The following is a 540,849-nucleotide window of genomic DNA, read 5'->3' on the forward strand; positions in this document are numbered from 1 at the left end:
TGGAGATATTTAAGAGTAGGTTAAATAAATGTCTATCAGGGATGGTCTAGAAAGTATTTGGTCCTGCCATGCGGGCAGGGGACTGGACTCTATGACCTCCCGAGGTCCCTTCCAGTCCTAGAATCTATGTGAAATAATCCCCTAGAGATGCACACTGCCTGGAGTGCCTTAGTACTACCATTGAACAGAATGTATATACAAAGCAGTAAAATTGGTCAGACGCACACAGTTCCTGGGCATTTCTGTCACATGCATGACATCACTGAGAGTCAATAACAAAGGCTCACTTCTGTGTAAAGTTCCAAAGCCATTTTATACAACAAAGCTTGGGCACGAGGTTCAATTTATTTCCTTTCATAAAACCTACCCAGATTCCATTTTTACCCTCTCTCTCTCTCAGTAAAAACTAACAACATTTCTGTATAATGAGCATTTAATGCTAATTTTTTGCAGACAGTGTAATAGATCAAATATCTGACATGTTCTTTTTTATGTTCTAATTAGAAATGTACAAAGTGTCCATAGAACACATTTTCTACTTCCTATTAAATGAACACACTATGTTGTGTTTTGCTAGTTTTATTGATTGTTGGCTCCTTCCCCCATTTCTACTTTCAATTTCTCAAAAAATAAATAAATAAATAAAAAATAAAAATAAAAACACACAACACACACCATAAATAACTCTTTCTCCAAGTAACTGGCAGAAGATTGCCCCATTGAAATAATCAGTTTTCACACTGCTGATTTCAAGAGATAACTGTTGTTGTGAAGCCAAGGAGCCGCCTTTGACTTTCAGTCTATCTGCTGCCTCAGCTGAACTGTAAATCAGAGGTGAATTTGCAAAGCAGAGCTGCTTTACTGATAAGAGCCTATTTTTGTAAGAATTAAATCTTGATTGGCAGAGAAAAGCAGTAACATGCCAAGAGTTTGAATGCATTCCAAATATTACCTGGTTTATTGGGGGCTATCGTTTCATGTGTACCAAACAATTAAATAGGCTGCTAAACAGTCCCGCACTCCCTTTCCACTCCTAAAACTCCTCTCTTTTTTAAATGTGGTTTAGCCATTTTACTTTAAAAAACAATTTTTCCTCACTTATGGTCTGATCCAACAAGCCTTCAAGACTTTGGGAGTCTTTCCACTGGATTGGACCCTTACTCTTTCACTGAATCATAAATTAACAAATTGCTTGGAATTTTATTTCCTTTTTAAATTCTGCTGCACCAGATTAGACTGCCATTTAATAGCCCTTGTTTATTTGTAAAGCCTCCAAATGAGACATCCAATGACATTTATCTATACCCTTTAGTCTTGGGTTTTAATTTTTAGCTATAACGAATAGTATTGAGTCCATCATTGTGTGCTCCAGAACAATTAAGAGGAGAGGGAGTCCCCATATCTTTAAGAACAGGACTTCTGCACTTCCTCTTTCTAGTAAGAATAGAAAACTGATCAGTGAAAGAAACAGGAAGTATGTATTGAAAAATCTAGTCACTCAGCTCTGAAATCCAGTAAAAAAAAAAAAAAAAAAAAAACTCTCTCTCTCACACACAGACACGCCCATTTTCCAAGGTTACAGACATGAGTGGGATCAGCAAAGACACTGTGAAACTTCTGTTGCTAGCTATTTAGGGCAATAGAAACAGTAAGTAAATGGAGAGCACATGTTTATTTGTTTAAAGGAACCTACTGATCCTTTCTCTGACTGGCATAGGGCATATTCAGTGTGCTGACAGACTTGGAGCGGTATACAGTTGTATACAGTAAATAAAATAAAATAACATGAATAGCACTTACATAGCATAGTTCATCTTCAAATCACTTTACAAACATTAACTATTCCTTACAAAAGGCCTGCTAGGCATTTAATTAGGATCCCCTTATTGCAGGTTGGGAAAGAGAGACAAATTATCCAAGGTCATGGAGAGAGGCTGTGTCAGAGTTCGGAGGAGAACAGATGATTTCCTGATTCCTAGCCTTGTGCTTTGACCTGGCTTCCCTCTCTAGCCCAGTATCATCCTATGTCACCAAGCTTTCAATTGATTTTCCTCTTTGTTGTTTTATGAAAACAGTAATAATGTTTACAGTAAAGGCAATATTATTTTAAATCTTTTTAAAGATAAAGTTATCCTTCCTGCCCTGATCCTGTACCCCTGGGCTATCTGCAGGCAGAGACTGCTCTTCAAAAAGAATTTTAAAGAATTTTTAAGGAAATGCCACATCTCTGATTAACGCATGGCTGCTGGCCAAGAGAAGGTGCTTCCCTTTAACAGGATGAGAGCTCACCGGTGAATAAGAAGTCAGGCAGAGAGCAAGAAGGCACTGTGCAAATTTCCACACACAGCTCAATCTTGATATGCAACAATCCTAGTTCTGGAACTCCTAGCTGGTTCAGACCATGCTGCCAAACCCACTGCAGCCAGAGGAGGAGGACCCACATTGTTGGGGTTACTAGGCCTGCCTAAGCCAAAGTTCTTCCATGTTTAAACTCTGTCCTTCCATGTTTAACTCTAATCTACCTCAACAACCAAGGACAGGAATTGGAATGTGTAAATAGCCAATTAGCAATTACGACCTTGCTCATGGCAGGTACCAAACAATAATGATGAGGTTTGCATGTTTCTAGCTGGGGAAGGGGTAATAAACTAAGGGTAAACAGAACCAAATAACAGTTTAGAGAGAAGTTACTAACAAGCTAGATTTATAGCCCTAGAATGATTTAATTGCTTAAATGTATAAACATGCCTTCGGTAGAGAGGGGAGGGAGAGTAGAGGGGAGGTGGTAGGAAGGAGGAGAGGGCGGGGCTTAGTTGTAAAATGTATAAAGAAGAGAGAAACTTGTTTTTGCTGGGGTGCTTGATTTGAGACTGTCTCCTTGCACCACTTTGAGATCTCAAATAAACTTTGATTGTTTCTCCACCCCGGTATGTTTATTGGCGCGAAGCACTCCGGGCAACGAACCCCACTGTTGTTGCTGGCACAGGGGCCCGAGGACAGCAACATCATGGAGCACCCACTCCACCAGTGACTAGACTGAAATGTTACTGCGATGTTTGCTGCTCATGCTCCAATGACACACAGTGTGCAGCATAAGATGACTCAGCTCTCTGTCTCCAGAGTGATAATTTGAACCCCTGGAAAATCAAGATGACTCCTTCCTCTTTATCACGGCCAGAGTTGGGGCACATTGCAGGTTCTTGCTTCCTATTTAACAGGAAATCTCCTTCCACTATTTCCCTACTTCCTCCACACACACACACAGTCTGGACAGATTCTTTATTCTCACCCCTATTGCATGAGACTAGCTCCCACTGCCTCACAGAAGATGTTGTATAGCAGCCTGAGGGAAGTGTGAGAAGAGCAAGATGCACACTTAATCTTGGGCCTTGCAGCCAGAGGGACCAACCAAGGAGCTTTGCAAAGAGTCCCAGATTCACTGGACTGTCTACAGCTGTTTGTTATGTGCGCTGGAGAAATGCCTTGCTTAGCTCAAAAGTTCATCTCTCTCACCAACAGAAATTGGGCCAATAAAAGATATCACCTCACCCACATGGTCTTTCCTTAGGTTAAGACCATTTAATTTGTAAGTGTGAATAAGTTGAGTATATTTGCCTAAGTCACCAGCAGTAAAAATCTAATACACTAGACAACTGCACCACCTTCCTCCATTTTAGTCGGGTTTTCAAGATCATGTTTTTCTCAGCATCATTATTTATGTTCAAAGGAGTGGCCTCACAATCTCACCTCTCCAGCCTTGTCCCTTGCCCGCAGTTTAGCAAACTATTCCACAGTCGGGTGATCTGTGGATTGCTAGAAGCCCTTCTCCCATACAAAATGTACTCCTGCAAGTACCACAGTACTTTGCAGTCTTGCAATAAAAAAGCAACGCCTTTTCACTTATTTCTTCCCTTTCCTTTTACAAAGGGAAAGGTCGCATGTTATTGTCAGATAGCAGAATAGTTGCAATTGCCTCACCTCCTTAAAGTAGCATTCACACTGTTTAAGCCACTAAAGGTATTTTCTTATGCAATATCTCCTAAATATGCCTTTATATGACCATATTTTTCACTAGGATGAAAGCTATATAGTAAAGAGCATCTGAGCTCCAGCACTTTACTTCTTCACAGATGAGGATCATGGTGAGAAAATAAACATTCGTCAGTGTTAAAAAAAAAATCTGTAATTTATTTAATTTTGTGCCACCCGTTTTCCCTTTTACATGAATAAGCCTTATCCTGATCTATACTGAAAACTTACCTCAGCATAGCTACGTCTCTCAGAGCTGTGAAAACCACATCTGGGCTACACTACAAAGTTAGGTTGATGTTAGCTGCATTGTGTTGACCTAGTTGTGCACATGTCTACACTCAAATTTGTCTCCCACCAATGTAAGTGCCCCATTAAAGCAACACAGTAACACCACCTCCCCAAGCACCACTGAGCCAGGGTCAATGTACTGAGGTCAATACAGTGCACATGTAGACACTGCATTACTTATGTCAATGTTAACAGTCCTCCAGCAGCTGAACCACAATGCCTGATACTGACTGCTCTTGTCACAGTTGTGAAATCCACTGCCCAGGGGCCATGAGACCATAAGGCCCCCCCCCAAACCTCTTTAATGCCCCTTGAATTTTTGAAATGCCTTTTCCTGATTGTCCAGCTTGGCAAGCACACCTAGCTCTGTTGTGTGAAACTGCCCAGCTAACCATGCCGGCTACAAACTCCAGATGCGTTCCAGCTTGATGTAGACAGGAGATATTGGATCTCCTGGGCACGTGAGAAGAGGCTGTGCAGGGCTGGCCTTACCATGAGTCGAACTGAGGTGGCCGCCTCAGGTGCCAGACTGGAGGGGAGAGAGGGCACTAGGACCCAGAGTGTAGAAAATCATGTCTGCTGCTGGTGCATATGTATTCTCTCTGCTCTAGATGCACAAAGATGGTGGAGTGCTGTGCTGGAGGAAGGAGGGCACAAGAGACATAACAGGCAGGCAGGCGAAAAGGTAACAGGGAATAACGGAAAGCAGCAGGAGCTGCAGGGAGAGAGAGGAGGAGCCGCCTCTTATGTACCTCTCTAGCACCCCCAGGAGCCAGGACTGATTAACACCAGCTTCTCAGGGAGCTTCCTGTTTCCTGCTGCTTCCCTGAACCTACTTGAGGAGAACAGGCAGTCAACTGAAGTAGTAGGAGCCAGTTAGGCCCTTAAGATGCTGATATCTTTCCTCACTCAGGCCCTGCTACCAGCCTGCTTATTTGTCCCCTTCAATTGAGTGTTGAGAGCCACTATAGCTGGCACAGAACAGCAGTCATGAGGGAAAGGAGAAAACATCCCTCTGGGGCAGCATTCAGAAAAAGAAACCAAGCAAAGGAAGCTTTTCTATCTAAGCAGTCTAATGTTCCAGCCACATTGGGTTCTACAGGAACAAAGGACTGGAAAAATCTGGCTAGAAATCTGGCATGTCTTGAGAAGGCAGCAAATCACCAGAGAGCATTCCATAGGCGGAAAGAACTTGAGATGAGACTAAGGTTAAAGGCCACCATAGATGATCAGCATCAAGAGAAGATTGCATCAGAGTCTCTTTACTGGCACAATGTTCTGAAAAGGCTCATTGCCATTGTGAGAATGCTTGCTACCCAAAACATAGCACTGCGTGGCACTTCAGATCAGCTGTACGTGCCAAACAATGGAAACGTCCTTTAAATTATGAAGTTGATGGCTGAGTTTGATGCTGTACTCCAGGAGCATCTAAGAAGAGTCACCACCCAAGAAATGTACACACACCACTACCTTGGAAAAACAATTCAAAACAAGATCATACAGTTACTGGCAATGAAAGTCAAACAGAAGATAGTTGGAGATCTGAAGTCGGCAAGATATTACTCTGTTATTCTGGACTGCACACCTGACATCAGCCATACGGAACAAATTACTTTAATGGTGCGTTTTGTAACAACAACGGAACCTAGTGAAAATGTCCCTGCAATGGTGACTGTCAGAGAGCATTTTCTAGAATGTATTGATATTGATACTACAGGAGCTGGTATGACAAATGTGCTTCTTAAAAAGCTGGAAGATACGGGAATTGCAATAGCTGACATGAGAGGTCAGGACTACAATAATGGTGCCAACATGAGAGGAAAGAACAGAGGTGTGCAGACATGGATCCGAGAGTTAAACCCTCAAGCTTTTTTTGTCCCATGCAGTTCCCATTCATTGAACTTGGTGGTCAGTGATGCAGCATCAGTTTCTAGTGATGCAGCATCAGCGTCTAGTGAAGCTGCTGAATTTTTTAATGTAATTCAAAGCATCTATGTATTTTTCTCTGCATCAACTCATTGATGGCAAATTTTGAAGCAACATCTAGGAACATCCTCTCTGACGCTGAAACCACTGAGTGCCACGTGATGGGAAAGTCGAGTGGAGGCGATAAAGCCTATCAAACACCAAATTGGGAAGATAGATAATGCTATAGTTACCATTATGGAGGATAATGCTATGACAGGAACTGTTTGTGGCAGAACAGTGACAGAGGGAAATGGAATCACCAGAAACATACATAACTTCAAATTTCTGTGTGGTTTAGTGTTGTGGGATGACATACTGTTTGAAATAAATGTTGTAAGCAAGAGACTCCAAGGTGTTGACCTTGATATATCTGGAGCAATGGAACGACTGGACAAAGCAAAGTCATACCTACAGTCTTACTGGTCAGATGAGGGATTTCAAAACGTTCTGAAGAGAACACAGAAGTTGGCAGAGGAACTTCACACTGAAACTATTTTCCCACCCATTCAAGAACACAAGAGTCATTGAAGAAGACGACATTTTGATTACGAGGCATGGGATAATCCCATAAGAGACCCCAAACAATTCAAAGTTGAATTCTTTGTGGTGCTAGACTGTGCAATACAGTCAATTGAAAAACGTTTCATGCAGCTCAAGGAACACAGCAGTATATTTGGGATGTTGTGTGATATTCCCAAACTCCTCACTATACCTGAAGAAGACCTACACCAGCAATGCAGGGCACTGGAGACAATGTTGACACATGATGACATGCACGATATTGATGCGAGTGATTTAGGTGATGAACTGAAAGCCCTTTCAAGATACATTTCAGCAGGATCAACTCCAAAGGCTGTTAAAAAATAAATAAGGAGATATACCTATCTCATAGAACTGGAAGGGACCTTGAAGGTCATCAAGTCCGGTCCCCTGCCTTCACTAGCAGGACCAAGTACTGTCCCTGACAGGTTTCCCCCCATCCATCCCTAAATGGCCCCCTCAAGGAGGGAACTCACAACCCAGGATTTAGCAGGCCAATGCTCAAACCACTGAGCTATCCCTCCCCCCAATGTTCTCGAATATATTTGTACAAATAAGATGACCACCCTCTTTCCAAATGCTTTTATTGCTCTGCGCATATTTCTAACACTTCCTGTAACAGTTGCCAGTGGAGAACACAGCTTCTCCAAGCTGAAGTTAATAAAAAACACACCTACACTCCACAATGACACAGGAGAGGCTGGTTGGCCTTGCAACCATCTCAACAGAGCATGAGCTGGCTCAGACTGTGGACCTTCAGGAAGCAGTTCAAATCTTTGCAACCAAGAAGGCATGAATGCACCACTTTGATTATTCAAACAGATAAAAATGCCAGACAAGAAAAGTTACATTTGCTGTTCAGGCGTTTGAAAGTTAAGTGTTAACTTAAAATGCCTTGTTCAAAAATTTTAAGTGTTAGTTCTCCTTTATTGGGGTAGGCAGCAGAGCAGTACCATGAGAGGAGTAGAACAAGAAGAAGGCAGAACTGAGACCTTTCAAAGTTTTGGCCCAAGCGAGGGGGCATGGGGGCATCATTTGAGCTCCCCACCTCAGGTGCCAAAATGTTGTGGGCCGGCCCTGAGGCTGTGCAAGCTACAAATCAGCCACTGAAACATGGACATCTATGAGCAGATTGCATGAGGGATGCAGGACAGGGACATGCATCAGTGCCATGTGAAAGTGAAAGAACTGTGGCAGGCATATCAAAAGGCCAGGGAGGTCAACAGTTGATCCAGTTCTGAGCTGCAGACCAGACACTTTTACAAAGAGTTGCATGCCATACTTGGTGGACAACCCACTACTACCCTGCAGACCACCACTGATATCTTTAAAGAGCCCAAGTCACAGGCCCCTGGAGTGAACAGTGAGGAGGAGGAGGAGGAGGTGGAAGACGAAGACGAGTAACTGGTTAAGAGACATGAAACAAAGGATAGGAATAAATGGTCAGTTTTTGGAATGAATGGAGATAAATAGCGGTCCCCCAGGGGTCTGCACGGGGACCAGTGCTGTTCAACATATTCATAAATGATCTGGAAAAAGGGGTAAGCAGTGAGGTGGCAAAATTTGCAGACTGTGAAGAGTTAAAGGGATTTCAAAACTGGGTGACTGGGCAACAAAATGGCACACAAAATTTAACGTTGATAAATTCGAAGTAATGCACATTGGAAAATATAAACCCAACTATACATATATAATGATGGCATCTAAATTGGCTGTTACCACTCAAGAAAGTGATCTTGGAGTCATTGTGGATAGTTCTTGAAAACGTCTACTCAATGTGCAGTGGCTGTCAAAAAAGCTAACAGAATGTTAGGAACCATTAGGAAAGGGATAGATAATAAGACAGAAAATATCATAATGTCTCTATAAGTCCATGGTACACTACAACTTGAATACTGCATGCAGTTCTGGTTACCCCATCTCAAAAAAAGATATTAGAATTGGAAAAGGTAGAGAAAGGGGCAACAAAAATGATTAAGGGTATGGAACAGTTTCCACAGGAGGAGAAATTTAAAAGACTAGGATTATTCATCATGGAAAAGAGATGACTAAGAGGGAATATAATAGAGGTCTATAAAATTGTGAATGGTGTGAAGAAAGTGAATAGGGAAGTTTTATTTACTCCTTCACATAACACAAGAACCCAATGAAATTAATAGGCAGCAGGTTTAAAACAAACAGAAGGAAGTACTATTTAATGCAATGCACAGTCAACCTGTGGAACTCTGCCAGGGGATGCTATGAAGGCCAAATCGGTAACGGGCTTCAACAGAGAATTAGGTAAGTTCATGGAGGATAGATTGATGAAAGAATTTGTCCATTTCTCTTGAGGAAGTGGATTAACAGCAACAAGAGAACCCTTCCCATAGCTGTAGCGAGTGTCTACAACAAAGTGCTACGGCGCTGTAGCTGCAATGTTGTAACATTTTAAGTGTAGACATAGTCCAAGTTAACAGAGGTAGCAATATGTTTCAGCAGCAGAGGGAAGAGCTAGCAGCAGGAGCAGTTGAAGCAGCAACAGGTTATCATGGTAATTGTTATTAAATATATACAATAGCAATATTAAAGAAAATAGAAAAATATTCCTCATGGATGTATGTTGTGCTGTCATAACAAGGAAGTAATGAAAAGAAGTAATGGAAGGAACAAGGAACTCAGCAACAGACAGATAGCTACATAAATAGATATGAATATTAAATTGTTATGGGCTGTGCTAAAAGACTGCAATTAAAGTTTGAAAAAGTTAACTTTTATAGTTAAGGAAATCAATTTGATAAATATTGTCATGAACTTTTTGTTTACCTCTTCAAAAATCAGTAATAGAGAAGTCTAGAATGTTTCTAATCAGATCACAAATTCTTCCTGTTTGGCGCAGAAGTACCAGAGTTTTCTGGACCTTTAAGTTAGTCTCCTGTTTTAAACATTATCAGTAAGGAAAAATAATTACTAAAGACACTGGAGATCAGAATGGAGGAAGTGTCATATTTCAATGAAAATATTCTTAATGTATATAATGTTATGTACATTGGTTTCTACGGATGGCATATATTTTGATAGTGCCTAGCAGTCATTGTTTATTTTAAAGCTGTTTGTGTTTGTAACTAATAGTGTTCTATCAATACATATTTTTTTTAAATTTGAAAACAAAAAACAAACAAACACCACACACTATGGAGGGAAACAATCCAGCAGGAGGAGCTTGTATTCCAATTACATGTCTTAGAGAGAAACAGCTACCACAAAAGTGGCTCAACCATTTATCTGTGTTGTCCTATCATGGTAAGATCTCCTCTATGTTGCTACTGTAGACAGCTCCTTTCACCTCAGGATCTCAAGCACTTTACAACAAGGGAGGGTATTAAATATCTCTATTTTACATGTCATATTAAAACTTCTGTCTTTCACTTTCTGCCAGCATCCAGGACATCCTCAGATATGAGCTATTTTGACAATTGCCTGTCCAAACCTTCCTTTGCAGGTAACAATCAGTGAACCCCAATTCCCAAGTTCCCTGGAGCCAACTCTCTGTAGTATCTAGTCCCTCTCACTGGACACTCACAGAAGTTTGCTTGCTACAAAGAGTACACACCAGTCTGCTTGGGCAGCTGAGGAGTCACCCTCCACTTTAATGCACAGCACTGAGATGGTGGCATAATAAACCAAGAATGAGTTTATTAACAAAGAACAGAGATTTAAGTGATTCTGAATATGAATAGAAGACAGGTATAGTTATAAATAAAATAAAATAAGATGCTTTCTAATGTCTAAAACTTAATCTTAGCAAGTTACAATCTTTGCCTAAGCAGTTCTCTTACTTACATCAAGTTGCCATCATCATAGGCGTTGACTTCCCCTCTGCCCAGTGGGTGCTTGACCCCACCCCGCCCCTAGCCTCACCCCTGTCCCGCCTCTTCCCACCCCTGCACTACCCTCAACCCACCCCCACCCTACCCCCTTCCCCCAAGTCCCCACTCTCGCCCTACCGCTTCGCCTCCTTCCCTGAGCGCACCGCATCCCTGCTCCTTCCCCTCCCTCCTGGAAAGTCCTAAGCACCGCCAAACAGCTGTTAGGCAGCGGAGGGCAAGTAGCACTGGGAGGGAGGAGGCACGGAGACTGCCGGTGGGTGCGGAGCACCCGCTAATTTTTCCCCATGGATGCTCCAGCCCCGGAGCACCCACGGAGTCAGCGCCTATGGCCAACATCCCTAGCCCGCCAGACTAAGGAACCCAATGTTTTCAGAATCAAAGAGTGCTGTTTCCTTTCTTCCCTAAGTGATGGATAACTAAAATGATTCTTTGACCCGCTTATATTACCCAAAGTCTATTGTCTCTGTTTCAAGAACCAGAAAAGCTTCTTGGGGTGCAGATTCTGTCCCTCCATGTGATTGCTGAACAGTCCTCTCCCCCTCTTATTTAGCTTGATGGTTTTGTTTAGCTTTAGCACCTATGTAAATGTACTTCTATTGCCTCTGCCTGTTACCAAGCCACTCAGACAGGTAAATACACATTTCTTTGTCTAGGGCAGGGTCGGTTCATGATCTGTCTCCAAAAACACGTTTTAAGAATGTATTTCCAGTACACATCTGTAACTCATTGTGCACAATCCACACAGCTAGTGAGTGGTCCATCTGCCACTAGTGAGGAGGGGAAACAGTGGAGGTGGTAGAGCAGCAATGAAGGAGAAGCAGGGTCGGCTCTAACTTTTTTGCCGCCCCAGGCAAAAAAGAGCGCCTCCCTGCTGTACCCCCCCGCGAGTGCCGCCGAAATCCCCGCCCCCCAGCACCACTCCACTCAAAGCCCCGCCCCCTCCAAGCGCCGCGCCGCCCAAAGCCCATGCCCCCCCTCCAAACGCCGCACCGCGCCAGCCCCCGCCCCCCAAAGACCCCCCCTCCAAGCACCCCCCCTCCGAGCACCCCGCCCCCTGAAGGCCCCACCCCCCCCTCCAAGCGCCGCGCCGCCGAATCCAAAAATAAAAAAATTGAGCGCCTCCCTGCGCCAAGGTGCCGCCCCAAACACGTGCTTGATTGGCTGGTGCCTGGGGCCGGCCCTGAGGAGAAGAACCAGGGATGGGCATTTCTGCCTTTATGTTTAACTATCTGCCTTTTTACAATCCGTAATGGTGGTAGCCATGCAAATCCAGAAGTAAGTCCCCCACAGACCTCCTAGCTGGATCAAATCCCCCTAACTGGCTCAAAAGGGCCACAATAAAAATAACTTGCTGACTGGATGAGGACCTCTGGTCTCAAACTCCAATGTCTCTGGCAAGGCCACCATATGCCCCTGGGTCTAAGTCTGCACCAGAACAGATCCTGGTCGACAGCCTCCAAGCCAGGGTTCTGGCTACCACATGGGAAAAGGTTGGAAATAACCTCATCCTCAAGAAGAATCTCTCCTTCTCCCACCTCCAGTGGGGTAGATCCACAAAGGGGACTTAGATTCAATGTTGCGACACTTAATTTTTAGGTACCCTTCCACCAAGTGGAATCCTCAGCCCCAAGTTAGGCATGCAGGGTCCCTATATAATGCATGGGAAGAGTTAAGCAACCTAGATGCCATTCAAAGAAGCCAGCAAGCTGAGCAGGGGGCTGCCTAAGTTAGCCAGTAAAGAATGCTGAGGAGAGGAGCAGGGCTTAAACCCCACCACCAAAGGGAATTAGGTGCCTAACAGGAAGCACCTACCTCTGCTTCAGATTTACCATGAACAGTCCTTTCTTGCAAAACACTGAAGTAGTGGTGCCCCTTTATATCCAATAGTTCAGTGGTTAGTGCACTCACCCAGCACATAGGAGACCCAGGCTCAAATCCCCACACTGTCTGTTGTAGAGAAGGTTCTTGAACCCAGGTCTCCCTTCTCCCAGGCAAGTGTCCGAACCACTGAGCTATAGGGTATTCTGGGGTGGGTCTCAATCTTTCCTGTGGAGGCTGTTTCACTTTGCATAAAATACTTAAATAAGCATTAGGCCAGAGAAAGAATGACTACAGACTAGCAGTTAAGACGGTCTCCTAGGAGACCCATGTTCCAGTCTCTACTCCAATTAATATTTAAATATTTTATACACATTAAAACACCTGGGAGGAGGGAGATCTGGGCTGAAGCCCCTGCTTCACATCAGCATCTGGAACAAGATGTGGTTCTTGCCCCACAAAGCAATGAAGATTACTTTGCATATCTTCCTGGATCTACGAAAAGGTTTAGTGATCAAAAACATCAGTACACAGGCTCCGAAAAGTAGAATGCTCCCCCCAAAAATGCCTCTAGTGCTCATGTTTGAGCCAATAGGATCTGAGGAGGTGGTTGATATACAGCTGACATGACCCCAAAGCAGCAGAATATACAAAGATGACCAGACAGACCACTTCCTGCTACTATCCCATGTTGCGGAAGATTGTTTGCAGCAATTCAGTTACCTTAGATGTGAGGGTAAGGGGAGGCAGGAGTGGGGAGTGTCCAGGCTGGCACTACATCAATGAACTCTCTAGGGTAACTTAAAATGGACAAATGTGCAGAAAACCATCAATATGAGAATTTGGGTATAGAGGCATGGCACTTCCCACCAATAGGACAGTTCCACCAGTGGAACCTTCTAATGTAGACAAGCCTTTAGATCCCAAAGTGAATCTTATGGAGGAGTCTAAGCAAAGGTCGGGCTAAAATTCAGGCCCCTGGTCTAAACATCAAGAATTGTTTGTGTGAATGTATTGGAAACTAATTGCCATCATGCAATTTAACATCCTATATTTAAATATTTGTGCTATCAAACTAGATTACTTTGATTTGAAAGAGTAGTTATCTAATTTAGGTGAGAAAATGATTGACAGTCAGGATTAATAAACCTTCCTCCTGTATTTTTATTTAGAAATACACAAATGCCTGCAACTGACTTTGAACAGCAAAAGGAGAACACCACAAATCACAATGTTCAGTCTTCCAAAATTCCATCTCAATAACTTGCTTCTTCAGTGGTAAAGACTGGACACTTGGATCTAGTAGAGGACTCTGCTGGAAGTTTTTGCCTTATCAACTTATATTGTTATTTATTGCAGAGCTATTTACCATCCCCTCCACAGACCACACCACAATTACTTTTGCTGCATGTCAAAAACCCTCAGGTTGAGCATTAACAAATCTAACTGTTCACTATTACTTGATTTTCTATATCTCCTGTTAAAGTGGCCTTATAAACCATTGGAAAGCATTTTATTATTACAGATATACTGTAACACTGACCTTACAGATGTATGAATTAGAGGTTTTAACTCCTTTGCATTCTCATCTCAACAGCTATTGTAGTACCCATCAGGTTGCTCAAGACCCTCCCATACCTATACTCATAGCTTATTTATGGCACAATCCCTATTTACCTATGATCTTGGTACTCAAGCCATTACTCATTTTTGATTTTGTCCTGCCTGAGGCTGGAGTTCAGTTTTCCTTCTGAGACACAAACAGTGAATGCCCGGAACGGATATCCATAAAGAGACAAGAAGAAAGGAAGGGGTCTTGCTACTTCCATGGAAAAATGAAAGAAAAAAAAAAAACCCATCCAGAAACAATAAAAGTAAGGCCACTGGACCAGTAAATTGTCTTCTCACTAGAGGCAGAATTTCTACTAAATTACAAGATAAATAGAATTTAGCTTCCAGTGTCCTCTCTCTATCAGCACTGAATTCCCTGGTTTTGTAGGGATTAGCAGAGATGGCATGCTCAAAAAAAAACAATGGAAAACTGGAGTGGCGCTTTCATGGCGCTGGATATATACCCCAGCCGACCCAGCGCCCCTCAGTTCCTTCTTGCTGACTACTCCGACAGTGGGGAAGGGGGGCGGGTTTGGAATGGATATGAGCAACACATCTCGAAGAACAACAGTTACAAAAGGTGAGTAACTGTTTTTTCCTCTTCGAGTGATTGCTCATATCGATTCCAATCAGGTGACTACCAAGCCTTACCTAGGCGGTGGGGTCGGAGTGAGACATCGCTGTGTGCAAAACCGCTGATCCGAATGCAGCATAGTCTCTGAACTGTTGTACAAGCGCATAGTGAGCGGCGAAGGTGTGGACCGATGACCAAACCGCCGGTCTACAAATGTCCTGGATCAGTACATGAGCCAGGAAGGCAGTCGAGGAGGCTTGGGCCCTCGTGGAGTGGGCGGTGAGGCGCAGCGTCGGGGCACCGGCCAGGTCGTAGCAAGCACGAATGCAGGACGTGATCCAAGAGGAGAGACGTTGCGAGGAGACCGGTAAGCCTTTCATCTGGTCGGCCACTGCAACGAAGAGTTGCTTCGTCTTCCTAAACGGTTTCATACGCTCAATATAGAAAGCAAAGGCCCTGCGTACGTCCAAGGAGTGCATACGCTGGTCTTGACGGGTGGCGTGTGGCTTAGGATGGAAGACCAGGAGGAATATATCTTTGTTCACATGAAAAGCTGACACCACCTTGGGAAGAAAGGCAGGGTGGGGGCGAAGCTGCACCTTGTCTTTATGGAAGACTGTGTATGGAGGCTCAGATGTGAGCGCCCTGATTTCAGAAACACGCCTTGCTGAAGTGATGGCTACAAGGAAGGCTGTCTTCCAAGATAGCTAAAGGAGTGAGCAGGCTCAAACGAGGGCCCCGTGAGCTTGGAGAGAACCAGGTTAAGATCCCATGCCGGAACGGGTTGGCGCTGCTGTGGGTATAGCCGGTCTAAGCCCTGGTGGAATCTGATGACCATTGGGTTAGAGAAGACCGAGGAAGTGTGTTCTTCTGGGTGGAACACGGAGATAGCTGCCAGGTGATCCCTGACTGAAGATATCGCCAAGCCCTGCTGTTTTAGGGATAGGAGATATTCAAGTATAAGAGGAATAGACGCCTGCAAGGGGGGCGTGGCATGCTGATCGCACCAACAGGAGAACCTTTTCCACTTGGCTAAGTAAGTGGTCCATGTAGAGGGCTTTCTACTTCCCAGCAGAATCTGTTGCACTGGATGTGAGCATCGTAGCTCTATCCGATTCAGCCATGGAGCATCCACCCTGTAAGGTGGAGTGATTGCAGGTCGGGGTGACAAAGTCGGCCGTGGTCCTGAGAGATCAAGTCTGGGCACAAGGGAAGCATGATCGGAGTTTGTACCGATAGCTCCAGAAGCGTGGTGTGCCAGTGCTGTCTTGGCCAAGCTGGAGCGACTACAATCATATGTGCCTTGTCGCTGCATAGCTTGAGCAGCACCCTGTGGACCAGTGGGAATGGAGAGAAAGTGTAGAAAAGCTGGTCTCTCCACGATAGGAGGAAAGCATCCGACAGGGAGCCCGGAGATCGCCTTTGGAGGGAGCAGAACACATGGCACTTCCTGTTGGCTCGTGAGGCGAACAGGTCGACCTGGGGAAATCCCCACCTCTGGAAGATGGAATGGATGATATCCAGGCGAATTGACCACTCGTGAGTCTGGAAGGATCTGCTGAGACTGTCTGCTAGAGTGTTCTGGACTCCAGGGAGGAACGATGCCATGAGATGTATCGAGTGGGCAATGCAGAACTCCCACAGGCGAATGGCCTCTTGGTATACGAGAGACGACCTGGCTCCTCCTTGCTTGTTGATGTAGAACATGGTCGTGGTACAGTCTGTGAGGACTGACACACAACCGCCATGTAAGAGACAGAGAAATGCCTGACAGGCTAGGCGCACCGCCATCAGCTCTCGAACATTGATGTGCAGAGCTAGTTGGGATGCGGTTCACAGGCCCTGGGTATGGTGCTCCCCGAGGTGAGCGCCCCAACCTAGAGATGAAGCGTCCGTGACCAGGTGCAGGGAGGGTGGTGGGGCGTGAAATGGCACTCCTGCGCAAACCGCCTTGTGATCCAGCCACCAGGTGAGAGAGGTCAAGACCGAGTTCGGAATCATGACCACCATGTTCAGGCTGTAACGATAAGGACGGTACACCGATTATACCCAGGCCTGAAGTGGGTGAAGCCGAAGACTGGCATGCCTGGTTACGTCAGTGCATGAGGCCATGTGTCCCAACAGGCCGAGGCACGTCCTGTAGACCGGTGCCGGGAGGAAGATCTGGGCCACGAGTATGACTGGCGCCGAGATGGAGATCAGTGCAGGGACTGTGAGCAGCATCGGGACCCGCTCCGAGACCGGGAGTGGTCCCACGAGTCCACGCTCGGAGATAGAGGGCGTATCAGGGCAGGCTTGACCCTGGATTGCACAGTACGAAGGGCATGCGGTGCTGCGGATTGAGATGGCGCCGGCTCCGTGAAGGCAATGAGGTCTTTTGCCGTTGCAAAAGTCTCTGGTGTAGAAGGGAGACAGGGCTCAACCACAGGACGAGGCGGTAAGCCAGTCCGCACCGGACTCAACGGCCCTACACCCGGTGCCGGAGTCAACGGTGTTGACGATGCCTGCACCCTCTGGCGCTCCGAAGCTGGACACGGGGGGTCTACCACCGGTGCGGGGGGAGCCGGTGCCTGTTGGACGGCAGCGTCCTGGGTCTTGCGGGGTCTTTTATGCCCCGGAGACAGGGAATGGCGCCGAGGGGCTTGCGGCGGACGCGGTGCCAAGGGGCCTTATCCGCGTCAGCTCGCGATGCAGTACCGGAGGGTGCCGCTGGGGCGCTGCACACCGAGGCGCTCGGTGCCGGGACTTGGCGCGTGCCGAAGGAGGATCTGGGCTAAGTGCCACCTCCATAAGGAGCTGCTTAAGTCTAAAGTCCCGCTCCTTTTTGGTCCTGGGCCTGAAAGCCTTGCAGATCTTGCACTTGTCCGTCTGGTGAGATTCCCCTAAACACTTCAGACAAGAGTCTGAGGGTCTCCCGTTGGCATAGGCTTAGCACAGGACGCGCATGGCTTAAAGCCAGGAGCCTTGGGCATGAGCTCGGCTGCACGCCAGGGGAGAAGGGGGGATAATAGCCCCCTTAACTCCCGCTAACTATTTATAACTACTCTACAAACTATTAACAACAAACTACTAATCTAAAGAATATAACCAACAACTATGTACAAGAACTAACGAGTAAAGCTAGGGAGAGTGGAGAACAACTATGCCATGCTCCACAGTTCCAAAAACCGTCACGGGCGGTAAGAAGGAACTGAGGGGGCGCTGGGTCGGCTGGGGTATATATCCAGCGCCATGAAGGCACCACTCCAGGGGGCTCCACAGCCGACCCACCGGGTGTTGCTAGGGTAGAAAATTCTCCGACGATCGTGCACGCAGCCCGCGCACACCTACTTGGAATCGATATGAGCAAGCACTCGAAGATGATCAGTTCATAATTCACTCAACTTCTCCCACAACTAAGAAGGATTCAATACATTTACTAAATTAGTTTTACTTTCTGTACAATATACTGCATTTTTAAAATGTGTTTTTCCTCTCACTGTAGTATTTACATTGAATTTGGTCAAATAGTATTTTTACTAAGATCATCTACTCTATATACACAAGGACTAATGATTTGAAGACATCACAAAGCTAAAACTGAAACAACTTTATTCCAGAAATTCCTTATTTCTAATTTCAAAACACTAAACAGCTAAATGCATAATATGAAACTAAGGTCATTGTTAGTAAAATTTAACAAGAAAAAATGTAATTACAATGATGTACAGTAGAATCTAATTGCAGGTAATCTCAAACCAAGTATGTCAAATCTACACACAAAAAATTTAAGTTAAAGAATAAAAATCCATGTAGAAGTCAGTAGGCATCCAGAGTATTTTAGTTGATGTAATGTATCAATGTTCCCACAGATAAAAACAGAAGGATTTTCTTATACACTTTTCACTGCTGTTAAAGCCACTCATGATTTTTTTCTCTCGTGAGTGTTTTAAAGTATAGAACTCCAGTCCTTTCCAAAGTTTTAAGATTACATATCTTCCCTAAACAATAATGAGTGTTAAAAGGGAAAGTATGCTATCTATTCTACTTAAAGTTCAGGGAAAGATATCGCTGAACTGCTAGCCTTCCATCTTCCCCATCAAAGCAGTGCAGGAACTTCATGTATATCCTTAAAAGTCAAGTAACACAGTATGGGTCCCAATGTACATGTACCACAATACAAAAGCATATGTGTAGGTCAGAGAAGAGAGCAATTAGAAAATTAGGTCTTCAACAAAAGATGCTACTTGCTAGAACCCAAGGTTTTTGCCTTTAGCTTCAGCCTTTGAAAAAGCTTATTGACTTTTTCTTATTGCTGTACAGATGAGAAATAAGTAGCAATGAGGGAAGAATCCATTTTATGAAGAGGGAATTATGGGCTACACAGATTAAAAAAATAGTGGGGACTGGAAACTTGCTCTGGAACAACTTTCAGGCAAGGGAAAACCTTCCTTCTCTTTCCATTCATGTTGCAAATTTAAATGCAATTTTTATTTAGCTAGGAGGTGCACCGTCTGCCCCATCAGTTGTCAGCATATATCCTGCTCTACCCCAATAATAAAAGTACCCTTGAGCATCTAAGTTGAGAAATCTTCAACAACTACATCTGGAAAATACTGTTCAAGAACTAAACAATTAAATGTGAAATTCTAAGTCTAATTAATATTACACTAGTTGCTCCCAAACCTTCTGCTGCATTGGGCTGTTCTGAAAGGAAAGGGTCTATTTAACTGCCTACTGTACTATTTAAAACCCACCAGCAACTTCAGCCTACTCCATTGTTGTAAACTTAACATTTAAAGTTTCAAAATTGTTTAGACATAAATTGCACACTGAACGTCACACAAATAAAACATACGTCATTTTTCATTCAGTCAAAATCACAATAGCAAAATGCTGTTATCACACTTATTACTATGAGCTTACTGAAAACCTGCTCCGTTTTATTTTTATGATGCTAACTTTAGAGAAATGGTATCAATTCCAACAGCCCATTTCACTACATGGCTTTTCCCCTCTTCTATTTGTGTAGGTGCTGAGCAGTGCTGGTTCTAGTGGTTATACAACAGATGTGTCTCAGCAGCCAGAACTGTAAAATTAAAGGAGAAAAAAAGATTAAGAAAATTAAAATAGTCTATCCTTTCTCCAACAAAATTAAGCAGCAGCTTTTTTCTCTGATAGTTACCATCAAAACTGGCGAAAACACATAGTATAAAGACCAGGAGAAGTTTACTGACCATCTACCACAAGAAAAATATGACTTTACATGTCAGTATAATACCTCAAGTGTGTTACTGTATATTGTCAATCAGTTGTGTTTTTCTCTCCTAAAGGAATACGATCCCAAAGCTGTAGCAATTGTTCTCCAACCTGTGGTTCCAATTCCTGCAGACCAGAAGAAAGCAAGCATTAAATGTGTCACTTAAGTTAAGAGGCATGTTACGGATGACCACGACACAAAGAAGCCAATTACAGGAATGGAGGTAAAGACGAAAATTAGCAGTATTTGGTTTTTGTTTTGTTTGAAAGAGTGAATCCCATTTGCTATTAATACATACTAAGTACAATCAGATACAGGTGTTCAACAAATATATTACAGAAATCACCACATTAGATACTCAAATACTATGGTGATAAGTGTGATATAAGAACCTTTATAGTACAATAGAAAAGTTGAGAATACAACCTAGCCTGGCTCAGCCAAAGAAGCAAAGGTAAAATGGTAAAGTGTCCATGTGGCTGTATTCTCAGAATTTTGAGATAAAACTGGATTCAGACTGTTTATACGTTTCCTCCATGACTTTTCCTAGAATAGTGGTCAGGACTCTTTCCTGGTAGACCTGCTATAGAATTCTAACACTCTGACACATTAGTGTATACAAAAGAACACTAAGCACAACTAAAAAAAAAAAAAAAGAACACAGATGTAAAGAGCTGGAGTCCTTATGCTCCACTCCGTTCAAGAACAGTTCAGGTGAATGGAGAGTGAAGCATAAGGAATTGGTTACAGTTCACTAATTTGTACTACCAACCTCCAGTGCGACTCAGGGTTGCACAGAAGCAACCCAAACTTAGGATATTGGCATAAGGATTTGTAGAGGATTGGGCACAGTAGAGCTCCATTCTGCCACACTCCTTCCCCTCCCATCCCATCCTGCTGACATAATTCACCCTCAGAACTAGGGGAAGCTGGGCACAGGAGGTAGCAAAGTTGCCTCCACAAGTTTTCTGTCAGTGGCGAGTTTCCCTGCACAGGGGGAATTCTCCACAAGTTATCTCAAGTTCACATTGCGCTTACGGACACAAAAACATCTTTGGGCTGAGACCAAGTTCAGGATCTCTCAAACCCGTGTACTGCCTGTATTGCTATGCGGGCCCTAGAAGCATCCCATATGTGCTGTAAAAACCTGAGCATAAAGTGCTTTCACTTTGCATCAAAACGTGACAGACTTGCAAAGATCTGGCTTTCCTTCAATTGCTCATTATATTCAAAAGCAGCATTGCCTGCGTTTTGGCCACATTGTCAGGATGGACAAAGAACACCCTAGCACACTATGCTCTCAAATCCTCCATCAACTCGTGAAGGAGTGCATGCCTTGACACTGCCCATGGGGCCATCCCAGATATACATGGATTCGCAGGATTGAGCCAGATCTGGGAACTTCACTACATGATGCCTGGGGCAACACCATCAACTACGCTCACTTTGGCTGGTGCAATGGTCCCCAGCAGACTACATGTGTTTGATACCTCTAGTTGCTTGTGGCCTCACTCTGGAGAATTGGGGCCAGAGAGAATCAAACCCCACCCACTAACTATCTCTCAAGATAGTGATACAGTCGCCTAAAACTATACAAAAAACTCAAGGTTTCAACTTTCAATCTTCTTTGGATGAGAGGGACTTTAACCATCATTGCTGACAAATCTGAGTATGGCTGGAAATGCATCTCAAGTTGTGGTCCTCAAACACTGTGAAAAGCAAGTTAGTTTCCAATTAACTGAGGTTCTCTTGGACATGGGCAAACCTACTGTGTTGTTTTAAAATTAAACTAAAAGCTGGCTGGATTTTATGAGCCTATTTACTCTGTATAAAAACAAACAACCCCAATTCAGAACAAGCTTCAACCAAGCAGCACATAAAGGCAAGGCAAAACAGTGCAGAAGAAGGAGTAATTCCAGAGGATTTCTGACTACCATCTTAGCAATAGAATGTGGATGAGTAACACAAAACCATTCTCTCTTTAGGACAGATGAGTTTCTAGAGCATAAGGACCTAAATATTTTTGAAGTAAATTGCCATGTAGATACAACTGGCACATTTACAGGCTTTCGGAGGGCAGCATTAGATGACAATTTTAATGTACTATATATCTAGATAAAATCACAGCTAGTCAAATATCTAACAAAATCAGATGTGCTAAAAATCCTCTCCAAATCGATTCCCACAGTTCATGAAGGAATCAAACTACCTGCCATTTCCTTTTTTACATTATCGTTTAAAATATTACAGTCAAGCATGTAGAAGAAAGTGTTCAAAAGACCTATATTCTAGGATTTCCTTCCCTTTCATACCTAGTAAAAAGTACATTTATATTCCAATTCATGCAAGAAGATACACTGACTTGATTGGTTTAGAGACATTTCTTTTAACAAAAAAAACAGAGGCTTTACAGCATGTATAATTTATTGTGAGATAGTGTTCTCTACAGTTTTTAAATACATGGGTTAAACACATTGGGAATGATAAATTAGTATTGCTTCTGCAATACCACGTCTTCTGCTCTATATTGAAGATTTCAAATGTCTTTTGAAGAGAGGCTCCTCCTTACCTAGCAAACCCTACAGCAAAGCCTTTAGTCAGTAAGTGGTAACACAACCCAGTGTGCCAATAACCTGAATTGAAGTTTACCAGATAGAAAAGGTAAGCGTGGGCAGAATCATAAAAGGAAAAAAAACATGCATTAAGATTATTATATAAAATGGAGAGTAATGAAACCACAAAAACCACCCCAGCAATATCCTTTTAAATACACCGTATATTCAACACTGAGCAGTAAATGTATTTCAAATGAGAATAAATGCTACCTGGCCATCTCTGCTTATTTGTACTTTCTTATTATCATTCCAAGGGTTGAGTAAGTGGTGTGCAAACTGAAAGGGAAGACTTTCTTTCCGGATCCACTCCACCTTAAACACTCCTCCCAAGCCTGTAGAGCCCCAGTCCTGACTTTTCTCACGTCCTATCTCTGAAGACATTCTAGCAAAACCCTGTGGGAAAATATAAAATAAAAGGGAAACAACATATAATTTAATTGAAAGACAAAGCTAATCAGATTGTATATAATCAAATAATACCCTTCCATCTTGGAATAAAATAATCATTTGTATTTACATTGACATTCTTGGATTAAAGGTACAAAGTACTTCACTCAAACATCAATCCTTCACCTCACCTCCATGAGGCACACAAGTATATTTTACTCCTTTTCCAGTTGAGAAAACAGAGGTACAGAATAGTTAAGTAGAGGAATCAAATTTTTCCATATGCAATTCATGTCCCTTAGTGCATATGAGTGGGATTTTTGGATTGGAATCATCGATTTGTATACTGGGGTATTAGAATTTTCATTATTTAATGAAGCTGAACAACAACTCAACGTACTTAAACACCTCATCCAGCACTATTTTTCTTTCTTTAGTCAAAGACAGAAATAATCAACAAGATGTATAGATATATGAAAAGTATTTAATGATCTTCAAAAATATAAAAAAACCCTAACAACAAAAATCTGTTCCATGTACTGGAATGTAATTAGGCCAAAACATGCAAAACAGCAAATTTAAGATTAGAAGGTATATTTGTTCATCAGAAACTAGTTTTTGTAATCCACCTTGAAAATTTCAATGGTGACAACTGAAACTATTTGCAACTTGGCGTCAGTTTTTTCACCTATATGCCTGATGTAATATATTAAACAGGGAGTCTAAAACTGATGCGGTATTTCCCCCCCCAAGATCTTGATAATTTAAACAAGAAAAATACTGACTAAAATTATTTTATGATCTTGTATATTGAAATGCAAACGAAGTCAAAAGTATAGTAAAGCAATAAGGCATATGGCAATATCATCTTAATTTTCCAGTCGATTTATATTTATGTCTAGAACATATGATCACTGAACTAAAAAAATCAGTTGTCTAGGTGCAAGCGATCACGACCTAATTTGTAATTTACAAACAAAACACAGTCCCGACCAAGAAGCTCAATCTACATAGTTTATCCAAGAGAAGATTAAAATGTTACTTGATCATGGTCCACAAGTATCTGATTGCGGAGATTTCTGATCACAAGAGGCTCTAATCTAGCAAAGACATAACAAGATCCAATAGCTAGAAGGTGAAGCTAGACAAATTCAGACTAGAAATAAGGCACAAGCTTTTAAGATCCATGTTAATCAATCACTGGAACAACTAGAGATGTGGTGGATTCACCATCACGTGAAGTCTTTAAAACACGGTTGGACGTATTTTAGGAAGACAGGTGCTAGCTCAACCAGAAGTTGTGGGCTTCATGCAGAAGTTACTGGGTGAAATTATATGGCCCGTGTTATGTCGGAGACCAGACTAGATGATCATAATGGTCCTACCGTCTGGCCTTAAGATCTATGTATCTAGGACAAATATTTGGTGGGAGCTGTCTGTGTATTGGCATCTTTCCCGGTCTAGGGAGCCCCATGACTGTTAGAGGAAGTTGCCATAATAAGATCACAAATGTACATTTATTACATATATTTTTAGCAATCAGAGGAAAAAAAAAAAAAAAAAAAAAAAGAGAATGAGGATACCCTTAATTATTTTCCCCCTTTGTTTTTAATTCCAGAGAACTCATGGAGGACACAAACATCATTCTAAGACTGAACTGCATCCAGAGCTACTCGGCTTTTCAATGACTTTTCTGTGTTCGTTAGGGGAGACCCCAGAGGGATATGAAATGTTCTTTCTCCATTACTACTTCTTAAAACAGCTGTAAAGATTTAAAATCATAAGCAAAACTCCCATTCTATGCATGGCAATTTGTTGCACTGCTATGAGACGACCAGACTGATCTAATTTTAAATGCTAATTTAAGACTCACCTGAAAATGTCCTGATCCTTGAACTGAAAATACCAAGTAAACCATGCTGCTTTCCCAAAAGGCTCTATTTAATTTTCTCTCATTACTTGGAGTTGTAGACCAGATACCTTTTTGCTGAGAAATATCAAGGTTTCTCAAGTTGCTGCTCTTCATAATGAAGTACCGAATTGGCATATTTGGTCTGGGTGAAGGAGACTTGGATCCCTGCAAAAATGAAGCAAATTGCATTTCTAGTATTTGAACAAAGCAAAAATCCTTTGCTTAGCCATCTTTTCACTAAGTTCTAGAAGAACTATAGTCTTGCAGAAAGAGGAATTTCTTACACCACCAGTAAAAACAGGTATTTATCCCCCCCCAATTTTAGGGTTAGGACAAAAATAAATAAATAAACCTCCCAGAAATCAAGAGTCAAAGAATTAAATAAGGAATCAATTAAACCTGTTAGAGACAGAAGAAGCGTTGGGGAGTGGGGAGGAGGGTAGACAAATTGCTATAAAAAAGGAGCAAACAGAACAGATCCAGACATAGCCTCCTGCACTAACCTACTTATTGAAATGCAAGAAGCAGATTGGATCAGTATCTATGGAAATACTGTGAGAAAGGGAAAGAGACGGTGACTGAAGGCATACTCCCTGCGTATGTGAGGGGAACTGAACTCAACCAGTCCACTGAAATATTTCTTCTTGTTGCACATAGCTATCACAATGAAGTTACAAGACATAATGCAAGTGCCACAAAATTCAAATGAGAATCAGAGTGTGGCCCTGATGCACACTATTAAAGGAAGTGGTGGGGAACAGACTCTCAAACAAAAGCCACAATAGCAGGAGAAGTCCAGGTGCTAAATTCTCAGTCTATTAAGAAATTGCACACCAACTTTATTGGCAATCTGATAACTTTTCTATATTTTTAGAAAAAGTATGAAAAAATATTTTCACCTAACAAACAAAAGGTTTGAGTGGACTTATGAAATACTGGCTAAATTCTGATTTAGGAAAGTTTTTGTAGTTAAGAAGTTTGCATTTTTCAGATACATTAAACAGATAACCAAAGAATACAGAGTAATTGTAGGTGGAAAGCCCTATCTCCTATAACAGTAAATCACAAAAAAGGGAGATGAACATGAAGGAAGACAAAATGGAAGAGACCCAAAGAAAAGGGAAGAATGAGTAAGAGGTATTCAATGTAGCAAAAGAAAATTTCAGTTAAGATGTACAGTTGTACAATTGCTGATCAATTTACAGTCCAAAAATGTTAATGCTCAGCTGTGAACTAGAACGCAAGATTATTCCTTACGAAAATGGTAGTTGAATTCTCCTAATGTATTATATGGCTTTCAAATTGTGGCAAGCACTATATTAGTCTGGGGATATTATACCCATCCTGCCAATTTGAGTGATTAGACATCGCTTTTTAGCTCCCTGCCCTTCTATGTATGCTTGGTACCTAAAGGTAATCTCAGATTCAGACAATTTACTACCAAGGCAGATTATGGATGCATGCTAGTATACCTCCATAGAAAGGCTGCACCAAAATTTTCCCATTAAAGGGACCTTTTTATATTAGAGAGATGAAAACGCCTATTGGGTCATGCTGCTAATTAATTTGATAATCTGATTGCTAAATAATTAAGCACATGGCATTTAATGATTTTCGTATATTATTCTAAAACCGTTAGGATAAAGCAAGGTGAATTTAATTCAGTAGTAATGTATACATGTAAATAAGGAAGATACATATTCTTGCACACATGTAGCAACATGCCCTGTATGCTGCATGCCAAAAGCTTTCCAATTTGCTCTAATTCATCATTCTATGAAGAATTCCTCTGATAATGAATTTTGTTGTGTTCAAACTATAGTACTAAGGGTATTACTGTAGAGTGTAAGCGCTTAGGGGCATGAACTCCTTTACATTTGTATAGCACTTTATACATTGGGACCAGGATCCTCGATTAGGGTCTACAGGTATCCTTGTAATACAAATAATAGGCTGCTCTTTTTACCTCTGAAGAACGTCAGCAAGATTACTTCAGATATTCTATAATTTAACACTTACGAATAAGAGGATACTTTACCTTTCCAGATGATGGAGGAGAAGGACTGGCACATGGGCTGGGATAACTACTACTGTCTGTGGATTTCACAGATGACTGATCTGACCTGTCATCTGAACTTCGTTTAGAATGCAAAATACCTCTTTCTTTGTATTTCTGTGGCGGGTGAAATGCTGGAGATGTAGATTTCATTAGGACTCTGAGGGAGGATAGGTGAAGATATAAAACTGTTCAACATAACAAATGGCTGGTACAAGCAGCAATCATAGCAAAAAAAAAAAATTTAAAGCTTCAGCTAAAGCTCCAAGAGTCTGCAGAAAGACTACATGCATTACATTACTTACATAGGTTAAACAATTTTCAGTTAACTTTAAATACCAGTTATTATTTGTTTTTGGAGGATGGGGCTTCTGCTCTTTCTTTCCAGAGACAAATTTGCTGGAGACAGTGCATTGGCAGCAAGCCAATATTCTCACACACACACTCACACTCTTCCCCCCCTCCCCTCCCCTTTAGGACAGCAAGATCTTTCAGTTGATCTTCCTTCCTAATGATGTATGAGACAGATCGCCCCCTTCCCTACCTCTCAATCAATCTGGTTCTGAATTTAAGTGTAACGCTATTTGACAATTAAGAAATGATTTTGGTGGATTTTTTTTGTAAAGTTAGAACATTTTACTTTTGAAGGGACTTGACATTATGGACACATACAAGCATGGTGGGAGACCACTGCAAGAAGCAATTTTTAATGCCATCACAATATACCATATGTACAGCTCTGCTAGGTGCCTAATGGAAGCTGTTGTATCACACAGCAGAGTTAGGTGTTTTATTATTAAAGTTTATATTTTTCCTTAGTATTAGACTTGCATTTAATAGACAGTAAACCTCAGACTAACTATTTTTAAAAAGGCCTTTGAAAAGAAAAGTGCTTGTTTTTGCACAATAGACCTATGCCTAGCATCATGATCCATACACCATGCAAGGCTTAAACAACTGTATGACAAATTTGAAATTTACCCTGGTATAATTAAAAACATCTGTTTCTATCCATGTCTTTGTAGAATCCTTTACAGGAATGGAACCTATAGCACAGCCATAAACCTACCAACACAACAATAAGAATTTGTTTCACATCTAGTTCAGGCATGACTTTGATTTCAATCTGGTCACCTTTGTAGAATCTATTGTAAAAATAGTTATGGGTCTATTTTCTCCACTTTGCCCCCTGAAATATAACCTGAATGAATTCAAAGTTTCTTGGAAATACATAAATAAAATTAAGTAACATTTTCTTCAAAGTATAAAAATGATTACACCAGTAAATTTAATAACTTGCTCCTGTCTCAACAGGGCATGGCTTTTCATAGTGCCATTTATGAGTAGATGTGTAAGAAAGAAAGAAATGAAAACAAAGTGGGGACTGAAGAATTAAAATGGAATAGCAAAAGTGTGAGGAGGAGAGAAAGGTGAGTAGGCACAGGTGGAATAAGAAAGCGAGACCCACACAGAATGACCAATTTTCACTTTGTGAGTAGTCGCCTCTGAAAGCAGAAATACAGGTAACACTTTTCCACCTACAAAAACTACCACTCATTGTCTCTGGAAGGTTTCTACCAACTTACTTTTCAGCATTAGAAGAGTCATCTGAGAATTCTGTTTCTGCTGAGCTTTTTCTACTGCTATTTGATCTCCAAGAAGATGCTAAGGGAAGTTCTTCAGAAGACATAGGTCTTGGTCTTTGCCCAATTCCTGAAGGTTGCTGTAAGCCTGCAGACTGCTCTTCAGTACTTAAAACAGCTATGATTGCTCTTATAGTTGCTTCATCAACTTGAGACCAAGGTTTAGAAGGTGCTCGCATGCGGCGCAGAAATAAACTATGCCATTTCTGTCTGAGTTGCAGCAGCAGACTGGCGGCCTGTAATGAATTTCACTTCTGTTAAAAAAAGACTGTCTGCAGATAGAGGGCCCCCCACCCCCTCAATATACTAAGCAGGCAATATTCTAGAGAGAAAAATGTCCAAAATGTGGCATACATCATTAATGGATCTCAGTGCAGCATAAGGACATTAATTTGTTGCAATAGGAGAAGTGGATTACATTACATATATTACTTCAGTTCTTGATTAATTCAGGAGAAGGCAGGTTGTGAAAAAACCCTTCAGTCTTGTATAAATATATCTGATAATTTGAAAAGACAAAGAAAAGTTGTGGGCAAGTAAGCATACTTATGTTAATATACATGTTGTACCCAGGTCTTGACCAGTCACTCTGAATCCTAAAAACAAAATAAAACCTTGTTCCTTATTTCAACCAAGTCTTTCTATTTAGATCTCCCAAGGGTGGGGGTGCATGTTTGTGTGTGTTTTAAAGAAAGATGCACAATTATTTTCAATGAAATTCTGGAAGACCCAACTATTTTAAAAATCACAGTAAAGGGAAGAGATTCAGAAAGCAAACAGTATTTGCTTCTTGAAAAGGGGTAAAATTATTCAGTTAATACATTACCTACCTCAGGATCCAGTTTGAAATGTAGCCATTCATCTAGCTTCAATGCAGCCAGATTAGCAGTTGTTCTGTCTTCTATCTCGCTATCACTACTATCATTAGGAACACCATCCACTAAATTAACAGAATTCAAAAAATAAAATCTAAGTCAGCATTTTTATTAAACTGTGTATTTGTATTTTAAATATGAAAATTAAATTTCTTCCCCCACTTGTTTTGAACTTTTCTGTTTAACATTTTCTCTTTTTCCCCCTATACTTCTAATTAAGGTGAATGTTAAAATCTAACTTTTCTGTTTAATTTATGACTATAGAACTCTCACAAGCGATTTTGATAATTTGGAGTATCTACCTCTACTTCAGTAGCAGAGCAGAAAATACTGCTTTTATTCCTCAGGTCCCATGAGGGTCCAAATCCTTATGCACCGGACAAAAGGCATTCATTTTTTTTTCCTGTTATTCCATTATTTACTCTTTAAATAGTATAGTTCATAAAAATTCCAGGATGTTTTCTATGAGACCATTCCTGTATAAGGAGCACTGAGGTTCCAATATGTCAGAGTACTGTATATTATTTGAAAATTTCTAATTCCAAGTACACTGTACCTCTAAAGGATGAGGGCTCCTGTAAAGCATTACTTGGCAACCGAGCTGGACCACAGAAGAGGGACACAGTTACAGGCGTCACAGATGAACAGCATCTGATGTTGGCTATCCTGTGTGCTCTAGTCATTTCATCATACATAAGCCAGTCTGTGGGGAGTGCTTGAATTGCTGCAGCTTGACCATTTGCTGGAGGAATCTGTTAGCAAAACCAAACATGACTCTTGTACCATTTATTTGTTAGATAATCGAAACATTCAGGAACGATTTAAAATAAAAGGTTAGGGTTGCAGGGTTGTCACAGTCATAAAAGTGTCACTGATACTGTGATTTTTCGATTAGTCCATGACAATCTGGCTCTCGGGGTGACAGTACCACTCATCATGAGGGAAGAGTGGCCAGACCAAACCTGAGCAGCACTGTGATGCCATACACCAGGTTGTAATGGCCACATCAGGGAGCCAGGCCCAACACAGTGGGATAGGAGTTGCTGCTGCAGGGCCCTCCAGCCCCACCTGCAGGGCCACCCATTCCCCAGGGGCAGAACCCATTTCCCCCCTGCCCATAGCTCATCCACACACTCTTTAAATGCCATGACTTTACACACGATTTCCTCCCAAACCTGTGACTTTTACTAAATTTACTGTGACTGCTCTGAGATTTTTTATAAAAATGCCATAATAAATCTGCAGCCCAATAAACTGTATTACAGTTTACAATTGTAAAATAAAGTACAGTAAAAATTAAAATGTATTATGGCTTTATAGCCAAGTTTCTTTAGTTAAACAAAAAAAAATCCAAAGAAAATCTAGGTTAATGCTTCAGGGCAGAAATCCTAGTTGCTACTGTCAATCCAAACTCAGTCAACACTACATGCCAATAAATCTTCAAAACAATTCCATGACATTTTTGTTTGGTAATTGTGTCTCATTCCCCAAGGTAAGAGGATTCTGGTTCTGGTCCAGGTGAAGATGACTAAACATATACTGCTTTTAAAACATAAGCTGACTCCAACCCATCCAGAACAAATTTACAAAAACATTTTCTTTATCTTCCCTATAGTGGTTAATTTCATGCATGCACACACTCTTTTACAGGAATAAGAACTAAGAGGAGACATTTTTATAACTCTTCACAAACAATTAAATCCGTTCTTGCGTGTGGGTTATTTGTTTAGAAAGATTACCTTTTTATACTGAGGCTGGCTAAGAACAGAGGTAGGATGAAATCGCACTCTCTTCTCCTTCGGGCCAGTCAATACAAGGTTTTCTCTATCCACATGCACTAGATTTGGATACATCCCAGCCACTAAAGCACCTTTCACTACAGCCCAATTTTCAGAATTGGTGTTAACATCTCGAATATCGCCTCCACCTCTGGCTCTAACAAAACCTAAACGGAGGAAAAAAGATTATTGGATGGTTTAAAAATCATAAAAACAACAAGGAATCCGGTGTCACCTTAAAGACTAACGGATTTGTTTGGGCATAAGCTTTCGTGGGTAAAAAACCCACTTCTTCAGATGCCCAAATAAATCCGTTAGTCTTTAAGGTGCCACCGGACTCCTTGTTGTTTTTATGGATACAGACTAATATGGCTACACCCTGATACTTAAAAATCATACGTTTTTAAATTTCCATTTGAGTGAAAACAATGTATTAATGCTTTATTTTATGAAATCCCACACTGCTTCTTATACCTTTCACACTAGCTAACATAATACATATTATTTCCATATTTAATGCAACAATTTGGTTGAGACCCTTCAAGTTAGTGGGCTTTGATATACTAAAATAAGTGGCTCTTTATTGCATACAAAATACTGAGAATAAAGACCTTGTACATGTAAGTTATTTAATGGAATAGAAATCCTAATGAAGCATTAGACCAGATCCTGGACCATTTTAGCCAAAATAATTTAGAACAACCCTTAGGTTGCTCCAAGTTATACCACAGAAGCCAGTTCAGTCCGCCAGTTGGGCCCAAGAGAGGAAAGCCAGCTTAGAGCCATCTTCTCCTTCTTAGGACCTGCACCATTCAAAGCTCAACCGGACGTAAGAATCTGATTAACTCACTGTGTGTTCGCCCATTTCAGGTTAAACAGTTTATGTGGCATAATGCGATTATCAAACTTGGCTTTCTGAGTGCCTGTATTAATATATACTACACAAATAAGAAGTTAGGATGGCCTTGAATTTCATTCTTGTTAAAATTTGAATAATTCACTTCATCATAAATCTAGATTTAAAAAAATCCAGAAGATGTTTTTGAACAATTAGTTACCTGATGCTCTGAGCTGACCAAGCAACTGTGTTCTCATTCCTATGATGATTTCCATAGTAGCTTGAGAGAGAAAATTCTTCTCACAGAAGGCTCTCTCCCAACCATCACTTCGTGCCTTCTGCCATGCCTGCATGAAAATATTTTTTCAAATGCCTACAAATGTGTTTAAACTCAAAACTTCCATGTGATTTTTTAATTGTATTTTATTTGAGTATAATGCAATGCACTTCAATTGAAGAGAGAAACAAAAGTCTAACGGCATTAAGCCTTTTGGACTTTTTTTCTGCTATCATCAAGCAAAATTCTCTCTTTATATTTCCTCAAGTCAATATAATGCATCTTGAAATTATTACTTTTTGGTAATATATTAAGTGTAATTTAAAATTAGAAATACATCATCAATGAAAACATTTAGAGTTGAATTAGGTCAACAAAAGTATGCTTAATAGATTAAAAAATTTCCTCATATAAAATTACTAGTGGGTTCAATGCAGGGAAAGTCTACTAGGAAATACTGAAATCCTTTACAAAGGACTTACAGTCCAGCTATAACTTTAAAGTATTCCATTACTTTTATACGTAATCTAACTATTGCCATCAATACTTCTTCCTTAGATGAAATAATAATACCTGGAATGCCCTGAGAAGCGCCATATGGTCACTAAATGTTCCTGCAGTAAAACGTTTTCTACACAGCATGGCTGCACGTTTTTGTGAGGCCTGTGTGGGTAGGACAAAAGGGTCTCGATATGCAAGAGTGCAAGCAATGGTAAGAATAGGATCCAGGCACTTCAAAACAACAGCACACAACACCATTTTACCAAGGTGTGGCTCTACAGGTAAGTCAGCCAGATGATAACCAAGTTCCGTGAGATCTTCCCAGGTATCCATGGCATCTATTGTCTGATTTAAAAGAGAGAGAAGCAAGCAAGTTTAGCATAAAAGCAGGAAGAACACACCAGCCAAGTGACAAGATTAGTAAAATACCATATACTAGCGACATAATCACACCCAAGTTTGTAATGACTTTTTTATTCCTCCTCCCCCTTCCTTCAGCCAGGAAGGTCAAGAAGGCTACCATCTCTAGGAGTAAGTAGTGGCAACACAGACCAAAAAAAAGTGCCTGAGAACAATTTAAAAAGATGTTACAGCTGACTATTTGTTTATGTCCTTGCTTGCCTGTATAGTATGGATAAAGGCTTTGGATAAATGATGGTTAAGTTTGGTGAAGAATAAATGAATCTCTTCCCCTACCCAGGGTATAATGTTAGCCCAGTCAGCACAAAGTGAAAGCCTGAAAACACTTAACAAAACGACTTTCATTAAGCCACTACGCAAGGAGGGAGGGGTAGCTCAGTGGTTTGAGCATTGGCCTGCTAAACCCAGGGTTGTGAGTTCAATCCTTGAGGGGCAGAATCAGTACTTGGTCCCGCTAGTGAAGGCAAGGGGCTGGACTCGATGACCTTTCGGGGTCCCTTCCAGTTCTAGGAGATAGGCTATCTCTGTATATTTTTAAATGGAGGCTTTATCTGGGACCGGCGTGAGTCTTGAACGTAGGTCTCCCACCTAGATTAACATCTATGCCACCAAGCACAGAAGCAACAAACAAAATATTAACGTATCAATCGATTTCATTTACTCACCTTAAGCATCTGAACAGCATTTCTCACAATTAAGGCTGGTGGAGGATCTGGGGCTTTCATCAAAAAGTCAGCAATTGGACAGTTAATTGGTGCTAGCAGTTTTGTGTGCAAACAAAGTTCCTATAAATTAAAAAGGGAAAACTATTTAAGAAAACCTCCAAAAATCAGTTTCTTATACTGAATATGGACTTTACGTGCAACCTTAAATATATGTAATAGGATACATCATTCAAACCTTAACAAGAGAAAATTTGTAATCAACAAAGCAAATGGTAAAATACTGTATCTTTTCCTTCCACAACACACATTAGGCATGGAGTGAATGCAAACTGTGCAAGAAAGCAACTCTGCATCAAAGATATTAATGTAGTATTCTATACAATACATAAGCACCTACATTGTGCAAGCAAAACAGGTAAGATTACACACTCCGGTTTGGCCTCCTTACAAGTTTGACGACAATGGGGCTAGACCAAAAATTAAGAAATTTCAAGATTTTCACAGCCACTAGAGAAATCTTTAGACTAAAAGATCGTAGTAATGCAGATGTCTGCATGTATACATCAAAGATTGAACACTATGTAAATACTAATATAGAGACAATGGATGAAGTGAACAATAAAAAATAAGTTCTATTGTTCCTTTTTAAATTAAAGAAAAAAATTAGCTTAAGTATCACACTTTTACAGATCATTTATTCATTACACTATCCATGACACAAATACTAAAATACTTATAAAAAGTGATTGGAAATATAGCTACTTTTAAAGCTATTTGCAATTTGTCTTTTCTTTTAAGTAAAAATAGCACACTATAAATACACTGTCACTCTGAAATCTAGCGGATTTCAAAAAAGTGAGTTGAGTATCACATACTACATATGCCCTGAGTTTCCCCCCCCAAATTTGTGAGAAACAGTAATATTTTCCTTTATAGCACTATCAAATATACAAAATAAATTGGAAAAATCTGAGAAATACATTGTTCTCATCTCTTATTTATAGGAATCTTCAGTGTTATTTATGATTACTGGAGGTAAACATTTCAGAAAGTGTGATTTTTTAAATTGACAATATCCTTTAACAAATTACTAAATCAGTTCTTTTAAATCAAAACTAATCCAGCTTCAGGAGTAGAGCGGCTGTGTTACTGTACGCTATAATATATCAATTTAGTAAAATGAAAATGATCGCAAAATGATAAAATGGAACCTCAACTTCAAATTTTAACTATAGACTGAGATCTTGCAATCTAATTTTCTGTATTATCTCTGATATTTGTATAGCCATATTAAATTAAAGGTCCCTGGAAAAAAAATTAATAATTTAAACACTGACTGAACTCTAGAACTATCCACCTAGAGCTCATCTTATTTTATTCTACACTTGTGCTTCTCCAGAGGCACTCCAAGTGCCCATCTTGTTTTCTCCTCCCATCCTCCGCTTCATACTTATGAATGACTAGCCTTAAACAGCTTTCCAATTCAGATACCAAGCACCCATCCATGGTTTTATGTTACTCCCCAGCCCCTATCTCTGCTCCCATAATGCCTCTACACCTTATTGGAACCTGACCAATTATCCCATATCATATTTTTATATCTTTATACTATACCGAGGTTATAAGTATTCAAGACAGGGACTTTTTTTCCAGCATGTTTTGTAAAGCAATGTGTAGACTTATGGTAAAACAACAGAAAAAATAAATAGTTTTCAAGTGAAGATCCACCTGTAGTGGCATTCTTAGAAGTTCTGGAGTCTGAAATTCCAACATATTCTGAAATCGGAGCCTGCTGAAGAGTCGGAAACAGATTCCAGGCCGACAGCGTCCAGCCCTTAGAAACAAAAATATTATTTAAAAGACAGCTGAGAATCCAATACAAAGTGTGGAAAAAAAAATGCTCATAATGAAAACACAAAAGGAGATCTACAGTCAAGCACATTTAACATAAAGATAAATATACTACTTTTTTTAAAACATGCAGACTTGGATTTTCCAAGAAAATGATCTAATCTTCCCAAAACAAAAACATTTAATCACCAAACTGGACAATTACGACTCCATTGCAGGATCAAAAAACAGCAGGTGGAAACTCTTCAGGAAGAAACACCTGATTTAAATACAAATGGATTTGTCAATTATACTAAGATCAACTCTCATGACTCTGGCAACAGCGTGCGGTTGCTAGATAGTGGTGAGGGTCTGTGATATACAGAAGGTCAGATTAGATGATCTGGTGGTCCCTTCCTGCCTTAAACTCTATATGATTCTATGAGTGAAGAGAGGCTTTAAAAGTAGGTGCAAGTGTAATTTTCACTCTTTAAGGCTCCTTTACACTCCCAGAGTGGCATGAAGTGATGCTTGTAGTATAAGTGAAAATAAGGCCCAAATGTTTTCAAAAACCAGCAAACAGCAAGGCCTGGTCTACAACAAAAATTTAGATCAACCTAGCTACATCACTCAGAGATGTGAAAAATTCACACCCCTAAGAAAAAAGAGTTAAGCCAACCTAAGACCTGGTATAAACAGTGATAGGTCAACAGAAGAATTCTTCTATCTGTAGTGTGGACAAACCCTCAGAATTGTGAATAAAAAAGCAGAGAAGTGAATTTCTATTTCAGACTTGTATATTATAACGATTTTCCCAATTCAAAAGTCTGGTTAGGTGAAATCTTTTGAAGTTATTCAAGCCTGATTTGAGTCTCAATGTTTTCCCTATAGTAGTAACTCCAATATTATAATAGAGACATGAAGTTTTTAAATTATTTTAATTGCATTTGGATGAAAGGAATTCATTGATAGTTCACATCATAATACTTCCTATTATAAAGGCAGTGGTCTGCCTCCTTGCCACGTTTAATGTATGCAAAGTTCGATGTTTGTGAAATAAGATTCAACATGAAATGTACATTACCTGCCTTTTCTCTGGATGGCACTGGCTTTTGAAATCCACACCATTTTTAGCATGGTAACACAGTTCAGCGCATCAAAGGACTTCTACAATATTAAGGTAGAGTTCATATCACAAGAGCAAGGGATGGATTTACTAGGGTACATTAAACAAAGCAACATAAATAATTACCTAAATTATCAAACTAAATTCAACTACAATAATTACAGTAATTGGACCGGGGCATGTTTAAAGCTTGTTAACTACAACCAAGTGTTTACTTAGATCCTACTTCTCTTCCTTTACAAATATATAGACACCTTTTTAAAATTAAAGTCAAAGCCAAAATCTGTTCAATGTAATTTTTCTGGCTATCAGGTTCTTTTAAACTTATAATGCCTAGTATTGCACAGAAAGTGAGTTGTATTTCCCCTCGCTTTATCATAGGGCTAAGCATAAACATCTCGTTATTGTACTTGATTAAATTTTATTTCTTCTTTGCCACATTTGTAAATTACCATATTTTCCTAAATTTGGTATTTGAGTGCAAAATACAATCATACTAAACATTTATAACATTATTTTAGTTGTCAAAAGATTTGCATTCAAGAATCCTCAATAAGTTCAGTTCCATGTGCCAGTAATAACCCTGCTAATAACGTTTTCCTACCGGTACTGTTAACATCTTTACTTAAAATATGTACCACTTAACACTTCTCTGCATTATTTCTTTCAGCAATATTAACCCGAAGTTTACACAACCATACCTCTTTCATCTTGCCAGAGTCAATAACAAAGACAACATCATTGACTGTGATGCTGGTTTCTGCAATATTAGTAGAAAGAATCTGCAACAATAAAGTTATTTTATAGTAACTGTAGAAATGAAGACAGCATAAATAAAAGTGAACAGCTGAAAAAAGTAATTTGATACTTGCTATTTTGCGAATGCCCGGAGGTGTAGTTTTTAGCACCTTCTTCTGATCTGATGTTTGCATATTTGAATGCAGCATAAAAACTTGATATCTAATGGCAAAATAGAAGTGAAATTTAAAAAATATATTTTTTATGTTAAGAAGCATTAAAGTCAGCAACAGAAACTAAAGAATTTACCTGTGAGCATTATCAGCAAACCTCTTGTCATCAAACAGAATGCGATCTCTCAAGCCAACTATCTCATCATATCCAGGAAGAAAAATTAAAACTGCTCCTTTAAGGGGAAAAAAAAAAAAAGTCAAAGTAGGATACAGATGTTACATAGGAAACTCATTTTAAATCACAGAAAAACATGCTCCAGTAATATGTATTTGTAAATACACAAAGGATTTACATGCAGTACTTCAGTGTATGTAGTTATTACTATTCCAAAAAGACAAGTGCGATCACAGATACCTCTGAAACAAGCTGTATCCACAGTACGGTGGAGTCGCATCACAGGCGCATTTAACTTACGCGATTTTAACTATACGCGCTCGGCAAAACAAAAAAACAAAAAACAAAAAGAGAGAAAAACAACAATTTAAATACTGTACCTGTAGTGCGGGCGATTCCGCCCACCATTCCTCTCAATGAGCGTTTGACTATACGCGATTTTCGCCTTACGCACTGACTTCCTGTACCTAACCCCTGCGTAATATGCGACTCCCCTGTAATTTACTAAATAAACATTTTTAATACATGCTTACCAGCATCACAACTATGACAGATGTTATAAAGTAGGTGCATTATCAGATCCAGATCCACTTTTTCATCATCAAAACTGTGATGATAAGCTTTCAATAGTTCTCTGTCTTCTGTACTAAGATCACCACCATTTGCCTGCACTAGAGAACTTTCATCCAGATTTCCAAACTCTAATGAAGCACTGAAATATATACACAAAGTCACTAAGTGATTGGGCAACAAAATAGTAAATGAAATTTAATGTGGATAAATTTAAAATAATGCACACTGGGAAAAATAACCCCAACTCTACATACAATATGATGGGGGCTAATTTAGCTATAACTAATCAGGAAAAAGATCTTGGATTCATCGTGGATAGTTCTCTGAAGACATCCACGCAGTGTGCAGCGGCAGTCAAAAAAGCAAACAGGATGTTAGGAATCATTAAAAAGGGGATAGAGAATAAGACGGAGAATATATTATTGCCCTTATATAAATCCATGGTACTCCCACATCTTGAATACTGCATACAGATGTGGTCTCCTCATCTCAAAAAAGATATACTGGCATTAGAAAAGGTTCAGAGAAGGGGAACTAAAATGATTAGAGGTTTGAAACGGGTCCCATATGAGGAGAGATTAAAGAGGCTAGGACTTGGAAAAGAGGAGACTGGGGGGGGGTGGGGGGTAAATATAATAGAGGTATATAAAATCATGAGTGATGTGGAGAAAGTGAATAAGGAAAAGTTATTTACTTATTCCCATAATACAAGAACTAGGGGCCACCAAATGAAATTAATGGGCAGCAGGTTTAAAACAAATAGAAGAGAGTTCTTTACACAGTGCACAGTCAACTTGTGGAACTCCTTGCCTGAGGAGGTTGTGAAGGCTAGGACTATAACAGGGTTTAAAGTAGAACTGGATAAATTCATGGAGGTTAAGTCCATTAATGGCTATTAGCCAGGATGGGTAAGGAATGGTGTCCCTAGCCTCTGTTTGTCAGAGGGTGGTGATGGACGGCAGGAGAGAAATCACTTGATCATTACCTGTTAGGTTCACTCCCGCAGGGGCACCTGGCATTGGCCACTGTCGGTAGACAGGATACTGGGCTGGATGGACCTTTAGTCTGACCCAATATGGCCATTCTTATGTTACATAAAATAAGTTTATCCCTCAAGAAACAAGAGTGGAAGTGTGCATCAAACAACTAGGCTTCCCTGTAGCCATGAATTCAAAATAAGATCAGAACTACCAAGATATCCAGTTCTTATTTCATACTGAAATATTTGAGATGGTGTAGGTAATAACAGAATATTCACAACAGCAAATTACTATTCACTGACTTTAGTGATTTAAGTGCCAATGCCATTCAGCACTTAACATGCTTAATGAGCTGAAATGCTTTGTTTAATCAGGGCTTTAAATGGTTATACTTTCACTTGTTTTTAATGCCAGTCACCCAATTTATCTTTTAAAAGGAAAACAGTAGCTGGAAAATGCATTTTTTCCCCACCAGCATGTAGCTATACCCAGCTAAATAAACACACAGCTGCAGTTTGACTAGGTCATAAATCAGTTTAACAGTTACGTTTTAGCAGTAGTAAAATGATCTAAAACCAATAAGGCTTTTATCATGATAAAAAGAGATCTTCTATGATCCAAGCTATTATTTTTGAATATTCCAGTGTATATATTATATATGCATCTATTAGTTGTCAATACATAATATCGTGCTAAGACAGTACAGTGACAACCCACATTTTGAATAAAATATTCCAAAAACAGAAATGCAGTTTACATTATGTTGCTAAATCCCATTTCAACTAGAGGACTTTTACTCTGGAAGAGCTGAACTGACTTAACTTGTATTCTAAAGCCTTGTCTGCACATAAAAATTGTAGCATTTTAACAATACTTGTACAGTTAAAGCAAAACTACTTTAGTGTGAACATACTTATATCACTATAAAGGTGCCTTATACTGGGATAGCTATGCCCATAGAGAAGGGGAATAAGCTATAATGGCTCTTTTATATTGATATAAGTGTGCCCATCCTAGGATTATACCAATTAAACAATTTTGACAAGAAAAAAATAACACCCTTATTAAAAACGGAGGACAAAGCATTAGAAATTTCCTCCTACTCTCAAGTCAGATATATTTATTTTTCTTTGATACCAAGGCTAAAGCACATTCAAACAAAAATATTTATAGAAAACATTTATGCATGAAAAAACAACATACATAGTCTATTACACAGACAATTTGACTATCTTGTGCGATTTAGGAATACTTTATATTTGTTCAATTTGGCCATGCCAGCAATGATATTGCCAAAGTGCAGGTGAAATGCACTGAATAGATATCTGTAAGTATCTTTTCTCCCTTCATTTTGCTCAAGTTGATTTGTTTTATAGCTCATCTAAGGGTATGTCTTCACTACTGGCTGGATCGGCAGAAATATTAGTCCTGTTTGCTATTTACTATTTAAATGCTGGATGTTTTGATGTGGGTTTGGTTTATTTTTAGTATTTCAACACCAAAATCCTCCTTAATAACAGGCTTATAGTTCATAGCTTAGCATTTCCCCACAAATGGGGCCTAAACTCATTTTGTTTTCTATTTCATTGCAATCCCTTTCCTGACTCTCTCCCCATCCTTTAACATATTAAAAAGCAAATTTAGAACGCACTTTTTTTCAACACCAGGAATTATATGCTGAGACTACTCAATGGTTCTCCCTGACCTCCCCAACCCCCCGTACGCTTCTACAAAGGAGGGGGGAGGGATAGCTCAGTGGTTTGAGCATTGGCCTGCTAAACCCAGGGTTGTGAGTTCAATCCTTGAGGGGGCCACTTAGGGATCTGGGGCAAAATCAGTACTTGGTCCTGCTAGTGAAGGCAGGGGGCTGGACTCCATGACCTTTCAAGGTCCCTTCCAGTTCTAGGAGATGGGATATCTCCATTAATTTAATTTAAATTTAAAATCTTGAAAGAAACTCTTTCAACAAAACATCTGCAGCACAGATATATTTCACATTTTTCTGGCCACAATGGAAGCGGCGGCCAGTATGTCCCTCGGCCCATGCAGCTTCCAGCAGCTCCCATTGACCTGGAGCAGCGAACCGCAGCCATTGGGAACCACGATCGGCTGAACCTGCGGATGTGGCTGGTAAACAAACCAGCCCGGCCTGCCAGGAGCTTTCCCTGCACAAGTGGCGGAACAAGTTTGGGAACAACTGCATTATAGAGTTTTGTTTCATGACCACTATAGCAGTCTTCATTGCTGGGTGACTAAGCTCTGCGTAGAGACAAAGAGCAGTTCAAACACTTGGATTGGGAGCCCTGGAACTGTAAGCCGTTCTCACTCTTTGCTTTTCTGCTTGGACAGCATGTTAAAGTTCTCCTACTTTTGCTTTCCCTTCTCTTCTGCTTCCAGGTAGGGAAATTTTTTAAATGTACTTTTTCCTCTTTGCTATAACTTTTGTCTTGTTAAACTGGTGCTTTGAAAACCTTCTTAAACCCTGCACAAGCGGCGGAACAAGTTTGGGAACCACTGCTATAATGTATTTGACATATATTTTTAAAACCACCTAGTCTTATTTGAGGAGGTTTACTTTTTAAAAAGCAAGAATTATCTTCCGGATTTATTATACCTAGTTTTGCAAATTGGCTTTTTTGTGCCAGATTTTAGAAGCTAGAGAACTAAACATTGTTGTACCCATTAAAGTTATGTACGAATATAATAGGCATTTACATGTTAAATAACTGTTTCAGCAAAGCAGGAATACCTTACCTGTAAGATTCCAGAAGATCTACAATCTCAGTCTGTCCAAAATGTTTAGCCCAATCCAAAGCCATCCTACAACAGTTATAAAGTGTTCTTTACTGTCTCATTCAGAACTACAAATACCTTATCAGTCAACTACAGATTCTATGTACCCTTTAAACACTTGTCGTACTCTCATCACTGTAGTATCCACCAGATACATGTTTTCACACTTGAAAGCACATGATATCCAAATAATACAGTATACAGAAATCCCCGCAAAGTAAGTTTGCCAGCTCTGTGCAAGAGCAAGTACAAGCAAGCTATAGCGAAAAATAATTTTTCACTTCTTCTGTTGGAAAACATAAACCTATGTGCAATATTGAGTCACACTTTGTATCTTTCCTTCACTACTGCCTATATGCCACATGCAAGTGTTCTGAAATGGCATACCTAGTATTCTCCGAAGACTAAGAGATTCATATGCTCAAAGATGTGGTTTTTCAAATTAAAATTCCTCTGTTCATTATTTCCTTATAAAGCCAATTTTACTCTTCTCTCCCTAAATCAAATCTGTTCTGCATGTTTCTGGTATCAGTATCCGCCGGATATAAATCCACTGGTAGACTAATTCCTACTTCATTTTGTATTACAATGATCTACCGTGATCTTAAGTTATCTTTTCTAATATCTAGAACAATGAATTAATGGTTACAGATGTGTAAAAGTCAAGGGATATTATAGTTATAGACAGGTTTCAGAGTAGCAGCCTTGTTAGTCTGTATCCGCAAAAAGAACAGAAGTACTTGTGGCACCTTAGAGACTAACAAATTTATTACTAAAATTTGTTAGTCTCTAAGGTGCCACAAGTACTCCTGTTCTTTTTATATTTATAGACAGTACCACAAGTCATTCCTGAAGAGAAAGAAGGTCCGAATAATACCATGTACTCTCTTTTCAGTCTTGCATATATAGCTCCCAATTAATACAAATGGCAAAGCATTTTGACCCTGGTCCACTGCCTATTGGAGTAAATGGAAAAACTCTTGTTTACTTCAATGGATTCTGGATTAGGTCCATTGAAAGGGGAACCATATGCCAGTACACTTAAAAACAATTCCAAAGCAAAGATTTTACAAGTAAATATTTTGAAAAGCTTTTTTTTTTGGGGGGGGGGGGGGGGGAGGAAATCGAGAAATGACATTAGGCAGAAAGAGTAAAGAAAACAGGGTAGAATTAAAAAAAAATTAGTTTGTCAAGACTATAAGGTAACATTAATCAAAATATGCAATTATTCCTGGTTGTAAACTGAAAACTTGCCTATTTAGAAAACAAATCAGATTTTGAAAGAATTCAATTTTTTTTTTACCAGCCATTGGATGATTTGCTGTGGACATTTGCTCCCATTCCAATCAGCTGTTCTACCTGACTTAAGAAACCTCTCCCTGAAGCAATCATTAGTGCAGTTGCACTGGTTTCACTGTGTCTGTAATCAACTAATGAGGAAAAATTGAAACATTAGTGTTTTGGGCAAAAAGGAAATTCGTCAAACAATGTTACTGATTCCTCCAAACATTATATTTAGCAGCATTGCTAAAGTTCACCCACCTACGAAAAGATTAGTTTCTGGATGAAGGACCAAAAGATTCATTTTTTCCATTGTTGATCCTCATGAACTTAACATTGTATTACACAAAAGGATTCTATAAAAATATGTACACTTCAAGAATACTGTGATAATAATCAATAATCAAGGACACAATCCATTAATTATACAAATCTTAAGTCAATTATCAAAGAGGTATTTGAATGTAAAATTAAACAAAAATTAAGAAACTAAAAGTGATGTAGAATTCATAGCACTTTTAACTCATTGCATTATTTTTTTATTTTGTGAAGTCTCTGTAGGAAGCTGCACAGCCCAGTAAGAAAAACAAGTTTACTGAAATAAGAGAAACCTACCACTGACATTTTCAGTTAAGATAAGGTGAAACACCTGAGCAAAGGCATCAACATCTTTATGCAACCATATATCGGAGAGACAAGAATCCATTTCTTTTATTAACCACGGTTCAAGGCAATTCACATCTTTTTCAGTCTGAAAAAAGATAATAGACTTGAAAAACAAAAAGTATTTGAATCTTCACTAAAGCAGTTGCTAATCTAATGTTTTACATTCTTCACACACCCACTCTCACCCACCCTCCGACTCACCCACCCCTCACTATTTTAATAATGTGATACTATGCCAATCTACTACATTATCACAGGAAAACAAGTTTCCAGCTTTCATAATGTCTGGAATTGTGGCATACAAAAGTCACATCCTCAAACTAAATTATTATTATTAAAAGGACAAGAATGGTAAATCTTGGCTCTACCTAAATAAAAACAAAATACAAGTTTTTAAAATAGGATAAGATCTAATGCTTTATAAGGATTTAACAGTTAAGTCATTTTCACTTATCTGTAAAAGAGTGGAAGAAGAAAATATTCTAAACAGCAACTGAAATAAAAACTTTTCATTTAAAAGCATTTGTGTCCCTCTAAAAAACCTCCATATCAACAATTTCACTAGAAACCCATTTTCTACACTTATTAAACACAAAACTGTAAACATCACTGTCTCTAAACATGCAGAGCTATAAAATTTATAATTCTATACATACACCAGTACTTGTAGCCTATGCTTGATTCAGTCCTTTACTATATCAATTTTGTGACAAACACTTTCAAGGAGCTGAAAGTTTCTCAGATGAATACCCATATAATATTGGAGACCAGGACTTATTTTCACATCGTCACTCAAGACTGAGACACACAACAGTTTAAGAATAGACTACAAACAATGCCATCTAAATTAAACTAAACTAATTTGGAACTGCAAAGAGGGTTGTAAAGAAAGAAGTAACTTCAGGCAATTACTGCAAGTGAACATGTCATTTATTCCCTTCCTACTACTGCTTACAAAGGAACAGTCCCTTATTTTTAAATATATACAAGCGTAAGACTTCTATAATATGGTTTAACTAATAAAATGCTATGGTTAAAGGACATACCATTATAAGCAGTCTCATCTTTCTACATAACAAACACTATATATTAAGTAAAGATGATAATTGGGTGGCAGGTACAAAGTTTTAATCAAAAATACCTTTAATCTGTACTTGAATAAATTTGTCAGGACAGCCTTAAATCTGAATTTTTTATTGCATTTTTCCATCAAGTATATACTGTCAGACATTTAGATAAATAGCCAATGTTACTTAAGAGTGTGACACATTAAAGATTAACTGTAAATGGTCCCTATAAATCCATTTATTGTCTCAATGACTTCCATATCAACTTAGCTTAGTTTACAACAAAAAAGATGATTTTTCCAGTACTGCCAGTTCAACTTGAACTCTGAAAGGGATGGGTCACTACACAAGTATACGCAGTATAACTGTTTTGTCACTGAAGCAAATACGACTTAGAAGACACAAATGAGAGGCAGGTGTGTTGATTCAAGGAGATTTTTACAGTCACTTTTGTGACCATAATAATATTTTAACATTAATTCATTGTTCTTAGCAATGTGACATCTTCTGAGAGATATTCATTCACGCCTGCCACCAAGGGATTAAAAAAGTCTTCCATTTTAAATATTACTGTTAACATTTCAAGCAGAGCACACTACTTCTTCCACAGGTTTATAGGATCTATCCATATTTTAGAGATTAACAAATTTATTTGAGCATAAGCTTTCGTGGGCTACAGCCCACTTCTTCGGATGCATAAAATGGGACATATATTGAAGAGATAGATAGATAGATAGATATATAGACATACAGAGAGCATGAAAAAGTGGGAGTTGTGTTACCAACTCTGAGAGGCCAATTGAGAAAAAACTTTTGAAGTGATAATCAAGATAGCCCAGTACAGTTTGATAAGAAGGGTGAGAATACTTACATGGGGAGATAGATTCAATGTTTGTAATGGCTCAGCCATTCCCAGTCTCTATTCAAGCCTAAGTTGATTGTATCTAGTTTGCATATCAATTCAAGTTCAGCAGTTTCTCGTTGGAGTCTGTTTTTGAAGCTTTTCTGTTGCAAAATTGCCACCTTCAGGTCTGTTATTGAGTGACCAGAGAGGTTGAAGTGTTCTCCTACTGGTTTTTGAATGTTATGATTCCTGATGTCAGATTTGTGTCCATTTATTCTTTTGCGTAGAGACTGTCTGGTTTGGCCAATGTACATGGCAGAGGGGCATTGCTGGCACATGATGGCATACATCACATTGGTAGATGTTCAAGTGAACGAGCCCCTGATGGCATGGCTGATGTGATTAGGTCCTATGATGTCACTTGAATAGATATGTGGAAGAGTTGGCATCGGGCTTTGTTGCAAGGATAGGTTCCTGGGTAAGTGTTTTTGTTCAGTGGTGTGTGGTTGCTAGTGAGTATTTGCTTCAGGTTGGGGGGTTGTCTGTAAGCGAGGACAGGTCTGTCTCTCAAGATCTGTGAGAGTGAGGGATCATCTTTCAGGATAGGTTGTAGATCTTTAATGATGCGCTGGAGAGGTTTTAGTTGGGGGCTGAAGGTGATGGCTAGTGGTGTTCTGTTATTTTCTTTGTTGGGCCTGTCTTGTAGGAGGTGACTTCTGGGTACTCGTCTGGCTCTGTCAATCTGTTTTTTCACTTCAGCAGGTGGGTACTGTAGTTTTAAGAATGCTTGATAGAGATCTTGTAGGTGCTTGTCTCTGTCAGAGATTGGAGCAAATGCGGTTGTAACTTAGAGCTTGGCTGTAGACAATGGATCGTGTGGTGTGTCCTGGATGGAAGCTGGAGGCATGGAGGTAAGTATAACGGTCAGTAGGTTTCCGGTATAGGGTGGTATTTATGTGACCATCGCTTATTAGCACAGTAGTGTCCAGGAAATGGACCGCTTGTGTGGATTGATCTAGGCTGAGGTTGATGGTGGGATGGAAATTATTGAAATCATGGTGGAATTCCTCAAGGGCTTCTTTTCCATGGGTCCAGACGATGAAGATGTCATCAGTGTAGCGCAAGTAGAGTAGGGGCGTTAAGGGACGAGAGCTAAGGAAGCGTTGTTCTAAGTCAGCCATAAAAATGTTGGCATATTGCGAGGCCATGCGGGTACCCATAGCAGTGCCGCTGACTTGAAGGTATATATTGTCCCCAAATGTGAAACAGTTGTGGGTAAGGACAAAGTCACAAAGTTCAGCCACCAGGTTAGCTGTGACATTAATCAGGGATACTGATCCTGATAGCTTGTAGTCCATCTTCGTGTGGAATATTGGTGTAGAGGGCTTCTACATCCATAATGGCCAGGATGGTGTTTTCTGGAAGATCACCGATTGATTGTAGTTTCCTCAGGAAGTCAGTGGTGTCTCGAAGATAGCTGGGAGTGCTGGTAGCGTAGGGCCTAAGGAGAGAGTCCACATAGCCAGACAATCCTGATGTTAGGGTGCCAATGCCTGAGATGATGGTGCATCCAGGATTTCCAGGTTTATGGATCTTGGGTAGCAAATAGAATACCCCTGGTCGGGGTTCTAGACATGTGTCTGTACAGATTTGTTCCTGTGCTTTGTCAGGGAGCTTTTTAAGAAGATGGTGTAGTTTCTTTATATAATCCCCAGTGGGATCTGAGGATAATGGCCTGTAGAATGTGGGGTTAGAGAGCTGTCTAGCAGCCCACAAAAGCTTATGCTCAAAATAAATTTGTTAGTCTCTAAGGTGCCACAAGGACTCCTGTTCTTTTTGCGGATACAGACTAACGTGGCTGCTACTCTGAAACCTATTCATAATTTGTTTGTTAATATGTGGCTATAACCGTTACATAAGGCAATTTAATTTTATGTGGGGGTAGAAAGGATAGACTACTAATATACATATAGCATATTTGAAAATTGAATTCTGACAAAAAGAAAAGCATACCAATTGACTGAACACTGTGTCACCACCATCATCCAACAAGTCATACTCTTCAGACACACTTGGGACAGATCTCTGTCTTTGAGATTCTGGTTTGCTAGTGTTGTCTTGAGCAGAATACCATTCTGTAAGGGTGGTTTGCTGTTTCTCCTCTAAAATATTTATAATTTTAATAAAGCATTAATAAGCAAACATTTTATTATCCACATTTTAATACCCACTTTTATTTATTAAAGATAATTAACTTTAAAATTGTATTGGAGACATTACCATGCATAAGTACTTTCCAAAAAGCATACATAGTAACCCTGTGGTTAGAATGCTGGCTCAAATCCAGGGGCAGTTTCTAGTTACTAGCAAAGACCTTCCAAAGTTTCATTACTGGAAACCTTTGCTTTAAGAGTAAGGAATAAAGCCAGAATATACAGAAGGCTCAATCCTGAAATGATCAGGACGAAGTACTATTGTCTGTAATAGAAGAGGAGTTCCAAGTAAGGAATTACTACAGGAATGGACACAAAATTTCTTACTTCTCTGCAAGTAGAAAACTTTTGAAATGATTAAGAGGAATTAAATAGCTCGTAGACAAACATAATGGAGACCGTAACTGGTCATTATACATATTTCTCAGAAATATAAAAGCTTAACTAGGTCAACAGTGATTTATCAGTTCTATATCAAGTGAGCTACATGAACGATGTACACTATATAATGATGCCTCATGTTAATGTTAAGTTTTAAAAGATATTTTGTTAATAGGTTATACTTTGAATAAGTTGGGGTTGGTTTTTTTTAAATAGGGACATGTATGTCTATTTAGCCTCACCATATAGTCGTCTTTAAACTGGTTAATATTTGTGAGTTTTTCTAGATTCTACTTTTCTTAAATATCCACGAATTGGAAAGACAAACAAAACCCCTATATATATATATATATATATATATATATATATATATATATATATATATATATATATATATATATATATCAATAGTCATTGTTTCTGTGCACTGTAGACATTGTGTTGTGTGGATACAATTACATTCTATACAATTACATTCCTATATGGTACCTGTTGATATTATCATGCTTGCAAACAGCTAAAAGTAAACAAATGAATTATGTGGGATTCTGCTTCATTAGAAACAGTAAAACAATGTTTACCAAGTGGAGAACAAACAAACAAAAATGTAAAAAAAGAAAACAGCAGGAAATTAAGTGTTATTTTGAGTTTTTACAAAATGTACCACAAAAAAGTAAGACATTTAGGGCCAAAAAAATGCTTGTTTTGATCCACTGAAGTTTACTATTCAATATTTTGAACAAAAATCTATTTCTAAACAAAAATGTTTGTCATGTTTTACTACTAGAAAACAGTTGCTACCAATGTCTCTTTTCCCCACCTCAAAATAAGTATACTAACCTCGCTGTTTTTCTTTTTTATATTTTACCATTTCTTTATTTGTATATCCTGTACTTCGTAAGGTATCTTCCAGAAACATCTCCTTAACGTCATATGGTCTTCCTTGAACTGAAAACAGAAATAATTAATATTTAGTATTTTTAGATTTTCCTTGCCTCCATTAGTTATCCTTAAATGATGGAACCAATACATCTGCCTTGGTATGGAGAAGAAAAAGATTTCAACAAATTTCTAAGGGCTATTTTAAAGATTCAATAATAATTCTTTCAATGAAAAGTTATAACTTTGGTAGGGGTTCATTTTATTCATAATACTGGAGTCAAGGCAGATGAGCATTTTACAAGAAGGTTGAAAATACCAGCTGAGAATTACATGCTCAAAGTTATCAGCGCTTCTAATTTTCTCTGCATCAAGCTGAACTCATTCTCGTCTTTATACCCCACTTTATTCCTTTACCTCTAAAACACAGAAAAAATATAAAAATAATGCACTAATCTGGAATGGTTACAGAAATGTTTCAAAATCCAGCAAGCTCAGGAGTGTGTGTCAGCACACAATTTCAACTTTGATTCGCTTAAGTGTCATAGGTTTAACAAAGCCTTATTCACATATTTTGTTATGCTTTAATGCAATAGATAAATTCTAGTTAGGAAAAAAATGATCTTAAAATTAGTCAGATTTAGTACTTGCAAATATGATATCACTTGACTTACTGTGTATCACTGGGCAGCTTCCAAAATATCTGATAAAGAGATTTACATCCAGGGCAGCACTAGAAAGAATCAGTTTCAAAGTTGTCTGTTTTTGCAATATGTCTCTTAACTTTGTTAGCAAGAAGTCACTGAATCGATCCCTCTCATGTACTTCATCCTATAACAAGAAGAAAAAGGACAAACATCCCAGATCCAGGATCATAATTTTTGAGAAAACTGTACCCTTTGCTAACCTACATAGATGGCCAATAAATTACACAAGTATTTGTCAAAGGAAATACATCTTTATATCATGAAGTAAAAAACTGTAGAGAAGGGATTTTGCACAAGTATTTCAGAGCAGAATTTGCCTGCTGAATCTTATTATTAAAGATGATGCATGATCCACAAAACACTGCTAGATTTTTAGATCCTCAGTTGGGTTTTCAGACTGGCAGTTGCAAAACAATCTCCTTACTCGATAACTGAACAAATCTGATCTGGAAATCGCTGAGACAAACCTGGATCCCCACAACTTAATTTTTATAAAATAACTTTTCAGATTAACATTTACCATAAGAGCAAAAAAAAAAATAAAAAATCAATCCTCCATGAAGGATAATTTAGTCACAGATAGCTGACTGGAGATTATTTACATCTTGTAACTTTTTCTAAAAAAGTCAAAAAAACTCAGAACCATTAAATTGTGAAGGTATCTTACTCTATGTAACCATGTGTTCCTATGATTGTTACCTTTGTTATGCTTTCTGTTACAATCTAAAGCAACACACATTAAATTGGTGTAAGCTCTTTGGAGCAGGACCTCTCTGTATGTTTGTACAGTGCTTAACACAATAGGGTCATGATCCTGACTGGCCAGAGTGCTCAGCACTTTGCAGTACAGAATGCTATAGAAGTGTTGCTTCAATTTAGACTGCAAACAGAAATGTGAGACACATGGAATTCTGATACATGCTCACAAGACTCCATAGTAGCAACATGAGCTGTCCTAAGACTAACTGTATTTAGTTCCAAAGAATGTTGCAAACAATTCAGGATTCTATCCTCCCCTCAATATATCTGTGTACTCTTATTAATTTCAAATATATACTAAAAAAAACTGAGCCCATTAAACTGGCAGGCAGTATTTTTAATGCAGAAAAACATACAAACACATGAACTACTATATAGACCAGCCAAAGGCAGCAAATACAGTAATTATGATTCATATTCTGCTCAGCTGACAAATATTTGAGACTAAATATATTATACAGCCAATTAATGAGAAAAAATAAGGCCTGATCTCACAGTTGTCAAGGCCTCTGGAATGTCACTCTACATGAACACGTAAGGGTTCTTACCACAATAACATGTGTCACAGTCGATAGCGTGCTGTCTCCAGCCATTAGCGTACGAAGTAATACACCGTTAGTGCAAAATGTTAGCAGCGTCTTTGGAGAAACCCTAAACAAACAGTTATAAAACAGACACGTTCAGTTCTTTGCAGTGTTCTAAATTACATAGAATTTAAAATATGCAATCTATCTTTCATATTCTTATTAAAAATGAATGCTACTAAAAAAAAAAATTAACACCTGGTCACTAAGAAATGATTCCTTAACGTAAGGTCAGATTCAGAGTAAAAATGCCTAAGATCAGAACCTTGAGAATATACCTGTATGCCAACCTGACTTTAATTATATGTAAAAATCCATAGGATGGCTTAGTTTGTAAAAATATGCTCTTGAACTTTCCAGCTTATACCACTGAAAAATATTTTCAACTGTCAGTGCTTGAAATCAGCCAGGTCACACCAACCTGGCTTGCAAGCCAGTCTTTTTAGGCTACAGCTACACTAGAGAGTTTACAGTGGTGGAGCTACAGCGATGCAGATGTGCAGCTGTAAGTTCTCTAATGTGACTGCTCTAAGCTGACAGGAGAGAGCTCTCCGGTCTGCTTAACTATCCAGCCCTGCCAACATAGCACTGTCTATATAGCGCTTGCATCACTCTGAGGGGTGGCTTTTTCACACCCGAGTGCCATAAGTTATACTGCAGCAAATGCTAGTGTAGACAGAGCACCAGAGGCTTCCATCTTGTTCTCCAGAATCTCAGCTCTCATGTCAGTAGAGCCCAAGTGATTATATTTTAAATATCTGCAAAACTTTATTGTGCTCGCATCTCATTTTGGTGCCTGCATTAGGCAAAGCGAGGTGTGCGGGCAGAGCCTGGGAGACTGCCACTACTTTTCCCCCACCAATTCAAGCCCCAACAAATGCTTGACTAACATCCACCTCTAGCAAGAGTTTTTTTCTTGCAGACATATAAAGCGTAGCAGCAAAGGGAGACACACAGGATAACAGCTAGGAATCCATTCAGCCTCTCAAAAAGAAGAAACCAGCCTAAAGGTATCTTACCTCTCCATCCCTAACCTACCTCTGTTCAGATTGACATCTGTGACTGCCTCTCCAGCTTCTCTTCCTGGGTACCCACCGCCACCGCCCCCCCCCCCCCCCCCCCCCGTCATCTAATGCTTAACAGGACTAAAAAAAATAAACTACTTTCCCTCCCAAATGCTCCCTTCTTCTCCTCTTATCAATTACTGTTGGAAATTCCACTATCCTCCCAGTCTCTCTCCCATTCCCCTCGCACATTAAAGCTCCTTCTAGAATCCTGTTAGTTCTTTTAGGAGATATTGCCTAGGAAAACACCTGCTCCTGTCCATCTCTGCCACCAAACCCTACAGAAACTAATTATTCCTATCCTCAGCTACTGCAACCTCCTCTTCTCTGGCCTGCCGGACAGACACTCATTTTGCCCCAGCCCTCTTCAGACTCTCAAAACGGTCTTGCAAGTCCATTTTACTGGACATTTTCATAATCTTTAACCCCTCTTAAAAACCCTTCACCAGCTTCCTGTGACTTTCTCCATCAAACGTATGCCTCTGTATTCATCTTCAAGGCCACCTACCTCCTTCATTGCTCTGCTTTTGTCACCTTCTGCACTCACCTTAGCACCTCCACTCCACTGAAGCTGCATAACTAGCCAAGACCTTAGTGTCCTCCTCCCACTTGTCCCCACACCTCCTTCTGAATGGCACCATATGCCTGGAAACCCCCAACCCCTATATCCTCTGTCCAGCCAATCTTCTCCCCCCCCCACCCCCACTTTAAAAAACACAGGTCTCCCAACAGTTTGATAAACCTCCTGCTGAAAGGGTTAGCTAATGAACAAATTAAACAAAACAGGCAAGGGCTCAGCTAATTTTTGTTTCCTCCTATTTTCTACAAGTTTAAACACTATTTAGTGTGTATTACGTAATTATTTAGGACACGGCCCTGTCTTACTAGCATATCTTCAGAGCGCCTAAGACTTTCAGAACTATACAAATAATGAATCAAAATAAACTTTTTTATTTTCACTAAAATGAATTGGGGTTTTGTGCTTGAGGAAAAACTTAGATCCACATTTCCTCAAATTATTATTTATTTCCAGATCAAACTAAGGCTGAAGTTTTGCGTCAGCAGAGATTTCTGGTTTTTGCACCTTCATAGACGTCTGATCAGATGGAACTTCATATTTTATACTTCAGACAATGTAGCCAACTATCTGTGTTTCTTTGATCATTTATTATTCAGCATCACAGATAAGCATGTTGCTTAAATGACATGAGATAAACAGTACCTGCCCTGAGGAACTTAAATTCTAATTTTTCTTCAAAGAGTTAGATGCATTCATGCAACTTCTTGGTGTGTGTGGGTTTTTTTTTTTTTATATATAAACATAATATTATTTATACCTGCTTTCTAATCGGATCTGATAGCCAATTGTCTGGCCAATCTTTTCTCTTCTTTCTGCGGCAACCCTTTCAGCCACAGCAATAGCTGCCAAACGTCTTGGCTGAGTGCAAAATATGCGACATGGAATTCCATTTTTGTAACAGTCATCAAGAAGGAATTGAGGAATCTAGAAGAAAGTGGATTTGTTTTTTAGTTTGATAGCATTGCAACCTTTCTACCTTAGCAGACAAAATATATAACTGAGCAGCACCACTGAGTAAAGCAGTTTGCATTGGCTCATTTTATAAAGAAGAGATGGAGATTCAGTCTAATAGCCCATTACAACTCTTTTTTCATTATTCATTTTAGGCTATTTTGGGTGTTTAATACTGGTACTCAGCACGAAGGAGGCAGATCACCATAAATCATTGCAGAAATAGACAAGAGGTGAGAGGTCTGCTCTCTCCCTCTCTGTCATTTATTATTGAGAGGAAAGGTCAAAGCTTCTTACCCTAGAGGCCAATCCCCATCACTGCAAGGCTTTGGGTGCTGAAATGTTTGACCTTTCTTTTCTCTCCTCCTACATATTAACCTTTCTTAGGAGGCTCTGCTGAGACTACTCCTCCTGTTGCTGCCAAATGAAAAACACACAGGGATCCCTCTCAGATTCATAGCAGAGGGCAGAGCTGGTTCCTGATACAGGAAGAAGGCATCCAAAGCCAAAAAGAAATTTTTCTTGGAGTGTTTAATAGACCCATAATGGGCTATTACTGACAAAGTCAGGGAAATATTACAGGCACCTTTCAATTTGATTTTAGGTAGATGACGTTATTTTGGGCTCTAGCCTGTTTAAGAGAGAATTTGAAACATTTCAGATGCTGTTTTCTCAAGTTCCTGACCCAAAACAGTGAGATAAGGAGCACTGGTACACAGGATGATCTAACAAAATTTTAACGATGTTAAATTTCTAACCAAATATATAAAAGAACACTACAATTCTCTTAAAAGGGAAATAACACTGCAATTTTGCCATGACAACTTTTAGGAAAAGTTTCATGTAGTCATAGTAGAGTTTAAGAAAACTCTACAGTCATTATTTAAAATAAAAATAAATACCAAATACAGAAAACAAAGATTTACTGAATATGTCTGCCCTTTTTGCATCATGACTGACAATTTTACTATCCTCATCTAGTAATCGATTTATGCCATTGTTAGGTTTTGATTGTTTCTAATATATTTAGAAAATTATTTCTTATGGTCCTTAACCCTACTGACCACAGATTTTTCCACTGATCCCTTTCTTACCATTTGTCTGTATTTCCTAACTGTAATTTGCAGTCATTTCTATCAACTGTTCTGTATGTGTGCATATGTCAACAATTTCTTAATTGCCACTTTCACTTCCCCTCTAAATCAGGATGGGTTGGGCCATAAAGCAAAAAAAATAAAACCAAGAATTGTTGACTCTTCTGGGATAAATCCTGCTCCCTTAACCTTGCATTGGAACTTCCCATGTGCATAAAGTAAGCAGGATTTGGCCCTGTGTTCTTAGGTCAGTTCACTGTGTTAAAAACACAGCACATAATGCAGGGGTCATAAACTACAATAAAAAAAGTGTAGGGTTGGAACCTGCCTGGAGAGGTCAAAGTCCAGCCCCCCACCCAGGATAAAGTATACTTTAGACCATCTCTGACAGGGGTTTGTCTAACCGGTTCTTAAAAATCTCCAATGATGAGGATTCCACAGCCTCCCTTGAAAGCCTATTCCAGACCTTAACTATCCTTATACTTAGGAAGTTTTTCCTAATATCTAACCTAAACCTCCCTTGCTGCAGAGTAAGCGGATTACTTCTTGTCCTACCTTCAGTAGACCTGAACAATTGATCACCATTCTCTTTATAACAGCCCTTAACATATCTGAAGACTTATTAGCTCCCCCCTCAGTCTGCTTTTCTGAAGACTTAACATGCTTAGGTTTTCTTAAATCTTTCCTCATAGGTCAGGTTTTCTAAACCTTTTGTCACTTTGTTGACCCTCTGTGGACCCTCACCAGTATGTCCACACCTTTCCTAAAATGTGGCACCCAAACCTGGACACAGTACTTCAGCTGAGGCCCACCCAAGCCAAGCAGAATAGAACAATTACCTCCCAGGTCTTACATATGATAGTCCTGTTAGTGCAACCCAAAATGATAACCACCTTTTTTCACAATTGCATTGCATTGTTGACTCGTTCGATTTTGTGATCCCTGCCCGTATCCTTTTCAGCAGTACTAACACTTCGCCAGTTATTCCCCATTTTGTAGTTATGCATTTGATTTTTCCTTCCCTAAGTGAAGTACTTCACTCATCTTCATTGAATTTCATCTTGTTCATTTCAGAGCAATTTTCTAATCTGTAAAGGTATTTTGAATTCTAATCCCATTTTCCAAAGTGTTTACAACCAGTCCCAGGTTGGCGTCATCCACAAATTTTATAAGCATACTCTCCACTCAATAGTACCTAGGGCTATCGATTAATCACAGTTAACTCAGCGATTAACTCAAAAAAATTAATTTCACTGTTAAATAATAGAATACCAATTGAAATTAAATATTGATTTCTATTACAACATAGAATACAAAGTGTACAGTGCTCACTTTATATATTATTTTTATTACAAATATTTGCAGTATAAAAATGATAAATAAAAGAAATGGTATTTTTCAATTCATCTCATACAAGTACTGTAGTGCAATCTCTTTATCCTGAAAGTACAACTTACAAATGTAGATTTTTTTTTTGTTACATAACTGCACTCAAAAACAAAACAATGTAAAACTTTAGGGCCTACAAGTCCACTCAGTCCTACTTTTTGTTCAGCCAATCACTAAGACAAACAAGTTTGTTTACATTTATGGGAGATACTGCTGCCTGCTTATTTACAATGTCACCTGAAAGCGAGAACAGGCGTCCGCATGGCATTTTTGTAGCCAGCGTTACAAGGTATTTACATGCCAGATATGCTAAATATTCATGTGCCCCTTCATGCTTTGGCCACCATTCCAGAGGGCATGCTTTCATGCGGATGATGCTTGTTAAAAAAGAATGCGTTAATTCAATTTGTGACCAAAGTCCTTGGGGGAGAATTGTATGTCTCCTGTTCTATTTTACTCGCATTCTGCCATATATTTCATATTATGGCAGTCTTGGATGACGACCCAGCAAGTTGTTCATTTTAAGAACACTTTCACAGCAGATTTGACAATGCAAAAAAGGTACCAATGTGAGATTTCTAAAAATAGCCACAGCACTCGATCCAAGGTTTAAGAATCTGAAGTGCTGTCCAAAATCCAAGAGGGACGAGATGTGGAGCATGCTTTCGGAAGTCTTAAACGAGCAACACTCAGATGCGGAAACTACAGAACCCAAACCATCAAAAAAGAAAATCAACCGTCTGCTGGTGGCATCTGACTCAGACGATGAAAACGAACATGCGTCGGTCTGCTCTGGATCGTTATCAAGCTGAATCCATCATCAGGGTGGTTGAAACATAAAGAGTCATATGAATGTTTAGTGCATCGGACATGTAAATATCTTGCGATGCTGGAAACAGCTGTGTCATGTGAATTACAAATGTCCCCTGAAAGGGAAAACAGGCAACAAAAAGCAGGCAGCATTATCTCCTGCAAATTGCAACCAAACTTGTTTGTCTGAGCAATTGGCTGAAGGAGGACTGAGTGGACTTGTAGGCTCTGAAGTTTTACATTGTTTTATTTTTGAATGCAGTTACAAAAGTAGAATTATGTACAAAAAGTAAGTTCAACTTTCATGATAATGAGATTGCACTACAGTACTTTATAAGGTGAATTGAAAAATTTTTTTTTTACAGTGCAAATATTTATAATAAAAAGTGTAAAGTGAGCACTGTACACGTATTCTGTGTCGAATACGTAACTGATTTCTGTAATTGAAATCAATATATGTAGAAAATATCCAAAAATATTTAAATAAATGGTATTCTATTATTGTTTAATCACGCGATTAATTTTCTTAATCCCTTGACAGCCCTAAATAGTACCAAACTCTTGTGGGAGCCCACTAGATATGTCCTCCGTGTGACAGCAAACCACATTGATAACCGTCATATAGGACAATGGTTTGCTGTCACACGGAGGACATATCTAGTGGGCTCCCGCAAGAGTTTGGTACTATTTAGGGCTGTCAAGCGATTAAGAAAATTAATCGCAATTAATCGCGTGATTAAACAATAACAGAATACCATTTATTTAAATAGTTTTGGATATTTTCTACATTTTCAAATATATTGATTTCAATTACAGAAATTCTGACTGTGTCAAAAGCCTCACTAAAATCAAGATATATCATGTCTAGAGCTTCCCCCATTCACTAGTCCAGTAACCAGTAGCTGACCTTCAGTTTGTGTCTCCACCATGACAATTTGCATTTTTGTTAATTTACATCTAAAAGTATTTGTAGTAGGAGAGTGTCCTTAGGCATTGATTCTGCAAGTTGATCCAGATGGACACACTGAAGTCAGTGGAGCTCCATACAAAGGCAGGAGTTCACTCATGTGGATCAGCTTGCATGATCAAGGTCTCTGAATAACTCTTCAAAACTGCTGATCACTTTTAAAATTTTCTACTTCTCAGACTAGGCTATTTGGTTAGGAATTTACACTATTTTTTGTATGGTCTTCAATTTTATTACAATGGGTTTCAATCTGACCTGCTCAGGAAAGTTTATTAGGCTGCAAGGAGAAAAAAAATGAAACAAATAAAACATTTTAAAATGCATTTTGCATTGTCTGAAAAAAGTCTAACTATATTGTTGATTAGAAAGATGTGAGAAGCACAGAAGCTTAGCCGTTTAATATAAGCACCTGATTTCTGTCAAATATTTCAGTTGCAGAAGAAGACAGAAAATGTGATCTATTTTAATGGAGAACCTTTCCACTAACAGGCCAAATAAATGCCAGAGTAATACGAAGAGATCCCATTTAAATAAATAATGTTTTAGGACTTCATTTTGACACACAGATAAAACACATATGGTTAGTCCAACAGTATAAAGAACTAATTCTGTCCTTTTAATTTCATTAAGCGAAAAGACATACCTGAGTAGTTTTTCCTGATCCAGTTTCTCCCACAATCAGAACAACTTTATTTTCTTTAATAATTCTGACAATTTCTTCCTGTTTTTCAAAAACTGGTAGAGATTGCCTGAAGGAATCAAATTCAGATTCCCCCCTTTTCACAGGAATCTGAGGGATGCCATTGTTAAGTCGCCCACTTGTCTTACTCATTTCTCTGTTCTCTAAGAAAAGACAGAATTAATGACATGGCACCAAAGGTGTCCCCCAAAATGCTATAACTCAATGCAAAACTGAACACTGATTTTATTTTAGAAACCTCTGTATTAACAAAATACCACGTTTCCATGTTAGTGCAGTAAAATATTTTAAAGTGATAAATGAACATGTTCCAGAACGCTGGTGGAAGTCATTCTGTTTGACAAAAGGTTTCTGAGAAGAAAAAAAAAAAAAAAAAAAAAGTTAACCTTCCCAATATCTCACTGCCAAAGTCGGGAAAGGCTACAAGTGCTGTGAAAACATCGGACTCAGCACCACAGGGAAAGAGAGCAATCCATTATATTTAAAAGCAACGCATCTAGGGAGAGGTGGCAACTGACTTAAAGAAGCTGACCTGTGAGGCTACCATGCTGGCCTTAAGTCTCTCCTGCAGACCCATTTCTTCCACAGTCCCTAGAGAAGTTATCATATATTAAAATAATAAATGACTAACGATTTTTTAAACCACTCCACCATGATGCATACATGCCTTCTCTGAGTTAATATATAATCATATTGTAACCCATGTGCTTCTTATCCCACTCCTTTCCTAATGATTTGTTGGCCACATTCATTGTATCCATGTTTAAATTAGTCCCAAATCTTGCAGACAGAGTATGTCTACAGTACAATTATAAACCCGCAGCGGACCCTGGCCAGCTGACTTGGGCTCATGGTGTTAGGGCTGCAGCACTGTTTAACGGCAGTGCAGACTTCCAGGTTCAGGCTGAAGCCCAGACTCTAGGACCCTGAGAAGTGGGAGGGTCCCAGAGCTCAGGCTGCAGTCCCAGCTGGGAATCCACACTGCAGTTAAGGTCCCCAGCAAGCCCAAGTCAGCAGGCATGTACCTGCTGTGGGGTTTAATTGCAGTGTAAACATGCTCTTAGACATGTGTCTAATTTGGAATATGGTAAACTGATTTTGCTGAGTCTATACTTCTAGATATACAGTGTACGGTGCCACATATTTAACACTAGCACATACCATAAACATACAAGGATCATAAAAATCTTTAGCATAAGAGGCTATTCTGCAAGAGTAATATCAAACTACCTAAAAATCAAACTATTGATGTTCATCACTATTGAATAAACTAAAAATGAATTCTAGGTAGGTTTTCATGCTTCTTGCAAAACATCAATTCAAGCAGTTTTAGTATAAGCTTACTGAGAATGTCAAATCTATCAAGAAACATCTTCGCACTATGAAAAAGTCAGAAGATGCAAATTCAGTACAAACTTGAGTCCTTTATTTCTACTACTTCTTCACACAGGCTAACAGACTGAGCTGGACAGGAGCAAACAATTGGCTAAGCAGGCTGGATAGGTAAATAGACTTACTATTTGTACACTACTATATCAAATCATACACACCCTTCTTCATAAAGCACTGCCACACGGTTATTAAACAATGGCTCCCAACCACACAAAACTCTAGCTTTGTTAACCTTTTATAATTCAACCTTAAGAACAAGAGGTGTGCAGTATTTAGAACCATCATAAAATCTGTAATATCAAATGAAGTAGAGTTTTCTGTGCACCAGACCAAACCTCCTATACAGAAATACAATTAAGCCCTCATAGCTGAATACCTGTTCAAGTAATAATCCTGTTAAAAGGTCAGTGTTCTGGCATTAGAGAATTTATCAAATGTATATTTGAACTAGTTCTGTCATTTAGTGGAGATTTAAGAAGTCTGAATTGTAAACTCTTTAGGTTATGGACCATGTCTACAACTGTATACAATTAAAATAATACAAATACAAGCTTCCTTCTTATTTTAATAGGAAAAAGTCAATAATATAGCATGGAATGAGAAAATGAAAAGCGCGTTATTTTCCAACAGTATGAACTCTCAAACTCTTATCAGATTATACTGCACATACCAGCTTCAACAGCAAACACATTTCCTCGTTCTGTTTTTGGTAGAAGTTCAGTGCGTTCTTTATTGGTCACAGGAAATCTCTGAATTAGGCTCCTAATAGCATGTTTTGTATTGGGGGTCAAACTACAGGCCATTACTGTATGAGCCAATTCTGATCCATCTTTCTTCTTTATGGTTAAATATCTGTTTGCTCCTTTTCTGAAAAACAAACAAACAAAACAAAAAAAGAAATTTTTCATTTCACTAGGTAGTAACTGTTTTATCTGTAAATACAAATCTTCTGACAATTAACTCCTAAATTATACTGAGGTGATCTACAAAAAAAGTTAAGTCTAATAATATAACAAATACCACAAAAAACACACAGAATAAGAGAAGCATCCAGCACACGATTAAGAGATCCAACAGGATGCCTAAGCAAAAGGTCAACCTGGTTTTATGATTCTGACTCAAAGCTCTGCTATTATCTCAGTGGTCATGATCAGGCTTTTGAACCTTGACAGTACCCACTTCAGAAGTTATTTCAAGAATCATAGAAGAAAAAAATATGTTTTGCTCAAACTCAGTCTCTTAGGATGCGCTTCCCCAACTGATCTATCAGCAAGTCCAGATTTTTATGTCCTTTATACACACTATGCTCTGTTTCCTCTTCTGCTGTGTGACCCTACAACTTTTGGGCTTTGATCATCTTCTGTTTAGCTCAGCTTGAAAGGGGCCCTCTGTATGAAGATTTCCCCTTTTCTACTTAGAAGATTGAAATGTGAAGCGACTTGGGGAGTAAACCCATCCCTGCAGTACCATCCAACCCCTTTCCGCCATTACTCTGTACAGATGCTCTCACAAATTTCTAGGAGTAAGGGAGGTGCTGCTCTCGATGATATGTCCCTTACCAAGCTCCCAGTCTCCATGCAGAATCTGGGTCAGGTGGCAATGCAGTTCAGAGTGGAATGACTCCTGGCTCTGTGTGTAAAGAGAGTCCTTTCTTTGTCAATTTCACGGATCCATAAGGTAGAGAGGGGGCAAGGCTTCCCAAACTATACAGGCCCCAAATTACATCAACCAGAGAACTAATGCTCAAAGAACCCTGAAAGGAACCTCAGTATCTCTTCCTTACTAGACTCTCCTGAATGATCTGGCCCTCGGTCAAACTACAAGAAATACTGGAAATATATATTGCCTTTTAAAGAGATATGTGGACTTTCATTTTTAGTAATGAACACAACTAATCTCACATTAACTTACCCTTTACTTTTAGAAATCAGACCAAGAGACTGACTCAGTCGGTGAATAAACGCTCTTTCAGTACTAGTCAAAGAAGAAGGAAATTCCATTTCTAGAAAATTAAAAAAAATTAGCAGATATAACCCAACATAAATAGCATATTACTTCTCCCCTATTTCAAATAAAATGAGAAATATTTGCTTATTTCCATGCCAAAATAAGCAATCTCACCAAGAACTAGTGAGCAGATATCTCTAACCTCCAAAGTAGCAGCCGTGTTAGTCTGTATCCGCAAAAGAAGTACTCCTGTTCTTCTAACCTCCAAACAAATTAGTCTCATTTACCTTCTCCTAAGAGGGGAGGCCAACCTGTAGTTCCACTTTGTTAGTGAGAGGTTTCAGAGTAGCAGCCGTGCTAGTCTGTATCATCAAAAAGGACCGGAGTACTTGTGGCACCTTAGAGACTAACAAATTTATTAGAGCATAAGCTTTCGTGGACTACATCCCACTTCTTCGGATGCATCCGAAAAAGTGGGCTTTAGCCCACGAAAGCTTATGCTCTAATAAATTTGTTAGTCTCTAAGGTGCCACAAGTACTCCTGTTATTTTTGTTAGTGAGAAGTATCTTCCTCCTTACACATATAAAACCCTTGCCACTACCTACTGTAGTGGTTCCTAGCTTTTTCAGGCAACTGCAGTCATTTGCCAGGCCCAGTGTAAGAGCTCAGTGGTACAAGTGCCAGGGAGTCATATTACTCTTGAATATTTTGGCCTATATGGCATTTGGGCACTTAGAGGACTGGGATGCTACAGGAGTTCATTATGTTGGGCTAGAGCTGACATAACTGATAGGATACAAAATGAAATAAGCATCCATGGAATCTCAAAAGAGAATGGGGCGGCACACATGCATGAAGTACCAGCACTCGAGACATGTTCTAGCCATGAATATTATAGCTCAGACATGACATGCTGCCAGCTCAATCACCCTAAATTCACCTCAATAGTTATTCCTATTAATGCTAGAATGATTCTACCTGCTTCCCAAACCAAGAGCCCCACAGTGCCCTCAGAGAGCTTCGGCCACCAGAATAGGGCAGCAGTATAACCTTCCGCCGCCCCATGTCCTACCCTGCCCTCGCCCACACAAACACCCCTACCCAGATCACCCCCCACAACCCAATCCATCCCATAACCCCCACACCTCTTGCCTAGGTCACTGCCCCCCAACCAAAGCCCTGCCCTCCTCCCCCATACCCCCTGCCCAGCCCCCCAAACCCAACCCCTACCTTACCCCCAACCCCTGTCTAGATACCCCCCATCCCCTGCCCTCCTCACACGCTCCCTGTCCAGATCACTCCCTCCCCAGACAGACAGATCTCCCTGCTCACCCAGAAACCCCCTCGGCCCCCAGCCCCCACGGGGCCTCACGCACCGACTCCCTCCCAGGTGCCTCCACATCATCCCGACCCGCGGTCACCTCTCTGGTCCCCGTAGCGGAACCGCTCCAGGGCGATGTTCACCGCGATCTTCACCTCCTCGTCGATGCGGATGTCCTTCAGCCCCCTGGCCCGGCTGCTGCCCGAGCCGGAGGCTGAGGCCGGGCCCCCGCCGGACAGGGCGCTGCTGGGCGGCCGGGGGGACACGCTGCTGGGCCGCGACATCTCCCTGCGGGGACAAGACCCTCGCTCCCAGCCCGGCCCCGGGGCTGCAGGGCTCCCGCTGGCGGCCGGGGCAGGCCGCGCGCGCACCTACCGGCGGCCGGGTGACCGGGCAGCAGTCGAGCTGGTCCTGCGGGGCTCAGAGGGAAAGTGAAAGGGGCGGGACCCGCCGCGACGCGATGATGACGTTCCTTCAGGCGGGGGCGGGGCGAAAGGGGCACGCAGGAGATAGGACCGGGCGCCGCGCAGGACGCATGCGCTGGGGGCGGCCGTGTGAATCCAATCACAGCCTATGGGGTAGCGCGCGGGCCTCTAGTCCACAGCTATGTGTCCCGGCCCCCGGCGCTCACTCTCCTCACCTGGCTGCCTCTCGTCCCGAGGAGCTGTCTGGGGGCGGGCTCCTCCCCACGTGAGTCAGGCTGACGCTCCTGCTGCTATTGTCTGCCCCTGTTTCTGAGGCAGGGTTCCGTGCGGGTTTGGCCTCCCCAGCAAATCGGCCTAGGGCTACAATTTCTGAAGGGCCCCGCCTCTGATTTAAAGTCCCTTTCGCCCCTCCCCCCCCCACCGCGGCCCCTAAAGGTCAATGGGATTGACCTTCCTAAATTGCTCTTCTCCCCCCTTCTGCTCTCTCTCTTTGTTTTAAAAGTTATAGTTTTTACAAAAACCTCCAAAAATAAAGCAATTAAATGCTGAACAGAACAACTAACAAAGAGAAAACAACTTTATTTGAAATAAATCCAGTGCATTATTTTAACCCTTCAGAAATGCAACAGCTGGAATTACTCCTAACTTTCTTTAAGATATAGTTGCCAAGCAGCAGAGATGCAGACTCTGCTGCTAATCCTAACCATTAACTAATATTTGAAACATGCTCTTTCCTTATTTCTAGATTACAGAGTTTAAAAATAAAGTTTAATATAAGGTAATTTAAAATACCTTAAATTACTAAAGTAACACAACAAATTTGGCAAATTTAAATGTTTATCCATTTTAATAAAGTTAAATAAAAATGTTTAACCCTTTTTTATTTTTGTTTGCCTTATAAAAGACTTGGGCCCTATTACATTGTAACACATTAAATTAATCTATGGATTAATTTGGGTTACCAAAAATAATAAAATGTAAAACAAAAAATGTATTGTTAACTAACTAGCTGTTTAAAATTACATCCCACAAACCAAATACAGCAGAAAAATCACACCACAAAAACACCACAAAAAATCAGTATACAGAAAAAAAAAACAAGCATAAAAACATTGAAGTGCTTTATAAATAAAAAATTGGTCAAAATCAATCTGCCATATATCAACAACTAAGTTGGCAATCAGCTAAAAACCACTGTCAGTTAATTTAAACTTAGCTACTATGTAAAAGCAACTGTATTATTGCTGTATTGTATTGTATTATTGCCGTACATTATTTACATAACATCACTCAACTGTTTAACCAACACACAAGTAAAAATCAACAAACAAATGGTAGCAAACAACATAAAGGCAAAAAACAATGACTACAAATTGGGTAAACGAATTCCATGTTAGCACCAGTCATAATTTGGGTAAGTGACACCGCATCTTAAGTAAAACACATGTTATTCAAAACAATCTTGTCCAGTGCCTAAGTACCAACATTAAATCCTGACACAGCAATATTTAATAAATTGGTTACTGTCCATTCAGTAGGTTATCTGGAAAACAGCATCCATAAAAAAAACTAAATCTACATCAACTACTGATGCATCACAAAGCAATGCAACCAATAAAACAAAAAAGCTAGCTGTTCCTGTTTCCTACTCAGCAAAGCTTACCAAAGGGTAACAACCAGCAGTAAGGGTAACCTATAATATGAATGGACAGTATTGGGTAGTAACTAATTACAAAATATTTATATATAAAGGCCTCATTTGTAATGTCACTACTCCAAATTTCTGTTTTAATTCTCATATACATAACATTGTGGAACACACTATAATAATGCTTATCCCAGTATTTCAAAACAGCCTTCTACAAATGGTAACTGTAATTGCTCTAATAAAAATATGTTGCTATCTACAGCACCAAAATAAAAAAGCCAAACTATAATACCAAATTTGAAAAAAAAGTTACACTTAAATATAAAGTGGTGTCATATGTACACATACATACTATACATATATATACCCATATACACTAAAAATATATGCATTATATCCATATTATTTATATGTATTAATTATCTGGGAGTGCCCCCAAGACTCAATCATAAAACTACATTCCTTAATCAAAATCCCAGGCTTAACATTCCCAGGCCCACCATAAGGCTCTAATAACAATTGGAAAATAAAATCTGTCCATCAGTCATACAAGGAAATGTGAAAACTAAGAAACAGATGGGGCATAAATGGGAAAGTAAGGTGGCCACATAACAGTCTTTAGCCCACTGGACCATTTTCAGTCCATGCATTATGCTTTTCCTGGACAATGGGTAAACATCCTCCCCATAAAAACACAAAAAGTGGGGGAATATAGTAGGAAAAGACCCTGAGACATAAGTTCTTGTATGAAAGGCCTGGTATGAGACAGGACCTGCTCACAGAATCTGGCAAGAACAGGGCTGATATTACAGAAATACACATTCCTAAGAAGTGCTAAGTCACAGAGTACTCACGCAAACACATCCCAATAGCAAGTGGTACCACAACATCCAAGGATGGTATAAAAGCATTCCCAAAGGATAACAGGAACACACACACCACTCCTAAAACATAAGGTCAGGATGACAGTACATAATAGAAATTTTTTGATCAAACCAACATGTACCAGTTGATGGGTGATAACTAGCCACGTCAGGGGGCAGTAACTAACTATGTCAGAGGGGTGGCACTAACTTGTTTGTATCAGGGTATAAAGATGTATCTCAGAGGGAGTATCTTTGTCTGGCCTAGGGAGGAACGGAAATCCCTGCCGTTCCTGATCTGAGCTGATCCATTGTTATAGACATACATGTATTAGTGGTCCATAGAGTCTGCGGGATACTAGTACCATGCTTCATTGACAATAAACCTGGCTGGGTGCCTTCATCCCTTAACGGATCTTGTGGTCATTGGGTGGTTCATTTGAGGTCTGCAATGCCAGCTGTCTGCACAGGGCTGGGGCAGCACACAGAGGGAACACACACATGTAACCAAACATCTATCAACATCTAACCACAGCTGTTACTGTGTTAAACATAATTAGCCACAAGGTGGTGGTAGTACAGCAAATGTGTGTTTTTATGTAGCAAGATTCTGAATCCAAATCACAGTGAGCCAGGCTTTGAAGTCCCCCTTCCAGCAAACTAGTGAGATTTGCTAGATTAAAGACTTCAGTAAAATGGCCACATTTAGTCCTGGTGCATAAATACAGTGTTTTTGAGGCAGACCTTCAGTTGTGACAGAAGATATACCTGATTTAGCTGAAGAGGGAAGCAAAGGTGGTTTTCCCAATTCTCCCATCCTGGGGCTACTCTGCATTTTGTTATGAAAGATCAGGATCATTAATTTCAGTGGAGTTGCATCTGTTTACACCATGGCTGAATATGGCCTATCATGTTTCTTCCAGCAGGTAACCTATTAACTGTATCTATAAAGACTCATCAGTGACTAGAGAATATTGAATCACCAGTTGTATGGACTTCTAACAGTTTTAATATCTGAATCCTAAGGCTTTTCTTAGTTTGTAGAGGAAAAAAAATATTACAAATAATGTTTTGAAAATATAATTGTGAGTAGTAGATCATGTCTGTAAACTTACAGGAAATTGTCATTTACCATTATGTTATTAGAACCAATCTAATGTGTATACATTTAAAGTATCACACAATTCATGGTAAGTAACTAAAAGAGGCACTGACATTTGTCTGTCCATCGACTCTGTCCCATAAATATAGGTGGGAATGTATCAAGAATACCAAGACTATTGGCCTCGTCACATTGGCTTGTGTTGTTCCTGGCTGTAGGATGTGTACACAAGGAGCATGTTGTCACAGCTCTGCTCTGAACAGTAATGATAAATTGGCACTGCAGAGTTCCAGGTTTGCTATGTCTCAAAGGTGCTATTTAGAAATTTCTCCATTTACATATAATGTACTCGCTTTTTCCTAATCAGCTCCCTTGAAAACTCTCCCTGAGATCTGAAAAATCAAACTAGAGTCTTTCCTTCCTATACATCTTCAGTGGTATTTATTTGTAAACATTTCTGTTGCACTCAATACATATCTGAGCACCTCATAGCTATTAATTAAGTTTCATATCCTCAGAATGAGGAAGTATTTTTTTCCATTTTACACACAAGGAAACTAAGGTTTAGAGAGGGTAAATGACTTGCAAAAGGTCTATGATCAAGAACCTAGATCTTCCATCTCCTCTGTCTTAACACTACCAGCTTTCCTTCCCACATAAAAATAAAGATTCTACAGGCCAAATTCTGTCTTCAGTTATACCTTTGCAAACCATTGTATTTAGCTAGTTCTCTTCAGTGAGTTATAACTGTATAATTAAGAGCATCATTTGGCCCTAACATTGCAACTGGATCCTATGTTACATCTATTGATGATACACAGCCTTCTTTTTCCATTGTTGTGTTGACTCTCCAGTGATATTAGATGTGAAAGTTTAAAAAGTTACTTTCAATCACTAAAGTTATCAAATATGACTCATAATATACAAAGGGGGCAGATCTGTTGAGTAAGAAAGTATCATTTGTACATAATCCTTTGCCAGAGTAGAAATGCATTTTAAGGTTTGTGGACCAAATCCATCCCTAGTTTATCCTCATTGATACATTTATACCAGGGATTAATCCTTCTGGGAGTTTAAGACAGGAACTTATAAAATATCAGTGAAAGAGAGAGAAGTTTGACTTACTTGAAGGACAGTATTTAAATATCACATTGTAAAGAGGAGACAGTGTTAGGGCACTGAACAGAAGTCACACCATAGATTTTTAGACTTTTTATAGATATGCTTGAAAATAAACATCTTGCAGCTAATAAATCATTCCCAAATAAGACATTGATCTGAAGTAGAGGAAACAACTTTAAGATAACACAAAAGAGGTCTGCTCAGGCCTAATTTCTAATTTGGACCCAAGCCCACCCAACCTGGCCCTTCCCAGCTGAAACTGAGCCACCAGTGCCATCTGTACCTCCTACCCCTATGTTTGGTGCAGTGGTGGTCACCTGCTGCGCTGTGTGAACTGCAAAGTGAGGTGCTTCAACTCATCAGCACACAGTGCAGCAAGGTGGCAGTGGCTGGTAGGCGGCACCAGGGCATGCATCTGCTACTGCACCAACCCCATTGGCAGAAGAAGGAGAGCCGACCTGAGCACATGGGATTGTTTTCCCACCCAACCTGAATCCAATGCTTGTAGTCGGGTCCTGTCAGGTTCGGTGAGGTTGCAAGGCTCTAACACAAAAAGCCACTAAATGCAGTATAATTCTGTGCTGCAAACTGCAATAAAGCCTGAATTATGGTTTTCATATGAAACTGGTTGCTTTTCCAGGTGCAGTGCAGTTAACTAGTTGTTTCAAATGTACAATGAAACTCTGCAAGATGGCAAAGTAAGAATTCAACTCCAGTGCTAAGAGCAGGGAACTTAGGGCTAGGGTTTGCAACCCCTTCTCATTTTTGTGAGAACTTACACAAGTAGTCCCACTGAAGTCAGTAAGTGCTCACTAACAGGAGGAATGGCATCTTATCCTCTGTCAGGTGAGAGGATATTGATTTTTATAGGGTTAGGCTAACAACTATGGCTGACTCAGCCACTCTGTCATTCTAATTTGTTCAAAACTAGAGATGGACACATTTATTTTGACTAATATTAAACCCACTGAAACATTGTGAGTTTAAAAATGTGTGTGTCAAACTCAACAGAGGGTCCTGTGGCACCTTTAAGACTAACAGAAGTATTGGGAGCATAAGCTTTCGTGGGTAAGAATCTCACTTCTTCAGATGCTTATGCTCCCAATACTTCTGTTAGTCTTAAAGGTGCCACAGGACTCTCTGTTGCTTTTTACAGATTCAGACTAACACGGCTGCCCCTCTGATACTTGTCTCAAACTCAAGGTTATTGATTGTGCTTTCCATTAGGAGGAGTAAATACATAAAAGGAACAGGGTGAAACAATCATTAAAAACACAAGTGAAAAATTAACCAGTGAGCACCATGATAAAGAGAGACCATTAAAAAAAAGTGGGGGAAAGGAGGAGTTGAGAAAAATTCTGATCAAAATATAAATGATATATAGACATACTATATATAGGCCATCCACTTGTTTCTGAGGGGTTGTTGTTCTTTCTCAAATACACTTCTACCCCGATATAACACGAATTCGGATAGAACGCAGTAAAGCAGTGCCCCGGGGGGAGGAGGGGGAGGGCGGGGCTGCGCACTCCAGGGGATCAAAGCAAGTTCAATATAACGCGGATTCACCTATAACGCGGTAAGATTTTTTGGCTCCTAAGGACAGCGTTCTATCGAGGTAGAGGTGTATATAGATTAGGCCTCTCATCAGCTAGAAGAAGCTCATCTCCTCGCAGGTATTTGCCAGAGGATGTCTAGGGGATATTTAGATGAATGTAGGAAGTGCTATACAGCATTAGACCAATAGTCCATCCTGTCTGGCATTCTGTCTCCAACGGCGGCCAAAACCAGATGCTTAACAGGAAGGTATAAGAAATAGAACATTCTGGACAACCCATAGGCAACATATTTTCCTAACCCCAGAAATCAGTGTTTCTTTTATGCTCTGAAGCATGATGATTTATATCCATCATACATTTTTAATTCTATCTCATAAATTTTCTCATTATTCCAAAGCCAATGAGTGCCTAAGTCTCTTTTGAAAAAGGGACTTTTGAAATTACTACTTCCTTGTTTTAATTGCCAATCTGTAAAATTAATTAATGTTTGTGAGGTGCTTAGACATGAGCTGTTAAAGTTCATAGACAATCTGCAGGTAAAGTGGTAAGTGGATCAATGAAAGCCACTCCTTTTCCCTCCCTGCTTGTTCCCTGTGAGTGGATAAATGGATAAATGGAAAGAAGACTTGGTACTATCTGAAGCAGGAATAAAGGGAAAGTCAGTAGAGAACATGTAAAAGAGAAAGAAAGGAGAGAATAGGCAGCAAAGATAAGTAAATGGACAGAACAAAGGAAAAACTATGAATACTGTGTCAAGATATGGTGTGAGGAATCATCAGGGGCCAGGGGCAATCACCAATACATCCCAAAGTGGGCTCCAACAACAGCAACAAAAAAGGTGAGAAGTACTGGTCTATAATATTTTGTGCACTACGGCAACAGAAGACCATTTTTCATCAGCTGTTAAACATCTCCCATGATAATTTCATATTATTCATATTCGCCTGAGAATGTCAAAGTACATAACTCACTTTAAGAGAATCATTAATAAACAAACTACTACTAACAATTCAGTTAGAGGTTTGCTTTGATGCCTGAAATAAAAGTGGATAATGGCCCTGTGTCATGATGTCAGGTTTATAATCAAGCACCTCAGAAAATAGAAGTTATTTTTCTCTTTTAATTAGTTGATGATATAGGTCAATAGTCTGATCATCAAATCTTCCTATCATTATATTTCTAAAGAGACTAACGTTATGGAACTGCTCTGTCTCTGGATGGACAATTCCTGTAACTTTAACCATAAAACCTTAAAAATAAAACCACCCTAAAAGGCTTTAAACATTTGGCAATGAGCTCTGACATGATACAACTTACATTTGCAATAACATTAGTTTTACTTTTCCACGCATATTTTATTTAAAAAAATGGGGGAGGGATTGGAAGTGGGGCATTGTTTCTTGCAACAACGGGACAATTTGTGAAATAGGGTACTATTCAAGGGAAGTGAGCAGGTTCAAAAGGGGGAGGGCGATGTATAACAAGCAAAAACTGACAAATAAGGTAGTGTGTTTCAGAAAAGGTAGAAATGTGAATATGCAATTGTTGGAACATCAACATAAAACTAAACCCAGCTCTCCTCAGTCCCAATCCACTACCATAACCACAGGACCATCTAGCAGCAAATTTGAAGTGTGTGGCTGGTGGATATGGAGACCAACAATTTTCTTCAATTACCTTAATCCTCTCTTCCATGCTATACCTTCTAAGTTAGTCTGGTGCCCCAGTTTGGGAAATATGGGTAGAAGTAGTAAATAGCCCAGCTAAAGTTATTTTGTGTTACTAGAAATATTGTATAGAAAAGTATTGAAAATGGGCCACATAATAAATAGGACAATAAATAATAATACATTGAATATCTTTGAGTCAGTTACTGTGCTGCCCCTCAACTCCCAGGCTATTGCAATTCTTTTGAGGATATGGTATAAATGACAGGGCATGTTCTACCCTCATACATGCACCTGGTGCTCATTAACATAAAGGTAACCTGCAAAGAAAACAAATTTGGGCTATGCTCTTTTAAATTATGTTTAAAGAAGACTGGAAACTTTTTTTTAAACTTTGCAACTTCAGATCCTGCCTAGGCTTGAAGATGCTGCAATGATAGAAGAACTAGTGCAATGGTGAGATCACAAGAGACAAAAGAATGAACATTGAGCTATTAAGATAGGAAATAATTTTTAGGTAGACAGTTTAAAACTCGTTGTTTTCTTGTAAAACCTCTTTAATTTCAATGAATAACATTTTGAAATGAGAAAGTCTTTGTTAGACAATTTGCTTCTTCAATCAAAATAAGTGCTTGTAATAACTCCTTTATACATTCCACTGGACCACTAACAAAATCAGCTAAGACCATGTTCCTGATATTTCTAACATAATTCCAATGCACTATGGTGATTGCTGCCTTCTGTTGTGATGAACCTGTTCCAAACTGGCCATTTTATGGTAAATACTCAATGTAGTCTCAAGTACTAGTTAGTTCTTAGTATCTTCCACTTTTTGCTATTGTTATATTTTTTGGTGGTGGCAAAACAGGTAAATATGAACAAATGTTCAACAGCTAGCAGAATTACAAGGTGATATTGTTACATAAATTTTACAACATAAAATCTGACTGGGGTCCCAAAACTTTCCCCAGATTTAATAATTTGTTTTGCATTGTGATACTTCCTCAATTCATTCTAGTACTGTAAGCATTCCAAATGATTCCAACTGTCAAGTGATGCAAATTTTGACACAGAATTTTTTCCATATTTGTGAGGTGATTCTCCAGTCTTAATGCTAACAGAGCAAGTTTCAAATCCAGTGAGATGTCATCAGTGGTTGTGTTTATTAGAATGTGTTTAGTGCTTGAACAGTCTGTTATGCTCATACAAAGCACACGGGATCTTTATAGAGGAAGGTAAATACACACCGAGTTTATTGAGAATACCAGTTAGCATATGCTTTTTAGACACTTTCTCTCTCTCTCCTGCAGTGATGTTTCTAGTTACCAGTCCAGAGTCTGGATCAATCTAGTGGCCAGCCAGATTGGTCGCAGAGGGGAGCGGGGTTCTATCGGTCGCAATCCGATGCTCCTGGAATGTGCCAAGACGAACCCAAAGTCCTATGGCAAAGCACCCTGCTCTTATAGGTTTTCTTCTCTGTTGAAGCCTATGGATTCTGCTGTGTCACTTTGTGACGGGTTACTTCTTAATTGGTGTAAACATTCCAATACACCTCCGAGAGGGTCATCCTGTCCTTTGTTCTGATTTAATCAATTGTCTTTAGGGGTGCCAGCCTTTACCTCTGGGTCGTCAATCTGCCCTTCATTATGGATGCGTGTTGATGATTCTTTGATGTCCTTTAAGTTTCTTCACTCCTTCTTCCTTGACTCTGGCTATAACAATGGCCTTCACACCTTATCTTTTTCTAATGCATACATTCCTCATTCACACAAACAGATTGAGAATACAAACAGTAGTATTTTATATTGAGCAAAAGGGCATTGCAAATTAAACCTTGCTAAGTTTTATAATCAATAACCAAGCCAATTTACATTGAGACCCAGGCCTTCAATGTTCCTCTAAGCTACTTAACATAGACACAATAGAGAATCTTGTCTCTTACTTCCTAATTTGTAATACATATAGGAAACCATAGTAGTTTTATAACTTATTCTAAAACAAAAGGATGACCATAATTAGTCATAAGGATTGTTCTGGTCTGTCATTCCTTTCTGCTATTCAAAAAGGGTGGCTGACAAGATGAAATCAAATCATACATTAATTCTCATAGTACATTATAAAATCCAGCTCCTACAAGTCTCTCTCCTACAACTGATTTTTTGTATACATTCCCACATCCCCTATATTATATCACTCTTCTCTATGTATTTCTAACATTTGCTTGTGTCTGTACTATGTTTTGGGTTTAGCTTTTCGGTATATAGCACTTGTCTACGGCTTGCTACTTCTTGGGTTCCACGATCAGCAGGAATCTTGACCTTCAGACTAAACTAATAGAATCAGAAAAGCAGCTAAGAATTTCAGGCTATTACAGAGATGTGCATGGAATAGCAGCAAACTATTGACTAAGGTGAAGATGCGAATCTATGAGACTTGTATGCCATCATCCCTGCTTTATGGTTCAGAAACATGGACTATATATGCTAGGCACATCAGGAGACTGAACAGTTTCCACATGAGATGCCTGCATAAGATTCTGAAAATAAAGTGGGAAGACAAAATAACAAACGCAGAGATGCTGGAGTGCACAGAACTGACACACTTAGGGCTGGTCCACACTAAGCCCCCAGTTCGAACTAAGATACGCAACTTCAGCTATGTGAATAACGTAGCTGAATTCGAAGTATCTTAGTTTGAACTTAAAGGTACTTACCGCGGGTCCACACGCGGCAGGCAGGCTCCCCCGTCGACTCTGCCTACTCCTCTCGCGGAGCAGGATTACCAGCGTCGACGGCGAGCACTTCTGGGATTGATTTATCGTGTCTACACAAGACGCGATATATCGATCCCAGAAGATCGATTGCTTGCCGCCGAACCAGCGGGTAAATATAGATGTACCCTTAGAAACCACTATCAAGAAGAAGAGTTTGCGATGGCTCCATCATGTCAGGGTAGAGATCATATCCCCAAGAATATTTTGTACAGAGAGATTTGGGATGGCTCTAGAAAGCAGAGTCCTCCTTTATGGCAGTATGTGTGCAAAAATGATATGAAATCATTCAACATCAATGTAGGGAGAAGTGTACAAAATCCCGTCCAGTTTGGAGGGAATATCTGGCACTCAACATGAAGCAGTTTGATCCAGAGGATGGAAACAAAGCGAGAAAGCAGTGTGTTGTAATCTTGGATTCTAACTCAGACAACACATGGATCTGTGAAATTTGTCAGCCATAAGCAGATTCATCAGAAATCTCATTAGACCTCTTACATTTATACCATGATCCAGTTTGGACAGTTGCCAATAATAAGGAGGAAATTGACTGGCATATCTACATATCTACAAAGCATATCTGGCTTTCCACAATAACTCTCCATGTGGACACTCTTATTCCCAAACAAAAGTGACTTTATTCCAGAAAAATTAATGGACTTTGGAAGTGGAGTAATTATTCTGGAATAAAATCATTTTTATTTTGGATTAGAGAGTCCACACAGGGGAGTTACTCCAGAATAGCTAAATTGTACTGGAATAGCTACAGCCAAATAGCTATGCTGGGAAATTTCCTATGTAGACAAGCCCTATAATAAAGATTATGCACAAAACAAAAGTGTATACTCTGTGTTTAGAATCATTTCTCATCTCCTGATTGTCATATTTTGATTTAAATGCTGGAAGTACTCAAAAGGCCTGATCTGGCAAAACTTTATTTAAGTAACCCTATTCAGGTGACCTGTGACTTTGGATAGAAAAAAATAAAATAAATGCAAATTTAAAGTCAATAACTTGTTGAATGCCCTACTTACCCTTGTTGTTTGGGCCATTCAGATTAAAACTGATGGATTTTGATTATTTAGGCAGCTATCCCCTTACCCTGCATGTAGTAACTGCAAGATCAAGGTACTATTCACTGGAAACCTTTACATTTGCTTTAAATTAGATCAGAGAAGTAATAATTTGTACCTACATACAGGGCATACACAGCACAGGAAAACTGTTGAATTCAATTATGATATAAAACTCATCTACAAGTGGATTTTGATCATAAGTTTGAGTATGCATGAGTTTAAAATATGTTTCAGATCTGCATAAATCCCACATGTTAAATAATTTAGTCTGAAACCTACTTTGAGAAGCAGAAAAAAGTAAAGGATATTACATCTGGGAGGCTCTTTATTTTTTGGCACTTTCAAATTAGATATGCCAAATAATTTGAAAACTGCATAGATACTAGTGTTGAGGACTCTACAAAAGGCTAATTTATAAATGTGCTGCATAAAGGACTCTTCAGTCAGCCACCTCCCTGGGCTGCTCAGTTCCCAGGGTACCGGCTTCCTTGGGTTATTGGGCAACCTAGGAAGTCAGCAGGCTGCCAGGTAGCTGTGGAGCCCAGCAGACCAGCAGGTGGACAGCCAGGGAGCTGGACAGCTTGGGGAGCCTGGCAAGCAGGCTGGCTGGCTAGCAGGAAACCACGCAGGGAGGCAGGCTGGCAACCTGCCTGGTTTCCATTGAAAATTTTGACAGAATTGACATGTTCTCATAGAACATTTCAGTTCCATTGATTCAGCGCTTTCCAAAACAACATTGTTTTTTCAGAACATTTTTGACCAGCTCTATACTTGAGTTGTAGATAATTGCTTGACTACAGAACCATGTTTAAATATTGCAGCTCTCAGTAAACTGCAGAAAGGAGGCCATCTAGGAGGGTCACATGACATCTACAGTTGGCAAAAGCACTCATTTGTCTACAAAGATTAATGTAATTTTTTTCAACCAAAATGGCATTTTTATAATAGAGATTTAGGTTCAGAGAATAGACTTTGATCAACAACACAGAAAAATGCAAAATAGTTTTATGTATATACACAGTAAAGAAATGCAGGAAATAAACATTCCTTCTTGCATACAAGTCCAAGATGCAGTAACAAAATATACTTACAAGAAAAAATTCTTATGATATTGCTAGAAAACAATGGGACAGTTCTGTTCTCCTTTGCACCAGTATACATCAGGAGTAACTCCACTGAAATCAATAGTGTTAAATAGGTGTAAAATTGATGTGTCTGAAAGAAAAATGAGGTCTTAAGACATACCCAACAAGAGACCTTTCATATAATGCTATGGAGGCACTTGTATTCTTTGTATTTCTTTCCACAGAAAATGTTGATAAAAATGTGAAAAAGGACAGGATTCTGGACCACAAAGGCAGCTGCTTGCAGCAGGATCTTGTTGCTCTGTTATGCAATGTTTACGTTAAAAAATGTAATTGTTAATACAAGCTGTATGTGCCTTAACTATAAGAACATAAGCACCCTTGCACTCTGACTCTTGTTAGCTTCTGCAATGTCCCCTTGCAAACGTAGGCAGCTGGTGCAAGTTAAGGCAGCCCCAGAGGCTGCTTTCACCTGTGCTAGGAGCCAAAGAAACTACCAGTTGGTAATAAGATAAGTTGGCACAGAGAAGGCAAAAAGCCACCTTGACCCACAGCAACTGTAACTTGGCCACATTACGCATCGTGATGTTACTCAGTAGATATTCCATATTTAAGACAGCAGGTTTTTCATTCTGAGCATCCATTTAAGTCTAACATCCAATTGGTCACGTTACAGTTGCTGCTGAAAATATAACTTTTTGATTTAGTCTTTAAAAAGACAAGCCCAGAAAGCTCCAGAGATGATAACTTTGTTTCTTTAGGATATAATTTGCATCTTCTTCTTGGGCTTCTTTGTTCCCGTAAAATATGAAATTGCAAGGTATTTAGTCCTTACAAAAGTAAACACTAATTATATATGACTGAGATATATGAATAATATGAGAAGTACAGCTGGGTACGCTGCATTAACTGTTTTAATAACTATTTTTCACAATATTGTTAATATGCCCTTAGAACACCTCTCCTCCTTTTGTCTTCCTCAGGTTCTAAACTGTTTTGTGTATCTGACAGAGGTAACTGTGCCTCAAGCATACAAATCTCTAATTCAGGGATTCCCAAACTTTTTGGACAACTGTGCCAAATTTGCCAGACTACAACCATACCATCCAAGTATATACCATCTTCAAGTATGGTCTCATTTCTTAGTGGTGCTTGAGTAGGTATATTTCAAAATGTACTGGATTCTGTTCACAGATAGGACCTCTGATGCTGGGAATCACAGGATGCATACAAAAGGGAGCCTCTGATTGCAGCAATACCCATTGTCCCTCCATCCCCTTTGACTTGCCAGGTACTGAGAAGGCAGAACAGTAAGAAGTGGAGAACAGTAAGAAGTGGAGAACAGTTGCTATCATGTAGACTGGAGTCTGGTTAGCAAATGCAGCTAAAGAGAGAGGGTGATGATGCTCCCTGCTACTTGCCAATAGCCCACCCATTTGCAATCCCTTACCTCTCCACATAGGGATCAAGCAGTTCATAGGGAAGTAGAACTATCACCTATCTATCACCAACATATCGCCTAAAAGATCATGGAACTCCAAGTGAGTGTATGTAGTAAATGGGAATGATTAGACACAAGTGGGAAATTTTGGAGAGTGAAAGTTCATAACATCCCCCGGAAGTGCTCCATCTCACTAGTTTTCTCTCGTTTAAACGGACGTTGTTAATTTAGAACTCATGCTTTCTTATTTTGTATGACACCTCAGATTTCTATGAAAAACGGAGGAAAACGTTTCTATTTTCCCTCCCTTTCCTTACTTTGCTCTTTGTGTATAGTCACTTTATTTATTTCCCCTGTAAAATCAGTTGAAGCCACATTTTCAGGAGTGTTCACTAGTTTTTTGTTCACATTTTTTGGCAGCCTAACTTGAGACACTTGGGACCTGATTTTCAGAGGTTCAGAGTACATGCAATTCCTAGAGCCCTGTGTTTTCTGCAAATGCAGATTAACACAAAACAAAATGAAAAACTACCAGAAAACAAAAAACTTACCCCACAGCAGCGGCTCCTGTCCCATGGGGCTGAGCCTGGCTCCCCATTCCAGATGTTGTGATTTGGCACATGGGCTAGGAGTGCCACTCAGGTTGGCCCATGTATTCCTCACTCAAATTTTGCCTGCCTCTTTCTCCATCCCCTGGTCACAACAGAAGTGTGGCTAGGCCAAACGTGAGTAGCACTGTAGCCCTGTGCCCCAGGTTGCAAAGCCCGGAGTGTGGAGCCAGGCCGAGCCCCGTAAGGATGGAGCCACCATTGCAGGATGAGTGCTAAGCAGGCTTCCATCTTTGGGGCAGACTCAACCATGATAAAATGAATCGCTGCCCCAAAACCTGCAAAAATTATAAAATAAAAATAAAAATTTCATGGGGCCCTACCAATTTCTATTGGTTGCACTAAGGCTCAGCACCTCTGAACATCAGGCCCACTGAGTGATTCAGATAAGAATGCCCGGGGGGGGTCAGACCAACCGTCCATCTAGCCCAGTGGTTTTCATACTGCAGGTTGCGACCCAATATTGGGTCATGGAATGTAAGGCACTAGGTGGTGGAGGCTCTGGTCAGCACTGCTGACCGGGCCGTTAAAGGTCCCGTTAGCAGTGCTGCCCGGCTAAGGAAGGCTAGTCCCTACCTTTTCTGACACTGCGCTGCACCCCGGAAGCAGCCAGCAGCAGGTCCGGCTCCTAGACAGGGGGACCATGAGGCTCCACGTGCTGCCCCCGCCCTGAGCACTGGCTCCGTACTCCCATTGGCCAGGAACCGACCAATGGGAGCTGGGGGGAGGGGGCAGTGCCTGCAGGTGAGAGCCAGGTGGAGCCATTTGTGCACCTGAGCCTAGGAGTTAGACCTGCTGCTGGCTGCTTCCAGGGCACAGCGCGGTCTTTGGTGCTAGGACAGGCAGGAAGCCTGCCTTAGGACTTTGGCTGTGCCACCGACTAGGAGCTGCCAGAGGTAAGCCCCTGCCCCAATCCTTAGCCCCCCCAAACCTCCTTCTTGCACCCTAAATCCCTCATCCTGCACCCCACCCGAGAGCCCCCTCCTACATCCTGAATCCCTCACCCCAAACCTCTGCCCGAGCCCCTCCTATACCCCAAACGCCTCATCCCCAGCTTCCTTGGGTTGCGGAGATAAAAATTTTTCTTCAACTGGGTCGCCAGAAAAAAAGTTTGAAAACCACTGATCTAGCACAGCCTCCTGTCTTCCAACAGCAGCCACTGTCAGCTGCTTCACAGGCAGAGAACAGACCATGGCAATTTATCCAGAGACCCCTTGTGCCTCCCTTCAGAACTTCTGTCAACCCCCGCCCAGTCCCCTGAAACACAGACACCCACAGTGCAAGTGCTGGCCTGAGTGTGCTGGTTGGGCCGGTCTCGCACGCAGCAGCAGGGCTATACCGCCCCAAGGCTTGGCAGGGGAAGCGGGCCGGGTTAGTCCCTCTGGGGCGAGGGAAAGAGACAGGGGCCCAAGCTCCCTGGCAGGTTGGCGCACGCACAGCTGCCGGGGCACAGCGCCCTGCCGGCATCCAGGGTATGCGTGGGCTGGGCGCCGGGCTCAGGGGTGCACAGTCGCTCCGCTTCCCCTCGAACCGTCCCGGCCCTGTCACTGGGCCGGGTCCCGCGGCGGGCGCTCCGGACAGGGGCAGAGCAGCAGCAGCAAAGCCCCCCGGGCAGTTCTGCAAGACGCCCCCCACAGCAGCGGCCGCGGCTCCTGCGCATTCTTCCCCCTCGCGAACGCGCCTGAGCCCAGCTGCAGCGGTTGGAAAGTGCGAGCCGATCCGCCGCGCGCTCCCCTGGCGCCTTCCAGGCTGGAACGTGAATCCGGGGCTCGGGAGGGGACGCGCTCGTGCGCGAGGAGGCTGAGCGCCCGGGCTCGTCACCCCCTGGCTGGCCTTGCGCCGCCGCTCGCGAGCCGCGCTGTGCATGCACGGCGGGGCGGGCTCGTGCGGACTGAGGGTCCCGAGCACCGCGGGTTGTGCTGCCTGCTCCTCCTCCTGAGCAGAGCCGCATGATGGCGGCAGCTGCGGCCGTGGTGGTGGAGGTGAGCGTGAGCAGCACCGGGAGTAGCAGCAGCGACACGTCCAGCACAGGCGAGGAGGAGAGGATGAGGCGCCTCTTCCAGACCTGCGATGGCGATGGGGATGGCTACATCAGCAGGTAACAGCCGCAAGGACAGGAAAGGGTTTGTGCAGCTGGGCACGGGGATTCCCCTCTTCGCCCCCCCCCCCCCCCCCCCAAGTGACATCGCAAGTTCTCAGCAAGTTTCTCGGGGAGAGTTTGCAGTAGTTTGCAATCAGCAGCATTGTGCATGGGGGCTGTCTTTCCCTGTGCAACAGGGGCAGGCTGGACTGGACCATCCTTTCTCAGCTCAGTTTGCGGGACCTTCTTGAGGGTTTAGTAGTTTGTTAGTCTTTCGTTTGCGTGGTTCTGGGCATCATGTTTAGTGATTACAGGAATCCTTGGCTTAAGTGATGCTTCTCTCCTGCAATAACTGCCTGAGATGGTGGCAAGAAGAGATCGAGCTCTTTTAGCATAGAAGTAGATCAGAGCCTCTTTAGTTTTTGCAGGGGCAAGAGTCTACTCTGAAGGCAGGATGCTTGCGCTGTCCTGCTACTATGGGCAGCAGCCAGGAAGGTGAATTCACATAAACTCCTAGAAGTTAGAGATGTACATCATTCTGCCAGTGCAGGGTTGTTCCTAAGTAACAGGGTACATGATGATGCTCCACTAGTATTCAAACTTCACAGCACAATATTTGGATAAATCATTTGCCTCAGATCTACAGCATGAGAATATCAGCTATGAAGGAATAGCAGGCATTCTCTTCTGAAATGTGTTTGATTTGGTTTCTGTTCCAATTTTCTGTGTTGGGATAGTGAAATTGGTTCACAGTGTCTTGCTTCCTATGTGGATAACCATCCTTTCCATTAGAGTAGCAGGGATTAGCTGAAAGTTTAGTACATCAGTGCTAACAAATGGATATTTAGGAATCAAGGTGGGTTTTGTACACACAGCATATAGTTGCTAATTGCCTGGGGCCAACATTTTTTATTAATATTTTAACAGGTTTGATTTTTATTGATATTTCTATTAACACAGACAAGGAAACTTCCACGTGACCCACGAAGATTAAACCACATCAGTCAGATGTCTTCTTTACTCTAAGGAGTCTAGTGGCACCTTAAAGACTAACAGATTTATTTAGGTGGTCACCGGACTCCTTGTTTTTGTGGATACAGACTAACACAGCCACCCCTCTGATTCTTTACTCTAACGTGTTAAACAAGTGGTGTACAGTAAACTTACAAAATTGTTGTAACTTAAAAATTCCTTTGCTGTTTCAGTGCATATAGTTTTGGCTGTGTTTTTCTTGAGACCCTGTTCTTGCAACTGTGTGTGCATGGGTGGACTCTTGTACCCACACAAAATCAATTTAAGGATCAGATAAAGCCCATCATCACTGCCATGAAGATCTTAACTGTGTTGTGTACAGCACTGAGCATGTTGGAAATACATATCACACTTCTAAATGTTCCTACATCGGTAGTTAGCAGCAGTCTGTTTTAAGCAGGAGAGGACTAGTGGCAGGGTGTTTTCTGTATTGGGCCTTTAAATTTTTTTTAATAAGCTTTCAGAATCAAGATAGGATTTTCAAAGGTGGTGGGGACCTGCAGCTCCAAATGAATTCAGTAGGAGCTGCAGGTGCTCTGCACTTCTGAGGAGTTGGGATGTGAGAGAAAGTTATTAATCTAGGCTAGGAGCTTCTCTGAAACCTAAGAAATTGAGGCTGAACAGAGGCCAAGTGCACTATAATTCTCAACAGAGTTTGAGATCAGACAATTGTTGAGAATCTCAAATACTGTCCATCAGTAAATAATGGGACTTTGTATCTGTAGGTTAGTTTAAAAAGAGTCATCTTACCTTAGTCATTTTACCAATTTATTATCTAATAGACATCCTGAGTATTTTTTCAACCAAGAGACTGTTTTATCAGTGATTATTCTGAAATGAAAATACTGAAAATGTACACTTTTATATATACTAGTGTGTCAAGTCCAGTAAAGTTGACATTTTCCTTTTAGTTTGTATGCCATATTAATAGACGTTATTTTGTTTGTCAGAAAATTTAAAACACTTGTTTACGATATATGTTCCCTGATTATAATATGCTATCTCATCTATACCCTTACTACTTTTTTTTCCTGGCTATGTAAACTGAAGTGGGATTTAATCTAATACTGTAGTTAGTGTACATAAAACTTGCTAATGGAATGTTAATATATTGCTTTATGTGGACAATTAGGGGACACTAATGAACCACCAAACCAGACTGCCGTATTTTAAATTAACTTTGCTCCTATTCATCACAAAAGCTGGGAAACAGTTTTAATTAAAGAGAAACAAAAATTACATCACGAAGCAATTGAAAGTAACATGAAAGAGAGAACTATAAAAAAGATAAAACTTTTAACGCTGAAATCTTTCCAGAAAAATAGAATCACACTGAAGACAGCGACAGCTAAATGGAAATGTTGAAAAGGAGACCAAATTGGTGTTCTTCACAGAACCTCTCTAGCTCTTCAGAGGGGGAGAAAATAGCTCTCTAAGTTTAGGATCATCAGCCTTTCCAGATGATAAATGAAAAGGATGATAGCTTAATTTATAATAGACAGACTTCAAAAATGTTAAATGAAAGTGCATTTCTACGCCATTCATGAGAGAATCAGTGAAACTGTATGTTACAGTCATAACTTGTTCTAAACCTCACCCAAGAGCTATGAGGGTTGAGTGTCTAAAATTCCAAGAAACTGGAGTGGGAGGGGCACTGGAATACATCAGGAAACAAATATAGCACAAAAGAGAGTAGCTGAAAGCCAGAGAGGAGGTAACAGGACCATTATTGGTGGTTGTGACGTTATTGACATAAACTGGGACCATATAGATCATTGTTGCAACCAAGGTCCTGTAGTGGCACCCAAATCTTGTATAAAGGGGGTCAAATGGGGTGTCTAGGACAAGGTTATGGTTTACTGGTTATGATTATGCTGTCTATATGTGTGTATCAGTTTTGTAGTTGAAGTTATGAATATTGGCTCTATACTGTCTGTATGGCAAACTTATGCTATGCTTCTGGGTGACATCCCAGACAAGCTGAGATTAGCTCTGCCTAGCCTGCTTGATGGCCCATTAAGGACCATCAGCTATACAATGGACCCATTGAGAGAAGGCAGATACGCCTTGTACCTCAGCAAAGTATGCAGGGACTGGCCCATGTGACTCCAGACTCCATGTTGCTGTAATTTTCCACAGTAAGAACAAAGAGGTGATCTTACACCTGGAAAAGACTATATAAGGCTGATGCCTGATCTCCATCTGGTCTTCAATCCTGCTTCTTACCTCTGGAGGAACTTTGCTACAAACTGAAGCTCTGAACAAAGGACTGAGGACCCATCCCAGCGGGGGATGTATTCCAGAGACTTGATTTGAACCTGCAGTTTATTCTATCACTGCTACAAGCCTGAACCAAGAACTTTGCCATTACTGTATGTAATTGATTCCATTTAACCAATTCTAACTCTCATCTCTATCTTTTTCCTTTTATGAATAAACCTTTAGATTTTAGATTCTAAAGGATTGGCAACAGCGTGATTTGTGGGTAAGATCTGATTTGTATATTGACCTGGGTCTGGGGCTTGGTCCTTTGGGATCAGGAGAACCTTTTTCTTTTACTGGGGTATTGGTTTTCATAACCCTTTGTCCCCATAACGAGTGGTACTGGTGGTAATACTGGGAAACTGGAGTATCTAAGGAGATTGCTTGTGAGACTTGCAGTTAGCCAGTGGGGTGAGACTGAAGTCCTCTTAGTCTGGCTGGTTTGGTTTGCCTTAGAGGTGGAAAAAACCCCAGCCTTGGGCTGTAACTGCCCTATTTGAGCAATTTGTCCTGAGTTGGCACTCTCAGTTGGGTTCCGCCAGAACCGCATTGTCACAGTGGCGTAGTCGTGCTTGGATCCACAGAACCAGGTCAATTAAGCTTTGGGTCAGAACCCCACGCTATCCAAATTTGAATTTTGGGATTGAGAGTTTTGTTGGTTAAAGAGCTGCTGCAATGGCTGAGCAAAGAGCATATGAGGGACTTGGGAAAAAAGCCCTGGAAAATTTGTGTTCAGAAAAGAGGATAAGCTTTAGAAAGAAAGCTACAAAGGAAGAACTGAGAAATCTGCTAATAGCCAGTGATCAGGGGGCAAGAGCACAGCCCTTACCTGAGGCTGCAGAAGAGGCAGAAAAAATTAGGATGCAAAGGGTGACAAGTAAACTGCAATTTGAGCATGAACAGAAGCTAGCAGATCTTCGATTGCTGGAGAAGCACAAAATAGCAGAGTTAGAAAGAGCGAGAGAGAAAGAGGCTGCTGAGAGAGAGAAAGAGGCTGCTGAGAGAGAGAAAGAAGCTGATCAAAGAAAGAAGGAGGCTGATGAGAGAGAAGAGAGAGCTCGTAAGGGGCGTCTAGAGCTGCTCGCTGCTGAGCAGGAGACTCACAGGATGGAACAGGAGACGGCCAGACTTCAGCTCCAAGTAATGGAGGAGCGGAGAAAGTCATCCCCACCTGGTACTCCACTTCCCCCCCGCCATGAGAAAAACTGGGAAAGGATGTGTCCCATTTACAATGATACTGAGGATATAGAGGAGTTTTTGTCTACCTTTGAACGCCTCTGCAATCTGTACCAGATCCCTGAGGGTCAGCGAATGCCTGTCCTGCTAACCAGACTGACTGGAAAAGCCAGGGAGGTGTTTAATGACTTGGGGGAACAAGAAGCATTAAATTATGAGCGGTTTAAGGATTCTGTGTTAAGGCGGTTCAAGGTTACTCCTGAATCTTACAGAGTTAAGTTTAGAGAGTTTAAAATGTCTAAGGATTGTACTTTTGTAGAATGTGCTCATAAGCTGATGGGTTTTGTTAAAAAGTGGGTTATGGGAGCCAAGGTTCATGGGAGTTTTGAAAAACTGCTGGATTTAATAACTTTGGAACAGTTCTTAGACATTGTGCCTGACAAGGTGAGAGCGGCTGTGTGTGACAGGGACCCTGAGTCAGTCCTACGGGCAGCAGAGATTGCTGATGCCCATACCCAAAACAGGGCTCGAGAAGGGTGTAAAACCCCGGGGAAAACTAATCACCATTCTCCCCAGTTCAAGAGGAGGGAAGGATTTAAAAATAAACCTGACTCTTCTAAAGGAGTTCAAGGGGGCCCGGAGGGTAGGAACTCACATCCCCAGCAGGTTACATGCTATCGCTGTGGTATGCTGGGCCACATGAGACCAGACTGCCCGACACTGAAGGGCAGCCCAAAACCAGCAACCCCAAATGCCACGGCCAATGCTAACCCTGTTGTTGTAAACTCACAGGCAAGCCACACAGAGCCCAGCATTGGTGCCCTGTGTGCAAATGCTGTTTCTGTTGTCTCTGAAGGATTTGACCTTAAAACTCACATTAAAGCTAAATATGGGGGAAATAATGCAGAGTTTATTAGCAATGCAGAAGTGAATGGAGTGAGGTGTATGGCATGGAGGGACACCGCAGCAGATATTACTCTGGTTAAAGCAAGTCTGGTCAGGAAGGAAGATTATTTGCCAGGTGAAGATGTAACTGTTGTAGCCTTATCTAAGTATTTTGTCAGGGTGCCTTTGGCTAAAATCCACCTGAAATGGAAGGGATTGGAGGGCACCATGGTTGTGGGAGTAAAAGACATAATCCCTAAGGATATTATGATTGGAAATGATATTAAAGCTATGGTCAGTCAAGTTAATACAAACCAGGCACAAGAGAGGATTGATCCTAAGGTTGTGCCTATGGAGGGTTTCTCCAAAAGTTTGTCTTTGGAAAGTAGCTGTTTGGCTGTGAATGAAGTTTCTGAATGTCTATCTAATGTCTCAGAAGTAAATCTGGAATTAGATCAAGCGAAGGGAGAGGAGAACAAGGAGATTTTGGATGAGCCTAGGCAGTCTTGTGAGCTAATGGCTTTATCTAGTCAGCAGTTTGGGAAGGCAAGGAGAGTGGAAGATGGGTGCCCCTATACCTTATCTGTTTCCTGTGCGAAGAATAGTGACAGTGAAGGAAATGTGCCTGTGTCTGTCAGGGGTGTTGACTTGCCTATGGAGGAAGCTACCCCAATCTCCAAGCAGTTGTCTGTGAACAGCCCGGTGTGCTGGAACAAGGGAAATGAAATCCCAAACAGTATGTCTGGTAAAGGAAAATGCGTCTCCAACTCTTTTTTGTCTGTGGAGCAGACAGAAGGTGCCTTTCGGCCTGTGATGGTTGAGAGTAATTTAGTTGTCTCAGAGTTGGTTCTGGATTCAACCAAAGCCCAGGAAGGGAATGGTCCTAAGTTTGCATCTGCTGGGGAGAATGGCCCCGTAACTAGGTTGCATCCAGTTAGTGGCTTAGCAAAATCCCAGAGACCAAACAGTTCTGGTGCTTGTATTTTGCCTGTTGCTCATGTGTGGTTGGAGAAGGGTGTAACAACTCTGTCTGATCAGGGTGATACCCTAGCCAGGGCACAAGGAGAGCAGAAAGGTAATTTGGTTGTGTTACCTACGGACAGTTTAACAACTTGTAGCAAAAAGGAAAAAATTCCTAAGCTTGTGTGTGGCAAAGAGAAGGGAAGTATTTCTAACCTTTTATCTAGGAAGTCTATGGGTTCGCCTGAAAGGGGATTGTGTAGAGATCTGCCTGATGGGCCAAAGGTGATCCTGAATATAAGTAAGATCCAGACAGAGTCTGTTGTTGCTCAGGAAAGTGTTCCTTTAGGGCAAGCCCTAGGTGAAGAGGGTAAGGGCAGAATTTCTGTGAGGGGTGAATTGCTGCTTAGAAAAGCTCCTGGAGAAAGGAATCCTCATGGTACTCGGTGCAAGCAGTTCCCTGCAATTGAAGGGTGTGAGAGTGATTTAATCAAGAAGTTTCAGTTCCTAGCAGCCAAAAATTGTCTGTTGTGAAGGGATCCACTAACTTTCCTTGTAAAAGATCCAGTGTGGGTAGCTTTGAGAAGGTCTCAGAGGAAGTAAAAGTTGTTAAGGGATTGTGGCATCCCTATAACCAAGTGGCTGTGTGGGGCCAACTTGTTGGGGAGACAATGGTGTTGGAACAGGAATGTCTCCTTTCTGATTCTTTAAATGAGCAGTTTGTGCTTCGGGGTTTGAGGACAGATTTGGTTACTGATGTGTCAGAGCAGAGCAGTTTTATGGCTAAATGCTTGAGGATGCGGGGGAGAGGAAGCAAACTCTCACCCGCAGACTCTTTGGATTTGTGTGGTATCTCTTTAAGACAGAGTCCAGCCTTGGAGATGATAGCAGTTGCGAATATGAAAACTGGTGGACTGGCTCTGGTCTGGGGTAGTGCAAATTACTTGCCTGGCTGGGAAAGGAAGGACTTGCTAATAGCTGTTAGCAAAGAGGGCCCACCCCATCAGCCAGTAAATTCTGTTAAGCAAGAGAAATCAGGGTTTGATCCTGCAGGACAAGGAGGAAAGAGAAAACTGAATTTTGCAAAGGGAAGCCACAGGTTGACCCTAAAATGCCCAAACTCCAATGGTATTGAGCCAAAGGGGTGGCATGACAAACATGACTGTAGATGGACTCTTGCAATTAACTTGTTGTTATTGCTAAATTTTGTAATTAATGTGTTGCTATTGCCACAAACGGTAAAAATATACAATGTGCCTAATCTTTTGGAGAATTCATTGAACATGTTAAAAGGAATACATGAGAACACACGTTATGTTAAAAGGCCTTGTTACACTGGGGTTTCACAGGCAATGCATATAAACAATATGGGAACTTTTCACAGGGGAAAGGACATTCCAGACCTAATGTGCTGTATGAAAAGGAAGACTGAGGCACACTGCCATATTGCTTTCATGGCTAAATGCCAAGATTCCTGGACTATGAAGAACATTAATATCTGCATTTATGCGATGTTAATTGGGTTCCAAACATTGGCCCAAGCTTGTATGGATAAAGTAGCAGTTTTCTTTAGCTCTTGGCAAGATCACATGGCACATACAGGAACCATGCTGCCAGAGCAGATCCAATCCACTATTGTTCTAACTAAGTGTTACCTTGAGTTTGTAAAGAGGTTCAATCATGTTATTGAACATGACTTTGATGAACCATTTCTGTTATACACTGGTATGGCTTCTAACCCCATACTAGCTGTAGTGAGACAGAACCCAGGATGGGAAGCTCTTGGGATGCAGTCAGTGATGTTTGTGTCATCCCTTCCTGCATCAATTTTGCGTTGGGGGTGTGACGTTATTGACATAAACTGGGACCATATAGATCATTGTTGCAACCAAGGTCCTGTAGTGGCACCCAAATCTTGTATAAAGGGGGTCAAATGGGGTGTCTAGGACAAGGTTATGGTTTACTGGTTATGATTATGCTGTCTATATGTGTGTATCAGTTTTGTAGTTGAAGTTATGAATATTGGCTCTATACTGTCTGTATGGCAAACTTATGCTATGCTTCTGGGTGACATCCCAGACAAGCTGAGATTAGCTCTGCCTAGCCTGCTTGATGGCCCATTAAGGACCATCAGCTATACAATGGACCCATTGAGAGAAGGCAGATACGCCTTGTACCTCAGCAAAGTATGCAGGGACTGGCCCATGTGACTCCAGACTCCATGTTGCTGTAATTTTCCACAGTAAGAACAAAGAGGTGATCTTACACCTGGAAAAGACTATATAAGGCTGATGCCTGATCTCCATCTGGTCTTCAATCCTGCTTCTTACCTCTGGAGGAACTTTGCTACAAACTGAAGCTCTGAACAAAGGACTGAGGACCCATCCCAGCGGGGGATGTATTCCAGAGACTTGATTTGAACCTGCAGTTTATTCTATCACTGCTACAAGCCTGAACCAAGAACTTTGCCATTACTGTATGTAATTGATTCCATTTAACCAATTCTAACTCTCATCTCTATCTTTTTCCTTTTATGAATAAACCTTTAGATTTTAGATTCTAAAGGATTGGCAACAGCGTGATTTGTGGGTAAGATCTGATTTGTATATTGACCTGGGTCTGGGGCTTGGTCCTTTGGGATCAGGAGAACCTTTTTCTTTTACTGGGGTATTGGTTTTCATAACCCTTTGTCCCCATAACGAGTGGTACTGGTGGTAATACTGGGAAACTGGAGTATCTAAGGAGATTGCTTGTGAGACTTGCAGTTAGCCAGTGGGGTGAGACTGAAGTCCTCTTAGTCTGGCTGGTTTGGTTTGCCTTAGAGGTGGAAAAAACCCCAGCCTTGGGCTGTAACTGCCCTATTTGAGCAATTTGTCCTGAGTTGGCACTCTCAGTTGGGTTCCGCCAGAACCGCATTGTCACAGTGGTTGATAACCTACTTTGGGATGGGGAATGTACTTTCAAGTCAGCAGTGGTATGGCCTGGATCCAAAAGCAATAACATAGATATATATCTTCTTTTAAACTTCATATTTTTTTTAGGTAGATGATCAAGGTATCTTTGGCAAGGTATCTTTGGCATCATCTGGAGTCATCTGATTTTCTTGACCCCTATCAATTAGGTTTCAGTCCTGGGCACATGGCACAGATACTACATTGATTTCCTTGGACACTGATCTTGGAAATGGAATGCATCTCTCTTGGCATTGCATACTGTCTAATTTTTTCCACTAATCTACTTTATGGCAAATTGTGTATGCAGGAGTGGGTTTGCCTAGTGGTTCTCAGGCATTTTCAGTGTGGGCCATCTGCAGAGAGGTTGTCTCAGACATTTCCTTCGCACTCACAATAACACAACATCCATGTGGCACTCTGTAGCAATTGTTTACATGGAAAAATAATATTAGGAAAGTGTTTGGTATTTTATCTCCTCTTGATGTAATAAGTGAGTTGTCCTTTTTGTGATGTTAATTGCACTGTCTGCTTTTGCTCTTAATCTTCTCCTCCTAGCTATACTTTCCCTTTTTCTGCTGCTGCTATCCATATAGTTCAGCCATGGTCCTCTTTCCCTCTGCCCTCCTGGACATGTTGCCTGGCTTCCCATTCTCTCTTGCCCTACTTCCCTGGACTTTTCTTTGCTTCCTTTGCCCACTGGTGACTCTGGTTCCTGAGGGTAATTCCTGTTTTCTTGCCTTTTCTTCTGTAGCTCTAGTGGAAGCAGGTCCCTCCTTGTTCATTGCTCCTTTTACAGGCCTGCAGTTCAGCTTTGTAATAAAGATTGTGGACATCTGTTAGAAGCAGCTAGAAACAAAGAAGCAAAGCCAGCACCCTGTTTCCCCCAGCCAGCTCTCTATGGGCCACTGGTGGTCACAAAGTGCAGTTTCAGAACTGTTAGACTTTTTTCCTCTTTCGAGCATCCATTTTTGAGAAATTTTAATGTATTTTAAATGTAACAAAGATATCCCCTCCCATTTTTCAGCTGTTGTTCAGTATAATTTATATCAATTGAAAATACGCACACAATAGCCATTCTACTGGCATCCCTGAAATTTATTTAGTCTTTTGCTTGCTTGCTAAATGCCTCCAGACGAGCATTTGCTAGGTTGCTGCTTGGTTTTAGAACTCCCCTGAAACTTCAGAGACCTTGTGGGAGAGAAAATCTGTATTCTTGCAGTACAGGCAGGCAGTTTTCCATTGTATGCATCTTTATTTAGTGTATCACATGGGGAGATGAGCTATTTGCATTTCTAGTGAAGTTATATGGAGTCTCAGCTGTGGAAACTGTATCTTGTCCATTAAACCGAAAAATCTCTCTAAATATTAGCAGGGAAGTAGAGGCGCATATGGAGATAAAGGGCACCTCCTGAGAGAACAGTTAATTTTCAGTCTCTGAATAGTTAAGATGACATTTTAAAATGATTGATAAAGGCATAATTGCTAACTATGTGCCATTGATTATTGATGACTGAGACTAGGAAGAAATCAAAAAATGAGGTGAAGAATTTTAGGCGCTCACCTATGTAAGTTGCGTTCTTTAGCAACTTAGACCCATTTTACTTCAGTACAGCAATGTTTACAAACTAAAAAAAGTATAAACAAAACGCTGCAATTTTAACTTGGCCATCATGTTCTTTTGACTCCTGTTGTGTTCACTTTTTCAATGGAGGACAAGTACTTAGGATGCTTTTGGGAGCTCAGCAATAAAAATGTTACTTTGTGAATATTGTTTATGCAGGACATTTTTAGGACCCAGTCCTGCCTTTGTTAAAGTCAGTGGGAGCTTTTGTGATTTGCCTCATTGGGAGCTAGATTCAGGCCTTAAGGGTTGTTCATATAAAGACTCTCTTTTTACTTATTTCAGTCCTGTTAACTGAATTATATTTATTAATAAGGACCTGTTAGTTAAATAATACACAGCTGTAACAGTTTTAGTTTTGCTTTTGTTTTTGAGAGGCTTTAAAAACATTACAGGTGTGAAACTGTAGTGAATTAAACATCTCTTCTGTATCACAGAGTCAGCTCGTTGGTGAGAACACCTGTAGTCTATTGTTTCTTTTATAAGGTCAACATATGTGGCACTTGTGACTGTCAATGAGGAAAGTGAGAATGCTGTTCAGTTTTCACAGGTGGTGGAGTAATTGATGTTTCCTTTTGAAACTTGATGGTCATGTAGTTTTATTAGTGTTCTGTTTAGACTCCTAATGAGTTTCACACCTGCTATAATATGTACCAAAATGCTTTACTATAGTCTTCAGTTAAGCTATGCAATCCTTAAATATCTTTGTTTCATGTAGTAAGCATCAGCAGATATGCTTATGTATTAAAAGTGAAGTTATGGCAATAATGCAGGTGGTGGGACAAGAAGAAATTAATCTGTCTAATCCTATCATGAAACGTTCATCAGTTTTATATTTTTAATGTTTAATTGTTACAAGTGTTTAAATATTCTGTAGGATTATAAAAAAAGAAAAAACAGTGAACACTGAATCCAAAGGAAAAACTTACATATTTTTATCATGCCAGCCTGAATATAGTTACAACTTGGAGAGGTTATTTAGAAATGTATTTACTCTACATTACTTTATTTTCTTTACTCTGTGAATTCTTTACTGGATGAATGCAGTGATATTATTACACTGTATCTATAGAGAGTAGTTATCAATGGTTCACAGTCCAGCTTGAAGGGCATATTGAGTGGGGTCCTGCAGGGATCAGTTCTGAGTCCAGTTCTGTGCAATATCTTCATCAGTGATTAGATAATGGCATAGAGAGTACACTTAAAGTTTGTGCACAGTACCAAGCTGGGAGGGGTTGCAAGCACTTGGGAGGATAGGGTTAAAATTCAAAACGATCTGGACAAACTGGAGAAAAAGTCTGAAGTAAATAGGATGAAATTCAATAAGGACAAACGCAAAGTACTCTACTTAGGAAGGAACAATCAGTTGCACACATACAAAATGGGAAATAACTGCCTAGAAAGGAGTACTGCAGAAGGGGTCTGGGGGACATAGCAGACCACAAGCTAAATATGAGTCAATAGTGTAATGCTATTGCAAAGAAAGTGAACATCCTTCTGGGATGTATTAGCAGGAGTGTTGTAAGCAAGACACGAGAAGTAATTCTTCTACTCTACACGCTGATTAGGCCTCAGCTGGAGTATTGTGTCCAGTTTTGGGCACTACATTTCAGGAAAGATGTGGACAAATTGGAGAAAGTCCAGAGTAGTGCAACAAAAATGATTAAAGGTCTAGAAAACATGACCTATGAGGGAAGATTAAAAAAATTGGGTTTGTTTAGTCTGGAGAAGAGAAGAGTGAGGGGGAACATAACAGCAGTTTTCAAGTACATAAAAGGTTGTTACGTGGAGGCGGGAGAAAATTGTTCTCCTTAACCTCTGAAGATAGGACAGCAATGGGTTTAAATTGCAGCAAGGGCGGTTAGGAAAAACTTACTGTCAGGGTGGTTAAGCACTGGAATAAATTGCCCTGGGAAGTTGTAGAATCTTCCTTTTTGGAGATTTTTAAGATCAGGTTAGACAAACACCTGTCGGGGTGGTCTAGATAAACGTTTCTCTAATGCGGCCACCATGACCGAATTCGGCCACCAGTGGGTTTCTCTGTGGCGATGGCAGTTTCCTGGGAAATTTGTGGGGGGGGAGCATCAGCCCCTCCCCTTTGTCCCTGTTGCTCCTGCATGCACTGCCTTTCTGGAGACACAGGTGGGACACACAACGCTTAAGGAGCAAGGTGAGGCAGCGAGGAGGGGGTGAGAAGGCGAGCGGCGAGGCAAGCAGTGGGCGGGGGGGGTGAGGAGGCAAGCAGTGAGATGAGCTGTGGGTGGGGGGGCCTGGTGGGAGAGTGAGGTGGCGAGTCCTCAGCAGGGTGAGGAGGCGGGTGGCAGGGCTGTCTGCGAGCGTGGCACTGAGGAGGTGAGCAAGGGTATGTGTGAGGAGGAGAATGGTGAGGCGAGCAGTGGGGGGGGAGGAAGCGACGAGTGAGGGGTGGTGAGGAGGCAAGAGGTGAGTGGCAGGGGGGGCCTGGCGGAGGAGTAAGGAGGTGAGCGGCGAGCCAGCAGGAGGGTGACGAGTCGGGCAGAGCGGTCTGGCTGCGAGCTGAGACGGGCAGGGTGGTCTGGCTGTGAGCGTGGGAGTGATGAGGCAGGCGGGGGGTGAGGAGGTGAGCGGCAGGTGCATGGCTAGCCCCCGACTCCACCCCTTCTGCCCATGCTCCCCTCCCCCCCGGCATCTAGACCCCTGAGACCCCCTGCACCTGGAGCCACAGCCGGAGGAGCCCCAGGCTGGCCGGAGCCCCGAGACTGGTCCCCTCCCCACTTGCCCAGAGGAGCCTCAGGCTGGCCGAAGCCTGGAGCGTCCCCACGTGCCCGAAGGAGCCCTGGGCCAGCCACAGCTATGCATCCCCTCCGGTCCCCTCCCCAGACCCAAGCCCAGATATGTTTTTCAGTATTATCTGGACTTCTGTTATGTCAAAGCATTTTTAAATTTACTTCAGAATTGTTATACAGACAACCCTTTTACCAAAAAAGCAAAAGAAACAATAATAAAAAAGACAAGAATATGCAAAGCACTTTATTTGTGTTCCTATTCTGTTAGGTCCAGTAAAGAATAGAGATAACTGTGCATGAGTTTTATTATTGAGTCTGCAAAAAAAAAACCCAAACCTTACATAAATAAATTACAATGATTTCGATGTATATATGTGCATATTACTTTATTAGCTTTAGGAAAAATAAATAATTTTAGGAAAAAGTGTCAGTGTGGCCACCAGCAAGAATTGGTGGCCGCACTGTGAGGCCACCAAAAAATTTGTTGCAAGAACCCCTGGTTTAGATAATACTCAATCCTGCCTTGAATGCAGGAGACTGGACTAGATGACCTATTGAGGTCCCTTTCAGTCCTACAATTCTATGAAAATTCATCTTGAGGAATGGGTACAACACCTGGATGTCATTCCAAAAAGAATCTGCAGTACCAAACCCTTGAGGGTTCAGATTGCAGGCCACAGTCCCCCATTTCTTGCTGAGCGTTGTGTTGAAGGTTTTGAATGTTTTTTTTTTTGGTTCTTGTATTCCGGGGTGTGAAGAACTTCCAGAAACAGCTGGCTTTTCTCACCATATGTTTCTCCTTCAGCTTTTGTGCTCAGTTGAACTGGGATTTTGGTTGTCAATAGCCGATAAATGCCTGTTATTGGCAAATGAGTTGGCAGCAGTCGGAGAAAGGTCCAGTGTTTTTGGTGTGTCACCCAGTGATTCCAAGTTTTCAATAATCAACATTACCTTGGTGGGCAGAATATAGCGGTCATGTTGGTTATTTGCCAGTCTCCTCAGAGTTTCTGCTTTAGAACCAACAAACTCAGAGAGACACATTAGGACACTCCACACATTATTTATATGACAGGCAGTGAAATACAAGCTCATCCACCGATGTGGCACAACACGGGTAGTTTAATCAGCAGCTGGCACTGTGTAAAACAAAGACTTCAGCTTGTTTGCATGCTTGAAAACGGCCCCGGATCCAATGATGCAAGATTTCATGTCTTTCATTTCTTCTGTGGCAGTAGGTGCTGACAGTGCAACGTTAATCAGATGAGCAGGACAGGTAATACATAGCAGCTCTGGTTTCTGATTGCATTTACTCCCCTGTGCAAATTTAGCCATGTAAGAAGCAGAATCTGTGTTAATTGTGGCCACATTTTCCCAAATTAGTTGATACATCTCAAGCATTTCAGTTATTGCTGCGTCGATAAAATGGCTGTCAGCAGAGGGGATGAATGTCCCATCAGCACAAAACAATGCGGGTTTATTTGCTTTGAAATAAAAAAATGAAAACAAAAGGCCCACAATCAGATGATCCAAGCTTCAGGAGACTTGTCAAAAATCAGACTAGACACCACATTTCCATCAATTCATTCCATCAGTTTAGATACTAAAGCATCTTATGAGTGAGGTTGTCTGCATTAGGAAGGGTTTTTGCTACTGGACAGTGTTGTGTCACAAAGTCACCAATAGGCCCCTCTGCAATTAACAGTGGTTGTTTGGCAAAACAAAGAGTGTGCACAAATTCATTGACACAGTCATGCTGTGTCCTCTTTCATTAAAGCCATGTGCAAGCTCCTGATATTGACTGTTTATCCTGAAGCTCACTTTTTTTTCTTTCAGCTTCTTGGGTCACTTGCTTTCAACATTCTCCTTTATTCTGTCTGTCTGAGCACTGACATCAATGCTGCAGTACTTGCAGATCAATGCATCCTCTTCATTCCTGTCTTTACTTTTCTTGGAAATGTCTAAGCACTGATTTCCTTGTTGGTATTTGGGCATAGATTTGCCTTTTCTCCCCATGTTTACCTTTTTACCTGATCTATCTGTAACCCCCAAGGAGCTTATCTAGGTTCCTGGGGCTCTGTGTGCTGGTAGTTTAGGGAGCAGCACACTGTCCCTGGTAGGAAAGGGGAACCAAGGGCAGACGCAGAGTCTGCTAGGCAACTCGGGGGGGGGGGGGGGGCGGGGAGAAGAGAGACTATGTAGAACAGGGGCCCCTGTTGGTTGGGGAAGGATTGCAGGTGTGCCTGCTCAGAGGAGGGGCATAGTGAAATGATTGACAAGAGAGAGCCCCTGAAGAAGAGCTAGCCTGACCAGTAGGGAGTGAGATGCCCTCCCCGGAAGCCCTGGATGGGGGCGAAGCCATTTTGGGGGTGGTCTGGAGCCAGCCACAGAAAGGGCAGGACTGGCTGTGTGGGAATCCAGAAGAAGCCAGGCCTGCCCATCCAAACCCTTAAGGAGATGGGCACTAAAGGAAGTAACCAGGTGAACAGAGGGCAATATATATCTTTATCTGTGGAGGATTGACTGTTGAAATTGAGTACCATACTAAATGGATGCACCGAAATAGGCAGGCAGCATTTCCTTGTGAGCCAAATCCTATTAACGTTGTTTGATTTTTTTCAACCTCCACCATGTGTTCTGTGATTTACATTGTGGAACGGCTTCAATCTCAGAGTTGCATGACACAAAAATCGTGTAAAACTTTAGGGTTTAACAAAAATAAGTACCCGAAAACATACTGAGTGGATTGATAAATGGGTGTAAATCAGTAAAAACTGAACTCCTTTAATAAAAAAAAATCTGGTAATTTATTAGTGAAAATGAGTAAAAACTGAAAACGCAGAAAACTAGTCATCCTGTAAAGTAGACAAACGCAGAGAGAAACCTGCCTATCTGATATCTAGTTGGTACAGGTCATTAAAATGGATGTTGAAAGAGTGCTTCCTTTGACAGTGATTCTCAGTAGGAACTCCTTAGGAAACTTGTCTGACTTGTCACATTACATGAATGGAATTAATAGTTATATAGACCTGAGAACACTCACTGGCTCTACAATCAGAGTGACACTTTTGTGATGGGTTAGATCACAGAAACCCCCTTTGGGACTGCCACCTGATGTGCTGAGACTACCTCTAAGCCTGTTTTCCCTGGCAGCCTGGGACTTCAGAACCCGGCCTGTTGTGCCAGACACTCTAGCCTGCTACAAACACAGACCCAGGTCTGAACTATGTCCCCCAAAAGCTGCAGGCTTAACTGAAAACAGCCGGAGAAGTGCTCCTGTCTCCAGCACTCAGATGCCCAGCTCCCAATGGGGGCCAAATCCCGAATAAATCCGTTATACCCTGTATAAAGCTTGTATAGAGTAAATTCATAAATTGTTCGCCCTCTATAACACTGATAGAGAGAGATGCACAGCTGCTTCTCCCCCACCGGTATTAATACTTACTCTGGGTTAATTAATAAGTAAAAAATGATTTTATATAAAAAGTAGGATTTAAGTGGTTCCAAGTAATAACAGAATAAAGTGAATTACCAAGCAAAATAAAGTAAAACACACAAATCTAAGCCTAGTACAGTAAGAAAACTGAATACAGGTAAAACATCACCCTCAGATGTTTCAATAAGCTTCTGTCACAGACTGGACGCCTTCCTAGTCTGGGTACAATCCTTTCCCCTTGTACAGCCCTTGTTTCAGCTCAGGTGGTAGCTAGGAGATTTCTCGTGCTTGCAGCCCACTTTGTTCTGTTCCACCCCTTTATGTATCTTTTGCACAAGGCAGGAATCCTTTGTCCCTCTCTGGGTTCCCACCCCTCCTTCTAAATAGAAAAGTACCAGGTTAAAGATGGATTCCAGTTCAGGGGACATGATCTCATGTCACTGTAAGACTCCAAGCCCTCATTCCTCCCAGCCTGACTCACAGGAAAGCCTGCAAGCAAACAGAGCCATCCACAGTCAATTGTCCTGGTTGATGGGAGCCATCAAGATTTCAAACCACCATTAATGGCCCACACTTTGCATAACTACAATAGGACCTCAGAGTTATATTTCATATTTCTAGTTTCAGGTACAAGAGTGATACATTTACACAAATAGGATGACCACACTCAGTAGATTATCAGCTTTGTAATGATACCTTACAAGAGACCTTTTGCATGAAGCATATTCCAGTTACATTATATTCACACTTATTAGCATATTTTCATAAAAAGATAGAGTGCAACGTTACAACTTCCATATTTAATGGGCTATAGTAGTCCTGCCTCTCCAGTTTGTCCCGTGTCAGAGTGCCCGTAAGCACTTGGGAGCTCGGCAAAGTCTGTGGTTGTGGACCACATGTACCATTTAAAAATATCTTAGTTAAGGGGACATTGTAAACTTAAGATAATTTTTTTTTTTTTTTTAAACACATTTCCTAGTCTTTCAGTGTCTGGGTTTTTTTTAACTTGTATATTAATTTTAATATTTACAAGTTAGTTATAGCTTAATAACATTTTTATCATGGAATAAAGATTTAGGGTGAAATCCTACCTGCTCTGAAGTCAGTGGGAGTTTGCCAATGACTTCAGTGGAGCCAGAACTTCACCCATAGTGTTCATTAGTTGTCATGTGTTTGAGGCAAGTAAACAGTATAGTCAGGCTTGAAAAAGTGCACCAGACAACTATTGGCTGGAAGGCTATACCTCCTTTCCTGAGAGAGAGATGAAATTTGAGGGTGGGTGGCTCCCATAAGTGATGTAATAAACCCAGTCTCTCTCTCACTCATCCAGAGGGCTGGAATTTCTGATAGGGTGGTAACTCTAGTTTTTTCTTTGGGGCTCCATCTCTCATAAGAGCCTCTTTGATACATTTAAAAATAATCTTTCTCTAGTTGCTGGAAGAAAGACAGAGCTCTCTCCTGTCCAGAGCCTCCTCTCTGTTGGCAAGGGGGTGGTCTCCATTACTTAGGGTTACCATATTTTGTGCCTCCTAATGGAGGACACTCCCGGGGGCCCCGGCCCTGCCCCCCAGCCCCGCCCACGCCCCGCCCCAACTCCGCCCCCTCCCAAAGTCTCCGCCCCCTCCCCTGCTTGAAGCCTGAAGCAGGTAAGGAGGAGTGGGGGGGGGGAGGAGGCGCGGCCCAGGCTGGCCCCCGGCGGCTCCAGCCTGGGTCGGCTCGGGCCCTGGCCGACCACCCCCGGCGCACCCCCCGGCTCCCAGCCCCGCGGGCCGGCTCCCGGCTCCCGGCCCCGCGGGCCCGGCCCGGCCCCTGGCTCCACGGCTCGGCTCCCCGGCCCCGCGGGCCCGGCCCGGCTCCACGGCTCAGCTCCCCGGCCCCGCGGGCCCGGCCCGGCCCCCGGCTCCACGGCTCGGCTCCCCGGCCCCGCGGGCCCGGCCTGGCCCCCGGCTCCCGGCCCCGCGGGCCGGCTCCCCGACCCCGGCTCCCGGCCCCCGGCTCCCAGCCCTGCGGCTCGGCTCCCCAGCCCCGCGGGCCCGGCCCGGCCCCTGGCTCCGCGGCTCGGCTCCCCGGCCCCGCGGGCCCGGCCCGGCCCCCGGCTCCCAGCCCCGCGGCTTGGCTCCCTGGCCCCGCGGGCCCGGCCCGGCGGGCCCAGACCAGCCCGGCACTGTGACCCTGGCCCGGCCTGGCCCCCGGCCTGGCTCCCGGCCGGGCACCATGCCCCCGGCCCCGCACAAAGAGGCCCTGGCCGAGCCTCCCGATTTTCCCGGACATGCCCGGCTTTGGGGGATTTCCCCCCGGACGGGGATTTGAGCCCCCAAAAGCCGGACATGTCCGGGAAAATCCGGACGTATGGTAACCCTACCATTACTGTACTCCTAGGCCTCTAGAGCCTCCAAAAGAGTGACAATTTTAACCTGTCTTCATTAGCAGGCAAATTATTTGTAGCATTGGTTCAAGGAGATCTATTGATGATAATAGTTTCCAGCAAGGAGTACATTTTTTTTTTTAATAGATTTTTCCTATTTTTCTTTTTGTAACTGGTACTTCTCCATAGAGGCTTGCTCTTATTGTGTCATCTTGCATTCTGTCCTTGGCTTCTCTTCTGTCCATCTATATCCATCTGGTTGGTCATCTTTTTAAATTTAGATGTTAGTATAATTTCTGTGCAGATAATAGAACCCCAAAACTGTTACCTGTTTTGGCTCTCTCCTCGCTTTCTGACTCTTTCAGTTTCATTAGATCATGTCTCTGCCATAACTTTACTCACTGTATACATAACTGATGTTGTAGTACAGAGGTGGGCAAACTACGGCCCGCAGGACCCCTCCTGCCCGGCCCCTGATCTCCTGGCCCCTCCCCCTCAGCCTCAGCGCACAGTGTCGCCGGCGCAATGATCTGGGCAGCCAGGCAGCACAGCTGCAGAGCCCGGCCTGACCTGGTGCTCTGTGCTGCGCTGTGGCGTGGCTGGCTCCAGCCAGGCGGCACGGTAAGGGAGCAGGAAGGGTTGGCTAGAGGGCAGGGGAGTTCAGGGTGTGGATAGGGGTCGGGGTGGTCAGAGGGCAGGGAACTGGAAGGTTGAATGGGGGCAGGGGTCCCAGGGCACAGGCAGGAAGGAGTGGGCATTGGATGGGGTGGCGGGAGGCAGTCAGGGGCAGGGGTTCCAAGGGCGGTCGGGACAGGGAGCAGCGGGGGTTGGATAGAGAACAGGGGAGTTCGGGGTGGTGCTTAGGGGGCAAGGGTATGGATGGGGGGTGGGGCGGTCAGAGGGCAGGGAACGGGGGGGTTGAATGGGTGCAGAGGTCCTGGGGGGCAGTCAGGAAGGAGGGGGGGCTTGAATGGGGCGGTGGGGAGCAGTCAGGGATGGGTGTTCCGAGGGCAGTTGGGACAGGGAGCGGGGGGGGTGGATGGATGGATGGGGCAGGTGTCTTGGGGGGCCCATCAGGGAATAGGGGGGGTTGCATGGGGCAGGAGTCTTGGGGTAGCCGTCCAGGAGCGAGAAGCGGGGAGCCGGGGGCATAGGGGGCAGGGGCGAGGCCATGCCTGCCTGTTTGGGGAGGCACAGCCTCCCCTAACCGGCCCTCCATACAATTTCTGAAACCTGATGTGGCCCTCAGGCCAAAAAGTTTGCCTGCCCCTGTTCTAGTACTTCGTCTGCTTGGTGAGAACCCTTCACTCAATATTCTGTCACCATCCTTTCTCTTCTACTCAAATTGTATATTCACTCTTACTGTCAGGAAGCCCTAAACTCTATTGCCTCTTGCATTTCTGTAAATCTGCTTGTGTAATAGCCTTTATTAAAAATACTGTCTACGTAATACTCTCTTAACCCCTTTCTTTGCTGAAACCTTTATTTCTGCATTCATCTCCCCTCATACTGACTGCAGTAATTCCTTCTTATGTGCTTTCCAGGGCTGTCAAATGATTAAAAACAATAATTGCAGTATTTAAAAAAAAGTTGATTAATCACAGTTTAAATGCACTGTTAAACAATAATAGAATACAAAGTGTACCATGCTCACTCTATATTATTGTTTTTATTACAAATATTTGCACTGTAAAAAAGATGATAGTATTTTTCAATTCATCTCATACAAGTACTGTAGTTAAATCTTTGTTGTGAAAGTGCAACTTACAAATGTAGATTTTTTTTTTTTTTTTTTTTTTTACATAACTACACTCGAAACCAAAATCATGTAAAACTTTAGAGCCTATAAATCGAAACATGAAGGGGCATACAAATGCTTACATATCTGGCATGTAAATACCTTGCAGAGTGGGCTACAACAGTGCCATGTGAACGTTTGCTCTCATTTTCAGGTGACGTAAATAAGAAGCGGGCAGCATTATCTCCTGTAAATGTAAACAAACTTGATTGTCTTAGCGACTGGCTGAACAAGAAGTAGGACTGAGTGGACTTGTATGAGGTGAATTGAAAAATACTATTTTTTGTTTAGTTTTTACAGTGCAAATATTTGTAATAAAACTAATATAGAGTGAACACTGAACGCTTTGTATTCTGTGTTATAACTGAAATCAAAATATTTGAAAATGTAGAAAAACATCCAAAAATATTTATAATTCAAATTGGTATTCTGTTATTGTTTAACGGTGCAATTAATCATAACTTTTTTAATGTAGTTAATTTGTTTTGTGTAATTGCATGCATTAACTTTGATTAATTGACAGCCCTAATGCTTTTTGTAAGCTCCAGTTCCCTGTACTTCTTTTGTCTAAATTTGGTGGTCCTTTTCATTCCTACTGTTCTTAGGTGCTTTATATTTATTTGAACATACAGATTAATACTGAACGTGAATTGTTCTTTTGTCAACTTGAATGATACAATGCAATTTTTTTTAACATGTCTACTCTTGATAAAGTGCTTCAAATATTGTTGATGTTTAAGAGAAGAACAGAAATATCTGTTAAAAGCATGAAACCACAACTTTAATAAAATGGTTCAAATTCATCTGTGTAACTTCTTGTGGTTTGTGGACTTATTTCAGGGATAAATTTGGTCATTGGGTTGAAGCAATTTGAGGTACTTGAGATTCAAATTTGTGTTTTGTCTAGCATACCAATATAACATGTCAAATTGACATCCAGTTAGTTTTTGGAAGATAATTAGATGACTCATGTCCTTGTAGTCCACTGGAAAAAAATTGAAAAAGTATTTATTACTTTAATTTGGGTTTCATGCTTTAATTCATGGTGTGTGTGTGTTTGTTTAGCCATTCTTGTTGTGTAGAAGCTACAATATTATCTATTGCCAGCAGAGGAGCAAAGGGCTCAGCAGACTTGAGTAGAAATGTGTACCCAGTTTGCAATGAAGAGCACTAGGTCAGAAGGCTCTTTCCTTAAATTCTCATTTTATGTAATGTACTCCTGTATACCGGAATTAATTAAATAAAATAACTCTCCAGTGCCAGTGAGAGCAGTCAAATAGGCTGCATCTGCACTGACAAAAATGGGGCAGTTCACCACCTGTGCTTGTCAGTGCAGCTCCGTCAGTGGTAGGAAGAAGGGAAGCTGTAGAGTAGACAAGATTCATGTGGGCTCTATTGTTTCTGTAACTTTATTCCCTTCCTCAGTTTTTGGCCATTATCCAGCAGCTTGGAATATTTAAGTGGATAGCTGTTCCTATTGCTGCTTGGTGGATTGCTGCCAGGGGGATTCCCATGAGAGAGACAGTTAGATCTCTTCCTTAAACACTTAGGCCTGGTCCACACTAACCCCCCACTTCGAACTAAGATACGCAACTTCAGCTACGTGAATAACATAGTTGAAGTACCTTAGTTCGAACTTACCACGGGTCCAGACACGGCAGGCAGGCTCCCTCGTCGACTCCACGTACTCCTCTCGCGGAGCAGGAGTACTGGCGTCGACGGCGAGCACTTCCGGGATCGATTTATTGCGTCCAGACAAGACGCGATAAATCGAACCCAGACGATCGATTGCTTACCGACGTACCCGGAGGTAAGTATAGACCTACCCTGAATGGTTCACCAGTGTAGCAATTGCAGACTGTTGCAGACTGTTGTTCTTTGTATATGAACACTGATGTCTTGTGTGTAAGCCTCTGTATAAAACTATTATCAGCTTTCTTTCTTTCTTCCTCCCCCCTTTGAACCATCCTTTAGAATGTGGGAGTTCAATTCAGGATCTTGAATGATATCTCTCGGACTGACATACATTCCTGTACTATTAAATGTACAATTGCATTTTTTTAAAGCTACTTTAATCAAACTGCCATGACATGCTCTCGGTGCAGCATAGACCTAATACTATATGAGAGAGACATGGTGGGTGAGGTAATATTTTTAATTGGACCACCTTATGTTGGATGGTACAAGCTTTTGAGGTTCGCAGAGCTCTGGGGAAGGAAACCAGTTTCTGAGCTAACTACAAGTTAGCATGTGTTAACACTTTATGCTTAACAATATGTCCCAACTTTCATTTAGCTCAGACACTCTCATATCTTGGGACCAACATGGGTACAACACCACAGCAAACTACTATAATATGATTCAGTTATTGTTCTTTCATGGACTAGAAGGGGGAGAGGAAACCTATATTAAAGCAGCTGTACACTCGAAGGTTAAAATAATGCTTCCCCTTGCAATAAGCCCAAGAACACAGGCTTTGCAAATGGATCTAAGAGAGCTTGAAGGAGGAATCCTTCTCCCGGAAATCATCAGCTGGTTGCACAGCTACTGTGCTTCTTTAATTGTAGCCTTTATCGATTCCTTTGAGACAACTGTGACCTGTTTCCAAGGCATCCACCTTCTGCACTAAGTTGCTATTTAGTCCAAAGCATGGGACACGATTAAAAGAGTGATCATTTGGCTGCATTTTGCTGCAGCTGAGTTAGAGACTGATGAAGCCTGAGGTAGGGGATATCTTTAGAGGATCAAGACAAACATATATGTGAGCATGTTGTAGGTTGTGACTGAAGTCTACCTTGTTTGTTTGGGGCTTTGCAAAAGCTGGAGTGTGCTGTGCTGTAACTTTCAGCAATAAAAGAAAATCCTGGCTCTGTCTGTAAACTTATTAATATAGGTGGCGGATTTGAAGGCAATATTTCTGGGTCCTGCTGGTGGGGAGGGGGAGTAAGGTGCAGAAAAAGATCAGATTTATATCTGCGAAGCTTCCATTGAACGTACAGGTGCCAAATATATCCGGGAATAGCAGCAATGAACATTCACATGGTTTTAGTGCTTTTCATTCAACACAGTGATCTAGTGACTTCAAAAAAGTAGTCATTAAGGCACTGTATGCATTGACAATCTGCTGGAGAGTGCCTTACCTCAGTGGCTGCCTCTAAAATTACACTAAAATATCAGATCCACAGCATGCACATGTATGTTTAACAAAGCTGTTAATTTTCAGGCTCTTCTGCCTTTCAGGATATACTGCAGTTGGTGGTAGAACATGGGTTTTCCACAATAAATTTAATCATGACAACAGTTTATATTTAATCTTATAAACAGTGAAACACTCTTGAGATTTGATGCACATATAGAATCACAGAATATCAGGGCTGGAAGGGACCTCAGGAGGTCATCTAGTCCAACCCCCTGCTCAAAGCAGGATGAATCCCCAGACAGATTTTTGCCCCAGATCCTTAAATGGCCCCCTCAAGGATTGAACTCACAACCCTGGATTTAGCAGGCCAATGCTCAAACCACTGAGAGTTTATGTCCCAACTGCAGATACTTTTTAACTCTTTCAGGCTATTCTTTATTGGCTGGAAGGGTAACCAGGACCAAAACCTGTGAGTGGACACAGTCACACTGAGTACTCAACAGCAGGCAGCAACAGTGAAAAACCAAGTGAGAACCAGACACAATGCAAACAAGAGAATAAAAAAAAAAAAAAAGACTCTAATATTCATCTAAAACAAGCAGAATGCAGAAAACTGCCTTTAGACAGGTTTCAGAGTGGTAGCCGTGTTAGTCTGTATCAGCAAAAACAAGGAGGAGCCCTTGTGGCACTTTAGAGACTAACAAATTTATTTGGGCATAAGCTTTTGTGGGCTAGAGCCCACTTCATAAGATGCACAAAGTGAAAAATACAGGAGCAGGCATAAATACATGAAAGGATGGTGTAGTAGGTCTTAGCCGGGGCTCGACCCTTCCGGGCAGGAGGGGAGCCGCACCGACTCGCTACTGTGGGAACAAGCAGTCAGTTAGTCCCGAAGCTCCGGCTCTTTGATGCAGGGCCGGAGAAACCACAGTTAAAGCTCAGACCCTTGACTGTAGGGACTGCGCGAGCCAACAGTTCAGAGCCCAGGCCCTGGATCAGGGCGGGGCAAACACAGTTTAGCTCAGGCCCTTGTTATGGTCGGACATCCCCATGGATGCATTGTAGATGGATACACCCGAGGCGGGTATCGCCCGGCGGTACTAGGTCCTTACGGACCAATGTTTGGCCACAGCCCGAGTCGATCAAGGCCCGCGTAGTCAGTCCTCCGACGGCCGCCGGGACGGTCAGCTTGAGGTTCATGGCTGGCCGGGCTCGAGTGTGGCCCGCCCACACTTGCCCATAGCTGCAATCCATCTCCGGACAGTCTCGCTGGAGGTGCCCCATCTTCCCACAACCGAAGCAGGGACCGAGTTCAGGTCGTCTGCTCCTGGGGCCCTCTCGGCTTGGGCTCCAGGGGGGGCTTCGCCGAGCCCTTGGGGGCCCCTGGCCCGGGGCCATTTGTCCGGTCCGAGGAGCCGGGTCCGTGTGCCGGATCCGGGTCTCGCGGCGGGAGTCGGGCCTCAGTGTGGGGTGTCGTGGTCCGCTCGGGGGTTCCCCTCTCTTCTCGCCGCGGGCTGATTCGGGCCCGGGGCTGGGGCCTCGGAAGGTGGGCCCCACTACATTCTCGGCAGCTAGGAAGTCCTCCATTAGTGACACTGCCTGGGCCAGTGTCCCCGGCCGGTGGCGAAGCACCCAGGCGCGCCCTTGGGAGGGTAGAGTGTGCACAACCTGCTCGGTTACCTCCTCTGCCGTTCGGGTGTCGGGCTGCAGCCACCGTCGGCAAGCTTCTTTTAAGGTCTGGGCCACTACCCGCGGTCGGGCCCCGGCGGGGTAAGTCTGGCTCCGGAACCTTTGTCGGAAGGTCTCGGGACTGACATCAAGGGCGTCTAATATCGCGGCCTTCACCAGGTCGTAGTCCCGGGCTTCCTCAGCCGCCAACCCACGATAGGCCACCTGGGCCTCCCCCGTCAGGTAGGGGGCTAAGAGGGTAGCCCACTGGTCCCTGGGCCACCCGGCGACAAGGGTACCCGCTCGAACGTGACCAGGAAGGTCTCGGGGTCGTCGTCCGGGCCCATCTTAGTCAAACGAAGGGGGGCAGCTAACCGCGGCATCTCCGCAGCCTCCCCCGCCGGCCCCGGCGCGGGACGGGAGAGCGTAACCAGCAGCTGCTGCAGCTGGACCCCCAACTGCCGCACCAACTGCTGCTGTTGCTCGAGCTGGGCCGTGTGCTGCTCCTGCTGTAACTGGAGCTGGGCGGCATCTCGCTGCTGTTGCTGCGCGAGCTGAGCGGCCTGCTGTTGCTGTTGCTGCTGCAACTGGGCCGTCTGCTGCCGCTCTTGGCTCTCCGTGAGCAGCTGAAACAACCGCTCCATATCCATTCCTTAGAACGGGGGGGGAGGCAACGGCCACTCCTCCTCTAGCCCCTTCTCACAGGGGCAGGGGCTCGTGCCCCACGTTGGGCGCCAAATGTAGTAGGTCTTAGCTGGGGCTCGACCCTTCCGGGCAGGAGGGGAGCCGCACCAACTCGCTACTGTGGGAACAAGCAGTCAGTTAGTCCCGAAGCTCCGGCTCTTTGATGCAGGGCCGGAGCAACCACAGTTAAAGCTCAGGCCCTTGACTGCAGGGGCGGAGCAAACACAGTGAAGCTCAGACCCTTGACTGTAGGGACTGCGCGAGCCAACAGTTCAGAGCCCACGCCCTGGATCAGGGCGGGGCAAACACAGTTTAGCTCAGGCCCTTGTTTGCAGGGGCTGAGGGAGCAAATAGTTCAGAGCCCAGGCCCTGGATCAGGGCGGGGCAAACACAGTTTAGCTCAGGTAAGGCACGCCTAGGCTTTCTATAGCCAAGCGTTGGGTGAGGGGAAAGCCTGCCACCCATGAGCGGGGGTGGCAGGGGGGAACGCAGGCCCACCCACCCCAATGCGTTCCAGCCCGGGGCCCTAGCAGCGGTTGCTGCCGCTGCTGGTCAGTGGGGTATCCAGACCGCAACACACTGACATAGGCTCACACTTGATTGCAGCCGGACCGGGGTCGGCTACCCCCGGGCTACTTCCACGATCCCCCTCAAAGCCTACCTCGTTCGTTGCGCCGGGCTCGGGCCAGTCCATCTGCATGGGCTCCTCTCGGCCAGGGCTCGGTGGCAGGTCCGGTAGCTCTGCCGGGAAGTCAGGCCAACGGACCTCGGGTGGCTCCTCTGGGTAACAGCAGGGGCGGAGGGGTTCGGGTGCAGTCTCACCCTCAGGGTTGGTGGGAGGGGGTTCCCCGGGATTCTCCCAGTGACGAGAGCGGACGGGCTCCGGCGGTTCCTCCTCGTAGCGTGCCCGGGGTAACTCAGGCCAGCTAGGGTCCAGGCCTCGGTCTTCGGCGGTCTCCTGGCCGGGAGCTCCCGGCCGCACGTCTGCTCCCTGTGGTGGCTGGCCGCAGACTGAGCTCTGGCGGCCGGCCTTTATACTTCCTGTCCCGCACCTTGACTTCCGGGGGGCGGGGACAGGCGGTGGTGGTCCCACCCACTCTGGTGCCTGCACGTAGGCTCCCTCTTCTGGGCAGGAGGGGAGCCACACCGACTCGCTACAGATGGGGGTTGCTTTACCAAGTGTGAGGTCAGTCTAATGAGATAAATCAATTAACAGCAGGATACCAATGGAGGACAAATAACTTTTGAAGTGGTAAGAGAGTGGCCCATTACAGACACTTCAGTCACAACCTACAACATGCTCACATATATGTTTGTCTTGATCCCCTAAAGATGCCCCCTACCTCGTTGGTTTAGCCTTTAGACAATCACAGTAGCAACATTTCATTTTAATTTACTTCAGAAAATGAGGCCTCAGCCTGAAAATTGGGACGACTACATTTTGTGAACAGTCAACCAAGTTTGGTCTGGTACTCTTGTAAACACTGTTACTTGTCTCAGATTTCAAGAACAACATGGGCCCAGCAGTCAATGATGATAACTCTGCCCCTAGAGTAGTACTGTACTCAATGAACTTCATCTTGAAGTAGCTTGCAGATCTTGAAGTAGCTGGGGGACATCATCCATGCACTAGGACTAGGCTGATTTTGTTCTCTGGCCATCTTTTAAGTACTGTTAGACTACACTCACTCGTCTCCTCTGGTCCACCTGAGAGTTTGGCAATTACATTTCTGCTGGAGCTCTTGAAAGATATCTGTCCAAGCAAAAATCAAACTTGACCATTCGTTCTTGCTTCCATGTGTACCATATGCCATGGGAACAGCTGCAGTTCCCAAGGAGCTATGGTAGTTTGATCCTTTCTCCCTTAATTCTGTTGCCTCCTTAGAAGGCTTTTTGAAGTCTCCCACAATCTGCATATGGTTTTTCAGAAAGCCTTTCACTAGGTCCCACACCAAAGACACTTAAGCAAAGTAAGCAGTTATGGGATAAGAGGGAAGGTCCTCTCATGGATCAGTAACTGATTAAAGGATCGGAAACAAAAGGTAAAAGTACATAGTCAATTTTCACAATGAAAAGTGGTAAATTGCAGGATCTGTATTGCAACCAGTGCAGTTCATCATATTCATAAATGATCTGGAAAAGGGGGTAAACTGAGGTGGCAAAGTTTACAGATAATTACTCAAGATTGTTAAGTCCAAAGCTGACTGCAAAGAGTTACAAAGTGATCTCATTCAGAGGGTGACTTGGCACCCAATGGCAGATGAAATTCAGTGTTGATAAGTGCAAAGTAATGCACTTTGGAAAATGTAATCTCAAATATACATACAAAATGTTGGGGTCTAAATTAGCTGATACTAACTAGTCAAGGAAGAGATCTTGGAGTTTTCATGGATAGTTCTTTGAAAACATCTGCTCAGTGTGCCGCAGCAGTCAAAAAAGCTAACAATGTTAGGAATCATTAGGAAAGGAATAGAAAATAAGACAGAAAATAACATAAATCCATGGCATGCCCACACCTTGAATAGTGTGAGCAGTTCTGGTTGCTCCATCTCAAAGAAGATATATTCGAACTGGAAAAGGTACAGAGAAAAGCAACAAAAATGACTAATGATGTGGAACAGCTTTCAAATGAAGAGACATTAAAAAGACTGGGACTGTTCAGCTTAGAAAAGAGATAACTAAGGGTGGAATATAATAGAGGTCTATCAAATCATGAATGGTGTGGGGAAAGTGAATAGAGAACCCTTCACATAACATAAGAACCACAAGTCTTCCAATGAAATTAATAGGCATCAGGTTTAAAACAAACAAAAGGAAGTGCTTCACACAACGCACAGTCAAGCCTGTGAAACTTTTTATCTGGGGATACTGTGAAGGCCAAAAATCTGACTGGTTTCAAAAAAGAATTAGATAATTTCTTGGAGGATAGGTCCATCAATGGCTGTCAGCGAAGATGGTCAGGGATGCAGCCACATGCTCTGGTATCCCTAAACTTCTGACTGCCAGAAGCTGAGACTGGACAACAAGGGATGGATCGCTCAATAATTGCTTTGTTCTGTTCAATCCCTCTGATGCAGGTATTACTGGCCACTATTGGAAGACAGGATACTGGGCTAGATGGACCATTTGCTTGACCCAGTATGGCCATTCTTATGTGCTTATGCGTTATGGAGCAGTGATGGAACTGTCAATATGTATCTAAAGGGCAGTGCGATTGCAATATTAATGTTTTTATATATGGGTGCATGGTAGAACTATATGAAAGACAGAAGTTTAATGGATGCAGTGCACAGTTATTTACATGAGCACAGTCCTGCTTTCAGCACCTGTTTCTCTTGGGATTTGCTTGAGTTAGCTGCTCTACATCCAGGAGCTTTAAGAATAAAGGTGATACACTTCAACATTTGTTCTCTGCAGGTCCTCTCAGAGCATTTTAACCAGAAGAAGAAATAAGGGGAAGAGATGGAGAAAGCAGGCAAGCTAAAGACAGCCATACGCTTGGTTTGGGATGGAAAAAAAATCCCTTTGTCAAATACTGTGTCTAGCATTCATACCAGGAATTAATATTTATTAGAGGTTTATACGTTTCAGAATCTGTATTTGTCAGAACTAATACACAAGCATGGAGAGGATATTTTAATTGGCATTTTCAGAATCTTTAATAATCTAGCCATCTACCCAAGTTTTATGCAAACATCAGGATGATCTTTGAAAACGGCAATATTTCATTTTAGTTGAAGTCATTCATATTTGAAAGTTAGTACATATCTATGGGTACGTCTATACTTACCTCCAGGTCCGGCGGTAAGCAATCGATCTTCTGGGATTGATCCCGGAAGTGCTTGCCATCAACGCCGGTACTCCTGCTCGGCGAGAGGAGTACGCGGAGTCGACAGGGGAGCCTGCCTGCTGCGTCTGGACCCGCGGTGAGTTCGAACTAAGGTACTTCGACTTCAGCTACGTTATTCACGTAGCTGAAGTTGCGTATCTTCGTTCGAAGTGGGGGATTAGTGTGGACCAGGCCTATGTGTTTTACACAGCTTGTTCTATTCCTCTTTCTCCTGAGTGTTAGTAATATGAGAAGAAGTGACTTAAATATAAATCTTGACCTTGTTATCATAAGATTTTTCACTGCTTTTGAGTGACCTTAATATCCATACAGATTTTAATATGAAAAATTGAGCAAGTAACCTGTCATTTGAGAACACAGTTGAAAATACATCTGTTGGACCTCTTTTCCCTGTGGAAAAAACATGCTGAAACAATCAACTTTCTAATGCTGAAGCTATTTTTTTGTCCTTTTAAATTTTTGTTGCATTACTTGTTAATAAGGCTGGAAGATAGTACAATATCTTATGTTGTTGGTTATTATAGTGAGAGCGCCAAACCTGTGTGGCCCTTAGTGGACTGTAACTAGTCAAGAGAAGACAGAGATGTTCAATCGAAAATTTTCTCTAATGATTCTAGAATGGTAATCTACAAAACCTGAATAATTTTCAGAAGCTGCTCAAGTTTGTTTTTTACTTGGGTTATAACGTACAAACTGCTAGTCATCATTTTAGCTGCATAAGTTAGACCTGATACTCTAATTAACTTGGCTTGTGGGCTCTGTGTGGGTAGGTGTGGAGTTTTGTCTGCTCAGAACCAAGGGCAGGATCAGGACTTTAGTAAATTATATCGTTTAGCACAAATTACTGGAGAAATACCAGCCTTTTAGAAGGATTCAGATTTTTTTTTTTAAATACTGCAATTAAAAATGAATGTGTATTGCCTGTACTGGGAGATACTTGGTTGGGGGAAGAGTCCCACCACTTGGGTAATTAATTCCTTGTATTACTATCTTCCTCCCTTATCTTGCCAGATTATGGTGGGCCACTAGATGGGTGAGAGACAGATGGTTTTAAACAATTGAACTGGCCATTGTGGTTGGATCCAAGTCACATTAACTGTTTTAAAAATATGCATACTGGATGAAGTAACTAATGTTTAAACTTGCTTCAGGAAACAGTTCAGGGTCATTGTGGATCGGAGCTAAGTCTCCTGAGAGATAATGTTCTTACAGATGCCTTAGTTATCCCACACGTTGACTTTCAGAAGCAGCAGCCTCACTGGAGTTTCTTTATCCCTGTCCAAATCATTGAGCACATCATAACACAGTGCCCCAAATATGGATTTAAAGGTGAATTGGATGATATCGATAACATCACAGAGGAAGCCTTGAAATGGATAATGCACCTACAACTGCATCTATAGAGTGTTGCTCTGCAGATCCATACATGCGCAAGAAATCCCTATCTTGTTGGCTAGACATGCCTTGTTGGTTTTAGAGTTTTAGGACAGCCTACAGCAGGTAAAAACTCAGTTACCTTCCTAACCCTTTACTTTGGATTATGAATTGCCATCTTCTGAATGTTGAATTCGTTAATGTAATTCCATGGCAGACACTTTTGGACAGTGGAATGCGACTGAGAATCTGGATTGGGGTCAGCAACAAGAACAAAACTGTTTTAAATGATAGAAAATTGCACTAAAACATCTTATGTTTCACTAAGTATGGGGTAGGGAATAGTAAAGTCAGTGGTGCACTTATCAACAGGATGGGTTTATATGAGAGTTGTTTAGACAAGTCTGAAAATTGGTCTCATTTCCACATAAGTATATGTGGCTTTTTAAATCTTCCTTCTATCTTTACTGAGAGTGGTCACATGCATCTGCTAGAATTAGCAGTGTAATTGTGGAATATATCCACTGTTCAATGACTGTTCCCTAGCACTAGGGTGTTAATTAGCATTGGTATCTTTAATGAGCACATTTAACACATCATTCCCACTGAGAATTTTACGGGGAACTAAATTCTTAAATTTAACAATGCAAAATGTATTTGTACAAAGCCCATGCTACATCTGGAGTGTGAGAATTGAGCTCTTTGTATTTCCTACCCTGCAGTGAAATTGGTGGGCCATATCAAATATTCTATTTTCTTGTCTTTTTTTTTTTTTATTAATTTACTATATTTTAAATAGCCAAGTTCAAAAGTAACAGATTAAAACAAAGAGAAAGCGCAGAACATCAGAAAGTTTTATCGATAAATAGAGCTTTGTTTCCCCACAATAATTACATTAGCAATAGTCCTGTTCCCTTATATAAGATGCAACTAGAGAAGACTGTGTAAGCTTTTTTTTTTTCCCCTTCTGCGAAACAGTTTGTATTGCTAATTTGAGGCAAAGGATCGGAATAACATTTGAAATGGACATTTAATTGCTTTATTTCTAATAAGTAAATTATACAAATGTTGTATTGTGCTTATTGTCAAAGAAACAATTCACTTAACAGGCCGACAGTCTTTTCCTAAAACACCCTATTAACAGATACTGATCCCGCTGGGAAAGGGTTAAGCTGTGGACCTATTGGGGAAGATGGCTTTCCTCTTCTCCAGAGGTGGGAGTGGTTTTCTAGAGAGGGCTGGGCAATCTAGCAATAGTGGGATCCTAGCAGTAGCCGAGCCTGGGCAGAAGGTGATGAGGCAAATTTTTATGTTGTTTACAATGTCCTTGTAGCAGTGTTGGTCCCAGGATATTAGAGGGAGAAGGCAGGTGAGATAATCTCTTTTATTGGACCAGCTTCTGTTGGTGGAAGAGACAAGCTTTCAAGCTACACTAAGCTCTTCAGGTCTGGGAGGGCACTGTGTCACAGCTAAATAAGAAGCTGGAACAGATTGTTCAACACAAAAAGTTAACATGGTATAAAGAGGACATTAAAGATTAAATGGACAGTTAACACCTATGCAGTTGCAGGACAAAGGAGAGTTAGTAGTTATAGATTGTTGTAAAGAGGAAGAATTTCTGGACAAATGCACCAGGAAACCAATGATAGTGCTGAGCTACACTGATGGTATTTTCATGCTGTGGACAGATGACCAAAGCTCGCTCCTAGATTTCCATCACAAAGTCAACAACCACAACCCATCCATCAAACTCTTTCCAGGACACTTCCATACCAGCATCAACTTCCTAGATGTCATGATTGGGTTCAACAATAGAACCCTACAGACAACGACATACAAGAAACCTACAAATCACCATACCTACCTTCACAGATCCGGTAGTCATTCCAAACACACCAAGAAATCTGTTCTGTACAGCCAGTCAAGCAGATATCACAGAATATCCCCAAGGAGAAAGTTCGGATACTCACTTTAACACACTTAAAGCTGCTTTTACCAAACAAAGACACTCCATCAGAGAAGTAGATTGCATCATGGAATGGGCCACCCAAATACCCTGAGGGAACCTGCGTCAATACAGGGGCGGGGGGAAGCCAGCTGCACGCCCCAAGTTGTCACTTACCACCCCCACTGGAACCCATATGGAGCATCATTAAATAATTACAGCCCATACTCCTGAAATAAATCATTCCCGAACCTTCTCTTCTGGCCTTCAAACACCCACACACAACTCGAAGCTCCTCATCAGAAACATGCTCCCCATAGACCAGGACACACCAACTCAAAACATCACCAGACCCTGCCAGAACAACAGATTCAAAACTTGCAGACATATGTCCACTGCTACCATGATCAATACCCACCCACAAGACACCTTTCAAGACTCCTGGGTTCTCCACATACCTCTCACAACATGTGATGTACCTCATTCAGTGCACTAAATGCCCCCATAACAACTATGTTGGAGAAACAAGACAACCACTCTTCTCTTGAATGAATGCATACAGAAAAATGATAAAAGACAAAAACACCATATCACCCACGGGTGAACACTTTTCACAAAACAATCACTCCATATCTGACCTCTCAGTCCTTGTCCTTGAAGGAAACCTTAACAAGACCTTCGAAAGAAGAGCCTGGGAGCTTAAATTCATAACTTTGTTAGATACTCAGGGCTTGTCTTTACATACAGCGCTACAGTGGTATAATGCTTTAGTGAAGATGCTATTATGCCAACGGAAGAATCTCTCCGGTTAGCATAATTAATCCACCTCCCCAAGTGGTTAACTATGATTTTTCACACCCTTAAACGATGTAGCTACACTGATATAGGTCTGTGTAGATCAGGTCTCAAAATCAGGGACTCAATAAAGACACTATATTTATGGCTCATTACAACAATCTATAAACCACTAACCCTCCTTTGTCCTACAGATGCAGAGGTGTTAACTGCCCACTTCATCTTGAATGGTCCCTTCTAACATGTTATCTCCTTATGCTAAACAACCTGTTCCACCTTGTATTTAGCTGTGACATTCTTATTACTTGACATTCTGGTTACTGTGAGCTCAAAAGCTTGTCTCTTTCACCGGCAGAAGTTTGTCCAATAAAAGATATTACCTCGCTCACCTTGTCTCTTTTTATGTTATTGTTAGTTTCTTTATTAATAAAGCCAGCTCCCTAGAAGGGGATGAGTTTTTTGACTCTAACAGTGTGTGGACTTAGGGCAGGTTGGCTACTCGTGTTTTCTTTTCTTTAGTATTATGAAGAAACTACACTGCACATGCTGTATTTTTTTTTTTGTGGGATGAGGCCTTAATCACATAGGCCCTGTTTCCTTTGCCTATATATGAGATTGCATGATGCTTTTTTGTAAGAATAGGGGTTTGCTCTGCTATCATTGATAAAAAATTTCTATTTCCACTGCTACTTTTTTATCTCTTCCTCCAAGTTTCCAGGAAAGGTTTCTTCTGCTTGCTTGCACCTCTCCTTCCAAGCTCTTAATGCTCCTCTTTCACCTCTTTGGAGTATTTCTGTCTCTCTTTTCCCCTTTGACAATGCGGGTGAGGTAATATCTTTTTATTGGACTAACTTCTGTCGGTGAGAGAGACATGCTTTTGAGCTTGCCTCCCCTCCTTCCTGTGACTCCAGAAGAGCAGCTGCTACTTCCTTTTCCCCAGATCTTTGCCTACACCTGGGATAGGAAAAAATGTGTTAACTCACTTTAACACAATTTTAAACAGGACTCTGCATCTAAAGTAGGGTGGCCATATTTCCCAAAGGGAAAATGGGAGATTGAGTGGGACTGGCCCGAGCCCTCCCGCCACACATGGGGCTGGCCCAAGCCACTCGCCTGAATCCCCCACCCTGTGCAAGGCTGGCGTCGCTGCTCGCCCGAACCCTGCCTGCCCACCGCCCGAGCCCTACCTCCTCCTCCTCCTCCTCCCCCCCCCCAGGCTGGCAATTTAGAATGATTTTTTTTTCCACTCCTGATGGACTACAATGTATTTTAAGTATTATAAATTGTTGTTTGATAGCTCATTGGCAATCATAGATCGATGGAATCAAATTTGATATAAAAAATGAATAACAATGGGTATTGCACTGACTACATTATTTATTTTCATATTTAATTCATTCAAAAATCCATTTTTAAATTTAAATGAGTGTTTTGCATTAGAGTGATGCAGAATCCAGCATATTGCAGCAATAGGTCCATTTTGTTACTGAATACATGAAGCCTTCCGAATATATGTATAAGAGAGAGTGTACAAACATCAATTTATCAATCTCTTTCTGACCAGTCAAAGTGACAGGAATGAATGAATTGCTTTCAACTCAGATTAGAATGACGACTTTTGCCTGAGCAACAGCTGCCAGTTGGATTTACTGCAGCAGATAGTTTGTCATATTTTGCATTCTTTGTCCACTCTTTTGAGTTCCCACTTACAAGAAGAAAATTACCAGCAAAGTCTCACTTGTCCAGGTGATGGCTTTATATAGTTTAAAATCATTACAGAAACTTTAGCATAGCTTCAGTGTTGCTTTACCGCTTGTTTTAAAAGAGAAGATGAGGAAACGTAACTATTTTCTCCTGAATGGCTGTTTTATGTAACCCTTCTGCCCATCTAAGTTGGCAGCAACAAGGGCCAGGTTCTGTATCTAGGGGTTCCGTTTCAATAACACAATGCAAAACCGGCTCGAGCCCCCACCCAGTGACCTGGGACAATTACATACCACCCCCTGGGCGCCCCTAAGAGGCAATACTTCCCCTCTCGCAAGCACGGAGTCTGAGTGTAACAGAAAATGTTTAATAACATGAGGTAAATGACATCAGCATTAAATTGGAAAAAATACCACAAACAGGATTCATAACACAAACCATGAGCAAAAAAAACCCACCCTAGCAAGTTGGGCTGTGTCCTTTCCCTTGGGTTCTTGAAACCAGCAATCCAAGGTTCACCAAAGTCCCAAAAGTCCAACAACCCCCCAAAGTCTCTGTCCCTGGTCAGTGCAGCCCCAGAGTTCGGGGGGGGGCACGCAGGGTGTTAAGGGGCACCTTACGTGATCCAAGGCCGATGGGGTTCCGCCACAGCCTTCACCACGAGCCGCTCCACTCCACCAGCTGCCCCGTGAGCTGCTCCCGCCGTCCCACGAACTGCTCTGGCAGCTGCTCCACTCTGCTCACCGATCTGTGAGCCGCTCAGCTCTGCTCCACTTCAGCCGTCCCTTGGGCCACTCCCACAAGGCTCTGCTCTGCTAGCTGCTCCTCCAGCCGCTCCGCTCCACTCGCAAGGCTCCACTCTGCTCGCTGCTCCGCCAGCCGCTTAGCAATACAGCTTCAGGCTCCCCCACTAGCTAACACCGCCTCAGTGATCTCAGCTCTTTTGTGATTTCAGCTCTTAGCAATTATAGCTCATAGTAGTAGGGGAGCCCCAGTGCTAGTGCACCATTGGCCCAAAGTGAATTCAGCTCAGCAGTCAGCAACTAGGCTTCTAATGGAATCAAATTTAGCTCTGATATTCAACAGTGGAGAGAGGAGGTAGTGCAATTGGTGTTTCAACCCCTCAGAGAGGGGCCCATCCCACCAGGTACAAATACCTGTCCCCATCCTCTCTCCCTTCACTGGGTTTTGTAACCCATGCCCCTTGTCAAGCAAGTGCTACTTAGGTAATGGTGAAGGACTCCCTCAGTCCTTCTGTCATACAACAGTTCCATTGGCCTTGATTCACAGAATCAGGGTAACAAAACTTTATTCTTCCTGCCCCAATAACAGAGAAACTGGGGATCCCACACCAGCCAAAATAACCACTTTGAGTTGCTGTTGTTTCATGCCAGGCGAGTGGGTGTGCCTATGCAAACAAGATCAGCCCCTGGAGTTCATTTCCACACTCGCCATAATTCACCACCAGATGTCAGGGTAGAGCTCATCCTGACTCTGCTTACATCTATGTAAGCATGTGGGGAAAATCCGAGGAGACGTGAGATTATAACAGCTTCTGTGTCACTAAGTCATCAAGGTTAACAGGCAATGAGGGAAGAAGCAGTTAGGTATGAAAACCATTAGTACATACTGCTAACCACACAAATACTGTCGTGGGAGCTTGAAAAGTCACTAATGCGCCGCCGTAGTGCATCTGGTGAAGACACTCTATCCCTCCAACATAGCGCTGTTCACACCGGAGCTTAGGTCGGTGTAACTTACTGGTATGTTGCTTTGGGAGGTGGGTTACTCACACCCCTAAGCAACATAAGTTATACTGACATAAGTGGTAGTGTGTACAAGCCCTAGGTCTCCCTGACAATGTTTGTGGTTTTGCAATCACTTTTTTTTATTTTTAGTGTTTCTATTCATTATTGCTGTGAGAAAGATACCAAAACAAAAAAACCAAGATAAACTGACTAATTGAATCCTTGATTCTGTAATGGGGTTCAAAGAGGTAGACCCTGGCGCTTGCATGGATCCCTTGCAGGACTGACCGCCAGACAGGATTTCCCTGGCCTAGTTAGAGAATCTGGGGACAGCTGTGTGTACCTGGTAGTGTGGGCTCCCTCTGAGGGCCCTAAACACTACTCTTACCCCTCCTCTCTCCACTGTGTAGCAACAGAGCTACTTTTGATTCCATTAGGAATCTTCTTTCATGCTACAGAGTTGAAGTTAGTGATTCCTGGGTCTAGCACTTGACCTACTTTGGGCTAGTGGTGCACCAGCACTGAGGCTCCCCTACTACCAGCTAAAAGTCACTAAAATGCCATCATATGCACAAAGTAAACTGAAATTAAAAAAAAAAAAGTTTTCCCTCTAATCTCTTTCAGTTATAGTAATCATAGGCATCATTTGTAATAATAGTAGGTAAAAATAATTCAGATTTTTTTTTAAGTTGAAATTGTCCCTGCTAAAAAAACAAAACACACTTCCATCTTGTTGTTGTTGTCTTTAAAGTTACTTACGTGTAAATATTTTTGGGACTGGTGTTTAATTGATTATGCAAGGGAAGCTGTGAAACTGATTATACATGAAGTGCTATCAAATGCGTTAAGTAAACACATTTCAAGTACTAAAGAATTTAGCAAAATAAAATATTTTTCTCTCAACTTCTTTTATCTTAGCTGTTACAAAATGTTCAGGCAGAATGGGATCTTCGGTATTATTCCAACCAGATCACTATCTGTCTACAGATCGAGAAATACATCTTAATTATAGTTTAAATATCTGGGAATAGATGTTTATTCTAACTGCCTCTAGGAAACTCTTGGTACGGAAACTTGCTTATGAAGCAGAAAATTTAAAATTTAAAGATGCATTAGGATGGAGATTGTGTAGACAGTGACTAAGTAATTTCCTAGCAGAATAGCATTATTATTTGCAGCTGTTAAAAAATGTAAGTGGGTCAAAATTGCTGTTGATTTTATATAATCCAATAAAATGTATTGTTCATTATATAAATGTGTGTAAATGTGCAAGTGCCCACATAGATTCTTGTGCAGGTAGTTCTTTCTATTCACCAAAGCAATGGGCAGAAAAAAGTACAACTGAACGTTGCATTAAAAAAAATGTAAATTGTAGGGAAAAAAGTTTTATGTAGTTGATAAATGCTGTTTGTGTCTCACTCTACTAAAATTTGTCAGAATGAATAAATTGAAGCTTTGGTAATCCTATTAATGAATACAAGTATTAATAAATGTATACATTTTCCCCAGTCATAATTTCTAAAATGAGCCTATGATTTACCCACTCAGTTGTACAATAGTGTTGTACCATGCAGTCGGTATACTTACATACATTTTTATGTTTACTTTTTCTTAGTGAAGAGAAAAGGAATCTAAATGGTTCAAATTCCCTCTATATACCAAGTATTAATTATTAAAATTAAAACCATTTTATAATTGTTCGTGTTTACATAAATCCTACACTTGCTAAACTGAATGGCTAAGATTTGGAAAGTTGAAAAGCTTAATGCTTTTCTTAGTATTGTTGTTCTAAGTAGAGAGGCCAAATAGGAACTGCCAAATCATTAAAAAAACCTTGACAGAATAACAACCTGCATACTGATAGAATCCTGTTAAAAGATCTGTTCACCATTTCCTGTGTGTCAGCAGGGACTCCGTCTAGTTTCTTTAACTCTCTTATCAATTGTCCACAAGACTTGTGTGTAGGTGTCTTGGCTCTGATTGCCACAGTATCATTAAAACATATTATTTGGTACGTTTAAGCGGTTATGGGGCATAAATTTAAAAGGGTCTATTTAGGCAGAGGCTTTTTTTTTTCTCTCTAAACTTTTGAACTCCTTAATAAACAAAAATTCTAAAATGAATGTGTGTTAGAGTGAAGATATAATTGTTATGATATAGCAACACTTTTATGTAGAAAATACCTCTCCTGGTCTTGGAGGGAAAAAATGGCTGAGTGGTTTGTTACTAGACACAATAAAAATGTTTGTGTGCGTGTTAAACAAGATCAGGCAAATCTTTTATCCCCTCAGGGTATAATTTAGCAAGGCTGATATTCCCTTATGACCAAATCCTAGTCATTGACATCAAAGCTGCTTGAAATGCTAAGAAGGATTCATGTGGCCTTTATTTCTTTTGTATTTGTAAATAGTTATGGTCCCCTGTTCATTGTGCCTGGTGTCTTGGTGTCCATATTGCCCTAAAAAGCTAAAGATTTTGAAAGAATATTTTAAAAAGAGTAAAGATGATGGGCCTGATTGTGATCTCTCACTAGTGTGAATCAGGAGTATCTGCAGTGAAGCCAGATGAGTTAACTGGATCTAAAACCAGATTACAGGTAGTGAGAGGAGAACCAGGCCCTTGAAGGGTAAAGTATTATTTTTTGTGATACATGGAAAGATGAAAACGAATCCAACATTTTTCTGGCTCCTTTCTTTTAAGACTCATTCAGTCCACATCCCTGAGTAATGCAGTTATACCAGTTGAATTCCTGGTGCAACAACACTATGTCGATGGGACAGCTTCTCCTGTCAGCATAGCTACTGCCTGTTGGGGAGGTGGAGTACCTGTGCTTATAGATTCATAGATTCATAGATTATAGGACTGGAAGGGACCTCGAGAGGTCATCGAGTCCAGTCCCCTGCCCGCATGGCAGGACCAAATACTGTCTAGATCATCCCTGATAGACATTTATCTAACCTACTCTTAAATATCTCCAGAGACGGAGATTCCACAACCTCCCTAGGCAATTTGTTCCAGTGTTTAACCACCCTGATGGAAGAAGCTGTCCCATTGGCGTCGGTAGCGTCTTTTTACTGATACAGACTAACATGGCTACCCCTCTGAAACCTGTTACTGACTTGAGTATTGTAGCAGAATTGGCATGATAGCATACCAATACATCTACTCTAAATAGTTTGTATGTAACTTGTTGGCACATATTTTTGTATGGTTGTGTTACAGCTGGGATTTTCAACGAGCCCCCAAGAGTTTAGGCTCCCCACACTGTTGTGCCTCTTTGAAATCCTAGCCCACATATACACGAAATTAGATATGCATGGAGGGGATGATCATATGTAGGGCCCTACCAAATTCACAGCTGTGAAAAACGCATCACGGACTGTGAAATCTGATTTCCCCCCATTAAATCTGGCCTTTTGTGTAATTTTATTCTATACAAGTATCAGGGGGTAGCTGTGTTAGTCTGTATCTACAAAAACAACAAGGAGTCTGGTGGCACCTTAAAGACTAACAGATTTATTTGGGCATAAGCTTTCGTGAGTAAAAACCTCACTTCTTCGGATGCATAGAGTGAAAGTTACAGATGCAAGCATTATATACTGACACATGGAGAGCAGGGAGTTACTTCGCAAGTGGAGAACCACTGTTGACAGGACCAATTCAATCAGGGTGGATGTAGTCCACTCCCAATAATAGATGAGGAGGTGTCAATTCCAGGAGAGGAAAAGCTGCTTCTGTAATGAGCCAGCCACTCCCAGTCCCTATTCAAGCCCAGATTAATGGTGTTGAATTTGCAAATGAATTTTAGTTCTGCTGTTTCTCTTTGAAGTCTGTTTCTGAAGTTTTTTTTGTTCAATGATAGTGACTTTTAAATCTGTAATAGAATGACCAGGGAGATTGAAGTGTTCACTTACTGTCTTATGTATGTTACCATTCCTGATGTCCAATTTGTGTCCATTTATTCTTTTGCGGAGGGACTGTCCGGTTTGGCCAATGTACATGGCAGAGGGGCATTGCTGGCACATGATGGCATATATAACATTAGTGGATGTGCAGGTGAATGAGCCCTTGATGGTGTGACTGATGTGGTTGGGTCCTCTGATGCTGTTGCCAGAGTAGATATGGGGACAGAGTAGGCAACGAGGTTTGCTACAGGGATAGGTTCCTGGGTTGGTGTTTCTGTGGTGTGGTGTGTAGTTGCTGGTGAGTATTTGCTTCAGGTTGGGGGGTTGTCTGTAAGCGAGGACTGGCCTGCCTCCCAAGGTCTGTGAGAGTGAGGGATCATTTTCCAGGATAGGTTGTAGTTCGTGGATAATGCGCTGGAGAGGTTTTAGCTGGGGGCTGTATGTGATGGCCAGTGGTGTTCTGTTATTGTCCTTGTTGGGCCTGTCCTGTAGTAGGTGATTTCTGGGTACCCGTCTTGCTCTGTCAATCTGTTTCCTCACTTCCCCAGGTGGGTATTGTAGTTTTACGAATGCTTGATAAAGATCTTGTAGGTGTTTGTCTCTGTCTGAGGGGTTGGAGAAAATTCGGTTGTATCTTAGGGCTTGGCTGTAGACAATGGATTGTGTGATGTGTCTTGGATGGAAGCTGGAGGCATGTAGGTACGTATAGCGGTCAGTAGGTTTCCGGTATAGGGTGGTGTTTATGTGACCATCACTTATTTGTACTGTAGTGTGCAGGAAGTGGATCTCTTGTGTGGACTGGCCCAGGCTGAGGTTGATGGTGGGGTGGAAATTGTTGAAGTCCAGGTGGAATTCTTCAAGGGTCTCCTTTCCGTGGGTCCATATGATGAAGATGTCATCAATGTAGCGCAAGTAGAGGAGGGGCAGACAAAGGCGGGTTAAGGGTGGGAGCTTGGCTTGAGGGACTGGGGGGGCGTGGTCAGGCCGAGGGTTGAGCCCCCCGCCCCTGGTGCTTGCAGAGTGGGGGAAGCTGCTGCTGCTGCTGTGCAACATGCTGCTGCTGCTTCTCCGAGCCTACAGCACCTTCAGTCTCCTTGCCTGCCTCATTGTCTCCAGTGCCAGTGGGCTGTGCCTGTGTGTGGTAAAGCAGGGGCGCCTCCCACTATAGTACTGTATTGTATGGTTAAAAAAAAAAATGTCCCTAGAACCTAACCCCCCATTTACATTCATTCTTATGGGGAAATTGGATACGCTTAACATCGTTTCACTTAGTCGCATTTTTCAGGAACATAACTACAACGTTAAGTGAGGAGTTACTGTATTAACTTCAAGAATGTGAGTAGATCTCTTGAAGTCATAGGACAACTACTGTTCGTAAAGTTAAGCATTTGCTTAAGTATTTATTTGCTGTATTCAAGCCTGAGAGCATGGGAAAATGAGTCATACTGACTATAAATCATAATAATTCAGCTAGTTCATATTTTTACGACTTCGTACTAATTGTATTATTAAGGATATTTTATGAATACAGGATTCTTTATTTCTTTAGTTAAGATGATCTTGCTACTTATTCCAGACCTGAAGCCATAAGCCTCCGATGTCACAATTGGTAGCTGTGGAAATTGCAATTTTTAAATGGTTAATTTTGTGCCTCAGGGTATTTTTGAGTGGGAATTAATCAGGAATTTAATAATAATGGAGATATCCCATCTCCTAGAACTGGAAGGGACCTTGAAAGGTCATGGAGTCCAGCCCCCTGCCTTCACTAGCAGGACCAAGTACTGATTTTGCCCCAGATTCCCAAGTGGCCCCCTCAAGGATTGAACTCACAACCCTGGGTTTAGCAGGCCAATGCTCAAACCACTGAGCTATCCCCCCCCCCCATAGAAGTGAAGTATGTATTCCTGTTAGATGTTAATCTCTATGTGCAGGTATTTACATGAACAACTTCCCATACATCTTCTAGATGTGTATGTAGCTTTTAAACAGATTCCTTAGAAAATATTTTTTGCTGTATTTTTTAAAAAAAGGAAAAAAAATGTATTCTGATGATATGAGAATAGAGGGAAATGGATAAAGCTAATGTCATTCCAGAATGGTTGACATGCTCAGGTGTGAATTGGATCAATAATTTCACTAGCGTTCGATATCTTTGGCTAATAAATTAATGTCTGATAATCCTAGTATAAAAAACAGTTTCTTATAATTCATATTAACCCTTCTCACTGACCTCCCACAAGTTTCTGACTTAATTTGGGACAGAGTCTCCAGATTGCAGTGTATTAAAAATTATAGGTATTATCTAATCTCTGTATTTAGAGAGCAAGTAGGGAAATCACAAGCAGCATATATAAGAATAAGATCATCTCATGATCGCTTACTCTTTTAATCCTTGTCTTCCTGTAGGGGCCCGCCCTCCCTCCCCCGGTTTATCATTTTGTTCTGTTATTTCGGTCTTAAGCCCTGATCCAGAAAATGCATATGCACATGTTTAACTTGAAGCACATGCGTAGGAATTCTGTCTTATTTATTTTAGGCACTTATACAGTCCAATTCAGTAGTATCTAAGAACCCCACAATATTTAATGTATTTATCCACAACCCCTCTCCCTCCCCCATGCGAAGTAGGGAAATAGTATTATCCCCATTTCACAGATGGGGAAATGAGACACAGAGATGGTATAAAAATGGGGAAATACTGAGACAGTGGAGAGTCAGTCAGGAAAGAGGCAGGTGAGAGCTGCCTGAGGAGGGAAGGAGAGACTCAGGGAGAAATAGGAGCAGCAGAGAAGAACTGGAACAGAGAGCCATTGGGAAGAACAAAAGATGAGGAAAGTTGATGGTGAGGACTGGCCGGAGCTGCGGAACCTTGTTGAGTTACAGGAGAGCTCTTGCAGAGGCCACAGGAACAAGGTGAAGAACCAGCCTGGTTGGGAAAGCATAGCCCGAAACAAGAGGTTTGATGCTGGATGGTGGGTCCCAGGAGCAGGGGTAGGATTCTCAACCAGAGAGGCCTGGGTTTGTGAAACACTGTGGGAAGCCCCCTTGCAGCAGACCTTAGTGGAAGTCAGCAGGAACCTGAGCCCAGAACAAGGGGCTGGTACTGCGGGGTTGTTGCCTGAGTGGAGGTAGGATTCTCAGGGAAGGCCTGGCTGAGTGGAACACTGCGGGGAGCTCTGTCACAGGAGACCTGACTTGGGGCTACTGGACAAGTGTGAGTGGGAGAAGAGTGAATCTGGGAACTCTCAGGTGGGGAGTCGTCTGGAGAGTGGAGCCCTAGAACAAGGGCAAAAAGACTGGAAATAGACTGGAGATGGACTTGATGATGATTTGGGAGCGAGCAGCATGGAAAACTGCCATGAACCTGTGGTACTTTGGGGTTCTGTGGAGAGCTGTTTTATTATGAGGGTTCTATGGATTGTCATGTTTGTGTGAATAAATTATGTCCAAGGATAGCACTTTGAAGTGGACAATGGGAGACTTTATTCCTTTCTACTGACAAAAGAAGGTGAAACCAAGGCAGGCATACATGCCGTGCCATGGTCTGCCGCAGAAGGGTGCTCGAGGAAGGGCTACCATATCACACTATGTAATATTAAAGTACTATCTTTATATCAAATATTATTGATGTCAGTTTTTGTTCTCTTTAATAGAAAAAATAAAAATATTCCTAAAATTGTATCATGAATTATCAGTCATTTATAGTCAGCATACACCATGCGATTTACATCTTCCATAATAAACTCATTCTTAAGCTAAGTGGGGAATTTTTTGGCTAAAATACACTGTCATCAAGAATGTGTTTTACTATTGTTTTTATATTCTAGTTCCACCATAAAAGCCTGTGCCAGGAGGCCTGGTGGGGCAGCTGTTCTGGAATTACAGATTTATAAAGCTCCAGGCAATCTAACTCTTTTTCTATAGAACAGATGGACGTTGACTGTAATATCAAATGGCTGTAGCATAACACATGCTGTAAATTTATTATATAAGAATTTCAGGTACTTATTCCACGCACACAAACTTCCTGAACAATATTCAGAATATTATTGGTTTGCTAAGTAGTATAAATTCAGAGTCTCGTATTTGTTCTATATGAGCAAGAAACTTAATTTTTTTCACAAAAACTAGAAATTTATGGCATAGGTCCTTTGCTGGTTAGGGAGAGTTTCTCACTCACGAGTGGTAACTGAGTGAGTGAATTTTTTCAGCACTGCTCTAGGGCCCTGAGTCAGCAAAGCATGTATTTTAAGTATTTCATTGAACCGGAACCTAGATCATTAATGGGAATATCAGATATTTGAACCGTGGGTTCCTGAGGTACATTCCTTCCTACTGTTTCTCAGGAGTCTCATTGTTCATGGCTATGGCCTGTTCCTTTTTAGGAACCAATTTTTAATCCATACAATGTTGTTTTTATCTGGTTAGTATTAAGCCATTTTTTTCCATTGTGCCTTATCCTTCCTGTCCTTTCAACTGCTACCATTTATTCTTTTACAAATTGTGTTCTATCTCCTTTTGGAGAAAACACAAAAGGAAGATCTTCTGGATGGGAGACATGAAAGCATCTGTGGAAGGTTTCTTCCTCCTCGCCCAATCATAGTCCAAGGGACACTCCAATGGCTCTTCCCTCCCTCAGACAAAACAAAGGGTGGCATCAGTCCCAGTGTCCTTGAATGGTTATTTTTGGCAATGTGTTCAGTTTGATTTACATGCATCAATCTTAATTACATTTCATACAAAAAGATATGTACAGTTATACCTACACTTAGAATTGATTTTGTTGCAACTTTCTTGTTGCTTTTTGAGATTTGGAGGAATGTGTGGATCTGAATTCAGAGTTTTCCTTCCCTTTTGTCACTTTCATTGAACAACTGGAACTGAGATTTTAAAAGGTAATCAGAAAGTCTGGGAACAGGCTTTAAACCGACTATTCAAAATAATATTTCTCCTTTCTTTTTTTTCCCTCCCTCCTTGGGTTTTTAACTTACTGCTTTACCTCTCCTGAGTGAAATGGAAACTGGAGCACTCGTCCATCTTCTGAGAGAGTAGTTGTTTAAATATTATCTATTCCTGATACCTACCCCTTAGAACTACCTGACAGGATACTATAAAGCAAGGGTTCCCAAACTTTTTGCTTCCATGATGCCATTTTGAAACTTACTGTTTCCTTTGACTCCAGACAGTTTCAAGTCGAGTGTTCAGAGTTCAGGATATTCATTCTTGACAGTGAACCAGAACTCTGGGAGAGAACATTTGGGCATATATTCCTTGCAAAAATTGATCACAGGAAATTTTGCTGAGCTGTTCACTTTCAGCTGCTGGCAGAGCCATGGCATCAGGCTTGCACTGAAAGGCTTGCACCCAAGGATACTTTGTCATGTCCACACTGGGGAAAAAGGATGCAAACTGGTCCTCTATCTGACTGAGATGCTCAGTCATCATCTGTGTCTGCGAGGAACTTGCAGCACAGAGACAGTAACTTAGAATGATTCTTTATTGAGTGCCAACAGGGTACTCTGGTTAGCATAAAAGAAAACATGGGCCTTGCCTTAAGGTGCTTACAAGCCAATGCAGATTCCCATCAGAAAAGTTAGCACAGGCTCCTACCAACTCAAGCAGAGAGGAGGCTCTGTTGATAAGGCTGCTGCTCACCAGGAACTGGATTAGTCTTTCACTTGGATGCTTGCACAGCTAGATATGCAAATAGCAAAATGGTGTCTGCACAGCCACCTCCACACAGCCAACATGCCTGCACCTGTTCCACCAACGCCATGCCAAGAAGCTGCTTTTACACACACATACTGTATGTGTGACATCACGCTATTTTTAGTCCACCATTTTGTAGAATAAAATGGCAGCCTCCTGGCTTGGTGTTTGTAGAGCAGGCCTGGATATGTTTGGGGCAGATGGCAGTGTCTCATGGGGCAAATCTGCCTCGTTGGACCTAGGACCCTGTTTGGGGTTGCGAACCACAGTTGGGGGAGCATCGGTGTAATGGTGCAAGATTCAGTTCTCATTGGCTCTGTAGATCTCTGATAATAGAAATGTTAGTAACTGTACAATTGGGGATTTATACATTAATATTGTTTTTAGTATTTTCCTCCTTTTCTGCTCTGTCTGTGGTGCGTTTTGCTTCGGCATAACTGAATAGAAGTCTAAATCTTTCTGGTAAATATGGTTACAATCTGGACATACAACCTCATCGGGGTTGTTGCGTGTAGCTTTGCTGAGAAGCAACGGGAGTTCAGAACTTTACTTTGTTCAGGCATTATTCCCATGATTGAAATCTGCCGACCTCACAGTTCCTTTATTGGATTCACAAAATTCAAAGCTGCTGTATTAGATTTAAATGTCTGTGAATAAATGGATTTCCAGATTAGACAGGGTTAGCATTGTTTTATGAACTAAATTGCTTTTTTCTCTTCTCCTCTCTTCCCCCTCTGCCCCCGCACAGGAATGACTTGCTGATGGTGTGCCGTCAGTTGAATATGGAGGAGTCTGTTGCTGAGATCATGCACCAACTAGGAGCAGATGAAAATGGGAAGATTTCCTTTCGGGATTTTACTCGGTGCCGCATGCAGCTTGTGCGAGAAATCAGGAAAGAGGAAGTGGAACTTTCCGTGAAATCAGATGACTCTTGTAAAAAGAAGTTGTTAAGGGACAGAATAGCCTCCTGGCCAACGAGCAGTGATAACAGTTTCGGTAGGTACAATTTCAAATGCTCCTCCAGGGATAAATAATGAAGGCTGAAATCCTGGCTCTGTTAAGTCAATGGGAATATTTATGTTAACTTTATGGGGGCCAGGTTTTCACTCAAAGGGTTTTGCAAATATGCTTTGGCACAAGATAATCAGATAATAGATTTTTATCATTAATAATGAATAAACTGCCCATCACCATGGTATTTGGTTAACTCATATTTATAAGAGAAAAAGTACAGAACAACCTTTTTGTAAAAATTATGGGCACATAGATTGTGACCCAACTGCAGCAACACGTTCACTTCACTGAAAAGACCCGAGACAGATTGCTCAGCTGATGGTTAAAGTGCTAGGAAACTCTGGAACTACATTGACAGGAAAGCCTGAACAAATATATAGGTAGAAATGTTAGACAGGAAGAACATAGTACCATCTAGTCCATCTTCCTTATCAAGCAAGTCTTACCCTGTTTCTCAGCTGGTGTTCAATTCTGTTTTCCTTAGAATTTAGTATATTGCTGTAGGAACATGAGTTGCCAGCCTCGGTCAGAAAATCACTTCATCTAGTCCAGTATGTTATGATTGAAGAGAATACAAAATCCTTTCCTTCCCTTCCCCCCCGCCCCAAAATAAACCAAACCAAAAAAAAAAACAAAAAAAACCCCATAACACCTGACCAGATGAGCAATTCTGTACATGAAGTTTATTTTATGCATTTTCCTAAGTGGACAATTGAATTAATATTTTTCTTATAATTGTTGATATATTTTCACAAATTTTAAGTATGTCAGTGAGATGGTAGAAGCAGTCTGAACATTTAAATTCCCTGCCCATGGTGGTATTTTCCATTCCATGCAGATAAAGCCTAGCTTTGTCTGTCGCTTCGCTTTCATTTTGGTTTATTTTTACACTTGTTGGAAATGTCATGATTTCTATACAGTTATCCTGCTTTGATTCTTCCCATGCTCTAGAGAAGTTCAGTGATCACGCTGCTATTAAAAACATTTCACAGGGCACAAACATAATGTGACCTGGAGCATGCTAGCAGTCCTGACTAATGAGCTACAAGTTTCACTGCCTTTCAGCTCTTCAGGGGCACATATCCTTTTTTTTTTTTATTTATTTAATCAGGACTTGGAGAGCTAGTGATGTTATTTGAACCTGATCCCTATAGCTTTGTAAACATTGCTTAAGACAGGAGACATAAAAATGTGCTAATTAATACAAATAAACTTGATGGATGCTGATTTTTTGAGGAAGGTGCACTTTTTTAATAACCGGTGTCTTCAAAGACTGTTTATAGGCCTTTCCTCAAGATTTATTTCCATGTGATGTGTCAGCCACTGTTATCCCTTGAAAGTTTCTATCCAACGTCCATATGGAGTGCATAAATTACAGAAACTCCAAATTCATTTAGCTGCCACTGAGCAGCAGGGGTCCTGGTGACCTGCAACAAAGGAATCTGCCTTCTTTGAAGGGACTTTTACATTAAGGATTTTGTTTGGAGCTTGTACAGCGAGCACATAGTTCAGGCCTTGTGAAAAAGAAGGCCTTGCAGCTAACGTCTTCACAAAGAGGTGCAAAAATAATATATGTACCTATTTAAAGTAAAGCTACAAACTTGTATGTCCAATACTCCAATCATTGCATCCCATTACAAAGCAATGTAAAAGCAAGTGAAAAATAAAATTTCATAATAATTAATTATTATTCCTAACTGATTGTTGCAACTTGACTTCTGTAGATAGTCTCGCTTTTCACTCATTGTAGTCATTGACCAGAGAATCTTCATAACATCCCTACTAGTAAGTATTGTTAACCCCATTTTACAGATGGGGAGGCAGTTGAAGTTAGGGAGGTTAAGTGATTTTCTTTAGGCCAAGGAAGGGGCAGTGTTAATCGTGATTACAAGTTAGAAATCAGACTCTCCCATCCCCCGCATTCTGTGCTCAGTCCACTAGACCACAATATTGGTCAGAGTAATTAACCATTGGAACAATTTACCAAGGGTCGTGGTGGATTCTCCATCACTGACCGTTTTTAAATCAAGATTGAATGTTTTTCTAAAAGATCTGCTCTGGAAATTATTTTGGGAAAGTTCTCTGTCTGTGTAATACAGGAGGTCAGACTATGATAACAATGGTCCCTTCTGGCCATAGAATCTATGAAACCTGTTTCTACCATTTCATTTAAATGATACAGAGTAGGACAGTGGACTGAACCTTCCATTTGAATACACGACAAAGCAGAACACCTTTAAAGTCACTAGAATAACATTTTTCATTTCATTAATGCCATACTTCCAGGGTTCTCAAAATGCTTTTCGGGTCCAATTCTATGCCATTAAAATGAATGGGAGTTTTAACACTGACTTCAAAGTCAGTAGGGTCAAACTGTATACACAAGTGAATATTAAAGTAAGTTCTGTTTCTCAAATGTTATGTTGTTTTTTTTAACACAGTAAAAGTAATAAAAGGTAAAATTAACTTTGAAAGTCTACTGTGGGGAGCTGCAGTATCTGTTCCAATCTAACTTATCAGAATGGATCTTCAGTAGGAAGTTATTGAGAGAATTTCAAGTGTCTCCAAGAGACCTGTTGGCACCACTCAGTTACGGAGGCAGTAAAGCCATGACAGGTACCTTAAAACCTGTCTTAAGTGACCACTCAAGAGACTGACAGAAATGGATTGCTTAACAAAAGGGACATTGTAATAATCAAGCAGAAGAATAGGCTGTATGTTTGAGGTTACTTTTTTGTGATTCCTTAAAACAGAAAACTTGCCGCATAAAGGGTGTGTGTCTCATAGGTAGTACTGTATTTCTTAAAGTTTTGAAAGGTTATACATATTTTATGTAAAAAGTTACAGTAAATGCAATTATGATATATTTATATCTATAGGTGTGCCTGGCATTTTACAGACCACTAGTATATTTACTGGATCTTCCTTGGTAAAGGAATCCTACTCCAAAAATACAACTTCTAGGCGCATTGTAACTTTTGAGAGAACAGATATTTGAAACTGTTTTATCAGTAAAATCTTAATTCAGTTGGACAGATGAGAGGTTTTGCTGTCCAACTGGGAGCGCTATGGCTACTGATATGATTCCACAGACCAGATGCTCAGATAAGAAAAAAACAAACCATAAGCAATTCTGAGCTGTTCTGGTTTAGCAGTTCATAATTAATTAATTTGTAACCAATTCCTCTTCTCTCCCTCTAAAAAAAGAAAAGCCCTGAGCTTCTGATATAATGATGATTTATTTACATTTATTTATTTATAATGATGATTTATTTAAAGACGATAAAGTCATTGTGGAGAAACTAAATGGATTCTTTGCTTCAGTTTTCACGGCTGAGGATGTTAAGGAGATTCCCAAACCTGAGCCGGCTTTTGTAGGTGACAAATCTGAGGAATTGTCACAGATTGAAGTGTCAATAGAGGAGATTTTGGAATTAATTGATAAACTTAACATTAACAAGTCACCAGGACCAGATGGCATTCACCCAAGAGTTCTGAAAGAACTCAAATGTGAAGTTGCGGAACTATTAACTAAGGTTTGTAACCTGTCCTTTAAATTGGCTTCTGTACCCAATGACTGGAAGTTAGCTAATGTAACGCCAATATTTGAAAAGGGCTCTAGAGGTGATCCCGGCAATTACAGACCGGTAAGTCTAACATCGGTACCGGGCAAATTAGTCGAAACAATAGTTAAGAATAAAATTATCAGACACATAGAAAAACATAAACTGTTGAGCAATAGTCAACATGGTTTCTGTAAAGGGAAATCGTGTCTTACTAATCTATTTGGAGTTCTTTGAAGGGGTCAACAAACATGTGGACAAGGGGGATCCAGTGGACATAGTGTACTTAGATTTCCAGAAAGCCTTTGACAAGGTCCCTCACCAAAGGCTCTTATGTAAATTAAGCTGTCATGGGATAAAAGGAAAGGTGCTTTCATGGATTGAGAACTGGTTAAAAGACAGGGAACAAAGGGTAGGAATTAATAGTAAATTGTCAGAATGGAGAGGGGTAACTAGTGGTGTTCCCCAAGGGTAGTCCTTGGACCAATCCTATTCAATTTACCCCTTTCTCCAGATCATTTATGAATAAACAGTGAGGTGGCAAAGTTTGCAGACAATACTAAACTGCTGAAGATAGTTAAGACCAAAGCAGACTGTGATGAACTTCAAAAAGATCTCACAAAACTAAGTGATTGGGCAACAAAATGGCAAATGAAATTTAATGTGGATAAATGTAAAGTAATGCACATTGGAAAAAATAACCCCAACTATACATACAATATGATGGGGACTAATTTAGCTACAAGAAGTCAGGAAAAAGATCTTGGAGTCATCGTGGATAGTTCTCTGAAGATGTCCACGCAGTGTGCAGAGGCGGTCAAAAAAGCAAACAGGATGTTAGGAATCATTAAAAAGGGGACAGAGAATAAGACTAAAAAGGGGATAGAGAATAAGACTGAGAATATATTATTGCCCTTATATAAATCGATGGTATGCCCACATCTCGAATACTGCGTTCAGATGTGGTCTCCTCATCTCAAAAAAGATATACTGGCACTAGAAAAGGTTCAGAGAAGGGCAACTAAAATGATTAGGGGTTTGAAACGGATCCCATATGAGGAGAGATTAAAGAGGCTAGGACTCTTCAGCTTGGAAAAGAGGAGACTAAGGCGGGGTATGATAGAGATATATAAAATCATGAGTGATGTGGAGAAAGTGGATAAGAAAGTTATTTACTTATTCCCATAATACAAGAACTAGGGGCCACCAAATGAAATTAATAGGCAGCAGGTTTAAAACAAATAATAGGAAGTTCTTCACGCCGTGCACAGTCAACTTGTGGAACTATAACAGCTTGTAGGACTATAACAGCGTTTAAAAGAGAACTGGATAAATTCATGGTGGTTAAGTCCATTAATGGGTATTAGCCAGGATGGGTAAGGAATGGTGTCCCTAGCCTCTGTTTGTCAGAGGATGGAGATGGATGGTAGGAGAGAGATCACTTGATCATTGCCTGTTAGGCCAGGTCTACACTAACCCCCTAATTCGAACTAAGGTACGCAACTTCAGCTACGTGAATAACGTAGCTGAAGTTCGAAGTACCTTAGTTTGAATTTACCTCGGTCCACACGCGGCAGGCAGGCTCCCCCGTCGACTCCGCAGTACTCCTCTTGTCTAGCTGGAGTACCGCAGTCGACGGCGAGCACTTCCGGGTTCGATCGCTCGTCGCCGAACTACCGGGTAAGCGTAGACCTACCCTTAGATCCACTCCCTCTGGGGCACCTGGCATTGGCCACTGTCGGTAGACAGGATACTGGGCTAGGTGGACCTTTGGTCTGACCCAGTACGGCCGTTCTTATGTTCTTACATTACATACCAATCATAAAAAAATTTAAGGAATACCAGCATTTCAGACATAAATTAAGCTTATTGGTAAATGAGAGGCAGGTCATTTGGGGCTGAAAAATCATTGCTTTTGCTCTGCGTTATTCCCGCATTTGATCTCCCTGTAAATAAATTGCGCTTAGAAGTTGATGCGGTGATAATTAAATTTATTTATCCCATATTTAATTAAAAGCTACAGAGTGATAGCTCAGATGTACCCCCAAGTAGTACAGATTCCTTCTCAGATTCACCCACAAATTTTCACCCATGATTTATTTGACTTGTACAGCTATTGTGATTGTCTGGCTTAATTTACATTTACATTGGGGTAGATAAATGTATATTAACTAGTAATGGATCAGTTTGACTTTTAAATATTCTTTTGATACTGTCACCTCTCTGTTGTACAGTAGCAGATGTCAGGTCATTGCAGATTAGCTTTCTTTCAGAGAAAAAAAATCAGTGATACAGAGTCTGGGTATATTCTTAGTGCAACTTATTTACAAACACACCTGTCCTGGAACAGAGATGGTCACAAATGTCATGTAGGGGTTTTCAGCTCCAGCACTAATGCCCAGTTCCCAGAAAGCAAATCTGCCTAAAAAATTGACTATAATTTGCTTGCACACAATGAAAAAGAACTTGTAAGAAACTGTATGTGAAACAGTGCCATATGGTGATCCCTGTCATAATTCAACATATTTGCATATCCATATGCTTTCCAAATGAAATGTGAGAATTATAACTCTTCACCGACACCATAAAGAAAAGCCATCCTGAATAAGAGGTGGGCTCCCCTCAGAAGATCACCATAGTCCTAGTAAACTGCTGCTTGTTTTCACAGTGGTTACCTCCTCCATTCTGCCCTACCTTTTGCTGAGTTTTGTCTAGCTTACAGAAGGCATCTTATGCACCCCTTGGGCCTTGTTTTCCAGCTTGTCAGGTCAAAATTACCCTAAAGCGCTGATCTTGCAGGTTGACTGCTGCATAGAATGGATAGGGATAATTCATCTGAAAGGGAAATTGTGTCTGAACCAGCTTCCTATTCAGAACTTCAGGAAAGCACCTGAAATTGTGTCTCAGTAATGTGGTCTATTTATCAGACGTTTTATTGCTCCCAAGCCCTGTTCCTTAGTATTTTTCAAGGTAGATATAGAACATTGGACAGTTGACTGATTTATATGTGGTGCATCCTCCGCTAGCTCTGGGGGAGTCCATATAATAAAAAAATTCCATTTCATAGTGACTTGAAAGTTCTCAGAAGAACTGTAACATGAAAGAATTAGGCTTCACAACACAATTGTGAAGTAGGGAAATCTTGTTCCCATCTAGCTAATGGGGAAGCTGTGCCATTTAAAGTGGTATGTGTCACTGTTCAGGGCAGCTGCACCTGAAACCCCCCTCTGTGGTTCAGCAAGGGTGCCCAGCTCTTGGCTTCTAGCTCCCCAGCTCTTCTTGGGTGGAGACACTCAGGGTTTGACCAGGGTTTTTCCAGACTGGAGAATTCCTTGCCTTTGTTACCATTTCCAGCCTGGACAGGTTGCCCTAAGACACCTGCTAATAAGCTTACCAGAGTTCATCCCAACTCTCACATGGACTTTGGCAAGTGCAGTCTTTTAATACCTCAGCCTTGGGGCATCCTTGTGGTTACAAGTTCATCAGAGTTTCAGGTCAGAACAAGCACACCCCCAACATGTTCTGTTCCCATTTCAGTTCAGGGATCTTGGAACTGGAGTTTCCAGAAACAGAGGTCTCTTCCCCCCCCCCCCCCCCCCCAGGGCATATCTTCAAAAGGTGGGCTTTGGAGGAGGAGCATTTGCATTCCCCTCACCTCAAGGTATTTTCTAAGGAAATCCATTCACATGTATTGCTCCAAAAAGACCTTTGAATCCTCATACCTTCCGGAGATTGCATCAATCTTGTCTTTCTGCTAAAGAAGTTCCATACAATCTCACAACAGTACATAAACATTTGCCTTTATAATACAATGAACTCCAGAGATATTAATCCTAATTCAATAAGGTTTAACTTAATTCAGTAAAATTTATCTCGATTCTGTAATGTTTGGTCAGGATATTACGAGATATTGGCAATCCATCACAGTATGGTTTCGTGACCTGCTGTGCAAGGGAGCCTTTTGTCCCTCTAGAAGAACACATCCTGGGATTCTATTCCTGATACTTTTCCATGTGCAAGAACTGAAATATTCCAGCCCTTCTGTATGGCTGTTAAACCAGACTATTTGCTGCCAAGGTTACGGATAGAAATTTCCAGGTTCCTTCTGTCCCTGCTCCTAGTTGACTGTCACTGCTCAGCAGACTGTAAGGTACACACTTACATGTTCATATGCTCCCAATTCTGTGTGCGTTCTGCATTTCACCCAATGGGACAGCCACTTCAGCTTAGCACCTTGCCCTTTTCTCAGTCCCAGGTTATTTACCAAATCCTAGTGGTATAGGTTGCCAGCTTTCACCAGAAGGGATCCCTCTATAACCCCATCTTGACAAGCTCAGTTGGGCACCCTCAGTTTCCTGACTGCTGGTATCCAGGCATAGATTACTTTCATATATGTCTCAGAATAGATTCCTTGTACATGGGGATAAGCACCATCCATCCCAGCAACTAACCCTTTTGGATATAGCCCTGACTGTCTCTCTGTGGAAGACTTTATTTCCTAATATTTGCTCCTTGCTGAATGCCTTGTTGCCCATATATTCCCCTCCCCTCGAGTAACCCTTGTTATTCCTCTGACAGTTCATGCCTCTCAGAACTGGTGAGTTTCTCTATACACCCTTTTGCCCCCCCTTTCCCCCAAACCCCTGCCTCTATATCATCACCAACATGAGTCTCTTGGGTTGGTATGTCTGGTGTAATCTGTCAGCGCAGTTTCTTGGCCTGTGGAGGAATGCAGGTTGATGTCAGGCACTTTAAGCTGTGAGCCTCCCACATTATTTAGTCTCCTTGGTCCTTCGAAGCCCCTGGACCTGAATTCTCTTGTCCTTGTCTGCTGTTACTTTCCAATAATGGTGGTTTTTGCAAACTGCTAAGAAGGTGATTGCTTCTAGGAACTTGGATGGAAACTTACCTTTTCACCCCAAAGGCACTGTATCTAAATGGCTGTGACAAACCCGTGTCGACTGTTTTACTGTCTGGGAGAATGAAGCCTCTGTCTTTGAGGGACATGCTGCTTCCTAAGCTGCTGAGGAAGGGCAGGCCAGTCAAAGCAGTTCTGTTGTGATTTTGCTGGTCTATAGTATTCTGTTTCTGTGGGCTTTCAGATCTGACAAGCCTAGCAGTGAGCACCCCTGTGGATACTTCCTTATGTCCTGCACCTGCTTTCTCAAGGCCCTATACACTGCAATCAGCTTCAACTGAGGCTGGCTACGTGCAAGTTGAAAGAAGATGTTTCTTAAAGGGATATCTCTCTTCTGATCTGTCAGGCTGTCTGGAGAGCAGTGGAAAGTCTTCCCATCCTCCCCTCTCTTTCCCTCCACTCCCCGCCCCCCCAATCTGATCTGGAATTGTTCTGTGTCCTCTTGTGGCACGAGGGGCATTATTGCCTATCTTGTTTGTTCTTGGATGTTTTGGATTTCCTTCAGTCAGTGTTCAAGAGCAGTCTTGAATATCAGTTATTCATCTGATGATCCGTCACTGAAACTTGATTTGTATCCTGCAGGTTCAGATGTGACCTTCATTTGACCCCTTAGGACAGACTTCTTCACTTATGATGGCCTTTCTTATTGCGCTGATCTTGGACAGTTGAGTTTTGCTTGCTTGCAAGTGTTCCCTTAGCCTAGTACCTAGTTCTACCCAGTTTCTTGTTTTAGTAGTTAGTGTATTGTTGTTTATAGTTAGTATAGAAATTGGTGAGTGGGATCATTCCTACCCCTCACCCCGCCTTGGGCTTCAGAGCATGCCTCAAGCCAAAGGGTTTAAGTCTTGTTGTGCATGCCGAAAGCCTATGCCTAATAGTGATCCCCACAACTCGTCCCTGAGGTGTCTAGGGGAGGCGCATCAGTTTGAGCACTGCAAGATTTGTAAGGCTTTCAAAGTCTAGAACTAAAAAGGAGCGTGACTTCCATTTAAAACAATTACTGATGGAAACCGCACTCCGTCCAGCAGCACCTGATCGCCCGAGCTCAGTGCGGAGTGCCCCAGTGTTGGTCTGCGAATCAGTGATGAGGAAGGACTCTGGCGTGAGAGACCCTCTCAGAACCCTGGCACCACAACAAGGAGCTCCACGTCTCCAGTGCCCCACAAGCACCATAAGAAGGTGGACAGAGGGCGCTCTCCTCAGAGAGTTGTGAGACCATCGGGGCTGCTTTGCTGCTCCAGAGGAAAGACTCGGCTCCCAAGCAGCAAGAGCCCGTGCTGTTGACTCCGGCGCCCCAGACAGCACCGTTGGCAGGGCAGTGCCTGGTGGAGGTGTTGGAGCCCCTCTCCACCCTGGACACTTTTGAGGCTGCTAAGGAACTCATTGAAATTACTGCGCCTCAACCCCAGCTGTTGGAGAGAAGCCTCTGGCACTGCCTAGACTGATACGATCTAGAGGCAAGCCTACGCTGATGTGGCGCCCCTCGTCGCTGGGCCGGCATCATTCCCGGCACTGTTCCCCATTCCTGCAACACTCCCTGGCACCGGCCTCGGTACAAGATCACACGGCACCAGGAGCACGACTGTCTATATCTCAGGCACTGAGGGATTGGAACCAATCCAGAACACCCTCACAGGGCTGGCACCGACACGCGGCACTGGAGCACAGCAGCCGTTCCCCAGCACTGGACACATGGCACTGGTCTCGGTTGCGGGACAGCCGGCACCAATCCTCGAAGTGATCATCATAGTACCGATCCCCAACCTTCTCTTCACAGCACCGATCCCCAACCTTCTCTTCACAGCACCGATCCCCAACCTCCTTTTCACAGCACTGCAGGGGTCATCGGCACCACCATGTCATTGCCCTCAGTATCCTCGCACTCAGAGGCCGACTCATTTTATTCAAGGCGCAGTAGACGTAGGTCCGGTAAGCACCGAAGAGATGTGTAAGCGGCCTGGCAGTGGCAGTGGCCGCCCCCTACACAATGGCCTTTCTGGACCCCCTGGGTTTACCATCAGGGCCAGGGTACCACTTCGAGGGCTTCTAGGGTGATGGCCTCGGAACATCAGCCTTCCCGGACACCAATGGGTAGACCTGCCCCTCAGGTTACGGAAGCGACCCTCTCCAGGCCACCCCTTCATACTACAGAGGAGTTGGTGGAACCACCCATAGCCGAGGACGCATCCGATTGGGTCGGACCAATGGAGGTGTCTAGCGGAGCCTAGCAACATCTCAGGCAGCTAGAGGGCCATGAGGACCCTGTACCTCCACTTGCTACCTCATCATCCTTGTCTCATGAGGCAGTGGCAGGAGTGTCCGCTTCAGGTCCTCCGCCCATTGACCACAGGACACACCAGGATCTGCTCTGCCGCATTGCCTGTAACATGGGTCTACAGGCAGAGGAAGTAACCGAATCGGAGGACCCAATGGTGGACATTCTTGCCCCATAAGGTCCTTCCAGAGTGGTGTTACCTATAATAAAAACTATTCAAAATAATAAGACCCCGTGGCAGACTCCAGCCTCCATTCCGCCCACCGCCAGGGGAGTGGAAAGGAAGTACTTTGTCCCCTCCAAGGGATATTAATTTTTATTCTCCCACCCACACCCTTACTCCCTAGTAGTCTTGGCGGTGAATGAAAAGGAGCACCATGGGCAACAGGCACCGGCCCCCAAGGCTAAGGAGGCCAAACATATGGACCTCTTTGGCAGGAAAGTATATGCCGCAAGAGGCCAACAGCTGAGGATAGCCAACCAGCAGGGTATCCTCCGCAGGTATAACTTTAACTCTTGGGACTCTATGTCCAAATACAAAGAGTTGCTCCCCGCGGAGTCAAGAGCGGAGTTCTCAGCTCTGGTCGAGGAGAGGAAGGCAGTGGCCAGGACATCCCTACAGGCCACCCTTGACTCGGCAGACTCGGCGGCATATACCATCTCCTCTGGGGTGGTCATGAGGAGGACCGCATGGCTCCAAGCTTCCAGTCTTCCCCCGGAAGTTCAACAGACCCTTCAGGACCTTCCCTTTGAGGGCGCAGGGCTGTTTTCAGACCAGACAGACACAAGGTTCTATAGCCTCAAAGACTCGAGGGCAACGATGAAATCTCTGGGGATGCACTCGCCTGCTACCCAGAGAGAGCCATTCAAACCTCAACCCCGGCAGCAGCAGAGGCAATATCAACCTTGCCCAAGGCAGGATATTTACTGTCCCTATGGCAGTAACAATAGGCGTAGACGTTCTAACCTGCCTTCAGACCAAGGGCGGGACCCAACCAAGCCACTGTTGGGATCCAAACAAATGTTTTGAAGGGACACCTGAGGATGGCGTACCCACCACTATCCCAGATTTTGAATTGTGTTATGTTCAAGTTAAACTCCCTGGATGGAGATCTCTGCAAAAGGTCACGGTGCCCTTCCCTTCCCCTTTCCCCAGCAAGTTTGATAATAAGTCAGTGAAAATGTTGGCTCCTCTTACATTAAATTAACACCCAGCCTAATTTAATATAACTATTGAATCAGGTGGACCAGTCTTGCATTAGGTATGCTAAAATTAATCAGGCGTTGTGTGGCTATTATTTTTAGTGAACTGTATAATCTTGCTCTGAAAGAATGTTGCAGTTAAACATTCTCTTTTCAGCAGAAGAGTCTACATTCTGTCAAATCAGTCTTTTAACTATTAATGAGGTATATGCAGTACTGACCCACTTTACAATGTAATGAAGTGATGGGTACTGAAGTATTTGATACAGCTTTTTAAAATATATTCTTTTGGGTAACAACCAGGAAATATGGAATAAACCAGCGATTTGTAGCCTGGTAGTATAGTGAGTTACTGCATTTTAGGCATTTTGGTAGTTTAGAAATAAACTTTAGTGGTGTCAGAATTTTTCACTTGTAGTGCACATACTACCAGCATTAGTGGGAAATGTTTTTGGACCACAACATTTGTATCTCTCTCTAGTGCCTTCTCATTCATCTGATTTTTTTATGCTTTATAAATAAAGCTAAGTAAAACATAAATGTGCAAAACAAGTGCCTAACTCAGATTAAGTTCTCAAGGCACTTATGGACCTTAGGAGTGGGGCCCAGAGAAGGTTACTGAATACCTGGTCACAGAGCAGGAATCCACAAGCCCTTAAAGGGATAAATAAGAGTCTGTTTCCTATGAGATTGGTTTATCTTTTTAGTAGAGAACTACGGAGTGTTGGATCGGGTTATATTGATGCTGATCTAACTACCACTGCCTCTCCTCAAAGATTTAAGAAGTTTTGTACATGGATTTCTTGCTGTTGGGAAAACTCAAACTATATTTAAAAAAAACCAAGCAGGTTTTCCAATAACATGATGGTGGTGTTCTACATTGTCGTGGGGTGACTGGCTCCTTTCAGGAGAAATGGGGCCAACCTCACCTGTGGCATAATTAACTGTCTGAGGGGGTGGGACTAATGGAATCAGATGTTATCAGATGAACACCTGGGCCTCAAAAACACTTGAATGAACACAGTTGGGAAGAAGAGGCTGCAGAAAGGAGACAGAGGCTGCAGAAAGGAGGAACCACAGGGAGCAAATTAGGCCCCTGTGGGAGATCCTGAGGTAGGGTCTGTAAAGCTGAGAGTTCTTCTTCGAGTGCTTGCTCATGTCAATTCCAATTAGGTGTGCGCGCTTTGTGCACAGTAGCTGGAAGCTTTTTTCCCCTAGCGGTACCCGTCAGGTCGGGTCAGGCGCCCCCTGGAGTCACGCCTCGATCGCGCTGTATATAGGGCTCTGCTGACCCGCTGCCGCTTCAGTTCCTTCTTACCATTTGTGACAGTTAGCCGGAACGCTCGTTTTCTCTTGCTTTGGCAAACCTTCTCCCTAGTGGTCATCGGCCCATTCTCTGTAAATACTTAAATTAGTTAGTAGTTGTAGTTAGTTAGTTAGAATTCCAGTTGGGGGTTGTCCCCTATCCCCCCTGGGCACCGGGGCATGCCTTGGTCCCTGGGCTTTAAACTCTGTGCACCTTGTAGCAAGCAAGCCAGGTGTGGGGAGACTAAAAGGGAGTTTCTTTCCTTACCCCCATGCCTCTGCTGTGAAAGGGGCAGCACTGTCCTTGGGTGAGGAGGTGCTGCAGAGCCAGTTGGGGAACAGCGGGATTGCGCACTCCCAGGTTAAGAAAGGGGTGGTAGTGGAAAGGAGTTCCGCCTGTCCTGTATGTTAAGGAAGGGTGAAGAAGTCCTTCCATACATGGAATAGGTATAATAGGTTGCCTTTTCCTAAGAGGCGGGGAAAGCAGGGAATGAGTGTCAATCAGAGAGTTGTTTCTGGTAGAATGGCAGATTTTCTCCTTTTGACCTGTAGGAAGGTCTGAAGATCTGTGGAGTTGGCAGTCCTAGGATTGGTAGATGAAGTTGTGCAATTTACTCCAGAGCTTGCAAGCCATTTTGGTTTGCGCTTTCAACAAATGACAACTGATAGAGCAAGATGCCTCTGACTGCTCCAAACTTGATATGATTATTTGGAAGCACTTATGCCCAGTCAGAGATGTAAAACCAGCTCCATTGCCATCTGCATTCACTGCTGTGACAGGAAGGGACGGAATCGGGAGGAGGAGGAAATGGAAGAGTTCTAATTTGCATATGCAAATTGACTTGTTTTTATTTATCTGGCTCACCTGAGATGCTTATTGAAGGATGCAGAGTTACAACCCCAAGGAGAGAGGTGTCTGGAATAGTGAAACAACACACTTGGTTAACTGGTGCATAAGTGTGCTTGAACAGAACAGGCTATGGGAGGCTGGTGCTTTCTTGGTAATTGAAACTAATGAATAAAAGCAACATAACACACTCAATAAATGAAAAGCTTTTTCTATTGTCACTGCTGAGAATAGGTTTCTCTGTAATAAAACTTCTTATAGACACATGTTCCAGTTGCCATATGTTTGCATATCCCAGAGAAACTATAGGATCCTGATGCAAATCATTCACCATCCTTTATTCCTTCCGTGTTACGTGGAGAACATTTATGTAGTCTGCTGTAAATATGTCTTTGAATAAATTTGGATTCACTGAGGTAGCATGGCTGCTGTAGTTTAGCACTTTAGATTATGTACAGCATAATAACCATTGACAATGAAGTTCCATGAAGGTTTTGGCCTTTGACTCCTGCAATAGAGCTGTTTCCTGATTTGCACAGAGACCATTTTGATTATCTACTCCTCATTGTAAGTAGGTTTTATTTCCATTACTAACACAATTTAGTCAGAAAACCTTTCAAGAACAACAAATACATTTGTTCCCTCTTTCCCCCTCCTCACTGGATTTTTATAGCTCTTCTGGGAACAATATCCCAGACAGCAGGATGTGAGAGAGGTTCATTCCATTTTGAAAAGACAATAGAAATAAAGAGTGCTCAAAAGCCCCAAACATAACCATTGGGTTTTTACTGCCTGAGCCAAATTGGCAGCTTGCAAACTTGACCCCACTTGTTCCTTGCCTGCCTTTGGAACACACCTGACCTTCAGTGAGCTCTACTGTATGTGCTTTATACCTCCTTTAAACAATCAGAAGTCTAGTCTGCTTTTAAGATTTTTTTTAAGTGCTTTTGATCATAGCAATCTTTGCATAAGCAGAAATGAGAATAGAGGATTTTGGATGGTAGAATCATTCTTCTCCTTTCCTTTTTTCTTTGTTTTGAAATGTGTAGGCTTGTTCCTTGCCCATCCTGTATAAATATATACTATATTATGGGTGGGAGTTGGCCTCTCTTGTTTCATTTTGCAAGCCTTTTCCTTCATGCTAATAGTGCCTTTGTCATTAGCATTTTTTGTGTTAGTGGCGGAGCATGACAAATGAGTACTACTATTTTAATGCATGCCATTGGGCTTGCTCTTGGAGTACCCAGGACTGAGAGTTATCTCCAATAACACTGCCAGCCTTTCAGCCACTCAAGCACTTTCTTCTGGGTCATGGCCCCCAACTTCATCTTGCAGGTTAACAGTGGGTGTACCACATTCCCTAGTCCCTTTGAATCAGTCCCCTCTGATATCGAGCTCCTGACACTAGCTATTCTCAAAAATTCCAGAGCCTCTGCCCCCAATCATGCAGAGTACCCCAGTTTACCAGTTTTACCTTAAATCCACAACTCCTGTAAACCACACAACACTTGTGAACACTGACAATAAAACACAACTACGTTTATTTAAGAAAGGGTAAAGATTTAAGTAGAAATGAAAAAGTGATGGAAACAAATGGTTAAAATACAAAACAAAATCATAAAACGCAATCCTGGGTCCCACTTATTAACAGCTACTGTTCCTAGCTAATTAAAGTAGGTTTCCCCCCAAATGCAGTTTATTACAAAGCTGGCTAGTTTCACAAGAACCAAGATCGAAACATTCATGAAAACATCCCACTCCTCAAGGGATTTGAATGAATCCAGAGGCCCTCTCCTTCCTCTGTGTTGTACTGGAAACAGTCTTTTGTTCCTGTTCATAGACCAGGCAACCCCCTGCCTTGTAGTAGTAGTGTTTTGTTTTGTTTTTTAACCTGTAAGTGGTTTTGATTGTTTGCAGTTGCCTCTGAGGGTTTTCCCTTGAAAGTCTTAGGGCATGTCTACTCTGACAAAGTTACAGCACCGCTCAGAGAGCGCAGAAGGAAAACCACTCATGTGTGTTCACACTGACAGCTGCCTGTGCAATAGCATGTTCACACTTGCGGCACTTGCAGTGCTATTTGGAGCAGTGTACTCTGGGCAGCTATCCCACAGAGCATCTCTTCTTCTTTTGCCTCTAAGACTTGTAGGAAGGCAGAGGGGGTCGCTGGGCATCCTGGGTCCAGTCCCAATGCCCCATGATGCATTGCTTTGCATCCCAGCAATCCCTGTGCTTCCATCCGCATTTGGTGCCATCTTTCAACGGTTTGTGTACTCATGGCTTTCACGGAGGTGCTGACCACAGTGGAATGCCGCTTTTGGGCTCGGGAAACAAGCACTGAGTGGTGGGATCACATCGTGATTCATGTCTGGGATGACGAGCTGTGGACTCAGAACTTTCGTATGAGGAAAGCAACATTCATGGGACTGTGTGATGTCCCAGCCCTGCGGCGCATGGACACGAGAATGAGAGCTGCCCTGTCATTGGAGAAGCGCGTAGCGATTGCACTGTGGAAGCTGGCTACTCCAGACTGCTACCGATTGGTCGCTTGCCAGTTCGGAGTGGGAAAGTTGACCATAGGACTCGTGTTGATGGAAGTGTGCAGGGCCATTAATCGCATCCTGGTACAAAAGACTATGACTCTGGTCAACGTGCATGACGTGGATGGCTTTGCACAAATGGGCTTCCCTAACTGTGGAGGGACGGTAGATGGCACACACATTCCAATTCTGGCACCAGACCACCTAGCCACCGAGTACATTAATCACAAGGGGTATTTCTCAATGGTTCTCCAGGCGCTTGTGGATCACCGTGGATGTTTCATAGACATTAACGCAGGCTGGTACGGAAAGGTGCATGATGCACGCATCTTTCAGAACACTAGCCTGTTCAGGAAGCTTCAAGCAGGGACTTTTTCCCCAGACCAGAAGATCACCGTAGGGGAAGTCGAAATGCCCATTGCGATCCTGGGGGACCCTGCCAACCCTTAATGCCGTGGCTAAGGAAGCCATACACCGGGCAACTTGACAGCAGCAAGGAGCGGTTCAACAACAGGCTGAGCAAGTGAAGAATAACTGTTGAGGGTGCATTTGGCCGGTTAAAAGCCCGCTGGCAATGCCTTTATGGGAAGCTGGACATGGCTGATGACTATATTCTTATGCTTATAGCCGCGTGCTGTATGCTCCATAATATTTGTGAAGGGAAGGGTGAAAGCTTCACTCAGGGCTGGACCGCAGAGGCTGGAGGCTGAGTTTCAACAGTCAGAGACTAGGGCTATTAGAGGGGCGCAGCGCAGGGACATAAGGATCAGGGTGGCCTTGAGGCAGCAATCTGAAGCTGAAAGCCACTAATATTTGTTGCTATGCTCAGGGTTGCAGTGCTTATAATGCTAGGAGGTGATTGGTGCACATGATGCAAGAAGGGGCCTTAACATAATTGTATGTTGCTTTGCAGTGCTCTTTTTGCTTTCACTTATTAGAATAAAGATTGCTTTCAAACCAACACAGTTTTTATTAAAAGACAACATAGGGATCATACCCAACCTTCTCCTTTGGAGTACAATGCAGCAGGTGATGTACTTCAGCAGAGCCAAACTGCAGAGGGATGGGTGTTGAGTGCAGAGGGTAGTGGGAGTCCACACTGCTGGACTGTGAGGAGGGAGAAGTGGAATGCTGCGGGTAGAGAGTGCAGCCAGAAAGATTGATAAAAATGTGTGTGTGTGTGTGTGTGTAAGGGGGGGGGGCGGGGGGAGGTGTTGCATGGGAAAGAGTTTTGTGACAGCGGCTGCAGGGGAGGGCAGTCGTGGAGCTGCTTGGTTTGAAGAGGTAGTATCGCCTGGAGCGTGTTCACTTGGCACTTTATAACGTTTCTTTCTGGTGTGCCGCGTTCTCCTTTCGGTCCCTCTTCTTGCTGTCCCGCCACTCCTTCAATTCCTGTTTCTTTGTGCATCATAACCTCAGGGAGAAAGTCCTCCTTAGTTCTTCGTGGCCGCTTTCTAATTCTGTGCAGCCATTCTGCCGCCAATAAGGGAGGCTGGGCTCCCAAGGTCATCTCTGTGAAGTTTAAATGCAACATTTTTCAGAAGCAGTATTGTTTGCAACACAGACAACACTGATTCAGTGCTTTAAAACACAGCCAGTACTCTCACACCTGTCACTAACTGGCTGACCCCAGGCAAGCACACATGAGCCTCAAGACCCCCAAAATGGTGAATAGTCACAGGGGCAGGGTGAATCACTCTTCCCGGACCCTGCTGTTCACTTGGCACGTGGCTCTTGGGGAGAGCCAGCACTGTAGGGGCGGCTTGATAATCATTTCTGTCCCCACACTTTCCACATGATGTGATCATTATGGAAGATATCTCGCTGCTGAGGGTGAGCAGGGAATCAAGGCAGGGTCTTCTCCAAGCCTGCAGCTTCCTCCCTGGCCCCTATGTGGCTCGCCTGTGTGCAGCAATGGTTCCCCCACCCTCATGATGGCACAGTGGCACGGGAAAGTTACCGTTAGTGAGGCAAGAAACAAAGCAGCTCTGCCGAGGAACCTGCAACAGCAGATTGTCCAGTATCTCCACAAGAGTTTTCTGGAGTCTGAGGGCGATTCCCATGAAGTGAGGAGTCTATCAACAGCCTGTTCCGCTGCTCAGAATAGGCATAAGGAGGGAGACAAGCCTGCTTTCTGCAATCCTCCTGCCCCCAACAAATCACTTCAGCAGTTCCCCAAATCAGATCCACTTACCAAGGGCCTCCTCTCCTGTTTGCGCTTTGCCAAGATCCGATTGCTGTGACTGGCTAGGCTCGTCCGGGGTAGAAAAGAGCTCCTGACTGCGTGCATCTCTGGCCTCCGAGTCATCCTCTGCCTCTGGGTCCTCCTCCCCCTTTTCATCCAAGATGGCCTCCTCCTGGCTTGGTTAACTCTCGACTGGCACATGAGCCAACGAAGTATTTACAGGGCCCTTTGCAGTGGAGATGGGTCATCACCGAGTAGCGCGTCCAGCTCTTTCTAGAACCGGCAGCTTGTGGGCACAGCACTGGAGTGGCAGTTTGCCTCCCGCGCCTTGTGGTAGGCGATCCGCAGCTCCTTCACTTTGACCTTGCACTGCAATGTGTCCCGGTCATGGCCCCTTTCTATCATGCATTGTGAAATCTGTCCGTGGTATCATAATTCCTACGGCTGGAGAGCAGATGGGACTGCACAGCTTCCTCTCCCCAAATGCCTATGAGGTCTAGCAGCTCAGCATTGCTCCAAGCAGGGGATCGCCTGGTGCGTGGAGCAGGCTGGCCACCTGGAAAGATGCGCTGAGACCACTGCACATGTCACCGAGCAAACAGGAAGGGGACTTTCAAATTTGCAAAGGAATGTACAGGGTGGGGATGACAGTTGCAGGGCAGTAGGGTTCAAACCAATGACCAGAGAGGTGAGAACAGGCACTGTGGGGTACCTGGAAGCCAATCGCAGTGCTGTAATCACCATGGTGTCTACACTGGCACCGCAGCACTGTAGCCCTGATGCAGAAAGCTGTACGCCTCTCGTCGGGGTGGTTTTTTTAGAGTGCTACAACTGCGCAGTTTCTGTGCACTAAGTGGCTTGGCAGTGTGTACGCTTCGGGAGTTACAGTGCAGAAAAACGCTTTACTGCGCAGAAACTTGACAGTGTAGATGGGGCCTTAGTATTGTGCAAGGCTAAACAGTTGAGCCTTGCATTGCATCAATGGCCCAAGAGGGTAGGCTGACAACTCCCTTCTGACTGAATGGACCATCTCCAAGCCACATTATCTCCTGGTGACTAATTTCTACTCCAAGTCTACAAATCATACTTACAATATAAATACATTGTTCCATAAATGTTACTGTGATGTTACACTCCATATTCTTTATGGAAATATGCTTAAGATATGGCCGACATAAGTGAGATGTAGTGTACGCAAGATGGCTCATGTAGGATATAATAGGAAAGGTTATGATTTACTGAATGTGATTAATTTGTATGCTTGTATCATTTCTGTATCTAATGTTAGGAATCTGAACTATATAACAGTTACAACTGGGTGTGTATTGGGAAGACACACACCAAAGGACAGGCCATCAAATTTGATGGTCCATTAGGAAGGAATAACAAGACTGTGAAGATACTAATCTCTCTCCCTCCTGGGAGGCTGTGACAGTACTAGGTCAAATGGTCTTGTCACCTGATACAAGAAGTTCAAGATAATGTTTAGTAACTTTCCACTAAAAGGGGAGGGGGTTCAAGTTTGGAAACAAAGGATTCCTACCTTATATAAACCTTATTTAAGGGTGGGGAGGAAGGCAAACGGGACTCCTCTCCATGGCCTGTCTGCCCAAGAAGAAAGACCGCTAAGGACACCTGGAGGGAAGGCAAGGGGGGAGTCCAGGCTGAGACAGGGTCCAGTCTGAAAAGAAATATAATTGGAACTCCAAGCTACAGAAACTTTGCAACCTGCCCAAAACCACACTTAGGGTAAGACATTACATTTTGTAACCTGTTTCTTAAGTATATTGAGCTAAGCATGCATATTTGCTTAGTAATCTGCTCTGTTCTGTCTGTTACCTCTTATAGTCACTTAAAATTAACCTTTTGTAATTAAACTTATTTCTTCTTTATAATATAACGCAGTTTATGCAATTCATAATTGGGGGGGAAGAGGCCATGCATACCTTCCTCTACATTGAGGGAGCAGGCGGATTTCATAATATACCTTTGGGTCTGCACTCCAAGGGAGGTGGACACCTGCGTGCTGGGGCAAGTCCCTTAAGCTGAATCTTCCCAGAGTTGATCTCGGTGTCTGTGTCATTCTGCAGTTGGGTGTGGCCCTGCTTGTGTGTGTGCTGGAGGAGGCTTAATAGCCTGGCTCAGCAAGACCGGTAAGAAAGGTGCCTAGGCTGGCATAAGAGGCGGGCTCAGCAGTATCTAAGCACATCCGGTGCCATCCTAAGGGGGGTGGCAAACCGTCACAGTTACCTGTAGATACATCCCGCAATGATTATGAATCTCGACAAGTTATGAGCTTTCTGTAGATATGCATAAAATGTAACATGAGATAAGTATCTTGTAAGATGTGTTTGGTGTAGTGAGTTTGTCAGGTCTGAGGTGAGAGTTGTTTGCAAAGAACAGAGGACCCTTTGCTAAGGAGTCTGTGTCACAGCCACTGTTGTTATTTTGCTGCCCCCTGAAGATTATTAAAGAATGGTGTTCATTTTCAATAGTCATATCTTACCTATTGAATAAAGAATTGCCAAAGAGGAAATTGGCATGCCGAAAATAGCCATTTTTACAGTCAGTTTATCCACTGGTGGGAGAAGTCTTCATGAGTCAGTCTAAAACCTTGGATAGTAAGGGACATGGCAGCAACAAAGAGGTAAATAAAGGGTAGACTGGATGGCTCAGGAGTTTCATGATAGGATGTGGAGCCTTTCACCTCTCAGCTGCCAGTCTGAACACTATTAAATCACTAATAACCTAAAGTTGAACCTGATAGACTATGGTACAAGGAATTCTTGCATTCCTATTATAGCCACAAGGGAGATGCAAAAAGATGCTTATTTGTATACACTATTGACTGCAAAGCTATGACTGACTGAAATATCCATATTGTGAACTCATTTGACAAATGGGAATGTTTTTCCACATTCTCAGCCTCTTCACCTGATGCAGTGAGAAATTCTCTCCCTGCTATACAGAGTGCATTCCTAGGATCTGGGTTGCACTCTGGCTCCCAGAAATAGAGAGCTGTGTACTCTGTCCATTTCTTACCTAGAAATTAGACAGTTTGTTGTATTAGAAGTTCTCCAAAGTCCTTAGGGAAGTTCAAACACTACATGTTATGACACCTCATAAAAAGCAATGATGAGGTCCCAGGTCCTCTGCTGATTCAGTCAATAGCTCTTTCAGTGAGGGGAGTCTACTGGGCTCCCTGGCACATGATGTAGTGGCTGGCTGGTGCTTTGAAAGCTATCAGTACCAACAATCTTGTCATTTGCCATCATATCTACTATTCTTGAACAAGGTCATTTAAACCTTCCTCCGTCCAACTCATCGTATTTATCACTCTCTTCCCTCTGGCTATTACTATAAAGCACAGGATTTGGGTGTATGTATGTGTGCAATACTAGTTGAGCAGTAAAATCTGAGTTTTGCAACCTAATTATTTCCCTAGCAAGAAGCCAAGATATAAAAAATGCAGAATCTCTGAGGACAGTATTTGAAAGTCAACATTTTGGTTTTGTGGAGGGGTGGGGGAATTAGTCAAAGTGGAAAAATTGGGGTAAAACCCAAATTAAATACTGTTATGTCCTCAAATCAAGACAGCATAGTATCACAAATGAGACCTGTGAGATTAAAAATGTAATTGTGCCTGCCCTGTAGAGGAGGGCTAATCTGTATATAACCATTACAGATATGGGACTATTGAGCCAATAAATAAATGGGGATGTATTTGTAATTTTTATTTGTTTTTGTTAACTTTCATTTAGTTAGTTCTTTTACAGAACAAAACAGTCTGAACAATAGTCTGAATTAATATACAGATATCCTCTGTAGTGTAAGTCATTTTAGCTCCATACAAGCAAGAATGAATAATATACAGTCTACTCTGTTAGCTCCATGGTCATGCACATGCCCAAATAATGGTCATCTCATATGTTTAGTACACGTGGATCCTGGGAGATGGATAGAACACAGCCTTTGGCTTACAGGGCAAGGCCTCTGCTACTCAGCTATAGGAAAACCTTTGGCAGTTAGGGGTTTTATTTTCTGTAGTCCAGCCACTAGAGGGCAGTGGTACCCACATCTACTACTATGTGCACACTTCACATTACTTGAATATATTTTGGACTTACTCTGACAGAAACATTTAAGGGCTTGTCTATTTTGGATAACTTGCACTTATATTATTAAAGCGATTACACTGGTGCGAACTGCTAATATATATGCAGTTAAATCAGTTTAAAGCATTCTTAAACCGTATTGGTTTAAAGCGGTATCTAATCCTTTTGGTTACACCAGTACCTGTTCTGCAGTATAGACAAGTCCTCTCTTGTGATTTCTTGTTTTGGAGAGTACCATTTGTTTTGATGAGTTGGTTTCATTTAGTTCTATTTCCTTTTAAGATAAGATTATTATATATTAGCTTTATAGTATATCCCCTTCTAGTGAGTTGAGAGGAAAATATATATGTATATTTTCGAATCAACTCACCATGCATTTTTGCTCCATGCAAACACCAATATAAAGCTTTTATTGTACTTGATTATGTCGCTGGCACACCGATGTTTTACCCATTTTGTATTCTCATTTATAAGCTCCTTGTTTTTTTCCTAGCTGATCATTATTTCATTTATTATGACTAACTGGCATTTTATTGAGTAATTAATGATCATTGATTGATAAATGTCTTCTTTGAATGTTAATGGATATTTTAGAGGAACACAGTCCATTAGAAAGCCTTTGAGTTAACCTGATAGTATTACTTATAATTGCTTATGGGCTGCTGTGGCCTAGTGAATTGAAAATAGTGTCCAAGAGTCAAGTAGATCTAGAGTCTGGTATCTACTTTGCGACTGTCTTACTGTGTGTGTTCTTGGGCAAGTCACTTAATTTCTTTGTCTTTGTTACCTCAGATGTAAAATGGGATAATACCACCCACCGTTATGAAGTGTTTGGGGATCTAGGGATTAAAAGTGCTATGGAAAATGAATAGCTGTTTTTAAGGCTTGAATGAAAGGCTGTCGCTTATGTTGGGCATAGATCGGTAGGTCTCATTTTATAAAATATGTCCATCCGGCTCCACTGGAAGGCTTGTGTCTTCGCTGGTGGCAGCATCTGAGGCTTTTGCAAAGCAGTCAGTCTTGAAGATATTACAGGAAGATCCATTTTCTTCCTGGGAAATAACTTGATGCTAATGCGCCAGTCTTCAGTATTTCTAGGAGAGCTGAACTTGCCCAAACTGGTATCTTTCTGCTAATTGGAACTATTCATGGATTAGGGTATGGGAGAATTCGGTGGACACATATGGTAAAACAGTGACTATTATTGGATGGCTTATTTAAAGTAGTTCATTGAGATCTTCCCAATAAATAGCTTTAATGGGTATGGACTAAATCCTGGCAAGTGCCTGGGATTGCCTGATACTCCCACTGGAATCAGTTTTTGTGTATGCACTCAGCAAGTACTGAGCACCTGTGGATGAAGATATGCCCCTTTTTAAGAGTGGTAGCTTTATCCGGTAACATTTGATTTAATACATAAGCAAAAAACTCTGAACTGTAGAATAAGACTACCACTCTCTGTTGCTTCCTGACTTTATGCCAGTTTATTCCTACATTAATCTAATCAACTCACTTTCTCAGATGAATTACTTTTCAATCTGTGTTCACTGGAGAGTTCTCTAGTCTGTCAGCATCATTTAGCTGCAAAATTGTTATAGTAACAATGCTAGTGGTTTTTAGACCAGGATTTATTTAGAGACAGACCATGGTCTAGTTGATTATGGAATTCTAGTCAGAATTTAAGTGTAGGGTAGAATGCTTCTACAAAAAGAGCAAAATAATCTAGTAAAAATGTATTATCCAAAACCTGTGATGTTCTATACACATCTATCTGGCTATCTTATTTGAATGAAAACTTGTGTCTGATGTGAAGTTATTTGTTCTAGCACTCATAAAATTATTTCTGGTTTGTGTTTGAAAAGAAATAAGAGGTCAAAGACCTTATCCATACCAATGAACTGTTTCATCTACTATAGCAATGAACTGTTTCATCTACTATAGGTACGTCTACGCTTACCAGAGGGTCCGGCGGCAGGCAATCGATGTTCTGGGATCGATTTATCGTGTCTGGTTTAGACGCGATGGATCGATCCCGGATCGATCCCGGAAGTGCCCGCCGTCGACACCGGTACTCCAGCTCGGCGAGAGGAGTACACGGCATCGACGGGGGAGCCTCCCTGCCGCGTCTGGACCTGCGGTAAGTTCGGACTAAGGTACTTCGAATTCAGCTACGTTATTAACGTAGCTGAATTTGCGTACCTTAGTCCGAAGTGGGGGGTTAGTGGGGACCATGCCTTTGCCTACCTGAGGGGCTACATTGGCAGCTTGCTAGGAGCCAGATGGATGTACTTAATTTTTATTAAATGCAGCAGCTGCAGCCACCTTCAATTTTAATAAAGATTCATAGATTCTAGAACTGGAAGGGACCTCGAGAGGTCATCGAGTTCAGTCCCCTGCCCTCATGGCAGGACCAAAATCAGAACTGGAGATTGGAAGCTCTGCTCTTTCCAGACTCCTAACATTTAACCACTATCATTCAACAGCTATGGAATTCATATAATCGACTGGGCATGTGTATATTGTTAATGATCTTCTTTCAAACTCTCAAATTTGCAATGGATAACGGCAATAGCCATCAGAATGTGTGGAGACTTTAAGCATAGTTTCTGATGATTTGTTTTGAGAGGCAAGTAACAAATATTTAGTTTTTGTTTGTGGCTTTTCTTTTAATAACTGCAGAGTTTTATTTTGCTGGTGGGAAGGCTGATTCCAGGAACCGCACCTGCTCATGATCAGATGGGGGAGAGGGCAATATGTAGAATGGTAAATTTTCAGAATGGAGAGGGGTAACTAGTGGTGTTCCCCAAGGGTCAGTTCTAGGACCAAGTGAGTTGACACTACTCACAAAAATAAACAAAACTATAGTATGCTAAAAAATTAGCTTAATGGAAATAAGCTCTGTGACATTATATTCCATATTTCTTATGAAAATATGCTTATGATAGGGATATGACATAACTGAGATGTACTTTATGCAAGATGGCTCATGTAAGATATCATTGGAAAGGTTATGATTTACTGAACATAATTATCCAATTTGTATGCCTGTATCATTTCTGTATCTGAAGTTAGGAATATTAGCTATGTGTCTGTATTTCAAATGTGTTACTTTGGGTGTCACCCCAACCAGCGCTTCAGATACAACAATGGAAAAGCCAGACAGGGCTAATGGGCCATCAGCAGAGACAATGGACTGTGAAAGAGCTGTACTATGCACATTATAGGTTTTAGTATCGTTACTCCACCTTGATTCACGTTCAGGTTTGACCCACTGCTTTCATACTTGATCAACTATAGATCTATAAGACATTTTACACATCTTCCTGCATGTGAGGGTTCTAAATTAACTGGATAATTTAAGGGAAAAGACTTGGGAATCATTGCGGATACCTCAAGAAGACTTGGACTCAAGATGTAGCTATGGGCAGAACATAAGAACATAAGAATGGCCGTACTGGGTCAGACCAAAGGCCCATCCAGCCCAGTATCCTGTCTACCGACAGTGGCCAATGCCAGGTGCCCCAGAGGGAGTGAACCTAACAGGTAATGATCAAGTGATCTCTCTCCTGCCATCCATCTCCACCCTCTGACAAACAGAGGCTAGGGACACCATTCCTTACCCATCCTGGCTAATAGCCATTAATGGACTTAACCTCCATGAATTTATCCAGTTCTCTTTTAAACCCTGTTATAGTCCTAACCTTCACAACCTCCTCAGGTAAGGAGTTCCACAGGTTGACTGTGAACTGCGTGAAGAAGAACTTCCTTTTATTTGTTTTAAACCTGCTGCCCATTAATTTCATTTGGTGGCCCTTAGTTCTTGTATTATGGGAACAAGTAAACAATTTTTCCTTATTCACTTTCTCCACATCACTCATGATTTTATATACCTCTATCATATCCCCCTTAGTCTCCTCTTTTCCAGGCTGAAAAGTCCTAGCCTCTTTAATCTTGCCTCATATGGGACCCGTTCCAAACCCCTAATCATTTTAGTTGCTCTTTTCTGAACCTTTTCTAATGCCAGTATATCTTTTCTGAGGCCTCGGCTACACTTGCAAGTTACAGCACTGTAAAGCCTCCCCCAGTGCTATAACTCACTCCCCATCCACACTGGCAGGGCACTTGCAGCGCTGTATCTCCCTGGCTACACCATTGCAGGTACTCCACCTCCCCGAGAAGCATAAGAGATACAGTGGAGTGGCTACGACTCTCCCCTGTGAGTGTGTACCAGGAATCAACCTGCAGCACTGTCCTGATCACCTTGTCAAGTGGCCAATCCTCTCCATTGTTGTGACCGGCTGCAGGAATGCGGAAGTGCTGATTTCAAAGCTTGTACCACAGAGAAAAAGCACACAGTTTGCTGTTTGCTTTGAGAGAGTGAATGAATGAGCAGGGGGCCGGGAGTTTGGAACTTGCAAAATAGAGTGCTGACACGCTCCAGAAAGCACTCTCTCTCCCCCCACACTCCCTGTCGCACTCCAGCCCCCCTCCACTCCCCCGTTTTGAAAAGCACATTGCAGTCACATGAATACCAGAATAGTTGCCCATAATGCACCGCTCCCAACACAGCTGCAAATGTTGCAAGTGTGGCCACGCCACTGTGCTGTCAGTGTGGACAGACTGCAGCGCTTTCCCTACTCAGCTGTACGAAGACAGGTTTACCTCACAGCGCTGTACAGCTGCAGTGTAGCCAAGGCCTGAGATGAGGAGACCACATCTGTACGCAGTATTCAAGATGTGGGCGTACCATGGATTTATATAAGGGCAATAAGACATTCTCTGTCTTATTCTCTATCCCCTTTTTAATTATTCCTAACATCCTTTTTGCTTTTTTGACCACCGCTGCACATTGTGTGGACGTCTTCAGAGAACTATCCACGATGACTCCAAGATCTTTTTCCTGATTAGTTGTAGCTAAATTAGCCCCCATCATATTGTATGTAAAGTTGGGGTTATTTTTCCCAAAGTGCATTATTTTACATTTATCCACATTAAATTTCATTTGCCATTTTGTTGCCCAATCACTTAGTTTTGTGAGATCTTTTTGAAGTTCTTCACAGTCTGCTTTGGTCTTAACTATCTTGAGCAGTTTAGTATCATCTGTAAACTTTGCCATCTCACTTTTTACCCCTTTCTCTAGATCATTTATGAATAAATTGAATAGGATTGGTCCTAGGACTGACCCTTGGGGAACACCACTAGTTACCCCTCTCCATTCTGAAAATTTACCATTTATTCCTACCCTTTGTTCCCTGTCTTTTTAACCAGTTCTCGATCCATGAAAGGATCTTCCCTCTTATCCCATGACAACTTAATTTACGTAAGAGTCTTTGGTGAGGGACCTTGTCAAAGGCTTTCTGGAAATCTAAGTACACTATATCCACTGGATCCCACTTGTCCACATGTTTGTTGACCCCATCGAAGAACTCTAATAGATTAGTAAGACATGATTTCCCTTTACAGAAACCATGTTGACTTTTGCCCAACAATTTGTTTTTCTCTGTGTCTGACAATTTTATTCTTTATGGTTGTTTCAACTAATTTGCGGGGTACTGACGTTAGACTTACCAGTCTGTAATTGCCGGGATCACCTCTAGAGCCCTTTTTAAATATTGGCTTTATATTAGCTATCTTCCAGTCATTGGGTACAGAAGCCGATTTAAAGGACAGGTTACAAACCATAGTTAGTAGTTATGCAATTTCACATTTGAGTTCTTTCAGAACTCTTGGGTGAATGCCATCTAGTCCCGGTGACTTGTTACTGTTAAGTTTATCAATTAATTCCAAAACCTCCTCTAGTGACACCTCAATCTGTGACAATTCCTCAGATTTGTCACCTGCAAAAGCCGGCTCACTTTTGGGAATCTCCCTAACATCCTCAGCCGTGAAGATTGAAGCAAAGAATTCATTTAGTTTCTTCGCAATGACTTTATCGTCTTAAAGTGCTCCTTTTGTATCTCGATTGTCCAGGGGCCCCACTGGTTGTTTAGCAGGCTTCCTGCTTCTGATTTACTTAAAAAACATTTTGTTATTACCTTTTGAGCTTTTGGCTAGCTGTTCTTCAAACTCCTTTTTGGCTTTTCTTATTACATTTTTACACTTAATTTGTCAGTGTTTACGCTCCTTTCTATTTACCTCAAAACAAGAAGCTGGAATACACATGGAATGGGTTGGATAATAATATAGCAATTATTATAATACCATTAAATAAATCAGTGGAGCAGCCACATATAGAATGCTCTGCACAGTACTGGTCACCCCATCTTGAAAAGGACATTACAGAACTAGAGGAGGGTTAGTAAAAGGTGACTAAAATGATTAGAGAAATGATTCAAGAGAGCTTGAAAAGATTACCATTGTTTATCTTGGAAAGAAGATGAATACATGGGGACAATATGAAAGTATATTAGATTACATTAAAAATGGTTAAAAGTACATTATTAAGGTTGCAAAATCAGGCACTCAGAAGCTAGGAAATGCAAACAATGAGGTTGCCTGTGCAACTTGAATTTAGTTCCCTTGTGCGTCTTTAATTACCTGCCTCACATTCTGGGTGCAGATCCTCAGCTGGTGTAAATTGTCATGGGTTCATTGGCTGAGATTCTGCTTCACCGTTTTCCCCACAACTCCCCTGCCACATTCAGCGCACAGGAAGGATGGTGCTCACTGAATGGGCAGTTATTCACTAGTAGATTTTATCTTTATCATTCATTGTGTGGTCCCAGACCTTATTTGCCGTACGGTATTCAAACTGAGAATTCAATAAGTAACCAGGGGGAGCAATGAGAGCACTCCCTGCTCTCTTCTGGCATAACAGTGGCCCCAAATAGGAGGAAAATACCTGTTAAGGCCCTGGAGTCCTGGGCGGAAGCATGGTCAGTCACTCTGTAGAAATAGAATATTTGCAGTTTGGTTGTCAAGCTGGGACCTGTTTGGGGTTGGAGCATGCTCAGTGCAGATGTACTGCAGTGTAGTGGGTATGGAATCTTGGGAATTTAGCTGTCAAACTCTAACAAACCTCTACTGAATGTGCGAACTGAGATTTTACAGAAGTTTATAACTTGGCCAGGTTTGAGCAGGGACACCAGGTAATAAATTTCAAGTTTCTGCTCAAAGCATGGAGGCTCTAGAGCTTCTAAATGAAACTGTTTTTTAATTTTTTTTTAAAATTGGCCAAACAATGTATTTTTTCTGTAATCATCAGAAATGGCTAAACTGTTTCATCTGTAATTTACAAAAAATATTCAGTCTGAGGCAAATACCCATTGTGGAAAAGTTTAAGCCCAAACAGTTTAAGAACATAAGAATGGCCATACTGGGTCAGACCAAAAGTCTAGCCCAGTATCCTGTCTTCCGACATTGGCCAATGCCAGGTGATTCAGAGGGAATGAACAGAACAAGTAATCATCAAGTGATCCATCCCCTGTTGCCCATTCCCACCTTCTCACAAAGTTATAAGCCACTGAAAAGAGGGTTTTATAATGGAAGTTGTTAGGCAACTGTAACTATATGTGTTGCCACCAATTCTGCCTATATTACAGAAGATAGATCAGGAATTTCCGTTTGGCCCTTCTTGTCACACAAGAAAAAGGGGACATTCAATTAAATTAAAAGGTGGAGAATTCAAAACCAATAAAAGGAAATATTTTTTCAAACACATAATTAAACTGTGGAACTTGAAGTCATTGAGACTAAAAACATAGCAAGATTCAAAGGGGTTTGGATATTTATCTGGATGACAAGAATACCCAGAGTTATAATAATTAATGCTAACAAATTTTGGAAGAGGTATTAAACCTCAAGTTTTGGGGTTAAACTAGTCTCTAACTATAAGGGATTAGGAGGACACCCAATGTGGTTGGCAGATTAGGCAGAAGTAGGATAATGCAAGGGTTCTTGCACTTTCCTCTGAAGCAGCTGGTGCTGGGCACTGGTTGAAGACAGGATACTAGGCAATTTGGGTAATCTGTCTGATCCAATATGGTGATTCTTATGTTGGTTTTTAAAAAGTCTCAGGGTTGGAATGTTAAAATAAAGTCTAGAAGATGGCTAGGGGAGGGAATACCTGTCATAGATGTATGATAAATTGCACAGGTATGTGATAAACTTATCACTGGATAGTCTCTCTCTCCTGATGATGTGCACTTGGATTTATTTCTGCAGTCATACTAATAAATAGTATTTTCCCTGTTATTTACAGATGTAGGTAATATTTCTAAATATTGTATGAAAAACTGCTTTTATCTTTGACTCCTGTGTCTTGAAAATCAATACTGTGTCCCATAAACACTCTAATTTTTGCTACACTAGATATTTTTAGGGGGTGGAGGGCATGTTGGTCCCTGTAAATTTGCTATGGGATTACAGTTGGATCTCTTTTCTGTTTCTACATTTCAGGTGCCTTATCAGGTGCTAGAGAAAGCTGGGAATATGATTCTGGTGCAAGAGACCTTCAGAGTCCTGACCTGCAGTGCCATTCTACCCTACAGAAGCTCTTGGAGTATGGAGGCAGCAGTATAGGTCAACAAGCTGCTCTGCAGAAACTGCTAACTCAGGCCTCCAGTCTTAGCAACTCAGTTGGAGGAAGCTATTTAGAGCTTGCCAACACTGTAAGTACACTTTATCTTCACTGTAAAGCTCTTCAGGGTTTTTTCCCCCCCAGCTCGAATATATTAAACTTTTGAGTCATGGTCCATGAGGGAACTATCAAGCTGCTGTAATTTTCATTTACCACAAAGTCATAAAATTTTCAGCTTTGCAAATAATGAGAAGTATTTAGAAATGACTCGTATAACTGAGGACTTGCTTTCAGCAAAAAAGAATTTGGTGGACTCCATAAGGCATTTAGCTGAAGTTTTTAACTTATACAGATTTAATTATAAAACATAGCCAGCTTGTGAAAACATTTACTTATGGAAAATAAATTGGTAGCACAGTGGCAGACTGTGCAAGTAAACATCTTTCTGCTCATTAAGTCAGTTAGTGTCATGCAGGAACACACTTACCCCTTATATTTCAGGATTTTCCACTTTATTTGCTAAGATTTCTGTTTGGAACTCTTTGTATAGCACTGTGTTTTACTGTTCTCATAGGCAAGCCTCATAGTAAAAGTATTTTCAGGTAAACATACCACATTATTCTCTGCAGTAAAAATCTGATGTGTTTAAGTGAGTGGTTTTTTTTTTTTTTTTTTTTTTTTTTTTTTTTTTTTTTTTTTTTCAATTATGGATTGGATTCAGGTTTTTAAGGGCACATCTCCACTGCAATTAGACACCAGCGACTGGCCTGTACCAGCTGACCTTGGGACCCTTGCAGGGTCCTAGAGCCCGGACTCCATCCTGAGCCAAATGTCTACACCAGCGCCCCTTAGCCCGAGCCCTGCAAACTCAAGGCAGCTGTCACAGGCTAGCTACAAGTTTTTAATTGCAGTGTAGACATACTCTAGGTAAGTGCGTTAGGTTAGATCGGGTGTGCTATAAATTTATAGCCATTTTGTAGCTCATTTTTGGTGGTCAAAGGTTGATGCTGCTAAACTGAAAAGAGGGAGCAAGGACTCAGACTTTTAGTTGGAGAACCAAAAGGCCCAAACTAAAGGCATTGGAGAAAAGTTGAGGAACCCATTTTAGAATGGCTGCTTGTGACAGTAACTAGCTTTGTACTGGTGAAACAGATCCTGTTAGTTAATGCTTACTGGGTGTTGAGGGGTGGGCACTCAGAAGAAAATGGAAATTTATTCAACTGATATGGATAAAATCAACACAACACTGTGATGGGTTCTCTGGGGTTCAACCTGGAATTTGGGTACCGCTGTGACCTCTGTCTTACCAACCTGAGCTTCCTCTCACACTGTGATAATGTGACAAGCTGCAAACCCCTTCAGGTCCTGCACTCACACAAATATTCACAGGCAGGGACACACTCAGCTCTGTTACATGAATGCTTTTGCCATCCACTCATGAACCAACAATAGAGAGACTCTAGCCAACTCTCCCCAGCCTAGGACCCCAGAGCTGTACCATCTTGCCCTAGTCAGAAGCCTGACCAGCGTAAATTATTTACCCAGTCCAGCCCTCCCTCAATGTGGAGAGGACAATGCAGCAGATCTGGTCTCTGAGCAGATTTCCCTTTACACTTCAAACAAAAATCCTTTCCAGTCTGGGACCACCTCCCCAGTCCAAGTCTTTGTTCCTGAGGTGTTTCCAGGTGTTGAGTTGTGGGGGGAGTGAGGCTAAGTGATGATGTCACTTCCCCCTTTTATAGCTTCTGGCATGTGAAGGGAACTTCATTGTCCCAAACAAAGCCCCCAGCGCAGTTAGCGGAAAAGTACAGGCACAGGATTGAATTCAGTGCCACATGAGCTGGTCACATGCCTTGCATGCTTCGATGAGTCATAGCAGGGGCTATTCCCCATATTCTGGCTAGAACGTCTACAGGACAGTCCATCAAGTGGGGATAAGCTTCTTCCATGGCCCATTGTGTTCGTTACTGGGCCATCAACTTCAATAGTTCATTCACAATGTGCTGGCTAGACTGGATATAAACTACCTTGTGGGAGTTACCACAGGAGCAAACACATTTGAAATACAGGTACATAGCCAATATTAACAGTTTCAGATACAAAAATGATACATGCATACAAATAGGATAATCATATGCAGCAAACCATAACTTTTCCATTGACACCGCACTTGTCATATTTTGTACAAGATGCATCATAATTAAGGCTGCGAGTCTGTCACGGAGGTCACGAGTCTGTGACTTTCCGGGACCTCTGATTTCTGCAGCTGGCCGGTGCAACTGACCTCAGGGCCCCAAGCAGCTCGGGAGGTGTTCCCGGGCCTCCCTTCCACCCTGAGCACCAGGGTGACCCAGAGTCCCCCCTCCAGAGCAGCAGCTGCACCCCCGGGGCCCCCCAGAGCACCCATGATTTAGTCAGTGGTATATAGTACAAGTCATGGACAGGTCACAGAGCCATGAATTTTTGTTTATTGCCCATGACCTGTCCATGACTTTTACTAAAAATACACATGACTAAATCTTAGCCTTAATCATAATTATATCACCATGGTAAATGTGGGGGTGCCAGGGTGTTGCCTTGGGGTACAGAGTGTCACAAACACCCACACAATAATTTTATGCACTGTTTTAAAGTTTGGTTTGTATCTCCCTAACACCCTATAGAGTCAGTTTTGCATCATTCGTCTTTTATTAACATAGTTCAACTATGCCTTAAAGAAAAATGAGTAAACAAATAATATATCCCAGTATTCTTACTATATAGAGAAAATATCTGCCTATCTGTTTTCCAGTGGAACTTGTGACGGGTTATGCCCCATAGGAAGTCACCTGTATCCTCATGTATCCTGAGATACCACTGAAGTCTACCTGTTCTGCCAGCATGGGCCCCCTTTACCTGGCCTTGCTGGGTTAGGCTCACAAGCCTCTTCCAGCCAAGCACACAGGCAGGGCCACACCCAACTGCAGATCAACTCTGGGAAGACTCAGCTTAAGGGACTTGCTCCAGCACTCTGGTGCTCACTCACAACTTTTAAGGGGTACAAACCCAAAGTTTTTATGAAATTTTCCTCCTCCCTCAATGTGGAGGAAGGTATGCATAGCTTTCTCTACCCCTCCCCACCCCGTTAGAAATTACAGAAACTGGGTTATAAAGATGCTCCCTGACTAACGCAAGGGTTCCGGAACGCCTTGCGTAACTCGAATATTGTGCAAGTCGGAAATGTATCTCTGACCGTTACGCAAAAAAATAAAAATAAAAAATAAAACCCTCCTATTTCTAGCTTACGGAACTTTTTCCATAAGCTCGGATTTGCGTACGTCGGGTTTACGTAACTCAGGGAGCGTCTGTATTATAAACAAAACAAATTTTATTAACTGTCTCCAGGGTCCAGAGGAAGACTAAGTTCTTTCACAATCCATTGTCTCTGCTGATGGCCCATTAGCCCTGTCTGGCTTTTCCATTGTTGTATCTGAAGCGCTGGTTGGGGTGACATCCAAAGTAACACATTTGAAATACAGACACATAGCTAATATTCCTAACTTCAAATACAGAAATGATACAGGCATACAAATTGGATAATTATGTTCAGTAAATCATAACCTTTCCAATGATATCTTACATGAGCCATCTTGCATAAAGTACATCTCAGTTATGTCATATTCTGATCATAAGCATATTTTCATAAGGAATATGGAATGTAATGTCACAGAGCTTATTTCCATTAAGCTAATTTTTTAGCATACTATAGTTTTTGTTTATTTTTGTGAGTAGTGTCAACTCACTAACATTGTGCATTCTACATATTTCCCTCTCCCCCATCTGATCATGAGCAGGTGCGGTTCCTGGAATCAGCCTTCCCACCAGCAAAATAAAACTCTGCAGTTATTAAAAGAAAAGCTACAAACAAAAACTAAATATTTGTTACTTGCCTCTCAAAACAAATCATCAGAAACTATGCTTAAAGTCTCCACACATTCTGATGGCTATTGCCGTTATCCATTGCAAATTTGAGAGTTTGAAAGAAGATCATTAACAATATACACATGCCCAGTCGATTATATGAATTCCATAGCTGTTGAATGATAGTGGTTAAATGTTAGGAGTCTGGAAAGAGCAGAGCTTCCAATCTCCAGTTCTGATTTTGGTCCTGCCATGAGGGCAGGGGACTGAACTCGATGACCTCTCGAGGTCCCTTCCAGTTCTAGAATCTATGAATCACTTTGAAAAATGTACAGTATATGCTACTAGATACTTAAACATAGCGTTTGAGGAGCCAGCTGATTCCCCCCCACACACACACCCTCTACCCCAGTCGTGTTGTTATAAGAGTGGCTGGTATAATTCTTTGTTTAGTTTGGGAGCGTTGCGTTGTTGTGCCAGTATTGGACGTGATAGTTTTGGTCTTAGAACCTGTGGGCTCTGATGGACAATGTAGGTGATTGTGTTCAGGTTTGAAGGTGGGTGTCTGCTAAACTGCTCTCCTTATACCTTCTGGCTGATTTCCAGCTTGCTGAATGATGGTAGCTTGGCAGTGACCAGTCTTGTCAGTCTGAGATAATACTACAGGGTAGTGACCTCCTGTGTGCTTGAGGATTTGGAGGAACAGGTGTTGCCCCAGAATATAAAATGGTAGTGCTCTTGCCTTGTCTTGACAAATAGAAAACTAACTACATTAGGGTTACCATATTTTGTGCCTCCAAATGGAGGACACTCCACAGTCCCCGGCCCCGCCCCCAGCCCCGCCCACAACCCCTCCCCCTCCCCAAAGTCTCCGCCCCCTCCCCTGCTTCCCGCGAATATTTGATTCGCGGGAAGCCTGTAGCAGGTAAGGGGCGGTGTGGGGGGAGGAGGCGCGGCCCAGGCTGGCCCCCCCGGCGTTTCCAGCCTGGGTCGGCTCGGGCCCTGGGGTGCCGGCCCCGGCCGACCACCCCCGGCCCGCCCAGCACTGCCGGCCCCCAGCGGCCCGGCGCACCCCCCCGGCTCCCCGCCCCGCGGGCTCGGCTCCCCGCCCCCCCAGCTCCCCGCCCCACGGGCTCGGCTCCCCGGCTCCCCGCCCGGCTCCCCAGCTCCCCGCCCCGCGGGCTCGGCTCCCCGGCTCCCCGCCCCGCGGGCTCGGCTCCCCGGCTCCCCGCCCCGCGGGCTCCCGGCCCGGCTCCCCGGCTCCCCGCCCCGCGGGCTCGGCTCCCCGCCCCGCGGGCTCGGCTCCCCGCCCCGCGGGCTCCCGGCTCCCCGGCTCACCGCCCTGCGGGCTCGGCTCCCGGCTCCCCGCCCCGCGGGCTCGGCTCCCCGCCCGGCTCCCCGGCTCACCGCCCCGCGGGCTCGGCTCCCCGGCTCACCGCCCCGCGGGCTCGGCTCCCCGGCTCCCCGCCCGGCTCCCCGGCTCCCCGCCCCGCGGGCTCAGCTCCCCACCCCGCTCCCCGGCTCACCGCCCCGCGGGCTCGGCTCCCGGCCCGGCTCCTGGCTCCCCGCCCCGCGGGCTCGGCTCCCCGCCCCACCGCCCCGCGGGCTCGGCTCCCCGGCTCCCCCGCCCCGCTCCCGGCTTCCCGGCTCCCCGCAGGCTCGGCTCCCCGGCTCCCCGCCCGGCTCCCCGGCTCCCCGCCCCGCGGGCTCGGCTCCCCGGCTCCCCGCCCCGCGGGCTCGGCTCCCCGGCTCCCCGCCCCGCGGGCTTGGCTCCCGGCTCCCCGCCCCGCGGGCTCGGCTCCCAGGCTCCCCGCCCGGCTCCCCGGCTCCCCGCCCCACGGGCTCGGCTCCCCGGCTCCCCGCGGGCTCGGCTCCCCGGCTCCCCGCCCCGCGGGCTCGGCTCCCCGCCCCGCGGGCTCGGCTCCCCGGCTCACCGCCCCGCGGGCTCGGCTCCCGGCCCGGCTCCTGGCTCCCCGCCCCGCGGGCTCGGCTGCCCGGCTCCCCGGCTCACCGCCCCGCGGGCTCGGCTCCCCGGCTCACCGCCCCGCTCCCGGCTCCCCGGCTCCCCACCCTGCGGGCTCGGCTTCCCGGCTCCCCGCAGGCTCGGCTCCCTGCGGGCTCGGCTTCCCGGCTCCCCGCCCGGCTCCCTGGCTCCCCGCCCCGCGGGCTCGGCTCCCCGGCTCCCCGCCCGGCCCGGCACTGTGACCCTGGCCCGGCACTGCCCCACTGGTTCCCGGCCCGGCACCATGCCCCCGGCCCCGCACCGGCGCCGGCCCCGGCCGAGCACCACCGATCTCTCCTGATTTTCCCGGACATGCCCGGCTTTTGGGGATTTCCCCCCGGACGGGGATTTGAGCCCCCAAAAGCCGGACATGTCCGGGAAAATCCGGACGTATGGTAACCCTAAACTACATACAACCCCAAAATCCCAATAACTGAAATAAGACTAGAATAAAATTAAAAATCCCTAGATATTATAGTACTCTTTTTTAAAGTATATATAATATGCAACTGGTTCCTGTTTGTGTGTTCACATTCATGTTAAATTTCTCTATTTTTATTAAAAGAAGAACAGGAGTACTTGTGGCACCTTAGAGACTAACAAATTTATTAGAGCATAAGCTTTCGTGGACTACAGCCCACTTCTTCGGATGCTCTAATAAATTTGTTAGTCTCTAAGGTGCCACAAGTACTCCTGTTCTTCTTTTTGCGGATACAGACTAACACAGCTGCTACTCTGAAATCTATTTTTATTGGTATGGAAGCCATCTGATCTGTTTAATGTATATCATGTTATGCCTCTGCTTCTAAATGTTTTTTCCCTGGTACTTCAAACGATAGCATAATAAACAGTCTCTCGTTTATACGGAGATGAAGACAATAATGCCTCCATTTTGGCTTCTGCTGAACATTAATATCACTATGTTGTATGAAAAATTTTACTTACATTTTGTTAAAATCGAGAAAGATGAGAATCGCTGCTTTTTGTGTGTAGTGGTTTTATTTCCATCCTTTTATACTAGTCTGAATACTGTCAAGAAAGCTGAAGTGATGGGTATAATGTAATCTAAACTAAGAGCTTGTCTGAACAAACACTTAATGCATGGCAAGCTAGGTTGTAAATCTACCTCGCACTAGCCTGCAAGGCACTAAGAGCTTGACTATATTAAAAATGCTAAAGCGGCTGTAGCACTTCAGTGTAGACACTACCTACAGCTGCAGGAGGGGTAAACCCATCAGTGTAGGTAATACATTTCCCTGAGAGGCGGTAGCTAGGTTGACAGAAGTTTTCTGACTAAGGCCAGCTTAACTACACTGCTTATGGCTGTGGATTTTTCACATCCCTGAGTGATGTAGTTATGCGGACTTAATTTTTAGTGTAGACCACACCTTAGGTTCCTCGTGGACTGTGCTGTTGCATGCTAAAAGTTCTCTAGTGTGTTTTCACCTACCCATATTTGAAACGGGAGGAGGTCAGTGTGCGCTAAGGATTTAGTGCGCAACAGCAGGATCCACGTGTGGCAGGCTGTTGCACTGTAGATTCACACCCCAGTTTGCTTCTTAGACAAGCCCTAACTCTGTATAGAGACAGAAGTAGCTTCTTGTCATTTATTCCTTACGTGCACTCCCACTTCCCACACCCATACAGTCTCTCTCCAGAAATTTGTTTTACATCATTGCGTTTATAACGGTTGTGCAGGGCTAGTTTCACTTCTGTCCCATCTCTAGGTCTCTCTGAGTGTACCCATATGGGTGACAAGCCTCAAGTTTTCACCCTTCTCTCAGTGTAAAAACATACAATTCTCCCACTTTTAGGTAAGGACCTGGATTACAGACCCTTGTGTGCCAACCGTGATTACTTCAACAGGCCCAGCTTAGGTTCAAATCCTGCAGTTCTGCCCTTTGGGAACTCTGACCTATGGTATATACAGAGTGACCGTATGGCCTTTTCAAAACAAGATATTGTTTATTCTTAACAGTAGGAACACTGCATACATCAAAAAGAACAAGGATTTTGAAAGAATCAATCTGTATGCAGGCATATCTGCCTAGAACCCCCCTGATGTTAGCCAGGTAGGCTCAACTTCTAAGTTGAGACTGCTTCTGAAGAGGCTCTCTGTGTCAGCCTATTCCCCTGTATATCTCCTCACTATTGCCCCTCCCCTCCTCTCAGTGACTTTTTAACTGTTTAGTGTTTTTTTAATCTTAGGTTCCCAGCCTTGGCAAGACAAGTCTTGTAATTTTGCTGGAGCCAAGACAGGTAGGCTCTTCCAACTTAATAGCCCAGTCATTGTTCTCTTAAAGACCTTGAAATGTTCATCCCCCCTCCCCCCATGGGAGTCTTATCTCTAGTCATTATTTTATATCCTGCTTATTTTTCCTAACAGCGCCTTTTGAGTAAATTCCTCAGACAGAAAATGTCCCTTCCGGCTATTGGACGCTCATATGGCATACATAGCATTCCTAAATTAATTCAGAGCAACCCCATGTCCTTCACAACATTGAAACAAAGGTTTTCAGTGATGTAAAAGCTAAACGGGCAGCAGTCCTTTGCCCAAATTTTAACTGTTTCTACAAAGTAGAAAAATCCATATACATTTTAAAAACCATGTGAATATACAACTTTGCAGAGCTTTGTGAAGATATGCTGTTGTGCAGCACCCTGTCTCTTATTTATCTCTGTTACTTTTGTCCCTGGGTGCAGTGGAAATTGATTTATCCCAGTGTGTAAAAGTATCTCAGCAAACAACTTGAGCCTATTGTTAGAGTTATGGAGTTTTAATTTCTTTAAAGAATGCATCATTTTTTCTAAGTGGAAATTGTCTGTATGTAAGGTGAGGACAATCCTTTAGTTAGAGGCAGATTATTCTGGTCACTCACAGGGAATGATTTGATTAAACAGTCTTATATCCAACAACAGTTACTGACTACTCGCTCCAGAATATGTGTCTTTATCTGTTTTGCCTTGATTTATTAACACCTTCATATTTAGCTCTTTGTTTCCAGAGACACTCTTCTGTAATTTTATAGGGACAAATCTTGTGGCATTTTCCCCCTGTTCCATCACTAGGTCTAATATTGACAGCACACTTTTCTTGACCCTCTTCACCTGGTTGCTAAAATTTCTGTCTAACATATTGATCTTTTGGTTGACACCATCACCCTTTACTGTTGATGTACCTGCTAATGCCAATGGGTTAAATACTGCTATAAATGTTGTATACAGAAGCCATTATATATGTCCTAAATCTAATAATTGGCAAGTTTTTTAAACTGTACTTGGGTGTAAAGAATATACATTTCCTCTTTGCAGATAACAAAAGATTCCAGCTTTGTCAGGAATTTGGTGTATATATTTCATTTCATTTTAAGCATCAGAGTCAGACCATGGTTACAAGTGTGTGTATTCATACTTGACTAGTGAAAAAGCTAATTGATTTATGTGCAGCCACCTGTGCTCCCTCTTCAAGAAGCTATTTATGGGGATCCAAACAGTCTTGGTTCTCCTTCAGTTTCTCCTTCCTGGTACAACTAACAGAGGTGCTAGGAGTTGAGTGTCCGTGCCTCTTCCTCTCCAAACCACACATGGCAACAGATATGATATGCAGCCTTTTCACTGGAATTCTAGAGCTTGAGATGAAGCAATGGGATTTGGATCAATGTGATCCTCTTTACCATATTTCCCTCCACAAGTGAGTACCATGGAATAAGACTAAATGATGCATTATTTTAAGTAAATTTCATGTGTTTCTATATAGGGTCTTATTTTCAAAGATAGCATCTTGGTATGCACATATATGCACTTTTTGGCCACAAACACCTATGTGCTCACTTTTTTCACCTCTCTCATCTCATGCATAATCGATAAGACTGTAGAGTACATTTATGAGAAGAATGATAGAATTTACACACACAAAACTCATTTGGATAATACTCTATTTCTGTATTCTATCATGTGCACACAAATGTCAATGTTCAAAAAGCACGTGTACACAGACTACATTTTGAAAATTTGGCCTATAAATGCATTTTTAAACTGTCCGCTTTCTAAGCTGGTGATGACCAGTGACCCTTTTACCCTCACAGGTAAACAGACACTACCTAAAGTCGTGATCTATTTTACATGGTGTTTTCCCTTCCCAAAGGCTCTTCAGATGTATTACAAACTGACCCAAAAGCTTTAAACTTAGGTGCACTCCAGCTGCCACTAAAATACATCCACCTCTGTGGTGAAATTGCAACTGTTTAACAAGAACACTAACAACAGATTAGGAGAGGAAATTAAAAATGTATTTTTCTATTAAACATCTGATGGAGAAATTTAGGTAGCTAGGATGTAGTTACCGGAGTTAGAGGTTAACATGGGCACCAGAACTTCATACTGATCACTCCAAAAAGCACACTGGTATATTTCATGACCACTTGCAATCAGGACCCTGTGTTTACATCTGATCTCAAAGACAACAACTCCAACATACAGTATTGCCTGACTCCATACAGGGGTATTTAGTTCTTTACTACCTCAGAGAGGAGTGTACTATCTATTGAATAACCAGCATCACTTTATACAGCATTCTTTGGAGATCTCCCAGCCAGAGCAATAGCTGAACACTACAGAGAAAAGTTGGGTTTTACAGTTTACAGAAGCCAACAGATAAGAACTTGGTTTGCTTTTTGACTGGTAAAATAGTAACTTCTTAGGAAGTATTATAGCATACACCCTTCTAAAAGATGCACTTTGTGTGATATTCTCTTCTTAGACCCACACAATAGACCCCCCGCCACCATGAAAGCAACGGCAAAAAATCATTTCTCGCCTTTTTTCCTGGGTTAACCGTGCAGACGACATATCACGGCAAGCATGGAGCCCGCGCAGCTCACTGTCACCATATGTCTCCTGGGTGCTGCTGGCAGACACGGTACTGCAGTGCTATGCAGCAGCATCCCCTTGCCTTGCCTTGTGAATGGCAGGCAGCACAATACGACTGCTAACCATCGTCATTGTCCCGTGGGAGCTCCTGGCCGACCTCGGTTAGGTTGGTCAGGGGTGCCTGGGCAGACATGGGAGATCCTGGCCAGCCTTGGTGAGGTTGGTCGGGGGTGCCTGGACAAAAATAAGAATGACTCCAGGTCATTCTCTTTTTTAAGTTTCGTCTAATGGAGATTCAGTCCTGCCTGGAATATCATGCCAGCTGGAGGTTTCTGTCTCAGGCTGCTCTCCCAGTCGACAGCACCACGTGGTCGCACCTACCGCAGCCTACCCCTTGCTCCCATGGCTCATGAAGCCTGGACAATAGTAAGGAGCAGTTCAACTGTAGGCTGAGCAAGTGCATAATGGTGGTAGAATGTGCCTTTGGACGTTTAAATGCGCGTGGTGCAGTTTACTGACTCGGTTAGACCTCAGCGAAACCAATATTTCCATCGTTATTACTGCTTGCTGTGTGCTCCACAATATTTGTGAGAGTAAGGGGGAGACATTTATGGTGGGGTGGGAGGCTGAGGCAAATCGCCTGGCCGCTGATTACGCGCAGCCAGACACCAGGGCGGTTAGAAGAGCGCAGCAGGGCGCGCTGTGCATCAGAGAAGCTTGGAAAAACAGTTTCATGAATGTTTCTCCTGTTTGTTTCTCCTTGATGAAAACCCGTCCCCTCTGCTTCCCTGTAAGCCAACCGCTCTCCCCTTTGATCTCCGCTTGCGGAGGCAATAAAGTAATTGTTGTTTCGAATTCATGCATTCTTTATTAATTCGTCACACAGATGGGGGAGGATAACTGCCAAGGTAACCCGGGAGGGGTGGGGGAGGAGGGAAGCACAGGGGCGGGGTAGTTGTAGGGGCACCCCCTAGAATGGCATGCAGCTCATCATAAAAGCGGCATGTCTGGGGCTCTGACCCAGAGTGGCCGTTTGTGTCTCTGGTTCTTTGGTAGGATTGCCTGAGCTCCTTAAGTTTCACGCGGCACTGCTGCGCGTCCCTGTTATAACCTCTATCCTTCATGCCCTTGGAGATTTTTTTTCAAATATTCCGGCATTTCGTCTTTTGGAATGGAGTTTGGATAGCACGGCTTCGTCTCCTCATACAGCGATCAGATCCAGTACCTCCCGTTTGGTCCATGCTGGAGCTCTTTTGCGATTCTGGGATTCCATGCTCACCTGTGCTGATGAGCTCTGCTTGGTCACCAGTGCTGATGAGCTCGCCACGCTGGCCAAATAGGAAATGAAATTCAAAAGTTCGCGGGGCTTTTCCTGTCTACCTGGCCAGTGCATCTGAGTTGAGAGTGCTGTCCAGAGCAGTCACAATGGAGCACTCTGGGATAGCTCCTGGAGGCCAATACCGTCGAATTGCGTCCATACTACCCCAAATTCGACCCAGCAAGGTCAATTTCAGTGCTAATCCCCTCGTCGGGGAGGAGTACTGAAATTGATTTTAAGAGCCCTTTAAGTTGACAAAAATGGCTTTGTTGTGTGGATGGGTGCAGGGTTAAATCGATCTAATGCTGCTAAATTTGACTTCAACTCGTTGTGTAGACCAGGGCTAAGTCATAAGTGGATTTTTCCTTTCCCACCTTGAAAACGTGCCCCTTTATCAAATCCAGATTGTAATTGCTCATTGTAGTGTGTTCCACGTATATAAATAGATTATCTACATAATAACAAATTCAAGATTATCACTGAGGATTTAATTTATTTTAGACTGCAATGCAGTGGGTTCTGGCTGGCTGCCCAAAACAGCATTAATGGCCTCTTTACACTGAATAATGGGTAACCATTTGCCTACTATGGCATATATATAACTATAAATTAAGTAATGAATGTTCAACACTTACAGTGAGTATTGCTTTTAATATAGAAAACGGGGCTATAGTATAAAATCTGCAAGATCTTAATATTGCAGAACTTCTTTATTACTTTAAAACAGTGCACTGCAGGCCTTCTCGGTCTTGGGTTTTTACTCACACATCATATGCTATATTGGAAGTAAAGTGCTGGATATGACCCATCTGTTTTTCCCTCTGCACCATGAGAGTCTACCATACTCAAAAATGTACTGTTTCTCTACCTACTTCCCATCTCCCTTTTCCCTATCATTGTAAGACACCCAGCATATATGGCTGATTTAGTTCTCCAAATGACTGATAGGGGGCATGCTTATGTAATTTATTATAATAGTCTTTCCTACCTCTCCATATCTAATCAATGAACAATTGAATGCCATAGTCTGTCCTATGAAACTGGGCCCCCAAAAGAGCACTTAAGATGGTTACTGTATCATCACCCATTACTGTAGTATTCAAACATTTAGGTAAAGAAGATAACGCTGATTTGTCCCCTATAAAATTACAGAAGAATGTCTCTGGAAACTAATATATATCTATATATTCGATGTAAGTAGCTTTACAAATTGACTCCTAAAAATACAGAACACTCTAGCCTGTTGTCCAAGAGGGAAATGTAATTATCTGGGGAAAATGTGTTTTGTAGTGACTAAAGACTGTTAGTCCTGTAGCATGTGGCTTGTGAATTAACACACAACGCCAAATTCAGGGCTACTGTGAGCGGATGCCAGTGCCATTAACTTCAGTGAACTTGTATTCTCTTATAGAAGCTATACATTTGACGCATTGTTTCTTTTTTTATTTTTTGGTGGTTAAAAATAGTAAATTAAGGCTGCTGTTTGCTTTATGTGTAACTTGGTACATACTGTGTTCAGGGAAAAAATGAATTGAGAGAAAAAGTATTAAGAAAGTCTGAGGGAAGAATTCTTTAATGGTATGAGTAACTGTGTGGCTGGTTTAACACCAAAAAGCTACCTGCAGTAATAGTGAAATAGACTACGTGCATTTTATGCCACCTCTGAAATCTTCACTTTAGTTTTCATGTTTTTATGACTATAATGTTTTCATTCCTGTATTTTAGCTACAAACAAAAAGTATTTTAGTTTTGAACATCTTTATAATGCATCATTGTAGAAACCATGTTTTCCAATGTGGAATTTTGTTCATAATATGTTAATTGATACTTCTCCTCATCATCCTTAGAATAGTGTTGTATTTTATTAAGGGCTAAATAAATCATTTGTACAGAAATAGAAATATTGGCAATGAGTAAAGCTTGTTGGGTCCATCAAGATTCTCACTTTTTAGTACTTCCATTTTTCCCTAGGATGGCATCTAACTTGTTTCTTGCATAACTCTGTTGCTTTTGTCTCAGAAATCTTGCCTCATGGACTCTTCATCGGTGTGGAAAAATTGCTTCTTGATTCTTGTTCGGAATTTGTTTTTCTTTGTGACACATAGGATTCCTTGCCCTGTTGTTTATAGCGGCAAATAGTAAACCGCATGTATGGTGGGCCAGGTTTTCAAACATGGCTTCTAATTTTGTCTGTGCATGTCTGTGTGTACGATCTGAGCATCCAGACAGCATTTGTACACAAATTGTACAGGGCTTGGAGCACCTTTAAAAAATTTGACCCCATATATTTGTGTGTGCGTGTGTTTTGTCTAATGGATTAAATGTTCTAAAAGCCAAGATTCCTTTATTTGAAGATGGAAAAAATTGTGCTTGCCAGGTTTGTGAGCACAAAAATGGGGGAGCAAACCTTGTGGCTTCTGTACACCTATCAAAGAGGAGAAGACCAGCAGATAACCAGTTGTAAAATCTCTGGGTACTGTAGAAGGAGCTGGTAGCAACTCCTGTAGTTAAACTGTCTAACACTTGGCATTGTAAATGATTCTTGCAGCCTTTTTTAGAGAATACATAACAACTCAGTTCTATGCAGCAGGTGTAAGACCAGGGCCAGAGAATTCTTTTCTTTCTCTAATGAAATTCTGTCCGGGCTGAGAGATGTTGAAAACTGCCGTTTCTGTGCTGAGTTGCACTGTCAGCAAAATTTCGGTAGCATTCCGAAACAATAACTGAACATGAACACTGTAATGTAAATATTCATTTGTAACACGGGGACAGTGATACTGACCTTCTTTGTAAAGTGCTCTGAGAGCATTATAAAATAGCTACTGTACGCATGCGATTCATCCATCAGTCACCCCTTGCTGGTTGGGCATGGCATAGTGGCTCTCCTTGTCCTTTGGTGTGCCCTGCTCTGGCCCTGCAGTGGTCTGCCTCTTCCTGAGACTTAACCCTCCATCCAGGTCACTTTTAGTCCTATCCCTTCCAAGGAAACCCCTAGTCCAACATGCCACTGGACAGACAGCATCATGCTGGAAGTTCAGCCCAATTTAAGGCTTTTGGGCCTGTCAGCCCTTGGTTCTGGTGTCTTTGTATCCCTAACTTTTGTGGGCTGGTAGGGGAAGCCAGGCCCAGCCTCTCCGCTGGGTTCCAGCTCAGCGACCCTGTATGGAAAAAGATAAGATTTGTTCATTCAGAGCCTCTGCTGTATGCCTGGGCTGCTTCCAATCATGGTCTACAACAGGGGTCTCAAACTCAAATGACCACGAGGGCCGCATGAGGACTAGTGCATTGTCCCGAGGGCCGCATCACTGACACCCACCCCTTGCTGCCCCCCAGCCCCGCCCCCACTCCACCCCTTCCATGAGGCCCCGCTTCTTCCCGCCCCTTCCTGCCCCCATTCCAACCCCCTCCCCGAAGTCCTGCCCCCAGGGGGTACAGGAGGGGTGTGATTGGGGGCTCAGGGCAGGGAGTTGAGGTGCAGGAGGTGTGCAGGGTATGGCAGGGGCTCAGGGCAGGGAATCGGGGTGCAGCAGGGGGTTGGGGTGCAGGGTATGGCAGGAGGCTCAGGGCAGGGAGTTGGGGTGCAGGCTTCGGCCCGGCGCTGCTTACCTAGAGCGGCTCCTGGGTGGCAGCACCACGCACCGTGGCCAGGGCAAGCTGCCTGCCTGCCTGCCCTGGCCCCGCTCCAGTCCGCTCCGCTCCAGGAAGCAGCCGGAGTCCGGGGTGGGGTGGGGGTGTGAACGGCGCCATGTGCTGATCTTGCTCCTCCAGGTACCTCCCCCAAAGCTCCCATTGGCCGCTGTTCCCCGTTCCCGGAAGCGAGAGCATGGAGCCCTCCATTTCCTCCCCCCCGGCCGCCGCCTGGGGCTGCAGGGACAGTTCCAGCCGCTTCAGGGAGAGGTGTGACACTTGCAGCGCCACAGGGTAGGCAGAGGGGCGGGGGGAGCTTGGCGGGCCGCACGAAAGAACCCTGCGGGCCGCCACGTGTTTGAGACCCCTGGTCTACAACTAGGCCTTTCTCACAGTCTCTTCTCTCACTGACTCTTCTTCAGGACCCGACACAGAGGGGATCCAGAATAGTTGAGGAACTAAAAGGTTTACACCAGGTCTGCCTGCCCCAAAGAGGCTCTGACCTGTAGGAGTCTCTAGTTAGGCTCCAGCCTTAGCTGATCCTTCCTGCCAGACAGCTTCAAGATAGTCTCTAATTAGGCTCTGGCTCCAGCTGCCTTCCTTCATAGGGCTAGCTCAAGAAGTCTACTCCCTCTCCAAGTCAGCCATGCGTGAGCTGTCCTTTTTCTCTTTTGCCTCCGCCTACCAGCCATGACAGGTGTAGTGGGGCAAGGCTGATTGTACCTATGGGCTCATTAGTCCCTTCAGGCCCATCACACTCGGTATTCTTATTATTATTAATGTAAGGCTAGGCCTACACCATTGTTGCTGCTGCAGCAGCAGACAGTGCGCTAGGAATCCCAAGAGCAGGCAGCCTCTTCAGGAGTGGGTGAGAGCTGGGCTTGGCTTTCCCCTGATACCCTCAGCATCCAGCACATGGCCCATCCCCCTTCCTCTGGGGGCACTAGAGGGAGGAGACACATTTTGCCAGAGGTTTTCACAGCTATTTGGTAGACAGCTGAGGAATGTTGGGACTAAGGTATATAGGATTCTGGTCCTAGTCCTGGAATGGCATGTGCTCTAGTAGTTACAGATCCTTGCGCCACCAGTTTTCTGCCCACTAGTCTGTCGTCTTCTGTCTTATATGCACACAATCCCAATGTCTATCTTATGCCGTTACAGGCTAGTATTCAAAAATGCAGCCTAATGATTTCTGCCAGTGAAACTCATCTAAATAGGGCAACTTACTGCTGAAGAAGAACCTAGCAGTCTGGACAATGAAGCCTGCTTCTATAAAATACCTCAGCTTGAGATGACACTCATTTCCTCGTTCACTTCCATCCTACCATCATTTCAATACTATCAGGTTAATAATTAGAAAGTGATTCTATTGAAATGGAAATTGATTATAGGAATATAGATTTAGCAAGCTTGGCTTGTCTGAAAGTGGCTGAATGTTGTTTTGTTTGACAGACGTTTGCATGTTTGTTTGGGGATGGGGGAAGCCGTTTGGTTTTGCAGTCTTTGATTCCAAGCCAGCATATGTAATGGAGTTTATTTGTTCAGAGCTGGGCATCAGGTGTAATAGGATTATGCATTGTGTTTATATGACCCTGGCTTTTATATCCCTCTAGCACTGCTCAGTCATTCATTTTTCTCATATAAATTAAAAGTGGAGATGGTAGATTAGATGTGCCAGGACTCATCTGTGTTATGTGAAATGTAGTGTTTCTGTCTCTTGAACTTATTGGATCATGACAGAAATATAGATGAGCAAGAGGAAAATATTAAACTTTTATGAAAGCTTGCTTCTGTAGCAGATTGATGCCATTTTTGCTTCAATAGTAGATTACTACATCAAAGCCCCCTTTTACTATTTTTGATACTGTATTTATGTTATATTTAAAACACACTCTCTCCCTCTGTGGTGGATCAGAGCCCCAAGTGGCGAGCTTCGAGCACAGAACAAGGCACGTTTGTTCAGGCAGCCTTTTAATAAATGCTCTTACTAGAGGCTTTTAATTGGATCTTTTATGTGGCAATGAGATGATTTCCCTTATAGGCAAGTCATGTAGCCTCCATGCAGCAAAATGGTGGGTTTTGACCATCCTTTGCAGATGGTGGCAATTATGTATTGAAAATGGTATAGGGGGCCAGGTGCTACAGCCATGTGTCCTGTGCCCAAATGTGTGTGTAAATAAAAATAGATTGTGAAGTTTTGGGGAACAGTTTCAAGCCTTCTAATTTAATTAATTAAAAAGGATTCCTCCCCCTTTCCCGCTCCCCTCCCTCCCCCCATGTCCTGCGCTGTTTAGAAACAGTGTTTCACACATCTCCTTCTTTTTGTCCTAGTTAGGACAGTGCTGGCTCATATCCAGACTTTCAGATCTATTTTTTCCACCACCCCCCTTTTTTTTCCCCAGTCAACTAAAATCAAGGGCAATTGGCTTCATAGACTAAGCCAACCCAGACAGTTAAATAGAATTTTGTATTGATGTTGTGCATAATACGGTGGTGGTAAGCTGAGCCTGAGGCCCAGGACAAGGCCCTTGTAGCAGTGTTAACCTGCTGGTTTCCAGCCTGCCAAAAAAAGATTACAGAACAGTTGTAGCAGCAGGGGCTTCTATGAGCACAGTTTGATATTTTCTACTCCTGAGGGAATTCTGCACCAAAAAATTAATTTTTTTGCACACAATATTTTAAAATTCTGCACATTTTATTGGTCAATAAATAAATGTGGAGGCTCCTGCATGGCAGTGGGGAGCACAGGCTACTGGCTGCATGGAGGCAAGAGATGACCCTGCTGTCTCCCCTTTTGGCCCCCCGGGACAAGGACTTGGTGGTGAGTCTGCACTCAACCCTGACACAGCAGAAGGAAAGGGCTGGGCCTGCCTCAAACATCCGGAGTCCTGCCCCTCAGGTGCACCAAGTGTGGGCAGGCAGGCTCAGCCTGGCCAGGATCCAAGTGTGGGGGGGATCCAGCTGTGGGGTGAGAGGGTTCTGGGTGGGGCAAGCTCAGTGGGGGGTTTGGGTGCAGGGGGATCAGTATGCACAGATGCTCGTTGGGTGGGTTCTGGGTGCAGGGACAATAGGTCTCTGCATGGGGTTCAGGTGAAGGTGGTTGAGGCTCAGCAGGGGAGGTCTGAGTGTGGGGGAATGGGGCTTGGCAAGGGGGTCCAGGTGCTGGGGGGCTCATCGGGAGGGTCTGGGTGCAGGGAGGGTAGGATTCGTCAGGGTGGGGGTTCGCGTGGGGGGGCTCAGCGGGGCTCGTCTGTGTACAGGAGTGGAGGTCTGGACATAGGTGGGAAGGGCTCAGCATGGGTCCAGATGCAGGGGAGTCCGGGTGTGGAGGGGTTGGGCTCGGCGGGTTCAGGTGCAGTGGTGAGACTCGGTGGGATGAGGGTTCGGCTGTGGAAGGCTTGGTGAGGAGATTCTGGGTGCAGGGGGTTGAGGGTTGGGGGGGGGTCTGGGCATGGGGGTGTGTGGATGCACGGGGTTTGGGCGGACGAGGGAGCAGGAAGTGGGGGGTGAGAGGGGAACTGTGGAGCTTCCTGCAGCTGGGGGAGGTTTCAGGAGGTTTCTGGCCCCAGCTGCTCCTTGCAGAGGAAGAGGAAGTCCTGTTCTCCTCTGCCTAGCCGGGACTAGCAGATGAGCCCGGTGTAGGAGCCACTGTCCAGGGTGTCCCCAGTAAATCCCTCCCCCACCACAATGATTTACCTTTCAGCCAGCTGCTCCAGGTGCCCAAAACAACATGTCCACGCTGCTGGGGAGGTGTGTGTGACTGCTCTTGTAGTTTGGCCTTTGCTTCCCTGTCAGTCATTCTTCTGTGGAGAAGCAAAGAAATCTGTGGGGGACATTAATTCTGTGTATGCGCAGTGGTGCAGAATTCCACCAGGAGTAACTGCCCCCTAGATATTTGAAGCAGCCCCTGTTTACAAAGCCAGATTCTTCTGTTTGATCTCAGAGCACAAACTGCTTGCCCCAGCACCTTTGCAGTTGCTAATGTTTAGCCTAGGTAAACCCTAATGCACTTAAATAAATTAATAAAGCCGCATGCTGTGGCTGCCCTGGGCATGGGTATTCCAGGAATAAAATGAAAAGCTCGATGTTCTCATGGGAAGCTAGACTCCTAGAATGCTTTTTCAGTGCTTTCAATAGCTCCATCATAATGGAACAGCCACCCTTGCTGACCCTTCAAGTCCCCAGTTTTGTGCCTGCCATCATCCTCCTGGCCCAGGAGCACTAAACAGGGCTTCCATAGGAGTACAGCAGTGCCTCAGCTAAATTGGCCAGAGGGCTTCTGCTGTCCAGGGGCTGAGACTTCTGCTCCTCATGCTATCAGCCCTGGGGAATCAACTCCAAGGATTGCAGAATGCTTCCACTAGGCCCCGTGCCAACCCCATACTTATTTTTGATTATGTGTAGTTCTTAATGAATGACTGGTTGGCAACACTGCTGATTTTAAGAACAGTTTTGGTGTTAGAGCAGGATAAATGTCCTCTGGGGAGATGAGTGGTTCTGCACACCTCTTTCTTTTCCTCTCCATTTTGTGGAGAAACACTTCAGTGTAATTGCTTCATTTCAAAGTACAAATTCACATTATGATTTCCACAGCAGGGAGACTGATTATGATAACAACCATATTGCAATGTATTGGTAAACTCCACTTTTCATCTTTGTAGGAAGTAAGCAAAATAAACTATTCAAATTTCAGAAAGGGCAATTTCTGTTCTATGTAGAGTTCATAATGTAATAAGAACCCTACCAATGTGCCAGAGTGAGGGCTGTGCCCTTAGGCTAAAAGCCCAGCTCCAATTTCCTATCCTTTGCATTTTCTATTACTTTACTCTGCCTACTTGAAGCTATAATCTTAAAGGACATTGAATCTCTCTGCTCCATGCATTTCTAAAGAGATGCTAAGTGCTTTTTACTAGTTGAATCTGATTTTCACATGAACTGTGTGTGTGTGTGTGTGTTTTGATTGAAAGGGAGAAAAAACACATACATTTTTTTTCTAACAGCACCCATAAGTGTCTTAGGTGATTTCTGATACAGGTAAAAGGTCTTTGCCCCAGGAACCTAGAAACTTATCTTGGACGTAACTCAATAGGAGGGGGGAACCAGATAGTAGGGAGGGGTAGAGGAGCAGCACTTATATTAAGCAGTTACTCTGTGAGGCTACTATACAGCATGATAGAGCAAAACAAGTATTTTTAAAAGTTTTTTTTGGATGAGAGAAGTGAAACAAATGAATAAGCAGTAGATTTATTCACCAAGGTTCTTGTAGGCCTTGTGGAAGAAATGGTTGGGGGTCGGGGAGGGAGGGGACTTTGTAGGCCTTGTGGAAGAAATGGTTTGGGGGAGGACTTAAAAAGAGAAGATAGTATCTTTGCAGTGAAGCTCAAGAAAGGCATTCCATCTTAAGGAGTATCATAAAAATAAGTGCAGATAAGGTTGTAGGAGAAGTGGATAAACATATCAAAGATGGCATCATTGGTGCAGCAGAGTGGGCCGTGAAAGGGATGAATGTAACATGAAACTGTCAGATAAGTAGTGTGGGATAGAGTTAAGTGGACCTTGAAGATGATGACGATATGCTTGAACTTGATGCACTGGAGAAGGGTGAGCCAGTGGAGGAATTCAAAAGGGGGGAAGGTAATGTGGTTAGATTGGTGGTCAAGGAAGATCATCTGCATTTTGTATTGACTGGAGGGGTTATGTGGGTCTCAGTCAGCTCTAGGACCCTGCAAGGGGAGAGGGACCCAGAGCCTGGGCTCCAGCCTGAACATCTACACAGCAATTTTTAGCTCTGCAGCCCAAGCCCTGAGAACCCAAGTCACTTGACCTGGACCAGGTAAGGCCATGCAGCATGTCTTTTATTCCAATGTAGATCTATCAGTGAGCCCAGAGAGGAGGTTACATTAATCAGAATGGGATACAGTAATGTCCTGGATGCACATTGGAGCCAGAAAGAGAGGGAAAAAAAGAATAGATCTCAGAGATGTGTAGGAATTGTGTAAATGTATAGGGAGATGGGGTGGAAATAAAAAATTATCCTTCCATTACAGGTCTGGGTGAATAACTAGTGGTGTGTACACCAGTGAAAGAGAATGGAAGAGTGAAGAGGGCTTCAGGAGGAAGATTAGAAGATCACTTCCGAACATTTCACTAATTTCAAATGACTGTAAGAGGTGATATTGCAGGGAGAGGCTGAAATATGTTGATTGGATGGAGGAGTGATTGTTCAGGAGTCAAAGAGATAAATTTGTGAGTTGCTAGCATAGAAATTGTAGTTGAAGCTGTGTAAGCAGATAAGAACATCCACTGAGAAGGGCAGGGAGAGGAGAGGACTAGGACAGAACCCTGAGAAATCCATAAGGAAAGTGGAAATGGTGTCAAAAGAGACTGGAGGAATGGCAAGAGTAGGAGGAGGAGACCCAGAACAGGACAGTGTTGTAAAAGCCATGGAAGGGCAAGATGTCAAGCAGGATCAGCAGCCCTGAAAGCAGGGGGGAGGTCCCAGGAGGGTTCTGTTCTATTCAGATTAACATACCATGCCTATCACTAAGCACCTAAGTACAAGGGTGAAGGAGGCGATATTAATATTGTTGAGGAGAAGTTGATTCAATATCCTGGAGATGATGATGGAAATCATTAGAGTGCACTTAAAGGAGAGGAACTTCAAGCAATGATTGCAGATTCCTTGCTTGATGAGTTTGAAGCTGAAGGGAAGAAGGGAAATGGGGTGGCAATTGGATGGGGTTGAGCGATGTCTCTTTGAGACTGGGGGGTGGACCACAGCATGCTTGTTTTGTGAGGAAAAGGAGCCAGAGGTGAGGGAGGAGGTGAGAGTCAGAGTAAGGGAGGTCAGGTAGCAGGATGGAATGGGGATGAGGGGTAGATCAGGCAAGAAACCCCAGTATAGGTGACAGGGAGAAAAGGGAGAGTGTGTTGGGGTGGGGAAAGATGGCTATCATGGCAGATCATAGCTCTATTCTTTGAAGAAGCTGGTACGATATTGTGCAAAGAGAGGAAGATGCAAATGGAAAGGGCTTTGGAAGGAATTGAAGGTTGTAAATAAATGGGTGTTGTGGACATGGGATTCTAGTTAGGTGGGAAAGTAGAGATGTTTGGCAAGGTATTTAGCAGAAGTGGAGGAGAGGACCAAATTTTAGTTGAATAAGTGTGCACAACCTCAGGACTATCTCCAGAGAATGGGAACTGGTGCAGTGATATTTGAGATTGGAAGCTAATAATTGGGGGCTACTTTGAACTAAGGAAAAAAGGGTGGAAGAGCAAGTGGGGGGAGGAATTGACACCTCAGCTAAGGAGAGGGTGGAGAGAGTAGGGAAGAGCAGCAGAAAAGTAATGGTTGTGAAGGATTGTAGTCCACAGAATGGCCAAGTTTATGGGTAGAGGCAAGAGGTAAGTAGCTGATGATGAGGGAGATGAGATGGTTGTGAGAGAAATTTCAGAGTAACAGCCGTGTTAGTCTGTATCCGCAAAAAGAAGAACAGGAGTACTTGTGGCACCTTAGAGACTAACAAATTTATTAGAGCATAAGCTTTCGTGGACTACAGCCCACTTCATATATGCATCCGAAGAAGTGGGCTGTAGTCCACGAAAGCTTATGCTCTAATAAATTTGTTAGTCTCTAAGGTGCCACAAGTACTCCTGTTCTTCTTTTTGTGAGAGAAAGGGAACTTAAAAATTGCGACCATCTTTCTCTGCTGTCCTCAAACAGGTCCATAACTGATTAACAGGCCTCTGTGTGGGTTTCCTGATGCCTTGTTTGTCATTTTGCCTGTTTCTGAGGTACTGTGGGGTCAGGTGGAATCACTGTGAATGTATGATAGTGGTGGATGAAAAGACAGACAACTAGGGCTGCTGGTTTTGACAGATTAGCGAGTGGCTTGGTGACATGAAATGTAGGATAATTAAAGGGATCAAATGTAAACTGCAAAGAAGATTGGTCTGGTCAAGGACATGACATCTTAAGTGGATTTAGTATTTGGAGAGGGGCGAAGGGGTGAGTAACTGTGATTGAAGTGCTGTTTGGAAATCCCTATTACTCTAGATATACTATCCATTTTAGACTAATCAAGATAGTGTAATTGAAGGGACAGAGAAGTGAAGTTGACTCATGTTTTTCAAATTGAGTACTTCAGTTTTTCAGGGCAGGGTTACTTTCAGTTGTTACAGCTGAGCTGGACAATCTTCTCTTGACACAAGTGGGTAACCTTCAATATTACTGATGGGAATCATTTCCATCAAGAAGAGCAGACCATCCTTTCTCACCACTGCCTTTAAATCAAAATGCATTAGTGCTATTGAATAAGGAACTGTCTGGAAACTTTATCCAAGTATTGTATTGAATTCCCACTTCCAAACTCCATGTTAAGCTTCGGAGTACTAGTATTCTGTCCCGGGAAATACAAACCACTAATACTAGGATACCTATATATTTTGTGTGAAATGAAAACAGGAATCTATCCTTATAATATTGCATAGTGTTCAGGATGAACTAAAGTTTACAATAAATTAAAGGGGTAATCTATTTGTGCTTGTGACTGTGAAGGGTGCAGCCTTAATTGCAGTAATTATGTGAGAATTACCATGATAAAATATTTAGGAAATGTCAGTAGTGACATTTAGGAAGTTAACTAGAGAGAACAAACCAAAAAAGCCTCATTTCACGCATGTTGAAGTTGTGATGGGCTAATCATTCGTGTTCCATACAGAGTGGAATCACTTGCCTAATGTCCTTTTTTTGACTTGTATACTTTATGTAATGATGTTTGTGTGTATGTGTATAATTATATTTAAGAAATAGCTGCTTTTTGCACTGCAATTTTCACTCTGCAGCTGACAAAACAAGAATGATGGAAAAACTCTGTGTGTGGTAGCTGGGTCATGCTCTCTCCAGTAATGGTTAGAAAGTGGAAGACTGTATTCCCCAAGGGATATTGTGAGTGGGAGGCCTGGTAAAATCACTATAGCACTAAAATTTTCCATATTTTACAGCAATTTCAAAAGTAAAAGGTAATATGTGAGGAAGTTGTATCCCATCCAAAGAGAATGGTATTACCCAAACTGACATAATGGATCTGACTCTCCAGAGACAACAAAAAGGTAGCATCTGCAGTAACTTTGTGTGACTGGATTAAGGGACACCATAATGTCTGGATAGCTCTCAATTTTTCTTTCCTGTAGATAAGTAAATATATTGTCTTTTTAAATCTGTAAATAAATGGGATAGAGTGGGCACCAGATTATTAAATTCAGAGTGAGCAGAGCTCAGCTAATAATGGTTACTAGATAACACACTACTCTACTAGTTTTGAAATTATCACAGGAAGACTGTCAATGAAACTACACTTGTCTAGTATCAGAGGGGTAGCCGTGTTAGTCTGAATCTGTAAAAAGCAACAGAGGGTCCTGTGGCACCTTTAAGTCCAACAGAAGTATTGGAGCATAAGCAAGTGTCTTGCGTCTGATGAAGTGGGCATTCACCCACGAAAGCTTATGCTCCAATACTTCTGTTAGTCTTAAAGGTGCCACAGGACCCTCTGTTTCTTTTTACACTTGTCTAAAAGCAGTACGCAACCTCAGTAGTTAGTAAGGGTTATAAAAAGCACTCATTGATGGGAATGCATTATGTACATGAAGTAGCTCACCCTGGTGTATTTGATTTGGTAGAATATATTTTTCATTGTCTGTTTCCTTTCTCCATCAGCTTTAATGACAGTGAATCATGTCCAGTTTATTATTTATTCGTATTATGGTAGTAACTACAGGCCTCAACTGAGATAAGGGCCCCACTGAGCGAGGTAGAGTACAAACACATATTAAGATTGTTTACACTAGCAGCTGGGCTATAATTCCCAGCTCGCATTAGACTTGCTTGCCTTAGACATACTCACACTAACTTTCCTTGAGCTAATGTGCTAAAAATAGTAACATTGCCATGGTAGCATGGGCAGCAGTGACCGGTGTAACGAGCTGGTTGTGCCGAGTACGTACTCAAAGGGTTTGGGTGGGTTTGTACTCAGCACAGGTAGCCTGTGCCGCCACTAATTGCTGCCCATGCCACCGTTACCATGGCTACACTGCTATTTTTAGCATGCTAGCGCTCTTCAAGCTAGTGAAGGTATGTCTAACATGAGGAATCACCCTTAGCTCTAATGTAGACATATACCTTAAGAGAAAGTCCCTACCCCAAAGAACTTAGTCTAAATAGAGAAGACAGACAAAGGCTGAAAGAAGGGGAGCATTATTATCCCTGGGTAACAGATGAGGAACAGAGTCAGTAAGTGAATGGCCTGTGGTCATGCAGGAAGACTGTGGCAGAGCCAGAAATTGAACCCTGATGTGTAAATCCCACTGCAGTTCTTTAAAATCTTTCAGAAAAAGTCTTGTGGTTACTGTTCTTGCCCTTGAAAGCTGCCTGTGGCACAAGACATTGTAAAAATGCACCTAATCTATCAACTAGCATTTATAAGGTTCTTATCACCATGGTACTTTACCTGACCACTATATATGGATTTATAAACCGTGAGACTGCCTGGAGATATTCAGTTAGATCTGTCTAGGTTTTGAATTTTGTGATGTAATATGATTTCATTGGTCTGACAGATAGCCCCAAGAAATGCTTGACTCTTCATAAAAATTTAAAATAGCCATTTTAAAGTCCTTTAAAATATTCTTAATTTATTCAAAAATTTCAGAACATGTTCTAGTTGTCAATTAGACTTAGCTTTAAAAATTTAATATAGTGATGATTTTATTTTTGCAAAAGAGAACAAAACTAACCGTAGCTATGATGAAAAGACTATCACCTCTACTAAGCGAAATACCTCAGACCTGGGACTAGAATCCTGGTTTTACAGCTGCAACAACAAAGGCCTCTAGCTCCTGAGCTGAAAGGAGAGGTCTGTTATCCGCTTATGCTGAACTGTAACCAGCCAGTAGAGGGCAACATGCTTACACAAACATATAGTACCAAATGAAAGTCTATGACAAAAATAAATCCCATTGACGTTGGTTAGCGAGCACTGGATTTGGCCCATAACTCCCATTGACATCAATGCAAGCTGTATTGGGCACCAAGCTATCCAAATCCAGCAATACATATGCTTAGTTACATCTTATTTGTTATATCTTCCAATTTACCAGTGCATAGGTCTTCAAGGATGTTTAGCCATATGTAAAGTTGGAAGGGGAAGTAACAAGTTGATTTTTAATTCAGGGTACTTTTAATGCATTATAATTCAAAAACATTTTGAAACAACTTCTTCACCTTTGCAGAAACAGTCTCCTTTGCCATGAGAATAAATCTAATAATTTCCAAATAAAAACAGTTTTCCATAGAGACCAGACTAGAGTTTTATAACTCAAGCTGATGGTAACAGAAGACCCCAGTCCTTCAAGGATTTATACATCCACTTAACTTTACTCACTGCAAGTAGTCAATAGGACTACTCGCGGTGTATAAAGCAAAGCAGGTGCATTAATCTTTGCAGGATTGGGGCTAAACTAAGCTGCTCCCTGTAATATGCTTAATGAAAAACCCTTTAAAAATGCAATATGCCTTTCAATGCTGAGTGTGCAGTGTCAGCACTTACTCTCTGTTCAGGCTTCTCTGTTTTAGTTCATAGTTTATGTAACCCTATATCACCCATTTACAGCGTTCCAGCATTAGTAGTGAGAGTCATATGGGATTAATGTAAATATAACTTTTCCTCAGTGTTTACAGTTTCACTCTACATCCATTTTAACATAGTTTTACACAGAGTCTTTGGCTGCGCCTCCTGATATTCCTGGGCATGTCTGAATGTATTTGAATTCCATTTTACTTTTCCACCAGTGACTCCTTATTTTCTTCCAGTGTTACTAACAAATCTAGAAAAGTGGCAGAAGAATAAGGGTATAAGTTTAGAGTCATGTAAAATGTCTCAACGGAATCTATCTCAAATGCATCACACCCTCATATTTGGAGCTGAAGTTTCTTTTTTAGATTATAGGATCATGTGCTACTGTCTTAGCCACTGGCTAGCCAGCAAGTAGTTCAAAAACACTGTTGACCTTAGGTAGGCAATACAGAATTATTTTAGGACCTGTATCCCTTTCTCTTTCAGTTGGGTTGTGTTTGGTTGTCTAAGGGTATAATACTGTAAAGATAATGTGCTGCAGCCCTATGTGAAATGGGCTTGCCTCAGGATAAATTTAGGTCTTCACTCTGGAGTCTATCACTTTTGCAGAGTAAAGTCACTCGACATTCTATTTGGAGAGGTTAATTTAGGAAGAGTAGAATATTCTTATTTTTTCTTTGTCAGCTATGGTGGATTTTTAAACATACAATGTAAACTTTGAGTTATTTTATCAAAACATTTTATAGTAATTCACCATCAGGTGTTTGCTTTCACAGGAGAAAACATGGGTAGTCTCATTATAGTGTACAGGAAATTAATGTGTGTAACTACTCTGCATATGAAGATAAGAGCATATATTCCTCAACACTGGGACTCCCAACCTGTCAGGCATATCAGACTTTACAGAGAGGTGGGGCATGTCCATCTTTCTGGCTGCTTCTGGAGAGCTGCTGAGCCACTGCCACTGGGTATGTACTCTGGCCCTGTTTTCTTAGGCAGCTCTACTCAATGCTGTTCCTGGCACTCTTCACAGCAGCATTCTACCAGCAGAGAGCAGCACAGTACATTACCAGCAGCTGGGGGAAGGTGAATAAGAACATGCTTTGGGGACAAAGGAGATGAACAGGCAAGAATATAAGAGAACACTGAGGGAGGTGAAGGTGAGAAAGGGAAACATAAAAATAAGAGAATTGGGTGCAGAAAACTGAGTGAAAGGTAGAGGAGATGTATGTTGGACAGGGAAGAAACTAGGTAAAGAAAACAAACGGGTGATGCTAGAAAGCAAAATCAGGAAGAAAAAGAACTGATGGAAAATGTATCCAGGCTGGGGAGGGAGAAAGAGAATGGACTTAACAGTGAGACTGCAGCATCCACACCTGCCAGGTCTTGGCATGAAGGGGAAATGGGGAGGGACCCTCAGATCCTGATCCATTAAAGCAGGATGTGCTCCAACCCAAAAGGTTTAGTTGCTATTATTTTAATATTCTCTTTTCTTCTATGGTCTTAATAGACTTTATTGTGATTCAGAAGAATTATCCTTGTATCTGATGATGATGATTATTGATCCTGTAATTAATATAGATGAGGAAAACATACTATTCAGAGGGTCTTTTTCAGAATGCTACTCTTGGCAAGTATTGTTCCCTGTGTAAATGGATTTGCCAAGGTGTGAAGTTGTGCCCTATTTGTCCTGATCTTTTTGATCTTTATAAAAATCAACTCTTCCCAGGATTTAATAGTTTAGTCATACTTTGTATTAATTAAACAAAGTGATCAGATACACTTCAGTCACAGGATAAGGGACTCCAAGCTTCTAACTTCACCAATGTAACCTAGCAATGCAAAGCAGTATAAATTTTGGGTGAGTGGAGTACCTATAGCAGGCAAGAACTGAGGGGAAAAGGTTGTCATTAAATCTTCTGTTGTATGTGTTGTGTTTTTTAATAAAACCAGCACATTCTTTATAAGAACCTATATTCCTAGGAATTTCCTGGGCTACTAGTTAGATGCTGAATTCAAATGATTGATTTGTTTTTATTCATCTAGTAATATCTGCCCTAAATTTTGTAAAATTTTAATGTACCATGTAAAATCCCTGGCTTTCAAATATAGCTTCAGGTTCACTTCAATTTTCTGAAATCGTAAAGAAATTCATTTAATTGCATATGGAAATAGGGGAAAATAAGAAACTAACTACATGGCTATGCAGGTAACTTTTACTGTTGTATGCTTACCTTGTAGTTTTGGTTGCAGTAATTAGTGTACAGAAAGCTGGAAAGATGCCTGCAATTCCAAAATGAACTCAGTATAGCTCTCTCCTTCCCCTCCCTTTCTCCTTTGGCACCGCCCCTTTAGCTAGAAGCAAGACAGCTGTGTTTGATCATAAACCACTTACAACTCCAGGCGTAGTGGATGGGGAAACTTTAGCGTGAAGTACAGCATCAATTTGTCTCGGGTTTTTTTCCCCCTTTAAGACCTTAGGAGTATTTTGATTGTGTTCTCGCTGTGAATTCATCTGAAACTCACCAAATAGTTGCCAGGATATTAAACTCCAATGGGAGATGCCCTCAAACCTAGCTGGGGAAAGGGCAGTATAAAACTAGAGGCAGAGCTGAAACATAGGTTTCACATGGACTTGGGCATTTTTAGTATCCAGGAGATCATTACTGACTGTTTGCATTCTCTGTGACCCTGCACTCTACAGCTTTAATGAGTCTCTTGCAGAAATGGATTGTTTGTGAAATGAAAACCAATTTGGCTCCTTTAGCAGACCTTGCATCATTAATTTAGATTCTATAAATGTTAAGTTAAAATGGCTGTCTAGAGCAAAATGTGCAAGACAGAAAAATCTTGGAGAAGAAGGGAGTGTTGAATCTATTGAGCAAAGCTTGGAAGCATTAAAATCTGTAGAAATAGCCAAGCCCTGAAAAGTCTAATCATGAATTCTGGAGTTGCTATGAAATATGGAAATGACTCCTCTGCGGAGCTGAGCGAGGTAAGCAGTTTCAATATCTTTGTTTTTTAAATTTTTTTAATGCTTTTGTTTTTTAAATATAGTATTAGTCTCTTTTTGGTTTTCAGTCTGCAGGCACTTCAATTAAAGATTAATAGAGTGTATTCTTGTTCTAACTTGCAGTGCTAGTCAGGAAATGACCTGAACTTGCTTCAGTCAGAAATAAGTGGTAAAAGGCAAATGGTTATAACTGTGCAGAGACCTTTTTTTATGTCGTCCTGCAGCAAGGATTCTCCCACCTTCCCGAGTGCTGCATTTATACACCGCATTCCTCTTTGCAGTAGGTAAAATACACAGTGATCCCAATTGAGATTAAGCAGATGGTTACTAAATTGGAGAGGAGGGTGGAAAACAAACAACATTATTAAGCCAACAACTTTGGGAGAATCACATGATGTATTTGATTATGTTCAGCCAAGGTAATGCTGTTTCTTTAGATTAGATGAATATTATTTTAGTTGGTGGAAGGGAGAGGAAATAAGCTACTGAGACTTTTACTTCTTGCAGCATAGGGTGAAAAACTGTTGTATTTATTACTTACTGTTGCAGGTATGTCTGTTTCTTTTATGCTCTGACATCATTGTTTTTTAAGCAGATTTGAAATTAAAGCCACATCAAGTATTATGCAAATATTTAAACAGTTGTTCTAAGCTGCATATTTTATGGTTATTGAAATGCCTTGGGCATATCATTCGGGTAGCTTTGATTGGACTGAAAATAGCTGATATTGGTCACAACATACAGCCCACAGCATCTTATTGGGATTAAAACATGGTTTTAATGTTCCACAAAATATATTGTCTTGGTTTAAAAAAATCCTTTTTCCTCTTTTGACACACATTTTATGTGCCATGCAGTTTATTTCTTTTATACTGTGTCTCATGAAAAGCATCATATAATGTTTCACAGAAGGAAGGAGACAAAAGAGTAAATGGTTTAGAGAGTTAGGTATGATCGCTGTCCTATAGCTAGGAAAAAAACTATATACCAAGATAAAGAGTGGAAATATAAAATAAATAAGGAAACAAATAGGCATTCTAGCAGACCAGTGAGGGGCAATGGAACACTGTGGAAAGGGCACAAGTGAGGAGTGAGGGTCCATATCCGTGCAGAATCCTGCAGTTCAGTATAGGAACCAGTACAGTATTTTTATTTAAATTTTCTTCCATAATAAAAGTGCTGCGTGTATATTTAATAGTCATTTAAATAATAGGAGTTCCATTTCATTAACTGTGTGTGGATCTTGCAAAAGGGAACTTAAGAACGAAGGTTTTGTCAACTCAGCATACACACTAAAGATCCCTGGATGCTTTTTGTAGAATGGGAGACTGCCCTGGTGTCCTTGGCCAATACTAACCCCCTTCTTCTAGCTTTTATGCAGTGAGTACTATATGCTTGCTGGTTGATGGAGTCCATCCCAGGATATTGTGTGTGTGTGTGTAGGGAGGAGTAATTTATTTTTATGTGTTATATAGCTTTGGGATGAAGTATAAGTTTGATTGCTTTAGTAAATGAGATCCTATTCTTTTTACATTACCTGTGTTCGTGCAACATCAGTTTGATTAGCACTTCACCTCTGACCATTCTACTTCTAAATAGGATGGTGCAGTTCTGAAAGCTAGTCGTATTCCCACTGAAGTCAAGGTGAGTGTTGCCATTGACATCAATGGGAGCAAGATTATGTCCTTCTTGTTCGCTTTTCAAGCTAGTTCAGCAAAATCTCAAATGTCTCCCAACTTTTGTGTATATTTTGGTTTTATGCCTGTTTCAAAAGTAAAAGTTTCAAACCAGTGCAGTGTCTTGGGAGGGTGATGCTAGGACAGTCATCCAGAGCAGACAATATTTAACAATAGCATTTTCGTCTTGGTGTATTGCTTTGGAATGTTATTACAGGTTAGGAGTTCATTTTAATCAGTCACTGGGCGGGACTTTAAGACATATTAAGATAGTTCTTCTAGTCTTGTATTCAGTGATTTCACCTGGAATTTTAACACAGGAGGCCCTCCCACTCCAAATACCTGCAATGGGAGGAAATATCGAGGGAATTCTGTGATCTTTCACCCTGGGAATTTTTTTTTTTTATTTTAGCTGTCCCCTATGCATTGATGGAATTGATTACATTTGTGTTCTGGAGCTACTGAGACAGAGTTTGGTTGCTCACCTCTAAATTTAAGTGACACACACAGCTCTTTTCTTCCCAGTAGGTTTTATATGAACAATAGGGCCTCCAAGGCTATCTTTTTCTTTTGGCTCCCTCTTCCCAGTTCTCCTCACCATGTGTGAAATATTAATTTTTGTTTGCAGTACTTGAAAGATGTAAAGTGCTGTGTAAGTGCTGTTTGTATCTTTGGTTTGTGTCCATATTTTGTATCTATTCTTTTGGTCTTCCTGTCTCTCTCTTTTTATTCTCTTCTGGCTTTCCTTCCTGATTATGGCTTTTGTTTTTACCCATTGTTTTTGCCCACAGTCATTTAGAGAAAATGGCTGCACTGGAAATTTTCCTAGGATCATACAGTTTTAATGAGTTTTTTGCTCTGCGACCATCTCCCTACTGGCACTATCTAGTGCATCTGGTTTGGTGAAAAATATGGCAGAAGGCCAGTAATACACATAATTATTTAGGGAAGTTATATCCTCACTTCAATGTACAAAATTCCAACTGTGGAACTGCCATTATTAGTACTAGTGGATAATGTAGAAATCTCTGAACATATACTGTGTGTGTGTGTGTGTGTGTGTGTGTGTGTGTGTGTGTGTGTGTGTGTGTGAAAGAAATTAATACACACCTTTCTGTGTCAGTTGCACAAAATAGAAGGTAAAAATTAATCACTATCCATACAGTTGGCAAGAGGTGTTTTTCTGAGATTTATGCCAGTATTAGGAAAAACTGACAAAAATCTACCTCCTCCCCCACCATGGATGCAAAAGCGTGTGTGTTTTGCTTTTGATTTGCAAATAGTATGCTGAGCTAATCTCTGATTTTTATTGTAAAAGTAAACAAAATCTTGATATCTAGTTGGTATGTCCTTTTCCTTTGTTTGCCTTTTTCCCCCAATGAAGTTCACACATACAGCAAGGAAAACTGATTTCCATGGTAAGCCAGTCATGTTCCCATCAGAGCCGTATGATTTCAGTGATTGCTGAACTCCAGAGGTGAAGTTGTCAATATTGGTGCATATATCAGCAGCTTCTCTGGTTGACCCTCTTCCTCTACTCTCCCACCAAAAAAGAGATTGGAGCAGGGTGGGGGCGGGGAGGGGGGGAAGAGACATTAGGAGAGGTTGGTCTGAAAAATCTGGAAGTTGCTGATAGTAACGTTGCTGCCACTCCTCAGAATGTAAGATAGGCTTTGTTAACGTTGTAAATAATTCATAAGGTCCAACAAGGCCTGGTTGTAGTATTGTGAAACAGGCTAGCTGCTGCCAGTGCTGTGGTGTGAAGCATTATTTGGAGAGATTTCACTTTGAGATTTGATCAGTTGGGGGATAGGACACCCAGAATTAAATAATCACTATTCAGATCCATGTGTTTAGGCCAATGGTACCATTAACTATTGAGTAACTATACAATGTGTTCTTAAAAGCTGACATCATGAATACCACTTAAGCAGTTTGTTACAGGCAACCAATTAAGTGCAGAAAAATTATTTGCAGTTACAAAGGTAACTGACCCACCCTCCCCCTCAGGTTTTCACAGTGTTCAAAGTGGGGCTGTACTTCAGAATGTTCCCACTTTTTTGCAGAATACATGGATGAATGTGCACAGTGAGGTTTTCCTATTACATAGTCCATTTCCATATACGTATATGAAGGTGGTGGTTCTTTATGCATGTGCTTAATTTTACTTCCCGCTGAGTAGTCTACAATGTGGCTACTCGTAGTAGTAAAGTTAAGCATGCACATAAGTTTTTGCAGGATTCTGTCCTTGGTTATACACAAATGATTCCCGTCAAAGTCAGTGGAAACTGTGTGCATCTGCCAAGGGCAGAATTGGGCCCCAAGAGAGGTTTCTGCAGACTCAGGGCTGGTATCTCATTTTTGCAAAACATTCATTTTTTAAAATGTGGTTGGTTTGTTTTATGTGGCCATTTCCTTTTGCCATTTGCTCTGTAAGCTGCAATGGGGACATCATTTCTCTAATGGGTATGTTCTTTCCAAAGCACCAAATTTAAAAAAAAAAATCCCTTCTTCTCAGGTACATAATTTCTTTCCTTTGCTTTTCATTATCTCTGCCTAGATTTCCGCATTTCAGATAATTAAGGTTGCTGCTTGCATTCTTGGATACAGTTGTCCATTCTTTAACCACTTACAATGCCAGGAACAAACTACTTGATTTATGCACTCCTTTTAAAGGAGAGAGAGAAATTTCACCAAAGTGGTGTTTGAATACTATGCCCCGCCAAGGGATTTTTTTTTTTTACTATTATTATTTTTGGTGGGAGGAGGTAGAGGAGTGAGGTCTCTGGAGGAGAACAGCGCATGGGAAGAAGGATGACAAAATTCTATACATAGTACAAGATACGAAGAATGAAAGGGACACTACCAAGTTTGAGAGGGGTGAAACAGGAACCCATGACATAGTGATGTCCTTCAGAATTTCACATTTGTATTTCCACCTCACCACCACTACCCTGATTACTCCTGCTTCAAGAAAATAACGAAGAAGAGTAACAAAATGCAAAGGATGAGGCTGCTCGAGTCATAAATGCAACCCAATACAAAGACATTGCTGTGTTGGGTCAGAGAGTGGGGCAGATACAAATGAGGGAGCCTAACGTGGATACAAGCCCCATTGGCAAATACAGCATTGACAATTCCCACCCTGCTGTATTTTTTGTAAGTTTTCTGTTCTTTTTAGGATATGATTCTGCTTGCGCTAGTGCTGTAATGTACGTGTGGGGAACTGGGAACAGGTTTGTACGTTGGAAATAAATCTTACGGCCTTATTTTTGCCTTCTGAGTTTTGAAATCTTGAGTTTGGCAGTCTTACTCTCGGACAGTCAGAAAGCGGTCTGAATCCATCACTGGTCAGGCTGTAATGGGGTTGTTGCAGTGACACAGTACTCCTTTACAGGCATAGTGACCTCATCTCACATTGGTATCCCCCTCTCACTCCACTGTCTAGTGTTACAAGACATGTGCCTGACCTCCGGTAAAGAAAAACAGTATTAAAGGTGTACAGAGATTGCTATTAAAAGACAACATATACTGAATATTGATATATAGAAGAGATCACAGTTTCCCCCTATACATAGAAGATAAGTGTTCTGGTACTCTTTGATAAATTGGTGATAACTGTATTTATACAAGTTGAAAAGACCTTAATTTTTTGTTGTTTATAAATGACAGTCCACTGTTGGGCAGACCTGGCCCTTTTTGAGAATACTTTAAGCACTGAAGAATAGATGCATAACTGACCCTTAAGGTAATTATAAACAGCTCATATGTTTCATATCTATCAAAGCTAAAATGCACTGGTTTATTGACTGTTAGAATGACGTTACATTGCATGTCGTGTAAAAACGACTTTCTCACAGCAGAAAGTACTCACCAAACTTTAGAGCATCGTTTCTGTGGGTCTGGTCTGTGTACCTTTGGTTCTCATTGATCTACAGTATACACTAACATGGGGGTACAGATTTTATTCAGATAATCAAGAGTTCAGATATTCAAGAGGGCAGGAGCAGCAGTGCAGGAAGCCTGCTGCAGCCCTGCTGTCATGATCCTCCTCCCTTCCTCCTGCGACAGCAGAGCTGGGGAGGGCTCCCTGTACTGCTGCTCCTGCTCTCTTGAATATCTGAACTCCTGATTATCTGAATAAAATCTGTACCCCCATGTTAGTGTATAGGTGCCAAGGGTGGAGGTTGGGGAGATTACAGTCCTGGCAGGGCAGAGCAGAGACCTGTGGCCAGGACTCTGCTCTGCCCTGCCAGGACTGTAGAGACCTGTGGCCAGGACTCTGCTCTGTCCTGCCAGGACTGCAGTCTTACCTGCACCTGACTCCTGCAGGATTGGGTGTCACCAGCCCTGCAGCAGTGCAGGGAGCACATAGGGCATGTCTACACCTGGATAAAAGACCCATGGCTGGTCCGGGTCAGCTGACTCAGGCTGCAGTGCTAAAAATTGGTGTGTAGATGGTCTCACTCAGGCTGGAGCCTCGCAGGGTCTCACACCTCAGGCTCCAGACTGAGCTCAAATGTCTACATGGCAATTTTTCACTCCTGGAGCCCTGAGAGTCAGCTGACCCAGGTGGGCAAGCCACAGGTTTTTTTTTATCCCTGTGTAGACATATCCTCAGTCTCATAGACTCATAGACTTTAAGGTCAGAAGGGACCATTATGGTCATCTGGTCTGACCCCCTACATGCTGCAGGCCACAAAACCGTCCCTACCCCTTCCCTGGACTCTGCTGTTGAAGTCCCCAATCCTGTGTTTTAGTGACTTCAGTTGGCAGAGACCCTCCTGACAGTCCCATGATAGCAGGGCTGTAGGTGGCTCCATGCACCACCGTAGGAGCCATTCAGCAGCAGGGTGGCCTCCCTGTGGCTGGGAGTCTCTTCTTTGTTGTTCAGATCTCTGCATTATCCAAATCCCTTCCTTGTTGTCCCCCAGCATGGAGAATGAGGAAGGGATTTGGATAATGTGGATAATCAGATAATAGAGTTTTGGAAAATCGGGCATATACTGTATTAGGAAGTGCTCAGCATCTCAAAGTACTGGGCCTGTAATTTGCGTTTTATATGTCAACTGCAAAGGATTTCTTTTCCTGTTTATCCTCTCTTTCTTCAAAATTTCTCTCTCCTTCACTTATACATGTTAGGCAAACTTCTGCCTTCCTATGTGCATGTTGAACTCTCAGGGGCCACTAATGACTGACATTAGTGAGAGAACTTCTTGAACCAAGGGTCACATTTGGCTCTTTGCATTTCATGGGTAGTTTATCTTAGTCTGGTATTGAATATCCTGTACGTTAAATCAGATTAAACAAATGGACCTGATTCATTGCACGGTGGAACTTGCACATTGAATCAGGGTACCATATCACATAGATTTGAAGGCCAGAAGGGACCATTAGACCATGTAGTTTGATCTCCTGTATATCATAGGCCACCATCACCACCCAGCCCATCTGCATGCAAAACCCAACAACCCCAGTTAGACCAAAGTATTAGAACCCTGAGGAGACTACGGCTACGTGTACACTATGAGCTAGGGGCGTGATTCCCCTGCCTGCATTCACATACTTGCACTAGCACCCACGAATATAAATAGCAGCATAGCACTGGTAGTGGCAGCGCAGGCATGGCTGAGCTGTGCCAAATACATTCCCATCAGTTTCAGATGGGGTTGTACTCCCCATGGCTCCGCCGTGCCGCTATCAATGCTACCGTGGCTACGCTGCTGTTTGTACTCATGCTGTTGAGAGCGAGCACAAGTATGCATACACGAGCAGGGGAATTACACCCCAAGCTTGTAGTGTACGTGTAGCCTAAGCTACTGTGTGCCAAAGGGAGAGAACAGGTACACCAAGACCCTGCAGTGGCAGGGGATTGATTAAATGAGATATACCCAGTTAATTCTGGCAGGTGACCCATGTTCCATGCTTCAGAGGGAGGTGCGGGGTGGGGGGGAGCCAGATCACTGCCTATCTGACCTGGGGGAAATGCCTTCCTGACCTAAGATAGGGCCATCAGTTACACATAGAGCATGTGAGCAAGAAGCAGCCAGCCAAGCATCTGAGAGACAGAATGTTCTGTATCACCTTAGAGCACTGGTTCCAGCTTCCCTAGAGACAGTGAGGTGCAATTTGCACCCTCTGTGCCTTTATGGGTAAGCTAAGCCCCATATCTTTTCTCTTTGCTCCACTCCGTATTGAATGGCAGGATTTTATTCAAGGTTAAACCTTACAAAGGATTCAGAGTTAAACCCTTTCAAGACTGTTGTCCTAATGGATGCTTAGACAGTAGAGAGATAGTATAACCACATCACTTAAAGAGTTATGGTAGATCTCACCTTATTGCAGATATCCAATTTAAGGAGGGGATTTGAGCAGAGAATCTTAATGGTAGAGCTCAGGGATGGTAGCCAGGAAGTCTGGATGTAACTTGCAGATCAGATAAACTTTAATCCTGGTTATTCATAACTTTGCTAAATCTAATTTATTTTTATGCTTTATTGTGATCACTTATGATGCATTGCATAGATGAAAGTAAGTATCCTTTTAAAAGAGGGGGAGATGAGACATTCCTGTGATGCCACAGTTTATTAACAGATTGTCTTAGTCAGGCTGGCTTGATGGCATGTTATCAGGGTGCTGTGCTGCCAATTTAGAAATCTGGGTTAGAACATGAGCTCAGATCCTTTATCTGTTTGAGGGGTTGCATTTTTGGCATGACCTGTGCATGTCATTTCCAGTGTGACTGATGCATGGTATTTCCGGTGTAAAAACCATACGAACTTCAAAGAACATTTACTTTCTGGATTTGTATGAGCTGCTTATCAGGCACACAGTGTTTCAGGCTTGGATGTTATTAAATTGAAGTACTATAAAAAGATTACTCAAATGCCCAGACGCTGTCAGTGCAGATAATGCTATTCTCCAGACTCCTAATGAAAAAATGGCAAAGATTATGTAACTTATCTGCCTGATATTAAAATATTTCCAGCTATTAAGACAGAACATTTGAAAAAATGCCCCTGGCCTGGAGATTTAATAAGGACAAATGTATATCGGGAGAGTAACATTCACAACGTACTGGATTCCCTAAATGTTTTTAGCGAGGTTTAATGTTTTTATCCCTAGATCTATAGTGCCAGAAACTCATTACTTAGGAAAGGTTTGTTTTTGTTTTTTTGTTTTTTTAGCTAAAGATCAAGAGATCCCCTCAACCTTTGTGGGAAGAGAAAATCATGGTTTTAAGTGATCAGCCCTGGAGCTATCAAGGCCCAAACCAAAGCTGGAGGATGGTGTCTGACTTTCAGAATTTGTTTGTTTGCTCTGAGCTGGATGTGGATTGCAGAGTTACCAGGTAGCAGAAACAAAATTGTGGAGGAGAAGAGGAAGGATTTGGATATGAAATTGGATGATTATTGTAAGGGTATAGGGAGATGTTGATTCTACTGTGGTACAGTAGACCGATGTAATATTAAGACACAGAATGTGTTCTTGTTGATATGTCACTGCTATTGTTTTCAGTCGGTTAAGAAGTGTTGTTAATGATGTGACACTGTGTATCAGTTAAATTTTCAGTTTGTACTTGTGTGCTGGGAACTGTTGATTTCTAAACACAACGGGAAAACCTGTGGGAGTTCCCCTTTAACATACAGTAATAATATGTCAGTGCAAACACACTCTGTGGGGAGATATAGTGTTCTCTGAATTTGAGGATTCTGTGTGAAAGAGGGAGGTAGATTTGGATAGTGTTGGTGACTTAATTTCTGAGACATGAGGAGGCACAGTGCATTAGTCCTATATCAAGGTTTGCCATATAAATGAGTCTTCTGTCTGCATGAATTATTTAGATATTCTTTTAAAGAAACCCAAATAACAGTAGATGTGTTCAATAAGATCACATGTTAAGAGATCAACTCTGTTGTTGACTTCTAGGATTAAATTTTGTAGTAAAATGAAAATATTGATTGGATTTATTTTTTTATGACTGAAATAAATTTTCTAGTTCAATCATGCCAAATTAAAAAACATTGAACAAATATATTCTGTACACACACTGAATTATATCTATAGAGATATAGTTGTGTACATAGATACAATAAATTGTGTATTTATTGTAATGTTGAATAAATTATACTGTCTTTTTTTTATTGCTGTTGTTGCAAATAAGTGCTACTGAAAAGATGTAATTTTTTTTTAACCTAAGAATTGTAAGAATGTTAAATTAATCCTGTTCTATTTTCTCTGGGGTTTAGGTCTTGACTAGGGGGGAAGCAGCAGGGTCTGGTAGATAGGGCACTGAATTGGCACTCAGGAAACCTGGATACTATTTCCTGCTCTCTACTGGTCTATTTGTGTGACTGTGGGCAAGTCCTTTCCCTTCTCTATGCCTCTGATTCCTTCTCATCACCCTTTCTATGTTTATAACTTAAATTCCTCTGGGACAGTCCTGCTCAGAGATCCTCTCTCTTTAGGTGTTTTTACAATGCCTAGCACAGTGAGGCCTGCAGGCATTATGGGAATATAAATAATAATATTTCTGCTCATTTAAGGATCCCATGGTGATCAGATTCTAAATCTGGCAGTATAATTACCCCTGCAGCTTAAGCTGTAAACAATGGGGCAGATCCTCAGCGGGTATAAATTTTCATAGCTATGAAAATTCAATGAAGCTATGACCGTTTACACCACTGGTAGATCTGCCCCAGTATACTTTTTCGTTTCATGTTCTGAAATGTTGTACAGTGTTGCTTTGTGCTGTTGAATTGCTTTCAAGTTCCATGCCTTAATGTTTGTTAAAAAAAATCTATATAGTACATTGCAAATATATGCTGTACAGAATATTTTAAAAATACATATGTAAGTATTTGGATGTAGCATGTGGACATTATTTTGAGGTTGAAGCAGGAGTGATTGTTTTGTTGCTATTTGTGTTTTATTTTTAAACTAAATTTAAAATATGCGTGTTTTAAATTTAAATTGTAGCTTAAAAATAAATGTATTGCTATTTGTGTTTTATTTTTTTAAACTAAATTTTGTACCTTAATTTTGGTATGCAGTCAATTGCATCTACAGTGGCCAAATGTCTCTTCAGTTTAGGATGGAATAATTCTAACCCAGATAAATGGGTAGTTGGTGTTATGTGATAATTCAAGAATAACTGTTGGTATTACTTGATATTTACCAATATTGTGTATTAGGTGACTTTTTCTAAAACAATATTTATTTTGAAAACATTTATATCAGTACATATTTTTGTTGCTCAGTTGTATTTTTTTATTTACTACTGACAAATTTGTTGGTGAGAGTAACATTTATTGTAAAGAACAATTAATGTAATGTTTCCATTGCAGTACAGACAATGGAGGGAAAAGAAAGTAGAACCAACTTATACCTATTAGAGTATCAGCTTTGTCCTGGCATATTAAATATTTATAAACATTAATACCGTTTCCCAAGTTTTTGACATAACATTTAATCTTTATTATAAAGTGTTTTTTTAAAAATCTAAAATAAGCAGACTTGTGTATATATAGACTATCACTCCAACTAATGAATAATGGCAAAGTATATAATTATTATTGTATTGTAGGTGGGGCTGGAAGCACCGGCTCTTATTAAGATTGCCCAACACTTCCCATTATAAAGATACTGGTTTCAGTTGCTTATAATTTTTCCACATTTTAACCATTTGGCTTGAAATCTTTCAAGCCAAGTGTCTGTCTGTCAGGCCAGAATTGAAAAATTACGGCCAAAAATGGTTCTGATGATTCCAAGAACAAGGCTAGTGAAAAATACCTTGTTTTGCCCATGTTAAATTCTGGCGATCTTTGCTTTGGAAATATTTATCACCCCAAAGCTTTGGAGCAGGGACTTGAAATTTTCCAGGGGAGTGGCCTTTGTGTCAGGGATGTTTCTTTTGCCATACCAGTGAAAATCTGCCCAGATTTGGCCAAGTTATAAACCAGGGATAGGCAAGCGAGCTGATTTTCAGTGGCACTCACACTGCGCGGGTCCTGGCCACCGGTTTGGGGGCTCTGGATTTTAATTTCATCTTAAATGAAGCTTCTTAAACATTTTAAAAACCTTATTTATTTTACATACAACAATAGTTTAGTTATATATTATAGACTTAGAGAAAGAGACCTTCTAAAAACGTTAAAATGTATTACTGGCACGCGAAACCTTAAATTAGAGTGAATAAATGAAGACTCAGCACACCACTTCTGAAAGGTTGCCGACCCCTGTTATAAACTTTTGAAAAATCGCAGTTCACATGGTCACTAGAGATTTGCAAGAGCTTAATAGCTCTTAAGAGCTCTGAAGAATCCATCTGCACCTAGCATGCTCCAGCTCATGGTTTAGCAGGAGTTGCTTGCAGTTGCAGATCTGGGCTGCTCAGAGCCAGGCTGGGGCCAGGTACTGGAACTGAGAGCAGGGAGTCTGTGCTCTCAATGACTTGCTCCTGGACCCAAGCAGTGTGGAGGCAGAAACTGCCTGATTCAAATACAGATGGGCCCAGAGATGGACCTGGGGTAGGAAAGAGTCCAACTACGACTAGATGCTGGTAGTGCCGCAGGTGGGGAAAGGAAATTGAGAGTTTGCGGGGATGGAAGACATTGATATTTGCTGGGCAAGGAGCTGGGAGCTGGGGAGGGAAATGGGGGGTGGGAGCTGGTAGAGGGAGACAGAGAAGAACGAGTAGCTGGCATTAGAGGGGGGGACGGAAACCAGTGGAGGGAGGGGAAGGAAGACCTCCAATGAGAAGTTCAGAGGACTGGCTGGGGCAAAGAGCTGGTGAGAGACAAGGGGAGGAGATTAGACGAGGAACCCAGGGAGGGGAGATGGGGACTGGGAGCCAGCAGGGACAGGGAATGTAGGCAGGGGATCCTGTGGAAACAAAAGTATGTGATCATGTAATTAAAGACTGTCTCATACTCCAAATGCACAATGAATTAAGCCAACCTTAACTCTGGCATTTTCTAACTTTAGGTGCTCTCAAGCGCACCTGACCCCCTGGACTTGAGAGCCTGAGCTCCAGCCCAAGCTGCAAAGTCCATACTGCTGTTTTTAGCATGATAGCTTGAGCCCCACTAGCACAAGTTTGTCTGTTTGGGCTGGAAGGTTCACTCCCAGCTGTAATGTAGAAATACATAGTAAAGCAGAATCCTCTGCATTATCTTGCCACCATGCTAACCTGTACAGCCTGCTTGGTAATAGAATATAGTCTGTTGTCAGTGCCAACCTAAAGTCTTTATGTAGAACTTCTTGTTGCTGCCTCTGCAAATATTGGTTGTGCTGTATCCCAGTTAGCAAAGGTTATGTCAATTAGTGATGCTGCTATTATTGTGATGTACAGATTTGACTCTTGTTGTTCAAACAAACTTGTATTGGTCCATCTTTTTGTATCAAGCTGTTCTTTACAAATACAACCTTTCGCTTCCCCCAGTGTATGTCTAATATTCTGGTTCCTGCAAGAGCAGATTATTTACTTGTAGAGATCCAAATTGTGTTTGAAATTACTGGTGCTGAAGATATAATAGTCATGTAGCTCAGTATTTTCCCTATAAAGCTTTATGCATGTGAAATTGTTCTGCCTGATTTGACTAACGCCATTTCTTCCAGTAAAGATGTTCAAAGAAAGCCTCTAGCCCTTGTTCAATAAATCATGCCATTGCTTTCAATATAAATGAAATGATTAGGTCATTTGACCTGCACCAGTAAATGATACTTTCAGTATATATGTGTTGATCATATCCAGTGATGATGTTAATCTATTTAAATATTATTTTAGCCATGGAGTAAATCAGATGGCTGCTGTACATGAGAGAAGTAATTTCCTATTGGCTTCTGTCTTGTCAAAGTCTTGTTTAAAATGTGGATTGAGTCTCTTCATTTCTTCCACAAGATAATTTACACATGGAAGTTTACATACCAAAGCTTCAAAGCTGATGTTCAGCCTGGCTTCATAGAGACTTTACCTTTCTTGAAAGCACGCTCCTCAACACAGAGACTGCCTCCCACATCCCCCAGGCATAGCTTCCTGGTTTTGTGAATATCGGTAATTATGTTTGTATAAGAACTAGGAAAGTCCATGCAATTGAGTTTTAGTACTTATTCCTTTTGCAAGTGAAATAATTATTATAATCACTTTTCACGGATGAGTTATTCTCTTAATCCTGTGGAAATTGCTTTAAAATCTTATATTTCTATATTATTGGTATGTTTCGTGCTAAATCCATTTTCTTGTGTATCATACCAGTATAAAAGTTAAAAATTGATTCCGATCAGGAATGGGTAACAATCATGCTGCATTCAGAATGTTACATAGTAATACTCCCGAGTAATAAGATTTCATGAGAGTGATTGGCTAACATGTCTTTAGACACTTGAACTACTGTCCCTATGTGGAATGAGCATAATAGTACCATTGTGCAAATTAGTCCAAAAAGGTGATAGTTTCTGTGAAGAAATAGTCTCAAAAGGGTTTACTTGAGACAGCAGTAAGAAGGTTAATTCTGTCAAAAAAATTTCAGTCTCATGGGAGTGTTGTCTTATATGAGACTGAAACTGACAATATAAGAAATTAAAAATGACATTTTTAATCAGTCTGAATATTTCCTTTTAACCTAAAGAAGGGAACAGTCAGAATCTAATGTGGTTCACACAAGACTTTTAAAACTAAATCTAACTGCAGTGTAGCATGACATTTATTGTAACATTTTTTTCCTCCTATTGATCTTAATTTTCAGAATAAAGCATAGTGGTTTTATGAAATTACTCTTCCTGCAGAGATATCAGATGGAGATTTAAAAAGTTTTCGTTATTACCAGATGTTGAAATCATGTGTATTGTTTCATTTGGACTGCTGTCGTCATAATTTTTTTGTTAAAAAATTACCCTGCAGATATCACAATAATATTGTTGAATCCAGAATTTAGTTTTTTATTTTATTATTAATATATGTTTACACTGTTGACAGTTGCATGTATGCAATGAACCAAGGAATTCCCTAATGGGAGTAGTATAATCCTATAATAACAATATCATGAGTTTACAGTATTTATAACTTGTCATCTCAAAAGGAGCCTAAGCACTTTACAGACTACTCTTTTTGTTATATGTGTTTAATAATAAAAGTATACACACATGGCAACCTCTGCACTTCACTCCATTTCTCCCAGGTTCTCTGAGAGATCCTAACCCTCCTAGCAGGAGTTCCAGTCTGACAGACTCACTCAAGACTGTCAGACCAGAACTCCCCAATGATGAAAGAAAACAATAGGCTTTCTAGAGGGAGAACATGTCTCAAGACCAGAGTTTCCAGCTCTTCCGTGGAGTCAGCTGCTCTTTCTGACAAATCTTTTCTGGGTGACTAGTCTGCACTAAAACCTGCTTCACTAGTTTCTGGTGTATGGTTTGTTTTAAAGACACTCACAGTGTTTAACAAACATCAGCCAGCATCTCCAACCAAAATGTGGTGGTAAAAGAGGGATGAGATAGGGTTGAGCATTCCTGGTATTTGCTAGCTGTTCTGTGGCTTCTGTGCTTGTTGTGGCCACAGAAGTGTAGTAAGCCAGGAATTTCTAGTTACTGTGATTTTATTGCTAATCCATTGTCCAGGAAATGAAACATCCCAGGAGACATTTCAGCAGTAAATCCAGTCCAAGGATAATCTGTACAATTCCTGGTGTGGTTAGGAGAGCTCCTTACAATTTCACATCATCTGGTACAGAGTGCCCCATATGTGAGAAATTGCTGCCTTGACTCTATCTGGTGTAAATATGGGGTGGGGCAAGAGCTCTGAAAAATGTGAGTCATGTTATCACATGGGGCAATTTTCTTGGTCAAAGAACTTGCCTAACTCTTCCATTTCTAAAATGTAGTTTAGTTATCAAAGTGACTTTTGACATCAAACCAATGTTTATATTAGCAAACTAGATACCTGTTCTAAAACTATAATGTGGAAATAAATATTTTGGGAGAAGCACATACTTCAATTTGAATTCACCGCTTTGTTGAAACTGAATGTAACAAAAATTAATGTCTAACTGGAAGAAATCTTCCCTAAGCCTCTGAAATGCTATTGAACCCTAAGGAATCAGACTTACAGTAAGCTACTAGTGTTATGGTAACCAGTTGGGCTCCTTTTTCATCCTATCATCTCATTCTCTTCCTGGGTTTATGAATGAGCCTATAGGAAAATGGGTTATCTAATAATATACTCAAAGCAAGTCCCCTATCACCAGATTTTACTGAATGAGTGACAAGCTATGGTTTTCATATTAGTGGGAGTTCACTCAGCCATCTTTTGGTACTGTATAGTTTAACTCTGGTAAAGGAACTATAAAAATGGCATTATAGGATCTCCATGTTACATCCCTGTCATTACTAAATCAGATATGCTCATTTTAGAAATCCAACAATTTATTTATTTTCTACTAGCCAAACATGCAAACTCAATCTTTGCTCTGAGAATCAAAATGGGCCCTTTCCTTCTCATGTATCATCACCTGAACTCCATTTTATTTGTAAACTAATCAAATTTTATATGGAATCTCAGAGACCTAATAAGCACGGGCAATTACTGTAAAAATGACATTGTGCCATTTTAGAATAGAACGCCATTTGAAATGTCCCTACATGCAAGTAATTTAAATAATACACAGGAATCCTGGGATTTTAAAATTTTCATTAAAAAAATAAAACGGTTTTGAGCCCTTTTTCTTCTCACAAATTATGAATACAAATTGAGTGTAAAATTGCATTCCTCATTATTTGCGCTCACAATTCATGGGCAAGCAAAGGAGGCCTAGACTGAAAATCAGATCCTGTGTGTGTCACTCACATGCATATACTGAACTAAATGAGCTTCGTGATAGAAAGACATTATGAAAAGGGGAATCTGTCTGGCTGGTGAAAGCTCCAGATTTGTATGTATTCAGCACAATTATACAGACCAAGATTCAGTGCTTTTTCATCTGAGGATCTGAAATCAAGTTGAAAACCTAAATTATGTGTCTCAGTATATTTGAGATAGATTGGTAGTAATATCTCCATTTTACAGATAGTGTAAGTGAGGTACAGTGAGATTAAGCGATTTACACAAAGTCATACAAAATCTGTGTGAGAGGCAGGAAGAGAACCAATGTTACCTGATTCTTAATCCCATGCTTTAAAATTAGCAGAAGCACAGATTGTAATATTTTTCCATGCACTGTCCCTGCCAGTTCTAATCATTTTCCCTTCCCCCATAGCCAGAAGTCAGCTGGCAGATTGTGATACCACAAACATTGGACTGTAATATCAAAAGAACTGAGAAACAGGAGACTAGAAAAGCAATATGACTCTGAAAAGTAAATTAATACAATATAATTCATGCACTGGAGTGTTTTGTTGAAATTCTAACATTATAATACAAAAAATATTTATATTGTTAAAAGACGAGGCTCATAAATTCCAAGTTGTTAATTATATTTTATTACAGTCACTGCCAGAAATTGTATTAGTTAATCTGATAACTCAATTCCTGTTCCCTGGCTTGGCATTGCAAAAGAGAGTGCATCCTATCTGGGCATAAATATCTAAACGATTAGAAGTTATGGAGATGGAAATTACATTGAAATACAGTTAAAAGAATTTTACAAAATCCATTAAATGGAGGATTGAATTTGGACCTTCTTACATCTTAAAAATAAATTATATTGTTGTAAATTCTAAGCAGATTTGATGGTATTGAGTAGCGGGTTGGAAGCATTGTGGTTTAGTAATTTTGAAACAATAGATAAAATAATGCTTGATTTACAGATAAAAGTGTACAGTGTATGTTTAAAGAACTTGTATATTTGAAGAAGAAAACTCATCTGCCTTTGGAGCAAAAAGCAACAGAATAAATTGCATTACACCAGTGTGGACATTTCTTTCACCTTTAAACAACCATAACCCTATTTTAAATTAACAAAACAATAATTATTAATTCCTGAGGCATCTGCTCCCCAATTCCTCCCCTTTCCCTAAATCTTAGGCTACAGAGGCAGATCAGCAGTAAGTGGGGAGCAGAGAACTTCCCTCTGTGGGAGCTAGGGCAGATCATCATCAGTATTCAGAACCCCTAGGCTCAAGTGACATCAGAATTCTTTTGTTTCCTGATTATTGGTGCTCCCAACCTGTTCTCTTCAGCCCCTTTACCACCAACTACACTCTGCATGGCTCACTGTTCTTCTCAATTCTCCCATGCCCCTCACCAGCCCTTCTAGCATGTCAATGTCCCCATCCCTTCCTCTTCCTACTGCTTTGAACCTATTTAACTTATCCCTCCTGCTCTCCCCTTACCTGGTTTCTCGTAATATAGTTCAAAAACCCCAGTGTGCACTTCACACAATGTTTGGCAACCATCGCTGATCACTTTGCTTGCATGTATGTGCAGTTCTCATACCTTTGTCTGCCTTTTCTAATTAGGCCTTGATCGTGTAAAAGGCTGTGTGTCTTCAATATGGGCTTAAATTTAAAAAGAAAAAAAGCTTACAGAACAGGAGTGCTTGGCATTTCCTTGCTGGATCAAGCTATGGTTTTCAAATTCTTTGGGATATGGATCATATCTCCCTATGTGTTTGTACAGTGCCTACCACAATGGAACACCTGCAATTTAAATAATAGTTACATGTACTTTTGTATAAAATGAATAGTCAAAAAATAAATGAGTGCTGTAAATAAATTAGTATGGAGGAAATACTCAACTTAATAGACCTTGTTTATGTGGAACAAAAATGCATGATGTTTTGCGTCAGTGCTAGCCAAATTGTTTAATCAATCCTTTTTATTATTCTTAATCAGTTAAATGTAGTGCAAGTAAGCAAGACAGTTTTTAAAATTGAGCCTTGATGCCTGAGGATTTTATTGGAGGACTTCGAATGTATATTAGCTGGGAGAAGAGGTCACTGTTAAATCTCTTCTGACACAGTTACTCTTTTCGCTTCAGTTTGTTGGTTTTCTCTGCATCATAGCATGCAGCATGTGGTCATGGGAGGGGTCCAGATGGGCTGGGGGAAGAGTGGTGTCAGAGATTCACTGCTGCAGGGATCTTCCAGTCCTCTTTACCTCCCTATTGGGGGGATTTTCTAAGGTCCATTCCTTGCTCTAGCCATTAAGTAGAAGTTGCTTCCACAGAGCAGCTCTGCGGCTGCTTCTTGGCCTTAGGGGAAGTTTTCCTTTCCCCTCCCACTGTACATCTCCACAGCATCCAGGCTAGCTACTTGGACTGGGTACTGGGAAGTGAATTACCTCTAACTGAACTAAAATATTAGAATGAAGGGGTTGCGGGGAGAGCACCGGCTCCGCACTTCCATTGGCCAGTTCCCGCCTAGGAGTCGGACTTGATGCTGGCCACTTCCAGAGTGCAGCTCGGTGTCAGACAGGCAGAGACTAGCCTGCTTTAGCCAGGTAGCACTGCCGATGGGACTTTTAATGGCCCAGTCGGCGGTGCTGACCAGAGCTGCCGCGACCCAGTACCTTACATTCTGTGACCCAGTACTGAGTCACGACCCGCAGTTTGAAAACCACTGCTCTAGGCCACATGTCTACTGCTTGGGTTAGAGCTGGTTGGAAAGTAGAGGGTCTTCCACCCCCTCCCCCCACCCTATCCCGAAAATGTGGACGAAACCAATTTTATTTATTTTTTGTTAAGATTTTCTGCTTCAAATGTTGACATTTTGGCTAAATTTGGACATTCAGTTTTTCAACAAAAATTTCAAAATTTCCCATGTAAAGCAGAAACATTTGAGAAAAATGTTATTTAGTCAAAACCCCAAATTCAGTGGAAGATTTAAATGGAAAATGTTTGACCAGCCCTAGCTAGGGACCACTCTAGGTAGCTTTTCTGTGATCAGAATTATCCAGATCTCTACATACAGAAACCATGAAATCTCTAACCATACAGACCATACCAGACCATAGTCCCTCAGTGTGACTGTGGAAATACTATAGCTCAAGCAGATCTGGTCAATGTGATGCTGTTTTAGTCATACCACTGTGCCCATGGATTGGTTGGAAATGATGCTCTAGGTGTGGTGTCAGGACTCTAATTCCAGACATGGCCAGAAAGCACCGCCCACACACACTGACTGGAGAAATGCTGACTTGCAGTGGGACCTGTATAGCAAGGGAGGGCATTCTGAAAAGTCAGAAACTGCCAGCAGACTAAAAGCATGGCGGAGGTGCTTTCCCCAGGTGGCTCAGAGTGTTAAAGGTGCTGGATCCCATTGCATTTTCAGTTTGAGGTATTTTCAAATTAGATTTTGGGTCATTATTCTTCTGAACAATAGAGAGAAAATGATGTTGGGTTGGAAGCCCTCTTATCAAGATCTCACTTCTATCCTCCTTGGTAAAGAAGTCTGACCACTTTTAGAAAATGCTGCAAGATCTTCCTTTTTGGTAAACCTTTCCCACCATAACTGGAGTTTGAAAACTGTCAAATAATAATGAATTTTGGTGATTGTTGACCTGGACTGGATTTCAAGAAGTGACCGGAAAGTATCCTGTGACTTGCAAATGCATCCCTCCTTCCACCCCCAGCCATCCAGTCTTATGTAAATTTTAAGTTGTGGGGGGGGGAATAAATTAGAACACACTGAGGACATTTTATCTAAAGCTAAAGAAAAATTGTTAACAAAATTAACCACATTGTATTATAAGACTAAACATGATATTGTAATGTAACGCAGTTTAGTCCAGTCCAGTAGTCTGCTAATTTGTTCTTTGACATTTTAGTAAAAATTACAAAAAGCAGTTGAACTGGTTAAACGGAGACCTTTATGATCAGAGAAAACCACTGACATTTTGGCAGTGCTAAACTCATTAACAATATTAACCAAGGCTATTGCTTTCAGCAGTGCTGCATTTTGTGCATAAAATTGTATACATAAAAAGATAAAGACCTTGCAGCTCCTAATTAGCAAATGTAATAAATGGTACACAGTTTATGGATGTACATCAAAAACATTAATTACAAAGTCACTGCAACTTAATAACTTAATTTGTCAATATCAATCAAAAAAACCTGTCTGGTGATAAGACAGGACATTTTTACAAGGCTAAAAAAAATATTGTTTCTCATTGTGCTGCAATAAAATGGATGCCAAAATAAAAGGACAATGTAAAGGAAAATTAAATACAGATTTTGGTATGGCCAGATTTCAAGCAATTTATTTTGTAACCTGACCATATGTGAGAAGTAATGTTCAAAATATGTTTGTTTACAGTAAATAGGACATAGAATCATAGAATATCAGGGTTGGAAGGGACCTCAGGAGGTCATCTAGTCCAATCCCCTGCTCAAAGCAGGACCAATCCCCAACTAAATCACAAAACCTGCAATTTTTTTTCCCTTCTCTCTCTGTTTTTGTCAAAGTGCTTTTTTAAATACAAAACGGAAACCTAAAATGACTGACAACCACTATTTCTACTGCACTGTTGAGGTGGCTATATTTGTATGTTACATCCTTTAATGAGAGAGACAAGGTAGGTGAGGTAATATGGGACCAACTTCTATTGGTGGAAGCTACAAGCTTTCAAGCTACTGCAGAGTTCTCTTTCAGGTCTGGGGAAGGAAGCAAAGGATGGAGTCTGAGCTAAATATAATTTGGGACAGATTGTGCAGCAGGAGGGTAAGGCATGTTGGAGCCAGTCACTGGAAATGAAATGGGCAATGGGGGGTTATATTGTTATGCATGAAGGGTTTGAAGTGGGCAATTAAGGGTAGGAGGCAGTGTGGCGTGTTACAAATCGTTGTAATGAGCCATAAAACCAGTGTCCTTGTTAAGTCCACGGTTTTTAGTGTCTAGCAGAGTTATGAATTTAAGTTCCCAGGCTCCCATTTTGAAGGTGAAGAGAAGAGTGAGGGGGGGATTTGATAGCAGCCTTCAACTACCTGAAGGGGGGTTCCAAAGAGGATGGAGTTAGGCTGTTCTCAGTGGTGGCAGATGACAGAACAAGAAGCAATGGTCTCAAGTTGCAGTGGGGGAGGTCTAGGCTGGATATTGAGAAACAGTTTCACTAGGAGGGTGATGAAGCACTGGAATTGGGTTACCTAGGGAGGTGGTGGAATCTCCATCCTTAGAGGTTTTTAAGGCCTAGCTAGACAAAGCCTTGGCAGGGATGATTTAGTTGGTGTTGGTCCTGCTTTGAGCAGGGGATTGGACTAGATGACCTCCTGAGATCTCTTCCAACCCTAATATTCTGTGATTCTAAGGTGTTGTGCAGGTTACCTTTAATGGTCAAGCACAGTTGTTTAGCTGAGATGATATCTCATGACTAAAATAGTTTAGCAGTGTTGTTTGATCAATAGTTGTAGGCAACAATTACTATTGATTAGCTTAGTGATAGGCTAAATAAGATCACATGACTTTATCAGTCAACTGGATTGTGTTTTGCAATTTTTCCTCTTGGACAACTTACTCTCTTCCTCTTGTGCCTCTTTTTAAATAAAGCCTAATATGTTCCCATCTGGCCTTGCATACTTTTATATTACAATTGGAACAATTTCCTGTTTACATTTGTCTTAGCCCCAATAACTATACAATACCTACACATGTGTTCATTGGGGTAGTCAGTAGGAGTCCAGAGGCCAAATCTGGACCAATCAGATGCTTTTGAATGGACCCAAAAATATTTTACTTTTTTTATTATCATAATTACTGTTATTTTTAAATTGTCTCTGGAGTCTGGACCTTGACTATACCTTGATCAAAAATTTGGACCTTGAAAAAAAAAATGCCTACCCCTGGTATATATGAAGGTACTAGCTCTTTTTAAATGGCTCTGTGTGATTTTCTTTGTGTACGCCACCATACTGCCCATAGCAGTAGGCAAAAAGAATCCTGGGGCTCCCCAAAGCTTCTCATTTTCTGTTACATGCACTTCTGTGTTTGGAAGTGCCATGGTGGACAGCACAAAGGACCGTAGGACGTAGCGGAGCCTTAACATGACAATTGCTGCATCTTAGTATTGAAATTAACTTCATCTGCAGCACACAGGCAGCCAGAGGCAAAAGGAAACTGGCAGGAGAGGGCACAAAGATGCCTGGACTGCAGTTCCCAGCATCTTCTTTCTGTCACTTACCACAGTGTGTGGGAGGGGAAGAAGTTCTCAGTAGTAGGAACTAAGGGTATGTCTACACAGCCAATGTTAAACCACTGCCGTGGCAGTGCTTTAACGTGGCTTTGTAGTCGTGGCTCCAGCGTTGGGAGAGTGCTTTTAATAAAACCACTTTCGTTAGGGGAATAGCTACCAGCGCTATCTACACTGCCACTTTACAGCGCGGAAACTTGCATCACTCGGGGGTATTTTTTCACACCCCTGAGCGAAGAAAGTTTCAATGCTGTAAGTGGAAGTGTAGACAAGGCTTTATATTATAACTCAATGACTGATATATCCATAAAGTGTGTGATGTCACTATTTCATTACCACTGACGGCAAAGGGGTGTGTCCAGAAGGCAAACTTCAGAGAGGAATAAAAGAAATGACAAGATTTTTTTAAAAAGTGTTAGGAAGACTGTAAAACACACATGTTAACATCTGAGGATTGTAAGAAAACTGTAAAAAGAGCATTGCAATCTTTATAATTGGCCTATACATATGCAAGATTTTTTGCATAAGTTACTATACACATTTTCAAAATAACTGCTTTTGCATGTCTATTAAAAATTTCACTACATATTTCAAAATGTGCTATGACTAGCTAGCAATTAGATTGACACAAAGTGTCGTGATTCTGTTGGTCATTGACACTTTTATCTGGGGGAGAGGGAAAAGAGAAGTCTGAATTAAAAAACAAAAGCAGTGATAATTAGTCCCATTTCTTGAACCTGCTTACTCAAGCCACAGATTTTGTTTTAATTCTATTATGTATATTTAATTTTGTTACAAAAACAGGACCATTTTCTTTTTGATTCAAATACATTATTCCATGAATTGTCCTGGAATTTATACACACTTAGGGAAGGATATTCCTTCTAATTTTTTAGGTACTTTTTAAAATGGGCAAATTTGTTTAACCAAGCTGAAACAAATGCAAAAGATGCACCTTCCCAAACTCAATATTTTTTTTTTAAACAGGAGTCCCAGTTGACAATGTAGATGATCTATTACATAGTTATATGATAGGACAGCTGCAGATCATGAACAAGAAAGTAATGGGAATTGCATGTCCTCTAGCCATCTAAATTTGTAGTCCTGTCAACTATTATCCAAAGCAAATAGCTTTCAAGAGTTATAATGTTGTTTTTTGGAGCTTTTTAATATGTGGAATAGGCATGAATTTCAGTTTAGGTGGAGCAAAAATCCATAAGCACAGCATAGATTCCAAAGGCTAATTGTTTTAAAAAGTAGAACATTTCTGTCTGGAGGGAGGTGAGGTAGGTCTGGGAGGGGGACACTTTACTGATTCCCTCCCTTCCGACATTTAATTGTAGTCTGGAGAGAAATGAATTTTTCTGATCTGTTTACCTACCTCACAAGGGTACTCTGATAATTAATTAGTTAATATTTGCACTGTACTTTGAAAAGACAATAGTTAGCATTTCATATTATTATTATCCTCTTAAATTTTGCTATGTATAAATTACATTAATAAAAGAAATATTATTTAATATTCTGGAAAAAGCATTGCTGAAAGCAAGAATCACTGCATGGCTTTTTCGCCGAGACTGAAGTGCTTGCGGAGTCACACTGTTGAAAGTGAGCATTGTGCTGTATGCTTGGTCAGTGTTTTTCCCATTGCTCTTGTACTATTCATTTTAACCTTTAGGAGTGTGATCATTTGTGTCTCATAAGCTGTTGGTCAATAGTGCTCCAGCTCTGCATTTGTCTTCAGGCAGCTTTAATGGACTTCTGTACAACCTCCTTGGCTCATGGAAGGTTTTAGTTCAGGACTTCATTGGCCTCTCTAAATACTCTTTTTATTGTGACTCTAATAAATTTAGCTGGATTGCAGAAATTGCTTTTCTTCTCTGAATGTTTTCTTCAGTCATTGAATGATGGGATGTGGAAGACCATTTCTTCCGATGATTTGCTGTTTTCTGCTGCTTTGCACCATCGTTAGTGTGCAGGTTTCCAGGGTAGAGGGTTTCACTTGTCACCAGTTTTTAAAATGCTAGTCTTAGGGTCCAAGGGTTTTTAAATCAAAATATTCAAATTAGACAAATATTAACATATTATGCAGAGTATTTTAAAGGCCTTTAGATACCATAATGGTATGTGAGGTATATGAAGTTGAATAGAAATAATTAAAAAAACACAACTATACAGTGCTCATTCTGACTAGGTTTTAGTTCTTTTGAAGAATGATCATTCACCTATTAAACAAAGTTGCTGTTTTAAAGCCATAGACACTTATCTGGCAGTTTTGTGAAAGGCTTTGGTATTTTGAAAACCATGTTTTCTGTGAATCATAAAGCAGACTTTGATATTACTGAAAATCTAGACTGAACAGTGTTCCAAAGAAATGTCCCCTCTGACATCAACTGAATAATCTGTAGTTATTAGACAGGACAAGAAAGATGGTAATAATTAGTCTTGATTCCTTATCTCTTTTGTGGAAGGTATGTAACAATGGAGGACACTTATATGTGAAGTCGGTGGAAAGTAAATGTATATCTGTTAACACATTCATTCATGTATTGGGTCTACTTTTGAGAGGATGCCAATGTGTAAGACTATTGACATCATTTATTATAGAGTAGATTTACTATTAACATTCTTTTAACTCTTCAATAAATAAAATATTTGTTTATTATTTAAATATAATTGAATGGTCATTGACTTCATTGGCTTTGGATCAAGCCCTAATTGGGGACCTCCATTACTAGATCAGTCACTCTAGCACCTTTCTGTACAATTAAATTCACTTAAATATAGAAAGGAATAATGACACATAATAAACTTAATAATTTAAGAGGTTATTTTCAGAGTGGATAAAGATCAATGATTTAAAAAAAATTAAAATTTTAATTTAAATGGACATTTTTAATTTTGTTTGTTATAATTTTTTCTTTTTTAAAGTATACCTGTTTAAAATAAAATATGAATTTAATACAAAATATGTTAAGGCCTATACTACTTATACACTCTCTCAAAACATTTAAATAAAAATATATGCTTAATTCATGAGTCTCCATCAAAACTTTGAGCTAGAAGCTGCTTTTCTATATAAATAATGATGTTTTCCCCTAGATTCTAACTTTTGAGGTCATGCTTTATAAATATGGCACAGTAGTTCATGTACTGCATTAAGGAATTGTTTTGTTTAATGAAAATAAATTGCATATGCTGTTCTGTGTGTTTAATTAAATTCCAGCTACAATCATAATGCATCTTAACACAAATCACAAGCAAAAAGTTAATTATCTAGTAAATAAGCAATATATCATTCATCATTTTCTAACATACTGAAACTGTACAATTAAGATATATAATTGCTTAAATGAATTTATATAATTATCGTGTACCTTCCTAGTTAGCAAAAAGATGTACCGAATCTATTGTAAAGGATCTATTCAGTTGTAAATGTTTTAATGATTATATTAATCAAGGAGAATATATCTTTCTTTATACTGAAGTACAAATAGAAAAGTTTATTACAATTGATTATTTAAAATGAGGCTTGCCACTTGGTGATTTAAATTTCCTTGATTTAAAACAATCCACCCTGTTTATTTTATATTGGATTTTCAGTTTTGTCCATGCCACAATCATGGTTACGTCTTAAAAGTCTTTTCATGATTTTATTTGATTAGGAGGAGTTTGATGTAATTCTGTCAAGTCATAAACTTGCACCTTGGCAGGGCAAGGGTCTTTGCATATTGAAGGGTTAAGTGGACTTCACTTTCTTAACTACTTGTCTCGTAAAGAATAAGAGAGAAAGATTTAACATAGGAATAAATCATTCTTTTACAAGGAAGGGGCAGTTTCAATGGCGATGAACCCTGTGGAAAAGGGAAGACTAAAATGCCAAATTAATTTAATAGAAACTGTTCTGAACTAGTCTTTGTTAATCAGTTGAGTGCATTGTCAGGGTCTGTTTAGATTTACAAGGACTCAGAAGTCGCTATAAACAATGTTTCTTTTTTTGTTCTGTGTATAATTCATTGTAATTGGTCTCTATAATTCTTTAAAGGCTTTTGTTAGGAAATGTCATTAATCCTTGAAGGCTGAAAATGGACTTGCACGTTTAGGTTTATTGTATCCTAAGAGTAAACATTTTTAAAATTCCTAACACTTTTTTTTGTATTATATTGCTGTGGCAATACATATACAAATTACTGTCCACTTGAAATCTAGTAATTAAAAAATAAAAATAGTTTCAGGGACTACCCAGAACCCCTGACAATTTTTGTGCTTTTACAGCCACACTTTCCTTTTTTTTAAAGGTATTTTTTCCTCTCCTAACACAGAGCAAATTTAAAAAAAAGTTTTTCTGTAATTAGTTTGTTACAGTAATCTCTCTCGGATGTTACTTTTTTAAAAAAGTGATTTTTAAATTGATGGTGTCTCTTTTAAAGTGAACTTGGTAATCGGACTTTCCGGAAAATCCTGTTTTCCCCAGAAATAATATATTATTAATACTTATTCTGGTGTAGCTCTGTGGATATAGTCTTATAGTTTCCTTTGTTTTACGTATAACATAAGTATTCATACATTGTAAGTTCTTTGAGACAGGTTCTGTGCCTTTGGTTATTCGGTGATGTGCCTACCATGTGCTATAGTGCTCCAGGAAAATAAATACTAATAACAAATTGTGTTGTCTCAAGACTGCATCCTGTTGTGTTCTTCCATCTTTTGTTTAAAATAGTTCAGCCAAAAATAAGATAAAAATTGCCATATTTGAAAACATAAACGGAATTTTGGAACAGCAAATATAACCTGCCTCTTTTTTTAAACAAATCTGATCAAATATTACTTCACATCAAAACAGACTCTCAGTTTAAAACACCCTGAAAAATATCACATGCTATTTTTGAAAATGAGTCTGTTTTAAGGTTTTTCACATTGAAGAATCCTGCTTTCCTGAATGAGCAACCAGTAGTCTCTGCCCCTCCAATGTGCGTGCAGTTTTCATAACAGGGAGAAGAGGGCTGTTCTCACAGCATACCACCTTTATAGCAGGGAGTGGTTCTCTGTACCATCCCTTGAATATCACTGTTGCAGCCAATCCTGATGTCAGAGGCATGTGTAGCCTCAACAAATAGTTCTGGTAGCATAACATTCATTTAATAATATATTTGATAACTTTTGTGATATGTAAAAAAAAATTAAATCTAAAGATATCGTTATATATATTTCTTCATTTGCCCATTTTATCCAGGAGGGGTATAACAACCAGGTGTGGCTCTGTGGTACTCTATCTCAGGTCTCTGAATAAACTCCATACACATGGGTCAGTGCTGAGTTGTGGCTTGGCCCTGTGGCCAAATCAGGAACAAATTTAACCCTTTCCAGGGGTAACTAAAGTCCAACTAAAGAGTCACAACAAACAAAAGGTTCTTTTGTCCTTCAGGGGCTTTTCTTCAGTCTGCCCTTGAGGCTCTGTTCTCAGCCCCTTTCTGGGCTTCTTTTGAGTCTTCCCCCTGCTCTGGTATAGATCACTCGGTCCCCAGGCTGATTCCTGTAGAGTACCATTCTATTATAGAGTAGAGTTTGGCTCAGGGCCTTCTGCAGGAGCCAGCCTGCCTGCTCCCTCCCTGTGGCTCCACTCCCAGACTGAAGCCACAGGAAGTGAGCTGATCTCTTTGGCTTTTTATAAGACCCAGGAGTCCATTAAAGAATCAGCTGACTCCCTTAGCCCCGCCCTCCCAGCAAGGAAGCAGCTAATTAATTGTGGCACAGATGGGGCTGACTCCTAAAAGGGCCAGTCACCCTGTGACACAGGGAAATAATTCATGAATATATGTTAGAATATTTGCAAGAAGTTTCAGAGGGGATATTCACAAATGGGTTATTTCGATCATTTGCTCACTGTGTTAGTCACCAGTCCTGCAGCCAGGTCTGTGTGTGGATGCCTCTATTTGCATGCAGTGCCCCCTAACTTCAGTGCTCCTTGCAGCAGGAGCCATAATTCTAGGAATTGTCTGATGTTCTAGTTCCCTGCCTGTGAACTTGCATCTTAAGAAGCTTCCATGCAAAGTTCCTATTTGAGCTATTTTATTGCTGATTTGTAATGGTCAATACTATGATGTTGATATAGTTTGACAATGAAGGGTTAGGAAACTGAACATTTTCTCTGAGTTTAGAGGAACCTTTTAGCCTGTTGAGAAGTTAGCCTTCTTTTTCCTTTATAGGTCACAGTGAGTATTGCTTCAAGGCTCTACAAGATGTTTTACAGACTTTTCCACCCAGGCACAAAGTATTTTGTTTTGTGTTGCTTAGGAGGTTGGTTATTGACAGATAAATTTGTATTGCTTTAGTGCTGGGGTTCTCAATCTTTTTCTTTCTGAGCCCCCCCCTCCCAATAACATGCTATAAAAACTCCAGGGCCCAGTGGGGAGGGGGGGTATTGGGGCTCTGGGGCAGGGGGCTCAGGCATAGGTGTAGTTTGACTTCTATTTTGGGTGGGCAGGGGCCAGCGGCGCTCGAGACAGAGCCACATGGTGGGGTCTGGGGAGGGAGCGCCACCTGCACCCTCAGTTCATCTCAGCAAAAGTTATAACCAAAACTTATAACTCAAAGGTGGGGGGCTCAGCTCAAAAAGTTTGCAAACCACTCAGGATGCAGGCAGGGGGGTAGCTAGGGGCTGTGTGCAGGCACAGGGGTAGCTCAGGGTACAGGAGGATAGCTAGGGGCTGTGTGCGGGTAGGGGAGGGTAGCACAGGGTGCAGGGAGGGGTCCCCTGCAGTCCCTGTTCCCTGAGTGCTCTGCCAGCCACGGAGCCAGGTCCCCCACTCAGGTGGCTCTTACTGACTGTGTGAGCAAAGGGAGCTGAGGAGCAGCTTCAACCCCCTGCAGCAGCAGGAGACGAGGGAAAGCCGAAGCTGCCTGTTCCATGGCACCAGCCAGAGCAACAGCTGTCCCGCACTGCGGCTCTGAGGTGGGAAGGAGATGGAGGGAGGTGTGGTGTGTGTGTGTGTGTGTGTGTGTGTGTGTGTGTGTGTGTGTGGCTGCCCAGGGACTGCCCTGCTCTTGCATTGTAGTTGGAGGGGAGGGAAACATCCCCATATCCCCCCAGCTCTGCCCATGGGCTCAGGGCTTCCGCCCTGTGAGGAGCACTGGGGCCTGGAATTCAGCCCTGCTGCTCCAAGCTTCAGCCCTGAGGGGGGCGCCAGGGATCAGGGCTTCAACCTGGGGGTTCCTGGTTTCAGCCCTGCGGGAGGTGCTGGGGCTCGGAATCTGGGCCCCCATGAAAGGATTTTCAGACCCCCAGGGGGCTGCAGACCCCCTGTTGAGAACCGCGGCTTTAGTGGAATACATTTGAGGTTGCAGTAGGTGATCATAAACTGAAATCAAGATCTCTGTCCTTCCTGTTAGTTACTCAAAACAGACCAAGATGAGATTTTAGGGCCCAGTTCTATGTTGAGCGCCCTCAACGCCTATTGAATTCAAGGTTCCTTTTGAAACTTGGTACTGTGCAGGACTGGGACCTTAATTACCAGCACTTACCTTGATTTTACATGTCCTGTAGTCAGTCATAGGATCAAATTCTATCCTAAGTTACAGCCCCTGTAATCGTACAATGCTGCCCGGTGTGTAACACAGAGCAGAGTATGGGGCCTGATCCAAAGCCCACTGAAGAGGGCTTTGGATCAGGCCCATGGTTCAGAAAGTGTTATTACTAGGGTGACCAGACAGCAAGTGCGAAAAATTGGGACAGGGGGTGGGGGGTAATAGGAGCCTATATAAGAAAAAGACCCAAAAATCAGGACTGTCCGTGTCAAATCAGGACATCTGATCACCCTAGTTATTACCACTTTAAAACCCAGGTTCTGCAGAGATCCATTTATATAGAACCTCATGCCCATGTGGAGTTTCATGGACTTCAGTGGGTTTCATGTGGGTTGACACAAGATCAGAGCCTTAAGTTCCTAATTATTCTTTTAATAATTGTGTTAGGGAATAGTAAGAATTATACAGTACAACAAACAACTCAAAGTACATACAGTAAAATTTAAATTGTTCAGTTACATTGTCTCTTGTTATTTGATACGTGACTCTGCTTTCTATTATGTATTGCTTCCACACATATCACTCCTTGGTTTCAAACAGATTTTTAACATTTTTACATCTGGGTAACTCTAATTTATTTCTGAGTTTTTAAATAAAGAAATTAAGTATACAATTTATCACTGCGGAAGTTAAAGGAGAATTATCTACACAAATAGAGATGTATTGTAGGAGTCTGAGTTAAAGTACATACCGGTACTTTATTTAACTAAGATAGGACTGGTCACCACATGCTGTACAATCAGATTGTTTGGTAGAACCCTTCGTAATTGTAAATGCCTAACTTTGTGTAGTTGCATGCTCTGCTCCTGGGTGTACTGTAGGGGTGGTCCAGTGATTATCAATACAAGTGAAGTGCTCTGTATATAGTTTTCTTGCTGTTATCTGCCTAGGCTCCCTAGTGTTTGTGTTGGGGTGTTCTGTAATGGTAATGGGGCCTTTATTCAGGCAAAATTTCCATTCACTTTCATGGGAATTCTGCTCGAGTAGGGACTGCAACTTGTGGCCCAAAATGTTGTAACTAACTTTGACAGGTTTCAGAGTAGCAGCCGTGTTAGTCTGTATCCGCAAAAAGAAGAACAGGAGTACTTGTGGCACCCTAGAGACTAACAAATTTATTAGAGCATAAGCTTTCGTGGACTACAGCCCACTTCTTCAGATGCATATAGAACTTTGACAGTGCTGCATCAGAAAAACAATTCAGATCCACAGATAACAGATGGAGAACCTCATCAAAGTGGGATCAGTCAGCTTCTGAAACAAATTCACTGTGGCTTTTCCCATTTAAATTACACCAGGTTTCCTGAATATGCTTTCATGGAGATTGGATCTGCTGTGAAGGCTCTTAGTCTCTGCCAAATCAAGATCTCTCTTGATCTTTGAAGGTGTATGTCAGCAGCTGGGAAATTATGTGAAGAAAGCTTGATCATAGGTGTTTGGGCAGAGTGATTGCAAACAGACTGCTAGATACTGCAGAGTCTTAATCAATCTCTCATCTTCTCTCACCCACACATTCTCACACATGCTACATTAAAAATGGTTTCTGTCCTAACATTAAAAGATAAAAAAGGTTCACACTTTATGGAGCTTTATACAAAATGCATTACAAATACAGACTGAGTGTGCTTTTAAAAAAGCAGTTCAGGTGGCACCCTAAAGTTCCCCTCTGTGTTGAGTGCCTGAGGTGGGTTTCAGCCCAGTGAACAGAATTTTCCTGATGGCCCTAAAATGTGGCAACCCTATGATATTTTCACTCTCTGAAAGCCTCTTGTCATTCATTTTGGAATTAACTTCAGAATGCTTTTAAGACAATACATGTGTGTAGAATATCTGAATCTTTCTCTAGGTGTAGGCATCCCTTCAAATATCACAAGTTCCATGAGCCCGGATTTTTATTTTTTTTATTTATTTGTATTTATTTTGTGTGTTGTTTTCCTGACCTAATCCTTTTGGGAGCATCTGAGACAAAGGAAAGAGGAGTTTCCTTCTCTCTCATTTTCTCCTAGGAGTCCATCAAGCCAGTTCTGGCACTAGAGAGCAACAGATATACTCTTCCAATTTATTCATCACAACAGGAGTGTAAAGCCAATATGAAGGCTGTCTCACAAACCAAAAGAACTTCTTCAGCCAGTCATGCATTTGACAAAGTCTCAAAAGAGAGACGCCATGAAGGAGACTATAAACCAACTAGTTAATATTCTAGCTCTGGTTTAAATTGTTTTCACTCCGGAAAGTAAATACAGAGTAAATTTTATTCTTTCTCTGACCCTAAAGAATTGAGAGTGGGCAAAAAGGGTTGTCCTTTAAAGATTTAGAGAAACTTGATGACATTCTGAAGTAAGTCCATTTCCAAATGGAAAGCCTGAGATTCTTTTAAAAAGCCTTTCATCCTGAGATTTGTTTTCCCTGTGTTTACTGATGCATCTTTTCATATGTCATTTCACCAGTGCCAAGAGAAAATGATCAGATTTTCAACATATCATTGTGGTATTTAAGCAAAGGTGACTGCAGTTTGTTATCTTACACTACAGCAGTTGTATTTAAGCTATACAGTGCAGATATTCCCTTCAAAAGCGTGTAGCATTTATGAAAATATTATGATCTTCTTGACTCTGACTGACTTGGTTCAGTCTACTCTGATGTGGTTACAACATCTGCCATTCAGAAACTGAGTAGTTTACTTCATTGAACTTCCCTGTGTGGATCAGATTGCTGAGGTTTAGAAGTTAAAGGAATGCACAACTTTTTTATTCTTTTATGTGCAGGTTGGGCAGTACTGTTCCAGTGAAGAACTGTTGTCAGAATAGTCTGGATGCCAACTCAGCCTGCTACAATATTGATCTGTTGTTCTTTTGGAAGCAAATGGTGATTTAAGCTATTTCATTGGGGGGGGGGCAATACTTGTAAGTATTTTGTTATTGTTATCTAATAGATAGTGTAAACTTATTCTCAAGATTTCTACTCAACTGTGAAAACAGGAAGTGGATAGTATAATGTTATAGTATTCTGCCCAAGAATTAAGCTACATAAGACTCCAAGTTTTGGATACTTCTCTGTTAAATTGAGTAATTTCTGTCTTCTTAAAGTGCACTGGCATAACACTTCCATTCATTGCGGGGCAGTATATTAAATATATTTACTATTAGATACCAACTTCCATCAGATGAACTTTAGGATTCAGTAAATGTACCCTAAGTAGTAGAGGCCAATTTAAATTATCATGACCTGCTGTTTAAGTTAACAAGATCCTTCTTAGATTGTGAATTTCTCAGGATAGGAAATGTATCTTTGTCTATGCACTTATTATCTGAAAATGCAAAACAACCCTAAAATAGTGCTATTAATCCAAGTGAATATTAAGTATTACTTATTTAGCTTGGACATATTTTAATTGCATAAAATTACACCTCAGGATTGACCTAGTCCGCCTCCCTCCGCCCCCGAGTACTAATCTTAACTCTTCCACTGACTCACTAAGTGATCATAGTCGAGTCACTTAACCTCTGTACCTGAATTCCCTCTTTTTTCGTGGAGGACATGGAACATGACTTGACACATACACCTTTTACATGTAAATACGTTGTTTGACCTGTTACATCCAAATAACCAAGAAGTACAAGAATCTGGCTTTGATTCTTAAAGCTATTTTTTAAAAATCCTTGCACTTCTTAAAAATAACAGCAATAAAATGTACAATTAATGTTGAAAAGTGGTCTCTCTTTAAATACAAGGACACTTAAAAGAAGTTCCATCTTGAAAAGTACTGATTTTAATATTTTTTTCATTTTTTCAGTGTTTAACTGCTGTAGAGTTTAGGGAGTTGTGAAAAACTGCACTTTTAGCTCCGTGAAACTTACTAGAGTTCTAATGATTTTTCTTTCATGGTCACTTTTTTCTGTTTCTGTCCCCACTGGAAACAGATGTGAAAATAGGATCAAGTGCTTTAAAATAATCCTCTCTATCACATACCAATCCAATCCAAGGCTGCTATAAAAGCAATGAAGGCGGACCCCTCTCACTTATCTTCAGATTAGAACGGTATGGCCTCAAACTGCTGGGTAACAACTAATCTTGGACTCAGGGGAGGATGCAAAGCAGACCAATGTGCTGTTGACATGCAACCAGCTTAACTGAGATTTTTAAGATGTCATCTTATTGATTTTTATGCCTATCAATATAACATGGTAAGCAAGTGAAGTTTATAGCATAATGCATAATAGACCTTGTAGTTGCAAAGGGAGAGTAGAAAAAAATAAGGAAGAGTAAATTAGTGGATAGATTGCAATATTCTATCCTTCTGGCTTAATTTTACACACAAGAATGTGCTTCGGTCTTCAGTAGATGGAATGAAGGATGGATGGCAGAGAAGTTTATGGATCATAATAAGACATATCAGAGGTCAGATTCTTTTCCTGCACTTGAGATTCATAGCCTGCAGTGATGACTGCACAATTATGCTAAATGAGGAAAAACTTAAACTCTGTAACATGTGTGAGAAGGAGAATCCCCAACTTCATAATTGAAATTTCCACTGTCCTAATCACAGCGAGAAGGGGGACTCTTAACTTTACACATAAAGAAAAAAACTAGTGTATGGCAGCAAAAATATACATTACAGTAACTCCACGCTTAACGTTGTAGTTATGTTCTTGAAAAATGTGACTTTAAGCGAAATAATGTTAAGCGAATCCACTTTTGCCATAAGAATTAATGTAAATGGGGTGGGTTTGGGGGGGGGCAGGAAAGAAGTGTTAGGTTCCAGGGAAAGTTTTTTCACCAGACAAAAGACATTATGTACATATACAGTATAAGTTTTAAATAATTTTAAACAATGTAATACAGGTATAAATTTTAAACAACTTTAAACAATTTAATACTGTGCTTAGCAATGATGATTGTGAAGCTTGGTTGAGGTGGTGGAGTATATAGATCAGCAACGTAACAACGAAATAATTTTAACCAGAATGACATTAAGTGAGGAGTTACTGTACATTATAGTATTATTGCAATAGCTTTCATAGTATTGTAGTCACTGTGATCAGTTACATAACTTCAGAGAGAATACTTGCACCTTCTTATTCACAAGGTAGAATCTCTGAAGGACAATATAAATATAAATATAAATATAAATGCCTTCTTCTGTAAAGTTAGAAATCATACCCATCAAGAACATAACTACAACATTAAGCTTGGAGTTACTGATCTTCAGACCTCTTCATCTTCATCCCCCAACTACTCCATTATAGTCCTTGAACTTCTCTGTTATCCAATTGTGTATTACTGTATTTCCTTCATCAGAAGATTTGAAAGCTAGGTGGATGTAGATATTTTATATTTAATTGATTATTTCAGGGGAATACCACAAGCTATACCTTAAATATTATAGTGTATCTTGCTTTAGACCTGCACTGATATAATTCGTGTGTTTCTTTTATGGAATCTAGCTGGGATTTTTCAAAAGAGCTGATGGGAGTGGTGTCCAAATCCCATTCAAATCAGTGTGGGCATCTAAGTGCCTTAGCCTCCTTTTGAAAATCCCAGACTATATTTCTGCAAGCAGGTTTGTGTTTGTGATCTAAATCCGCGATCCTGATAGTCTTTACTCAAACTAGCAAATGTAGTCAACTTTTCCTCTCACGCAGTTAAACTGATTTGCTAGGGAGCATCATCGTCTCCTTGACCCAGCTCTCAGGCCGGGAGATGTTTGTGTTGGTTTCTTTGCTCTTTCAGTTTGCCTTTCTAGGTTGTCCATGCACAGAGTACTGCAGCTTTTTTAACCCATTAGCAGCTCATCCGCTTGTACTATTGCTGCCTATGTAATGTTTCAACATTTTTAGTTATTTCCTTCAAAAGGGCCAGTTCTAGAGATTGTAGAGTATGTAAATTTTACTTTGGCAAAAATTATTTACTCTGTGGATCTCATATGCTCCTTGGCACAATAAGTAGTGTGCAAGATGCATGTGTTTTGGCAGCATAGAGTGTTTATAATTAAATAAAACTTTAAAATAAAATACAGTGAACTTCAGACACGTTGGCCTCAGTTGTCTGATCAGACTCTACTCAGGGGGGAGGGATAGCTCAGTGGTTTGAACATTGGCCTGCAAAACCCAGCTTGTGAGTTCAATCCTTGAGGGGGCCATTTAGGGATCGGGGGGGGGAGAACTATCAGGGACAGTACTTGGTCCTGCTAGTGAAGGCAGGGGACTGGACACGATGACCTTTCAAGGTCCCTTCCAGTTCCACGAGATAGGTATATCTCCATATATTATTATTATTAGTTAAAGAACTACCACTTCATAGCTGCTTTTCCTAAATCAGATTTGCACTTGCCTGTCTAGTAGTCTAGAGATATGTAAGGGAGTACAGTTAATGTCCAGACTTTGATTTAGTGCCACTGGGAATGCTTCAGAAGCAGCAGCAGCCTCAGCTCTGTGCAGAGCCAAGTCGCTTTCTCTAACAAACCCTCCAAAAGACTCAGGTGAGCAGCATCAATAATATTTCCAGATGAAGGCATATCTTGCTTTTTGCAGCCAGTGAAGATAGGGAAATTTTAAAAAGGTTTAAGGTAGCAGCACTGACTGAATAATGTTGGAGAGTCTAAAAGTTCATGTTATGTAAATAATGAATATTCAGCATTTTGCATTTTCAGAGTCTTGTAATTAATGATCACTCTTACTAGGTAGAAAAGTAGAAGTATTCCCATACTATAGATGGAAAAACTGAGACAGAAGTTAAATCACTTGCCGAAGGCCACATGGTGAGGATTTGTCTAGACAGGACATTACCAGGTTGCTGGTAACCACACACCGCACCATAACAACTCTAACTCAGGAACCAACCCATGCAACAAACCTCGATGCCAACTCTGCCCACGTATCTACACCAGCAACACCATCACAGGACCTAACCAGATTAGCTACATCATCACCGGCTCATTCACCTGCACGTCCACCAATGTTTTATATGCCATCATGTGCCAGCAATGCCCCTCTGCTATGTACATTGACCAAACTGGACAGTCACTACGCAAGAGGATAAATGGACACAAGTTAGATATCAGGAATGGCAATATACAAAAACCTGTAGGAGAACACTTCAACCTCCCTGGCCACACAATAGCAGATGTAAAGGTAGCCATCTTATAGCAAAAAAAACTTCAGGACCAGACTCCAAAGAGAAACTGCTGAGCTCCAGTTCATTTGCAAATTGGACACCATCAGATCAGGATTAAACAAAGACTGTGAATGGCTATCCAACTACAGAAGCAGTTTCTCTTCCCTTGGTGTTCACACCTCAGCTGCTCCCTGATTGAACTAACGTCGTTATCTCCATACTGATTTATACCTGCCTCTGGAAATTTCCATTACTTGCATCTGAAGAAGTGAAGTTCTTACCCACGAAAACTTATGCTCCCAATACTTCTGTTAGTCTTAAAGGTGCCACAGGACCCTCTGTTGCATTTCCTTTAGTTTCCTTCCTGGTTGAGATGGACAAATAATTCTTCAAAGCTTCAAGGTTTCTTCATGATGTAGAAAATATATTCAGCTATAGAACAGTACACATTAGAGATGGAGAAGACCTATTAAATCATTGTCTTTTTCTCTGCCAATCCAAGACTGTTGTGGTATGTTACCCAGTCTAGTTTTAAACTTTTCCAGCCCTTGGGGAAACTATTCCCCACTCCTCATACATTTTTTATCAGGAATCTTTTATGGTTCTTCATTTTAAATATTATTTTCTTTAATTTCATCCCAGTACCTTTATTTATATGCTCTTGTGCCACTCTAGCTATATTTAATGATCTAATATTTTTATTTTTTTCAGAGACTTTCATTTAAAATAAAATTAATAAAATATTATATATTGCTGTGTGTGCATGTACAGATGTGTTTTAGATGAGACACAATACCAGAGTTCCTGACCTTACATTCTTTGTACCAGTAGGGTTTTTAGTCTCAGTGTGCTGGCCAAATTTCAATGTAGTTAATTACATTCAGCCAACAGGAAATTCCTCTGTGATGATCATATTCATTTTCCATCTTAAACTGTTGCTCCTTTGGCCGCTGCATTTCTCCCCAGATACGGTTGAATTTCAGTGGTGCACACAGAGATACTACGTAGCCGAACAGGACAGCAGTGAATTAGGACACAACAAAACTTGTCTTAGTGAAGAGATGTTCCATTGTATTTCAGTGCAAATTCATTCTTTTTATAGTTAAGGAAAATGATGCTTGAGGTGACGTGTAACTTAATCTGCAAGCAGGTTCCCCAGTTAAGTGTGGTACTGAAAGGGAATTAGCACCACCCTCTAGACCAGTGGTCTCCAACCTTTTTATGCACAAGATCACTTTTTGAATTTAAGTGCAACCCAGGATCTACCCCGTCCCTTCCCCAAAGTATGCCATGGTCACTCCAGCCCTCTCCCCCACCCTCACTCATTTTCACTGAGCTGGGGTAGGGGGTAGGGCTTCGGGAGGGGGTGCGGGCTCTGGGCTGTGGCCGAGGGGTTAGTGGAAGGGGGTTCCGGGCTGAGCCTGGGGTACCAGAGGGGGTGACGGGTGCAAGCTCTGGGAGGGAGTTTGGGTACAGGAGGGGGCTCCAGGCTGCGGCAGAGTGTTGGGATACAGGAGGGGGTACAGGGTGCTGGCTCCAGGAGGGGGCTCAGGGCTGGGGCAGAGATTTGGGGTGTGGGAGGGGGTTTGCGATGCAGGAGGCGGTATGGGTTGCTGGCTTTGGGAGGGGGCTCAGGACTGGGGGAATGGGTATGGGGTGCTAGCTCTGGGAGGGGGCTCAGGGCTGGGGGTTGGGGTATGGGAGGGGTGCCGGGGTATGGGAGGGGTGCCGGCTCCGGCCAGGCAGCACTTACGTCAGGTGGCTCCCGGGTGGCAAGCAGCAAGGCTAAAGCAGGCTCCCTGCCTGCCCCGGCCCCACATCGCTCTCAGAAGCAGCCAGGACGCTGCTGTAGGGGGGACACGTGGGTCTACGTGCTGATCCTGCCTGCAAGCACCGTCTCCACAGCTCCCATTGGCTGCAGTTTCCCATTCACACTGCAGCTGCAGTGGTGGTGCTTGCAGGAGCAGCACACAGAGACCCCTGCCCTCCCTGGTGGCTGGGGGTGCGGGTATGGGAGGGTGTAGGGAAGTGCTGGCCGCTTCTGGGAGCGGTGTGGGGCCAGGGTAGGCAGAGAGCCTGCCGTAGCCCTGCTGTGCTGCCGGACTTTTAGCGGATGGAGATCGTAGGGATGGAGATCGCAATCAACTGTCAGAGGCTCCAGGATCGAGCAGTCGATCATTATCTACTGGTTGGTGACCACTGCTCTAGACCTTGACAGCATTGGTAAGAGGGTGAAGATACTCCTCAAAAGCACAAAATGTGAAAGGACATCCTTCTGAGATTTCTTCAGCCTATATATATATAGAGGAACTGTGCAGAAAGTGCCCCCCCTCCAGAGGTCAGGGGGATAGGAGCAGGGTCCGAGGATCCTACGCTTGCCAGGTCTTTGAACCACAGTGAACATTTTTCTTTTGCACATAAGTCACCATACAGCTTTTCTATCTGTGTATTTTTATGTCTGTATAACAGTACCATTATATATGGTTTGTAAAGACCTTTGAGATTCTTCCTATTGCAATGTAAATTGCTAAAAAAGGGCAGTTGAGCATGACTTAAATTCTTATTCCATTCACTTCTCCCAGCCCCTAAATATAGGAACCTCATGCTCTCTAAATGAAACTCAGCTGCTTGAAAATCATTAACACAAGAGAGAGAAACCTTGTATTAAACGTTTTGCACCAAATATTTAGTTGTGTGCTGGAATAGAGGCAACACTGGAGACAGTAATATAAAGAAATCCCAATGGGAAAATTATTACTCCAGGGCAGGGGTTATGGGAGTTCTAATGGTCTCCCTTATTTTGGTCCTTTTATATCTGTTCTCAGAAGTTTTAGTTTCCTGTGTTATTGGGGTTATTTAAATGATTATTCTACTCAGGAAAAGAAGAAAGGGGTGTGTGTGTGTGTGTGTGTGTGTGTGTGTGTATGTATGTATACACAAAGTTTAGATTATTATAAGTAGAGCCCTGTGTGGATACAAAATTTGTATCTGCATCCAATCCGCAAACATGGTCCATGGATATAAAGTGGATATCCACAGATTTGTAGGGCTCCAATTATAAATTACCACGATTTTAAATGTTTCTTGTCATTCTAAATAAGACATTTTTACTCCTATCCTGTTAGTAGACATTGATTGAAAAACATGGGGAGCAGGAGGAAATCTGCTTGTTAGCTTTGGGCTGAGATGAGCCAAGGTTCTTGTTTAAAGAAATCAGTAAAATAAAACCTGTTTTAGCACACAGCACTCAGTTTGTTAGTACTTCACCCGTTTCCTGGCTTGAGCAGTCAGTCCCCAAGGTCAAAGAAGTCTCTGATCTAAGGTTGAAAAATAGTTTGTTTGCTTGGCCCTTTCAAGAAAGTAACACTACAAGTTAATGTGTTTCAGAATGAATGAAACATTTTATTCTGGGATAGTTATATAACTAAAGGGAAGGGGGAAAAGAGATACAAGTACAGGTTTCATTTAAAGCAGGGGTGTTTAACTGTTGTCCATCAGAGAATCAAATTAGCAACATACCAGGACCACTCCTACATTTGCATGAACTAGAGCAGTTTGGAGTCCCTTTCGTTTTAATACAGAGATGTGGCTACAGAATCTAGGGAGCCATCTTAATCCATGTGGGTCAGAATTCCATATTAAAGATGAGGGCAGCTACACATTGCTTTGTACAACTCTGCTCTGCAGTTGGCTGGGGGGTTGGCTAGCTCTGATGTACTGTAACCCTAAGTTTCTGTAAATATAATTGCCCCCTTTAGTTTAAAAAAAACTGTTAATGTGTAGTACTCTCTGTGAGCTGAGGGGTGAAATCATTATCTACTATCTGTTCTTATTAGTTTGAAGAATGTATTTTTGTTAAGACTAAACTGCCTGCTCTTCATTATTCTGCTGAAGCTAGAGGGCGGGGGGGAGAAAAGCCTACAATTTGTGTAAACTATCTGAGGGGGAGAATTGTCAGAAGACATCTTTAATGAATCTATTTGATTATAATTTGTTTTACAATTTTAGCATTCAAATATGTAGCATTATGTTATAAAATGGGGTTTATTAGAAGAGACGAGGAACTATTAAACTGGTTGTGAACATTTAAAATACTTACAAACTGATTTGGCCCCAGTCAGGCAAATACTTTATTCACGTGCTTAACTTTGCTACCATGAGTAGTTCTGCTGAAGCCATTGGGGTTATTCATATGCTTAAAGTTAAGTGATTACATAAGCGCTTGCAGGATCGGGGTCCAGTGTTCCTAATGTACTGTTTTGTTTCATTCTAAATTCTGGCCTTAGATACAGGAGTATGGGGATCCTGTTATCATCGCTGGGAACTGCTTGCATGTATCCAAAGGCAGGGGTTCAGTCCTAACCTTTACAGGGTTTTCTTGACTAATTATTTTCTTAATTTATTTATTTATACAAAACCATTGTAAACCTAGAAGTGAAGAAATCCTTTTACAGTGGAAGCTTTCTTGAGTGAGAGAGAGCACAAAGAACAACAACAAAACCACCTATTTCCAACTCACTGGCCCAGTGTCTTCCAAAAATATATCTGTTTTAAATCTAATAGCTGACGTGATTTGCTAATACAAGCAACAGATTGTCTCCATTAGGTTAAGTTCGAAATGTTCTGCAAAAAGGAAAAATAACCTCTATCATTGTTAAAATGCAAAATATTGGACATGGAGTATAGTAAAATATACTTTTATGTGCAGAACATTTTTTTTGCTTCTGTAACTTCAGGGCACGTACATATGTTGCTTTAACTAATGATGATTCCGTGCAGTGCGTTTTGAACCTAACTTTCCTTTCTTGATGCCTGATATTAATCTAGCAGCCAGAAATATTTTAGCTGTGATTACATTGGAAGGGGAAAAGGATAGGAAATACTGGGAAATGCATTTATTTTCCCAATCCAATTGACTTGTTGTTGCTGAAGGATGCAATTCAGATAATGATATTGGTGGCACAGGACTATTGCAGTAGAATTTCCACTTCGTTTATCTAAGAATATTTCAGTCTTCTCTTCAGCCTCTGCATCAGTATGGCGTACACAAAACGTGCTGTTTCACTCTGTCCACACAGATCTACAGCATTTTAAACTTACCTGAATCAGTCAAGAAACATTGCATGTGTAAAGATTGATCAGTGAGATAAAACTATTGGTTTCTCAAATTGAATTATGTTGTTGTTCATGGAATGTGTGTGTATGTATATGGCATCCTGTATATATACAGGAGGGATGAGCAAACCTTTTGGCCCAAGGACCACCACTGAGTGGGGAAATTGCATGCAGGTCCATGAATATAGGGCTGGGATAGGGGATTGGGGTGCGGGAGGCAGTGCGGTGTGCAGGAGGGGGTGCAGTATGCAGGAAGGGGCTCAGGGCAGGCGGTTGGGATGCAGGAGGAGGCTCAGGGCAGAGGGTTGGGGTGCAGGAGGGGTGCGGGGTGCAGCAAGGGACTCAGGAAAGGGGATTGGGGTGCTGGGTGCAGGAGGGTTTGGGGTGTGGGCTCCGGCCTGGAGCCGCTTACCTGGAGCGGCTCTGGGGTGGTAGAGACGCGTAGCGGGGCTAAGGCAGGCTCCCTGCCTGCCTTGGCCCCGCACCACTCCTGGAAGTGGCCGGTACCATGTCCCTGCGGCCTCTGGGGGAGGGGTGGGCAGAGGGCTCCATGCACTGCCCTTGCCTATGGGTACCTCCCCCGAAGCTCCCATTAGCCGCAGTTCCCCGGTCCCGGCCAATGAGAGCTGCAGGGGGCAGTGCCTGCAAGCGAGGGCAGCGTATGGAGCCCTCTGCCGTCTCCTCCCCACCCCCCATGGGGCTGAAGGGATGTGGTGCCAGCCACTTGCAGGAGCGGCGCAGGGCCAGGGCAGGCAAGGAGCCTGATTTAGCCCTGCTGCGCCATGGGGTTGGCAATCCCACGGGCCGGATCCAAATCCCTGAAGGGCTGGATCTGGCCCGTGGGCCGTAGTTTGCCCACCCCTGATATACAGTGTATGATTATTTTACTTTGTTGTTGTTTGGTTTCAATGTCAGATTTGAACCTTCATCATTTTACCCTGCCACTGGTTCCTATTTTGAGATAATACTGTTCAGTAATATAACACTAAAGCCGATATATGTGCAGCAGCCAGAACCTTAGAAACGTACTGTGTTCTCGATATTTCAGTGGAGTATTGGATAAATTAAGGACCAGATAGTATAGACAAAGGGCACAGATTCTCCTCCCCTCTCTTTTTTTTTATCCACTGTGAATTAAGAGAAACATAGAGAAATCGGTTCACTTTGTAAGGTAACACCTCTCAATAGACAAGTCTTGTCTACTATTTTTCAAACAGTTATCGATGGGAACAACACTATCTAGAACAGGGGTGGGCAAACTACGGCCCACGGGCCACATCCGGCCTAGAGGACCATCCTGCCCGGCCCCCAAGCTCCTGGCCTGAGAGGCTATCCCCCGGCCCTTCCCCTACTGTCCCCCCTCCCTCACAGCCTCAGCTCGCTCACTCCGCCGCAGTGCTCTGGGCGGCAGGGCTGTGAGCTCCTGGGGCAGCGCAGCTGCAGAGCCCGGCCTGACCTGTGCTCTGTGCTGTGTGGTGGGAGCATGGCCCGGCTGTAGCGCCGCCAGCCACCGGTGCTCCAGACAGTGTGGAAAGGGGGCAGGGAGCAGGGGGGGTTGGATGGGGTGGCAGGGGGCAGTCAGGGGACAGGGAGAAGGGATGGTTGGATGGGGCAGGAGTCCTGGGGGGCCGTCAGGAATGAGAGGAGGGGTTGGATGGGGTGGCGGGGGCAATCAGGGGACAGGGAGCGGGGTGTGTGTGGATGGGGCAGGTATCCCAGAGGGGCCATCAGGGAACAGGGAGGGTTGGATGGGGCAGGAGTCATGCGGGGGGGGGGGGAGGGCCACAACCTCCTCCCCTAACTGACCCTCCATACAATTTATGAAACCCGATGCAGCCCTCAGGTCAAAAAGTTTGCCCACCCCGATCTAGAACCCATTAAGGCAGTCCATAATTATGTCTGTAATGCTGAGATATTGGTTAACGGAGTGAAGTTGCCAAATATATCCATTAAAAATAGTTTTTTCTCATTGTCAATTCCTTTTGTAATGAGCTCAATAATTTATGACCATGAAATATTTCAGTTGTGTTGGGTAGAACATAGACAAGGTGTTTCTATTAAACAATTGCATTTGAAGGGGTAGAGAGCTCCAGTAGAGTTAAGTGGAAATAGAACGTTAGTTGCCGCTGTTGATTAGCCAGAGTTCATGTGCAAGTGCAGTTTTTTGGGACTGGAATTCTCATACATGGTTTCCTTGAAAGTAAGAACTTTTTGCTTGTATGGAGCTTTACTGCACAGCAAGCTGGGGTGTATAAATCTCCAGCATGCTAGCCTGCCATACACTAAATCACTGTGTGGACTCTGTTGCTGCGTACTAAAAGTTCCCTAGTGTGGTTTGAACCATGCTATGTCAAAGCACACCACAGAGCTTTTACTATGCAGTAACAGAGTCCACATGACCAGTTAGTGTGGTGGTTAAATAATATTGGCTTCAGTCCATACAACTGCAGAAGTAGCTGTTGCAAAGATGCATAGAGATGCAGCAATTCGAACTCCCCCCTCCCCGATTTGAAATGAAGATGATGTCTGTAAACTCTGTGAATGAAGGGCAGGTACAAGCTGTGGGCCTTGTGCTTCAAGAGATGTTTGACTTTCAGCGTATAAAGATGTGGACTGTAAGGATCTGCAACCTATCTTGATGGGCTGACCTTCATAAGAAGTCCAGCCTGACCTGAGCTTGGGAGCTGCTTCCATTTACCCTATGCCAGTGATTCTTAACCTATTTACCATATACAGCTCTCTGTGTTATGTGGATCCACACAATATGTATACTACCTGTATGGCCCTGAGGATGTCACATGAGCCACAGGTTGAGAACTACTGCCCTATGCAGTCACAGGAAAGAGGGATCATCTCCTTTTGCATCCCATTCTGAGCAGCCAGTAAGAAAGCTAATGCTGCCATGTTCCAACCTCCAGCAGCCAGAGAGGGGGTTTGTGTCCTAGTTCAGAGCAATCAAGAAACAGGACAGTGTCTCTTTTGTTGCCTTCTATCTGCTATAAAGAAAAGGGCTGAGGGGGAAATACACAGCTAGGAGTATTGCTGAGGAGCTCACATTATGCTTGTGCATAGCCGCATGACTGCACCAGAGTAGCCCGACAGACAGGGTTTGCAGAAATTATGGAATGGGGTGTGTTGAACTCTGGGGGAGGGAGAAAAGTTCAGTCCCAGGGACAGCAGGTCTTTAAAGGGGGAGTCCAGAGCTAATTTCATCACTTCTGATTCATATGGTGCCTTCTAAAATTATTGCCCCTGCATTAGTATAAAAGGGCCCGGTGAAAGGTGCTTTTTAAATCAAGAGACGACAAGCCCAGGCAAGCCAAAGGAGCATTATAAAATAATTGAAATAAATTCTGAGGGTATTTTCAGTTTATTTAAAATGATTAGCTGCTTCTCAATTAATTTATGTAGCTCATGTGGCTGATTGAATTTTCAGATTTTTTTAAAATTATAAGCTATTACATTTTCAGTCAATAAAAAAACGTAAATTAGCTTTAAAAATACAGAGATGTGAAGCATAAAGAATTAAATAGAAAGGATTGGAAAATCTTGCCAGTTTCATTAAACAGGATGCCACTAGTTAGGTTGATATTAACTGTTGAGTGTCCTTTCAGTGTAATTATTTCTTTACAAAAGAAATGTTGCAGGGATGTTTTTTAAGTATTTTGAACAGTCATACTAGTCATGTAAAAACATACTATTAAAATACGTTCTTGAAATTTATTTGAATGCAAATTTTCCTGTGTCCTACTAAATAAAATATGATCTATTGGATTATAGGAGCTCTTTTCAGTAAATGTTTTCTTTTGGTGGCAAGACCCAATTTGATTTAACTGAATAAAATAACTTTAAAGGAACACTGTCAAGATAAAAATCAAGTAGGTGAAATTCACTTCGCCCTGATAAGATCTGAGTTGTCCGGCTTTATGTGGAAGAATGGGGACATCAAAATCAACTCCTTAACCCGAGATCAGAGCATGGGATTACAGGGAATCCTTCCCCCATCACTCAACCTGTGAACTGGAACAGCACACACACTTCTTGCACAGGACTTTAGGGCCACTGGATCTATGTTACTGTGAAACCAATCCAGTAGTTCCTCCCTGGACTATTCCTAATGTAACCCTTTGTGCCAGTTGGGGTGCAGTGTGCAGAAGATGCAGAACATCTGGCTCTGCATGACTCCTCTATACCAGGGTGAATTCTACCCATATTGCATTTTACCCATATTACATTTTTAAAAGTTTGTTCTTCATGTACGTCAGTTTTCTCCATTAAAGAGGAACAGTCTTAACATTTTTAGGGATATATTTGCCATTTTTCCACTTTGTTCCTCCAAAAAGCACTTGTAGTCTTAACACATTTCAAGTGAAGTTAAAAGTTGTGTCCCTGTTTTTTTCCACCCAAATATCCTTATTTCTAGTTTTCTTGTGCTGGCAAGTCTCTTTCCTTTACATGTTTTTTCCAATCAGACCTTACATTATTGAAATGGAAAGAATTTTTAAAAATTTAAATCGCTTTTCACAATCTTTGTTTTCTGTTTCCTTGTACCTTTTTATTCAACTTGAGTGGTAAACGAAAACTGGCCAGTTTCACTTTCTCGTTCTCATGACTAGCATAATGCTGTTGTGTTCATGTTTCCAGCATTCCCTTGCAATGTGCCTATGTTTTCATTGGGGAAGAAATGTTTTAATGTCTTGAAAACATCATAATCTGTATACTAGACCCATAGGCTTATAAAACATTTTCTTTATGAAAGCTTATTCTGAGCCGCCAATAGTTGATGGTATTTCTTTGAAGAAGTATTGGTTGGTTTGGTTTCTTTGAAAGGTTACTTTATATCAATGGTTCTCTCAAACTGTGGTTTGTGGAGTCTTTCACTGTGGTTCAAGGAATGGAACATTTTGAGAACTAAGCTGGAGCAGGGAGAGGGTGTAAAAAAGGAAGGTCCACAAAAGGAACTTTCTCTTACAAAGTGGTGGTCCACAGAATAAAACCATTAGATAATTCGTCCTGCGCATTTTAAAAAAAATTTCATTTAAATATCAATTTTTTACTGAAAAATGCATATTACATTTTTACTGCTTTAGTATGTCAGTAGTGATATGACTTATGTTTTAATGCATTTCATCAAGATGGAACCCCAAGTGCTGTACAACTGACTTGTAAAGCTAAACATATAGGAATGTTACACTCTTTCAATAAAATACAGCCACTTTAGGGTGCAGCACTACAGTATGTACAGTAACCACATACAATAAATTTGGAGAAAAGTTAATAATTTTATTCAATATGAAAAGACACAGTGAATATTACATAAGCAGAATATAATCACCCAAACTGGGATTTTGTTGGGATACCTGGTTTAATTCTTTTAACAAGGTATTTAAACGACCAATAATGAATTGAGGCCTCCAGTTTTACATCTATACAATAAAACTGGGTCAGAGCCTGAGCTGGTTTAAATTGTCCTATTTATATTGACTTCTATGAAGCTATGCTGATTAAATAACCTGAAGATCTGGCCCATTGCCTCAAGTAGTCTTGGGGACAGTTATGCCAACTCTTGCTACTGAGTGATGACACTTGATGGGATACTTTGATAAAGAAGGTTATATATTACATAAGCAGAGTAATACTTTACTGTTATCAATGGTCTCAGTGATTTCATTGCACATGGAACATTTGCTGTTGGCAGAGTCAGCTTCTATTTTGTTTTCAGCCAGCATCCAGTATACAGGAGGTAGTATACTATTATGTAGGAAGCTGGGTGGGGGTGTCCTGAGTTTCCTTCAGGAAGTGGGCTGGAAGATGAGTCAAGTATTAACTCCAAATGCTTTCTATATATATGTATACCAGAGAAGCGTTGTTTAGTTTCTGCCTTTCTTGTCTGAAGTGGGAATTCAAGAAAAATAGAAAGACTAACAAGTTAGAGAAAAAGTAGCTCTGATGCAGAGTGCAATGTTTCTGTTGAAATGTCTTCTATCAATAGTATAATCTCAAACTCTACAGTTTGTTGCTTTATTTTAGTCTGCTGCAAAGTGCTCTTTCAAGGGCACATTTCAGAAGTCAAAGGACTGGTAAGCTTTTAAGGATAATTAATTCTTAAGAAATGCTGCTGGGAATCTTTCTCCTTAACAAGGTGCTACATTTATTAATTGAACCTTAAAGTAAAGCAACATCAAAAAATTTTGTTTTCTTTTGGATAAAATATTTCTCTTCTGTATATAAACCAGTGTGCATATAAGATTTCTAGGAAAGAGACCTGCATGCTTGGCACAGAAGGAGGAAATCCTTTTTATGGATAGTGCATTGAAGAAATAGTTCAAGAACAGTTTATTTTTATTTTGGGATTACTTCTGCAATGCCCTTAAGATCAGTTGGTTAATGATCAATCACATAAGTGTTGGTTGTGCAAGTTTATGTTGTATACTTGTGGGGGGCTGTTTGTTTTGCTGTGAGGAAATTAAGGATTTTTGCTTCTAGGGATAATTTTAATTCCCCATCTCCTTTATTCCCTACCCCTTTTGGAATTTCTCCTCCTCTCCTTTCCTCTTCCTACAAATCTTCTAATGAGAATGCACTGGACCTATGTTCTTTTACGCAGGAAGTGATTTATACTTGTGAACTGCAATTTTGTGTAAATTCCACAGATGTGTTGAGTTCCCTTACAAAGAAAATTCACATTTATTTGTCATTACTGATTAACTTTGTCTTATATATCATCCCTGGTTTCATTATTATTTCTCACATTGTCTTTTTTAGTGTAGCATTAATGTATTGTTGCAGCTAACCTCCTTGGGTATACAGGTTTAAGGGGGCTCACTGTGTGGTCCCGGACAAGTCTCTTATGGTGTTTTTGCTTCAATTTGTCTACCTGTGTAAACAGAGTGGTGAAAATTAATTAGCTAATATTTGTACACTACTTTCATAATGGAAAGCACTCTGTAAATTCTTATTGTGATTACTATTATTACTACACATCTTATTGTAATCTTCTGCTGGAAATGGGGCGATGAGGAAAGGTTTAAATTCCAAGCATTTCCAGAATAAAGAGCACAACAAAGTTTTATACTTAGGTTGATATCCTACTTTTCTTTGCGTTTTCAGTAATCCCACTCTGGATTGATTGTGATTAGGTACATTAATAACCCTATGACTCTCATTCCTTTCCCTATCCTTCCTTTGACTAGTTGAAAGTGGCTCTTGCCGCCTATTTCCATTTCCTTGGCCAGGATGGACACTGTGGCCAGGTCTGCACTACACAGCTGTGTTAGGAAGAGGTGTGACCCCTGACAAATGGCTGTGCTGGCAAAAGGCCCTAGTGGGCTATTATCAGCAGGTGAAAAAAACTTTTGTAGTGATAATCAGGATGGCCCATTTCCAACAGTTGACAAGAAGGTGTGAGTAACAGTGCGGAAATTAGCATGAAGCAAATACTCACCAGCAACCACATACCACACAACAAAACACTAACCCAAGAAACTATCCTTGCAACAAAGCCTGTTGCAAACTCTGTCCACATATCTATTCAGGGGACACCATCATAGGACCTAATCACATCAGCCACACTATCAGAGGCTCGTTCACCTGCACATCTACCAATGTGATATATGACATCACGTGCCAGCAATGCCCCTTTGTCATGTACATTGGCCAAACCGGACAGTCTCTAAGCAAAAGAATAGATGGACACAAATCAGACGTCAAGAATTACAACATTCAAAAACCATCTGGAGAACACTTTAACCTCTCTGGTCACTCGATTACAGACCTCAAAGTCACAATAATCCAACAAAAAAACTTCAAAAACAGACTCCAACGAGAAACTGCAGAATTGGAATTAATTTGCAGACTTGACACTATTAAATTAGGCTTCAATAAAGACTGGGAGTGGATGGGTCATTACACAAAGTAAAACCCATTTCCCCATGCTAATTCCCCCCCCCCCCCCCCGCCATACTGTTACTCACACCTTCTTGTCAACTGTTGGAAATGGGCCATCTGGATTATCACTACAAAAGTTTTTTTCACCTGCTGATAATAGCCCACCTTAACTGATTACTCTCGTTATAGTTATTATGGCAACACCCATTTTTTCATGGCCTCTGTGTGTGTGTATATATATCTTCCTACTGTATTTTCCACTGCATGCATCCGATGCAGTGGGTTTTAGCCCACAAAACCTTATGCTCAAATAAATTTGTTAGTCTCTAAGGTGCCACAAGTACTCCTCGTTCTTTTTGCTGATACAGACTAACACGGCTACCACTCTGAAACATGTTCATTTAAAAATCCCTGAGATAAATTGTGGGTTTTTTCCCCCTACAGAAACACTAAATCTCAATAGTTATCAGGATGCTACTTACCCCCCCCCACACACACACCCCTGACTACGTGTCACTACCAGGTGGTAGAATTTTGATAGAACGGAGGGCCTGCTTAAGAGTTATATGAAACTAACTCCTTGGGGTTGGGGTGGAAATCTTAGTACTATTGGAATTCTGCTTACATTAACTTTAGCTGAGTTTTGGAAGTACTATAAATATCCTGGTTGTGCCTTTCACTTCCATTTGAATATAGTATCTTTATTTTACTTTTATAAAAATAGAAAGTTCTTGATTTATGTGAATTAACAGTCATATTTAAACAGAAATGTTTGGGAGAGAAACTTGTTAGGTGGACTGGCAAGTGTGCCTTGATTCTGCAGTGTGGTGTGCGCTGATGTCATGGGGCTCTACATGTGTGCAGGGGGTCTGCCTGTAAGCTCCAGAATCAGCACCTGGGCACGTGGCTGCAATATGGACATACAAGTGTGCAGTATTGCAGTAGAAAGGGTCAGGAAAAAAGCTATTAAAACACAGCATCTGTTAGTGTGGTTGAATAATTGGATGTATTTGGATCATTTGAATAATTGAATGTTAAAATTTGACCACGGCTTTTCATGTCTGGATTCCTTCTAAAGATTTGTCATTTACAAGACTTCTAAACCTATATTGTGGGTGAATTAAGTGTTTTTGTTTTTGCATGTCCTTGAAAGTGTGCGATTCTTAAAATAACATACAGCTCCTGGTAGTTGAACTGAAAATAGAATGCCCGGATAATTATATTTCATAGTTTATTGAACCACTCTACAATGAATATAAAGAGTCAGGCTCTTTAAATTTTAAGTTGTACAAGCTCTGCAGAAATTAGTGCCAATTAATAAATTGTTCCATGTGATAAAACCTGAGAGTAATATGGATAAATAGAGTTGATGTGCATTGTATGCACTCTCTCTATTTATGTTTAGCTCAGACACTCTGCTTCCTTCCCCAGACATGAAGAACTGCTTTGTGTAGCTCCAAAGCTTGTACCTTCTACCAACAGAAGTTGATCCAATAAAAGATATTACCTCACCTATCTTGTCTTTCTCTTATCCTGGGACCAACATGGCTACAACAACACTGTAAACAATCATGACTGGGACATTTATAACATATGTTGACTGTGTTAAATAACCTTGAAGCAAATGTGGAATAGCACATACTCTAACTTCCCGCTCATCTTTCAATAAGTACATGACCTCTCAAGTCATTCCTTTCAAAGTGACTGACAAATGGGCAACAGTAAACACATCAGCTGCTCTGCTATGTTTTTAAGATTCACAGCTGTCAGAAAAATTTGTCAGAACATGGAGGAGGATTTCCTTTAAAGAAGATTAGCAATGAATTAGCAAATATGTATGGATAATGTTTTATAACTTATTTGACTGCATGAAAGGAATGTATCAGGTAAAAGAGCATATCCAATAAGTGAAGCTGTCAGTTAAAGCTTGCTAATAATTTGAAAATTGTGATAAAACGTGCAATGTGACAGCATCTGGGATCTTCTCAGAAGATTTCAGTGGATGAACTGAATTCTTTAGGCTCTGCATTAATTTAGAAATCTTAGACTACGGTAATGAGACATGGGGACTTTCACCTCTAGTAGAGTGAGGACACATGAAATTGCAGTGAGAGCACCAGAATGGGAGATAGGAAATCTGATCTGACTCTGCCACAGACTTTTCGGTGCCTTACCTAACTCACATGCATGTTTTGAGACTTAATACATTAATATCTGTAAGTCTTTAAAATACATTGATAGAAGGTGCTATAGATGTCCTAAATACTCTCATCTGTTGTTACAGTGATTCAAATCCAGCCCCAGGCGGTAGTGAACAGAAGTTGTGCCTGTTTAGGGGGCATATGGATGTTGTGTTTTTTAGGTCAGGTCTTAGAGGACATTTATGAATATCACAAAACCCACCATCACAACTGGCCTTACTTTTATAAGAACAGCTAAAGGTCAAATAGGCACAAAGGTTGAATCTGTCCTTTCACTCCTTGAAATGGTACCCTCCAAATCACACTTGGGAAGCCGTTGTAGGGAAGTTTGCATTGTGGCTCCCAATGCTGTAGATGCTCAGTAAAAAGAGAAGTCCTCCATTTACCATTCTCTTTTGTTCTGTATTTATCAAACATTAAATTTAACTTCAGCATTGTGTATTTTGTTTTTGTGATTTTTCTATTTTGATTTCCCCAAACCCCCAAAATAAGGGAAGAACAACAAAAAAATCATCAAAAAGGGAATGGGAAGGGAGGGGAATGAGAGAGGGAAAAGAAGAGTGACCCTTTTGTTTCCATCTGCAAGAATTAATCTAAGATTTCTAAAAAGTCAGACCAAATCTTTTCAAATTTGTCTGGGGTCCTTCTTCTCCGAAATGTTACCCACTCTTTAGCAGGCAGGTCAGTATAGTTGCTGTGCCAGACTTTTATCCCTGGAGGCAATTTGCTCTTCCATCTAAACAATGAGTAGTTAGGCTACAAGCCCTGCATTAGAGAACCAAGCTTTCTGTGAATTGGAGAGTTTCCAAGATGATGGGATACATCCCAAAATGTAAGTTCTGGGAAGTAATTTTTAAGGAGTTATTAATTTATCATATTAATCTTCCTGCTTACTGCTAGCCAAAAGGATTATACCCTGGGACAGTTCCAAAATACATGAGCCAGTGTGGCTCTGGGAGACCAACATCTCCAGTGCAGTCTGTTTTGGCAAGGTCCATGTACTGTAATCTATGTGAGGACCAGTGCTAGGGGCCTAAAGCTGACCTGGCATTCTGGTCACGTAAGGTACTAGGTGTTCTCCCTGGAGTGGATTTAATTGGGGTGGGGGGGTGAGTTCTCAATGGCTTTATTAGGCAGGAGGCTGATGAGCTAATGAGAGGAATCATCCTGTCATCTGAGGACAGTTAAAGGAGGAGGAGGAAGTGCAAAGGGAGAAGCTGGCTGGGCCCAGGGGGCGGGATCTCAGGATGGTTAGATACTGCCCTCTCCCTTCTTGCAGAGTGCATGAAGGGGGGAGGGGAGGAGGAGTTTACTTCCAATTGTATGTTGCTGCACAGGCTGTACTAGTGAAGGGAACCCAATCAAAAACCCACTGGCTCTTATAAACTTAGAAATAGCCAATCTAGTTTGAGGTGATGGAAATGAGCCTGTTACAGGCCCACAGTGTGAACTAAATATAGTTTTCTGCAAAATCATCCTTAACTGTAGATCAATAGTAGAGTTTTTATCGTTTTGCAAGTCACTTCCCCATTGGCTAAGGTTCAAGTATATACATAAATCTTTGTTCCGGGCCTGGTACAGACAATCTAAATTAGGGAGGGTCTTTGGGGCCAGAAAGTTGTAACAAACTACAGCTGGTTGGCTGAACCTATGGAGCTCTCTGCACATCATCAGTAAGTGCAGCACTGTTTTAAAAAATAATATGGAAGAGAAAAATCTCAGAATATTGTTTCACTGAATATGATTTAGCTGTTGATCCTTTAAGCAAGTGATTTTTCCTCCTTTGTTTTTGAGACAAAAGAAGTGCGGCTTCATGCCCTCCTTAATGACGGGACTGAGAAGTTGCCTTTTAATGTTAGGTCCGTTACATTGCAGTTTTATAAGGTGAAATACTGTACCAGTGTAATGTTGCATTTTATCAAACATTTTCATGTGCTGAATTTAAACTAAAAAGACTCTCAAGTATATGTGTACTGTGTGTGTGTGTGTCAGAGCTATAGTAGAACACTGTGGAATGCAATTCTCTACATCTGATGTCATTTCTGACAAATGACACAGACACCTGGAAAAGGCCAACCTTCTTGGCAGCCAGTGCCGCAGTCTTACATGAGAGAAGATAGCTGGATCTCCTAAAATCTCTCTTGAGAAGCAGAGCCAGGCAACCCATTATCTCCACAGGAGGAAGAGCATACTGGCTGGTGTGACCTTTGATAGTGAAAAGAATAGTTAGCGTGGGGGCTCCTCTGGGATGGAACATGTTGGGGGAGCTGACTGGCTAGTGTAGTTTTTAAGCACGGAAGTCTGTATGGCCATAAAAACTTCACCACGTAAAAATCGAAGTGATAATAAAACAAATAGTGATGGACTCCAGGGGCAGCAATGGTTTATAGAGGAAAAAAAATTGCTTTTGGGTTAAAATAGTGGAAATATTTTTCCCTATGAGGCATTCAATATTTGTATAATTGTGTGTATGTTACTTTTGTAACCATAAATACATCTGTTCTTATTTGGCTCTTAATAGAAGATTAACAATTTATTTGAAATGGAGTAGCACTTTAAAATCGTGGTTTTTATGTGCATGTTGTCTCCATCCATGTGAATAGTGTTTCAAATCACATTTCACAGATTTATATTTCAAGAATGGGCAGTGCTGGATTTTCTTCATAAAAGGTCCTTTTATAACAGGACTCCTTTTTAATAATGTTACTAAAAAAGAAAACATATGCACTGTTTCTTAAAGGGCATGATCCTGAAAAAACTACCCCAAGGAATAGTGCTCACTAGTGCTCATGGTGGTTGCACTCTTCCAGAATCCATCCACATAATAGGTTCTGTCCATGTGAATTGTCAAAATGAGATGCCTCTGACAATAGATAATGAACATATTGAAAATATGAGCATGCATGCCACTGACCTCCATTGGCCTTCTTGATCTTGACTCCCCTCAGTGAGGCTTGAATATACCGCTTGGCTCCTCCTTTAAAGAGAGGAAAAAATATGTGGTCATATTTCCAAAATTCTCCCTGCTTTATGGCACCTGTCACTCACACAGTACATTGTGCAAATCAGCCTCCTTTCTTGTGAGGAATGAAATAGTTAACAATCTTCATATTTAAATTATCATGACTGAGCATTTGAGTTAACCCCTTACTGAGATGAATGGGTCAGTACACATCTCACAAAGCTGTTGTTCCAGTCTCTCTGTAGACTACTCATCTCTACATCAGTTGACCTCAAAAATGTGAATTGAGTGGTTCTCTGCAACAGTTACAGCTAGAGATGTACTTTTTAAAACAATGAAAGCTGTGATTCTGGAAAACAAGCAAGTAGCTTGAGAGTGGTGCTGGTATGGCGTATGCACTCACACCATCTGTTTCTGAGCTCTGGTGCTCACTCTCATGAGTACTCTGTTGAAATAAGTATTGTCCTCTTTGTACAATAAACTGCCTCTGGTGACTGTAGGATCAAGCCATTAAAGAGCTTTTCTAAGCCCTCCCCTGTCACCTCTAACTCTATACATTGTATTTTATGCATTTTTATAAGTTACCAGTACTTTACTTTAATTTTATTGGAAGTAGTAGTACTGGACAAACTAAAGCAAATGCCATTTCAGAGAATCAGTAAAGTCTGGTTGCAGCATCTTTTTAGTTCTGTCTGAAATGAGCATTCCACAACTCTTTTCAGCAATAAGTTAAATATAGAGATTTTGGGAATAAGAGAGAGAGGATCTGAAGACTTGAGTTAAAATACAGCTAGCTGAAGAAAGCAAAGCAGAGAACAATATTCCATTGCTGGAGAAATATAGTATGAAATGTTTTTAATACTGTGTAGGTCAGGCAGGTTCTGAATAATTTTTCTGCAACACAGGAAAAATGGACTTCTATTCAGATGGGAAACAATTGCTGATTACACACCACAGTTTGCTGCAGCTACCCAAAAAGCTATGGATCTGGGGTGGCTGGGTGGGTGTGGATGTATGACCTATTAATATCCAGGTGAGTTCGATACACATTTGCACAGTAAAATAGACCCCTAATGAGGGTTTTTTTAGATTTTTGTGCCCAGCAGAGGAACAGTAGCCTGTGGGTTGGAATTTCACTTATTGAGTGCAATTAAAATCATAACAGTAACTGCATCCTCCCCAGGTTCAGTTGGAACATTTTTTTTCCTCTATGATATAGTTTTTCTTCTCATGCATTATGCCAACCAACCTATACAAAATAAAATAAAAAAATCTAAACAATGGATTTGTACAAATGGCACCACTCAAGTATGTGCAGTACAATTTACACAGTTGAGCTGTTCTCTTCATGTAACTCCGTCTCTCAGAGCATCCCTTGGTGCAACATGAATCTATTGTAGTTTTGTGGTGAAAATTGGGCATCTGGCTTCCACTTTCTGCTCCTTCCCCAATTGAATGTGCTTGTAAGGAACCTTTCAATAAAGACAACATATTTTCTGGGGTCACTACTCTGGTAAACACTGATGGAAATGTTTAACCAAGGGTGACTTTTGCTGATATTGAGGATGCAGTGTAATAACTTGAGCATTTTATTTGGTTACTGAATATAGTATTCTCTCTTTCTAACTCTTAACCTTCTGTAGTATAAGAATTGTTGGTAACTGTCTGTGCTGTTGAGGCATGTATTTGTGTTTTGTTGAAAGCAGCAGACAAGGGTCTTTGCTGATTCACTTATTACTGTAAATGCTCAAGCTACCTTTCCTCTCCTAATTTACCACTCCTAATCCTTCTCCAATAAATGGTGGACAGGCAAAGTGGCGCTCTCAGTCAAACCAGAGTGATTCTATTAACTGAGGCTAGACTTTAGCCCAGTGTCTGTTGACAACCCATTCAGATAATTTTATTTCTTTAGTGTTTTTAATGGAATTTCTGGGTATTCTGACAGTAAGTGGATTTTTTAAAATAAAAATAGAAATCTAACAGGGCCTACAGGTGCAAGACTCCTGCCCTTATGAAAGTTCTTTTCTCTTTCAAAATGTGTATTGTAGTAGAGAGCACAATGTTTTCACTCGTTCCCTCTGCAGCATTTCCTACTTCACACATCACTATAAATAAGATTCCCCTGAAAGAAAGGAAAGGGGGAATAGTTATGAAGATGGTATTATATCAGATTCTTCAGTTAAAAAACAAAAACCAAGAGTCTGGAAAAGTCTCTCTCTCTCTCTCTCTCTCTCTCTCAATGTAAAATGGCCAATATTCGGAATTGCATGAGTACGAGAGTGGAACAAATATACCGTTACCCCTTTTGACCCAAAGGGCTAGTCTAAATTTGGGGCCATGAGGGTGTTCCAGTTGGAAGTAAAAATTGATGGAGCCTGGTGTGTGGTGGTTTTTTTGTTTTGTTTTTGATGCAGTCTTGTATATTTACAAGGCATGTACAAAGTCCTGTTTCTCTGAATGCAGAAAGAAACAAGAACAAAAGGAGCAGTGTCTTAACTTACTGCTTCTCCCTCCCCTCCCCCTGCAAACTTCCTTAGCCAACACCAGTCACAAAAGCTCTCTTTAGTTTATTCCACGGTCACGCTATGCTTGCAGGCTGCTGTCCTGCTTGGCTTTTTTTGCCTCTTTTACCCTGCCTCTCTGTTCTTGTCTGACACCTCAGTATCTGGGTTCTTTCACACTTCCACACAAACCTGCCCAAAAGTTCCTGGGCTGGATTCATGCACCCCTTTTATCTTTGGGCTTATGTTTCCACTTACGTTAAGTGTGAACTCACACTTCAGTTATCAACCTCAATGGCATTTTATCCAAACCCATAACAAGGTTTCATCCAGCTCATAATACTTTGCTGATTGCTGCATTCCATTCAGTATAAAATCATTCACCATTATATTATATATATATTATATATATATTCCTGTTTCTTCAAGAAGTGATCTCACTTTCAAATGTTGAGGTTTGCTGGCTGAAGGCTGCATTGTTACAGGTTCAAAAGATTTTAAGAATGCAGGACAAATGATTCATGAATGCCCATTGTTTAGCATTCAAGAAAATATCTTTAGCTAACTTTGATTCTGTCCTATGTTTTCTTCCCTCGCGTTCTCTCCACTGTAGATGGAGAATACTAATGTATGAGCAAATTTTGCAAAAGCTGAATTTCTAATAGGTTTCTCCGAGTAGGTTTAGGTAGATGGTATTGTGTGGTATATGGTAGTGTATCTAACCTGAGTGACTAAAAATGGTCACAGATCTTTTAGCGATGTCAGTTAAGGGCTTAATGACTGAATAAACCTGAAAAGCTTTAGATGGTTTTAAAGTTATAAAAATAGATTCCAAGCATTAGCCAGAGTTCGAGTAGCTGGATTCAGTAATGGAATAGGGGTAGAAATAGCACCATTTATGATCTAATTAACTGATGCCAGGTTGTCTCCTCCTTACCTAGAGTTCTGACATCTGCATGGGTGTGAATGAAAGTGTGTGTGTGTGTTTTGAAAATGCAGATGACTCCAAAACGTACCTTGTTTTGTCCGAAACACTGGTGCCAGTTTGCTCAGGCTACATCACTGCGCACTACATGGGACTAAGTGCCAGCAACGTCTGACTTCTAAACCCAGTTCTACCACTGAGTTCCTTTGTGCCTGTGAATAAATCACTTAATCCTCTCCATTTTGTAAAATGGAGATAAACGTCATTTCCCCTGTTTTAAAAAGGGGAAATGTAGGCAGTAATGTTAAGTGATGTAGCAAAGGCCACACATGGTGTCAGCATGCTTAGACTGAGGGCTTGTCTACCCTTGAAATGCTACAGCAACACAGCTGCACTGCTGTAGCTCTACAGTGTAGACACTACTTATGCCAGTGGGTGGGGTTCTCCCATCAGTGTAGGTCAGAGGTTCTCAAACTTCATTGCACCGCGACCCCCTTCTGACAATAAAAGTGAATACACGACCCCAGGAGGGGGGACCGAAGCCTGAGCTGGCCCAAGCCCCACTGACCCAGGTGGGGAGAGGGCAAAGCTGAAGCCCAAGGGCTTCAGCACCAGGTTGGGGGGGCCTGTAACTTGAGTCCCAACATGCAGGGCTGAAATCCTCAGGCTTCAGCCTTGGGTGGTGGTGCTTGGGCTTCAGCCCTGGGCCCCAGCAAGTCTAAGTCAGCCCTGATGACTCCATTAAAATGAGGTTGCGACCCACTTTGGGGTCCCAGCCCACAGTTTGAGAACCACTGGTTTAGGTAATCCACCTTCCTGAGAAGCAGAGGCTACGTTGACAGAATTCTTCTATCAATCTAGTTCTGTTGACACCTAGGGTTAGGTTGGCTTAACTACACGGATCAGGAGTGTGGATTTTTCACATCTTGAGCGACGTAGTTAAGCTGACTTATTTTCTGGTATAGACCAGGCCTAATAGATTGCACCTCTCATCAATAATAATTATAATATTTAGCTCTTACTTAGTGTATCCTTCAAAGATGTGTATAAAAATGTTAATCGCTCCTCTTAATACCCTAAAAGGGAAATAAGTAGTGTTACCTTACTGAGGCATTGTGGGTAATAATGTTGTGTAGTATTATACAGGGCCATGCTAAGTATTAATATATTGGAAGTGGCAAGAACAACATTCTGGTGAAGATGATCAGACTGTGTCATATTTATTACTCCGATGCCTCATGCTGCTGCCCATTCATTAAAGGATCCTTTCCCCTCTTCTATCCTCAATTTAATTTGTCTTTTAACATTAGCATCATATTCCAGCTGCCCATAGGTGGCACCTTTTTCAGTGATGCAGTGCTCTTATGTCTTTGGCTTACTCTCTTGCTAAGGGGTGCTTGTAGTGTTTGTACACATTATAAGAAAATCTTGACACAGGATTTTTTTGTAAACATAAATTGCATTGCCTGGTCAGTTTAATAGAGTTGTGATTGGCCTTCAGTTGGTCCATTTTCTGTTGAATTTTGACAGAAGTAAAACTTTCCAAGTAAGGTGTCTGTTTCACAGATGGATGCACAGTACTGTTATGTACCAGTCCGATCTTTCCACCATCCTCTGTGCCCATCATATCTTATACTACTATTGCAAGCCTCTGTTTCAGTAGTACCAAGGTCACCACCATCTTCCTTGGGGGACTTCTTAGAGTGAGAACCATTAATAGACTCTACTTAGCAACAATAGTGTTCTCAGGGGTCAGTTTTCTCTTAACTGGAAGTGTAAGTGATTTGGAAGAAGTGTTAAACTATCACTCCACTCTTTTTTGCCATACTCTATTCCTGTGTCTGTGCTGTTGAGCTGTTTTGGAGACAGTTTCACAACTATGCTGACTTTTATTAAAAGTTAGTTCTTTCTCCAATTAACTCTGTTCTCTTTGGTCTAGATCTTCCCTTGCACCTTGGCTGCTTTGTGCTGCTCTGGCAATGGAAAGAAGCCATAAAATGTGATTGGTGGATCCTCCCTTTGTAAATACAGTGTCTTCTGATGGGCATCTTACACCCAGGTAACACCCAGCTGTTGGAATGGTTCCATTAAGGCTGTGGTGTCTGCCATCATCAAAGTCTCCCAAACCACCAACTAACAATATCAAAGAGGCCCTTTTCTATTATTCTGTTAAAGCTGTCTGCTGCCATAATGCTATTGATCACTTTGACCTCTTTTCTTTCTTTGCTTTCTGGTCCTCAATGAATCTGTTATCTTTCCTCCCCCAACCCTTTCTGATGTCCCTCACAGGTCGGTCCTCTGTAACCATGCCCCCCTTCCCACTATGTATATACTCCAGAAGGTTTCATCTGGTACTGCAGTTTCAGCTACCTTGTCTATGCTAATAACACTCAAATCTATTTCTCTTCTCCTCTCTCCAGTCTCTCTAATCTCTCCAACTGTCTCTCTAATATCACCTCCTAAACATCCTAGCAGCATCTCAAACTGAAATCTGTCCAAAACTGAACTCCAAATCTTTCCTCCACAGGCCCCATTTGTGTTAGATGATATACAAACACACATAGTGACATGGTCCCTACTTCAAGGATTTTACAGTCCTAAAGGCTTGTGTGTACAAGCATCCATTTTTTCAAACCCTCCCATACCTAAACCACAGACCCAGGACTTGTATTGTCTGCATTACATTTCAATTGTCTATTTTATGTTTGGTAAGCAAAGAACTCTGTTTGGCTCTATAAATGACACAAATAAAACCACCTTTTTATCCACCTTTTACACCACCATGTCTTATTCTGTTTTCTAATGCACCACATACATCTGCTCAAAGATAACATCAGAGATAGACACCAGAGGTTTTTGCAAGTGCTTTCATAACTATCCTCATTTTATGCTTTTGGCACTGAATCTCAGTTACTAAAGTTCCCACCAGAAACCATCTAACTATATTTGAGCTTTCAAGTTCAGTTTTTTGTATTATACTTTGATTTGTGGTAACCTGCGGTGATACTTACAAAGATGGGACTTCACAAAATTATAGCTTTTTATTTTCCAGTTAATTGGAGGTTGTGCTATTTTCACCCTTAATTTTATTTCCCCCACAGACTTTTAAAATTATAATTTTTGTGACAAAAGGTTATTTTGGATTCACAGTGAATTGTGAAGCTAACATTTATTAATAATAAGGGTTATGTCAGACACAGTTGGGAATGGTGTAATTGAGAACTGCTTAGTGATGCAGGATAAGAGCAGTAGGGATTAATTATACAGAACTTTTTTTTTTTAAACTATTTACTAAATAGAAGATGTAAGATTGTTAAGCAGGATGAATAATAGCCATATCCTTCCTCTTGAGAGTACTCCCAATAAGAACAATGCAACTGCTGAAGTGAGGGAGGATTTGCAGAATATATATCAAAGTGAGTGCACACAAATATGAGATCTTGTTTTTTTTTTTTTTTTTTAAGTGTTCTGAAATAAAACAGTGCAACAAGGATTAACTGTTTGTGTGGTGCCAGCAAGGAATGAACCCTGACCTGAGATTACCTATTTGTAATTAGAATGACCTATTTGTATTTTGGAATGGCAATTTTGGGGGGATACATTCAAAGAAATTGTATAGATGTTTTGTCTTCATTTAGGTTCCAGTTTAGTGTAAAACCCTGCTCCTCATAGTTGTCTGAGTAGTAGGGAGCTCTGCCTGTGAATAAGACACAGGATCTGGTCATTACTTGTAAAATATTTGAATGACCAAGGAATATAATCGAGTTTCAACCTGAAAAATGCAAAAGTTGGATTTCTGATTTGTGACATTTATATTTTATTACCTTTATAGCTTATGGTGTTGTAATGATTTCTCAATAAGCATATGTATATGTATTTATGCAACAGCTATATATCTATATCCATAATGGTATGTAAACTCTTCTGAGGAGAAGCCAAAGCACGGAAAGTGATTTATTTTGACTCACTTCCTGTCGTTTCTTGTATGGTAGATGGTATGTAACGAAAAAGGCGATATTTTCACTTCAAAAAGAGGTGTGGTGTTCTGTCCCAGTATAAAATCCTAGTAGAGACAAGGCACTCTAGTTTTTCTTCAGTGTAGTTAGTCAGGGTCAACCCTAGCACCCCACCTGGCATTGACCTCTTACTACTAGCTACATTGAATTTAAAACTACAGTGCCTTCTTCCCACTATGACAGAGTTGTATTTGTGTGAGTATTTCAACAGTGATCTTTGTTTTGTTTTTTGTCTGTTTGTCTTTTTCCTTTTTTAAAGTTTTAAAACTTGAAAATCATGTTCCCATCTGTTGTTTACTTTTTTTTAACCCAGAAGATTACTATAACCGGAAAGGAACAATTACAACAACAACAAAAAAGGTCTCTCTCTTTTCAGTTTGTTTACTCTGTGCATTTGAAGTACTTTTTGTAGTACACCAGTTTCTCTGTTTTGTTAATGGGGAGCTCCTTTGCAAAGAGGTGTTTTAAACAGCAGTGGTGAAGAAACTAAAATTGAAAAGCTAGCTGGAAGGTGTGTGCACAGAAAGAAAGGGGAGGCTCGGGGTGGAAGCCCTGAGTTAGATGGGTGGTGCTCAAAAGACCTTTAATATCTAGAGAAGCAGAAAAGCCCTTTAATATTTTTAAAGGAATTTTCAAAAAAAAAATGTCAAGACCTAAAACCACCACCACTGTAATTCAAAATATATATTTAACTGTGATCCGAAAGCCAAGCTGTTTTCTTTCCATCTCTGACACCTTTTATTGCAGTAACAATTTTGCAGTTAGAACATTATTGACAATTTTTGGTGCTGCATGGGGCATAATAGAATCCAGCTCAGTTTTTTGTAAGTGTATTAGCTCTAGTAACAAGAGGAAAAGGAAAAAATACCACACAGAACCTTGCTTTTATCGGTATTATAAGCAGCTCTGACCTAAGGAGACAGAAGGAGCAGGCATATAGAGTAAAATGGTGCCCCATTATTGCAGTCATTTTTCTAACTATAGTCACTCTCCAACTGTTTTGCTTTTGCGTTCTAAACAATTTGTATTGCCACAACTATTTAGTTTCAATTGTGCCAAATGGTTGGGGAAAGTATTTACAGTATATGAAAGCTATATGTCTAATGTCTGATCTCCTTAACAGTTATTTTCACTTAGAAAGAGGGATGGGATTATTAACTTGTAGATTTCTCAGATAGGCCACTCTTCAGTTATCCTTCTTTTCCTTTGGCTTGTGAAGATAAGTGTCACAGCAGAAAACAGCCAGAATGTGTACATGCTACAGTCAAATTACTGAATGTATTACTCTGGACAGGAAGAGTTTTCTCTATGTTCTGCCAAAGGCCTGAATGTGTATTGATCTATTCCTGTTCAGGATTTTAAATGAATTTTTTTAGATACTGTTGTAAAAGATGACAACTAAGGACCAAATTGATTCCTATGAAAACTCTGTTCCAAAACCAACAAGAAATCTAAATCCACTTTCATGTAAGCTGTTGTGTGATCAGATTGCTAAGCAAAATATTTAAAAGACTAAGATAAAATGGCTGGATTAGTCACTGGGATGTGCAAGATGTGCTTCTATTTACAAAATATGCCTCTGACGTAAAGAACATCAAAAAATTCAAACTGAAATTATGGGTATCAGTATATTGACATTCTATATTCAGCTGTGTTATTAAATGTTTATTGAAATTAAGCTAAAATAAATGTAAATGGTTGAATTGAATGAATATTTTACTTAGGCTATGTTCTGTGTGATACCCTGTGTATCCCATATTAAAAGGCTTTGCAATCAGCCATTGACTGGAACACCTTGAGCTTGCCACATGTGTAACAACTTGCATCCACCCAAAACAGCTGTCCTGGTTGTTCTGTGACTATTGGTTGTCCCAACTGGCTGCAACAACTGGCATAAATATCTTAAACTTAAATTTGAATGAAACAGTGCAGTGTACAGTTACTTCTTCCCACTGTGGGTAGGGAGCCTCTACCCCATAATGCAGTCCTTTGAGTTTAGATATTACACTGAAGTCCCTACTCCCAGCAACAATACTAAGCTCTGTGTGATGAAAATGGTTCAGGAGATCCAGGATACACTGATACAGACAAGATTGTAAGGCGTGTATGTGCGTGCACACATGTTCGTTCCAAAACGGTTATACCAAAGCCAGTATTGCTTAATTGCCACATTAAGCTTGTCACAAGGATGAGTAATTGCTGGGTAAGGTTCTGTTGCCTGTGTTTAGCAGGAGATAAGCCTAGATTATTATAGTGATTCCTTCTGGCCTTAAATTCTATTAATCTAGTGCAACCAAACATTCCATGAAATCTATGTCCATTCAGTGGGTTTTTTTTGCTTATCATTGACACATCCTTCGAAGCCACTTTGGTCCACATGTGGCTTACAGTATTGTAGACAGAAATCTAGTTTCTTGTGGTTGAAGGGAGCTAACATTGGCTAGTGGGGTAAGCAAAATAGAACTTTGAATAGCTATTAAAGTGAAATGAAGATTTCTTTAAATGACTCTGAAAAGGAAGACAGTCTACCTGAAAGTTTTAACTAGGAGCTCAGGTAATCTTTACCAGTTTAAGCTAAAGGAATACAAAACATTTAAAAATCAATTTAAGAGAATCTGCCCAGGCAGCAGTTTAACTGAATCGCTTTAAAAACATACCCGAAGTTAAACCAGTTCAGATTTGTGTCCTTGTCTGCTTTCCTACCCCTTTCCCTGATTGCACCCAGTGCCTGAACTGAGAGTGGGCTCCCCCATGACTTCATAACCCCATCCCAGTTGCGCACACACCCCTGCACCTGCTGCCAGATTCCACCTCCTCCCAATTGCATCCCAGATCAGTCTCTTTGCCAAGTAATGCAGAATGTGTAATGAGAATGTGTCAGTCAGAGTTATGTTCTTCTGTGTGTATGTTAGAGCAGAATTTTGTCCATAGAACACGAAGAAATATTTTCAGGCGGTGGAAGTAAATTTCCTGCTATAACTCCTTATTGCAGCTTCTTTCATTACTTAGCTCCTTATTATTGAAATAAATATTAAATTTAATTCATACAAACTGGCACTTTGAGTATAATTTTGCTTAAAAACTAAAATTTGTTTTGTGTACATGGCTACAGTAAAAATAATTCATTGTGTTTTGTTGGGGTAGATGGTGATAAAACTGGCATGCTATAAAACTTGAATTTTCCTCCCCCCCCCCCCCCATAATTCAGTGGGAGAGGGAAACTTATGTATTGTTAACAAAATTAAGTCCCTTCATAGCAAAGATTTTCTTGCAAAACAGATTTCTGTGAGAAACAATTTGTGAAATGGAATTATATTAACGATGGTGAATTTTCTAATTAAAAAATGTATCTAACACAATTCTGTTGCTTATCAAATCTACATGTATTAAGTGGAAGAATAAATTGTACAGGGAAATGTCTGTCAGGTTTAGTCCTTTTGTTGAGTTGATAATTCAGGATGTGTCGCCACAGTAATATGTTTTCAGTCAATGTTCCAACTCCACAGGAGAGAGATGCAACAACAGCCTTGATAGATATGAACGGACTGTGCTCATGTTTGGAGTGTACAATATTTATTTCTATTTGGGGTATTCTGGAGTTTGAGCCGCTGCTGCTGGACACAGTGTTAGCAATTGACATTCACATTCTTCACACAGATGTTTTTCACATACATGAGGCAGAGGTGACATTGATGCATTGTTGAGCTATGTGAACTAGATGAAAACAAAAAAAACCCCACCTAGGTCAAACTTGCAATTCAGGTCTGTCTTGCAGCCACGCGAGTGAGGTAATGCAAAATTAAAGCTGAAATCATAATTCAGTTTGCAGGAAACCACTTTTCTAGCAGATAGTTGTTTCACTGTACTGGCTATGCTCCTTGGGGGCTCAAGTCATCCCTGCATACAGGGAGTTTAGGGGATGAGTCAGGAGTTGGCCAAGGGTCAGAGATTGAAGTCACTGGGAGCTGTGGTTGCTCTACTCCTCTGAAAACCAGGCCATGTTATTGTTGTTGTTATTTATTTGTATTCTGGTACAACCTAATGACTCCATAATATTAGGTGCTGTAGAAACACGGAACAAAAAGCCAGTACCTGCCCCAAGGAACTTACAGTCAAAGTTTTCTCTGTATGTATGTGTGTAAATTACATCACACATTGTTTGTCACCACTGAAAAATCTATTCCTGATTGGTTGAATTTAAGCTTTAATTGTGAGTTTGCAGTTTTTATTGTTTAAAGACAGAGGCAGGATGTTACTTTAGTGTCAGGAATTTGGGGCTGAGCCTGGGACCAGCTGGCCCCACCTCTTTAGTGAGCAACAGAGGACTTGCAGCTGAATCAGGTTCAGCTTGCAGCAGAGTCACCTGATTGGCCAGATCGTCCAGTTGGTTGGAAAAGTCAGCATACCAGCTCTTAAACCCAGCTCCAACGCGAACGTCCATAGCAGTGATCACTCCTGTGCCTGCCTTGCCCTCCCAGTCTTGTTCCAGCTTCGCTCTTGCCTTGTTCGTGTCCTGCTCTAGCCCTGCTCCTTGCCTGGTTCCTGACTCTGGCTCTGCCCCTTGGCTTGACCTCTGGTTCTTGAGTCTGGCTCCAACCACTAGGCCTGACCGCTGCTGCTCTGCCCCAGGCCTGATCCCCATGCCCTGGAGGCTGGTTTTTAGTATAGTTCCTTCCTGGTGTTTCATTACTTTAATTGTTTGTGTTGTACAAATTATTTTGAGTTTTTTTTTTTAAATGAATGAAACAGAAAAAACATCTTTAATGAAAGTGATGAAGAACTAACGCAGTAGAATAGCCCTTCTGTAAATGTGCGTCCAAATTATATTTAAAATATTATTATTACCGTTGCAGAAACATAATCATAGTCCCACGTTACCAGAGATTAAGGGATGCAGAAGCGCCTTCCCACCATACATAGTTGTTCTGCACCTTGCCTTGAAGAAAATTGGGCCTGCCATATACTTGGGATAGAGGGGCTCCATGCCAACTCTGCAAGAAGCTAGTCCAGAGCTGCTTGAGGATTTATGCAAATGAAATTCCTCCTGTCACCACCACCTTTCCTAGGATCTGTCCATAGATGTTACCTTTCCCATTCTGTTTTTCTGTTTTTAATAGCACCATGTAAGTTACTACAGCCCCAAGTCTGCAATAACTCCCATGTAGCATCAGTAAGGACTCTTCCAATAGGAAGGAAGAGGAAGTTAGGGTTGTTTCAAAAAAGGAAAGGAACTCACCATCAGTGTCTGCAGAATCCTGCGTTCAGATGTGCAAATGTACCTGAGAACTAATACTGCATATGTGTGTTTTTGTATGCAGCTGTGAAATTTATATTTGCAACTTTTGTGAGCACAACTTAGCTAGTATCTTTGAAAATCTGGCCCTTTTAGGGCTCTTTATTGTGCCAGAAAACCTGTATTGTACACATAAACCCATCCCTACTTTTTTGTTCATAGCAGATATGTGCATGATGTTAACTGTGCACAATTTTAGGTAAAATGTAAGAGTCTAAATATAGAAAATTTGGCTCAGTTTACTTGAACATCAGTTAAGATTATGTTTCTGTTCTGGAAACCCTGTAAGCGGGGGTATGAGTCAATTTCTACATTTTACCCATGAGAGTTGCTAAATTTTCCACAGTTTACCAAAGGTGAGTGCATTTTGGGTAACTCCCCAAAGTAGGTTTGGTTAGAGTGTTGAAAGCAGAATTATGGTTGTGGTCTGTTTTGAAACATCAGGCTGTGCATGTCAGTTGAATAATAGCCAACAACAATATGGAGACTAGGGTTTAAACCGAAGTTCACATGTGCAGACTATATATTCTCTATTATTTATCTGTATATATAAATTGTAAGAAATTACGTGTACTAGTGAAAGAAACTAGTTGATTTGTTTAAGATACATGTATAAGTGTTGTTAATTTTTAAAACCCAGAAACTGCAGTCTTTTAGTCACTGTTGTCTCCACCACCATACCTCTTTTTCCCCCATGAGCAGTTACTGTTACTTCAACACCGTCTGCTGGCTTTCTGAGATATAATGCTCTCCCCTTCTTGAATCCATTGCTTCTCGGAAAGCAATTCCTTTGCCTGGTGTACTGATATTCTGGAAGAAAAATTTTGATTCTTGAATGGGGAGAGAGAGGATTGGGAAACATATAGCACTGTTCACATTTTAATAAGGGTTGAGTCACTACCATTGTAAATCTTGCTGCCCTGCCTTAATTTATCCTTGTGTTAATTTTGAGCTTTCTGCAGAGTGATCCAAATGAAATCATAGAAGCAGGTAGAGTTACAATAGTTACAAGAAGAAGAAATTACGTAGTGAGTGTTTTGTAATAATAATCGGTCTGTTGACGACTGTTCTCTAGACTTCTCTCTTCCATCCATTGCAAGTGTCTCGTCTAGGTTGACAAGTCTATAGGGCTTTCCCTTCACTAAAATGAGTATTTCAGATTAGACGGTATATAAACTTACGCCATCTAATGACCTTACAATGTCCTTTGCTGGCTTACTTTTCATATCTCTAATGAACCCACTGCTGCCTTTGGCTGATATCCTCCAACCAATTTTTTGTGTCATGTAGACAGATGGTCTAGCATAGCTCTTCAGTGGAATCAGCCATGTCCATAAATAGGCCAGCTGGAGCTGCTAACAGTGCTTTAATGTATGAAAGCAGAAGCCACACCACCTCCTCTAGAGCACTGGGTAAGGCACCCAGTTTCAGTAAAACAACACATCTTTCTTACTATTGTCTCAGAAAAAGGATAGAACAATTCCTAAGGGACTTGTATGTGCAGAGTCATTATTTTTACTGTACTATATCTCAGATGCTCCAAAAAATGTTTTTTTTTGGGGGGGGGGGGGGGAGGAAATACACCTATCCCGATATAACACTGTCCTTGGGAGCCAAAAAATCTTACCGTGTTATAGGTGAAACCGCGTTGTATTGAACTTGCTTTGATCCGCCGGAGCGCTGCTTCACCTTGTTATATCCGAATTCGTGTTATATCGGGTCGCGTTATATCGGGGTAGAGGTGTATAGTTGATTTATTTTCTCTCTCTAAAAAAAGTAAAGCTTTTACGAAATTAAAGAGCATTTTATCTCCTTAGTAATCTGACCCTAAAAAGTTTCTTCCACTGGAAGGTCAAGAAAGGGATTTTGTTGCAGAAACTGAAGGATAAGATCTGCTGCAGAAGCCATTTTTGAGCTTGCCAGTTGTGAAGGAATCACTGTGGTGGTGGTGGTGTGTTTTTTTTTTTTTTTTTAGCAGTAGGCAAATATATTTTTGGCTCTTTTTTTAGAACTACTTGCAGCTTTTAAGGTTGCCATTATTGGCTGGCAAGCTGCTTGCCTAGATCTCACATTGCATAGCATCCAGTTGTGAGTGCTCCAGCAGTAGCCCCACAGTGGACACCAATTTGATGTTCTGATCAGCTCTAATCCTTTCACAGTTCTGGCAGCCAGTTGTGGGTTTGTTTCATTTACTCTCAATAATTCCTGGAGACAGTGAGAAGACCAGGCTACTGTCTTAAACCACAGGAAGAAACAGCCAGCCTGTCTGATGCTTTAAATGTTGTAAGCAGGGTAGTTGTAGCTGTGTCAGTCCCAAGATATTAGAGAGAGAAGGTGGGTGAGCTAACATCTTTTATTAGACCAAATTCTGTTGGTGGGAGACAAGCTTTTGAGCCACACACAGCTGAAATTTTAAAGTTAGTTTTGTTAAACAGCTTTGGTGCTATTGATTAGCAGAGCAGAACCCTGTGTGTTCTTTGGATCTTTTTTTAGTATAATAATAGCGGAGAGAGTTGTTATCTTAAAGTGCATTTTGGGCAGTTTGTATCACTTTATCGATTTGAGACAGTTCTGTTTGTTTAAAATAGCAAAGAAAGAGGCTTCTGAGCATGCAAGTTTCTAAAGTAATTTTTAGAATATCTTGTAGAACTTGTACATTATTTAACTCTCCTTTAAAATTTTAGCAAGAGTCTTGGCAAAGTAACTCCATTGGGCTACTGAGGATCGACAACACCAACTGTGGAGATAATAGGAGCAAGTGGATTGGTGTCTATAATTTTATTTTCCATCACCAGTGTAGAATGGAACAGTTTTGTGTATAAACAACCTGAAGAGTAGCACCTAGAGAGTCAAGAGCACCCTTCTGAAACACATTTGTAGTAGAACAACTGAAATGATTAATACTTATTTATGAGGAAAGAATAAAAGAGCTAAGAATTAAGTAGGGAACATTTTATTTATTAAAAAAATATAACAATACAAGTATTTGAAGGGTAAAAATAGAAAAGCAGGAGATCAATTGTTTCACATGTACAGGAGAAGGGGGATATTACTAGGAAAACTGGAATGAAATTAGATTAATCTAGGCTGCATAATGAGTTAGATGAATCTAGACTGAATAATTAGCCTGTAGAACAACCCTGTCACTTGAGATGTTTAAAACTATTGTTGATAAAACAATTAAAAATATATCATGGGAGCCTATTCCTGCATTGGCTGAGAATGTGACTGGATGACCTTATGTCTGTTTTCCATCTCTAACTTTTATGCTTCTGTGCATGGGGAAAAAATCTGTTAATATAATCATGTCCAGAGTGGTATGGCCCTAGGATAGCAGACAAAGAAGAAAAATTATGTTTATTTCTACAAGAGAATTATATTTAATGAGCAAAATTGGTTGTTTTCAGTGTAAAGTCTCTTAAGTTCATTCACTGCGTTTACTGTGGGGGTTTTGCAGGAACTAATGACTAACGATGTGTTTAGGCACTGGACTGTTTAATTACATGTAGGTAGTGGTGGTATTCAGTGTTGAGTTAAACATCTCAAAGCCAAAAATAGGAGTCCGTGTAAGAACTGAACCTTGTGAATGCTGTATTGTCGAGTAAGATTGCATGGCTTACTTCTGGTCCTGACCTGCTGTTTGCATTTTCAGTTCTCATGTATTTTGACCCCACGTTGTCATCTGGTTTGGAAAAGTAGAATAGGTTAATTAAAAAAAAAAAAGTGAAAATCTTTGCTAAATTGATTCACAACGTGATGCTATTTGACGTTCGAATAACATGTTGTAATTATTTTGGAAATATAAGGAAAAAATGTTGCAGAACAAATAAATAAATAAAATCCCCTCATACTCCTGCATGGCTAGAGATGTTTGGCAGGACAAAGTGCATTTTGTGTTGCATCACAATTTGACATAGAAGGTCTAATTCTTTTTTTTTATAGCAGCCCACTTATACCTACAGAATGCTGCAGTTACATATGCAGAAAGCCATTTAAGATGTCCAAATAACCACTGAAGTGTGCAAGCATAGACTTGTGTGAGTATGCAAGATTTGCAATTGTGGAACCATTTTTTGTGTGTGGACCTTAGGGCCGCCTTCCCCCATCCCCCAAAAAAGTTGGAAAAAGTTGGCCCTTGGTATCTTAAGCCCAGATCCACAAAGGTACTCTAGGCACCTAACCCCCACATTTAGGGGCTAAGTCCCGTTTTTAGGCACCACTGCAATCCACAGAACTCACGCTTGGTTGCCACCTAACTCTGTAGGTGCCTAAACTCTCTCAGAACCTAAGTTTTTGCAGTAGAAGTTCACAAGGTTGCCTGTGTTTCTACTGCTAAGCACGCACACTGCTTTGTCACTTTAGACCAGTGGTTCTCTACATAGGGAACGCAGAGGTCTTCCAGGGGGTATATCAACTTATGTAGATATTTGCCTAGTTTTACAATGGACTACATAAAAAGCACTAGCGAAGTCAGTACAAACTAAAATTTCATACAGACGATTTGTTTATACTGCTCTGTATACTACACACTGAAATGTAAGTACAATATTTATATTCCAATTGATTTATTTTATAATTGTATGATAAAAATAAGAAAGTAAGCAATTTTTCAGTAATAGTGTGCTGTGACACTTTTGTTTTTTATGTTTGATTTTGTAAACAAATAGATTTTAAGTGAGGTGAAACTTGGGGTACACAAGACAAATCAGACTCCTGAAAGGGGTACAGTAGTCTGGAAAAGTTGAGAGCCACTGTTCTAGGCATCCAGGCTTCTAGCTCTTGCCTAAGTCCCAGAGCGATCCATGAATGGCAGAAAAAATAGGGTGTGGGGTCCGAACAGGGAGGTCGTGCTTAGAGGGTGACTAACTTCACACAAAACAGTTGGGAGGTGGAGGGGAAGGGAGAAGGACTTAATAGCCTTTAGACCTGTGGTTATGGGACTCATCTGGGATCCAGTAGACACCACAGTTCAAGTCTCCCCTCTGCCTGATGAGGAGAAGGGATTTGAACAAAGTTCTGCCATCATTCAGGTGAGGGCTCTAACCATGGGGCTATGCAGGGCCGGCTCCAGGGTTTTGGCCACCCCAAGCAGTCAAACAAACAAAAAAGCCGTGATCGCAATCTGTGGCGGCAATTCGGCGGGAGGTCCTCGCCCCGAGCAGGAGTGAGGGACTGTCCGCCGAATTGCCGTCAAACAGCTGGACGTGCCGCCCCTCTCCGAAGTGGCCGCCCCAAGCACCTGCTTGGTAAGCTGGTGCCTGGAGCCGGCCCTGGGGCTATGGAATAGTCTTATGTGGGGCTCCTCAATCTCTCCAACTGAATTTGTTCCACTGTAATTAAATAATTGAAAATTAATTTGAGCAGAAAGAGTAAGAATCACTCTATAGCAGTGGTCCCCAAACCATGGGGGACAGCAGGGCACGGGACAACCCCCATGGGTTCACTTTTGTGGTTCCCGTTTGTAGGCAACTATCTCTCACGTTTCATTGTATAGGGAGCCTAAGCACATAACTCAGGCTTTGTGGATTGCAGGGTTGTTTCTGTTATTCTAAGTGCCTAAAGTTTAGACATTACAATGCTCACCTTCCACAATGCCTAAGTCACTTTGTGGATCCAGGCCTTAATGTCCTTTGATAATAATTGTATGCAGATCATTAAATTGTATATTGATCTTAATCTGCAAATTCCTCAAGGCAGTGCCTATGTCACTTCTTTGTTCTGTGCAGCGCCAAACAATAATTAATAACAATAATAATCATTGCTGATGTTTGTACTATTGATTGAACTACCTTCACCCATCCTCAGAACTTATCAAAAGAACGGTTTCTCACTACCCTACTGTGGAGGATTTAATGGCACATTAATTTATCTCTTTGAGCATCCTTTAGTCAGTATATTTAATATGTTCCCCTTGTCTGTTGTTTTCTTAGCAAAGGGGGGTGTGTGTGTGACAGGTGTTTTTCTGTCACTGCGTTACTCTTTTATGGGTGGGTTCCTTCCATAGCAAAGTGCTTTGTAATGTGTATGTAGCGAAAGGGAGAGAGAGTCTGTGCCAGCAATTATTTACCTTTTTAGTAAGGTTTGAAAGCAAAGGTGACAACTGACATCTGTATTTCTGGACAGACAGTGTTGCGTACACATGTCGACATACTGTAAGAGCCTGTACTGTGATGTACTGCTCAATACTGAGTGTGCTTTGGGGACATGGAACTCAGAACTACGTTTGAGATTCTGCAAAGTGTCATCTGAATGGACTACAGGGAGGTGACAGTTGACTTTTGTCAGCAGGATGTTAATAATGTGTTATGTATTTATGCCATATCTTTGCTTTTGAATTTATGGCATGGCTACACCAGGAAATAGGTCGATATAACGATGTCACTCAGGGGTGTGAAAAATCCATACCCCTGAACGAGGCAGTTAAATCAACCTAATCCCCGATGTAGACAGCACTATGTGGATGGGAGAATTCTCCCATTGACCTAGCTACTGCCTCTCAGGGAGGTGGATTATCTAGGGTTACCATACGTCCGGATTTTCCCGGACATGTCCGGATTTTTGGGCTCCAAATCCCCGTCCGGGGGGAAATCCCAAAAAGCCGGACATGTCCGGGAAAATCGGGACATGGGGGCCGGCGGTGCCGGGCCGGGGGCTCGGGGGCCGGCGGTGCCGGGCCGGGGGCTCGGGAGCCAGGCCGGCGGGGCTCGGCCGGGGGCCGGCGGTGCTGGGCGGGCTGACCCAGGCTGGAGACGCGGGGGGGAAGGGGGGGACAGGCAGACTGGGCCGCGTCTCCTCCCCCCACACTCCCCTTACCTGCTTCAGGCTTCCCGCGAATCAAATATTCGCGGGAAGCAGGGGAGGGGGCGGAGTTGGGGCGGGGACTTTGGGGAAGGGGCGGGGCCGGGGCCGGGGCCCCGTGGAGTGTCCTCCTTTTGGAGGCTTAAAATATGGTAACCCTAGATTATCTACGCTGACAGGGAAAGCCCTCCTATCTGCATAGCTCGTGTCTTCACTGAAGTGCTACAGTGGCACAGCTGCCGCAGTGCAGCTGTACCACTACAGCATTTAAGTGTAGACCAGTCCTTAGTCTCTCGTATGCAGTAAATGCTCATCCTCTCTTATGCTGTCATTAGAGGCAATTGGCTCTCTTTAGATTGCAAGTTTTTTGGGGGATAAGGAATGTGTGCCTTACTGTATATTTGCACTGTGCCTAGCATGTTTTGGGTGCGCCTGTAATTCATATACTAAGTAACATTCAGTCCTTTTTAAACAGAACATGGAAGTTGCTAGGGGTCACACTTTTGACATTTACTAAATTATTGTTTGTAAAAATATTTTTATCATGTGCAGTACTAGCCTATTTAAATGTATATGGTTGCCTTGTGAAGCCTTTGCTTAAGACTGAAATCGTGGTTTGTTTTTGTTTTTTCCAAGTAACTTTTAATTCTGTGTCAGGCTTCATATTCCTTAGTCCTTCATTGTAGAGCGTGCAAATTTCATATTGCAGATTGGTTACTATGCAGATTTACTACAGTCTGGGCTACCTGAACAGAAATCTCCTGTACTGTCTGGAAATGAGACATGCAAAGGGAAATGCTCTTCAGCCTCCTGAGAAGGTCAACAAGGTGTTGTTGAGATTTAAAGTAATCTCTGGTCTGGATCAGACTGAAAGCTCTAATTGATGAGAGATTAGTCTTGATGGATATGTCCTACTGTCACATGTGATGGAAAGCGGTGAGACCCACTCATAGTGAATTGTGTTGGAGGGAGAGAAGACTGAAGCTGAGTCACTTTCAGTTCATTAAAAGGCATTGTAGAGACTGAGGGTGCAAAGGGATCTAATGAACTGAACAGTTGTAGGATTTGTTAGGCAAAAATCGCTCTGTTCGCCACTTATGGGAGGAAGAAGCCATTAATTAAGGTAAGGGCATTGTCCTTCAGAAGTAGATATTGGAAGTTTTATTTATTACAAGAATATTTTAAAAGTGCACATTGCTGTTGTGCTGCAGCAAAACTGACTGTTTTGTAGCTGGGCATTATCTGAGAAACAACTGGAATGCAAAAATGCCTTTGAACTCAGGACTGATTTGTTTTTGCTTCACGGGCAGTCAGCATCAATGTTTTTGAACAAAAGGGAGGAGGCCGATTACCAAAAGGTTTCCTGATCTTGTGGATAAGAAGCTCTTAAAGAGAAACCGGAAAACAGAAATTCTCACTAATAATTAGCGGTCTGCTGCATTTTGTGACATTTTACAGATTGTAAAAGAAGGAGAATTAAATATCTGCAGTATGCAGCAGGCTGGTTAGGATGTCTAGCAGCATTGCCATTGGAAAAACATTGACTAGAATGCTGAAGTATGCAAAATGCCTTTCTTTTATTGGACTTGCGAGCTTAAAAGTAGTTAGTATGAAACATATTAACAACCTGACAACTTCCATGCTGGCCCATTATTGAATATATATAAGCCTTAGCTGTGGGAGGAGGAGGATGTGGATTATTTACCAACAGTCAGAAATCCCCTGAGTTTAGCATTCTGCATTTCTTTTTCCTGTTTGAAGAATGCAACTTTATTCCTGTTCTGGGGAAGAAGCAGGGCACAGCTTCAGACTGGATTTAAAGCACTAGTCTCTTCTCTTAAGGACCCCTCCCCCTCAAACAAACAGACACATACACTCTCACATACACACGCACACATGAGAAGGGCTTGTACTAAGGAAGCAGCTGTGAACACAGGCAGATCATACAACTCATAGCTGTGGCTAGAATCTGACTTGAAAGGATTAAAAAAGGAAGAAGGAAAAAGATCTAGAAGACGGACACATGATACTAAAAGGGTAGCTTTGATGGTTAGTAGGTTTGTAGATTACTACTTGCTTCCCCCGAGACTTGACTTAGGTCATTCATCTCTCTGTCTCACTCAGCGTGTGTGTGTGTGTGTAGGGGACGGGACTAGAAAACCTGCAACCAGAAGTACATATCTGGGTCAAGAACAAACTGTCTGTACTAGGTGAGTTTATTGATTTTTTTTTTCTGGAAATAGCATGGAACAGTCATTATTTCCTGTTATGTCTCTTCATGCACCCGTGTAGAATACTAAAGCTTCTTAATTTTTAATCATCCACTCCTTTATTTTGTTTAAGCCGAATACTACAGTCAGATAATCATGACTTGCCACGTTTTTCATGACTGTTGCTGCCTTGCATTTGTATTATTGAAAGTTTGGCAAGACTGGCTAAGGGGGCGGGGGTAGGCAGGGAGGAGAGTGAGGCAGCCAACGAGGTGGGGGCAGGGAGTGACAGCCTAACAGAGGAAAGCCTTTAGTATTTCCATTTGCTGGTTGCAGTTGGAGGTTCTGAAATGAGTCATGTGCTGCGATAGACAGTGACTGCAGATGTGGTAGATGTTGGCTAGATTACTGAGGATGCAAGATCCAGGTAGGAGAGCAGTGAGATGGCAAGTAATAGCTAGCTCCAGCTAATCCAGTGTGTTATGCCCTTTTTTTATATTGCATCTTTTCTGTGGCCAAGGCCAGGTTTACCCTTGAGAGCTTACAGCGGCAGATCTGTACTGATGCAGCTGTGCTGGCGTAAGATCTCCTGTGTAGCCACTCTAAGCCAACAGGAGAGAGCTCTCCTTTCGACATAATTAAATCACCCCCAGCGAGCACTCCTGCCAACATAGCGCTGTCCATACCGGCGCTTCTATTGTGTGTTTTCACACCCCCGAGCGGCATAAGTTATACTGGCAAAAGTGCTAGTGTAGACATAGCCTAATGTTTAGTTCCCATCTTTGCTATGTAATGGACAGAGCCCAGAATTTTTTTACAGATGTTTCAGCCAAGTGCCAACCTGTGTGAACAAGGCATAACTTTTTTTAAAGAAAGGTTGTTGAAAACTATACTTGGACTTAGGTGGATGATAAATTTTCCTGTCCTGTTTTTCGTGGCTCTGTATGGTATATAATATTACTGGAAAGAATAGCAAGTTAATTTGCTGTCCTGATTTTTCATCGACATTGTAATTACTCTATTTTATAGATACTGAGGTAGCATGGTTATGTGACTTGTTCAAGGCCACAAAGTAGGCAGGGTTAGTGCCAGGATTATAACTCATGAGTTCTTGGTTCCCAATCCTGTGACCAGACCACTAGATTGTATCTCAGGGTTATTTGTGGTAGAAAATAATAGGTTTTAGGGCTGTTTGAAATAACTCATTGGCTTGGAGGGAAGGAGTTTGGACAGGGAGAAGCACAAGTAAATCCTAATTTTAGAGGTTCTCAACAAAGAAACTGAAATAAGGATAATGTCAAAGGTATAGGTAAGGGAGCAGGATATGTAAATATGAGCTCAGAAAGTACATCATATGTAATTGTAGTAGTAGGTAACACATGGACAGCTCAGCTGAGTTGTTAGCATTGTTGTTGGATCTTTAATTTCTGCATTTCCTTTGCCTAAGTGTAAGCTCTTTGAGCTAGGGACTGTGTTTGTACTGTGTCCAGCACAATGAGTTCCTGCTCCTTGTCTGGGGCTCATAGGTGCTACTGCAATACAAATAATGGTTCTGAAGCCCTAAGTGGGTTTTTTTCATGTTGCAGTCGTCATTTCCCCCCTTTATAATCCCACACATCCTGTAGCAGCTGCTCTTACAGCCTTTAGCCTGCATCCAAGGCTTGTCTACACTGGGCTCTTTTTACCAAAAATTTCTCACTGCTCAGAGGGCCCGCTACTGTTGTCAATAGCTAGCGGTCATTGATGCTTTAACCACTATGGCATGTATGTCTGCTTTCAATGGGAATACATTTCAGCTCCAGCAGCGTCTCGGAACCGTGTCTAAACAAGAGCTCCTACCAGAGTCATGGAGCTCATGAGAAATTGGCAAAACATTCTATATTGTAGACATGGCTCAAGAAGGCAGGAGAAGTGCCTATCTCTAGGCAGATTCTTCCAAGACCAGACACTAGAGGATGGGACTATGCAATTCACACACTCCTCTTCCTCTAGCCATGTATTGAAAGCAATGAAATCTTCTGTGATACTTCCAAGGTTGGCTCTAAACCTCAGCACTTTGCATTGGGCCAGCTCATCTGAGGAATCTTGAAAATACAGACTGTATTCTCCTACTATCTAGTTCCTACTTGTTTTGGCAGGCTGGGATGGGTCATAAGGGATTTCTGCGTGATGCCTGTACATATCCTTGGCCCTGTAGCTTAGCAACCTTCCTGAAGACAAGGAGGTTTGACGGGATTCCCTTCCAAGCCCACTAGTGAACCTCAGAGCATTGTTAATTATCTTGTTTTTATAAACATGGAGAATTTGTTAAAGAAAAAATTCTCCTTTGAAAAAGTCATTGAGATCTAGTCTGTAGGGCAAACGGCTTTGTTAACAGTAATGAGTGGGGGGAAGGGTTTGCAGCAGCCTTTTTTTAAACAATTTTTTTCTTTGAGGTCTTTTAAAGTAACACTACAGGCAATTCTTACTCATTTGTGTTCCTGTTTTATGTATTTGTTTATTTTATTGTTGTAATCCATTCAAGCCCTCTGTATTTCTCCTTCCCCTGGCATGCTGTATGACTCTGAATAGGCCAAAACTTCGTACCCAGGGCAGTAGCCACCATCTGTCATTTTTGTTACTTTTCCTTTTTCTTGCAGAGAGAGGCGTCTACTGTCCTTTCCTAACTTTAAAGAACAGGGAGGGGCAGTAGGAGGAAGAAATAGAATGGATCTGATGGATACAGAGGCTTTCCGTTCTCTGGACTTTGAGATGTCAATTTTCCCATAAATCACGCTACTGTTAAGACAGATCTCCTACCTGTCTAGTTGCATCTGCTGTGTATTTTGCTGCTTTTTTGTAAGGCACTCATAGTGATGCATTTCACCCTTTAATAGGGTTGTATCTGCACTAGCAGAAATGGGATCTCTAATTCACCACCACCATGAGAGCAACAGTGGTAGCAGTAGTGTAGACAAGGCTCAGGTGTTTTTTAACCATCATGTACACAGCTCAGAGTAGAGTTATAAGACTGTGTTAAAATCACCTCAGCCTGATTTCTCTATGGAGTTAAGAAGGAATTTATCCCTCATGTATGTAGGGAGAGGAATTATTTAAGCTCAGTACCAATGTGGGCACAAGAACAAATGGATATAAACTGGCCATCAGGAAGTTTAGACTTGAAATTAGATGAAGGATTCTAACCATCAGAGGAGTGAAGTTCTGGAACAGCCTTCCAAGGGGAGCAGTGGGGGCAAAAGACATATCGGGCTTCAAGACTAAGCTTGATAAGTTTATGGAGGGGATAGCCTAATTTTGGCAATTAATTGATCTTTGACCTTTAACGGTAAATATGCCCAATGGCCTGTGATGGGATGTTAGATGGGGTGGGATCTGAGTTATTACAGAGAATTCTTTCCTGGGTGTCTGGCTGGTGAGTCTTTCCCACATGCTCAGGGTTTAGCTGATTGCCATATTTGGGGTCGGGAAGGAATTTTCCTCCAGGGCAGATTGGCAGAGGCCTTGGGGTTTTTTCGCCTTCCTCTGCAGCGTGGGGCACGGGTCACTTGCTGGAGGATTCTCTGCACCTTGAAGTTTTTAAACCATCATTTGAGGACTTCAGTGGCTCAGACATAAGTTAGGGGTTCGTTGCATGAGTGGGTGGGTGAGATTCGGCGGCCTGCATTGTGCAGGAGGTCAGACTAGATGATCATATTGGTCCCTTCTGACCTTAAAGTCAATGATTCTGTGACTCTGTCGCATTGGCTATGCACATCTGTTTTGTTTTTTTCCTCTGAAACATCAGATATTGCTCTCTGCCAGAGACAACATTCTGGACCTGACAGACTACTGTCCTGATCCGCTGTGGCAAATCCGATGTTCCCAGTCAGCACACACAATTATAGTTATTTTTAAAGACCTGCTCTTCAGCTCCCCAGTCATTCTGTAATAGTATGTAGTACACAGGACAGTGTGAATTGGCCCACGTTTTGTTTATCTGTGTCTACTGGTCTTGCCCTTGTAGCAATAACTCTTCTTTTCATTTGTACTCATAGCATACCCCACATCTGTTGCCGGGGCATCTTTCCTCTGGCTGGGGAAGCAGATACAAGCATGTTCACACTTTCTTATCTTCTTTTTAAAAAAACTCTGTCTTTTGTTCACATATGCACTCTCATAGAGAAGATATATTTCTCCTTCCCCGCACCTCCCTGTAGACAGGATGCTTGAGGTCCCCAAAAACATTCAGAAGGTGAGTGTGAGCGATAGCAAGTGTGCTTCTGGGCTGCTAGCATTCCGCTGGGCTGCTGACCTCCTTTTCAGAATTTTGATGCTCCAGTTTGTTTTACCACATTAATTTTCAAGATCAAATTCAGAAAATTTACAAACCTGCCAGTCTGACAGCTTATTCCCTGTCATTAGCAACCCAGGCATGGCTTTTGCAATGCAGCAGAGACAAAAATATTCAATAAATCATTGTTCATAGAGCTCCATAAGTATACACAGCACTAAACAAAACACAGAAACACAAGGTCCCTGCCCCGAGGAGCTTGTAAACTAACTTTGACAAAAACAATACATGAGACAAACTTCAAATGCAAAAAGAGACTTCATTGAGTAGGTCACTGTAGGAAAACTTGTCAAAGGAAGTGAGATTTGGAGGAGGAAAGGAAAGAGAGAAAGCACACTTTACTCAGAAAATAGGAGACAGTTCCAAGCAAATAGGGGTCTGCAAAAAGAAGGTATAAAAAACAGAGCGGGGGAAGGAGAAATAGGAGGCTGTTAAAAGAGCTGAGCGTAATCCAGGAAGAAGAGGGGGATGGGAAAGAGGGGGATTGTTTTGGCAGGGTGAGGAGGAAGGAGAGATGTAGGCATGTTCAGTGTTGTACAGAGCCTTGATGGTCAGGACAAGGAGCCTATACTTAATGCAGGAGAAATTAAGCCAGTGAAGATATTTGAGAAGGGGTGACATGGCTATAGCATCAGGAAAAGATCATGTAGCCATTGTGTTTTGGGTATACTGAGAGGGAGATGGGGGAGAGCAGGGAGGTTGCAACAATCAAGATGACCAAAGCGTGGACCTGGTATATAGCAACCAGAGAGGAAGAAGTGATCCAGTTCAGCAAGAGCCTGATTGTGGGACAAGCTCTACTCAGTGATGGTTAGACCTCAGCTGGAGTACTATGTCCATTTTTGGCCACTAGTGTATAGAAAGGATGTAGAGAAATTGGAAAGGATCCAGAGGTGAGTGACAAAGATAATCAAATGGATGGAATGCAAGCCATATGAGCAAAGGCTGAAGGAACTGGGTATGTTTAGTTTGGAAAAGAGGAGATGGGGGAGGGGGGGCAGGGAATGATAGTGGTCTTCAAATACTTGAAAGACTGCCACAGAAAGAGAAAAGTTGTTCTCTCTTGCTCCAGAGAGCGGGACAAGAGGCGATGGATTCAAACTACAGCACAGCAGCTTTAGATTAAATCTCAGGAAAAACTTCTTAACTGTAAGAACAGCAGGACAATGGAACAGACTGCCTGGGGAAATCATGGAAGTTCCGTCACTGGAGGTTTTCAGAAAAAAGGCTGGATAGCCATCTGTCTTGGATGGTTTAGATACAACAAATCTTGCATCTTGGCGGTGGGTTAGCCTAGATGGGGCCCTCTTGTGGTCCCTTCTAACCCTTATGGTTCTATGATTCTAAGCAGAGAGAGAGCGCGCACGCAGAGTCATAGTTAATATCAAGGTTGTAAACCTTTGTGACATAAGATGGTGGACTTGTCTTAGGCTTGAAGCCTGGGGGTAAATGTTGGCAGCTTGAAGGAGAAGAGCTGGCAGAAGAATATGGTCCAGTGGAGGAAGGTGCACCAGGGCATCTGAGGTGAGAGAGTATGCCTTGCCTGTCCTAAGGAGACATTGCTAATTTGTAGCAGGCTTCCCATTGCTGGTGGCAGTACTTGACCACTTCACCCCAACTCCAGGACTGCTTACAGAAACAAATTTGAATAAAAGTGTGCGCGTGTGGGGGAGGGGGGGAGGGGGGGTGATTTTGCTGCTGTTAGTGGGATAAGGGAGCTTGCCCCATGCTTTGGCAACTCCCTAGGGCAGATCAAAGATACTAGTTCCATCCTCTCTGCGGAGGTTTGGGTTTATTTTACTGCTCTCCTTGTGTGTAGAGCAGCAGCAACAACTGCCTTCACACTCCTGTCACCAGTCTGTTTGAATTTATGCATGCTGCACATGCTAGGCGGATAGCCCCTATCCTCCAAAGCCGATGAGACCCTTCCAGTGTAGGCGCACACAACTTTTCTAGAGGAAGGCAGGACAAGAGGGAGTCTTCTTTCCCTAGAAAGGTTCCAGTTTGACAACCGTGAGCTTCCTTGTCAGCAGCAGGTACCTGTTTGCAGGTGCTGCTTTGTCCTTATTTATGGCTAATGGCAAGGGAGGGTCTGTTCTCAGTCAGAAAATAAGATGAGGTTTGTTTTTAAAAAGAAACTTGAACTAAAATATTTGTTTTTATATTTAAATGTCAAAAACCTATTTTGTGTTTGTTTTAAAAGGACAGGTTTGAGAGTGGGGTCATGAGAGCTACACTTTAAACTGCAGACACCACCACTGTGTTGCATCTTCTGTTTTTTGTTTGTTTATTTGTTTGTTTTTTAAGGAAATTTGGTGGAGTTGGGTTTTTGGTGACTTGCTGGAACCCATTTGGCAATTTTCAGTTGTCTTCAAAGAGGTTCAGTGTTGTCAAAGTACTGGAGACACTAACTGACCTAGTGGGAAGTGCTTCAGCAGGGAATTCCTGACTGAGCGGTTTCTCAGCTTGAGGCAGGGGGATCTGGATAACCCCTGGGAATTTCTGTGTTGTCCCAGGCCCTCCCTACGGATTCAATTTCATTGTAGCTTCTAACAGTTAAAACTGCCTTTCTAATTGTTGTTACTATTAACTCCTGATATAAATGATTTAAGAACTTGATCTAACTCATTCTTAGTTTTGTCTGGGTACCGAGGCTTGTATTCACAGAACTGCTTGGATTTGCTTCCTAAACAGCGTTAACTTGGCTTCTTTCTCTGTAATTCAACAGCTAGCTCTGCCATTCTTTTCGTCCAAATCCCCCTTCCCTTGGTATTTTTATAAGGCACAAACATTTTGTCTTCCTGAAGCTGGAAGGAATTTTATAGTAGTGGCCTTTCTGTCAGTTTCTGCTCCAGTGGGAAGAACCTTTTGGCTATACTAAAACTGATTCCAGATGACTTCTGAAATGCCACAATACATGTGGCCCCCTGTGTAGTTATGCCTGTTAGTCAGTTTCAAATGCAGAATAGAGAGGAGCTTAATATGTGATGATTTCCCAAGTTCCTTCTTTCTGAACTTAGTTGCATACCCAGACTTGCACACAGTCCAGACAGAACAGGCTGGATCCCACTCTAACTCACTAGGAGAGAGGCCAGCCTGAGAGCAACGAAATCATAATCATTTGGAGGCAGATTCCCTCATTTTTATATTTATTTTTAGACAGTTTTTAGTCTCTTCCTCTAGCATTGCAGGATTTTACTGTATGTTTCAATGAGATATAGAATCATAGAAATGTAGGGCTGGAAAGGACCTCGAGAAGTCATCAAGTGCAGCCCCCTGCACCATGGCAGGACCAGCTAAACCTAGCTGACAAGTGTACGTCCAGCCTGTTTTTTCCACAACCTCTTGGAAGCCTATTCCAAAGCTTAACTATCCTTATAGATAGAAAGCTTTTCCTAATATGTAAACTAAATCTCTCTGGCTGCAAATTAAGCCCATTACTTCTTGCCCTACCTTGGGTGGATGTAGAGAACAATTGATCACCATCCTCTTAACCAGCTCTTAACATATGAGAAAACTGTATCAGATCCAGCGGGACCAGCGGACCTCCCACAGGCATGCTGCCGAAGGCTGCCTGCCTGCCTTGCTTGGGGCGGCAAAAAAGCTAGAGCCGCCGCTGATCAGGTCCCCTCTGTCATCTTTTCTCAAGACTAAACATGCTCAGTTTTTTTTTTAATCTTTAATCATAGGTCAGGTTTTCTAACCCTTTTCTCATTTTTGTAGCCCTCCTCTGAACTTTTTACAGTTTGTCCCCATTTTTCCTAAAATGTGGCATCTAGAATTGGACATGGTACTCCAGCTGAGGCATCACTAGCGTCGAGATGAGCAGGATGATTATCTACATACATACAACACTCAAGTTAATACACCCTAGAATGATATTAGCCTTTTATTTTTATTTTTTGGCAAGTGCATTGTCATGACCCACAGCCCTCAAACCCACGTCCATGGGATTCACAGGAGCAGCCATGCTCCAGCCCTCCACTTGGCAGCTTGCTGATAACTACTTATCCAGCCCCAATCTGAGGCTCTGCCCCTGACGTCCTATTGGCAATCCCAGGGCAGCCGATTGGCCCACTGGCCCTATTTAAGACAGGAACAGGAAGCTGTCCGAACAAAAGGGATCCATTCTGCTCTGAACTGTCCTGCTTTCCCAGCTTGACTTCCTGGCATGCCAACCTGGCTTGACTCTAGGCATCTGACTTGAGGTTCTGATCTCCATTTTGTCTCTTGCCTCTGACCCCCTGTTACCTTGACCTGGCCTGACACTGGTTACAAACTTATGATTCTGATCTCAAGTTTGTCTCCTGCTTCTGATCTCCCAGTATCCTGACCCAGCTGACTCTCGACTCCTCTCATGACTGTAGACTCTGGATCTGCATCATATTGTTGTTTCATATGCAATTAGTGATCCACTATAACCCGCAAATCCTTTTCAGCAGTTATCACCCAGGCAGTTATTCCCCATTTTGTATATGTGAATTTGATTTTTCCTTCCAAGTGAGGTAATTTGCACTTGGTTTCATTGCATTTCATCTTGTTGAAATCAGACCCATTCTCCAATTTGTCAAGGTCATTTTGAATTTTAATTCTGTCCTCCAAGGTGTTTGCAACCCCTTCCAACTTGGTGTCATCCAAAGATTTTATAAGCATATGCTCTACTCCATTATTCAAGTCATTAATGAAAATATTGAATGGTACTGCAGGATCCCACTACAAGCGCTCTTCCAGTTTGTCAGCAAACCATTGATAACTACTTTCAGTGCAGTCTTTCAACCAATTATGTACCTGCCATATAGTAATTTCATCTACACCTTATAATTTGCTTATAAGAATGTCATGTGGGACTGTGTCAAAAGCCTTACTAAAATCAAAATATGTCACTTATACTTCTTCCCCCCATCCACTAGGCCAGTAACCCCGTCAATGAAGGAAATCAGGTTGGTTTGGCATGATTTGTTCTTGACAAATCCATGCTGGCTCTTCCTTATAACTCTATTATCATCTAGTTGGCCGTTGGAAGACAAGATACTGGGCTAGATGGACCATTGATCTGACCCAGTTTGGCCATTCTTATTGTCTTATGTAAATACTTAAAAATTGATTGTTTAATAATTTATTCCAATATCTTTACAAGTGAGGCTGACTGGTTTATAATTCTCCAGGTCCTCCATCATTATTCCCTTTTTAAAGATAGGTACTTTGTTTGCCCTTCTCCAGTGTTCTGGGATCTTACCTGTCCTCTGGGATTTCTTATAGGTAATTGCTAACAGTTCTGAGATTTCTTAGGTAGTTCCTTAAGTACCCTAAGATGAATTTCATCAGGCTCTGCCACCTTGAATATATCTAATTTATCTATATATTCTTTAACCTGTGTTTTCTCTATTTTGGCTTGCATTTCTTCCTTGCATTCCTTCTCTTGTTAATATTAATTGTGTTTAGTATCTAGTTACCATTAAATTTTTTTAGTAAATACTGAAGCAAAACAGGTATTAAGCACCACAGCTTTTTAGATATCATTAACTATTAGCGTTCCTTTCTTGCTAAGTAGATGACATGCACTTTCCTTCATCTTTCTCTTGTTCCTAATGTATTTCCTCTTCTGGTGCTGTTGTAGTCATCTATGGTTGGCCAGCATTCTCCACCCCACTGTCAGTGAAGTCCCGGTACTCTTAGATGCTGTGCAAATGCCATCTCCTGTGCCTATCTTACCTGCTTCCTGACGGACTCCACCAACAGACACCTCTCTCACCTGGTGGGTCCCCTTGCCTGGCTTTTGTTGGCACGAATATGCAGGCTGTATTCCTAACAAGTCAAGACCAGGTCTGGATGGATGTCTGTCGGGGTCCTCCACAGGTGCAGGCAGAGGAAGAGCTAGCAGTGGTGTTGGAAACACACCATTTTCCTCCCGGGGCAGGTTCTTCCTTGTAGAGTACTTGAAAGTTAAGGAAACAACAAACAACCCTGCCTCCTTCCACTGACAAACTCAGTTGGCTACCTCCCTTAGGGTTTGTTTACACCACAATTAAAAACCTGTGGCTGACCCCTGCCAGCTGACATGGGCTCATGGAGCTCTGGCTCAGGGACTGTTTAATTCCAGTGTAGACGACTGGGCTCAGGCTGCAGACTGAGCTCTGGGACCCTCCCACCTCGCAGGGTCCTAGAGCCCGGGCTACAGCCCAAGCATCTACACAACAATTAAACAGCCCCTTGGCCTGAGCCCTGTGAGCCCAAGTCAGCTGGCACGTGCCAGCCAGGGGTTTTTAATTGCTGTGTAGCCATACCCTTGGTCTCCCAGCTTCCTTTGTCTCACCAGTCACATGTAATTCTTTTTCAAAATCTTTAACATTGCCCCAATTTAACAAACTGGACTAAAGCAGCTTTTTTGTATTTGGTACAGGCCAGGATTTGTTAGCTTTGCTATTCCCCCCCCCACATTCTCATTTGGTTTGTTGTTGTGCAAGTCCTGATGTATTCGTTGTAAACAAAAATAATTGATTCTTAAAAGTGTGTTTGGGAAGAGCTGTAGTCAGCACTCTGCAAAGTAAAGTGGTGTCCCTTACCAAGTGCTGAGTGCTGTAGGGGATTATGGTGGAGTCCTCTCTGAGAAGCAAGAAGTAATATGAACCAAAGGATAGATCAGAACTAGATCAGGCTACCCAGTTAATGATTTTAGATTTTAGATGCTTTCCTGAAGTATAATCACTCTGAGCTGTGACTGTTATAAGAAATCCAGACACACTCCTTATGTTACTATAGAGAGGGATATTTTAAAAGAGCTAGTAGCCTGTGTGTGAGAGGTGGGGATATAACATAGTCCTTTGGTACAAGTGCAGTTATGCTGGTTTAATTGACCGTTCCAAAGGCAAGTTAACATTTTGCAGAACTTTTGAGACGACTATTTATATTATGTTTTCATTTTCTCTTGAATTTTTCCTTTTTTGTTTTTCATTCCCATTTCCCATTTTCTAAAGAGGGGGGATTAAGGGTATTAAACCCAGAGATAGATTCTAAATGAATCATTCAAGATTAGCTATGGAAAAGATCTCTAGGTTTTCTAGTCCACACCCCTTCTAATGCTCTATCCAGCCTTCTAAAATTCTCAAGTAATGCGGTTTCTACAACCTCCTGTCGGAGACTGTTCTCAGTTGAATAGATCTCTGTCAGGAAGCTTTCTTGGTATTCAGCCTAATTTTTCCATGTCTTAATACCACCCATTACTCCTAGTTATATTACTGTGCACCAGGTAAGTCCTATTCCTCACTGGGTTCTACATCCTTCAAAACTTAGGCTGCTATTCTGCCTCTTTTTATCCTGTCCCTTAGCCAAATTATACATCTCGCATGTTAACTTCACAGGTGCTCAGTTGTTCTGTGATAGGCATGACATATAAACCTGTGTAGACAAATAAATAAATTAATCACTTTTGTGCCTTAAATATTTTTGTTGTTCTTTGCTGAATTTCCTCCAGAGCATCAGTGTCTTCCTGGTATTGAATTTCGCAGAACTGAATGAATTATTGCAGATGGCTTCTTACAAGAGCCACACAAACAAGAATGTGCTCCATGCTCCATGACATGATTCCTCTGCATATATGCAGCCCCAATGTCTGCCGGCCCTTTTTGCGGCCATTTCATTTTCCCCTACACCTGTCTCAGCTTTAATGCTTTCCAGGATACTTCCTCCCATAGACTCTCTGATGATTTTCCCCCAGCTATGTTAGCTGGCATTTTTCCAAGTTCACTCTAATTTCCAAACCATCTGAGTCCCTTTGTATTGTTTCTGTTTTCACTGGCATTTGCAGCCGTTTCCAGTTCAGTATCATTTGCAGATGTTATTGCCCTATTGTTTACTCCCTTTTCCACACAATAAAGAAGATATTAAATAAGATGGGGGACTATCAGTAAATGCTTCTGCACAGCTCCAGTGCATTGCCTGTAATCGTTCCTGTTAATATACTTCACCGGGACACTATTCTCGTATAAGACCTTGTTAATTAAATTTGAGATCAAAATTTCATGAGACTCTGTTGGATGTTTTACTTTAATCCAAATATATCACATGTAACATATTCACAGCATCCACTGGTTTTATATTTTTTTAAAAAGTCAGTTAGCCATGACCTGCTCCAGTCAGTTCTTATTTTTCCTTGAGTGAGTGTAGTTTGCATTCCAGATGCCTATGAAGGTTTTTCTGCATGACATGTGATTCCCCCTCTCCCCCCCCGCCCCTTGGTTATGCATTATTGGTGATGTTCTTAAGCTAATAAAGGAAATTCATAATGCTTTAAATCTATTATGCCTTTTGATAACACTGTTTATCTAACACAGTGATTTTTTTGAAAACGTGAAGTCCCCAATATTTGCTTCCTTGTTGAAATAAACAAAAGTATAGATTGGTGCAGTTTTATAACAGACTTGCAATATCCAAATATTCCTTGTTTCTGGACAGAACGAGTCTCTCTGTTGGTACCTGCTCTGAGAAGAACTAATTTGCTTTTATTTTAAAAAGATGGAAAGTCTTCTCGGCTGGCTCTGTGTTTTCATGGTGTCTGACAACAGACCCCACTGCTATGATTAATTTATAATAGGAAACAGGGCGTTCTGATATGAGCACTGAGCTTGCGTCAAATGTGAACAAGCTGGAACTAACATAAGCTGTATCTTTTATTTCAGTTCCCATCTGATGTGCCTGCCTTCTTAACTATAAATAATGTATAGCCCTTTTTACATCCACTGGTCTAAACATTGGAACTCAGCATGGCTCATTTATATCTCGTTTTACTCTGGGTCCCTTTCTCATGTCCCCAGATAATAGGATCTAGCTCAAGCCTGGCTGCAAGCCTGATTTATTTATTTTTTTAATTCTCCCTTTCCTTAGATTTTATACTGTTTTACAGAAATTTAAGATACAGAATGAGCTGTAAGAGCTCTTCTTTCTGCTACAGCTTGCATTAACTCTTGACTGACGTGGTGTCTCCACAGTTAGCACAAAGACTGGAACATCTTAATTTCTTAATTGTAGTATCAAGTACAAAATAACCTTAATAAGGGACCTGTAATTTTGATATCTATAGTGGAAAATCTCTAATTTCCATATTCATAGTATTGTAGCAATAAGTGTTCTCTCTTTTTCAGTTAGACAGATATAATTGTATTCATCACTGGCCCACTTGTGGTTTTACTTGAATGAGATGTCTTTTTTTCAATTAGTACCACAGGAGAACCTTGTTAATTCTCGTAGTCATAAACCACAAATGTATTAATGGTCACCAAAAACATCGTGGTGTCACACCACTTCTCATCAATGATTTAATAGTAGAATACCAAAGTGAGTTCTCCATATATTTGTAAGATTTTAATTACTTTCATATTAATAAAATACTACAGAGCACTTGCACAACAATACCCTAGGAAAGGGTTTCTCAACCTGTGGGTTGGGACCCAAAATTGGGTCGCCAGAATGTTTCAAAGGGTCACGTGGCAGCCTGTGGCTCCCGTCCCCTGGGACTGGCTGGGCTCTCCTTCCTGCTCCAGGCACTGCAGCCTCTGGTGTCCCAGCACCACTCAGGTTTGGCCTAGCCGTCATGATGACAGGAATCTGGGTGAGTGGTACTCCACTCCCATGAGCCAGGTCACAATTCCAATCTCACAAATTTGGTCCAGTCAGTGGGGTGGGGCCAAACCTGAGCGGCGCTGCAACGCCCGAAACAGAGATCCAAGCCTGGCTAGCCCCACAGCACAGGAGCTGTCACTGTGGGGTTAGTGCCAGGCAGAATCCGACCAAAACCACCCCAGGGCCTACACCCTCAAATTATTTACTGGGTCGCGACAGGCCATAAACATTTACAAATGGGTCCTGGGCCCAAAAAGGTTGAGAACTAGGGGTACTACATAATTCTTGCAAGCATTATAACTACTCTACACTTGTCAAAATAAATGAATGAAGTACATTGGGAGACAGGGTGGCCTTGTTAGGCTAGAGAACTGGACTGAGAAACAAGACACTTCACTTTTAGTTGGGTCTCACTGTGCAAGCTTGTCAAAAAAAAAAAAAAAAGTAACCTCAAAATTACCCCCTCTATAATGCACACGGTTGTAAAGTTTTTATATAGCACCTCTCATCCAAAGACCTCAAATACCATTTTCAAATGTAGTATAGGATGCTGTCGGAACCTTTACAATCACATTTTGTATTTGCAAGTTCTCTAATTCACAATATTTAGTTGTCTATAGTGAATCTCTCAGCTGTTATTACAAATGTGATGCTGGAATTACTATGTGCACTTCTGTGGCCAGTATTTTACAAGAGGTCAGTTTAGATGATCATAATGGTCCCTTCTGGTCTTAAAACTTATGAAATTATCACTGTTCTATTATACTTTGTCTTGTCATACAGCACAGAAACTGCCTCAGTTAAATGCACAAACATGTTTTGTTTTGCCAAGCTTAGAAAGTTGGGTGAAGGGCAGCTGAGTAAACTGTGTTTTATGTCTCCATTCTTTTAGAACACAGTATAATTTCATTATGACCAGACCACATGTACTGGTCCCCTCAGCACTTTGTTCCAATTTGAGTGGTGGAGTGTGGAGGAAGTAGTATGAAATGGATAGTAAGTGGGTGTTTGGGGTGGGGTGCGTGGAGTGACTTCATCTCATGTTCAGGATTAGGCTGACTAGATCAGTTCAAATAGCAATGAAGCCTCCACATCCTATGCCTGTTGGGACTGCAAAAAGATGGACTGTTCCTTTCTATGTTCATGCTGCTTCTGGCTGTGGGTTGGGATGTTGATTTCTTTTTATTACCTGAGTTTGTGATTCTATAAAGAAGCTATAAAGTTCCCGATTTACTTTCAGTTTTAATATATATCTCCTCATTTATAGTCATCCAGTTGAACATGTAAAACAAAACTTGATTTCCAATTAGTTGATGCCGGTGCACTTGTATCTAATGCAATATTTAATCACAAATCTGAGGCATGGGCTAAGATTGAAACTATGGGATCCCTTACAGTAACTTCTGAGAGTAGAGTCAGAAAAAAGTGCACAGGTTGCACAGACATTTATTTAAATGTCCCATTCTGACACACAGTCAGCTGGTTTGTACTGTCCCTGAATTCTTCTCCAAATCTTTATTAATTTCTGATTTTTGAGTGTGATAGAACGTTTGTTATTAATTAAAACACACAGATTCTTAGTTGTTTTCTGAAGTAAAATTAAAACTGCAAGAAACTCAAAGTGAACCCATTAATTCAGGGGAAGCTTTACCTGTCTTGTGTATGTTAGTGTTTCTCCAGTGTCCCTCAGCAGCAACCCAAACAAGTGAGTTTGGTTCTATTAGTAGATGCAGATGTGGGGAAATAAAGCTCCGCTGTCACAACTGCTGCACTATATGGGCTTAGTCCTGAGAAGTGTTAAACACCTAAAACTCCCACAGAAATCTCAGGATCTACCCCTATTAGCCCAGATAGCACCATTGGAAATGTCCTCTGCAATAAAATATAACCATAGTAATCTGTATCTAACGTGCCCAGAGGCACCTGAAAGATATAGTGGAATGTCAGGAATGGTGTAGAAGAAACTGGGGATGTGAAGGGCCCAATCTGGTGGTTCTTGTACACTAACTGACTTCAGAGGAAGTTTTGGGTGTGCAGAGAAGGTTCAGATTAACAGATTATAAATTGCTCTTCCATAGCATTTTACTATATCAGGCCAGAGCTAACAGGCCCATGCAGCCTTAACTCTGCCCTCTGTCAACCATCTAACCGGGGTAGCACAGCCGGCGGCTTGAGTGCAAACCTGCCTGGACCCCCCTAGATACATACTCAGTTGGCTAGCCCGAGCCACTTCCCCTACCCTGGCTACACTGATATTTTTAGCATGCTAGCTTGAGCAGAGCTACCATGGGTACATCTATGTGAGCTGGGAATCCTATTTCCCCATTCAAATGTAAATGTACTCATAGCATAAGGGAGTTTTAAAGCTATAAATTGTACAGTGGTGGTATTCTTTCGGGGCAGTTGGCTAAGTGTGTGAGTTTATGCCAGTATCTGGAACCTCCTGAATCTCATGGTGCCGAGGTGCAGTGTGAGTATGTACTATGAGCCTTGCTCAAAGAGGGTAGAGGGAAGGTGGCATTCCCCCGTCCCTGCGATGCAATGTAGAAATATAATTTCTTTCAATAATAAAATAGTAGAATCTCTGGCGAGATTACAGGGAAAATAAAGACTTCACCCATACTGACAATCCATAATTAAAAAGGATAATTTTTAACAGGAAATATGAAGAATATCTTTTCTGTTATTGTTACAAGCAGTTGGGGATGAGGGGGACACAAACATCCAGTTGAACAAAATTAATTTAAAATGTATTGTTGATGCTTACGCTACACTAGTCTCATTGAGCATTGCTCTTCATGCTTGAGTGGAAATTGTGTGGCAGGTTTCAAAGTTAACATTTGTTATTTTAAAATTGTTTTGTGTGATTCAGATCTGACCCATTTTAACTTTATGGGGGGCAAGTGAGAAATACAGAGAATCAGATTAGCCCTCTAAATCTTTTCCCAGTAGGCCATTTGATTTTCAATCAATTGGTCAGTGCAACATAGTAATGCATAATTGCAGTTTCAGTGAGGTTTTTGTACCATGATTTTTTTTCAAGCCACTGTATTTTTGATCTGATTGTCTCTGCTGGGCTTTAAAAGCTAAATTTCTAATCCTCTCTTCTCAGTGAAGAGAAACCGGAATCATCACAGCTAAATGTATTTCAACAAAAACTGCTTCTGTATATACAGAAACATTGTGGCAAATTACTCAGCAGGCAAATGGATTCTTCCTAGAATGAATCACAGTAGAGGGCAGTATGATATTTTCAACATGCTCATTCAAGAAGAATGAAATAACTGATACTTATAAATGGTAGGGCCCTTTTCCGGCAATGACACACCTCTGAAAGCAGTTTCTCAAAAAGATGGAAAAAGTGGATTTTTTTTTTTAAGAGTAAAATTTCTTTTGTAAATCACTCATTATCAAAGTCTTTGCAGAAGGTCCATCTGTCTTCCAAGGTACAAGATCAGTGTGTCTTTATGAATAGCAATTGCTCAATAATAAAGAGTTAAGCAGCATGGCCTTGTGACTAAGCATGGAGCTGAGAGCCAGAGACTCCTGCTGAGAGCCAGCACTGTTGGCTGTGTGGCCTTAGGCAAGTCACTTTAGAGACAAATGTTTTAAAATGTGCTTTACTTTTGGGTTATGTCAGTTATTTGATGCGTGGCTTGAGACACCTTTTGACTCATATCTTCAGATACTGAGTATGCACAGCTCCTGTTGACTTCAGCTGGACTTGTGGGTGCTCAGCAACTCTAAAAATGAGAGTAGGCTGCATGCCCAAAAACAGGCACCACAAATTAGAACCCATCTTGGCAGATATAGGATTTAATGTCTTTATCTCAATTTCCTCATGAGTGAGTAGGAATGATACCTGCATATCTTCTTCACAGGACTGTTTGTTTCATTTATGTTGATTAATAAAGCTTAGCATTAATTAGATAATGTATGTGAAGTGCTGCAATTTCTCAAAGTATAAATGAAAGGAAGAGCCCAGCTGTTTGGGTATAAATCTGCAAGCCATAGGACACGTAGCCAAAGGTATGCTAGAATATGAATTTTCTAGCAATATCTTTGGATAATTTTATCACCTACGTGTTACAATATGGCAATTCTCACCTGAGGAAGTCAGGCAGTCAGTTCCCGTGGTGAGAGTTGCAAATGAAATAGCTTTAGCTTTGGGAATAGCAAGCATGCTACTCCTATATAGCAGTTCAGGGGAAAAAAAAAAAAAAGGATGGAGTCATGCGGTAAAATGGATTAATGCGGTGTTGATCCCTTTCTGTCAGGACAATTAACATGAGTCAAATAGTTGCCCTACTTAAAGCAGATAAGGGGGTACTGTATTGTGCTCCTCTTGTTAAGATTAATGTTCCTATATTGGCAGCAGAGAGCACAAGATTTATTTCCTGAACATTATGTGGATTTACAGCTATGTCAATTACTGCTGAAAGCACAAGACCATGTTCATAAAGGGTCTTTTTAGTGTGATGGGAGAGGTTGTAAGAAGGATGCAGACATTTTGAAGTATTAAGAGGAGTGTGTGTGACATGTACACCACCTTCAATTTCTAAGTAGTGACTTATGCTGACCCTGGTGTGCGTTGGTTGTTGGTGGGTTTTTGTAATACAGGGGTAGGCAACCTATGGCACGGGTGCCGAAGGCGGCACATGAGCTGATTTTCAGTGGCACTCTCACTGCCCGGATCCTGGCCACCAGTCTGGGGGGGCTCTGCATTTTCATTTAAATTTTTTAATAATTTAAATGAAGCTTCTTAAACATTTTAAAACCTTATTTACTTTACATACAACAATAGTTTAGTTATATATTATAGACTTATAGAAAGAGACCTTTTAAAAACCTTAAAATGTATGACTGGCACGCGAAACCTTAAATCAGAGTGAATAAATGAAGACTCGGCACACCACTTCTGAAAGGTTGCCGACCCCTCTTGTAATACTACATTGAATGCTTAAGGAGCAACTTAACACTGCTGTCTTTGGCTTCTTAGAGGATTTGAATTGTTGTTGCATGATTATTTGATGATAGAAATGTGATGATTGAAAGCAGAGAAATTACTCTAAAGTAGAAAAACCACAATCCACTGGAGTATAGTCTTTTTATATACACCTCTACCCTGATACAACGCTGTCCTTGGGAGCCAAAAAATCTTACCGCGTTATAGGTGAAACTGCGTTATATCGAACTTGCTTTGATCTGCTGTAGTGCGCAGCCCCGCCCCCCCCTTGCCCCCCCGGAACGCTGCTTTATCGCATTATATCAGAATTCGTATATCAGGTTGCGTTATATTGGGGTAGAGGTGTATATGGAATGCCTCTTAAATTTCAGGGCCAAATACCTGCCTTATTTGTACCCTGCGCCCTACTGGCTTTAATGGGGTAGAATGGAGAGTAGAAGAATTTGGCTTTCAGAGGCCAATGTAAGAATTGATTCTGCCTTAGCAGGGAAGGGTGGGAACATGGTCATGAAAATTTTTTGACTAAATTGTGTCAGACTATTGGAGAAGCTTTGTTATTACTTGTTCTGTGACTGAAAAGTGTTAAACTTCAGCTAAGTTTTGTAACTATACTTTGAAGATGTGTATGCACTACTCACAGTGAAGGTTTATTGTTCATTAAACACTCTAAAACATTTTGATCGTGAGTGATTCGTTTAACAAAAAAAATGGGGGTACCATATGCAATTCAGAGAGTCCCAATTAAAATATTTGGCAGCCTGCAGAGATTAGAGATGACTTTGAATCGGTGAGTAAATTCTTTTCTCAGTCCACGAGAGCTTGCACTAGTTGTTGTTTTCTAATATTGTGGGCGTACCCAAAGACCGCTGTTGGGATCAGGACTACATTGTAGTAGGTGGTCTACGAAAAAGGAAGATGCAGCCTCCACACTCAACAATCTTATAACCTAAAATGGCAAAAACAGATCGAGGGTGGGAGAAAGGGATGCCGATGCAACATACAAGCAAAGGGCTCAACCCTGCATCAGGATCTGCCAACCAGACCCCAGCTTCAGGTTTGCTTTTTAATTAATTAATTGTACCTTCATGTGACCTCTTGCTTATTTGCTATATTTACCAAGTTCTGCCATCGATCGGTTGGAATGCTGTCAGGGGACTTTGCCATAGAAATTAGGTCCAGAATTCTGAATAGTACACAGGCTTGCTTTTAGGTTTGGAGAAGCACCCAGAAAAAGTGGCAGGGATAAATATCAGCTCCCTTCACTAAGGCTATGTCTACACTACAAGCTAGGTACACATACTCACTCTCGCTTGATGAAATCTAGTGTGGGTATAAATAGGAGTGTAGCTGTGGCAATGTGAGCGGTGGCAGCAGCAGCACAATTTAGCCATGCTGAGTACATACTCACCGTTTTCGGGCTGGTTTGTACTCGACATGACTAAGCTGTGCCTCCATTGCTGCTGTCTGTACTGCTGCAGCTACCTTGCTATGAATACTCATGCTAACTTGATGAGAGCTAGCTTGAGTATATGTATGTGAGCTTGGAATCGCATCCCTAGCTCCAGTGTGGACATAACCTAAAAGATTATTCCTGCCATTTATTACTTTGCTCCGCATTGAAGGTATTGTGTTGGATTCCTGCTTCTGGCTCCAAAGAGACTGAAGCGTGCCCGCCCTTGGTTCTGTGTAAACTTGCCCACGTCAGCCCAACAGATCTTAATGCTGCTTGTCATTTGTGCTGGTAAGAAGATTTTGACTTTTTCAGTGGGGAGTGGACCTCATCACAGTTATCCATGTGTTTGTCACCTCAGAGTTGTATTGCTCTTTATGGTGTGACATGGGGTTGTCCTGGAAGAAGGAAAACATCTGAGGATTGCAGCAAGTGCAGGACTAAGTGTTGTTTCACATAGATGGCACATTGCCCTTGTGATCTGCACAGGCTGCCAATTGATTTCTACGTGAATTTTAAGGTATTGGTTTTGATCTTTAAAACTCTAAATGGTTTGGATCCTGGCTACCTTACAGATATATTCATTCTCTCTCTCTCTCTCTTTCTCTCTCTCTCTCTCTCTCTCTCTCTCTCTCATATAGCTGGGAATACCAGAGATGCTCAAGCTAATAGCTCCCTGGTTTTAATAAGAAGGGGCAGGGTGATAAGGGCATTTTCAGTGAGAGGCCCTGAGACTCTACAACTCATTTGCTGTCTTTAGTCTGACACAGCCCAACTGAATGACTCTCATGAAACAATGTGAGGCTCAATTTATTCTTCCAGATTTTCTTGGGAAGGAAAGGGGCTTTGAATGGAGTCATTAAATGAAGAAATGCAGAAACGTATTTGGACAGGGTTATGCAATGGGGTGGAGAAGCTTGTTTGACTAGGATTATGGACTGGGATAAGTAGGGAGGACGTTTATTTGGGTAGGTCTTGGGAATTTTCTTTGAGATGATTATTCTAATAAGTTTTTGGCTGTTTTTAAGTATAGTGCCTAGAGCTGAGGATAGGTATATATCTAACTATAACAAAGAAATAAATACTTTTTACTGACACAAAACCTGTTCAAGAACGACTTTGTGTTTCCTTATGTTGTAAACAAGTACTCAAAATAATTCTGGTTGTTTCCGCTTTGGCACTCCTCTTTCTGAAATATGTACCTTTAACGCTGAACCACCATCATGTCTGCCCATGTTAGACAATTCTTTGTTACTCACTATACCTGATTCATTAAAATGCATATTGCACTAATATCCTCCAGTTAATAGAAATATAAATTCATGAGGAAAGAGCACTGGTCTGCCACTGTTCTTCCTCCTAAATGTAAGTTAAGTGTTTAGAGAAAACTGACCAGTGTCTCCTTTGCACGTTATCTCTTTACATGAGGAAAAAGGGGCTCAACAATATAAACAAACCAAATTAAAGGTCATCCTTTTTCCAACTCGTGCACAGTCAGCCAGTGGATTTTGCTGTAGCAAGTGGTGAGATTGTCAAATCCTTTATCTGTATTTAAGAAACAATTTGTTAATGTTATGACTATTTAAAATTGTAGTTTTGGAAGCTAAGATTGGGTAATAAGTAAGGATTAGGGGCATTACTCAACCACTGTAAGACTCAAGAGAATTTTTCCCCATACAACATTGCATGGTTGCCCAGCTACATGATAGGGTTGATTTTTTTTTTTTTTTTTTCAGTTTTGTCTGAGGCATCAGATTCTGTCAAAAGCAGGATGCTGGATTGATGGGCCACTGGTTTAACCTGGCATGACAAACCCTATGTTTTTAAATATAGTGTCAGCAGATCATACGGATCATTCTAAAAGACAATGAACCTTAATGGCACAGTTAGTGCAGTTTTGTTACTAAATCCCCAGTTGTGCCTTTGGAAGTAGGAATTAATTTTCTTGCTGAGAGATCTTGAAAAGAACAGGAGAACTTTTGAATCCATTATTATCAGTAGTAGTAGTAGTAATGGTAATATTTAATTTGGATTTCACAAGTGACTCTCATATCTACAGCCTGCTTCTTTTTCCGGGAGAATGGTACGGGTGAGTGAAGAACCTAGTTTGCTGCAGAAGTGGTTTGCAAACAATGTCCTAAGCTTCATATGTGGTCATGAGTATTATGAAAACAAATCCATGTGCTCTAGCACAGAACACAAGCCTACTGCTCATCTGTGCCTGATGGTTGCTCTTCCCACTTTGGCACTCAAACAGAGCAAAGAGTACTAAACACAACACTACTCATCAGAGGGCCTGATTGAGTGAAGGGTACACTTGGAATTTGTCCTCAGCTCCCTCTCCCTGGGTTTAGATAAAGGAGTGGAGTGCCCATCACAGAAGTGTTGCCAGAGAGCTGAGACAATGAGAAAATGGCCTTGACATGGGAATTGTCAGGTACAAAGAGGTTGCATGGAATGTCATCCTGCGTTCTTCCTTCCATCCTCCTTGGCTACAGCTTCCTTGGGCAGATGGGTGGGGGAGGAAGGGGAGAGACGGGAAGAAAGGAGATTCTTGCTTCCTCCTTCTGCAACTACCAAGTGGGGACTAGAAAGAGGAAATTTGGCCTGCTTCCTCCCATAGGTTATGTTGAAATGGCCTTCCCTGAGAGTAACTAAGAGGGAGATGTGGATGTTAAAATGGTTCATAAGCTGCAGATTTAGGGCTATACACAGCCCCTGATCTGTGGGAGACTTCCATTGATGTGAATTGCACATGCAGGCTGAGGACAGCCTATTGCTCAAAGATTTGTTTCTATTCTCTCTCTCATTTGTTTCTGCTCAGAGAGGGAAAAAAATGGAGGGAATATTGGACGTAGCTTTTTGGGAAGGAAATGTCATTTATCGTCTTTGCTCTTAGAGCCATTTACATCTTTCTGCTGAAGAAAGGAGTTAGTTATATTAGTATTTATTTAACATTTATATTGTGGTGGCATTGAGGGTATGTCTACACAGCATTTTGGAGTGAGCAGGAACAAGCCTCCGAGTCCAGGTTGACAGACTTGGGTTAGGGTGCTTGTGCTAGTGCTCTAAAAATAGCTGTATAGACAGCGCTTTGAAGTTGTGTCTCAAGCTGGATCTCAGACTCTGAAACCTAGGGCAGGGGGCACTAGAAAGAGCTTATATTACACACTTCTGTCTCGTACTGTCTCTGTTTGCAGTGCACAAACTGAGAGATACAGATATAGACATAAATCGCATTTTAAAAACTACATTAATGTTGTTTAAGTTGCAAAATGAAACACTTGAAAGTTAGGAAATACCAGCATTAAGGCTGCCTGTGCAACTTAATTTAATCTCCTTGTGTGTGTTATGATAGTTTTGAATTATATAATTATATACAGTACTATTTTTCCATAGGACCCCGACTCATTAAGTGCACAGTGATCAGTGCTTACTGAATAGATAGCCATTCAATATTTTTTTTATTTTTGTCATTTAATGTGTGGCCCCAGGCCTTGTTTACTACACCCCAGCCAAATCCTGTCCTGAAAGCAGAATTATTAATTTCTTTATGATTGTCTCTAGTGTGCTTATCATTGTAGTCTAGGGGTGGTCAATAGGTGGACCGTGAGCCAAATCTAGACTCCCAGTTGCTTTTGAACAAATCCTAAAATCTTTTTATTTATTTATTATTGTTATTGTTTTGGGTTTTTTTATTTTGTTTTCTGGTGTTTGGACCTTGAAAAAAAAAAATTGCCTACCCCTGCCATAGACTCTGACTGCTTCACAGATTTAGTGAATTTATCTCCACATCTTCCCAGTGAGTGAGAGTTTCACTCTTCCCATTTTACAGATGGGGAAAACTGAGACAGCGACCTGCCTTAGGACACTAAATGGCGGAGACAGGTTAAGATTGAGGACTCGCTGATTCCAAACCCTATGCTTATATCCTTGAGACCTTGCTGCCTTCCTGCTACAGTTGCTGAGCATCCATCACAGCAGGAGGAGGAAGCTGGAAGTTTGTGGCAGAGCTGGGAATTGAACTCGGATCTTCTTTGAGTCCCAAGCTAGAGCCTAACCACAGGACAACTCTTCCTCACTTCTAACTGCTGTCGGGGGGTGAGTTTCCAATACTCTGCCCCTCCAAAGAGCCTTCTGGTGAGGTTACTAGAAAAGAAGTCCGTACTGTCCCTCCCCCGTCTTTATTTTTTGGGCTCTCCATCCCATAAATAACTCCATATATGCTTTTGCTGCTGCTCCTAACTTTCCAAAGCAACAATGTGAAATTGATGTGATTCTTGACTGTTTCACAGTTGCTCACAGGGTTCTTAATAGCAGCAGTAAAACTAAACAGTCTTGTTAATTGGCTTGGCACACCTATAAACCGTAGCCTTGGCACCTCTCTCTGAATCCTCAAGAAGAACAGTGCAAATTTAGATTTTTAGTCATTAGGGTAATAACTGTCCTTTGATATGCATTTTGTGAAAGTAATGACATTTTAACAACATGTGATCTCACAACAAAGTTCTCATATCAAATCTTTGCTGAGAATTGGGAAGAAGACTCCATTTTATGAGTGTAATTAATGGGTATGGAGACCATTGAATTAAGACACTCTACATACCATGCATCTGAAGAAGTGGTTTTTTTAATCCACAAAAGCTTATGCCCAAATAAATCTGTTAGTCTTGAAGGTGCCACCAGACGACTCGTTGTTTTTGTGGTTAAAGACTAACATGCTTACTCCTCTGATACATACCATAAGACCCCTTATAGCTCCACCCCTGTATTTTGACCTCACCCCCTACTTGAAATGGAGCTGCGCCTCTCTCCCCACCCCCATTTCCAGTCAGGCAGTCAGGGCTGCTCCAAAGTAATTAACCCAGCAGCCAGGGTGTGTGCGCATGACTGAGTGGCCAGGCGTACAGTGGATCTTGGTGTTAAACACCCTGTTGAGATTCATGGGGGTAGTTAGTAATTATCAGAGCTAATTGTTTCAGGCTGTCTGCAAACTCAGGCAGATATTGCTGTATTGGTTATGCTTGGGTCATTTTCAATCTTTTCTTCACAACCATGAGGGATAAAAACTTTTATTGTTGTTATTAAAGCTGAGATTCTTATGTAATCCCATAGGCACAGGCCTATAGTGCCTATGGCTTAATCTGGCTCTGGTGCAGATTAGTAACATATACATTAGCTAGTTTCCATTGTACTCCATTTGTCCTATGCGAGTTATAAATATAAATGTTAAAAGGGAGATATTTCCCCTCCCTATATAGTATGTGTTTGTTTTATATTATTCTGAGCCTGACCCTACTCCCAATAGAATCAGTGGCTGCAGCGCTGATTGTATGTTTGATCAGTATTACAATGCCTTATGGATTTTGCCGCGTGCAGTATTTTTACCTATCTTTACCCACTGTGACTAGGTCAGCAAGAGTAGTTTGGAATTATTTCAAAGAATGGTTAGGAAGATTCACAGGTATATTAAATGTATTAGGAAATGTTAATATCCAGGAAAAAATAAGTGAATATTTTTTTCTAAAATATTATTTTAAAAGAACTATAAACAGATTGATTTGATTTGAAAAATCTGCAGATGATGTGTTCAAAGAGCAAGAATCCATAATAAATACTTCGTTTTGCTAAAATTTGGATGGCTCCATCCTGGCTTGTTTTGGCATGCCATTTGTTTAATATTGAAAAAACATATGAAATGACTATGGAATGCCTAATATGACCTCGTTACTTCAACAGGAAAGTCACAAGCTGTGTGTTTCATATGTCATTTGATATACTAGTAGTTTTTGTGCTTTTTGGGGACTAATATAGAAAAATTGTTTCATGAATGTCGATTTTTTTGGGTGTTTTTCTAGAAACCTGCAACAATACAATGGAAGCATTTTTGAGTGATTTTGTCTTTTCTTTAGATAATTACTTAAAAGGGCAATTGGCTATGGTATTTCAGTTTTATGCCCTAGGGATTATACAACTGAGATTGTTTTAGGGAATATTGAGCTGTCCTCTCACTAATTCTAGAAGATGATTGTTTTTGTCGGATTTTCCATTCCAGCCTTGTCAGTGTGCTCACTGAAATGGACTTTGATTACATTCATTTCACCACTTGGGCCATAAAAATGCATCTTTGTGGAGTATCATGTAGAAAAAGAGCTATAAAAATAAGTGTAAGAGTAAAAACAGTTGAGAGAGCTATTCATTTATATGTCAGTCTCTTTAAATGAATGTTGATTGGCAAGTAGTTCTGTAGCCTTTTGTAGGGCTGATGAAATGTAAATAACACTACAAACAGCATGACTTTTACAGACAACAAATGTCTACACACAAATTGCAGATCATAAATTCCTTTGTGTTAAAAATTGCCTACTTTTATGTTGGAATATTTTTGTTTTCAAATCTTTTTCCTCAGATGTGACCAAGTTGTATGTATCCTTGCTGTGATTTCTCTTAAATTCTTGCTGTGTACTTTATTGTTCTGTTCAGACGTATATTAATGTTGAAGGCCATCATGAGAGCAGACTAGTGCCACCCTTCCCATCTCTTGTCCATATTCTCCCTCTACATATATGCACCGTGGTACAGTAGTTGGGCCGGGGCAGGAGGAATGTACTATCCTGTTTTATCTGCATTTTCTAGTGAAATGCACAAATGACAAAATCCTGATAATCGCAAAATCCTAAACACTAAAATCCCTAAATTCACGGTCAGATTCCTTCATTGGTATTTTTAAATGTGCTTTTCATTATCCCAGTGACATGTCACGCATAACTCCCCATAGAAGTTCACACTGCACACTGCTTTTTCCTTTGGTGAGTACGGTATTTAGCCATTTTTGCCTGGCAGTTTGTACCATCTTTGAAGGGGAGCAGGAAATGCTACACAAATGTTTTAACCACCATTTATTGTCCTCTTGCTGCTGCTTCAGTTCCTAGATGGCATTCCAACTACATTTTGCATTTTCCAGTAATTAAGTACCACCTTCAATGCCTTGCCTGAGAATCTTCCTGGGATTTCAAATTTGTGCTGTAGAAATTTAAGATGAACATTTGGTGGGATTTTGGAGTGGAGATGTATTTTTATTTGGACATTTGATCAGATCAGAGGGAATGTGTGTGTGAGAGTTATTTTTAGTGCCTATAATAAGCTAAGTACTGTAAAAACAGAAAAGAAAGCACAGTGCCTGCCCTGAAGAGCTTACATTTTAAGAAAGACAAAGCAGATCAAGAGATAGAGGCAGGGGAATGGGAGCAATAAACAATTAAGGTGATCAGGTGGTAATTGGCTATATCCAGATAATGTGAAGTTTTAATGACACAGTGGAGTATTTTTTTTTTAACTATATGAAGATACAGTCTGTGCGTTTCCCATCTAGATTCTGATGCTTCTGTGGTTCATTTGACATGTCACTGGTTTTTTAATTGTGTCATAATACTGTAGCTGAGGTGAATGGGAGACCAAAGGACCAAAGGGTGGGTAGGGAAAAAGAATGTTCAGCTCTTTCCATACCTCAAATACAGAGGGAAGTACATAGGCTCCCTTTTTAGTTTGGTACAGTGAAGACAGGCTTTGCACGATTGAAAATAACAAAATTATGTCATTAGCACAGCTATTCTTGTACAGGAGTTTGAGTTAGGGTGATTCCAGTTTGGGGAAACGACACGTGTAGATCCGTAGTTCAGTGATAAAGTATGGCAGGATAAACAATTATTTCAAAATATGTAAAATGGCAGATTATACTATTGCATAGGTGGGTAGGTTTCTATTAGGCATTCTTGTGTGTTTTTGTTTCCTATAGTTCATGGTCTTCATTCTGCTACCCTGTTTCCCCGAAAATAAGACATCCTCCGAAAATAAGGCCTACTTACAGTTTTGCCTCTCGTTGTAATATAAGGCATCCCCCCGATAATAAGACCTCCCCGATAATAAGGCATCCACCGATAATAAGGCATTTTTCATTTCTGAAAAATAAGACATCCCCTGAAAATAAGACCTAGCGCATCTTTGGGAGCAAAAATTAATATAAGACACTTTCTTATTTTCGGGGAAACAGGGTACTAAAAGCCTATTGAAGTCAATAGCAGTCTGTCTTTACATGACTTGATTGAACTTTGAATCGTGCTAATAAACTGCTGTGGTCGTTAAATTATTTGTTAAAATTCAGCCCAGGACCTACCAGGTATCAGCACTCATCCAACCTACTTATCACAGGCACAATGGTGACTTCCTGTTTCCAAGCTCAGTGACTCCGTCCAGATTGACATACAATCTGTCCTTGTGTGATTTTCCGTAATCCTTAAATATATTTAAACTTTCCTATCTGCAGATCTAATAATGTTAATAATACTTTCAGAGAGCAGTTCACAAAGCACAATGCAAATAATGTGTTTAGAGCACTGTGCAAATAATAAGTCATTAACTAATATTTATCTCACCTCTTTGTGACAGGGAAGCAGGTATCCTCTATCCATATTTTTACTAATGGGGAAGTTGAGGCAGAGACATGAAGTAACAGGTCACAAAGGAGTCAGGATTAGAACTCAAGTTGGTCTCTCCCAAGTTTGTTCTTACTGTTTTAGATCAGTGGTTCTCAAACTTACTTGATCTCTTCCCCCCTTCTTTGTATCTGTAGTAGTTTACGCCCCCCATACAAGTAGATATACTGATTAAAAAAAATCAACATGAAACTTTCACTAAATATTAAAAACAGTGAGGCATTGATTCAGACAGAGCCAATGATCCATTGTAATAAGAGTAAAAGTAAAACTGTGATTGTGGTCGATGCTTACAATTAAATGTGCTCACCATGTCATAGCAAACGGATTAACTTACAGACGACCAGCTTTGTATAATGCTATGCAAGTTTAACAGAAATCTCTCAAAATGCACAGCACCAACTAGAGTCAAATGTACAGCACCATCTGAGGACCTGAGATGTCTGGAGGAGTCAGTTTTTCTAGTTATTGATTACGATGGGCAAAATGTATGCAGTACATTTTTTTTCTAAAGCTTCTCACGCCTCCCCAGAATACATATTGCGCCCCCCCAATTTGGGAACCTCTGTTCTAGATCACATGATCTCTTGAAGTTATGATATGCAGTGGTCACCATTAAAAAGTTGGTATCTGCCCCAGTAATCTCAGAGTGGTAACTGGCCTGTTGCCTTTTTCCTCTATACTAGGCTACCAGTGTACTGCATTTGCAAAAATCACCTTTTCAATGGTGAATACTGCCATTTAAACACATTCAGTCCAGACTTGGCACATAGAGTTAGATTTACGTGGAGCTAGCAGATGCCATGCACATACGCAACAAAATTGTTACTCTTAAAAAAAAAAAAAAAATTAAAAAAATGAGACTTTGGCAACAATTTGTAAATGGTGGGGGGAGGGGTGCTCTGCAGGCAGTAGAGTCATCCTGTAGCTAACCCTAGGAGCTCGTAGAGAGGATAGTAAATCTGAAATTATGGTAGATCTCCCAGCTTTGTGGCTCCTTTTACTAAGCTTTCTTGCTCCAGTCTTGTGAGCTAGTGGCATATTGAAATTTACAAGAACCCTGTGCTTATCATTCCCCTTCCGACAAGCGAGAGCAGAGCTGGTTGGAAGAATAAAAGTGTATTGCCTATGTAATCAAATTTAAAAGAAACCATGGCTTCTGAACTGAGATATACAGTATAGTACACCAGTGATCCTATGACACTAATTCTTTTACAGGAAGAATTCTGCTTTCCTTGGGTCCCTGGCTGAGGAAAAAGTGAGGGGACTATTCTGAGCCATTTCAGTTATTATAGTAAAATATGTTGGCTTTGCCTACTCTGTTGGATTGATTGGGTGCTTTACCATTAAATGCACTTGTTTCTGTTGAATGGGAGAATTCAATACCTACTAAATTAGATCAATATAAAAATTTATGAACAATGCAGGCCTTGTCAGAGAACTCTTTTACTTGTGCTCATGTAAATCTCCCTGGGAGTTACAGCCTCGGGGCTCAAATCAGTATTTAGTGCACACTAAAAGATTCATGATGTCTGATTATACAGACTTAATTGTCATAAACTGCTGAGCCTTTAATATGTTTTCTAATTTTGTGTCATTAAGATGCGGCCCACCTTGAGCTTTAAGTGTCTGATTTTAGTCTGTGTCAGTAACGCTGCCTTCTCTGTCATTGTTCACCAAGAAGAAAGCAGTATATCTCACTTGACTGCCTCCATTCTCTTCCCTCTGCCTCCCCAGTTTTCATATCCTGTAACTACGAGGTACCACAAAATTACAACTATAACTTCCTTTGCAAATAAATTGTTTTTTATTAATTGAAAATCAGTTTTCTTTAAAGGGACACTGTAAAAATTAAAATAATGTATCTTCTTATCACTAATAACTTGGATTATTTAAACTGAAAATTCTAAAAATTAAATGTTCTTTTCACCATTTATTCTTTTGTTCATTTTAGCTGATCACTCAGCTGCTTGTTATTAATTTGAATTACAGTAGCTTCTAGAGGCCCCAACTCCACTCTGCCAGGTGCTATACAAGCAGAGAGTGAAAGATTGTCTCTGTCCAAAAGATACGGTTGCCAGGTGTCTGGTTTTTGACCGGAACACCTCGTCGAAAAGGGACCCTGGCAGCTCCAATGAGCACTGCTGACAGGGCTGTTAAAAGTCTGGTTGGCAGCACACCTGGGCTAAGGAAAAAGAACAGGAGTACTTTTGGCACCTTAGAGATGAACAAATTTATTAGAGCATAAGCTTTCGTGGGCTACAGCCCACTTCTTCAGATGCAAGGAAGGCTCCCTGGCTCTGCGCAGCTCCCGGAAGCAGCCGGCATGTCCCTGCAACCCCTAGGCACAGGGGCGATCAGGGAAGCTCCATGCACTGCCCCCCGCCCCGAGCACCAGCTCCGCAACTCCCAAAGGCCAGGAACTGCGGTCAATGGGAGCTGTGGGGGAGTTGCCTCCGGGTGCGGGCAGTGTGCAGGCAGGCACGCAGAGCTGCCTGGTTGCCCCTCCACCTAGAAGCCGGACATGGCAGCCGCTTCCAAGAGCCATGCAGAGCCAGGGCAGGCAGGGAGCCTGCCTTAGCCCTGCTGCGCTGCCGACCGGGAGCCGCCTGAGGTAAGCGCCACCCAGCCAGAGCCCAACCCCCCTGCCTCAGATCAGAACCCCCTCCCGTACCCAAACTCCTGCCCAGAGCCTGCACCCTGTACTGCACCCGCACCTCATCCCGTACCCCTACCCCAGCCCTGAGTCCCAGCACCCCAAATCCCTCATTCCAAGTCCTACCCCAGAGCCCGCACCCCTTCCACACCCCAGCCCCTGGCCCCTGCACTCCAAACACCTTGGCCCCAGCCCGGAGCCCCCTCCTGCACCCCAAACCCCTCATTCCCAGCCCCACCCCAGAGCCTGCACACCCAGCTGGAGCCCTCACCCCTTCCCACATCCCAACCCCCTGTCACAGCCCAGTGAAAGTGAGTGAGGGTGGGGGAGAGCGAGCGACAGAGGGAGGGAGGCTGGAGTGAGTGTGGGGGAAGGGGGCGGGTAAAGGGTGTTCAGTTTTGTGCAATTAGAAAGTTGGCAACCCTACCAAAAGAGCATAGTCTAACTGAGAAAAGATGGTCAAATATATGTAAAAAACAGAAGTAAGGAAAGGGAGGACAAGGGAAACAGTAATAAGAACATGCATTTATACTGGCCATTTTCACTTTGATGATGAATGATGATTTCTGTTGCATTAATATCTAGGTCTCAGTGTGGATCAGGATGTGATTGTACTAGACACGTTTTAAACATACACCCCTACCCCAATATAACACGAATTCGGATATAATGCGGTAAAGCAGTGCTCCGAGGGGGACGGAGCTGCGAGCTCTGGCGGATCAAAGCAAGTTCGATATAACGCGGTTTCACCTATAACACGGTAAGATTTTTTGGCTCCTGAGGACAGCGTTATATTGGGGTAGAGGTGTATAATGAAAAAACTGTCCTATACCACCATTCAAACAAAAGTAAAATTTGGAGGCTAAACCATTAGTTAGACCTTGTTCCTTTTAAATTTGAGAGGTGTAGATTTGAGGTTGAAGACACAGTCCAGAAACCTCTAGCATTGAAACAGAGCATAAAATTCTGTCAGAGCAAGTTTAGTCTGTGATTGACTAAATGCCTAAAATGTTAAATGTTTTGTTTATACGATGTCTTACCTCTGTCCATAGAGTACTTGAGCATTTGGGAACTCCCCTCGCTGCCTGTCCGTTTTTCCTAATCAGAATTTTAATATGTCAGTTGTGGCTTAGACCCTTATACATCTTGTGTTTGCAGAACTGCAGGACTGCCAATAAGCTGGTTGGGAGATGGGGAGATGACACCCTAATTTTTGATGGGGGCAAAATAGAGGTTAGCAGGGTTTTTCGTCAAAATCATGAGTGTTTCAGCTTCCTCTTTCCACATCTCTTGCTTCCAGTACAGCAGTTTTTTAAGTTGTAAATCAGTTGTTGAGATCAAGAGGAAAGTTGATTCCTGCCATTGACTATGACAGATACAGATACTCCCCAGGTTACACAAGACCCAATTTACACAAATTCGCACTTACGGAAAAAGTTCCATAAGCCAGAAATAGATTTTTGAGTTGTGGAAATTTTTGCATAATGTATATTTCCGACTTACGCAAAATTCGAGTTACGCAAGGCTTTCTGGAACTGAACGATTGCGTAAGTCGGGGGCGTCCGTAGAAGCTGCTTGTTTGCAGTGACCATGCTTACAAGTTAGTTGGGAAATTGTAAATTATGTTAGGTCACTACCGGTGAACTACTGTAAGAGGAAACAAGGTGAGGTAAATGCAGACTCTGATTATGAATATGCATGTAAGCCCTAGTAGCTGTTTAACCTTGTGCTAGTCCTGTTTGGCTGGATATCATATTGTCTGGCATGGCACTTTAGTATTTTGAGATTTTTCCTTCCTTTTTTGGTATACCATTGTCTTTGTACGATATTAAGTACTAATAAAACTAAATTTTATAAGGAAAGGGGATTTCTTTGGTTAAAGAAAGTCCAAAATCTAAGTTTTATAAACATAATAATAAACATAATGTTTTACAAAATAATATATAATAATAAGCATATGGTTTTACAAAATGTAGTATTACCGGTAATAGAAATGTTTTTACAATGATCATAAAATTGCAGCAGTGTGATAATGAAAAATTGACTAAGAAATAAACATGAAACTATTTTTATTGTCCACAATGAATTACATGTAAAAAATAAATAGCATAAATGGTGAAATATGTAATATGCTTTCAGTATTGATACTCTTAGATGTTGTTAACACAGGTAAGGAAGCCTGGGGAGTTTAAATGTGATTTTTAAATGAACATTGTCCTTTTTTGCTGCCGCTCAGCGTGTGAGCATTGTTGGCCTGTTATTTAATTAGGACCACAGCTGGTAGTCAGTGAAGAAAAATGTACAAAGGGGAGAGGTGTTTACTTGACTGTGTGATACTGGTTTTATACAACTTAGAGAATTGTAGCTATTATTGACCTGTGGAGAGAAGGCAGTGCTTTGGAGGAGAGTGTGTGTTAAATAGTTCTGTGAAACATATGCACTTTATTGTACTCTATAGTAGAGCTGGTCAAAAACCTGAAAAGACTTTTTTTCAAAAAAACAAAAAACACAATTTTTTTTGTGAAGTATGTGTGGTGTTAATTTGTATATTACTTGAGAGCTAATTTATGAGCCCGTAACATAATATTAAGGAGAAAAAAGTTCGTAAATAAGAAATGTATGACCATTGCTAAGAGCAAGAGTGTGTAGAGTGCATAGTGTAGAAAATATAACCTAATGCTTGAAAAATCAACTTTCCTTTGTCCCACTGGGAAGTAAGAAGCTTTCCATGGTGCATGAAGGGGCACAATTTCTACAGCATAATTAGGCTTTCATTTATATATATATATATGTGTGTGTGTGTGTGTGTGTGTGTGTGTGTAATACACACACACATTATTAAGGTTGCAAAGTATTGGGATTCCCTCTGAGACTTTTTCCACTTGTCTTATCCAGAACATCTTGCCTCGTTCTGGGAGAATACTTTATCCAGTTCTCTGGAATCCAAGAAATCCGTTCAACTCAGGATTCTTTTTTGAGGTTTCTTTATTGGCATACAATCAAACTACACTTGAGTTGATCAGGCTCAAGTGTAGGGGTTGGGTTCAGAGTACACATCCACACATCCAATGTACGTAATCGTGAGTCAGTTTATATACACACTTATACTTAATACTATTGGTTAACGACTTTTATGGTAGGTCTACTAATTTTTTTAACCAATCCCTGTACAAATCATGAACTGTCCATGAGCTGCAAAGTGTCCTAGTAAGCAAAACTGCAGTTACAAGCTTATCACACGTTATTCTTACTATTTCTTTATCTACTAATGACATGTTATTTACAAGGCCACTTGTAAATTTATGCCTTGTCCATTGTTAACCTCTGTTTCCTCACTACTGTTTTCTTTCATTGTTCATGCAAGGCCTACACAAAGTCAAACATTCAAAGTTAGGAAATGGCAGAATTTAGGTTGTCTGTGCAACCTTATTTTAACCCCCAGTGCATATGCATTATGCACAGTGTTTAATTACATGATCACATACTGTTTTTCCATAGGACCTTTAGATCTACCACACAGACCTCTGCCACTTGAGCTCGCAGAGTAACTGATAGCAATAGTAGGTTGTCATCCTCTATGGGGACCAGCACTAGAGGGATGGGATACTCTGCCAGTGGATACCACAGATATTTTCTGACAGCAGAGGAATGGAAAGATTAAGGAATCTTAGATTCTGTTCTAGGCTCTGGAACAGAATGTACTCTACTTGACACAGACTCTTCTTCCCATTCCCCACAAGCCTGACTCCTTTCTGCCCCACCCCGTTTCACTTGTCCAAGTCTTGTCTCTTCCCCACTACTGGTTCCTTGTCCCAGTCCCATTCTCCTCACCTAAATAGGCTCAGTGTCTACTCCTCAGGCTTCTGATCCCAGTTCTAATCTCTTTGTCCATCAATTCCTTGTCTCACTTCTCCAGACTTCGAGTCCCACCCCACCCCCCAGCTACTTGCCGCCAGTCTCATTGCCCAGCCAGTCCCATTCTGTCCCTCCCCCTCCCCCCCCCCACACACCCCTGCAGCTCCTCCACAGATCTGTCTCACTGGCATAAATACACCTTTACCCTGATATAATGCTGTCCTTGTCAGCCAAAAAAACTTACCGCGTTATAGGTGAAACCGCGTTATATTGAACTTGCTTTGATCCGACGGAGTGCGCAGTCCCCCCCCCGGAGCGCTGCTTTACCGTGTTATATTCGAATTTGTGTTATATTGGGTCACGTTATATCGGGGTAGAGGTGTATATGGGAAAAGGTATATTTTCAATTTTATTTTTTAAAGTAAAAATTTATGTTCATTCCTCTTAGATTGCCCATTTTATCACAATTTTCCTGGCTGATCATAAATTTGCATATGCCATCAGGTAAGTATGGGATATGCCTTGTGTTCCATCTCTCATCTAGTTTTTGGTTCCATTTCTATTCTTTCCATTCTGGAAGGCTTTCTCCATTTTTCGGTTTAGTTGTTAGTAGCATGTTCTCTGATATCTGGGTGTACTGCATTTTAATTTCCAATATTTTTAACTGAGGAATTACATATTTACACAAAGGAGGAAAAATACAAAGATCCCTTAACACTAATATACAGCAGACATACAGTGAAGATTGAAAAGCATCTAAAGAGTATTGGAATTCACATTTTGAAATTGTAAAATATCTCTGGGACCTACCAGACTGTACGAACTGTAAGGACAGGATTTTGCCTTTAGTATGATTGCTTAACCCAGATCAATTATCTTGGAAAGAAATGCAGGTCTGGTCCTTCCATTACAACTTCAGTAAATCTTTGTTGTTTAAACTCACTAGCATGAGACCCGGGAAAAAATTATCTCAAACAACTGCAAAATGGTAGCTCTGTAAGTGGAATTTGTATTAGTCTCAAAGTAACATTTTGAATCCTTGCATGCCATATTCCCATTGTTCTCTGTAGGAAGGTTACACAGGCTTTTATGTCTGAAAGCATTCAGATGATTAAAGGACACTGCACCTTCTTTTATAGCACAAGTCTCTGAACTAGTATCCACTGGGATAGTGTAAAAAAGCTAATGGACTCAGGCTTCCAAGTAAATTATACTGCATTATTTTTACCCTTGTTATGTGTGTTCTCTCTCTTAATACAGTATTTGCTCCTCCTCAGGAGTGTTCCAGGAAAAGCATTCAGCTGCATGTGGATTATTTTATCCCATTTTGTGATTTAAAAGTTCTCAAGTGTGAAATTCACACTAGTTGTGAACACTGATGCCTCCTAGTAGTTTACAGTAGTGGTACATTAAAAGAGTGGTCCATTTGGTAGACAAGTTTAACCTGGATACATTTTGATTGTCTTACAGCTCCATTTAGCAGCCCTGGCATCACTAAAGGGAGATATAGTGGAGCTTAATAAACGTCTGCAGCAAACAGAAAGGGAGCGGGACCTGCTGGAAAAAAAATTGGCAAAGGCTCAGGTGAGTGATGGTTCAAGATCCTGGAAATGGTCTGGGTTGTTTTCTTCAAACAGAGGAAGAGAGATTAAAGATAACATACACTGTAACACTGATATCAGTGGGGAAAAGTTTTAAGAAAGCATAACAAGTATTTTTGCCAAAGATGTTAAATTTTTATGTTTTGATGGTAAGTGTTTAAAAAAAGTCAAGAAATAATTTCATTAAATTGGTTTAGTTTGAAGCCAGAATAAATAACCAGTTGTAATAGGGAACATTTTAAACTATATTGTTTCAGGAAATATAAATTACTGAAAGGCCAAGTTGGCTTAGATGATTGAATATAAAGTCTTTAACTTCAAGGTCAGGTTAAAATCCAGTTCAGATTAGTAGTGCTCAGAAGTCATTGCTACTCAATAGCTACTCAGGGGTCTGTGAGAAATCTGTGGTGGTCTCAGTCCAGTTTCTAGTGGGCAGGTGTCCATATAACTACAATCAACGTCACAACTGATGTTCAGTAGAGAAGCTAAGGACTGAATCAGGGTGCGCTCTGACCCTTAGAAATGGTCCTTTCATGTCAGAATAAAACAGGTAGGAAGGCAGATGTGGAAAACTTGTACTGTTTTCTATAATGTAGTCGTCTTGAGACACAGAACCTTTCTTTTCAAACGCAGTCACTCTGGTACCTTTCACATGCCTTACATTTCTAAACTGACTCAAAAGATAAACATATGGTCATGTATTCATAGAGTTTAAGGCCAGAAGGGACCATTAGATCATCTAATCTGATTGATATATCACAAGTCATTAAGTTTCAGCCACTTACTCCTATACTGAGTCTGTTTGGCTAAACCATATCTTCCAGAAAGGCATCCAGTCTTGATCCAAAGACATCAAAAGAATGAGAATGCACCACTTTCCTTAGTAATTTGTTGCAATGGTCAGTGACCCTACTATTAAAAATGTGTGCCAATTTCTAACTTAAATTTGTCTGACTTCAGCTCAAAGGCATTGATACTTGTGATGCCTTCCTCTTCTAGAATTACACAGTATTTTCTCCCTGTGAAGGTACTAAACACTGCAATCAAGTCACTTCTCTATCTTCTTTTTGAAAAACTAAATTGGTTGAGCTCTTATGTCTCTCACTGTAAAGCATTTTCTCCAGCCCTCAAATCACTTGTGTGGCTCTTTTCTGTACCTTTTCCAGTTTTTCAACACCCTTCTAAAAATATGGACACCAGAACTGCACACAGTATTCCAGTATCTGTCTCACCCATGTCATAGACCGAGGTAAAATCACCTGCCTACTCCCCTGTTTATATTTCCCAAGATTGCATTAGCCTTTTTTTGCCACAGCATCGCATTGGGAGTTCATATTGAGTTGTTTGTCTACTATACCCCTAAATCCATTTCAGAGTCATTGCTTTTCAAGGTGCAGTCACCTATTCTGTAGATATGGCATACATTCCTTGTTCATAGGTATGTAAACTTTACATGTGGCTGTATTAAAATACATTTTGTTTGAATGGGCCCTGCTTACCAAATGATCCAGATTGTTCTGTATGACTGCCTGTTGTCCTCATTGTTTATCAGTCTGCCAATCTTTGGGTCATCCCAAGCATCAAAAACATTTGCTTATTTTTTTTAAATGTTTACGATGACAACTCTGGACATTCTTGTTATCCAGATAAATGGACTCAATGGTATTTTGTGGTTGTGAGTTCTGCAAGCTAATTGTGTGTGTTTCCAAATCTCCATTGCTCCTAGAAAAAGTAAGATTGAGGTCAGGAATTAACTGCACAACCTCAGACAATTCTGGGTGAGACTAACTTCCATGGCCCTTTTACTCAGTAAAATACTGGCAGGCAATGTATTGCCCTTCTCTCTCAGATGATGAGAAACTCCAGGATGAGATGCTGCTGACAGATAGTACTAAGTCATGTGCTTTTCTCCATAAAAGCTGTCCCAGAACTAGTCCAGCAAATGTGCTCTGGGAGTAGCTCTGGGAGCAGGACAGTTTCTCACAACACGTATGTTAATCAGAGGTCTGACACTGACTTACACGTGTCAAGAGCACTCCAGAAGTCTGCTTTAGGAAAGCAAACTTTGAATGGGTCAGCAGTAGAATGTGGCAACTATACCCTCCTGTAGTCTTCAAGAAATCACATTGAATCTGCGTGGTTGCACAAGCTGAAGAAGGTGATAGCTGAGTGGCTTCACAGCTCATCTCCTTACCTTAGTTCATACTGTCAGACATTGGGGCCAGTGTGGTACGGTACACATTATGTATGTTGGCAGTTTTGTTCCAGTCCCGTTTTCCCCTCTGAACAAATTTTGCCACAGTTCTTGAAAAGTATCAAGGACACAGACAGGATGATGATAGTGGTGTATGAAATTTGTGGCCACATCAGCATGTACATGCACATCATCTTTTGAAAATACTGCATGTGCAGAATTCTTCTTGTCCAGAGTGTTCTACATTATACAGAGTAGTCTTGACACAGAACATATCTGTTTACTTATATTTTGACTTTACTTCAATTATGCAATGCTGGGGCAGGGTGGCCATCAGAAACAGACTGGAAAGACAGAGAGCTCAGCTCCCTGGCATATTTGTCAGCTATCTTAGTGGCTATAATGCCACTAATGTTTTTTTGCTTTTTCTCTCTCCAGTTTTTCCTCTACAGTTACTTATTTTGTTTTTTTGCTCTGGCACTGTAAGTCATTATACTCTAAAATACCTGAGAGTTTGGGACCTGGCTCGATTCTTTCTATCTGGCTATATTCTCTCTAGCTGCGCGCAGCTGCTGCTTCCACCAATACTAGTTTGAATTACTTTCTCATTACCATTTGATCTGACTATGTACAGTAAATCCTTAAATGGAGGCATACATAAATTCTCATCTCCTGTAGTTTTTTTAAAAGTATTATTTACATAATCAAGTGGTGATCCACAGAGATACTAGAGGATACACTTGCTAGCAGCTGCTGCATATTCCTTTTTCACCATCAGTGATTTGATTTCTTGTGTACATTATTGCTGTGTATATAACTGTAGGAAATTGGGCACCAGTGCTGGGCATGCCCACTGAAATCAGCACACACTAGTAGGGGGTTCTGGTGGTTGCATACTGGTTGCCTAAACTGTACCTCCCTATGTCTTCAATCTATGGATCCTGTTGGGATTAACCTACACTTTCTCACCACTCTGGGGTTAGCAAAAGTCCTTTGGTCGGTGTACAGTGTATAGTTCTTCCCCAAGTCCTCCCACTCTAAAAACCAGCTCACCTTTGTGCCGTAGTGGAAGCAGCCGCAACTAGTGCCAGACATATTTTTATGCTTTAGGTTTCAGGAGAGACGACAGGATCAGGCCTTTCACCCACTATATGCTCCTGTTGGCATCTCCTCTGACATATCACTCTGAATAACTTCCTGCAAATCTGCAAACTGCTGCAAGAACAAACTAAAATTAAAACCACTCTCCTCCCATATCTATAAAATGACTTCCTGTCTCCCTCAGCGCAACCCACTATGTGTCATTCAAAGATGTATAGAAGTCCACTTCTGGTTTTGATATAAACCAAACTATAATCCATAGGCAGTGTATGGAGCTTAAGTAAAACACAGTGTGAGAAGATAGTTGTCTCATTTGGATTCAAATTAATTTGAAGCTTTAAGCAAAGGTAAAAGGATATAAAAAGCCACACAGGTCAGAACTGAAGAAAAAGTTTGTTGGGACCAGTGCAAACAGAAACAGCCAATGTTCATGAAGCTCTAATTTCATTTTAACTGCTGGATCAGGCAAAAACTGAAGGTGAGGGAACACAGGAAAATACAGACCATGTACAGTTGTTTTTTGTATAAATGTATCTTTTTCCAAAGTTGGTTCAAGATGGTCCTCTCCTGAGTAGAACTATTCAGGGAATACATTCCTAAAGGACTACATTCCCAAGATGCATACTACTCAGAATTTGTCAATGTTTTTACTCTTTCTTTAAAAAAACAAAACAATGGACTTAATGCTAAAATGACCTTGGAAACGAGGGATTTTGTAATTAAGGATTTTATCCTAAATTAGTTACTGCTGCTTCCTTTCCCATTCCTTTTGGAATACTACAGCAGTGTATCTGTTCTACGTACAAAAATTACACCTTTCCATCAGAACTGTTCATTTCTCTGATCTGCAGTGATGCAGAGTGGAAGACTAAAGGACTGAACGCCTAGACAAGAGGCAATTCCAAAAGCCATACTCTATGTTCTGATTAGAAGATTCAACTTTGCCATTCCTTTTGCGCTCTTCTGGTTTGCTGGATGACATGAAATCAAGATCAATAGTTGAGCTAAACAAATAATTAGAAATAGTACTTAAATGGATAGCAAGTAGATGTGATTTACCTATACTCTCATTCAGCCTCAAGCATTACACAGACTAAACCCCCAAACAATGAATTCTTATCCATGTGGATTGTTAGGAAGGGGCTCAGGCCACCAGAAAGTTGCTTATATATAAAAGAGACAAGAATTAACTGATGGCATCCCAAAAGCTTCCACTTATCATAAATTAAAATACAGTATTGTTTAAGCAAAGGTTTTGTCTCCTCAGAACTTGTTAGACAAGTTTATTGTTGTAGCTGATTCAGGTGATGACTTGTACTCTTCCTGAAATATTGTGTTACTGGGATTACTTCCACCTCAGGCAGGTGCCTGAGGCTCTGGGGTTTTTGTTACTTTAGCACTGAGATTAAGATTTGGTATTATCCTCTAGCTGAGTACAATAAGTATAATGCAAATGATGATACTGTTAGTGTTTCTTGTACTGCAGGTTGCTACACATTATAGGCAGTTACACCTAGTTGTGCCAACATCTTGCGGTTGAAGTATTTTCTCTTATCTTCTTTCTCACTTCACAGTTTTTATTGGTATGATGATTTTTCCCAGCACCTCCCTTTCATCCTGAAGATCCGACTTTAAAGTGCTAAAGGTGTTCCCAAGTATGGTAACTTGGTTCTGTAATGAAGTAACCTCTGCAGCCTGTCCCAGAAACCCTGAGAGATTTATTTGGGCTTTTGTGGGTAGAAGTGAGGTTTTTACCCACGAAAGCTTATGCCCAAATAAATCTGTTACTCTTTAAGGTGCCACCAGACTCCTTGTTGTTTTTCAAATTTATTAGAGCATAAGCTCTAAAAAATTTGTTAGTCTCTAAGGTGCCACAAGTACTCCTGTTCTTTTTGCGGATACAGACTAACACAGCTGCTACTCTGAAACTTGTTGTTTTTGTAGATACAGACTAACACAGCTACCCCCGATACCAGAAACACTGGGTCACTTAGGCTAAAAACTTTACTGGAAACCCTTTTTTTTCTTCCTGGCAACTGCTCTTGATGTGCACACCCCTCCAGGAATCCATGGCTTGTTCTTGTGTCTTCCTTCTCTGCTGAGTGGTACCTTTAATCATTGCAGTGAGAAACTTAGATATGAGACCAAAACAAGGCTGAGGAGAAAGAGAGAGGGTCTGAGGCATTTATCTCATAACTGGAAGTAAATGATGTGAGAATAGATTAAAAGGACTAAATATGTACATCTTGGATAAGAAACAACTATGGGGTGCATGAGATAAATCTGATATTTGAGGAATATGAAAAACAAGGAGAGAGGAATTTAACATAATGAAATGGGGTATAATAATAATGTGGTGAAATTAATTAAGAGAAATTTTAGGCTGAATATTGGGGAAAAAATGTATCAAAAAGTACTAGTGGCACATTTAAACCTAGGGACAAAAATTGGCTAATAGAGGTAGAGTCCTGTGTTGACAGATGGTCTAGATGGTTCTTTCTTTCTTTGAAGTCTACGTTGCATAATAGGTTGTATTGTCTCCTTTCGCATACTTTTACCCTTCTTAGATGGGAATCACTATTGCCTGATAGGGCTCACCAGCAGGAACACCACATCCTCCTCCAGGTTGTACAAGGTTTCCTTCAGATCATTCATGCTGAAACCAGCTCATAGTGTCTCCCAAAGCAAAGCATCGTGGGTCCCCACCTTCTGCCCTTCCTTTTTCCCGTTTTCTGTTGCCCCAGGGAAGCCAAAGACCCTTTTAAACAAAAACATAAAGCTGCTTCAGGTGCATACACTTTCCCTGTTTCACATTGTTTCCTCTTTGTTACTAACCATATGTCTGTCACCAAGTAAAGATTATTGTGAAAAATGGTGGCTGTGCAATGACTTGAGAGAGGGAGGGAGAGAAAGCAAGCTGGTGTGGTAGCTGAAGTCCATTAACGAGAGTCAGTATATCTTCAGCCAAGATAAATAACATTCCGCTTTTCCGTGCCCGGCTTAGAGAGATGAAATCTGGTGTGGTAGGCTTTTTATTTATTGTCCGAAAATAATTGTTACACACTCCATCTGAAATATCCTTTCAGTTTTAAAAAAACCACCTTGAGCAGATAACTCACTGGGCTGGAGAATACTGAGACAGTGTTTGTGAGTATCAAAGTGTGTGCCAGGAAATTTGGTTTAGAAAGGTGCAGTAAGCTGCTTTTTCTTTCATTTTCTCTGCACTTAATCTGTGTCTAGCATTTTTGTTAAACTACTGTTTAACATTTTTATCTGATACTTCCTCCACCTGTATTTTTATACTCTGAAGGAAGGAGTAGTTATTTGATCAAGTATCACGGAGTAGGGGAGGCGAGGGAACAGAGAAATAAAGCCTTTCGTGATAGCATGTAAGAAGATACAGTGATGTCTGCATGTAATAACTATGTCAGATAGCCAGTGTGTGGCCTTAAGGCTGAATGTGGCTCATTGGCGTTCAAGAATGTGGCCCTCAGCTGCCGTCATCTTTAGTATGGAGATGCATCCACAGGGACACACTCTTCATCCAAGAGGAATTCTACTCTGCGAAAGTTGGAGTCTAAGATCTAAGAACAAGATGAATCTCACAGCATAATGGGACTTGTATTGTCAGCATCCTGTACCTCTACATTAAAGATGAAGGCAGCTTCATTTTGTGCAAATTATATGTGGTCATCATACTTCTGGCAAGAAGCTAGTGCAGTCTTCTTTTGGACAAAGAACACTGTAGAGAACAGTCCTGCACAGGGTGTGGACTAGATGGCTTCACCTATTTTATAACCATAATTTCTATTATTCTGTGATGATAAATTTGTATTTACATTTTAAAATAATTATGATATACTCGGCCCTTATTATATGTATATATATCTTTGTTCTTCCCCTTCCTTTCCAAAAATAATACATAAAACATAATGTATCCATAGTACAGATTATCACTATGGCCTGTCAATTAAATTCTAACATAGATTATCTTGTTAGAAGGTAGATACAGTGTGAAAGTCATTGCATATTTCACAGCACTTAGAATGAAAAACAAAACAACTACTCTGCACTTTCTGTGTACTCCTGTAATTTAAAAATATTGAAATGGATTTCTTTAAAAAAATGTGAATAATAAAATTTCTGTCAAGCTTAGCATCATGTTTCAAGTTTATGGAGGAAGTTTATTTTCATATAAGTGATGATCCCAAGTCATAAGTTATGAACCTAAGAAAATAGGGGGATATTACAAAAATATTTTCAGACCCTTAACTGTAGATAAGAATTTTGTATGTGTTGTGTATTGCGTTACTTTAGTGTATTTTAATTCCATATAAAATGATATTCAGGGCAAGTCACTTTTAGTAAAATAAAAATGCAGGAGGATTCATGCAGTAGTTACTTCTGATTTAGCATTTAGAATAGGTTTTATTAAAAAGGCAATGAATATGTTCAGTTGATGTACCAATGCTTAGATCACTGTAAGTTTGAGATTTAATTTAATAGGAGCAGTCTCCATTGTGTGACTGCAAGAGAGGCAGGGGACTGCCTGATTTCTACATGGGGTCAGAAGCAGGTTAAAAGTCTTTCCCTTTCCAGTCTTCTACCAAGCCTAATTAATGTATACCATGGCTAGTGCTGTAATTGCGATGCATGTGGCTTCTGGCATCTGGAACCATGACGAGGCTGAATTGAAACGCTGTTGGAGGGAAAGTTAGTCAGGGTTGTGTGGAGCATACAGTAATACAAGCAATAGGTCTGTTGTTTCATCATTCAAGTGACAAGCTTTTTATTGTGTTATAAATGAGTAAGTTGTTCAAAGTACCTTCTTAGACCAAAAAAAAAAGAGAAAAGAAAATCCTAATGGGAAGGAAAAAGACTTACTAACAGATTTTCTAGGCTTTGTCTATTTTAAACATGTTTACCCCACTACATCCTTTCAACCAGAATGGTGGAGGAAAAGTGGGAGCCACATTTCTGTTATCTTATGCCAAAGTCGCTCCTTGATCTATCATGAAACCCTTGGATGCACTTGAAATGTTTGGGAGGCCTAAGATGTATGTCTGAGTGTTACAATATACTGCTTGTGTCTGGAATTGGCACCTCTTGTAGCTCTGTCTGATGGAACAGATTTGACGGTCACAACTTCATGGCATAATATCTAGCACATCACCACAGAATGTCTTGTGGTTTAGGTTTTTGGGGGGATTTTTTTTTTTTTTTGGCATTCGGTTATTGCATTATATCATAAAATCCAGTGCTACAACACAACATCATAGTGTGATGACTTTGCAGGCCCCCAACATAATATCTTCTTCTGGGATATGGGAAGGCATGATAACCCTGAGAAAAGCCCAGACAATCCTGCCTGGGTGACCATCTTCACAAAGACTATAGATCCCAGCTTGTGATATTCCAGGCTGATCTGAGCAGTGGGTGACACTATATTCAAGATGGGGCAGCTGCAATAAGGTTTATTTTATTGAATTTAGATGAAATCCTTGGGCTCTTGGCACGTTGCCTGTAAAGCCCTGGGTTGTACCAAGCTAGAAGGCCACTCTAAAGACTATTTTCCTCTCCTTATTGAAAACTGGTGTCAAGATTGGTGGGTAGAGGAGCCATTAATGCACATAAAACTTTGCCTTACATCTAATCTCAGTATGGTTAATTTTAAAACCCATCCCCTTCCTTTGTACTTTGGTTTTTCTGCTTTAGTGTGAACAGTCTCATCTAATGAGAGAGCATGAAGACGTACAGGAGCGAACAACACTACGCTATGAGGAACGAATCACAGAGCTTCACAGCATTATCGCTGAATTAAATAAGAAGATTGACCGACTACAAGGAACAACAATAAGGTATTGCAACTCCTATGGAAGTCTGGGCAAAATTCAGAAGCGGTATACGCGGTGGTGTACAATATACGTTGAGTGTGAGTTAATCATAAAAGTGGTATGGCTAGACTTGCTATGATTGAGGTTCAGTGAGTGTGCAAAATTAGTGTAACATGCATACTAGGGGGTTGGAAACTGGGCGGCTGTAGCAGGAAAAGCAACTTATAGGAGGGTGTAAGGCAAAGTAATCCACTCCCCATTCCCATTTTTATCTTTCTCCTATGCTATCCACAACACAACTAAGACTAAATTAAACCCATTATAGAGGTGCCACTGAAATTGGCTTCAAGAGTTGTGCCTGCTTTCATCAGCAATTCCCATAAAATACAAAATTGGTGCAAATTGAACTAGTGTTGCATACTCACTGAATGTAAAAATTTGGACACTCCTCTTTTAAGATTACTCAACAAGTTCCAACTGTTTCTTCATGTAAGTTCTAGATTTCACCAAAGAGGAACATTCTTTTATTCATCTGTCCATATCAGCTGTTCTTAGCTTACTGCGAGGCCTTATTTACTTTACATACAACAATAGTTTAGTTATATATTATAGACTTATAGAAAGAGACCTTCTAAAAACGTTAAAATGTATTACTGGCACGCAAAACCTTAAATTAGAGTGAATAAATGAAGACTCGGCACACCGCTTCTGAAAGGTTGCCGACCCCTGCTATAGGTTATACTTACTTAAAATTCTTCCCATGTAGCACTGTGGGGTTTTCTGGCTTATTTTCCTGCCTGTTTTTCAGTAATGGCTGTTACATTTTTTCATTTCACTAAAGTCTATATGGCCATCAAGCCAGGAGCTCTTTTGTTTAAAGTATATGCCCAGGAAAATATATTTTTGTGTGAAAGAGTAAACTCGTGTATCTTAAATTACAGAAGATAATGATATCCATATATTGTAATTACAGCATATAATTATAATTGCATTGCATTAATATTATATGAATAGGTAAATAGTGCAAGTTCTGCTGTAGGTAAAGATGCTAGGGTGTGCATACCCCTGAAGGCACTTTGGCCTTCAGGGGCATGCACAGTTCTGCTACTGTGAGAGCACCTAGGCACAACCTCTCCCCACCCACGACAGCTTTGACATTCCACATTAGAGTACTTTGTGCTCAGATCCCTAGACAACACTTCTGTCCACTTATATTTGAGTTCATTCTGCTGTAATATAGTAATAAATATTTGTAAGTGAATAATTAATTCTTATTTTGCTTTCCTTTAATGGTCATTGTAGCTAGTTTTTTCTCACAGACCAATACATTAAAAAAAAAAAAACTGTGAACAAGGTGAGCTTTGAGAGCTTCCGTTCAGCTTCTAAACACAGTGGGAAGAAAGAAAATTAATTCTTCGCTCCTGTCATTTCCATACTTTCCTGTAACAACATGTCAGGCTTCTGCTCTTGCCCCACTATGTTAGCAGGTGTTGGAACCCTGGAGAAATGTCAGTTAATTACTGCTGGCTTCACTGGGACAGGTGTAGACTCCAACCTTAATATAAGGGACGTTGGTGTGGGTTGGGACAAAGAAATTCTAAGAGAAAGGTCCTAGGAGCAACTAAGGTAATGTCTGCACTACCACGGTAAGTTGACCTACGCTACGCAACGTGAATAACGTAGCTGGAGTCGATGTAACTTAGGTTGAGTTATCTTGGGGTCTACACTGTGAGGGAGTCGCTCCCGTCAACTCTACCTTACTCTTCTCATCAGGGGTAGAGTACAGGGGTCGACTGGAGAGCGATCTGCCCTCGATTTAGTGGGTCTTCACTAGACCCACTAAATTGACTGCCGGTGGATCGATCTCAGAGTGTCGATCCTGGCTGTAGTGTAGATGTAGCCTAAGTCTGGGGAAAAGACTTAGGCCTTGTCTACATTACACAGTTTTGTCTGCAAAGGCTGCCTTTTGCTGACAAAACAGTGGAGGTGTAGACACTACAATACTAGTCTTGGTGGCAAAACCAAACAACCTGAACGAGAGGCATAGAGAGCTTTTTGCAGCAAAGTTAAAGTGACAAGGCGTCAGTGTAGACACTGCCATTTGTTACGTCAACTTAACTGGTCACCCCCAGTATCCCACAATGCCTGCCATGACCACTCTACTCATTGTTTTGAACTCTGCTGCCCTGCATCTAGTTATGCAGGCATGTGCCCCTCCCCTTCCAAAGCTCTGGGAAGCTTTGATATTCCTCAGCCTGGAGAGCTCACAGAGCTACTGAGGATGCTGCTCCCTGTAACTGCTGAGAAATCAGAGGGAATTGGAACCATTAATGTGGAATGTTGTTCTCCCTTTGGGTTATGTATGGGGTGACCAGATGTCCCGATTTTATAGGGACCGTGCCGATTTTGGGGTCTTTTTCTTATATAGGCTCCTATTATTCCCCCCCCCCCCCCCCCCCCCCGGTCCCGATTTTTCACATTTGCTGACTGGTCACCCTAGTTATAGATTTTTTTTCTGAGAATTACTGACACAGGTTTAGCCTCCAAATCCATACAGAGTACAACCCTGGCACTTCAGCGCATATACAACGTCCATGGAAGTCAGTCTTCTGCTTTGCATGCTTGATGTAAGTAAAAGCATCTCGGATCACATTCTCCAAAAATACCTTTAGCATTCCCTGAATCTCCTCGTAAATGAGATCTGAAATGCACTTTATGCCCCCACAATGAGTCAAACAGCTAATAGCTGGCTTCATAATACCCTGGGTATTGTCCCTCAGTACCTTCCTTTGGCGCTTAGCACCTCCTTTTCTGATACCCTTACCTCCCTTACCATGACCAGACATGTTCGCTGGGTTTACAGACAGAGCGGCCTGCTGGTGTGGGGTGTGGAGAGACTGCTCAAGCTGCTGTCTGAACTTAAGAGACAGCATGCCCACACACTCACTCTCCCCCAACACACACACTATCTCTTTGACATATACGCTACCCCACACACACAGTCTCTCTCATACTTCCCCAACAGACACAGTTTTTCTGTCTCTCCCCAACACACACACACTCTCCCCTCCTCCACCCCACACTTCAGTTGAACAGGAGCTGGCAATCTAGTAGGATACCCATGGAACGATGCAATTGAGAAACCCGCATCATGTGACACTATACCTGCCCCATGAGGCATTGCAAACCCTTCCGAAAGCACCCTACGGCCAGTTACACAGCAGAATAGCTACCCACAGTGTACTGCTCTCTGTTGATGCAAGAGCTGCTAATGTGGATGCGCTCTGTCCACACAAGGAGCACAGTGTAGACCTGCAACAGTGGTTTAATTTAAGTGGCATAACTTTTGTCAGCAAAACTCTATATTGTAGACATAGTCTTAGTTTAGGGCTTCATGTAGTTCTATTTTGCTATTACTCTTTTGTTAATAAAAAAAACCTCAGGAGTGGGGATTTTTTTACCATGAGTGTCTCTTACACTTCCAAATGTGCATGGGAAGATGAGACATTACATGTGAAATCACAAGATTGTCAGGCCATCATTTGGAAAGTGGTTACTTAAATCTGCTGAATCACAGGGCAAAGAAATGCATATCCCTGGTGCTGCCATGGAAAAGTTGTACAGCATCTGTACCTTATAGCTGACGTAGTGTAGAAAGGCTTGATTTACTGTTGCTTTATGCCATTCTTAATGCTTCCTTTTAAATAAACCATTATATTATGTAGATGGTCAAGAGAAACCAAAGTTACACAGGTTTCAGAGTAGCAGCCGTGTTAGTCTGTATCCGCAAAAAGAACAGGAGTACTTGTGGCACCTTAGAGACTAACAAATTTATTAGAGCATAAGCTTTCGTGGACTACAGCCCACTTCTTCGGATGCATACAGAGAAGTGGGCTGTAGTCCACGAAAGCTTATGCTCTAATAAATTTGTTAGTCTCTAAGGTGCCACAAGTACTCCTGTTCTTTTTGCAAAGTTACACAGTAAATTTGATCGTCTAGTTTAGAGTCTTTAAATTGTTGTCATTGTTTTGAGGTTAGCAATGGCTGAGCAGAACAAGATTTTCAGTCTAAACAAACAATTGCAACAGATTTAAGAGAGTTTGACAGATTGCATAAGCTAATTTATATTTTCCATTTAGAAGAGATGCTTTTTTTCAGACACTTTGGAAGGTGAGGGCGAATGGGTTCAGGAAGTTGCAGAATTATGGCTCACGCATTGTTCAGCAAGCCCAACTGCAGAGATATCAGATCAGGTGCCGTGGCTGCACCTCTTCTCAGACATATACAAAGTGTTGTTCTTAGTAGTAGTTATTGTATGAAATATTTTTAGATGTTTCCAATAAACTTCTGGATTTGACAAGATTTGACCTTTATAGGGTACAGCAAGTTCCAGATGCATGGCCACATGAAGCTAGCTGTTGAGATTGCATTATGTTCTGCCAACACTCCTGATGCAAATGAAGTCACAGCGGTTATGGGATCAAGCCAACAATCATTCCTAATTGTCTCGTCTCACTGACATTGCTGTAGTTTGAGACAGCTCAGCTGGCTTGGTAATCCAACCTTAAAAAGAAGAAACTGTGAAATACAGCTGCAACCAATTTGGTATTTGATCTGGAAGAGAGCTGTCTGAACTCATATAATGTAGAGTTCTGCTTAGTTTCTGAAAGGGGGCTGATATATCATTTACCCACCACCAAATCATAAGAAATAGTTTGTAATTTGAGGGAAGTAGAGCAGTTAAGAAGGTAGCTTGCTGAGAGAGACAATACATTTCTTTCTTGTGTAGTCAAGAATAGAAATGTTGGCTCTGTTTGCATTATCTAAGAGTTTCTCAAACAGTGAGGCTTTAGTGGGGTCCTAAGAAATCCAAGGCTCAGATGGGAGACTACCCTGTTTAAAACTTTGCTAAGAACACAAGAGCAGTGTTTCAAACTCTAATCTATCTTTCTTGTAGTGTGAATGTAGTTTGGTCAAATTTGCAAAACTGAAGTAAAAGGTTTAAGTCAAATTCAGAGTAAGGTTGTTTCACCTGAAACTCTTTGTATATTTATTCAGGAAAGATGCAGAATATGCTTTCCATACCCTTCAATGTGAATTTACTTCACTGCAGCATCATAGCACTTGAGCCCCTGTTACCTGCCATTTGGAAGTAGGCAGGTAAAATTATCACCAGCCTGTATTCCTTCCATTCACAGAAGACTTTGATACATTCATTAACTCTCCTTTCCTGGACTGCTCCCCATCACTGGTTTGCACAAGTCACAAAAAGGCAAAGCCAGTGAAATGGGTAGGTCCACATGAAGCAGCAGTATCAGTGTATTAAAAACACATACATATTAAGGTGTGTCAGTTACACCTCAACAAGATTAACCTCTCAAGAACAAAGAAGGTCCCAAACTAAATGATAAAACATTAGATAATTCTGTATCTGTTTTGAAAGTGAATGTTACTGGCCAAGAAAAGTTCATCCTAACACAAGATTTTATTTATTTTTTTAATCATGGCTTCAGTAAGGAAATGCATTTGTCATGCAGTGATACAAAAATAAACCTTGCCATGTGATTGAGAACAGAATCAGCTACAGTCTTTCCAGTTTGTCTGTGAGTTCAGCAAAAGAATGGGAGAGGGGAGAGAGAGAGAGTTGTCTTTTATTTCAATGCTGAAATAGGTCTGTGCAGCTTATGGACTTTCTTGCCTGCTGGTGTCTGCTTAGGATTCTTAGCAGCTGTCAAAAGACATACAATCTAACCAGTCAACCATTTGTAACTAAATGCTGTGCAGCCATGAATTCTATGGCATTACCCAACAGAAAATTCATACAGAAATATGGGTCACCTAGAAACCCAGGAGGAAAAAGGGGAGACAGAATAGATGGTATAGTGGACAGCATCATCAACATTAATAATGGTTGGCACTCATAGAGTGCCTTTTATCTGAGGATCTCCGTGTTTTACAAAACATTCATTAAAATATAATGAAAGTTGTAAAACGGCCAACACCTACTGTGGTGAAACCATTCTTTGTTTGAAGTTATGAGAGAATCTCATACCTTGACAACACCCCACCAGAATTCCTTAATGGGGAGGAGCAAGTGCTGAGAGTTTGCCATTTTGATCATTACTAAGCAAGCTTTAAAACAGTTTTGTAACACTGGAGCAACACAAAACTGCTTCATTGCACAGGAGGATCTGGCCCAGTACCTTTTGTTACTTTTCAATCCATTTTTAAACATTCTGTTTTAGTGTGTAGCTATTACACCTCTAAGTCCTGTTGAAATCAGCACCGCTTCTGTGTTCTGAAAGGGAAGAGAAGAGGATGGAAGAGAGAACTAGAAAACCCTTGTTTTCAAAAATCAGCCCCTTAGTTGCGTACAAAATATAAGCATATATAAAATATGCTGCACTGATTGGTGCTCTTCAAATACCTAGGGTAGAAAAGGTAAATTGCACATGTAAAATATGCTGTTATGTGTACAAAGTGGGTAATTTACCATTTGCAATCATAGTTACCTATTTTGAATGTGCAGTTACATGTTTGTAAAGAGGCATGTTTTGCATGCATGTTTCAAGGCAAATTTTGGAAAATTTGGCTCAAACAACCAAACATAAAATTGTCAATCTTAGCCATTGTCATTTAAACAAGAAAACTAGTCTAAGTCTGAAAGTGTTAGCATGTGTATACAAGCTGTTGGTTTTATGATCAGGTCAGCTTGTCATCCATTCATGGAGGAGATTCACGTTTTAAAATTAATCACTAATTGCAAAGCAGGTTGATGTATAAATGAACAAACAAATTACCCCTTTGACCAAAAGAAAAAGCAACTCTTTGAGCACTTAGTAATTGTTTTTGTCTAAAGCTAATGATCATTGGCTTGTGCTGTGCCTAATAATTAACTTATCCATAGAACATTAACCCACATTTATGTGTCTTCAGTAGCCTGTATTTTAATTCATGCTATTTCCGGTTTGGTTCTCACACTTGCTTTAAATATGTATTGCCCATCACCTAAAATACCTTGCTTTGATCAAAAACTTAATTTTAACCTTATAATAATTTTTGTATAATAGTTGCTAAGTGCTTGTGATAAAGATGTAACTTTCTGTAGTGAGCTGAGTTGCCTTTCAGGGTTAGAAAAGTATGATCATTCCTATCAAAACTACAACAGGGAAACTAAGGAAATCCTGCTTGGCAAACAAGCTAGAATTTTTCTTCTGAGTTGGCCTGTTTCACAGACAGCAGCCTTTCCTTCGGTCAGTGTAGTGATACGTGTGGATAATCTTCCTTTCAGCTATTTTGCCCGACAGACATTGTCAAACCTTAGGGCTAATTCCTGCAAGGTACTGAGAGCTCTCGACTCCCGCTGACCTCAATGGAAGTGGAAAGTGCTCATTACTCTGCAGAACGACCCCCTTAGACAACAGGCTTCCCCCCAGCTGGAGGTGCCTGCACAGTTCTGTGCTCTCCCTCCCTCACCAAAGAACTCCATTCCTGCTCCATGCTTCCTCCCCACCCTAAAATCATCCACCTTTCTGCTGAAACAGCAGCAAAATAAACCTCTACAAAATACTTAGCTTAATGATGTCAAGTATCAGGGGGTAGCCATGTTAGTCTGTATCTACAAAAACAACAACTTCTTCGTGCATCCGAAGAAGTGAGGTTTTTACTCACGAAAGCTTATGCCCAAATAAATCTGTTAGTCTTTAAGGTGCCACCAGACTCCTTGTTGTTTTAGCTTAATGAGTAGCCAAATAGGGGTACAGTAAATTCATTCATCAAAAGTTTTTGGTTTGTTGTTTCTGTGCCTATGCTACTGATGTTTTTCTTGCTGGTTAAAATGTACATATCTGAAAGTGACAAAATAATAATTACAAAAAACTGAAGCTGATTAAAAAAATCAGGTCTTCCTGAATGTCATTTTTTGAGTTGGATTAGCAAATGGATTAAAAAAAGAAAAGAAACATTTTAAAGTGCTTCATTGGGCAATGTGAGCTCAAATTCCACTGATGTCCTTATCTACTTTTCCCCATTCCTTGAACTTTATGTGTGAACTTAGGGAGAAGAGAGTCTTTATAAATGTCACTACTTCAGGTAATGCCCAATAGCGCTCAAACATTTTTGAAGGAACCCACTTGACAAATAACAGTTAAAGCATGTAATATGCAAGGGTTTTGTTCTCCAGTAACTCCAGCAGTTCACTGCCACTCTAATTAATCTGTACTTTATCTTCCAATAGATTTCAAATGAAAACCCACTTGGCAACAGGAGAATTTAGACACACACACACACACACACACACACACACACACACACACACACACACACACACACACACACTTAATCTGGCAATACATTTTCTTATAGTGAACATGAGTCTGGAATGATCACAAGAACTTCGGTGAAACTTCAAAATACAGAAATGTAAGCCAGATGCTACTCGCCACATAACTGGCAGTTGAGAGTACAATGCAGAAAGTCAGTTTCTTTTATGGGAAACATACCCTGGTCTATTTGATAGTCTTGTTGAGCTGGAGAAAGTGTGTTGTCCAGTATGTACCCTACTGATTGTGACTACAGGACTAAAAGACATGCTGTTAGAGTTGCTTATTCCTTCAATAATATTTTTTTTCTTGTGCCTCTCCCCCAGGGAGGAAGATGAATATTCCGAACTACGATCAGAGCTCAGCCAGAGCCAGCATGAGGCTAACGAAGATTCACGCAGCATGGACCAGGATCAGACTTCTGTTTCAGTACCAGAGAACCAGTCCACTATGGTCACCGCTGACATGGGTTAGTGATTTTCTGAATAGACAGGATGTCTTCTACTAGTAGAAAGCCATTGTAGCCTTTAAAATACTGATCAGAATGCTCAGAGGGGAAAGAAAATAAATCATCCAGGCCTTGTTAATCAAACCAAAGATGTTGTGGAATTCTCTAGGAGAATAAACAGTAGCATTTAAAATAATCTCAGAACCTTGATCCCAGGCCATAAGAGCTAGAATAGCTGCAGAGGAAGAACAGAAAATGAGCTTTTCACGAAGAACTGAAGCACCTAAATGAGTGCCCTTTAGGAAAGGGGAAAATGAAGGGAATGCACACACACTTACCCTCCTCTAGAATAGTATACATGTTCTGACTTGACCATGTAATTGGCTGATTAATTGGATGGATTGATTTTTTTTTTAAATCCTGTTCCTGTTTTGTTATTTTACCAAATAGCAAAAACATTTTATTTATAAGTAACTGAAGATTGTTTTAAATGCTGCTAGTTTATTTAACTATAAAAGGTTGATGGTTGGAAATTGCGGAGATGAAATGAAGAGAGGCATCTAGAGACATTAATAAATGGCAGAGTAATGTGCTGTTGTTAAACTTCTCTCTCCAGGCCATAACTTTTAAGACTTGTTGCTTTCTGAGAGCCATTAATTTATGTACAGGTAGCAAGTTTCTAAATGACACTTATCTGTGCTGTGGAGTGTTAAGGAAGGTTCTTTATGGCAAAGAGTCCAGTAATTATATTGTTTTTCAGATGTGCTCAGACAGGGGATTTCAAAGCTGAAATTAAAGGGTAGTCAGTACTAGCTGTAGAGATCCGGTTCTCAGACTCCAGCAATAAAGACGTTCAGTATTGGGGTACATAGACACACTGCTTTTTACAGGCTTGGGAGCATCATTGATATCCATATTAGAGGGGAAATGTCTGTCTCATTGGATCAGATTCTGTTCTCATTCACATCAGTGAGAATCAGGGATATATCCTTGGCTGTAGTGTAGTTCCCCCTTCCTTCTGTCAGGTATTTATTAGATGCTGATCACCACAACGCCTAGACGCCAGCGTGCCTTGGGAAAGTCATGATGCACTGGATCTTGATGAAAACGTTGCACTAAATCCTGTCGGAGAAAAACTGAGTTCTCACTATTTTGTTAGGTACCGCAAGTCAGATGTTTTATTAACTCTCACATGTGCAGAGGGAGAGAGCTAAACAGGTCTCTCTCTGGTAACTAATTACAGCAAGCATTTATACCTTTCATTACAGAAATAATGAGGGACAGCTGCATTTTGTTTATACATAGGCCATCTTGATATCTCATTTCCTTACTTGTTTTGACTCTTGCCTACATACAATTAGTTTCTATACCTTATCTACACAAGGTCTTCTGCACCTTATCTATACTGAGGTCACAATGACTTCTTACACAGCTCTTTCTCACCCGTCTCACACAATCCTCACACAATCCTCACACAATCCTCGCTTCTACAAATCTCGCGTTATCAGGGTTATCAGGGTCACAGCTAGCTTGACTCTTGCTAACAAAGACTGTCTCTTGCTAACGAAGCCTGACTCTTGCTAACAACCATCATGCATTGCAGTTCCCTTCTGTCAGTTCTTTTCTCTGCTTCCACAACCCCCCCCTTTTGTACTTCTAGTACAACAAACATTCTCAAATCTCTATTTGCATCAAGTCCTGGACTTCAGATTCTAAATCAGATGCTTCAACCTTTGGGGTTTTGATTGGATGCAATGATAATGCATGATTAGCATGAACATGAAAGGTATTACTATTATTACGTCTTTTACAACAACAATAACATAATCCTAAACTAACTAATAACAATACAAGCAATAACATTCCCATAGCAATTCTATAATGGGGTTGTTGTACAGCCTTTGTCATAAAGCACAATACATCATATTTTGTACATAAGGTAGATACTCTATAAGCAGTGTGAAAGGCATACTTTTCTACTTGATATACATTTTGAAGCATGTGAATTTGCCCTTGTACCTCAGAGATTTTCTGAATCTCAGGTAACAATGAAAGCAAATTTTGAAATCTATCAGATAGTAAGCTAGTCCAATTAAAGGGTATCTGGAACCTAAGGGCTACTTGAAAAACTCTATCTGCAGGCCAGTAAATGATATGATTGCCTGCAGTGGTAATGAGATTAAAATGTATGTCTTGTGATATGGTGTCATTAACATACACACAGCTATCATTAGCTTGGAAGAGTAAGTGTCCTGTCAGGGTAGTTCCTTGTCCCCTACCCTCCCAGCAAACGTAGTCATAGACAGTGACAACTTCTCCTGGCTTCAGTTTACGTGTACACTGAAGCTGTGGGGGTTCTAATGGCCAGAATGTCCACAGGTTACCTAACCCCATCCAAATGTCAGGTGTAATCCTAGGAGCACTAACTAAGAATCGATTGGGCATACCAGGTGGTCTAATTTCCCAGATGTCTCGATGAATTACCCAATCCCATATGCATCCTCCCCATGGACCCGGCAGGATACAGTATGTGGGAGCCCACACCCCCTGTACCGGTCCATATGCTTGGAAGGAGCACTGAGAACGTCCACACTTCCACCCAGAAAGTTTCCAAGTATGTCTCCATGGCCACAGGTCAGATGGCACTCCTGACGTGTCTGTAAGGGCAGTGGGCCAAGCCTGGTGCTCTAGATCATTCCGAATGGCCATTAGCTGGTCATTCAAGAAATCCTGAATCTCTGAGCATGCTAGATCCCACTGCAATGCCTTCCCAGCCTCAGTGATATTCAATACCATCTCTGTCAGTAACTTCTGGGTCATAAAACTAAGGGCGGAGATAACATGTAACTCACCAACTCCAGCCTGTACCTGGGTTAGTTGTGCTCCAGAAACAAGGCCTATGGCCTTCTCTAGTTGGCCCAATTTCTCATCATTGGAATGTGTAGTACTGTTTGTATCTGGATAAGTTACAGTGGTGGTGGCAAGGGTCAAGGGACTAGTGGTAGGTGTAGTCTTTGTGGTGGCAAGGCGTTTTTGATATTTATCATCTGAAAGCCAATTAGGGAGGGCAGTGCATCCTGAAGGTACCTGTCCATAAGCACAAAGCCCTGATCCTGGAAAGAATCCACCCCACCACTGGACCCCACATTCCCAGGAACGTTCCCCACAGTTCCCTCCTTGCCAATAAACAATGCTTCGTTTCTTCCACCAGGGCCAGTTCTTAATGTCCTTTGTAGTTAGAAAGTTCTGGACTTTGGTGGTTTCAGCAGAGCGAGTGTTTCTTCTTTTCTTCTTCAAAAGCAGTTGTGATTCACCATAATACCGGGGAGAGGTTACTAGCACTTCACCCTGTACTGGTGTGATTCCTGTAAAAGAATTCAAAGGCACAGTAGATCTGTCAGTGGACAAGGGAGAGGTTACTAGCACTTCACCTTGTCCTCTTTCCCTGCTGTCCAGGAGGCACAGCAGAGCTAGCAGGAGAAACAGGCTGATCAGCAGCTGGAGAATCCTCTCCAGGCAGAGGGGTCTTTTTGCAGTGCGAAGCATGGGTCCTGGTGGGCAGTCCTTGGCACTTCACAGCAGTGTTGGTAGTTAACAGGACTTGGAAAGGGCCTTTCCAGCATGGAGCCAAGGCAGTCTTTCGCTGATGGACCTTTATGTAGACCCAGTCTCCTGGTTCCAGCGAGTGGCAGGGCTGCACAGGATCCTTGGGTAGTGCTTCTTTCACCTGTGTATAGAAAGACTTAACACATTTCATTAGTGCCTGACAATACTTAAGCATTGTGTCATCCATTAAATGAATGTCCATCTGAGCTAGGGTCAGTGGGGGCGCAGTTGGTAGTCTCATCGGGCGCCCTGTCAGAATCTCATGAGGGCTGAGTCCAGTCTTTCGATTGGGAGTGGCCCTCATACTCATTAGTGCCAGAGGAAGGGCATCTGGCCACTTCAAGTTTGTTTCAGCACAAATCTTGGCCAGTTTATTTTTCAGAATTCCATTCTGGCGTTCCACTGTTCCAGCAGACTGCGGATGGTGGGGACAGTGAAGGTTGTGTTGAGTCTGCAAAGCTGCACATAACTCCTTTACAATCTGTCCAGTAAAATGAGTTCCACGGTCACTGTTGATACTCACAGGAATGCCAAATCGTGGTACAAAATCTTTAAGCAAAAGTTTCACAACAGTCCTGGCATCTGCTTTCCTGCAGGGAAAAGCTTCAACCCAATTTGAAAATACATCCACCAAAACCAATACATATTCATAGCCACAACATTTAGACAGTTGAATAAAATCAATCTGAATATTTACAAAAGGTCCCCAAGGGGGAGGGTGAGCTGCCTGCCTAACTTTAACAGCTTTACCAATGTTATGCTGCTGACAAATCACACATTGTTGACAGTAGTGATGTGCAATGACTGGGAACCTGAATGCACACCAATCTCGGTTAACTGCAGCAACCATCCCCCCTTTGCTCACGTGAGCCATTCCGTGGTATACACGAGCAAGATAGGGCATTAGCATCTTCAGTGCAACCAGGCGACCAGCTGGGGCACGCCAAAGATGATCAGGGTGTAGAATACAGCCATTAGCACTCCAAAAACGTTTCTCAGCTGCCGGTGCAGCTTCCTGGATCTTGGCCAGATCCTCAAGGGAGGCTAGTGGAGGCTGTTCAATCAAAGCACAAGTATATTCAGCCTGAGGTGCAGAAAGGGCCGCTGCTTTGGCTGCAGAGTCTGCCAAAGCATTTCCACGGGTAACTTCATCATGAGGGGTCTGGTGAGCTGTACATTTCACGACAGCTATAGCTTTGGGCAATAAAAGGGCATCTAAAAGAGCAGAGACATACAGACTGTTCTTAATAGGAGAACCAGTGGATGTAAGAAAACCTCTATACTTCCAGAGCAACCCATAATCATGTACCACTCCAAAAGCATAACTGCTTGATCCTGAGCGAGAATGCAGGCTCGAGTTAAAGCTACAAGTTCGGCCACTTGAGCAGAAAACACAGAAGGAAGGAAAGCACTTTCAATAACAGCATGTGCAGAACACACAGCATAACCAGCAACCAATTTGCCCTTAGAATCTCGCGAGCACGAACCACGAACCATCTACAAAGTAAATAAGATCAGGATTTTGCAAAGGCACATCTAGTAAATCATCTCTTGGACGAGAGAGAACCGATGTCACAGACACACAGTCATGTGGGTCTCCATCTTCGGGCCCAGGCAACAAGGAGGCAGGATTTAGAACAGGGCAACGAGCCAAAGTAATATGAGATGAAGACAACAAGACAAGCTCATATTTTGTAAGACGAGAAGTGGATAGATGCTGTGTCTTAGATTTTAACAAGAGAGCAGCCACAGCATGAGGGACAGCAACAATCAAAGGAGATCCTAAGACAATAGATTCAGATACCTGTACAGCAAGAGCTGCTGCAGCTACAGCACGCAGGCAAGGGAGAAATCCAGCTGCCACAGCATCTAGGGCAGTACTGTAATAAGCAATGGGACGGTGTTTGTCTCCGTGCTTTTGCGTTAATACAGCCAAAGCAAACCCATTATGCTCATAACAGAAAAGAGTGAATGGTTTAGCATAATCAGGAAGTCCCAGGGCTGGTGCACTGGACAGACTTTGCTTGATAGCAACAAAAGCTTGTTCAGCCTCTGGAGACCAAGGAAGAGGCTCAGGGGTACCTGACTTAGTCAGATCCTGTAAGGGTTTAATCATTGTTGCATAGCCTAAAATCCATTGTCTACAGTACCCAGTCATGCCAAGAAAAGTACGCATTTGAGAAATAGTTCCAGGCCTCTTAAAGGAACCTGGAGTGCATGTGCCACACTTCTAGTAAGATAACGGGTACTTTCCTCAGAGGGATTAGAATCAGGGGAGCTACTGGGAGGCTCAGAATCACCTCTTTGTGGTGAAGAGGAGGCTTCTCTCCCAGGGGAAGAGAGAACAATGTATGCAGCTGATACATGCTGTGGTGAAACTGGCACTGCCGGGTGAGATTCGTTAGCAGACCCATGCTGTGCAGGGGGAGGAGGCAGCACGGGCTGCTGCTGCTGCTGAATGTTACTGAAGAAATCTAAAATATCCTCAGCAGTTTCCTCCTCACTGTCAGATCTAACTAATTGGGGATAAAGGGGAGCAGAAGGAATTGCTTGAACGGGATTAGGATACACAGGAGCTGAAGGAATCACCCTAGGGGGAAGACAGCTGGATGCCTTGCATTTAAGCTGTAAATGTTGCACTTGAGCTTTTAACTTTTCCTGGGAGTCTTTTAGACTCCGCACTCGAGACTCGTGGAGTCTCTTTGTTGCTTCCTCCTACCAACAGACAAATTGCTCCCACTGTGTATCAGAGGCTTTTGGTGAAGCCAGAGTTTCTTTAAGGTATTTAAGTTTGTCTAAATCAAAGGTACCTTCTAGTGGACATTGTTTAGATGGATTTGCACGCGTGTAAAGATTCCAACTATCTAAATACCTGCAGGTTTTCGGGCCATAATGTACGTACATGAAATAAGCTGGGGTACCCTTAGGGGGTGAGAGGGAAGACTTAGACTGTCCCCCACCCATTTTCCAATCACACACTCAAAGGGGGAAGGATGCCCTGTCCGCGCTAGCGGCTCATAAACTAAGGATCTCTCCCTACAGGGTATTCACACAGGAGTGACTAACGAGGATAGCCATGACCCCCTACACCTCCCTTCAGCAAAGAGCGTCGGCTAATCTCAGAGAGAAAGCGCCGCTTACTCTGTTGCATCCAGTGAGATGGTCAGACTGTCAGTGGCTCACACGGAGAGGAAAAGGGGAGGGAAGATGGGTGCACACACTCCTAGACCCAGGTAGCCTCCTCGCCGGACGATGCCAGGCCGAGTCAACCTACATGGGTCGGATCTCCTAAAGATCCTCTAGTTACCGGGCTTGCGTTAGAGTAGTTCTGGTCACGAGCCAAAAGACTTCGCAGAGTACTCTGGGCGTCTTCCGGTAACACTCAATTCACACTGTGTACACACACACACACACACACACACACACACACACACACACAGACTACACACACCAACATACCAAGGCCTTCTACCAGGTACTACTCCTGAGTACCTCCAGGTACTATTCCCAAGTACCTTGATGCATCACTTGAGGCGGTAAAAACCCCTCTTGAGGCAGTAACAACTCCTCAATACAGGTGCAAACCCTATGCACCTAGCATATGCTTACAGGGGGCGGCAAACAATTCCCCTATTTCGCCGCTCAGCATCTGACCTTGCTGCACAGTCAATAAGTTCGGATGGCGTGAGCCCAACAGGGGCAGACGGCCCCACGGACAGTCCTCCTCCGACACCCCAATAGAGATTTCAAAAGGTCTCTTACCTCTATTGTGGCGCCATGGGGTTCGAAGGGGAATGATCCGTAGCAGCTGCCGTTGCCTCAGTGGGCGTTGCCATCCCGGACGAGCCCCCAAATTGTCGGAGAAAAACTGAGTTCTCACTATTTTGTTAGGTACCGCAAGTCAGATGTTTTATTAACTCTCACATGTGCAGAGGGAGAGAGCTAAACAGGTCTCTCTCTGGTAACTAATTACAGCAAGCATTTATACCTTTCATTACAGAAATAATGAGGGACAGCTGCATTTTGTTTATACATAGGCCATCTTGATATCTCATTTCCTTACTTGTTTTGACTCTTGCCTACATACAATTAGTTTCTATACCTTATCTACACAAGGTCTTCTGCACCTTATCTATACTGAGGTCACAATGACTTCTTACACAGCTCTTTCTCACCCGTCTCACACAATCCTCACACAATCCTCACACAATCCTCGCTTCTACAAATCTCGTGTTATCAGGGTTATCAGGGTCACAGCTAGCTTGACTCTTGCTAACGAAGCCTGACTCTTGCTAACAACCATCATGCATTGCAGTTCCCTTCTGTCAGTTCTTTTCTCTGCTTCCACAACCCGAAGTCCAATATGACTGATCCAAGAAGAGACAAAGATCAAAATATCACAGAGATGTTTTCTAAGTACTTTTATTACAGTCATACGGAGGGTCAAATTCTGTCCTCAGATAAATCTGTCTCACTCTCACTGAAGTCAGTAAAAATTCAGCTGATTTTTAATGGCAATTGTGCCTCTCTGAGGGCAATGTTTGTGTCCCAGTGAAGACTCAGTTAACAATATATTTTTATTTCAGTCTTTTCTTTTGCAATAGCTTAGCAGACACCAGTTGTGCCCTGATTTCTCTTTCGAGAGAGGCAAACTCCTTCCTCTTCCCCATTATAACTTTAAGCTTTATCTCAGATGGAAGGGGGAATCTTGTTTGCCATTTCCAAAAAGAACAAGGATGCCTCTTAGACACAGAAGGACTCTGTGACACATCACCTATTATACAGTGGGTGGGTTGTTGTCAGTATCTGAATTCCTGTGACTAATGCACCCCTGAGAAAATATGCAGATTTACTGAGTAAATGGGGTGGTAGTTTGTTCAAGTCTTCTAAACCTTCCTGCAAAGGAAGGCTTAATTCAGGGAGTCTGTAACCCACTCTTGCTAATATTGGACAGAAGGGGATTAATTTCGGTGGAGGTACATCAGGGATGAATTTGACCCAAATAGTTGAGACCTCAATACATGGGTTTCCCAAGACAAGTTTGTAGTTGCTGACTGAAAACTGAGGACAAAAAGAACATGTGGCTTTTCTTCAGAGAGGGACTCTGTGTATGTTATGGTTTTGTGGTTGAGTTTTTCTATTTTCAATAATTCATGTGCTAAACTGATGAATCTACGTTTTTGGATATGTGCCTAAATGTCACAGTAGATTTTATTCTTAATTGAAAAAATAAACAAGACAAGAGGCTTAGTCTCTAAACTTGGTATTTTGGTGAAACACATGAGGTCAGATAGTTTAACTTGACACCAAGAACTAGAGTCAGGACTGACATACACAACCGTATTGACTTCAGAAGGATTGTATGGAGTGTAAACGAACACTGAATCTGGCCCTGAGCTAAAACATTTAGTTTCTTTTATAGTGGGATTCTTATTATTAGAGTGTCTTTTTTCTCTCTCGCTTACTCAGTGAGAGCAGAAATTGTGTCCTATATGTACATCAGTACACTAGTGTAGACTGGCTACCGTTTCAGCCAATCAGAATTATAGATTAGAAGAATGGTATTATCAGGATTGTAACGGGTTCAGTCACAGAGACCCCCTTGGGATTGTCACCTGATGTGCTGGAATTACCTCTGAGCCTGTTTTCCCTGATGGCTTGGGACTCCAGAACCCTGCCTTGTTGAGCCAGACATGCTAGTCTGCTGCAACACAGACCTACGTCTGAACCACGCCCCCAAAGCTGCAGGCTTTAACTGAAAACCACTCAGCAGGTTACTTATCTCCAGCACACAAGACACCCAGTTCCCAATGGGATTCAAACCCCAAATAAATCTGTTATACTCTGTATAAAGCTCTGTATATACTCTGTAAAAACAGGGTAAACTCAAAAATTGTCCGCCCTCTATAACACAGGTATTAATCACTTACTCTGGGTTAATTAATAAACAAAAGTGATTTTATTAAGTATAAAAAGTAGGATTTAAGTGGTTTCAAGTAATAGCAGACAGAACAAAGTAAGTTACCAAGCAAAATAAAACAAAACACGCAAGTCTAAGCCTAATACAGTAACTCCTCACTTAAGGTAGTAGTAATGTTCCTAAAAAATGCAACTTTAAGTGAAACCATGTTAAATGAATCTAATTTTCCCATAAGATTTAATGTAAATGCGGGGGGTTAGGTTCCAGGGAAATTTCTGGGGGGCAGACAAAAGGCATTATATACTGTACAGTACTGTACTGTATTGTGGTTAGGAAGTGCCCCTGGCTTACCCCACACAGGCACAGCCTGCTGCAGGCAAGAATGCTAGGAAGCACCTTTGCAGCAGCAGCTGCAGCAGCTTCCCCGGAGAAGAACAGGCTCGGACTTTGCCGGGAATGCTCCAGACCCGCCTCTTCCTGTCCTCTCCACTTCAGGCCCACCTCTTCCCACCCCCACTCCACCTTCTCTCCGGAGCACGCCACATTCTCTCCCTCCTCCCCCCAAGTCCTAAGCACCGCCAAACAGCTGTTTGGTGGCGCTTAGGACTTCCTGGCAGAGAGGGGGAGGAGCGGAGACGCAGCTCCCAGAAAATCCTAAGCGCAAAGTGCTGGGATGGGGAGGAGCGGAGAAGCCCCGTGTCTCCACTCCTCCCCCTCCCTCCCAGAAAATCCTAAGTGCTTAGGACTTCCTGGGAGGGAGGGGGAGGAGCAGAGACACGGTGCTTCCCCGCTCCTGCCCCTCCCTCCCAGAAAGTCCTAAGCGCCGCCAAATGGTGGGGGAAGTGCTGGGAGGGACGCGGAGAAGCGAAACTTGTGAAATGCTCCCTTGTAAAGTCACTACTCTGCCACAAAATCTTACAAGCAGGCAGCCAAACGACGTTATAAGGAAGCATTGCACAACTTTAAACGAGCATGTTCCTAATTGAGCAGGCACGTAACATTGAAACAATGTTAAGCGGGAGGACGTTAAATGAGGAGTTACTGTACATTTAAGAAACTGAATACAGGTAAATCTCACCCTCAGAGATGTTCCAAGAAGCTTCTTTCACAGACTAGAGCATTTTTCCTTGATGAAAGGCTGAAGTTCAAGTGGGCATCAAGACAGATTTGGAGGAATGGTTGAAAAGGATGATTTCGGGTCATAGAGGTGCCAGTGAAGTTGCCACAAATACTGGTACAGTTCTTGTTAGTTCCAGCTCAGGTGGTAGCTAGGGGATTTCTCATGCCCCCTTTGTTCTGTTCCACCCCCTTTTATATCTTTGGCACAAGGTGGGAATCCGTGGTCTCTCTCTGGGTGCCCCCCCCCCATTCTAAATGAAAAAGCACCAGGTTTAAGATGCATTCCAGTACTAGGTGACATGATCACATGTCCTGTGAGACCCCAAGCCTCCATTCTTTCTGGCCTGACTCACAGGAACACAGGAAGGCTTACAAGTAAACAGAGCCATTTACAACCAATTGTCCTGGTCAATGGGAGCCATCAAGATTGTAAACCACCATTAATGGCCCACACTTTGCATAATTACAATAGGACTTCAGAGTAATACTTTATATTTCTAGCTTCAGATACAAGAATGATACATTCAAACAAATAGGATGAACACACTGAGTAGATTATAAGCTTTGTAATGATACCTTACAAGAGACCTTTTGCATGAAGCATATTCCGGTTACATCATATTCACACTTATAAACATGTGGAGTGCAACATCACAAGGGTCATCCTCATTATGATTTTCTTTCCAAATGATCTCTTTTAAAAGATTATTTCTCTTGCGTTTCTCCTCATCACCGAAACTCAAATATATTGTATATTAAATAAATACATAGCACTTTTTCCCTTCCCTCTGCCATTTGTCTATTAAGTAAATTGCATCTGTGTGTGAACGAGATGTACCATACATAAGCACCATTATAGGAAATCATTAAAACAGCAGTCTTTTAATTCTTGTTGCCACATTTGCAAGCCTGAAACTCTCCATGAGCTTGTGACTGTTGTTGGTCAATGTGCAGTATTTACTTCTCTACATGTGGTAAACTGTTTAAAAAAAAAAAAAAGTTTTCAATGTACCAGGCCTATGCATTTCATTAGTAAGAACATTTCCAGACAAATACCTTAGAGCAGAATTGCACCAAGAGTCATCTGACCTTTGGGCATAGTAATCACTGTCCTGAGTTCAAATTTAATAACATAGAAAATACTTGGCTTCTGTAAACAGCCATAAGGAATAAACAGGTTGTTGTATGTCATTTTACATCTCAAGCTGAAGTAATTACTCTAGCTTCAGAAATAAGGTAGCTGATCACAAATACAAGAGTGACTATAAAACAGCCTCACATTTCAACTACCAGTTGAAGGGATACCGTCACAGTAGTATTAATAGTAATAACAATGTAATGCATGTGAAGTATATCTTATCCAAGGATTTTAAAGTGCTGTAAAATCCTTAATAACAACTCTGTGAAGTAAAGACATATTAGTAGAAGAATTCTATATTTTAAAAACGATAGGCAAACTTTTCAAATTTGGGTGCCTAATGTCTAAATATGGATTTAGTTGCCTGCGTTTAGTTGCCCAAATTTGAAAAGTTTGGCCTATATTCTTTACCTGTGTTACTAATAATACTTTAGATTAATCAGATTGAAAGAATTTTCACAATCCAATTTACTTTTCAATATTTGTTATTTCTTTACTTTTACCACTTCATTGATCCTGGACAGTAATCTTTTTTTATACCTTAATACAAGGATGAGACATTTCCATTTCCAGCACAGCAAGCGAATGTAGAAATACAAAATATTGCTACACAAAACTACTAACTTTCATAGTAAGCTTATAAGGTATTCCTCCTACTCCCCAACACAAGCATCCTTCTGTCTTTGTTTATTTTAGTTTTAGTATCTCTTTAAAAATAATCCCTTGTGTTAGTTATGTACATCAGGCTAAATCACCATGACCTAATAATAACATGGCACTGCATACTGTACTAACGCAGCAAGCTTATTGACATGCCAACTACATCAATGTGTCATAATACACTAATGCTTTTAGATATGCTGCTCTTCTGCTATAGGCAACAAAAACATCAAGAGATAAAATTATTAATTTCTCTGCTGTATCTTGTAAATCCTGTGAGTGGGTTTATGCTAGCTTCCCTTTGAATTGTGGGTCTCTCTGACATTGTTATAAATGGGAGAAACAATCCTTCAGGGCTAGAACTTAGCACATAAGGTCTTGCCTTGTGAAGGAAATGTTTTGTAAAATGAGACAAAATGTATATACAGGCATTATTGAGTTTCAGGAGCACAAGCAAAACAAGTAGATTTTACAATTAAACATTCTTAATGCTGCAGTTGTGACTCGGAAATGAATTTTATTAATAAATAAACTTATTTGGCAGATTATTAACGCTAAAGCATATTAATTGTTTTCATAGAGAACTGAGTTTGTGGGAAGTTCATACAGATACAACTTCAGTATGAGTTCATGCACATACAACTTCAGTAGGAGTTTTACATGCACACAGGTTGCAGGATCAGACGCTGCTTTGGCCATCCATATTTGTCATGCCACTGATATGTTGATGGGTTTGTTTTTAACATGAATTCCCTTTTGCCTGCACTAATTTCACATTCACTCCAGGGCTGCATTCTTTTGCAATCCTATTCCTACACAAAGAGAATTTTTGAACATTTTTGTTGATCTCCCTATGCAAAGTTAGAAATACTGCATAAAGGCAAGGGCCCACGATTGCTGCCCTGTCATTTAAACACAAAGGAACAAATGCTACCTTTGGATTTTGAGATAACAGTATTGAATCTGTGTCTTGCATTCTATTCTGTTCTGTATGGGTTCTTATATTGTGCTCATCACCGATACAGACAAGCTTCACCCATATGTTAGAGAGTTCCGTTGTGCCAGAGGAGCATAGTTGTCGATCATGGTGTTCTCCCAGGGCTTTATGTGGTCATTTAAATAGGCTGGGCCTAGGCCATGGAGCTGGCTGGAAGATAAAGGACTGAGACCTTGAACTTGATTTGAAATTCTATGTGAAGCCTGTGTAACCAAATGAGACCATCACTAGCACATTGGAGGACATAAGTATTTTGGTTTTAAGGTTGCTTTTATTTCCCCCTAAATGTTAATTGGGCCATTTTTTTTTTAATGACTGCCTAAATTACAGCCACAAAATTTGTACATGGCAAACCTTGCATTGCATACAGTTGTCTGGTTTTTGTACATATCTGTGGATGTAATTTAGGTAGTCAGGTTTGTCAATTTGTCTGGTGTTAATCAAGGTAGATGAGTTTTTGGTTGTGAACTTAAGGTTATTTATTTCATAGTCCACAGGCGCTGACTTTCCAAAGTGCCGGGAGGTGCTTGACCCCCAGCTTTGTCCCAGGCCCCGCCCCCATTCCATTCCTTCCCCCAAAACCCCACCCACACCCCACCTCTTCCTACCACCTCTTACTACCTCCTCTCCGCCCCGCCTCTTCCCGCCCAGTTCCACCCCCTCCCCCAAGCACACTGCTTCTTCGCTCCTTCCTCCCCGCCTCCTGCACACCAGGAAACATCTGTTCACGGCGGGCAGGAGGCATGGGGAGGGAGGGGAAGGTGCTGATCCGCGGGGCCCGCCGGCGGGCAGGAGGCACTAGGGGGAATGGGCGGGGAACTGATAGGGGGGCTGCTGGTGGGTGCTCAGCACCCACCATTTTTTCCCCATGGGTGCTCCAGCCCCCAAAGCACCCATGGAGTTGACGCCTATGTCAGAGTCCCCTGTTCCCTCGCACCTCACTCTTTCATAATCAGCCTCTGTGATCCTTCATTTTAAATTCAGGTTTTCAAAGTGGACTAAGGAAGTTAGGTGCCCAACTCCCATTGAATTTCAGTGGGACTTGAATGCCTATCTCCCTTAGGCTCCTTTGAAAACACCAGCCATATGTTTTATATCTGATTGGAAGGTCTGACTGTAATGCGGTCCTAGGTGGAGCAGTGTTATTCCTATGGTATTGCTCCACCGAGGACCTGAATGGATGTCACCCCTTTTAATATTTGTACCCCTGTGAAAGTAATGCATTGTCATGAAATCTATAAATCCATTGTGTGCTGTACAGTACAATAACTGATTATTGCATGATGCCTTGGTTATTAATGGCCCATAAGTGAATACAACCAAGAGGCATCAGAACCCAAGAATGAGTTCAACCATATGATGCACATCAGGGACTACTGCTGATATTTATCACTGAATGTAAGTTGGAAGTGTTGCAATTAATTTGTAAAGTTAGTTCACAAGATAAGAGGGATCATTTGGTTGTCACAAAATTGGGGAGTGAGTGGATAACACCCCATATAACCCAGTGCTGTCAGACTGCCGAGGGAAGGGTCCTCTGGCCCTTGCCTTGTGAGAAGGATGATGATGTTTTCATCCTAAAGCATCTTGTGAATGTGATCACGATGTGGAGCCTCACAAGAACAAGGGTTGTTATTGGGGACCGATAAATATTTCCAGTCTTCTCTTCAGTTGCATGCATAGAAGAAACAGCTGTGAAAATGAAATTTTAGCTCTGTAAAATAATCTCTCTGGGGTTTTTGTGTAAGCTTGTGGACACTTGGCAGTAGTTTGAGCACAAATCCCCAAAGTCCTTCCTTTTAGAGGATATTGGATTATATCATCACTGATTTCAGAGTAACAGCCGTGTTAGTCTGTATCCGCAAAAAGAAGAACAGGAGTACTTGTGGCACCTTAGAGACTAACAAATTTATTAGAGCATAAGCTTTCGTGGACTACAGCCCACTTCTTCGGATGCATATAGAATGGAACATATAATGAGGAGATATATATACACACATACAGAGAGCATAAACAGGTGGGAGTTGTCTTACCAACTCTGAGAGGCCAATTAATTAAGAGAAAGAAAAAAAAAAAAAAAACACTTTTGAAGTGATAATCAAGCTAGCCGAGTACAGACAGTGTGATAAGAAGTGTGAGAGTACTTACAAGGGGAGATAGAGTCAACGTTTGTAATGGCTCAGCCATTCCCAGTCCTTATTCAAACCGGAGTTGATTGTGTCTAGTTTGCATATCAATTCTAGCTCTGCAGTCTCTCTTTGGAGTCTGTTTTTGAAGTTTTTCTGTTGTAATATAGCCACCCGCAGGTCTGTCACTGAGTGACCAGACAGGTTAAAGTGTTCTCCCACTGGTTTTTGAGTATTTTGATTCCTGATGTCAGATTTGTGTCCATTAATTCTTTTGCGTAGAGACTGTCCGGTTTGGCCAATGTACATGGCAGAGGGGCATTGCTGGCACATGATGGCATATATCACATTGGTAGATGTGCAGGTGAACGAGCCCCTGATGGTATGGCTGATGTGATTAGGTCCTATGATGATGTCACTTGAATAGATATGTGGACAGAGTTGGCATCGGGGTTTGTTACAAGGATAGGTTCCTGGGTTAGTGGTTTTGTTCAGTGATGTGTGGTTGCTGGTGAGTATTTGCTTTAGGTTGGGGGGTTGTCTGTAAGCGAGGACAGGTCTGTCTCCCAAGATCTGTGAGAGTAAAGGATCATCTTTCAGGATAGGTTGTAGATCTCTGATGATGCGCTGGAGAGGTTTTAGTTGGGGGCTGAAGGTGACAGCTAGTGGTGTTCTGTTATTTTCTTTGTTGGGCCTGTCTTGTAGGAGGTGACTTCTGGGTACTCGTCTGGCTCTGTCAATCTGTTTTTTCACTTCAGCAGGTGGGTATTGTAGTTTTAAGAATGCTTGATAGAGATCTTGTAGGTGCTTGTCTCTATCCGAGGGATTGGAGCAAATGCGGTTATATCTTAGAGCTTGGCTGTAGACAATGGATCGTGTGGTGTGTCCTGGATGGAAGCTGGAGGCATGTAGGTAAGTGTAGCGGTCAGTAGGTTTCCGGTATAGGGTGGTATTGATGTGACCATCGCTTAATAGCACAGTAGTGTCCAGGAAATGGACCGCTTGTGTGGATTGATCTAGGCTGAGGTTGATGGTGGGATGGAAATTATTGAAATCATGGTGAAATTCCTCAAGGGCTTCTTTTCCATGGGTCCAGATGATGAAGATGTCATCAATGTAGCGCAAGTAGAGTAGGGGCGTTAGGGGACGAGAGCTAAGGAAGCGTTGTTCTAAGTCAGCCATAAAAATGTTGGCATATTGTGGGGCCATGCGGGTACCCATAGCAGTGCCGCTGACTTGAAGGTATATATTGTCCCCAAATGTGAAATAGTTGTGGGTGAGGACAAAATCACAAAGTTCAGCCACCAGGTTAGCTGTGACATTATCAGGGATACTGTTCCTGATAGCTTGTAGTCCATCTTTGTGTGGAATATTGGTGTAGAGGGCTTCTACGTCCATAGTGGCCAGGATGGTGTTTTCTGGAAGATCACCAATGGATTGTAGTTTCCTCAGGAAGTCAGTGGTGTCTCGAAGATAGCTGGGAGTGCTGGTAGCGTAGGGTCTTAGGACAGAGTCTACATAACCAGACAAGCCTGATGTTAGGGTGCCAATGCCTGAGATGATGGGGCGTCCAGGATATCCAGGTTTATGGATCTTGGGTAGCAAATAGAATACCCCTGGTCGGGGTTCTAGGCATGTGTCTGTACGGATTTGTTCCTGTGCTTTGTCAGGGAGTTTTTTTAGCAGATGGTGTAGTTTCTTTAGGTAATCCTCAGTGGGATCAGAGGATAATGGCCTGTAGAATGTGGTGTTAGAGAGCTGTCTAGCAGCCTCCTGGTCATATTCCAATTTATTCATGATGACGACAGCACCTCCTTTGTCAGCCTTTTTGATTATGATGTCAGGGTTGTTTCTGAGGCTGTAGATGGCGTTGTGTTCAGCATGGCTGAGGTTATGTGGCAAGTGATGTTGCTTTTCCACAATTTCAGCCTTTGCACGTCGACGGAAGCAATCTATGTAGAAATCCAGTCTGTTGTTTCGACCGTCCGGAGGAGTCCATGCAGAATCCTTTTTTTTGTAGTGCTGGTAGGGAGGATTCTGTGGGTTAGTATGCTGTTCAGAGGTATGTTGGAAATATTCTTTGAGTCGGAGACGTCGAAAGTAGGATTCTAGGTCACCGCAGAACTGTATCATATTCATGGGTCTGGAGGGACAAAAGGAGAGGCCCCGAGATAGGACAGACTCTTCTGCTGGGCTAAGAGTATAGCTGGAAAGATTAACAATATTGCTGGGTGGGTTAAGGGAACTACTGTTGTGGCTGCTTGTGGCATGTAGCAGTTTAGATAGTTTAGTGTCCTTTTAGTGTCCATCACTGAGTGAACTGGGCAGAAGAGCATTTTGATTCCGAGGGAAAAGTTTTCTTGCTGAGCACAAAGATCAGGAGAAGCTGCAGTAATGAGAGAGAGTAATAAAAAACAAATTGGGACAGTGACATGGGAGTGTGCTAAAACGTGATGTCTTTAAAATATGGAGAAGGTTTTTCAAACAAGAACAACCACTCCAAATAAGTGGATGAGGCGATTATTTGTGTGATTGTGAGTAATTTGAGAGTTTAGGCTGATGGCATTCAAGCCTAGAGATTTGTAAGGAGAAATCAATAACTTATGCAAATAGGCTGATGGTATTCAAGACTGGAGATTTGTGAAGAGCAGTGTCGGACTGTAGGAATATACCATTTTACAGGAGTGGAGCCTGTCTTGCTGAAGGTAAGTATTGAATGGTAGTAGCTTTTTAGCTTGCGACACCCAGTGCATGTCTAACATGTTCTTTCTGTTTCATAGATAACTGCAGTGACTTGAACTCCGAACTGCAGAGAGTGCTGACAGGGCTGGAGAATGTAGTCTGTGGGAGGAAGAAGAGCAGTTGCAGTTTGTCTGTAGCAGAAGTGGACAGACACATTGAACAACTCACCACTGCCAGCGAACATTGTGATCTAGCTATTAAGGTGCAACAGCATTAACTAGTCACTAAATGCATTGTGTGCATACTGGGATACATGATAATACCTTGCATTTATAGCACCTATCATCTGAGAATCTCAGAGCACTTCACAAAGATTTACTGTGCCTCACAACGGCTTGTGAGGTAGGTACAGTAGTATAACTGTATTTGCATATGGGTGCACTAAGTCACAGAGAGATTATCTATAGATCTTGTATAGAGCTTTTCATCTATAGATCTCAAAGCACTTTACAAATATGGGTAAGCCTCATCCTTATTTTACAGATGCGCAAACTAAGGTACAGAGAGATTGCCTGACTAGCTTTGCAGTTATAAACATGTCATTTATTTAAAGTACCTTACACAGAATAGGCTGACTAATGGTCAAGGTATTTAGAAGAGTAAATAATAACTATCAGAGGAAGCAATGGCTATTTAAAAATTACAAACTGAAGATGAAAGAGCTGTAAATATTTCTGCACATTAGCTCCTTACCACACTCCTATAAAGTAGGGAAAATAGGAAACTGCAGCAGAGAGTTTATGATGTGACGGATGCCACGGGAGCTATTGGAGTTCCTGGTATCCAGGTTTGTGCTCAGAACATTAGATCACATGACTAATTACAGTGTGTGAGGCTAGATTCCAGATTTATCCTTGATGCATCAGCATGCATTATCAAACTGAACTGTAACACTGTATAATCGGGAATGAAGAAAAACTCAATAATTCATTAGTTCCCCCAGAGAAATAGTTCCCTGTATGTAAGAACTGCCTTCTATTCTCTTCTTCATTGCAATAATGTAGTGTGCTAGTTAACAAACCAGAGCTGAAGCAGAGCATGCCACATCCAGAGAACTGCAGACAGTTTAGTTAGCAAATGGATGTTGGTCACATCAGCTTGTGAGAGCATAAGCGCAGAATGATACTTGGATTCAGTTAACTTTGTACATGGTAGTTATCAACATGCCTGTCAGAGTAATGAGGTGAGTGGGTGCATTTAACGTATTATGCGGCTTTTCCAAAAGGAAGCACTGGAAAAGGGGGCTGGTATCTTTTTACCTTTTCTGCGGCTCATTTTTGATCTTTCCCTTTCTTTACTTGCAGTGGTAGTTACTATGTTCTGTAAGATGCATTAAAACAGATTAGCAATGCTGACAAAGACTGAATACTAGGTGGAAGTTTCCATTGTATCTGAAATAGTTGTTAAGTAGATTTAATTATAAATACAAAACTTCATATTCCAAATATGAGATTTGATTCCTTGAGTAGCTTTCTGTATATTGTCTCCAATAGAACATCCAGCAATATCCTGTTTTTCTTTTTGCCATCTCTAACAAATTTTATTTCTTCTTCTTCTTCTTCTTCACATTTCAAGAATGCAGCTCATTCATGCAATGAGAAAGTTAAATGCTCCTTGAAGCAGTATGTGATCTTGAAATAACCTGTCTTGTTTTCTGAATCTGATTATTGGAGACCTGTAGATTCAGGTGGAGGGTTCATTCTTTATGAAGCATAGCAGCTTGTTTTGTATTGCATGGGTTTTACAAGGTATTGCTAATCAGAAAAAGAGGGTAGGAACCTCCTCATGAGTAGTGTGTATTTGGTATTTACTCTTGAGCCGAACTGTATGAATTGTTACATTTACAACTGTAAACCAATTATAAACGTGATGGGGGAGAAATATGGTCCAATGTTTACAGGAGGAAATTGATAGTCAGGACATGCAGGTTCTGTTCCTACTTCTTTCATAGACTTGCTGCATAACCTTGGACAAGTCACTTAACCTCTTTGTGCACAGGCCTGTATAGGGGTTAGTGTGGCTCTGCACCACCTTGGGCGGAAGCTCTGGAAGGGATTGTGCATCAGAGAATCCCAGTTCTTCACTGAGGTCCCAGGTACACAGAAGAAATGTATAGGCTGCACCATCCTAAGGCATAGTGTATCCCATCCCCTTCCACACACACACACGCACAGTGTGCCTGGCCAAGGCTACTTCCCCTTCCCATATCTCCTTGTGCCCTTGGGGGGTAACACATGTCCCTGGGGACTCATGGAAAGAACCATCCTTGTGCTCCCCCAAATGTGGGACTGCACTTGTCCCTGTCATGCTAGTATGTGAGGATTCCTTGCACCTTCCCCAGCCCTACGCACCCATTCAAGAGCCAGGCACAATCTGGCATTGTAAGTACATCTACACTTCAGCTGGGAGGGTGCTTCCCAACACAGGTAGACAGACAAGCACTAGCTCTGCTTGAGCGAACGTGCTAAAAATAGCAGTGTAGCACAGATGGCAAGTCAGGCTAGGTGCCTGAGTACAAACCTGCCTGGACCCACTAGGTATGTATTCAGGTGGCTTGCATGAGTTGCCACCTGTGCTACCTCCTCTACGCTGGCTCAAACTCTCATGTCTGTCTACCTGTGTTGGGACACACATTCCCAGCAGCAGTGCAAATATACCTTGTGTGTCTCAGTTAAGTCATCTGCAAAAGAGGCACGACACTTACTCATGGTGAGGCATAGTGAATGTGTTATACTTTGAGGCCATCTGAGGAAAGGTGCTGTATAAATGCCAACTGCGTGCTGTTGTTTGTGTATATCTCAGTGAGGTGAACTTTTATTTATAAAGCACCCATCGTCTGCCCAGGTACTCATGGTGCTGAAGAGTAGAAAGATTACAAACTATAATAATGAAAACAGCCTTCATTAAATTCAAACAAAAGGAGTACATTGTGTGTGTTGCTTGTATGCATGTGTGTAATTGTATAGCTCCCCTTACATCCTTATGTGGTGGCAGTGTAGTAGTATTGGCCCTTTTTAATATTCTCCTCCTGCTCCTTTCTGTCTTATTGTGACTGTGTTTTTGCAGACAGTAGAGGAGATTGAGGGTGTGCTGGGACGGGATCTTTATCCAAACCTGTCTGAAGAGAGATCTCGGTGGGAAAAGGAGCTGGCTGGCCTGAGGGAAGAAAATGAGAGCCTCACTGCTATGCTGTGCAGCAAAGAGGAGGAGCTGAACAGAACCAAGGCTACCATGAACGCTATCCGGGAAGAAAGGGACAGATTGCGCAGAAGGGTAAGACTACCAGCTCTCTACAGAGTACATAGAAGAGCCTTTCAAGTAACAAGGATCTTTTCAGTTCATTCCAGGCCACATAGGTTTGTAACTGGGGAAAGTTGATACCCTGCACCTTCTTTCTTGCACCATTTTTTTTGGAAGTGAAGCAATACACGTTGTAAAGATCTAGGAGTGAATGGAAAGAAATTGCAAGGAGCTTCTATATGATGAGCAGTCAAGATATACAAAGCCTAATATCAGAAAACATGTGTTAACTGTAAGGCTGGTATTCATGGGCAAGAAAGTATGTGTAAGTTGTTTATAGATAAAGCAGATGTTCATTTAGTGGATTTTCCAGTGAACAACAAATAGATCTTTGTCTTAGATGAGAATTCAATTTGTGATTAAGAGAAAGTAAAAGAGAGGACACCTGTCACTGGGAAATAATGCTCTGTGAATTGAACTTTTAGTAGTCCCAGCCCTGCCCTCTATCCCTGTCTCCGTCTTCCAGCTGTTTGCGATGTCAGACAAAACTGTTGTTCTTTATGTAGACACTGAATTAATACAAGAGGAAATACAGAAAAGATGAAAGTTTAAAGAATCCATGGTCAGTCTCTGGTATTCTTTTAAATTATTTACTGCCTCTCCTTAATAGACAAGTTAAGAAATTTTGCAGTGTTCCATGAAACATCTGCATGTGAAATAATAATTTTTGTATCATTTTTCTTCCAAGCCTTGTGTTGTATGTGGGTAAAAATTTAGAGACCTTTGTATTCTTTGTAAATTGTTGAAAATGTTGTTTTTTTACCTAGTGGCAGCGGAGCAAGCTCTTCCTTGAATGCTACATATTTAAGAGATCAGTACTCTTCAGCATGGTATTAGACTATATCGTTTGCCATTTCCAGTCTTTGGATATCCAGCCATAGATCATCTCACTCAACAAAGCTTCCTATCCATCATAACATAATGAGTTTATTTGCTGCTAAGGCCAATTACACCTATAATCTGCTGTGGTGCTTACTAGATCTTTGTCTGATGCTCTGTTTAAAATTTCACGTGTGTATGTATACATGCATGTGTGTATGCCTAAATTTCTGTTTGAGCTAGCGCTGTCGATTAATCACAGTTAACTCACAAAAATCAATTGGGATTTAAAAAATTTATTGTGATTAATCGTAGTTTTAATGGCACTGTTAAACAATAGAATACCAATTGAAATTTATTAAATATTTTGGATGTTTTTCTACATTTTCAAATATATTGATTTCAATCACAACACAGAATATAAAGTGTAAGTACTCACTTTATGTTATGTTTATTACAAATGTTTGCGCTGTAAAAATGATAAAAGAAATAGTTGTTTTCAATTCACCTCACTACAACTACCGTAGTGCAATCTCTTTATCGTGAAAGTGCAACTTACAAATGTAGATTTTTTTTTTGTTACGTAACTGCACTCAAAAACAAAACCGTGTAAAACTTTAGAGCCTACGAGTCTGCTCAGTCCGACTTCATGCGCAGCCAATTGTTAAGAGAAACAAGTTTGTTTACATTTACTGGAGATAATGCTGCTCGCTCTTATTTACAGTATTACCTGAAAGTGAAAACAGGCGTTCACATGACACTTTTGTAGCCGGTATTGCAAGGTATTGTGCCAGATATGCTAAACATTCGTATGCCCCTTAATACTTCGGCCACTATTCCAAGGGGCATGCTTCCATGCTGATTCCACTCCTTTAAAAAAAAAAAAAAAAGTGTTAATTATTAAATTTGTAACAGAACTCCTTCGGAGAGAATTGTATGTCTCCTGCATTCTGCCATATATTTCATGTTATAGCAATCTTGGATGATCACCCAGCATGTTCTTCATTTTAAGAATGCTTTCACTGCAGATTTGACAAAACGCAAAGAAGGTACCAATGTGAGATTTCTAAAGATAGCTACAGCACTTGACCCAAGGTTTAAGAATCTGAAGTGCCTTCCAAAATCTGAGAGGGACGGGGTGTGGAGCATGCTTTCAGAAGTCTGAAAAGAGCAACACTCTGATGCGGAAACTACAGAACCCAAACCACCAAAAAAGAAAATCAACCTTCTGCTGGTGACATCTGACTCAGATGATGAAAATGAACATGCGTCAGTCCACACTGCTTTGGATCCTTATCAAGCAGAACCCATCATCAGCATGGACACATGTCCTCTGAAATGGTGATTGAAGCATGAAGGGACATATGAATCTTTAGAGTGATTGGCTGAACAAGAAGTAGGACTGAGTGGACTTGTCGGCTCTCAAGTTTTACATTGTTTTATTTTTGAATGCAGTTATTTTTTGTACATAACTCTACGTTTGTAAGTTCAACTTTCATGATAAAGAGATTGCACTACAGTAGTTGTATTAGGTGAATTGAAAAATTCTATTTTATTTTTACAGTGCAAATATTTATAATAAAAAATAAATATAAAGTGAGCACTGGAAACTTTGTATTCTGTGTTGTAATTGAAATTAATATATTTGAAAATGTGGAAAACATCCAAAAATATTTATATAAATGGTATTCTATTATTGTTTAACAGTGCAATTAATCACGATTAATTTTTTTAATCGCTTGACAGCCCTCATTTGAGCATTTGTTTTCTCTTGCAAAATGTTTGTCTCCCATGTAATCACATACAATGCAGTGTAAATAGTTCTCAGCCCTGAGGTGTTCACACTGAGTACATGACACAGTATTTTCACTTTAACTAGGACCATTGCCACATCTTGAGCTACAGACTAAGTTCAAAGAGATGTTTGCTGGTTTCTCAGTATAATGAAGATATTATTTGTTTTCTGTTTTCCTTCAGCTGTGCAAATCTACCACAGCTATGGACAACATGAGGGTGGTGTTGTATAAAACTTATTTGGAGGATGTTCTTAGTCAGGATGTATGTTTGCTATGTCAGCCTTTGGGAGGTTTTGGAAAGTACAGTCCTCCTGGCCATATGCAATAACTAAACCCAGATCTACATTTTCTGGTAATAAAACTTAGGAACTATAAGAGGTTGAGGTGTTTAAAGAAGAGGGACTAGAACAAACTGATAAATTAAAGGGCAGTGAAGACTAGATGGTAAGCATCCAAATGTGCTAAGGAATTTAAGAATGGATTGGCTGAGCAGCTCACAATAGGCAACTTCTAATTAAAATCACACCAGAGGATTGGAGGATAGCAAATGTTGCATCTCTTTTTTAAAGGTCTGGGGAATTACAGATCACTAAGGCTATGCCTACACTAGAGACCTTACAGCAGCACAGCTGTACCAATGCAGCTGCGCCATTGTAAGGTCTCTCGTGTAGCCACTCTGTGCTAACGGAAGAGAGCTCTTCCATCAACTTAATTAAACCAGGGGCAGTAACTATGTAAGGGGCACACCCCTAAGCGACAAGTTTTGCTGACATACGTGGTAGTGTAGACATGGCCTAAGTCTTACTTGCTTACCTGATAAATTAATGTAAATGGTCATTTAAAAATAGAATGAATAGAACTTACATTATTCTAATATAATAGGGTCTCACTAGCATAGTTCTACAAAGGAAAATTATACCTCAAAAATCTAATAAAATTCTTTAACATGTCAGCACAATAATGGATTAAAAAAAGACAGCTGACATAATTTATTTGAAATTTCAAAAAGATTTCTAGAAGTGCCTTACAAAACATTATTAAGGAATCTCAGAAGTCATGGAGTGAAAGGATCAGAAAATAGATAAGTGACAGAAAACAAAAAATAGGACTAAATGATCAATTTTCATCATGGCAAAAATGCCATGAAAGTGCTGTGTGAACCAGAACCATATATATTGTGTTTAATATACATTCTAATTATCTGCAAAAGCAGGAGCAGTGAGATGGCAAAACTGGCAGATATGTAATTATTTAGGTCAGTCAGCACTGAAAAAGTCTTCCAACTGGCTGAGGAGAAACATTTGGGAAGGGGAGAGAGATTTGGGATGGGCAAGAGGAAAGGGAGTAGGGATTGAGAAGTAGGGGGAGAACTAGTCGAGGTCCAGAACACAGAAATTTTAGGGGAAGAGAGAGAGAGGCAGGCAGATAAGGGGAAAAAATGAGAAAATAAAAAAGCAAGCAAGCAAGCAAAAACATAGAAAATTTAGAGGCCGAACCCAAAAGGAAGTCAGAATTTTCAGAGTGGAGGAGAAGGATCTGGCATGGCACCGGAGGGAACAAGATAAAAATATTTATTTAATTAATTTAGAAAATAAGGCCAATTATATTTTTACAGTGTGGATTTAGTGCTTGTGAAAGGACAAGTACATCGAAGGCCAGCCCGCACCTCAACCCTTGCCTGAAAGGATCACATCTAGGATGCTGTGTGTGCAAGAGAAAATTTCCCACTGTTGCTGGCAATGGTTCAGTTCCAAAAGGGTTAGCAACACTGGTAGCTGTCATAAACATACAGCTAAGGATAGCATAAACCCCTCCTTTATCTGTAAAGGGTTAAGAAGCTCAAATAACCTGGTTGGCACCTGACCAAAAGGACCAATAAGGGGAGAAGATACTTTCAGATCTGTGGGGGAAGGTTTTTTGTTTGGTGGTCTCTTTGTGTTCTCTCCAGGACAGCGAGGAACAGGCAGGGAAAATACATCTCCTAAAGCCATACCTGAACTAAGCATCTAAGATTACAAATTGTAAGTAATAGGAAGGAAATGCATTAGATTATCTTTTGCTTTAGCTTGTGAATTTTCTCCCAACTAAAAATAATTTTCTACCTTTTTCATTCATTCTGGTTTATTAAATATGTTTGTTAAAATATGTTTTTGAATACCACACTTAATGCAGAACAATTAGTTTAATTCCCCTTGGAGGAGTCTGTTTATTATACGTGACCGTGTCAGGAACACTATGTAATTGTTGCACTAGAAAGCATGTTTGCATTTATAATGTAACCTATGTCCATAGCTGCTGCACAATAAGTGTTTTCTTTGCCCTGTTAAATATTTTATATATGCAACCCTGAACCCAGAGTCACTTCAGATTATTTCCCCAAGGAAGTGCAGGGAGGAGACCCTGCCAAAACTTAGTTTTTGTTCTGCATAAATTAAATTGGATAGAGAAAATAACTGAAGCTGATCAGATCAATAGGTCTGTTACTTTAGCCCAATGTCTGTAATCAAACAAAGTGCTCTCAATAGGTTTTCGGAGGCTTGTTAGAGTTTTAATTAAATTAGGTATTTAATGCATTCAGTTAACAGATTGTGCCACTTTGCAGAGCAGTAGTTAAGAAATGACATGCATACAGATTTTTGTTTCTCACAGGTCATTAGTAAATGAGGCAATTACTTATTTCTGTAGGATGCCCATAATGTAGTTGCTAATTTCACAATGCAGAGGTTTACCCTATCTCTGAGTGATATAGCCATCCTAAAGTAAACTGTTTAAAGTCTAGAGGCAGCTATTGCCAGTAGAAAGTGTTTTTTACACACACACACGCACACACACTCTCTCTCTCCACACTATTGCCAGTAGAAAGTGTTTTTTACACACTCTCTCTCTCTCTCTCTGAATAACTTTATACCCATCCCTCCCCGAGCTCATTGGTTGTATCCATAGCCAATGAGCACAACAGACTGGGCAACCAGGTTCAACCCTCAAAAACAAAGAGGCTCGATCTCTGGCAGAAAAATTTATTCAACTGCTAGTCTCCTATTGAGAATGGCCAATCACCAGGCCCTACTTGGCTATTATGTTTATAACATTTGGCAGTTTATAGCCAAGTTTGTGGACTCGCTGCCAGAGGAGCCCAGGAGGGAGTTCCTGGCTATTCTTCATGAGGGCAAGACAGTGATGAGGGCTGCTTCCAAGCAGCCTTGGACGCAGCAGACTTTGCAGCCAGGACCATGGCTTCAGCCATATCCATGAGGAGACCATCGTGGCTGCAATCATCTGGGCTGTTGGTGGAGGGCCAGTCGATCCAGGACCTCTCCTTTGATGGCCTGGCGCTGTTTACAGAGAAAACAGACCACAGATTACATGGCCTGAAAGACTCTAGGGCTACTTTGCGCTCCCTGGGCCTTTACATGCTGGCACCCAGAAGAAAGTGGTTCAAACCACAGAAGACCCACAGATTTAGTAGTCAATCCTGATCAGAGCCCTTCCACAAGAAGGGCAAGGGCTATAAATGTCGACAGGGCCAACCGCCAGCCTCCTCGGCTCACTCGAGCTGTACCGACCACCAGCCGGGTAACAAACAGGCATTTTGAGGGTGCACTCAAGGGCGACCTCCCAGCCTGTGTCCTAAATCCAACACCCCTTTTTATTTTCCAACCATTTATTGCCCTACTGCCCTGCTTGGGCTTCTATAACATGAGACCAGTGGGTGCTCAGTACTGTTGCAGGGGGGTATACCCTCCAATTCAAACAACACGGCCTCCATGTTTTCTGTCAACAGACAGGGGGAGCTCGATCATCAGCCCTTTGTCAGGACTTCTGTATCCAGCATTCTATCCACCTGGAAGCCTTGCATTCCCCGGCGTCCAGAACGCGCTGGCAGATTGCCTCAGCAGGTCCTTCTTCTCTCACCACAAGTGGTCCCTCCACTTGGAGGTCGCCAGGATGCTCTTCCAGAAGTGGGGAGCTCTCTGAGTGGACCTATTCACCACCAACCAGAACAGAAAATATTACTGGTTCTGCTCTCTGCAAGGTCTCGACAGCAGCTTGCTATCTGATGCCTTCCTCCTGTCGTGGTCAGGAGACCTGATGTATGCCTTGCTGCCAGCCCCACTGATCGGCAAGGTCCTCTTGAAGATCAAAAGGGATAAGGCTCTAGTCATTATGATCGCTTTGGCTTGGCTGCGCCAGCATTGGTTCGGCACACTCATGGACTTAGCAGTGGCAGCCCCAGGGACACTCCCCAGCCACCTAGACCTGTCCTCTTAGGATCATGGACGATTCCTGCACCTGCACCTTGCCTCTCTTCACCACATAGTGTGGTTGCTGCATGGTTAAATCCCGAGGCACAAGCCTGCTCTATTCAAGTATGGCAGATCTTCCTGGAAAGCAGAAAGCCCTCTACCAGGGCAATGTACCTGCTAAAGTGGAAGGGCTTCTCCTGCTGGACATTGGAGCGGAATATCTCTCTGATCCATTCATCTCTACAATCCATCCTAGATTGCCTGCTTCACTTAAAGCATTAGGGCCTTGTTTATTCATTAATCAAGGTACACTTATCAGCAATATCAGCATCCAGGGTAGATCAGTATTCTCCTACGAGATGACGATTAGGTTCCTGAAGGGCTTTGAGAGGCTTTTCCTGGCAGTTCAGGACCCAACTCCCCAGTGGGATCTTTACCTAGTCCTCGCCAGACTCACTGGCCCTCCCTTCGAGCTTCTGGCTTCCTGCTCCCTTTCACACCTGTCATGGAAGGTCGCATTCCTTGTAGCTATTAGCACAGTGAGGCGAGTCTCCGAGAATAAAGCCCTCACATCGGAGCCCCCGTACACTGTGTTCTACAAGGATGAGGTCCAACTGCATCCCCATCCAACCTTCCAGCTAGAGGTTGTGTTGCACGTCCATGTCAACCAGGATATCTTCATCCCAGTGCTCTGTCCAAAGCCCCATGTGTCCAACAAGGAGAGGCGTCTGCACAACGCAGATCTACTCAACTCTTCATTGCAGTAGCTGACAGGATGAAGGGCCTCCTGATGTCTTCTCAGAGGATTTCGTCCTGGAGCACCACCTGCATCCATACTTGCCATGAGATAGCACCAGCTGTGCCTCCACTGATAGTGAAGGAAAGTGAAGAAGGAAAGATGGTTATTCACCTTTTGTGAGTTCTTCGGTTGTTCTTCGAGATGTGTTGCTCATGTCCATTCCATGACCCATCCTTCCTCCCTCTGTTGGAGTTCCAGCAAGAAAGGGGATGGGGGAGCTGGCGGCACCCCTTCATACACATGCCATTCCAGAGGGCACCAGAGCCAATCCCCTATAGATACCACTGAGGGAAAAACTTCTGGCACTGGTGCATGTGGTGAGCACACACACCTACAATGGAATGGGCATGAGCTACACATCTTGAAGAACAACAGTTATGAAAGGTGAATAGCTGTCTTTTATGCAGTGCAGCATTGTACAGTTAAAGGGTACTCCAACTTTGCCATGAGCCTGCAGGATACATACGATTTACATTTTGCATAAAATGGAGCATTCTGCTGCTGGTCTTATCTTCATTATCTTCCTTCTGTTAGGGAGAGACAGGCCCCAACACTCGTCTGCAAGGATCAGTGTGAAGCATTGCATGCTGGGACTTATAATCTTGTATCAAAGATTACAAGAACTGCAGAATGCTTGGTAGAAAGCTGTAGGTTACGTAGTGCACTTTGGCCTCCCTTGGTTTACAGTCAGTAGGTAAGGTTTTGTATGTATATTTATTTTCTGAAACATTTGAGAGAATATTTTGGCACCTTCATTAAATGACACAGAAGGTTCTTTTCTGTTTTTCATTGTGTGAATTCCTGAACCATACATCCAGTTCATGCTCAGACTAGTGCTCCTTCCCCATCCCATTGAAAAGGACTGTGCTCGGGTGTGGCTGAAAAGTCATGAAGACCCAGAGACTGGAAAAGGCACTGGCCACTCAAGACGCATTTAATTGTCAGAAGACTGAGTCATACACTAGTGTTGCATTCTTCCATCCTGCATTCCAAAAGTGGCGACTAAGGGGGGATACGATAGAGGTCTATAAAATCATGAGTGGTGTAGAGAAAGTAAATAAGGAAGTGTTATTTACTCCTTCTCATAATACAAGAACAAGGGGACACCAAATGAAATTAATAGGTAGCAGGTTTAAAACAAACACAACGCATTGTCAACCTCTGGAACTCCTTGTCAGAGGGTGTTGTGAAGGCCAGTACTATAATGGGGTTCAAAAGGGAGCTAGATAGATTCATGGAAGATAGGTCCATCAATGGCTATTAGCCAGGGTGGGCAGGAATGGTTTGCCAGAAGCTGGGATTGGGTGACAGGGCATGGATCACTTGATGATAACCTGTCTATTCATTCCCTTTGGTGCACCTGCCATTGGCCACTGTCAGAGGACAGGATCCTGGGCTTGATGGACCTTTGGTCTGACCCAGTGTGGCAGTTCTTATGTTCTTATCCTACCCACATACAAGGCTTGCATTCTGCGTGAATAAATCAGAAGGCGGGGAAATAGTATGCAATATTTTGTTGCATATTTTGCAATATTTTGTTATGCTTAGTCCTGCTTATAGTAGAAACATAATAATTGGAAAGTATTAAAATTGTAAAAGAGACTTCCATTTCTTAGGGAGTTATTGAATGATTAAATAATCAGGTCACTGGTCAAGGAGGAGGGAGAAATGGTGTTGCAGCTGACACCCTTTTTATTTAAAGTTGGATTAGGAACTAATGCACTAATTATCTCTTAATCAAAATAATAGAAAAGTGATACCAATTGAGAGTTCTTGGTCATACTTTATATTGAGGGCAAATTTATAAATAGTTTATAAAGGTTTAAACGATGTTTAACTATATGGATAGTCAATCATTATAGAACTCGACAAGTCAATATGTTGCTTATAACCACTAGAACAGGGGTAGGCATGTGAGCTGATTTTCAGTGGCACTTACACTGCCTGGGTCCTGGCCACCAGTCCAGGGGGCACTGCATTTTAATTTAATTTTAAATGAAGCTTCTTAAACATTTTAAAAACCTTATTTACTTTACATACAACAATAGTTTAGTTATATATTATAGAGTTCTAGAAAGAGACCTTTTAAAAACATTAAAACGTATTATTGGCACGCGAAACCTTAAATTAGAGTGAATAAATGAAGACTCGGCACACCACTTCTGAAAGGTTGCCGACCCCTGCACTAGAACATATTCTACTGATGTGCTTGTAATTATCTATAACACATACAACTCATGTCTCCAACATACTTATATACATCTATTAATCATTTATGAATGCTTTATAAATGCAATCTTAATATAAAGTATGGCAGGGTTTTCTGTCTCCCACCCTGTTTTCATTTTTTTTTTCATTCAGTGGTTCGTAATTGTCCCACCCTCTGCATTCTAAGGAAAAAATGTTAGAGATATACAATTCTTGCTTTCATTTTTACTTGTGTTACTAAGCATTATTTAATATTAATAAACCTAATTAGAAATTACTTACTACTCCAATTAGAATAGTAATGACAGTATTTACTAGCAGGGAACACACACACACACACACACACGCACATATATAAAAAAATAAGTTTCTCTGTAAATGAATTTAGTATTCCTAATACATACACTAATCTTGAGTCTCACAATTGGGTTGCCCTGTCTACTAGATATCATGGATTCAGTTAACGTTTTGTTAGTGTGAAAACTTCCCCCATAATTTGTGCTGTGTGCACAGTCCTTCCCCAGTTTACTGCCTCCATCAGTGAATGTTCTGACAGTGTTCCCCGCTCAAATCACTGCTTTACTAAAGCTATCTTATGCCTGGTTTCTCCTTGAAGAACAATCTACAAGACTCTTAAAGCAAACAAAGAACCAAAAACGGATCTCCTCCACAGACAACAGTGCAGCCTCTCATAAGCCACCCTCCCCACCGAGAAGACACTCAATAGACTTCTAAGAAAGAATGCAACCTCATGCTGTCTGAGAGCATACTCACTACACCTCAGAGGTCAGAGGCCTTTCCTAAGCTGTTACTTGCTATCTAAGAGGATGCTTAGTGGGGGCCCAGCTGCTGCTGGTATTGTATACCTAAGTTAGTAACATGAAGGAAGCTCTAAATGGAGAAATCCCAGAGGTCATGAACCAGCTTTTGAATAGGAAGACTGTTTCTGCATTACTGGGCCCTTGCCTCTGCCAGGAGGAAGATGTATTCCTGCATGACAGTGGAGTCAATCATGTTAGACTTGTTGCTTGCAGCATTAGATTTTAGACAACACAGGCAAGTACTGCTTCATCTAACTCAGCCCTTAGAAGTTGCTTGAACACACAAGACAGTTGGCTCAGCTATTAGATACTTTCCTTCAGGATGACAGAAGATACACCAGGGTACAATGTATTTCAGCAATACTGACATCCAGCTATGTGGTATAGCAACTCCCATCATATGTCATACCTTTCAGGGGTGCTGGAACAATTTGTATAATGGGGGTGCTGAGAGCCACTGAACCAAACTGTGCACCCTGTCTGTAATGGAATCCACTTCAAGCCAGGGGGTGCTGCAGCACCCCCCGTATCCCTAGTTCCAGCACCTATGGTACCTTTTATATGGCCACTCGTGCATCACACAGGGCTATCGTCAATATATTATCCTAGGCAAAAGGAGCTCATGGCGTGGTTAATGGGTATCTTTTCATTCCCATAGTGAGGTTCCACTTGTACACCGTATTTCTTCTCCTGATTACCAGAAGAGCTGGGGAAATAAATGGGATAATAATAAATTATCCAAGTACAAATGAACTGGCCTCACCACTCCTGAATTGCAAACCACTGGAAGTGTGAGCCTTTGATTTCCCAATTCACAGTTCTTTTACCTTGGAACCCAGTATTACTCCAAAACCTGACCACATGGAATTTGACTGCACTTTGTGATTATTCATCCATTGACACTCAAACCACTCAGAGATACTAGGGAAGAAATGATGGTTCGGTTAGCCCATGAGTCTGGGAAATAATTTCAGAATTGGGATACCAGCTGCTCTGCTTATTGAATCAGAAGTATTTGACTTTCTGTGAGACCTCTTCCACAAGGCTTCACATTAAGGTCATGAGCCACATGAGCTCTTGTAATCTCTCTGGAAGCCAAGAGAATCTAGCCATTTATCCTTCTTTTACCTAGTTTCTGAGATCAGTAACGAAATGGAATTACATTTATTTCTTTGAGCTCTCAGGCAACTTTCCTTTGAGCTCATAGCAGACAGGTGACTATTTCTTTTTCCTATGTTCCCTGTTAGGTGAGTAAATTATCTGAGAGACCAATGTACCCAACAACCCTTTCTGCAAGCTTTTGTTTCCCAGAGAAATCTAATTTTTATCGTAGGCTCTTAACTTATATATCGTAGGTACCCTCACCATCTCTTTGTCCTAGACCTAATCATTTTAGAAGTCTTGGAGCTACACAAGTTGAAACTGTGCAGACTCTTAAGTTCGGTTCCTGTAGTACAGAAAACTTGAGTTAGACTGTTAGATTTGGTCCTTCTCACAGTTACAAAGGTGTAAATCAGGATTATCGACGTGGAAGTCAGTGGCGTTACACTGGTGTGCCTAGAGTTGTCTGTAAACTTGGTCACATCTGGCCACCCAAAAATATGCTTTTAATTGAATCTAAGATATAGAGGTATTAATTAGGTATGTTGGTCATCAGATTTATACACATGTACAAATAAAATTCCACCAAGCATCACATTCACTCTGAGCCCTCTATTGGAGAGAGAAGACCTTGCAAGAAATCTGCAGGACAGCTACTAGAACATCCCCATTTTCATTCCTAAACCAGGCTCACTTTTCGTGTGCAAGTGGGGTTCTGCAAGTGTAAGTTCTGTTATTTGCACAATGAGTGAAAGTGCTGAAAGTGTACATATAGGTGGTTGTCTGCATATAGTTGAGCGTTCATGAAAAGAGAGAACACTTTGGAGATTTAAAAGTCTTAGTAGATTTCTGAGCCTCAGTGGATGCTGTTTGTGTTTCTCAATAGATGCTGTTTAACCATCCTGATCTTAAATCTTTCACCTCCCTCCACACCTCATCTCAGTGTTCTGCTTCTCTCCCCTCCCGCTCTTAACTTCATGCTTTCTTTCATATTGCTCTCAAAACTTGCCATGGCATTCCTCTTTCATCTCACCAAACATCCTCAATTTCTTTCTTTAAATCCTTCCTCAGAATTCATATTCTTTCACCTTGCTTTCCACCACTGACCTCCAATACTGTACTATTTACACCATCCCATGGTGCTATCTCAGTATCAGTCTAGAAAATATCAGAACTTGTAAGTTGTAGTCTCAACATAAAGTCGCTCACATTATTTATTTTAACCCTGTTTCCTAGCTCTTCTTTTGTCATCTTCATTTTCCATTTAGGTAAGGCACAAAAATTTCATGGAAAGTTCTGGTGCTATATAAACAATATTTTTCTTCTGACATTGTAAGCTCTTTGGGACAGGGACAGTATCTCTAGGCATATCTTGTACACGACTGAACACTCAGTCAGAAGTTAATCTACACTATATAATGAAAACAAGTAACAGTGCTTATTTGCCCCAGTATTGAGACTTCAGATTGGTGGATGTAGAGATGTAAGAGGCTAGGACAATTTTAACCTTGTCTGTAAATTAGTCTTCTCATAATTCATACATCCGCCAATCCAGAGAAACCGCCTCCTATAACATTTTTCTCTCTCGATCCCTCTTCTCTGGTCTTCCTTTATTTTTTCTCTAGAATTACCATTACCTGTAGCTTGGAAAGTTACTTTCTGAGGAGATGGTGCATTCAGCTCTATCAAGAAGGTTTTGGTGACCAGAAATAGTTAGCTGAGCTGCCTCTGGGCTCTCCAGTGGGTGGGGCAACCCAGTAATGAGATTTTGGATTGGTGAATGTATGCATTATGAGATCACCTATTTCCAGGTAAGACAAATTTGTTCTATTTAGCTACTCAACATTACTATAAATTCACTGCAAAATGGACACATTCTTATTTTCATTTACAAATTGTAATGATTCAGCCTGTAATCTACTCAGCTAACACTCTGGATTTGTATGTAAAAAAGAGACCACACAGTTCAGGGTTGTTAGTGCGCTCTCTTTTTTCACCTTTTGTTTCTGAAACGGAATATTGAAGCAGTTAATAGTGTACATTGATGGTTAGGCTGTGCTCTGAGTTTTTGACCATGTGCTTTCCTAAGTAAAGCTGTTTTCCTGGCTGTGGTCTAAACTTGGTTAATTTTTCTTTCTATTACAAATATTGTTTTACAAATCCTTTACAGCAGTTCACTCTGTAATTGTGATAGATCAGTAATCACTGCTCGATAATAAAGTATAGACCAAAGGAAACGACTCTGTCAGTGTTTGATTGCATTGTGAGGAGCTCTATGGAACATTGTCCATGTAAGGTGGCTTTAAAAATGTATGTATGAGACTGTGTACACAGCATCATGGGAACAGTAGTGACCACTGTGGTTAAGATTTCAGACACTTTTCACTTTAACCCTCTGTTTTTAGTTGCCTATAACTTTGCAAAACTTTCAGTTTTGGAACCAAAATCTTCCAAGTTTGGTCTCTGGCCAAAGGTGATTTTTTTTTTAAGTTTGAACGAAAACGGTACAGAATATTTTGAATACAAGGAGAAGGGGAGGAAATACTTTTCTCATAGATACAGTCTTTTAAAAACATTTCGCACAGCTTTGCAGCCTAAATAACTGGGGAATGAAAGTCAGAGTTTGGCATGGAGATAGCCTTGTTAAGAGAAATGCTCTTGTGTATGTTAGTAAAATTTGATGTGGATTTGACTGAGGTCTTGTCTACACTGGTGGTTTGGTTTGGTTTGGTTTTTTGCATCAGTGTAGCTGCTCTAGTATAAATAGTGACATGCGTGAGCATGACCTCAGTGCAATTCACCAGTTTCTATACCAGTGCAGCACTCCTACCCTAGAGGGTTGCAGTAATGCTGTTATATCGGTGTCAAATGTGTATGTAAACCCAGCCTGAGTTACCAATTGAAAATTGTTTGCCGTGGGTGGGTGTTTTACATGTATGTGCCCAGCTAATTAAAATGTATTGAAGAGGTGCATGTGCTGGCCTAAGGGCTCCACAGACATGTTTGACTCCGTTTCTCTGGACCTTGCAACATATAAAGGGGTTGAGCTATTGGATGCACTTTGTGTAAGGTTCTTAGCGTCCCATTCTGGGTGAGCCTCCAAGTTATTCCCACAGTTAGCCTTTTTAACCAGAGTTCTTATTACTGCTACCTTCATCGTTCCCTCTCTTCTTTTCCCTTGTATTGTTTGTTACACTCAATTATTTTGTCTTAAATGAGATTGAAAGCTCTTTGGGGCAGGGCCCTTGTCTTCCTATGTGTCTGTACAGTGGACATAATGAGGCCACCACTCTTGATAACAATGCTAAAAATTAATAACAATAACAATGTACCTTAAGAGCTCTGAAGCTGGGAATGCCCAAAACCTTAATGCAACAGCCTTAAGTTTGACTGAGGGCTTATGCTTGAAATATTAACCTATGTTTGGTGCTAATATATATTTATGTATAAAATCATACTTGTACAATGGTATAGAAATTATAGTCTGAATTTTACAAGTGGCTGTGAGATAGGTCATACACAATTAAAACGTTACTGCATTTTTTAGAATTTTTGGCAAAATATCAGTTGTACATTGGCTGTTCATTGTTTTAACAGAATCCACACGTAAGTTAAATATGTAAGTAAAAATAAATTTGTCATTCAGGGAATTTTCCCCTTCAAACTGGGGAGGGTGTTTTTTTCCCCTTTTCCTTTGATGCCAGGATGCTAGTTTTGCAGAAAAATGAGCTCTGTTAATTTCCCCTATGGTATAATTGCTGTGTTCAAGCCGACCATTTATTCTTTGTTTGTTAAGTATTATTCTGAGGTAAACCCTATAATCTCTTACCCAGCAATACCATTTGGCTTCTTCAAGCCATTTTTTTCTTAGCCCTAAAACTATTTTGAGGTCAATTCTGTATTTCTTTGGCATATAATGAGGACAGTTCAGTTCTTTACAAAATGTGTGGTTATTTAGAGCTTCAGCAAACGATTGGTTGGGTGCTCTTTCTAGAAGTTCCCATTCTTGACATTACTCACTCCGTGGTGCTCTATTTAATTGTAGTTTTCAAAGTATTAATAAATTATTTACATTTCAATTACTTTGGCCTTTTAATGCAGTGAAGTCATCCTGGGATATTTATGCATGAGAACTATTTCATCAGTTTTAGAGCCTCTCTCTCCAGCCATTGAAGACTCTAGCAGTAGGATCTCTGTCTACTTACCATGTTCTTTACACTTGCTAATCTTAGTCCAAAGCATTATTTTAACTTCATTCCAAAGAAGGAGATTCTTATACACATAATATTGTTGCATTCAAGGGATTATATAAAACAAGCTGGAACGAAGAATTGTTCTGTGTCAGCAGATTTGTGTATTTCCACACTGAACTAGTTAGAAGGGGCTGGCAGTGGGGGAGAGTTCTGAATCAATGCCCACCCCTCCACAGTGAAAGCCTTACAATAATCAGAATTTCCCTGGTCTTGTCAGTCAGTAATCATCAGTTGGATGCCAGCAAAAGGGGAAAGAGCTAGCTAATTATCTAAACAATAAAAGTAAAAAAAGAATGTTACATTTGATTTTAGGTTCGGGAACTGCAAACACGTTTACAGAGCATCCAGGCAACAGGCCCATCCAGTCCAGGTCGTCTCACTTCTGCAAACCGACCCGTGAACCCCAGTACTGGAGAACTGAGCACGAGCAGTAGCAGCAATGACATTCCCATTGCCAAGGTGAGCTGTTGTGTGCTGCAGTGATGCCTCTTATTATCTGGAAGAAGCAGACTTCATTGTGCACAGCTGCTGTGCAGGCATGCGATTAACTGGGAAGTATCATCTAGAATCCCAGGGGTGTTTTCAAGGGCCCTAAGCGGGCCCATGAACTCAGGCTGCAGGAAGAGATAAAGTGCTAATAATTTTAAGTCTCTCTTAGTCACAACACAGATGCCAGCTTTCATTTATCAACTTAACGTGGGATTTCCAAGCACGGTGAATGTGTGAATGATGATGCATTTTGCATAGTTGTGGAGAACATGGGGCGTGGGATGCCTGTCTGTAACTTGTGTAGCTTTGTGGCTTTTAGATTGCTGAACGAGTGAAGCTCTCAAAGACAAGGTCAGAGTCTTCATCGTCTGACCGACCTGTCCTAGGATCAGAAATCAGCAGCATAGGGGTGAGTGCTAATAATAAATCAAAATAATAAACTGCGCACACAGCTCATCCTAACATGAGTATTGCAGGAAAGAGCCAGGGGTGACTGTTATGTTGTTAAAAACAAAAACAGTATCTTACTATTTCAAAACTAATTTTATGGAAAATATTTAACAGGAGAGAGAGAATAAATGAATACGCTTGTGTAATCCCCAGTTTTACGTTAATGTGTAGTCCATGCAGTTGCCATAAATTGGTGGCCAAGGACCTAATCCTTGAAACCCTTGCTCATCTGAGTAATCATATTGACTTCAAGGGGACAATAAATATGAGTGAGGATTACTCCCATAAATAAGGGTTATGCAGTTGCACCCCAAGTTAGACATCTCTAGAAGAGTAGTATATCAAATTCTGCTCTGATAACACCAATGTAAATCCAGCAGAACACCATTGCTACTCCTGATTTACACTTGTGTAACTGAGAGCAGTATTTGGCCCTTTTGCTCAGCTTTCTTGAAAGTATAGATGTTCTCCAGAGAACCTGAGAATCTACAGTATTTTTAAAAACTAGCCATCCACTCGCAGCAGGTTTATTATTCATCCTGTGCAGGTATCTAGCAGTGTGGCTGAGCACTTGGCCCATTCTCTCCAAGACTGCTCCAACATCCAGGAAATCTTTCAGACGCTCTATTCACATGGATCTGCTATCTCTGAAAGCAAAATCCGAGAGTTTGAAGTGGAAACAGAGAGGTTAAATAGGTAAGATGGAAGGTTAGATGCACTTGTAGTATTTTGCCTAGTATTTGTTTTGTTAAATTGATTTTATTTTCATTATTGCCTGTCACATATCTTATATGTTCATGCTTGACTCCCAGTTCGTCTCTGGCAGCTCCAAATAAATGTGAAACTTGGATAATAAAGAGGTGATCTTAACATACATTAACAGTTTTTTCTACCAATATGATAATTTGAACATATACGCTAAGGCCTGTAATGGATTTGAATCTCTCTCTGTCCTATGTAGTAAATAAAACATTTATTTCTCATGTCTTTTCATGTCCAGAATTCTAAACTGTGGTGTGTTCCCCATATCCCTGAAGCATGGAGCAGACCAGTAGATATGGCATTTTTTTCTAAAACATACAAACGTTATTACTTAGGACTTGCATGACTACTACACCATTCTAGAAACAGGGTATTTTGTTTTCTGCTGGGGTACCTGAATAATAGTGTTCAGAATCAAATTGTCTCAGTGAGTGTGCTCATTTTAGGTGAGGTGGAGAATGGGTGTATTGGTTGATCACAGGATTAGTTGTCAGTGTGATGCGACCATGAAAAAGACTAATGCAGTCCTGTGATGCATCAGGCCAGGTATTTCCAGTAGAGATGGGGGAAGTGTTAGTACCATTATATAAGGCACTGGTGAGACCTTATCTGGAATATTGTGTGCAATTCTCGTCTCCTGTGTTTAAGAAAGATGAATTCAAACTGGAACAGGTGCAGAGAAGGGCTACTAGGAGGAGCTGAGGAATGGAAAACCTACTTTATGAGAGGAGACTCAAAGAGCTAGGCTTGTTTAGCCTAACCAGACAAAGGCTGAGGGGAGATATGATTGCTCTGTATACATAAATCAGAGGGATAAATACCAGGGAGGGAGAGGAATTATTTAAGTTAAGTGCCAATGTGGGCACAAGAACAAATGGATATAAATTGGCCATCAACAAGTTTAGGCTCGAAATTAAGCAAAGGTTTCTAACCATCAGAGGAGTGAAGTTCTGTAACAACCTTCCAAGGGGAACAGTGCGGGGGGTGGGAACAGACTGGCTTCAAGACTGAGCTTGATAAATTTGTGGAGGGGATGGTAGTGTGGGACTGCCTACGATGGCATGTGGCTCATCAGCAACTGCCAGTAGCAAAAATCCCCAATGGGTGGTGATGGGACACTAGATGTGGAGGGCTCTGAGTTACTATAGAGAATTATTTCCCAGGTATGTTCCTGGTGGGTCTTGCCCACATGCTCAGGGTCTAACTGATCATCATATTTGGGGTTGGGAAGGAATTTTCCCCTGGGTCAGATAGGCACAGACCCTGGGGGTTTTCCGTCTTCTTCTGCAGCATGCAGCACAGGTCACTTGCAGGTTTAATCTAGTGTAAATTGTGAATTCTCTGTAACTTGAAGTCTTTAAACCATAATTTGAGGACTTCAATGACTCGCCAGAGGTTAGGGGTCTGTTACAGGAGTGGGTGGATGACATTCTGTGGCCTGTGATGTGCAGGGAGGCCAGACTAGATGATCATGATGGTCCCTTCTGACCTTAAAGTCTATGAGTCTAACAGTACGCTGATATCACTGGACCTTGTACTGTATTAGTCAAGGCCTCATGTCTTATTAATTACATGAGCTCAAAATTATGAATAAAAAAATCCCAGAATTATGTGGCATTGCACTCCCCCTTACTGCTTTTCCCAGTTCTAGTCCAGTCTACTATGCTTTTTATTTGACTATTTTGATACGAATTAATTTTATGAAAATGCTTCCCCTTTTCAGCGAGCTACAGAATTTTGTATTGACAACACAAACATTGGAGAAGTTGTCAAGAGAGTTAGCTGGAGCTTTTGACAGCTCAGTAGGGAACTGCTGGGGCTTTGGGCAACCTAAAAAACTCAGGGGTTTATTCTGGCTACGCTCGCTTTTTTCCTACCCCATTTACAGGTGACGAGGGGGTGACTTCAAATTTTTGAGAGGCGTGATTGGTGTTGATTTCCTTATTCCAGACCTAAGTAAATCTTTACAGCAGTTAGCTGTACCCTGCTGCTACATTCAGCAATGATGGATAAGTACGCAGCCTGATGTCTCTGCCAAATGATAAGTAGTGAGGTAGTCAACAATGTTGACATTTAAAGTATTAGGGCTTGTTTATGTGAACACATACTTGGCAGCAAGCTGTGATGGAAATCTACTTCACACTAGCCTGCCCTGCACTAACTGTCCATGTGGATCTAGTTGGTGCACACTAAAAGTTCCATAGTACGCTTTGAAGCAGGGTATATCAGTGCACACTATAGAACTTTTGTTGTTCTTTGAGTGCTTGCTCAAGTCCATTCCACTTTAGTAGTGCACCATTGCCAGAGATTTTCCCCTCAATAGTATCTGTCGGGCTGGCTGTAGTGCCCTCTGGTGCCGCATGCTTATGCGCCAGTGTAAGGGGTGAGGCCAGCCACCCACCCTCTCAGTTCCTTCTTACTGCCTGTGACAGTTGCTGAAAATCTCCTCTTGCTTTGGCAAGGAGCCTATGAGTGCTTTTTTCTTCTCTGTATCATAGTTTAGTCTGTAGTTTAGTTATAGTGTATATATTGTAAATAGGGTTAGTGTAAATAGTACCACCTCCCCTTATTGTTAAGGGGATTCCTTCACCACCATGGCTGGGCGGCTCACTACCACAAGATGACTTTTGGCCCCATTGAGAGCTCTTAAAGCGGATAGCAGCTAACCTGGGGCTAGAGATTGAGGATCTTAAGGAATCATCCCTCGGTCTCATTGACGTTCTGGCAGCAGCAGTTCCATCTAAGGTGGCCTTCCCCATTAATGAGATGGTAATGGGTCTGGTCAAAGGCCTGTGGCAGACCCCATCTTCTCTGCCCCCCACTTTGAAAAGAGCAGAGAACGAGCCTTATTAGGGAGATATGACTACAATTTGTGGGACTCCTTGGTCAAATTTAAGAACTCTAGGCAGGAATTCTCAGCCCTCTTAGACGAGGGGAAGAATGTTGCCAGAGCCTCTCTCCAGGCAGCATTAGTTGCCACAGACGTGGTGGTGAGGACAATGGCTTCTGCCATCACCTTGAGGCAATGATCTTGGCTTCAGTCCTTGGGATTCCTCACTATTTTCGGAGCAGATGAACACAACACTGCACACCCTGAAGGACTCAAGGGCACTGCTCAGGTCCCTGGGCCTCAATGCTCTGTTTGCTTCTAGGAAGCACTTCTGGCCCCAGCAGCCACCATGCTTCTCAGCTCAGCCTCCAAGACAAGAACCCTATAAAAGAAAAGGGAGAGATTACTAGCACCGTCAACCGCTTCCATCCACCTCAACCTCCCAGCTGGGGTCTCATAGGTACTCCGGTGGACCCAAGCAGGACTTTCGATGGTGCAGCCCAAGGCGCTATACAAGTTCTTGTCGGACTGCTAGGTGCTAAATACAGTGGTAGTTGGCTATACCCTGGAGTTTTATGCATTGCCCGTGCCCCCAAAGAACTTACAAGTTGATTTAAGACAAGATACAAGTGTGACCAAAAGGTAGGAAGACAAGATAGAGGGAGGATAAGGAAGTAGTAATAAGATCACGCTGTTACATAGGCTTGCTGCAATGAGAAAGCAACAGAGAATTCAAAAAGGGATGTTTTATTCTTTGGTTGGTTCTTCAGTTTTTTTTTTAGTGGTGGGGGATTGTCCCAGACCTAAGTAAACATCCTCCCGTGTTCTTGTCACAGTACATGGAACCCATGGATTTAGCTGTAGTACTTTAAAATACTGCCAGCCAAATGTTCTTTGACATTCTAAACTGGGATCATTTTGGTGTTTTCAAGACAAACAGACCTCTGTCTCTGCTTGAAGGTTAAACATTATTTCCTTCTCTACAGCCGTATTGAGCACTTAAAATCCCAGAATGACTTGTTGACAATAACGCTGGAGGAGTGCAAGAGCAATGCTGAGAGGATGAGCATGCTGGTTGGGAAATATGAATCCAATGCCACGGCACTCAGACTTGCACTGCAGTACAGGTATGTAAATATGTGGCCTGGGAATTTGAGCTTGAAAAGTGAGGGGACAAGACTTGCTACAGAACTTTAGGACATAAAGCTGCTGTTCTGCAACAGAACATCCTGCTTCTGTTCCATTCTGGTGTGAGTAATGATGCACTGGTTAGATAGGTTCATGAGGCAGCTACATTTAGTTATTGTCTGATACGTAACTCAATTGTAGTCAGAGACGTTTCATCAGGGATGAATTTAGCTGTCACACTAAATAGCTTTACTTCTTCTTTTTGGAAATACAGAATGAAGATTAGAGTTAGGGAAGATTTGTTTAGTTTTCCCCCCTCCTTCTCATATGTACATGAAACCACCTTTGCAGGTTTTACTGAAGAAAATAAATAAAGAAAAAAGTGATGATGATGATAATAATAAGCAACTTGTGATATTAATATGATGGACGTTGCTGGGAATATTTTTCCAATATTTCTTCAGCGAGAAGAAATGAATCAGTGTCTGAGAAATGTTAAATCTGTTTCTTGCTCTATTTGAAGTGTGTTGGGTGCTCGCAGTCCAGTGTCCTCATCACATAGGCAGCCATGATCATTAGCCATCCCAACAAGAGGTTAAGGATTCAGTAGGTAAAATGACTGAACTCCACTCTCACACTCTAGCATTCCTCCAGATGAAGGTTGGGGCACGCTGGAGAAGCACTGTGAAGAAGCTTGTGCTGGAGTTGTCTGTGCTTTAGCTGTCTGTTGTATAAATAGGAGACTTCAGTTTCTCCTACTGTCAGTCTAGCATCTTTCACAAGCTTGATGGTATAAAGAAAGAACCCACAACTCCTATTGACTTTTGTGATTTAAGTTGACTTCTGTAGGAACTGTGAGGTACACCTCTCAGGATTTGGTCCCAAATAACTATATTTGCTTTAAAATATTTGTAAAAAATGGTGTCTCTGGAGCATTCTTTCGACTAATTTGGAGCAAACACTTGTGGCATTAGGGCAAATCCTGTTCATTTTGAAGGAAGTTGATCTTGAATAAATTTTATATATTACATATTAAATAAAGCAGAAATGAGTGGTTCCCAAGTACGTTCAGTAGTGATCTCCTTGCAGTGGGGAAAATGGGTTTAAGGAAAGTCTTGGACAGGGGATTATTTTTTAACAGAGGATCAGAAAAACATAAGTATTTTGGTAAGGGTTTTGAATAACATGGAAAATTGGAAAGGCAACTTCACAAGAAATAGCCTCCACTGTTGGTCAGATTACTGTCTTGTATCAGTCACCCTTCTGAAGAAAGATAAGCTCAACTCTCACTGGTCATTCCACCTCTCCCATTTCCTATTCAATGAGTTAGGGCCAGCCTGGGGACAACATTCACAGGCTGCATATCTAAGGGGAGGCTTGTTGACCATTGGTGGGAGAAACCACATTACCTGGGATGTGAAAGACCCAAGTTCAAATCTCCTCTCTGGACCAGTGATTTGACCCCAGGGCTTCCCTCTTGCAGCTGAGTGTAGGCTATTCTGGGATGGGTCCCTCTTAAGCTCTCTTACTGAAGCTTTTTTATTTCCTGTAAATAGTCAGTCACTGGAGCAGGACTTGAACTTGGGTCTTCTCCCGCTCAAGTGAGTGCTGTAACCACCGGGTTATAGGAGGGCATTCTGGGGTGGATCTCTTTCTGTTTCTCCTGTTGACACTGATCCATTTTGTGTAAAATACTTAAAAAGTCAGTGTTCCAGAGAAGGACAGAATGACTCTCTAAGGGAAGACCCAAGTTTAAGTGTGAAATGTTTCATTTGACCCAAAACAGGCTTTTTGTCAACTTCTTCTATTCATTGAATATTTCCAAAAAGTTCAGATTTGGCCTGACTTGAACCAAATTTTTTTCTGATTTTTCAGAACTGCCATTGAATCAAAAAATCAATTACTGACACAGCTGTAGTCCTGTAATGTCCCTGCTATCATACAAATAGAAAGGAATAGCCTAGTTCAGTGGTTCTCAAACTTGGGCCGCCGCTTGTTCAGGGAAAGCCCCTGGCAGGCCGGACCAGTTTGTTTACCTGCCGCGTCCGCAGGTTCGGCCGATCAAGGCTCTTACTAGCCGTGGTTCGCCACTCCAGGTCAATGAAGGCTGCAGAAAGCGGTGCAGGCCGAGGGACGTGCTGGCTGCCCTTCCTGCAGCCCCCATTGGCCTGGAGCGGCAAACCGTGGCCAGTGGGAGCCACGATCGGCCGAACCTGCGGACACGACAGGTAAACAAACTGGCCCGGCCCGCCAGGGTGCTTACCCTGAACAAGCGGCGGCCCAAGTTTGAGAACCACTGGCCTAGTTCTTCCACCACCACTTATCCAGTGTTGATCTCTGATGTTGAGTCTCCTGTCTAAGTTGCAGATATTGTGTTTGTTTTATTTCAGTGAACAGTGCATAGAAGCATACGAGCTGCTGCTGGCTTTGGCAGAAAGTGAACAGAGTCTCATTCTTGGTCAATTTAGAGCTGCAGGCGTTGGTTCTGTTGGTAAGATCTCAATGAGTCATTCTCTAAATCCCATTCTGCACTTCAGTTAACATTTATCAGTTTACAAGGACTGGTTGCAACAGTGAATCATCTCCTGACAGTTTGTTACCCACCAAATATGTGCTTATTTTCATGTTTTCAACTGAATAAATAAAATGTTTGACACACACAAAAATTGGGACTGGAACTGAAACAAACTATTATAAGCAAGTTAAAATAAACCATATATGGTATTACAGGAGATGCATCTTCTGGACTTGTGGGATTACTTTTGTTGGGCAATAACCATATACCAAGCACAGTGATTAAACTGATACCGCCAAGCACCCAAGCATGCACTTCACATACTGAATGCAGTGGTTTGGGTTACATAATTTGCACTTGCCATTACCACAGTTGTGTACATAGCCACAGTATTTGCCCACAAAAATTGTGTTTCATAAAAATCTGGTCTTAAATCTGTACTCTCAAATATACCATAATGCAGATAAAATACCATGTGCAGTCTTTACCTCCAAGCTCCCATGGTACTCTTGTGTTTTAACATTTGTCTCATGTTTTACTGCATGGACTGAGGTTTCGGCCTCTGTTTTCTGTGTTGTTCTATTTCATTTCGTTACTCAGCAGCACACACTGACACTACTTAACACTGCTATTGAAAATGTTCTTTGGGGGATGGTGCTTTCCTAATAACAGAGTCAGCCCGTTTATAATCCATTTTCAACATGGTACATGCAAGTTCTTTGCACACAAGTCACATTTTCTGTCAATAAATAAATGTTTTCACTGTGAAACTAACTCTTAATTTTACAGAGGCTCATTCCTCTTACTGATGGGAGGGAGTGGTAGTAGTAATCTTGGACCTTGCTTTGGGGGGAGGGGAGGGAGAAGGTATATGAAACCTTCAGACAGAAAAATAGCTTTCCATACTGTGCTGAGACCTAGACACTGCCTTTAGACACTAATTTATAGCGCCAGCTTCTCAAGAACCACTGAAATGTAAACTGAAAGCTTTTAAGGACCAAACGACCAGCTGGTTTCAGAGCCACAAGACAGATGAGTTCCACCTCTTGTTTCTGCAGGCTAGACACAATGATCCACAATTACTATGCTGTTTCCAGGCAGTTTACTTTGCATCTCTCCTAGTGGTTTGTGCAAGTCTTTGTGTAGGTGTGTTTCTCCTTGCAGAGTATGTCATGCAGGAAAGGTCGCAGCAGATTTTTTTTTTTTTTTTTTTCCTTTTTCTCTAGATTCTAGCCCTTCCTTTTGGTAGTCTGGTATTGAATTTGTACTGCTGTTTCTTTATGAAAGGGCATTAGGAGCAAGTGTGTATTAGGCCTTAGATTTTGCTAGTCAAGAAGTAACTCCAGAAAGGAAAGTATTAATTTTCTTCTCCATGTTCAGGTTATAAAAGAGAGGGTGTAACCTACATTTATATAGGTGTCTACCGTCAACTTTTTTTTTTTAATAGTAGCATTACCACTCACACCCTTTAGTGGAGACTGTGCCAGCGTTTCCATCATAAATCTTGTTTTTCAGGAGGTTATAGCTTGGCTGTGAAACTTTATTTCACTGAGAAATTTAGTCAGAAGAGTCTTTGCCTGACAAAAGTTATTGTTTTGCATTAGTTTAAAGTAAAAATTAGTTTAGTTTATATTTAAAGTTAGACACCGAACAACCCCTCCCCACAATCCTGAGAGCCGTCTCATTATATCGGAGAAATATACATTTTCCAAATTTACACAAATCCCAGAATGTCTTTATTAATGATTTGTCTAGCACCACAAATCTGGTTTGTTTGTTAAAATAATAAATTTGGTGCCAAATCCTAATGCCTTACTCAGTCCCTTGCAGGCAAAACTACCATTGGCGTCAGTGGGAAACTTGCCTGAGAACTGACCAAATAAAGTCTGAGTAAGCACCTCAGTATTTGGCCTGTTAACAGAAATGTAGAATAAGACACTGAAGTCATATGTACCCAGTTCTGGATTTTCTCTACATCCTGATATTTGAGAGAATGATCATGACAGTCTCTGGTGTCAACCACCAGAAAACCCAGAACAGGGATGAAAGGGTTGGGATAATATTATGTTGCTTAAGTTTTGTATGTGATTATTTTATTGAGTGTGTGTATAGTGTTAAAGTTTTGATAGACGGGGAGAAAAGCCAGGAAGTACAGTGTGAAATCGTGCATTACTCTTCCTGCAACTTCCATAACCAGTAGATTGATTGATTGAATGGAGGATGTTGCATCACTTTGAATTTTCTGGCATTTTCTGCTTTTTTCTTTTTTTTCTTTTTATTATTTATTTTTTGATGTTACATTAGCACCAAGACCCCAACTCAGAATGAGGCCCTTTTAGTGCTAGACACTATACAAACACATAGTAAGAGACAGGTCCTGCCTTGAAGGACCTTACAGTCTAAATAGACAAAAGAGACAAAAAGGATGGGCGGGGAAGCTGGGGCATAGAGAGCAAATTGCCTAAAGTCCCCCAGCAGGTCTGTGATAGAGTTGGGAATGGAACACGGCTCTCCCAGCTCCCAGTCCAGTGCTCTTTCCACTAGAATATGCTGCCTCTCACTGCCCTTCGCACTCCTTGGTGTATCCTTATTGCTGGTAACACAGATAATTTTCCTCTCTGTGGCTATGAAGATCAGTGAGGATTTATACCCCTACATGGAAAATACAAGGGAGTTGTAGCTGCATCTTCTCAAGGAGATTAGCCCAACCAGCCCGCGCCTGTTGGCTGGTACTCTCGCTTCCACAATTTTAATGCTGTCTTAAGGTCAACCCTTCTGGAGGGGTAATATTCAAGGGCATGTGGCTTATTTAGCGAGCATAAAATGTGGATGTACAATGCTTGGCTCAAATGAGGATAAAGCACAGTCTTGCACAGAGCAAACTGTCTCTTACTTGTCCTGTCTGATGGCAGTATCGTATGTGTTTATCTCTAGTACAAAACAGATAAATACAAGTCATAGCTTTGTTCTTTTTCTCTGTATTAGTCTCACTTAGATCATAAATTGCTAGCTAGGTGTTAATGTCACAGCATTAAGTGAAAATAGCTTTAAGAGTCTGTATTCTAGTATTAATTTTCAGTATGCTCTTCGAAGCTCTGACACTGATTGTTTGTTTGCAAACTAGGGGACCAAACAGGTGATGAGAACATTACCCAGATGCTCAAGAGAGCTCACGACTGCAGGAAGACAGCTGAGAATGCAGCAAAAGCCCTGCTGATGAAATTAGACGGCAGCTGCGGGGGAGCCTATGCGATCACTGGCTGTAGCGTACAGCCCTGGGAGAGCCTGTCATCCAACAGCCACACCAGGTAACTGCAACTTATCGAACCTATTAATCCCCAGGCCTTTGGTTTCACACCTAAGTAGATTATGTTGTATTCCATTTATTCAACTATCCATCCTCACGTCAGTCTGCTGTGTTTTTTGTTTTTATTTTTTTAAATCACCACCATGCTTCAGTGAGCCTATTCTCAGACTTTGAGCAAGCTCCATGCAAGAAGGGTTTTGTATAGATTTGTTGCAAGCCGGTGATTCTGATCTTTGATCTCACTCATAAAGGGCAAAACCATAACACTTCTTTTACTTCAGTGCTTCTGTTTCTCTCTCTCTTCCCCCTCCTTCCCATCTCATTGAAACATGAAGCATGTACTTCTTGTTCACTGCTATTGTATGAGGGCACCACGGGTTTCCAGGGAACTGGAAACCAAAAAAGTGCTTCCATCAAGGAAGGTTTCCATAAGCTTTTGGAGTGCTCAAGAATTGTTGTTTTTAAATGTCACAGCTATAACCATTTCACTTCTCACAGAAACAGAATAAGTTTCTGCCATCAGTTATAATGATTTTTCATAACAACCCCACTATCCCGAAAAACCTCCCTTTAGCAATTGAAAAACCTCCCTTTAGCAATTTGTAGACAAATATTGACTGGTGGACAAACTTTTTGCAGGTTAGAGTGGATTTTTCCAGAAGGAAAAATCAGGATATTGAGATTTTTTTTTTTTTAGACCTTTAAACTAATAAAACTTAAATGAACTATTATTTACAAAAATTATGTAGTTCAAATATTTCTGGGGAGCAGCTACTTCTTCAGTACCTCTCTATACAACGTATATACTTTGTGTGTGTTTGTACATAAAGACGTTGACTGGAATTCAGGTTTACAGTGGCAAGAAATTGTCTTATGTTGGAAAAAGACTGAGGAATATAATAGCTGAAATCTCTGGCTGAGACAGCTATTTGCCCATCAATTGAAAAATTCTAGTCTATGTGTTTTCTGTTACACTTTCTAAAATACCTTCTTTCTCTAAAAATACATAAGATTTAGTTATTCTCTGCTGAAACTTTTATCTCACAGGATTATATGACCCTCCATTAGATCTGTTAGTGGTTTTGAGGACAAATTTGTTGCATTACAATGCCCTGATTCAACATTATGTTCCATCACATCACAACCTCGTGCTGTTGCACTGGGCTGAAATAATGTTTGGGTCGCTGCCAACCTAAATTAGAGGAGAGGGGATAGTTTTTTGGTAATCTGAATGGGTGGCAGACTTATTGCAATAATAATGGTAACCATCTTATATAAATATAGGTGAACATTTTTCTTGATTAATTTTCAGTTTCTGTCCCTCAGATTCACTTAAAATTGTTTACTCAGTTTCTTAAGCAAATTTCTCCTTTTTTATGTTTTTATACAACATTTTCCCCACAATTCCTATTTATTACATTGTGGCTGACAAGCCTAAAAGCAGCAAAAGACTAAGAAGTGTGGTCAACTTCTGCATCAAACATCAGGGTAAATTTAAATATCTAAAACTAATGGGTCATTTTGCTTGAAAAATATGCAGTATCAGAGTTACCCTGTGCAGAGGAGATGGTGTTTGAGTACATACATTCATGTAGCGCAGTGTTAATTACTAGCAAATCGATAGCTTTTGATGCCGAAAATATTGACCTGCTTAGGAGTGCAGTATACAAAACTATTTCAGGTCACTTGACCCTGTCTGTCATAGGGTGAAAAAATACTGGTTATATACACGTACATTTGTGTGGGGTTTTTTTTCTGGGTATACGACATAGCAACACACAGCTGAGGTTGTTTAAGCATTTATATTCTACAGGGTCATTTTTGATGGTTTATAATATTCTCAAAGTTTTATCTTTTTGTGGATATTTGGTTGCTCAGCCAGGGAAGGATTTTTTTTCCTGAAAGTTTGACTGTAAACAGTTCAACTCATTTCCAGGATGGAAGGAGAGAAAAATGTAGGTTTTTTGCAGTCTTGCTTTGGTATTGGAAACTTGACATTTGACAGGGATGTATATAGTCCCTAGATGTTTCCCTAGTTTCATTGGTCTGGTGAAAATCAGATTTCATTTGGCTGAGTGATAGAGCTGAAAAAAATCATTCTACATACATGCCCTCTGCTTTTGTGGAGCAATGAAACTAATGATCTCTGTGATCCACTGGCTGTGTGCCTGTGTGTGTAAAATTTGTTTTGGTTGACAAGACAATGTCTCAGCATGTACACATGCTTAGAATAGAGTGCAATTTCAGATTTAACAGGTAGAAAATTGTAGAATAAGATCTGTGAAGGTGCAGATGAAAAAAAGTATAGATATGTATCTATATATTTTATGTGTATATATGTACATTTGTGTGTGACCTATTAGCTTGAGTCTGTTCCTCTATCATTACATGATAAATTTCTCTGATATTGAGAACATACCTGATATTGAACTGATACTACAGTTGAATGGTTACACACACAAACAGAGGACAAGAGAGTATGATTGAACAAATGTTCTTCTTAGAGTACTTGCTCATGTCCATTCTATTGTAGGTGTGTGTGCTTGCACATGCACCGGTGCTGGAAGTTTTTGCCTCAGTGGTATCTGTAGGGGAATGGCTCTGGCGCCCTCTGGAGTAGCGCGCATATGCACCAGTATAAGGAGCGCCGTCAGCTTCCCCCTCCCTCAGTTCTTTCTGACCGCCAGTGATGGTGCTGGAACGTTTCCTTGCCTCGGCAAGCTTTCCTATCTCAACTGTGCCTAGCAGCGAATTCATTATATAGTTGTTAAAGTTGTATAGATAATAGTTCCCTTAGTGTTCAGTTACAATTAATTAGTTAGTCCTGTACAGGACTTAGCCTAGGGACAAGGCATTCTCCGGTCCCCGGGCTTCAAGCCTTGTGACTGCTACAAAAAACCTATGCCAGTCAGTGATCCCCATAGAAGCTGCCTCAAGTGTTTAGGGGAAACCTACGTGAGCAACAAGTGTCGCATTTGCAAGAGCTTCAGGCCGCGGACAAAAAGGAGAGGGACATTCATGTCCGAGCACTCCTTATGGAGTCTGCCCTGGCACCAGCTTCAGAGCCGACGAGATTGGACTCTGCTCCAAGCACTGCGGCCTTGGTGTGGAGCACGCTGCCGGCACCTACCTCTGACCGGCACTGATTCCCATCCCCAGTTTCAGCTAAAAACCAAAGAAAGGCCGGGAGAGGGCGGTCTCCTACATCCTGTAAGGGGAGGGGAACAAAGGCCCACATGGGGCAACTCTTCCTCTTCGGACATTGGCCAGGCTCCAATTCCCATTGAGCGGGCAAGCCCGTCTGCCACCCAGGAAGCGGCAGAAGCACTCGGTACCTGGTGGTGCAGTCCACACTGGAGGCCTTTTAAGCTGCTAAGGACATATTGTCCTTTCTGGTGCTGCCCACGCCAGCCAGTGAGGTGCCCCGTTCGAGGGGTAAACCTGCCCTGTGACCCTTCCAGAGGTCTCCATCAGTGTGGCACCGCTCCCCTGCCAGCGTTCACCTGAACAGCGCCACCAGCCAGATGGAGGTCGGCTTCCCTGCCAGAGTTCCCGGCATTAGTTCCCGGACTCTAGGCAGTGTTCCTCGAAGTCCTGGCATCAATCGCCGGCAGTCTGCCGCAGACCTGCAGAGGCACGTCACCAGTCCCCATAACCCCAGTGCCGGGAGCGCCCGAGTCAATCTCCCAGTCTTCAGCACCGCTCCGGAGTGTCCAGGTGCTGGTCCCTGGAGCCCTGTCTCCAGATCACTGGTACGGATCACTGCGAGCACATCAATGGTCTCCAAGACATTGATCCTCTTGCTCCAGGTCTCTGGAGTGGCACCGTTCTCAAAGCGAGGCATCAATCTCCGGGATACTGTCGCCGATCCGCCAAAGGCTGCCACCGGTCACTGGAGTCATGGCACCGAGAGCCATCATCCTGGTACAGGTCCCCAGTGGAGGTCCGCGGAGAGAGCCAACAAGAATGGGGTAGACAGGAGGCCTCAGTACCATCCTGGTCCCCCAGACAAGTCTCTCCCTCCTCGGGCTCTGACAGCAAGGAGGAAGTGTATAGAGCCCAAGGAGGAAGATCTGCCTGCAGGCCAAGGTCATCCACTGTGGACATCGGCATTCCCCTCTGGGCCACCAGTGGCTGCATGGCCCCAGGGCCAGTGGCCGGCCCCTTGACAACTATGGAACCCCCCCGGGGGGGTTTCCCCATCTGTCTCAGGGGCATCCAAAAGATGGTTGGCGACAGTCTCCTGCCTGCCCCCTGGCTCAGATGTGGAGTCAGAGCAAGCTCCCCGGGGACAGCCAGCCTCGACCATGGGCTGCGGCTCCCCTGGCAGAAGCAGTGGAGTTGACAGAACCACCTATACCTGCCGCCTCATCATCTTTGCCCGATGAAGCAACTGCTGGGCTTTCTCACGCAGTCCCCCAGGATGATGCACGGGCCCACCAGGACCTTTTGAAGAGGGTAGTGTCGAACTTGTGGCTGGAAGCCGAGGAGCTGGCAGAGCCCTTAGACTCCCTGTTCAATGTATTAAATGCAGCAGCCCCCTCCAAGGTGGCACTGCGAGTGCACGAGGGAGTGGTGAAACTAATCAAGGCTCTGTGGCAGACACCCTCCTCCCTTCCCTCCATCTGCAAGCAGGTGGAAAGAAAATACGTCCCCGCTAAGAGTTTTGAATATCTACATACCCACCCCACCCCAAGCTCACTGGTTGTGTCGGCAGCCAATGAGAGCGATAGATAGGGCAAACCGGGATCGATGCTTAAGAATAAGGAGGCAAAGAGGCTTAATCTCTTTGGTAGAAAAATTTATTCTATGTCCAGCTGAGAGTGGCCAACCATCAGGCCTTGCTTGGCTGCTATGATTTTAATATTTGGCAGTCCATGGCCAAGTTTGTGGACTCGCTGCCAGAAGAGCCCAGGAAGGAATTCCTGACGACCCTCAATGAGGGCACGGCTGTGGCCAGGGCAGCCCTTTAAGCGGCCTCAGATGTGGCAGGTTCAGTGGCCTGGACCATGACTTTGGCTCTTTCTCTAAGGCGTTGCAGTTGTCGGGGCTGTCGGTTGAGGTTCAGCAGTCCACCCAGGACCTCCCATTCGATGGCCTGGCGCTGTTCCCAGAACAGATGGTAAAGTACACGGCCCAAAAGACTCTTGCTTTCTCTGGATCTTACATGCCAGGGCCTGTGAGGAAATGGCTTAAGCCACAACAGTCCCACTGGTTTCGGACCAAACCTCGATCAGAGCCCTTCCACAAGAAGAGCAAGAGCTATAAGCTCTGGCAGGGGCCATCAGCCGGCCCCCTCAGCCCACTCAAGCTCTATCCACAACCAACTGGGTAATAAGCAGGTATTTTGATGGGCACTCGAGGGTGACATTCCAGACTATGTTCTGGATCCAGCCCACCTGCTCTTTTCCAACAGTTTGTTCCCCTTCCTCCCTGCCTGGGCCACAATAACATCAGACCAGTGGGTCCTCAGCATGGTAGGAGCGGGATATCCTGTCCAGTTTATTTCTCTCCTTCTCCTCCCCCTCTCCTTCCCTGTCCCTCTTCAGGAGGTGCAGGGCCTTCTGCAGGTGGGAGCAGTGGAAGAAGTCCCTCTGCACTTGAGGGGGAAAGGGTTTTACTCCTGCTATTTTTTTCATCTGAAAGGCCAAGGGGGGAGTCTATGCCCCATCCTCGACCTGCAGAGCCTCAACAAGTATCTCAAGAAGTTGAAGTTCCGCTTAGTTTCCCTGGCCTCCATCATTCCTTCCCTGGATCTGGGACACTGGTACGCCGCCCTCAACCTGAAAGACACTTACTTTCACATATCGATATTTCGTGGACACCGAGAGTTCCTACATTTCATTGTTGGGACTACCAATTCGCAGTTCTCCTTTTTGGCCTAGCAATGGTGTTTACAAAGTACATGTCAGTGGTGGCAGCCTATCTCAGACATCAGGGTATCCAGATATACCCATACCTCGACAAATGGCTCATCAAAGACTGTTCCAGGTCCAGCACAGCATCAAGATGTTGCGAGCCACTTGTCAAGCTCTGGGCCTGTTGATAAACTAACAAAAATCAATGTTGATCCCGGTCCAATGGATAGAGTTTATAGGAGGGGTACTCTACTCTACCCGAGGCAGAATATTCCTGCCTGAGGCCAGGTTCAGGGCAATGTCAGATCTGATTCCCAGTGTCACTGCCCATCCGCTCACCACTGCATGGGTCTGTCTCAGACTATTGGGGCACATGGCAGCATCATGCATGTATGTTGTCTGACATGTGAGACTCAGGCTGCGTCCCCTCTAGAAAAGGCTGGCGTCAGCCTACCTCCCGGCCAGACATCACCTAGACAAGGTCATCACGATCCACAGTGGGTACTTACCTCCCTGCCGTAGTGGTCTGACCCGATTCTAGTGTTGGAAGCTGTGCCATTTGCGAGCCTGCACCCCACGGTCTCCCTGATTTCAGATGCATCCGACCTCAGTTGGGAAACACACCTCAATACACTGCAGACTCAGGGGTTATGGTCTCAAGAAGAGTTTGCGTTACATATAAACGCCAGGGAGCTCAGAGCCATCTGTCTGACTTGTGGTATCTTCCTTCCCCAACTGTCCAGTCACGTGGTGCAGGTGTTGATGAACAACAGCCTTTGTGTTCTGTGTCAACAGACAGGGGGAGCTCGTTCCTTGCCTGCATTCAGCATACAATCCATCTGGAAGCCTCGTACTTCCCCAGGCAGATCGTCTCAGCAGGTCCTTCTCTCACCACGAGTGGTCCCACCACTTGGAGGTCATCAGAATCCTCTTCCAGAAGTGGGGAGCTCCCAAGTGGACCTGTTCACCACCAGACAGAACAGAAAGTGTCATCAATTCTGCTCTCTGCAAGGCCTCAGCAGAGGCTCATTTTCGGATGCTTTTCTCCTGTGGTGGTCAGGAGATCTGATGTACACCTTCCCACCAACTCTGCTCATCAGCAAAGTCCTCTTAAAAAATCAAGAAGGACAAAGCACAGGTCATTATGATCGCCCTGGCCTGGCTTCGCCAGTACAGGTTCGACATGCTCCTGGATATGGCCATGGCCACTGCCCAGGCATGATATGGTGTTGCCACCTATACTTCTGTGCTGCTGATGGCGGGCGATGCCTTCATAGCTGGGCGCCCAGCCAACAGCTGCTGCTCTCCAGTTGCCCAGCTCTGGAGGCAGCGTAGAAGTAAGGGTGGCAATACTGAGAGACCCCAGCAACTCCCTTTTGGGTTAGGATCCCCAATTTGAGAAATGCTGGTCTCCCCCCTGAAATCTGTACAGTATAGGGTAAAGGCACACAAAAGACAAGATTTCACCAGGGGAGACCAGATTTCATGGTCTGTGACGCGCTTTTCATGGCCGTGAATTTGGTAGGGCCCTAAACATGAGCACTCACTCGAAGAAGAAAAAATGGTTACTAACCTTTCGTAATTCTTGTTCTTTGAGATGTGTTGCTCATGTCCATTCCATGACCTGCTCTCCTTCCCCTCAGACAGAGTTCCAGCAAGAAGGAACTGAGGGAGAGGGGAGCCTGCATCACCCCTTATACCAGCGCAAAAGCGCACCACTCTAGAGGGCACCAGAGCCAGTCCCCTATGGATACCACTGAGGGGAAAACTTCTGGCACCAGGGCATGTGGCGAGCACACACACCTACAATGAGCAACACATCTTGAAGAACAACAGTTACGAAAGGTAGCCATCTTTTGTAGCTGTGATGTCATATACATTCAATGTAGGTGGACTTAATCCTTGTGATTTCCTTACAAAGAAGGTAACTAAATATTATCCCCTTTTTATAGACAGAGAATCTGAGACAAACAGAAGTTACTGTCAGTGGCCCAAGGGCAGCAAGTCAGGAGCAGTCAGACTAGGGCTTAGAAAACTCAGGACATTTTGACTCCATATTCCACCACACCACTCTGCATTTCCTTTTTTAAATCCACATATAAATACTTTAGAAATTTCAAGAGGACACATGCAACATTTTCCCAGCTAAGAACAAAATCTCCTCTTTTTCTCATTGTTTTCATCCAGAGGACAAAGGCAGTTAGATGATGTAACTCAGACTTCTCCATAATGTGGCCCATATCTCAATAGAGAGAGATTCTCATGAGCACCCCCTGCTGTTCACAATCACATAACATCCTTGTGGCAACTACAATGTTTGCTTAGACAGTGATGTTAGTAAAATAGGTATGTATTTGTAATTGTCTTTAATTCAGTATGCATTTTGTCCTTTGTGAAGAAAACAGACATTCACTCTCCTTTTGGTCTTCATTTCATTACATGCACACCTATCCATTCTCATCCTCTCTCTTTCCTGCTGCCTCTCTGCATATGCTTCTGTGCTCCCTTTTTTATCTCACCTTGCACATGCTACCTGCTCCTCCTCTCCACTTGTACACACCTCCCTGCCACTTGGCTCTCTTCTTTTGTCTTCATCCTTCCGTGATACCCTGGACTTGCTGTCCTTCTGTACTCTATGGTTCTTTCATGCTGGAGGCTGGCAGCAGCCCTGGCCCCACCCACTGATGGGTTGCAATCACTGAAGGTGGATTCCATCTCCTCTCAGTTGTGACAGTAACCCCTAGCAGAGGCAGCAAGGCTGACTTCTTATTTCCAGCTGCTTCTGTAGGCTTTTTCTTTGTCATGGAAGAACCTGAGGGCCTGTAGAAGCAGGTAGAAACAAGGAGGGGGAGCCAGTTCCATAAGACCAGCAAGTGCTCTGTGGACTAGAGTTTGGAAACAGTTCATATTAATGGACAAATTCCTCATTTGATTGCACTTAGCCTCTGAAATGAAAACATTTTAATATTATATATGACTACAAGATAATCTTAATGCCCAAGCCTGATACACTGGTCTACAATTTTTGAGAAGTCATCTGCTTCAGCGATAAAATGTGCTATTTATTATGTATTTTGATGTGCTGAATTCAAATATGACAATTAAAACAACTGATTGGCTACTGTTTCTAAGATATTTAAGTTTTTACATTTTATGTCTATGTATATTGTGTAGATAGTAGAGTTTTAATCATAAATTGTAAACCTAGGTCTTTTCATGTGTTTATGGTTGCTTTACTTGATAATATTTCACCTGTCCTGTTTATGTAACACTTGAAAAATCAGCAAAAGGGTTATATAGATAAAATTTATTATGAAACAAAAGGCAAAAAACTATTATGTCCATAGTTTAGTCCTATTCAGTGTCTACTCGGCGCTTCTTGGCTTGTCTCTTGTATTCATTAAATGGAGCATCTCTTGTCACTGTCCAGCAATAGTCTACAAGCATTGATGGGCTCCATTTGCCCTGATAGCATTTTTCCATTGTTGAAATGTCCTGGTGAAATCGCTCGCCGTCCTCGTCGCTCACTGCTCAACAGTTTGATGGAAAAAAATCTAGATGAGAGTGCAAAAATTGTATCTTTAGTGACATGTTGCAACCAAGGCTTTTGTATGCCTTGAGGAGGTTTTCCACCAACAACCCGTAGTTGTCTGCCTTGTTGTTTCCGAGAAAATTTATTGCCATTAACTGGAAGGTTTTCCATGCCGTCTTTTCCTTGCCACGCAGTGCATGGTCAAATGCATCATCTCGAAGAAGTTCACGAATCTGAGGACCAACAAAGACACCTTCCTTTATCTTAGCTTCACTTAACCTTGGAAATTTTCCACAGAGGTACTTGTAAGCTGCTTGTGTTTTGTCAATGGCTTTGACAAAGTTCTTCATCAGACCCAGCTTGATGTGTAAGGGTGGTAACAAAATCTTCCTTGATTCAACAAGTGGTGGATGCTGAACACTTTTCCTCCCAGGCTCCAATGACTGTCGGAGTGGCCAATCTTTCTTGATGTAGTGGGAATCTCTTGCACGACTATCCCATTCGCAGAGAAAACAGCAGTACTTTGTGTATCCAGTCTGCAGACCATGCAAGAGAGCAACAACCTTCAAATCGCCACAAAGCTGCCACTGATGTTGGTCATAGTTTATGCACCTCAAAAGTTGTTTCATGTTGTCATAGGTTTCATAGAATCATAGAATATCAGGGTTGGAAGGGACCTCAGGAGATCATCTAGTCCAACCCCCTGCTCAAAGCAGGACCAATCCCCAACTAAATCATCCCAGCCAGGGCTTTGTCAAGCCAGGCCTTAAAAACCTCCAAGGAAGGAGACTCCACCACCTCCCTAGGTAACGCATGCCAGTGCTTCACCACCCTCCTAGTGAAATATTGTTTCCTAATATCCAACCTGAACCTCCCCCACTGCAACTTGAGACCATTGCTCCTTGTTCTATCACCTGCCACTACTGAGAACAGCCGAGCTCAATCCTCTTTGGAACCCTCCTTCAGGTAGTTGAAGGCTGCTATCAAATCCCCCCTCATTCTTCTCTTCTGGAGACTAAACAATCCCAGTTCCCTCAGCCTCTCCTCATAAGTCATGTGCTCCAGACCCCTAATCATTTTTGTTGCCCTCCGTTGGACTCTCTCCAATTTTTCCACATCCTTCTTGTAGTGTGGGGCCCAAAACTGGACACAGTATTCCAGATGAGGCCTCACCAATGTCGAATAAAGGGGAACGATCACGTTCCTCGATCTGTTGGCAATGCCCCTACTTATACAGCCCAAAATGCCGTTAGCCTTCTTGGCAACAAGAGCACACTGTTGACTCATATCCAGCTTCTCATCCACTGTGACCCCTAGGTCCTTTTCTGCAGAACTGCTACCTAGCCATTCGGTCCCTAGTCTGTAGCAGTGCATGGGATTCTTCTGTCCTAAGTGCAGAACTCTGCATTTGTCCTTGTTGAACCTCATCAGGTTTTTTTTGGCCCAATCCTCTAATTTGTCTAGGTCCCTCTGTATCCGATCCCTACCCTCTAGTTTATCTACCACGTCTCCTAGTTTAGTGTCATCTGCAAACTTGCTGAAAGTGCAGTCCACACCATCCTCCAGATCATTTATAAAGATATTAAACAAAACCGGCCCCAGGCCCGACCCTTGGGGCACTCCGCTTGAAACCGGCTGCCAACTAGACATGGAGCCATTGATCACTACCCGTTGAGCCCGACGATCTAGCCAGCTTTCTATCCATCTTACAGTCCATTCATCCAGCCCATACTTCTTTAACTTGGCGGCAAGAATACTGTGGGAGACCGTATCAAAAGCTATGCTAAAGTCAAGGAATAACACATCCACTGCTTTCCCCTCATCCACAGAGCCAGTTATCTCATCATAGAAGGCAATTAGGTTAGTCAGGCACGACTTCCCCTTGGTGAATCCATGCTGACTGTTCCTGATCACTTTCCTCTCCTCTAAGTGTTTCCTTCATATGGACTGCATGACCAACTGGAATTGATGGCAAAACATTGCCATTATGCAGTAAAACAGCTTTAAGACTCGTCTTCGATGAATCAATGAACAGTCTACACTCATCTGGATCGTGAACGATGTTGAGGGCTGCCATCACACCATCAATGTTGTTGCAGGCTACAAGATCGCCTTCCATGAAGAAGAATGGGACAAGATCCCTTGGACGGTCACGGTACATGGAAATCCTAACATCACCTGCCAGGAGATTCCACTGCTGTAGTCTGGAGCCCAACAGCTCTGCCTTACTCTTGGGTAGTTCCAAATCCCTGAGAAGGTCATTCAGTTCACCTTGTGTTATGAGGTGTGGTTCAGAGGAGGAGGATGGGAGAAAATGTGGGTCCTGTGACATTGATGGTTCAGGACCAGAAGTTTCATCCTCTTCCTCGTCTGACTCAAGTGAGCATGATTCTGGTGCATCAGGAACTTGCAGTCCTTCTCCGTGGGGTACTGGGCGTATAGCTCATGGAATGTTTGGATAATGCACAGTCCACTTTTCCTTCTTTGACACACCTTTCCCAACTGGAGGCACCATGCAGAAGTAACAATTGCTGGTATGATCTGTTGGCTCTCTCCAAATCATTGGCACTGCAAAAGGCATAGATTTCCTTTTCCTGTTCAAGCACTGGCGAAGATTTGTTGCACAAGTGTTGCAGCATATGTGTGGGGCCCACCTCTTGTCCTGATCTCCAATTTTGCAGCCAAAATAAAGGTGATAGGCTTTCTTAACCATAGTGGTTATACTGCGCTTTTCCGATGCAAAAGTCACTTCACCACAAACAAAGCAGAAGTTATCTGCACTGTTCACACAAGTACGAGGCATTTCTGCTCACTTTGGCTAAACAGAAATGTGTCCCTTTGCAAAATCAAACACTGACAAATAAGAGAGCACGACACTGTATGATTTCTAGAGCTGATATAGGGCAATTTGTTCAGCAGAATGATGTAAGCTTCGTTATGATTGCATCATCCATGACTTCTAGGAATAAAATGACGCAATTCAGATCATGTATGACACAATACCAGCTTCAGATTGCATCATTCATTGTTTTGCCTAAAAAGCAAGTACTGTCCAAACCCAGTCATCGATTTATTCATAGATCCAGTCAAAGATGTATTTGAGTCATTTCTTGTTTAAATTGAGATCCCTTCCCTTTATAACTCACTTATCCTCTGCCATTCCCAAGTCAAGGGTCGTATATACTGACCCAATAGCATATCTTGAAAACTAGAGCCAATCAACAATTTTAAGCATCATTTTTGTTCTCAGTGACCCAGAATTAGTAAAGTTTGACTACATTTATTTCAGAAGCATTTTGGCTGTAGAGCAGTGATATTTGCAAAGAAAAGTAGTATTAATGAAGATCCTCTAACTCAAACTGCCAGGCATGTTTTTTTCTTTAAAACTTTGTAAAGGAGGAGGGTTAAAACCCCCTCTTTTTGGCTAAGACTTTGTGATAGAGTGAATAATTCTCACTGCAGTTTGAAACCCCACAAAACAGGTTTATAATGGAAGTGCTGACCCAGCCTTAACTTTGGCATCACAAATGAGATGCTGAATGTCAAATCACTGAACACATTACCGAGAACACAAGCACAGGCAACTGCTGGTGACAAGGGGGGTTAAAGATTGTAAAAGGGAGCATCTGAGATGAAATGAAAAACCAGCATAGAGGTTGTTACCAGCAAAGTGAATAAAATAATAGCTAGCATCTCAGTTTATGTGGTTGGCAGCAACCCAGCTATATTACCAATTCATTTTTGAAAATAAAAATAGCTTTGTGGAAGTCGTAATTGTTTTAATGGACAGAGGAGCATTCATTTCCAAGAAGATCCAACTGATTGCACCTGTAAAAAGAATGAAATGAGAGAGAGAGATGGAGATTGCTGCTGTTACAATGACTAAGGATGCTGTTTTGTATTCATTGCACTACTAGTAACCCCAACCTTCCATCAAGATGCAGGAGGGACAGTCTGTCCCATCACATGCAAAGGAAATACATTTCTACAACACATTTTACCACTACCCATCTGAACTTATCCAAACCTAGGGCTAAATCCTCCTCTCAGAACCACCTCATGGATTTCGGATAAGTAGCTGAAATAAAGGATTATGTTGGCTGAAATGTGGAAATGTCGATATGGAAACATGTTAATGCTTCCAAATCCCGAAGCATGTGGTATGCTCTCAGTACCAGACTTCATCATTGGAACAAATAGGTTTCCAAAGAAGGGAGGTAGTTTTGCCAAAGTATTGAGATTATAGCCCAATATACTGTTAATTCAAATTCTACTGGTCTGAGTGAAGGCCAGTTTATCTGAAAGGTTATCCCTGCCTTCCGGTTGTGTGCTTTCTCTGATATGGAGCCACTCTGACCTGGAAGATGGGTGGACAGATGTACATGACCTAACGAATATTCCTTAAAGTAAAAGTTCAAATGCAGACATTACCATTCAAGAGTGTTACATGGATTTGGGACATTCCACATTATTTTAATTCTATAAAGCCTTAACCCACAGTTATTATGGATAGAAATTCATACTGTATCCTTTTCACCCAGACAGGGTTTCTTGAATGAAAAGAAAGGATGTACTCAACAGCATCAGTAAACAGAGAAATATTTTATATATGCAGTGTGTGTGCTTGTATATATGCACATGTATTATGTGTGTGTGTGTTTTACACGTGTGTGGAGATGTACATGTACACCTCTTAATATTACACCACGCTATCTAGTAAGCTCTGTATAGAAAATACATATACAAATTAATTGGGTATCATTTAGGAATCTTGCAGATGTTAGTGATGAACCAAGTGGGTAGAATGTTTCTTTCAGCTCTTTATGAACATGGGCGGGAAATGTGCAGAAGGAAATCATTTTCCCAAAAGGTCTGATGGAGCTGTATAATTTTTTCCCCTACCTGCATGTTAAAGAAATGAGAGAGACATCATGTATCTGTTTTTGGTTTTTTTTCTGGTTGTGACATGCTGCCTATTCAGTTCATCCCCTAACCTCATTCGTGTTACCCTGATTGCCATCAGAAAGCATAGCAGTCTGCCAAATTCAGCACTACACAGTATCCAGCGGGGCAGGTTCCCCCACAGATGCAGCAGGGCTGGTGTGAGGATTTTGGGGAGAGCCATCAAAGTGAGTTTTGAAGGAGCCCCATGTGGCATCACAACCCAGGATCACATATGCATCATGGCATTGTTTTAGTGCTTAGTCATGCAGCCTTGCAGACTGAATTCTTCTCCACAATTCAGAAAATGGGGGTGGGGATTGGGGGCTGTCTCTGCCTCTTGAGTAGGGGAATAGGCTATGTACCCCTTTCCTCTGCTGCCCATATTGCCTCCTCTCTTCTTTCACGCTGGGTGGGGGGATTCTGGCACCAATTTTATAGGGACAGTCCTGATATTTGGGGCTTTTTCTTATATAGGCTCCTATAAACCCCCCCCCACACACACCCTCTGTTCCAATTTTTCACACCTGCTTTCTGGTCACCCTAGTTAGGGGACAAGGGGCAGTTCTCCTTTTCTTCTGTCCTCTTTGCACTGGTTGCCTGTAATTGAGACAGCTCCTCCATTAATTCCTCACCTTGTAACCAGAGGCCTGACTAGCACTTCAGCAGTGGAGCCAGCTCAGCTGCAGGCAGGCAGCCAGCCAGGACTGAGCTAAAGACAGCCCTAGCATCATTGGCAGCAACCCAAGTTGCCGTTACCTTCCACAGCTGTGGATTGGTCTCCAAAAAATGGAGACATGTAGCTGTGGACCTGACAGGTCAGTCCTTTGCAGCTGTGGCTGGTACTGTGAATACCTGGCGAGCTTTAGGAATCGTCCTCATAGCAGATACACAGACCAGTGCTCAGTTTTCATTCTGAGAGCTGTCTTTCCAGCAAAGAGGGCAAGGAGCATATTTTCTCTGTAAACGAAAGCTAAGGTTAACATTGACTAAAACTCTGAGGATGTGCAGGCTGTGTGGACCCTAAATACTGTCTCTGAGTGTGTGTAGTCCAGGAAGGCTGGAGAACTTTTTATTTTGGAACCCAAAGAGATCTACAACACCACTTGAAAATAGAATTGAATAGTAATTTGTTGTATTGCCTGATTTTTTACATCATATCTACCTCACCGAGGGCCTAGTGAGGCTAGTTAAATAAGGTTTATAAAGAGCTTTGAGATCCTCTGATGAAAAGCAAAGTATTATGGAGAACTCATTAAAACCTGAGTGTATTTTTACCCAATATAGGCTAGCTGGGTTCTGATTTACTGCAGATGGGAATTAGTGGGGAAAAAAGTGGTTTTCACTTCTAGTAAACACGGCGCCTGTTATCCCTAAGAGAGAGAAGAAATCATTTGAAATTAGCAGAAAGCTGTAGTAAAGCCATGTAATGTGATATTTCATGGGGGGGGAGGGGGAAACTTAAGGAAGTCTTTGTAGCCCTGCCAATTCTCTGTTTCCTCTCAGGCTGCCCTGGGCTTGAAATTCTCTGAAAGATCCACGGGCAATTATCTGATGCAACTTAAAATCAACACTGCTTGAGCACAAGCACAATTGAGAGGAAGGAGAAAAAACCAACCTGTTTTTCCCCCCCTCTTCTTTCTGCAGTGCATATGTGTGTAAGCAAAGTGTATTTCCATTACACATTAGCCTGGCTCCAGCAGGAGTCCACAGGGTGGGGTTTTTTCCTCCTCAAAAAAATGCTGAAAAATAATGCAACCCAATACAGAATGTGATTTATTCCCCTGCTGATAACTGAGATCATCCAGCATTCCAGACAGGCACAGTTAATGGATGACTTAACCCTCACCCAGCAGCTGATTACAGGTCCTCAGGAGACAGCAGGCAGCTTTGTCTGTGTAGGGTTGTAGAAAATGCAGTGCTGTTTCTTTTCCTTTTAGTGTTATTGCAAGTACATTCAGCAGTGGAATGTTAAGGAACTAAAGCAGCATTGCAATTAACCTCCATAAATCTCTTCTCCCTAGAACACTGGAATGCACATAGATAGAGATGGGGCATTGAGGCGCCTCGTGCTTATCTAGAAATTGTTTTCCCTTTGTAAAAGCTCTTCATTATGTGACATGTATGGAGCAAGCTAAAATTGTCTGGCAGTTTTTCTTTTGAAACTACCTTTGGAAAAGGAATGCGACAATAAAGTCAGATGATGGTGTTCTGTTAGAAGTCCTATAAAACATGACTTAGATACCTCCAAGTTGAGGGAAGTTAGCGCTTGTGGAAGTTAGCGCTGGGGTAGCTGGTCACTGTTTCAAATCCAGTCCCAGATTGAAAGACAGTGCCATGACAGCAGCTGGACTTTCTGAAGCAATCTCAGGCTGTTTCTTACAGGTGACCATCAAAATCAGCAGACGGGGCATGGAATCTGAACTAACTTTTCAAAGAGAGATTGTTATTCCCATTCAAGGCGTGAGACAGCATGCAGAAGTTTTCTGCGCTGCTGCTTGTGCTGTATCAGCTCTGTAGATAAAGGATTTTAGTTTTTGTTGCTCTCAGGCATATTTAACAAGCACTTAATTGTTTATTAAAAAAAAGTTTTGTGTCAAAAGTAGTTATGCCAGCAAAACTAATTATCTGTCTTTGCAGTGAAAAAATAATTGACTCAGTATTGTAACATTTTTATTCTGTTTGAAGAACTATATATTTTTTCTTTTCTGTATTTTAAAGTTGCAGAGTTGTGTGTGCGTGTGTGTGTGTGTGTGTGTGTTTCTTTTGCATATTGCAACACTTGGTCCAGGCTAAATTGAAAAATGGGATGTTTGATATGTGCTCCCAAGTTAATATTTTCGATAGTACTACAGTAGTTGTATAACAATATTAATACACACTGGATCCTGCTGGCCATTCTTGCCTTCCTTCAATTGCTCCTTATATTCGAAAGCCTGGCATGCTCTTCAGCCATGTCACCAGAGGGACAAAAACACACCAGCACACCATGCTCTCAAGCTCTCCATCAACATGCAAGGGGGTGCATGCCCCAACCCTGCCTGGCGCCCCCTGCAAAGCCATTCATGGATTCATAGGATTGAGCCAGATGTGGTAACTTGATTATAACGATGCCATCAACCATGGTTAAGGCTAAGTTTATGTCATGGAAGTCATGGATTCCGTGACTTCCAGAGACCTCTGTGACATTTTCTGCTTCAGACCCAGGGCAGGAGGGCTAGAGCTGTCAGCTGGCGGGGGTCCTGGAACTCGGAGTTGCCACAGGCTTCAGGAGGGACCCAAAAGCTGTCAGCCACCGCAGCAGTGGATGCTGGACCCCTTCCTAGCCTCCCACAGCAGGGCTTGGGCTCTCATCTCTCCATCAGCCCCATTTTGTCATGGTTATTTTTTAGTAAAAGTCACGTACAGGTCACAGGCAATAAACAAAAATTCATGGAAGCCCATTTTTTTTTTAAGGGGGGTGATTTCGTGGTTTTTTTGTTGTTGTTGTGTTTGTTTGTTTGTTTGTTTGTTTTTGCCCATGACCTGGCTATGACTTTTACTAAAAATAACCATGACAAAATCTTAACCTTAATCATGGTCATTCAGGCTGGCACAACGGTCCTCAGTAGACAGTGCACGTTTGATGATGATGATCCTGATAAAATTATACTCTGTGGCAACTGCGAGTGTAAATATGCTTGGGTGAATCATGTGTGTGGTGTTAATTAAACAAATTTCAAATGGGGGCTGGGGGCAGGTGGACGGGGGGAGAGGCTAGAGACCTGACTCCTTCTCCCAGTGAGTAATGCTGTTTTTGGTCTTCCAAGCACTACCAGCTCAACTGCAAGTAGCTGTGATACGGAGTTCACAAAAGAGGATGAGCAGAGGTTGAAGGATTACATCCAGCAGCTGAAGAATGACAGGGCAGCAGTCAAACTGACCATGTTGGAGCTGGAGAGCATCCATATTGATCCCCTTAGTTATGATGTCAAACCTCGTGGAGACAGCCAGAGGCTAGATCTGGAAAATGCAGTATTGATGCAGGAACTCATGGCAATGAAGGTATTTTATAACCTGCTGTCTTTGCCCCTGATTGCTTCATGGTATTAGAGAGCGGTAACTAACAGTGATGCTCAGGACCACTATGAGACCTGAACATCCCAAAGGACATTGTGACAATAGCAAGAATGTGCACAATTTACCCCTCTCTATCAGGTTATCGCATAACCTAACCCTGTCACATGCCCTGTGCTATATCTGAAAGGTTGTAGCATACCCACAGCCCTGTATCCTGTGCAGTCCATTAGACCTAAACTATTCAATAGGGACCCTAATATTACACAACATTGTAACCCCATTGCTTGCCCCCACCACATCCAATGCAACCAGTATAGTGTCCTTTGTGCTTGTTTATTTTTATATTAAATTGTTTTTGTGATGGTTGGATCACAGAACCCCCCTTGGGAGCTGCCACCCGATGTACCAAGACTACTACTTCCCCTGCTTTCCCTGCCAGCTTGGGACCCCAGCACCCTGTCTTGCTGAGCCAGACACGCCTGTCTGCTCCAACACAGACCCAGGGTCTGAATTACTTGCCCCAAAGCTGCAGGCTTTACTGAAAGCAGCTAACAGAAGTGTTCCTGTCTTTAACACTCAGGCTTGGTCTACACTACCCCCCCTAATTCGAACTAAGGTACGCAACTTCAGCTACGTGAATAACGTAGCTGAAGTCGAAGTACCTTAGTTCGAACTTACCTTGGTCCACACGCGGCAGGCAGGCTCCCCCGTCGACTCCGCGGTACTCCTCTCGCCGAGCTGGAGTACCGCAGTCGACGGCAAGCACTTCCGGGTTCGACTTATCGCGTCCAGACTAGACGCGATAAGTCGAACCCAGAACTTCGATTTCCAGCCGTCGAACTAGCTGGTAAGTGTAGCCAAGGCCTCAGATGCCCAACTCCCAATAGGATCTAAACCCAAATAAATCTGTTTTACCCTGTATAAAGCTTATACAAGGTAAACTCATAAATTGTTTGCCCACTGTAACACTGATAGAGAGATATGCACAGCTGTTTGCCTCCCAAGGTATTAACACATACTTTTAATAAGTAAAAAGTGATTTTATTAAATACAGAAAGTAGGATTTAAGTGGTTCCAAGTAGTAACATGGAGCCTTTGACATACTCACTACCCTCACTGTAAGGGCATAGCATGCCTAGTCCCCTTTCTCTCTGAAAGAGTGTTTGGTAGAATCACAGACCTGTAATGTTGATCATGACACTTGGGGTGGCATCTAGCTGGGTTGGAGGTCACATTCCACAAGCCCAGGTAGTGAGAGAGGGCATTAGCAATGACCAAGTCTGTGTGCGTTAAGCAAGGACTTCAATCCATGGTTCTGAACTTATGACACAGCAATCAAGAAGCCATGTGCTTGCAATAGGGAGCTATGACAGCAGAGGTGCTCGAGGGAGACCAAAAGCATGAGACAGCATTGCTAATGTAATGTTTCATTACCTCACTCACAAGCTTGTGCGTGTACCACTCTGAGAAAACACTCGAAGCTTCGTGTACTGAGGCAGAACAAAGCCACCTCTGTTTCATATTGCCTCAGGAAAGAAGGAGGACTTGTTAAGTTATTATCCTTAAGGCACTTAAGTGGTCACCAGTTGAGAGCAATGTCTTGACACTGTGCTGCAACACAGAGTCGGGGTGGGAGCAGAAGATATAGGAGCATGGAGATTTTCAGTGGTGGGGCTAGTTAGGACTAAACTGTGACCTCTGAGGCTTGATCTACATACATAGTTGTACCGATAAAACTAATATATGATTTTATACCAATTTAGTTAAACTGGTGCAGCATTGTGTGTGGATCTTCTTATATTGGTTTAGCCTGGGCTTGTAACCAGATTAAACCAATATAACCAGGCTTAAACCATTGTAAGCACATCCACAATGTTGCAGCAGTTTAACAAAATCATTTTAGATTAAACCAGTGCAACTTCTGTGTGTAGGCAAGTCCTAAACATACATATCAATATACTCAATTCTACATTTGATTTCCTTTCTCTCTTTCCACTGAGAATAATTTTTGGGGGGTAGGGAGGTGAGCTTTCTAGTACATTGAGAGACAGCCACTCCTATTTCCTCCTCATTTATCCTCACACCTCTGATGCTCTACTTCACAGCCACCATCTTCCTGATCTAGGAAAATTGATGGGAGAGACTCTCTTTGGAGTCCATGGGCACCACTCCTCACTCAGCAACAGGCATTGATTCACAGATTTTAAAGCCAGAAGGGACCATTATGCTCAACTAGTCTGACCTCCCGCATAACATAGGCCTAAGAACCTCATCCTATAATTTCTATATCAAGCCCATTATTTCTGTTTGAGCTATAGCGTATTATTTTAGAAAGATATCTAGTCTTAATATAACTATTTCATGTGAGGAAGAATCCACCACATCCCTACGCAAGTTGTTCCTGTGGTTAATTATTACCCTCATTGTTAAAAATTTGTACCTTATTACAAGTCTGAATTTGTCTAGCATCAGCTTCCAACTATTAGATCTCATTATGCTTTTTTCTGCTAGATTAAAGAGAGCAGAAATCTCTTCCCTGTGTAGGTCGTTATAGACAATGATCAAGTCACCTCTTAACCTTTGCTGGCATAAACTAAATAGATTGAGCTTTTAAAGTCTCTCATTATTAGGCCAGCTCTTGAGTCATTCTTGTAACTCTTTTCTGATCCCTTTCTAATTTTCTAACATCCTTTTTGAAGTGTGGACACCATTTTCCAGTTAATAGTCACACTAATACTTTATACACAGGTAACACGACCTCCCTACTCCTCCTTGATATTGCCCTCTTTAAGTATTTGAGATTTGTGTCCAGATACACAGGGCTCCTAAGTCCTTTTCATTGTCACTGCTTTCCAGGAAACAATTCCCCATCCTATAAATGTGACCTACATTGTTTATTCCTAGATATATGACCTTGCATTTGGCCATATTAAAACACATTGTTCAAATGATACTAGATGCTCCAGGTCTGCCTGGATAATCTCTGCCTGTCATCATTTACCACTCCACTAATTTTTATGTCACCTACAGATTTTCGCAATGATTTTATATTTTCTTCCGGAAGATTGATAAAGATATTGAATGGCACTAGGCCAAGAACAGATCCCTGTGGGACCCCACTAGAAACCCTCCTGTTGGGTGATGATTCCCCATTCACAGTGTTACTTTTTGCAATCTGTCAGTTAACCAGTCTGTCAGTTTTTACGTCATTTAATATTGGCTACATTAACAAAAAATTCACTATACTAAATTATCAAAATGTCATGCAGGACTAAGTCAGATGTCTTACAGAAGTCTAAGTATAATATGTCAGCAAGTTACCTTTATCAACCAAACTTGTGATCTCATCAAAAAATATGTTTGTCTGACAAGATCTGTTTCCATACAACTGTGTTGTTTGGCATTAATTGTGCTATCACTCTTTAATTCTTTACTGATTGCATCCCAATCAGCCTTCCCACAGTTTGTCCTGAAATTAATGTTAACTGCCTATAATTAGACCAGCATTGCTGAATGATACAAAGCTCTCCTCTATCAGAGCTATGTCCGCTGCCTCCTCTCACAGTCTGAGCACTGAGTTTTTGGGCAGAGAGAGTATTGCCCTTCTCCTCCCTCTACAAGAATGTTAATCTAACTAAATAAGCACTGGAATGTTTTGATATCTTCTTCACTGACTGTGGACTTTCATGGGAAAGTAAGATTCTTTGGATTAATATGACACCCCTTCCAGATTTTGGGGCCTCAGAATATGTTTTCAGGTAAAAACTGTGGCCACGTTTCTGGAGTAAGCCATATAGAAAGGAATTGCTGTACTTCTAGATACGTTCAGATGGTGTATGAGAGCAGATCTGATTTGTGGGCATGGGGAATGGATACACTGACATTATACCATGCATACAACAAGGGTTTGCTATGAGAAAGTTTGCAGCAATATTGTAACCCATCTTACTAGCAGCAGAATTATCTGTGGGAACAAGCTTTTAAAATTAAACTTCCTTGTAAAGTATCAGTATCTCTCTCCAGTGTGTCAGATTCAGAGAGGAGACAAAACTAGTGTAATGTTAACCTTTGTCAGAACCTCTCAACAGTTAGGATAAGTTACACTAACAGACTGTCTTAGATTTTCACACCTGCTTTCAGTATATCACTTGCCCCTTTATCATCACTGCTGAATTTGGTCCTGGGAGTCTGAGTTAGGGTTACCAGATGTCCCAATTTTATAGGGACAGTCCCGATTTTTGGGTCTTTTTCTTATATAGGCTCCTATTACCCCCTACCCCCCGTCCTGATTTTTCACACTTGCTGTCTGGTCACCCTAGTGTGAGTGCAAGGTTGTGTGACTAAAAGGAAATATATATTACACCAATTCAGACTTCTCTCTGAGTAGGACCTCTTATGGCTCAAGGGGATAGCTTTTCAAACATTTCCGTGGTTATTTTTACTTATAAATATAATACATAATTATATTCAATACCAATAATATATTTACACCAGAAAATTCTCTACTGCTGCCTGTGTCTGTAAATGTTCTTTGTTTAGATAATGCATTTGAATCGTATGAGTGATTCCTAAATTAAAAATTCATTGAAAATTAAATTTAAGCCCCATCTTGGCAAGCAGCACAAACAGATTTCATTCACTGTAACACTCTGTCTCCCTTTTGTGTACAGTTCTGTGAAGTGGTATCTTGATGTGATTGTCTGTGTGTCTCCGACAGGAGGAGATGGCAGAGCTTAAGGCACAACTGTACCTGCTAGAGAAAGAGAAGAAAGCACTGGAGTTGAAACTCAGCACTCGAGAGGCCCAAGAACAGGCCTACCTAGTTCATATTGAGCACCTAAAGTCTGAAGTAGAAGAGCAAAAAGAACAGAAAATGAGATCCCTCAGCTCCACCAGTAGTGGCAGCAAAGACAAATTGGGCAAGGTCAGGAATTAATGCAAGTCACCAGAATCAGAGTAAACATAACTAAAGATATTTCATCTCCCTGTCATTACCAGTTTTAAGCATGTTAATCATCCCTGCTTTCTCCCTTCCATCTACACACACACAACCTTTCTCCATCTTCCAGTTGACATGTATTATATGTAAGGTTGAGATTTCGTCATGGTTACTTTTAGTAAACGTCACAGGCAAGAAACAAAAATTCACGGAAGCCCATGACCCATCCGTGACTTTTACTAAAAACAACTGTGACAAAATCGGGGGTTGAGGGGCACGGATCCAGCACCCACTGCTGCTGCAGCTCCCAGGTCCCCCAGGCACCTGTGGTGGCTCGGAGATCCAGAGTCCCCACCACCTGTGGTGGCTGAGAGCGCCAGAGTCCCCACTGCTGCCCACGGTGGCTTGGAATTGTGGAAGCTGCCCACAGCCAGAACTCTGAGATCCACCAGCGGCTGAGAGCTCCTGGGCCCCCACTGGCTGCCAGTTCCAGCCCTACCGCTCCTGGGCTGAAGCAGAAAATGTCATGGAGGTCTATGGAAGTCACAGATTCTGTGACCTCCATGACATAATCTTACCCTTAATTATATGGCATCTTCCATCCTGGGATCTCAGACACTGCCAAGTTAAGCCCCTGTCTCCTAAGCAAAATGCAGTTTTAAATTCTGGGAAGATGACAATCATTCGTCACTAGCATACTAGCTACTATTGCCAACTTTATTGTCATCTGACTGTTGTATCTCCTTGAAAGTCAATAGTGATGGGGTCCGTGCATCCAGAAATAAACTGAGATACATTAGTGCTCATTTCATTAGGAAATGGCTGGAGATTTATTTATAAAACCCCCTCGCAGTGCAGGTAGGTACCAATGGGGGGGGGGGAGGGGAATAATTTCCCCTTAAATTAACAAAATCTGTGTATTGCTATCTTTAGGTTTATAATTTTTCTAAGGAAATAGGGACACCCTAGAAATTCTATAATCCCATGCCTATGCTGCTGTATCCCTTTATTCCTCTGTCCCTGCAAAGCCCCAGCAGCAAAAAAAATTACAGAAGTGTCCCTCTGTATTTTTGCCTACACATCATTTGAATTTCTGCTTGCCCACTGTGCTTTTTCCCTTCAAACCCAGTGTCAAAAGTGAAATAAGACACCAGAGAATGTATGCTGCATAGCAGAATTCTACAAATTATTGATTATTGTGGGATGGTTTGTAAAACATTGGGTGAGTCTGTGGAATATAATGCATTGACCCATCTCTTGGTGCATTGATGTTTCTACATGACTCTTGTGTTGTTTATACTGATTTAATTTTAGCTCAGTTTTAAAAGCAGTTGTAAGTTTAAAAGTGCTCATAGTCCGGTCCCCCCCCTTAAGGTGATGAGTAACTCTTAGTAAGGCGATCTTTCTCATTTCTCAGGAATGCACAGATGGGACCACAACACCATTAACCCTAGCTGAGCTGAGACCATACAACGACAGTGAACTGGCTGCAGAACTAACAAATGCACTCAGACGGTAAGCACCCTCTTCCATTTCCTGGAGACATTATTTATTCCACAATCCTAGGGTAAGATTTCATTCTGGGTTGTATTTTTTAATCTGGCACGTTTTATAGGGATCGTCAGAGGTTTGCCCATGAGGAGGAACCAGGACTAAAGTTTTCTAACAGTTCATTTTCTGCTTGTTGTTCTTTACTTGTTTTTTTAATTTATAAATTGCTCTGTGGTGCTCATCTCCATGGTCCCTAAACGTCTCAGAAATGTGAATGAATTTTAGCCTCACAAAACCTTTGAGAGGTAGGGAAATACTGTTATTCCCATTTTACCCATGAGGAACATGAGGCACGGACAGGTTAAGTGATTCGCTCAAGGTCACCAGGAAATCTATTGTAATGCTGGGATTAGAATCCAGAGCTCCAGCTAAGAAGGTTTGGCCCCAGGTCAGTAGTTGGATGGGAGACCACCGAAGAACCCCTAGGTGTTGCAGGGAGAAGTTTTGTTGATTCAAAAGCAGCATTCACTCTCTGAGTGAGTACCAAACCAGTGCCATGACATGGTGATAAGGTTGCTGTTTTGTGCGAAGTTTTGGCTTTCAGATGAGATACAAAACGGATGTCTTGAAAACTTTTTTTCGTTAATAGCCAAACTTTTAAGCTGAAGTCCATATGCAGTTGCATACCCACTATATATTCCCATATGTAATGGTTGCAATTGTGCAGTGTATGTGGTGACTTAAAGTAAGGTTACCATATCTATTAAATAAAAAAAGAGGACCCTCCACGGGCCCTGGCCCCGCCCGTTTCCCCACCCACCCCAGCCCCGCCCCAACTCCGCCCCTTCCCTGCCCTAACTCCGCCCCCTCCTCCCTCCCACTCCCAGCCAGGGGAAAGGGCTGCCCGAGCGCTACCGGCTTCACGGTTTGCCGGGCAGCCCCCAGACCCTGCGCCCCCGGCCGGCTCTTCCCCACCGCAGCTGGAGCCCGGGGGGGGAAGCGTCCAGCTGGGGGCGCAGGGTCTGGAGGCTGCCCGGCAAACCGTGAAGCCGGTAGCACTTGGGCTTCGGGCAGCCCCCTTGCCTCCGGACCCTGCGCTCCCAGCCGGGCACTTCCCCTCCCGGGCTCCGGTGGCGCAGGGTCCGGAGGCATGGGGGCTGCCCGAAGCCAGTAGCGCTCAGGCAGCCCAGCTCTGTTTAAGAGCCCGGCTCTTAAACAGAGCCGAAGAGTCAGGGGAGGAGCAGAGCCGCCGCGGCTGGAGGCTCTGCTCCTCCCCTGACTCTTCGGCTCTGTTTAAGAGCCGAGCTGCCCCAGCGCTACCGGCTTCGGGCAGCCCCCTTGCCTCCGGAGCCCAGGAGGGAAGTGCCCGGCCGGCGGCTGGGGTCCGGAGGCATGGGAGCTGCCTGAAGCCCATAGCGCTCGGGCAGCTCGGCTCTTAAACAGAGCCGAAGAGTCAGGGGAGGAGCAGAGCCGCCATTTTCCCGGACATGTTCGGCTTTTTGGCAATTCCCCCCGGACGGGGGTTTGAGTGCCGAAAAGCTGGACATGTCCGGGAAAAAGAGGACGTATGGTAACCCTACCTAAAGTGAAAATAGTTATTTAGATGCCTAAATGTCATTTATATGCACGTTCCGCCAGCCTCCAATTGTAAAGATTTGGCCTTTATCAGTCCCATAGAACTTTTTTGCAAGAGACCAACTGCCCAGTTCCTGCTATGGTAATTACATTCTACCTACCTAAAATTACACTAACCGTTTCAGTTTGAAAAATATATTCATCTGCATTTCTGGCCTAAAAGCTGTATATAGTATTGGTGTGGCCTATCAGACAGTTGCTGTGTTTCACTCCAGAGGCAACTTCATTTCAGTGTTTAAATATGTAATGTACACAGGGATCCCTGAGGCTGAAAGGCATTATATAAATGTAAGGTCATTACTACTGTAAAATCAATACAGCTAATATTATTTGCTTCCTAGTCTCAAAGTTGCAGTTGCTGAATATTTAGCTTGGCTGGTGCAGTAAACAAAAAATGTTGTGGTTAAAAAATTGTAATTTGTTTGTGAGGGTGTGTTCCGTTGGGTAAAACTTGGCTGGGTAAGTGAGTTGAATAATCATTATCCAAGAGCCTTTTGCCTCAGCCCAATGGAGAACAGTCCTGGCACTGAGAGCTGGGTCAGCATTGTGTGTCTTCTTTCCAGCTGTAGCTTTTGCATTTTATTGCCTTTTGCTCCCGGGTTTCAAGATGGGACCACTGGCCTTAACTAGCAGAGATTGAGTAGAGTCACGAAGTGCGGTTTGCTGACTAAACACAGAAAAACTTCAGTTTATCAAATGCGCCATAAGTCAATTAGCATGGATTTCCAGTTAGGACCTAGCAAACAGATAGTGAGTGCAGCCAATTGGGTAGGAGGGGAAAGAAAAAATAATCAGATTAAACTGCTCATAAAGTTAGGAGCTTACGCTCTTTGTATAATGGAAATTGGACTGAGTTAGTTACAACCATGTTACATGTGATTGTTGCTGTCAGCTGGGTTCCAGCATGATTTCCATGATCAGTGGGGACAGGAATTTGTACTGAGAACTGTGCCAGCCGAACCAGGCCATAGGCTAATCGCCTTATGTAGTCAGTTGATTTTTAAGAGAGTTCTCAGAGAAAAAGTCCTATTCCCATAGCTGAGGGAAACTATGCTAAACCCTGATTGGCAACAGCTGTGTTTAAAAAGATCTATATCATTGTACTTAACTTGGTTTTGATCTCAATGTAGATAGGGCCTTAGAGATCTAAATAAGGTTTATGTAACTGTGAATCCACAAAAGGACCTTTTCATTATTAATGCAACTATAATGTTTGTGTGTGCACAACAACACTAACAGCCACTATGAGCTGAGTTTTGACATTGGGGGGGTGGAGTGGGGGGTGGGTGGGAGACTGATGCCCTGAGATCTGGTGTGCAGATTTCTCAGTCCTGCTCCCATTTGCATCTCAGGAGGATGTATTATCAGTGCCTCCTGTACTCCCTGAGTCCATATCTGTGACATTTGTGAAGACTCCACTCCCTGAATAAGGGAGTCTGTGAACAACCTAGGAGGAAAAAGCTCTTGAAAGTTATCTCTGGAACCTAATAGTGACATTGCTCAGTGCTACTTGTATTAGCAGAAACATTCAGCCATTGTGCTTATAATCCATGGTTGTTAGACACAGTGGTGAATACTGAGGCACTGAGATAGCCGGTTCCTAAGAGAGGAAAAGAAGGTCACATCCCCCAAAAATGCAGTCACCTCCAAACCTGCCCACAAGTGAGAGGGAAAGAGGAGGTGCATTTCTTCCCTGTAGCCAAAAGCCTCAAACACCTTCAGAGTGTTATAGGTCCAAACTGCCTCCCACACCTTCCTGGTTGCCAAAAACACCAACTGTTTTCCTATTGGCTGTCAAAACCTACAGCTTCCCCCCTAAATGATCTTTCTTATGCAGTTGCTGCAGAGCATATGGGGGCCTTCTCTATTGAAGTAATGCTAATTGTATTTTAAAATAGTGTATTGCTGTGAAAAAGCGGAGGAAGATTGTCTTGTGCAGGAAAAAAATAGACATTGACATAATGATTTGGAAGCATTTATTTTTTCATGGCCTGTAGCTAGTTTTGCAGCAGCATCACTACCAAATGTACTCTACTGCAGTGATTGCTTAAACTCTTGCTGCGTCCAGACAGTGTTGACCCTTGAATTAGCTTCTGAAGGCCTAGGGGTTCCCTAAAGCATCAGTGAAGTGCTCGTAAATGAATGATTTGGGGAGATCCAACAAAAGGATCCTATTCTTACCTCATTGTTTTGGTGCATATTTGTATTTGTACCCATAGGTGCCGACTTCCACTGTTCCTGGTGGGTGCTCGGCCTCGCCCCGCCCCCATTCCACCCCTTCCCTAAAGTCTCCGTGCCCTTCCCGCCCCCATTCCACCCCATCCCCCAAGTCCTTGCCCCTGTCCCGTCTCTTCTCTGCCTCCTCCGTTGAGTGTGCTGCGTCCCCACTTCTCCCCCCGTCCCTCCTGGAAAGTCTAAGCACCGCTAAACAGCTTTTTGGTGGCGGGAAGTGCTGGGAGGTAGGTGGAAGAGCAGGGACGCAGCGCGCAGGGAGCGGGGAGGAGATGGGGGGCGTGGGGGAGGAGGGGAGCTTGGCTGCCGGTGAGTGCAGAGCACCCACTAACTTTTCCCTGTGGATGCTCCAGCCCCGGATCACCCACAGAGTCGGTGCCTATGTTTGTACCAGTTTTATAGGTTCCCTTGTCACAGTTGCTTTGGAACCAACTTGACAGTTTCTCCTGACTGTGTACACTGAGAAACTCCATCTAATGTGCTTTCACTGTACACCTCTTTCCTCTTCTCTTCTCTAAACAAGCCACACACAAAGTAGTAGTTATCTGCAAGTTGCATGCTATAAAGTCACATTTGGGCTACAAGGTTTCCACTATTATAGACTGGGGCGGGCGGGCGGGCTGGCTTTCTTGCTTTGTTTGTTCATGCCAAGTTGTGGCTGAATGTAAATCTGCCCCATTCCCCAAAATATATATTTAGCACTGCTTTGTTTCTCTTTTTATGGTCTAATAGAATGCTTTGACGGGTGTCCAAAGTGAAGACATTTGACAGTCTCAAGACAATGAGTAATGGTGCCGCACAGATTGTTGGCAGGAAATATCTTATGTTCAGGATGGAGTGAAAAAATATTCCCAGCAGCCTGATGGCATCGTATTGTGTTGTCATGCCAGAAACCGGGGCTGTAAGAGAGGATTTGTTGGAATTCCCAACTGCTAGGAATAGCAGAGGCTCAGCACGGCAGTGGATGCTGACACAGTCTCTGAGGGGACCCATAAGTAGTACATGCCTTGCTCCTGTGCTCTCCTCTCCAGCTGTGGGAGGGAGGACCGTAGCTTTGTCCATTTCACTTCATACTTAATAAATGTATTATCAGGCCATGAATGCCTATGGCAGCTATTCTGCAGGGAGGAGGAAATGAGAAAAATGTCCTGTAGAGAATGAACTTGCCTGCAGGGAGATGGGTATGATATAACTGGGTCTTATTTAGTCTCGGATTCCTAAAACTTCTGTGAAAAATGGATGAGAATCTCTGCATCCCCTTAGGCTGATACAGTAATATTCTGATGTGTTAGGCCCTCTCACGTTCTTTAACCATCCACAACAAAATTAGAGTTAGAATAGCTTTGGTGTCTGCATGGATTTTTTGTAGTTCTTTATATTTATTAAAATGCTTGGTCAGGAGGACTGATGGCTCCAGGGATTGGTAATGGGATACAAAGCTCTTCACCAGTCACCAGTTCAAATCCAGACCAGGTCAATATTGGCCAAAAGTCATTACATCTGATGGCCGTTCAGGACCTGTGTGAAATGAGTCGGTGATCTCAGTCCAGTGGATTGATGTCCACATCACAAAAGCCATCATTCCACTTGGCACCCCTGTTGTGACAGCCTCAGCAGAGAGGCCAAAGGTCGACTGGGCATGGAGACTAGCCTAGCAGAAGAGAGTTGAGACCGTACGGTGAAGCGGGCAATGCCACTGCACATGCTATAGTAGTTCTGTGCATAAAGAGGCTATGGTCTGCGGGCTGTCAAACATTGGCCCCTCCTCCAGTACTAAACACACCAACACAAATGTTCTGCACAGAGATTACTCCTCATTGCTCAGTGTTTATCATTATTCCATCTGCCTCAAAACCGGAGCAACGGACACTTCCATTAGTGTGTTGAAAAGCTGTCTCGTTTCACTATATCTTCTATAATTTCCTATGTGTACACTAGTGAGAGACAGTGACATTCTTATAGACTCCCCAAAAAGATCCCCATGCTTGTTGCAGTAGCAGCACCCTGGTATTTGGAGATCAGCAATGTCACAGAAAGCTGTGCTGAATCATGGTGGTGGCCATTTCTTCACATAATGCCAGTTACCTTTGGACCAAACTGCAAAGTTTGAATTCAATCTTCTGCACTGCTTATGGCTGTTTGGATCTGAGGTTTGGGTTCAGCTCTTGATGGCAGTGATATCCAGCCATGAAGTTGGGATCCTGACTTGGATATAAGTGTCTCCAAAATTCAGGTGTATTTTGAACATAGATTGGGCCTGCTCTTGCAGACGAAAAGAGGAAAGCGAAACTACAGCGTATTGTAATGATCCAAAGGAACAGTGACAATTAAAAAGTGCCACAGTGAAGTGTCCCTTTCTGCCATACTGCAGCTCAAACCATACATGCAGATGTCTATAAAGCTTTTATGTATTAAAAAGCAACCTGTCTGCTCCTTTTTGGCAGAGTTATTTCACATTTACCTCTTTCCTTGACCTAATTATTACATACATTAAATGGGGTCAAGGGGCTTGGAACTTCGTAGCATTTCAGAACCAAATTTTGTGACCGGCTGCAGTGAAGTCACAATGACATAGCCAACTGCAAAATTCAAGGATCCCTGCCTTTTTATGCTGCGACCATTATCCAGGGATTTGGGAAGTGCAGCACAGGGTCGTGGAAATGTCTATATCAGTGGTGGGCAACCTGTGGCCCGCGGGTTGCATGCGGCCCATCAGGGTAATCTGACTGCGCACCGCAAGATATTTTGCTGAGGCTGACTGTCCGCAGGCACTGCCCCCCACAGTTCCCAGTGGCCAGGAACAGCGAACGGCAGCCACTGGATGCTGCGGGGCCTGTGGACAGTCAACATCAGCAAAATGTCTCACGGCATGCAATCCGATTACCCTGATGGGCTGCAGGTTGCCCACCACTGGTCTATATGCTGTATAATATAATAAATCACTGCCAAGAGAGAAACCCCAAGAGACAATGTGTAGCGGCATGCTGGGACAGACTCCTCAAGAACATGGGGAGGGGGCTAGCTATTTTGTCATTTTTCACCAATAACCAGGATCTTTTTTTTTAAATAGAATGAGTAGCTCTGCTCACCACAGGATAGTCGCCCAAATCACTAAGCAACTATACAACTTGACAGAATTGTCCATCTGTACTTGGCCCAGAACTGGAAAAGCTCCGGGTCAGGACAAAGCTGTGTAGGGAAGCTTGACCAGGGAGTGCCTCCACTGTGCCCCTCTCTAATTATAGTGAAGAGTCCCTCGCATCCATAAGCACCACTGGTTTGATTTTAGAGATGCCAAACCTCCACAGCTCCCATGGATTTCTGAGAGAGCTGTGACTTCTGAAAAAAACGGGGCGGCCAGGATGGCAAAGCAAAAAAAAAACCTGCTGCGCGGCTGGAGCGTGGGTGCAGGGGGACCGGCTGGGAGGGGGAGGGAGCGGGCGGGCGGGAGAGAGAGAGAAGGGGGCGGCGAGGGCTACAGCGGGGCGCTCTGGTCGGGGGAGGGAAGGAAGAGGACTGCCCTGCAGGGCGCTCTGGTTCTCCCCGCTGACGCCCCCTACAGGGCGGTCGGAGCACAACAACAACAAAAAATAAATAAAAAAGGAAAGCGGCCTTCCGCCCTAGGATTGGGCAGAATGCCGCCTCCAACAATCAGCCGCCCCAAGCACCAGCTTGCTCAGCTGGTGCCTGGAGCCGGCCCTGCTTGTGTGGGACCAGGGTTTGGGATTTTCTGCCCAAATTGGATTCAGAGCATTTGATGTGGCTAGATGTATGAAAGTAGAAACGTTGTTAACTAGCCTGAAACCATTCCATAAGCTTGAGCCAAAGCTCTTTAAAGCAACTCAGCAGTTGTCCACTTTAATTCCACTCAACAATTGTTTTGGTCTTAAAAATGTAAACCAAGATTCTCCATTACTACCGTGTCAGTAATTTCAATGAATAAGTGGTATTGTTTTTCAGAGGCTGCTGCTGTGCGTTAGGCCTGTGAGCTACACATACTCGGAAAGTAGTTTTTCCCTTCAGAATGTTGCAGGCAGGGATTTTCCCAAATGACTTGTTTAGTTCCCTGCTGACTGTTCAGTGCAGCAGGGAGTTATTAACTAATCGAAACAGAACCATAGTCTCTTGTGTGATTTGCTTGCAGGCATATCTCTGATCACAGGCTCATTCCCTGTCACTGCACACATGAACCAGTTTTCTCTGCGTGCATCTCACACAAGATGTGATGTGCCGCTGCTGTGTTTTCTCAACTCCCTGTTGCTGCAGGATCAATTGGAAAAGGAAGGTGTGGGAGGTGAGAGCAAAGGTGATGCTGATCTTCAGAATGCTAAACAAAAACAAGTGGTAAGGTTGAAACAGCTACTGAATTTAGGGTGTGTCGATGTTTGAGTGTTCCTTTAAAATAGTTAATTCTCTCTCTCATTTAAATATAAACATACAGACACCCACCATAGATTCATTCTGAAAAGATGCTGTGTTATAAATAGCAGTTATTTTAACATGTTCTGTTCTATTAAAACTGCATTTGCTGATTCTTCATATTCTGCTGATTTATAATAGCAATCAGGAGAGTGAAGCTGTGCTCAGAATTCCATAAATGCATATAGCCCTTTAGTGCATTAATGAAATACAAAGTGCACCTCCAAGTTCCTTATCACTCAGATACAAACTACAGAACAAATGACTGGAAGGGCACAAATGTTAGAAGGATTTTCACATGCCAAAATGGGATCTTTTAGTTAATAGGGGAATAGTAGATACTAAGGAAGTTCTGAAGGCACAGAAAATATTTTCACAAGATCTTATAAAGGGATAGAGAGACTGCTGATATACCAGCATTTGCAGCTGTGATGAAGTCTCTGGCATACTGGTAAAAATGGAAAATGCAACACCTTGGAGGAGAGAACTTGAATTCATGTGTTTTGGTTGTTCAGCCAATCTGCAAACAAATCTCAGTTTCACTAATTCCAAAACAAATTAGTAGATGTTGGATGAATATCTCTTTGCTTTTGCTGCTGCTTCAGTGTCCATATGTCTGAGTAGCACTTTTCTGTAGAAGGCCCATTGAAATCAATGCAATATGATAATAAATAAGTATATAGCAGGTACTCAGAATTCAAAAGTGTTGGATCCCTGTGGATTGGTTTGCAGGGGTTCGTGAGGTTTCATTCCATCAAATTGCTGCGATGTCTTTCATGAGAATTCCTGCAAAGGGCGGATGGTTTGATGCTCTTTTCAGCAAACTGCACTATCTCAGGAAAAAGTAACAACTACCTGAATCCTGCCACTACAAGTTAGGAGATTTATTTCACTTCATAGCCACATTGCAGGCTCCTAGTGGCAGTAAGTGTGGAAGGAGTAGGGGGTGCAGATGCACACTGCGAAAGCTCCTGCATGCCCAGGAGGCTCAGAGCTGGCACCTGAAAAGAATCTGACCAATCTAGGAGGTACTGAGGACAGGTCAGGCAGGAGATGTGCTGATTCAGTTCCTCTCCGAGGCAGCCTCCCTGTAACAACCCAGAAAAGGGGGGAAATGGGGAAGGAAAGGTAGAGGTACAGATTTAATCCATAGAGTGTATGGGTTTAGAACTTCCTTCACTGGCAAAGTGGATTTTCAAAAAAACCCACTGTGTAATAACAGAAGCAAGTCAGTTGCTTGTTTGCTCACGGTGCAAGAAAAGCTCCTAGAAATCTTTTTTAAAAACCCACTTTTCATCATTTCTTCCCTAGCACTTTAGTAGGAGCTGTCCACCAGGCCTTTGTCACGGGTGATGTGTTGAGAATTTTAAAATGAATTGCTGCCTTGCAGGGTTCCTTACTATGCAAGTTGCTGCAGTGTGGTCTTTGTTTCAGTGCAGTATTTTCTGGCTGATTCTTGATTTTAAATGGGCCTGAATTATTTTTTTCCCTTCTCCTTTTGCTTACTATATATATTCGTCCTAGCTCACCTACTACTCATGCTGTGTCACAGCCAGCATAAATATATTCTCCCCCCCCCCCACCTCCCTTCAAAGTCCCCAACCACCCACCTCCCCAATGCAGGCAGGCACTCAATCTCTGTGCTACTGTGTTCAGGTTCTTAAATGGCTCTTAACATTGTAGTATCAGAGCACCTGTCAAAAGTGCATTAAAGCAATGTGACTAACTTCTGTAATGTCTGGTTCATTCATCTCTGATTCGCTCCCCAAGGTGAAATGGGGGGAGGGTGTTTTGCTTAACTAAGGTAAACTATTATCTGTACACTGCTGTGTGTTTGTATTAGCTAAAGCAAAGGCAATGAAATGCACCTTGCATTTGGGAGCTGAAAGTGGTGAGATTTGTGATGGTCCTTAGGCCCCTGCCTGCCTCCTTCCTCAAAAAAACAAAAAAAAGACCATGGCCCTAGAAATTTAAGAATATGCATGAGTCTATACAGCAAAGAATTTTTAAGACTTTTCTTTAACAAAGATTCTTCCCACCCTCTCATTCTAACCTAACCAGTATATCCTTAACAACAATACATTGGTATAAGTAGCTAGCATTCAGTTTTTCCCTGACTTGTTTTGGCAAAACCCTTCTGTTGCTGAAGATGGATTTTAAATTTGTTAAACTAACATGTTAAATGGCTCTTCCTGTGGTTATAAAATGCTGCCACTTTCAGGCCAACACTGGAACTGTGGTCTGGTTAAGAGGCAATTCCAGAAAATCTCAGCATAGTCTCGGAGGAATTCAAAAGGTTTCACACACTGCAGTGTGATAAGTTGGTGTCAAATGGTCTTTAAGGTGCATCATTCCTCAACGCTATTAAAGTGCAGATCTAGACTGGACAGGGTCTCTAGAGAAATGGTATTCTTTGACAACTCTCAGTGATTATGTATCAAATGTGTTCAGCTTACAATTAAAAATATGCTTGTTTCCTAACTGTGAGCCTTGCAAACCCAGGCTAGGCCCAGAAAGTCAAGATGGGTACTTCTCAACAGTTCTGCAGGTCAAATCATGCCTTCACACCTGTTTTAGTGACCACTGTCTTCAAGTTAAAGCACCTGTGCAACCTCATCATAGTGAGATTCTGCCATAAGTGACACCTGTACAACCCCCATAGCGCTCAGTAGATTTGTACAGGTGTTACTGATTAGCTTTGTAATTGAAATTTAGTAAACAGTTTTGTTAATGATAGACAAGATGAACTAGAATCCAGTTCTCACACACTTCGTTGTGTTGGCTCTGCAGGGATAGCAGGAGGAAACAACTGTATACATTTATTTTAGTCACTGTAATAGGGATATGTTACTCAATATACACAAGGCGTAGATCTGTTGAGTAAAGTGGTATTTTCCAGTGACCTTCAGAGAGCTGTACTTTGATATTACTGCAGGGTTAGAATTCAAGCTCTTCTGTATTTTACAGCTGCGTAAGAGAATCTGAGAAAGTGTCATTGTGGGAGGCCGAGTGTACATTTGGTATGGTGGATACACTAGTACAATTACAGGGACTTACATCATTTGTACAATGGGGTAAAAGCACACAGAGCATTACTTTGTTTGTATGTTTCCTATATACACAAATTATGGAATATTTTCTTTGGCTAACACAGTAAACAAAAAATTCTGTGGTTTAAAATCAGAATTACATTGTGTGGGGAGTCCTACCAAATAACCTTGAGAATTGAATAACCACTGCCCAATGACCACATTCGGACAGGTGGAGGTTGGGTCAGTACTTTGTCTTGTTTTTAGCGGTAACTTTTGGATTTCCCTTGTGGCTTCGGAAGTTGGAAACTGCATATCATGATGATGCCTCTAGCATAAACAGCAGAGACTTGTAATGAAGAACTGGGGTTTGTTGATTAAACCAATGAATTGAGGTTTTCAGTGGTGCCATAAATTGGACACCATGGATTTCCAGTTAAGGACCTATTACAAAGGCGCCAACTGGGGGGCGGGGGGCAGGCAGGGGAGCGCAGGAGCCCCTCCCTGAGTTTCATACAGGAGGTGTGCAAGCTCCCAGGTCCTTAACTACAGCACAGCATTAGTGTGAAATGTAAGTTCTGTAGAGGAGATGTGCCCCTGGAGCAGGGAGTCAGTATTTTGTTTACAAACAGAGGCAGGGTGATTAAGATAAGAAAGAGCTGGTGATTAAATTAAGGGAATGGAAATTTAGCGTGTAAAAGAGGAATCCCTCCGTGGTGGGGAGAGAAGGTTGAGGGGTTGTTTCAGAGAGAACGGGGGATTCAGAAAAAATACAGCAAAGCACTGAGCCATAATCTGAGGCTGCACCTCACAAATCTAACCTATTTCTCCTCCCAGCCCCTCGGTGAGGTAGAGCAATGCTGTTATCCCCTCAACTACCTGAAGGGGGGTTCCAAAGAGGATGGAGCTAGGCTGTTCTCCGCGTGGTGGCAGATGACAGAACAAGAAGCAATGGTCTCAAGTTGCAGTGGGGGGTAGTGGGGTCCAGCTTGGATATTAGGAAATACTATTTCACTAGGAGGGTGGTGAAGTACTGGAATGGGTTACCTAGGGAGGTGGTGGAATCTCCATCCCTAGAGGTTTTTAAGGTCTGGCTTGACAAAGCCCTGGCTGGGATGATTTAGTTGGTGTTGGTCCTGCTTTGAGCAGGGGGTTGGACTAGATGATCTCCTGAGGTCTTTTCCAACCCTAATCTATGATTTTACAGATGGGGCACTGAGGAACACACAGACTAAAGGCCAGATTTTCAAAGGTATTTAGGCACCTAGTGAGATTTTCAAATGCACTTAGAAGGTTTGATGCTTTGGAAACCCCATTAGATATCTACATCTTTAGGTGCCTAAAAACCTTGGAAATTCTGTCCTTAAAGCACTGGCCTTGGGCCAGACAGGAAGTCCATGGTGGAGTAGAATCCAGGTCTTTCAAAGCTAGCTCCCTACCCAGAACACCAGCCTCTCTCTCTGCTGCATGCTGCAAAAAAAAGAGGACTCTGATAGATGGGAGCAAAACCAAGGTGGCCTGTTCTGAGATTCCAGCAAATGGTCCCAGGATAGATGTCATGGTTGACAGCATGAAAAGCAGCACAGGGGTTAGGAAGGATGGAGAATGAGAGTCAGATGAGAGGAGGTCACTTAACTCTCAAGGGGTTGCAGGTTCTGCCCCATGCTGGGTAGTACAGCAGTGGCTGCTGTGCAATTTTACATTTTAACTGAAAACCATTTTGTTCAGTCATTTTTTGTTCTGAGTTTGAGAAAAGGAAGGAATGAGAAAGTGTCATATAAGAAGTATCAGATGTGTTTATGCCTCAAATTCTTAGGGTTTCAGCTGTATTCAGGCCAATTCCAGAACAAAGAACAGAAACTGCATCCACAGAATCCATAAAGTCAACGATTATTGTCATGATTTGCATTATTCATCTGTGTGCTCAGCGTTGTTCAGAATATGCCAGAAAATCCAGTCCCTGAGTCAATGCATATCAAATGTGTAACTCTGGATAAGATGGCTCAGATATTTAAGTATATAGTGTGTAGTTATTGACCACACATGTTATCACATGTTCACTGTCATGTTTATATCTGTGAGTGGAGATACTGATGGCAATAGAAGTTTTACTTGATTAAGGACTAGAAGATTTGACCCTCCAACTTTCTTTCTAAAGGAAGAGCTGTCCAGAGCTCCTATGGCTGTTTATTTTCCTTACCTGCCTGCAGTGGTCCTGATATAGCTCAGAAGTCTGTTTTTTTCCTTAACTTTAAAATATGGAATTTTCTTGGTGTTTGGTTTTAAATGTCCTCCTGTGAGAACTGCAACTCAATCACTGTAGTGTTGTTTAAGAGCCTTCTGGAAAGTAACTAGCCTTTAAACAGAAGTAAAAGCAGTGTTGCCTACTCTCATGATTTTTGTCATGAGTCTCATGATGATTGTTTTCCTTAAAGCCGCAGCTCCTCGAGTCGAGTGGATATGTGATGATTTCAGCTTTCATTCTTAAAGAAAAATGAAGTTTCTAGTCCTCGTGGCTGTGCAGAAAGCTTCAAAATGTGACCCCAGTGAAACCTAAAGGCTCAAAAAGCAGAAGGCAAATAAAAAGAACCCCAAATCTGTTATTTGTACTTAATCTCATGATTTTAAAGCCAATCTCATGATATTTGGTGAGTCTGATTAATGATTTTTGAATATTTTGGGATTGGCAATACTGTGAAAGTGACTTGAAAGTGTCAGTTTCACTCCTGTTTAAGATTAGTTTCTAGTCTATTGTTTGTAGTGAGATAACACACCTCTAGAGCCCCAGGCAGATGCAGTATAAACTCATAGGGCGTTACCCTAGGAGGATGTTTCCAAAGTTAAATGATCTGTTCCAAGTTTGAAGAACTGCAAAAAAGTGATACAAGTAATCTAGATTTTTCTATAATTGTTTCAATTGTTGTATTCAACAGTTAGTAGCGAAGAATATACATTAACATTTTAAACCTAACCAGTGTTCCTTAAGTGACTTGACACAAGATGTGAGAATATGTTAGTATTAGAGCTGAGTGAGTCTATTATTTATTAAATCTTTTTTTTTTTTTTTTTACATAGGAGCACTATATCTAATTCCTATCACCTAATTTCTAAGTTATCTGCAAAAAAAACCCCTAGTGTGTTCAGGTGACGAAGTAGCCGTTGGAATCACGGTTAAAGTTGCGCGCACGCACACACATGCACACACAGTGCCCCTGACCTAGGAACAATGTACCAGTACAGCCAGCCCAGAGGGGAAACGGGAGAAGCATAAATCAAATAAAATAGATGTGTAAATAAAGTTTAGTAGAACCTAAGTGGGGTGAAGTGAATGGAATTCACAATAAAGTTCAAAATGTCAGTGCAATTAAAAAAAATACTGTTGATCAATTTGGACTGAAAAAGGGACATTTACAGCAAATGGAGACTATTTTAGTGGATCTCATGTTAGCAGGTAGGCAGGCCCACAATCAAAAGTTTTAACAAGGGATTTGATTTTACACGTTCACTACAGTGTCTTTACCAGACAGCATACCTAATCTCTAGCCTTGGGTAGGTTATCTAATATGCCTTGAGAATTTGTGAACTGTATGAATTCAGGATTCCAACACCTTGCGTCTAGAAATTAAAGATGCCCTTGGCAGCAAAGAACCTAAATGCAATCCTGAAGCTGCTCCAAACAGCTCTTCTTACTTTATGCTGAAAAATACCCATGCTCCCCCTATAAATCATTACAGTAGATAATTGTATAGTCTCATTGGTAGCATGATAGCTTTGTGTATGTAATAAACATATGTTAAAAGAACATTAAGTTTGCAAAGGACTCAAAAGTTAAGAAATGCTAGAACTATGCAGTCTCTAATTACATGACCACATACTCTTTTTTTCCACAGGACCCTGCTGCATTCAGTGCACAGAATGAATGTAATGAGCACCTATTCACCATCTTGTTTTTTCCTCATTGTTCAATGTGTAGCGCTGGGTCTTATTTATTGAATGCTATTCAAACCCTGCTCTGAAGACAGAATTCTTCATTTCCTTGTGGGTTTTTTAGTGGCATTCATCACTATAGTATCTGAGTGCTTCAAAACCATGACTTTATCCTCACAACACCCCTGTGTGATAAGTTGATATTATTGCCAATGGAGATAGAGTGCTAAGGTCAGAAGTTTCCAGTAATTTTGGGTGCCCAACTTGAGGCACCTAGCACTTGATTTTTCATAGTACTTTCCATTCTGTAGCACTTCATATGTTCAAAGCACAGCTCCCATTGACTTCATTTGCAGCTGTGAGTGCTCATCACCTCTATAAATCAGACCCTGGCAATCAAGTTGAGCACCCAGAAAATGAGAAACACACAACTACTGACCACTTATGAATCATTTGGTTTCAGTGACTTGCCCAGCATCACATAGGAACTTAGGCAGAGGTAAAGGCTGGAATCCAGTACGGAAATTGTTAATTTCCGTAACAATGAGACCCTCCTTTCTTTTCCTGCAGGGTGTGACTCTGGTGGTTGTTTTGGATGCTAGTGAAGCCTTCCTCTTTAGTTATTGATTTCTCCCTCTTTTATGTAGTGAGTCTTCCTGCAGTTTTTTCTAATAAAGAGAATTTTTAAATAAAAACAAATAATGTTTGACTAGCAAATTACCTAGTTATCCTAGGTCCACCATGTTTGTATTTAATTGTTTTATATATATTAGCTTTAGGTTTTAATTTCTTTATATTGTTTACTTTACTATCTGAGTTTCCATCTTAAATATATAATATATAGAATATGCTATATACTAATATCTTCTTCCATGCATCTCTTTTCCTAACTGTGGATATTGCACATTTTGCGCTTATGTGAGACATGTAGTGTGGACAAGACCATCCCCAGTGACTATCTAATGTTTGTCCATATTTCTTTTTATCTTACATTCCTAATATGTGAATTGTTACTGTTTTGCTTCTAAAAAAAATCAATTTAACAAAAGTTTAACCTCATAAAACTAACTCCTGCATTATCAAAGTAGTATAAAAAAATGTTTTCCTCCTTTAAATCTAACAGAAGGAACTTTGTTGAATGCGGTCTATACTCTTGCAAGTCCAAATTATATGGATAACTGATTTTCTCACTCCTTGTGTCCTGGTGCAGAGAGAAGAAACTGAAAGGGAGAGTGCAAGAGTTAGTGAGTGCCTTAGAGAGACTCACGAAGAGCAGTGAAATCAGACATCAGCAGTCTGCAGAGTTTGTTAATGACCTGAAAAGGGCAAACAGGTAAAGGATCTTCTAGTGAATGGATGCACACATTGACTTCTGCTGCATTCTGGTAGTGCACTGTAATCCTCTCCTTTCCCTAATGAACAGTTTCTACATCCTCAGCTGCTTGTCCGTAGAGTCTTGAAGAATGTAAGGTTAGAGTTGGGGGAAGAGACTAATCTTTGTCACCATGTGCTCCATAACCTGTGTGCGTGGGTGGGTGGAGAGAGATTCAATTGCAGTTAAAAATATCATCCATTATAAAACAGTTCTCCGTTTAATCATGTTTGTGAATTATTGCAGTTTTTGTTCACCACCTCCCTGGCCTGGCTCATGCATCTCTTCTTATCCCTTCAAATTCTCCTATTATCAAGTTTCCTTCCATAATCCCACTCAGTACTTTAAAGTGTAGCACTGACAGTGATACAGACTGTGCCCCCTCTCCCAGTTGGTCTGCATCAATAGGCTTTGATGGACTGAGGGGTTACAATTGTTGGTCCCCTTCCTTCAAGGAGTCAACCATTCACTGTGTAATTTGTCACTCATGAGCCATACTTTACCTGTTAGAGAAAGTCTTGGCCATTGAGGTGGTGGGCAAGACTTGATCTTCAACCAGCACCCATTTGGGGTCTCCTACTGAGCGAAAGGGGAGGTTGAAGAGAGGGCATTTGGCAACTAAATGTAATACATTGTTGGACTTCAAAGGGACACTCTCAAGATCTATCTAGGCACTTATACCTCATGCTCATCAGTGCATTACCTTACAGGGAAGTAGTATTTATCCCCATTTTACAGGTGCAGAACTGAAGCACAGAGATTAAATGACTTGCCCAGGTTCATGCCTGGGGTAGGATTTGAACAGTGGTTTCACAAGTCCCTGTTCCATTCCCTACCCACCAGACCTTCCTCCCTGCTCTAGAACTCACCTTCCTTCTTATAAATAATGCGGCATTAAAAATATATAATACTTTCATTCCTTTTTGTACTTCATTCACTATGGAGAGACTAGACACGTCAGTGTCAACTTCTAGTTCTCAGGCACTAACACACCTTTGTTGATTCCCCACGCTTTTGGGAAACGCTTGGCAGGGGACAAAAACAGTAAAAAACCTCATCCATTGAACTATTTGTGATTATTATTATTTAATTAAAACATTTATGTTCTATAAATCTTTTTTATTTACAATCTCTAAATTTTGATCATAAACCTACCTGACAGTGTCCCCTTAACAAAACGCTTTGTGATATGCACCGAGGGCCCAGGCCTCGGTGATATGCTGAGCAGCCTCTACACCAGGGAGGTGCAGGTGCTCGGCCCCTCAAACAATTGGGCCCACAATGCTCAGACATCATATGGTAACCTGGAACTGCATAGCGCACTAGTGCAGCAAGCATATAGTGATGCATCACAATAAATTATCACAGTTAGATATGTTGCTTTAATGCCACAGGCATTAATAAAACACCAAGAGTTCCTCTGATGTAGATATTTTCATTCACTAATTAGACCCTGTTCTCCCTGATTTGGGCCTCTCGGGCTTTCATTTGATGATTTTTTATTTTCTGGGAGGAACATTAGTTTTCCTATGGCTGAGACTTTTTATAAACAAGGTCTTTGCTTGTGAGAATCATTTTGTAAACCTTGAAAAAACATGTTCAAAGTTTTATATTAAATTTTAAGTGGTGGAATCCCTTTGCCAAATTTTCAAAAGTGGCCACTGATTTTCGGTGTCTGTTTCTAGGTGCTTAGCTAGAGCTAGTTTTGTTGAATGATCTTGTATTGCTGTCTGTTTCTAACAGTAACCTTGTAGCAGCTTATGAAAAAGCAAAGAAGAAGCATCAAAACAAACTGAAGAAACTGGAGTCACAAATGATGGCCATGGTTGAGAGGCATGAGACTCAAGTGAGGATGCTCAAACAAAGAATAGCACTGCTGGAGGAAGAGAACTCAAGACCTCACACCAATGAAACTTCGCTTTAAAATTATATATATGATGACAATTAGTGCCATTAAAAACCAGTTTCTTTTTTTTTTTTTTCTTTAACTGATTTTAGGTAGTGAACACTATTAAGGATCTGAAACATAACAGGCATAGATCAGCCTTGTGGCTTTGTCAAATCAAACCAGGAGGAATGGGGAGACTATTTTAGCAAAGGATTGTTTATTGATCACTGCTTGAAATGGACAGTGTCTGAAGGTAAAGTTTCCAGTCATTCACAGTACATGTGATTATGTATATACACACACATGCAGGATTATCACCCATCCTCAAATCCTAATGGGTGGCAGTCCCTCCACTTTAATTTTGATCTTGATGCATTCCCTTGCTTTTAATTTACTCCTCAGACAATGCCAAAATCGCACTTATTCAGATGCTTTTGTATGTTTGGGCACAGATTAAGCCAGTTTGATAGATCTCCCAGCCCCCATGTTCTCTTTGTCCTGAAATCTTGCAGTATGATTTGCTGTTACATCTATTGTATGTATATGGTTGGTGAGGGGGAGGTGTGCAAGATGACAGCCTGGTTTGTACCCTGCACCAAACTTGCAGTTCTCCCCACACAGCCCAGCAGATGGAGGAGGATCACTCCTGCTAATTCAGAGACGTTTTACCCAGACAGGATTCCTGATCACAGCAACTAGAAAGCTCTTGCTGCAAGTCTACAATGCTGTTTTATTTCTTATGCCCTTACAGGCTGTATGTAGCCACATGCTTTCTATTTACAGTGTGGGGGCCAAGATTGGGTGGGAAGTTTTTGTCCTTCATGTTACAGGGTAGTGCTGACAGTCTATGTAGAAAAAGTTGGATTTATTTTTCTAAAATACATTACATTATAGACAAGGTTTTCCTCAAAGAAGCCTCTGTTAGGTGCAGAGTATTAGATCACCATAATGTTCCATTACACCTGTGTGCGACCAAGAGGCAGAAACCCTCTCTGCACTTGAGGGATTGTCTAAAAAGGTACTTATTATAAGGAATGTACCTATTCAATATTAAAATAAATGCACACGAATGTGAGTATACATAGATAGATACACACAAAATGAGTGAGCAAATGGCTGGCTCTTAGTACAGTGTGAGTAGAAATTATATGAACACAGCCTTCTGATGGCTATTGTAAAATTACATTTATAGGCTATTTGTTAGTAAGTTAGTGTTATAATGTGTGGACTTCTCTGTTCAAGCCAGTCCGTTTCTCATGTCATGCTAGCTAGCACATAGTAAGACTGAATGAGGCTGAGTGAAGCACAGAGATCAGGTTGCCACCTCTAGGAAGCAGAAGGTGTAGTCTCAGACATGGCACTCATCCCAGCTCCTTTGGGCCTTGTTCACAGGACTTTTAAGTGCTCAGACAGTAAGAAAACAAAACAAACCACCCTCATCAGTTTAATCAACCTGGCATCAGTTTACTAAACATACTAGCACTGTAGTAATAATAATAAAGTTTTGATCAAGATTGAGGTGCTTTCCTTGGCAAATAGATTTTCAAAAGTCTGCTGTCATTCCCACCTGTCACAGGAATTTGTTGGGTTTTTTTTTTTTTTTTGTCTGTTTTGGGACTTGTCTAGAGTTTCCTAGACCTGTTTAAAGTGATGTGAATTTCTCTCTAAAAGCTTCTTTAGCTTTTAAAGTATTTCCAAAGAGCTGTGGCCATGGCTCTCTACCCTGAGTAATCCTTGCCTAGACTAAGCCTTTGGCCTTCCTAGCTGGTATCATGCTTTGCTGCTTCCAGATGTTAAGCAGGGACAATAAGGGGATTTGCTTTCAGGTTTTTAAGGAGCAGGTTAAAAACAGCTTTAGGTGAGATTTAAACTTCAATGGTTCTTAATGCTGGTTTCCAATGCTTTCATTCCCTTCAGCAACTGCTGTTCTCTTTCCTTAAAATCAGTGAAGGTTGAGTAGCAAATCTGAAACAACATAAGCTACAACCATGCCAAACCCAGCCTCTTGACTACACCAGCATAAATGAAAGACAGCATTATTTACAAATGAAGGGCCACCTAGTAGAGCCCTGCTACCTGACTTGCAACCACAGGGAACTAACTTTGCTGGTGCTAAAGGAATGTGTGTGCAACCCTACTTAGAAATGATAGTGTGAGAGATGCACTAAGCCAGGTCCCACAGGTTCAAGGACTCTCAAGCCATCAACTTTACCTCCTGGAGATCAGCCCTACATTAGGCAGCTGTGTTCAAGTCCTTAAGTCTGATGGTGAGGGTTAAGTCTAGATGGAAGTGGCTAGATAATAGGTCCAAAGCTGTAGTCCCCTTATTCAGGCAAAGGGGTTCTGTTTAGTAGAGTACTTACTGTTTTGAATTAGGTAGAAGTTTTTATATGACCACAAAATCTAGGCTTGCCTTGTTGCTCTCCAAAATTGTCCTGTGTATAGACAATTTTATTAGGCAGGAATATTGAGCCAGAACTTTACTCAGATTTCAAAGGGATGAGGAATGATGTACAAGTTTCCCAACTCATTTAAATCACAAGGATTACATATTATTTTGTAATGGTGCCAATTTTAACCTGCCTTTTGAGTTTGTTTTTAGCAATTTGTTTTATTTCAAATACATTTTAAGAATGCTGTAAAGATGTAAAATTTACAGCAAATAATCCATATCAAGGTGATTAAAGATAACCTACCCAACATTTCTTCCATGATGATGAGCAAGACCGCATTTGCTTTGTCACAGCCTCTGCCATGGAATCTCCAACAGTTAAAAGGGAGATGTGGGTACCTACAACGTACTGTTTCATTTGTTAGCATATTAGAAAAGGGAGTGGGGATAGGACCAATAGGAAATAGTGGTGAAATAGCTTTACACCAATCAAGAGTTTGTGTTCAATGTTTTAGTGCTTCTTGTAATAGGTTAAAAGTAGCAGTAGCCCTAGTTACAAAAATGATGACCATCTTAAAACAGTAAATTCCAAAACCTAATATTTAATTATGCAACTGTTTGAAACACCAGCTTGAAGTATGATGTAGTCTTTATCTGAACTGACAAGTGTGCATTCTATCTTCAGAAGTAACTTATATCACCTGTAGACATTGCCACCCAACTCCCACAATTTAAAAAAAAACCTCATTTGAGTTCAATAGATAAGTTAGGTTCTATTTATAAGAACCTATTCAATTCTCCTTCAGTCTCTTAACAGACAAGTGCAAGAGTGTATTAATTTGTATCTTGTTCTTATGACTTTTTAAAAATTGTGTCATACAGTGCATGAAATTTTATATTTCATATTGTTCTGAAAAAGTACTTTTCTAATTAAAAAGGTATAAAAAACCTTTACACCAGCTTGAATGTATTGTTAGTTATTAGAAAGCACATGTGACTAAGTTTGCATTAACCTCAGTATTCCACTGTTTATACTGGAAGTTTTTCATTTAAAAATGTCACTTAACATTGTACTATATGTTGTAATTTTAGAGACTTTTCACCTAATTGATTTGCCTTAACCGTATTCTGCTTTTTAGTTCCTTAGCTGCTGTAAAATAGTTTTGTGTTTATTTGATATAGAATTGTAAAAACTGCATTTATTTATACAGAGACATTTATAATACTTTTTATTTTACAAATGTTCTTATATTCTGAATAAATATTTCTAATGCTAACGCATGGGTTTCACTTATTAGTTTCAGTCCTGTAACTAGTTACATACACTCTAAAACTTAACTTGACAATCATGTATTGAAGATTTGATAGATGGTACAGACTAAATGAACCTATCTATTTTCACTTTTGACAATGCTATTAAAAAAAATCTTAATGTCCCTAAATTATGTCAATTCCAACATAGGTACAGATGCCTTAAGTGGAGTTGTTCTGTTTTCTTACTAGAAAAACAGAAGTTTTACCACCTTTCCATTCCCCTATACTTTTTTTTTTTTTTTTTTTTTTTAATAAAGTAGGAATAGCTTCCCAGGACTGTATTAAACTTAAAAGTAGGTCTGCAGATACCTCATTAAATTTATAGAGAAGATGTACAAGAAGAATATGAAACAGGCCCTCCAATTATACATTGGAAGGGTACATATAGACAGTTGAACACATTTGATTCTTTTAATGACAAATCACTCCATTTCACAAATACTTCAAAAGCACTGACAGTAAATCCTCTCATCCAAGGTTCTAAACATTGTCAAAAGCATCCCCTTATGTCCTGCTCACATTGTCTTTAAAAAGTTCAGAATCCAGCTCCAGTCAGTTTTAACTTTAGCGCGCTTGTAAATGGCACATGTAGAATCAGTGCTACTACTGGGCATTTAAGGCAATATAAGTCAAAACATTCTACAGTGTAAGGTTGTAAGCTGCACAGACATGAAATTTCAAACCGCCAACAGTTACTGTAATAATGAAGTATGAACATAATTTTATCCAGTCATACTTTAAAGCATTTTTTACTATCAGAATTACAGAGGAACAGCCAATGACTCTAAATGTTAATGGTCTAACAAACGATGTGCTTCAATTTCTAGATCAGTGAATGTACACAATGCTTCAAAAATACATGTAAATATTTGTTAGTATGGTTACAGATCTTACCTAAATTTTAAGAGTTGAATGGTGCTCTTCAGGACTAGCTCATAGAAACTGAATAAAACTGTAACTTTTCATGTTTAATTAGCCTAATACTACAAATACATTTTATTTAAGCCAATATGAGCATTTAACACCTACCACCAGTAAAGATGGACCTCATTCTTAAAGTATCACTCATTCCTGGCCTATACAACAGAATACTTCCTCATCCCAGAACTAATCCTTGTCATTGCTTATGTTTCTGCAAGACAATCATAGAACTTAGACACTTTTTGTACAGCATGGAATAATTTTTCTTTGGATATTGTATGTGGTTGTCTGTTAGAAGACTGAGAAATATATTTGCTCTCTAGAAATCAGGTAGCTCTTAGGATTTATTAGCATATCATTTCATCTAATTTTTTTTTATGTAACAAGACTGTTCCAAACTGGTGAGAATAAAAGGTGATCCCCTCCTAGTGTAATAATTCTATCCGAATGTCCTCAAGAGAGCTTACAAGATTCAATCATGTTCTTGTCACAATCAGCAAAGCAAATTAAGTTTTAATTATAGCATTTTATGTACATCAACATCTCATTGAAAAATCTGTTGCATTTCTCATCACAAAATTTGTGGCACTTTCAACATTTAGACCATGATTTCTATATCTTATTAAAAGATATGTAATAAAAGACTAGCAAGTTAAAAGTTAGTTTTCACCTCTTTGTACAATTTACCTTTTGAACAAATAATTCATACAGTATGAATGTTTTAAACAATTTCATGGTATAGTTTTGTTAAATTAAATATGAACAAGTTATTTCTACACACAAGTTCTTTTTCCTGCAGAATTACCAAATGGTATGTTTTTTCTTCCTGTCCAGCCAGAAATCATTTGAACAGATACCTTCACAAGCCATTGAGTAAAACTCCTTAAATCCCATCCTGCTCCTTCCCCAAATATCCTGTATGTGTTAGCTGGCAAACTATCAGGAGCATAGGCCTTTCTGTAATACAGAACATGCCATCATTTTGGTTCATGTTTCCTACAGATTGTCCTAAAATTGGAGTCACATTAGATTAAAGAAAAAAGCAAACATTGATTTTCATGGTTTCTAAAGTCACTGTAAAGTTAAACCCAAGCATTAGGTCAGTAGAACAACATTTAAAATTGAGACATTTGTTCTTGCATGATGCTGAATGTGACCATGAAGGAAGGAATTGCTACATATGCAGTATCACACCCTCACAGTAAGGCTTATAACTTACTTGGAACAGTAGTGAAATGCACACTTGGAAAAGAACACACTGCATTTCTTATCAGTGCTTACGTACAGTATAAAAAACAGTGCAAATACTAGCTTTTAGCCCATTCTCTTGCTCCCTCCATTGATGAATAAGAACATTGCTACAAATATATATTAAAAAAAAAAAAAGGGGGGGGGAGCATGACCAGAGCTTAACTTTCTAAGCCTCGTTTACTGTAAGAGAGCCTTCATAGTGCACTTTCTATTATGGGTGAATTAATTTCATGCATAAACTCCACATCTTAAATATTTTGGTTGCTTCAACACTAAAATGCTGAAGTAGACTCAAAGTCAGTCCAGGGCAGTGGTTTTCAACCTGTGATTTGCAGCCCCCTGGGGGTCCACAGACTATGTCTAAGATTTCCAAAGGGGTCCACACCTCCATTTGAAATTTTTTAAGGTCCACAAAAAGGTTGAAAAAAAATAATTGGTCTAGTGTAATTCCAAAAGCAGTTTGAAACCTATATCAACAAAGCTAAAACAACAGTCTTGTGCCTATGTTTAAACTGCAAATTACTTAAGTCTATAAAGGAGATTTATACTATTCCACAAGCTCATTTTTCCAAAAGTTTTGGCTTCCCAACATAGATTAGAATAAATTCCAGTAAGTTTAGTTTTACAAATTTAGTGCACCTTTGGGTTAGCCCAGAGAAAAGACACTGGAATAACTCAAGACATTCTAGCTCCTAGACTGAAGTAATCAGTATGATTTGTTAAATCAGGATTTGAACCAGGTAGCTAAAAATGAAAAGCTCACTGAGCTAACACTATAAAACTGGCCATATGGCCCAACAGTAACACTGTAAGTTCCAACTCGGATATAGAGCTTGATTCAGGCCAGCCAAAGATGAGGGCAGTGGGGGTTGGGGGGCAAATCACACTGAAAAAAACCCACTTAAAATCAGTGATCACAGAAGAAAATGCACTTTTCATATTAAAATGACAATCTGATTGGAAACATGTTAGGAATAACTAGACTGCACAGTCTGCCTTAACATTCAAATGCAGTGGTTATACATGCAGCATTTTAAACAGTCAAAGAGTAAACACAGTGAACATTGTTTTTGTAGATCTCCAAAGTAAACTACGATCAGAGCACGGTATGTAAACCTGTAGTTTTGTAAGAGAGACTTACTATAAACTAAACATACAGAAAGGGAATCTTTCAATTGTGAATTAAAATAAAATATTTTCCCCTCTCCATACCTCTATCTCCAGAGCTCAAACTCTGTGCAGGATTCAATAGCACGCAATGTGTATTGAAAAATGGAAATTTTTAAAGACAATCAAGTTACAAAACATGCTAAATTAGTCTATAGTCACAAAATCCTCCAAAATTAAAAACCAAAACTCCACACTGCATAAAAAGAATTGGGGGAAAAATGCATACAACTGCACTAAAAAACTAAAATAAATTACTGTTTATGTAGTACTAGTGACTGCTACGTGAACTAATTCCAGAATTTCCAGTACCTGCATTGAGCTTTTTGTCCATTAAACATTCTTCCTCATAATTTCATGATTCTTAACTTCAAGGACACAAATGAGTGAGCGACAATTTGATTAGCAACTGCAGGTGAGTTGTTTTATTCCAAGCACAGTAAACTGACATGCTTACTTTTCAAGCATCTTCACACCAACAAGCACTTAGATCTCTGAAGTCCATTCACAGTCAATTGGACTAGATAATCTTGCCTCACCAAATGCCCACCCACTCTGAAAACCAAAAAATCCACTGAATGAAACTCAATCATCCATTTTCTATTTCTTCACTCTTTTACAGACATTCCTGTAAGGTGTACTCCTACACTTTGGAATACAAAGTATAAAATGATTCATTTAACATTTTGAACATAAAACACATAAAAAGGACATACAAAACTAGTAAGAGTAAACAATCTGAAATGTTCACAGTGCAGGGCACCCTGAAACCCAAAGGCAGGTCATATACAAACACATTTAATAAGCTGTTTGAGACCTCGAGAAAGAAGGAAACTGTGTCAATACATATTTCTGAAACAGTACCTTGTACACAAAGAAATAGAAATTATTGCATATTTATCAAATTTATTTTCAACTCACATTTATGCTAGATTTCATAAAATCAGGCCTGTTTTCTGCAGCCTTTGTTTGGGATTCCTCAGTGAGGAAGCCAGGTATTTTTGTAATAAATGAAAACTTTTGCCTAAAAAAAAAAAAAAAAAAAAAACACATCTACACTTAGTGATCCCAGTAAGGCATATCCCACTTATGCACACTCTGCAGTTACCTCACTTTAGAGGCTTCCTCTCATATTGCTATGAGCCAGTTCACATCCCAAACTGTCATCAAGTGGAAGTTTCAAGTTTAAAATTCACACAGCTCTATCAATCTTCCCCTTATTAATTCATGGTGCATTAAGTGAAGAGGCATAAAAGGAACATATTTGAAAAGTCAATCTACCAATCAGAAATAAAGTTTTCCAAAGCTTGATTTTTAATCATGCGTTAAGAGAGTCTCATTAAACTCACTGGCATTAGCAGCCTGGAGGTCTGAGTGCTAACTTCTGATTCCTTATGAGCTAGACACTTATTGCTAGGAAATCAATCAGGGCTTTGGAGCGGAGCACTGAGCAGTTGAGTTGCAGGTTTTTGCCTGGAGCTGGAGCAGAGCCAGAGCACAGCTCCAAAGCCCTGAAATCAACTACTTACTCTAAGAGGACTGAACAAAGCTTTGTTTTCATTTGGATCTGAATAGGTAAAATTGACACATTCAGCCCTCTCCAACTTTACTATCCAGCCCCCTCAATTAAATAACAGGACATATGCATTTAGGCACAGGTACCTAATACTTTTTGAAGATCTAACTCCCACAAACATTACTGTAAGTTAGGCAACCTGAATAACTTTGAGGATCTGGGCCTTACTGATTTAAGCAACCTCCGAACATTATTTCTGGCTGTCAACCCGCCGCCGCCGCCACACCAAGGTGAAGCAAAAGAGTCACTTCAACAACTATTCTAAAAGTAAACTGACCCATTGTAAGACTTTCTTATCCAAATGGAAAAACTGGAGTCTATTTCTCCTGTTAACTGATAGAGGAGTCCAGCTTTCCTGGCTAATGGGAAATGTTTTAACAACTGAAAATTACTAGATTCCCTGGTCCAAAGGGATGAAAAGATTAGAAGATAAAAATAAGCTAACACGCTATTTATTGAGGGCAAATATAAGATAATAGATATTATAGGGTGTTTGCAAGAAGACAGGGATTGTGTTTTGTGGATACCACACCAAAAAGATATAAAAGGCTGTCTGTGGGTGAACATACATTCTCTGACCACAGAAGATACGCAGCCTTGGAACAGCCATTGATAGAAGACAATTTAGTCATTCAGTCCTCCAAATTACATATCATACCCACCTAGCTTAATTTTAGAGAACCATCCACTTCTTTTTTAATAAAAAGGGGGGGGGGGAAGAACATAGGTACTGGTTGCTGAGACAAGTGAGGAGTTTCATTTGCTTCCAACCCCCAATAAAATACTTTTGAAACGTATATTCAAAACTCTCTCAAGTAAATCATGATGCAAGGATGTATGACTAATTTTTTTTTTACTTAATATCATTTGCATTCCTACTGCTAATTTTTTCACATCTTTGATATACTTATTAAAAGGCTGTAGCCTCATTCATTTTTGTTACAGTTTTCAGATACTGAGATGCAACTGCAATATCGAATTCAATACTATTGTATATATATATATAGAGAGAGAGAAAACACACATTACACTAGACACCTCCAAGGACAACAGTATAGAACACAATAATGAACAGTTATTGCAAACTTGATTAAGCCATTAGGTGGTAGGTGACGTTCTCTAGTCATCCACGTATCTGCCTCAATCCTCCCCTTCCCTCAGCAGGACCTGCAGAGGCTTATTTACATTCAGCACGATACATAAGAATCGCCTCGCCCACAAAATTTAGCTTTTCCTTTCTGCATCTTAAAAAGTAGCTGCAAGTGAAAGAAGGCTCGCATCCCACTTTCTCCTACGGGAGAACAGTTCTAATGGACACAAAGGAAGAACAGAAACAAGTACATGTGAAAGGCCAAGTTCTGTCCAGCAAGCGTATCCTCACAGAAGACAGAGGAGGAAAAGGTGTAAGTCAGGGCAGAATGGGACCCTGTGGATTTAGTTTTGAGTTGCAAGTCATTCTAAAATGAGTTCGAGCATGATGGAGAGGAGAGAACATCGGCAGACAACCGGAGAGAAGAAGAGAACTGCAAAGATGAGGTCAAACGAGTAGACTTGAAATTTGTAATTCTTTTAAGCACAGAAGCTCCAAGATTTCAACATTGCTGGGATAGAGAAAATGGGTGTCCTCTGAGAATTACTTTAATTGCTATACTACAGCAAAGTACTAGAAAATAAAGACTGAGTGTTCCAACAACTTTACATCAGAGCAGGTTCAAAGTTTAGTGTGTTAGTATACAGCCAACACTAAAATATTTCAAAGTTTAAAAAAAAAAAAAAAAATGCCCTCTAATGCAACAGCAGGAACTAGTGAACCAAACACTGGAAAGGTACTTTCGTGAATAAAGGCGGAACTGCATTTAAAGTGCGACAATTCACTATGCCACTTCCATACTGCAAAGAGAATGAACCCTTCCAAATCATCTTTCAGTCCCTGCATTGCTTTAAAAATAAAAAAATAAAAACACCTGAGAACGAGTAAGGCTGGATTAGAAACCCACTCAACTGCAAAAGGTCAGTCTTTGATTTTTGTTCATCCATAATAGGTTTGCTGTCAGAGGTCAAAACTTTTCATTATGGCATCATAGTCAAACTTGAAGCTCAAGAAAGCTCTTGATGAGAAAGTGATTTTGTAATGACCATTACATGCCACAGAGTGTGCCTCTGTATGTTCCAGCAGGTCTTCAATGGAGAAACACACATCATACGCTGCTGCATCTGCTTAAAAAAAAAAAAAAGGACAAAAATAGGTTCTAAAGTTGAAAGTTAAGTGGTATTGATCAATGAAGAGGTCATTGAAAATATGCTACTATTTAGGTTTAAAAAGCTGTACATGTTCAATTAGCATTTACTCACACTGGCAATTTTATCAGTTTGGTCATCATTTCAAACAAAAAGCGTAGCAAGGAATTCCTTATCTTTATTGGCCACCTAGTGGTCAAAACAAGTTTTGTAGGAGTTACATTAGCAGTTTTTACCCAAATGGTTAATTCTCTTCTGTAAAGCACAGGTTAGGGCAATAATTTTTTGCCAAGGTCCAAATTTCTTGGTCAAGGTATAGTCAAGGTCCAGATTCCAGAGAAAACAACCAGTAAATAAAAAGAGTTTGCAGTCCATTCAAAAGCATCTGGTGGTCTGGATTTGGCCCGCCCTCTGCCTATTGACTACCCCTGAGTTAGGGTGACAAACTGCTTGGACACAGTCCCATTCCAAAGTGGAGACTGGAGAAGGGGCTGGAGAGCCCCTCGGGGGCCTTAAGTCGGGTGGTGGCAATTTCAGAACAGCCCTTGCACCATCAGCAGCATCAGATGCTCCAGCTCCTATACTACCATGAGAAGCCTTTTCAGTGACCTATTCAAATGGTCACCACCATGGCATGCCTCCCTGAGACCCAGCCCAGATATACAGTGCATCAACGGGATCTATGAGCAATTGTAAATTCCACCATCCTACAGATTTCACAACTAAGGTAAGGCATCTTAAACCTTCATTTAATAAAAGGTTTCCCTTTTCGGCATGTACTGTAATAAGTTGATGCAGTCTCAAATTGTTTCAAGTGAAAAATTAGTATGTTCACATACAAATGAAAATTAATATACTTGCCTGTTTCAAAGTTATCCTGAAGTCTTCTTGGATTAAGTTTTTTTTCACATTTCTGATTAAGAAAGTGAGCATACATTACACTCTTCAAAATACCTGCCTTAATTTCAACAGTACTCAAGGAAATAAACGTAATTAATGGTCTTTTATGGTGACTGAATAAGTTAATGTCATGGGATTTAGGGTTTGTTGAGGCAGAACTTGATCCCATTGTGCCATGGATATAGGTTTGAAGCCTACACTTCAAACTGTAGCCAGGCAGAAAGGAGGGGAGTGACTAGGCATATACTTTACATTTTCAAACACAGTGGTTTTGCCATACCACAGTAAAATATTTATACACTCATTTTTAAGCAGCAGATATTTTGCCATTGCAATGTACAATACTAGACCATTCTCTGTCAAATACCTGGAATATCGCAGGAAGGATCACTTTAATATGCATTAGAATTCAATTACTAAATGCGAATTGGATAAATTATATTATTCAATACTCTGCAAGTGTACATGTATATGGGATGAGAAACGTCAACTGCAGTGCGTACATTGAACACTATCGTTAAGACCTGTTTTCATGGACGTGCAATTTAACATTCCATCACCAAAACCTTAGTTTGCGCACACAGTTAAATGTCACCAAAATTTGTTAATGCAAGAACTATTGCTGTCAATCTTACCAATGTATGGTTCTGTTTCGTTGGCTGACTGTGGACCCCATTTGTCCTCTTCTTTTGGTTAGAAGTGTCTTGATATTGCTTTCTACCATTACCCCTCATGTTCTGAGTCAGCCACACCCAAAAAAGGTAATACAAATAAAAGTTAAGTGCTAGTGTCATATCCCACTACATTATGATACCACTTATATGGCAACTCTCATCCAAGTACCTCAAATCATTTTAAGAATTAGAAACTGAGGCACGAGGAAGTTATAGCTACTGTTCAAGGTTACTCGGCAAGCCAGTGGCAGAGGTTGGAAAAGACTCTCCATCTGTTGATACCCAGTTCCCTGGTCTAATCACTAGACAATACTATTTCCATGATATAATGAAGTCCCATCACTTAAAGAAATAAACCCAAGAGTATCTCCCCCTACAAAAAAATAATAATAATTGAGTCTGAACAAAGCACTACCACTGATTTTAAGGGGTCCAAACAAATCTAATGGATTTGGAAATCAAACCTACCTTTATTTTTAGAGCTTCAGACATCTCAGAATGATTGTTATATGGCTTCTGTTGCTGTGGTTGTCTGTACTTTGTCCACTGGTCTCCTGGAGAGCCATCTGTAAACACCTGCTGGCTATAACGAAGTTTGGATCTATCCCATTAAAAAAAAAAAAAGTTTTATCTGCAGAAGAACTTTGATTCAAGACTATTATGATCAGAACAGAAATACACATTGTTCTGCTTCTCCAGACAATCTTACAAGATAAGCTAAAGCAGAGAAACATTGGAGCTTAAACTTAATATTCTCTCCACTCACTAAACTGGTTTTGCTTATTGGGGAAGAGTTATGCACAAAGGGGAAAAAATATGACTTCATAAAGCAACAGTATGTGACAAGTAAAAGATAGTTACCTTTTCCGCAACTGGTGTTCTCCAAGATGTGTTGCTCAGGTCTATTCCACAATAGGTGTGCGTGCTTGCCACGTGCACCGGTGCCAGAAGTTTTTCCCTAGCAGTACCCATAGGGGAGCAACCCAGCGACCCCTGGAGTGGCACCTCCATGGCGCGGTATAAGGGGCGCTGCACGCCCCCCGCATCCTCAGTTCCTTGTTGCCAGACAACTCCGACAGAGGGGAAGGAGGGAGGAATGTGGAACAGACATGAGCAACATCTCGAAGAACACCAGTTACAGAAAAGGTAACTGTCTTTTCTTCTTCGAGTGATTGCTCATGTGTATTCCACAATAAGTGATTCCAAGCTATATCTGTTGGAGGTGGGTAGGAAACCACAAATTCTCAGGACGAAGCACAGCCCTGCCTAACCCGGCATCATCCCTGGTCTGGGAGACGACTGCATAGTGCAAAGTGAATGTGTGAACTGAAGACCACGTGGCAGCCCTACAAGTGTCCTGAATGGGGGACGTGGGCCAAAAAGGCAGCCGACGAGGAGGAGTGCTAGGCAGAGACGGGCTCCACCTAACGAAGGGAGGGAAGAGCATCTTCGCAAGCAGGCTGGCTAACCTAGTGAGGAGGGCTTTAAACTAGGTTCACCGGGGGAAGGAGACCAAAGCCCTGAGCTAAGTGGGGAAATGGGATACCGGGAGGAAACATGAGCAGAAGAGTGCAAGAGGGGAGGACTCCTGTCTCAGACTGAGAAAGTGGGACAATCAGCGAGTTATCTTAAGTGCCTATACACAAATGCAAGAAGCCTGGGAAACAAGCAGGGAGAACTGGAAGTCCTGGCACAGTCAATGAGCTATGATGTCATCGGAATAACAGAGACTTGGTGGGATAACTCACATGACTGGAGTACTGTCATGGATGGATATAAACTGTTCAGGAGGGACAGGCAGGGCAGAAAAGGTGGGGAAGTTGCATTGTATGTAAGAGAGGAGTATGACTGCTCAGAGCTCCAGTATGAAACTGCAGAAAAACCTGAGAGTCTCTGGATTAAGTTTAGAAGTGTGAGCAACAAGGGTGATGTTGTGGTGGGAGTCTGCTATAGACCACCGGACCAGGGGGACGAGGTGGACGAGGCTTTCTTCGGGCAACTAGCAGAAGTTACTAGATCGCAGGCCCTGGTTCTCATGGGAGACTTTAATCACCCTGATATCTGGGAGAGCAATACAGCTGTGCATAGACAATCCAGGAAGTTTTTGGAAAGTGTAGGGGACAATTTTCTGGTGCAAGTGCTGGAGGAACCAACTAGGGGCAGAGCTCTTCTAGACCTGCTGCTCACAAACGGTGAAGAATTAGTAGGGGAAGCAAAAGTGGATGGGAACCTGGGAGGCAGTGACCATGAGATGGTTGAGTTCAGGATCCTGACACAAGGAAGAAAGGAGAGCAGCAGAATACGGAGCCTGGACTTCAGAAAAGCAGACTTTGACTCCCTCAGGGAACTGACGGGCAGGATCTCCTGGGAGAATAACATGAGGGGGAAAAGGAATCCAGAAGAGCTGGCTGTATTTTAAAGAATCCTTATTGAGGTTGCAGGAACAAACCATCCTGATGTGTAGAAAGAATAGTAAATATGGCAGATGACCAGCTTGGCTTAACAGTGAAATCCTTGCTGATCTTAAACACAAAAAAGCAGTTTACAAGAAGTAGAAGATTGGACAATTGACCAGGGAGGAGTATAAAAATATTGCTCAGGCATGCAGGAGTGAAATCAGGAAGGCCTAATCACACTTGGAGTTGCAGCTAGCAAGAGATGTTAAGAGCAACAAGAAGGGTTTCTTCAGGTATGTAAGCAACAAGAAGGTCGTCAAGGGAAGTATGGGCCCCTTATTGAATGAGGGAGGCAACCTATTGACAGAGAATGTGGAAAAAGCTAATGTTCTCAATGCTTTTTTTTGCCTCTGTCTTCACAAACAAGGTCAGCTCCCAGACTGCTGCACTGGGCAGCACAGTATGGGGAGGAGGTGACCAGCCCTTTGTGGAGAAAGAAGTGGTTCGGGACTATTTAGAAAAACTGGATGAACACAAGTCCATGGGGCTGGATGCGCTGCATCAGAGGGTGCTAAAGGAGTTGGCGGATGTGATTGCAGAGCCTTTGGCCATTATCTTTGAAAACTCATGGCGATCGGGGGAGGTCCCAGATGACTGGAAAAAGGCTAATGTAGTGCCCATCTTTAAAAAAGGGAAGGAGGAGGATCTGGGGAACTACAGACCATTCAGCCTCACCTCAGTCCCTGGAAAAATCATGGAGCAGGTCCTCAAGGAATCAATTCTGAAGCACTTGGAGGAGAGGAAAGTGATCAGGAACCGTCAACATGGATTCACCAAGGGGAAGTCGTGCCTGACTAACCTAATTGCCTTTTATGATGAGATAACTGGCTCTGTGGATGAGGGAAAAGCAGTGGTTGTGTTATTCCTTGACTTTAGCAAAGCTTTTGATACGGTCTCCCACAATATTCTTGCCACCAAGTTAAAGAAGTATGGGCTGGATGAATGGACTATAAGGTGGATAGAAAGCTGGCTAGACTGTCGGGCTCAACATGTAGCGATCAATGGCTCCATGTCTAGTTGGCAGCCGGTATCAAGCGGAGTGCCCCAAGGGTCGGACCTGGGTCTGGTTTTGTTCCATATCTTCATTAGTGATCTGGAGGATGGAGTGGACTGCACTCTCAGCAAGTTTGCAGATGACACTAAACTGGGAGGAGTGTACGGATAGGATACAGAGGGACCTAGACAAATTAGAGGATTGGGCCAAAAGAAACCTGATGAGGTTCAACAAGGACAAGTGCAGAGTCCTGCACTTAGGACAGAAGAATCCCATTCGCTGTTGCAGACTAGGGACCAAATGACTAGGAAGTAGTTCTGCAGAAAAGGACCTGGGGGTTACAGTGGACGAGAAGCTGGATACGAGTCAACAGCGTGCCCTTGTTGCCAAGAAGGCTAACGGCATTTTGGGCTGTATATGTAGGGGCCTTGCCAGCAGATTGAGGAACATGATCATTCAACATTGGTGAGGCCTCATCTGGAGAGCTGTGTCCAGTTTTGGGCCCCACACTACAAGAAGGATGTGGAAAAATTGGAGTCTAGCGGAGGGCAACAAAAATGATTAGGGGGCTGGAGCACATGATTTATGAGGAGAGGCTGAGGGAACTGGGATTGTTTAGTCTGCAGAAGAGAAGAATGAGGGGGGATTTTATATCTGCTTTCAACTACCTGAGAGGGGGTTCCAAAAAGAGGATGGATCTAGACTGTTCTCAGTGGTAGCAGATGACAGAACAAGGAGTAATGATCTCAAGTTGCAGTGGGGGAGGTTTAGGTTGGATATTAGGAAAAACTTTTTCACTATGAGGGTGGTGAAGCACTGGAATAGGTTACCCAGGGAGGTGGTGGAATCTCCTTCCTTTGAGGTCTTTAAGGTCAGGCTTGACAAAGCCCTGGCAGGTATGATTGGCCCTGCTTTGAGCAGCGGGTTGGACTAGATGACCTCCTGAGGTCCCTTCCAACCCTGATATTCTATGATTCACAATTGGAGGCGGAGGGATTCCCGCCAGATCATAACAGGTACAGATGCACAAGGTGATCCAGTTGGAGAGCCGCTGAGTGGAGATTGGCCAACATTTCATGCGCTCGGCCGAGGCAATGAACAGTTGTGAGGACTTTCTGAATGCCTTAGTCCGCTCCAGGTAGAAAGCCAGAGCCCGTCTCACATCCAGCATGTGAAGGTGGCACTCCTCACTGGACGCATGGGGCTTGGGGCAGAGGACCAGCAGAAAAATGTCCCGACCCATGTGATAGGCAGAGACCACCTTTGGGAGGAACGAGGGGTGTGGGCGGAGCTGGACCTTGTCCTTATGAAACACTGTGTACAGGGGCTCGGAGGTCAGGGCCCTGAGCTCGGAGACCCAGCTAGCTGATGTGATCGCAACCAGGAAGGCCACCTTCCACGAGAGGTGTGACTAGGAGCACGTGACTAGCGGTTCAAACAGGGGCCCTGTGAGATGGGCTACCACCAAGTTTAGGTCCCACTGCGAGACTGGGGGCCTAACATAAGGGAAGAGACGATCCAACCCCTTAAGGAATCAGCCAGTCATAGCATGGGAGAATACCCTGTGGCCCTGCACCAGTGGATGGAAGGCCGATATGGCCGCCAGGTGTACCTTGACTTACAAGGGCACCAGGCCCTGGACTCTAAGGTGAAGGAGGTAGTCCAGGGGATGGATTGGAGTGGCCACCGGGGAAATGCCCTGCTCATCTGCCCATCTGGAAAACTGAGACCACTTTGCCAAATAGGCTCAGCGCATGGAGGACACGCTGAACCCCTTCTGAGCACGTCTTTTCCTCCCTATCTAACCATTGAGCAGCCACACCATGAGGTGGAGTGCCACTAGGCTGGGATGGAGGCGGCGGCCCTGGTCCTGGGAGAGCAGGTCCAGGCAGTACGGCAACAGCCACGGCGGGGTGACCACCGGGCCCGTGAGGGTCCCGTACCAATGCTGTGTGGACCATGCTGGGGCAATCAGAAGGACCCGGGCCTTGTCCGTCTTTATCTTTTCCAGAACCTTGCCAATCAGCAGGAATGGGGAAAAGGCACAGAGAAACTGGCTTGACCAGGACAGGAGAAAGACATCGGAAATAGCGCCCCGTCGCAGCCCTCCATCCCCCCGCCCTGGGAGCTAAACCGGGGACAGCGACGGTTCTGCCGAGTCGCGAACAGGTCCGCCTGGGGAGTTCCCCACACTTGGAAAACTCTGTGCACCACCTCTGGGTGGAGAGACCACTTGTGCTGAGAGGAGAAGCCCCTGCTCAAGCAATCCGCCCGCGCGTTCCAGGCGCCCGGCAGATGGAAGGCCTGTAGGCAGATGTCATGGGCTATACACAAGTCCCAGAGCCTGAGGGCTTCGCAGCAGAGAATCGGGCTCTGCCTTGCCTGTTGATGTAGAATATCGAGGACGTGTTGTCCGTGAGGACCCTGATCACCTGGCCTTCCAGGTGTGAGCAGAAGGCCATGCACACCAGCCGTACGGCCCTGAGCTCCTTGACGTTTACATGGAGGGTCAGATCCTAAGCCGACCGCAGATCTTGGGTCTGAACATTCCTCACATGGGCCCCCCATCCCAGGTCCGACGCGTCGGACACCAGCTCCAGTGACGGGGCCCTGCCCCTGAACGGGACCCCTTGGAGCATGTTTCTCGGGGAGGAACAACCACCATAGGGAGGTGATCACTGGTTCAGGTACCGTGAGGACTTTGTCCATCCTATCCCTGGCCTGGGAGAACTCCGAGGCCAACCAGAGCTGGAGGGGCCTCATCCTGAGTCTGGCGTGACAGACCACATACATGCACACTGACATATGACCCAAGAGCTAGAGGTACGCTCTGGCTGTTGTCACTGGAAACCTTGTGACCGTGTCAATGAGCCCCTTCAGGGTTTCGAACCTGTCCGGTGGGATGGAGGCTCTGGCTGACAAGGCATCCAGGACTGCCCCAATAAACTCTATGCATTGAACTGGGACTAACGTGAACTTATGTTGTTTACCAACAGGCCCAAAGTGGTGCACATGGACAGAAGGAGCGCCACGTGATCCCGCACCTGCGACCGGGAGCTGCCCTTGACCAACCAGTCGGCCAGATAGGGGAAGATCTGGACCCCGGGCCACCACCACCAACGTACATTTCGTGAATACCCTCATGCAAGGGGTCCCCCAGGAGGGATGGGGGCAGGGAGTGGTTGGGCGGGGAGGAAGTAAACAGGAGGGTGTAGCCCTAGGAGATGGGAACTGGCAGGGCGCCCCCAGGCGTCCTGTCAAAACCACCTTTTCCCTACCTGTTTCCCCTTTGAGGATTCAGGCTGGGGAGCAGTGTGAGACTGCCTTTGTGGGCAGCTCTTATAGACTCCTGACTTCTTATAAGCAGTCTCATATTTTGGGTGGGTGGCCTGAGCGGGAGTCTACTGCGACTTGAACTTAGGTTTATCCGGAGCCAGAACATAGAGACCCAGAGTCTGGAGAGTCATGCGGGAGTCTTTCAGGCCATGCAGTTTTGTATCCGTTTGTTCTGCAAACAGAGCTTTACCGTCAAACGGAAGATCCTGCAGGGAGGTCTGTGCCATGCTGGACAGCCCAGAGAGCAAGAGCCATGACACCTTTCTCATGAACACCACTGAGGCCATGGACCGCGCAGCTGTGTCCACTGCATCCGAAGCTGCCTGCAGGGTTGCCTTGGTAGCCATAGTACCCTCCTCCACCAGCGCTTTGAACTCCTTCCTGTCGCGCTCCTGGAGGGAGTCCTCGAACTTGGGCAGGGAGCCCCACAGATTGAACTCATACCGGCCCAGGAGAGCCTGGTGGTTCACCACTCGTAACTGGAAGCTCGAGGACAAATAAATTTTCCTTCCAAAAGAGTCCAGCCTCCTTGAATCTTTATTTTTTGGGTAGGGGCTGGCTGGCCCTGCTGCTCCCTGTGGTTGACCGACTCGACCACCAGGGAGTTAGGAGCAGAGTGGGTGTAAAAGTATTCATGCCCCTTGGTGGGTACAAAGTACTTGCATTCCGCTCTCTTAGAGATGGGAGCCAATGAGGCCGGTGTTTGCCACAGGGCATTTGAAATTTTTGCCACCCCTTCATGGAGAGGGAAGGCCACCCTGCCCAGTGCCGAGGAGGACAGCACATTAAACAGGGAGTCCAAGGGCTCCACCTCCAAGCAGAGGAGATGGAGGAGGCTTGATGCCACCCTTTTTAAGAGTTCTTGGTGGGCCCTAAAGTCCTTCTGCGGAACGGAGGGGGGCAGGGCCGTAATTGCCTCATCCAGGGAGGGCAAGGACGCTGGCGCGGTACTTTGGGTGTCCACCAGCACCAGAGGGTCCATCACCTGGTTGGTCTCCAGGCATGGTGCCAAGGATGTACATCCCACCGACTCCTTCCTTGGAGGTCTGGAGAGGGAGGCCGATGGTCCTTCTGAGGCTCCGGCCACCGAGCAAGCCCTCACCGGGGGCTGTGTTGGAGGCCACGGTGCCCACTGGTACCATTAGGCCGGCCACAGGGCCTGGTGCCACTGCACCTACTGAGGCACCGGCAGGGCCAGCTGTTCGGCCTGGCTCATCAATGGACAACTACGAAGGGAGGCTGGGCTGATGTATGACCTGCTGCTGTCCCCAGCCTGAAGGAGCGGCAGCGCTGGGAGCGGTGCCAATCATGGGACCACGATCCCAACATGGAGGACCAGTACCGTCGGTAACAGCTACGCCGCGATTGGCTCCGGTGGTCGGACCTACGGAGGTGGTGTCATTGCAGGGTCCTAGAGCAGGACACCGAAGGGAACAAAATCGATGTCCGTGCCGAGACCGGCTACGATAACCCCTCTGAGACAAGGCCTCTGGCGATGTCTGCCTCGGTCCCGTCAGTGTTCGCTCCTCAAGGTGAAGCAGTGCCGAGAGTCTCGGTCAGACAGAACCCAAACAGACAGCCTGGTGGGCATCAAGGGCGATCCATGTGGACTTCGGCCTGAATGATCGCTGGGTGGTGAACGGCGTTGGGAACGTTCCCTTGACCGAGACCGGTACCGAGCTGGGGGCAACTGCGGAGATCCCAGCAGCGGTTTGCCTCTGGAGCGCAGGGCCGACATCGGCGGTGCTCCTGATACCGGCATGGACATAACATCCCGGGCCACCTGCAGGGCCTCCGGCGTGGAGGGTGTCCAGACATCCGGGGAGGCCTGCTCCGAATGGGCCAGGCTACTCCGCTCAACTTGAGTCGGAGGTCTAGTGGCTTGTGGGGATCGAGGACTGCCCAACATGGATCTAGCCTCTGTCCCGGGTTTACTCTGGTGCCACGGTAAAGAAGGCCTCTTTCTAGCCTTCTTGGCATGCCCCATGGACAGGGAGCGGTGCCAACTAGTTGATGGTGCCAAAGGTCACCATGCAGCGACACCACGGTGCCCGGTGCTGACTCAAAAACCAGTGGGAGAACACTAACCTGTCTAGTCATTCAATGACAGACCTGCGGGTGGCTATATTACAACAGAAAAACTTCAAAAACAGACTCCAACGAGAGACTGCTGAGCTGGAATTGATATGCAAACTAGACACAATCAACTCAGGATTGAATAAGGACTGGGAATGGCTGAGCCATTACAAACATTGAATCTATCTCCCCTTGTAAGTATTCTCACACTTCTTATCAAACTGTCTGCACTGGGCTATCTTGATTATCACTTTTTTCCTCTTACTTAATTGGCCTCTCAGAGTTGGTAAGACAACTCCCACCTGTTTATGCTCTCTGTATGCATGTGTGTATATATATATATATATCCTCAATATATATTCCACTCTATATGCATCTGAAGAAGTGGGCTCTAGTCCACGAAAGCTTATGCTCTAATAAATTTGTTAGTTAGTCTCTAAGGTGCCACAAGTACTCCTGTTCTTTTTGCGGATACAGACTAACACGGCTGCTACTCTGAAACCTTTGCAATTGACATTACTTTGAAATTACTTTTAAATACCATGGCTATTAGTGATTCTTCCTGACTTAGTTCCATCTTTTTTGGCACCTCTCACTCCTTTCAGCACTACACTGATTATTTTAGCAAGTATATCTACCTGTTCTACTTTCTGATAAAGAATTTCTGTTTTATAGAAAGTTTCTCCTTCACTTGCTTTTCACAGTCCCATATAGGAACTCAGGACATTCTCTCAGTTTTGCCATATTCTAAAATTTTCCGTACAGTAGTTTCAAGTACATCAGGGCACTAATTAACCTCTCCATACTACTAACAGTCCTATGGATCTCTTTATAATCTATTATATTAACCCATTCTGAAAAAAAGACTGGACATTCTTCATCTTTGTGTAGCCAAGGATTTATAAAAATGTTGTCGACAGACATGTCAAAATTATCTAATTTCTTACCTTGTTTTCTCCATGTTGAGCTTGGATGGTGTGCTCCCAGTGGATGAAAATCCATTGTCACTATCAGAGGAGTCCCCATATCTTCGAGAAAGCCAATCTCTCAATGGTCTGTGAACAAGTTAGTGTTTTGTCAACAAAATCCAGCATCGTGAAAATAAGAGGCTAGATTTTGGCTTATCCTGAACATACCTGATGAAGGGAATGGCCATGAAAAACTTGTTAGGCGCCAAACCTAGCTTGGACTTTGGGGTCATGTCATTTCTATGGCATGGTAATTTGTCAATTGAGAACCATTCAATGTTCTGAAACACAGAAAAAAGTAATTACTTTAGTGAAGTCATCAAGGGACTTAAGCGAATACACATCATCCACAATGATTTTCTTTAAAATCAAATAACTACAGCAAGAGTCTGAATTAATAAATCATAACAGAGCTGCTAACCAATACAGGTTATTTAAAATAATGTTAGGATCACTTTTCTGACCACAACCACAATGTAACAGACAGTACAAAGCAAGTTTGCAGTGTTGTTGTAGCTGTGTTGGTCCCAGAATGAGAGAGGGACCTGAAGAAGAGCTCTGTGTAACTGAAAAGCCTGTCTTACACCAACAAAGGTGGGCCATTAAAAGATATACCACCTTGTGTCTCTGTTACAATACATAAACACTGTTGGATGACAGAATCCCTAAAATGTGGAATGCAGTACACAATATCTCAGCTATTGAAAGTTAGTTCACTTAAAATAAGGTCTGCAACAACAACAACATAGTTCTTGACTGTGCACTGAATGTCCTAGAGAGAACAATGGTAATTAGAGGATACAAATAACTTTCAAAGCATGTCTCTGTCCCCCCCGCCACCTCACATGATATGCACTCAGGAGAGAGCATGCAACATGCTGAAGGGCCTTTACCCAGAACACAAAATTGGAAATCAAGGTTTTAACTAGACCAGCGGTTCTTAAACTGTGGGTCAGGACCCCAAAGTGGGTCGCGACTCCACTTTAATGAGGTCACCAGGGCTGGCATTAGACTTGCTGGGGCCCTGGGTGGTGGGGCTCAGGCTTCGGCTGCAGCCCTGGATGACAGGGCTCAGGTTACAGACCCCCTGCCCAGGGCTGAAGCCCTTGGGCTTCGCCCACCCTCCCCCCACTTGGGGCCTTGAGCTTCAGCTTTGGCTTCAGTCCTGGGTGGCGGGGCTCAAGCCTTTGGGCTTCAGCTTTGCCCCCCCCCAACCCGGAGCTTGGGCAGGCTCAGGTTGCAGTCCCCGCTCCTGGGGTCATATAGTAATTTTTGTTGTCAGCAGGGGGCCACGTGAAGTTTGAGAACTCCTGAAAGGGGTTTGAGAACCAAGTCAAGAGGGTCCTTAGACAAGGAGCTAGTAATTTACAACTCTGGGGAACCAACCTAAGGGGGAGAAGAGGAATGTTTAATAATGTCCTGTTGTCCCTATTACACTTGTATTCAAAAGATATAGCTAATGTTGGCGTTAAAACTAGTCTTAAAACAAAATTACTGTTAAAGTTTAAATGTTATCCGCATGACGAGAGAAATTCAAGTTTCAGAAGGTGATGAACGTCGTAGGCAGTGACAAGCACTTCTCAGCACATTAGGCACTTTAATTTCTTCTCCATCCCAACAGCTTTATAGAAGTCCACTGAGTTCAGCTCACCCACACAATGGTTGGCTCCCACTGTGTCCCACAGCCAAGTCTACTCTCTGCTACTTATCGTACACTAGATCTGGACTGTACAGACTGCTTACAGAAATAAGGCAAGCCCCATTTTCCTCTTCCAATGCGTAGATTAACGTACAGTATCCTTAAATATTTATATCCTTACAGAAAAATATGTATAAGACATAAAAAAGGTTAACTAAAAAAAATATTTAGGAGAAGAGAAAGTGGGATGTGATTTATTGTTAGTCAGCCTGCACTCCAGTGCCAATGTATGATGGAGCCAGATGTCACAATAAGCAGTTGGCCAGCAATCAGTCTTCACATCAGACCTGCAGAAAGTTGACAAAACCTAAAGTGATGCTGCTTTTTATTCCATTTGGGGCATTCATCACTTTTTGTTTAATATTTAGCTTTAAATCAACCTTTGCTGAGGTAGTAGCATCCTGAAAAATCTTTAGAAATAAATATAACTATGTGTACCCGAATTTCTCTTCTGGTTTTGGGGTTGAATTTTGTGTCCTTTGGAACTCCTGGAATGATGTACAAGCGTGCTAGCTGATCATTGATTCGTAGTTCAATATAGTCATCTTTGCAGATGTAATCTTTGATATCAAAACCAGTTTCTTCAAACACCTGAGAAGCACACAGATCAAATTAGAATTGTTCAAGTCATACTTTCAAATAGATTTTTGAAAGGCTAAATCATCAGAAGGGAACCCTTTATTACTAGTTCTGATAGTGATTGTAATATATTTCATCATGTGTCTGTGCATATGTACAAAGAGCATAACCTCTGTGCATTCAGATTTTGTCCACTGCAGCTCAAGAGTGTGAAGTGGAAAAGAATTTAGATAATATGTGAAAGAGCACGCTAACAAGCAAATACATGGAAACAGCATGCCTGCTTACTGATGATGCTGGACACATGAAAAAGTATTTTACTTCAGACAAAAGTTAAACATATTGGATCTAAAGAGAGTTTAGCCATCCAGAAAGTTATAGGAAAACAAAAACTCCTTACTTGGTTTAGTTCTCTCCCATCCTACAGTACTAATAATGTCCTATGAACCCCCTACAAAATATTCATTCTTACATCAGTTCTTGTATCAAAATTCAGCAGTACCATAAATTAATCTGTATGTTAGTAAATATATATTAAGTTACTAAATTCAAACTGGGCATCCAAGCTGATAATGGGGATATGGAACTCAGAATTACTCAGTCTGCTGACATACTATTACAACCTGTTACTCAGAAGGAATTAAAGTGCTAAGCCTGTCACAGGATCACTATATACACTAAAAAAAAAAGTATATTATGGATCAACATTTTACTGGAGTATTTCACATTTCACCATTGGAGGGGGGAAAAGATCCTACCTCTTAGATATGGACACAAACTAAGACTAGATGTAGATTAAAAAAAAAAAAAAAAATTTCATCCACTTCATATTACACCTCTACCTCGATATAACTCTGTCCTAGGGAGCCAAAAAATCTTACCGCGTTATAGGTGAAACGGCGTTACATTGAACTTGCTTTGATCCACCGGAGTGCGCAGCCCCGCGCCCCCGGAGCACTGCTTTACCGCGTTATATCCGAATTCATGTTATATCAGGTCGCGTTATATCGAGGAAGCGGTGTATAACAATTTATACTCCTACCAGGTATCATTACTGAGACGAGCAGAACGTGTAGTTATAAGATAATAATAATATTGGCGTTTAAGGCTATTATTATTTGCAAAGTAACGGATGGGGTGAGGGGACTCCAGTTTCTCCCCTTCTCACCACACACACCATTTTAGAAACTGAAAAACTAGCATTACTGGAAGCTTTTGATCAGTGCCCTGGACTGAAAATGCCTTACAAAAAAGCAGCCCTGAGGAATCTTAATGAAGACATGTACATCTGTGAACACCACCACCACATACAACAAACTGGTTTGAAGCGAAGTCTGTTCAGCATGACAAATTTAACTGAGATCTGTGCCCACCTCCATATAAACTGGGTCTTCTTGATTAAACAGGTTTTCACAGTCTAGCTTGTCCCTATGGAGTAAGCATTGTTCTCTAGATTATTCATTTTGCCAAATACATAAGAAAAATAATTTGTAAAAATCTATAAATTAAGTCTCTATGTAGTTATGGGCAAACTGTTGGGAGTACAGATTTTCTAGAAGCAACAACCCTGCTTCATATACATTGAAAAATTTTCAAAGATTAATGAAAAGGGAGCAAATTAAAATGCAACTGAGGTCTATCAGTTCCTCCTATGTGGCAAGACCATATTTACAAAAACATGGGAAGCTGTTTCACAGTGAGGAGTAAAGTTTGAGGGTCTGACATAAAAAAGCTTTTAAATAGGAAAGAGTATTATATGCGCTAATAATCTTTAATACAGTGGTTCTCAAAGTTTTGTATTGGTGACCCCTTTCACATAGCAAACCTCTGAATGTGACCCCCTTTATAAATTAAAAACACTTTTTTATATATTTAACACCATTATAAATGCTGGAGGCAAAGTGAGGTTTGGGGTAGAGGCTGACAGCTCATGACTCCCCATGTAATAACCTCGTGACCCCCCTAAGGGGTCCCGACCCCCCAGTTTGAGATCCCCTTCTTTAATATTTAATACATGAAATGGATGACAGATCTAGGAGATTAACACAAAATTTGTGGATATTTCAGTGCCAAAAGAAAGTCAACTTGTTTTACGGTCTCTGGGGACAAATGCAAGAGCTTTATAAAAAAAAAAAAAAAAAGAAAAAGTGACAGTTCGCCTGATGCTATTAACTTCAGACTTGTCTCCTATGCAAAGGGAAAGTGTTGGGTTAGAATAGAAGCTAGGGGAAAAAAATATACAAGTTTTGGTGAATGACGTTCTAAACCAGAGGTGGGCAAACTACGGCCCACGAGTCACATTCGGCCCACGGAACCGTCCTGTCCAGCCTTTGAGCTCCCAGCTGGGGAAGCTAGCCCCTAGCCCCTCCCCTGCTGTCCCCCATCCCCCACAGCCTTAGCTCACCGCACCACCAGCACTCTGGCCCGCCGCTCCTGCCGGGCAGCACGGCGACATGGCTGGCTCTGGGCTGCAAGCTCCTGCTGCTCTGACCAGCATGGTAAGGGAGCAGAGAACAGGATTGGATAAGGGGCAGAGGGTCCCGGAGGGCAGTCAGGGACGAGGAGCGGGGCAGCTGGATAAGGGGCAGGGTGTTCCCGGGTTAGGGATGAGGGGGTCCCAGGAGGGGGCGGTCAGGGGACAAGGAGCAGGGGGGTTGGATGGGTCAGAGGTTTTGAGGAGGGGTAGTCAGGCAGCAGGAAGTGGGAGGGGCGGATAGGGGGCGAGGGCCAGGCTGTTTGGGGAGGCACAGCCTTCCCTACCCAGCCCGCCATACAGTTTCGCAACCCCGATGTGGCCCTTGGGCCGAAGAGTTTGCCCACCTGTTCTAAACTGATGGTTTGTGAAACCAATTCTACCCACAACACAGAAATGAAAACCAAGGTTTTTGTCGGATCAAGCCAATTCTCTCAATGCAGCTCCATGCAAAAGAACAAACAAGAAGATTAAGTGGCAAAAAACTTTGTTAACCCAGAGTCAAGGTTGCCTGGTTCTAGTTTGTGCCCCTCCAGAATATCAAGTTCCATGATACCTCAATTTGTGAAAACCAGGAAAAACAGAGTTAAGATACATTCCTACATAACCTTAACTCTGCACCTCCTGGAGCAGTCAATAGCCACTGAGAATTATCTGCATGCACTCCAGCTGTATTCACTGTTAGCTGTATTAAACAATGAAGGAATAACTCGAGCAGCTTTGAAGACTCGTCATTGGGATATGAGAAGATCTGGTGGGCTGTGGCCTCTCAGGGTGCAAGTGAGTCTCTCTTCCTAACCCATCAAAGGAAAGAGGTGCATTTGTAAGGAGTATGCCTTATTTCAGTTGCATTGTGTAGGCTGCGTTAGTAGCAGGGCACAGGGCTCTTCTTGCCATGGAAATTGTCAGTTGTTAGGTGAGCATGGTCTGTTAGTTAATGAGAGATAAGTGACAATTATAGTGTTTGATGCTCTTGTCCCTGAAGAATCCCATTTGAACTAGTATTTGCACACATGCGGGGGGGGGGGGGGGGGGGAGACGGACGGACGGACGGGACTTTTCTGGAGGTGTCACAACCCGAGTAAATTTGCCTAATCAGCCCCTGCTGTTCTTCTATTTACCCTTCCCATGGAAATACTTGCAATCACACAGTAACACATACACAACTTCATTTTCGATACAATGAAATCCAAAGATGTTTAAACTAATTCAATAAGGTTTAATTCAACTCAAAGTTCACTTGAGCATATTGCAGGCAATTGTCAGTCTGCCCCAATGTATTGTCAAATATTGTATAGCAGTGCACAATCTTGTCACTGGTGGTAGTAGCTTTTAAAATACAGAAGTACAAAATGAATTCATTTACAACAGCCTTCTTTAGTATATACTCCTGGTAGAATTCTGCGCCAAAAAAAATTAAAATTCTGCATATAGTATTTTTAAATTCTGCATATTTTATTTGTCAAAACAACAATATAATCATGCCAGTTTCAATTATTTTGGCAATTTATTTCAAAATACCTGTCAGCAAGTATATCTAACAATACAGACAACAAAAAAAGATTCAGGCTATGTTTTTTGACAAATAGATTCCTTACTAGGCATATTTATACAAAACTGAGTAATAATTCATTTACACTACAATACAGAAACATAATTCCCACACCCCACAGCAGCAGTGCAAAGGCTTGGGGGAAATCAGAGGTAATTGAGGAGCTAAGAGACAGGGAATTAATTGCTGGGAAGGAGCCTGGGAGTGAACCTGAAGGGTTGCTGGGTATGGGTGGGAGAAGTATGGAACAAGTGTTTGTTTGGGGGGGGGGGGGGGCTGGAGAGCCTACCCCATACAGATCCTGGCTGACCCCTAGCCTCTCCCATTCAGTCAGGCACATCTGCCACCCCGTCCCTGTATTCTTCCTCCCATTCAGCCAATGGCTCAACCCTGTCACCCCACTAGCTCCTCTACCCCCACCTGTCTGTCCCCCCCAGCACTACCCCTTCTAGTCTATGTGACACCACTACCACCCCCAGCAGCCCAGGTGTTCCACTCTGTCTGTGCGCCCTCACTTGGCCCCGAGGGCAGTGCACTGTGCAGCCACTGGCCCCTCCGACCCTGAGCTCACTGTCCTCTCTTCTGGTGCCCCAGCAGCCCCACGGGAGGAGGGGGGGGGGAAAAGGGGGAGTAACACGATAGGTGTAACTGCAGTACCTCCCCAGCAGAATCTGTTTTCTGCAGGGGATGGGTGACAAAATCTGCAGGGGACATGCATTCTGCATGTGTGCAGAATTCCCACAGGAGTAAACACCTTTAGGGTACATCTACATGACAGATACTACACCAGCTTAGTGATGTTGGCCTAACTCTGTAGTGTAAATGCAGCCTATGCTTAGAGAAGGGATTTTCCATTGGTGTAAAAGCACCACCGTCCTGAAAAGTAGCTACATTGACAGAAGCATTTTCCCATCAACATAGCGACGTCTACACTAGGGATTAGGGTAGGTCTAGATACATCAGTCAGGAGTGTTGTTTTTCATACCCTGACAGATGTAGTTATTAAGAGTTCAGTTGACAAAGCTACAGCAAGGTCTATGCTTATTAGCTGACTTGACCCAGTCTTAATTTTGTAAGTTAGAATTCATTTTAAATTTTTCTTGCATGGGAATGGACTTAATAGTATAACATATGTCCCATCTTCATATTTTTGGCACTGTAACCAGTACCTGAGTTCTGTAATTTATAGTTCAAAGAAAACAACCAAGTTACAGATTTTGCACCATTTTTATGTCACCTGTTATAGTGTAGCTGGGGGTCTTGCAGCTTATCTAAATTTGTTTTCTGTATCTCATACTTGATTTACAACATTAATGTACATTTTTATGATGCTCAAAGTGATTCTCCTTATCCATCTTTATATCTATGAGCATAATTGTCTTTTAACCTCTCCCTGTACATTATTTTAGATTAGAGTCTGTCTAGATGACATTACAGTGGACCCTTAGGTCTACTATAGTTAAGGTCAAGACCAGCTTTCTGTTTAAAACTCAACTCTTTCAAGTACTGTAAAATCTGTTATTTGGATTGCCATGAAATTTGGTGTGCCTCATGGGAGCATTGGCTAGGGCTAATGATCCAAATTTGGGATTTTTTGACCAAGGAGTTCCTGAGATAGCTGGTTTTGTTTTTGTTTTTTTTTTTTGGGGGGGGGGGGGAGAATAACTCTCTCTCAAGGATGACACATTCTACTAGCATATTTTTTGCCCAGAGCTGGAGCTCAAACTATGGCTCTAATCCTGGAACAAGAGTCTCACTCACTTGAGGGTTACTCCTCATGAGCGTATGGCACCATCTAGCCCTTCAGGGGAACAAAATTCAGAATCATACTTGCCAAAGAATTTGCTTCTTCAGTTAGGCGTGTGCCTAGTGCTCTTCAAATAAATGGATTATACTGGGCATGTGCAGACAGAGGACACAAGAGAATTTGTAGGTGGATAGTTTTCACTGCAGCTGCATAAGCAGTAAGTCTTTCATTTTAAATCCATCCACCTAGTGTCATCTCAAGTCCTATGTGAGGCAGAAATATGGAAGAAGTCAGAAGGCATACTGCTAAAATCTGTATGTCGGTGGGGCGATTAGAAATCTAATCAAAATATGGTTGGACAAAAATTAGACATGCAAATGGTTGCTGAGATGGGATTGGGGGTGGGGGAATAGGGGAAAGGGGTTGGGAGGGACTCAGGTGAAGTAGGGTAAGGACATTCGGAAAGGAAACATGAGGTGAGTTGCAGGGGAACTGAGGGAGAACAGGGGCAGTGGTTCCTGTCAGCCCCCTCCTGTGTGCACGTACTGGCACCTTGTGGACCTCTGAGCACTTCTCACTGGTCCCTCATGGGAGCTGGGATATATGGGGATCTTGCCCTTCTGGGGGTGTCCGAAGCTGGAGGAGGCCTCTGCCCCTTTATTGCAGTCTGTTCCCCGCATTCCTTCTCATGAGCCAGGTTTGGGGGATCTCCACCCTCTAGGGGTGTTTGTGCCCATCTCCCTACCCCCTGCATGTGAGGTGGGATTCGAGGGGCTTATCCGTCGCGGGGATCTGAGCCCTTCTTCCTGCTCCCCATAAAATCCCTGGGAATCCCCCCATAAGCATCCAGGGAAGCTCTGCCCCTCTGCATGTGAAGCTGAGAACAGGCATACTAGGAGCATGCACCAAGCACCAGCTACCGACACTGGGGTGAGAAGTTAAGACTGGGCATGCTTGATGAAACTCACAGGCTGCTCAATACAGGGGGAGGAAGATGGGAACATCCACTGACATGAATGGTCCACTTTACATCTCTCAGAGATTCCTGTGCTTTCACGGTTATCCTGTGCTGGGGATCTGCATGCAGCAAAGCAGTTAATGTAACAGAGGAGTGCCAGCTATGCTAAAGCTGAGATTGAGACAACTTTTCTTTATTTAGAAATTAAGCTCTTCAGAGACTGCGTATTTTAAATATTGGTGACGTACCTATTGCTATATGAATAATGCTCTACACTCAAGCACCGTGTGCAAGTCGGACAATCCCTTGACATAGTCTGACCTTATTTTCCTCCTTATATGAAGCTTCAGGTATCCTCCAAAATAGCCTGAGTAAGATGGTAGACACACTCCAGAAATTAGAAATGAAAAGCCTATGATTCACCCATTCTTTCAACAGGTATACCTAGAAAAGCTATGAATCCTTAGGGTACATCTATACTTACCCGCTGGTTCGGTGGCAAGCAATCGATCTGGGATCAATTTATTGCGTCTTGTCTAGACGCGATAAATCGATCCCGGAAGTGCTCGCCGTCGACGCCGGTAATCCTGCTCCGCGAGAGGAGTAGGCGGAGTTGACGGGGGAGCCTGCCTGCCGTGTGTGGACCCACGGTAAGTACCTTTACGTTCGAACTAAGATACTTCGACTTCAGCTACGTTATTCACATAGCTGAAGTTGCGTATCTTAGTTCGAACTGGGGGCTTAGTGTGGACCAGCCCTTAGATACTCATTTAATCCAGATAGGAAACTTCTAATGCTTTTAGTTTTTACAACCTTCCTTTGGTAATCTAATTCCATCTCCCAATAACTCCTTGAGTGCAGCATGAGACTTTATTAGCCCTATCTTTACATAACTACAAATATTATTAGTCATAAAATTAATATAACCTCTTTTTACATGCAGCTGTGTTATGTTCCTAGCTTTCCTCAACAGTAAATTCCATAGTGACTAAAACCCAAAAAGCCTCTATCTGAAGTACTGTCTTAACCTTTTCCTGACATTTACTTACAGTACCCCCTTGTTCCAGTATTACAGAACAACTTAAGTGGCAGCAGTGAAGTTGGAAGTTTATTAATATAGTGTCTTAGCCACAGGCCACTGTGCATAGTACAATAAATACAAGTTTTAAATGGACAGAACTCCAAAACAAATTCAAATTTTAAAAACACAAAAATTGAAAACACAAGAGTAACCATTCTCTAAAGTCTGTTTCAGCTTTAAAATCAGCACACCTAAAACAATACATGAAAATGAGATAAAATATTAAGAGTACATTATTTCATTTGGGTCAAAACAGAATGGATAATCAATTTAAAAAAAAATAAAAAATCAGATTTTCAATTTCAGTTAAATACTGGGTTTTAGTTAAATAAATCTATTTAAAATAAAATTTGACATGATGACAACCTATGTTAAGGTCTAAACTTACTATAATCTATTAAAATAATTTAAATTAAATGCAAAAAATATTAATCAGTACATATTTGCTGCCAAGTTTTAACGAAAGTCAATCTCCTGAACTGGTGGAAGTCATTGGCTAAGCATCTGGAACCAGAGTTTGTTAAAGCCCTAAACCCGCTTTTTACAGCAGTAGTCTCTTCTGCCGGTGAAAAGAAAATATTTTCTTCATTTCAGTTTATTCAACAAGTTCAGTTCAATGATTAGTTCATTGAAAGTTAAGAAACCAACAGGGGGTTGAAATAGCACAAAACTTGTTTTCCTCTTCTAATCTATGAATAAAAAACTATTTAAGAGTTCTAAAATCTTGAAGGACGTGATGACCAAAAACAATCAGTTCAATTAATTAAATAAAGATCATACTTTAATAGATCAATTATAAATACAAAACATTTTGATAAACTTTTTTTCCCTTACGTATCCAGCACTTAAAGGTAGTTTTATTTAATACAAGCAAAAATGTTGTTTGTGTGTACTAAACTGAATTTGAATGTCCATCCAAACAGAGCTTGACAAAAATCACAAAAAAAAAAAAAAATAAATAAATCTAGTAATTAAGAAATGCATCTTTCATCATTTTCTAAAATAAAAAAATTTCAAAATTAAGAATCTGAAAAAGGTAAAGTAAGCTAATTGCTTACTTTTAAAGAAATGTGTATACATATGTGTATCCTGGTTAGCAAAAAGATACATTAAATTTAATGTAAAGGCTATGCTTACTTGCTTGAATGGTTACCAACTAATTAAAATCAGCCTCTCTTTAGGAACATAATAAAATGTATAAATGCAAAACAATCAAAATTGGTTATTTAAGTCAATGTTTCCTACTTTGCTGATTTAAATCAATCCATCATGGGTCAAACATGGCCTCTCTTTCACATACGTTTTTCTTATTTAGGGGACCAAATGCTACAGCAGTAGATGCCAACAAGACTACATAATTTAATAGGAGCTTTCTGTAGAAAGACACCACCAGATTGCTAGAATTTCTTTTTGGTGTGCATGAAAATCCTACTCTCAATATGGGTGAAGGGAACGTATGTTAAACTACTTTGTCTTAAAGAAAAAGGATTTAAATGTAGGGGTAAGGAATTTTTAAACATTCATCAATGGAACTCACCTCTCTAGCTGCACAGTCATGTGGAGCCTCTTCTTTATTTACTTTCCCTTTTGGAAATCCCCAGCCAGACTTTGCTAGATATCCTTGAACCAGCAGTACCTGCAGAAACCAAGCAATGCAGTAGTGAAATACCCATTAATCTCATAGATTTGACTCAATTCCCAAAGTGATACTTTTGGTTGGAGGAAGAGACCTTTTGCCTGGTATTAGCATATGTTCATTAGCATTACAGCTTACTAGATTTAGCAATAATTACAAACTTTAGTATAGGGTTATATTAAAAAATATATAAAAATAAAGTTTGGTGTAAAGACAAGGAAAATGTGCAGCTGCCTTTGGTACAATGGTAATAAAGATACACCCAGCAAACCAGCGATGTACAGAAACTCAATACAAATGTGAAAAGATAATGTTTATGATTGTTAAAAAGCTAGTTAACATCCTTTCCGCCCAGCCCTCACCATCTTGTATAAAATGTCACAGATTAGTTTTACACTTACATTTTCAAGTGTCTCATCAAGAATAATTGCACCATAGGTTGGTACTCCCATTTTATACTCTTTCCACTCATCCAAAACCCTTTGCACATCTTCACCTTGAGGCAGTAAAAAAGGGCAATGGCTAAAGAGTATAGAAACATGTCAAGGAAACTAACTGCACACCTAGACCCACCCAAGACCAATGTTTACAAGTACTGCTTTCTATACGGAATAGGGTTTTATTTTCTAGATGTGTTTATTTGGAATCAGAAATTAAGGTAGAACAAATAATCCAATACTGAGTTATATTCTGCAGATTCATGGAGCAAACAGTGATTTACCAACTCCAACACAAGCCATTTATACAATGGTTCCTCTTTAAAGTTAGAGATGCCTTCCTTTGTTCAAAGGAAAGTACCCCAATAGTGGGATTTTTTTTTTTTTTTAAACGTAGCCAAGTTCTTACCATGAGAAAATTTTTAAAACGGCAGAAGTAAAATTAAAGACACGTACCCTATTCTGATAAGCTATTTTTGTAAATCAAATATTCTGATTGTTTTAGTGAAGCATGAGTCCTCAAATGGGAGCTGGAACAAAGATGCTTAAGCATTATAAAAGCTGGAATACTGCATGCTATATTGGTTCCCACAGTTGATAGCCAAACTATCATAAAAACCATACTTAAGAAGTTACGAATAAGGCTAAGATTTTGTCATGGATATTTTTAGTAAAAGTCAGGAAGAGGTCATGGGCAATAAAGAAAAACTCATGGAAGCCCATGACTTGTCCCTGACTTTTACTAAAAATATCCATGATAAAATGGGAAGGGACTGGGCAGCTGCGGAGTAGCTGGGAGCCTCAGCTTGGGGGCCTGCTGCCTCAGCTCCTAGCCACAAGGACTGAAGTCACGGATTCCATGACTTCCACAACCTCAGTGACAAAACCGTACCTTATGATCTAATCACATTTAAAATAATGTTGCTTAAGCCATGTGTTCAGGTTTAAGACCCTTCATGAACATGATTTAAAACCCGCCATAAAAAAAAGATGTAAATAATTTGAATTACTATATAAACACATCCTGAAAAAGCCACACTGCAAATGGCACAACCCCTCACAGTTACACACCATCCCCAGCCATGTGAAAGCCAGATAATTTATACTACTTCTAGCAGAATTAACACCCATTGCAGTTTCTCCATGGAAATCCATGAAGTTAGGGGAGGGAATATGTCACAGAGAGAACATTATATTAAGGCCCTCCTGGCCTTGACCATGCTGAATACAGAAGGAAGTCTTGACTGTTAACTCTGTTACAGGATGAAGTCATAAACGGCCTCAAAGCAGGCAATAAACTGTTGAATTCTCAGGGCTCTTGGGAAGCTGGGGAAAAGATACTGAGTGTTTTGTTTTTTTTTTAATGCTGTAATATTATGGCAGCTATGAACATTAAAAGACTTTCTAATGAAGCCAGTTTTATGTCACTCAAACAAACAAAGGGACTGTTGTGCAAGCAGTTACTCAGGAAAACAAGATTTCACTACTATACTTCAGTATACATTTTATCCACAAGCATTGAAAAAAACAGTAATTGTATCAATAAAAAGGATATCAGCTTTAGCAAAGTCTCTTATCCCACACTGAGGTAATCCTGGTGTGTTCTGCATGTAGAAATCCAAGTAAAACCAATGGGCAAGTTCAATCTGAAAACACACTCTGATTGCATTGTCTCTTTCCTCACTCGGAATGTGCAAAATAAATCGACTGCCGGAGGGAAAGAAAAAAAAAAGGGGGGGGGGGGGGAGGAGAGAAGAGAGCTAGATTAACAGAATTTGCAGATATAAGTTTTCAAAATGATATCAAACACTCAAAATGCATTACAGCATGGAGTTTCAAACTATAATGTATGGACCCCAGATGCAGTAGTAGTCTGCACAATTAAAGGTTTTGAAATTCACGAAGCGGGGGCTTTTAGTATTGGGAGGGAAAGCAGATAATGAGATGCTCTCTCTTACAAAGTTGCATTCAGAATGAACAATGGAGAACCCCTGGGTCACAACAACAAAACTAGAAACAAATCAATCTAAAATAAAATGTGGGGACAAGGGTAGGGACAGCCCATCCAATCAACTGGTACACATAAAAAAAAAAAACGAATTTTAAACTCTCAGTAAAGATGTTTAATAAACTCAGATTAGGTGTGCTAAAATACACTCATCATGGACACTGTCAGGTTAAAGAAATACCAAAAATGTTTCCTCACCTGGTATTAACACCATTAGGAGTTATTAAAAATACTGTAACAAAATCTAATCTATTTTGCCCACCATTTATCTTCACTTTTAATGCACAGTTTTCTCACTTTGAAGCTAGCAGTGGACAGGTTAAATAGAACTGGTTGGTTTCCCTGTACATTGTCACCTTCTCATGTACTAACACAGGGGTCAGCAACCTGCGGCACATGTGCCAAAGGCGGCACGCGAGACGATTTTTACTGGCACGCTGCTGCCAGCTGGGGTTCCGGCCGCCGGCCCAGCTCAGCCCGCTGCCTGAGAGGTGAACAGAAACCTAGGTTGGCAGAGGGTTGAGTGGGGCCGGTGGCCGGGACCCAGGCAGGCAGGAGCCGGCGGACGGAACCCCAGACCAGCAGTGGGCTGAGCAGGGTGGCAGAAAGAACCCCAGACCAGCAGCGGCTCACCCGCTGCCGATCTGGGGTTCCGCCGGCTCCTGCCAGCCCCGCTCAGTCCACTGCCAGCCGGGGGTTCCGTTCACCACTGTTTTAAACCCAACTTTTGAGATTTGCAAGATAAGCCCCATAGGTGGGCATGGGATGCTGATGCAACAGCTAAGAGTCAGAAAGATTGTTAATTTTTATAAGTTTTAATTATATTGAATAATCCCATATAAAAAAGTAAATTTTGCCAGGCCTGCTGCATGATGGTTCTCTTCTACTGAAATAACTGTATGCTTTAACAGACAACATTTTCAAGACTTATTATTATTCTAAGCACAGGATGTAGCATTCTGGCAAGTTAGAGAAAAATGTATTTTTCTATTTAATAAGTTTGTTTACTTTGTGAATTTCACTGTTTGATGGTACATGCCCTTCCCAAAAGGTTATTTTCCAATGACAGCAACATAAACATGAACATCAAATTCAAGAAGTAACATACAGGAGAGCATCCAGAGAGAAATGGCGAAAGGACCAGAGCACGATCTGCTCTCAGGCCCAATCATAAGAACACCAACAGGAAAACAGAAATCCCACCCCACCCCGCTTTTTTTTTTTTAAGTTAATGTAGAACATACCCATGCACATAGTATCCAATAAATCAGCAACACAGCTCAACGTTAAGGTAAACTGCAATTTTTAAAAAGAACAGGAATTATCTGCCAGTTACTGCAGTGGAGAAGCCATATAACTTCCCAGCAATGTTTGCTGGGTATACGCTTGTAATTTATTACTGTTACAACATCAAGTTGATGAGCCTTTACATAAACCAGACTGACAATTTTGCTTAACAGTGGAATTATCCTTTTAAACAATTTCAACTTCGCAGTTCATTGGAACAAAAAGGAAAAGGCTGGGGAAAGCAAAGGAAAAAATTATAAAAACCGAAAAAAAACTTTAGGATATCTGGTCTATAGCCATCAATGAAGAAATGGGTTTCAACCATGTTCACCACAGACAGAATACACTGTTAGAGACTATGATTAATATTAAATTAACAGCTGTGACATGATATGGAAGATCTTATTTTAGAACTTATATTACCATTTGAACAGAGATCAGATTCCTTGAATGATGTAGTCTTTGGTCCTTTGTTCTAGAATTATCTGTCCTCATCTGGATTGAATTTAACTCTAGTGTTATGTTGTATATAGTTACACTCTGATCACATAATAACCTATGCAATAAATTTCATATTAAGATAACGGATAAAGTGATTTTTAAAAATGCTTTCTTCAGACTGTACAGATTCAAGCACATTACTAGTGGTAAAAGTATTATAAAATACTGGAGTGCCACAAATGCACAATGCTTTGCAAAAAAGTGAACATATTTCCTGTCTCACAGAGCTGATGAAAAGTGCTTAGGTACTATGGTGATGAAACTTAAGACAGATAAGAAGATCTGGAGTTGCCTTAAGAGGTAGGTTTTAATGAAGAATGCTTAGCAGAAAAGGACAGGGAGAGTATTTCTGATGTAGACATGGATGTTCTAGAAGGCACAAAGAAAGTGGTGGGGAAAGAAAACGAATGCATTAGTACTACAAGTGAACTGGGGGGGACTGGAGGACATGAGAAACAGTGAAATTAAAGAACAAAAGCGTAGATTGGAATGAGATACAATAAATCTAAATTTGGTCCAACAGAAAATTAAAAGCTAGAAAAGAATTTAAGTTAGGGCATTTTAGAAGTGGCATTTTGGACAAACTGGATTTGTCCAAAGAGGAGTGACAGGCAAGGAGGCTACAGTTTAAAAAAAGAGAGAGAGACGAGATAACTAGGGTTGGAACAGAGAACATAGTGAGAAAAACAGCAGACTTATGAGTAAGGCTACATATTAGTCACGGATATTTTTATTAAAAGTCATGGACAGGTCACGGGCAGTAAACAAAAATTCATGGCCCATGGCCTGTCTATGACTTGTACTATACCCCTTACTAAATCTTGGGACTGACATGGGTGCTGGGGAGGCTCGGATTGGCAGGCTCCCTACTGGGCTTTCCGGAACTATCGACATGCCCCGCCCTAAGCTCCTAGCTCCGCAGCTCTGCGTGGGCAATGCCTGCAGGCAGAGGCAGCGCGCAGAGCTAGGAGCTGAGAGGGAGGGACATATTGCCACTTACGGGGAGCCCCCCCAAGGCAAGCACCGCCTACAGCCCTCACCCCCTCCTGCGCCCCAACCTCCAGCCCTCAGCCCCCTCCCACCCTCAAAGTCCTCCCACTGCTGGGGGCGGGCGGGGAGGGGGGCGCGCAGTGGTCTGAGACTGCCCCAGCAGCAGCTAGTGCGACTAGCCCAGGGGCTGCCTGAGCTGCTTGGGCAGCCCCAGCCCTAGCCGCACTGGCCACTACATAAGTCACGGAGGTCATGGAAATTCATGGAATCCGTGACTTCTGTGACAAACTTGCAGCCTTACTTATGAGACATTAGGGAGAAAAAGCAACAGGATTTCAGAGATTGGCTCTTTTCTCCCTTCCCCGTATCCCTGAAGATTGCACCAAAGTTGCAAACCTGGAAAAAAGGAAAGCAGGGGAATTATAAATGCTGAAAGAGGACACAGTTTCAAGATTAAACAAATTCAGCTTCGTTAGAACTGAATGCTGGACACCTAAGTGGAGATTTCAGAGAGGCAGCTAGAAAGGCAAGACTGGTCGGAGGCAGATTTAAGGTATGTCTACATTGCCCACATTACAAATGAGGGGTGGTAGCTTTGTCACTGGGATAAAGCACTGTCTATACTGGCGCTTTTCAACACTAAAACTTTTGTTGCTGGGGGGGGGGGGTTGTTTTTTCACACCCCTGAACGACTAAAGTTTTAGCACTGAAAGTGGCAGTGTAGATACAGCCTTAACTAACATATAGAGGTGATAATATTGCCTCCTGTCACTGCAATTAATGATCAGGTACTGTTTGCAATACACCTCTACCCCGATATAACGCGACCCGATGTATCCGAATTCGGATACAACGCTGTAAAGCAGCTCTCCAGGGGGGCAGAGCTGCGCGCTCCAGCAGATCAAAGCAAGTTCGATATAACGCTGTTTCACCTATAACGCGGTAAGATTTTTTGGCCCTCAAGGACAGCATTATATCTGGGTAGAGGTGTATGTTGTTGAATGTACACTGTGAATTAATATCTGATTTAACAGATGGCTAGCTGATTAATCCAGGACTAAATATATTGATTAGTATATGCAAAAGTAGTTAGTAAACCTATGTAATCTGAAGAGTGATTTTGTGACTGTATTAGTGGAAACAGATCAAAAGAAGCCAAGTTCATACCATGAGAATGACAGATCTTCCTGAGATGTTCAATATAGTTAACAGCCATTTTATTCTTACATAAAACTACTTACATCATGGACAGATTGAGTAAACAACAAAAAAGTACTGGTGATTATTAAAACTCAGAAAACTCTAATCAGAGATCTTACGGGGGGGGGAGATTTTATGTGCAGGGCACATTTTAAGAGGTTCAGCGAGCAATATATGTTTATGGACATTGAAAGGGAAAGTTGATGGCAGAACATGAGGAAGAAAAAAAAGAGGATCTCGGATAGACAATGTGGTATTCTGGATGCCTCACACAATTATACATCCACAAAAAGATTAGCAGAGCATCATACAGAATGGGCTACCAGTTGCAAACCTCCAACAATGGAGATGACTCTGAATAAGAAAGAAACTACTTAAAGGTAAACCACCTGAAAATACAACACACAAACAATTCTGCTGGCCTGCCTAGAGAAAGCGATTATAAATTTCCAAGCTACTTAACTCACAAAAGTTCAACTGCAAAATGTATGATAACTTGTAAAGTCACAAAGGATTTAACAAAACAAAGATCAAACCTCAATTCTCAACAGGAATTTTGAATACTCATTAAAGATTTTCTCAAAATCAAAATTTCTCAAAAGAACTGCAATCGGATCTTTCAACTCCCTCATCACAGGCCAGGTCACATAACATACGGCAGTCCCAAACTTACCCCCCACACACACACCTCCAGTGCAGGAGCACTAAAGAACATGAACCCCAACTATTCCAAGCTCTCTACTGACCCAAGTTTTAGGTATTTTAGCTTTAAGGCACTCACACAGGGACCTAGCCTTACAACAAAGGGGAAAGGGACGGCAGTTATCCTTCTTAGGATGTCACGGTAAGAGTAATTTCTAACGGTCCTTACTAATAACGACACCATAGCTTAATTAGCAAGTTTACTTTACCCCACTGGTACTTTTTATTAACTTGCTACTGAGTATCGCAATGGGCATCACTGGAACAGCCGAACAAATCCGGTTTCTGTTTTTCCCCGCAGTTTCACTTTCAACTATTCTATCATTAGCGTAGCGGTGTAATATTGGGCTCCAAACACAAAACTAGGGGGCGGTGGGGGAGAGGGCCCGGCTCAATGCGCCCCACGGCCAGGAGGAGGGCGGTGGCGGGGGGGCAGGGGCCCGGCTCAAGGCGCCCCGCGGCCGGGGGGGACGACGCACAGGGGTCCGGCTCAAGCCGTGCGGGGCGGGGGGGGCGGGGACCCGGCTTAAAACGCCCCGCGGCGGGGGGGGGCAGGGGCCCGGCTCAAGCCGGGGGGGGGGGGGGCGGATCTCCGCTACCTGCACAGATCGTCCAGGACGCTGCTGGGAATCTCGACCCGTTTGGTCTCCATGGGGAAGCGCGGCTCATCCCGACGCGACAGGGCCCGGCGGAACAGTGCAGGGGGGCGGGGAGGCCTCACACAGCACGAACCCAGCGACCGAGCAAGGGGCGGGGCCAATCGCTTCTGCCCCGCTGGGGTTGGGCGCAGGCCTTGTCATGGGACAGACAGCCTGCTCCGCCAACCACCACTGCTCACCCGTGAGCGACGCGGGACCGTTCAAACGTCACCTTCTTGTCAAGCCAATCATCGGGAGAGTTAGTGGGGGGACTTGACCAATCGCCGGTGAGACACGGTAGACGGACACTGCTTCCCGGCTCTCTGAGCTCTGGTCAAGTGAAAAAGGTTCTCTGAGCATGCGTACTTTCTCTTTTAAACTCCTCGGCGTGTGCCGCCTGTTTCCCGCGGGGAGGAGACGAGCCGCCTGCTCCGTTCCCGACCCGCTCCTGCCGCTCTTCCTCACAGCGCTCAGCCCCGCGCAACGGGGAAGCGCTGCGTTCTCCCTCCGTCCAGTCCAGGGGGCTGGGCCTCCCTCAACACAGCGCTCCGCTAGCAGCCCGGAGCAGGGCTCAGCTGAGAGGTCACCTGCAAGCACCGGCGGGGGGGGGGGGTGTTTTAACATGTCTCGCCCGTACCACACTGTGCCGCCTCACACCGCCTCCTGCCCTTACTTGACTCCATCAGCCCCCGCCCCGTACTTAGCTAGACCCAAAAGAAATAAAACTCCCATAAAATACTGCACCAAGGCCCCATCACCCTGCAGTGACACGCCACTGAGAGCAGCGAGCAACAAGGCAGTGCAGCATGGGGGATTTATTCCTTACTGCACCTGTAGTGTCCTCTCTCATCAAGTATTTCCTTAAAGGAGAGGGCTGGGGTCCTGCACATGACCCACTAGCTAAGCACATTGTCATACTAGAATATCCCCACTAGGAATTCTTTGTCGCTTGTGTCACAGTTGAGAGCATTATGAACACCAACACCTGCTTACCTATTATGCTCCCTTAAAACCTCTCAGTGTTTGCTATATACTGAAACTGAAAACCAACACACTTAACTTAGGCCCCATCAACAATGGAAAGCTTCTGCACAGTAAAACAGCTTTGAGCACTCTAACTCCTGAGGTGTACACACGGCCAAGCCACTTAGTGTGCGGAAACTGCGTGGATGCAGCGCTCTTAAAAAAAAAAAAAAAAAAAAAACACCCCGATGAGAGGCGTACAGCTTTCTGCGCCGGGACTACAGCGGCGCAGTGCCTATATAGACACCGTGGTGATTACAGCGCTGCAATTGGCCTCTGGGAGATGTCCCACAATTACTGTTCTCACTGCTCTGGCCATCAGTTTGAACTCTACTGCCCTGCCCTCAGGTGACCAACCATCAGCCCCTCGCCATACATTCCTTTACAAATTTGAAAGACCCCTTCCTGTTTGCTCGGTGATGCGTGCAGTGGTCTCAGTGCATCTTTCCAGGTGGCCAGCCTGCTCCACACACCAGGCAATCCCCTGCTTGGAACAATGCTGATCTGCTGGACCTCATCAGTATTTGGGGAGAGGAGGCAGTGCAGTCACAGCTGTGCTCCAGCTGTCAGAATTAGGATACCTTTGGACAGATTTCTAGATGCATGATAGAAATGGGCCATGACTGGGACACATTGCAGTGCAGGATCAAAGTGAAGGAGCTGCGGAATGCCTACCACAAGGCGCGGGTGGCAAACCGCCGCTCCGGTGCTGCACCCACAAGCTGCCGGTTCTACAAAGAACTGGATGCGATACTCGATGGTGACCCCACCTCCACTGCGAAGGACCCTGTGGATACTCCATTGGCTTCCATGCCAGTCGAGAATGGACCAAGCCAGGAGGAAGCAATCTTGGATGAAGGGGGGACCCAGAGGCAGAGGATGACTCGGAGGCCAGAGATGTATGCAGTCAGGAGCTCTTTTCTACCCCGGAGGAGCCTAGCCAGTCACAGCAGTCGGATCTTGGCGAAGCACAAATAGGAGAGGAGGCCTCTGGTATGTGGATCTGATTTTGGGAATTGCTGAAGTGAGTTGTTGGAGGCAGGAGGGTTGCAGAAAGCAGGCTTGTTTCCCACCTCATGCCTAGTTTTAGCAGTGGAAGGGGCTGTTGATACACTCCCTCACTTCACAGGAATCTCCCTCGGAGATCTCCAGGAAACTCTTGTGCAGATACTGGGCAATCCACTCCCACAGCTTTCTCGGCAGTGCTGCTTTGTTTCTTGCCCCATTAACAGTAACTTTTCCGCACCACTGTGCCATTATGGGTGGAAGGGGGCGGGGAACCATTGCTGCATGCAGGCTAGCCACAGAGGGGCCAGGGCGAAAGGTGCAGGCTTGGAGAAGACCCTCTCTTGATTCCCTCCTCACCCTCAGCAGCAAGATATCTTCCATAATTATCACCTCCTGTGGAAAGGGTGGGGACAGGAATGATTATCAGGCCCACTCTACAGTGCTGGCTCTCCCCAAGTGCCCAAGAGCCACGTGCCCAGTGTACAGCAGGGTTCGGGAACAGTGATTTACCCTGCCCCTGCGCCTACTCACCATTTTTGGGTCTTTTGGCTTATGTGTGCTTGCCTTGGGTCAGCCAGTTAGTGACAGGTGTGAGAGTACTGGCTGTGTTTTAAAGAACTGAAACAGTGTTGTCTGTGTTGCAAACAATACTGCTTTGTAAAATGTTGCATTTAAACTTCACAGAGATGACCTTGGGAGCACAACCTCACTCTTTGTTATCGGTGGCAGAATGGTTGCGAAGAATTAGGAAGCATCCAAGAAGAACCAGGGAGGACTTTATGTATGAGGTTATGATGCACTCCGCCGCCGAGAAAAAAGAATTGAAGGAGTGGTGGGACAGCAAGAAGAGGGACCGAAAGGAGAACACGGCACACCAGAAAGAAGCCACAGAGCAGCTCTTAACAGTTATGGAGCACCAAGCAGACACACTCCAGGTGATACTAGCTCTTCAAAAGGAGCAGCTCTGCGCCCACCCTCCCCTGCAGCCGCTGTCGCAAAACTCTTTCCCATGCACTACACACACACACCCCCCACCAACACACTCAATCTCCTGGCTACACTCTCTACCCGCAGCATTCCACTCCTCCCTCCTTACTGTCCAGCAGTGTGGACTCCCACTACCCTCAACACCCATCCCTCTGCAGTTTGGCCCTGCTGAAGTACAGCACCCACTGCATCATACTCCAAAGGAGAAGGTTGGGTATGATCCCTGGACATACAGAAATCTATAGCAGTCCCAGGACCCCTCCTCCTCTTGAGACCTTCCCTTCCCTCCATCTCCGTCCCTGCTGACGATTTTTTTCATTTGACTCTCTCCTCTGGTTGTTGTCTTTCAATAAAAGAATTGTGTTGGTTTGAAAGCAATCTTTATTCTATTAAGTGAAAGCAAAAAGAGCACTGCAAAACAACATACAATTATGTTAAGGGCCCCTTTTTGCATCATGTGCCCCAATCACCTCCTAGCATTACAAGCACTGCAATCCAGAGCATAGCAATAAATATTAGTGGCTTTCAGCTTCAGATTGCTGCCTCAAAGCATCCCTGATCCTTATGGCCCCATGCTGTGCCCCTCTAATAGCCCTGGTCTCTGGCTGTTCAGACTCAGCCTCCAGGCGCTAAGTGAGTGAAGCTTTTGCCCTTCCCTTCACAAATATTATGGAGCGTACAGCACACGGCTATAAGCATAGGAATATTGTCATCAGCCATGTCCAGCTTCCCATACAGGCTTCACCAGCGGACTTTTTAAAACGGCCAAATGCACACTCCACAATCATTCTGCACTTGCTCAGCCTGTTGTTGAACCACTCCTTGCTGCTGTCAAGTTGCCCCGTGTATGGCTTCATTTGCCACGGCATTAAGGGGTAGGCGGGGTCTCCCAGGATTACAGTGGGCATTTTGACTTCCCCTACGGTGATCTTCTAGTCCGGGAAGAAAGTCCCTGCTTGCACCTTCTTGAACAGGCCCAGCGTTCTGAAAGATGCGTGCATCATGCACCTTTCTGGACCAGCCTGCGTTAATGTCTGTGAAACATCCATGGTGATCCACAAGTGCCTGGAGAACCATTGAGAAATACCCCTTGCAATTAATGTACTCGGTGGCTAGGTGGTCTGGTGCCAGAATTGGAATGTGTATGCCATCTATTGCCCCTCCAGTTAGGGAAGCACATTTGTGCAAAGCCATCCACAATGTCACGCACGTTGCCCAGAGTCACGGTCTTTTGAAGCAGGATGCGATTAATGGCCCTGCACACTGCCATCAACACAAATCCAACAGTCAACTTTCCCACTCCGATCGGTAGCAGTCTGGAGTAGCCAGCTTCCACAGTGCAATCGCTACGCACTTCTCCAGTGACAGGGCAGCTCTCATTCTTGTGTCCTTGCGCCGCAGGGCTGGGGCGAGCTCATCACACAGTTCCATGAATGTGGCTTTCCTCATCCGAAAGTTCTGCAGCCACTGCTTGTCATCCCAGATATGCATCATGCTGTGATCCCACCACTCGGTGCTTGTTTCCCTGAGCCCAAAAGCGGTGTTCCACTATGGTCAGCACCTCTGTGAATGCCACAAGCAATTTCGTGTCATAGCTAGTATGTGTGGCGAGATCAATGTCGCACTCCTCTTGCCTTTGTAGTTTAAGGAATAACTCCACTGCCACTCGTGACGTGTTGGTCAGTGCGAGCAGCATTCTGGTCAACAGCTCGAGATCCATTCCTGCAGCCAGAAAGAAAGAGGCAGGGCAGGGCGCACAGTACACAAACCATTGCCAAATGTGGACGGAAGGGATTGCTGGAATGCGAAGCAATGCATCATGGGGCATTGGGACAGGACCCAGGATGCCTCGCGACCCCTTCCGCCTTCTCACAAGTCTTAGCGGCAAAAGAGAAAAAGGTGCTCTGTGGGACAGCTGCCCAGAGTGCACCGCTCCGAATAGTGCCGCAAGTGTGAACACGCTATTGCACAGGCAGCTGTCAGTATGAACACACAACAGCAGTTTTTCTTTGGCACTCTCTGAGCAGTGCTGTAACTGCCAGTGCTGTAACTTTGCAAGTGTAGGTGTGCCCTTACTTGGGAGCTCAGCTAAGATGTTTTCTTCTGGTTTTGGGAGAGCAGTTCTTTCACACCTTACTATTTGTACAAAGTCTTGTGTGTACCTTTCTGGTGGGTTTGATGTTGGAGCAAGTGCAAGTCTTTGTGATGGCAGCACTTGGTTCTCCTGGGGGTGTGGGGTTTTGACAGTGTTTACTTCTTCCATGACTCCCAGTTTCAGTAATGACAGGGCTACAGGCACCAATGTTGTCATGCATCTTGGCATCCAGCATTCCACCAGTCTGATATTAACGCTTGCTGTGAAAGTGTTTCTCCCTTCAAGTTGGCTTGCCGTATATTTTCTTTGCTTTTTGCGTCTCTCTTTAATAAGGCATTTTAACAGCCCATTTAATTTGGTTATTTGACTTGCTGTGGCATGTGATGGGATATGACAATCTGTTGCCAGCCGAGTTGCAAACTCCCTGCAGGTAAACTGGGGTCCGTTGTTAAACGACACACAGTTTGGGATACCATGCCTGCCAAAATGTTTCCTGGTTTCATCTGTGATGGTCACTGCAGTAGTGTCTGACAAGTCGTCTAGTTCCTCGATGTCCGAATACAATAGTAGTCTACAATAATGAGGTAGTTTGTGTGGTTTGTAGAGTAAAGGACCATTTGCTCCATGGTCTGTGGGAATGCTGTGTATTTTTAGTCTTTTTTTTTACTACTTTGCCTGTATTTCCCCAAGGTCTTGGAAATCCTTGGTCATGTTTGGCCAGTATAGGTTATCTCTTGCTTTCCAGATAAACACTTCTACTCCAGAATGCGTGAGAAGTATTCTTGAGAGAATTTCTGTTCAATGATCTGGGAATGATGAATCGACTGCCTTTGCACATATGATGCTATTTTATATGCTCAGATTGGCTCAATAGTTCCAGTATACTTGATAGGCAGATGGGGCTTCTCCCCTGAAATCTGGCCTTCATGACAGAACGAGAGACCTAGCACTTGTAACTCTTTGTCTTGTATGGTTTGCTCACAGATTCTTTTCAGCCCCTGCCTTGAAACTGTCACATAACTGGCTTGGTTGATGCTTTCTATGTCTGCATTTTCTGTATTTCTACCAGACTGAGGATCTCATTCAGTTTCATGCTGCAGGGGCAGGACTGCTCTGAAGTTAGCTATGTACCTCTGTCTTTCTTTAAATTGTAGCATTGCAGTTTCAGAAGCATGTGCTGATGGCATTTTGGGGCCACTAGCAGTAGCTTTAAAAACACATAGAGAGAGAGAGAAAAGGAGCGTGCATGCACACGCATGCACCAAGACAGTGCAGCTTTCAGGTTTTATTTCTTCTTCCCTATAGAAAGTGCTCTCTCATTAAGCATTTCCTGAAAGTAAAGTTGTCTCCTACTGTATCACAAGTAACAGCCCCAAATGGCTGCTGGAATACCACTGTAAACTGTAGTGTCTGGCATTGTTTATTTACAATTTTGTATAGCAGTATAAGTATTTGCTAGTCTCACAGATATAGTACAGTAACATGCACACCTGGCACTTTATCAACCACCCCTAAGGGAAAATGAAATCTTAACTAATCTCTCTCCCCATATAAATTGTAACTATACACTCCAAGCTGCACAACAGTTTGAATCAGGGAGACTTTAAAAATTTTAAATGAAGGAAATGGCAAATACACCAACCTCATTAGGGCATCACAAAAGGTTATGGTCTGCCATTTAGGAGGTTGTATGATTGGGTCTGTAGCACACTCTAAAAAGGAGCAAGCATGCTGTTCTGTTGCTCTACAGCACAAAATCATGACTAGTTTTATAAAATCATGATTGATGTGGAGAAAGTAAATAAGGAAATGTTATTTACTCTCTCATATAACACAAGAATTAGCAACCACCAAATGAAAATAATAGGCAGAAGGTTTAAAAACCAAAAGTATTTTTTTTCACACAACACACAGTCAACCTGTAGAACTCCCTGACAGAGGATGTTGTGAAGGCCAAGACTATAACAGGGTTCAAAAAAGAACTAGATAAATTCATGGAAGATAGGCCCATCAGTGGCTATTAGTCAGAATGGGCAGGGATCGTGTCCCTAGCCTCTGCTTGCCAGAAGCTGGGAATGGGTGACAGGGAATGGATCACTTGAAGATTACCTGTTCTTTTCATTCCCTCTGGGGCACCTCGCATTGGTCACTGTTGGAAGACAGGATACTGAGCTAGATGGATCTTTGGTCTGATCCAGTATGGCCATTCTTATGTTCTTATCCCTCTAGTCCAGGTGTGGGCAAACTTTTTGGCCCGCAGGGTGCAGGAGGGGGGGTTAGGGCAGGGGGTTGGGGGCTCAGGACAGGGGGGTGGGATGTAGGAGAGGTGTGAGGTGCAGCAGGGGGCTCAGGGCAGGGGGGTGGGGTGCAGGGTTCAGGCTCCGGCCCAGCGCTGCTTACCTTGAGCAGCTCCGGGGTGGCAGCAGTGCGCAGTGGGGCTAAGTCAGGCTTCCTGCCTGCCCTGGCCCCGCACCACTCCCGGGAGCGGCTGGCACCACGTCCCTACGGCCTCTGGGGGAAGAGGGGGGCAGAGTGCTCCGCCCACTGTCCTTGCGTGCGTGTACCTCCCCCGAAGCTCCCATTGGCTGCGGTTCCCGGTTCCTGGCCAATGGGAGCTGCTGGGGGTGGTGCCCGCAGGTGAGGGCAGCGCACGGAGCCCTCTGCCCCACACCTCCCCCAGGGGCTGCAGGGACGTGGTGCCAGCCGCTTCCAGGAGCAGAGCAGGCAGGGAGCCTGACTTAGCCCCATGGTGCTGGCAATCCCATGGGCCAGATCCAAAGCCCTGATGGGCCGGATCCAGCCCACAGGCTGTAGGTTGCCCACCCCTGCTCTGGCCCATTGTGAGGAATTCTGGCTTGCCTGCTAGGAATCCACTAGTACAAAATACACCTAGCTCTTGGATCTACCTCTGTTCTTCCTCTCTGGACCACCGATAGAAATGGTTTTTCCAAGGTGAATTCTGATACATCATTTGCGGTCTTTAAATAGAGAATATAAAACCTCTAATAATTCATGTGTTATTTCATTTTCTTTGCCATAAATATTTTGAAGCTTAAGTTCTGTGTTGGTCTGATGGTGCTGCAGATTCAATAAATGTTTAACCCTTGCTTAAATTATATTAAATGTAGCCTGGAGAACAAAATTGTGTAAATGCCAAAAGACCTAAATTCACACAAAACAATTTCTTTTATAACTACAGCCACCAGAGGGCATCCACTGCTCTTTTTTACTATTTACAGGACACTGCAAACAAGGGTCATGCTTCAGCTGACTACAACAGCAGCAGGAGGGACCAGTAATTGCAGTTCCCTCGGATTTAGAGTAAAAGCCTATAATTCACAGCCTGCTTCTCAGAATTCCTTTTTTGACATTCCCATGAACCCTGGCTCTTCTATCTGCGACTGCTTTGGTTAGGTACACACACTCCCATATAGCTTAGCCTATTCCTCACTAATGTTTGCCTGATCTACCTCAGAGTCCCCACATGTCCAAAGCTCATCTGAATCTCTCTGAAGAATTCTAAGATTTCTGGCTCTACAAGCTTGTGTACATGTAAAATGCTGCAGCTGTGCTGTACTGCTTCAGTGAAGACACTACCTACATTGACGGGAGGGGCATAGGTACTCCACATCCCTGAGAGGGAGTAGCTAGGTTGACGGGAGAATTCTCCCACCATCCTAGCGCCTTCTAAGGCTGGGGTTAGGTAAATTTAATTGCATGGCTCAAGGGTATGACTATTTCACACCTCTGAACAACATAGTTATACTGACCTAATTTCCTACTGAAGACGAGGCTTAAGATATTTGAAGAGTTGCTTTTTAGATTAAGCTAGAGTGCATTTACAAAGACTCCTGTAGCAGTGAGATGATGGGGACAGTTAACTTGGGCTAACATCTCAACTTATTTCAGAGAACCCCCTGAATAGCCTTCAGATGGTCATGATCTTCACTGACTGCTAAAATAAGCTGAATTGGCAGTTAAAATAAGATAACACACAGATCAGTTCTGCACAGCCTCACATACAAGTCCATTCCCAAGCTCATACCAGTGTTTGCTCAATGCAGGTTTCACAGTCTCAGGGCTTTTCAAGTGCCTTTCACCAGATGATCTATTCATACCTTCACTTGAGAGGGGTGGGGCTCCAGCAAGCTGTGGTAGTAGTCATTTCCCTTCTAATTGCAATTGGTTATCCTCCCCCAGCTTGTACATTACAATTTAAAAGGCTGGATTCTCAGGGATATATACTCCTGCACTCCAGGGGGAGGAGCAGAGATAAAGAAGAGACAGACCCACTATCTTTTCAGAGGGGATGAGGGGAGATAGAGAAGCAGCTTTTATAATCTCTACCCTTTGTGATGGGCACAAGGCCTGATGGCTATAGAAAACTAGCAGGAGACAGATATATTAGCCCCAGGCTAAACAAATTCCTGTTACCAGGATAAGTAAATGGCAGCTGCTCCAGGTCAATTAAGACACCTGAGGCCAATTAAGATCTTTCCAGAAAGCAGGGAAGATAGCTAGGTTGAAGTAAGGATGGCATGGTATGGTAATGCCACCCTTGCCTCTGCATTGCTGCTGGTGGGGTGCTGTCTTCAAAGCTGGGTACTGGGCCAACAGCCACCAAGCTCTGAAGGCAGCACAGAAGTAAGGGTGGTGATACTGTGACCCCCTAAAATAATCTTGTGACACCCCTGCAACTCCCTTTTTGGGTCAGGACCCCCCAGTTTGAGAAATGCTGGTCTCCCCTATGAAATCTGTATAGCATAGGGTAAAAGCACCCAAAAGACCAGATTTCACAGGGGGAGACCAGATTTTGTGGTCCATGATGCTTTTTTTCATGGCCATGAATTTGGAAGGCCCTACTTAGGGGGACTGTGGGATTTAAGCTATATCTATGCTCAAAACACTGCAGTTTGCACACTTACTACAGGAATAGGTGGGGTTCCCCAGTTACTGTAAGTAACCCACTGCTACAAGAGGGTAAAGTAGCTAGGTTGATAGAAGAATTCTTCCACTGGCCTAGCGCTGTCTACACCGGGAGTTATATCAGCTTAACTATGGGGGTGGATTTTTCAGGGTAGACGAGCCCTTGTGTTCACTGACAGCCAAGTTCACCAGAACTCAGTGTAAAGTTATGAATACAGTATGTTTAGGAGAACAAATTTCCCATCTTTGGGACATGATGCAGTCAGCAGGCTAAGGTCCTAACTACACGAATGAAGGAAGTTTGCACTAGTGTAACTACTTAAAATGCACAACCCCCTAATGAAAGAGCATCAGTCTGAAGCAGAACTTTAACCCATTAAGCTGCTGTAGGAAAGGACCTTGAGTCTGTTAGGATTGGAAATGGATACTCCTCAATAGATGTCCAATTATATGATCACATCTCAGAGGGACAAAATCACCAGAAGAATCAAAACCAGACGTACTACCTATTGCCAGTGACTGGAGGTTTCCTTTCCCTCTATACTGTGCATAGCTTTAGAGCTGCAAGCATGGCTAGTGCCCTATAGGAGATTAGGGAGAGACCACAAGCATAGGGGAATGCTCAGATAGAGGGGCTCTGTACCAGGAACAAGAACTAAAGTAGGGAGTATCAGACCTAGTCCCAGATCAGGATGATTAACCCAGCCATCACACTGCCCTACACGACATAATGATGGGCCCAGGGTCAGAACCAACTGGAGTAGCTCAGCAAGGCCGAGTCACCAGATAAAATCCACCCTACAGGTTGGGGGGGGAGGGGAGGGATGGGGTCAGACTGGGTTTATTCTGAAAGAAGTGTTTGGCTGGGGTGAAGCCAGCCTAGTGTGCATCCAACAGCAGCTGCTGCTGCTGCCTCCGCCAATTCAGGTCCTGCAAGCAGCCCCTCATGAGCATGGCCAACAGCTCAAGGTAGCCAGGATTCCCTTGCAGGGTTCTGCCTGAGCCAGGGGGCTCAGCAATGTTCTCCCTAGAAATTCCTAACCTCCACCACCCTCGCACTCCAAACCCGATACGACCCATTGTGGAGGCAATGCAGCCCTTACCTTGGCCCAGAACCTGGCTCCTGAGCAGCTCCACATGGAGCACTACAAAAGCAAATCGCTCTAAGGTAAAGCCAGCTAGGCACATACCCACTGGCTCACACAGTGCAATATCAGCCCACCTGCAGCAGCAGGAGACTGACCCCAGGGAGACTGTGCCGCTGCAGCCCATTTGGAAGGGCAGTGAAAGGAGAGAAGGTTGGCTGTTAGAAATCAGCAAACAGGAAGTGGCCCTGAGAACAAGGCTCCAAATCTTGTACCAAATGCCGCAAGCCCTCAACCCCACATGGTCCTGTGGAAGCCGGAAATCTTGCAGGATCTGGCTTGTGCCATCCTTTTTTGCACTCTCCCATTGTGGTAGCTTCCAAAACTCACCTCTTGCTAGCCTGAGGGCCCCCTCCAGCTGTTCTTGGAGTCCAAGACCTCTCTGCAAGGTCTCCTGTAAGGAAGCTGTCACCTTCCCCAGTACCATTAAAGAGGAGAGTGGAATCCTGCGCATCAATGGAGCCAGAGAGCAGGAGGGGAAAATCCTCACAGGAGGAGCACAGCACCAGAGGGTTCTGCCTCTATTTCAGCCCCAAGCCTTAACGGATCGCTGAAAACTCCCTCTGCACATACTTCCATGGTACTACAAAAGCAACCTAAACATACCCCAGCAAGGTCAAATGCTTCAGCACTGGGATGCCAGCAGCCTGCTTCCTTGGCCCTGGCTCAGAGAGTTCAGCCTTGGTAGCACAGAGAGCACCTCCTCCCAATAAGGGGTGGAAGGCAGTTGCAGTACCGAGCCTTTTTCCCCTTACAAGTGAGAACTCCTGAACTGCACTGAACTATTTTCCTTTTTTTAACTAAATCTAAATCACCATTAGAACACCACAGAGTGCCAATCATAACAATTTCACTGGGCTCCCATAAACATGATGGGCTATCTGCTTCACAAACGTTAGTACAATCAACAGTCTGTCATTCCTTCTGAGGCTTCTTCATTCTCAGCAGGAGCCTAACAGGGATCAGTCACCAGACCCTTGTCCACCCTTACCCATCTCAAGTCAAAAGTCATATTGAAAGGACTGTGCTAATGTTGTCACTTTCAGGGCTTCATGTCAAGACCCAATCTTTTTCCCTGGGGAAAACAACACATCATGGGATAATATGCCCAATTATGGATTTCAACCTTGGATGTACTGGGACCCCTAGTTTCAGCCTTCTAAACCACCTAGCCATTTTCAGTTCCTATCAAAGATTCTATTCAGACTCAAATGAACTATCAGTACATATCACATGAGATAATGGTGACTATGTTATCAGAACTTCAGCAACCTATCTCTGGGGGAGGGGATGAAGAGGTACATGAAAAACCTTCTTCACCCACAGCTATCTCCACACCTTCCCCAGAAGAAACTTCCATACCTTCATTAGGGGATGACTTTAAAGCATATCAAGAACCTTTGAAAAGATTGGCAAATTCTGTAGAGGTTCCTCTGGAACTTGTTCAAGACATAAATTATATGACATTTTGCAATCCACCACTCAAGGCAGAACACTCCAACCTATTAATAAGGGAATTCTTGAACCTGCCAAGGAATTACAAACTACTTCAGAGAGCTGGATGGAAGTAACAAGTTCCACCTAAAGGATATGAATATTTTTATTTGCACCTACCACCATAGAATATCAGGGTTGGGAGGGACCTCAGGAGGTCATCTAGTCCAACCCCCTGCTCAAACCAGGACCAATTCCCAACTAAAGCATCCCAGCCAGGGCTTTGTCAAGCCTGACCTTAAAAACCTCTAAGGAAGAAGATTCCACCACCTCCTTGGGTAACCCATTCCAGTGCTTCACCACCCTGCTAGTGAAAAAGTTTTTCCTAATATCCAACCGAAACCTCCCCCACTGCAACTTGAGACCATTACTTTTTGTTCTGTCATCTGGTACCACTGAGGACAGTCTAGATCCATCCTCTTTGGAACCCCCTTTCGGGTAGTTGAAAGCAGCTATCAAATCCCCCTTCATTCTTCTCTTCTGCAGACTAAACAATCCCAGTTCCCTCAGCCTCTCCTCATAAATCATGTGCTCCAGCCCTGCTGGATTCTTTCCAATTTTTCCACATCCTTCTTGTAGTGTGGGGTCCAAAACTGGACATAGTACTCCAGATGAGGCCTCACCAATGTCGAAGAGAGGGGAATGATCATGTCCCTCGATCTGCTGGCAATGTCCTTACTTATACAGCCCAAAATGCTGTTAGCCTTCTTGGCAACAAGGGCACACTGTTGACTCATATCCAGCTTCTCGTCCACCATAACCCCTAGGTCCTTCTCTGCAGAACTGCTGCCTAGCCATTTGGTCCCTAGTCTGTAGCAGTGCATGGGATTCTTCCATCCTAAGTGCAGGACTCTGTCCTCATCAGATTTCTTTTGGCACAATCCTCTAATTTGTCTAGGTCCCTCTGTATCCTATCCCTACCCTCCAGTGTATCTGCCACTCCTCCCAGTTTAGTGTCATCTGCAAACTTGCTGAGGGTGTAGTCCAGGCCATCCTCCAGATCAGGGATTGGCAACATTTGGCACACAGCCTGCCAGGGTAACCCCCTGGTGGGCCGGGCTGGTTTGTTTACCTGCTGCGTCTGCAGGTTCATCTGATCATGGCTCCCATCAGCACTGCGCCACTTCCCGCAGCCCCCATTGGCCTGGGACAGCAAACCGTGGCCAGTGGGAGCCACGATTGGCCGAACCTGCGGACGCGGCAGGTAAACAAACCAACCCGGCCCGCCAGGGTGCTTACCCCGGCAGGCCGCGTGCCAAAGGTTGCCGATCTGTGCTACAGATCGTTAATGAAGATATTGAACAAAACTGGCCCCAGGACCGACCCTTGGGGCACTCCACTTGATACCAGCTGCTGGGAGCCCCACGCCCTTTCAGGAAGCCAGGCCACCCCGGTACGGTGCACTGGCTTACTTTCACCTCTGACCTTACCCCACACCTCTAGCTCGCCCAAGCACATGGCCAGTCACTCCTCTACCCACTCTAGCCCCCCCGCACAAACTGCCCATGGCCCCATAGAGTTTCATGATCTGGTTAAAAGCTTCTGGCAGTCCAGATTTGGCCCGCGGTCCACCTATTGATTACCCCACTATATGCTGACAGCAGAGGAACATTGAGACTTCTAGGTTCAATTCCAAGAGCTGAAGGGAAGGTTGCTCTAGTAATTGTAGACCCTTCTTTTCGCCCATTCATCCCAGCCTGTCTTTGTCGCCCTCTGATCCTAGCCACCATCAACCCCCAGTCCCCACTTCCTCTGCTCCCATCCCCCTCCTGCCAGCTCCATGGCTCGTTTCCCATATTTCTATTCCTATTTCTCTCCCATACCTAGCTATTATCCCTCTCCCTCCTCCCCTTGGTTCCTATTCACTCCCAACCCCACCCTCACCCAACTGGTCCTTGTCCTCCCTCTTCTCACCCTCTGCATTCTAGTCAGGCTGCTTTTTCCCCCCTTCTCTTTCACCCTAACCCTAGGTGCCAACAAGGGGAACATTGAGAGCACAGGAGAGAAAATGTCCCTGAGAAGAGTGGCAAAATAGGATCCCATGTCCAGATACTTTCAGATATGGAGACTTCTGGTGTAATTTATCATTCTAGTGAGAAAACTTGCTGAGAAATGGAATTAATTATTTAACTCTTATTACATAAAGTCTCTACTTGCCCCAGCTGACACATTCACTGCTGAGTGCTTAAGGCAGATAGATGAGGCAAGGCTTATCTACATATTTGCATAGCATGGGTATGATGTTCCTGCAGTCCTATGGTAGGACAAACTTCCATTGAGTTCAGTGGAAGTTTTGCCTGTGAAAGGAAATAAGGATCATGCCTCAGCTATTTAAAAATGTATTACTGTATCCCGGCTCTGGCACTGTTTTCCCTCTGAGCTCTTGTACAAGTATCTGTCTCTGCCTCCTTCCCTACTCCCCCACATCTGTAAAATGGAGAACACCTACCTGGTGCATAGTTTCAGTTCAAGAATACATTGTAATGATTTAGCTTCAGTGATTATTTATCACCTGAAATTTGTCATGCAGACGGTCAAGGGGGATGAGGTAATATCTTTTATTGGACCAACTTCTGTTAGTGAGAGAGGCACATTGAATTTACATAGAGCTCTTTTTTGGTCAGCTCAGTGTAAACTCGAAAGCTTCTCTCTCTCACCAACAGATATTACCTCACCCACCTTGTCTCTCTAATATCCTGGGAACGACATGGCTACCACAGCACTGCATACCTCACACAGCAAGCATCAGATCAGGTAGTTTGTGCCATTCTGTGGTCAATGTTGTTCCTATTCTCGGATGGCAAGTGGAGCCAGAACAGGATTTGATCACTAAAGAGAGAAGATAAAGTTGGAGAAAGAGACTGAAGAGAAAAGATACGAAAGAAAGAAAGAGGTGGAAATCCAAGGGACTCATGAAAGAAGAAAAAGTTTTGCAGTGCTAAGTATATTGTCCGAGTCCTTTGCAAGATGCACTTCTCCATAGACTACAAGAATTGTGCACTTGAGGTGAACAGATAGTAAGTGTGAAAAGTTATACCTTTGAAAGGATGTTGTGCTACTTACATTTGAAACGTTCCCAGGTATGGGTAATAAGAAGCAAAGCCTCCTGAGAAAGCCATCTTGTCATTTGGACATCATGGCCAATTAATCTTTTTCTGAATGTTTACGGCTTACAGAGATTTGAGGGAGGTCTGAAATCCTTTTAGTCAGAAGTTATAAAGCTGAGTCACATGAGTAAATGATATCAAGGAGCTTCTGGTAAGGGACCAGGGCCAAAACAAAGGGGTTTACTAGTCAGCAGGCCAACAAAGCTTCCAAGATTGCATCATACTTTGTAAATTACATATTGTTGGCAGAGAAAATGTTCTAAACCTGTGGGAGACCCAACTTCCAGCATAAAGTTACAAACTTCTAATACTACTCTGATGCAGTCATGCACACTTCCCAGTAAAAGTGCAGTCATACTACCACAAACTTTGTTCTTCCTCACCTCATCCCTTCCCTAGTTTGTTACCCTGACTCATTGGTTCAAATTTATAATTAGATTGTCAGCACTTGGGAGCACAGACTGTGCCTTCTATTTAATCTGTGAAATCTGTATACAATTTTGGGTACTGTAAGCCCTGTCAAAAGTAAACAAATATAAAATAAGTATGGATTCCAACCAAGAATGATGACCTAGGCCTATTTGTACAAAATATCACTAAAGTTCCAAAAAATTCAACACCTTCCCAGTGACAGGTCTTCTTGACCTTTCAGCTAAGTATCCACTTAGTATCAGTTCATTGATTTGATATCACATACGGGGCACTGTTAGGGGGCCAGAGCTGCGTTTGGGAGAGAGGGATGAGAACTAGAGATCTGGAACAGACAATCTACTAGAGCGCTGCCGCCACGCATACCCAAACCCCGCTGAGTGCGCTAGGCTGTGTTTACTGAGGGTTTGACGTCCTGGGAAAATGTCCCCGACCACAGCCTGGTCCATTTGCCTGTGTTTTATCACCTACCAGCACCACCCTCCCCTCTTGCCATAGCAACCACAAAGGCGCCTGCAGACCCGCCCTTGCTGCGGCAGCTGCTGGGCTGGGCGTGGTGTTTGCAGTGCGGCCCGGGCGGGGGAGGGCAGTTGGGCAGGGCTGACGCTCAGCTCACGTATCCCATGATGCTGCCGCGTGCCGCCGCCTCCTCCTCCTTTCCGCGGCCAGGTTTTCCAGCCAGCACAGCAGCAGCCGCCGCAGCCCCTGCCTCGCAGTGCCAAGGCTGGGCTAAAGGATCCGGGCGTTGCGTGCTCTCCAGCCAGCGGGGAGCCGAGCGGTCTCGCCATGACGGCGTCCATGAGGCAGCGGTTTGATAAGTTTCTCCACGAGAAGAACTGCATGACCAGCGTGCTGGAGAAAATCGAGACCAAGACGGGGGTGAACCGATCCTACATCGCCATCGGTGAGTGAATGCCCCGCTCCCCGCTGGGGCTGGGGCTGGCCGCTGCTGGCCCCCGGACACGCCCGGCCTGCGGGCAGGAGCTGCGGTCAGTGCCCGTGAGCCCGGGCAGCAGCTCTGCTGGGGAGTGGCCTCCCGGGTCCCTGCTCTGGGTTATGTAACCGGGTTTTGGCGAGGAGGAGGAGGAGGCGTGGGGAAGCCCGGCTGACCAGAGGGGCAATGGAGGAGGAGGAGGAAGTACTGTATGTCTGGGATTGGGTGTCTGCGGCAGCTGAGACAGAGGAGCGACAGCAGCAATGTTGTGCTCTCCGGTTACGCCAGCCCAGCTCCCCCCTCCCCCTTATTGCTTCCCTGGCCCTGCCTTCTCCTTGGGGCGATTTCTGCTGCATGGATGCTCCTGAGCCGTATTGTCAATTGCTCTCCCCTTCACCCCAAAAAAGGGCGTACCGGGAGAAACCCCTTCTCCAGGGATAAACCCTTCCTGGGCGATGGCATCTGGCCCAGCGCATTTGCGTGGAACGGGGAGGAGGGGAAAGGGCGAGTTACTCCCAGGAGGTGGAAATTGACTAGCCAGCGCGGCGGACGTGTCTGCGCCTGGACACTCTGCTTCCCGCCCCGATCCGGCATGATGTACCCCTTTACTGTCACAGGTTAGGAGCTGCTCCCCGGGCTGGCTTGTCGGGGGCGGGCAATAGGCGACTGGGGCTCCATGCGGCAGCGGTGGAGCGAGCGGCTGACTCGATAGCTTGATGTTTTTCCTACCGATCCAGAGCCATTAAGAAAACGCCCCGTCTATATATAACCGGTTGCTTCCCCTGTCTAATGCTCTATCTGCTTTCTCCCTGGGTAGCTATTATTGGCGTGCTGGCCGTGTACCTGGTGATCGGCTATGGAGCATCTCTACTGTGCAACCTGATCGGATTCGCTTATCCTGCCTACATCTCGTAAGTGCCTCAAACGCACCCTCCTGCACAGTGCTGTCCCGGAAACAAGCCATCTGAAAGGGGAAGAGGGGAGGGAGCACCTCTCTAGAGAGAGCACTATTCCAATGCTGGATTTTCTCTGTGGGGATAACTTTTTAGGTGATGTTTGTAGCATTTCAAGTTTGTGGTGATTTTATCCTGCTCATTATTTTATCCTCTTGCATTCAAATTGTCCAAGTTTGAGACAATCTGGTGGATGAATGTGCTAGTGAAATGTGCAGATGGTGAAACTTCCCGAGGGCCCTATGTTCACAGCTTGCGAAAACATTGCCTGTGGCTTTTTAAAAAGACAATGTCTATGGATTTTTGACTATGCGAATAGGGTTCCTTGTTACAAGGTGAAACATTAGTCATTGGGTGCTTATTTCTGTAGGATTGTGTTAAGGCTGGCCCTTGGTATAGATTATAGCTGTTATAGATTATGATTTTCAAGTTTTAATTTTTCTTAAGTTAAAGACTTGCCACTTTGGAACCATGGTGGGCAGATGTTGTTGTTGCAAAACAACTGAACAATGTTGAGTAAGACCGATGAGTACTGCAAAGTTGAGACTCTGCCCAGAAAGCTAATAAAGAGTTGGAATTTCAGAAACATACGTCAGATCAAATCTCAGTTGGATGGAGAGGCAGTGCCTGTGACTTTAAAAAAATATTTCCATGGCTTTTGCCCTTTCTATCATGAATGTTAGCTAGCTTATTTTATTATTTTGGAACTTTGTATTAATGCAAAGTTACAATAAAACATTAACATACTACACCATACATTACTTATTCAGGATCAGCATAATATTCAAATAACTTGGCTAAAGATTCTAGCTTGCTGGCTAGGAGGCTTTCCTCCTTTGAGTATGCTAGAAAGGGTGGCCAAATTTCTAAATACCTATCCTCTTTTTGGTGCTTCTCTTGTGTACATATTTGTTGTGCGAACTTTTCCATTACAAGAACAATCTGTTTTACTATACCTCTGTTCCATAGGAGGAAGGGGTCACATTTTCCAATTTTAGTGGATATTTTTTAAAGATTTTTTTTTTTTAAATTACCTTTGCAAAATCACAGTCCTCTAGCTTACACTCTTTATAGTGCCTGTGGCATCGAAGTGCAATACTTCTGAATTTTATCACTCCTTTTATGCTAGTATGTGTAGTCGGTAATGGGAAAACTCACTTGAGTTTTACATGGTTAAAGTGGAAACATGAAAATCTGTCATTTCCCCCTAACACTCCACCAAGAGTGCTTTTTTTCCTGCATGTGCTAGATGGTAAGGTATTATGTTAGGCAATCTTAAAAACCTGTTCTTATTATGTTCCAGCTTTTGGTTTTGAAGTGTGATGCCTTAATGAAAGGTTGAATCATATGTTGCATTTGCTTCTAGTGATGAGAGAAATCCAATATTGTAACAATAGTAATTATTTCTAAGACTGATATGGATATTTTAGTTTAGAGTACACTTTGAGATATTCACTAGGGCAGTGATCTAGTGTAAGCATATAACCTAGGCTGTGATAAAAACAAACAGCATTGTATAAAGAATCTGAGAATAGATCCATATTTAAGGAGGCCTCCTTGCTCCAAAATGACTGCTGTTCAAGAGGCTAGAAGTAACATGTAGGAGCAGCATTTGACAGTAAACGAGAGACAGGATTAAAAATATTTTTAAAAATCCACAAGACAATATGGGGAAGCAGTCTGAACTTGTTCTGTAGCAAGGGCAGTCAATCTGGTACCTTTCACAAGTACTACATTAACTTTAAAAATGGAAAAAATAAAACCTGTTTCCTGTTAGGACAGAATACAATATTGTAAAAGGTCTTGGAAATTTATTAAACTTCTATTTAACTAAATCTGTTCATAAAATGGAACTTTCTAACTGTACTAATGCTTTCAAAATCTGATGTTTGCCTTTCACACAATAGTGCTTTTGTTTTAAATATAGTCAGCAGTATTTGTAAGTACACGATCCGTGGCCAGCATATGGCCAGCCCCTTTCTAGTTTGCAAGGGAAAATGCAAACTGTATTGCAATGTTTGTTCTTCCTCTTGATTATTCTGACATCTTGAAGGTTGGCTCAGCTTCAGGCTGTGACTGGTTTAATGCTACCTTCTTGAAACAACTTATGATCATTATGCTTATGGAAAAGTCTAACTCTATTAAAAATAATTAGATAAGTTTATAGGTCCATCAATGGCTATTAAGCCAAGATGGTCAGGGACACAACCCTGTGCTCTGGGTGTCCCTAAACCTCTGAGGGTACAGCTACGCTGCACAGGTGGCCCATGCCAGCTGACTTGAACTTGTAAGGCTTGGGCTAAGGGGCTGTTTGGACTCAGAGCTCTGGGCCCTCCCACCTCGCAGGGTCCTAGACCCGTGGGTCCAGTCCAAACCCAAACACCTACAACTCAATTAAATCCCTTTAGCCCAGGGGTTCTCAAACTGGGGGTTGGGACCCCTCAGGTGGTCGTGAGCTGTCCGCCTCCACCCCAAACACCACTTTGCCTCCAGCATTTGTAATGGTGTTAAATACATAGTGTTTTTAATTAATAAGGCGGGGTGTGTGTTATCTTTATTTTTCTCTTGTTGGTTTCTGTTCATAAAAAAATATCCACATGGCAGCTGTGATTATGGAACATTTTCTATGGCTAGTTGAGTCACATTGTATACTTCAACATCAAGTAATTATATAACATGTGGACATGGTTTGTTTTTATTGGCTTTTTTTAACAGCACTCAGTACAGTAACTCCTCACTTAACGTCCTCCCGCTTAATGTTGTTTCGAAGTTATGTCGCTGCTCCATTAGGGAACATACTCGTTTAAAGTTGTGCAATGCTCCCTTATAACGTCGTCGTTTGACTGACTTTACAAGGGAGGATTGCACAAGTTCCTCTTTGCCGCCGCCTCCTCCCCCTCCCTCCCAGCACTTCCCGGCCGCCAAACAGGCGCTTAGGACTTTTTGGGAGGGAGGGAGCAAGCGAGTGGGCAACCTCACAGCCCCCCCGGGCAGGGAGGGCCACCCGGAATGCAGGGCTGCAAGGCCCTGGGCTAAGGGGGCCTCGTGGCCCTGGCCTGCAGCTCCAAAGCCCCTTTCGGAATGCGGCCCTGCGAGCACGGGCCGGGGGACTCAGGAGGAGCTGGGGCAGCGGCTGGAAAGAAGTGGCACTTTCCCCTTCAAAGCCGGACGGAGAAAAGTGGCACTTTGAAGGGGAAAGCACCGCTTCTCTCCAGCCGCTGGCTGTGCAGCTGCCCCTGCTCCTCCTGAGTCCTCCGGCTCGTGCTCGCAGGTCCACATTCTGAAAGGGGCTTTAGAGCTGCAGGCCAGGGCCCCAAGGCCCCCTTAGCCCCGGGCCCTGCAGCCCTTAAAGCCCCTGCGTTCTGGGTGGCGGTGCCTGCCGGGGCAGCTCCCAGAATCGCGGCTATGGGGGCAGTGCCACGCTGTGCAGAGCCACCTGCACACCCCCTACACCAAACAGGAACTGCCCCAGGTAAGTGCTCTGCACCTCCTCCCGCACCCCCATCCTGAGCGCCCTCCTGCACCCTAACTCCCTCCCAGACCCTGCACCCTGAGCCCCAGGGGTAATCCGGGGCACCTCCCCACCACAGTACAGTACTGTACAGTATATAATGCCTTTTGTCTGCCCCCAAAAAATTTCCTTGGAACCTAACTCCCTTCCCCCCCCCCCCCCCCCGCATTTACATTAAATCTTATGGGAAAATTGGATTTGTTTAACATCGTTTCACTTAAAGTTGCATTTTTCAGGAACATAACTACAACGTTAAGTGAGGAGTTAGATTCTACAGTAAGTATTTGCATGTATCTTTTGGTACGTAAATATTCTGATGTGAGTGCATGGAGAATGACTACATGTTGGCATCCAAAAACTGATGCTGAGCTTTGTTCAGTGAATCAGAAGAAAGACCTCTTTTTCACATTCTTGCAGAGGCAAAATGGTGGCAAATCAGATATGGTCAGTGGCTTTGGATTTAACGATTTGTTTCCTTCCTTTCTGAATTTAGTTAACTTTTTTTCCCTACTTTGTTTTCTTCTATGTAAAGTGAACACAAATGTCTGTGAGGGGTGGGAGGAGTACACAAATTCTCATTTCATGTTGGGTAAGGTAGTCTCTTGGGAGAGGCAGATGCTTTGAAAAGTGTCTTATGGCTAACCTGTCCACCATCTTGTGTTGTAAGTCAACTTTGAATTGAAAAGTGCTGTGTGCGTACACAGACATCCTTGATTGGGGCTACATGCCAAAGCTTAATGTTTTAAAAATTAACTATCCATGAATGTATATATTGCAATATGATACTTACCCAGTTTACATTTTCACTTTAGGTTCTTTTAAATATTTATTTATTTATTAAAAGATGTTCTGGGGAAAATACTCCATAATATTAGGCTAAATACAGGGAAAAACCTACATTGTTGTGTGTTACAAACACATTTTAACATATGTGCCTTTTAAGTTAGATATTGTTTCATGTTGAATGAGTACTTTAAAATTCCCTACTACAGGGTCTTTTCACTCATCAGAACTTGCCGTAAGGATAAACTGCTCCTTCTTACTAATTTAACGATGCTATCTGATTAATTTTAGTGCATAACTTACTGGATCTTCTTGAGAACTATGCACATATTTGAGTGTGCTGAATTGTATAACAATATTAGTGAAATCTGCCTTAAAGGTGTTGGATAGGAAAGTCCTGTTCACTAATAACATGCTCTTGGGACGCTTGCTGTAGGTAAAACTGAAAGCTGTGGCTCATGTTGGAGGTGAGAGAATAAAGTGAGCTAAATTCAGCATATTGTCACAGGGTCTTAATGTGACTGTTCCCAAAGCAGTTAGCTGGATCATTATTAAAATGATTCAGATCTCAGAAGGTGATGGATGGGGGGGGGTGGGGGGGGGGAACAGAACTTTCCCAGTAAATTTTTTTTTTTATAGAACAAAGTGGATTCAAGTTTAATTTTCATGGTATGTCTAGTAACTTGTCTCATTTAAAGTTACATTTAACAAAGTACTCAAGCACACTGCTGCAAAAACATGCTTTCCTTGGCTCCTCGTTCATGGGATGGGCATGCCGCTCATTTGTATTGCTAGCCATGTGGACTAGAGACCATATCAAGTCCCCGTCTACCTTAACCCAGTCTACACCAAGCAGACTCTGGGAACACACTTAATTGTTAGTGTCTATTTCTAACTTCTGTGATACTAGGATTTTAATATTGGGTGCTTCCTGTGGCAACCACACTCCTTCCTCTTTTTTTTTTTTTTTTTTTTAAACTAACACAGACACGCACAAAGGGACCAACTTAGAATATAGTCAGTTTCAAAATGCAAGTTTGAAAGTAGCTGTGCGTTGTCACACAAGTCCCCCTACTAATTTGTATGGTTTTACAATTAACTGTATTTTCCTATTAAGTTTTATCTTCCTTATTTTTGAGAGACTTTCATGCAACAGGGAGAAATGAGCTATAGAGTGAAAATGAATATAAAGTGTTATCAAATGCACAAAGTAAACTGGGGGGAGGGGAAATCTATTTTTTCCAGTTAATCTAAAATCACTATAATGGAAAAGAAGTGTTATTTGTAATAATAGCAGGTAACAATTTTCAAGAAGTCTGATTTTTATTTTATTTTAAGTTGGTGATGTTCCTATATGTGTGTTTTGTGCCATCAATGTTGCCATCTTTTTTGCTACCTGAGGAAGATTCTTTTTTGTAATGTTTAAACTTATTCCTCTTATGTGATATGATCAGGGACCCAATCCTGTTGTCCTTTGCCACAGAAATTAGAAGCAAACTTATTTCCAGCCAGCTTTAACTCTGAAGAAGGGAATATCCAGACTACTAAAGGAGGGAAGAGGTGAATACTAGAAAACGTTTTTGTTGGCAGTGCTTAAAGAATGCTGTCAATACTTTTTCCCCTCTCCTATGCATTCTGGAGCATAAGTCTGTTAAATGTAGCCCACTCGTAACCAGTGGTGGTGAACTACCTAACCAAAACCAAAAAGCTATATATAAAAAACAGCTCTGTGTGTGTGTGTGTGTGTGTGTGTGTGTGTGTGTGTGTGTGTAAAATATGCATACACTTAAAAAAAAAAATGGAACAGGAAATGTCTTCGGTGATGACTAAGTGATGAGGATCATCTGAAACTTGCTTTTAGTGTGCTTTTTTTTTTTTGTAATTGCTAAGAATAAGGTCATTTGAAGCAGTAAAACTGCCTAACTGCTACTGCTAATGTCAAAAAGCAGAAAAACATTTGAGTTTAATTAAACTCTGCTGCTTTGGCTTAATTTATGCTATTAATATTTTGATTAAGCTACATTTTTTGCTACATAGGAAGAAAACTAACAAATACCCATGTAATGAGAGGCAGCATAGTCTAGTGACTGAGATTAGGGGTTGAGAACCAGAAACTTGAGTTCTAATTCCAGCATTGTCACTGGAGCCTTGAGCAAATCACTTTAGCCGTTTTGTCTCCATCTCTAAATGGGTATACTTTTCCTATACCCAGTGGTATTGTGGCAACTGTTCAGCATTTTGAAAATGTAAAGCATTTATATAAGTGCTCAGAATTAGAGCAATGAGTTTCTTCAACCTCTCTTTTCTCCCTCTTTCCAAATCTGGTGGGAAACACTATTTACCTTTTTCCATATAACTTTTCTCATAAATCTCCAAATGAAAAATGGCCCATTGTGTCTCCATTGCTGATAATGAGATGAGAAAATGTGCTTGAAGAATTTGATTCTCAATTTAAATGTGAAAGGAAAGCTGCCAAATCTTGCTTTCAGAAATGTTTTAATTTCTACCATTTTCCCCAACCTACACTCTAGGTTTTTAATGAGGGTTAAAACATTGAACAGTATATATCAACTTGATGCATGCTCTTCAGAGTCAGGTCCTCTCAACCTATTTGCCATTTGAATTTCTGAGTCTTATGTCTTACGATTTATTTGTTTTTTGAACAAATCACTGTATCTGGTGGTTAGATAAGTCACAAGTTTTCTTTTAAAGTTAGGTATATTCTAAGCTTGCAGTAATGGTAGGAAAATTAGAATTGCTCTTTATCTTCATATTTCAAGTGGCTCCTCATCCTTTCACAGGAAACTGAAGAGAGGCTCTCTTCAATCAGCTTATAACTGACATAGATATTATATATATTATGGATTGCTGATCAGTTTGGGACATATGTCAAATCTGGCTTTTATTTTTCTCCTCCAGTTTTCACTAGATATACACCTCTACCCTGATATAACGCTGTCCTCGGGAGCCAAAAAATCTTATCGCGTTATAGGTGAAACTGCATTATATCGAACTTGCTTTGATCTGCCGGAGTGCGCAGGCCCCTCCCCATCCCCCTTGGGGCACTGCTTTACCGCGTTCTATCTGAATTCTTGTTCTATCGAGTCACGTTATATCGGGGCAGAGGTATATATAAATGTGTGCGTCTCATTATGTAGCGCTTTTTTTTTTTTTTTTATACCAAGTGGGCCAGATACTCAGCTAATGTAAACTGGTGTGTAGCTCCACTGATGCTGGTAGAGTTACCTTGATTTACATCAGCTGAAGTTCTGGTTCAGTATATTCCTAAAGTGCCTTTGATCCTTAATGATCTCAGAGTGCTTCACAAGCCACATATGCAGCATTGCCAACCCCAAACATTCAAAAATTATGAGTTCGGCACCAAAAATCAGGAGACTTTAAAAAAAACAAAAAACAAAAAACACCCACCCTGGGGGTTTTTAGTTGACTTCTGGTTTTTGAGATTTTAGGGTACAATTTAGTTACATCTTTAGGCTTTTCTCCATAGCTGAGAGCTAAAACCTTACTTTATCTGTTTGTGTCCAGCAGTTGTGGCTTCAAGTACAAGATATCGAATATCGTGAGACTCACAATACAAATATGAGAGTTGGCAATGCTGCACTAGCCCAATGAAAATGCGTCCTTCCTCTGGGTTGAGAGCACCAATGAGAATATGCTAGTATCAGGAGGGAAAATTTTGGCCAAGGACTGCAGGGCAGTCTCCTACTCTTAAGAAAATAAAAACATTAGGGAATCTTTGTCACTGTCCAAAGCTGCAGCAAAAACCTTATTAAAAAAAAAAAAGTTTTCCACAAAAGACTACTACGTAGTTGAGTCCTTGCAGTTTACTATCTAACTTCAGACAGATGAAGGGCTGAGTAGGCCATGCAGGAATTTGAATCCAGGAGTCTATTAGGTCTTTTAAATCTGAAGATTTAGACACTGATCCATCCCTCTGATTGAATCTGGTATTTCTGTGATTATTGGAACATAAGAATGGCCAAACTGGGTCAATGGTCCAACTAGTCCAATGGTCTCCAACCTTTTTATGCCCAAGACAACTTTTTGAATTTAAAGGCAATCCAGGATTTACCCCACCCTGCTCACTCCATTCCCCCCTTCACCCTGTCACTTGCTCTCCCCCACTCTCTCTCACTTTCACTGGGCTAGGGTAGGGGATTGAGGTTCAGGAGGGGATGCAGGTTATGGGCTGAGGCCAAGGAGTTTGCAGTGTGGGCGAGGGCTCTGGCTGAGCCTGGGGCAGGGGGTTGGGGTGCAGGAGGGGGGGTGAGGGATGCAAACTCTGGGAGGGAGTTTTGGTGCAGGAGGGGGCTCCGGGCTGGGGCAGAGTGTTGGGTGCAGGTGGGGTACGAGGTGTTGGCTCTGGGAGGGGTGGCAGAGCTGGGGCAGAGTGTTGGGGGGCAAGAAGGGGTTTGGGGTGCTGGCTCTGGGAGGGGGCTCAGGGCTGGGGTGTGGCTTCCTGAGCTGCCCCTCTCTGCAAGCACCACTCCCGCAACTCCCATTGGCCACAGCTCCCCATTTCTGGCCAATGGGAGCTGCGGGGGCAATGCTTGCAGGCAGGAGCAGTATGCAGAGGGAGACCCCTGCCCACGGGGCCATGCTGGCCACTTGCAGGAGTGGTGTGGGGCCAAGGCAGGCAGGGAGCAAGCCTTAGTGGCAGCTCTGCTGCACCACCGGAGATCGCGATGGACTGGGAGATTCTCTAGGATCAACCGGTTAGTGACCACTGAACTAGTCCAATATTCTATCTTCCGACAGTGGCTCATGCCAGATGCTTCAGAGGGAATGAACAGAACAATGCAATTTATCAAGTGATCCATCCCCTGTTTTCCCATCCCAGCTTTTGGCAGTCAGAGGTTTAGGGACACCCAGAGCATGGGGTTACATCCCTGACCATCTTAAGTAATAGCCATTGATGGACCTATCCTCTGTGAATTTATCTAATTCTTTTTTTGAACCCAGTTAGACTTTTGGCCTTCAACGTCCCCTGGTAATTCCACAGGTTGACTGTGCGTTGTGTGAAGAAGTACTTCCTTATGTTGGTTTTAAACCTATTGCCTATTAATTTCCTAGGATGAAAGGGTAAATAGCACTTACTTTCTTCACACCATTCATGATCTTATAGACCTCTATCACATCCCCCCTCTTAGTAGCCCTCATTTCTAAGATGAACAGTCCCACTCTTTTTAAGCTCTCATATGGAAGCAGTTACATAACCCTAAACACTTTTGTTGCTCTTTTCTGGGGTTTTTTGAATTTTAATGTATCTCTTTTTGAAATGGGGTGACCAGAACTGCATGCAGTATCCAAGATGTGGGCATATTATAGATTTATATAGTGGCATTATGATATTATCTGTCTTATTATCTATCCCTTTCCTAATGGTTCCTGACATTAAAATACACCTTTTGCAATTAAATATAAACTTTCTGGTCAAGAATGATTACACCAATTAATGATAACCTCAAGGTATTACATTTTGTCATGGTTAATTAAGAAGGTGCAAATGCTTTGCCAAGAACTAGATCTGAAAACTTCATAGGCCAACTGCCCCTTCTAGCACGACTTACACTAAACTTTTTCATTTATATAAATGTCCGTACTTGACAAAGGTAATTCTTCTGCTGAATCACAATAAATACAACTGTTAAATATGTTGATATTGGTGTCATTGTTATTGTCGCTCATTTTTGTAGCCATAATATGGCACAAGCTGACGAGAAAATGTGTAACCTTTTACTTTCCTATATTTGTTAGTTTTCATTTGATTGCAAGGGGAAGAGCAGTGTGTGGTGTGTGTGGTGTGTTTTTTTTTTTTTTTTTTTTTTTAAATTATGGTTGCACAAATTAAGACTGATTCTTTGGGGGTGGGGGGCAGCAGGGGCACCAGAGCCCTTCCAAAAATGGGAGGGGGCCAGAGGCTCCTGTTCTACGCGGAGCCGTAGCCCGGACATAAGAGCCGCGCAGGCAGCTGTGGGGAGCCACAGCGGACACTTCACCTGCCCGTGGTGTGGGAGACCCGAGCAATTCCTGGCCCATGTCCCAGGCCTCTTTTTCCGTTAAGTTAATGATTGCTTTAGCATTGAGATCAATGATACAGGACTGGCCCATTTTAGAATCTAAGGAACATCTGTGGCGGAAATGAAGTTACTGAATATCTGACTATAAACACACACACACACTCTTTTGTTTGTGAATAAAATAAGCTTTTGCAGGCAGAGAGGAAGTCTGAAACATTGGGTTTCAGATAGTTAGCAAGTGGTTTCTCATGCAGTGTGTTTCTATTGGAAGGATGAAACACTTGATTTTTGGCCCCATAGCAAAATAACTGTTCTCACTGCATTCCTGACTCAACATACCTACCAACATCTTGAGGCAAAACAAATTACTTTTAATTTAAATAAACTGAATTGGGCCTTGCCAAAATAGGGATCTGCTCTGATTCTAGTGATTGGTGTAGACAAGTAACTGCTCTTTGTATTAATATAGCTTATGCTGGGGTTTCAAGGAAGGGTAGATTCCACCGGTGCAAGTGGTCTTTGCCTGCCAATGCTAAAGGTTGCACCAGGACAGCTAAGTCACTGGCTGGAGTTAAGGCAAATCACCATTCTAGACAAGGCCTTTGACTGGCTGCTGATGGAGCAGGAGCCCACAGTTTAGTGGAAGGGAGCGGAGCTGCCATGTACACCTGCATTATTGGAACCCACAGCTGCACAGGGAGAGAAGCTGGAAGCCTCTGCACCATTGTCAAGCCTCCCAATTAATTAATATCTGCTTCTCCAAATACTTCCACCCCCTTTCTCCATGAATTAATATGCTGCTCCCCCCACCTGGGGTGAGAGTAACTTAAAGGACTTACCGGTACGCCAAAGTCCTGAGTGGGGGCATGGCCTCAACCGGAAGAGGCAGTGCCTTTCAATATTAAAAGGCCCTGGGGCTCCGGCTGTGGCTGGGAGCCCCGGGGCTTTTTAATCACCCCAGATCTACCAGCTGCAGAGGCAGCTATGAACCCTGGGGCTCAGGGGTGAATTAAAGGGCCTGGGGCTCCGGCCGCCACGGAGCTCCGGGCCCTTTAAATCACTGCAGGAGCCCTGCCACTGCTACCCCGGGGCGGCAGGGTTCAGGCTAGGGCTGGGGTAGCGGCGGCGTGGCTCAGGCAGTAATTTAAAGGGCCTGGGCCGCCGCCGCTGAGAGGAGCCCCAGGCCCTTTAAAGCACCGCCGGAGTCCTGCCACCACTGGCGTTCTCTTATTTTTTTGGTTGGCCTCTCCTGTAGTAGGTGACTTCTGGGTACTCTTCTGATTCTGTCAATCTGTTTTTTCACTTCAGCAGGTGGGTATTGTAGTTTTAAGAATGCTTGATAGAGATCTTGTAGTGTGGTGTGTCCACACGATCCATTGTCTACAGCCAAGCTCCAAGATACAACCGCATTTGCTCTAATTCCTCAGACAGAGACCAGCACCTACACGATCTCTATCAAGCATTCTTAAAACTACAATACCCACCTGCTGAAGTGGAAAAACAGATTGAGAGAGCCAGAAGAGTACCCAGAAGTCACCTACTACAGGACAGGCCCAACAAAGAAAATAATAGACCACCACTAGCAGTCACTTTCAGCCCCCAACTAAAACCTCTCCAGCGCATCATCAACGATCTACAACCTATCTTGAAAGACGATCCCTAACTCTCACAGATCTTGGGAGACAGACCTGTCCTCGCTTACAGACAGCCCCCCAACCTGAAGCAAATACTCACCAGCAACCACACACCACAGAACAAAAACACTAACCCAGGAACCTATCCTTGCAACAAACCCCGCTGACAACTCTGTCCACATATCTATTCAAGTGACATCATCATAGGACCTAATCACATCAGCCACACCATCAGGGGCTCGTTCACCTGCACATCTACCAATGTGATATATGCCATCATGTGCCAGCAATGCCCCTCTGCCATGTACATTGGCCAAACCAGACAATTTCTACGTAAAAGAATAAATGGACACAAATCTGACATCAGGAATCATAACATTCAAAAACCAGTAGGAGAACACTTCAACCTCTCTGGTCACTCAGTAACAGACTTAAAGGTGGCAATCTTGCAACAGAAAAGCTTCAAAAACAGACTCCAATGAGAAACTGCTGAACTTGAATTAATATGCAAACTAGATACCATCAATTTAGGCTTGAATAGAGACTGGGAATGGCTGAACCATTACACACATTGAATCTATTTCCCCCGTGTTAAGTATCCTCACATCTTGTCATACTGTCTGAAATGGGTCATCCTGATTATCACTACAAAAGTTTTTTTTTTTTCCTCCTGCTGATAATTGCTCATCTTAATTAATTAGCCTCTTAGAGTTGGTAGGGCAACTCTCACCTTTTCATCTTCTCTGTATGTGTATATATATCTCCTTACTATATGTTCCATTCTATGCATCCGATGAAGTGGGCTGTAGCCCACGAAAGCTTATGCTCAAATAAATTTGTTAGTCTCTAAGGTGCCACAAGTACTCCTGTTCTTTTTGCGGATACAGACTCACATGGCTGCTACTGTGAAACCAGGAATAAAGATGTGAGGTAAGAGTCAATATTTGATGGCTGAAAGAGTGAGAAAAGAATCAAGAGTGAAGCATATATAAACATGGGCACCTTCTGCATAAAATGTGATACCCTAGTATGAATTTAGACAATTTTGCCAAGGGCAGGATGTGATAATGAGGAAGACGAAGGAACTATACTTGAGAGATCTGTTAGTGGCAGAGTTCATTGTCAATTGCAAAAATTATGGTTAAATATGCAAGTGCCTAAGATTCCAACAATGTGATAAATGTGGCTGAGAAAGGTCTGGTTGGTAGTACGAAATGCTAAGTTCAAGAGGGGAGAGAGACTGTGGAAGGAGGGCGGCACATTAGTGGGGTGTTTCAATATTGTGTAGGTGACGAGATACTGGAAACAATCCAGGAAGGCTCTAAACATAAGTCTAGTGGATGGGTAGGATGTAGGGGTGTGTGGGTGTGGTTTCAGAAGGGGTGGGGAAAGAATAGTCCTTCAGGTTTTTCTTTTTTTTAACAAAAAAGGAAGATCTGCAAAATTCACATTTTCAAAACAAATATATCAGTAACTACAAACACACAATACTCTATTGAGTGTGGTGGAATGCAAGTTCATTATTGCATAAGGAGTCTGTATCACGTATTAAAGGGTCCCCACTAAATAGCAAACTTAAGTATGCAGGAGTCTATAGATGCTGGCTGTTTTCTATCCCTATGCCTTTTAAAGCCTTTCTGTCTATGGCTATGTCTACACTTAAACCACGGCAGCTATGCTGCTGTAGCACTTTAGTGTAGACACTACAGCGATAGGATGGGTTCTCCCATTGCTGTTAATCCACTTCCCCAAGAAGCTGTAGTTAGGTTGAAAGAAGAATCCTTCCATTAACCTAGCATTGTGTCTACATTGGGGATTAAGTTGGTTTAACTATTTTGTTCAGGGATGTGGATTTTTCACACCACTGAGATGTAGCTGGGTCAACTTAACTTTTTAGTATAGACCTGGCCTAAGATTGTGTATATTTGTATATTTTAACCAATATACTTTGTGGGGGAGGGTGTTTCTTCTTTTCCTGGTTGTAAAGATACTCAGTAAAATGTTTGTCACTTGAGAAGGAAAGTGGAAACAGATATAAACGCTTCCATTTCTCTCCCCTCCAAATTAAAGTATTATTCCAGGTTCTTCTTAGTTCTCATTAGTTAACTAATGGTGCTGCTGGGAAAGTGTTTAGTTTACTTACTGGTGGAAAAGCCCGTGTTTGGCACCACTTGAAATGTGATCGCAATAGTGTCTGTATTCTTTTATTGACAGTTTTTTTTTCTGTGTGACTTCATTTTCCTTGCTTTTTATATATTGATACAAAATAGCTTTTGTTTTAAAACTGATAGTATATATACCACTTTATTGTGTTCTCTTCTGCACTAATCAGACTGGTGGTGTTGTAAAATACTGAAAACAAAAATCCTGTAGTATTCATCTTGGAAAAGAGCAATGGAGAAAGTGGTATAGTCCCTAGTTTCTTAATTCTGCACATCTGTAATGCTTTATTTACATGAGTGATCTGGTATGCACTGTAAATTCTAAGGTTTTCCCATTTCCCATGACACTTACAGTAACAGCTTTTGGCATCTCTCAATTGCTGGACTCCATCCTTTAACAATAAGCAAAAGAATTTAAAAGGGTTATGCAATGCATAATACGCATAAAGGGAAGTGTGTATGGATTGCTAACCCTAATTAGAGTAGTAATTAGTAGCATCACAGTTTAGAAAGAAGGTTTTAGTCTTTCTCTGCAAAATAGCTGAATCTTGTCAAAAGGAATCTGGTAATTTAAAATTTTCTGGCTTAGTTAATTCACTTAAAATCGGAAGATGCTTACAGTAACTTTTTAATTAGCTGGTTGCAGAAAAGGTGAGCACTATTGGTTTAGAATTCTGTTTGACTAATTTCATGACGCAGACAATCCAATAGAGCTGACTCTCTCAGGCTCAAAGAGAGTAGCTTCCTTTTGTAGCTTCCTTTTGTAGCATTTCTTCTATTGGACGTTCATGGATTTTAAAATAAATGTAGCCGTGGGATGTTCACGATCCAATATGCTCGAAACTGCTTCTTGTATCAGAAAATGCTGTTGAGGAGGAACACGTTTCTGTAGGTACCATTGTCCCCTCTGATGTGCCATAATCACAGGAGTTTTAAAATAAATCCCATACAGTATACTATATAGACATGATATAAAACTTTTTTTGAACAGTTCAATCTCCAGACAATGATTTGCACTGTTATTTGATCACACATCAGTATTACAGATGCTTTTGGGTTGGGGTGGGACTGTGACTGGCAGCCAGTCCATTTTTTAGGTTTTAATTAAAAATATAAAGCTATACCATGTGATTTTTAGGTATTTCTTTCCCTTTTCAATTCTAAGAACATTGTAGTTTAGTAGGTCTCAATGCTAGAGCTATCATAAATTACATGTTATCTGTTCTTTCCAGGGCTGGCTCCAGGCACCAGCATGGCAAGCAGGTGTTTGGGGCGGCTAACGGAAAGGGGTGGCAATTCGGTGGCGGGTCCCTCTCGGAGGGAAGGACCTGCTGCCGAATTGCCACTGAAGAATGAAGTGGCGGTGGTAGAGCTGCCGCCGATCATGGCTGCTTTTTTTTTTTTTTGACGCTTGGGGTTGCAAAAACGCTGAAGCTGACCCTGGTTCTTCCGGTATACAAATAACATTGCAACAAAGATGTCTTTGTAAAATAGCCTACCTTTAAAATTTGCATACTAAAATTGCTCTAGTGCCAGTGTCTCACAGTCTGACTTCGTCTGTAATTTATATTCCTGTCACTTGTTAAGGCAGATGGCATGCTGAATATTGTATGGTTAGATTCATGATTTAAGATAAAAATGAAATGTTGTTGGGTCTTTTGTACAGTACATGATAAGGTCTCTCTCAAGTTAGTTGGAGACCATTGTCCTGTTGCAATGTGATATACTATTGCAGTATAAATGCTGAAGTTCAGTAAAGATATGTTCAGAAATAAATATTGAAGAGAAAGTGGAGATTGTACTGAAACAACTTATTTCTATAAAAATAATCAAAGTACCCAAACTACTCTAGCTACAATAAAGTTATTAGTTCTTGGTTCATCACTATTACAATCTGATTTTTCAGTGAATAGATTATGTGGGCATTAGCTACTTTTGAACATCTCATTTGTTCCATGTGCATTTTCATACTTGACATATTTATTCTTCAGTACACATCTTTCATATTAGTAGTATATTGTTTGGGTTGAATCTACAAAGCAAATCTAGTCTCCCTTGCTTGTACTGCTGTTGATAACCAGATAAAAATTTCATTTCACTTGTTATGGATGCAAAACAAGTCTACGCTCACACAAACTGCACAGGAATATTAGCATTAGCACATTATTTCCAAACTTCTGAAACTTCATCATTAATAATGCTCTATAGAGTCACGTTAACTAAAGTTTGGTTGTTTTTAAAGAAACAGGAAAATCACACATGCACATGACTGAAGGGCTAGAAATGTATTGAAGGTTCCATAAACAACTTAATTCTGATCCTCTGTCTCTGCCCAGGGGTTCACTGTAGGTCAGAACCACATTAAGGCAAATATATAAAAATTAATTTGAGGTGTGAAAATTTTCACTTTTTCCAAATAAAGGGTTTTTTTTTTTTTTTTTACAAATTCATTCAGAAACTCTGAGCCAGCTCTAGTGTCCATATAATACATATAAATATACTTTTGGATGAAACCAGAAAGCAATGGTGTGTGTGTGTGTGTGTGTGTGTGTGTGTGGTTTTTTTAGTTCCTCCCCCTTTCAGGTAAAATGGAAAAACTGTTTTGACACTGGAGCTCAGCCTGAGTTCCAGTCTGTGGGGTTGTATGTGATAGATGATATGAGTTCTGTAGATTTTCTTTCTAGTGTGTAAGCTTGCGGCCAATACTGGAAGCGTGGATGAAACATCTTAGTTTGGTATGGTAGCTTGGTATAAGGGGGCTGTTGCTGGATAGGTAGAAGGATAAATAATCCTCAGTTCCACTAGTGCTATTATATACTTAGATACAATCAATTTAGGATTGAATAAGGACTGGGAATGGCTGAGCCATTACAAACATTGAATCTATCTCCCCTTGTAAGTATTCTCATACTTCTTATCAAACTGTCTGTACTGGTCTAACTTGATTATCACTTCAAGTTTTTTTTCACTTACTTAATTGGCCTCTCAGAGTTGGTAAGACAACTCCCACCTGTTCATGCTCTCTGTATGTGTATATATATCTCCTCAATATATGTTCCATTCTATGCATCCGAAGAAGGGGCTCTCGCCCACAAAAGCTTATGCTCTAATAAATTTGTTAGTCTCTAAGGTGCCACAAGTACTCCTGTTCTTTTTGATCACCAACAATCAACTTGAAAGACTGTTTCTCCACCTTTCTTCATGTGTGAGAAGAGGGGGAGGGGGGAAGAGGTGCTGGGGGAACTGTGACTGCGAGGGAGGGTGGGGAGGGGAGCAGAAGAGGAGGGGCCAGGGGCTAGCCTCCACCCTGCTCACCGTGCTGCCAGGGAATTGTGCTGGCTCCTCTGCAAGCCTGTCCTGACCTCGCTTCCTGGCAGGAGCTCGGGGGCCAGAGGGAAGGGTCCTGTGGGCCGGATGTGGCCCACGAGCCGTAGTTTGCCCCCCTCCGCTCTAATGGTAAAGCCTTCCCCATGTTTAATGCCAATAGGGACCTGAATTCCATGGCAAAGTTTTTGCATCGCCCTGGTGGTGCAGACTGGAAACTCTTCAATAGTTGCATTTACATTAAAAATGGACGTTTGGGATTGTGGGCACACACATTAGCTGGATATTTGCACTAAAGCGATCAGCTGTTAAATATTAACAATTTTGAGGCAGGTTCAGGGTCTCCAGACTCAGGAAGAAACCACTGCATTGGCTGAGACTCTGCTCACATTTCCAAGGCTCTCTTCACAAACAGGGAGACATCATTTTGTTTGTTGTTGTTTAGATGAATTCTACAATTTCGCAGTAAGGGGCAGTTCCAGGGCATCATGGAGTACATGGGGCTCTATTTGTGTTAGCCGGTATGAGATGGGATAGAGAATCTGTGTGTGCCCTTTCTCTGTGAGCCAGTAGGGGCTAAGAGCTCTGTCAAAACAGCGGTGTGTGAGGAGGAAGTGCTCTAGTCTTTGGTAATTTGCTGTGGCCAGCTGAAGGAGCTGCAATTCACCTAATTAGCTCAGAGAGAGAGGGCTGCATCCATGTGGGCCTTGGGGGAGAAAGGCGCACAGAAAGATCAAGGGATAGAAGAGAACAGAAGTGTGAATTCCAAGTAGTGAGGGAGATAGCACCCAAAAAAAAAAAAAAAAGGGAAGTGAATAATAGCTGACAGAGCAGGTGTTCTGTTTGGATTAGCTCTTCTCTATTTTGGCCCAATAGCAAGAGTTACATAGAGGGGTGGGGGAGGGCACACAGAGGCGGGGTGGAAGAATGAATCTGCCCCACACTCACCCCACAGGGTGGCGCGGGCAGGGGGAGTTCTGGGGGGGGGGCAAGGAGTGGGGGGGGGTTGCAGGGGGATGGTCAAGGGGCCTGGGCCCTGCTGTGGGGGACAGGGGCAGAGCAAGCCAGGGCCCCCCTCCTCCACCATCACCAGCGTGCTTGGCCCCTGTCCCCAGCAGCCAAGCCCAGACAGGGAGCGAACCCTGCCCGACTGCCAGGGAGAGCAGCCAAACAAGCAAGGGAAATGCACAAGGAAAGGACTGAGCCCCCCCTCCCCTGTTTCCTCCACCCCACAGGTAATGTGGGGCAGGGAGGGTTGTATAGAGGTCAGGGGTGGGGAGCAGAGGAGATGGGGCAGGGGACCCGGGGGGATTGGATAGGGGATGGGCGTCCTGGGGGGAAAGGTGGGATGGTCAGGGGGCAGAGAGCAGAGGTGTTTAGATAGGATGTGGGAGTCCTGGGGGGCAGTCAGGGTTGGATGGGGGTGGAGGTTCCGGGGGCCTGGATAGGGGGCGGAGGCCAGGCCACACCTCACTGTTTAGGGAGGCATAGCCTCTCCCAGCCTTCCCTACTTGGCCCTCCATACAATTTCTGTACCCAATGTGGCCCTAGGGCCAAAAAGTTTGCCCACCCCTGCATTAGACCATCAATGCAGTTCTTTTCTCCCTCCTCTCCTGTCTGTTACTACACCATTGGCTGGGAGGGATTTTGGAGCAATCATAGTGCTGTGTTTGTGGGAGCAGCAGTGGCATGGAAATGCTGTCCTTTACAGCACTCTTTGAAAAGCCTGTTCTTCCAGTTTCTGTGCCAGCAAAGTGGCTTGAGCACCACAGGTTAACTGTGCTGGATGGGTCATGGCAGGTTCAGTTAATATCCCGCTGTGGGATCTCAGGAAAAGTTGAGGATGTTTACTCTGTCCAGATAACAAGTAAGTTAAATCAATATCTTTGTGCCATATTGTGCTTCAAGATAATTTTGTCAAACAGAGCTAAGTCAACTGGGGAGTGTTTTTTCCAGTGTTTATCTAAAACATAAAATCAATAGTGTGACTTTTTTTTTTTTTTTTTTTTTTTTTAAACCTGTAGAACCAGGATCTGAAGCACTATAAGGAGTCTAGCATTTCATAAAACAGAGGTGGTATTCACAGGCAGAATTGTCAGTAGCCATGAATCACAGGGCTCAATAAGCATTATTACAGACTTTCAAAAAATCTTGTGCGACTGATGGTCTCCCCCCAGACTTAACAAAAAACAATATTAAAGGAATAATATATACAAGAACATTACAAACCGAATTGCGTAAGTATACACGCTTTATCCTATTACTATAGAATTACCCAAAGGAACGTTCTTTCCAGTACTGCCACATTCACAAATAAATTGTACATTTGTTAACGTGGGTCATCTAATAACTACTCAATCCTTGGAATTTTCCTCAAACTTATCCAAAGTGGTAACATTTCACTGGAGTTCTTTAGGACTTGTAGGATTCCTAGATCTCCACTTTTTATTCAGTAGCTCACTCTCTAATGTGAAGACACAAACTCCAGTTTACTCTGGTTCAGGTCAAACTCCATCCAGTCTCTCAAGCACTGTGTACTAGTTACTTGCCCCCACTCTAGAACTTCATTCCAAATATTACAGAAACTCTGGCAACTCTAGATTGCCCACTCTAGAACTTCATTCCAAATATTACAGAAACTCTGGCAACTCTAGATTGCCCTCTCTAGAAAGCCCAACAGCTACAGATGCAATATTTACAACACTTAGGTACATGCTCAGATCCAATTTAAAATAAGGGCTACCACCTCTCTTCTGTCCCACAAAATAACAAGAATAAGTTTGTTCACTTTATATTCAGGCTCTGGTAAGACTTCCTTGAATCCACACTAGTTTTCTAAGGAGAGCGTGTTTGTTTAAACTTTTTTATAATGCATTGCACAGGTGAATGATGTTTTGCTATGACATGCAGGTTGACACAGGTCAGCCACATAGTTACATGTTTTTGCCTCTGCTTGTATGAAATTTGGGTTCTTGCTCATGCAGAATCATTGTGTATGAGAGTGCTAAAATAATCATTGCACTTTAAAAGCTGTTAGTCCAAAGTTTGGCTTTTGTTTAGGGAGCTATAGTACAGATCTGCATTTCAGTTCTACTGTTTAGACTCTAATAGTATGCAGAAGCACTAGGTGCATTCCAATTATTGAGGGGGATAGTGTCTGTGCTATTTCTTATGGAACCAGTGAATAACTTACCTTCTTGCTTGTCACTAAAGAAACAGCAAATGAACTCTTTCTGTGAGCCCTATCTTGTTGTCTCCAGTGAACTGGAACATTTTATTATCTTAGAATGTGGACAGAAAGACCATGTGGTTCAATAAGGTGGAACACCTTCGGTTCAATGAAGGACTCTCCACATTATTTCTGCTAACATTACCTAACCTGTTCTTAACTATCTACTGGAATGGAAGGCCACAAATAATTTGATGTCTGTGTTTGATGTCTATGTATGTTTTATCATCAAAAAGTCACAAGTCGGAGACCTAAAAATATATTTGAGTTTCTCGGCGCCTTTCGTATATAGAAAGGTTTTAGTGTTCAGAGATCTGGAGCAAGTCCTCTGTATGAAAGGAATTTTTCCTCCCACATACATATGCACAGGTAAATCAAAGTGATCAGTCTCTCCACTATATCATAACAGATTTGTGACAAATCCATGTATTTTGTAAATGAGGTGGCATTACTGAACTGCTCACCTGTTACGCTTTCCTTTTCAGAATCAAGGCTATTGAAAGCCCCAACAAAGATGATGACACACAGTGGCTGACCTACTGGGTTGTGTATGGCATCTTCAGCATAGCAGAATTCTTCTCTGATATCTTTCTGTCCTGGTTCCCTTTCTACTACATGCTGAAGGTTTGTTGGTTCTCCCTTTCCCCTTAAAATAAGAATCTCAACATATCTAACGTAGAATCTATTAAAGAAGTAGATGGCAATCAGGTTCCCCAATACTGGGTGATAGTTAACTTTTAAACTGATTAGCATATAAATTGTCATTTTGGCACAATGAGAGTGAACTCTCGAGGTTAGGGGGAGAATGAAGAGAATGTCAAAAGTTGCAGGGAGGAGGAGCACAGCATGTACAGGCTAGGGAAGTTGATTCCCTAGCCAAATTCTTTAGCTAGGCTGAGACAAGATGACTGTGTGTGCCCATGCAGTGAAGAGACCCAAGGCATTTGCCCCCACTTTATGGAATTAGCAGAAGTAACTCCGAAGACCGCAATAAAAAGTATAAATCCTGTGTATTTGGGTGGGGGGAGGGAAGCGTGTGACTCAGAGGGTGAAGATATTGATTTGGATCATATGGGCTTCATATATCCTTTAACGTGACCTTGTCTTTCTGAAAGAGCAGAGCTGGAGTCCCAGTACCTTGTCACTAAACTATGTTTGCAGCACCATGAACGCTTTCAGCAGGCTGTAAATAATCAGCTACACTTTAACTACAAATTACAACTTGCCTAACATGCTGCAGGCTGTCTTTGCCAACAAACATGTGATATTACCAGACTTTCAAACATTACATTGTTTGTGTTCATTTCAATAGGCTATTTTTTAATACACTTCTGGGTGGAGAAAGATCCAGGTAACTGAGTAGCTTTTTAACTGAGTAATTAACTGTTATGTACTTTCTGGGTGGGCTGCTTTTCTCTCTCATTTCTCTCTCCCCCATATCTCTGTGCTTAGCTATTTTTGTCACAACTGTTTGCAAAGAATGCTGAATTCTAAGTGTGTGTTTAGGCCATCAGGGTTCTTGCAATTCTGACTTGCTGTTAAAATTGTATGATTGTAATATGATACCAGGTTTGATGTTCTTTCCCAGGAAGCACCTTATAGTAAAGCCAAGATTCTACTCAAAGCCGTTAACTGAACAGTTCAGTTGATCCTGCTAAAGATTCAGAATGAAACTATTGTCCCTCTCTTGACAGGGCCATGCTTCTTTCTAGCAAGGATCCAGTTCATTAATGCAATGTTAGGATTTTTTATTCATTGCAGAAAAGGTTTTTTTTTAAATGCATCAAGTTAACTATCTTGATGTAAAATCCTAGTGAAAAATAAGACATGGTAGCTTTTACCTCTGTCTCTAGTTGAAATAAACCCCATGTGCGAGGTGTAGAGTGAATCTTGGGGGGTGGTAGTGGTGGTTGGATTTTTTGCGCAGTCAACCCTCAGCCTAGGACTCAAAAAGATCAGCTTGCTCATTAGACTGGAATCTGGAGAGCTTTGAAACTCAGTACTATAATTTTTTTACCTGAACAAAAAGATGAGAAAAATATTAAATTTGCCTCTAACTCCTTTGATACTTTTTTTATTTAATTGAATAGGAATATGCCACTGTGACAACTTGATTATGAAAACTACAACAGAAGATTTACTCCCTCAAAAGAATTGAAAATCAATTAAACCTTACTTGATTTCCTCTCTTTGTAATGATCAAACTGTCTTAGACACTATCATGCAGAGAGCCATGTAACTACCCAAATGATAATTAGATGTTTTTCCCTGAAGGCCATTTCTTCACCCACCTCAATAAAGAATAGCTGTAACAACATGATCTATTGAATTTCCCAGTAGGAAATCTGAAGTATAGCAAAGAAAATGGAGAAGTGGCAAAAATCCTTTTCTGAAAGGACAACATGATTGCATAGTTAACTTTAAGCAATGCTTCAGCAATGCATTTGGATTTTGATATGGCTAGAGACTTCTTTAATGTTTTTAAATAAATAAATACTACTGAGGATTCTGTGATTATGGGAGACTTTAACTACCCAGATATAAATTGGAGGACAAGTGCTATAATAATAGTAGGGCCCAGGTTTTCCTGGTTGTGATAGCTGACATTTCTTCACCAAATAACTGCTGAACCAACAAGAGGAGATGCTGTTTTAGATTTGGTGTCGGTGAGTAGTGAGGATCTCCGAGAAGAACTGGTTGTAGAGGGAAACCCTTGGTTAGAGTGATCATGAGCTATTTTTATTTATTCTTCCATTTAGTTTAAACTGAATTACATCTGCAGTTATGGTCCTTGATTTCAAAAGAGCTAATTAACCTCCCCCCCCCCCCAAAAGGGGGGGGAATTAGTTACGGAAGTGGACTGGACTGAAGAATTCAATGATCTGAATGTGGAGGAGGCTTGGAATTATTTTAATTCAAAGTTACAGACACTATCTGAAGCCTGTATCCCAAGTAACAGGGAAAAATTCATAGGGAAGGGTTGCAAGGTGGATGAAGATGAGCAAGCATCTCAAACCAGGTGATTAAGGAGAAAGCAGAACGCCTACAAGGAATGGAAGATGGGAGGGATCAGCAAGGAAAGCTACCTCTTGGAGGTCAGAAAGTGTAGAGATAAAGTGAGAACTGCCAAAAGCCAACCAGAGTTAGACCTTGCAAAGGGAATTAAAATCAGTAGTAAAATTTGCAGGTTTAAACTAGTGTAGATGGCAAATTCTGTGCAACTTTAAATCATGATTTGAGGACTTCAGTAACTCAGCCAGCGGCTGTGGGTCTATTACAGGAGCAGGTGGGTGAGGTTCTGTGGCCTGCAATGTGCAAGAGGTCAGACTAGATGATCATCTTGGTCCCTTCTGACCTTAAAGTCTGAGTACACTGAAAATCTGTTCATGAATAGTTAAATAAGATGACCAATCCCTCTTCCTCAGGAGTTTTCTAAAGCTTACCAGCCTCCAGAGGTGCTGCTATAAAAAGATCTGTATTTACCCCAGTTTCTGAATTCTAATCCCTTGATAGCACAGCTTCCATATTCTAGGCAGGGTTATTCCAACCACCTATTATTAAGATTGCCTGACACTTCTCATTATAAGGCCCTGCTTTTAGTTGCTTATAACTTTGCCAAACTTCAACCGTTGAGGCTGAAACTTCCCAAGCTGTGTGTCTGCATCAGGCTGAAATAAATGTGGTGTGTGTGTGTTTTTATTCAAAGTTTCAACCAAAACTGTTCAGTCATTCTTGAGAATATGGTTAGGGAAAAGTGTCTTGCCCATGTAAATTCTTAATACAGTTTCTCCCAGAAGTTCTATTGCCTGCATGCTTTGGAGCAGGGACTTGAAATTTGGCAGTAAGGGTGACCTTTGTTATTGCTGTGAAAACCTGCCCAAACTTGGCCAAGTTACAAGCCTGTGAAAAATTGCAGTTCGCATACATTCAGTAGATATGAAAGTTTAGCCTCTTAAAATTTTCAAAAATTCTTTGTGCACTGAACTTGTTCCATCCCCTACATGGGACCTCATTCAATATACTCCACTTTCCCACCCCGTGTGGCTGAGCATGCTCCAGCCAACAGCTGCAGGGGTGAAGCGGGACTTTCCCTGTGACAGCTGCTCTCAGCTATAGAGAGGCCCTAGAACTGAGCTCTCAATGACCCCCTGCTGGTGCCCAGAAAGCATGGAGAAGGAAGCTGCCTGACTCGAATGCATAGGGGACAAAAAGTCAGATGAGTGGAGGAAGTGGAATAGATTGGAACAAGGAGTTTGAGACTGGGACCAGTGGGGGAGGGAAGAGAGAGAAACTGGGAGTTCAAGGTGAAAGGGAAACTGGGACTGGCTGGGAAAGGAAATTGGGACTGAGAGTTCTAGGCAGGCAGTGGTTGGACAGGGAGTCTGTGAAGGGAGTCTAGACAAGGGGTGCTGATTTGAGCCAGTAGGATAGGACTGGGAGGAGAAGCTGGGATGGCAAAGCAGAAGAGAACAAGGACAGTTGGAGGGTACCAGGTAAAAGGGGACAAACTTTTGGGGAGGGAGAGGGAAAGGAATGGGCAAGAAGGATCTGATCACTGGAGAACACTCCCTTTCAGAACCTCGAATTGAATTCCTGAGTATCCTCATTCCTCTGCTGTGAGCATATCTGTGAAATCACTTGCAAAATATGTCTTGTCCACATAGAGGATGACAACCTAATATTGCTGTCAGTTATTCCATTACCTCACATGGCAGAGGCCTGTATTCTGAATCTAAAGGTTCCAGTCCTGCCAATGACCGATATGGCTGTCAACATGATTATACATAATGGGATGTTTTTTCAGTTTGCTTTTTTAAAAAACTTTGGAAATTGCAGCAAAAATCTACACTAAAAGAACATTCAGGTTGCAAAATCAAGCACTTAAAAAATTAAGAAATACCAGGATTAAGGTGCAACCTTATTTCAGCCTATTTGTGTATGTGGGTTATCATACAGTCTTGAATTACTGTCTCCCCCCTCCCCTGCACCATACCTCATTTAGTGTATAGGATGGATGCTCACTTAAATGAGCACCTATTCAATATTTTGTTTTCTCCTTGTTCAATATGTGGCTTAGGTCTGCCTTAGTGTTTCACCAATGTTCATTAATTCTCTTCACAGCACCTCTGTGTGGTGAGTGGAGTGGTGGTTATCCCCATTTTACAGTTGAGAACTGAGATGCAGATATTAAACTCAAAAGGATCTGCTATTTAGGGTGCCCAGTCTGACACACACAAAACTGGATTTTTTACAGTACTTAGCATTTTAAGCTCCCGAAGCACAGCTCCCATTGATTTCCATTGCAGCTGAGAGTACTCAGCACTTCTGTAAATCAGACCCCAGGTCTCAAGTTGAGCACCCAGACAGTGAAGACAGAACTTTGTGACTACACCTCTACCCCAATATAACGTGACCTGATATAACACTAATTCGGATACAACGCGGTAAAGCAGCACTCCAGGGGGGCGGGGCTGCGCACTCTGGCGGATCGTTCGATATAACACGGTAAGATTTTTTTTTTGGCTCCCGAGGACAGCGTTATATTGGGGTAGAGTTGTACATCTGAAATTTGGTTTCAGTGACTGGCCCAGCATCACATAGGAATTCTGTAGCAAAGACAGGTGTGGCATCAAATTCTCCAAGGCAGCATTCAACTGCTTAGCCATCAGATAGGGGACCACACAAAGAGAAAAGACTCTGCACCTGCCAACTCCTGCAACAAATGAGGTAGGTGTCCTTCAGAAAACAGCCTTCTTCAGTACGCAACCCTGATTCAACCTCAGAGCAGGTACTCTTTCACACTATATATGTACAAAGAGTCTTAATTTACGTTGCACAGGTGCTGACTTTGACTAATTCTGATGTTCACTTTGCATCCTAAATGTTCTTTTTGTGTGTCTGTACTGGGATGGTTGCCATAGAAATGTGTATAGTATCCATTCCAGTAGTACATAAGCCTCTCATATGCTAAAAGATCTATCCTCCAAACACTCTTGTGAGGTGGTATCCTAATGTTACAGACCGGGAATTGAGGTACAGAGACTAATACTTGATTGAAACAACAAAACCATACCCCTGACCCAGTTCTACAGTACAACCCCCTAATATGGATGCAGTTTTACTGGTATAAACCAGCCTTAAACAGGTATAGCTTATTTCTCCTCTTCTCATATGAAAATAAGCAATACCAGTATAACTGAGCCCATGCGGGAGGGGGGTTTGTGCATGTCACTTTACTATATAGGTTAATTAAACCAGTACAACTTTTGTGTGTAGAAAAAGCAAAAGTGACCTTGGTAAGTCACTGTGTCTGGGGGAAGAGTTAGGGACAGAACCAGATCTGAATCTCATCCTGCCCCTCTCAACGCCAATATTGATTTTGTTTTTTCTGTGCAGTGTGGCTTTCTCCTGTGGTGCATGGCTCCAAGCCCTTCCAATGGAGCAGAGCTTCTCTACCACCGAATTATCCGCCCTTTGTTCTTGAAGCACGAGGCTCAGTTGGACAGTGTTGTGAAGGATCTGAAAGACAAAGCTGCAGAGACTGCAGATGTCATTACTAAAGAAGGTGAGACCAAGAATGTAAACTTACCTCAAGGAGTGGGAATTTACCTTTATGATTTCAGGGCTGATGCCTTTTAAATGATTATTTTTTGGCCTTAAAAGATGCTGCTTTTGCAGATATCTGGTGGGGTGTGTGTTGCCTTTGGAGCAAAGTAAAGGAGGAGGAGGATTGTAGAGGGCATAGATGCAGCAAGTACCACTTCTTTAGTGTATGTCTACGTTAAGCAACAAATCTCTTGAAGGACACTGCTTGCATGAAATGGTCCAGTTATTTTGCTTGTCTCTACATCTTAGCATGTCCATACAGAGGTGGTGTTAGTGAGAGAATCTATTCAGCTCATCACACAAGGCAATCCATACAACTTTACGTATTGAGTGCATTTTGGGTCACCTGAAGTACTTAGAATTTGGTGCTGTGGAATAACTGCCAAATGTTTTATATGGCAAGTTGTTAATATTACTTGGAATTTAACACAAGGTGAAACATTACTACCTATTAAGTGTCTGTATTTTTCCCCTCCCAGAAAGCAAAATGCCTCACTCCCACTTTTTCTGTTTGTTTGTTTTTTTAACAAACAAACAGTGATTTAGGTCTCGGGAGAAAAGTGAAATCTCTATAGTGACTCCTAGATGTACAATTGCTGGAGCTCAAGCAGCATGCTGAAATGGTTCAGAGGGGCTCGCATGGAGGGAAGAAGGCTGGAGGTTTTTCAGTCCTTATTTAGCTCCCAAGGAAGCCAGGCAAAAAACTTGCACTGTAAATGCCTCATGTAAAATATGGATGAAGGAAGGAGATGTAGCTGACCTTTCTGGAGTGTTTGAATCTAAATCTGAAGGGAGAAAGAAGCTCTTGTAATTTTTTAGGAGTTTTCTTTGATTTCCCCATTATCTTCTCTTACCTCTATTTTCCTACCCAAATGTAAATGACTCATTCTTTCCTGTTTTTCCTACGCTTTTGATGCATGACCTTTACTGAGACAAACATCTGTTTTGTAGACAAGGTTTAAAGCACAATAACTTCTTTCTTCACAACTATTCTTGTTCTCCTAGTTATTGCCTGTGTTCTCTACTCCTGTCTTTTTTGCGTTCCTCTTACTTGAGTCTTGCCCTCCTGTTCTCTTTTCCTTATCTTCCCCCCATTAAACACCCTCAGACACTAAGGTTTGCACATACCTCCTAAATCAGTGTGTTATTACAGCCCACTCCATCTGACTGATGGGCTACTTCATTCTCTGGACATGTTATAGTGAAACTTTCAAAATATACACAGACCTTCAGGTACTACAGCTAGACCTGGTATATCCCATATTAAATAATGCTCGTTTCTTAAGTTGGTCTGTGATCTTCACTGTGGTGCTATCAATCTATGGTTGGTTTGCTGCAATAAAGATTTTCACAGAATCTGTTTCTACAAAACTTCACAGCCTTGATCCACCCCATTGTCAATTTTATTTGCCTATTTTAAAATGCTGGTTTTCCCTCAGCATTTGGAGGTAAAATGTAGATTTTTATTTCACAACTGCAGTCAATAGTGATTACACAGGCCTTATTTGTAGCAGGATAGAAATTTTAACACTTTGTTTTCTCCCCTCCTCCAGCCAAGAAAGCTACAGTGAACTTACTGGGGGATGAGAAGAAGGGCATTTAAACTGTTAGCAGGATGAAGAAAGTCCCGTCCCCCCCCCCTTATACAGCTCAATGTTACTGGAGACTGTGGTATAATAATTTTAATAATGTTGCCTTGGAAACATTTTTGATATATTAAAGGAACATGTTGTAAGTTTGCTTACTTTTATGTTGTCTGTATAGAAAGTAAGCACTTCTATTTAAATGCAGTGCAATGGGCAGCATCTAAAGCTTATTGAAAACTTATCTTATTCATCTCCATGCAGGGAAAGACCTTTCAGTAGTGTCTCATCTTGCCGTGAACACAAACTTAAATAAAACTATATCTATATCCCACAGGCTCTGCACTTCACAGTTTTTCTTTGTGCATGCATTCTCTGTATTTACAGTTGTTAACATTTGACTGGTTCTTTCTGTAACGTATCATTTTTGTATGCAAAAGTAATGCGTTCTTCTTGGATTTTCATGCACATGTGTTTGCATATACAGGAAATAATTTATCAGAGGGAAGTGGCTTAATACATGTATTCCCCACCAGTGAAGCCAACCGCACTATGCACTTGGTCATGGAGATTCATGTTGTTGCATGTACCACTTGTAACCTTCAGTATTCAGTACAAAGTGTGTGTGTTCAATATTAAATGGGTAGTTCTTAAATGTAGAAAAGAGCACGTTAGTGCAAATGACCAGGGTTATACTGGTGTGAAGTTATTTGCCAGAAATGGATGCATTGAACTGCTGGTGCAAACTGACTAAAGCATAACCCCTGACTTGTCTGTTAAATGGAATTGGCATGTGAAACGGTTCAGGAATGGAGTGCCTTACAAATAAAATTACTCAGAAGCAGAAAGCAACTGTAAAAAAAAAAAAAAAAAAAAAAAATCAGATCTGCTGCAATGATTTGTAGAAATATCTGCTGAAGTCAGTTACAATTTACACTGTAATCATGGGGCTTGCCTCTTATCTTGTTTGTTCCTATCAACCCCTTCCTTCCTGAGCTTTTTCTGCAAAAGGTGTTATCTACTCTAGCTACATAAGGAGATGTGGGTCTTCCCCCTATTACCCACTAAATTAGTCTATGAAATGCATGGGCATCCAAAAACCTCTTACAGGGGAAGAAGTAAAACATCTAGGTTACTTAATTGGACAGGACCAGAGCACCACAAATGTGACCAAAGCCTTAAAAATAATTCCTACAAGTCAAAACACTCTGGCCCTTTACAATCTGTGCTTGCATTTACTGTTAGCATTACTATTTTATTTGAATTGAGATATATTCACACTGTACACAACTTTGTAGTTTTACATCATGTTCTCTTCCTTGGCATTATGCCCTGTGATGTTTCCTTAGAGCTTGCTGGCTTTGTATCATTTTTAAAATATAAATTTTTCCATATTTGTAATTGTGGCCCAGCCCATGTACCTTAAGGAAAATGCATTCCAATTAATGTAGAGCAGCACATAAAACCTGTGAAGGTTTCTAGTTTCCTACAAAAATGCATTGAATTCTCCAACTTGAGAATGAGACAGTCAGGGTTAATCCATCAGCGATCTCTCAATGCATGGAACAATACAAAAATGTAATATAGCAGCTTCAGGGTTATATCTGAAATAGGTTTTTAAATCAAAGCTAGACTAATGAAGAGGTATCACACATGCCTTAGAGCATAATCTGTAATCAAGAGAGCAATTTAAAATGGGAGGTAGTGAGAATTCAGTGCTAGTAAGGAATGATTTAAGTATATTTTCCCCCCAAAAGGCCAGGTTTGTATGCTGAATGGAGAACTTGAAATAGCACAGCTTGCAGACAAGTATATATTGTGCATGGTTGGCTGGTAAAACTCCCCCTTGCTTTGTGACCACTTTTTGCTACAAGCTGGCCTAATGCATATAACAACAGATAAAGGTAACTTTGAAACTGAGCAAGTGGAGCAGTGCCACAGGCAGATATCCTCATTAACTATGACCTACCCTTAAATACCTGTTGGTACGGTCGTGGTGTTCCCTGCCTCCTTAGTCCTCTAGAATTTTAATGGGAAGGGCTATTGGAACTTTCAGTTCAAGCTGAATTTCTTGCCCTACTTTTAGGAATGCCTTAGAGCAAAGGTTCTAGGTAGAAGAGCTCAAGGGGTGGGTGAAGGGTACTTAACTATTCAAAGTGCTGTGGTTTTTCCAACTCTTCCCATGCAAACAGGAAGTTTTTCCCTTTGTCTCTAAAGGCCATTGCGGACAAAGGAGGGGTACAGCGTGACTGCAGGTCACTAAAGTTGGGAGGGTTGCCACTATTTCCAACAAACTATTTTAGATGATGAGGAAGGGGTTAAAACAGCCAATCCCCAGCATTAAGCATTGGATAGCTATGACACTGGCTAACTTACAGCACCCCTGCAGCTAACAAAAGCGTGAATAGCACAGTATAAACTTAGCTAGATCAGGAATGGAAGTGCAATAGTAACCTGAAAAACTAGTAGTCATCCTCTGGATTTCACTTCTGCTAAGAATTGCAATGTAAAGGTAGTCTGAGAAAAAGCTTTAGTATCATCCTCCATGCTATATTTTAGTGGAAGTCCTATTAAAATGGAGTTAGTGGAATTTTGGGGGGGGCTATAACCCATTTTAATTTGTTTTATGCACTTTAAATCAGCTCTGCACAAGCCAGTCAGCTTGTGCCATTAACATTATTGCCAGTTTCCTTTTTAGAAGGATGTTAAAACACTTGAGAATTTTTAGGTTTGAGAGCAGCAATACCCATGAAGTATGGTACTCAGTAACTGAAAAGAACTAAGTACTGTTTATGTAAACAAACGACACCTTATAGGGCCATTAAATACTGTCCCTATTTTAAAGAGGTGGGAAACGAGAGGTTAGAGACTTTCCAAGGTCAGCCAGCCATCCTTGTAGGGACACAACATAACTTCCTGATTCTCAACCCAGTTAATTTTGATTCTGAAGAATCCTATCTTTTAAACTTCACCCCATCAGTGGAGCAAAGCCCTTTTAGAGAGGTATAAGGGGAAGTTTACTCTAGTATTCTTAAATAAGGTTCAGAACTGAATAGTTAAATGTTTTCTGTTTACAACAAAGCCCTCTTGATCAGACAGCTGTTAACACTATGTTTAGTGCAACACAGCCCTCAAGTTTTTTTTTTTTTTTTTTTTTTAAAACAATTCTTCCACCTCATTTACAGTTAGACAAACACATTAAGTGGCTTGGTGCTGTATGCATTACTGCTAATAAAAGTTGCTGTATGGGAAATTCAAACTGTACAAACTTAACATTCTCTTAAAATTGCTTTCAGGCTTGATATATTGAATCTTTAGGTGAGTGGGAAGATTTTTCAAAGGTATGCAAATTAAGAGGACCTGTTCACTCATGTAGTCTTGTAAGGGAAGGATTCCTGCAGCAACCCATTCTGTACTTGCAAATAACTCCTGTGGGCACTGGCCACTCAGTTCAGTGCCAGTCTGTAAGTCTTCTCACAGCAGCTGTTTGAAAAATTAGTATATCTTAGCCAATTAGTCTGTGCTGAAGATGTAATGTACTGAACAGAAAGATATAAATAAAGAGCAGTATCTTACAGTACTAGAATAATGCTTTTCAATATGTCTTAAATAAGTACCGTCTGCTCAACCTATGGAAAATACTGGGTTAAAAGGGCAAGGCATCTTTACAGCATACATACTTTTCATCCTTGCCCCCATTCTAGCAGGAGCTTGCAGAGGAACCTAATACTTCATTGCTGGAGCTCTTAGTTTGTGTACCTATGTGGTACAGAGGTCTGCTCCTCCAAACAGCTGGTAGTGGACATCTATAGTATAGGGCAGGGTAGTCAATAGGCAGACCCTGAAATCTTTTATTATTTATTTTATTATTTTCTTCTCTGAAGTCTGGACTGTGACTAGACCTTGACAAAAGTAATTAACTATCCCATAGTACATAGTGAGCATCCACAAGCAGATGGCAATGCCAGCCTGGATTTCCTGACTTTCAGTGACCTCGGCTCCCTAGTGACCTCAAGCCTTGGGTGATAAAAGGGCTATGCAGAGAAGAAACATTGGCTATAAGCTACAGGGAATTCAGACAGCCTTTTCCGTTCCTGTAGGTTTGCCAGCCTTTGGGAAGCATATAGGCCCAAGTGACGTTGTGCAATAATGCAGGGGTGCTCAGATGGTAGACCGGAACAATCATACCCTCCCTTCTTTCTGCTAGCATATACATATTCCATCAATTTCAACTCATCCCATACAACTGCAAACACAATATAGCAATAGCTTCAAGAAGGAAATGTAACAATGCTGTAACCACTAAAGAAATTTTTTCACACTAACAAATTAAACTGTGATAATTCACTCATTGAAAGCAAAACAACTGCTGTATCAAGAATCCTTATCCTTTTCTATTTCTTACCAAATATCAATTCTTAGAATGAAAGCTGTAACAAATGCTGGGTTCTCAAAAACCCAACTTAACTTTTTTGATTTGATACTCATCAGTTTCTTAAGTCTGCATTCCAATCTATCAGTGGGTACCTTTGTGCAACTATTCTGCAAATTCAATGGAAAATGTGCAGAGTTTTTAACTTTGCAGCACCTATCTCTCTGGTAATCAGTCCCCTGAGCAAAGAGGAAGTACACAGTCAGAAGAGCTCCTTTTATATAATGCACAGATGTCAATACTCTAACAATTATAGTTAATTACACGCACACCAATAAGAACATAAGGTTGCAAAATCAAGTACTCAAAAAAAGCACTCATTTTGTCCCCTTTTTGGTATGTATTATGATTAGGGCTGTCAAGCAATTAAAAAAATTAATCGTGCTTAATTGCACTTTTAAACAATAATAGAATACTATTTAGTTCAATATTTTTGGATGCTTTCTACATTTTCAAATATAGTAATTTCAATTACAACACAGAATACAAAGTATGCAGTGCTCACTTTATATTTATTTTTGATTACAAGTATTTGCACCGTAAAAAAACAAAAGAAATAGTATTTTTCTATTCACCTAGTACAAACACTGTAGTGCAATCTCCTTATGAAAGTTGAACGTACAAATATAGAATTATGTACCAAAAAACCTGCATTCAAAAATAAAACACTGTAAAATTTTAGAGCCTGCAAGTCCACACAGGCCTACTTCTTGTTCAGCCAATCGCTTAAACAAATTGGGTTACAATTTGTAAGAGAGAATGCTGCCCACTTCTTATTTACAATGCCACCTGAAAGTGAGAACAGGCATTCACATGGCACTGTTGTAGCTGGCACTGCAAGATATAGATCCATATGTCCCTTCATGCTTCAAACACCATTCCAGAAGACGTGTGTCCATGCTGATGACGGGTTCTGCTCGACAATGATCCAAAGCAGAAAGTTCATTTTCATCATCTGAGATGCCACCAGCAGAAGGTTTTTTTGGTGGTTTGGGTTCTGTGGTTTCCATATCTGAGTGTTGCTCTTTTAAGTCTTCTGAAAGCATGTTCCATGCCTTGCCCCTCTCGGCTTTTGGAAGGCACTTCAGATTCTTAATCCTTGGGTCGAATGCTGTAGCTATTTTTAGAAATCTCACATTGGTACCTTCTTTGCATTTTGTCAAATCTGCTGTGAAAGCGTTCTTAAAACGATCATCACCCGAGACTGCTATGACATGAAATATATGGCAGAATGCAGGTAAAACAGAACAGGAGACATACAATTCTCCCCCAAGGAGTTCAGTCACAAATGTAATTAACGGATTTTTTTTTTTTAATGAGCATCATCAGCATGGAAGCATGTCCTCTGGAATGGTGGCCAAAGAATGAAGGGGCATATGCATGTTTAGCATATCTAACACGTAAATACCTTGCGCTGGCTACAAAAGTGCCATGAGAACACCTGGTCTCCCTTTCAGGTGACATTGTAAACAAGAAGCGGGCTTGTTTATCTCCCGCAAATTCTAACCAAACTTGTTTGAGCGATTGGCTGAAGTAGGGTTGAGTAGACTTGTAGACTCTAAAGTTCTACATTGTTTTGTTTTTGAATGCAGATATTTTTTTGTACATAATTCTACATTTGTAAGTTCAACTTTCACGATAAAGAGATTGCACTACAGTACTTGTATTAGGTGAACTGAAAAATACTATTTGTTTTTTATAGTGCAAATATTTAATAAAAATAAATACAAAGTAAGCACTGTACACTTTGTATTCTGTGTTGTAATTGAAATCAATATATTTGAAAATGTATAAAACCAAAAAAATGTAATAAATTTCAATTGGTATTCTATTGTTTAACAGTGCACTTAATTTTTTTGAGTTAATCATGTGAGTTAACTGCGATTAATTGACAGCCCTAATTATGATACAGTAATTATCATATACTGGTTTGTATATGATATTCAGTGCACAGGATGGACCATCTGTAGGGATGTATCAGGGTTGTTAGGGGAGAGCTATTACCTGTAGCACGCCAGTTTCACAGGCAACCATAATTCTGGCTTTTCTGAACTTTTGAGTGTTTGTCTTTGAATAAAGTTCTTAACATAGTTTTGTGCAAGCATTTATTAGATTTTTAAACAAAAGTTTCATCATGTGGCATCATACTGACACCCACATGGGTCACCAGCAGGGATGGAACCTTAGACTGCCACTTGAGCAAAGGGGCTAATTGACAGTAATAGTAGATTGACATCTTTTATGTGGACCAGAACTAAGGGAAGATAGGGCATTTTGCAAGTGTCTTTCACAGTTATTTGCTGACAGCAGAGGAATGCTGAGACTAAGGAATCTCAGGTTCCATTGCGGCGTGTGGACAGGAGTGCTTTCTAGGGGACAGATTCCTCTGCCCTTTTCCTCAACCAGTGCTTAATTTTGCCAGGGCTCTGCCCCAGCACCTCTTCTGTCAGTGGCATTTAAGGCGTGACCTTGCACACATCATATGTGCAAAGTCACGCTGCCCCTCTTTCTTTAGAAATTAAGCACTGGTCAGCCCCATCTCCTCCAGCCCTTCCCTCTCCCAGTTGTCTCTTCCCCACCCCTAATCCTAGTACCACTCACACCTCATCAGTCTCCACTCTTCAGGCTTCTCATTCCCATCTCCATCCCAGTCTCTTGCCCACCCATTTCCAGTTCCCCTCCAAAAAAAAGCCTTATCTCCAGTCTCTTTGCTAAATCAGGCCTAATTCCCTCCGTGCTGCTCATCCAGTCTGTCTTCCTCCTCCCCCTGCCAATGTTACCTGTCTCAATCCCCCCCCCCCCCGAGACTGCTCATCCAATCTGTTTGTTTCCTCCACCCAGCTCCTTATGCCAGTCTCTTTCCCCAGACAGTCCCTCCTGCACCCCAGCTCTTCATCAGATTTATCTTCTGTCCCTCCCCACCGCAACTAGTTTTCAGTTTCCTTGCCCAGTCAGTTGTAGTCTCTCCTTCTGCATCTCAACTCCCAGTCCCAGTTTCCCTCTCCCTCCCTGCAAGCCTTCAGTCCAAGTTTCCACCTCTAGGCTCTTTGTCCCAGTCTGCTCCCTGTGTCCCCCACAGGCCCAGCACTTGTCCTTTCTGCATTCGAATGCTGCTGTAGTGTGGCCACAGCAGTCCAGACTCAATTGCAGGAAAAGTCCTCATCCCCAGATGGAACTTGACTAGTGTGGACTGAATCTTTGGGGAATTTAACTGCTAAAATCTTAGAAAGCCTTACTGAGCATGTGCCAACTGCAATTTTTCGGAGGTATATAAGTTGGCCAAATTTTGACATTTTCACAGGGATGGCAAAAGATCTATCCTGACACAAAGGCCACCATCTGTCAAATTTCAAGTCCCTGCTCCATGGGGCTGCTAGAAAAGAGGTTGCAAGTGTTGTTTGTTTGTTTTTTAAATGGGCAAAATAAGCTATTTTTCTCTAGTATCAGTCTCAAACAGCTGAACCATTCTGGCTGAAGTTTTTCCAAAAAGATTCAGTCTGAGGTAGACACCTAGCATGGAAAATTTCAGCCCAAACAGTTAAAGTTTGGCAAAGTTACAAGCTACAGAAGACAGGACCTTGTAATGGAAAGTGTTAGGTAACAATAATAATAAGCAGCACTACCAGCCCAGCCATTAATAATAGGATATTTTATGGAAAATGCTTGAGTTGGCTTATTTGGAGGAAAAAAGTGTCTTAAAAGCAGTAAATGTTAACAAACAGCATATTTTCCCCAAGTTTTAGATATACGGACTTTCATTATTTCATGGTAATAAAGTGGGATAGTTTTAACAACAGATACCTACATCTTAGATATTGCTTTTCATCAGTAGATCTCAAAGTATTTTACAAAGAAGTATATATCATTATCCCCATTTTACAGATGCCAAAACTGAGGCAGAGGTGAAGTGACTTTAAAACACCTTCTCTTAGATGCTATGGGGAAAAAAAATGTTTTCTTAAAGTTTGTCCTCTGTGACGAGCACATTGTGGATAAGGATGGAAAATTCAATATAGTAATTTTTAAATGCCATTCCCCAAATCAAACATACATTTTAAAATAAAATATTTGAAACTCACTTACTTTCTTTACATCAAGAGCTGAGTGCAAGGGTCTGCATTTCCACTGCAGCAGAGTCTGTCCTCAAATACCTGAAAAAGTAAATAAAGTGCCTATTTATAATCTATCACACTGCTGAATTCTTTCATTTTTAAGAAGTCTTTTCTTTCATTGTGTAACTTCATTTTTCAAAGCAGTCTTTGCTCTGTGCCTAATATCAATCTTCTTATCTGCTGATCTATAGAAAGTGCTACAAGGACACTGTCAGCTTGAAAAAAAAATTGCTTTTCTGTCAGAAACTTTCATACCCATTCTAGTTTAAAGTAACACAAAACATTATTATAAGAAACAAGTTACCCACCCTGCAATCCCCCACTTTTTGTTTTTTAAGTTTGCTGTATATTTCTGTGCAGTCATGTTTCTTTCTGGACAAAGAGATTCTGATGTTGACATGGGAGCTGACATGCTATTTAAAGAGCACAATAGAAAAACTGCAATATTAAAAATCTGTTATTTTAAAAAAATAATCAAGTTGATAGTATTTCTAAAACCTGGTGGAAACATTTTATTAGTGCACAAGGTCCCCCCCCCCCTTCTAGGTAAATTTATTTCACTACTAATAAAATTCCTATTACTTTACATACAGTAAAATAGATTATAGTATTTATCATGTATATTTTATGTATAAAATGTTGCTTAATATTGTTAGGAACTGGATATAACAATTTAGTGTCACATTGTCAAATACAGAAAAGAAAAGATCTTGAGACTTCTAAAGCAGAATAAAGATGACTTGTAAGAGTCATATTATGAAAAACAGAAAAGATTTTAAATGGTATGACTTGTAATTTCAAAAATATATACACAAAAAATTAAGGCGTATTGTTTTGTTATGGCAGCAAAAACCAAGTACAGATATCAGACTCATAAAGGAAGTGTTTTGAATGAACATACAACTACTTATTTAAAATTCCCATAGTAAAATATGTTAGAGAAACTGATAGAAAATCAGTTCAATCATTAAACAAACCCATTCAGTTGATTTCAGTGGGAGTTGAAGATGCTCAGTGCTTATGGAAAATTAGGCATCTTATTTAGCTGCCTAAATATGGATTTTGGAACCTAACTTTAAGCACCTGTTTTTAACAATCTTGGCTATTATTTTTAAGAGAAACATTACCTTTAAGATATTCCACACTTGCATGGGACAGAGCCTTCTAATTCCCGGAATGGATTTGTGCCTTTGCCAATACCGCCACTTGGAGGAAAAAGACAGTTACCTTTTCCACAACTGGTGTTCTTCAAGATGTGTTGCTCATGTCCATTCCATATTAGGTGTGTGTGCTCGCCACATGCACCGGTGCCGGAAGTTTTTCCCTTAGCAGTATCCGTAGGGGACCGGCTCTGGCACCCTTTGGAGTGGTGCCCGCGTGTCCCAGTATAATGGGTGCTGCCGGCTTCCCTCTCATCCTCACTTCCTTCTTGCCAGAAACTCTGACAGTAGGGAAGGAGGGCGGGTTGTGGAATGGATACAAGCAACACATCTTGAAGAACACCAGTTACGGAAAAGGTAACCGTCTTTTCTTCTTCGAATGCCTACTACTCATGTCCATTCCATATTAGGTGACTCCAAAGCAGTACCTTTGAAGGTGGGTAAGAATTAATGGATGTGTAGATTGCAACACAGCTCTGCTGAACTCAGTGTCATCCCTGGCCTGCTGAGTGATGGCATAATAAGTGGTAAACGTGTGAACAGAGGACCACATTGCAGCTCTAGAGATGTTCTGGATAGAGATGTGCACCAGGAAGGCTGCCAAAGACGCCTAAGCTCTCGTCGAGTGGGCTCTGACAATCAAAGGTGGTGGAACCCTCGCCAGGTCGTAACAGGTCCTTATGCACGAGGTGATCCAATTGGAAATCCTCTGCGAGGACACTGGAAGACCCTTCTTCCTGTCTGCTGTAGCAATGAAGGGCTTAGTACGTTCTAAGTAAAAAGCCAAGGCCCTTTGGACATCCAGCGCGTGAAGATGCCTCTCTTTACTGGTCTTGCACGGTTTGGGACAGAACACGGGGAGGAAGATGTCCTGCTTCATATGGAAGGTGGATACCACCTTTGGCAGGAAGGCTGGGTGGGGCTGCAGCTGAACTTTGTCTTTGCAGAAGATCATGTACAGCAGTTCTGAGGTCAAGACTTGAATTTCAGAGACCCGTCTTGCCGACGTCACCACCACCAGGAACACGACCTTCCATGACAGGTGGGAAAAGGAGCAGGAACTCAGCAGCTCAAAGGGCAGGCCGGTGAGCCTAAAGAGGACCAAGTTATGATCCCACTGTTGAACAGGAACCTGTACCTGCGGGAAGAATCTCTCAAGCCCTTTCAAGAATCTGACTGTCATGTCATGAGAAAACACCGCCTGTCCTTGGATCGGTGAGTGAAAAGCAGAGATGGCCGCAAGATGCACTCTAATGGAAGAGTGTGCCAGGCCCTGGTTCCTCAACTGGAGCAGATAGTCCAGAACATCCTGTATGGAAGAACGCAGGGGAGAGATGCCACGCTCAGACGTCCAGCGGGAAAACCTCATCCACTTGGCCAGGTAAGTCAGTCTAGTTGAGGGCTTCCCACTTCCCAGGAGGACCTGTTGGACTCCTTCAGAACAGGTCTGTTCCTTTGGGTTCAGCCAGACAGCATCCATGCCGAGAGGTGGAGGGACCCAAGGTTGGAGTGTAGGAGCCAACCGTGGTCCTGTGACAGCAGGTCCAGTCGATTAGGCAGGGGCCAGGGAGGGGACACTGACAAGCTCATGAGCATGCCAAACCAATGCTGGCAAAGCAACACTGGGGCGATCACGACAACCTGCACTTTGTCTCTCTTGATCTTCGCCAGGACCCTGCTGATGAGTGTGGAATTGGAGGGAACACGTACATCAGGAAGCCACAACAGGAGAAAGGCATTGGAGAGGGAGCCTTTGCTCAGACCTTGCCAAGAACAGAACCGGTAGCATTTCCTGTTCTGTCTGGTGGCAAACAGGTCCACTTGGGAAGTTCCCCACCTCTGGAAGATCATGCAGGCTACCTCTGGATGGAGCAACCACTCATGGTGAGAGAAGAAGTCCCTGCTGAGCTGGTCCCCCCGCATATTCTTGACGCCGGAAGGTGACAAGCTTCCACGTGGATTTTGTGGCTAATGCAGAAGTCCCATAGATGGAGTGCCTCTTGACAGAGAGCCAATGGGCGCGCTTCCCCTTGCCTGTTGATGTAGAACATCGAAGCTGTGTTGTCCGTCAGGACTTGTACCACCTTGCCCAACAGGTGGGGCAGGAAGACTCCGCATGCCAGCCGGACTGCTCTTTGCCATTTATGTGCCACTTTGCTTCCTCCGGGGACCACATCCCGTTTCTGGAGGTCGCTGAGATGTGCACCCCAGCTAAGGTCCGAGGCGTCTGACACCAACTTGATGGAGTGATGGGGGTTGTCGAATGGAACCCCTTCAGGACTGTCCTGTGGTCGGTCCACCATTGCAGCGAGGTAAGTACCGCCTGGGGAATGGCAATGATCTGGGAATCCAGCCAAAACCATTCCCAGCCATTGTTGAAGGGGCCACATCTGGGGCCTGGCATGGTGGACCGCAAACTGGTAGTGGTGGGGCCCCACTGTAAACTGGAGGAAGCGTCTGTGTCCTTGAAAGATTGCTATATGGAAGTATGCATCCTTCAAGTTGAGGGCGGCATAACAGTCTCCCAGATCCAGGGAGGGGATAACAGAAGCCAGGGAAACCATGCGGAACTTTAACTTCTTTAGGTATTTGTTGAGGTCTTGCAGGTCCAGGATGGGCCGTAGACTGCTCTTGGCCTTTGGGATTAAAAAGTACTGGGAATAGAACCCTTTGTTCCTGTAATCGAGAGGAACTTCTTCCACTGCACCCAGGTGTAGCAACCCCTCTACCCCTTGTGCGAGGAGACTCTCTTTAGAGGGGTCCCTGAAGAGGGATGGGGAAGGTGGGTGGGAAAGGGGGGTAGAAAGGAACTGGAGAGTATAACCCTGTTCCACTGTGCTGAGGACCCATCAGTCTGAGGTTATAGTGGTCCAAGGAGGGAGGAAAAGAGAGAGGCAGTTGGAGAACACTGGGACAGATGGATCCAGGGAATAGTTTGGTAGGTCGCACTCGGGCACATCTTCAAAATGATCATTTGGCTCCTTGCTTGGCACGGGTCAGGCCCGACTGGGCAGAGGGTGGAGGCAGATGGCTTGGACGTTGCCTGTAGCCGTTGGCTCATTTTTTTTTTTTTTTTTTTTTTTCAGTCACTGCTTTCCATGGCAGAATGGAAATTTCAATAAACATGCTCCACTCATTGTGTGTAATGGAATCTCAGACTCTCCTAGCCTTCAACAACTTCTTCTCTTAATAAATATTTGGAATAAAATGTCAGTCACTACAAAAATATACAGTTAGCATATCATTCACGTGGTAAGGCTTCCGTCAGTTCAAGCATTCAGTATAGATGCAGCTTCTTTCTTTAACTGTTAGTTTTGGAAATCCCAGTGTGTGTTTACAGAGATTCTCCAAGAGTAATTCACAGTAGGTTATGCATGCATGGCTCACACAAAGAGCCTCTATTACTCAAAGTTTTAAAATAACCCCATCTCTCTCCTCCCCCCCACAAAATTTATTTCCTTCTGTGGCCTTCAGGTCCCTTTACTGCAGGTAGCCTTGTGAGTTATGGAGTTCATCCAGGGTAACAGCAATAGCACCTTTGGCTATCCGACTCTAGATTGGTCATGAATTTTTGAATTTGCTCAGCTGCAATAATGATGAAACAATAATTAATGTGCAATTATGTATTGTGTAGTTAGTAAGTGAAAATTCTCACCCTTTGCAGTTGTGCAAAATCTAAGAGTAGTCAAGACAGATTTCAACTGACTGTTACAGAAAAAGAATTCTGTTCCCAATTAGAAGACTATATAGGAAATTAAGTATTGCCTAAAGTAATAGCCAGTCCTCTGGCACTGATTCCAGAAAGTGTCAGTAATTCCCCATGCCACCTTCAGGTAAGATATCCAAAGAGCTATCACAACACTCTGAATTACAGAACAGAAGAAACAGGTAATATAAAAACTAAGATCTGCATAGAGACTCTAAGTAAGATACTGTAGCTATATCTTCACATGACTGAGAATGTCCTAGCATACACTTTACCCCCATAGAGAAAATACTAATCAGCTGTCACACTAAATACCTACTTGTATTTCAGCTGCTTACAACAGAAAAAGCAATGACTGTATAGCAAGTGCATAATATAGCATCTACTTTCCCAAATTTTCCAAACCTAGTGTCAAAACCTACCATAAAACAACTGTCATATCACTTTTTGGGGCCAGTGCTTTATGTATTTTTTGTAAGCAGTCTTTAAAAAAAAAAACCACCTCAATACTACATTAATGAGTCAAATTGGAGACACTCACATTGTTTTGCATGGTATATCAACCATTAGCTAGGTTTTAATAAAAGTTGAAGATCACCCTCTGAAATTCTTGTGGGGCTTGTCTTTATGCTGTCAAGAATTAAAACTCTGCTGTCATCCCCCACAACCAGGCTTTTTGATTCATCACAATGATATGCACAGGTGTTAGTAACCTTGGCTGAGATGAACTGAAATAAAGTAAGTGAGCATATCCTTGTGATTTTATAATCCATCACAGTCAAATCTAACACTCCATACACTTTAACACTGCTTAAACAGCTACCACATAAAAGATGCATGTCAGGAAAGACATGCAGGAGGGAAGAGAAGAGTATCATCCTAAATATCACAATTTACATACAGGTATATAAATAAAACTGATCAGTTGCCAGTGCCTGTAAACACACATTAACAAGTGCTATATTCACTTTTACAGAGTTCTCCTGAACAGAGACAGAATGATCATTTAATAAACATGGAGATTCACTCAACGTGTAAGTGGAGGAAAAAGACCTATATGAGATCCCTTATTGAACAGGCTCTGCTCTTTACTCTCCAATCTCTCCCCCCCTTCATGTTCCCAAACCATCCCTTCCTCTGGAACTTACAAAGTGCACTTTTTACTCTCTGCGAAGCCCTTCCTTCCAAGAGTCCTCCTTATTCTATCCTACTCCCCACAGCTGATGAATCCAGATCAGCTTAAGCTTCTGCACAAAGTGAACTTTTCCCCACCAAGGCAATATGCACCTCTCATAAAATAGATATTTGTATATGATGAGATTAATAAAGTTGTGTTTCCTATATCTGATTGTAAGAATGAAGATAGATGGTACTTTCTTTTTAAAGCTGAAAGAACATTAAAGTCAGTAAGCCCTTTCTCATATACATGGCAGCATACGAGAGTCTGTGACATCTGATCCCACAGTAGAATGCAGCCAGCCACAAACTTTTAATGGAGTGGGACGTAGAACATATCTTCTCTTCAAATAGGCATCGGGGGGGGAGGGGGGGGGAAGGGAGGGAGGGAAAACAGTGATGAAGCTCCAACTAAAGTATTTTATACAATTGGATTTTCAAAATTTGTTTTTTCCACCTTTATTAGACTTAACATTTGTGAATGATTAAAAAGTGAAATGTACACAGTAATGATAACTTCATTGTAAATTTTCCTAGCACAGGGATATATAGGGTCCAGACTTAAGACAAATTTCTCTTTATCAGCATAGATACATTTTGTACTAAGGCAACCAACTTCAAATATCCAGTCTGCATAAAATAAGCTTTGTTTTTGTTTATTTTGAAAGCCAAACAACTGCATATTTATCCATAAAAAGAATCATGTTTCCACCCTCAAATTGTCTACGTCGTTTGTAACTTTTAAAACTGGCTGCTACCTTTGGATTTGGGAGTTCTGTGAATACTGTTACACAATGTCAGGCACAGTACATGCATTCCACTTCAGTAAAAAATTGAAGACCATTCTGTACAGCTTCACCAGTTTTCTTGTTTTCTGTATCTCAGTTCAGATTCACAAATGGTAACGTCCATCCATATTTGTCGTAGAATGACTATAAAGTAACAATTATGCCAGTGACAGGCTCACTTCTTCTTCTTCCCTTTGCCTTTTTTGCCTCCCTCTCCTGGCTGGAGATTTTGGTCACTACCTCCCATTTTTTGTGTCCTTGTTTTCAGTTTGGGAATTGTTTCTGCTGCATATAGCATCACTGATTTACCTAGAAACAAAAGGCAAGGGTTAATTTATATGAACATTTGTAACACTTTGAACATTAGAATCCCTAGCTAATGTTAGGAACCTCTGTCAAGTTGGATACAAAGTCCAAGCTCTGCTTCTTTCCCCTGTATCTGTGGGATATTGGGTGCTCTCTGGAAATAGGGCACTCAGTGCTTGCTGGGGGAACTTGTGCAGAACAGTTTTAAACTGAATCATCACTAATAGAATCCAGAGCAAGCCTAGAGAAAAGTCACAATAATTTTGGACCTAATCAAGGAATCAAGTTGCTCTTTATTAATCAGACTATGATCTAGCTCAGGGGTTCTCAAACATCATTGCATTGTGACCCCCTTCTGACAAGAAAAGTTACTACACGACCCCAGGAGGGAGGAACTGAAGCCTGAGCCTTCCTGAGCCTCACCGTCCCCCATGGGGGCCAAAGACAAAGCCGCACCACCCGGGGCAGGGGCCAAACAAGAGGGGGCCTGTAACCTGAGCCCTACCACCCAGGGCTTCAGCCCTGGGTGGTGAGGCTCGGACTTTGGCCCCAGCAAGTCTAATGCCAACCCTGGCAACCCCATTAAAATGGGGTCACGACCCACAATTTGAGAACTGCTGACTAGCTTGCACAGACAGACAATGAGGTGCAGCCCCCTCCCCTCACCTTACTTTCCCATAGCAGTTACTCACTTCACAGGTAACAGTGCAGGGGAAGGCCAAGCCTCCAGAAAGCCACCACACTGCCTTTTGTTTATATGGACTTGGCGTGCTAATACTGTAACTATCTGGGGCTAGTCTGGACTTCAAAAGGACAACCGGCTGGACAACCAAAACATGCTACAGGGGAGCAAGATGCTAATCCAACTATTTGCTCCCACCAGAAGACTCCATGGCTCTAGCTTCCCCTTCTGATCAGTGGAGCTCATGAAGCCATCATACCATTAATGGCACTTTATAGTTTCCAGCACTTTCATTCTCCCACCCTGTAGATTAGCCTTTGCCCCTATCCTTTCTGCACACTAATTCCTTGCTTACCTATCAACATTAACAAGGCTTCTTTAGTTAGGCCAGTTAGTATTTTAGATTTCCTATGAGTATTTTAGGCAGAAAATCGCAATATCAAACAGGATTACTACATCAATTTATCAACTGCATTGAAATTTAACGGAGGTATGACAACAGTATACACAAGAAAAGACTAAGTGAAATACAGTAGTTTTAAAGCAGATTTTTTTGTGTTTTTGGAGAGAAACCTTCTACTACAACACAGTACACTAAAGTAGCACTGCTGCTTTGTTGAAGACAGTGGTCACCCAGTGTGTCCAAAAGAATGTTCAATTCCCAATTTTTAAAGTGAGAATAAAGCACCATCGAAGGAAATACAGGACTGAAGACTGTACTCTAAAACAGAATCACATCCTCGCTAACAGGCTCATCTCATTTAACTACCAGTTTATATGGCTTACAGTGGCCAAATGTTTCAAATGGTAGGATCTAAAATGCATAATGACAAAGTTCTCTATTAATGTTTTAACAGATTGGTCACAACAACATTAGCGTGGGAGACACAAACAGCCTGACACTATGGCAACAGACCCTAACTTTTTCTAAGTAGGTAAGAATATATAGTTACCCAAGTTTTCTCACTGCACATACCCCCTCAACAAATACTCCACTCACGTGTTGGAAACTGAGGTAAACATGGGTTGCCATCTTCCAGCTTGAGCTGAACTCGTACTCTGCCTCTATATTGCATATCACGGTTCCACTCTCTAGGGTACAACTTGTTCTTCTAGCAAATGGAAAAAAGAATAACATAGTTAAACTAGAGATTAAGAGGCAGAAAGGCATTTTATAAGATAAGCATCAGACATTAAATAAATATGAATTTAAAATTGCTATGTACTAAAATGCCTATAACCAGTGAACACTGCTCATAGATGTAACCTTTTTGAGGGAGGTGTCACAGCCATGTAGACTTTATGTACATGCTTTGAAAGTGAACGGTCACACATACTTATTGGGAAAATATGATCATACTCTGAATTTACCACTGGGTTAGTTGTAATGTATACTAAATAACTTCAGAACAAAATTTCAGAGGTTAAGGCAATCTAGGTGTGGGTTGGATTAGTGAGGATGAAGTGAATACTGTTAAGACACTGGAGAAGAACATTTTTTCAAAGGAAGCAGAATAGTTATCCTCACCCAAATTTCTCTTCAGAAAATAATTCATACAGCACAAAACCAGAGAGGTGTTTGAAGACATATTGATAAAAGTAATTTGGTGAAGAGATGAATAATGATGACACAAAGATTGGTGAAGAGATGAATAATGATGTAGACAGGACAGTCACACGGGGCCATCTGTATCACTTGGTAACCCAGGCCCATCTGAACAAAAGGCATTTTAATACAGCCAAATACAAAGTTATACATGCAGGAACAAGAAATGCAGGCCACACCTACAAAACGGGGGACTGCATCATGGAAAGCAGTGACTGAAAAAAAAATAAAATTAAAAATCGTAGTGGACAGACAACTGAACATGAAGAGGGGAGAAGTGAGTACGAAGGTGATATTAGCATTGGTGAGTCAGACACTTGAATACCCTGTCAGTTCTGATGTCCACGTTTTAAAGAGGATGTGGAAAAATTGAAGAGGGTGAAGAAAAAAGCCACAAAAATGATTTGAGAACTAGAGAAAATGCCTGTGAAATCTCAATCTATTTAGCTCAGCGATTCTCAACCTTTCCAGACTATGGTACCCCTTTCAGAAGTCTGATTTTAGGTTATCAAAAAAATTGAAAGACTTGATTACAGTGTCTAGGAACCTTCATGGGAGAAAGTACCGAGTAATAAAAAAGATTCATAATCCAGTAGAGAAAGACATAACAAGAACAAATGGCTAGAAGTTAAAGCCAGACAAATTCAAATTAGGCACAATTAAAAAAACAAAACAATAAAACTCACATGGTGAGCGTGATTAGCCAGAGGAACAAACTACAAAGGGAAGTGGTGGATTCTCCATCTCTTGGAGACTTCAAATCAAGATGTGTTTTAGCCAAGCCCTAGTTATTAGTCTCAATACAGGGTAACTGAGTGAAATTTAATGGCCTGTGACATACAGGAAATCAGACTAGATGATTTAATGAACCCTTCTGGCCTTAAAACAACAAAAACTTGGGTCTATGACATATGGAAACCATTTATAGGGCTTAGAATTCAAGTATGAAAATGTGTATTACTACATTTACTGAAGAATATCATTAAAATTTTATCTTTAATGAGACATTACCACCAATTAATTATTTATGTTTGTCTATTTTCTGTGTAAGTTTTGTTTAATTAATTATTTATAACTTAGCTGCATACCTATTTGTATTTAAACATCCTGATAAAGTCACTGCTCCCAAAGTTCCAGAGATAAGCCACACACCCCGACAGCAGTTATCTGAAAGGAGGAGTATGAAACATTACATCTCAGTGCTCTATCAGCACTGCATTTTGATAAATCTGATTAAGGTTTTATCAATTTTGTGTTAGAATTCTGTAATTTAGAAATGAAGGTGGCATCATTTAAGCAATCCATACAGAACACTGAGGGAAGTGTCATCTAGACAAAGGGAAAAGATCTAAACCTCTGACATTCTTCAAGACAATAGGGAAGATTGCATGCTGCACATCCAGAGCCCGGGGCAAAGGTGGCTTTAAAATCCTTGAGATTCTGGGTAGTTTGAGCACTGAAACCACCCCTGCATAATTTAGGCAGATAAAGTTACAACAGCCCCATGTGGGATGCCACCAAGCAGCTCCACAACACAGTGCTATGGCCCTATCTCCATCATACTTCCCATGCTTGACCTGTGAGAGCCATAGGCTGTCTTATGCAGCAACCACAGCTGAACTACTCTTCCCCAGGTGGATAAGGGGCTTTTATAACTCCTATCCCGCACACTGGGTCTAGGTCAGGGAATGTCTCTACACATCAGAGATTCACAGAGTCTAAGGCTATAGGGGACTATTGTGATCATCATAAGATAGAGGTACTTGAAAGTTCCTTTCAAACAACTAATGTTTTAAATTTTCCTGAAGATGATGATGAAACCAATCTAATCCACTAATTCTTAAAAACTTACTACTGAAAAATGTGATGCTCACTTGAAAGTTCTGAAACCCTTTGTAATCCCTAGTAAAGATTCTTCCTCTCTTTTATTTGGCTTTGCTCCTGTTACAAAAGTTTCATTTATTTTTTTTATGGAGCTATCCCATCTCCTAGAACTGGAAGGGACCCGTAAAGGTCAGCGAGTCCAGCCCCCTGCCTTCACTAGCAGGATCAAGTACTGATTTTGCCCCAGATCCCTAAGTGGCCCCCTCAAGGATTGAGCTCTCAACCCTGGGTTTAGCAGGCCAATGCTCAAACCACTGAGCTATTCCTCCCCCCAAGTAAGTCAATAGTTGTGTGTCTCCAAGGGATAAGAAAAAAAAAATACAGACAGTTCTCTGAAAGCATAATGATAAAGGTATATATGCTTTGTAATATATCACGGTCAACTTAATTTCCGATTTTTGTTACAATAATACTAGCAACTTTGATTGTACAGATTAAAGAAAAAATCTGATTTATGAAAATTTAAGATGGCGCTGGCAAAATTCATACCTGAATGAGCAAGTTTTATGGTACTACTGGTTATGTTTTATATTAATAGGCATTTCATGTGCCAAAGAATAACTGAAGTGTTCTTTATTTCTCAGAAAAAATCTCTTTATATTTAATTATGACTAGTGACTTGGTTGATGCTGACAGGGTATTTGAATGTATACATTAAAAGGAAGATCTTATATCCTCATAAAAACATTTAGGGTTTTCATCAATAAGTTTAACCTAAAAATGAATACTGTAAATGTAAGGTACTGGAGTAATTACTCTTTTCTGTTGTCAAACTGCACTTTAAGTGCCAATGCAGTTAAACTATCAGAATTTTAATACCAAAAGAGACATCTATGACCTGTGACATATAGGAGGTCAGACTAGAACCCAGTTACCCCTGCATGAAGCCCAACAACATATATTTGGCCAACACATATCTTTGAGAAAAGCATCCAATCTTGATGTGAAGATGCCAAGAGAAGGAGAATCCATCAATTCTCTTACTAGTTAAGTCCCAATGGCTAATTACCTTCAATGTTAATAAAATTGTGCCAAATTACTAATTGGAATTTGTCTGGCTTCATCTTGCAGCCAGAGCCGTCCCATGGGTAGGGTGAATCGGGGAGACTGCCCAGGGCCCTGGCTTTGGGGGGACCTGTGCTTTGATAAAATTGGAAATATCCCGATATTTAGTACTTTGTCCCATGTCCCAATCAATGTACGATCGGGACACCATTTGTCCTGATATTCAGGTGAGGCGGGAGGGATGAGGAGGCGAACAGAAGGTGGGAAGGGGGTGAGGAGGCAGGTGGGTGGGCAGATGGTGAGGAGAGCGGCGGTCAGGCAGGGGGAAGGAGGCGTGCCGGATGGATGGTGAGGAGACTAGCGGGTAGGCAGGCGGGATGAGGAGGCGAGTGGCGGCCGCTTGGGCACGAGGAGACTAGCAGGGAGGCTGATTTGTCCCGGGCCCCACACCCACCTAGGGATGGCCCTGCTTGCAGCCCTTGGTTTTTGTTATGCCTTTCTCCAATAGGTTAATGAGCCCTTTAGTACCTGTATTTTCTCCCCATGAAGGTACTTAAACACTAATCAAGAAAACTCATGACGTACTTTTTGATAAGCTAAACAGATTGAGCTCTTTAAGTCTATCATTGTAAGGCGTTTTCTCTAACCCTCCCATTTTTAAATTTCTTTTCTGTACTCTCTCCAATTTTTCCAACATCCCCTTAAGTATTAAGTTAACTTATATTCAAAGAAATCAGAGGACTTGGTTGATAAGTTTACATGACAATGTTTTTTCTACAGCACATTTTTTAAAATTTTTAAAAAAATAAGTCTTTAATGTATTCATAAAGTTTCACATTACCTCTACAAGCACATTGAGTCCAATTGCCGCACATACATCTTGGATTTCTGTAGATGTGGGATTTTCAATGGCCTATTAAAATAATGTTTTAAATTACTACATTGCCTTTTTTAAAAAATAATCTACTGCTGAAAAACAAATCCATAGTAATTAGGTGTTGACTGGATTAGCTCCTGAAATTCCTCAGGGGAAGCAGCAGTCAGGGAAAGGAAGGGCACAAAGATGGATCAGGGAAAACAGATCAGCTTGCTTCTCCACTTATGTAAGTTATTTATGAACCAGGACATGTACATTTCCTGGAATATATCAGAAAGAAAGGAACAAAGCACCATAGGAGAAGAAAAAAGAAGCATGGGTTCAAATGTTAGCTGTAGACAGGCCTCGGCAGGAACCCAGGAAGAAGTGGGGACAGAGTTAGTACTTTAGAAAAACAATTTTGGTTTCTTTGGAGTGAGATAGGAGTAAGAGATTTCTTTACGTGTGGCTTAAGCAATTAGAAGGGGGAAAAAAAGCCCAAGACCCAAACACCAACCTGCAGCAATGAGTCTCAGAGCCCGGGCCTATAGACTTGGGCTTATGTGACGTTCTCACTTGGGCTGGAGCCTGGGCTCTGAGACACACTCTGCTTGGTGGGTTTCAGAACCTGGGCTCCAGATCAAGCAGGAATGTCTACTCTGCTATTTTTAGCCTGTAGCACAAGCTTGAGTTTATAAGACCCAGGGTCAGAGACTTGTTGCTGCAGGGTTTTTGTTTGTGTGTAGACACACCCTCAGTTACAGACTGAGGATCTAAGAGTATTGACTTAGTGACAGGCATCTCTTGCCAAGGATTCAGCGAGAGATTGAAGAGAAAGGAACAGAAGGCCATGGCATCAGTTATCAGAGATGTAGGGGCCTGATCACTCAAGTAACAGAGTTAACTCCTAGTTCAAGTTAAAACAACTGACTTTTTGCTATCACAGGAAAAACATCTAAGAAAGTATATAGAGAATATGGATGTTTTAGTAGTTCATTGTTTAATCACTTCTCGGTAAGCCATGTCTATTCCACTATCAGCTGGGCTCCTAAAGCACTGGTTGTGGACACAGATGTAACAGACAAGAAATAGTACATTACAGACAGTGACTCAAATGTGTTCTATTTCCCATCATCCTTGATATTACAGGAAGCCTCTAGGGTCAAAACAATAGTGCAAAACACCCACATCTAAACTAGTTAGATAATCAAATTACAAGCAAATTATTAAGGCAGCCTTACAAAATCCTTTTTGCCCAGGTGATCAGTATCTGTTTCCCTCATCACTGCAAGGATGGGCAAGAAGATTTTGTGCAGTAAGTTTTCAAGAGATTTTCAAGGTTGCATCCAGTCTCTCCCAGCTGATGTGTTTGAGCCTTGCTCATGTGACAATAAGAGGTTCTGAAACCAGCCTTTCCCATATTGAATTCACATTTTGACACCAATGGTCAGTCTTCAAATATGTTACAGAATTCAATCAACTTTCCTCCCCTTCTTATAAAAAAAAAAAACTTAAGTAGCCTTGTCCACAATTGTTAGTTCCTTCCCAAACTCCCTCCAAGCTATCATGAAGCAAAACTTAGTTTCCCCATGCAACCCACAAATTACTTTGTCCATAGGTATTCTTCTTCCTTCTGCTATTGTCTTCTTGTTATTTAAGTATGCTGGATAGATGCAGATGAATCTAAAAAAAAAAAAAAAAGTCATAAGTTCCGAAAATACTGATTTTTGTAATATCTTCTAAAGCACATAAAAAAACCTCAAAGGAATGCCAACTTCTAAAATTTGGAAATTATCATACCAAATCAGACCATTGGTTTATCTAGTACAATTGCAAGATTGTGAAAGTACCAGACAATTCAGGGAAAGATGCAAAAAACCACACCGTGGACAATGATGGAATAACCATAGGGAGAGATTCTTCCTAATACTAGGTTAGTGGCTAGCTAAAACTCCGAAGCATGAGTTTTTATATCCCTTACAATTTTGTCCTATTTTAAGCAGCTGTGAAAGCTATTATAAAAAAAAATCAATCAATTCCTTTGCTAAATCCTGCTAAGCTCCAGAGTGTGATATCTTACAGAGAACCCCACTGCTAATTATCCACAAAAAACACACACACCACACAAAAAAATCTTGTTAGTTTTAATTTGTCATCTTCCAATTTCATTTGGAAACCTAAATTCTAGCATTATTAAAGAGTAAACAGGAATTCCTTACTAACTTTCTCTACATTGATGATTATATTGAAGTTGCCAGACATTTCCCATTACATGACACTGCCAGAATTGGAGCAGAAGAGGGAGAACTAGGAATGATGGGGCTAAGAATCTATGCAAATACGTGGGAAACCTACTGGCAAAGTGTGTTCTCCCTCCATCTCTAGTGCTGATCTACACAGAGGATGACAACCTATTATTTTTATCAGTTACTCCAGTGGCAGAGGTACATGGAGTGAATCTAAAGGTTTCAACCCTGATGATGAACCATATGGCTATCAGTGTGATGCTACATGATGGAGTTTGTTTTTTCAGTTTGCTTTTTTTAAAAACCTAGGCAACTGCATACAACAAATGACTATAAAAGAACATTATTAAGGTTGCAAAATCAAGCATTCAGAAGTTAGGACATGCCTGAATTAAGGTTGCCTGGGAAACCTTGATTCAGCCCCCTTGCGCAGATGCATTATCTTTAAATACACAACTCCTATTTTTTCCACAGGACCCATACCTCATTCAGTGCACAGGATGGACTGAGCTCTAGAAATGAATCAGGGTTGTGTAGTAAAGGAGACTGTTTTCTGCAGAATTCCCACCTTATTTGTCACCAAAATTGGAAAGTATGTAGTAAATGAGGCAGCAGACAGCAGGAAGATGAAGGATGGTTCACATGATTAAGGTAGATGAATAGTGCTCTGGATTAATGTCACTACCACACATAGGTGCCGACTTCCTCTCTGTCCAGTGGGTGCTTGCTTCTGGCCCCACCCCTACCCTGCCCTCACCCAACCCCCATTCCACCCCTTCCCCAAAGTCCTCACCCTGCCTTTTCCCACCCCCAACCCCACCCCCTTCCTGCCCCCAATCCACCCCCTTCCCTTAAGTCCCTATCCCTGCCTCTTCTCCACCTCCTCCCCTGAGCACGCCGCATCCCCCTCCCTCCCGGAAAGTCGTAAGCGCCGTCAAACAGCTGTTAGGCGGAGAGCACTGGGATGGAGGGGGAGAAGTGGGGATGTGGCACGTTGGGGGTCAGAGAAGGAAGCAATGAGAGCTTGGCAGCTGGTGGGTGTGGAGCACCCGCTAATTTTTCCCCCTGGGTGCTCCAGCCCCAGAGCACCCACAGAGTCGGTGCCTATGCTACCACAGAGTTCCTGCATGATGTTTATCAAGTCACTTAAACCCAGCCTTTCATAGGTTGTCACAAGTTGTTTGTTCCTCATTTTCTGGGTGCCCAAATTGAGAATCTGGGACTCAATGCCAAGCACTCACAACTGCAACAGGTATCAGTGGGATCTGTACTTGAATATATAAAGTGCTATATAACACCAAGTATCCTGAAAAGAAAAAAAAAAAAAAAACAGGTCCCAGGCACCTAAATTAGTGGATACTCTTCACCTTCCATTCTCTGTGCCTCAGTTCACCACGGGTAAAATGAGAATATCATCACCCCCTCACCTGACAGGAGTATTGCAAAGATAAAATTAATCTCTACAATGCACTCCGACACTGTAGTGATAATCCCATAGAAAAGCCCATGATCAAATTAATAACACTGTCTTCAGAGTAGGGTTTGAATAGTGTACAGCACATAAGGCCTAGGGCCGCACACTGAACAATAGGGAGAAAACAAAATACTGAATAGTGGCTCCCCCAAGTGAGCACAGCCCATCCTGCCCACTGAATGAGGCACTGGCGGGTCGTGGGAAGGAAATATTTCTGTAACCATGTAACTAGAGACTGTAACATAACGTATCCAACAAGGGGACAGATTTAAGCTGCTCATTTCAGGTAACACTGTCTGGGCGTAAATGTATACACCCCTTGCTGCCCCTATCGCCCCCTCCACGCTGGATCGCTTCGTGACACCTCGCCGCTCACTCGCGCCCCCTAGTCACCCCGAACACGTTTCCAGAGCGCCTTCGTTGAGCAGTGGCGCCCAGCGCCGCACGCAGCTGTCACCCGCTCGCCCAGCAGGTAGGTCCCATCCCCCTTCCATAGGCAGGAGCAGCCGGGGGGCAGCGCCCATCCGCCCGGGGCCTGCTCTGGGGGGCACCAGACCTACAGGACGAGTGCGGGCCGGGGACAGAGTAGCCCCAGCGCCTCCTCCCATCCCACGGACGCAGGGGCCACAGCGGGGCCAGAGGTACCGCAAACAGGGGCTGCCCCCCCGCGGGTGCCGTTACCTCTCCTTGTCCGCCGGCGAGGTGGCTGCCCAGGCCATGGCGGTTGGGGAGGGGTGGGGGGAATCACCGCCTCCCCCGCTATCACTCACTACTGCGCGCTCGCTCCTCACAGACACAGAGCTCTTGCCAGGGCAGCAGGAATTGCGAGAGGCGGGCCCGCCCACAGACTCGCAGAAGCCCTCGCTGCCACATTCCTATTGGACTACAGAACTGTCACTCAAGGAAGACAGGACAAGCGGCATCCTATGGGTCGTGCTCTTTAACTACTCCTGTTCTTCTTTTAACTCTCGCGACATTTGAATCGGGAGGCCGGGCGAACAGCTTCCGGCCAGTCCATGACGCGCGTTTTGTTGTGCGCACGCGCTCGCTGACTCAGCGGCGCGCCGTGGAGGGGGGAGGTCGGTGGTGTGGGGGTTGCTGCCCCCATCGTTGCAGCACTTCGCGGGCCGGGGCCGGCCTAGCACGCCGGAGCCCGGTTAGGCCTCCATAGCGCGAGGGGCGCGGAGAGCCCGCTGCTGCTCTGGGCCGGGCCCGCGCTGTGCCCAGGCTCCCCGGCAACGCAGCCTCTGAGCCGCTGCCCGGGGATGGATGGAAGGAAGTGCGATGCCCCCCCCCCCCCACCCACCCGGCTGCACAGGGCGGGGAGCGGCCGGGGTTGCTCTAGTACAGAATCGGGCGCTAGTCGGGTTGAAGCCCCAGGTCCTGCTGGCAGATGATTCACCGCAAATGCTTCCATTGAAATAGCTTCCTGCCCCTGCCGTTGCAGACTCAAGCTTCCAAGCGTGAAACCCAAAGGGTCAAAGCCCAGCTGGCAGATACAGAGCGCCCAGCCTTTGTGAAAATCACATGGCATGTAAAATAATCTGAGGTCTTCCTCGAGGCCTGACTCATGATTTTTGAAAGCCAGGGGTCGGCAATCCTGGCCCAGCTTCTATTCCCATCAGTCAGCGGCATAATACGGTGATAATTTATGGCAGGACTACTGATCAAAGTGTATACGAGCGGCAGGGAACTAGCACGTATGATATTGGCGCCAGCATCTTAGTGTTAGTATGGATACAGTTTAGTTTGTGGGTAGTTGTGTTGATTATCACTGGTTTCCCCCCCCCCCCCACTCTGAATTCTGGCCACAGTTGAGCACTGTATGGCAGAAGTTGCCTATAGGGTAGAGCTTCAGTATATGCAGAATTGGTTATATTCTGGAGTAAATAGGTGGATGGACCTTACTCTATAATATAACCACCTATGCAATGTTGATACTAAAAGTACTGGTATGCCTGCTAGTCTCTGCAAGAGTGGTGATGCTATAACCACAGAAACCTTTGACAGTGCTAATTCTATATCCACATCCCTATTTTTTTGAAAGTGTGGGAGGGGGATGGCGGTGAAGTGTTGCTGTCATTATCCAATTCAATAATTAAATTTAAAGAGGCTTGCAACCATTATTTACATGACGTACACTGATTCGCCATACCCATTAAGACAGACTAGATCTCTAACCTATTTTTTTTTGCCTGATAAGTACAAAACCACACTACACTATGTGTGTGTAAAACAAATCCACAGTAGGGGGTAGTATGGGTTTGGAAGATTAGATTATCAATAAATGTCAATTTCACCATACATAAAAATGATAAAGTATTTTGATGATCAAAATGTACATACAGTATAGGAAAAGTAACAAATGCTGCTTGAGAAATTAGTTTGATTTAAGGATATATACTTTGTATATTTTGACTTGTGATGTTTACAGTTTATTTTAACCGTTATAAAAGCTTTAACTTTTTGACTCTCAACGTTTACTATCATTAAATTATTTTCAGAAATTCTGAAAGTTTCAAACATTAAAAAAATGCTTAAACCGCATAATTTTGTGCAACTGAATTTAAATCAATAAAAATAGAAAAATACTTCAATAAATGGATGTCAAAATTATTTAAAAAAAAATCAATTTCTGCCAAGCCTATATGTAAGGCATATATTATTCAGCACTACATCACATTATGAGTCAGAAGGAATCAGTGTTGTAATTTAAATTACACATTTCTTGTCCCAGTCTGAGAATATAAACCAAAAAAGTGCCTGGGACACTGTTTGCTAAGGGGCCTGATCCAAAGCCCAGTGAAGTCAATGGAAAGGAAACCATTAATTTCAATGGGCTTTGGTCAGGCTCCAAATGACTAACAGTGAAATGTTTTAAACTAAATGTATTAATAAAAATATTAATTTTATTCTGTAGAGTTCTCTGATAGTCATACTTTCCTTTTAAGTTCATGTTTAATGATCAGAAGCTTTCACTAACGATGGAGGTTTACAGATTAAAAAGGACCTTAAAAAACCCACTAGAGTAAGAGAGAGGTTGAAGAGCTCTAAGGGCTGTACTGAGAGGCAAGCAGAAGAAAGAAGAATTCGCTCACGTGGGTTGGCTGTTGATTAGGGTGACCATATTTTCCCAAAGTGAAAAGCACATGAAAACCAGCCTGAGGGCCCCCCCCCACCCTATGCAAGCCACTGCCCCCAGCCCTTACTGCCTCCTGTCCACACCAGGCCAGCCTCAGGCCCCCGCTCCCCCTTCCTCCTGATTCTGTTAGATCTCTCAGGTGCCTTTGATACTGCCAATCATGAGATATTGATGTGATTATGGTCCCTAGCAAGAGCACTTGGGAACATTTCAGATAGGTTTAGCTCCTGTTTGAGAGGGCCCTGTAGATAAATTATGGACCATTGTTCATCAGAGGTGAGGCATATGGCATGTAAAGGCTGCAGGGTTCTATTCTGTCCTCCTATTCAAAATGTATATAAGGCAAGTAGGAAAGAAAGAAACCTGCTGATGTCTTTGTAAAATATCCGTTACTGCAGAACTCCAACACTTTTAAATTAAGCCACACTTTTGTCAAACTGCCTGTTTTATGTTGTAGCATTTGGTAGTTTACACACTTGTTTTTTTCCTTTGAATGCTGGAATTAACATAGCATATTAACACCAGCATAAAGAGTATTAAGAGGTTGTCTTTCTGCATGGTACACATTTGTACCGCTTTTAAAACACCACTGAAAGCTGTATATCCTATATGAAAATGTGTATGTGTGTTAATGGTACAGAGATTAAATCTGTCATGATTATTTCAGTTGGAAAACAAATTAAAATGACAGCTTTCTCTAAACAAATATTACTGCGTTTATGTACTTGTACATTGAATTATATTCTGCACATGACCTACCCCACCAGGGCTAGCATCTCAGCTTTTCTACAGGTCAGTTGGCTCCCATTATTGTGCACCATTCTAACTTATTGGTACCAGGGTTCAGGATTTCCTGAAACTAAGTGCCTGGGGTGAGTCGTTCATACAAGCATGTCAATTTAATTCCCACCATTCTTATAAAATGACTTCACTGAGTATATGGCATCCACAGTCACTGCACTTGTTCTAGTGTCAAAAGTAATTTATTTATATCTTGAATTCTGCATATTTATGGCCTGCAGAATTCAGAGACAAAAGTAGGTCACAAAAAAGACTAGATCAGGCATGCTATAGCAATATGCATTCTCCAACTGTCCAGTGCCCCTAACATCAGAAACTCAACAATTAAGCAGTGAAGTTCAAAACCTGACGGCGTGTGCATCTTTTAAAAGTAATATAAAGCTAAGATGTAATTGCTCTTGCATACTGTACCTACACATGCCTGCATATTAAGCAAACTTACACAATTCCTAATGAATTCCTTGTCTTTACACCAAGGACATGCAGATCGCATAGATTTTAATAAACTCATGAAATTGTTCTGTGTGTCATGTCTACATAATGCTAGATGTGGAAGTGGTAGGGCACTGAGAAGGTTGAAGTAGTAACTTCGCAATATATAAAGCATGTATTTCAATTGAGGATTCTGTCAAATTTGCTTGTAGTACCCAATGTCAGCATGGAATTAGCCACCCATTCAGCCAGGCATGCATTGTTTTGTCACTATTAGAGACATCAGGAAGGGGAAAAATACAGTAGTTAAGATTCTAGTGAGCTGTAGGACTTCTAAATTCTGTTCCATTTTAAATGCTTATAAAATTTAAAATAATGACGTTATTAAAAAAGGGGGTAATATTTTCAGCAAGGCCTGAGCTTCTCCAAAGCGCATATATATATATATATATATATATATATATATATATAAAAAATACAAATCACAAAGGAGTGATATGTTGAGTGAAATCCTGGCCCCATTAAAGTTTTGCCATTTACTTCAATGGGGCCAGGATTTCACCCATGATCTTGAGCACTGCAGTGGTTCACAGAATGGGGAGGTGGTGGGGCTAAAAGAAAAGAGGTAGGAGCTGGAGATATTAACTGAGAAGCTGTTCCAAGTGCTGCATCAAATAATGAACTAAGTTGGAAGTGGACAAAGTCATTAAATGGAGTATTTGGAAAAATCTTGAGTGTAAAGGAGAAAAATGCTCATGTAGATCTAGGCAGAATTGGGTGAGAGTGATTTGAAATGAGCAGAAGCTTGAACTTTATACAAAAAATGAGGGGAAGATAATGCACACATTGACCGAAGATGGGAGATACAGTCAAAGCAGCGGGCAAGTGTTGTCATTATAGAAATGTAAAGTGACAGGACTGAAACTCTGCAGTAAAGAATATGCATGGTTGATAGGTACGCAACAATAAATGACATCTTACTCTATGTTGCTAATTGGCTTTTAAAATGTTGACTGCTTACAAACTGGTGTTGTGGAGATTGTAGTTTTAAAGTAAATTTCATGGAGTAAATTTCACTTGTGTAGCAGGGTAACAAGGTCCATGTACTAAAAATCCCACTCAGGTCCTATTTTGAGGGCTTGGATAGGGACTTAAGTATTGTATAGACTATTTGTGCTTGCCATCTGCACAGAGGTGAATTTCATCCAGAACTTCAGGGTTCTATATGTAAGGTTTTCAGCTGCTGTGGACAATCTCATACAGATCTAATTTACTGCATTCAGCTCTGAGACACTTCAGTGATGAGACTTACAGAAATGTCTTACACAGAAAATGTGTGCGAATGCAAGAGGTAAGATACCCTGTGTATCCCTGCATATGCTCCACCCAGATGCATGAAGCACTTACACCTGCATGCAATACAACTTTAGTAGGGACATTGAGCCATATACTTCCACTATGTCCCACTCAAAACACTACATGCATCAGACTCCCAAATAGAGTAAGCATCTATTTCACCTCCACAGACTCTCCTCCAATTCTCCCCACCTTGACAAGCCAGTTACACAAAACTCTTGTCTCTTATTTTACACATACACACCAAAGCCCTGTTCCATACCCTTCCCACTTCTACAATTCAGGAAACAGTGTTTACACATCTCGTCTTTTTTTATCACACAACAGAAAACCTTCCACTGTCCACCAGTACAATGTAGCCTAAAATCAATCTCTGTACCACATCTCCCCATAAATAGTCTAGGAATAGCCCTAGAATTTTCAAAAGCTACATTATACTTAGCTTGTTTCACTGTGTAAGTCCTGGCCCCTAAATATTTACTTTGAATCGGTCTACAAATACAATTTGCAGAACTAAAAGTATCCGGAAACAGGCTAGATTGGCTTAAACCTTAGCTAATTTACATAGAGAAGTAATTTATAAAGTGGACATTTGCATACAATGGATCACTGAGGTATGGTGTGGCCAGTTTGCACCGGACTGCCAATGGATTCTCCTTTAAATCCTAGTTGAACCAGCTACAGGAGCAGTGACCTAGTACAAGGCGGATCCTTTGAAAATTAAAGGGACTCTTACACCACCATTCTCATTCCCTGCTATTTTCATCTTGTCTCATACTGCTTTTATTCATGTTGGGGAACCAGAACAAGCACAGAATTGGTTTAGGGTTGGGGGAGGGCAAAGGTGCACTTCATTCTTATCCCTGCAAGTTGTGCCATGTGCAGTATGGCCAGACCTCAGGATCTATGTCCACAGAACTTTGTAACAGTCTGGAAAATATGCACAAGTGAGTGTGAAATTTGGACACTTATGTACAATTCAAGTTTATTTCACACTGCCAAACTTTTATAGACTTGCATTTACAGAATTATATCTTACAGAAGTAGTGCAAGTTGTCAGGCTATGGGGAAGAATTTAGGCTGCTCTCAGTACCTTAACTCTGCATTTCCATACTGTCAGATGGTTATTTTAAATGCAAACTTAATTTAGAATTTCCTAGTTTCCTAACATATCTGTCTAAACTGCAGCCTTTTAATATTTTTCCATATGCTATTATTTGTCTGTAAATTTCCTTTTTTATATAAAAACAAAATTCCTAAGTTTATTTATTTTTCTTCCCATTTGGCTCTGACCAAAGAGTCTCAGAGGCTAGAAAACTTCATTAACTCACCAGGAGAGTGTCTTTGGCAGTGTATATGCAGAACCGAATATAAACAAAAGAGACTGTGTGTGCAGCGTTTATAATCTTTTTTCTTGTGGAATGGTGAACTGACGTAAATCAAAGCAATTTATATAACCAATTCTAATGAATTTAAATTAGCAATAATAATAAAGTACAAATGCAAAACAATTTAAAGCAATAATGATTTAAATTATCGCTTTAAATTGTTTTGCATTTGTACTTTAGTCATTTTTCCTAAAGAAAAGCTGATTCACATTGGCTGGTAATCATTAAAACATGTTTATTTGAAACTAAATACAGCCTTTTCACTATATTTGGTGTTTCTTTTTGCTAACCAGGAAAATACACTTTATCTAGTTATTTAAGCAATTATATAGCTTAACTTATATTTATTCAGATTTGTAATTTTTACATTTTTTGTTTAAGATATGGATGATTTACCATTTTCTAATTTACTAGATGGTGATTAACTTTTTACTTGTGATTTGTATCACACTCTATTTGGAACTTCAAATTCAATTAAAATGCACAAAACCAACATTTTATAAAAGTAAAATAAGAACTACCTTAAAATGTGCTGAAAATGTAAGAAAGTTTATCAAAACATGTTTTGCATTTAAAATTAACTGATTAAAGTATAATCTGTAATTAGAACATTGAACTGATTATTTCTGATCACTTATCCTTCAAGATTCTAGAACTAGTAGAGTTCATCTTCTCACATCTAGTTTTTGTTCATAAATTGGAAGAGGAAAACAAGTTTTCCTACTTTTTTCGACCCCCCCCATTGATTTTTTTTTAAACTTTGACTGAATTATTACTGTCAAAAGCTGGTTTAGCACTTCAGCAAACTCTAGTTCCAAATGCTTAGCCAGTGACTTCCATCAGTTCAGTGGTTTGATTTCAGACTTGGCAGCAACTATGTACTGCTTAACATTTTTTGTATTTAATTTAAATGATTTTAATGGATAAGTTTAGGCCTTAATGTAAGTTGTTAATACATTTAAGTTTAAATAGGTTTATTTAAAAAAATAAACCTGTATTTAATTTAAATAAAAAAAATCTGCTTTAAATTGATTTTTATCCACCCAGTCTTGTGGAGTGCAAGTGACACAGATTCACAGCCACAGCACCTCTCTTTGATGAGAGACCATGAGATGAGAGATGTCCATTGCGCAGAGGAGGTTTAGTTACTCAAGACTGTACTGTGCTTAAAAATGTCAGGATGAAATAGGCTCCCTTCTGCACAACTTATAAATAAGGCTGAGAGTCTGTCATGGAAGTCATGGATTCCGTGACTTTCTGGGACCTCCATGACATCTGCAGTGAGCAGGTGTGACTGACCCCAGAGCTACCCGAGCAGCTGCACTGGCCCCCCACGTTCCCACAACAGCAGTGGTCTCAGGCCACACCCCCTTATGAATCTTACAAAATCTGCAGCAGAACAGACAGCTTTTCTTACCTGTGAATGGTATTTCTTGATTAAGTAATTTTACCATTTAATGGGCTTTTCTCCATTTACTTAGCGGGGATGGAGCGCTAATAACTGATGCCATAAAAAAACCCAAGATATTTAATGCCTATTTTGCTTCCGTGTTCCCTAAAGGTTAATTGTGAACTGATACTCAACACAATTAATATTAACAACATGGGGGAAGGAATGCAGGCCAAAGCAGGGAAAGAACAGGTTAAAGAATATTATTAGAATAGAATAAAAGAATAAAGAATACATTAGATGTATTCAAGTCGGCAGGGCCTGATTAAATTAATCTTATGGTACTTAAGGAAGTAGCTGAAACAATTTCAGAACTGTCATAAATTATCTTTGAGAACTGCTAGAGGACAAGTGAGGTCCCATAAGACTGGAGAAGGGGAAACATAGTACCTATCTTTAAAGAGGGGATTAAAAAGAACCCAGGGAATTACAGACCAGTCAGCTTAACTTCAATACTTGGAAAAATATTGGAACAAATTATTGAATAATCAGTTTGTAAGCACCTGGAGGATAGCTATTACAAGGAATTACAACATGGATTTGTCAAGAACAAATCATGGCAAACCAACCTAATTTCCTTCTTCAACAGGCTTATTAGCCTAGTGGATAGAAGGAAAGCAGATGATGTGATATATATTGATTTTAGTAAGACTTTTGATACAGTCCCACATGACATTCTCATAAACAAACTAGAGAAATGTGGTCTAGATTAAATTACTATAAGGGGGAGGGCACAACTGGTTGCAGCACTGTAGTCAGATGTAGTTATCAATGGTTGTCTGTCAAACTGGGAGGGCATATCTAGTGGCGTACTGCAGTTCTGGGTCCAGGATTATTCAATATTTTCATAAATGACTTTGATAATGGAGTGGAGAGTATGCTTATAAAATTTTCAGAGGACACCACGCTCGGAGGGGTTACAAGCACCTTGGAGGACAGGATTAGACTTCAAAACCACCTTGACAAATTGGAGAATTGGTCTGAATTCAACAAGATAAAATTCAATAAAGACAAGTGCAAAGTAATTCACTTAAGAAGGAAAAAAATCAAACACACAACTACAAAATGGTAAATAAATAGCGAGTACTGCTGAAAGGGATCTTTGGGGGTTATAGTTGATCACAAATTGAATACAAGTCATCGATGTGATTCAACTGTGAAACGGGATCATATCATTCTGGGGTGTATTAGCAGGACTGCAGTATGTAAGACATAGGAGGTAACTGTCCCACTCTATTTAGCACTGGTGAGGCCCCAGCTGGAGTACTGTGTCCAATTCTGCATGCCACACTTTAGGAAAGATGGGGACAAATTGGAGATAGTCCAGAGGAGAGGTACAAAAATAAAAAAAGGTTTAGAAAACCTGACCTATGAGGAAAGATTTTAAAAACTGGGCAATTTTAGTCTTAAGAAAAGAAGACTGAGGGGGGACCTGCTGGTAGGACAAGAAGTACTGGGCTTAATCCA

The 540,849-nt window shown here is 42.1% G+C and overlaps 5 protein-coding genes and 1 pseudogene across 10 annotated transcripts; 2 read left to right on the plus strand and 4 right to left on the minus strand.

Annotated features, from left to right (window-relative positions):
* Positions 1-18,271: 18,271 nt before the first annotated feature.
* Positions 18,272-64,324, minus strand: YTHDC2 (YTH N6-methyladenosine RNA binding protein C2). The gene is made up of 30 exons (XM_054032128.1): positions 63,989-64,324; positions 62,531-62,621; positions 61,290-61,486; positions 59,171-59,370; positions 54,074-54,240; positions 51,637-51,739; positions 50,297-50,453; positions 49,584-49,691; positions 48,163-48,311; positions 44,188-44,323; positions 43,595-43,721; positions 42,253-42,318; positions 38,479-38,657; positions 37,907-38,003; positions 37,732-37,819; positions 37,561-37,641; positions 36,818-36,900; positions 35,632-35,737; positions 33,904-34,023; positions 32,891-33,163; positions 32,261-32,387; positions 31,164-31,369; positions 29,981-30,176; positions 29,380-29,489; positions 28,493-28,785; positions 26,889-27,066; positions 24,812-25,015; positions 22,762-22,944; positions 19,958-20,061; positions 18,272-19,765 (listed from the first exon to the last, which is right to left on the minus strand). The coding sequence occupies exons 1-29, from the start codon at positions 64,170-64,172 to the stop codon at positions 19,981-19,983; spliced, it is 4,290 nt and encodes a 1,429-aa protein (XP_053888103.1). The 5' UTR covers positions 64,173-64,324; the 3' UTR covers positions 18,272-19,765; positions 19,958-19,980.
* Positions 64,325-80,062: 15,738 nt separating this feature from the next.
* MCC (MCC regulator of WNT signaling pathway) lies at positions 80,063-420,603 on the plus strand. 4 transcript variants are annotated; one of them, XM_054032915.1, is made up of 19 exons: positions 80,063-80,150; positions 129,855-130,102; positions 161,466-161,677; positions 306,175-306,288; positions 315,316-315,458; positions 324,082-324,224; positions 342,550-342,713; positions 345,578-345,784; positions 362,165-362,311; positions 362,661-362,750; positions 363,339-363,487; positions 367,370-367,510; positions 369,902-370,002; positions 373,151-373,334; positions 391,474-391,708; positions 396,441-396,647; positions 398,080-398,177; positions 414,606-414,728; positions 416,511-420,603. In XM_054032915.1, exons 2-19 carry the CDS (start codon positions 129,868-129,870, stop codon positions 416,689-416,691), a joined length of 2,874 nt encoding a protein of 957 aa, XP_053888890.1. In that variant the 5' UTR covers positions 80,063-80,150; positions 129,855-129,867; the 3' UTR covers positions 416,692-420,603. The 4 variants fall into 4 exon arrangements, with proteins under 4 accessions (XP_053888890.1, XP_053888889.1, XP_053888892.1 ...); XM_054032914.1 differs by lacking the exon at positions 80,063-80,150 and adding an exon at positions 81,142-81,352; XM_054032917.1 differs by lacking the exons at positions 80,063-80,150; positions 129,855-130,102; positions 161,466-161,677 and adding an exon at positions 191,337-191,927.
* On the minus strand, positions 317,971-318,280 carry LOC128839702 (histone H4-like; annotated as a pseudogene).
* Positions 420,604-422,923: 2,320 nt separating the features above from the next.
* DCP2 (decapping mRNA 2) lies at positions 422,924-458,506 on the minus strand. Of its 2 annotated transcripts, XM_054032918.1 has the most exons (11): positions 458,368-458,506; positions 452,636-452,787; positions 451,045-451,172; positions 450,545-450,643; positions 441,056-441,208; positions 439,087-439,199; positions 438,898-439,005; positions 429,557-429,689; positions 429,050-429,151; positions 428,376-428,427; positions 422,924-427,490 (listed from the first exon to the last, which is right to left on the minus strand). In XM_054032918.1, exons 1-11 carry the CDS (start codon positions 458,418-458,420, stop codon positions 427,327-427,329), a joined length of 1,257 nt encoding a protein of 418 aa, XP_053888893.1. In that variant the 5' UTR covers positions 458,421-458,506; the 3' UTR covers positions 422,924-427,326. The 2 variants fall into 2 exon arrangements, with proteins under 2 accessions (XP_053888893.1, XP_053888894.1); XM_054032919.1 differs by lacking the exons at positions 451,045-451,172; positions 452,636-452,787 and having other exon boundaries at positions 458,368-458,433.
* Positions 458,507-475,267: 16,761 nt separating this feature from the next.
* REEP5 (receptor accessory protein 5) lies at positions 475,268-508,960 on the plus strand. Of its 2 annotated transcripts, none has more exons than XM_054032121.1 (5): positions 475,268-475,524; positions 476,372-476,465; positions 497,677-497,815; positions 503,588-503,756; positions 505,351-508,960. In XM_054032121.1, exons 1-5 carry the CDS (start codon positions 475,407-475,409, stop codon positions 505,398-505,400), a joined length of 570 nt encoding a protein of 189 aa, XP_053888096.1. In that variant the 5' UTR covers positions 475,268-475,406; the 3' UTR covers positions 505,401-508,960. The 2 variants fall into 2 exon arrangements, with proteins under 2 accessions (XP_053888096.1, XP_053888095.1); XM_054032120.1 differs by lacking the exon at positions 475,268-475,524 and adding an exon at positions 475,918-476,171.
* An 11,449-nt stretch (positions 508,961-520,409) lies between these two features.
* SRP19 (signal recognition particle 19) lies at positions 520,410-531,633 on the minus strand. The gene is made up of 5 exons (XM_054032622.1): positions 531,495-531,633; positions 528,701-528,776; positions 527,079-527,150; positions 522,743-522,854; positions 520,410-521,063 (listed from the first exon to the last, which is right to left on the minus strand). Exons 1-5 carry the CDS (start codon positions 531,530-531,532, stop codon positions 520,930-520,932), a joined length of 432 nt encoding a protein of 143 aa, XP_053888597.1. The 5' UTR covers positions 531,533-531,633; the 3' UTR covers positions 520,410-520,929.
* Positions 531,634-540,849: the final 9,216 nt, after the last annotated feature.

This window comes from Malaclemys terrapin, chromosome 6 (genome assembly GCF_027887155.1).
Source record: "Malaclemys terrapin pileata isolate rMalTer1 chromosome 6, rMalTer1.hap1, whole genome shotgun sequence".
Lineage (NCBI taxonomy): Eukaryota > Metazoa > Chordata > Testudines > Emydidae > Malaclemys > Malaclemys terrapin.

Bases quoted from the DNA above. Each gene is read 5' to 3' on its own strand.
- MCC (XM_054032914.1), top strand. From the start codon at position 81,204: ATGATGGCGGCAGCTGCGGCCGTGGTGGTGGAGGTGAGCGTGAGCAGC. The intron at 306,289-315,315 runs GTGAGTGATGGT...TTTCTGCTTTAG, and splicing joins AAAAATTGGCAAAGGCTCAG to TGTGAACAGTCTCATCTAAT. The intron at 362,312-362,660 runs GTGAGCTGTTGT...TGTGGCTTTTAG, and splicing joins ATGACATTCCCATTGCCAAG to ATTGCTGAACGAGTGAAGCT.
- REEP5 (XM_054032121.1), top strand. From the start codon at position 475,407: ATGACGGCGTCCATGAGGCAGCGGTTTGATAAGTTTCTCCACGAGAAG. The intron at 475,525-476,371 runs GTGAGTGAATGC...CTCCCTGGGTAG, and splicing joins CCGATCCTACATCGCCATCG to CTATTATTGGCGTGCTGGCC. The intron at 476,466-497,676 runs GTAAGTGCCTCA...TTTCCTTTTCAG, and splicing joins GCTTATCCTGCCTACATCTC to AATCAAGGCTATTGAAAGCC.
- DCP2 (XM_054032918.1), bottom strand. From the start codon at position 458,420: ATGGAGACCAAACGGGTCGAGATTCCCAGCAGCGTCCTGGACGATCTG. The intron at 439,200-441,055 runs GTACACATAGTT...TCTGTGTTTCAG, and splicing joins AAACCAGAAGAGAAATTCGG to AACATTGAATGGTTCTCAAT. The intron at 429,690-438,897 runs GTAAGAAATTAG...TTAATGGGATAG, and splicing joins CTCAACATGGAGAAAACAAG to ATCCAAACTTCGTTATAGCC.
- SRP19 (XM_054032622.1), bottom strand. From the start codon at position 531,532: ATGGCCTGGGCAGCCACCTCGCCGGCGGACAAGGAGAG. The intron at 522,855-527,078 runs GTAATGTGAAAC...TCCATTTGCTAG, and splicing joins GACTCAATGTGCTTGTAGAG to AAGAACAAGTTGTACCCTAG. The intron at 521,064-522,742 runs GTGAGTGGAGTA...TTTTGTTTCTAG, and splicing joins TTTACCTCAGTTTCCAACAC to GTAAATCAGTGATGCTATAT.
- YTHDC2 (XM_054032128.1), bottom strand. From the start codon at position 64,172: ATGTCGCGGCCCAGCAGCGTGTCCCCCCGGCCGCCCAGCAGCGCCCTG. The intron at 36,901-37,560 runs GTATGGTTGTGT...TTAATATTGTAG, and splicing joins ACTCTGGCAAGATGAAAGAG to AAGTCCTTTGATGCGCTGAA. The intron at 30,177-31,163 runs GTAATCTTTCTA...TTTTGCTAACAG, and splicing joins GCCAGCCTCAGTATAAAAAG to ATTCCTCCAGCAAATGGTCA.